General features: G+C 49.6%; 14 protein-coding genes and 1 long non-coding RNA gene across 45 annotated transcripts in view; 8 read left to right on the forward strand and 7 right to left on the reverse strand.

Annotated features, from left to right (window-relative positions):
- The window catches only part of OTOP3 (otopetrin 3), a 10,444-nt gene extending 2,685 nt beyond the window's left edge, over nt 1-7,759 (reverse strand). The window contains exons 1-6 of the mRNA XM_044984426.1: nt 7,363-7,759; nt 5,095-5,231; nt 3,093-3,151; nt 2,008-2,126; nt 422-1,044; nt 122-301 (exon numbers count right to left, since the gene is read on the reverse strand). Coding sequence (XP_044840361.1) covers nt 122-301; nt 422-1,044; nt 2,008-2,126; nt 3,093-3,151; nt 5,095-5,231; nt 7,363-7,759 — 1,515 coding nt within the window. The remainder of the gene's footprint in view (nt 1-121; nt 302-421; nt 1,045-2,007; nt 2,127-3,092; nt 3,152-5,094; nt 5,232-7,362) is intronic.
- Nucleotides 7,760-16,637: 8,878 nt separating this feature from the next.
- Nucleotides 16,638-23,525, reverse strand: OTOP2 (otopetrin 2). Its single transcript, XM_044983749.1, has 6 exons — nt 23,120-23,525; nt 22,473-22,609; nt 21,664-21,722; nt 20,473-20,603; nt 19,040-19,935; nt 16,638-18,095 (listed from the first exon to the last, which is right to left on the reverse strand). Exons 1-6 carry the CDS (start codon nt 23,523-23,525, stop codon nt 17,925-17,927), a joined length of 1,800 nt encoding a protein of 599 aa, XP_044839684.1. The 3' UTR covers nt 16,638-17,924.
- Nucleotides 23,526-28,830: 5,305 nt separating this feature from the next.
- On the forward strand, nt 28,831-44,235 carry USH1G (USH1 protein network component sans). Of its 2 annotated transcripts, none has more exons than XM_044983713.1 (2): nt 28,831-29,186; nt 42,990-44,235. In XM_044983713.1, the coding sequence occupies exons 1-2, from the start codon at nt 29,023-29,025 to the stop codon at nt 44,233-44,235; spliced, it is 1,410 nt and encodes a 469-aa protein (XP_044839648.1). In that variant the 5' UTR covers nt 28,831-29,022. The 2 variants fall into 2 exon arrangements, with proteins under 2 accessions (XP_044839648.1, XP_044839647.1); XM_044983712.1 differs by lacking the exon at nt 28,831-29,186 and adding an exon at nt 40,853-40,974.
- Nucleotides 44,236-57,269: 13,034 nt separating this feature from the next.
- On the forward strand, nt 57,270-109,162 carry FADS6 (fatty acid desaturase 6). 10 transcript variants are annotated; one of them, XM_044983708.1, is made up of 8 exons: nt 57,270-57,309; nt 81,859-81,967; nt 96,656-97,212; nt 101,693-101,859; nt 103,868-104,048; nt 105,518-105,705; nt 106,624-106,803; nt 108,200-109,162. In XM_044983708.1, exons 3-8 carry the CDS (start codon nt 96,660-96,662, stop codon nt 108,347-108,349), a joined length of 1,419 nt encoding a protein of 472 aa, XP_044839643.1. In that variant the 5' UTR covers nt 57,270-57,309; nt 81,859-81,967; nt 96,656-96,659; the 3' UTR covers nt 108,350-109,162. The 10 variants fall into 10 exon arrangements, with proteins under 10 accessions (XP_044839643.1, XP_044839644.1, XP_044839640.1 ...); XM_044983705.1 differs by lacking the exon at nt 57,270-57,309 and adding an exon at nt 80,130-80,147; XM_044983701.1 differs by lacking the exons at nt 57,270-57,309; nt 81,859-81,967 and adding exons at nt 87,067-87,416; nt 90,346-90,392.
- A 6,609-nt stretch (nt 109,163-115,771) lies between these two features.
- On the forward strand, nt 115,772-133,384 carry FDXR (ferredoxin reductase). Of its 4 annotated transcripts, none has more exons than XM_044982398.1 (12): nt 115,772-115,918; nt 118,659-118,756; nt 120,018-120,134; nt 121,709-121,831; nt 123,310-123,423; nt 124,058-124,159; nt 126,157-126,264; nt 126,616-126,700; nt 127,661-127,860; nt 128,336-128,507; nt 129,408-129,581; nt 131,643-133,384. In XM_044982398.1, exons 1-12 carry the CDS (start codon nt 115,858-115,860, stop codon nt 131,771-131,773), a joined length of 1,485 nt encoding a protein of 494 aa, XP_044838333.1. In that variant the 5' UTR covers nt 115,772-115,857; the 3' UTR covers nt 131,774-133,384. The 4 variants fall into 4 exon arrangements, with proteins under 4 accessions (XP_044838333.1, XP_044838334.1, XP_044838335.1 ...); XM_044982399.1 differs by having other exon boundaries at nt 120,018-120,113; XM_044982400.1 differs by lacking the exon at nt 115,772-115,918 and adding an exon at nt 119,802-119,919 and having other exon boundaries at nt 118,664-118,756.
- A 13,586-nt stretch (nt 133,385-146,970) lies between these two features.
- GRIN2C (glutamate ionotropic receptor NMDA type subunit 2C) lies at nt 146,971-194,264 on the forward strand. 4 transcript variants are annotated; one of them, XM_044982353.1, is made up of 13 exons: nt 146,971-147,196; nt 160,668-161,091; nt 166,622-167,214; nt 169,099-169,213; nt 171,218-171,429; nt 173,061-173,241; nt 177,559-177,712; nt 183,333-183,458; nt 185,535-185,764; nt 187,000-187,160; nt 188,828-189,015; nt 190,135-190,367; nt 191,561-194,264. In XM_044982353.1, the coding sequence occupies exons 2-13, from the start codon at nt 160,684-160,686 to the stop codon at nt 193,127-193,129; spliced, it is 4,170 nt and encodes a 1,389-aa protein (XP_044838288.1). In that variant the 5' UTR covers nt 146,971-147,196; nt 160,668-160,683; the 3' UTR covers nt 193,130-194,264. The 4 variants fall into 4 exon arrangements, with proteins under 4 accessions (XP_044838288.1, XP_044838291.1, XP_044838290.1 ...); XM_044982356.1 differs by having other exon boundaries at nt 171,290-171,429; XM_044982355.1 differs by having other exon boundaries at nt 147,023-147,196; nt 173,061-173,229.
- A 22,153-nt stretch (nt 194,265-216,417) lies between these two features.
- TMEM104 (transmembrane protein 104) lies at nt 216,418-282,094 on the reverse strand. 5 transcript variants are annotated; one of them, XM_044982360.1, is made up of 10 exons: nt 281,961-282,094; nt 279,157-279,263; nt 274,636-274,757; nt 270,193-270,274; nt 269,053-269,152; nt 268,315-268,395; nt 262,008-262,107; nt 261,028-261,136; nt 240,443-240,536; nt 216,418-221,397 (listed from the first exon to the last, which is right to left on the reverse strand). In XM_044982360.1, exons 2-10 carry the CDS (start codon nt 279,199-279,201, stop codon nt 220,637-220,639), a joined length of 1,494 nt encoding a protein of 497 aa, XP_044838295.1. In that variant the 5' UTR covers nt 279,202-279,263; nt 281,961-282,094; the 3' UTR covers nt 216,418-220,636. The 5 variants fall into 5 exon arrangements, with proteins under 5 accessions (XP_044838295.1, XP_044838297.1, XP_044838292.1 ...); XM_044982362.1 differs by having other exon boundaries at nt 261,028-261,133; nt 281,881-282,014; XM_044982357.1 differs by having other exon boundaries at nt 281,881-282,014.
- On the forward strand, nt 282,014-289,387 carry NAT9 (N-acetyltransferase 9 (putative)). Of its 2 annotated transcripts, none has more exons than XM_044982363.1 (7): nt 282,014-282,115; nt 282,797-282,883; nt 283,624-283,733; nt 285,034-285,174; nt 285,498-285,557; nt 285,789-285,883; nt 285,988-289,387. In XM_044982363.1, the coding sequence occupies exons 1-7, from the start codon at nt 282,105-282,107 to the stop codon at nt 286,132-286,134; spliced, it is 651 nt and encodes a 216-aa protein (XP_044838298.1). In that variant the 5' UTR covers nt 282,014-282,104; the 3' UTR covers nt 286,135-289,387. The 2 variants fall into 2 exon arrangements, with proteins under 2 accessions (XP_044838298.1, XP_044838299.1); XM_044982364.1 differs by having other exon boundaries at nt 282,092-282,172.
- Nucleotides 289,388-289,512: 125 nt separating this feature from the next.
- LOC123345453 (polycystin-1-like) lies at nt 289,513-356,244 on the reverse strand. 4 transcript variants are annotated; one of them, XM_044982350.1, is made up of 47 exons: nt 354,332-356,244; nt 351,387-351,458; nt 350,923-350,994; nt 350,489-350,658; nt 348,553-348,827; nt 347,552-347,933; nt 339,854-340,013; nt 338,785-338,996; nt 337,782-337,900; nt 337,204-337,351; nt 335,015-335,289; nt 333,691-334,449; nt 333,080-333,211; nt 331,866-332,041; nt 330,875-331,011; nt 326,969-330,624; nt 326,524-326,673; nt 325,897-326,034; nt 324,902-325,184; nt 324,023-324,245; nt 323,626-323,785; nt 323,300-323,440; nt 322,429-322,570; nt 321,453-322,043; nt 320,732-320,888; nt 319,260-319,518; nt 317,663-317,858; nt 316,898-317,065; nt 315,243-315,386; nt 314,398-314,608; nt 313,458-313,581; nt 312,017-312,166; nt 311,092-311,156; nt 309,823-310,046; nt 309,399-309,516; nt 308,852-309,027; nt 304,228-304,430; nt 303,390-303,581; nt 302,331-302,485; nt 301,022-301,152; nt 299,415-299,583; nt 298,334-298,462; nt 296,456-296,630; nt 295,643-295,930; nt 293,099-293,233; nt 292,331-292,645; nt 289,513-290,939 (listed from the first exon to the last, which is right to left on the reverse strand). In XM_044982350.1, the coding sequence occupies exons 1-47, from the start codon at nt 354,826-354,828 to the stop codon at nt 290,232-290,234; spliced, it is 13,662 nt and encodes a 4,553-aa protein (XP_044838285.1). In that variant the 5' UTR covers nt 354,829-356,244; the 3' UTR covers nt 289,513-290,231. The 4 variants fall into 4 exon arrangements, with proteins under 4 accessions (XP_044838285.1, XP_044838286.1, XP_044838284.1 ...); XM_044982351.1 differs by having other exon boundaries at nt 299,415-299,505; nt 339,854-340,034; XM_044982349.1 differs by having other exon boundaries at nt 339,854-340,034.
- Nucleotides 356,245-359,143: 2,899 nt separating this feature from the next.
- SLC9A3R1 (SLC9A3 regulator 1) lies at nt 359,144-398,639 on the reverse strand. The gene is made up of 6 exons (XM_044982139.1): nt 397,951-398,639; nt 373,815-373,976; nt 370,701-370,854; nt 366,653-366,693; nt 363,886-363,984; nt 359,144-363,302 (listed from the first exon to the last, which is right to left on the reverse strand). Exons 1-6 carry the CDS (start codon nt 398,422-398,424, stop codon nt 363,138-363,140), a joined length of 1,095 nt encoding a protein of 364 aa, XP_044838074.1. The 5' UTR covers nt 398,425-398,639; the 3' UTR covers nt 359,144-363,137.
- A 1,757-nt stretch (nt 398,640-400,396) lies between these two features.
- RAB37 (RAB37, member RAS oncogene family) lies at nt 400,397-466,047 on the reverse strand. Of its 6 annotated transcripts, XM_044983035.1 has the most exons (11): nt 465,910-466,044; nt 432,166-432,276; nt 418,118-418,228; nt 414,087-414,128; nt 413,313-413,379; nt 413,112-413,164; nt 411,472-411,537; nt 410,518-410,574; nt 408,263-408,339; nt 406,847-406,948; nt 400,397-400,647 (listed from the first exon to the last, which is right to left on the reverse strand). In XM_044983035.1, the coding sequence occupies exons 1-11, from the start codon at nt 466,018-466,020 to the stop codon at nt 400,638-400,640; spliced, it is 807 nt and encodes a 268-aa protein (XP_044838970.1). In that variant the 5' UTR covers nt 466,021-466,044; the 3' UTR covers nt 400,397-400,637. The 6 variants fall into 6 exon arrangements, with proteins under 6 accessions (XP_044838970.1, XP_044838972.1, XP_044838974.1 ...); XM_044983037.1 differs by lacking the exon at nt 418,118-418,228 and having other exon boundaries at nt 465,910-466,043; XM_044983039.1 differs by lacking the exons at nt 432,166-432,276; nt 465,910-466,044 and adding an exon at nt 423,092-423,351 and having other exon boundaries at nt 400,398-400,647.
- Nucleotides 432,124-449,890, forward strand: LOC123345931 (CMRF35-like molecule 1). 2 transcript variants are annotated; one of them, XM_044983032.1, is made up of 9 exons: nt 432,124-432,313; nt 436,653-436,930; nt 437,327-437,659; nt 440,074-440,409; nt 442,821-442,902; nt 444,895-445,001; nt 447,723-447,760; nt 448,384-448,518; nt 449,500-449,890. In XM_044983032.1, exons 2-9 carry the CDS (start codon nt 436,891-436,893, stop codon nt 449,650-449,652), a joined length of 1,224 nt encoding a protein of 407 aa, XP_044838967.1. In that variant the 5' UTR covers nt 432,124-432,313; nt 436,653-436,890; the 3' UTR covers nt 449,653-449,890. The 2 variants fall into 2 exon arrangements, with proteins under 2 accessions (XP_044838967.1, XP_044838969.1); XM_044983034.1 differs by having other exon boundaries at nt 436,685-436,930.
- Nucleotides 466,048-468,086: 2,039 nt separating the features above from the next.
- Nucleotides 468,087-473,041, reverse strand: LOC123344803. Its single transcript, XR_006572669.1, has 3 exons — nt 472,832-473,041; nt 469,074-469,254; nt 468,087-468,847 (listed from the first exon to the last, which is right to left on the reverse strand). It is a non-coding gene; the product is annotated as an uncharacterized LOC123344803 (long non-coding RNA).
- An 11,994-nt stretch (nt 473,042-485,035) lies between these two features.
- On the forward strand, nt 485,036-499,092 carry LOC123345353 (CMRF35-like molecule 3). The gene is made up of 7 exons (XM_044982142.1): nt 485,036-485,174; nt 488,224-488,553; nt 490,315-490,435; nt 491,821-491,930; nt 495,206-495,258; nt 497,401-497,541; nt 497,885-499,092. The coding sequence occupies exons 1-7, from the start codon at nt 485,081-485,083 to the stop codon at nt 498,032-498,034; spliced, it is 999 nt and encodes a 332-aa protein (XP_044838077.1). The 5' UTR covers nt 485,036-485,080; the 3' UTR covers nt 498,035-499,092.
- A 7,964-nt stretch (nt 499,093-507,056) lies between these two features.
- Nucleotides 507,057-516,749, forward strand: LOC123347003 (CMRF35-like molecule 3). Its single transcript, XM_044984427.1, has 3 exons — nt 507,057-507,096; nt 510,622-510,957; nt 516,625-516,749. The coding sequence occupies exons 1-3, from the start codon at nt 507,057-507,059 to the stop codon at nt 516,747-516,749; spliced, it is 501 nt and encodes a 166-aa protein (XP_044840362.1).
- The last annotated feature ends 52,428 nt before the right edge of the window (nt 516,750-569,177 follow it).

Consider the following 569,177-nt stretch of genomic DNA (forward strand, 5'->3'; position numbering starts at 1 on the left):
TGTGTGTGTGTGTGTGTGTGTGTGTGTGTGTGTGTGAATGTAGAACCAAGGTGTTCTCTGGTCTACTTGTTCTCATTCCAGGCCCGGGATGTAGAGAAGGCAGCTCGAGAGAGATACTCACTATGATGTTGCACAAGACCAGGAAGATTGAGATCTCCTTTAGGGCTTTCCTCTTCCAGTTCAGGCGGCCGTAGGTATGGCTGTAGGCATGCGAAACCCTCCTGAGCTGCTGCCTTATCTCTAGCGGGTAAACTCTTCTCGGGTCACAGTCTTCACGCTTCTCACCTTCTTTTGCTTCAGTCTCTTTGTTGCCAGGGGGCGGCGTGGGCTCCTGGCTGGTGTGTGACACGGCCGTCTCTTCACTGGATGGACCCGAGTGCTGTGTGTGGGGCCCAGCCGGGCTGGCATCAGGATCCTCCACCAAAGGCTGCCGGTGAAGCCCCTCGATAATGAAGATGTTCTGCGTGATGTGCTGAATGATGAGGCTGACCGCATAGGTCAGGCTGAGTCTGTCCAGCAGGTCTCCGGGGTTGGTGGCCACAATGGCGACAATGGAGAAGTAAGAAATGCCAATCTGGCCTAGGGCTGCTCCCATGAGCAGGATCACGTCCAGGCTTCGGGTTGGGTTTTTCAGAGTATCTAGCTCACGCTCTTCCAAGCCGTGGATGACCGTCCCAGCCACGGCACCCACAGTCATCATCGGCAGAAGCGCGACGTAGTAGGAATAATACAGCACAAGGGTATCCTCGCTAGGCGCTGAGCTGGTAGCCTGGATCTGGTAGGTCATGAAGATGCAGATCCCGATGAACAATGTAGATATGCCCAGCACCAGCCCATAAATGACACCACGGAGCTTGAAATTGGGCTTGGCATGAATGGCGTGGTGGGGAGGGATGCGCCTGCCCACGTTCTTCCACATGACGTACAGCATGGAGCTGCCGATGAGGCAGTATTCCGGGTTGAAGGGGTACAGCAAGACATAGCCTTTCTGGAAGACAAGGCAGGCTGTTGTGTTTGGACATGTGCATGAGCTGGACTCGTTGCCTGGAGTGAGGGAAGAGGAAGGGGGTCATTTGGGAGCCACGAGTAGCCTGGGAAGTTTTTTTTTTTGTCTATTTCCTGGCTATCTGCAGTGAGGTCCTACATACCTGCCTGCCCCAGAAAGCCTAATGACCTGCATGAAGCCAAATGAGCCTTCAAGTCTGGCGGGGGCAGGAGGTTCAGAATAATAATACTTTGCCCTTCCCATGCTCTAAGCCCGGTACAAACACTAACTAATCAGCCCTCCCAGTCCACCCTAGAAGGGGGGGGAATCTTGGTTTCTCCATTTGTACAAGACACAGACAGGTGAAGTCACCTGTCCAAGGCCACACAACATGCCAACGGCAAAGCCAGGATCAGTGCTAAGGCTTTTCTGATTCCTCTGTCCCTGCTCAATCCACTAAACTCTCTTCACGTGCATCTGGGAGGTTAAGACCCCCTGATAAAGGTCTGCAACATCGGCCTGAGGGTTTGAGGTTTCTGCTGTGTCATGATGAATTAGTCATGTAGGGAACTGATGGGCATCTCTCTCTCTCTCTCTCTGGAAGGAGAGACCAGACCCAGTCCCGGACCATGACTACGTGTAGCCCTCGCCCTGTGTGTAATATGTATTCTCTGTCCTTCCCTACCTAGACCTTCTCCCAGGAGAGCTCTTTATCTCCAAAGTTTAGTGGCTAAATAGCTTTCCAGGCAAATCAGCATGTTCCGAACGACCCACAAACTGTAGTACGGATCGTTCAAAAATCTAGATCTCTATGGGTGACCTCAACCTGCAGTTAAGCAAAACTTCCTGTTTCCCCGGAAAAATAGACACCAACTCCTTGTGCTTTAGTGAAGCCATGCATCCTGGTGGAGATGATCCAGAAAACTGAATGGCTGGGGCCAAGGGCTAGTGCTGACCTCGTGGATTCTCCAACCTACCCGTCTACCTGTTTCTATTAAGAAGCAGTGAAGAATGAGCCATGCCTGGAAAATTTTGTACAAGACCTTTGAGTGCAGATTCAATTTCCCTGTGAACAGAGTCGTTGGTCACCGCTAACAACCAGAGGAGGAAGTCTGTGGCCATGGTCAGCATCAGTCCACATCTGTAAAAGGGAAAGAGCACTTTTACAGCGTGTCACCTGAGAGCGTCTCTTATGGTCTTTTGCCTTTAGCTCCTCCTTGTTCTATGGCGCACACCCATTCTCCAACCTGGATGGTACCACCTGCACTCACATGGGCACACCCACCCACACCGGTGCTTACTCATACACTCAGGCATGCACACTCATGTATTTGCGCACATAAGCACGCCCATTCCCACACAGTCATAGCCATTCCCACTTGCAGTAATTTGCACAGGTTCTCATGTCCACTAGACTCTTAAATCAGTTGCGAACTGTGCAACGGGCCCATTGGGGCTTGCGGCTGTCACGGGAACATGTGATGGCCAGAAGAAAGCTGACTAACCCATGTAGACGTCATGAAAATGGGCGAGGTCAAGTCAAAACCTAGTGCCTCGGCAAGCCCGTGCAGTAGACAGATTCTTGAGGTTGGGGGTTGGTTTGTGAAATCTCTCATCCTTTAAAGATGAATTTTCCTGCTTGGTGGAACTGGCAGTAATCCCACTGGCCCCCAGCACTGGCATGGATGTCAGCTCTAATGTGGGTGCCGCAGTTTTGTACGTCTACCTGCAAGGATTGTGCCTCTCCACTGTAATCCACAACCTCCTATTCATGTCGACTAGGTCATTATCCTCCACTGAGGAAATTCAAGTGGACTGGAGATGGGATTAGGAAATCAATGCCACACAGACCAAACAAGAAGATGGCTCAGAAGGCAAAGCCCACCCGAGGCCCATTTGAAAGAGTGACACATTGATCTGCCTTGCATTTAAATAGAAAATCCCTCAGTTTTAAGAAACAAAGATCTTTAAAGCTGAAACACAGATTATAAGGCGCCCCTAGGAGGGCTGCTGAGGAGGGGAAAGTGGAGTCAGAAAGGCCGGGTATGGGAGCGTTCAAAGTAACGTGAAGGGCTATTAAACAAGGCCCCTCCTTCTCTCGTCCTACCTGGTGAGGTTGTGCTGGACTTGGGTACAGTCCTTAGAGTGGTGCCATAAAAGGTACGTCTGAAAGCAACAGAAACAATCAAATGACCCTATTGTAAACCTGGCAACAGGTGCGTGTGCAGATGTGCGTGAGTGGGAGCTTGTGCAAATGCAAGCGTCTGAGTGGGAATGCTTGTGATCGTGTGTGTGAACGGGCGCAGGAGTGCTTGAGCTTATGTGTGCATATGCATCCATTTTGCAGCATCTGCATGTGGGCAAACATGTATTGTCTAAAGTGCAGCCAGCTGCTTGACTAACACTTGCGGTTTGATATTGAAAATAATATTCAAAAGACCAAAGAACCAAGCGTAGCCGTTTAATACCTACGGCTCTGCTCTTTCCAGGAAGCAGCTCTCTGGCAGCCTGCAGTTCACCTTACACAGAAGGGCTGCTCCGAAATAGGCATTTTAATTGGCCATATTTATAGTCGGGTGGTTTACAAACTAAAAGCACTTTTTACAGCACCCAAGACTAAAATCCACCAATCAGCTTTTTACCTTGTTCTGTATTAACATCTTCCTGCCTTATCTTTTGTTTTGGATCCCACATTCCAAAGGCCAGGAGGGGCCGTGGAGTCACAATACAGCCTGTACTAGGACACACCGTTCGGGTATCTTGTCCTTGACAGGTTTCCTATTTGCTAATGCCAAAAGCGACATTTAGATTTGCAGAGCATTGTGGGATAGATAGCTAGATAGCATGACAGAAGTGAGCCGAATACGAGTCAGTTAGCAGAACTGCCCAACGTTAATACTGAGAATAACATACACAGTATTAATACCATGTGCATAATACCTATTAATGTGTGTGTGTGTGTGGGGGGGGGACATATCTGGCTACATCTACACTACACACCAGTGCTGGAGGCATGTGGTGTACGTGTAGCTACAGGCACAGTGAAAAGCAGGGATGCGTCCACATTGTAGTAGTGTGTAACAACATGCATCGGTGGAAGCCTCTGGCAGTGGCAGAAAGCTTCAGCAGCTCCCTGCTGTCAGAGCCTTTCACTGGGTGAGGAAAGGCCCTGGTGGGGAGGAAGCAACCTGGAAACCCCCTGGCCGGAGCTGCCATAGTCTTTCCCTGCAGTGAGGAAAGGCTCCAGCAGTAGGGAGGCAGCAGACACTCCACTGCTAAAAATAGCAGTGTAAACAGGGAGGCAGAGTAGAGAACGTGTAGGGTTTGTGCTCTCAGGGATGTCTTTACTTGCCTAAGCCGTGCCTCATGGTCTACCCTGCTACTTATATCCATGCTAGGGGGGATATGCAGGGATGTAACATGCCGCCAAAGGAAGCATGCAGCAGAGATATACCATAGGTCTGGCTAACGTGTAACTGTATACCTGTGTGAATGTGAGGGCACGTGTACGTACGAATCTAATCCAAAAAGAGAGACTTGAAAATATGTTTCCATTCACTCTGCTAGGCACAGGAGTTTGCTTCTAATAGAATCTGGAGAATTTGCGTATATGGTTTTAGGTCACAGAGATGTCATAATTTACAGAACTTCTGGTTGCAAAGCACGTCTAAATAATTTAAATGGGCAACTGATTTTGCCATTGGGGTTTGGCAATTGCAAACAGAGAGAAATCCTGATTTCAAATGAAAAAGCTTCCTGGGGGATGTTAGCGCAGAGACAGCTGTCTGGGCTGTTGAGGGGTAATGTACCAGATTTTCACTTATCTCTGTCTCGTTACTGACTTTGCAGAAGGAAGTAGGGGAACTTCCACTAAATCCCATGATAGATTTATTGTCTTTTATCACAGTAATGGTTTTACTTTTATGTCTTTGAGTACTATTTGTGCCACATGTATTGGCACTGTATGTGGTTTGGTATTTAAAACAATAACTGACACTAAAAATACCTTTAACAAGAAACCCCTACCTCTGATCTCTCTCTCCCTCCCTTCCCTGCCTCCCAGCTATATGGCGGAGTGACTGGATTCCAGAGAAGATGACGTTCCATACCTGAATGCAAATGAAGACGATTTCTATGCACGGGAACAGGATTTCCAGTGGGGATTTGCAATGTATGTGGCTGATGTTGTAACCGATCCTGAACACATGCAGGAGGATGGTGCAGGCTCCAAACAGCACTAGAGACCCTGTCCAAACAGTAAAACCGTGAGCGAGGGTCCGTACATGGAGTAAGCTGAAAGTGGTGCAGGTTTAGCAACCATCACCACATCTCCTGCTTTCATGCTTCCTGCGCTCGGTGGGGCGGGGAGAGTTCTAGTTTTGGAACTTCGGGAGTGGGCCTGAATTCAAATCCTGGATCCAGGTGCCCTGAAATTTGGGAAAATTTGAAAATCCCATGATTGTGTGTGTGTGTGTGGGGGGGTGGGGATCCCTGAATCACGATTTTGGAACATTTGGGTTTGGCAATACTGGCTCAGTCTCTAATTAAGCTACATGAACAACGCATGCCATTCACCTGGATTACATGTGTGTGGGAGGTGGAATTCATCCCATGTTTTGCACAAGGTGCTCCAGTAGAGACTAGTTCACTGGGAGTGAGGATTTCTGGGTAGAAATCTAGCTGTGCTGGATATCGCTCAGCAAAGCTTTGAGGGTCAAATTTTCAAAGCTGTTTAGGTGTTTAAGGATGCAGAGAGGCACCTACGGGGCTTCTCAGCAGTTTAGGTGGAGAGCTGAGTGAAGAACTGAGTTTTCACTTTGGTGGGTGAACCAAACAATTTTAAAAAAATGTTTTTGTTTCAAGTTCACTTGGAACAAACCATCTTTCACGTGTTCATTTGGCTTTCAAGTGTTTGAACCCTTTTCTTTAGTTTTTTTAAAACACCTAGGTCAGCTTCCGAATGAAAAGTTGGAGACCAAAAAAATCGGAGTGGTTAGTTCTGAAAACGTTACAACAAAACATCTGGACTTTGTTTTCCTTCCAGAGCTACTTGCCAAATTCGACTCAATTTCACGAATAGCTTCAGCCAACCCCGAAACCGCATTTTTTGGCAAACAAACTAAATTATTTGGCCAAAAAATGTGTCTCAGCTCTAGCTGGGTCCCTTGCTCCCACTGATTTCAACCTAACATGCTTAACTCCCATTGAAATCAAGGGAAGGTAGGTGTCTAACTCGGTTAGGGGTGTATAAGGATCCCCCTAGGCACCTAACTGCATCTTTAGATGCCTAAATACCCTTTGAAAATCTGGCCCTTAGTGCTTCATTTTACTCCTGAGCCAGTGCAGTAATTAAAAGGCCCTAATAAACCAAGGACAGAGCAATCTGGAGGTGTTATCTCATCAACTAAAGCGGGCTGGGCCTGGTCAGGCCTTGGCTGGGAGCTCCACGAGGAAAACCCTGGTGCTGCAAGAAGGGGATTTGCTAAGCAGAAATCTTCCCTTTTGACTCAGTATGAGCCAATACGCCAGCATGGCCAAAGGGGTGGACAGTGCTCTGCTGCAGAAAGTGCTGTTAGCTATAATGGTGTCCGTCCCATTTGTGATCACTAAAGGTAGATCTACACTGCAATTAAACACCTGCAGCTGATTCTGGTTTAGGCTGCAGGGCTATAAAATTGCAGCATAGACCCTGTGAATGGGGAGAGTCCCAAACCCTGGGTTCCAGCCGGAGCCTGAACATAGACACCACAATCTTTTAGCCCTGTAGCCTGAGCACTGCTAGCCCAGTCAGCTGACACGGGCCAGCCACAGGTGTTGAATTGCGGTGTAGACACCTGCGAGGTCCCCAGGCTCTCGCTTTGCAAGAGGAAGGATGATGTGGTTGGTTTCCTGGATACATTCCAAGGTGGACAGTTACACTCTGCTGTCCTGAATTCCTCCCGGAGCTCCAGCTGCATGCAAGAGTCTTGGGCTCCTGGTCTTAGAACAACAGCCTGGCACTTCCCTAGTGTCTTTTCATCAGAGGGTCTCAAAGCAGTTGACAAACATCCAGGACCTGAAGCCTCCCAGCACCCTTGAGAGGCAGTGAAGTCGTATGACCCCAGCCATTCAGATGGAGAAACTGAGACATGGAAGTGAAGGGTTGGGGAGGGCGGGGGGAAGGAGGAGAGACGAAATGACTTGCCCAAGGTCACAGATTGAGACAGTGGCAGACAGCCCGGATCGCCTCATTCCCTGTGCTCTAACCGGTAGGAAATGCTGGGTTGCTGTGCCAGAGGTGGCAGCATTCTGATGGTGAGTGAAGTGGTCCCTGGTGTGTAAAGTGGTCTAAGTGCGAGGCACTGAACAAAGGTAAGAGGGTTGTGTGCAGCACTTACCCTGCACCCAGACTGGCCCGGCATGGGAGTCCCTGTACAGCACAGCATGGGGCTTCCTGCTGGTACACAGCAAGTAGTAAATGATCCAGCAGACAGACAGGAGCTTGAGGATGGAGAGGAAGATCCTGACGTCGCGCAAGGTAATTGCCACCCTGTTGAAAATCATGCTGCTTATGAAGGCGCAGCCCAGGAACACCACGTTCAAGGCCAGCAGCCCCGAGAACAGCTGCCCGGCCTTCCGAGCCTGCTTGTCCTTGTGGAGCAGCGAGGAGCAGTGTCGGTGCAGCCAGCACGTCTCGTAGCGGATCTTCCAGGCTTCGGCCTGCACGGATGCTGACTCTTCGCCATCAGTATCCTGGTTAAGGTGCCTCTGCCGTGTGGCTTCCTTGCCAGCCATGTCTCAGCAGCCACGATTTTCTGCTGTCTGGTCGGAAGAAGAGTTCACGCTGGGATCCCCTGCATGGTTTAACAAATGGGGATTAATAAGAGCATCGATGGAAAGGATGTTAGGGGCTGCTGCTGTTTACATACTGAGCCACTTGACTTCACATGGAGATAAAGTCACATGTGCGATGAGTTTGGCGGTCTCAGCTTAGTCCCTGGCACAACTTATCTACATAAATCCTCCCAGGACAAGCCTTGAGTGCAAGAAAAGCAAGGGCTCCTGGGGACCTTCCTCGTTTGGGGCCTCCACCCCTTGTGCATGCTTTGCAGCTCGCAGGAGGAGTTCATCTTTCCTCTCTGGCAGCAGGATCAGAGAGGGAGGAAACGGCTCACTGCCAGACCCTGTCAGCTGTAGGCTCAGATGTTAAAAGTGGCCTCACCCTTACCAGCAAAGATCCCCACCAGAATGAAGGAAAGATGAAAACATAAATGTCGGGTTAAAGGCAGTTTGGCATGTTCCATGCATTATCTTTTACATTCTGCATGTGTGATCCTGGCCCTTTGTCAAGTCTGGATACTCCCATGTGACCATCACATGCGGTTGGAAGCATTGTGAGGCCAGCTGAAGTTTTTGTTGTTGGTTAAGGTACCTTGAGGCATTGGGGCAGGGTACCAAAGACAGGCAGCACTATTCACACCCTGCTCCCCAGATTTCTTCCAAGTCCAACTCTGCATCCAGGTTTTCAGCTTGTTTCATAAGTATCTAGATCGGCTGCAAAGTTTGGATCCGGATCAGAACTTCTCCAAAGTTCAGGGCTCCATCTGGTCATGAGGCCCATCTCTGCCGACAATTACCCCATGCTATTCTTACTGAATGCACGAGACAACCAACCTGCACGTGTCCGAGGAGCACAAAGCAGAACTGGGACTTTCAAAGATGTGTGAGACTTGCCTGGGCCTGCACCAGTTTGTCAGCAAAAGATCCTGACTGCCCTTTCCCCCCCATTCCACCCCCAAGTCATATCTCAGGAAGGGGACAGAGCTGGAAGCCTCTTCCCCCCCGAAATGCAGTGGGAGATGGTAGAATAAGCACCCGGAGCTTGTCCCTAGGAGATGGTAGATTTTGAACAGAGAAGGGCCCAAATCAACCCCGGCAGGTCTGAGCAGGTCCAAACTTCGGGGCTCTTTTCAGTTTGGACCTAGCTGTAGTTTACAGCAAGAACCGTGGGAGAAGAACAGCCTCCGAGGCCGAGACAATGCATCAGATGTTTAAAATGGTGCTTAAATGAGATCTTACGATGCAGCTCTTGAGGGCTAAGAAAATGTTCTGTTCAAAGCAGGTGAAAAGACCCTGCTACAGCCTAAAAGACCCAGCATGATTTGCTCTGTTAGTGGGGTAATTTATACATGTCTTCCAAGCAATGGACCCAGGCTGATTCAGCTGCTCCGGGCAGCTTAAATACACCAGGGGAAAACAGATCCCTGGGCAGGCAGGGGCTTGCTCACGGGGCAAATCTCATTCCGATTGAAAGGGATCCACAGCCTTAGAAGAAAAACCCAACCCCTCACTTTGTCAGGGGGTGGAAATCCCAGAACCCCCCTCTCTCCACTTTTTCAGGGTGGTGATAAATCCCTCCCTGGCTTTTGGGGAGACCTGGTCCCAGACCCAGGCCTCCTTAGAAAGGAGATCGTCTCAGAGCCCAATTTCAGCAGCTGGTGCTAATCCTACCCTCACTCCCTCAGGGGGTGATCCGGAGAGCAAGGGGCCTGGGCTGAGGGTGGGTTAGGGAGAGATTGGGCGGAGACACTTCCTAGCTGGAGCTACCTCCAGAATAACAGTATCAAAATACATCCGTCCTGCTGGAGAAGATTCCCCAAGCCAGCAGAAAAGGGACCCGGTGGGAAGCACAGGACCACATCCAACCTTTCAGCCAATCCCCAGGAATGACCCAGAGAAAGGAGAAGCCGAGAAGAGGCGTCCATACTGGCCAGAGCTCTCAGATACGTTCTTACCTCCACGAGGGCTGCTGAAATCCGCAGGGTGGAAGCAGCAACTGGTGGGACCCGTTTTACGTTCTCCAGGCAGGCAAAGCTAAAATCACCCCCCTCAATGACAGCTGTTCGGCCCCGGCCCTCTCCAAGCTTCTCTGAAGAGCTGCGGCAGGCAGGCAAGGCTTCCAACTGGAAAGTGTAACCTGGGCTCTCACAGCGCATTGATTTTTGCCTGTTTACTTTTGGAATATTATTGTCATTATATTAATGACCTCGCTGAGAGGCTCATTAGTTCGGCTTAGGGCAGCCAATAGGAATCAACCCTCTTAAACACCTGCCTGGCCAGCCCGTGTCAACTGCCTGTTAGTTCTCTGCACAGGATGTGCTGACTGGTGAAAACCGCAAGCCGAAGTGACTAATGCCTTTTGAAGCTCTGCAGTGTCTGAAAGCCACTTCTCTCTCACTGATGCACTCGAGGGAGCTCCAGGTGGGGGATGATGGGCAAACTGGGCTGACTAAAACAACCGGAACGTTCTCCCCGGCCTCCTCATGAACCTCAACTGAACTGGTTTTCAAGTTTAAAAAAAAAATAATTTTTTTTTTGGATCTCTTTGCACCCCTCACCCCCCACCATTTTTCATTTTCTCTGAGTCTTTCTGGAGAAACAGGCCAAAAGGGAGGTGGCTTTTTCTTAGGTGATACCAAAACCAGGTGAGTTTTACTTGAGTTTGCAAAGTGTGAGGGTTTTTAGAGACCTGGTTGTGCTGTTTGCACGTCTCTGAGCTGTTCTCTTGGGTTCTAGAAGCGGAAAGGCTGGGATACACAGCCAGATCCTCAGCTTCAAATCAATGGAGCTACATCAGTTTGTACCAGCTGAGGTTCTGGCTCAGAATGGAAAAAACTGGTCTCAAGGTATTTCCAAACCTGCCAGAAGCAGGAGTGGTGGTGAATCTTGGGAGATGGTGGTCAGGAGAGGTGTGTAGCACAGTGTGGCTAGACATATGATCAGATAAACACGCAAACTCTTAGGCACATCTCCAAACCGAACCACAGGAGTATGTGAAGATTAGTTACCTGTATCACTGCCTGACATGAGAGATGGGCTCCAAAGGAGGATCTGAATTTCCAATAACACAAAGTTTTGGGGTGTTCAGAGCCTCAAGTGTGCTTTGGGCTCATCTTGATCTGAGCTGTACAATGCTTGTTCTCAGCCCGCTGTATGCTCCCAGCCCTACTGAAGGTGAGTTTCTTTAGGCCACTGGAATATTTTTGGCAAACGTGAACTGACCTCTGTTTTTGGTTGGAAGCCAGGGACAATACTGTGCTGTTCTTAGCTGAGTTTGTGTTCCCTGAAAGCCCAGGTGCAATGACAGGTGAAATGACACTGGGAGAGAGGTTGTTAAGAATAGAAATGTCTAGCGTTGCAGCTCTGGGGTTGTCACTTTTACAACATACTTTGAGTTCTGAGTCACAAAGTCCTGCACAAGAGACTGATAAGGAAAGGAAGGAGCCATGGGGTGAGATGCAAAGTACTGCCCTGGGTCAGAAACGGGCTAAGGCGCAGAAAACAAGGACAGGAATGATTTATTTGTCAAAAAGTCAAGCGCGGAAGTGCCCCAAAGTTCTGTCCTAGGAATGGCGTTTTAAGATATTATTGCATGTTATAAACCACCATGCTTCATGGTATAAGCCAGCCAGTAACTGATGGGGAGGTGGGAGTAGGAAGAAATTTCCCCTATCAACAAGTAATTTCATCACTATCCACTACACTGTTTCCTGCACTTACCTCTGAAGCACCTGGTACTGGCCACTGCCAGAGCAGGATACAGGGCTAGATGGACCACTGTCTGTTCTGGCATGTCTTATGTATGGGCAATCAACATTTTAGATTGGTAATCAAACTCCTTTCCTAATGCCCATTTTGGAGCTTAGCAGGCCACTGGGCTACCCAGCGATGCCATTTGGTAGCCTATATGTTTAGCAGAAAAAAACAGATTTCCGGGTAGGATAACAACAAACCTAGAATCTTCTTTCCAGAGCACTTGGTGCAATATTGGATTTTAAAACTGCAGGTTTAGGTTTTCTGCAGCTGGATGTGGGTATCTCCTGGGCAGGAAGACGGGAACTGGCTTTGCTGAAATCCTAGATTCTACCTTTAGAACCAGAGCTCCAAATCCCGCCCTCCCTGTAGCTTCGAGGAAGCCTGGATGGGGATTGGAACTGGGTGATCAGCCACTCGAATAGACCAGATCAACCCCCCCAAGATCTGAACACTCCCCAGGGAAGGAAAAGAAGTAAATAAAGTTCCCTTGAGGAATAACAGTTTAAGGGTTTGAATACTGTGAAACTTTTTTTTTTAAGTGTTTCATGAAACTCAACGCTTGAAAAGTGCTGGGAGTTTACAAACCCCGAAACCCAACTGGTTCACCTTTGCTTAACCCTGAGATTCTGGCCTTGTATATGTTGAAACACGCATCTCTTTAACTGTATTTCCCCTAGCTTTTAAATGGATTGATTCAAGTTGAATCGATACAAACCAGGGTTAAACCAACTTAAGTGCATCTACATTGGGGGTTGCACCGGATTAACGAGTTCAATTTTTAAGTCCATTTCATTAAACAGGTGCAGTTTTCTAGCATAGAGACGGCTTTCTTTGCTCACGGGCTGAATCAAAGTCATTAATACCAGAAATAACCTCTCCCCCTCCATTATCTGCAGCATTCTGATTAACAGCTTTTTTGTGCACTCAGCATTAATAAAGCTACGGGTGTCTCTGAGAGTATCTGCATAGTCAAACTGTAAGTCAGAGCCAAGATAGTAGTAGGTGAAGCTCTGGTGTTTGTCCAAGAGGGTTCTGTGGAATGCCTGTTGCCTAAGACACTCCACAGATCAGCTCCACACCCTTCCCCTCCACAGATAAATGCCCCAGGATGACGTCTCAGTGTGGAACTAATTGGCAGTTGAGATTCTGGTGTGATAAGGTGATTGAGGCTCTCAGATGATGGCCGCCTCTCCCAGTCTGTGCCATTTCCCCCAGAGAACTCTCCGTGCACCCTTCCCTTCGCTGCAGCGGAAGGTGGGGGAGCCAACCAACGTAGTGGGCAAAAATAACTGGGCAGTGGCCCTGTGTTGGAGTTGCCCCGTTCCCTCCCAGCCAGTCCTCAACAAGAACCAAGCCTCACCTCTGGCTCCCACCTGTCCCCAGGCAAGCAGCCAACCTGATTTCCCCACCCCTCAGCAAAGACCCAACCTGGTCTCTCCTCCCCCCACAAGCAGCTGAATCCTCCCACCTACAGCCCCTTGGCGAAGTCCCCTCCCAGCTGCCACCCTCTCCCCAGCAAACATCCAACCCCTCAGCCCTTAACAAGCACCCTGCCCTGACCTCACTCTCCCAACCTTCAAACCTGTCTCTGCACGCATTGAGCAGCCGACCTCTTCCACGGCCAGTGGACTGGACACATCTCCCACGTGGCTGCTGAACTGTTGGGTCAACAGGTGATTATCTCCCCCTCCCACTGACTCTCCTTTGACTAAATCAAAAACTGACCTTGGGAGCAAGGAATGGTTCAGAAATCAGGGAAGAGGGACAGATTCTCTGTATCCGTGACACCATGACTCAGGTCAGGCCCTAATCACATCCTTTTCCTCTCCCTATTGTTCACCTGCCATAAAGCGATTTCTTATCTGTTTGTTAGATTGGTTCCCTCACTGTGTACGTACATGGCAAAAGGTCCTGGCTTTTGTGCGTTTGATGGCTCAGGCCCAAGTGACTCATGTCCTCTCCTGGCACTCGGATTTGAATTAGATCTGGGTGGGACTTTCAGGTTTGGGTAGAGCCGGGCTGAAGCCCTCAAACCCAGCTCTACGTCTGGATGGGGCCTTCCTCAGAATTCAGGGGTGTCTGGAACTGGAGCTGGTGAATGGGGAAGGGCCCAGCTGTGAAATCCAGATCCAAACTGAAACACGAGTGAACCTGGGCTCCTCAACCCAAATTCAGGCTAAATCGTGGCCTTCTTCTCAGAGGTGCTGAGCTCCCGCAAACCCCACTGACACCAATGGGAGTGCGTTGGTGCTCAATACCACTGAAAACCAGGCTCCTTTTATTTAGGTTCCTAACTCTGCATTTAGCAACCGAACCGTAAGGATGAGGCTCCAGCTTTGTCCCTGTTCTCCTGCAGCTCTAGAGTTGCTTTGTTTGATGTTAAGTATCGGGGGTAGCCGTGTTAGACTGTATCCACAAAAACAACAAGGAGTCCGGTGGCATCTTAAAGACTAACAGGTTTATTTGGGCATAAGCTTTCGTGGATAAAAACCCCACTTCTTCAGATGCATGGAGTGAAAATTACAGGTGCAGGCAGAAATATCCTGACGCATGAAGAGAAGGGAGTTACCTCACAAGTGGAGAACCAGTGTTGACAGGGCCAATTAAATCAGGGTGGACGTAGTTCACTCCCAATAGTTGATGGGGAGGTGTCAATTCCAGGAGAGGGAAAGTTGCTTTTGTAGTGAGCCAGCCACAGCCCAAACTGATGGGGTTAAATTTGCAAATGAACGTTAGTTCTGCAGTTTCTCTTTGGAGTCTGTTTCTGAAGTTTTTTTGTTCAAGGATGGCTACTTTTAAATCTGTTATAGAATGTCCTAGTCTATAACATTTGCAAATTTAACCCCATCAATTTGGGCTTAGGGTTAGGGTGTAATAATGTCTGCATCTGTAACTTTCATTCCATGCATCTGAAGAAGTGGGATTTTTTACCCACAAAAGCGTATGCCCAAATAAATATTAGGCTTTAAGGTGCCACTGGCCTCTTTGTTTGATGTGATAGTTGTTTGGTTTGTGTCCCATGCAGATGTTTGGTTATCTCCCATCTATGCTGCCAGGAGCTGCAGCCCCTAATAGAGAGCTGATTTCTTTTCCTTCCAAAATGGCTTTACTTTGAGATACCATGAAAGAAAGACTGGTCCAGAGGTTAAGATGCTGGTCAGGAGACCTAGGTATAAGTCTGCCCTGCCACAGACTTCCTGCGTGATCTTAACAAGTCACTTAGCCACCTGGTTCCTCAATTTCCCCTCTTGTAAAATAGTGTTCATAGCTCTGCTCCAGCTCACAGGGACGGTGTGAGGATAAATACATTAAAGACTGTGAGGTGCTCTGTTACTAATGGGGAACGTATAAATATCTTAACGTTGCAAATATTTTGATTTGAAAAAATTGATGATTTGAGACCCAGGCCCCCAGAGATTAGGGTCTGCCAGTGCCTAGGACTCTAGTTAAGATAGATGAGTGTAGTTCTTTTGTTGTTTTTAAATCTTTTTTTCTCTTATGTTTTATGCTTTGTGTTCCTGTGGTTAAAATCAATTAAGTCTATTCACCATTGGTGACAACTCCTGAAGGGAAGAAATGCAAGTACCTGAACTCATTCGGACCTGTTGGGGAAGTACGGTTGATGCACAGGGTTCTGTAGCTCAAAGAGAGCGGAAAGCGGGGGTCCTGATGCCTGTGGGGTTGGACTTAGAGAGACCAGAGAGGGATTCGAGTTATAGCCAGCCCTGTAACCTTGACAGAGGGTAACATGTTCTGATGGCAAATAATAAGAAAAGTACAATTCACCAGCAGTAGTAAATTCTTCAGAGGGAGAACTTAAGATTCTGGCTAGTTTTTCTTTTGTCCAGCCAGTTCCCAGTTCATTCACTTGTTTCTCTTACATATTAATTTGTAACCTCTGAAGAGCTGGTCTTAAAAAAAGTTCTAATGGGCTTTGAGCGTAGAGGAGAACGGCATTACAAGAGCCAATGGCTGGGACATCCCTCCCTGACCTGCTTGCTTAATGATCTAGGAAAGGATCTGCATTGTAAACCGAATGGCAAATGAATTTCATTTTCACTGTTAGCAGCTAGACTCTGTATTGCAAATTATTGGAAAAATGTGACACGTCCACCCCATGGAATTGTGGTATAGTAAAATACGGACTGTTCTCATGATGGAAAAGCTTTCACATCAAGTACATACACAAGAAGAAAACTAAGAAGAGGAAGGGTATTTAGAAGAGGGCTTCCCTGCCAGCAAGTCAGAATCTTTAGCCAGGTTCTCTGAATATTAACCTGATCCCGAATAGGTAATATACGATGTAGCAGGCTGATATTTTAGTGTGACTTTGCCTTCATAAAAAGACTAAAAGAAAAGCAACCAATGGCTGGAAGTTAAAGCCAAACAAATTCAGATTAGAAATAAGGCACATTTTCTAACCCAGTGGCTTTCAAACGTTTGTACTGGGGACCCCTTTCACACAGCAAGCCTCTGAGTGTGACCCCCCCTTATACATTAAAAACATGTTTTTATATATTTAACACTATTATAAATGCTGGAGGCAAAGCGGGGCTTGGGGTGGAGGTTGACAGCTCGCGACCCCTCCATGTAATAACCTCACAACCCCCGAGGGGTTCCAACCCCCAATTTGAGAACCCCCGTTCTAATGAGTGAGGGTGATTCCCCATTGGCACAAAGTACCAAGGGGAGTGGTGAATTATCTCTCTCCTGATGTCTTCAGATCAAGACTGCACACCTTTCTGGAAGATAAGCTTCTGTCAAACACAAGTTAATGGACTCCATAGAGAGGTAAATGGTGAAATTCTATGGCCTGCAATATACAGGAAGTCAGACTAGATGTGCTAACGGTCTCTCTTGGCCTTAAAATCTATGAATTTTTGAAATGTGAACTCTTTTTTGGGGGCAAAATATTTCAACTACCACAAAATCTTTGTTCTTCCCTCTCACTCTGGTGTGACATGGGCCGAACCTCCATGTGACTCCAGCTGGCTGGTGAAAAAGAAACTCTGCTCGGTAAACTAGCATGATTTTCATTTATTCTTTTATTTGAGAAATATACAAACAGCCTCGGGAAATGATTGTTAATTTTCATCAGCTCGGCAATTTTCCTCTTCAGTACATTGAAATTTCTTTCCTCTGTAAACATAACTTTGTAAGAGAGAGACATTGAGCTGTGCCTTGTTGATTCACTTGCTGATACTTATATGCACCAGCCAAATGAAGCATGGCCTGTTTAGAGTTCATGAGGCTTGCTTCAGGTTAGGCAGATACAATATGGATCAGCTCCACTCTCTGATGCCCAGGTGTACAAATGAAATCACTGTGTGTTCATCTAAGGCCAGGAAAGCTGGCCTGTAGAATGACTTGGATCTCCATTGTGTGGCACTGTGAACCATTAGCCATTCATTGTTACACTGAAAATCAATAAATAATTTTTTTATATAAAATAAGTTCATGTGTTTTTTAAAAAATCATTACACTATTTAAAAAAATCCTTTTAATTCTCGTAATAGAATTAACTATCGGCCCTGATTCAGGAAAGAACTTAAGCATGTGCTTAAGTCTATTCCTATTCAGGACAGCACTTAACCATGTGCTAAGCACCCGTTGACTTCAGTGGGAATTCAGCACATGTGTAGGTGCTGTCCTGAATAAGGATGCTTTCAGTCATTCTGGGCCTTGGTTGATCAGCAGCTATGCAGTCTCAATGAGGAGAAAGGGGATGTGACCAAGGACAGTATTGTGAAGCCGTCAGGACCGTGGTCGGGTAGTGGGAAGAAGAGAATTCTAATGTGATTCCAAAAGCCTTCAACATTCACCAGTTCAGTTTTCATGTCTGTGCACTTGATTCTTCTCCTTTGCAATGGAGCTCCCGGTGGTGGGATGTAGCTTTGCGTCCTGTTTGCCTTACACACCTGAGTTAGGTCATTGAAGCCAATGGGTCTCTTAAAGAGAACAGGATTCAGCCTGCACATAGATGGGCTCTGACAAGGTACCGGGTGCCCCCTGGGAGAATGAAGTCAATGGCGTTGGGAGCAGTCAGCAGGATCAGGCCCTTAGTAGGAAGAGGTGTCAATTTGAATGAACCGCACGTGGTTTTCATTGCCCTACTTTGTAAACGTTCCACTTTTCTAAAAGCCTTAGAACTTAAAGCAATAATTGAAATCAAACACAACGCACTCACACATGAGTAGAAAACAACATCTGGGACTATGAGTGGATTATTTCCACGGCGGTGCAGTAATGCCCTGTCATCGCTAGGGCGTGGGATGCGTGCAACCCCCAAACCCTTGAGTACAGCCGCTCAGGCTTTCAGTCCCGGGGCGGGAAAGGTGGGTTGATAGAGCAGGTGTTCTTCCTTTTAAGACGTGATGTAGACCTCCAGCAGGCTGGCCACCGCGTGCATGCGGTAGAAGATCCCAAAGGGCAGGCAAATGTCCACGATGGCAGCCCACATCTGGTAGCCGTAGAAGTTGAGTTCCTTGTCATTGTCGAACTGTGGCCGGGCGCCGAACGCTGGCATGATCCAGAGCTGTTTGGAGGTGGGAAACAAACGTGACAGTCTCAGTGAGAGGGATGGGATGTGGTGAGTAGCTGCAGCTACTCACAAGGGCTTCAAAGGGCAGAAGAGCTGGAGAGAAGGGAAAGGATAAATCTTCTAAATTCAGGACCATATTAGCGACAGAAAAAGACCTATTGGGTTGGAGGCTCTTTATCTAAATCATCTGTGCCTGGTTTGTTCAGAAGCCATAGCTCCTGTGAAAGATGTGTATTTTCCTGTAAATCAAAAGTGCCTTCAAAACACGGGGAAGTCACACTACATTTAATTGGCTTCCCTTAGGGCTTGCAATGAAAAGTGTGGCTGCTAATCAAGTGTAATTGCTAATAAAAAGCAGGCTTCTAAGTGAAGCTATCTGGGGCCAGATTCTTCTCTGACATATACTGCCAATAGAGATCCTGAGAGTACAATTTGACCCCTGGTGTGAAATCCTGGCCCCACTGAGGTCAGTGGAACTTCTGTCATTGACTTTAATGGAGCCAGGATTTCACCCATGCTACTTAACTATTGATCACCAGACATCATGTCTTTTGCTGTCTAACGTATAAGAAAATGGCTTAGATCAGGCTCTAGATGCCTTTTCCCTACATTAAAAATGTAGCATCAAAGGATTAAGCCTAATGAAAAAATATTGGGCCTGAGTCTCCTCTCCTTCGCACCAATTGTACAATGTTATGGGCTCAGCTCTCTGCTGGCGTAAATGGGCAAAACGCCACTGAAATAAAGGGAGTTGTGCCTCGTTACTCCAGCAGAGAATGTTTTCCAATAACTCCACTGACTTCAGTGCAGCTACTTCTGATTTATGTGAGAGATTTAAGGTAAGAAAAAGGAACATTTTCCTTAGACCACATCCTCTTGGACACGACCCCCTGCCCTCCACCCACCCTCCCAAAAATCCCTTTCTGGTTGTCACTTACAATTATGTTGCACAGGAGCAGGAACAAGGAGATCTCCTTTAGGAACTTCCTCCTCCATTTCACCTTCTTGGGGACCATTATGGACTGCACCACGTCTGAAGGCTGGATCGCTACCGCACCTTGACTGTGGGGCAAGGGGGATGGCAGGGCACTGTCGCTTTCGGGGACGCGGAGGGATACGGCATTGATGTTGACAAAGGTGAGTCCATATAGGTCCTTCCGGTGAGGATGAATTTTGTGGTCGTCTTCTGGGGGCTGCCGATGAAGGCCTTCGATGATGAAGATGTTCTGGAAGGTGTGCTGGGCGATCATCAGCAGCGAGTAGGTCAAGTTGAGGGCACTTATGGCATCCCTTGGAGTGCTGGCCACCACAGCCACAATGGAGTAGTAGGAGATAGCATATTGCCCCAAGGCAGCCCCCAGCAATAAGGCCATGTCCAAAGTCCTGGTTGGATTCTTGTGGTGGTCCATGTCTCTCTTATCAAACCTGTAGACAATGGAACCTCCGATGCAGACAAGAGACATCAGGCTCAGACAAACTATGTTGAAGGTGTAATACATGATGAGTGCTTCGTTCTTCTTGTCTGGCTGGCTGCTGGTATTCACCTGCACCTCATAAACAATAAGAACAGCCAGGCCGCTCACCAGTATGAACAGCCCCAAAACGATGCCCACAAAGAAGGTCCTTCTGAAGAGCCTGAACTTCAGGTGGTGGATGTGGTGGGTATGGTGCTCTATGAGGCGTCCAACGTTCTTCCACATCACATACAGCATGGCAGAGGCAAAGAGACTGTACTCAATGTTGAAGGGATACAACCAAAAATAGCCACTCTGGAAGATCTGGCAAATTTGGCTGTCACAGCTACAGCCTTCTGTTGAGCCACTTGCCGTTCCAGCTGGAACAGGAAAAACACATACGTGTTACATTGTTACTGCAGGAAACAAGTACTTGTTAACAGTCCTGAAGAGCCTCATTCTGGAGAATCACAGTCACTAAAATGCAGGACCAAAAATAAAAGTAGATCTCGTGACCCCGAGACCCAGGGTTGCCTGGACACTGAGAATCCACCCACTGAAACCTCAGCTTCCCTTTGGTTTCTGCCTTTCGGAATTGCTTTCCCCTTTGTCAAACAATTGGTTTAGTGAACATTCTTCTCTTGTCTGGGCCTATCTAGAATCCCTTCCTCCTCCCTCTCCTCTCCTGCCTTGTTCTTTCTTTTGTTCTCTCTCTTTCCTTTTCTTTTCCTCCTCTCCCCTCCTTCTCCTCTGTTCACTCTAGGTTCTCCCTCCATCCCCATGACTCCTGCTGGACACAAAGCAAGACACAAATGCTAAGGTCCAGACTGGAATACCCCTACTCACGCAAGATAGCACCTTACTCTGAGCAGTCCCCTTGCTCCAGAATTAGCTGGCTTTACTAATGGGCAAATTACCTTTCATGATCCATCTGTGTGTTCCTGCTGTTAGGTTCTGGAATTTTGTGTGTGCTTTATGCACGGACTCGTCCGTTACGGCTGACATCCACACGGCTAGGTTAGTGGTCAATGTCAGCATCAAGCCACACCTGTATGAGAGAAGAGAGAGACAGAATCAAGGCCAAGTCGGCTTCTCTGGCACCTTTCCTCTCTAGGCCTCAATGCACTCTTCAAACATTAGTGAATTAAGTCTCGCCTCTGTGAGGCAGGCAAGTATCAGTATCCCCATTTTATATATGGAGAAACTGAGGCACAAGGAGGGGAAGTCACTTTTCCCCCAGTCACACAGGGAGACTGTGGCAGGGTCAGGAAGAGAACCCAGGTGTCCTGATTCCCTGTCTGCTGCCCTAGCTTCTTTCTGTCATTCCCTTCACTCTTCATACCATTACCCTGCCTGAAAAGCACCAACTAAGTTTCATCTCTCACTGTTTCTGGCTCAGCCTCTCACAGGGCGTGGATGGAAGTATGTAGAGTAATTGGTCAGGGTTGGCCTGTCCAGAAGGGTGGAGCCAGTCTTGCGAAAGTGAATATGATCATCCGAGGTCTGGTTTCTCATTCCATCAGCCTTTTGATCTTCCTCACGCTCTTTTGTCTTCCTTCCCAATACCGGGGAAGTGACCAGGATTTTTTTTTTAAAATGCAAGTATTATGTGCTAGTGTAAGGCTGTGCCACTAGATGGGGATCAGTCTTCCCGCTTCTGGATCTTAAAGTGTGAGCTGCTAGTACCGGAGTGCCCATTGTAGCTGGCTCATTAACATCTCTCTGTGGCTCATCCACCACTGGAGGGGGACAGAGTGCCATGCCATGTGGGCCGGGATAACACTGGAGAGGCGCTCAAACCAAAACCCTGGCTCAGCCTCTCAATTATGCAGCTGGCCCCCATTTCTACTGTTTTCTGAACCTAATCTGTGAATGGACCCTCCCCTTTTAGCACGTCAGGGTGGCTGGGAACCAAGTGGCAGCTCTCCGTTTTTCACTATGGGGCCATCTCTTGTGTGTGCCTGGTAAGATAATCCTGTAACAGACCCACTGAAAGGAAAGAATGTAGGAATGTTCCCCCAGTAGCTGCAGCTAATTGCAGGGAAGGCTCGGCAGAGGAATGGGGACCAGTGCAGAAGGGAACACGACCAGCTGGGAGAAATACTCGCCTGGTAACGTCCAGGTGCACATGAATGCAGTCTTTGGCAGAAATCCACAGAAAGTATGTCTGGAAGAAATATAAGTGTTGATTAAGACTGAACCCCAAAGCGGCAGTGTCAGACTAGAAACAGACCCGGCCACTTCCACGATCTGCAGGATAAGTCAGCCCCTGCCCTATTCTCTGCTGCACCAGGCCCGTTATCCCACCCATGCTGCTCCTCTGCCATCCATTCCTGCCCCATTTACTTTGCCTTGTGCTGTAGCCCTCCCATGCTCTCCACTCTGCCTCCACAGCTCCTTCTTCTGCCCACCATTGCTGCACAACATGCTGATCCTGCTTATCCCTTGCTCCCAACCAGCCCCCTCTGCTCCACAGTATTGACATCCATCAGGGGTTCCCGACCTGGGGGTTGAGACCCCACAGGCAATCATGAACAGATATCAGGGGTTACGGCCATCCTGCCCTCTCCATGTTGCTAAATAGGAGAGAAGTCCTGGCTAGAACCTGGTTAGGGGTTCATGTGAGCAGTCCTGCTATGCAAATAATAGCAGGTCATAGTATGGAAAAGAGTTATGAACCCTGACCTACAGCAAGTCACCACAGATCAAATATGGTACAGCGGATGGGGAAGTGTTTTCCCTAGGGGAGAGGAGTTTAGTCAGCTGAGTTTGCTCTGCTAGGTTAGAATGGATCACGGAGTGAGCTAAGCTCACTGGGCAGAGAGTGGTCCAAGAGCGATCAGCATCCTGGGAAGGTCAAGCATCATCCCTGAGCTCACCCACCTGTCCCCTGGGCACTGAAAGAGCCCACACTCACCTGGATGATCACAAACACAGCCTGCACGAGAGGGTAGATGATTTTGATGGCAGACAGGCAGTTGTAGAAGCTGGAGTAATACCCAGTTTTAAACACATCCATCACAAGGGTGAAAATGGCAAACAAAACCAGGCCTCCTGTTGAGGAAGCAAAGGCAATTAGAGACGACGTGTGCATGTTGGGGGTGGACAGGTAGACGTAGGTGAGCCCATGCTCGTCTAGATGGACAGTGGAGGGAGAGAAATGGCATCGCCATGTAGAGGCAGATGGCATTTCGGGCTTCCCCTTTTATAGTGATCCCAGTTTTCTTTTTATCCTAAAGCCTACAAATCCTTTGCACCAACAGCCCTTGGAATGGTGACTGATGAGGCTGAAAAATAACCAAGTACTTTGGAGAACCCTCCCACGTAAGGACTGGATCCAGCACGACACAGGTTAATGAGACTGATCATTGGAGTCCAACCCTCAGACCCAGAGCACTAAGGAGAGGAAACTTCTGAAGTTCTCTGTGAGTGATGTTTTGAGAAGGGGCCTCTAGGAGGCCATCTGGGCAATGCTTTCCTCACAGAGTGCTTACCTTGTATGGGATCCCATCTTCACCCCCCAACCCCCTCCACCCCAAGGCATCACCCCTGGTGGCTTCCTACCTCTCAGCCAGACAGGTCCTGCATGGGAGTCCTTGTAGAGGATGGCGTCCCGGCGCTTGGCGGTGACGATGAGGTAGAAGAGGATCCAGGCAATGCAGATCAGCATTATGACGGTCAGCATGAAAAACACGTCGTAGTCGTGCACAGCTACCTCATTGAAGGCCGCACTGCTCACCAGGGTGCAGGCCAGTAGCACCAAATTGATGGCCAGCAGGACCGAGAACATGCGGCCTCCTTTCTTCCAGATCTCCTTGGGGTTGTGTGTCAAGGCGGGTGAGTGCGGATGGTGGCCCAAGGAGCCTGTTGGGCTGGAGGCCGTGCTGTCCTTCTCTTCTCTCTGACCAGAACCCATGATGGAGTCTTCGCGACGGATCTCACTGTCTGTCCGCACAGGCTCCTCTGTCATGGTTCCACTAATGCCAAAGCCAAGTGTTACTGCTGTCAGGAACAGAACCCCAGAAATAAAAGGATCACTCCATCTGAATCAAGAATCATAGAATCGTAGGACTGGAAGGGACCTTGAGAGGTCATCTAGTGCAGTCCCCTGCACTCATGGCAGGACTAAGTATTATCTAGACCATCTCTGACAGGGGTTTGTCTAACCTGCTCTTAAAAATCTCCAATGACGGAGACTCCATCACCTCCCTAGGCAATTTATTCCAATGCTTAACCATCCTGACAGTTAGGAAGTTTTTCCTAATGCCCAACCTAAACCTCTCTTGTTGCAGTTTAAGCCCATTGCTTCTTGCCCTATCCTCAGAGGTTAAAAAGAACAATTTACCTCCCTTCTCCTTGTAACAACCTTTTATATACTTGAAAGCTGTTATCATGTCCCCTCTTGGTCTTCTCTTCTCCAGACTAAACAACCCCAATTTTTTCAGTCTTCCCTCATAGATCATGTTTTCTAGCCCTTTAATCACTTTTGTTGCTCTTCTCTGGACTTTCTTCAATTTGTCCACATCTTTCCTGAAATGTGGCACCCAGAACTGGACACAATACTCCAGCTGAGGCCTAATCAGCACAGAGTAGAGCAGAAGAATTACGTCTTGTGTCTTTCTTACAACACTCCTGCTAGTTGTACATCCCAGAATGATGTTTGCTTTTTTTGCAACAGCATTATACGGTTGACTCTCATTTTGTGTGTGGTGCACTATGACCCCCAGATCCTTTTCCGTAGTATTGCTTCCTAAGCAGTCTTTCCCCATTTTGTATGTGCGCAACTGATTGTTCCTATGTGGAGTACTTTGCATTTGTCCTTATTGAATTCTCTAGTTTGTCCAGATCATTTTGAATTTTAATCCTATCCTCCAAAGCATTTGCAAACCCTCCCAGCGTGGTATCATCTGCAAACTTTATAAGTGTACTCTCTATGCCATTATCTAAATCATTGATGAAGACTGTGAACAGATCATGACCCAGAACTGATCCTTGTGGGACCCCACTTGTTATGCCCTTCCAGCCTGACTGTGAACCACTGACAAACATGCTCTGGGAATGGCTTTCCAACCAGTTTTGCACCCACCTTATAGTAGCTCCATCTAGGTTGTATTTCACTAGTTTTGTTTATGAGAAGCTCATGAGAGATGGTATCAAAAGTCATACTAAAGTCAAGATGTACCACATCTGCTGCTTCCTGCCCCCACATCCACAAGGCTTGCTACTCTGTCAAAGAAAGCTATTAGGTTGGTTTGACATGATTTGTTCTTGACAAATCCATGCTGACTGTTACTAATCACCTTATTATCTTCTAGGCGTTTGCAAATTGATTGCTTTATTATTTGCTCCATTATCTTTCTGGGTATAGAAGTTAAGCTGACTGGTCTGTAATTCCCTGGATTGTCCTTATTTCCCTTTTTATAGATGGGCACTATATTTGCCCTTTTCCAAGCCTCTGGAATCTCTCCCGTCTTCCATGACTTTTATAATGTAATCACTAATGGCTCAGATATCTCCTCAGTCAGCATCTTGAGTATTCTAGGATGTATTTCATCAAGCCCTGGTAACCTGAAGACATCTAACTTGTCTAAGTAATTCCTAACTTGTTCTTTCATTATTTTAGCCTCTGATCCTACCTCATTTTCACTGTTAGATGTCTGATTGCTACTATTTTCTCACAGGGTGGCACCTTTTGTGCAGTGTGCGCATGCCCTGCTTCCGCTGTTAGTGGAATGAGATTCAGTATCTGTCCCTGCTAAGGGGAATCATTAGATCTGAAGAAGCCTGTTTAAAAGGGTAGCAAGACATTTCCCCAGTAGCATTTGGTCCCTGAGACCCTATGGGCTGCACTCACTGTTTTGTCACTTTTGAAATCCCAAATCAATGCTTGTGAGAGTGAATTCAATGTCAGTTTAACACAAATATTAACCCCCATTTAAATGTTTATTGACACGAACTATTGGAAGGTATGAGAATGCAGGCAAGACCAAAGGTCTCAGGGCAAATGGCCAACACGGTTGGATTTAAATGCCGGCCACAAAACATGCAGACAAAATGTCACGCTCCCTGCAAAGAAACAGACCTATTACAGTGATAAACCTAATAGAATAGGAATCCATTAGAAGAACACAGTGTAGTTTGCAGCAAGCTTAGCCACTAAAACAGGTTCCTTAGTGAGTTTGTCTAGCTTTCCAACTCCTCCAAAGCCTGTTAGAAATAGGTTAAGCTCCGTGCTTTATTAATATTTTATAAAACTTTGAATTTATTACTAGGGAAACCTGGGGTGAAGTATCTCTGAAAGCAAAGCTATTATTAAAGCCGAAAGCCATTCCACCAACCTGCTTGTACGCCCGCCACCTGATTCTCCGATCTTACCTGGGCTGCTACACGAGGTTCCTCTTCTCTCAAATCTGGACAGCCGAGGAATTTATACCTATTTGGACATCGTCTTGATTTACACCATCTCTGGAGCTGACAGTGCCGTTTCATAAACTTCTCAGTGAAACTCCCATGATCCATTGTGTGCAATGGGCTGATTTTAGGGAAGAGAGAGATGGGGAGATAAGAGTTATTTGCCTTTGAAGGGCACGAGGTATGAACGCTACCAAGCATGGCATGAGCCTCCCCTCTAGGTCACAGGGTCATAGATAAAGATCTGTGATCAAAGATCCATTAGATCAAGTCCAGGCCCCCGCCAGGGCAAGCTAGATTGCCCAGACAGATGATGTATTACATGCTACACTGACTCTCCATTTGATCTTAGTTAACGTTTATGGGCTACTCAGTCCCACTATAAAGGGGCATGTTAGACCACTCCAAATTGCTCTACCAACATACTTCAGGCCCTATCTGGACACATGCTTGAGGGAGAGAAAGGAATCCACTCCCATATCCATTCAGTCCTGGGTGCTCCTCAGCCTTTCTCTGCTTGGTCAGTGACTGGGGATGGGGAGGTGTGTTACTGGGACCGAGTAGGACTTGTTGTCCTCAGTCATTGGATTCCATGTACTGCTCCATCCAAAGGACTTGCTCTGCTGGGGCTGCCCTTCCCCTTTGTCGCTGGTTAATTAACCTGAGTTCTCTTCCTTCAAATGACAAGCTGATTTGTCACTGACGGAGCGTATACAAGTAGCATATGCACTGTTCTCCCATGGCTGCTCAGCAGTGGGCCAAAGCCGGTTGCTTAACGGAGGTGGTCTCAGTAGGGTAGGGTCAAGTTGTACTCCGTGTTTTGGCAATGGTCACTTAAGACAGAAAGCTATCAGAATGGGCCATTTTACGGCCTTCACTCTAGCTTCACCTCTTTCATGTGTTTCCTCTCTATCAGACTGGTCTGTCTATGGCAGCAATGGGTCTATTTTCTGTTTTTCTTTCCAGTAATTCCCTCTCCTGGGGTTGGGATAGATTGGGCGATAATGTCTCTTCCTTCTGCAACATTGTCCCTGACCTTCTTCATATCTTTTCCTTACCCTGCCCTCTGCTGGCTGGCATGGGTTTTGCGACACCCTTTTCTGCTCCAGTCGCTCTCCTGTTACTTGTTCTACCTCATTTATTCGCCTCGACCCACATGTTGCTCTTTCCCCTTTCTAGACAGAGCTGAGGAGAGAGTATTTCCTTCACGGAGCAGTTCTCTGAGAACCCCAGCAGTTACACGAACAGGCCCATTAATAATAAGATAATAACTAATATCTAAGTAACAAATAGTTTGCATTACTATATTGTCTTTCCTCCAGAAGGATACAAAGGGCCTTAAAACTGGCAACTATCTCTTTAGCTACCACTTAACCTCTCAGGGCTGAGTTCAGACATGATGTAATATGAAGGGCTGCAAATCCACCGCCGTCAATGGACCCCACACCTGAATTTGGCCCTGGCTGTAGGATACTTACCTGTATCCTTAGGGGGTTGATCAGTTAGTGTTTGCAGAATGCTTTGGGCTAAGTGCCATTTGATTATCGCATTCGCCCACTCACCAATGCAGCCTGGAGCTCCACTAGTCACTGTCTTTCTCTTCCCCCTTTCTGTTGCCCGGCTCCTTTCTGCCCCTTTCTCCCTTTCACTATCCCTCCCGGTCCCTCCTGTCAGTGATGCTCTCTCTCTCTCTTGCTCTCAGCCCCTTTCCTGTTCTCTTTCTATTTCCCTCCTTCACCCTTCTCCCCTCCCAGTCCTCTCTGTCTTCCTTCCCCTCTCCTGGGCTCAGCCCTACCGCCTCCCCTAGCGCTGTGGTCACTGCTGCCTGCAGGCTCAGCCTTTCCCATGCCACAGGGACGAGCTGTAGGCCAGGTTCCCAGGGATGTTAGTGACCTGGCTCCCATTCATGTCAAGGGAGCAACGGGAAATTCCCCGCACATTACACTGCAAGGCGCCCCCGTCAACCCAAAGAAGGAAAATCAAAGGTCAGGGCCACGTGCTGGGAGCACCATGTGGCTGGTTGTGGTTTGGCCTCACTGGGCAGCAGAGGGCGCCACAGGATCATGCATCCTGCCAGGTCTGGCACAAGGAGGGTGGAGCAGCATGTCCGGGCTGAAGTCTCCCAGCATCCTGCAGGGGATGGAGTGGGGTCAGCACCAGCGCGTTCCAGCCAGGGATTTCTGTCCTTAGATCGAAGGGAGGTGCTGCCATTTTACCTACAGGCCAAGTCCTGCCCCCTCCTGAGGGAAGGCCTCAGATAAATCAGTGGGGTTCTCTGCTGAAGGGGGGGTGGGGTGGAGCCCTTTCGGGGAGCCCACACCCCGAGCTTGCTGTTGGTTCCAGTTCTGTAGGTGCCCTGTATGCTGCCCTGGAAAGTTGGGGATAGGTGGGTGGAGGACTGATGTTGCTGCTGCTCCTGCTGTGTAGCTAGTGTGCCCACACACATGCCCAAGCTGTCTTACGGCTTTTACCGTGAAAAACTGAGCCACACTTTTTTGAAAAATAAACCCTAGTTCAGGGGCACTGGGGGACTGGCTTTGCTTGCAGGATAGGGCTGCTGCTGCTGCCTGGTGTTTCATTTGGCTTCCTCCTCTTTTAGAAAGATCCCTGGGGCTGAAAGAGCCTGAAGGGAGCTGCTCTGCTGAACTGCCCCTGGCCTGTTCTGTGCCTCCAGCATGAATTCCCCTCAGGAGGGCTCTGGGGAGACGTGGCTGGCCCCAGGATAGAGATGATAAAGTTAAAAGGTGCTTGGAGCTGGGGACAGGGCTGAACCGCACCTTCTCCTCCTTGCCATGAGGCCTGCACCGGTGGGAAAGGAGGATTCTTAGGACCCAGGGGGAGCTTTGGAAGAGGCATCTCCTGCATTCATTTCAAGGAGTTCCTCCTTTCACTGATCAGGACTTCTCAGGTGTCCTGGTAACCACCGCTCTCAGCTCCCTCCTCGGCTCTCAGGCAGCTGCTTGCCTGGAACGCCTACCCGTACCAATGCCCATCCTTTGAGATACCCCTGCCTGCCTCCCTCCCCCGATGAGCTGGCCAGGGGACAGCTTAGCATCATGAACGACCAGTACCACCGAGCAGCCCGGGACGGCTACCTGGACCTGCTAAAGGAAGCCACCAGGAAGGACCTAAACTCGCCCGACGAGGATGGCATGACCCCGACCCTCTGGGCTGCTTATCACGGCAACTTGGAAGCGCTGAGGCTGATCGTTAGCAGAGGGTAAGTGCTGATTTCTGCCCTGATCCCTTCCTAACCTCGATGGAGCGGCTCAGTGAAAACCCATCTTCCTCCCCCTCACAGATCAGGAGATCAACACGGCCTCCATCCTTTGCCCGGCACAGAGGCTGCTACTTCTTTCCTCCTGCTCCCCTGAGCTATTTTCTTTCCTGCTAGAATGTGCAGTGAGTCTGTCTGAGCCAATCTATGGTGCGTCTAATACGCCCATCACCGTAGTATCCAGGCAGCTGGGAAGCGAGAGATTGAGAACCCTGGCTAACCTCAAAAGTAGTGTGAGCAGGGGTTGAGCAAGCGTCAGCTCTGTTGGTGCCTGTCGTTCCAGGCTTGGAACATCCCCGTTAGCCCAGTGACCAGCCCCCATACAGCTCTGCTAACATGCTTCCAAAGCCACAACCCACACTGCTGTTCTGCTACTCTCCCAAAGCACCTTGAACCTGCTTTGCAAACACCTCTTCTAGTCTCGTACTATGTCCGACCTGAGCAGTGTTGCCAACCCATCTCTGTGAAGTGCACTGAGATCCTCGGATGAAAGGTGCCGTGTATTAGTGCAAAGTAATTATAGCTGCATTTCTCCTGTGATATGATCCGGGCTGGGTCTCAGCTCTCCAGAGGTCAAAGGCTGAGCCATGTTTTACCGCTGCCTTCATAGTACTGGTTTGATGTTGAACCTGTGATGGTGCAACCTGAGGGGGGTGTTATAATGGTTTTCCTGTTCCTCGGGGCTTTTCATGGGGTTTTCAGGGTCAGTGAGGGTTGGTGTTTCCATCTCTGAGGAGCACGAGATTCTTAGCCATTGTAACCTTTTGGTGGATTCCAGCCACTCTGTGATCCGGACAATGGTTAGTAGTGATCCCAGCCTGGATTTTCAAAAGTGACTAGTGATTTTGGGTATCTTGGGTGTTCAACAAGAGACACCTTAAAGAGCCTGATTTTCAGAGGGCACAGCACCTTTAAGATGCCTCGTGGGCACCCAAAAATGGAGACACTTAAAATCACTGATCACTTACCCTGTTCAGCATTGTGCTTCATTAAAGTCAATTGGATAAATGTTATTGTCTTCAGTAGAGAGACAGGGTGGGTGAGCTAATAGCTTTTATTGGACTGACTTCTGTTGGTGAGAGAGACCAGCTTCTGAGCTACACAGAGCTCTTCTTCAGGTCTGGGGAAGGCAGAGCTCTCTGTGGCTCCGAAGCTTCTCTCTCGCCCACAGAAGATAATCCAATAGAAGATATGACCTCGCCCACCTCAACTCCCTAATATCCTGGGACCGACACGACTATAACTCCACTGCATATTGTCTTCAACAGGCATCTGATTGGGACCCTGTGAACTGGCTTGCAGAAGCTGAAGGGCTGGCTGGTAAAAATGGTACCAGACTTGGGAGAGAAGATTTAGGCTCCAATACGGTTGTGTGACCAATGCGTGTGCCATAGTCTTACCCAGGCTTAAAAATCTCAGCAAAGCTTCTGTGTGTGTCACAAGTCAGAGAGGCATCCGGCTAGGGGCTGGGGCAGAAATTTCAGGAATGGGCCACTGGGGGGGCTCTGAGCTTGTTTAACACTAAGTGGTTAAAGAGGGCCTTTACCGAAGGGCTGAGATTGTCATTAAAATGAACGCAGTGCGGAGAGAAGGGAAAAGCATGTATTCCATTTTATTTCATTTCCAAGCTGCATCCATTATTGCTTCATTATTGGGCTTGTTCCCTGCAGCATCCCCTGCTGTTCAGTTCTGGCGCTCCCCCATCCCTCGGTCTGACAGTGCAGCTCACAGTTCACCCGAAAGCTCATTTTCAGCTCCCTCTGCCATGTCAGCTTCAGATCCCCACAAAGTTCTGCCAAGCCACCCCAGCCTGACCTGCAGCCTGCCTTGCCCAGGAGACTGAAGGCAGGTTTCCGGCGGAGAAGGGCCTTTTTATAAATTCTAATTGGAATCGAAGGTCCCAACTGAAACCCTCTTGTGTAGCTTGGCTGGTGTTTAATTAACAGCATAAAATACATTGGCTGTTGACAGGGAAAATAGCACGGGGAAGGGCCAGTGCCCTTTTGGTGATTAATGGTACATGCAGCGCCTTTGTCAGTGGTGCTTAGAATGCGTTTTCATCACTGCATGGGTCACACTTTGTCAGGGAGGGATGAAATATACCCAGATGCTTAACTAAACCAGTGCAGAGTTCACAGAAGCTACAGAGGTGGCCTCGTTACACCCTGGAGGCAATCTGAGGGGGCGAGATTAATAAAGCCCTTTCTTCTCTCCCTGCTCCCGAATGCTGCTCTTTCTCCTGAGGTCTGTGGCCTGCTGCTGCTCCTATGGTAGCAGTGAGGGCTGCTGCTCAGATGCTGGGATGGGAGAGAGTGGAGGACATGCAGAATAGCCAATCGGGTGCAGAGCTAGGGAGAGACAGAGGCATGGGTAGTGCGTAAGCCCCCACTCCGGGGAGGCTAGCCATGCGGCCCTGTCCCTCCCGCCCCCTCATCCACCAGAGCCCCGAGCCCTGACTCCCTTCCCCCGCAGCCAGAGGAGCCCCAGAACCGGGCCATCAGCCAACCCCAGCGCCAGGCCACCGGCCACCCTCAATGTCGGCCTCAGCGCTGGGTTGCCTGCTGGCCTCTGGCTGGAGCTGAGCTCCCACCTCCCATCAGCTTGGCGGAGTGGGGGCGGGGCCAGGGCTTGGCTTAAGGGAGGCTTAGCCTCCCCTGACCTATTATATCTGCCGTCCCCGGACAGAGGGTACATCTACACTGCAATAAAAGCCCCACAGCATGGCCGCGCCTGGTCAGGGTCAGCTGACTTGGACATGTAGGGCTATACACCTGCAGTGTAGACGTTCGGGCTCAGGCGCTGAGATTCTGCCAGGGCGAGGGCAGTGTAGCCATACCCAGAGAGACAGCAGTTGCCAGAGAGAAGGATTCGCTCATTAGCAAATGGGCTGTTGGAAAGAGGAGAATTCCAAACATGGGGGCCAAATGCAGCTGTCAGTTACGTCAGTGGAAGGCCATTGTCTCCAATGGGATTCCTCACGTGGAGCTGGCAGCAGGATCTTTTTTATAAGAGAATTGGGGAATAGTCTATTGCGTCGTCTTTGCTTCTGTACCCTCCCTCACCCTCAGGTGCAGAGAGTGTCCATTTATTTCGGTCTCGTGCTGGTCTGTTCAGGCGTTTGGGCATCAGGCTGATGGATTTGGCTTCTTTCTCTATTGTCCCTAGAGTGCTCCTTTTTTTTTCTCTTCCCAGGTAGTGTCCATATTATCACCTGATGTGGAAAATGTATTGGTGGCATCTTTAAAGCATGTCCTAAATATGTCCATTGTTGTCGTCTTCCCAAGTCTGATGCCTTAGATTGGTGTGCTCTACTTAAAGTTTCTCATGTTGCAAGAAACTCTTTGCAATGAACTCAGAAGATCTTTCACAGGCATTTACTTTGGAATGAGTTGATCCTCTTGTCAATTTCTGTTATAGATTTCCATGACTCTGCTCCACATGATGCCAGTGTTTAAAAATGTGTATTTTTGTGTCAGCGCCAATCCTGCTATTTTTGCAAAATTTTTTCAAGCTTGTGAAAGTCGTTAGCTGCTTTCGATAATTGTTGCTTGACATCTAGCGTGATGCCATAATCACTGCACATCTCACTCGCTAACTAGGTAAAATGACTAACTTCTGTTAGTGTTTCTCTGTCTATTCTGATGGTTGCTTCTGGGATACTGATAGCCATGTATTTTGTTTTCCCAAACCAGCTTGTTCTGCTGTATCTGCCAAAAGCTGGATCTTTTCTTTCATTAAGCAGCGTTTTGAACTAAGCAAGACAATGTCATCAGCAAAAGCAAGATCATCCTATTGTGCTTTATCGTTTGTCCATAAAATTCCTCGGTTGCCCTCCATGGTTACTCCTGACATAGTCAGTGACCAGTGCAAAGTGGGGACATAATACACCCGTGCCTTACTCCACTTGTCACTGCAAACCATTGGCTGATGCTGTCGCCATCTTTAACTGCACATGTGAAATTCTGATATAGATCCTTAATGATTCTAATAATTTTTGCTGGTATTCTATGGTATACCATAATTTTCCAAAGACTTTTCTGTGTATGCTGTCAAAAGCCTTCTGGAAAAATCTATAAAATATATCACAGGAGGTTCTTGCCACGCCACCCTTAGTTCTATAATATGTTTGAGAATAACAATACGGTCTGTACATGAACTAAAACCTGCTTGTTCCTCTCTAAGTTGGAGATCTAATTGTTTCTTGATATGTTCCAGGATGATGTTACACATTATTTCCCTAGGCACTGAGATAATGTGATTCCTCTCTACTTATTTCAGGGGTCACTTTTCTCTGGCAATTTTAATATAAGGCCTCTCTTCTGCTGGGTTGGGTTCTTTCCTTCACTACATATTCTCAAGGGAAGTCCAAGGGCTGTTTCCTCACTTGCTTTTAGCATCTCTCTGATAATGTTACCCTCTCCATCCGCTTTCCTATTTTTAAGTTTTCTGATGGCTTTTCTAACTTTTATTGTAATATTTCCTCAATCAACATCAGTCTCTGGTGATAGGTCTTTGTAGTAGTTCAGCTGGGCTTGGTCTATTTAAAACAGCCCTCTTGAGTAACTCCCATTAATTCTCTCCCTCACCCCCTGTCGCAGCAAAGAGAATGGACCCTGAGAGTCAGACTAAGGGCTCACAGAATGCAGTCAGTCCAAGTGGATTTCACCCATGAATTTACTCTTTCGTTCAGGACACAGTCTCATCTCTGACGTTGTTGGCAACCTATCCCGTATAGCCTAGGTTTCTTAGAGGGGCTGCAGTGTGTGTGGTGCAGGGGCTCCCTATGCGGTCACTTCCCATCCCATCTCCAGCCTTTTGGCATGTCCCTGAACCAGGCTAACACCTTGAATACAATTATGAGCCTGTCTTCAAACGGGAGCTGTATTGTAATCAGATTTCCCTGACTCAGTTTTAATGTTAGTGTAGATGGGGGGCTGTAAACGAAGGTGTGTGTCTATTCAGTCCTGTCATAACAAGTTTCAGCCTCTTCCACTCCTACTCTGCTGAACCACAATGCCAATCATGGCTAGACTGGGTTGTTTTCATAGCACAGACAGGGCCTGCAGCGCAGCTTGGCTGGCACAGTTCTCAGGACAAAATATTTCCCTGTCCACACTGGACAGGGAAGCCGTCCTGGAATGGCGTAAGCTGTGGCTAGAGTAGTTCTTATGCCCGCATGGATGGGAGCTTCAGTTCTTGATCACTGAAGTTCATCTCGAGGGTGTGTTGAAATATCACAGCTAGAGCTGGTCGGAATTCTTTTAACTCAACGTTTTTTCTGTTAAAACATAGCATTTTATGGAAACCAAAAAATTGACTTTTTAAAAAAAATCATGATTTTTTGCAGATGTTTTGGTGATGTTTTGTATAGATTTTTTTTTAATCAACCCAGTTTTCAGAGAACGGAAGGTTTCAATAACAGCTTTAGGGAAAAAATATCGACAAAAATGTTTGCCAAAAAAATTTGAAAAAAAAAAAATGAAAAATGGGTCCATTTGGAACCCATGACACAGAAACAACTGTGAAGTGTCAAAATTTTTGTGTGTGAATTTTTTTATTTCAGTTTTCCAGCCCGCTCTAGGGTGAAATTTCCAAACCCACTTACGTCAGTAGGCTCCTAAGTCACTTAGGTGCTTTTAAAATTTGTACCTTAGTCACAATTATTAGAAAGAGTGATAAAAACTGAGTTATATCGAAATGTTTCAAGGGCTTTACTTTTAAACTAGTCTCTTTCTGGTGCCTAGCAGACTCTGCTTGAACAAGAAGAAATCTGAGCTTCCGGCCCATAAGGCGCTCACCTGCAGTACTTTGTGGGGTGATGAGGGATGGGGTGATCTAGGGGACTAGCCAGAGACTGTGGTCTCAGGGGGCAGCTGGGATCACAAAGGATCCACTAGCTACTCTTTGTCAGTGCCGGATAAGCAACCCAGAGCTATGGTACTGGCAGACAGACAAGCCCAGTAAATTGCCCTCTCTCTGTCTGTGCCCAGTGAAGTGGATGCTGGGGACAGGCCATTATGCAATGTTCTAGTCGGTGAGCATAGATAAGGAGGGAGGCCGACAGTTACCCTCAGGGAACTGAAAGTGTGTGTGGGAGACGGAAAAGAGAGAAAGGCGGTTGAGGGAGATAGGTTATTGGGAATGCAGTGCTGTGGCTTCTTTTAAAACAAGTTCCTGACCCGGCTGATAGATCTGTCAGTGCTAGCTAAGCTGTGCCAATGCCCCAGAATGAATCCTCCAGCCCCTGTCTATACTACAATAGCTCCTGTGCCAGGACACCCAGTTATGTTCGCGTGTGTCCTGATAGTGTTGTAACATGGTTTGCTCTTTGCCTGGGTGGGTGGGAACAGGCCATGTTATAAGGACCTTGTGGGAACTGTCCTAGAGGCTGGATCGTCTTAGGTTTGTGGCCTGGTTTTCTTACAGGGTTATAAAACAGTCCTGTCTCTGCAGGCCAGACCTAACTGCTGCCACAACACAGTAGCTTTGATGGTGTAGACAGCCCTGGCCATGTTCATGTCCTTATCTTATCTACCTCCAGTTGCTGGATCTCTGCAGCTCATAGGGGCCCGGTATCCCCCGCAGTATCCTACAGAAGCTCCGCAGGGTGTTCAGGCATTGCACAGCGACTCAGGAGATCTGGGTTACATTCCTGGCTCTGCCACAGACCTGGCTGTGAGACCTCAGCTGATGAATTTAGTCTCTGTGCCTCAGTTTCCTCTTCTGAAACATGGGAATAATAATCCTTACCCACCCTGCAGGGCTGTTATGCTACATTCATTAATGTCCGTGAGGGGTTTGGACTCCACAGGCAGGGCCAGCTCCAGGCACCAGTGCAGCCAGCAGGTGCTTGGGGCGGCCAACAGAAAGGGGCGGCACGTCCGTCTCTTCGGCTGCAATTCGGACGGAAGGACCTGCCGCCGAATTGCCGCTGAAGAATGAAGCGGCAATGGCAGAGCTGCCGCCGAAGTGCCACCAATCGCGGCCTTTTTTTTTTTTCTGCCGCTTGGGGTGGCAAAATCACTGGAACCGGCCCTGACCACAGGGATGGGAACCGGGGGCAGGAACACACCGAAGTATGGAATAGGTGCTAGGCCAGGGGGACGTGAGTTTGGAGCCAAGAAGAGCCTATTGCTGAACGTGGCCAGGCTAGTAATCACTCTTGCTGGCTGCCCTGGGTAAAGTTCACGGTCTCAGCCCATTGAGAGGGGCTAACAAAGCAGGTTGATGGTGAGGGGGGTGCTGGTTGGAGGGGGAGATTTCTTAACAAACACTGCTGCGTCTCTGCGGGGCAGAGAAGGGTTCGGTGGTGGCTCGTCCGACTCGTTAGTTACACAAAAAGCCTCTTTCATGTCCCTGGCTGGGCTCCGGCGAGGGAAAGGAACCCAATTAACCGGGTGGCTGGGAAAGGGGAGGCAAAGTGGCATTTAGTGTCACAGCTTCGAGGAGACAATAACCCTTCAGTGTGGGTATGACATCTTCCTGAAAGGGATGACTGGGATGGGAGTCAGGCCAGCTTCTGATCTGCCGGGAGGAGACGTGCTCGACAATGAGGGGCGTGGGGATTCTCTGGCCATGGGGTGGGCTGGGGAGGATTTGTCCTTCTGTCCTATGGAGCAGAGGAGAATGGTCTGGACAGCAGCACATTCTGTTCTGTTTTCTGTCCTTCCCAATTGTCCCTCATTCTGTTGTAAGCTGAGGGGAATATATCTTATGCCTCAGGGACGCCAGTCAGCTGTGGTCTAGTGGACTGAGCACAGGGCACCTGGAATCTATTCCCAGCTCTGTTGCTGTGTTTGGCCATCACGTCAGCGGTCTGTGCCTTAGCTTCCCTAGCTGTAACATGGGGATGATAATACACTTGCGTAAAGCGTTGTGAGATGTCTGGGCAAAGGGACACATTCAGCTCTGGTGCAGGCAGATCAAGCGAGTCGCACCCTCTTAGCCCAAAGCTGAATTTGACCCCAGAGGACACTGGGGCTGGCTGGGGACAGGTGCCACTGACTTCGGTGGGACTGCTTGTGTGAGTAAGAGCGCTCAGCCTACGGGAGGTTGCAGAATCAGGTACAAAGTAAGGACAAAATATTGTTATCAACGGGAAACCCGCATTGACGGCCATTGGCCCTTTGCTGAGGGGGCCCTGTGCTGACTGGGATTCTCCTCAGATGTATAGATGGGGAACGTATGAATTTGGTTCTGATGAAAGGTGCTGGATGGCAATCCAGGAGACAGGTGCCCACAGTTTATCCACAGAGCAGGAACAGCAGTAATGGTGCCAAATGTCCCACACTGCCCGGCCCACGTGCCTCAGCCTGTTGGGGAAGCACCCGCTGCAGAGATGGGAGGGTAATTCGCACTCTATGGCCCATTCAATCCCTAGCCTTGGTTGGGCCTCCCAAGAAGGGAGCCCATTAGCTGCTGTTGCAGCTGACCACTAGCAAGGGGAAAGAGCTCTGTTGACTCATTTCACCTGAGCCCTAACCAGCCATCGGGGTTAATAATAACTAGAGCTGGGGTCATATTTTCAAAATTGCTACGTCCCATTTTCAGAAGCGACTGAGGGTACGTCTACACTGCAATTAAAGGCCTGTGGCTGGCCTGGCTCAGGTGACTGGGACATGGGTTGTGGGGCTATAAAACAGGAGTGTAGACGTTCAGACTCGGGCTGGAGCCCAGGTTCTGAGACCCCGCGAGGGGGGGAGGGTCTCAGAGCCTGGGCTTCAGTCTGAGCTAGAACGTCTACACTGCAGTGTTTAGCCCCACAGCCCCTGGCCCGTCAGCCCAAGTCAATTGACCTTGGCTCTGAGACTGCCGGGTTTTCTTATTGCCGCGGAGAGGTACCCTTAGGCACTCAGGAGAGTAAGTGCCATCGACTTTCAATGAAATGTGGGCTCCAAAGTGCCTAAGTCACTTCAGAAAAGAGGACCGAGGTTCCTAAGTCACTTTGGTGCTTCTGAAAATTCTATCCAGATCAAACATTTTGGCTAGAAAAGGGCTTTTCAGTGGAATTTTCAAAAAATGAGTTTAAAAAAACAAAGAAAGAAACCACGAAGGTTTCCAATGAAATTTAAAAAAAAAAAAGTTTTCATCAACATTTTTTATGAGAAAAAAAATTCCCATGCAGCTCTTGGAATAACCACCACCCGGGGCCAGAGCTGACCTGGGAACATAGAGGTGAAAGAGTCTGTATCATCCCCTGACATATTTGCTCCCTATGAAGTTTTAATTCATGGAATTTATGTCCAGCCCAGTTTACAGATGGCACCAGCAGTTGGCACCAGTGGCAGAGTCAGGATTTGATCTCAGGAATTACCAGCTCCCAGCTCCCCAGTCAACTAGACCACACTGTTGCTATATAGGAATAGACATGGGCCCGGACTGTCTTTTTGTTCTGTGTCGATACAGCACCTATTGCACTGGGCTCCTCGTCCATGACTAGGGCTCCTAGCCGTTACCACAATACAAATCATACATAACAACATCCCAGCTGCCTGTTAAAACACAGCACAAACCAGTACAAGAAAGATCCGTTCCCTCTGCAAAGCCTTGACATGGGCTCAAGCTACAGAATCCAGTTCTGGATTTCAAATGCGCCAGAACTCCCAAGTGATCAACATCCACAGCTTGATCCAGATCCAAACCTACGTTTCTCATGGACAGAACCAAAACCCTGGATCCAGTTTGGGGGTGTTCACCTGCCTGCTCTGGATCCCAATTTGATCTAGTCTTTTCTGAGGGAGCGAAATCCCCCGAGGGCGATTCCAACAACAGTCGATTGGATATTGGCAATGGCATGCCGCTTATTAAGAAGATTTTTCGGAAGAAAATCCCCAGCTGCAGGCAGGTTTGTGAGGCTGCAGCCGGTGAAGGAAGTGCTGGGACATGCTTTCCCTGCCTCCAGCCCCACAAACCTGCCTGTGGCTGGGCTCAGCCCGTCCCAGTGCTTCCTTCTCTGGCTGCAGCCTCACGAACTTGCCGTCTGCTTATTGGCAATGGCTGCATAATGGCAACCTTTTGCAGGTAACCAAAGGGTTGCTAATAAGGGGAATCTACCATATCTTGGCGACAGTTTTGCTTTTTCAGGCAAAGAATAAGAATTATTACACTGACAGGACAGGTAGAAAGATACTTTCTCTGCCCCAAAGAGTTTACAGTCCCAGCCAGGCCCCCACCACCAAATCCTGCAAACACATCGACATGCAATTGACTTTCCGTGTGCAAGCAGTCCCATTGATTTCAAAGGGAGTACACACGTGCTTTAAGCTCAGGACATGAATAAATGTTTGCAAGATCGGGGCCTAATTTTAGCTGCAGTGGCACAAGTGGAGTGACACAAACCCAAGGAATGGGCTGGAATGAGGAAGGGTGAGCAGTACAGTGATAAGATAGCAAGGTGACTCAATGTAGGCTTATGTACACCTAGGGGGGTCAGTTAAAAGTAGTTAATAAAAAAAGTAATATTAATAATTGCTGTGATTGTTGACTCAGCACTTGAAAATGCTTTGACGCTGAAAAGTGTCACGCCGAATAAATACGATGTATTACCTGTGATTAGAATACGTTCCCACTTCCTGGACTTTGCAATTAACAATTTGCAATGCCCTGGAAGTGTGGTTCTGCTTTGAGAAGTGATTCTAAAAACAGTATGTGACGGTAAACTCCTGTTCATCGTCTATCCCTGACTCCGGATCGGACGTGCCCACTTTACAAGGAGTTGTTTATTATGGACATTTCTAGTGCCTCAAGGAGCCAGGTATGGGGCCACAGTAAGCAGAGATCTAGTCTTGTTATAACTAGGGTGACCAGACAGCAACTGTGAAAAAACAGGACTGGGTGGGGAGTAATAGGCGCCTATATAAGAAAAAGGCCCCAAAAACGGGACTGTCCCTATAAAAACGGGACATCTGGTCACCCTAGTTATAATGTTTTGGTTCTTGGATGCGGGACATAGTCTGACGCAGCTGGACCGCGTGTTATTTCTCCCCAGCTAATGGCTCCCTGCGGCAACAAAAAGCATATGGAAAGCATAATAATTATAATAATCCCTAGTTCTTTATATGGCACTTTTCATCAGTAGATCAAAGAGCACTTTACAAAAGAGGCCAGTAGCATGCACAAGAAATACCCCTCTGCAGTCCAAAGCACGTGAGAAATGGGCCTTAGTTGTGATACTTGGATCAAAGTCCAATAATTAGGTTTGGAACCAGAGTTTTGCTCCGGGTCCACACATAACATGTGAACATGCTGATCCACCATGCCCCTCTCTCTCCCATACACTCCTACCCATGCACAGAGGAACATGCCCAACTCTGACACACGTGTGGCCTCTCAGAACAAACATAAACAAACAACAATTCACACCCCTATAAGCCCACTGCCGGCACCGGCTGTTACAGTTTCGCTGGCTCTTTAATCCAGCTGGATAAATAATTTACTCCTCTCTTGCAATTCATCAAATATTTATCCTCCCCATGAATTTCCCAGCCTTGACATGTCATTACTAGGGTGGAGGGAGCCAGGCGGAGCTAGCAGAGGAACTAGGAAGTAAGTACACCTGTCACCGGAGCTCAGATCCTCTAGAATAGGTAGGATACCTGCAGCCAAGATAAACCTTCCCTGCCCTGCTGCTGGGTGAATGGATCCCTAACGTTCATTGATCCTTTGCCTGATCTTTCTGGGCCTGATCCTCGAAGCCTTTCGAGCACAACGCTCCCTCTGAAGCCAATGACAGGTCTGGATGCAGGACTGGGCTCAATGTCTTTTTTCCATTAGGGGTTAGATGGATCCAGGTGCTGCATTACTTGGGATTTAGTTTTGCAAAACTGAAAGCAGGAGCAGCTCTGGTCTAGGCTCTGCTCCCAATGTTTGGAGGGACGGGTGGGAACGGGCAAGGGAAATCTGCGACACTGGGGCTAAAGGAAACGCTGTTGGGAATGGTGCAGGCCAGGCTGGCTGTGGGAGAGCTCCCCTCTCTCCAGTCCCAGCCCCTGCGGTAAAACGGCACAGCCAGTGGGGAAGCTCACACCTATTGCCAAGTGAGCCTCTTCTTGTGGGTGTCATCTTCGCCTCTTGCAGCACGACTGGCTGGAGCCAAGCCCTTACCCCAGGGCTGGTGAGGGAGTGTCTGGTGCCTCCATCCCAGCTCCTCTGAGTGAGAGGCCCTGTGACTGTAGGAAGGAGGTCACCGGTGCAGGATGGAAGAAAGCTCTCAGCCTCTCCAGTGCCAGTCTCTCCATTCTCTTCCCACCAACCTGTTCTCTTTCTTTATAGGCCTGGAGGACATTATATCCCTCCACAGGAGCTGGCAGAGCACTGGCTGTGTGGTGGCTCAGCTCCCGTTTCAGTCACTCCCAGCAAGGCCAAGTTTTGGAATGGTGCATCAGTGGCCGTGGGGGAGCACCCAGTTCCTCTAACGGCAGCTGTAGTTCATCAGGCAGGATTGTAAGGGAAGGTGTAGGAATGCTGGTGACAGTGGAACTCAGAGCTGTGCAGTCCCATGCTCTCCCAGGGGGAGTCGCTCTAGGGAACGGCGTAGCAGTGTAGTTTGGTAGTTCTGTGATTTTGACTGTGTGTGAGTGAGGCAGGCTTGTTGACAGATGTCAGATACTGGTGCTGTGGGCATTTCATTGACTCATAGACACAAGTGCATGGTTGACGCTGGAAGGGGAATAGCTGTGTCTCATTTCAGCAGATCGCAACTAGAGGGGACTGTTAGGAGCTCAAACATCCCACCAAGAATTCTCAAGTGCACTTTCTCTATGGCCAAATCCTGTTTCACAGACCCTATTGGATCTTTCTCATTATGGGAGGCTGCAAAACTGGGCAACTCCCTGGTGACCAGCAGTGGCTGGCGGGGATACGTGCTGACATCACTACAGAGTTTGCTAATCACATTAGTTGAGTCTGTGGCTCTTGAGAAGGATGGAAACCTAATCTCCACTTCCTTTGAAACCGGATTCTCAGGATGTGCTAATACCAACTTGCTCTCAGCTGTGCAATCGAAAACCAAACTTGGTAAGGCAAAAAAACCCACCCGGTCTTATTGAATGGTGCCCCAGGCACAACTATGAGACAGGGATGCAGTTCATGTCATGTGCACATGAAGGTGAAAAGGTGAAACAGCTGATGTGATTTAGGTCCAGTGCTTTGGATGGACATTTATCCTGGCATCTCCGGCAGGGGGGACCCTAGGGAGTATCTGTAGAAGTGCACATGGAGTACAGGGCTTATTTTTGGGAACACCATCAGATTTTGGAGATGGTAGAGATTTGAACCTGCATCTAAATTTTGCAAATGGCCTCTACCTGCATAACGGGCCAACCAAATATCCCAGAACTAGTCCCACCAACTCTAGGATGTTCAGAATCTGGATCCCTGTTTCACAGCTCAGGTCCCCCTCCAGCATGGAGAGAAGACGGTGAATTGGACGCAGGTGCATGAATGTAACCTTTGGGGCTAAATATGGGTAACAGAAAGGTTGTCTGTAAACCGTATGATTGCCTGATGCTCACAAAACTTATTCAGAGGACTCATGGGGTGGGGTGTAGTGGCTGTGCTAAGGGACATATTGCTTATATTGCGGGGGAGCTGGGGGAAGAAAGAGCTTGTATGGTAATGGGGGTTGTGGCACACAATGCATGAGCGTATTGTCTAGTAAATATCTCTTTAAACCCCACTTCATAGCTGCACAGTAAGGTCAGCCCAACGGAAACGCGCATTAATTAGTTGTTCCAAACATTGTTTTAGGGGTGATCCAGACAAGTGTGACATCTGGGGAAACACACCTCTTCACCTAGCGGCAGCCAATGGCCATCTGAACTGCCTCTCCTTCCTGGTGTCATTTGGGGCCAACATCTGGTGTCTGGACAATGACTACCATACGCCACTGGACATGGCTGCCATGAAGGGACACATGGAGTGCGTGCGGTACCTAGACTCCATTGCCGCCAAGCAAAGCAGCCTCAACCCCAAGCTGGTGAGCAAGCTGAAGGACAAGGCTTTCAGAGACGCAGAGAGGAGGATCAAGGACTGCGTGAAGATGCAGAAAAAGCACCACGAGCGGATGGAGAAGAGGTACAAGAAGGAGATGTCTGACAACTCCGACACCATGAGTTTCTCCAGCTACTCCAGCAGCACTCTGAGCAGGAAGTTCCAGCACATGTCCATGGTGACGTCCCTGCCATATTCCCAAGCCACCCTCCACGGCACAGCCAAGGGCAAGACCAAAATGCAGAAGAAGCTGGAGAAGAAGAAGCAGGTGGATGGAACGTTTAAGATCTACGAGGATGGGCGGAAAAGCGTGAGGTCCTTGTCGGGCCTGCAGCTGGGGAACGATGTCATGTTTGTGAAGCAGGGCACCTATGCCAGCCCAAAGGAGTGGACCCGGCGCAACATCAGGGACATGTTTCTAACTGACGAAGATACCGTCTCTCGTGCCATAAGCGACCCAGGTTTGCACATAGACTCAGCCCACTCGGAGGTCAGCACGGATTCTGGCCACGACTCGTTGTTTAACCGGCCTGGGCTCGGCACCATGGTGTTCCGGAGGAACTACGTCAGCAGCGGGCTCTTTGGGATCGGCCAGGAGGATGCCAGCGTGCTGGGCGAGGGCAACCTGGATGGGGTAGGTGTCAAACTGCGGAGCCGCCTGCAGCGCTCGCCAAGTCTCGACGACAGCATCGGCAGTGCCAACAGCCTGCAGGAGAGGAACGCGGAGGAGCTGCCCTGGGAGGAGGTGGAGCTAGGCCTGGATGACGACAACGAACCCGACACCAGTCCCCTGGAGGCCTTCCTGGCTTCCCTGCACATGTTTGAGTTCATCTCCATCCTGAAGAAAGAGAAGATCGACCTGGAGGCCCTCATGCTGTGTTCAGACAATGACCTGAAGAGCATCAACATCCCACTGGGGCCTAGGAAAAAGATATTGGATGCCATCCAGAGGAGGAAGCAGACCTTGGAGAGGCCTGATGTTATTGCAGACACCGAGCTGTAAGTAGATGTCCCTCGCTGGCTAGCCCTAGAGCCATATATCCCTCAGCATGGGGAGACGGGGGGAACTGAAACGCTTAAATATGTGCTCAACGTATTGTCCATCTGAAGAATAGGAGCCCAGCTAAGATCAGTATTTCTTCATTTAAACGCAAGACAGGAACTTGCCAGCCCACGGAGATCTTGGGTGGTTACAGAGTTGCTTGAGTTAGGTAATTTCTCGGTGTTTCTCATGCTGGGTGGGTGGGAGTTGAAGTTCCTGCTGCTCCGTAACCTGAACAAACTCAGACCATTCTGAGGTCAGATTCCTAGCGAGTACCCCTGGGTGGGAGCTTCAGAAGCCCCCAACCTTGACCTAGCTCTGCTTCTATTGAAATCAACAGGAGATTTACCACTGATCTCAATGAACAAAGCATTAAGCCAGTCTGCAAGTCCCACCCCAGATGCCTGGACTTTTATCCAGAGCTCTTGGGTTTGCAAACTTGGGTTGAGAGTCTTACAAAACCAGCCCTTTTTGGTGGCATTTTGGCATTCCCACCTGTAGTGCTGCCTGGGACTGGGAAGGACAAAGGAAATTGTGTGCGAGTGTTGGGGGGAGAGTCTCCGGGTTTGCCTCTATACATTAAGAAAGGTTTGGTTCCAGTTCTGGCTGAAGGTTTGGGTCAAGTCTATTTGCACTTCCGTACTGGAAGATGCCTAAATGGAAGCTAAATTCACATGTTGGGACCTAGAGCCTGATTTCTAAAAAGGTATCATCAGTTTGACCTTCGTAACTGTGGGTGCAGTTTTGTGCCTGCAGTTAATTCCCAGCAGAGAGGCTCCCACCTAATGACCCAACATGGGGGTGCAATCAACAGGTGTCTAAGTGGTAGCATCTGTGCCCTCAATAATTACAAATTCAGAATTGGGGCCACTTTTTAATCTTTTGCTTCTGTTACATGTCTGCTAAACTGTGTGTCCACGATCCAGTTAAGACTGCCACTTTTAGCTGTTTGGCTAATGCTGGTTGAGATTTTCAGAGCTGTCTGGGGGATTTAAACACGTCTTCCATTAAGATTAATGGAGGGCATGAGTCTATATCTCCTAGAGTGCTTTGAAAATCTCCATCACCAAGCGGCATATCCATTGAAAATCTGATACCTCGTCCTTCATTGTGGGACCACATGCTGGACCCTAGCTTCTCTGATGCATTCCCACTTCTTTTCACCATTATTCAGTGTTGGTTTGGGCCATGTGCTCAGTGTTTGGCCCCAGGGTGAGCTTGCTAACAGGTTTTCTCTTTTCCTCCACAGATAGCAGTTTTTATGAACAAGAAACAAAACCAGTTCTAAGTTGCCAGAAAACCCAAACCAGTGACTCCTCCACTAGGACAACTGAAAGCCACAGTGTAGTCCAGTCCCTCCTGACTGACTGCCTCCTTCCCCATTCTGCTTCCAGCCTGGTGGACTCTGCCCAACAGGAACCTGCTGCTGAGAGGAATCGTTGAGCTATGACCTGCCTGACATTCCATCTTTGCTGAATGGAGCTCCTTTAGCCTGCTTGCTAGAGGGGTGACAAGATCGTTCTACGCTATGAAGCGGATAGCTGAAACTCCATGTGATCACAGTTTGACAAAGCACAGGAAGCCATGGACAAAGAGAACCGTGTGATACCTTGGAATGGACCAACAAATAAATAATCAGGACACTTTGCCTCTGTTCCTGGCTCTGCTGTTCACTCAGTGTGTGGCTTTGGAGAAGTCATTTGCAGCCACCATTTCAAAAGCGATTGCTGGTTTTTGGTGCCTCAGGTTTTGGGTTCCCAGCTTGAGACCCCATGGGTCTGAGTCTCACAGCCCCACAGCTCTGATTTCACATAAACTTGGGAGGTTCAGCTCCTGTGAAAATCAGGCCTTAGATGTCCCAAATGGGACATCCAGAAACGAAGGCACCCCAAATCAATGGCACTTTTGAACACATTGGTCTTTACCGCTCTGTGCCTCAGTTTCCCATTCTGTAAAATGGAGAGAATGCTCCCTGGAGACAATAATCCTGTCCTAACTTACAGAGGTGCTGTGATGCTTAAGTAATTAATGTCTGTAAAGTGCACTGAGATCCTTGTATGGAAAACACTCCAGAAGTGCAAAGCACAATTATTATTTTTAATAGAGATGGATCCAAACCAAAAACCTGATTACGGGCACCCCTGAAATTTGGGAGCTCAAAATCTCAGTCCAGCTCTGAATTCCCATCACTGTCTTTGTAGTGGGCTTAACCAAACCCCATCACCTGAATACTCCTGAACTGTGGCTACTGCTGGTGCATCCTGAGCCCAGTTTCTTTTGGACAAATGAACTTGCTTCCAAACACTGTGCTCCTGAGGGAGACCCGAGAATTATTCACCCTTAATAAGCCAGAGAATGATGAAACATGGGTGTGTAGGAATAGGATAGTATCCCTTTAAGTAATTTGTGAGCACCAGAGAGTGTCAATTGATACCAAAGAACTGGTATCAAACATGTCACTGCAGCTCCTTACCATTCTGCCACTAACAGATCAGTGGAAAGATTTATCTAGAGATTCAAGCAAGTGCCTTGTGCCTTATGGTGGATTTCCTAGAGACACTGCAGCTCTGGTTAGTTTCTGGTGGGCTCTAAAACACAGAATGCGGTGAAGGCTCACAAACTATTTAAAGGGATACGACCCTCTTCTGACTTGCCTGTTGCTCTGCTGTCTGTGGATGTGCCTGCAAGTGCCACTTCCGTGCATGTGATATTTCCAGGAATTGATTACAGCAGGATTGAAATAAGTGGCCAAAATGCCCCGCATATTCCAAAGGGAAACCCCCTCCCAATTCTTTTGTCATGCTTGTGCTGCAAGGCCTGTGTGATCTGCCTGTTCTTCTGGGTTTGTGGCTCTGGTATTCTTAATAGATTCAGGGAGCTCCATCCTTGAGAACTTGCAGAAAAGGGGGGCATACGCAGGAGTGGGACCACCAGTAAAAAGGGGTCTTCCAGTGGCAATTTATTAGCCATATTTGTACCATGACCTCCCTCATCTTCTTCTATGAATTATACAAGGCTTCGGTGACTAGCTGCACGGTGAGCCCATCAGCTGCAAACAGAACTCGGATTCTGCCCTAACTCCCCTCAGGCAGATCTGAGACCCAGCAGTGAGCTCTGGCACCTTGAGTCTTTTGAATATTGTGACTCACTAAGGCATAACAGCCAAGAACCGTTCTGGCAGTAGGAGAGAGGGATGAAGCTTCATTTGGCTCTTTCTGGAGCATTTGCAACGAAATGCTGGATGCTTGAGTGAGGTGAAACATAAACCTGCATGGATCAAGACCATTCAGAGAGGGTTTGCTTTTTAGCTTCCCATAACCCAGGTTTGGGTTGGGTTTGTGGAGCCCATTCTCATAGAAGAGGCTGATGGGAAATGACCCAAGAATGGCTGGGTGTGTGGGAACACCGTGATCAACTGCAGAAGAGTTTGAGGCATTCGTTATGAGATGACTCCCTCATGGGTTGGGCTTAGTAACCAAAACACTTTAATATCCATTTTGTTATGGACCTAAGCCTCCGAGTTCAGATCCACATTTCCCCCGAGTTCAGGGGTGCTCTGCTGTGGGGTTTTGGTTCTGATCCATACTGCCAGTGTTTGCAATAATACCCCTCATGCAAGTGTTAGCAAGTGGAGCTAGTCAGGCATTTCCCAATGAAACGGTTTTATCTGAAAATGCTGATTCATCCAAATCCAAAGCCACTGGTTGGAAAGGGTCCGTTTCAATTTTTGTTTTTCAACTTGAGAAAATTTTTGGAAAAAAAATAGTTTCCAAACATTTTGACCTTTTCAAAAGGAGCAATTCTGGTTTTTTTTAATTGAAAAACCGTCTTGTTTAGAAACAAACTAATCAGAATAAAAAAAAACATTTTTTTTAAACAGTCGGAATTGAAATGAAACATCTTGATTGACCTGAACCGACTTTTCTTTGGTTCATGAAAATTTTCCAGATTTTGCCTTTTCATCCTGATTAGGGACAGGAAATTTTTTCAATCTCTCAAAAACATTCCTGGGGCAGTAAACTCACTCTATGCCCCACTCTAGCAGCCAGGTCCTTTTTAGTTGCTTGAAAGCCCGTGGCTCTCTGGCTCCTGCTGGAAAGCACGTGTAACCCCTGTATAGTTCACATAAGAAATGCAATCCCTGCCATTGGGTAGTGCTTCTGATTCATGGTTTTCCAGGGGCAACCTGGATTACCTGTTTGACATGTGACATTAGGTGACTGCCTGGAGGGAGCTGTTTGGAGCAGCTGGGATTGGGTCACTCCAGCTCTCCCACAGCTGTTCCTAATGTCCCAGCTGCACCTGCTGTCACTGCCCACTCCTGGCACTGTGTGTGTCACTCTGGGACAAAGATGAGGATAGAAACCCAGCCATGCTGTTTGCAAAGCGTAGTGTCCAGTGAGTGTTGTGTTCAGGGCCGGCTCCAGCCACCAGCGCAGAAAGCAGGTGCTTGGGGCGGCCAATGGAAAGGGGCGGCACATCCGGGTCTTCGGTGGCAATTTGGTGGCGGGTCCCTCAGTCCCTCTCGGAGCGAAGGACCCGCCACCGAAGAATGAAGCGGCACAGTAGAGCTGCTGCCGAAGTGCCGCCAATCGCGGCTTTATGTTTTTTTTTCTTCTTTCTTCCCTGCTTGGGGCAGCAAAAAAGCTAGAGCCAGCCCTGGCTGTGTTGGTTAATGTTTTGTCTCCTGGGACATGGCATGTCAATCACAGAGTGTTGTACTAGAGGGTAGGTTTTTTGCGGGGGGGTTGGGCTCAAGTCCTCCATGTACGTGGGGAAAGATGTGACAATGGGGTTGGGCCCTGCACCCACACTTTCCACTGAAGCCAGCGGGAGCTGGTGGAGAACAACCTGTAGCAGAATGTACCTGGTAGGCCGCCATTCAGCCATCCAGCCTTGCTCAGCAACGCACTGAAGCATGTGCTTAACTTCAGGGAACGTATTGAAGTTTGGATGATTTCAACAGGATTTAAACGCGTGCTTAAAGTTAAGCCTGTGCGTAAGAGCTTTGCTGAATGGGCACGGCCCCTGCTGAGCTGGGGCTCTAGTGAGGAAGCAGTAGTACGTGTGCTACTCGCCCTGACCAGCCCGGCTCCTGCGGGCCCTGTGCTAAAGCCCGTTGAAATCAGTGGAAAGACTTGTATGGACTCGGGTGGGCTTTGGAGCATGGCAAGAGGGAGAGCACCACAGGCCCTTGGTAGCGGCCACCCTGAGCAATCCACCTTGACTATGGCCCCTGCCCCGAAGTGAGAGGTTCCAGAGAAGACAAACAAGGCTGAGTCGGAAGAATAGTCTCAACCCAGGCCCTGACCCCTGTTTGAAGGTGGCTGGGTAGATGATTCAGGTCCATCCTGGGCAAAACTTGAACGTATATGAACTAAAATAGCCTGGGCCCCAATCCAAGCCCCAGATGCAAACAGCCCACAAGCTCGGGGCAGTGTTTGAAACCCTGGCCCAGAATTCATTCAACCCAGGGAGCCGTGGGCCTGTTATAAATGACTCCACAGACGGGATAAGTTCAACCAGCCCCTCCCTTTATAAAGGACTAGATCAAAAGCCCTAGATCCAAACTCTGAGCTGCTCCAGCTGTGAATGGTGAGGCTGGAGTCCATCTCCAACCTAGAGTGAGGTGGGCCCAGTATGTGAAGATGTGAAAAATGCCCCCACACCACTACCACTTCCATTCTACACATTCTCTCACACCAGGACATTCCTGCACCAGGTACCTTTCTGTTTATTAAATGTATATAAGTAAAACCTCCGACCTCTGCAGGTATCCATTCTCTTTTCATTGTATGTGATTCCTACCTGTACAAGAACCACATTGTTTACCATTTATTTATTAGAGACCATGAACTTCCTTCCCCTTATACTGCCTGATAATTACACATTTTTAAGGAACACACCCTCTGTACAGTGAGGTCCTTAACTCTGGTTTGGATGGTTGGCCATATCGATAGGTCACACTTGTGTGGGAATTAGGGCCTCTTTTGCTTCCCAAGAAGAAGTGAGGCTGGAAAGGTTCACATGAAGAGGGCAGAATCTCAAGCTAATACCATCAGTGCCAGGGTTTGAATTTTATTCCTGAGACTAGTCAAAAACCCAGCTGTAATGTTGCTTCTCTGTCACAGCTTTCAGCTCCAACAGATCCCATTATAAAAGCTTTTGGGGCTCTTTGATACACCTTGTCTCCTCTCCATGGCTCTGGGAACACTTCCTGCTCCTGGTCTTGGGTCTAGTGTCTCTCTCTCATTCCTGGTTGCTGAGTGTCTACGCAGATGCCAGTGCATATTTCTGTCTACACACGTCTATGGCCCTGATGAGATCAGCTTGTTCGTTTTACCCCAGAGCAACAGCCTGAGCCTGCTGATCAGCTACAGACACAGGTGTGACTCCCAGAGGGCTCCGAATTAGAAGCCTATAAAGGGGGAGCTTGATTGAGTGCTTAGGGGGAGAGGCAATGGAATCAGGACTGTAGGGGTTAGGTCCTGGTTGTGCCAGTGACTCGCTTTGTGACCTTGGACAAGTCACTGAATCTCTTTTAGGGTTTGTCTACAATGCAAAAAAATGCCGTGTTCCTACCTCGGGTTAGCTAGCTCGGGTTAAAACAGCAGCAAAGACCGAGAGACTCGGGTTAGCAGCTCAAGTACAAGCATGTAGTGGAGCCTGGGGTTGAACGCAAGCTGCTCAGCCAAGTTTTAACTCCTTGTTTTGGCGGTGTAAACATATTCTCAGCCTTCCTCGTCCAGCCGTAAAATGGGGATGATACTAAAAATCCCCTGTGGCCACAGGGTGTTGAAATGCTTTAATCACTGAATAGTTGTAATGTGCTTGAGGGTGAAGGGAACTCTAAGGATTTATTCCTTTATTACTGAAAGGCTGATTAGCTTGCTGAATGTACAAAGCAGTTAAATCTGGCCCCCTGTAGAACCTCTGGACTAAAGTCCAGGACAAATGCACTGAAATTAGATGCACTGAATTTTCAAGTTCCCAGCTGACAGACAATGAATACTGAGTCCCACCAACTGGTCTTTTCATGCAACTACAAGATTGTGTCAGCTTCTTTCTACTGTAAAGAGCATACTAGATTTACAAGAAAGGCAACAGCTCTCCCTGCTGGAATAAATTGGCAGCCACCGTGGAATTTAAAACCATCTTAACCTCTGCAGAATTAAAGCCACGGGGCCTAGGGTTTGTGTATGACTGCAAGACGTGAACACAGACTTATGGATGACCAAGGTTCCTCTCCCTGGTTGGGTAACCCAGCCTGCTTGTCCATGAGTTGTCCAAGGGCGGAGGATAGGAGTAATCATTTAAAATCATTTGTTACCATGCCATTTCCAGCCCAGTGAGATGGAAAATGGCTGATGAACTGGTAAATCCCAGTTGTAATCTTGACAGTGGGAGCCGGACTATGCTGTATTCATGCCCCTCCATGGTAGAGCTCACCTCCCCATGTCCCTGTGGCTTCTTCCACATTGCCCTTGTGCAGGGAATGCTCTTGCTAGGTGCATCTGCAAGGACCTTACCTGTTCTGCAGCAGGGTCCCTCTGGAGAACTGACCTACAGCCTAGCCAAAGCTAAGAGCCCCCCTAATTTAGCTGAATTTAACGTTATTTTGCCAGATGTGGACAAGACGCCCCTTGACAACTGCTGATGGATTCTAACCCTCCCCCCTAACCTCTGCCTGTTTGTCTCTTGGTCTGTGAGCTCCTTGGGGTGGAGTGCTTAGCGCGCTGTGAGCACTCCCATTGAGTCACGGAATGGAGCTTGGCTCAGGACGTCAAATTCCAGTCCGGAGCTGGATTTGGAAAGCTCCGAAGTTCGAGGGGGTTGGGTTCAGCTCCTTATAGGACAGGACCTGTTTGGAACTGAAGGGAGGGGTTTGGAATGCGCCTAAATTCAGGGCTGTTCAGACCTGGAGTTTGCTTTGGGCCTGTGTCTGTTCATTTAGATTTGCACAAGTATTAAATGCAGCCACTATCCCTACACTCTCGGTGCCCTCAATAACGTCAAAAGTACACCACAAAGAATACCCTAAGGGCAGCAGTACTTAGCAATAGTCAAGATAGCCCATCCCCAATGACCCAGGCAACTCAAAAACTCAAAAGATGACTTTGCACCTTTTGTCCGCTCTGGGGTTTATAAGTAAACAAAAAATACCCAAGGGCTGTTGATTTAAATTGTTCTTAGCTGCTGATCACATAAACGGAGCGTTGTTGTTAAGGACCCTGTGGATTTTACGGAGGGCACGAGAGAAAAGCATTTTGTTGTGGTTGCGAAATCATCCACTGTTCTGTTTTAGCTAGTACAGCTTAGAGGGCACAGGGCCAGAGGGTGTTAATTGGGAGGCATTACAGAGCTAATGGGATCTCTCGGCTGCACCAGAGGGCAGGGCAGAGGCAGAGGCAGGGTCCTGGGAAGGACGGCGTGGGACAGGGAAGTAGGAAGCCCTGGCTAGGAGCTGCCAGAAAGGCCAGTGGCCTGCCAGGAACGCAACGGTGCCCATGAACACTGGGATCTTTCAAGAAACAAGGCACCAGATTCCTGGGAAAGGAGAAAAGGAAACAAGAGGGGCAGCCTCCACTAGGCCAAATATGCTTCGCTCAGGCCAAGAAACTCCCTTCCCGCACCAAGATGGAGATTTCTAGGCTGTTCTGCTCTTCAGACAGCTAGTCAATATCAGTGATCAGCCTCTTATTCGGGGCCTCTGGGATCACGGAGCTTTGTGATTCCAGTATCCTGTTCAAGAGCTTCCCAGCTCCTAGTTCCCAATACATAAAAAAGTGACGTCTGATCCTTTATAGCAACGCAGTTCAACCTTTTTTCATTTGCAGACCGCTAACCATTTTCGACTGGAGGTGCGGACCCCTTTGCAAATCTTAGACATAGTCAGCGGACTTCCAGGGGTCTCCGGACCCCAGATTGAAAAGCCGCTACTTTAGAGTATTAGACAGACACTCGCTTTCCTCTCTTTCACCAAAACAACTGGTTCAGCAACTACTTTTCCAGGCCTGGCAGAAGAGCCAGGTGTGTGTGAAAACCTACAGGTGAGGGAGCCTTGAGGCTGAGCCTATCAACAAACCCAAACCACAGCAGCTAAGGAGCCCCCCGCCCCACCTCTGGGTCTTTCAGCAAGAATAGGAACTAAATGGTCTCAGGGTTTCCACCCAGCGGGAGTGCCCTCCGGTGGGAAGGCATTTCCGAGCTCCCCAGACAGGCTGCAATACGTAGAGCAACGACGTGGTGTGGCCGGGAGGAGGTTGTGCCCGTCTGACAGGGCAGGGCACAGAATTCTGAATGCGCATCAGGAGGTGAGTGTGATCCTGTCGCAGGATCCCAGCAAACACTTGCTGTCCTTGGGTCACGTGTCAGAGGGCAGCAGATACATGGCACAACTCCTGCCAGGCTATGTGAGACCCCCGTGTTCCTACGCACTGTTATGGGCCTGGCACGCTCTAGTTCCAAACCAGGTAGTGTCGGCATCTTCCCTGGAGTCTCAGCACTCGGGTAACAAACAGCCTGGCTGTGGAGCACAGGGAGCGAGGTCTGACAACTGGGTCAGCGTGGCTGGGTGGCCCTGGCCAGGCATTAAAACGGTGCCAATCTACCCCTTCAAGCACCCGAGTGCAGTGCAGGCCTCCGAGTGGTGTCAGTGTCACTCCAGCCTGCCGCAAGCACCATCAGCCTTTGCTTTACTCTGGAATCTGGACTATTACAGTGGCCACCCATCGAGCCTCATGCTGCACCCGCTGGGCAGCAGACTGGAGTGGCTACGGACAGATCCTGCTCCCCTTATCTGCTTATGTTGAAGCTCAGGAAAGAGCCAGCAGAGTCTACACTGCATTGTAATCCCAGGTCTATGGGTCCCGGGCTCATGGACTCTGTGTTTCCAAGCCTGCACTTGAGTGTCCACACTGCATTGTAAACCTGGCCTTACAAGTGCTGGACCTGGGTATCACAGCCGTGCGAATGCGTCCATATACAGAACTGCGCAGCCCTTCTCACTCGGGTCTGGGGTTTGAGCTGCATCCAGACTGCAGAATGACAGGGCTTGGACCCAAGTCAGAGCAGGACTCAGGTTCTTACCCACCCCCAGCAGGGTCCTAAGATCTGGGCCCTGAGTGCTTGTGGACCAACTCAGACTGATTTGTGTGTGGACAGAAGGGGGGCGTGGGCTCAAACCTGAGTCAGAGCCTGGGCTTAGAGTGTAGTATAGACATACTCAGTAAGACCAGCGGGATTTTGTCTCAGAAGTCACCATAAACTGAACAGCTGTCTGTCTCCTCCCCTCCTTGGTATGGTTTGCTTTTGGCGCATTGCCCATCTTCCCCCAAATAAAAAAGATTCTGCTCCCAATACAATTTAAAGCAGTTCCCTGGCTTAGCTCACAGGAAGAACTCAGCGTTTCTAACTACTAACTAGTTACACACATTAGACAGACTCCCTGACTGCGAGGAAGCACCAGTGACTCCTAACAATTCCTAGCTCTTACCTAGTGCTTTTCATTTGGAAAGCAACTTTATCCCCATTTTACAGGTGGGGAAACTGAGGCAGAGGGCAGTGAAATGACTTGCCTAAGGTCATACAACAATCCAGCAGCAAAGCTGGGGACAGAATCCAGGTCCCTGCACAGTACTCTACCCATTAGGCAACACTGCCTTCTCTGGTTTGTATGCATGACTCGTAAGTCAGCTGGAGAGTTCACATGTGCTAATTGCATGTCAGAGGCTACTGGGAACAACAAACTCCTTTTGGAGAGGCTGCTTGTGAAAGCAGCGTGTAGGCCAGTCTGGGCACACCCCTCTGTAAATACACTGCCCTTCCACACAGAAACCGATTCAGGCTGTGTCCTTGAGCCCAATACTAAAAAACACCTGCACCTTCTTCCAGTGGTGCCCTGCTGTGGGAATCAAAGGTCAGTGCAGGGCTCAAATGCTTTCCCTGTGCCAGGGATTGGGAACCTGAGTTCTTATACTGAGCTCACGCTTGCAAATCAAGCAAACTTCCACTGAAGTCAATGGGCACAATCCAGTGGGAGTGAAGGAGAACCGTGCTCCATACGACCAGCTTTATAAGCCATGTTTAACTTTCTCACCAATGCCCGGGCTGGGCCCTAGCCCGTGCGGGTCCCTAATTGGCACGGCTGCATTGGACTCAAACTTCTGGGAGGGCTCTGCCAGGGGCCAGAGCCACAGGGAGGGCAGAGGGGCTCCAGGAAGACAGAACGAAAATGCTGCGACGCCCTCCTCACTGAAATTTCCTTGCAAGAAGTCCCCTCCCGGGGCCTGTGTTACAGGGGCCGACACGCAGAGCTGTTACTACGTGGGAAATGTGAAAGATGAAACAGAAACTTCAGGGTTAAAAAATGAACCAAGCTTTGCCCACAGGGCTGCACTCCCTGATCTGCTTCTCCACACTCCAAACACCCCCTCTCCCGCCCTGCCCGTCCCAGGGCGTTATTTCGACCCATTCGTACAACAGATGATCAGGGTTTTATCTACAGTTTCCTTTACTTCCTACAGCTCGGTTACTGACTTCCCACTCGTGCAGAGCCGTCCCAGCATGCAACGTGCCAGAGGCATCATGAGCGGCTCTGAGTTGAGCCCGACATGGCGGCCTGTGGGAAAGTTGGCTCCTTGGTTCTCTCTTCACCAAGCTACCCAGTTACAAAGTCATGTTGGAAAACCCCAGTGCGGACTCTGTTGGGATACCTACCACTGAGCCAGTTTGGAAACTCTGCATTTGTGCAGCCTTGAGTTGTCAGCTCATCAGCTGCACAAGTTAAACAGGCTGGGGGCTGGCCAGTACTTGGAAGGAACAAGGGAGCCTTCCCATGGGAAATCAGGGGCCAGATCAGAGTATCCCCTGTTGCTGAAAGGGGAAACTTACTGCCGAAAGCTTGTTGGGCTCATGGAGGGTGGTGTGCTTCTGTCTCTGGGGTGAGGTGATTTGTCCACCTTGGAGAATGATAGAGAATCTCAGGATTTCCTGCGGCTGATCTCTCCAGGTATGTACCTCAGGAGAACACTGCAGCTCTGTTAGTCTTTAAGGTGCCACCGGACTCCTTGTTGTTTTTGTGGATACAGACTAACATGGTTACCCTCTGATACTGCAGCTCTGAGACAGTAGCTGCTCTACTGCTGGAAGTGCCATCTTTGAAATGAGATGTAAAACTGAAGTCCTGACAACATGTGCTCATTGCAGATGTCCTGGCCAAATCCCAGTTTAGGTAAGTCCAGGCTGCCTTCTTAACTATCCCCTGCAGGTCCAGCTGGGGCTTCACATCCTGTCCTAAACTGTTGTGTATTGCCAAGGGCTGATGCATTCCACCCCCAGAGGTGGCTGCATTTCAGCAGTGGGGGAAGTGTCTGTAGTGGATTAAATGCTTTGGGAGGAAGCGCTCTATGAACACATAGCATTATGAGGATTTTTAAAGACTTCCCCCATTTGTTGGGTCCCTCTCTTTGCTCAGAGTGCAGATGTCTTTCTGGAAGATCATGAGTACATGGTGGACAATGATCAGAATGTTTCAAGTCCCTGCTCTAGGAGAGCAGGCACAGAGGGGGGAAAAAGCACAATTCACCAGCCAACTTTATCTTCTGTGTTGCCGTGAAAGAAATTCCACAGAGGCACGTGGGTGACTGAACTCCAGGGGCCAAATCCAGCCCTGGCTTAAACCTGAGGTGGCAGGAGTTTCACCCACTCACTCCAGGCTGAGTTTGACCCAGTTAACGATGAGCTTTGCATGCTCGGGGCTTGAGTCTGATCTCGCATTGATGTAGATCTGGACCAATGCCTGTGAAATCGATGATGTTACCCTGGTATGAGTCGAGATCACAATTAAACACACGACGTTCCAAATGTGCCTCTGTAAGTGTGTTTTTCCTGCTTGCTTCCAGGTGTTCCCAACAGCCACTCACAGCCAGAAAGCTGCACAGCAGCAGCAGCTGTGGCCAATTGGCCATAAACAGAAGGGCTTAGCAACCACCCCCAGCGCATGCCCTGCTGTCTGTGCCAGAAAGCCACTGATTTGTAAGTGACCAGAGAAGTCTCCTGGGGATCTGTTGTGTGCTAGTTTAGGCCAGTGGAGGGCAGGATGTGTTTTATTTTCTCTATTTAAGTTGTTGCCTGCAATTAACAAAGCAGCTTTGTCTATGTTTGGGAGAACCAGGTGTTCCAGAGGCTTGTGTGTAATAGTCTGCACTGAATCACTGCGTGCTTTAAAACAGTTACTGTGTGAATGTGCATCATTGCCTCTTTGAGATCAGAAGCTGTTTAGGGAAGGGGCTGTCCTTTGCTCTGTGTCTGTACAGTGCCCAGTACAAGGGGGATCTGACCTGGCTGAGGCCTCCAGGGTGAGTAAATACATTTTAGATCCTGCCTGAAAATCTCTTGTAACATATTAGCTAAGGTGGATTCCTATCACTGCCCTCTGCTGGAGAGAATCAGACCAGTGCTGTGGCATAGGGCATAGACTGCTAATAATGGAGATTCTCCGTTAGTGAAATGCTAGGGGCTTCTTCTTCTGCCCTTGGGCTCTACATCACCACAGCCCATGGTCAATGAGTTACTTAAAACTCCTGCAGGGGCTTTCCTACAGTGACCTTAGCAGACAAAGGGACCTGCTCTATGTCTTGACTGCTGGATGGGGGATGGTCTCTCCTACAAAGATGAGCCTGTAACAACGCTGCTGCGATTCCCAAACAGAGAGTTTAGTCAAGCGTTTTAATGGCAGGCGCAGGGGATGCTGAAGCCTGTGTTAGGGATAAATAGCTCCCAGACCTGTGACTTGCCAGCTGAGAAGTCGGTCAGGGCTTTGGCCCATGAAAACTTGCAGGCATCACAATGTTCCCAAGAGCCGTGCTGGAATGAAACACGAGGCTCGGGGCGTATTGTCTGGGAGACTGGGCCCTGCTGTTGTTCCCAAGAGGCTTTGTCAGGTGGCAGAAGGCTTTGAAGTTGAGTGGGGGAGGTGGGTTATGAAATACAGCTGCCTCTTCCCAAAGGAACGTATCATGTAAACATACTAGAGCTGGCTGAGCAGGGGTAGGGTCAGGCTTCAGGTACCCCGAGCACAGACCTGTGCCCCTGCAGCAGTGTGCGCAAACCTCCCAAATACTGGAGGGGGGTTGTGTTGTGACAGGGACTCTGCCTGGTCCCATACACCAGGGATTTTACTCCCCTCACCATCAGGGCCAGGTGTTGGAGACATCACCCCATCATGGTACAATGACTTTTACACTTTTCTCTTTTTAATAGTTCAGATTGCCCCCCCCGCAACGATTCACATTACAGGCTCTTCTGGGGCTATAACATCCCAGCATGCACCATGCTGTGGCATCATAGTCCCATGTGTTGTTTTCCTGGCATACTCACAAAGAAGTTAGATAAAAGCATAAAATACTCTTACTGGAAGTTGGAACATAACAGGACTCTATTTCTTAGAACTCAGAATAACACCCAAGAATCCAAAAAACAGAGAGAGACAAAGCAGGCTGCTCCCTATAACAGAGAAGTGTAACTCCCTGCACCTTACTCTAGGCTGGCTCTGATGCACCCTAGCTGACAAACAGGAACAGAAAACGCCTTGCACGTTAAAGTGATAACTGTGTTAAAATAACAAGCTTTCAATATGCTAGGCTATGGAGCCCTGCTGCAGCGTGGAGCTGGCCAGTGGGTAGGCAGGGAGGTTGGGTTTGATTATATGGTGCGGTTTGCTCAGCTAGTTCATTGAAATCAGTATTCTGATTTCAAAATGCTCAGGAGCCAGCCAATGCAGGTTCCCACTGATTGTTCTAATAAACTGTGGGGGGAGGAGGAAGTTTTCAGATTGTTGACACTAGATCAAATATTTGACTTAATGACGTTTGAGCCAAATCCTGGTCCCTTGCACCTGCGTTCCAGTTCTGCAAAGCACGTAGGCACGTGAATAGTCCCATTGACTTCAATGAGGCATGTGGACTTGAAGTTAAGTACACGCTTCAGTGCTTTGCTGGAGCAAGGCCCTGATCCCCAGCCCTGTGACAAAGGGTGGAGCATCGGTGTAGCCGCCCTAGGCCTGCTGAGCCCACCCTGCTCACGAGAATTTGGTCACTGAATCCACATAGATGCTGATCTACTGGCCATGCCTCTTCTGCCTCCCTGACCCGTCCTCAATACCGCTCCACACGCTGCTGAGGAATGAGCTGCCGTGCAGCTCAGGGGCTGGGAGTCCCTTGCACTCCCTCTCTCTGACCTGTCCCTCCACTCCCCATCGCTATAGCAGAACCAGAACGATGCTGCTTTGTGGGGCTTATGCACCTAGGCAGTCGGGTGCAGCATGTGCCTCTAATACACTAGCTAAGCACTAATTCTGAGGGTTCAAGACCTGGTGGGTGGCCCTGATTGCCCAAGGTGCTGAGGCTGCTAATCCCCAGGCAACATTCATTGCCAAGATCGTTATTGCCGATATCAACTGAAAATGGAATAAAAATAGAGAGACGCCAGCATGTGGATCTTCTGCTGTGGCGCAACTTCAGCAGGTGTGTGCAGAGCTTCCTAGCAATGCAACAGCCTGGGCATTAGCTTGAGTCATCAGTCTAGTTAGCTTGCAATGACTGGCCCGGCGTGGTTGGTTTTGAGCAAGGACCCCAAAACAGGGTGGGCGAAGCCGGGAGCGGGACAGTGTGGTGGAGGGAGTGGGGAGGAGCTGTTGGGTTAGATGATGTGGGTGATTAATGCTGGATGTGTTTTACAGTGGCTAATAAATTCATTGAGAGGCACAAAGAACTGAGGGTAATTTATGGCGCTGGGAGCGCATCTTGCTATGGTGGGTCTGTAAGAAACACATCCTATCTTTCACTAAATCGGGCAAATTAGCAAACACCCATTGTGGCAGCAATAACAGGGCCCTAGTGGCTGATAATGTTGAGGCATCGGAATCCACGTGCACAAATACTGTCTGCTTCTCTGTCCCCCAGTGGAACTGTAGTTGGTACAGTCTGACTCTAACAGCTGTTAGATAGTCATGTAGTGAAGGCACCAGAGTGGGATGCAGGAGAGCTGGGATCAGTTCTTAACTCTGCCACAGACTCCCAGTGTGACCTTGCACAAGTCATTTAATTGCACAGTGCCTCAGTTTCCCATCTCATAATACTTCCCTGCATGCCAGGGGTGTTGTGGGGAGAAATTCCCTGATGCACGTGATGTGTTTGGATACTACAGTGGCGGGCTCATGTAAGTACCTGGATAGTTCTGGGAATCTGAGTGGAATAAGTTCATTGTGGATGAGTGGCCGCATCACGCGGGATGCTGCCCTCACAGGCGTCTGGCAGAGAGGACAAGTCCTAGGGCGGCCCTGCATGAGCCATGCAGGAAAGCCCCAGCCTGCCCCTGCTCAGGGAGGACTTGAGTCTCACTCCAGCCTTTATCACAAACAGAGGCAGGGTGTGGTGAGAACAGGCCTCTACTATTACCCTTCCCAGGGTGAGCCTTGATTCCTGACCTAATCACCCTGCCCTGCATTGTCTTCAAGCTGTTATTGTTTGTGTTTGGAACGGTGACATATGTGAAGACAATGACCCTGGTGTGCAGGATACAGCACAGAGAAGGAAGGAGGGAAAAGCAAATAGCCAAGCATGCAAAATTGCCCCGGGGACAGATATCAAATTATCGCATGGGGGCATCACGAAAAAGTGGCTCCTGCCGTGCAGCATGAGGGATTAATAGCCCTTGTCATTTAATGCCATTGCACATGCTATTCTTATTCATTTCCCTGCTTCCTCCTTCCTACGAAACCCTGGCTAATTGCCCCGCAGCAGTGAGTGCCACAGGTTAATTACATGCCATGGCATCCAAAAGGGTTTGGATTACATGCCATGGCATCCAGCTTCACGTTGGCTGCAATGTGGGAGCCGCTTTGACAAAACAGATCGACTGGAGTTAGGAAAGAACAACCCCCCCCGCATTCATTCGGAACCTTCCTATGTCAGCTGAGGCTGGGGGCCATCCTTGGACCAGCATCCGGGTCTTTGCCCAAATGCCTGACGGAACCTTCCCTGAGGTTTCTACGTGTCCCAAAAACGTTGTTTTCCATTCCAAGCCTGGAACCAAAAATGCTGCGAGCCAGGCCAGCCTCTCCCTGCGTTTCTGGCTGTGAGTGGAAGCAGCTCACCTTTGGCAGGGGGATAAGGGACGAACAGCCCTGCCAGCCAGAAGTCCCTGGAGGGATCTGGGGATTTGCCCACTAAAGAAGATCCTTGACCCTTGTGTGGAGGAGAAGGTCTAGCAGACTAATGCCAAGCACACCTTCCACCAGGTAGGGGGAGCCAGAATGTGCTGGAGGGGATGGGGGAGTGGAAGCGCTGAGGATGCAGAAAGGAGGGTTTTGCAGGGTGCTCAATAGCACCTGATAACGGGGACAGGATACGCTGGGCTTCTCAGCGTATCCTGTCTTCTCTGGGTTTGTTCCTTAAGCCCTGATCCTGAGTTCCAGGTAGCCGAGCCCCAAATTTGGGCAGACCCCCATTAAAGCATGAGGGGTGCAAGAAGCATGTTGCAGGATGGAGGCCTTAGACTGTAGGCTCCTTTGGGCAGATCCTCAGCTGGTGCAAACTGTCACAGCTCCACTGGCTGCAATAGATCAATGCCAGTGTTACACCAGGTGAAGATCTGTCCCCAGAGCGCCTTGCTGGTACTCGAATAACAAGAGTGCTCGTCCAACCAGAGCACACAGCCACCAAGCCTTCAGAGAGAGCCGCCCACTGCTAATTCGGGCATGTACGACATGGCTTTGGTTCCATTCCATTGACCTTATTGTGTTTAAGTAGCGGAGCCTGACTTTATCGAGTGGCATTTAGGAAAGCTGTGATCGGTGTGTGACGAAAACTCTGCAGACGTGGCTTCTTGTTGCTTTTAAATACAATGCTTTTCTAGTGCTGGGTCCGATCTACGTTTTAATGCCTGGAGCCATGGAACTTCCACCTCTTCTCCTGGGAGAATATTGCCCAGCCTGATCCATCTCACTTCCTGATATTCAGCCTAAATTCCCCCTTTATTAATTTCCTTCCACTCAGTGATGCTCCCTGGTATCACCCTCAGTAATTTCTCTCTGTCTCTGATGTTTACACCCTTTAAGGACTGGCAGGTGGCTGTGTCTCCCCTTAGTCACTGCTTTTGCAAGAGAGAGGGGAGTGAAGTAAGAGATCAAGATACAGGTGCTTAGAGAGGTGGTGGAAGAACCTAGAGGGGATAGCAAAGTGCTCCAGGTAAAACCCTCAGCCTGACAGACTGGAGGTCCCTCTATACTGACACAAATGAACCAAAAGCCTGGCACTGAGCCAAATGGTGATTTCAGTCACTAGGGTAAATCCGGAGTGACTCTGCCTTCACCGGAGGAGCAGGATTGGCAGCCCATGGAAACAGGATCAATCCCCCCCTTTGCCTTGAGTGCATTACTCTGGATTTCCACTTGCATGACTGAGATCAGACACTGGCCCCATGAGCTTTCATTTATCCCAATGAAATGTGGCTAGTTAACGCTTTACCTCTCCTGGCTATTGCCTGTTTCTCCATACCCGCATCAAATAGATAATGGCAGGCCAGGTGGCGATGATGTTCTTGAGCAGAGCACCCCCGTGTGGGGAGTCTCTGAATGAAACTGACAATCCTTGCAAACTCCTGGAAAGCTCTATCGCAGAATCAGCGACCCCTTGGAGTCATTTACACTTGAGCAAAATGGCTGGGAAACACTAGCAAATCAGAACCCTCTCACGCCCATCCCAGGCAGGGTTTTAAACTCACTTTGCACATGGAAATAGCTACATGTGGTGCAGGGCAATGGAGAATCAGGCCCTGAGATCCTGATTCTCACCTCATTCAGGTGTAAGTCAGGAGGAACGCCACTGCAGTCCATGCAGTTACTCCAGCACCGGGGTCAATGAGAGGCATAACAGACCGTTTTAGCATGTCTTGTTCCATAACCGAGCTATTGAGTCTGCAGCCTCCCCGCCTGAGTTAAGGAAGGACAACTCCAACAGCAATAATAGAGATAAAAAGGAGGAGAAACCTCCTGTTTCACTGACCTTGCTCCATCACTGGCTTCCCAAGTGTGTTGTGGCTCAGTTGCTCTGCCTGGGAATAAGAGGAGGAACGGGTGTCAGGTCTTCAATCCCAGCCAACTTGAAGATCCAGAAACCTGCTTGAGGAGTAGCAGCGAGGCACCAGGCAGGTAGAGCAAAGGGACCCAGAAGAGAATTAGCTTTGACAGATGCTGGTATATCACCCTTGCTCTTTACTAAGGTCCCTGCCTCCCTCTGAAGCATTGCTCCACCCCCTAGTGTGTGAATAATGCCTGTTGCTGAAGCTTTAATCCCTGGCTCTGCCACTGACTCATTCTGTGACCTTGGGCAAGTCCCCTGACCTCCCTGTACCTTGATTTTCCCCATCTGCAAAATGGAGAACAAGTCTTATTACGGGATATTGTGTAATTTTCTAATGTGTTTTACAGCATTCTCCAAAGTGCTGGGAACTGGCCTCTGCTCTCGTATATGGTCAGGCAGCCCTGGTGGACTTGCATGGTGTAACTGAGGGAAGAATTTGGCGCTTTGAAAGTGCTATAAAAACACGACCACTCTGAGGTTGCTGAGAGTAGAATTTTGCCCAGTGTTCATTCATGTTTGTTCACTGTGTGTACACCTGCTAAGGAGCTTGCGTGCTCAGCGTAACAGATTTGGGGGCCTGGACTGCAGGGATTCAGTGATCCTATGTCAATCTCAGGCTCTCGTTCGTGAAATCAGAGGTTTCTGTCTGGTTTGCATCACCTGGCAGTTAGCCACCGACTAGCAACACATTGACAAAACCAACTTGTTTTGCCTGCAGGCTGGATGAGCAAAAAGGCGTCCCCTCTGCTAACACGTTTTGCATGTATGTGCCATAATCATAAAGGGGGAAAGTGCTCTCCAGTCATGCTGCGCTTGGCATTGGCCTTCCTCTTTCCCCATGTGCTGCAGTGAATTCCTTCCATCATGCTGCCTCTGCCTGTAGGGAAGCTAGAGCCCAAAGACTTGGCTGCCCTAAGCCCCAGGGGTGCACGTTGTGCGCTGAGATCTGGAAGACGTGTTGCAGGTTTTTAGAAGCAGACGGAGGTTTGTCTTGGCTGGTCCCAGTGCTCCCTCTCCACCTCCAGCCACTAGGAGCAGCCTAAAGCCTCTCTCATCTGGGTTCTTTTTCTTCTTCCACCACCTTCCATCACCTCCCGCTTTGTTGCGGGCAGCCGAATGGAGCCGCAAAGCCGGGGGAAGAAAGAAAGAACTCCTGGCCTCCCAGGGGGATGGGGAGCATGTTGTCTCCTCCACCTCTGTGTTACCCCAACCAGGGGCACGGGGCGAGTGAGAGCTGGGGGGACTGCCAGGTGGGGCAGTGATTGGGGGGGGGGAGGAATGAGTGGGAGAGCAAAGCTGGGGGCGTGGGAAGATTTGCTAGAAGTGCAGGATGGCGGGAGGGGGCCGGTGAGGGATTGCAAGGGAATGGAGGAAGGAGGAAGAGAAAATTAGGCAAGCCCAAGGGATATTGTTCCTCTAGGGACTTTCCCCCCAATCAATGCCAGTGGAGAACTGGAGATAAGGATGGGAAGAAGGACAGAGAGACGGACGATGACTGGCCCAGACGGAATCCGGCCTCTGATGTAATTTCGTCTTGCTGCACGTACCTCTTCCTGATACTACTCATTCCTTACGTCATGTGGCCACAATTAGCAGCATAATAGGATGTAGGTTCCAACGGTTGCGGGGGGCGGTGGCGGTGGATAAGACTCGGAAGGTGTCTGGCTTGATACCATGGTGTTTGATTTGCCATGTACAATGGAAGCGGGGGTGGGTTGTGGGGGGAGGTTGTTATCTCAGCAAGATCCTTTGCTCTGCCCTTATTCTGGCAGCGAGTGAGCAATCCAAATGGCAAGGAAAGCATCAACAGAGGAAAGCAGGGCTGGCTTCTAATGGGAAATGAGGAGATGTGGACCCTAAGGATAGTCTCAGCCCAGGCTCCAGCTCTCTCCACCCAGGAAGTGGCTTCTGCCTTCTGCTTGAGTGGTCCTGGGGCTCTCCCCATGCTGCTGCTGCCCTTCAGCTGGGGAGTCCCTGCCTCTCCCAGGATGCCACTGTCCCTGGTAGGGTGGCACCCAACTGGAATTTACAATGGGCCTAATGCTGCAGCCAGGCCCCCTGGCTTCTGCTCCAGATGGGAAATTCTATGGCAGCTGAATTTTTATGTCTTAAACTACTGACTTAGGTTACTTACTGAGTCTATTGCTGACTTAAATATGGGAGTGACTGATACCCACAGCACGGTGCCCCTTGTGCTGTTGAGTTTGACAGACGAGTTAGTTCACACTGTCTGCAGCCTTTCCGTTTTCAACGTGCCGCCTAGTTCCGTAGTGGCGGCACATAACTGAGCCACAGAAGTGGTCCAGGGAGGGACGCTGGAGGTTTTGGGCCCTGGGAAGGTGTAGGAGTGTGGAGTACGCTGGACCCCATTTTGGAAGCCTTTCTGCGGATCAGTGAAAACAAACAGAGGGCTGGGTCTCAGGGGCTTTTCCCCAATAGAGCTTTGCCTAAGCAACGAAGCTCAGAAACGGGGGAGATTTCGATGTGGGTTTCTGGTTCCAGCTTGTCCCTACTTCTCAGTTTAAAAGAAAAGCTTTTTATTGAATTCTTTTCGGCCATAGCAGGACAAACGACTGGTCGGAGGTGACGAGAGGCTGCGTCCCAGCCGAGCGCCCCCTAAGGGTCCACAATTGTGTGGGCGACCTCCCCATCCGTGCTCAAGGGGAAGCGGTTAAAAATAAAGACACATTCCGCTGTCGGGAAATAGGCTGAACTACCAGCCTGTGGCCAGCCAGAGCTGGAGAGATGTGATGTCCCTGGATGGGAGCCCTGCTCTGGCCGGCATGGTCACAGTGATTAGGATGGCAGCTTGCGTGGGGCGTGGGCAGGCTGGTCATGCATCAGGAGGGAAAGAAAGGGAGAGATGGACGGGGCTTGGGTGTGAAGGTCAAAATCTAAAACTCCATCCAGTCCTGTAGGATCCCGCTCCAGCATCCTGCAAATCTGCCCTCAAGCCTGGGGATGACGCCTGCCAGCTCTCGCTCCTTTATGCCCCTTAGCTAGGCAAGACGCTACCGGGGGGGAAGATTGTTCTGGCTGCACCCTCCCTCTGTGCTCTCCCTCCAGGCCCCAAAAGACAAGGGGACCCGGGTTTGCCAAAGGTATCAACCAGTGATCCGAAGAGCTTGTGCTGAGCAGAGGGCTGCTAACCCGAGCCCCAGGGGACCTGAGGACTCTTAGCTTTTGAATTCCTGCTGCTCCCAAGGTTAGTGGGAGGAGCTGCCCGTGCCACGTAGACTGGACAGACCAGTGCGGTGTATTTCCACTGAATGCCCAGGGGATGAAACCAAACCTGAGCAGGGAAGCCGTGGGTTCTCCTCCCACTGCAGCAGCACAACACCTGGTTTATGTAAGAGGGTTATATAATTTGGCTTGAGCAATGTTGAGCCATCCTGGGTGATTAGCAGCAGCATGGCCCTAGTGTTTGTGGCGAGTGCTCTGATACCACTGCAGGATGACTCCTTGGGTAACGAGCTGAGCGATATCGTCCTGTGCTGGGCATTGCCTGTGTGAGCGATAAACCCCGACAGAGGGCGTGGGCTGCTCGCATGTTGGTGTGCTCCTCAGGCATGCCGCAAGGCAAGCGGTTCAACCTGAGCTCTGTGCCAATGACATAGCGGCATGAGCCAGGGTGCTGGTAGGTTAAAGCAGTCGTGCAGAATTAAACCAGTCAAGGAGCAAAATCGACCCACCTGCCTTTACCAAGGTGAGAGAGTGAATAAACAGTTGTGATTTGACTTGGCCATCCAAACACATTACGTACCCTGGGCCTGCGGGTGACAAGAATTCTGCACGGCAGGAGTACCTTGTCTATTTTAGTCTGGTTCCCACCCCTCTGTGCTCCCTGGATTGCCAATTCTCCTGGCACCAAGAGAAGGATTGGCGGAGGGCAGAGGGAATACAGGACAGCCTCCCACCTGAAGGCCTCGACCTGTCTGTACTGAATTTACTTTTGTATTAGGCAGGTCTGTACCTGAGATGGACCAATGCTAGCCTGGGGACTAACCCAGAGAAAGGCACCCGGTGGCAAAGGAATTGTCTGAAAAGAAGCAAAACTCCATCTTGCAGCCAGAAATCTCCCCAAGACGTCCTCTCAGCCTTGCCCTCGAGTCCTGCTCTCCCGCCGGTTGAGTCCCCAGTCACGCCGGGCCACTGGTCACTGACCCCTGTGTCAGAAGCATGCGCTCTTCAGAGGCCAACTGCCCCCTCCCTGCAGTTGGAATTTTGCCCCTAATGTCACCCTAGCAAGAAGAAATGGATTTGGGAGCCCCCCCCACCAGCTGTCCAGAGTGTTGATGACAATTGAAAATGTGCTATAAGAGCATGCTGGGCTGGATTTTCTGCACAGCCGAGCACCCGCTGATTGGAGTTAAGGGGCCTCTGGCAATCAGGCCTTTAAGACCTGGGCAGCAAGGGAAAGAAGAATTCATTGCTATTTGAATGGGATTTGTTCTTTATGCTGCTGGGGCAAGGCAGGAAGTAAACATCCTTATTTTATGCATTGGGTTTTCTCCCCTTCGTTGTTCCCAGCATCGCCTGCCCAGACTTTAGGGGGCCACATGAATCTCTGGGCCAAGGAGGAGCCCTTGAGTTCCCATAGAATTACTTGAAGGGATCTGGGTAGATCACACTCCTGTAGCTCTGAAGACCCTTGATGCCATTTGGAGCTCACTGAAGTCAAAGGGAATCTTGTCATTGACATCAGCAGGGCTAGGATTTCACTCCCTGTTCCAACATGATTCCACAGGGCACTTGTGCTTGATCAACGACACTGGAAAGAAGAGACGCCCCATCCTTGTCTGATCTTCATTGCGCAGCCTCGTACAGAGCGGCAGGGTATTTTAATTGGGACCCAATTATCTCAATCAACACTTGGCATAGAGTTCATAGATCATCTGTAATGGGCCTTCTGGGGTAACATTCCACCCTCCAATAAGAGGCCGCGCCAGGCACTAAGGGGAAGGCGCAGTGATACACAGACATGCAATGAAATGCAGCACCATGCACAGAGAATAGAGTGAGCAATCCCTCGAAGTCCTGTGGCTGCTTCATTCCCTTTTCCTTTAAAGAGTCTGAGGCTACTGCCGGGTATGGAGAATCAGTCCCCAGGATATCGTGAGACCCATCCAAACATAACTCGTAAGAAACTGGTCTGGCCATGAAAATGGGACTGGATGGATGCCCCCATCTGTGCAGCCCAGGGCTACATACACCCTTATTGCAGGCTGCAGCACTGCTTTGCTCACTAGTAATCGTGTTAATTCTTCATATTGAGAGAGAGAAAGAAACTGGCCAATGGTAAAAAAATCAATGAGTGCTCAAGAGCAGGCTCTGAAGAAACTCCCTCAGGAATCTGCTGAGCTGGGTGGCCGCATTTCTCCAGGCCTATAAAGCTAGCTGGACATATGGCCGTGTTACATCACAGCCAGTGCTAAAGGCCTGTGCGACATGTGAGCTAGCACAAGGCTCCCCATTGCTCGTGTGATAAATGTTATGTCCTGGCCACTTGGTTGGCAGATTGGCATCTCCCACAGGTGGCTCTTGCCCATCCTTAGAGGAGATCAGAGACTGGCCCCGTGTTTTCTATTATTTTAATAATAGTCCTCTGCAGGGCCATAGCAGTTCTCCTATAACCATCTCACAGGGCTGTGTAAACATTAATTAAGCTTCTCCACAGGGAGGAGGTGAGTATTAGAATCCCAGTTTTATGGATGGGAAACTGAGGCTTAGAGAGGTTAAGTGACTTCTCTAAGGTCATGCATTTGCCTTATCATGTGCCTGTCTAATGCCCCCATCACAGCAGTTCTCCTGGCACCTCATTCACCTGCTATAAACTTTCCAGACCATGCTCCTCCCACAGTTTAGGTTACACCCTGATTTCCATTATTAATTCCTATTTCTTTTATTGCATATCTTGCCATCCTTCCCTATTTAGCTTTGTCTAACTTTGCCCTCCCCCCATGTAAACTCAAGTATGCGGATCGTCACATGATGATCACCCTGATCTCAGCCCCTGGGTCTTGATCCATTATTCCAAAGCAGTGGAAAGTCTCCCACTGATTTCAATGGGCATTGGCTGAGGCCCAGACGGGCAGTCAGTTCCTGAGTTTGGGGCTAATTCCCAGTATCGATAAGGCCTGAGACTCTGGCTGGAGGACATTCTTGGAGGTGGGGAGGAGGGAGTTTGAAGCAAACAAACTAAGCTGCTTTTGTGTGTTCACTTTGTCAAAGGTTAACATATTTGCAAAACTAGTGGCTGTCCAGTGTCGTCCGTGGCCCAGTGGGGACCTATGGAGGCCTTCCTCTGGTCTTCAGAATGTATGTTGGCAGTGGGGCTAGAGTGGCCAGGTGGAGCAGTGGGTCCGTGAGGCTCTCTTAACACGCAAATGCTGGAGGGTGGCAGTGGTGCCATCCTGCTTGGCAGTGCTTAATTTGTAAAGAAAGAGGTGCCGGGGCTCAAATAATTTTTTTACTTTCATAACTGATGTGCCAAGCCGGAAGTGCCAGGGGGAGGAACTGTCCGGCCTAGAGGTGCCGGGGGGAGGAACTGCCTGGCCTAGAGGTGCCGGGGCTCAGCCCTGAAACCCTGGCCCAAATTAAGCACTGCTGCTTGGTGTTAGGCCTTTCCAAGCTCTCCTGCTCTTTCCTGGGCAGAGGGGAATTCTGAACAGAACTGGCCTGAACAGATTGTCTGAGGGGTTTCTGGTGTTACAGACTAACTGGTTCCCTGAGCCTGGCTGTGCTGGCAAAATGGCTGGTTGACGGCTTGTTCGCTAACCCTTTAATTACCAGGGCTCATCTAAGCTTTCATGTAAAAAGTGTGTTTTGTTTTGGTTTTTTGGATTGTGGTAGCACCTGGAGTAACCCCCGTCACAGCTCAGGGCCCCATCAGGCTAAGTACTGTACACATATAACAAAAAGACAGTCCCTGCCCCACGGAGCTTAGAGTGTCTAAGTGTGTGATGAGAGACAAGAGGTGGATGCAAAAATGGCAGGTTATTGTCCCTTATCCTTTGACAAGAAAGGGAACTTCCAAAACATTCTACGGTCCACAAAACGTGCTGCTGTGCAGTGTGCAGGGCCGGTGCAAGGATGTTTCACGCCCTAGGCGAAACTTCCACCTTGCACCCCCCCAGCCCTGTGGCAGCTCTCCGCCCCCACATCCGCCCTGAGGCGCCCTACCCTCGCGGCAGCTCCCCCCGGCCAGGGGAGCCATGCGGCAGCTCCCCGCCCCAGGTCACCTCTGCTCCACCACTTCTCCCGCCTCCCAGGCTTGCCATGCCAACCAGCTGTTTGGCGCAGCAAGCCTGGGAGGGAGAGAAGCAGAGCGGGACAGCATGCTCAGAGGAGGAGGCAGAGCAGAGGTGAGCTGGGGCGGGGAGCGGTTCCCCTGCGTGAGGCACCCCCCCTTGCTGCAGGCGGCCCTCCCCACATCCCCCTGCCCCAGTTCCCTCCGCCTAAATGCTGCCGACGACCAGGGCGGCTGAAGATCCGGCCACAGCAGTCCCCGCCGAAGGACCCGAAATGCTGCCCCCTAAATGCTAGGGCCCTAGGTGACCACCTAGGTCGCCTAATGGGTTGCATCGGCCCTGGCAGTGTGTACGGCTGAATGGAGCCTTTGGCACAAGAGCATCAGTGGATCCCAGCCGAGGCGGCCGGGCTCTATTGTTATTGAAGAGAGACACCGGGAGTTCTTGGGAAGCCCCGGGGAGGAAGATGTTGGCGAAGGGAAACAGAGAAGCTGGCAGGTTTGGAAGATGAGAGAAGAGAGGCAGCCGTTTTCTGTTCTCGAGGGGCTGCAGGGAATGGCAGAGTGCATGTGTGCAGGGCCGCCTGAGGGTCTTCCATACTGCAACAGAAAGGGAAGTACTGGCCATATGATATGTAGAAATATGGGGACAGAGGCCTGGATTCCAGGTGCAGAGAGGGGCTCTTTGGCATACAACCAGAGGAATGGCTCAGTGCATTGGTTTTCCACCCCCGCTCTCCTGTTTGCTCCTGGCTAGGGTGCTGCCACCACACTCCCATATCTGGCCTCGCTGCATAGCATAGGCCCAGAGCTAAATTGCCGATGTCCAGCTGAGCCAGAAGACTCTGCGTGTCCAAGCCTCACTTATCTAAACCCCTCCAGCACCACGGCCCTGGGATTGGGGATATGCACGGTTCAGATCACTGGGGTTTCTGCTGTGCAGCTGGCATGGCAGTGAGGAGCTGCTTTCTCTGCTGTGAGCTTGGGCCAGGCTGCTTGTTGTCCAGGGAGCTGGAAGGCTGCGCTACCCTGGCCATGCAGGGAGCAAATGGAAGAATAGGGCCAGTGTTGGGAAAATGAGAACATGGTACGGAGACAAAGGGGAGAGCTGGCTGCTTCCGCCTACTTCTCTATGGGAACCCCGTGGGCATTTCATCTGAACAATGGCCCCTCTGTTGTTGACAAAAGGAGGCAGGATGGGAAGTATAACGAACCCATTTTGCAGGCTATACGCGGCGATGTTGTAGCCCTGTTGGTCCCAGGATATTAGAGACAAGGTGGGTGAGGTACCAACTTGTGTCAGTGAGAGAGACCTGCAGACGAGCTCTGTGTAAGCTCGAAAGCTTCTCTGTCCCGCCAACAGAAGTTGGTCCAATAAAAGATATGACCTCACCCACCTGCTCTCTTTTGTTTGTGGGCATTTCTTCCAATGTAACCTTACACATATGACGCAGCTATAAAGAGAAGCAACAAATAAAAAAAAGCAGCTACCGGGTGAGCCAGGCTTATCTGTGACTTTTAGAACTGGGCAAACAGTGGCGAAAGGTATGCACAAACATTTACCCGCAAAAGGAAAACCATCAATTTGCTTTGGTCCTCACCACCCCTTTTATTTGCTGTCTGCGAACTTTCAAACACGCAAGTCTGTGTTTGCAAGAGTGTTTGCTGAAAGAGAGAGTTTCGCCTGAGCGAATAGTCCAGATTCAATCCATGGCGCTTCAAGGGTCCCCATTCCTGAGCAGTTCACAATCTTTCACACACTGTTGCCCGTTTTTGACCTGAGCGGCTAGTCCAAATTCAGGGCCCTGGAGATGTTCTAGTTGGGAGTTGAAATGGATGGAGTCTGGTATTTCCTTTGGTGCCGTTTTGTTTATTTACAAGGAATATACCAGTCCTGCTGCCCCGAATGCAGGAGGAACAAAGAAGAAAGGTTTAGCCAACAGCCCCATGAGGTGTCTCTGTTGCTTTTTCCAGGGTTGCACTGTGCTCACAAGCTGCTGCTTGGCTTTCTTGCTTTTTGCCTCTGACTCTTGGTCTCAGTGCTGTCTGTCCTCAGTTTCTCTGTGGTCGGACACACACACACACAGACAGACAGACAGACACACACACACACAAAACCACGAGCCTACCCAATGCAGTCCAGGCTCCTGAGTGGGTTCACACAATCCCCATTTGTCTTAGCTGGTGGTGGGGGAACTTCTGATTAACTCATCCTGACAGTTATGTTAATTGCAGGGTGCGTTCACACCCAATCTCAAAGAGGTTTGTGACCCAAGCAGTTACTAGCACCTCTCAGCAGAATAGTATTTGTCCTCACAGCACCCTGTGATGATAGGCTGGGCTATTAACTCCATTTTACAGATGGGGGAGCTGAGGAACAGGAAGCGTGACTTGGTCAAATTCACCCAGGAAGCCCGTGCTGGAAAAATGTAGGCCAGGTCTCCCAAGTCCTCGGCCTTGTGCCATATAACCACGGCAGCCCCCTTGGAGACTGGAGCCGTGGGCTGAAGTCTGTTTGCACAAAGCATTTGGCAAATCGTTTTGAATAAACAAAGACATTCCTAAAAGCTCAAGTATGATTGAGGATTATCTTCTGTGGTGGCCTAGATATTGTCTACCCAGATGCCTCTATCCTATCACCTGAAATGACTAGCTGATTATTGTGAGTAGGCAAAAGAGATTCAAGGATGGTTTCTTTAACCCACAGAGAGCTAAGCTGTCTCCAGTGTTTGAATAGATAGTTTCTCAACAGGGGGCATTATATGTGATATGAGAGATTTTAAGGGACTGTAATAGCATGGTAAATACAGCAGCAGGCTATGATATTGTTTAATTTTAATTTTCTATCTCAGATGTGATGAAAGGGAAGCTTTCTAGCATGGTAGTATGTTTATCTATAGGGAAATATCTAGGAACGTAGAGACCTCTACTTCCAGAAGTGCTTGCTAGGAGTGTACAGTGTATGTGGAGGAAGGAATAAAATCTGAATGTTGCATTGTCTTGGCTTTCTCCCTTCTTCTCCTTGAACACTGAACACCAGGTAACATCTCCACCAAGGCAGTTGAAGCCTAATTAACATCCAAAAGGATTTCAGCGAACACAGGCGGGGATGCCTGGGAGATGGGTGAGGGGGAGAGGCCATTAGTTTTGGCTGGGCCAAGAACAGGTGCACACAAATTGGTAATTACCTTTACTTGGAGCTTCTAAGTAGAGAGAGGAAGTCCATTATTAGTCAACACCTCAAGAGAGACTTTGGAAATTAACCTGGGATGGGACAAGGGGTGGATGACACCGGGTTTATTCATGGAAACAAGTCGATAGAAGAACATGCAATAGCTATTGTGTCAGGATGTTCCCTAGGCTGAGGCAAGCAGGTCTCAGTGGAGAATATGCTAATGCACTCTCACACCTACTGACTTGGAAGGGTTCAATGGCCATGGCTGATGAGCAGGACTAACTTTGTCTATGCTTTGAGCGGGAGGTTTGTGATTCCCAGCTAGAGACCTACTCATGCTACTGCTTCTCAAATCAGTGCACTAACGATAGCAGTGCAAGCGGTGGGACGGGCTAGCCACCCCGTGTATGTGCCTAGGGTCTCAATGAGAACCACCGCCAGCATGTCTCCTGAGCTAGGAACCACGCCCCCAGCTTGAAGTGTAGACATACCCTGAGCAAGGAGGCTATTTTGGCACTGAGGGTTGGGACTCTGAAGACGTGCACAGCCGATGGGACAGACTCAGAGCTCTAGCAATGTGAGCGTTAGACACACAACTCTTTTCTGTAAATTCAAGGGTTGGGGGTCGACTTTTCCTGGGCAAGGCTAGGGAGTCTCAGACCTCAGTGGGTTTGGTCTATTGTGTTACTTTTCTTTTAAGGTAAAACTTGCTGCTTTTTCCTAATAAACCTCATGAGCCAGACCCTCAGCTCATGGAAGCTGGTGTTAGTTCCACTGGTGTCCCTGGAATGGAGTTCAGTGGACCAATGATGATTTACACAGAGCATTTGGCCCTGTTTATTTAAGATCCTTGTGGTGTTAGGGAATATTCTTGTAGAGGTGTCTTGGAAGAGGTAAATCAATGGCTGGTAATAAAAGGGAAACTGGAGTCTAACCGTACTCGGGGTTCTCGGTCAAAGGCATGTGGGAGGAAATCTGTCCTATAAGGCCCTCACAACAGGCTATAAAAACTCCATGGCCCACCTGTGCCACAATAGCTGGTTTTCTGCATATAAAAGCCAGAGTCGGCATTAGGGGGGAGCAAGCAGGGCAATTGCCTGGGGCCCCAGGCCACAGGGCCCCCCACAAAGCTACACAGGCTTCAGCTTCAGCCCTGAGTGGCAGGGTTCAGGGCCCTGGGCTTCAGTCCCATATGGTTGGGCTTCGGCTTTCTACCCTGGGCCCCAGCAAGTCTAATGCTGGCCCTGCTTGGCGGCCTCCCTGAAACCTGCTCGTGTTCCCCCCGGGGGCCTGGACCCCTGGTTGAGAACCACTGCTCTAAGGTGCAGTCAGTGCCAGAGCAGAGGGCATGGGAAAAGCCTAATCACCTTGATCAAACAGTTCAAGGGTCCCAAGGTGACATTCACATCCCGATCAAGGACGACGTCTCTCTAATAAGTTGCTTGCTGTGAACAGTTCAGCCAGCTCTAGTTACACTGGTGTCCATTTCATGGAAGTCAGTGGAGTTGCTCCAAATTTGCACCAATGAAACTAGATTAGAATCTGCCCCAGTGTCCCAGGGACAAATACAGCTGTGATGTAAACGGTGATATAAATTCCACGTTGGGTGTAAGCTGCAGAGTAGTGTAATTTTCAGCACATTGTCATTCCGTGAGTGTCACTTCCATGGTAAAGGGGGAGGAGTCTAGCAGGAAAAGCCACTAAGAGAAGGATGTGAACTAAAACTTACATCACAGCATCCCCAGCATTCCTGAGGCTACAGCCAGCCCTGCTGCAAGCAGTTGCAACTCCCACTGATTTCAACGCAGTGGGAGTTTGCCCAAGGCAAAATAGTCAGGCCTCAGGATTTGGCCCAGTATCTGTATAGTGCTATACACATGCCTGGCGCTTTACAACAGAGAAAGCGGTGGCAAGGGAAGAACAAAACCACTGCCCTGAAGAGCTTAAAAGACGCAGCACGGCACAAACCCACTGGGGGCATGTTCTGATCTCCGTGACGCCTGTAAATCTGGAGCAATGCTATGCCAGTGAGTGGCTTAATGCTCGCAGGAGTGAGACCAGAAGCTGTCCCAGAAATGTTAATGATTATTATAGATCAAACACTTCACTGGCTATATTTGAATCCGTATTGTTGAAAGACCAGGGTGTTGGCTAGTGCCCCGAAAGTGTCTCCTGGCCACGTGGGAGGTTGCCACATTATAGTTGCCTGGAGCCTGTGTGACGGGTTGGATCACAGAAACCCCCTTGGGGCTACCAACTGATGTGCCAAGACTACTTCTGCCCCTGCTTTCCCTGCCAGCTTGGGACTCCAGCACCCTGTCTTGATGAGCCAGACACGCCAGTCTGCTCCAACACAGACCCAGGGTCTGAACGACGTGCCCCAAAGCTGCAAACTTAGCTGAAAGCAACTTAAGAAGTGTTCCTGTCTTTAACACTCAGATGCCCAACTTCCAATGGGGTCGAAACCCCAAATAAATCTGTTTTACCCTGTATAAAGCTTATAAATTGTCTGCCCTCTATAACACTGTCACAGTCTGATTCTAAAAAATTGAGATCAGGAATCTGGTGCAAATTCCACACTTAGGTGAGAGTTTCTTGCTTCATTTATTTTTGTGCACACCAGATCTTCAGAGAGGGATACAGACAAAAATCCCTCATCAACAGGAAAATGAAGAAGGCTTGAGGCCATAATACAGGTTTTCCTGCCAAGCTCCTCTGCACTGGCTCCAACCTGCGGTGGCATTTCAAGCCAGGGGAGTCAGATATTATAGGGCCAGGCTCCAGGGGCTGGATTGTTAAGCCTGGACTGAAATAGACTCTCACATAAAAGAAACCCCCAGCTACAGGTTGAGCAACATAATCTTTATTACTGTTGTGTTCTATAGAAAAGATCCCCTGCTGGGAGCTAGTAAAGGCCCGGATTGGGGAGGGGACGTGTTTATGGCAGGATTCAAGGATAAGTGGATTCAATGCATCTCCTCAGCACTCTCCACCTGCTGAGCTCCTATGAAGTTTAGGTCGCAATACAGAGTGTAGCAATAATACTGAGTCCTTAGGTAGCTCTCTTAATCTGGAGACCTCCCAGCGCTTCCCAAAGGCGGATGGGTATAATGATCCCCATTGTCAAGCTGCCCTTCCCTGGTAGAACCTCCTGCAGCACAAGTTTCTCTACCCTACACTGGGGTGACTGCCCTCTGGGGCACAGACCCCCAAAGACACAGGAAGGTACGTACGACACCTCCCTGCACTATTGGGGTGAACCGAGTTCACCAGCTATTGCCTACAACTAAGGACAGGGCCCATGATTAGGCAAATCAAACTCAGAATTGGCTCATCTGCATGAAAAACGGAGCACACCAAAATGAGACCTTTTTATTCAATGACAGGACTAGTCAGTGTATTGTAGAGCTGCTTGTTCTGGCCTTTGCTTTGCTTTCTGATCTGCCTAACCTTGTCTAAACTGTTCCTCTGCTCAGCCCTGATACCAATCTCCTCCATCATCCCCTTCTTTCTCTGCCGCTGTCATAAACTGAACTCGGGTGGTCAGGTCCAGCCCTATGTTGGAATAGACAGCAAACATGGCACAGTGGTAAGGCAACTAGCAGGCAAACTGAGAACTTATTGTGTCGCAGTAGTGGCCAGAGGCCTGAGCCCCATTGCAGTAGGTGGTCCCTGCCCCACAGAGCTTACGATCTCAGCAGTACGCTGCCAGCATTGTGCTCTGCCATTGATGGTGGGAGTTGCCAGTGGGACTAAATACAAATTCTATCCATTGGGACGAATCCTCCTCTGGTGCAAGCCCATTGATTTCAACAGAGTTTGATTGATATAAGTGAGGGAGATTTTGGACCACTGAACACTCTTCCCTTCCAAGACGTGAAGGTGGGAGTTGCTTAACTCAGGTCCAACCCATTTTTGTTCCACTAGGTCAGGCACATGGAAGCAAAACCTACTGACTCAGCTGGCTCCTTAAATTAACTCGCCAGGGTCAGTGGGATTTGGAAGAGTGTGGGGTGTGTAATATCCAAGCTATGGGGCAAGGTCATTTTGACTTTCAACACCCACGAGTCTCTGCCACACCTCCTTAGAAAAACAGATTTAAGGACTGTCAGCCAGAGACAACCTGGTTTTGTGCTGTGACACCCAGCACCAATGGGAGGTTTGCCACCACCTTCAATAGCCCCTTAATAGCCTATGCTGGCCTCATGAATGCAAACACGTTCCAGGTGTCACTTGACCCAATGGGCACATTCATCATCCTTCCAAATCCACCAACCTTGCCCCTTCAACCTACTCATCCCCATGCAACCCATCCTTTGGAAGACCCAGCTTTCCACCCCCAGGAAATAGACAGGACTAGAACATGCCCTGTCAGCAGCCTGGGTTGGGTTCCATCGTATCCAAAGGGAGTAAGTTCCAGAGTCAAGGACCCTCCACTGCCACCCCTCTGCCTCCAGTCAAATGTGTCTAGGGTTTCTAGGGGGGGCTTTTTGCTCCTTGCCTTGGAGTGGAAGAATGTGAAACCGCTTTTTAGAAGGGCAAATTCTTCCCTCAGATTCCTGGCTCCTGTCTGATTGCAACTGCAGGGGTTATGGAGGAGTAGAAAGTCTGTCTGTACGAACAAACCAGTCTGGACTTTATAAATCAGAACCAGCACCTTGATGCAAACTGGAAGCCAGTGCAGTGTCTGGAGTCCAGGTGTAATATGCTTCCTATGCAAGACATTGCACAATGGGGAGTGGTCTCCAGGAATATCCCTGCACAGCAGGGGACAGTCATCCAATCTGTCATGTCTAGTTTACTGCATGCTATCCCGTCTGCCGCCTATCTCTTGTCTTATATATATTTTTGTGCCGCTGCTTTTGGGGAGCTCTTTGTTGGTGCTATGAGTGCTCCCCAGTGGTGCTCTCCTGCTGCAGCTTCTGGGGAATCAGTGAAAATATTCCTTGCACGTTACTATCTCAAGTGCACAGAAATCATTAGCATTCTATTATGGCGAATCTTCCCAGTTCTATGGAACTGTCTCACTTTAGCCTGAAAAAGCATGTCTGGCTCTGTAAAATAAGCATCCCCACCCTGAGAGCTTGGCTTTGGGGACAGATTTACCCGCTGCTGCCCTTACCTAACAGAATGATCTCAGTGAAAACCAGATACTGTTGATCCTTTTCCATTAACACATGGCATGAGTCAAGAATGCCCCGTATCCCTTTACTGTTTGCCCCTAAAACCAGAACCCTGAGAGTTTTGCTTTAAACCTCCCAGTGCCTTCAAATCTCCCAAAGCTTTTAGAAATAATGGTAGACTAGTGTAATAAACCTGCTAAGTGTCTGTGACTGTGTCTCCCTCTAGTGGTTGGTTTTTTGGGCCATAATAGTCTACTGCTTTCTCACAGCCAAAGGAGTTTTTTAGTTCCAGGCATGTGACTTTGGTGATCAAAGTCCCAGATTTGGTTCCTGATGATGATGGGTGTGTACGTCTCTGTGTCCATGCTGTCTTAAATGCCAGCTGTGCATCGGTGTACAACCTAGGGCAGTGGTTTCCAAACTCTGGTCTGGACAGCTGGCTGGGCACATGGTACTGGCCTAGCCTTGATTCCAGCTTCTGTATTGCGTTAGAAGAAGCTCATTAAGTGCTTTTCCAGTGGTACTTTTCCATTAATAACTGTAGTTGCCACATGGATGTTAGGGGATCTCAGATGGGAGGGAAGGTGGTCCATGTGATTGTAAATGAGATGAGAAGCAGCCCGTGAAAAGATCTGTCTAGTAAGACGTGTTCTACATGATGAATGAGCTTTGAGAATCACTGTACAACGCCAAACAAAGTAGACCCAACTCTTTTGAGATGTCAGATTTCAATATACATATTGATCAATATTTTTGAGGGCCCAGCAGATAAAACACTAGATGTCGACCCTGGAGAATCGTTGCCTCGTAGTATCCCAATGGAAAAATCCTCTCAGTACATGAGTGGAAAAAATGCTCTCAGTGATATTCAGCTCACTGCCAATACACCAAGCAAGAAGGATGGGCAAGGTGGTAGAGCATGGGCCATTGATCTTGTAGACCCAAATTCTACTGATAATTAAGGATAAGATTTATTTCACCACCCTGAAAATATTTCTTTACGTGTGCACCATCATGCTATGCATCATGAATTGTTACATCGTAGCTATCATACTCCTGTGCAAATAGCCACCTCTCATACTGAAGAATCACCCAGACAGTGTGTATCAGATGATATGTATGATGAGTTGCCTTGCTTTCTTCTCAAGAACTTTTGGAGGTCAGTGGGGAATGCTCTGAGTAAGGTAACTGATGCTCCTATTAACTTATCCTTCTACTTCTTTCAACTGCATGAAATAAATGAACTAACACAAGCAAAGGACTCTAGTTGTTGTTATGCAGGTTTATTATCAGAAGAAAGAGACATTTTAAGTCTAGATAGGCCTGAACCATAAGCCCCAGGATATGAATAACCTTTAAACCCTGAGGTGGTTCAGCTCTGGATCCCAAGTTTGTGGTTGGCAAAGGTGGGCTGAATTCAAACCCTGGATCTGAACAGGGAGTTCAGGGAGAGACTGGACAGAGTCGTGGGAGTGCTTGAGACTGAGTTGAGGAGTCTGATCAAGTCTGTAGAGAGAGATGAGGACATTAGCACAAGAAATGGAGATGCTGTCAGATCAGGAAGGTTGTCAATGTGGAAAATGAAGTTTCACATATGAGGATGGGGGACTGAGGGGAGAGGAAGAAAATGAATCAATCAGGCAGCAAAGATGGCAGAAAAACAGAGGAAGAAGAATTAGGTGGAGAGGTAGATAATGTATGCTAAGGGGGCGGGGGGGGGGAGAGCCACATGGTGGGATGTCCAATGAAGGAGGGGGGAGGAAGAAGAGAAGGGCTGGGATAATAGTGTGTGTCTGTATGTGAGAGCAAGAGAGAGAGAGGAGAGACCCAGTGGCATTGGCCAAGGTAGTTTATGATGAAGAGTCACCAAAGGAAAGGGCAGTGACGGATGCTGAGTCAGATGGAGAGTACCAGGGTCATGTGGGGGGAAGGAGAATAGCAGGAGATAAAGAGGTCATGGATCCGTGGGAGGCTTTCGGGGATGGAGCAGGGAATCTGGAGGGAGAACGGATGTGACAGGGTAATACAAAGTCAGCAGGATCAGATTGTGATGGGCAGGGGGAAGGTGTGTGGGAGGAGAAGACCATGGGAATGAAGGGTGGAGCAGGGTTAAGGGAGGTCTCCCCAAGGCTGCGAAGGTGGTAAGGAATGAGGTGGAGATGATATGAAGCGATGAGGTGAGAGAAGGAAGGACCGCACATAAGAGCAAAAGCAACCTGCTGTCCTGACATTTATAAAAATCCAGTTAAAAACACCATGGGTAATAGAGATACCAGACCTGATACGAGTACAGCTTCCCAAGCTAGGGGAATTCCGCCATTCCATTCAGCAGGGATTATAAACACTTTTCCAAAGAGCTTGCTGAACCGGTTGATCTACCTAGAGAAGATCTTGCAACAAAGAATTGCCAAATGTGTTCAGTGCCGTGTTAACTGTATAGCTATCGCTCCTTGCGCTGTGATTCCAATCAGACATCAGTAAGCAGGGCTGGGTCCAGGCGCTACTTGGAAGGAGCACCTTGAAGGTGTGTCAGGAAGCAGTGCTGATGATTACCAGTAGGTGGCACTCTTCTCTTTGCATTGTTACATAGCCCTAATTATAGGCAGCCCTGTGCTGCCTGGCAGATAAAGCAATAAAACCAGTCCTCTTGAGGGCTTGTGCTCATTAGCAATCCCATGGGCACCTTTGATGAGAGCTTGGCTGTTAAGCCCAGTGTCTGAGCCAAATTTCCCCTTGCCGCTTCATTGGATAGGAGAGGAATATTTTTCTCCACTTCCTGTCCTAAACTGTTGTATGGCATCACTGTTGAGATGTTAAACAGCTGCCATGTACCTCCCCAGATGAGGCTGCCTGTCACAAGTGGCAAAAGTAACCCCTATCTGTCCTTCCCTACAGGAGTTGTAAAGCACTTTGCAATCCTTGGGTGAAAGTTGCTTCAGAAGTACCGAGCCTTATTGTTTTATTCTAAAGCAGGTCTAAGGGCAAGGATCAGGAAGCACAGAGGGTAAGTGATACACAAATCTTTGCTTAAACAACCCCTGCCTATAGGTGGATTCCCACTGTGCTTAGTGGTACTGGCCCATTCGGATCGTGTTGTTATCCTTGTGAGCAGAGTGGCTGACAGCTACAAGGACATGCACAAGGCTATATTCTACTCTCAATATGATCCAGAGAGCAAGGTGGGATGTGACAGCTGAAGAGACTTACCATGCTCTTCGCTGCAGATACCAAATGATGGGCCAGAGATGAGCAGTCAGATCCTCATCCAGCTTCCAGCCTGGCACGTGGATTGTGCAGGCTCATATTGCTGCTCATCAGCACTCCTGCTATGTAGTCCTCTCTCATCAGATCATTATGGACAGCAGGCAGTTATTACCTTGTCCTGTAAATGGGCAAACAACCGGGTTTAATCCCTCCCTCCCTGGGGTAGTGGTAATTAACCTGGCATTAAATGAATTACCCAGACACGTGTAGGGCCTAAAATAATAATAAAAAAACCCATGCCCAGTTGTTTGTAAAGTTCATTTTAACAGCATCAGTAATGCTGGGCAAAGGTGTGATCCAGGGTGATTATCTCTCTGATCGGTGAGGGCTGAGCGACTGCACTAGCAGCTGGGAAACTGATTTTGGGACTGGAGCCAACAGGGTGATGCAACAGAGTTTGCACGGCCACTCCCCAATTGGTAAGTGGCAGGATTGCCCAACACAAGGCTTAAGAAAAGTCAGAGGATCAACCAACGTAATCTACCCAGGAGCATTTCCAGCTTGATCCATCCCTACACTCTGTTCCCATGGTACGGTCCCCTGCCTTGCACAAGAGCATTCTGGGTAGCATTGTGTCCAAGCAACAGACAGGAAAATGTCTTGAGGTAATGGGTAGCCGTTGCACTGCTCATACAGTTAGCTGGGCAGCTCCACACCAGATTCAGTTGCATCACAGCCCTTGGTCTAGTCAGTAACCTACCTCCAGAGTTCTCAATTTCGCGGTCCCCTGAGGACTCAGCCCACTTTGGCCTGGAGCAGTCTGCTTTTACAAAAGTGATGCCTTTTGCCCAGGTTCTTATCTCAGTTACACCAGTGCCAATTTGGAGTGACTTCATTGGAATTACCCTGCGTATAACTCAAATCAGATCTAGCCTCCTGTCTTAGGCAGCTAAGTATCCATTTTATAGCCACAGCAATGTAAGTTTCCAAGGCATGGTCAGGACAAAGCACCAGTATAACTATTTTGATTAGGAGAGTGATTTTTTTTAACCGAATTAGTTATTCAGGTACGACCCCTCGTGTGGACACAGTTGTATTGGTGTTGTAGAGGTAAAAATCCATCTTATCTTCTTTTATGGGACTAAGGCCTGGCCTACACCTAAGACGTAGGTCAAGCTAGTTACTCTGCTCAGGACTGATTAAAAATTTTTTTCCATCAATCTAGCTACCGCCTCTTGAGGAGATGGATTTACTGCAGTGACAAAAAGCCCCCTTTCATCACTGTTGTAAATGTCTACACTACCGTGACATAGCTGCAGCGTTGCAGCCGTGCCGCTGTTGTGCTTATAGTGTAGACGTACCCTTAGCTCGGGTGGTATAACTGTGTCCACATTAGCGTGGTTGCACGGGTATAACTATTCTGGTATACTTAAAGCAGTGCAACCTTTGTGGATAGACAAGCCCTAAGGATAGACTTGGCAGGGTTTCTATCGCCAGCCTGGGTTTGAATCAAGCACGGTATGAGCTCTTATGTCACCTCCCACCTATATCTTTAGTCCAGCGGGACCATCCGGCGGAGATGCAGTTCCTCTATCTGGCCACTGGGGGCCACTGTGATGCCTGGCCTCAGGCCAAATGACCTCTTAGTAGCGGTCTCTCTCTCTCTCTCTCTCTCTCTCTCTCTCTGTGCGCCCCCTGCTGGTGCCATGGCAACCTAGAGGCCCGGCACACAGGAGGAGGCGGCGCTGGTAGGGTTGGGCCGAGAGGGAGGGGAGAGGCTTGGATGGGGGTTGGGAAGGGACAGTTTAGGGGAGACATGTGGAGAGAGGGGAAGTATTGGGGGGAGGCTGCCCCCGGCCCTCCAGCCTCCCCTGCCCCCCCAATCACCTAACAGCCCCCCAGGAGTCCTCCAGTCCTCCAGCAGCCCCCCCCGGTCCTCCAGCCCCCCAGCCCCCCCTCAGGCTGTGCTAGGCTCCCCGCCCAGCTCTCCCTGCCCCAGAACCCACTCAGGCCGTCAGGCTCCTGCTGCCCCCCCGTCTCCTCCAGCCCCCCTCGCCTTGGCTCCCTTCCTGTGGGGCAGCCCCCGCCTCCCCCTCCTGGGCTCGCCGCTGTCCCTGAGACTGCAGGGAAGAGGCTCGGGCCTCTCCCGCACCCGGGCCCCCTGCTCGGGGGCTCGGCGACGGTTTCTCGCGGCGCAGAACTCTGCGCTGATCGGGTGGCGTTTTACACCCGCTGTCTGCCGGCGTGACGGACGGGCCAAGGCGCAGGGCGAGGGGGAACCAGGCCGCTGCTTTAGTAGAAAATTAACATTTTCCACGTTGCCAGCTGAGTGCACCCTTCAGCGGACGGGTAGGGCCAGATCTTCAGCTGCTGTACGTTGGCCTAGTCCCAGTGACAACAGCGCACGCACACAGAGACATAGGTCTGCAGCCAATGCAGTGTGCTTGGGCCCTGGCCTCTCTTCAGATGGTGCCGGGTCGCTGTCTGTAGCACCTAGTTATAAAAATAAATCAAAATAGTCTCTTCCAGTGTAAGAAATGTAGGGCCATAATCACCAGTGACATAAATGGTGCTGGCTGTTGCAAGCTGGTGTAACTTACTCCTTGTAAACAGTGATGCAAATTGGTGAGAAAATGGGTTTAACTATGTGAAGTGGTAAAGCGGAGGTCCATTAGAATTTCAGTGTTTCCTCAATCTTTTTGAGACCAGGGACAGGCTTGCTGCCTTCCTAAACTGTCAGGTAGATCTCAGGGACGAGTGTCTGTCTATGGACCAGTCGTTGAGAAACTGCATTAGATAACGGGCGGGGGGGATAGGGAATGTACACCAGGAAAGAAACTAACCGAAGGGTGTAATATAATCAAGGCTCTTTCTCCAGTCACATTCACCCCTGACGTAATGGGTGCAACTCCACTGAAATCTGTGGGACAAATTCGCTGTTGGTTTAACTCCTTGGACGTCAATGGAGTTACAACAAGGATGGATTTGGCCCATGAAGCCTGCTTTACTGAAGTTGTTTTATCTGCTGTGCGCCTTCTTCTGTCCCCTTTGGAAGGGGTGGTGCAGCAGGGATATTCTGCCCTTATGTGACTACTTATGTTACTGCTGTATTGGCCTGAGAGATTCCCATGTTTATACATGAGCTTGATTTGAGCTTTAAGGACGGAATGGTGACAACCTGGTCTGGAAACAAACTAGATCTCAGTAGACATGGGAACAGAGTGAAAAGGGAGGAAGCAGCAATGGCAGGGAGATTTTGAATCCCCAATGGGAAGACGTGCAGGGCCAGATACTGATCTCAGTTACACCCATCTTTGGAACTGGTAAGGCTGCATGGGTGTCAAGGAGGGCAGGATTTGGCCTGTAGTGACTATTGACTGTGGAATTCACTCGCCATCCCCCCTATCTTTGATGAAATTAATTGGAAATGTGGATGGATTGTTTAATCAGCAGGGAGTGAGGTGGTGCTGTATTTAGGGCAGCTTTCTCTGAACAGCAGCAGAGGAAGCTGGTTACTAAGGATGGATGGAAAAGCCAGGCAGCAGGATTTGTGGAAGGAGGAGCCTGCTATTGGAAGGACTGCGCTGTGCATCTGGGGATTATATTTGACCCCTGCAAGCTGCCATATATTTTAAGGATTTGTGAGCCTTTGCTGTTTTCCTTTCAAAACTGTAGTTTGTTGTTCTACAGATGGGTACACATCCTACTTGTAGTTGTGCCTGCACAACTTTATTGAAGTCAGTGGGGTTGCACTGACGTAAAGGGGGTCAGAAGTTGGCCCATGCTGTTCAGCTACTTGTTATGTGCTGACTGTATAAGGCAATAGGTGACACAAGTGATTCAGATTGGAACTGTTGGGTTTAAACATTTTCAGTATAGAAATAAAAATCTTGCCACATTGTGCTTCACAGTTAAATTGATTATAAACAAAAATGAAACTGGCTGGGTTTGTTTTACTGTCCTAGCTGAATGTAATGCAGAAGGGGTGAAGTTTCTCTTTGTAAAAGGTGAGTAAACCCTAATCAGACTTCAAAGAGAAACTGCTGAGCTTCAGTTCATCTGCAAATTTGACACCATCAGCTCAGGATTAAACAAAGACTGTGAATGGCTTGCCAACTACAGAACCAGTTTCTCCTCCCTTGGTTTTCACACCTCAACTGCTAGAACAGGGCCTCATCCTCCCTGATTGAACTAACCTCGTTCTCTCTAGCCTGCTTCTTGCTTGCATATATATACCTGCCCCTGGAAATTTCCACTACTTACATCTGACGAAGTGGGTATTCACCCACGAAAGCTCATGCTGCAAAACGTCTGTTAGTCTATAAGGTGCCACAGGATTCTTTGCCAATAATAAGACAGTCACTGCCCTGCAGAGCTTATAATTTAAAAAGACAAGACAGACAGATAAAGTGGGTGAGATAATACCGGTATCTTTTGTTGGACCTACTTCTAAGGGTGTAAAGTACACGCTTTCAGACTACACAGAGCTCTTCTTTGGGCCTGGGGGAGGAAATCAGAGCTAAATACGAGTTGGCCCAGACACTGTGATTTCCTTCTCCAGACCCAAGGAAGAGCTCTGCGTAGTCTGAAAGCGTGTACTTTACACCAACAGAAATTGGTCCAGTAAAAGATATTACTCACCTCTCTTGTCTTTCTCATATCCTGGGCCCAGCACCGCTACAACACTGCAAAAGACAGACAAAGGAAGTATCATTATCTTGCTGTCACAGATGGGGAACTGAGGCACAGGGAAATCACATGACTTGCACAGGTCACACAGGAAGTTTATGACAGAGCGCCTGAGTCCCAATCAAGTGCCTTAACCACAAGACTATCTTTGCTCTTTGTTTTTCTGTACATCTTAATCATTCACATTGAAATAGTCAGCATTCAAGGCCTGCATATACTGTACATATGTTTAAAATGTACTTTGGGCAGTGGCAAAAATCACACCGACTTCAACGGGTGCAGAATGGGGCCATTAAAAGCCATAAAACAGCTTCAAGAGTAAATCAATGTGGCGTCCCATGCCAACATGACTATTGGGCTTAAAACAACAGTCAGAGTCTGGGGGAGTGAATTAGGAAGATAAATGCTGACTTATGATGAAGCAGAATTCGTTGATACAAGCAGATAGGAGAACTGGAACATTCTTCAAGCTTGCCTGTCCGGTTCCCATTGCACTTCACCCATACAGGCACCAAGCATTACAACATCAGCTCAGCTCTTCTTGGTTGATTAGAATCAAGGTAACACAATCTTTTTGTTTCTGAAGATTTGGAGCCAAATTCTGTTCCCAGTTACATTGGTGCATCTTCATTGAAGTCAATGGACTTTCACTGGTGATGCTATTATCATTATTTATGTATTTATTTTATGGAAAACAGATGGCAGAAGATTCTGGAAGTGAACTGCTAGCTAGGTAAGTGGTATGGGGTGAAGGGTTTTGGTTTGTGGAACATTGGTCCACCTTCTATGAGTGGAGGGGGCCATAGGCGCTGGAGCACCCACGGGGAAAAATTAGCGGGTGCTCAGCACCCACCAGCAGCCAAACTCCCCTCACCCCTGCCTCACCACCTCTCCCACTCTCAAGCACACCGCATCCCCGCTCCTCCCCCTGCCTCCCAGCGACTCCCCCCACACCTAACAGCTGTTTGGTGGTGCTTAGGACTTTCCCAGAGGGAGGGGGAGGAGCGGGGATGCGGCACGCTCAGGGGAGGAGGCGGAGAAGGGGTGGGGACTTTGGGGAAGGGGTAGAATGGGGCGGGTGAGGGTGGTGCAGGGACGAGAAGAGGCGGGATGGGGCAGGGCCAGGGAGTTCGAGCACCCATCGGGCAGAGGGGAAGTCAGCACCTACAGAGGGGGCTGTATAGTTTGAATGGCTTCCACCTTAGTAGAAGAGAGGCCGGTCTTCATGGGGACAGGCTGGCTAGAATAGTCAGGAGGTTGTTAAACTGATAACAAAAGGGGAGGGCAAAGAAAGGGAAGATCTGAGCATTCAACACAAAATGGAGATGTTGAGAACAAAATTAATCAAGGAACCAATGGACATAAAGAGAAGAAATGTGCGGGGAGTGGGGGAAGCTGTGTGATCATGGGAGACTTCAATTTGAATGAGGTATGCTGGAGGTCTCATGCTGCCAGTACTGAGACATCCTTGGAATTTCTAAATATTATAGATGACAACTGCCTAACTCTCAGTGAGGCATCCAACCCAGGGGAAGTCTGTATTAGACTTTCAGTATTAGACTTGACAGATAAAGAGGAACTGATCACAGACCTAACAATTAATGGTAACCTAGGTACAAGTAATCAGGACTTGATCACATTTATGATGTGCAAACAAAATAGAGTCCAGACCAGTGATCTATATACTTGATGATTTAAAAGGGCCAGTTTCGCAAAGCTGGAAACAATTATGAGCCAAATCAGCTGAGAGGAAGAATTTAATTATGCAAATGTGAATGATAATTGGGAATGATTTAAAAACACTTTATTCGATGCCCTCAAAAGCCACAAACCACAATTGAGGAAGAAGGCTGCATTGGTGTAAAAAAAGGTCCTGGTTTAGAGGGGAAGTGAAGGCAGCTATAAAAACTAAATATATATATAACAAATGGAAGAAAGGGAAAGTTGATTATAATGAATATAAATCAGAAGCTAGGAATAGTAAAAAATTGATAAGGGAAGCAAAGGGACAGAAGGAGAAATCTATGGCCAGCAGAATTAAGGACAATAAGGAGGAAGTTTTAAAGTATATTAGGAACAAAAAGAATCCTAATAATTTTATTGGTCCATTACTAGGTGGAAATGGTAAAATTATCAGTAATACGGCAGGAGCGTTCAATAAATATTTTTGTTCTGTATTTGGGGGAAAACAGATGATGTAATCCTATCATAACACTCTTTCTAGTCCATTAGTATGTCAGGAGGATGTTAAACAGCAGCTACTAAATTTTTAAAATCAGTAGGTCTGGAGAACTTGCATCCAAGAGTTTTAAAACATCTGACTGAGCAGCATGCTGGACCATTTTCAATAAGTCTTGGAACATTGGGGAAGTTCCAGAAGACTGGAAGGAAACTAATGTTGTGCCAATATTTAAAAAGGGTAAATTCGATGACCTGGGTAATTATAGGCCTGTCATTCTGATATCCATTCTGGGCAAGATAATGGCTGATAATGGGAGTCAAATAATAAAGAATTAAAGGAGGGTAATATAATTAATGCCAATCAACATGGATTTATGTAAAATAGCTCCTGTCAAACTAACTTGATATCTTTTTTTCAATGAGATTACAAATTTGGTTGCTAAAGGTACTAGTACTGATGTAATATACTTAGACTTTTGTAAGGCATTTGACTTGGTACTGCATGACATTTTGATTAAAGAAATAAAAAGATTTAAACTTAACATGGCACACATTAAATGGATTAAAAGCTGGCTAGCTGGTAGGTCTCAATATATAATTGTAAATGCAGAATCATTATCCAAAGGGTGTGTTTCTAGTGGGGTCTTCAGGGATCAGTTCTTGGCTCCATGCTGTTTGATATTTTTTTAATGACCTGGAAGGAAACCTAAAATCATCACTGTTAAAAGTTTGCAGATGGCACAAAATTTGGGGAAGTGGTAAATAATGAAGAGGACAGTTCATTGATTCAGGGTGATCTGGATCTGTTGATATGCTGGGCACAAGTAAACAATATGTATTTTAATATTGCAAATGTATACATCTAAGAACAAAGAATACAGGCCATACTTAAACAATGGAGGACTCGATCCTGGGAAATAGTGACTCTGAAAAAGATGTGGGGGTAGGGATGAATAAGCTTCCAGGACAACACTGTAAAAGGGCTAATGCAATCCTTGGAAGTATAAACAATGGCATCTTATGTAAAGGTAGAGTAGTTATTTCACCTCTGTATTTGGCACTGGTGCAACCGCTGCTGGAATACTGGGTCCTATTGTGGTGTCCACAATTCTAGAAGGATGTTGACAAATTGGAGAGGTTTCAGAAAAAACACAAGAATGATTAAAGGATTAGAAAAGATGCTTTATAGTGATAGACTCAAGGAGCTCAATCTATTTAGTTTAACAAAGATGGTTAAGGAGTGACTTGATTACAGTCTCTAAGTACCTATGTGTGGAACAAATATTTATAATGGGCTCTTCAGTCTAGCAGAGAGAGGTCCAATGGCAGAAAGTTGAAGATAGACTGGAAATAAGGTATACATTTTTGACATCGAGCATAATTAAGCATTGCGATAAATTACCAAGGGTCAGGATGGATTCTCTATCATTGGCGATTTTAAAATGAAGATTGGATGTTTTTCTAAATGCTCTGCTCTAGGAATTATTCTGGGGAAGTTCTGTGGCCTATGTTATACAGGAGGGCAGACTAGATAATCACAATGGTCCCTTCTGATCTTGGAATCTCTGAATTTATTTATACATTTATGTATTTCTATTAGAGGAGTGGCCAGAAGGCCCAATCATGGTCCAAGGAAAGAGTTTATATTAAAGGGAAAGGATTGTCTTATGATTAAAGGCACTGGACTGTGACCCAGGAAATTTGGGTTAATTCCTCCATTTCTACCACAGATTTCCTGTTTGACTTTGAACAGCCACTTAGGCCTAGATCCTCAAAGATATTTGAGCATCTAACTTCCCTAGCATCTAGCCCAGTGGGATCCATATATTGATTGGGGCCTCTCAGCACTCCTGTAATGAAAATAATAAATGGTCAGTTAGCAAGTAACTAGGACATTGTCCAGATTATACATGGCGCTTGTTAGCCCTTGCAATATCCGGTCTACGAAGTGCTGAAAAAACCCCACTGGTGCACCTAGATATACAATAGGGTAACCTGTTATATTGGAATAACCCTTTTACTAACTATTTCCCCATGCTTATTCCCCCCCCCCCCAGTTCCCTACATCTCCTTGTCAATTGCTGGAAATGGGCCATTTTCATTACAACTACAAACAGTTCTTTTTCTCTCCTGCTGATAATAGCTCACCTTAACTGATCACTCTCCTTATAGTGTGTATGGTAACACCCATTGTTTCATGTTCTCTGCGTGTATATATATATCTTCCTACTGTAGTTTCCACTACATGCATCCAATGAAGCGGGCTGTAGCCCATGAAAGCATATGCTCAAATAAATTTGTAAGGTGCCACAAGTACTCCTGTTCTTTTTGCGGATACAGACTAACATGGCTGCTACTCTGAAACCTTTTACTGTGTTAATAAAGTACCAGTTTCGTTTCCCTATCCAGTGCCACCTGCTGGTAACCATGAGTCTAATCTTAATCTTGGCGAATATCTTTCCTATATGCTCTATGCCAGGGGTTCTCAGACTTTTGTACTGGTGACCCCTTTCACAGACCAAGTCTCTGAGTGCGACCTCCCCACCTTCTACATTAAAAACACTTTTTTTATATATTTAACACCATTATAAATGCTGGAGGCAAAGCGGGGTTTGGGGTGGAGGCTGACAGCTTGCGAACCCCCTATATAATAATCTTATGACCCCTGCTATATGCAGTGTTGTAGCCATGTTGGTCCCAGGATATTCGAGAGAGAAGGTGGTTGAGGTAATATCTTTTATTGGACTGATTTCTGTTCGTGAGAGAGACATGCTTTTGCACTTACACAGAACTCTTTCTCAAGCTCAAAAGCATGTCTCTCTTACCAACAGAAGTTGGTCCAATAAAAGATATTACCTCACCCACCTTATCTCCTGCTAACATCTAAAAACAAGTCCTGAGCTACAGGAATAGGGTGAAAATCTACGTATTGGTAGTGATCCACTGCCATTTGATAACAACTGCACGTTTACACTTGCCCTCTGCTTTGGTAACACATCGAATAAGTGTGATCCACTCATTAGGATGAACGGGGATTAACAATGATTGTTTGAGCTTTTCGAGTTGTTGATCACAGAATCCCACAGCGTGTCAGGCACTGGTCTAACTTTCAAAAGCTTTAGAATGGTTTTCTCAGTCTAAATCTACAGTTTAGTCTCAGTCCCTTTTGTAATATGCCCATCTTGATTTGAACTCGGAGCTATGTTTAATACATCATTCTGACACTGGCTCATCTGACCCAGCTAACTCTTGAGCAGTCAGAATTTAGCACCTCAATCCGATGGCTGTTCGGATGAACAGGACCTTTCCACCTGAGACCAATGATTAAATTTACTGTCACAGTTACTCCCCTCACCCCTGATGTTCCCCCACTGGCCGCCTCCAAAAAAATATCCTCAAAATCACTGCACTGCAAACTGATGCGTGAAGGGCCTATTGGTTATCATATTCCTTTGTCTGGTGCTGCGTTTGACAACCTAGTGTTGATGAAGACACTGCTAGCTTCCCCACTGTCGTTTTCTCATGTGCTCTCTCAATATGTCCTAGCTGTGAAAGTGGACCAGCATTGGAATTTCTTAAATCTCTGACTCTTTGATGATGGGCGGGGGGTGGGGTGGGGTGAAATGCAATCTGCTTTATATACAGTTTTCATAGGGTGACTTTTCTGGGGCTTTGTGTGGGATGACTTTGTAGCTGGAATCTGCAAATGTAAGCCAATGGGGACAGCCTGGATGGCTGTGGACATTTGTTCCTTTCCATGCTGAGTGTAGGACTTTCCAAAATAATCATAATGGGTGGAATTTGACCAAATGTAGAGAATCTAGACAAGAACAACACACCACTTAAGCTCTTATTGGGGACATACGGAGTTTAGAAGGCCATGTGCAGCTTTTCTATACTTTGGGTGAATGTCACCCAATGTCCTTGCATAAGATATGTCACCTCCACATGCAGCATTTAGTAATTTGCTTCACAGGATGTTGCTAATGAGTTCATGTTCAAAATGATCTCTCAGCTGTCCAAATGTATCTCCAGAGTCACACACTTTAGAGTTAGAGTATTTTAAACTTGCTGCACATTCAGATGCTGTTTCAGAGTCATCTGTGGCTTAGGAAATGATCTTTCAGCCACGATATGTTTGCTGTGGGAATAAAAATCTAATCATTTAATGAGCTTGTTACATTCAGTGTCACCTAATATTGTGTTGCCATAAGGTCCGTTGGGAGAGGAAATGACTTTGAGCCAACTTCTGACATAAACATCGTACTTCTTTCCTCGTGGCTCTAAATCATTTGCTTAGCAAAGCTAGATGCTCCTCACGGGGGCTACAGCTGGTATAACTTTGTCAGAGCACAAGTCAGACTCTGCTGAGACAGGCGTGTTTCTTTACTTCTCTTTTTCTTCCTCTCTTCTTTAAAATACTATCCACCCTGTCCTTTTGGCCGATGTTCTTTCCATGCACAAATGATGAAACCATGTAGCTTAGGGAGAACTGGCTGAACTGTTTATCATGAATTTAGCTCCATTTTTGGTGATTATGATTATTAATAAAGCACTTCTTTGACTGCGTACTCGAAGACTTGAGTCGTGATCGAGTTGTGGGGTACTGTGCAAACACTATTAAAGGCATTTGCTGCTTGTTAGTCATGTGAATGTATTTGCTAGATGTAAGCGTTCGCCAGAGTTTTCGCAAACCATTTGCAGCCTATTGATTGTGCACAAACTGTTCACGTTTGCTGTTCGCTATTTTCTGGTTGAGTGGTGCGATTGGTCACCCACAGGAAGTTACATGGTATTGTTTCTCCACCCTTGTTTGATGACTAAAACTTTCAAAGTGGGTGGATAATGAGGGACAAATATGAACATTCAGAATACAATTTTGAATGAATAGACATTTGTGTTAAAATGATGACACTCAGGATTCACATGTCAAGAGGACCCAATAATTGTCCAAATAATAAGGGAGGTTCATCCCAGTGAGGTCTCTGCTCTACTCTCATCCCAGATAAGCTCTGTTTTGAAGGCTTAAGTGGAATGCAGATGGTGCTAGCCCTCTGCACAGGGGTAAATTTAATCTAATAGTGAATAACTACTACTGTGACCCTGTGAATCAGAGTGAACTAAACTCTATATTTTTGCACATACAGATACTTATGAACCAGGTTTCCTTTACTGGTCAACCAGCTGTACCTCCCAGGCTAAGTGATTTTTATTTTAGATTGAAGGAGACAACACACTAAGAAGGAACAAATATAAAGTCTCCATGAGACAAAAAGTGGAATGTATTTCTTGCTCTGTCTCCTTCTACAGTCTGCCCCTTAGCTAGCAGGCAGCCAAGCAGGGTTCTTTTATGTGTTTGTACAGTGCCCAGCACATGGGGTCCTGGTCCATGACTGAGGAGGCCGCTAGGCACTATGGTTATACAAATAATAATACTAAAAATGTTGTATGCAGAAAGCAGAGCCATAGCTAAGGATACTGCTGTGCCAGACTGTTGTGGATGAAGCAATAATAAAAGTCTGGAGGTGAATTGGGCTTTGTCCATACTAGGGGTTTTAGCCCTCAGTGTAGCTGCACTAGTGCAAACCCCTAGTGTAAGCAGGCAAAGCCAATGGAAGTCATAGTTTGCATCAGTGAAGTTTACCCCTGCTTGAAACGGGGTAAACTGCACAGGTGCAAGTCATGGCTCATAGCAACCTCCCTTTTCTACACCAAAGATGTGTGCTGGAGGAGCTACATCAGTAGCCAGCCGCTGATGACTGCCACTGGGCCAAATCCCCAATGTGGCCATGACGTTAGAGAGAGAAATAGATGTTTTATTTAGAAACTCAGTTCAATGGCAGGAGCAGGCGAGGAACCTAGAGCATTCTCTGAGCGGAGACTGGTTCTCCCAGAAATCCACCCCCACAACGGTATTAATTATATAGGCATTACTACATCCAAGCAATGGCCTGGGGGCAGGAGACTCTTATGTAGCAAGTTCTGAGAGCTGATTAATCCTTTAGTGGGTGGCATCTACTGCACAGTCACGATGTTGTGCCAGTGCATTGGCTCTGGAGAAGGGCTGTAAGATAGAACCTTAGGCATGTGTTTACTGGGGACCTTTTGTGCTCAGCCAACCGGTTGTTTCAACCCACTATGAAATCCAAGGTCTCTTCACCCCCTCGGGGGTTCCTGTGATCTCTCTCTTCTTGGTCTGGGGGTCTGGCTTAATTAATGGTTCAGCATGTGCCTGTGCTGCTGTTATGGACCCCAGAGGAGATGTTCCTTATGGGTCCCAAATGGACTGGGTGAAGTCCCCAGCAAGAAGGGAGAATAGTATCCCCAAAGAACAAGTCTTTTACAGGAGACCTCCGCTATAGTTTTTAGCCAGGCAAAACCCCATAGCCTCAATCTCTCAATTTGCAGAAGAGAAGGGAGCAAACTAGAAACAGAGAGCAAGAGAACGTGCATGTGTCACCTGGCACCTGATCTCTGGTACTGGAACACCTCTGCACCCATCTGGCTGTGTCTCTTTGTAACCCTGATTCATCCCTCACCCCTGACTTCTCTTAATCTGCTCATTAAAGGCTGTTGAGCCTGAGACAACAGATCCACCCAGTACCCTCTGTGCTTTCTCTGGCTCCTCTTCTCTTGGGAGTAAATGAAACACTATCCTCTGGCCTAGATACACCGCTGGTGTTTCTCTCAGTAGTTTCCACCAGTGGATTTCTCCACCTTTACCATTTCCACTGCCTGTCTTTCTAGCCCCATCTCTTATTACATTCTCTTTTTCCTACCCCTTTTTTCCCTCCCTCCCCCCCCCCCTTCCCGGGCACATTCCTTGTGCTACAAACTCCCAGATCCCGGTACTATGCTGATGGCTGCTTTTAGAAATGGGTTAATGCTGCTGCTAACTCTTTCCCCTCCCTGCCCCTTGTTTTCCCTCCTAAACCCGCTTGTATTTGGTACCTATATGTAGGAACATTTGGAGAGAAAAATAGGAGCACGCCTTGTAACTCCTTTAAAATCCCTGGGGCTAAAGGAGCTTTAGGGAGAGACAGTGGGAATATGATGAGTATCTTGCTCTGGGATAGGAACTGTCCTTCCTAACTAGGATGCTCGGCATGCAAACAAGGTTTCCCCCAGCTGTTCTGTGTCTCTGGCTGCTCTCTTTGTCCTCCCTCTTCTTGCCTCCAGCACAGCTCTGTGCTCCTCTATAGGAGCAGTCACTTTTTTTTTTTTATATCGCTGCCCTTCTCACGTCCTTTGGCTCTGGTGAGAGCAGCAGAGCTCCTGCCTGCCTGCACAAGCTATTCTTCATGACAGACAGAGCCAAGGGCAACAGACACAGCAGCACCATGAGGGAGACAGAGTCAGAAAGGGCGTGGAAGAAGCACATGAGGGTGAGAAAGGGGCAGAGTCTAGGGATGGGACTAAAGCCAGCTACACATTACTAGCACTAAGCAATTTGAGCTTGCAGTCTGCAAGCATTTCAGATTGCACACTGTGGCACTTCTGCCAAGGCCAGCTGCATTTCTCTGCTGCCTCTGCCCTTCCCGGGACAGGCTCATTTGTTATCTGATCCTGCAGAGGTACTGGGACGTTGGATCACTCTGCAGTGTCCTGTGCTCTACAGGGGGATGGAGCCATGGCAGGAGATGCTGATGGAGAATCAGGACCTGTACCAAGAGAGACAGAAGGGAGAGCAGCCAAGTGAGGCAGGAGCAGCCAGGATAGAGCCGCTGCAAAAAGGTTCTCCCCTAAACCATGGAGTGGAACAGCCAGAACCCCCAGGAGAAGGAAGAAATGCCCAGCAGAAAGGTGAGAAATTGGGGCAAGGGGACACACCAAGTCAAGAGACTGCAGATCCAACACAACAGCTGCAGACTGGCATCAGCAGAGCGGGTCCCCCAGAGCAGGAGGTGACTCCGAAAGGAAAGGATCCAGGGCCCACCTTAAATCATCCAGTCCTGGATGGAGATGGAAACACCTCCGGAGAAGAAGAGATGCCGAGGGTCTTTCAGAGAGGTGCCAAGGAGGAAGCGGAGCCGCCTGAGGAGGGGAGACGTGAGGAAGCCCTGATGGGGGAGCTCTCTGAGCTGGTGCAGCAGGTGGTGAAGAGAAGCAGCTGGTGGGAGAGACATGGCATAGATGACTCTATCATTACCCTGAACTTCCTCATCCTTCCTGCAGGTAAAAGTGGGAAGGTTTGTGTCAACTAAGGGAAGGAAGGGAAGGGCCCCTGTGTCTCCTTATTGCTTTCTCATTACACATTAACACAGGGAGCTGTATTCTCTTTGTGTTAGTAGGCATGATAGCTCAACTGCTTATTAACCACTTATGTGTTGCTGCTAATGGGGCGAAAGGCACCTCCAAGTACTGCCCCCGTGTTCCAAAGCCCTACTTCCCATACTGCCCCATGGGAGCTGCCGCGGGGGATGGTGTCCGAGATCTGCATTATATGAACACAATTAGCTGTTGGTGACAATTGGGGTCAGCAGCGGGCACAGCTGAGCCAGTGCTGAAAGCAGTTTAACTGCAAGTGTAGCGCCAGGCAAAAGGGCCTCAGATACTGTGGTGATGGGAGCAGCATAAGAACCTGAATATAGTAGAGCTGAACTGTGTTCAGCATCATTTCAGTACCTGTGCTTTAAACCTGCTCAGGCTTAAGGAGTTGATGCAGCTTGTAATTGTTCCTGCAGATCCGGATTAAGTGCACAGAGCTTCAGGTAAGTGGGATGCCAAGGCAGCAGCCTTTTCAGTGCCTCTGTCCTCTCTGATTTAACCCTTTAATGCAAAGATGTGCATTTGGGGAAACCTTCCTTGTTCAGCACTACTGGGCTGCCATGTAATACTAGCTCTGTCTGTCCCAGTGAGATCTTCAAAGTGGGAGCTCAGCCCTCCCGTGGAAGCTTTGTTATTGTATTTATATGAGTAACTTCTTATGGTTCTGATGGTAGGTGTGATGGAGGAGAGATGTATTTTTAACTACAGGCCGAGCTGGTCTTGCAGCTTCTCTCAGGATGTGCAAGAATGGCAAATACAGGCCCTCGTTCATCATCTGGCAGCCAGTGAGCATAAATTTTTGCTGTGAATAAGAGGTACGAGAAGCAACCAGCTGCGAGCGTAGGTGTTGCACTGTTCTGTGGCTGGTGGTTCTTCACTCATCCTGGGACAGGTATTTCCAGGTTGGCCCAGTTATACTGGAGTGCTTCTACGCCTTACAAACAGTGCTCACACCTCTTTCACAGGCCCCTAAACCAGTTTGGGAGCTAGTGAGGTGTCATCTCCTGGAAGTGTTGCATTAGGATGGAATTATGAAGACAGCAGCCTGTGCTTAATTCTACATCTAAACAGCATGAGCCAAATGTATCCCATTGAAGTCAATAACGTTACACCTCTAACCCACTCACTTCAGCTCAGGGTTGAGGGACTGGTAGGGTGCTGAAGCTGCTGCTCTCATGTATGTGTCTCGTTGTATTGTGCTACATCTGGAAGTCCTTTCTGAGGCAAAATTCCCCTTTGGCCTAATTCTTGGTGGGATTGAGCACCTGTAACACCCCTTGATGGCAATGGGCGTTTTAATTATGTACTCAGCACCCTTCAGGGTTTAGCTCAGTGGGTATTTTGCCTAAGGAACCCGGTAAAAACAGGGTAAGTATTTGGCCCTGTGTAGAGGGCTTGCTCAGCCCTTATTTAGGTAGACTCTCATTGATTCCAGTGGGAATTTACCTGAGTATGAACTAATTAAGACTCTCGGGACTTACAGATCGTTGTAGAGTACCTCATTGTGTAATAGGGGAGCTGCAGTGCCAAGCAAATAACAGGTCCCTGCCCCAAAGAGCTTAGTCTCGGTATATAATCAGGTACAAACCAGGAGGCATAACGGTGTGATTGTAGCTAGAAAATGCAAGAGTTGGGTAGCTTCTCAGAAGTGTTTTGAATAAGGAACGAATGGGAGTTTGGTGTTGGCCAAGGCATACTAAGCAGCGTGACAGATGGCATTGAGTTAGGAGTGGGGAAAGAGATATGAAGGGAGCTCTTAGGAGGGAAGCTTCCTTGGGTGCAGTTGGGTGGAGCTGGAGATGCAGATTAAGATGTAGGGAACAGATTTATGGAGTGCCTTAAAAGTGAGGAGCAAAGCCTTGGCTTTAATGTGGAAGGAAAGAGGTCACCCACAAGGAGAAAAGGAGGGAGGGGGGGACTTAGAGACCTGGGTTTATGGCTGCTTAGCTGAGCTGAACCAGAACTCTGGAACATTTTGCCATCACTGTTTATTTGACCAACCTTGCGAGGACTTCCACTCACCGTAAGGGCATTTCTCTGTTTGGACGTTTGGATGCAATGCAATACCTTATGAATGCTGTTTCCAATCAATTCCATAATGTTAGGGAATGTTCTATTGATTTTGGTGGAAATGCAAAAATTGGAAGGGGGAAATGGGACACATGGAGTCCCTGGCATCTGGTTAGCAGAGCCAGCTGCTTCAACCACCTATAATAGTCTATAGATCAAGAGCCAATTGATGGCAGCCATTAACAATACTCCTCAGTTTATAGGGTGGAATGAGGAAAAGGGGGCATGGAGGGAAAATAAGGAATTATTATTTGTATTACTGTAACACCTAGGAGCTCAAGTCATGCACAAAAGCCCCACTGTGCAAGGCATTGTGCAAATACAGAGCAAAAAGATGGTCCCTGCTCCAAAGAGTTCACAATCAAAATATAAGATAAGAGACAGCAGATGGATATAGACGGTGTGTGTGTGTGTATGTACACAAGTGAACAATGACACAGTATTGATCAGCGTGATGGGCAGTGTTTCAGCACCAACAGCCTAACCATTCTGGAGTTATTTGTAGGCATCATGGGATGCCTTGCTTGTGCCTAATAAATCTTGCCGCCCTCCCCCGCATCCCCCCCAAGTCCAATCAGCATAGAGATCCAGTTCCTTCTTGTTAGGGGTTTTTATTTTCCTCTTACCTTGTGCTCTGAGCTGCAAGCTCAGCTGACAGGAGAAATCCACTTGCATGACTTCTGTTCATGGAAGGAGAGACAAAACAACAAATGTTTTTTGTCCTCTTTATCGTCCCACAATAGTCAGTCTGATGTCATTGGACCTTTCCGGTTGGGCAGATGTAACACCTTCTGTTGGAAACCTGCACACCGCCTTCAAAAGATGAGCCTGGGAGCTTAAATTCATAACTTTGCTAGACACTGAAAATCATGGAGCGAATAAAGACACTGGATTTATGGCTTATTACAACAATTATAACCCATTACTCCTCCATTTTCTCCCTCGTTCATGACTGGAGAGGTATTAACTGGCCACTTCACTTTCAATAGTCCCTTGCAATATGTGTTCTCTCTGATCCTCACATCTAGGCTATTTCTAAATCTTGCTGCTTCCTTTTGCAGGCCTACACTACAAACTTGCATCGGCCCAGCTGCACCGATGCAGCTGTGCAACTGTAGTGTGTCTGGTGAAGACGCTCTAAGCTGATGGGAGAGCACTTTCCAGTTGGCTTAATAATTCCACCTCTGCGAGAGGCGGTAGCTAGGTTGACGGGAGAAGATTTAGATATAGCCTGGATGTGAGGATCAGAGAGAGGTTCAGGTTGAAGGTTCTGACCTGTCGGCTGCGGGAGGCTAGCCCCCGGCCAGCCCCGTCCCCTCACCCAAGGACCTGCCCCCTTCCCCCGCCGGAGCCCCCAGTGCCGGATGAGTGGCGCCCCCAGCCCCCGAGCACAGGGCGGGCAGTATGTGCCCCCCCCGATACCCCTAAGCACAGGGTGGGCAGCCCCAGCACCTCCAGCCCTCCCCCCCGAGCTCCAGGCAGCGTCGTCCCAGCTCCTGGGGCCCCCCAACGCTGGGTGGCCCCAGCCACCCCAGGTCCTGGCTGCCCTAGCCCCAGCACGCTGCTTCCCTGAAAAGGACCAGCCTGCCTGGGCTGGGGCCATGGGAGAAGGACAAGCAGGGCTTTTGGGAGGAGCATGGGCAGGGCCTTCCCCAGCCTATGCACCATGCTGCCCATGGTTATGGGCCTGGATGATGGTGTTGTCCACAGTGGTTGAGAAAAGAGAGAGAGGGGAGGGCTTAGCAGTGCGGAGGGGGGGGTTAGGAATTGTGTTTTAGTCATGTTTATCCACAAGGTGCACACACAGTCTCTGTGGTTGCGGGGGACGGGACAGGGGAAGAATGGGGGATCCTGGTAGGGAGGAGGAAGGCTGGGAGGGACACAGAGCCCATGAGGGGGGCAGGGAGTTGCTGGGAGTCCCTGAAATAGTGGGGGATGGGAGAGTAATGCCCAGGGAGCTTGTGGGGGAGACTGGAGGAGTGCAAGAATCCCCTGGTGTGTGCAGGGCACTTTGACTACATAAGCATTTGCCCTTAAATTTGGGGGGAAAAGCGAGTTGGATAGTCAGCCAATGTAGCTAGGTGCTTTTATGGCCCTCATCCCCGTTGTTTCTGAACTGGGTACCTGGATTTCCACTTTACCTTGGTGAGAAGAAGGAAAATGGAGACTCCTTCAGCATGAGATCTCATTTGCCCAGGAGAGCTGTAGTTCTTATGGGGAAAGCAGTCCCCCATGGGTCTTGCCTTGGCCATTATACTGGTCTGATCTTGACTGTCTAGAAGGCTTATCAGCTCCAAGGTTTTCTTTCTGTCTCTAGGGTTCCTGTGTCTGCGTTCAAACAATGCCCTTCTCTTCCTGTTGGGCATCTTCATCTTGGGCATAGTGCACCACACTGTAACAGTGAAAGGAAGCCACTTGGCCAGCCACAATGCCTTGACGGAGTCCAAGTCTTGGGGGAAAGTGTGGGCCATATTCTTCCTCGAGGTATGTAATCAATGTGTGAGAATGCTCCGGAGTGTACGTTTATAGGAGGTGCTCAGATTTCATGGTGCTGGGTGACTATAAAAACCTAGATAGCTAGGCAGAACACTGCAAAGCTTTACAGCTACACCTTGTAGCGTTGTATGGATGTGGGGTGGTTTGCTGCATCCCTGCATGGCAGGTGTATGTGAATATGTGCACAGGCACCGACTTCTGCGGGCGCCGGAGGGTGCTCAACCCCCCTCAGCCTCTGGCCCCGCCCCGACTCCACCCCTGCCCTGCCCCTTCCCGCCCCTGCCCCGCTCCCATTCTAACTCCTTCCCCAAAGTTTCCGCCCCCTCTCTGCCCCTATTCCGACTCCTTCCCCAAATCCCCATCCCGGCCCCGCCTCTTCCCCTGAGAGTGCCATGTTCCTGCTCCTCCCCACTCCCTCCCGGAGCTTGCTACACTGCCAATTCAGTTACTTTCGATTCATGTGGGTGTAACTGAGATCAGAATTTGGCACATTAGCTCTAATCAGCGTCTCAACAAGTTGCAGTGTATTAACCGCCACATTCCTCTCCAAAGAGGGGGGAGATTTTTTTTTGATTTTGAAAATGCAAAAAGGAAATGAAGGCAATCCTCTCCAGTCTTCTCCTGATAACCACCTGCCCCGCTGATCCATAACTTGTGAATACATCAGCTCCTGGGATCAAATCTTCATTTCAAAAGCCAGTCCCTAATGGTGCTGAACTAGTAGCACTTTCCAATCAAGGGACAGATATAGTCAGAGAAAAAAATTACTTTTAAAAACAAATTAGTTCTGCTAACTAACTTTATTCTTTTAAATTAATAACACTGTAGCAGAACGAGAAAAACATGTTTTTGACTGTAGATTGTCTGTATAGATAGAATGAGCACTGCAATCTGCTGGCTATTAAGTATGTACACCACTGCCCTCTTCTGAGCAGAATCAGAACTGTTTAGGAATGTGTTGTAGTCTCTGTATTGTTGATGATTCCCAGAGATTCTCCCTTGGCTCAGTTGGCAGGAGTTTGTGCTTCTTTTGAAGCAGGAGGAAGTGAGTTCTATCTCTGCTGGTGCTGCAAAATTGCAAATGGCCTTGGTGTGCAATGTAGTGATAACCAGGAAGTATAAAGTGAACACAGATTTGTTATAATATCTTCTTGTCATATTAAGGTCATACATCAACTCTGAGACCATACTGGAAACTTGGAATTTCCAAAATGAAGAGAAATTAGCTTTCCAATCAGTTAGGGCACAGACATGAGCTCCTAACTGTGTAAGAGTTCATACATTCAGAACAGCCAAAGGTATACATGATCACTAGATGCATCACTTAATGGAGCTGGGCCTGACCCTCAATTCTGCCTCTCACTCTCAATTTACCCTCAAGCTGGGGGTTGTTTGATTCAGTGTTTTGGCTAAAGCCTGTCTCTGATAATCAGTAAACCTGAATAACTCTTTGTGTAACTGGAATGTTCTTATCATGGTAAATGACCTTAGAGATTAGTACTGTCCTCAGCTGTAAAGTACACATCTTTGTGTAACTCCAGAAATTATCTACCATGGTTGTATCATGCAGCTTCAATAGCATTTTAAGGCATATGTGCAGGGCCCCATTAGATGACATAGGCGGTCGCCTAGGGCGCTAACATTTGGGGGGCAGCGACTGTGGCGGCCGGATCTTTGGCCGCCCCGGCCATCGGCAGTATTTTGGGGGCGGGACCTTCTGCCGCCTCTGTTGGGGGCGCCATTTCGTGGGTGGGACCTTCCACTGCCTAGGGCACAAAAAAAGCTGGCAATGCTCCTGCATATGTGGTGCAGACAACAGATGCATTTCTCGAGTGTAGTTACATCATATCTTGTCCTAGTGCATGACAATAACAAGGCTTTGAATGTGAACCTCTATGGTGAGGTCATCCCAGTGAGACAATGCTGTGTACCTGCCATGTTCTGATCCTTGCATGCACGCTGTTCTTCATTTCATTCTCTTTTCTTTCTCTTCCAGGTTTGCTCGGCTTTCACAGCAGAGCAGGCATACTACAACCATGTGAAACTCCACCACGGTTACACTAATGTTATCAGACTAGGCGATTCCAGTACTTGGAAGCTTCCTTTCTTGAACCGATATGTCTACATGTTCATTGCACCCATTGCTATACCCATTTTAACCCCTCTAGTGGCACTTGGTATGTTGCTTTCCTCTGAGATATTTTTCTTCTATAAGTATTGTTTAAAACCTAAAAGTTTTTTTTTTAAACTAAAAATTAAACTCGTTTGTAAGGCCCCAAAAGAGAAATACAATTATCAGCATTATGGAAGCTGCAGTCAGGTTAAAGGCCTGATGGTACTAGGAGCTGTACAAATGCAGTCCCTTGCCTGAACAGCTTACCATCTAAGTTAGGATGAGACAGGGCAAGTGTGTATAACAGACAGTAGGAAGGAGCAGGAGAAGTCCTTTGGGCCATCTGCTCAAAACTAAGGCATTTGCCACAACCATCTGCAGGGCTGCTTGATTCTTAAACTGGCACAAAAGGGACCCTTTTGAGAAGCAGATTTTATTCAGAAAGGAATGCACTCACAAAAACTCCATATTTAAATATATTGGGTCAAATACTGACGACCATAGGCAAATCTCACATTGAAGTCAATGGGCCAAGTGCCTGAAATCCTTATTTATTTTTAATTCAGTCCATTCTCAGACCCGTTGACTTCAGCAGGTATTTTGCCTAGATAAGGACAACAGGATCCAGGTTTTTATATACTTCTTCAGATCTTCAAAGCATTATACAAACATTGAAGCCCTTACCCAGGCCAGATCCTGTTGTCCTTACTCAGATGTATGTAGGATTGGTCAGGGGCATGCTAGGCTGGAATATAATGAAAGAAAGGGGTGGAAAATATTTGAAGTGTACTGGTGTCAGTGCTAGGGAGTGTAAGAAGATGGTCTCAGTAGGAAGAATGGGATCAGGTGGTGCAGACATTGGAAGAAGAGACTGGATGATAACTGGGGAAATACAATGTTCATAGTGTATGGAAGCTCTTCAGTCTACAGGAGGCCAACACACAACCATGGGCAGTGAACAGCTGCTAATTGCTTGCAGAAAAATCATATATAGGACCAAATTCTGAGGTCATTATTTAAGTCCTGATTCTGCAACCCTAACTCATGTTGCAGAGTAGCAGTAGCATTCCATCAATGAGACTACTCGCTTGGGTGAGTGCTACTCAGCATGAGTAAGAGTTGCAGAATTAGCCTTTAATTTTTACTCGGTCCTTGTTCAAGCAAACGCCTATTGACTTCAGTGGGGAATTTCACCCGAGTAAGGACAGCTGAAGCTTAGTAAGGTCTTCAGTATCTGACCCATACATTGTCTCAGGACTAGAACAATAATCAAGTTAAACCAGAAACAAATCCATGTCCTACAGCTCCCTTGGTGACACTGTTCAAAAATTTCCACTGAAAGGCAGTGGAACCTTAGGTGCTGAAGTGGATCTGGGATCAGGTGCTCGTGGAATTTGTACATTGTGACTGACCAGCGCCTATCCTGGGATTTAGAATATAAGCACTACAGCATTATTCCCCAGCTGGGTAACCTGGAAGATGTGGGGAGGGATTGACTGCTGTCCTACACGTTGTCTGTTCTTTCTTTCCTAGGTTTGCTGAAGGATGTTGAGTTGAAAACGGCTCTCCGGACCCTCTGCTGCATGTTTCTTGGGCTCTACTCCCATTACTGGCTCCTGGTCAATGTCTCAGGGTTCCAATCAGTGCGGTCTGCCCTCATCTGCATGTTGATCACACGATCTCTCCTGGCCCACCCCTACATCCATGTTAACATCTTCCAGGTAGAGACCGCAAACTCCAGCTTGTACCAAAGGCCTTGGAAACAAAACAAAGCAAAGCTCCCTGTATTAATTAAATAGCTGTCACTTTGACTTTGGCAACTGAAGTGTCTATAAACTTAAGACAAACAACCCGATTCTGACCTCAGTTGCACTGATTTCACATCACATTAGACTCAGGTCCAAAATGTCGAGGAGACTGATGTCAGTTGGCATAGCAGTGTGCAGAAAGTTGAGAGAGAATGAACACAGAAGGCTGGATTCTGATCTTAATTACAGTGGTGTAAAAATGAAACAAGTCTAGTGATTTCAGTGGAATTTATCCAGTTTTATACAGGTGTAAATGAGATCACAATTGGCCCCTTCTCACACTAAGAGAAGATGTTACTTTAAAATCCAGGTGCATAGAACCACAAAAGTGGGTAGTCCTTGCATGTTGGGGATTCACTGATAGATCTATCTTGACAGGCCTAGGATGAAATGCTTATAGATGGTGAGATTCTGATCACATTTAGGCAGGATAACCCCTCTGAAGCCGCTAGTGTTTCCAAGCTACTGTAGTATTATTGGACTCTGGCACAGAAGCTTCTTTTCTATTTGCCATGAATGGGTGGCCCTGGGATAATGTGTGGGAGCAGTGTGTGAATGCTTCCACACCATGCTTGACCTGTAAGTAGTGAGTGGGAAACTAGAGCATTCCAGTTGATGGCACCAGCCTGTTACCTTTTATGAGGACTCCTCATCCCCATAAAGAAGGAGACTCACAAGATCATGTACAGAAAAGGATGAGGAGTTCAAGAAACTGCCACTATTCTGCCCTGGCCTGACACAGTTGGATTCCACCCTTGTCCTCAGGAAGCCCTGCTCCCTATCTGCCTGCTGTAGGAAGAGATGCCATAGTCTTCCTGTTTTGTCTTGTAGCACATTGGCCTCCCGATGTTCTCTGCTGATAAGAAGCCCAAGCGGATTCACCTGATGAGCCTTGGAGTTCTGAATCTGCCCCGGAATGCCCTGCTGGACTGGTCCTTTGGGCACTCAATCATCAGCTGCCATGTGGAGCATCACCTCTTCCCAAACCTCTCTGACAACATGTGCCTGAAGGTAAGAGATAAAAGGAGGGCACATCCAGAAGGTGTGTGGAGGGAGGGGAAGTGCCATTTAGCATAGAGAAGATTGATGAGCATGGGAAGAGGTAATGAGGAGATAAGTTTGTGTTTCCCCCTTCCAGTTAACTAAAATGGAGGTGGTAAGCCTCTTTCCCTAACCTGCAGATCTGACCATGCTTCTGCGCTCTTCTGTTTGCACCGGCTTACCCTCTGCTTCCTCATTAATTTTAGACTCCTTCCCATTTTCAGAACACTCCATAACTCCATCTCTAATTCGACCTCTGTCCTCATTTCCTCCCACTCCTCTTCTTCCTCCCCACACTCTAGTCAATCTTCTCTCCAACCTTCTTCCATTGTCTCCTTCCTCCATTCTTGACGTTGTGCTTTATTATTGTAACAACCTACCAGTGAGTGTTTAGCAAAGTCCCCCCTCTCCTCCTGGGAAAGCTTTTCAGGTCCTGCCTAATCTGTGAATAATTCCAGCTATAATCATCATACACCTGCTATGGTTGACCTGTATTCTGTTCATTTGTCCACTTGCAGTGTATTAGATGTAGGCTCCAACCAAAACCCTAGATCCAAACACCCCGAAATTTTGGGAAAGCTGAGATCTGGATCTGTACTTTGCAATCCAGGCCCATCTCTACACTGTGTTTGTTTGACACCATTTACTAATAGACTCATTGACTCATAGACTTTAAGGTCAGAAGGGACCATTATGATCATCTAGTCCGACCTCCTGCACAGTGCAGGCCACAGCATTCTAATTTTACAGTCCCATGTATACTTCTGGTGTTAGTAACAATAAAGACATGGTGCTACTGTGATACCAACTCAAGGCAGTGTCCTTGTCAGATCTCACAAGATGAGCAAGGTCAGGCTTGGGAGGTCTAAAAAACAAACAAACCTTCAGGTGCTGCAAAAGGTGGTGTTGGTAGTTCAGTAGGTGACACGCTTCCCTCTATGCCAATATTGAACCAGTGCCCCAGCATGGTATGAGGGAAGGATGGCGGAGATCCTAGCTTTCAGGTGAGGTGCAAGATCAAAGTAGTGAGCGCTTGTGGTCGTCTGACCCTTATGACAAGAGAAGGGCGTCAGCTTCAATATCCTGCCCTTATTCCAACTCATCTAAATTCCCTTTGCTGCTCGAGTTGGATACTGTATTCATCTTCATTCCCTGAGTTAAGCCATTGTGTAGTGTTAGCTACTGTTAAGCAGTTTTTTTGCATTCCACCCCAGAGTTGGCTACATTTTGGCAGTAGGCGACATGATTCCTACTTGCATAGTTTTCAAAGGACTTAGTGATCGCTCTGGAGGAAAGGCCCTGTACAAATGTAAGTCATCATCATTAGAGTTTACTGTGCCATTTTAATACTACCTTTCCCTTTTAGATCAAGCCCATAGTCTCCCAGTACCTGAAAAAGAAGAAGCTGCCATACAACGAGGACTCCTATATGTCCCGACTACAGCTGTTCCTACACCGTTACGAGGAACTGATGGTCAATGCACCCCCAATAACTGAACTTGTGGGGATTCAATGATAGGCTCTGGAACACAACAGCAAGACATAGGGCTGTTTCCTGTGCGTCGTTATAACATCGGACAAGATCAGGAACTTTAAAACCAAAGACGTTGCCCTTATAAAGCAATCAAAGAGGAAACAAGTTTGCCTGAAGTGTCTTGCTTTTGGACAGATAGAAACACACATAGAGACCAAGAAACGCCACTAGAATGATAAATTGTGACTGAATGGTGATGGGAAAGAAGGGAATTCTGTAGCTCCAATACAGTAGGATCAAATGGGAGTTTACCAGAGGTATTAGAAGATGGTATTTATTTTTCCTCCATTCTCTTTTAACTCTTGGACAAAGGTCGCTATTGATTCTTGTTTTCTTTACTGCTGTGTCTCTGGAACAGGACAGGGAGCCCAACAAGAAGGGGAAGTCACATCCTATCCAACTCCAGTGTGCCAAAAGGACAGGATGACTCAGGGGATTGGCAGTGGGGCAGCCTTTAACGCTAGGTCAATGGTTCAAATCTGGGCAAAGCTTGTATTTTTGGAACAACCGAAAACTGGTTCCCATCCAATGGCTCTGATGGCCCGTGTGAATTGAGTTGATGGCTCCAGTTCCTCAGAGAAAAATGCCCATATTACAAAACCTTAGTCAGCAGATTCAGTTGAGAGGCTGAGGATGGAATGGGCCATAAAGAATGTACTGCTTTAAAGGTGGTCTCTCCAGATTAATGGAGGCACATTGGTGGCGTGGTGTAAGAGAAACTTGCATGGCTGCAACCTATGCTCTACCTGTTTTGTGGATAAATAAATTCCTTCCAGGAGTGTGGATTTGACAAAACTAGCCAGAGCAGTTTGGGGGTAAGTTGGTGGAACGTTTTTGTGCTGCCTCTTCCCCCCAGTGCAACCATGGTTTCACCCCAGTGCACAGAGCAGGATGGATGATTTGCAGAAGAGTTAGAGAGTGGATTCTTTGGGGTGTACTTCAAACTTAACTGGCTTCTGACATGTGGAGTGTTTGTGTTGTGGGTGGTCATGGTGGAAATCAGAAGGTTACCCCAGCCTCCTGCTGCAAACATGGAACCCAGCTGTTTGTCCTGGCCAGTGTACATAGGCACCAACATTGCAGAAAGTTTTGTAATAGACAGTTATCCAAAGAAGGCAGGACTCTGGGAAGCCTGCTGGTTTCTAGCTACTGGAGGGACTTTGTGCTCATTCAGGAATTTTGCCATATACCTAAGGTGAAATCCTGGCCCATTGCAAAACTCTCAGTGACTTCAGTAGGGGCAGTATTTCACCCTGGATATATAGCAATATACAAATGTTAAAGGTAAAATGTTCAAAAATGCCTAAGTGATGTAGGATCAGAGTCCCAGAATGTTGCCCTAGGTACTTAATCATCACTATACATCCGGCAAGATAGTTACCTGTTGTTACCCAATTTAACAGACGGGGGAGCTAAGGCAGAGAGGTTAAATGATCTCGATAAGAGGGAGTTGGTGTCGGAGCCAGGCTTAGAATGCAGGAGACCCCTGGTCTCAGTCCTGTACCTAATTCACTGCTTAGCTGCCCCTGTGTGCGGCCAGATACCACACTATCCAGGAGAGGGCTTGGCTTGCAGCCCCCTCATGTCCTCAGGGGCAGCTGGGATGCCACAGCCCCTGAGAGCCATGAGCGCCTCGGAGATTCGCTCTAGAATTGAGGGATCTGTGGCTATGGTGTTCTGAGCCAATGGACCAGTCCTGGGTGTATAGAGGAGCCTGGGGTAACCTGTGATCTTCAAGCAAAAAGTCTGTGGCAAGCTTTCATCCCTAGCTACTGGGTTACATTATCAGAGCACTTTGCGAGGAAAAGGGGGAGAAGCATGAGAGAAGAGATTCTCTCCTTTACACTACATGGCACAGTTCCTACACACTTGGGAAGGGATGGGGCGGAGGGATAGCCCTTAGGTTGGCTCTGCAATATGGCACCTTTCACCAGCATCAAACTGTGTGTGAAAGGACTAAAATGCTGTGCAAGCCCAGGTCTAACTTCATTTTCCACTGTCCTCAGGGAGAGACATGGGAAAGCCTCCCTTCCCTCTGCTGTAAAATCCTAGAGGATGAACATCAGAACCAGCCAGGAGTATTGTGGAGGGTGGGAAGGTGGGGGAGTGACTGCATTGTGCTAAAACTGCCTCTCAGAGCTTTCTGAAAAACAGCAAGAGGCAAATTCCTCTTCTGCCCCTTTTGGGTTCTCGGCCAAGATGCTATTAATATTTATCCACTTTTACGGATTAATAGTTTGTTAAGAAAAGGCAAGATAACTGCAGATAAGGGAGCACTGCCTCCACTGTTCCTAACACTTTGTCTGCTGTGTGGCTAATGCAAAGAAAGAAATGCTCATTCAGCAAGAAGCAAATCCTAAAACCCAAACTGCCTATTACAAACCATTCTAAATGGGCGATAAAGTTCTCTTATTTCTCTCTGTCCTCAGTTCTAGAAAGCCATTGTAGAGGCAGATTGTCTGGTCACCTTCTATGGGCCAAATCCTGCAGTCAGTGCTTTTTCAGGCAAAATTACCACTGGAGTCAAGGAAGAAGGATTGAACGATCTGGCCCCGAGAATATAGTGGTAGTGGTGAAGCGTGTGTCTGTGGGAGGGGTGGGGAGTGGGTATTGTGTTGGAATGTGCATCTAAGAATGGCTATACTAGAATATCTGTGGCATTTATCTTACCAGGATTGAACAAAATCTCACATCTTGACAGGTGGAGGCCCTTCTTTTTCCTCACTGAATGTGAATTTCACCTCTGAGCACAGGGTCAGCACTAGGCATATTCACAGCCTAAGTCCCCTTGGCCCAGTGCACAGGAGTGAATTTCACCCTGAATGCAGTTCTGCACCGGTGTTACTCCATTGGTTTGTGTAGTTACTCCTGGTTTACACCACCGTGAGAGGAGAATCGGGCCCTGTGGTTGCACATGTGAGATCATCCAAGGATGTGCAGTTGAGTCACAGGGTTAAGCTCTAACAGACCTTTTCCATCGATAATGTTTATGATTCCGTTAGTAAATGCTTCATTAATCCTGATGGCCAATTTATGCTAAAATCTGCAATGTTAATGGAGCTCCCAGTTCCAGTGATAGCAGGAGAGAGATTTTAACTGTGCATTAGCTACACTCTTAGGCAGTGCAGAGAGGCTAATCCCACTGCCATACGCTACTATAGTTATTACAGCACTGTTTGGAAAGAAGTGGATTTGACAGAAACCTAGTGGGAAAAGAAATCCTGAGGACAGAAAATGCTATTTTTCCCTCCACTAACATGTACAAAACCTGATATCCCATCAGTCTACGCATGAGCTAAGCAACAGTGGGAGCAATGGCTGTTTTCAGTAGTTCTCCATTACAACGGCATCCGTACCTACAGAGCCACCTAGAGACTGAAAGTGGCAACTACTAGGGTCTAAGGAAGACGGTCTGCAGCATAGGAACTCTATTGATTATTCACTGCTCAAAATCCTCAGTGCTGAGATTCAGGTTGGGGTGTGAATTTTCCCTAGCTCTGCATCAAAAAAGCTATAAGAATCTGAAATTGGTATGGCCAGCCCCGTGGAAATGGGCTGTAATTTGGGAACCCCTGACCAAATGACCCCAACTTTGATCTACGTCAGTCTCTCTTGTGACATACCAGTTTTCAAGATAATCTCCCTACACACATGGGTTTTAGAGCAATTTGAATATTAAAATCAGCCCCTTATTGAGGGGGCGGTGCCTGAAGAATCCCTGGGCCAACTGATCTCAGACTGGCACTACTCACTCCCAGTGCTCTACATCTGCAAGTGTAGCCAAGCCCAGAGACACTAGATTTATGTCTTATTACAACAATCTGTAACCTGCTACCCCCCTCTTTTTGTCCTATGACCGCAGAGGTGTTAATGGGCCACTCTACCTTGAATTGGTCCCTTACAATATGTGCTAAACAATCTGTTCCACTTTGCATTTTGCTATGATGCTGGGCCTACCTTTCCCAGACCTGAAGAAGAGGTCTGTGTACCTCATATGCTTGTCTCTCTCACCAACAGAAGCTAGTCCAATAAATGCTATTACCTCACCCACCTTGTCTTTCTAACATCCTGGAACTGACATTGCTACAATGACACTGCATACAACTCCTGTCCCAGAATCCACAAAAATTACCTGTTACTGGGAAGGGGTCTGAGCAGCAGGTGCTGGACAGGTGCTAAACAGAGCTTACCTGCAAGCATAGCCAGGGAGTAACGCCGCTCAGCACTGTTTCAGAGACAGCAGTGACCAGGACAAAGGTGTACTGGCACAAACAGCAGCGAGGGCTTGAATGTGAATGTTGCTGAGTAGCAGTGGTGACTCTCAAAATCACATCCCTTTCTAAAACATTGTATGTGGAATTTTTGTTTAAATGATGATAGGAGTGGTCTGGTTTGTGGTGAGGTAGATAATGTAAAGACACCGTTTAATGCAAATACATCCCAGAGGGTAATAAAGGACAGAAACCTCCTTATTCCCATGCCCCAGCCAGATAAATTGGCTGGCCTTGGTTTGTCTATCTCTGGGTGGGAGGGAGTTCTTATCTATCAGACCTTTAAGGGACTACATTCTGGGCCTCAAGGCTTTTTTTCTGTTAAAAGTAGCCTCACAAAGGACTGACTTGTCTTTCTGTAGATAAAGAGAACTCAAATATCACCAGCTGTCACCAGGAGGAGATTTGGGCAACTTTATGAGAGCTAGCTGGCTGAAGCTCAATCCAGATAAGACTGAGGTGATGCTGGTAGGCTAATGACATGGCAAGGCTGATTTCGCCCCCTTTGATTGAAGATGTGTTCTCACCATTCATTAGCTGTGTTTGGAATCTGGGGGTGGCATTAGACCCCCAGTAGCTGATAGATGGTCATACGGCAGTGGTGACCAGGAGTGTTTTTTACCATCTGTAACTCAGCAGGAGATTGCTACCATGGATCCAGGCCTTTGTCACCTCAGAGTAGGATTATTACAATATGCTCTGCATAGGGTAAAAATTTGGACCAATCTGAAAATTTAAGGTAATACAGAACACTGATGCCCTTTAAGCTTTGCTTCTTGGTGGCAGCACATGTCACTGGTTCTCCATGAACTGCCCTGGCTTACTGTTGGTTTCTGGATTGAATTTAAGGCACGGTTTTTAATCTGTAAAACCCTAAATGGGTTCAGACCTTGTTACTTAAGAGACTGCCTCCCTCCTTGTGCAGAACTACCACAGATGCAATCAGTGGGGATACTTGAGTTGGCTCCAGGGCCGGCTCTACAGTTTTCGCCGCCCCAAGCAGGGCGCCGAATTGCCGGCCTGGGTGGGGGGGCGGTCCGTGTGCCCTTAGGGCGGCAGGCGCATTTCCGTGGCGACGCAATTCAGCGGCGGCTTCTATGTTTAGCTGAAGCCGCACCGGACAGCTAAACATAGAAGCTGCCGCCGAATTGCTGCTGCCGCGGAAATGCGCCTGCCGCCCTAAGGGCACACAGACTCCCCCCCCCTCCCCCCGCGGCGGCAATTTGGCGCGCTACTTGGGGGCAAAATAAGGGGGACTGCCGCAGGGCCGGCTCTAGCAATTTCGCCGCCCCAAGCACGGCGGCACGCCGCGGGGGGCGCTCTGCCGGTCGCCGGTCCCGTGGCTCCGGTGGACCTCCCGCAGGCACGCCTGCGGATGCTCCACTGGAGCCGTGGGACCAGCGGACTGGGAGGTCCACCGGAACCGCCTGCCACCCTCCCGGCGACCGGCAGAGCGCCCCCAGGGCATGGCGCCCCAAGCACGCGCTTGGCGTGCTGGGGCCTGGAGCCGCCCCTGGACTTCCGCCCCTTGCAGAATGCCGCCCCAAGCACCAGCTTGGAATGCTGGTGCCTGGAGCCGGCTCTGGTTGGCTCTCCCTCAGTTTAAAAGAAAGGGGGCTGGCAGTACAGGGTTCTCTTAGGGGGCTGACCTTCAAAGCTTGGCACAAGGCACATTTGTTTATATGGGTAGCTATGGTGGTGAGAGCCATTGAAGAAATCAGACGTAAAGGAGAGCAGTCTGAGGATGTGCACATGATATATTTCCCCCCCTGTAAATTTGGCAGGAGCACTTAGAGCCTGGGATCAACACCTCTTTTTTGTTTTGTAAATAAATCTAATAATAAATCCTAAAGGCCAATAGAGCTTTGCCATTCATTTCAATAGATGCAGGATCAAAATCAGGGCCTTAAATTATTGTATGGACTGATTAATCATTGTATATTGCTTTGAAGATGGAAAAATCTACCCTTACTAAAGTCCCTAGGAAAGATATTGTCTCAATTAAGAAGTCGTATTCCTTATTGAAGAAAAAACTTTATGTTCTACACTGATGGCCTAAACCCTGTGGTACTGTCAGCATGCCAACTTTGTAATAATAATCACAGGACTCTGCGTTCCTATAACACTGTCAAGCTAAGGACCACAAAGCCTTTTATAATAATAATGAATTAATTCCTGGGGGCCCGAGATATATTGTTATCCCCATTGTACTCAGTAGGAAACAGAGGAACACAGATTGTCAGTTATGGAACATGCACCATTCCCATTGATGCTGGTAATACACAGAAGTCAATGGGACATTGCAATTGATTTCAATGGGAGCAGGATCGGGGCTAAAATCAGGTCAGAAGCATGTCTCCCAATGGTCTCAGGATTTGTGGGTCTGTCCCGCTTTGACCCCTCCAGCCCCTCTGTCCCAGCTGAAGGAAAAATTTCCCACATTGATGGCTGCCAGGGGAGGGGACATGAAAGGGCCCCCAAACCTACAGGCATTATGATCTGGCACAGGTATGAGCTTGCAGTGCCACTCATAGAGGGGGTTGGACAGGTCAGACCCTGGTGGTGCTGCATCCTGCTTTAGCCACTTGAAATGTTAGGAGGCTTTCCCAAGATCAAACAGGAAGTCAGTGGCAGAGACAGAACCTCAGTCTCCTGATTCCCAGCCCCAGGCCCTAGTAACAATGCCCAGGCTGGGGATTTAGGGACTGTGTGCTGATCTGTGGGGGGTCAATCAGAGTGATCCTCCCCCAGGTGTGGGAGGGGAGGTGAAACTTGCACTGGAATAAGTGTGTTTGGGACCTGTCCCCTCTGCCTCCCACTCCGTCCCCAAACAAACCAGCCCTCCCCACCGCCCCCTCTCTATGGTACTTCCTACTCGGGAGAGACTCTACACTGTGCTCCAGGATGGGGGGGACGAACCTAGTTATATGCACTGGAGGATAAACCATAGAGACGGAATACACGGGCCTGGGAAAGGGCTCTTCCTCTCCAACAGGCGGTGTTCCGGGAGGGGCGTGGTTATGCTAATTAAACCGTTGCCGTGTAATTGGTTCATGAGTATGTGGGGGCGGAGCTATGCTAATCAAAGGGACTTTCCGCCATTTGATTGGCTAATACGGACGCAGGGCGGAGTCGTTTTGCTGCCTGGCCGCGGGTCGGCGGCAGAGGCAGAGCGTCTCGTCTCCAGGGGGTGGGGTGCTCCTGGCGCGCTCCCTTAGCATGGGTTCGAGCCGCGGCCACATCTGCTGGAAGTGGGGGTCTCCCCTCCGCCGCCTCACGGGTAAGGGGGCCGTCCGCTCGCTGCGCCGGGGCTGGAGAGCGGGGGTATGGGCCCCTGGCTGTAGGGGAACTGGAGGGGGGGTATGGGCCCCAGACTATAGGGGGACTGGAGGGGGGGTATGGGCCCCTGGCTGTAGGGGGACTGGAGTGGGTGGGTATGAGCCCCTGGCTGTAGGGGGACTGGGGGGTGGGTATGGGCCCCTGGCTATAGGGGGACTGGGCTGGGAGGGCATAGGAGCCTGGCCTGGCTATAGGGTTGCTGGGCTGTGGGTATGGGAGCTGACTACAGAGGGAGCTGGGGAGGGTATGGGAACCTGGCTATAGAGCAGTGGCTCTCAACCTTTCCAAACTACAGTCCCCCTTTCAGGAGTCTGATTTGCCTTGGTTACCCCAAGATTCACCTCACTTAAAAACAGCTTGTTACAAAATCAGACATAAAAATACAAAAGCATCCCTGCCCTATTATTGAAAAATTGCTGATTTTCTCATTTTTGCCATATAATTATAAATAAATCAATTGGAATATAAATATTGTACTTACATTAAACTTCTCATCTGCTGCTAGGCTCTGAACTTGCAAGACCTTTTCCAGAAGAAAATTTGGAAGTAAAGGGGGAGAGAGCTCAATGCAGATATTCGTCCTGTGTTGAGTATTGGTCTAATTAAAAACAATAATACTAAGATGCTCAGTGTTCTGTTGAAGGGAGGAGACGTATTTAAAAAATGATATTGTATCAAACGATACATTCTGTGCGGTCCAGTTTATTACCTCAGTTTACGAGAAAGAGAGCAGAGATGGAAAAGATCCAGAGAGGGGTAAAAGAGAGAGGTTTTGAGGGATTTTTATGCAATGAAATATATAAATACTAAAAGTTAGCCTTAAACTACAGGAGTTAGAGTAGATTTAACTATGACTTTCAAAGCTATGATCAACGCTTCCTTTTATTCCTGTCCTGTAACTTGAGTGCAAAGGATCACTTTCTTTAAAGTAACCTTGTCCAATAAAAAATAGTGTTGTAAATAAACCACCAATTTCCTGATGTTAATAACATCTAGGGTAACTAGAAGTAAAAGTACTCTGTAGTGATGCCTGTTTGAAAGACTCCACCATATCAGTTTGCATTTGGAGGGTGAGAGCCCCCTTCCTTGTTAAATACATATACATTTGGACATTAAGTGTGTGCGTTGGTGGGTTGTTTGTTAGTAGGATACAGAGACACATTGCTGGTTTAAGCTCAGGTCAGTAGTGACTGAATTGTAGCCATCTGATTACTGCTGTAAGGCCTTGGCAGAATGAGCTGGTTTAGTCCAGTACTCAATGAACAAATAGCCATGATGGTGGTTTTTGAGATATGGGCAATACTAAATTGGGGCCCTGGTCTGCAGTCTCAACATTCAAACTTTGGCTTCTCTGGACCATGGAAACTGAACTACTTTCTGTCCTTCTAGGTCAGGGTGAATCAACTTGTCGGGGTGGAATGGGGAGGACACTTGCATTGCCATTGCATGTGCCGTAGCTGTTTTGTAGAGAGAGGATTTCAGTCTCCAAGGACATCCGGCTGCCGCCATTCATCAGGCTTAGATTCACGAAAAATTACCCACCCCTGCAAGCATATACCCTCCTCCTTTCTGAGAGGAAAATTCTGTTCCTATCATGCACTTCTGTCATGCCATTCCTCTGAAGTCATCAAAATGCTTTAATCAAAATATTAATGAATAAAGTCCAAGTTTCCTTGTGAGGTCGACAGGAATTTCTCTACCTGATTTACAGGTGGGCGAACAGTGGCATTGAGAGGCAAAGTCCCAAGGCAAGCCAATGTCGGAGCCTGGAATGGAATCCAGGACTCTTGATGCCTACCCCTCTGTACTAACTACCTTCCCCAGACACACTCCAGTTCTAAAAGAGTCCAGTTGACTCTATAGGTACAGTGTGAGTAGCTCTGGGTAACCGCTTCCTAAAATAGTTATAAATATCAAGGGCACTGAAGAAAAATATCAGGGTTTGGCAGAGAGTAGTTAGTCCCCGGCATTTGACCCCAGTGCATTTTTGCTTTGAATGTCTTTGTACTTAGTGGACTAAAACTTCTCAGCTGACTGCCAAGGCTGTGCTGGACTATGACTGAAATCACTATTGTCTCCAGACCTTCCGGTTGCTGTTTAATCGGATCACGTTAAAGTTTATCGATGACCTGTTCTCTGAATAGCCTGCGGTGTGGGGAACGCGAAGCGTTAGATTGCCGTGACAGCGAGATCTTTTGTTGGGCTTGTCGCTCAGGAGGAAAATCTCAAGTGGCAGCCCCCACTGGATAACAAAGTCAGAGGTGGAAGGGGAAGCCATAGTGTCCAGCCCACTGCGCAGAATGGAGTGCTGAAAGGGACTTAAAAGATGAAATCATCACAAGGGGAGTCGTCCTATGCCCCCTTTCAGTAAAGAGTCCCTTTGAAAGGGGAGGTCTGTTACCTAGCAGAATCCCTGGGCACATCCCTGATGTTTTCCTGTTGGTGGCTTTTCTTTCCATGGTATACGTGTTCCTAAGGGCAACTTCTAGCCTTCCGTTTTAATTGGTTCTAAGTCCTGTGTTTGCTTAATGCAGAAGGACTAGCTCTTAGAAGCCTTTCGCACCCCTCCCTGTTCTGAGGTCCAGCCAGTGTGCATGGAAAATCCTAGCAGGATAAAGGCATTTGTGTCAAGGGTGGTATTTTGTCTGCTCATTGACTCTGTTTTTGTGCTCTTTGCTCAGGTTTCAGCAGGCTGCTTTCTACAGCTGCTCTCGGTCCTCAGATATGTGTTGTGGGGAGTGGACCTGCTGGGTTTTACACCGCCCAGCACCTCCTGAAGGTAACTGGCTTCCGTTCAACATAAGAGGAGATATTCAGCCTCTTGCTTGCTGGCATATGGGCCATAGACATCCCATAATTCAGGGGACGATTCTCTGGTGCCTGCACTGTGTTGGGCAGTCTCCATCAAGCCTATAAGGCTGTCACTATAAATTAGGGCAAAACTATTCTTCTGTAATAAGATACACCACAAATATCTGTCTACTGGGCTTTTAAAATTTTTATTCCACAAAATGCTGGTAACATTCATCTATAAATATATGGACACCAGGGAGAATTGCTTTAGGTCCTTCTCCATATTGACTAAACCAAACAAATGAACAAACAAATGTCACTTAACAGTAAATGTCAGCCCTTAGTCGATCAGTTATTGGTCTGGCGATGAGAATAGATTACAAAACCTGCAGAGAGTGCTGCTAGTGATAAGTCACATCCATAGTTGCTTAGTCAAGTGAGGTCACTTGCTTTTTGCTGTCTCTGAAGTACCCTTGAGCATGCTGTGGTATAATACTCTGCATTTTAGCCATTAATGAATTTCAAGGACAAATTTCAAGGCTACTTAATCTCCACAAATAGCACGAGAGAGACACTGTCTCAAAGTACTAGCTGCTAACGAAGTACTTAAAGAAAAAAATCTGACGGTGTCTAAAATACATACCAGCTACAACCCTAAAATGTGTATAATCGACAGTAAGATTTTAGGATCTCGGCCAGCATTAACTGCTGTTGGGGGGGGCAAAGGGGTGAAATCTGGGGCCAATATACATCTGCACCAATTGCTTAAATACCCAGTGCCAAACTCTCCATGATGGGTTGGTCAGTCATGGATCTCTGCTGGCAGTGTTTTGCAGCATCTCATATTCCTTTCACTGACCTAGTGGGCATGTCCTAAGATAAAATAGTTATTGCACAAAAAACAAACCAGCCACAGTCTCTAGCTCAATATGGTGTTCCTATTGGTGCGAGTTAATGAATTTTCAGGTCAGAAGGTAGATCCTCTTGTTAAGTTCCTTTAAATAATTCCTTTCCTCTTTCTATTGGGGCAGGCTGGCAAAATCCACAGTATCCCAACCTGAGAATGTGGTTTAGCAGAACACAGGAGAGTTTTGCCTGCAGATTCAAGATCAGTGTCTCTTGATGTGCAGCCAGTTTCCGCAGCAGAAGGTTGATGTTCGGCCCCTGTTGTTAGCCAATTAGCTTGTGTGCTTTTGTTCTCGCTTGATTGCTTATATTATAACTGTGAACTTGCTCTTCTTCTCTAGCACCACAGGCTGGCCCGGGTGGATATTTATGAGAAGCTGCCAGTTCCCTTCGGCCTTGTTCGTTTTGGAGTGGCACCAGACCACCCTGAAGTCAAAGTTAGTACTTATAGGGTCGAGGTAGGGTGACCAGATGTTCCGATTTTTGGGTCTTTTTCTTATTTAGGCTCCTGTTACCCCCCCCATCCCCTGTCCCGACTTTTCACACTTGCTGTCTGGTCACCCTAGGTCAAGGGGTGGTGGAAATGGAGAGTCCGTGTCAGTAGCTTTGTCCAAGAGTTGTGAACTCGGTGTGGTGGTCCACTTACACCATTGTGAGCTGAGACAAGTCGTAGGTCCTCTCGAGAGGTATAAGAAGCCCCAGTGTGGGGGTGCAATTCTTGTTTGTAGGGGATTCTCTCTCTGTCTTCGGGCCTGTTTTCTGTTGTCAGACCAGGTCTGGTCAGGCATTCCAAGGACAGAAGTGATGTTTGCCGAATAGACAAGGCTACTGGGAAGCAGAGGCGTTGGTGACTAAAGTAAGGGGAAAAGTTTGGAAATGGGGGGAGGTGCACAGGGCTGTCTTTACCCATATGCAAACTATGCAGCTGTGTAGGCACCAGGAAATTTGGGGCACCAAATTTCCTGGTGCCCTATGCAGCTGCGTGCTGCTCCAGCCTCTGCTCCGCCTCTTCCCCAGGGCCCCTGCCCCGCCCCACGTCACCTCTTCCCCAAAGCCCCCACCCCTGCTCTGCCCTGCCCCTTCTCACCCCTGCTCCACTCCAGCTCCGCCCCCACTCTCCTGCGGACTCCAGAAGTGGTCGGGCCTGCCCTCACTGGTAAGTAGAGTGGCCTGGCCCCAGCCTGCTCTGCTCCTCTGGCTCCCAGCCGCACCGCTGGTGAGAGCTGGGGGGCAGATCCCCCTGCCCCCCAAACCTGGGAGCCAGGGGAGCAGAGTAGACTGGGGCTGGGTCACTCCGCTTCCTGCAGGAAGTGGCCAGCTCCCCCCCGCAGAGGCCTGGCGCCAGCCCCCCAACCCCCACCGTGGAGGTCTGGGACGAGGCCCCAGACAGACCTCTGCGGGGGGGTGGGGGGGTGGCTGCGTAGGGCACCAAAAGAGCTAGGGACGGCCCTGAAAGTGCATATAAGAATGAATTGCTGCACAGTCCGATTTCAAGAAAGAGCTTTCATATTAAAAGCTGGGAGTGTCAGGCAAGGATATCTGCACCAGAAGGTCAGTGCTGGGATTGTTCAGTAGCACCGAACACAAGAACGGTTGGAACTTTGAATTGTTCCTCTTGATGCTGGTGAGGGCTGTTCAAGCGGCAAAATTAAGTTAGCAAAACTTCCAGCCAAGTGTTTCTTCAAAGGGGCAAACTCGCACTATCAGTGAATGGATCTTTTTTTTGTTTCTATTTTTTGCGGTTTGTCGCTTCCTTTCGACAGATCTGACTGGTGTGGTGCCAAGCCGTGGATAACTGTGTTTATTTTCAAATGAAGTATTCAAGCCTTTGTCAGATAAGAGCTATGCATCCCGGAACAGCCAGCATGAATTAGAGAGGGAGACACTGACCTACAGCTTCAAGGCCACATGGGGGCGTTGGGGACCTATACATCCCCAGACCATGCCTCCGTCTCCTCTCTGGCTGTGCTTGGTAGGACGTGCTGGGTGGCTGTTAAATTTAAACCCTTTAAAACTTCTTTTGACCCAACAGAACGTAATCAACACGTTTACTCAGACGGCGCATTCCGATCGCTGTGCCTATTATGGGAACGTCACTATCGGGAAGGACGTGACGGTGAAGGAGCTGCAGCGGGCTTATCACGCGGTGGTTCTGGTGGGTTAATGGTCTGTGTGTCTAGTGGGGAAAGGACTGGGGTGCTATCGCGATCAGATCCAGAACGCTTTGCTCCTTCCTACCGAGTTTTGGGGTATTGAGTCTGTTGGATTCCCCCACTGTTTAGCCCCTCCTGTCAAGTTTGGTTTTTAAGGGGGAGGGAATCTGTCTCTCTTAGGTTTTTATATGTTCTCCATCATTGTAGTGTCTTAGCTTCTCACAGTTTTTAAATGATTTATCTTTACAACACCCCTGTCTGGCAGGGTAGGGCAGGGCTGGTGGGAAACCAAGGCACAGAGAGGCTAAGTGACTTGCCCAAGTCACACAGGAAGTCTGAGGGTATGTCTTCACTACCTGCCGGATCGGCGGGAAGCAATCGATCCAGTGGGGATCGATTTATCGTGTCTAGTCTAGACATGATAAATTGACCTCCAAGTGCTCTCCCGTCGATGCCTGTACTCCAGCGCTGCAAGAGGCGCAGGCAGAGTCGATGGGGGAGCGGCAGCAGTCGATTCACCGCGGTGAAGACACCACGGTAAGTCGATCTAAGTACGTCGACTTCAGCTACTTAGATCGATCCCCACCCTGGTATAGAGCAGGGAACTGAATCCCCATCTCGCTGGTCACAGATGAGTGTCCCAACCAATGAACTGCCCTTTCTCCTGAGCGTGAAGTGTCAGGTCTGAGGTGGTGGGGGATGAAATTCGCTCTATTTTGGCTAGAAAAGAGGGTGTTTGAAGCTGTGAGTAGCTGTGCTGGTGAATATTTCCTGTAGCCATTCAGCCTGACGTGCACATCCCAGAGCGTGTTGCTGATCTGGGGACAGTTCACCTACAGAGGGAACCGTATCCCCTCCTGTCCCGTAGAGAAATGGCTGAGCTAGTAGCAGGGAACTGTCTGTTCCTTGTTTTCCATTGCAGAATGGAAAGAAACTCCCCTCCTGATCGGAACTATCGTTCTGAGTCCGGTGCCCTGGGGATCGCATGTGTCTGTGACATAGTCCGCCATAGTTCTCCTTGCTGCCGAGATGCGGGAGAAAATAGCCGCTAGTCTAAAAAGCGACAGGCTTTATGGCTATTTGCAGAGTGAGAGGCGGGTCCCAGAGGAGGAGATGCACAGTTACCATTTCTTCAGGTTCAAAAGCAGCTTGAAAGCCCCGCTCTTCCTCCCCACACCTCTGTGTCTGACGTAGACCAGCCTGGCTAGACTAGTGTGATGAGCAGGGTGTCCTGCAAGCCAAGAAGAGCCGATAATTCCACAAAACTCACTAGGGTCTTTGCTGTGCTGATCTACTACCCCAGGAGGTGCCCAGATATTATGGTGATTGGCAGCAGTACAGTATCCAAGAGATGCAACCGCCGAGCAATGGCTCCTCTGTGTTGTGTTTGTGGAGCTGGAGATTTGCATGGTGTGTGATATTTATCCCCGCATCTAGTGGCATGTGTATGACTATGGGAATGTTGCTTCTGTCTCTGCAGAGCTATGGTGCTGAGGATAACCGAATCCTTGGAATCCCAGGGGAGAACCTTTTGGGGGTTTATTCAGCAAGAGCATTTGTGGGCTGGTACAATGGACTGCCTGAGAACAGAGATGTAAGGGTTTGTTTTTTCCTCTCTAAGCCTTTGTGCTCTCTGTGCATCTGTATGCAGTCCTCCAACTCCAGATTAGTGCCTGCCCGAAAGGCTTGCAATTGAAAGAGATTAGCCGACGCAAAATTAAATCCTTCTCCGATGTTAAAAATGTGAACAATTTTCACGTCAGTAAGAGAGGATTAGCCAGCTCTGTAGATTGGCAGTACTTCTTGGAGAGGACGTAAGGAAGCCCGAAAGGGACATTTTTAGGGCTGGGGAGATGAAGCTGGCTTGTCAAAATAGTAGACACTCTCAGAGATTCCCTGTGAGAGATAGGGGAATCCAGGAGACCTACAGGAGTGGGGGCCCAGGATGCGCTGAAAGAGATGCAGTCTGGGAAAATAACTGAATGTGTTGCAAACAAGCCATTCTGACAAAGCCACACTAGGTAACTGCATCTGAGGGAGTGACTGTTCGGCCTACCTGGGCCCCTTTATCTGGGTTAGAATGGCAGCTAGAGTGAAACAGGAGGCCGAAGAAGCTTCTGCCTTTGTAACAAGGAGGGGATGGAGAGAACCAGCCTTAAGTGTGGTGAAGATGCCAGGATTGACCGGGTGTTGAAGTACTATTCAGTGGGATCTCTCTCTCCACACAGCTGAAGCCCGACCTAAGCAGCGAGACAGCCATGGTCCTGGGGCAGGGGAATGTAGCTCTGGATGTCGCCCGAGTTCTGCTGTCTCCACTCGATGTACTCAGGGTGAGTTGAGGGAGGCGTTATAAGGGCCAGAAATCTACTTAAAATTCATTAGGGTTTGATGTAAGAGGGAAACCCAGACAAAATAGCTGATTAAAACAACCACATGTAGACTCATCTGTGGGTCCTGTTTTCAAGCAGAGCCTCTCTCCCTCACAGCTTGCTTCCCCTCCTGCTCTTCCCTGCAAGGGAGTCATAGTCCTAGGTTTGTAATACCCAAGCGTTGCTATGGGAGTGATCGGGGGAGTCACGGATTCAGCATTGGGATCCAGCTGATGGCACCAGCAGCTGGGCTGGTGGAAAAAGCATATTTGGTGCTTTTTAAAAAAGGGCAAGGAAAGCACCATGTTCCATGTTCCAACAATGCTCTAGAGCTTTCCCCAGTGAGAAACATTCTACATACATACCCGAGATCTAGAGAATGCAGGAATAGGGCTGGGATTCTCCCAGAACCAGCTGGCCTCTTCTGTAGCACTCAGGGCCCTTCACAGTGTGGAGATCATCACTTTATTTTGTCCAACACAACCTCAAACTCTGTGTTTTAAAGGCAATGAATGAGGCTCTGGCCCTTTCTCCTTGTAAGCGACAAAGAGGGAACTGCAGCCTGCCCCCTGCTGGAGCTGCTGGGAGGTCAGAAGTTTAGCCTGGGTTTCTCTTTGGAAAGGGTGCGCCTCTTTCCCACGCATCTCTGCTTCCCAGGGTCTTAGTGGTAGCAACAGCCTCAGCGGCACCCGATGTGCCTGCTATCCAGCCTCTTAGATCTTTTCCCTGCCATGCTCCCAGTTCGATAGCGGGAAGCTTGTTGGCAGCAGCTGCTGCATACAGCTGCTGTCCCAGATGCTAGCAGCAAGGGCCTCCCAGAGCTTTCTGTCCCTCCGGAACTGAAAAGAGGCTGATTGAAACTCAACTACTACCTCCAACATTAATGGCTAAATTTAAAAAAAGCTTGGGATTTTGCCAATGTTTAGAGGCCTTACATAGTTACACGGATTGGGAAGTGAGAGCTGTGCTTCAAATGATGTGGTCTTTGGGACCAGAGGCAGTACTCAGCTGCGGTACAAGGGGGACATGGCACTTGTCTATGAAGTGCGACGTTCCCAAAGCTGACTCTGTGCCTTAGTCAGATTTGCTCCTTTTTTGTGCTGAATGTAGCTTCTTCCCTGCTTTTATCTCTGTGGAGCTAATCCCGCTACAAGCGAGTGAGTATGGAAGTTTGTTGCACCTTGGGCATCATCAGTAAAACTGTCAGCGAGTTCTGTTTGCAGAATCTTTATCTGAAGGGAGAAGGAAGAGGCAGAAAAGAGCCCTGCTGAGCTTTTCACATTGTCTAATTTGTGATGCTGACGGTTAGGGGAAAAAACATGTTTTGACTTCTGAACTGAGCAAATCAGATTTGGAACCCTTTGAGGTACCGTCCAGTGGAATCTCTAATTAGTCTGCCCTCCTGAGTAGCACTGCCCTTCTCAGTTCTTTTCGGTCATAAGGAGGCTTCGCTAAGCATTTTATTCTACAACCCTCAGCCATGTTTTTCAGTGATGCTGGTATAGATCCCATCACAGCCTAAGTCAATAGGGGAGTTTCCTCCATTGTAGGGAAGGGTAAAGGGGCAAGTCACCAGATGCCCCTGTGTGAATCCCTACAGCAGAGGAGGTTAGAAAGGTGAGGTTCCTCGCTCTGTTGGCCCCAAGCTCTAAATGGCTGACTGATTTGGGGTTGTGTGTGTTTTGTTTAACTGTTTTAGCGTCCTCTTAAAAGGCTTTTAAAGAAGGGAGATTTCCCTTTGAGGCTGTTCATTAAGGCGTTACCTTGTTAACAGTGTAACAACTGCAGACAGTATTTTCAGTGAGTGCTGTGTTAAGGCATTAGGTGTCAAAACCACCTCATGCAAAGGGAGGTGGCTTTGCCTGGGCAAGCAGATGCCCTGCTGTTTTCAACTTCCTGCGCTGTGCCTGCCTATCTCTCCCACCTCCTTCGTTCATTGTCATATCTTTGTCTTGCAGAAGACTGATATCACTGAAGGCTCCTTGGCAGCCATAGCCTGCAGTAAGGTCAAGCGTGTGTGGCTTGTTGGGAGGAGGGGGCCCCTCCAGGTAGCTTTCACCATAAAGGTAAAACTTATTTGTTTGAGCTTAAGGGTACTGTAATGTAACAGGATTCGCTGTGACTGTAAATCTAACTGTAAGCCCCTCTTCTGTGGGTCTAGTTAATTCAACATGAGCTGTTGAATCCACTAATTGTGGCTTCGAGGGTCTACAAGAAGGCACGTGAATGCTGGCATCCTGGTTACTGTGCCCACATGCTGAACTCAGCCTCCCGCCTTTAAAGCAGGAGTTGCTAGCCTGTGCCACCTGTATGGTGGGACCGGCTTCTCTTTTGGATCTGTGCTGTTCTTATGGCTTCTCTGCCTTATCCACACATGGCACAGTGAGGCATCACGTCTTCCTGTCTGACGTTCCCAGGAGTTGCGGGAGATGATAAACCTGCCTGGTACCAGACCTCTCCTGGACCCTGCTGACTTTACAGGCCTTGGTGATGTTATTAAAGGTGAGGAAAGTCTGCCCAGCACAACGCAGGTTGGATGGTGAGGTTTCCGTGGTGGGGTGAATACTCATGGGTTCTATCTGGGGGAGCTCTTGGAGATGAAGGACGAGGCCAGGGGGCCTTGCCCTGCTTTCCAATCCAGTTGCTAAACTAAAACAAAACCACTGGGAAACTTTACCCTCCCCTCATCGCCTTCACATCTTGAAAACCTGTCTGTGATTCCTGCCTTGCTCCGTCTTGTCACCTGATTGGATGCAGTTGTTATGGTGTATTGGGTTGTAATGAGAGAGCTAATTTCTTCTTCCCCTTTGCCCTCACTCGCTTGCTAGACCATAAGGCTTCAGAAAAAGCCTTGCAATGCCCTGATTGACTAGCACATGAGTTCCACCTGGCTGAAGGTCAACGGGCTGAAACAGCAGCACGGTAGCCCTGGTGGCGAGTATTCAAGGATGGCTAGCAGCAGGAGAGCTGCAACACCACCTGTGTCTAGAGGAAATGGACATTCAGCTCTTGCCTGCAGCGCGTTCCAGCGTAGTTTGTCTGCTCAGGCTTGTAACAGCATCACATGGACTGTTGGGGCCTGATGGGGAGATGGACCATGAAGGGCAGGGGCAGTTTGTGACTTTCAGTGAAGTAGAATCCAGGTCTGAAAGCCCATGTTCCAAGCTAAACTGGAAGGAGAATTGGGTTCTAAGGTGCCCTTGGACTTTCTTCTCAAACTGTTGAATTCAGAGGCTGTGGCTTTTGGCAGAGCTGTTCCAAAGTCCCAGTTGTGCTGCTGTGCCTGGCACCAGTTATCTGCCTTATTCATGGTTTAGAGGCTTGCAGATGCTGAGTGGATGTAATTCTTCAGCATTAACTGTACATTGGTCCAGACTCTCCTCCTTGCATGGTCCCTCTTTAGAGACTGATGGACCTTTGTTCAGGGGTCCTTATGCTCCTGCCTTGCTCCTTTAATTTTAGATGTTCCCAGACCCAGGAAGCGTCTGACCGAGCTGATGGTCAAATCAGCCCTGGAGAAACCTGGTGAGAAAGAAGCCAGTCGTTGGGCATCAGCAACCAAAGAGTGGGGCTTGAAATTCCGGCGCAGCCCGCTGGAGGTACTGCCCGCTGCTGACGGGAAGCAAGCAAGAGGCATCCGAATGGCCGTCACCAGGCTGGAGGTATGGACTCAAAATTCTCTTTTTCTAAAGGATTTGCCCTCCCCATGCTTGGCTGTCTGTGTTGCTGGGAGATGAGTAAAAGTCTGTTGCATTCACTTGGATCTGGAAATCTCTGGGGAACCCTTCTGCGTTAATCTAAAGACAGCTTGATACTCCTGGTCTAATTAGACCCAGCAGAACTGCCTGCTGTCTGAGCAGCTGGAATGACAGATTCTTGGGAAATCAGCCCTAGGTCTCCCCCAGGAGCTGCTTCTGATACAAAGGGAACTTTCTGTCCATTGGTGTTGATAGTTGCAGTTGGAGAACGCTCCAATAACCCAGCCTACTGAATATTCAGTAACGGGATTGCCAGTGAATCCAGGCGGTAGCAGGGGGCTGTTGCTGTTTCTCCTGGGAGAGAAGACTCTCGACTGCATTTGCATTACAGGCTCTTTAACTCTTTTCTTTCTTCCCTCTCTCTCCCTGGGTTATGTAGGGTTCAGGCGAGTCTGCCAGAGCTGTCCCCACTGGAGAAGTGGAGGAGCTTGAATGTGGGCTAATCCTCAGCAGCATTGGCTACCGGAGCCTCCCACTTGATTCTTTGATACCATTTGATCCCAAACTGGGGATCATCCCCAACAGCCTGGGCAGGGTTCAGGGGGCACCAGGTTAGTATTAACGCTCAGGGTTGAGGTTTCCTCGTGTGTAGTGTTTGGGTAATAGAGTGTGTGTGCGAACATGCCTATAGGATGGTGGAGGAGTCAGTGGCCAGGAGGTTTGTGTGGATGGGAGGGTATGCACTTGGGTAAAGAACGGGTCTGGGAACTGGGAAACCTGTGCTCCATCCCTGTGTAGCTCACAGACTTCCTGTGTGACCCCTCCTTGGGCAGTTCAGTGATCTCTGCCTCGGTTTCCTCATCCATAAAAGTGATGTAATGCCCGCTTTAAAGGAGCGTTGTGAGGCATAAGTCACCAACATCTGGAAAGCACTTTAATATCCTCTGACAGAAATTGCTATTGACGTGTCAAGTATTGTAGCAGTTGGGCCATTTTGTGACCTTACCAAAAAGCCAAAAGGTTACAGTTTTAAAGTCCTGTCCTGCATCTTGTAACATGAATAGCTCAGATACACAAATGACCCAAAAGCATGCTATAATTATTAGTTTATTAACGAGAGATGGCAGCCTGCAATGGCTTCCTAGGGGTAACATTCTTGAGTCACTAGAAACTCCCATAGCAGCTCTACAGTGGGGAGGACAGCATGGTTGAGACGATGCACTCTCTGCTACAGGGAGGGGAGATACTACCCTAATATACCCTACAATGGTCTTGGTAGTGATCCGAGTGTGACGTATCTTGGTGTCAGCTGTTGTTAACAGTGGCCAGCTACATCTGAGAGGGTGTGGGTGTAAAACTACGGTGGATAAGGAAATATAGATCTATATCTAACTCTTGAGTCCCTTCAAGCTGAAGAGACAACTGTGTTGGGGCGTTGGCTGGACCCTATCCCCACATGTGTACTGGGGATTGCGTCAGCATGTCAGACTTTGTGTAACATGCTGTTACAGGTCTATACTGCAGCGGCTGGGTGAAGAGGGGACCCACAGGGGTGATTATCACCACCATGAACGATAGCTTTGACACAGCCCAGTCCGTGCTAGAAGATCTCCAGACGGGGGTACTGAACCTTTCAAACTCCAAGGAAGGCTTCGAGTCTGTGAGGAGCATCCTGCACAGTCGAGGTCAGTGAACGTGCATACATGAGTCCTTGTGTGAGAGTATCTGTAGCAATGTGTGAGCCAGCCAACCTCCTTCCAGCAAACTCACACAAAAGTTCTAGGCTGAGACAATAAGTTAATGAACTGTCTCCTGAAATCTGGAGCATGGGCTCTAATTTGACTAAGGAAAAGGGTTTGATCTTGTCTCGGTCTGTAGTGGACGTTTCTCTTCCCCTTGTCTCGGAGGGGCGGTGGGGAGAACAAATGCCACGCACGCTGGTCTGACTGTCAGTCTCTGCACGGGATGCATGCAGTAATAAGACGATCATGGTGCTGAGAGTCAGGATTTAATTGCATGGGCAAGGCTGAGTGGACAAAGCTTGCACAGTGCGCTCTCTATTCCGGGTGCTTTTCATTTGTATGGACACTACCCATGTTTAAATTCCACCCACTCCCACTTAGCATTAGACTTGGTTAGGCTTCACTTGCTGATTAGACATATGAAGCATTTCTCGAGTCTCTTTATCCTTTTTGCTGGGAGCAGTCTTTTAAATAAAAAAAATAGCATGAAAATTGTGTGATGCATTTTAATTATAATTTACAGCACTCACTGAAGCAATAATAAGGTGGACTGCCTAATGGCGCAGAATATGGAGAGACCTAGTTGGGTGCTTGCAGCGCACCTAAAGAGTGCTATTTTGAGCACCTCTGCTTATTGTTAACAAAACGAGGAACCTTGTGTATGAAGCTTTTGAGTGGTTACAGTGAATGCAGAGAGAGGTGATAGTCCTGGGTCTGAGATTCTGTTAGCCGGTGGTCTGTTTAAGGACAGCATGAGCTCCCCACCAGTGCTGCACTTCCATAATGCTTCGGTCCGAATCCGGAGGAACCACTCCAAGAATGAGAGAGGAGTTCATTCCATGGGCTGCTAAACCCTTGGGTTTTGCTGCTGAGGCGACCAGAGAGGGTGCTGGTTGTGCTGCTAGATTCCTTGGTGTGAACACAAATCCATTTCATAGATGATACCCAATAGTCCTCAAACATAGCTCCTGCTTTCTACTAATCTAATCCATATTCAAGTCAGCGATTTAGAGAGAAATTTCTACCCTTGGCCTGTTCTCAGAGTCTTTCCTATGACAGATCTCTCCTTGAGCCCTGTTGCACTTAGGCTCATAGGAATGATCACACCAGTTCAGGCCAGTCATCTTAATCCAGTACCCTGTATCTTGCAGTAGCAAATACCAAATTGTGCAAGTAACCCCCTAGTAGGCTATTCCATAACTGCCTATCTGGAAGGAAGTTTTCTTCCTAACACTCTGATTTATTGTTGACTTATACCCTGAAGCATGAGAGTTTCTATCCTTTAATTTTTGTATCCCGTCTAATGTAACTGTAAACAGTTTTTATTCTTCATACAAATGATTAATCTCTGTTTGAATCATACTAAACTCTTGTCAGTGATTGCCAGAGGGTATTTATGGGAGCAGAGTGTGTAACACAATGTGTATCCAACCCCGCATTTTATTACTTAAAAAAAAAAAAAAAAAAAACCACAGGTGGGGGGGACTGCAATTCTCTTTATTTAAATGTAGTAAGGTTTGAAAGTCATTGCAGGGCAGCGCATGGTTGCTAGCCAAGGGCCATTTAAAAGCAGCACAATCCTTGAGTAAAGTGTCATTGTCAGTTGCATAAACAGCACGGCTGTTGCTATTGATTGGCTTTCATAGCAATCCTTCCAGGCACATTTGGGGACAGATTAAAACACCCAAGAGGGTCATTTACTGCTGCTGTATTTAAAGGCTTTCGGTTCAAGTGTGCTTCCCTCCAATAGTTCAAGACGTTTTAAGTGAATCAAGGCCGTTTTCCCCTCCATGAGTGCTGCGCTGAATATTGTTATGGCTTGCAAGTGTCTGACTAGTCAGATTTGACTGGATCTCTGGAGTGTGTCTTTTAACTGCCTTCGTGCTGCTGAGTTTTGAAGGTGCCTGTGTTTGCCAGGTTCTAGTTCTTTTGTTTGCTTGCATGTTTCATTCTTGTTCATTTGGGATAGATGGACCTGTCCTTTCTTTTTTGTTATAACACCAGGGGTCCATCCAGTTACCTTCTCAGACTGGGAGAAGATAGATGCTGCTGAAGTGGCAAGAGGCAAGCTGGCTGGCAAACCACGGGAGAAGATAGTGGATCCTCAGGAGATGTTGCAGTTGGTCAGTCACTGAAGATGCCTATGCACAGCCTTCTGGGTCTGAGAAAGTGACAGATCCACAATGTATTCCCTGCATCTCCTCAGCAAGTCCCATTCGCTGCTGGCCATGCCTGCCATGGAGGATCGGCACAGTCAGAACTGATTGCTGTTCTTGGATGCATGGGAGAAGGTGGGTGGCTCCAGGGGCCTGTGGAGCTGTCCGGTAGTGAGCTGGAACTGACTCTGGCTTCTCAACGCGGACATGAGTTTACACAAGGCCATGTGCTATGGACTGACTCCAGGTCTTTGCAGCCTGCAGTCTTGTCTCCAGCCACCTTCCCTCCTTGGGTCAGCCCTAGAGGGGGTCACTGCAGTGATCTGGGAGCTCGCTGTAGATTGAGTCACTTGGGCGTTAACTGCTTAGTTGTACCGGGTGCCGCTTACAGTGAGAGGCCCTGGCTCACCGCTCTCCTCTGGTCATTTACTGCACCTTTAAAGCCAGTGATAGAAAATGAGTGACCGTCACCTTTCCATTCACACCAAAAGCCTGAAGCCAAATGGCTTTATTTCCTTGTAACCTGTGTCAGAGTCCGAGCAAGTGATTTTTCTCTCTTTAAATCACCTATAAATAAGCCCTCTCAGGAAGAGGAAGGTGAAGTTGGAGTGACAGTTTGAGTCCAACCTCTTAATCTCTGTCTGCACTAATCTTAGGGCTGGCTGGCCAGCCTAGGCCTGCAGCTAGCCTAAGAGCTGTGCAAATGCAGGGCCGTGCGTCTCATCCGCTGAGTGAGTGTTGCTTTCTGTCTGTCTGCAAACTTTACTAGGCGCAGTCTGTGTCCGTAAATCCTGGAGAGTCCTCGTCTGCTCAACAGCTCTTAATGACGGAAACCTAGACTGGGCTTGGGTTATTTTATTTTTGTAGCTGGGGGGTGGGAAATTAGTAAATATAGAATTGACTTGTCCCAGAATATCTAGAATCATCTGTGCATTAGTATTTCAGAGGTGCAGCCTGCCCTGATTGTGACTAGCACCAACCTCTTGGCCTTTCTGCTTTTTTTTATGTAATCTGTATGTTTTGAAGATTATTAAACAGTCCCCTCTTCCTCTTTGACCAAATCGATCATGTTTTAAATGATTCCAGGTTTTACTGCTAGACTGAGAGCCCCTAATATCCTCTGTTTAGCTACAGAAGAAGTATAGCATCATGCAGACTTCCTCACTGCTCTGCTAATGTGCTTTCTCCTTGACCTGTAGGGGCTACCTGAATGGCTGGACTGCATTTATGTCACATGTTGTCATAAAAAACGGATCTGAACAGTTTACATCTGCAGATGCCCCTTGTAAATGTGTCTATTGTAGACCAGGTCTCTGGGTGTTAGGGGAGTTAAATCTCTGTACTCATGCAACCCTTGGTGTCTGCTAAAATGTATCAGTTGTGGTGCTGTTTTGTTGCAATGTGGACACCTGTCTGCTGGGAGGTTCCAGATTGTATTTCCATGCTCAGCATTTAGTCCAATTTTAGACAAGACAGATCTGGGCCTCATCTCTTTTTAAATCTCATTTGCAAACTCATTAAGAAACTCAGGAAATGTGATGACTGCTGGAAACATCTATGCAAATTAGCAATAAAGCTTGTTGAACAGCTGTTTGTGCGACGTGACTCCTGTTATGGCGTAAGGATGATGCATTTCTAATGTTAAACTCTGAGCTGGAGATTACGTGGATTCTGGATTTGGAAAGGTGATTAAGCTTTTTTTTGGCGAGGCTGTTGACTACAAAGTAATGAAATTGCTCTCTGTCCTGCTTTGGTGCTGGGCATACAGGAACATAACAATAGAGGAAACAATTGAAATGCATTGTGAGTGATGTATTTGCCTGCGACATGATGTGATGGGCCAGACCTTGTTTGTCTGTAGTGGTCGGTGGTAAATGCTTTTTGCTTATGTCAACAGAGTTCACCTTGAATGTTAATCCCAAAGCACTGTGCTGGCTGTGTACATGGTACGGGGAGCACACACTTGTCTGTAGGATGGGTTGCAGTAGTCAGTTCTGTACAAGCAGGGCTCCATGCCAGTTTTTAGGAAGGGGAAAAATAACTGAGGGGGATTGAATGCTGTTACTTAGATAGGAATTTGGCCCAGGCCTGGGGCTAATACCCTCCGGGAAGTGCCATAGGACCATTAAGGATGCACAAGAGGTCAAGATCCAGGTTTTAATATCTCAGGCAGATGAAGGACTTTTATTGAAGATTATGTCAATTCCTCTCATGTTCGCTGTTCCTTTGAACTGCCTGTTCCATAGCTGGCTGCATGTCATCTGTCCCTGACTGAGTTAATTCATCTCAGGATGGAGAGCTGGCTTCCTTTCCCCTTGTCTTCACTCTGCTCTTTCATCTCTGTCTTCAGGGACCAGGGCAATTAAATCTCTGGTAAACTTCATTTCCCAATTACAGTCTGTCCATTAGGTGGCGCTGTGATGCCAGCACTGTAACTCCTAAGAAGTACAGCAAGGACAGTAGAGCCTTCCTAGGGCTGAGTGACAACCTACATTTGATGAATGGTGATGCCTGGCCTGAAAGAGCAAGTGGCTCATTAGCCGCCTTTGTCTCTACTTTGTCTGCCGTGAGACTCAGCTTTTCCTGTGTGCGGGGTGGCTGCCTCCCTCTGTCTGAAATCAGGCCCTGTCCGCATCTGCTTTCGTCCCCCGCTTTCTTGGTGCTTTTCAGCTGTTCAGAGTTCAGTGCTGCACTTCAAAGGGAGCTCACCTGCAGTGAGGTGCAGTGGCCTGGTTTCTTACTCCTCCCCTTTCCACCTACCACACAACAGTAGCCATCTCAGACTCAGTTAATTCCCATGCTTTAAAAATCCCTTCAAGATACCATTGAAGTAGGGAGTATTAGTCAATTTAAAAATACCATTATTAGACCATTGGGATCATAAACCTTTGAAAGCCTGGACATTTGAGGGTAAGGATCCACAACCAACCTTAGCTCTCCCCAGATATCTCTGCCCTGTCCATTCTCCCCTTACAGCTGAGTACCTGAGTCAATCACGTGTGAAGGGGAAGGATGGTTCACTGGCCTAGGAGGTGGGAGACCTGCATTCATATCACTGCTGTGCCACGGACTTATTGTGTGACCTTGGGCAAGTCACTTGATGTCTCTGTGCCTCAGTTCCCCATCTGTGCAACGAGGATAATAGCACTGCCCTGCCTCACATGGGTGTTGAGGATAAATACATTAAGATTGTGAAGTGTTTTGAGATTGGATGAAAAGCGCTAAATGAGGTTATTTTTATTTTAGCTATTCAGATAAGTGTCAGTAATACAGGAGGGTGGGGTGAGGCAGATGGGGCTCCGCATTCATAGCGGAATGGTGGCTGCAAGCCAATTTTCCGCAATGTGTATGTGGAAGGGTAGGAGACAAGCTAGAGGTGTTTCTCACTCGCTGTCGATGGAGGAATGAATGTAAGACTCGCCCACCTCCTCCCTCTGCTCTAACCAGGGTGGAGCTCTGTAGCAGCGTTCCCTTTGTGGGCTGGTGCCGTGGGGAACTGGTTTTATTGGCGCTGAACAGAATTAACCTTGCAGACACTTGCGGCTCCAAGTAGCAAGTGCCATGGAGGAGGCTTGGGCTACACCTCAGGGAAGAGGCTACATGCTGAAAACTTTAGAAAACCTGTCCCGTGAGGAAAGGCTAAAAATTAGACATGTTTAGTCTTGAGAAAAGACTGGGTGGGGGGGAGACCACCTGATAAGTCGTTGAATACATTAAGGGCTGTTATGAAGAGGACTGGGATCAATTGTTCTCCGTGTCCACTGAGTGTAGGACAAGAAGTAATGGGTTTAATCTGCAGCAAGACAGGGTTTAAACTCTGGAATAGGCATCAAGGGAGGTTGTGGAATCCCCATCGCTGGAAGTTAAGAACAGGTTGGACAAACACCTGTCTGGGATGGTCTAGGTTCACATGGTCCTGCCTCAGCACAGGAGGCTGGACTAGATGATCTCTCTGGGTCCCTTCCAGACCTACAGTTCTGTTCTATGATTCAGATACCTCCCACCCTTGCTGCAATGCTGTTCCCAAATGTGCATGGCATGAGCAGTAAGAAATCCTGCTGCTATGTTTGAAATGTTTGCCCAGCAGGTGGCGATGGTGAACATTGCTGGAGAGTTGCCCCCTGCTTCTTCCTTTCTCGAAAGCGGCATTGAGGGTAGCACGAGAAGCTACTGATACAAAACATTTAGTTTCCTTTGTCACAGTTATGTGTAATGCATAAGAAGCCAGGCAGTGCAAAGCTGAGCATGACGCACCTGCCTTTCCCCTCCTGCTTCTGAAGGGGAAGAGAACTGAAGAGCTTGAAGTAAAGACAGTACTGGCCTTTCGGTTAAATTTCCCTGCACTGACGATTTGTGTCACAGCTTAGTCTTAGTGGAACAGTATAAAACAGCTGAGGCCAATAAAAGATTAGAATGTGGAGAGGAATGTCCTTTATTTTAAGAGCCCATCTAGACTACCCAGCCCAGGTCCCTTCACCCAGTTACACCACATCCATTGCTATGTAGGCTGAACCATGGCCCTGCTCTGGAAACTGGCTAACACTCTGGGCGTGTCTGAGTGTTCAGTCAGATTACACAGCCTAGTTACAACAGTGAAAAGTCCCCTGCAAGATGCTGTGCATTGACTCAGTTGTGTTTTGGGATGCAGATAAGATAATGCCACTTTTCTAGTAGAGGAGAAAAACAACTGGCTGAAGCAGGTCAGGATAGCTGGCTGCTATTCCTCGGTGCTCCTGAGCAAGTCATATAACCTCTCCGGGCCTCAGTTTCCTCATCTGTGAAATGGGGAAGCTGCTACATTTCTTCTGCCGTTTGGCAGCATCTAGAAGGGGGCTGCGTTCTCGAGCTGTTCTTGCTTTCAGCCTCAGGAGGGATGCGCGGCTCTGATATCCCCCCCCGAAAGACACGCTATCACCACGCCTAGTGCCCAGGAAGTGACTCCACATCCCATGGAGGCTGGTCTTTCCTTTGTCATGGGGCTGTTTGGCAAATTGATAAAGATGCAGCATACGAGAAAAATCCAAGCAGGTTCCCAGATGCTCCTGCCCCCGTTGGCCCTGGTGGCACTCCTGCCATTCCAGGGTTGTGCTTTTCCACGGTGGGGCATGGAACTGTCAGCTGGCACTTAAGTCTGTCGCTTTCTTAGCACTGTGTTTATAAACACGTTTTCTTTCTTATGAGTGTCAACTGGGCAGCCTCCTGCCTGCTTAACTCACACACTGTTTATCGAAATGTGTATTCAAAGTGACTGAGCCACCTGAGGGCAATGCTGCCTTGAAACCTGGTTATTTAATATCCATTACAGCCGAAGGGAAAGGTTCTGCATTACACTTACATTCCAGTGGGGAAGAGGAATGGCATGATTTAAGATCGAGTTAGCAAGACCAGAGGAGAGGCATTGTTTAAAAAGCTATTTGTTTAATGAAATCATAAAAATGGATTTAGATGAATTTCCTCAATTACTCAGTCGGCCAAGGCAGCGTCCCGAGGAAAGTTCCCGCGACGTTAATGCCTATGAATCACCCAGAGCGGCATCCCTTCTTCTAGTCTGCGTGACTCTGTCTTTAATGGCTGTTGGTGCCATCTGTTCCCAGACCCAGAGTGTGCTGGCTCCAGCAGCAAAACTTTCTGAGAACGTTGGACAGAGCCACAAAACCCTACTGTCCTTTTGGAACCTTGTGGCGTTTTTCTAGCAAAAATCACTTGCTGTGCATGGAATTATACCCACCTCTCTCAGAATGTGGGCATGGGATGGCCTGTGGCCAACATGACCATAAAATAGGCTTCCAACCACCTTGCCCCGAACTCTCACGAAATGGGGCCGTCTGCAGGGCTAATTAGATGCAAAATTCTGATTCAAGGGTCAAAGCCACTTTTGAGTTGGAACAGTGTGGGGGAAGGGGGTGAGGCATGAGGGGATGAGGAAGGAAGGAAGATTCCACATTCCCTTTGCATCCTCCACATCACCAGTTGGCTCTCTGCCAGATGCTTGCTGCTTTCCTGTGACTGTTGCACCGTGTTTGGGTCTGTGTCAGTATGTCCTTTATACTTATAGCTGGGGCTTATTTGTTCCATGGCAGGAATTTATACTGTACACCGAGGGTGAAATCCTGGCCCCGTTAAGGCCAATGGCAAAACTTCTAGTGACTTCAGTGGGGCCAGGATTTCACCCCCAGGATGTGGCTAAAGTGGTCAGGGGTAGCTAACCCCAACCAAATCTCAATCTGTAAATTAACATCGTTCGCTTCAAGTTAGCTGATTGAGGACCACTCTAGAGGGAAGCTTAAATGCCCTGTGTGTAACACACCTGTAGCACTATCAGGTCAGGAGAAACTTCCATTAGGAAAATTTCATTCCTTTGGCTTTCAGTGGAGTTACAGCTCTGAGGTGAACCCCTCTATCAGATCCATATATATTTGGTTCTAGACACCTAGTACAACTGAATGCCTCAGCATCTCTCTGTGTCTGGCCCTGATGCCCAAAGCCCTCCATACTCTGCTCTGATAGCAGTGGAAGTGCTTTGTACACCTTATCAAATCTCATCTCTTCTGGAGAAATCCCAAATGGAAGAGGAAGGGGGCACTGTTGGCTCTCAGGTGCAGGCAGGAGTGCTCCATAGCTCCAGTTTCCATAATTGGCTGTAGGTTTTTTCTTCATGTGTGTTAATTACTTTGGCATAACAGGGCCTCCTGAACAGGTTTCCTATGGCTAGAAGGGGAATAGACTAGAGTGAGATGTAAACCTGCAGCAGCTGCTTTGAGGAGCTATTTAGGGACGTGATTGAAAAGCAACAAATAAAGTTGTCCAAGTTAGAGTAGCTTATTTTTGTTGAGTAACTAGCTATTTCTTCCCTCCATGGGAAATTTCCCTTACTGTGATGAGAAGGTTTTTAGTTGCCTCATCCCCGGCTTACCCAGCGATCTTTCGGTTAATATAAATGAATGCAGGGCACTGTGTCCATGGATTGGATGGTCTCTATTCATTTCACTGGGTCGTTTCTTTTTTTTAATTAGTGTAACTGGACACTGCATTTCCAGCATGTGTCATAAGGTGCGTACCATTCCAGAGCTGAGAGAGAGGGAGGGGTACGGCAGCCTTGTGCTGTATGTCTAGCTCTAATGGACATGGTACTTACCCTTTCAGACCTTAGTCAGCTGCGCATTTCTTTTTGTATTCCTCTATTTTGCCTCAATTGTTCTCTCTTGGGTTTCTGGCCTACATTTCCGTTATGTGCTCACCTTCCATACTCTGCCTGTCTGCTCACCTGCTTCTGCTGATAATGCCAGCTGGCACTCCCTCCATGCTATGCTTAGTGGAAGATTGCCACAGCTGAGCTGTTTGCTGATGTCATGGACAATCTACTCCATTTTGGGGCTTGCAGGAGCTATGAATGAGGGCCGTTTACGTAAGCATTGGCCCTTCCTTATGTGGCTCATCCTCCCTTGCTTAATCTCACATGAGCAGCTAGAGCATATTTTTGTGGATTTGTTGGGAGACTAAGGTGCAATTCACACTTCCTTCTCTAGGAGCAATGACTGCATGAAACCCTCACCCCATTGACATCAATGGCAAAATTCTTATTGACTTCAACAGGGCCAGCATTTCACCCAGCAAGCTTTGCTTGTTGTCACTGTGCCAAGGGTTGGGGTTGGCACTGATGACTCTGAAGCATGGTCCTGACCAGTGTATGTCAGGGGGACAGGATAAAGAGGGGGGGGGATCATTGTGGCATGGCTGCCATCCCTGCCAGAGAAGGGGAAGAATCAAAGGGAAAGGATGTGACAGGCTGTCTGCTACCTCCGTTAGGACTCAAGCTGGCACTTGGAGGCATTGATTAAGGATTGGCAGTGTGAGGCCATGCTGTTGAAGGCAGCAGTTCATGACCAGGAAGATGAGACTGACGGTATTTTAAAGGGACACTGCTCAGGTTAGTTAGCCCCAGAATGGGAGGGTTCTGTCTTGCAAGTATTTTTGCCTACAAAATCTCATATTAACAAACATTTTCATAAATTAAAACCGAACAATCAAAAGGATTTTTTTTTTAAATGAATCCTTGGGTTGCAAATCCTGCAAAGGCTGGAAGTGGGCGCTAAATCGAAATTGACTATAGAGTGTAGTTTCATTGGCCATACTGAATGAATTGCGGAAAACAACCAAACCACATAAATGATGAAATGTTAAACTAGACTTCAAACATTTTATCTGGTTTAATTCTTGAGTATCATTAGAAACACGGACAAGGGGAACAGCGTTTTGTTTTGGTTTTAAGTAGTGGGCCAGATTCTCATCTCAGGCCCAGTGATGTAAATCCAGACTTTGCTGGAGCTCTTCCAGATTTACACTGATTGAAATGGAGATCAGAATCTTAGCCCCTGCTTTAGGATGTAGTCGGGTTAAAAATCATTTGCCAAGATTCCAATCTCAGTTTCCCTGGTGACAATATAGAGCAGCTCTACTAATGTCAGCCGAGTTACTCGGGATTTACACTCTGGGCTGGAGATCCGACCCTCGGCCCGCGATTTTTAACATGACTGCTTCCTTTCTAAACGAATGAAAGCAACATTGTATTTGGATTGCACTCTGACGCACACGGGACTCTGCGCAGGAGGCATGTCTGATCGGCGGGAATGATTAAGAAAAGTGAAGGGTGCTTTTGTAACCTTTCCATTTCAAGGTTCCCTGCTTCAGATGTTTAGAGGATCTAATGTAATTGAACCTCTGGAAACTGTTCTGTTGTTTTCTAGAAGGACTTGTCTGCTGCCTGCACTTGCTTTGTGAATAACTGCAAATATAAAATATTACATTATAAAGCCAATCACTGGTTTGATCTGTCTGATGCAGCTAAACCCTGGATGTAACCACTTCCCGAGGGAGGGATGCTGTGTGTAAATGCAGCCCTTCTGCGTTAGGTTGTGAGCTAGCAGGACTGGGACATTACTTGGCTGGCAGGCCTCTGGGAAGACCTGTCAGATGATAGAAGTGGGGTGGTGGCACACTACCCTTGGAGTCAGTATTGGATCACTAGCCACCATGGGGTTAGGGAACAATGTGCTGCTGAAGACAGTGTGTTTCTGATGTGAAACAGAAACTTGACTGCTTGCTCTAATTAGAGCATCCCAGGGCACTTCTCTGAAAGAGTAACCTAGGTGTCCTGCCCAAGTTCTAGTGTTGGTAATTACATCCTCCCTACCTACGCCTGCCGCTGTAGTTTCAGGCGAATCAACGTATCCTTATGGTCCCAAACTCTCCTGTCCTGTTCATCAGCAGCTGCTTTGCATTCCCAAAGTGACTTGCGCGTCAGGGAGTTCTGTTACGCTTTTCAAATACTGTTGGAGTCTCCTGGAGGAAAGGCACCTAGAAAGGTAATGTTAATATCAAAGCAGGAGCCGTCCTTTTGGTGGAGCAAGAAGCGTGAGGAGTCCAGGCCTGGGTGCTGGTATCTAGATACTATGGCATTGGATGCCTTACAAGTGCCTAAGATAAACAGACAAGGTGAGTGAGGTCATGTCTTTTATTGGACCAACTTCTGTTTGGTGCGAGAGACAAGCTTCCGTGGGTCATGTGGGGAAGAGCTCTGTGTGGCTCGAAGGCTTGTCTCCCACCATCAGAAGTTGGTTCAATAAAAGATATGACCTCCCCCACCTTGTGTCTCTAATATCATGGGACTGACCCAGCTACAACGTACGATAAATCAAGCATTTGGAGGTGCTGGCTACCCACAGACTAGATTCACTCCTGCAGGTGGGTACAAATTGCTGGCTTAGGGGCCTGCGGCTAGAGCCAAAGCCTGAGCCCCATTGCCTGGGACCGAAGCCCAGGCCCTGGGCGACAGGCCTCAGGTTACAGGCCCCCTGCCTGGGGCTGAAGCCTTTGGGTTTGTCTCTCCTTCCCCCCGCCCCCAGGGTGGTGGGGCTGGGGCTTTGGCTTTGCCCCTCCCTACCTGCACTCGGGGTGGCAGGGTCTGGGTGGGCTCAGGCTTCGGTCCGTCCTGCCGGGGCTGCGTAGTTATTTTTGTTGTCAGAAGGGGGTCAGGAAGCAATGAAGTTTGAGAACCCCTGATCCAGTCTGACATCCTGTATCCCACAGGTCCCAGAACTCCGAAAGGGACAGATTTTGACTGGAAGTTACTTGATGGTTTTTGTTTTGATTACACCCTCATCTCTGCCATCCTCTGCCTTCCCCAGCTCACACAGAGCAGCAGTAATTTAAAATTCAAGTTCTCTGAATTCGTTGGTGGAAACATCTGTCTAAGGGACTTGGGCACTGTATTCACACTAACAAGGAGAGGGGACCACCGTCTAGAAAGTGTCTCCATTAGACTCTCCCACTAACAATCAGCCTTCAAAGTGTTACTTTGGGACAACACTGTGTTGTCTTGGTAAGTGAATAATGCTGGTTGGGGTCACTAGGAGTTATGCAGGCAGCCAGGAGGTGGCATGACCTAGTGTATAAGGCAATGAACCGAGAGTCGGGAGACCTGGGTGCTCTTCCTGACTCTGCCATGGCGTCTGTCTGTTTCCCAGCTGCAGTGTATGGCCTGGCTTTATTTTTCTTCCACCTTTCCCCATCTGTTTCTCATGCCATGTCTACCCTATAAAATTATGGGGCAGATTTTCAATCAAAATATTTGGTGTCAATTTTGATCTTTTAATTTTTTTCCTTTTTGCTATAAATTAACTTCAGCTTAAAAATAAAGTCGTTTTGACCTGAAAAACAGAACTCTTTTGTTTCGAAAATGTCAAAACAGAATGTTTTGACAATTTTGAATTTCAAAATATTTTAGAGATTTGTTGAAAGGGCTCTTTTCCCATGAACGGTTTTAGTTTTGGTGCATTCATATTTTCTGATGGGGAAAAAATGTTTGGCTGAAAAATTCCCAACCATCTCTAGTTACTAAGCCCTTAATTGTCTTTAGCTGTAGGGTTTAACACTGGTACTCACAGACACGCACTCTACAGACAGGCAAGGCTGCACAGTGCCTTTCGTCAGTGAATTCCTTACTTCTACCCCAGGGTCCCTGACTGACACCGGTTAACTTGACCCTCATCTCAGAACTCGCTTGACACCCCTGTGTTAGGGGGGAGACTTAGCAAGAGAGATGAGGTGACAATTAGTTTTGTTGCCACCTTGGTCTCTCTGTCTGCTAGCTGCCTCACACTGTTCTGTTCTATAGAGGTTCTTATATTGTGATCATCAATGTAGCATCTGAGTGCCTTCCAGTACTCTCTTAAGCAATGAGACTAACTTCTGTGATGCGATTTGTTCTCTCACCCTCTCCCTAGGGGGAATGGGTTGGACAGTGGGCTTGCCTCATAGAGCCAGACTTTGGCCCAAATTCTCTGCTGGTGTAAATTGGTGCCTCTCCATGCCAATTTGCACTAGCAGAGAATGTGGCCCTTTGAGATCACCTGAGCTCTTGTCCATCTTGGGTACTCAGCTGCACTGAATCTGCCCCTATAGAGCATATGCAGTTAAACACACCAATGATATTGCATTAATAGAAAGTACTTGCATTTAATGTGAAGGTTGGGAAATCAACAAAAGACTGGGGTTTCCAAAACTGCCCATATTAACCCTGCCATGTGGCGTCACAAGCAGCATTTTCTGTACCTGTTGTCCTTTTTTAAAATGTAGACAGGAATGTATTGTGTGATCGGATATGCCTTGCATTCTCAACCAAGGGGATGCAAACAGATGTCAGGGGGTCACAAGCACCCCATGTTGCTAAATGGGGAGCCTGGCTTTCTGGTACAGAAAAGGGGAATCTGATATGTAAAATGTAAATATTTGGTATACACCAAGAACATACAGTTCCTAGGATATGCTATTTGGGAAGTTTAAACCCTTGGGACTGACTCCACCATGTGATAATGTCCAGGTTGCCAACACCACGGGGGGAGCACAAATCCAACCAAGAAACAATGTTTTCATTGAAATAAAATAAATCATGAAACCATTTCATTTGTAAATTTACTTTTGCAAAGATTTTAGGCGCCAATGACCCTTCACTGACCCCTTTAAGCTTGTTCCTTAGTACAGGTAAGAAAGTAAAGAGAAAAAATACGATGCAGCAGCATCAGTTAATCTGGGTGTCTCATGGTTTCAGTTAGAGGAATCCAGGCCCCCGCAATAGCCAGTTGTAATATGCATAACAGGCTTCTATATTCCTTCTAATTGTTAAAATGAAAGACTTTAAATTTGTCCTGCTTTATAACTAGGGCTCCTGGGTAATATGGTAACACAAACCATCACTTTGACTTCAATAGGATCAAGCCCAGTGAGCCAGTGTCAAAGGTATTTAGGCACTCAAAGATGCCTAGTGAGATGTCTTACAATACCTGGCCCAGCGCTGCGAATCAAGGATGGAGTGAATGCTATTTCTCTTGGTGTTGATGGGTTTAGCTCAGAGCTTTTAATGCCACAGTAACTGTTTTTAACTTGAGTTGACTGGTGTAAAGTCCTGAAACCCTTCAAAGGTCACTGTGGCTAGTTATAGTTCCTCCAGGTGTTACAAGCAGTTTTGTAACAGCAACAATTCCTCAGGAATAGGTCGTTTCCCGTCAGAGTATAGTTTAGACAGCGAATAGTTAACTAACAGAGTCAGGGTCATTACATAAGCTGCCGTCTCTCTCGAAATGCCAGGTGTCACTTTCAGAACCCAATGATGTTCTTAGTAGTCTTCTCTGTGTGTTTTCCTTATCGGTTTAAACCAGAAGAGAATCTCATTTTTATGAACTGGTGTGTGACTGAGAAATGTAAGTGAAGCTTGGTTTGTGCACAATACCAGCTGAGATTATGAACCTGATCATATTACATTGTATTTGTACATTTTTATTGTCACAGACTTCACGTATATGAGAGTTGGGTGGGTGGATTTTAAAAAACTGAAATAAAGTATATTGGAAATCTTTGTACATCTTTTGAGATATTAAAATGTTATTTCATTGCTTCAAGGCTTTAACCTTTTTGTTTTTAAGCTTTCTCTCTCAGAAAGGCATGAGGGTCATTATTGGTAACACCCTCAGGCCTCTGGTGAGAATGAGTCCCTCTTGTGCTAGGTGCTGTACAAATACATAGTAAGCAGTAGTCCCTGCCCTAAATAATTTACAAATCCAAATAGATGAGACAGAGCCAGGATTGGAGAAGGAAGCATTAGCCTCATTTTACAGATGGGGAATTGGGGCCCAGAGAGAGATTAAAGCTGACATTTTCAAAAGGGCTCTGCACCTCCAACTGGGGCCAGATTTTCAGAAGAGCTCAGCAGGTGTGGTGCATGCTGAGCAGGTGTGGTGCATGCTGAGCTCTTTGGAAAACATCGCTTTACAGGGTTTGCCCACATGGCCACACAGCAAGTCTCTAGCAGAACCAGCACATGACCCCAGAACTTGTTAGTTCTAGGCCAATACCTCAAGTGAAAAGCTATGATTCCTTTGTAGGCTGCAGGGCCGGCTCTACAGTTTTCGCTGCCCCAAGCAGTGCGCCGAATTGCCACCCTGGGCGGGGTGGGGGGGCGGTCTGTGTGCCCTTAGGGCGGCAGGCGCGTTTCCATGGGGGTGCAATTCAGTGGCAGCTTCTATGTTTAGCTGAAGCCGCACGGGACAGCTAAACATAGAAGCTGCCGCCGAATTGCCGCTGCCGCGGAAATGCGCCTGCCACCCTCTCCCTCCCCCCCTCGGTGGCAATTCGGCGCGCTACTTGGGGGCAAAATAAGGGGGACTGCCGCAGGGGTGGCTCTAGCAATTTTGCCGCCCCAAGCACGGCGGCACGCCGCGGGGGGCGCTCTGGCGGTCGCCGGTCCTGTGGCTCCAGTGGACCTCCTGCAGGCACGCCTGCCGATGCTCCACTGGAGCCGCGGGACCAGTGGACGGGGAGGTCCACCGGAGCTGCCTGCCGCCCTCCCGGCGACCAGCAGAGCGCCCCCAGGGCATGGCGCCCCAAGCACGCGCTTGGCGTGCTGGGGCCTGGAGCCGCCCCTGGACTTCCGCCCCTTGCAGAATGCCGCCCCAAGCACACGCTTGGAATGCTGGTGCCTGGAGCTGGCCCTGGTAGGCTGAACCCCAGGCTGGAAGCCAGGGGCTCCTAAATTCTACATCCTACTGGGCCAGGGATTCACTGCAATCTGACCCTGAGAGGGGCGGCTCACCCTCTGTTCCTGTTGGCATCTGCTCCACGCAGAGTCAGACTCAGACCTTCTGGAAATGAGTCACCTAGGGCCAGTCCTGTGAGGTGATGACACCAACAGGGGTGGCAGGTACTCGCAAACTCTGGCCCACAGCCTCACTCTTCCAGCTCTAGTGTGGGGAACAACACTGGGGAGAGAAAGCCCCCTCCCCTTCCCCTCTCACACAGAGGAGCAGGGTTTATTTTATAGCCTACTAAAGCTCTTTTAAATCAGAAAGTTGGGGTGATGCGAACCCTGGGGAAGGGATCCCTTAACCTCCCACCCCAGTGGGTTTTTCCTTCCTTTGCAGGATTTCGCCCCGTGGGTTTTTGGGGGGGGGGGTGTTAAATATTCTCTAAGTTAAGCACCGTGGTCAGCTGACCATTAATACTGGGCCCAAGCAACAGCGGGACGCTGCGGGCTGCCAGAGCTTCACTGCCTGTTACCCCTCCCCAGACTGCCCCAAGCCCCGCCCACTAGTGACACCCCCCCCCCGGCCAGGGAAAGGGGCTCCCTTAAAGGGCCAGGCTCTTGCCCTGTCGGACTCCCCTGAGTTGCCGGGAAGGAGTTTGGGCCAAAGTTGGCGGGGGGCTGGGAGCACAGGGAGTGAGTGGGGGTAGGGGACAGTAAGCGTGGGTAGGGTGGGGAGTGGGGCAAGAGGATGGGGGCAGAGCGGAGGGAACTGGAGCGCGGGAAGGGAGGCACTAGCGCCCCGGGGGGGCGCCCCTCACAGCCCCCCCTCAGACTGGGGTGCTCCAACCCCCCCGCCCCCGGTCTCGTGGCTGGCCGGGACGCGCGGGGCAGGGCGCGGGACAGGCGCGCGCGTGGGGCGGGGGCTGCCCGGTCACGCGGGGAGCGGGTCCGGCGCAGGCTGAGGCGGGCAGAGTTGAGCGGCGGAGGGCTGGAGGCAGGACATCGGCTCCGGCCGGCCGCTCCCCCCGGGTGGGGCGGGGACACCTGCTACAAGCCGGGGCGCGCGGCCGGGGCCGTGGGGCTCTCCCCCCCCCCCCGAGGGCTGCGCCTGCTGCTCCGCCGGGGGGAGCCGCCAGCCCCCGCCGCCAGCCCGCTCTGCCTGAGCCCCCGCTCGGGAGGAGGGACGGCGAGCCCGGCACTTGCTCCCCGCCCAGGAGGAGACGAGCTGGAAGCGCCCAGCCCGAGCCGCGGGGACAGAGCCCGGGACCCTGGAGCGCCCAGACCTGCCGGGAGGAGCCGGGGCTGCAGCCGCCCGCCGTTTCCCTCCAGTAAGTAGCCGCGGTGCCTTTAGCCGAGCCCCGTCCCGTCCCGGGCAGGGAGGGCTCCAGCCCTGCAAAGGGGATTGACACCTGAGGACGCAACTTTTGTCCGGGGCGCTTGGCCCGCGGGGCTGGTGGCCCCTCGCCCGCGATCTCCCTGAACCTTTTCTCTCCAGCCGCCCCCACCCCCGCCCCCCTGTTGCTCCGCTCCCCTTTGCCTGGCACTCCCGAGCCCCGGGCTCGCTTTCCTCCCTCGGCTGAACTCCCAGCACCATGTTGAACGCGTTGACAAGAAGCGATTAAGTGGACGAAATGAGGTTTTAAAAACGACTCCCGCTGTCGGTATTGCCATCCCCAGCTAGCACCTTGCGTAACATAGCAGGAGGCAGGACACTTTGCATTTATTTTTGGTTAATCCATATTTGACCTTTTTAAGCTGCATATTTCTGTGCGTGTCAGAGCCCGAGCCTGGCAAAGGGGGAATGTCTGAGGCTCCAAGCCGTGGGGAGAAATATTTCCATGTTGCCTCTGCACTCTTGGCATTTGCCTGGCAATGATTATTGCTCTGTGTCCTAATTGTTATCGATAGGCTCCCCGGCTCCAACTGTTGCTGCAGGAGGAGCTAAGCAAGAAAGGGAGAAAAATGTATATCTGATCAAGGTTGAAAGGAGACGTAGCTTGACTGAGAGGAGTCTACGAATTGCAACTCATGTTCCATCTGGAGTCCCAAGAGAAGGAAAAAGGAGGGGGGTGGTGGTGGTGGAAGAAAATGGCAAAGAAAGTAAGGGGGAAAATGATGGGGGGTGGGAGGCAGGAGGGAAGTTGGAATATCTTCCTTTTGGGAAAACTTACAATCCATTGCAGCTTTTCCCTCTTTTTGGCTCAGTCTAGACTCCCATCATTTGCTCTGCTTGATAGATCCCTCTCACTCATCCATGCAATGACAAGCATATAGTAATAGTCTACCCTTCCTCCTGCTTTCCCCTTCTCCTTTTCCTCCCCCAGTCATGCTTCTGCTCAGTATTTCTCACCTGAGGGTTGCATTGATTTCATTACTTTAAATATATCAACAACTCGCTATTTTTCCTCTCTCCCCACAACACTGCACATTTTTCACTTGCATTCTCAGGTTTGGAGGTTTCTCTAGTTAAGATTTTTTTTTTCTTTTTAAGTAGCAGGGCCCTTTTTTATTTAATCCCTCAAGTCAAAATGTCTGCAAGAGCTTTTCTCCATGTCAGACCCCAACATTCAGCATTCGCGGGGGAACAACAGAGAGGCTTAAAATACAAGTAATGTTCATCCATCACATCAATTAAAATAAACAAACAAACCTGTCTGGCTTTAGGATGTGGCAGTATAAGAAAAACTCAATAGGTTGTTGCTTTTAAAATGACATTTTGCAGGCACTTGGTCTATAACATGCAATGAAGGCATTTGTTTTGTTTTGTTTTCTGTTAGTTTAAAAGCAAACACCAAAGCATTAAAATGTTTTGTTTGCTACCCTTCCTCCATTCATCTATTTCCATATATGTTGTTGTCAACCACACTATGTTCTGACAGTATGGTAAATACAAGTTTTCATGGCAGACCCTAAGGAAATAACCATTGCGGTCTTTAAGCTCAATAATGTGATCATAAAACAACTGTTTGCATAAGTGGGTTGGAAAAATGTTTGGAGCCATATTGTTTCTTAAGGCAGAGCTGACAAGAGAGATAGTGCGACACCGTTTATTGGATCAACAGATAATGCAGAATACACAGAACAAGCTTTCGGGTCTCCGAAGGCACCATCAGTATCTTAAGCAGGACACAGAGCTTGCGTGTTCATGATACTTGGTATTTATATAGTGGTCTTCATCTTCATAGAATCATAGAATATTAGGGTTGGAAGAGACTTCAGGGGGTCATCTAGTCCAATCCCTTGCGCAAAGCTAAAATTTTCAAAGTGCATTAAGCTCAGTCTTTCTCCCATTGCAATCTGTGGCAAACCTCTTGTTCGGTTCCATGGAAATGGACTCAGGCCTATTATTCTCTTTCCCCCTGCCCCTTCCCCGGTAGGAGGTAGGTGTTACTATCCCAGTTTTACAGATGTGGACACTTATTCTATGGTCTCCCAGTCTCTACCTTGTCCACAAATGGGCCACATGCTTTGACTTGCCACTCATCACACAGCAACAGCCAGCCTCCCTCAGGCTGATAATCTGCCTTTTAAATAATTTCCCTAAATAAGTACTTATGTGATGCTTATTTAGAGGCTTTTTAAAATGTGGATTAAAGGGACTAGGGTGGGTGGGTTAGTACTAACAGAAAATCCACAGCTTGCACCAAACCAAAAACTAGCCAACTGAGCAAAGATGACCCTTTTCTTCTCCACCTCTCCTCCCAGTGTAAATAACCATAAGGATGAGGCACAAGCTGACCCAAGATGGGAAATTATCCTTGTATTCACCACTCTGTGCTTAGAGATGCAATCAGATCTATCTGGGATGTAAATACCCGAGCACAGGGTCTTGCCAATGCCAAAGAGCAGAGCCTGAACATTAGCTTTTAATTTCCTGGGCTTTTCTTAGCTTTACTGCAGCCCTAGATGTTGTTTTGATGCAGTTTTTTCCATAGTTCAGTTTTGTTTTGCCTGATTTCTCCCCTCCCCATTTTACCATCAGTCTTTCTATTGTGTGCATGCCTGATTTCTTTTATTAATTCATTCTCTCCCTCCAACATTTCCCCCCCCCCACATCCTCTCATGCTGGGGTACATACCCTTAAAACTAAACCAAAATGAGGTGGATTTGACCCTTTCCTGCTTAAAATAAACATCATTAGTATTTATGTCACTCCTTATATGGAGAATCTCAGAGCACTTTACGATCAGTAAGTCTTGCAGCATCCCTGTAAAATAGGTACGTACAAGCTGGTATTGATGGGATAAAGAGATCTAGCTCTTCAGGACAGGGACTGTCACATATGTGGTGAGTGGATAGTGCCTTGCACCAAGTAGCCCTAATTCCTGATGTGGCCTTTAGATAATAGTGAATAATAATAATAGATCAAAGTATTACTATATCCATTTTACAGATCAGGAAACTGAGACAGAGGCTAAGATCACGTAGTCAGTGACGGAACCAGGCATAGAGCTTGAGTCCTGATTCCTTCCTTTCATGCCCACTGAGATCATCCAGCGATTTCAGTGATTGATCTAATTTACTCCTTTTGCTTAAACAGCGTCTTTCCTGGGATACAGTTATGGCATCTGCTAAGTTTACACAAAGTTGGCTTTGGAGGGGGACAGGTGGGCAGGAGATGTATTCGTTAAAAAAGCAAAAGCATGTGTGACTCCACTGGCCCTGGGAGGGGCAGGTTATGGAGGTGCAAATTCAGTCTGGGGCTGTTTGGTCCCCTGGTCAGAAACTTAAGTATCTCCTGCTCTACAACACCCCCCTGCCAAGGCCCTGCTGTGCCCACCCTGTTGGCTGCTGGCCCCTTACACTCAATCCAGCCACTGAAGTCAATGTAGCTTATCAGTGCAGCTACTTTATCACCCAGAGGAGTGGCTGTTGAGCAACACCAGCCAGTCCCCTGGACCACTTCCCCCCTGCCCCCCTGGACTGAATTTGCACCTCCATAACCCGCCCCTCCCAGGGCCAGAGGAGGTGACACGTGCTTTTGCTTTTTTTTTTTTTTTTTTTTAAACAAATACATTTTCAGGCAAGATTTGAACTAAGTGAGATTAATTTTGCTGGCAATGTCTGTAAAATCAGCAAGAAGAGGCTCCCCGATGAGAGAGGCTTCACTCAGTGGCTCCCATTGGTTTGGCTGGCGGGAAAGCTCCCTTTTGGCTTACTTGGGAGAGTTGCTGCCTCAGGGCTTAGGGTCTCAGCTGCAGTCCTGTGCAGGTTGCATGGCCAGTGAAACCTCTGGATAGGGGAATGCATTCATTCGGCTAGCCCCCTTCCACTTGACAGGCACAGCCAACAGCATGTAAGCAGCCTTGTAACTGGACGCTTCTCCAAAATAGCAGTATGGCTGTTCCCTTCCTTTGAAGACGTATATGTGATCACCAGGGACTGACAGGAGCCACTGGCTGAGAAACTGCGCTATGAGCTAAAGAAGCTCCCAGGATAAAGGGATATTTAGTTGTTGGTGGAGGTACCTAGAGACTGTTGCTGCTGTTTTCATTACCAGACCCTTGGAAATTGGGTTCTAGGGAGTTCTGGCAAGCTAAGCAGGGTTGGCCCAGGTCATGACTTGGAGGGGAGCCCTCCTTTGATGATTCACTGGGGGATGCTCCTCTCCCCGATGCTAAATGGGGCTGATTGTGTAAAATGGCTTGTGCAGTGGCTCACCCACCTGATGGCTTAGTGCATCTGCATGAGGACGTTTTCCTGACAGATCCATTTCAGCACCTCCCCCAGGCACCTTATCACCACGGTTGTCCCAGTGCATTCAGAGTCTCCTGAAGCACCAGTCCCATCATTCTCCGGAACTGTTGTTGGGAAGAAGGGGCTTTAGGGTGACTTCCAAGCAGGAGGCACTGCATTCTGAGGGGAGTGGCTAAACCAGGGTACCTGCGAGAGTCAGGGGATCTGCTTGTGCTGTGGAGAAACAGTGCAGACTGCACTGGTTCAGCTGGGCCTACAGGAAGAACCTTCTCCTTCACGTCAAAGACAGATGGTACAGCCAATGGTCCTAAAATGCAAGGATGGCAGTGACATAGTATTGCAAACTCCAGGTGTTCCAGCCAGTGGTCAGAAAAGGATAAATTTCCCAGTGTGAGGAGGCATGTACCATTCCCCTGTGTTGGAACTGAATCCCAGTTTGGTGCTTGAGGTCACCTCTTCATAGGAGATGTAAGAGGGAAGGGAGGTCCTGCCAATTACTGCAATTCAAGATTCCATAGCACTTGCCTTGTAAGAGTTAGGGTCTGGCCAAGTTCCAGTTGAAATCATTGTATTCTGCTGACCTCAATTTCCCCCTGCAGTCAGAACTTGAGAGGGTATTCTCAGTCAGAGTCTGTCCTTGGCTTTTCCAATCTAGCCCTGGATGCATTTCAGCAGTGGGTGAGTTAATTCCTGTGTTTGTGTCAATCTACCCACCTTTATCATCTCAGTCAGGGTGCTAGCGGTGGGGTGGTGGGAACATTTGCCACTTTAGGGGTCCATCCTGCAAGGTGCTGAGCACTTTGGACCCAATCCAGCAAAGCACTTTAGCACATTCAGCAGGTGAACAGTCTGTTTAAAGTCAATACTTCACCCACCTGCTTAAGTGCTTTTCTGGATTGGGATTAGAGTGCTTGGCATCTTCCGGCATTGAGTCTTTAGCTAGCTTGCCAATCAGGATGTTGGCTTTGGGGAGGATGCTGGAGCAACAACGAGGGGTCTGTTACTAGCTCAGGCAGGGTATCAGCCACGGAGGGAGAGAGAGGACCCCTTCCATTGCAGCCAGCCCACTGGATGGAGGGGACTTCAACCATCTGTGGAGCTGCTAATGGTTGAGCCATGATGAGAACTTGATTATGTGTTAGTGACGTGTCAGGTGCAAACAAATATGATCAGCAGCTGTGAGGACAAAGTGCTGCCTAAAGTATATTTAAATGTCCTTGAGGAGAAATTAAACGGGCAAATCACTGTTTTTAATAGAGGCTTTTTCCTCAGCTCAGGTAGTTGATGCCATATTCCCTATGAATTATTTATTGCAGGACTAAAAATACCTGGAAATTCACAGCAAGATTGTAAGAGATTCTTCCTCCTCCAGCCCAGGCGGGTGGGTGGGGAGACGGGATGTGTGGTGTGCTAGGCTGGGGTCAACTATCTGTTTTCCTGTGGCAATGAGTGTAACGGTGAACCCTAGAACTGTGGGAGAGTCCTAGGTTTCCATAGCCCGGGATTAAGGCATCACTTTGTTCCTGCCGTTCCCTCCGCCTAACCCTTAAACCTCAGCTGTTCTGAGCAGTGCGGGTTATCTGGAGAGGGTTTGGAGATTCAGTCCAGTCCTGGCCTGAATACAAGCAGATGCTGGAGAGAGCCAAGTGGGTGAGTTGGTTCTCCTGTCGGATTTGACCTAAACTCCTCTTCGAGGACAGAAAGCAGATTGAGGCAAACTGCTGTTTTCTGTTCTCCATTGGCTCCCTAGCAAGGAGAAAACTGCAGGGCCTTCCCCCCTGGTCACTGGATGGGGGTAATCAATGATCCAGCAGTGCTCACGTTGTGCCCATCGCTCTAATCTAAGGACAGACTCACTGGCTTCCCCGTCTGGTCTCGCTGCCAGGCTGTGAGACTAAGCCAGGCATTAGTAGTGCTTCTTTACACAGGACCTTACGCTTATTGGCAACAGAACACCAGGTTCCCCTGCTAGGTGGGGAGGATGGGGCTGTGACTGGGCAGGTTGCTGCAGGGGTCGCTCACCTGCTAATGCGTAAAGCCGACCTGGCTTCTCATTCCCAGAGGAGATCCAGGAGAGTCCAAGGGGGGCGAGACCTGTTGCACGTTGTTCTGTAAGAGCCGGAGATGAGCCCTGCGGAGAGAGAATGAAGAAGAAATCTCATCACTCTAGTATTTGTTATTGTAGAGCCTAGAAGCCCCAGGCATGGCCCAAGACCTTGTTGTACTAGGTGCTGGACAAACACAGAACAAAGACCGTCCTTGCCAGTGCTGACAATCTTGACCAACAGCTGGTACAGCAGAGATGCAATTCAGTAAGTGCCTATGTTAAAGATGGCTCCTCCTCTACTAGAAACCTTCCAGTTGGGCTTTAATTATTATTAACAATATTAGCTATTGCAATTATGTGGAGCTCTTCTACAAACCCGAATCCTCCTCTGTAACTTGACTCATCCCCCTTAGCTGGAGGGAGAAAGTTCATTTACATAGTCTTATTCCCATTCTCCAGAGGTGGTGCAGAGGTTAAGTGACTTGCCCAAGGCTGCAGAGGGAGCCAGTGTCAGAACTAGGAGTAGAACTTGGGTGGTCCCGTCTTCTAGGCCTGTGCTGCAGGCTCCACTTCCCACCTTTCACACTCCATCCCTGTTTTGTTTCATTGCTAAGAAAGGAGAGGAGTAAAAGCATGAGGAAAGGGAAGAGCCTGGGATGTGAAACTGTGTGTGCAGCCCAGCAGGCTGCAGGTCCCCTGGTGGGAGGTGCTCCTCCCTGCAAAGATGCGTTTGGAATTACAGCTTTTAATTACAATTGGCATTTGCAAGACTCCTGCTGACAGCCAACATCTTGCTGCAAAAGTGACACCAGCATTTGTGTCAGTAGCAGGGTGGGAGGCTGGTGTCATCGTGTAAAGGAGCCTCCCTCTTGCTCCGTTCCGGCTCTTAACTTCAGAGGACAGTCAAAGATCTCCTTTCATTACTCAACCATTAAAGATCCTCTCTGGATTGGTCAGTCGGCATTGTGTGTGGAAGGGAAAGGTTCAGTGGGGCAGCCTTGCACTTAAATCATAGGACACAGGGGTTTGGGTTCTGTCCCTGACCTGCTGGGTGACCTGAGGCAAGTCAATCCACTGCCACGTACCTCAGTTTCCCCTTTGTGTGAGGAGGATGATATTACTGACTGACTTTGCAGTGGAGGGTGAGAGTCTTCGCTAAGGTTTGCAGAGCACTTTGACATCTTCCGATGGAACGTGCTATAGGAAGGCAGAGATAGACTGGAAGCTCTTTGAGCCAGGAACTGTTTTTTTCCCCTGTGTTTGTACAGTGCCTAGCACAGTGGGGTCCTCGGCTCTACCACAATATAAATAACACAGCGACATAATTGGATCCAAACACCCCAATATGTCGGGGGAGAGGAGGACATCTGGCATCTAGATACAAATGCAAACTTTGCAACCATGTGCTAACCCTCCCTGGTTAGCTGAGTCACTAGCTGGTGTCTGTTGTTTCTATCAGGGTGGGGCCTGCAGGTCACAGGCCCAGTTGGGATGGGCACAATACACCCACATATTGCAAAGACAGTGCCTGCCCCAAGAGCTCAGTCCCCCACATGGGGCCACTTCTCAGCAGGACACACCAGGGAACACCTGTTGACATGAGAGCAGGAGACTATGTTTTGGACAGTGCAGCTTGAGGCCAGATGCCTGCTGTGTTGCCCCATGAGAGGGGGCAGAAAGCTCAGCAAGGTTCTCTCCAGCCATCCTGCTGGGGTTGCAGTGTGGGAGTCTCTGCCCCCTCCCCACCCCCGGATGAGCTGTCGGGCCAGACCCCAAACCCTGTGGCTCCCCTGGGATCCACATGGGTATGAGGGGTGAAGGGTGGGAAGAGAGGGGTTAATGGAGGTGGCACTGGAGATCCAGAGCCCCTCAATTGCTCCCCTGCAGTGCAGCTGCATTGGCACCATGCTGCCTTTGGGACCCTCATTAAGCCGATTCCCTGCCACAGAGGGTGTATGTAATGTAGCCTCCAGCCAGGGAATTTCCACTCTGAGCACTATGGGGCTGATATGGGAAATGATGCACATCCCTCTCCCCCGCAAAGCCAGCCTTCTCCTCCCCTGGGGCGATTCCCGGACCCCAAGAGTACCTTCCTCAGAGTCTGGTGAGAGGGGTGGGCTGGTGAGTGGGGAAGTGCTGCTGCAGGTGTGTTTGAAGCTTCTTGCTGTTTGAAAGGTAGATCTAGGCATGGAACCTGGAGGCATAATTGGGGCCCACAGTGACTTAGGACCCAACCCTGTTCCCATTGCAAAGCATGTGGCTTTTCCCCGTGGCTTCATTGGGAACAGAACTGGGTCCTCATAAGCTAAGCTGCTGCCTAGAATTATTGTTCTATATCAAATGGAAACCCAAGAGCAGCTCCATACATTCAGTGTGCACACATCCTATTAACTTCACCCTGGAGCTGCTTGGAGGGGTGGGGGAAGCTGCCATCAGCCAGAGGTCTCCCCACACTAAGACTGCCAGTTGTAAGAATCTTGGCGGGTTTGGCTGTGAGATTCATGGGTGGAGCGGGAGGGACTCAGAATCAGTGCATCAGAATCAGAGAAGAGTCTGGACAAAAGCCCCAGAGCTGATGAGCCCCAAGGAGGCAGGTTCAGATTTTGATCTCTTTTGACTCAACCTTGTTTCTCATGGAGCCCTAGGAGCTTAATGGATAAGGCACTGGCCTCCTGAACTGAGGCTTGTGGGTTCTAGCCCTACATAGGGTGGAAGATGCTTCTAATCCCTCTTGTTTCAGTGCATAAAGTGACTGGGTTTAGAAGAAACTTCCCTTCTAGACAGGCTATTTTATAATTCCCCACTTTGGAATTTCTTCCTCAAAAGTATCTAGCTACTGTCAGAGAGGGTACTGCACCAGGCTGACCACTGGCCGGATCTGGTGCCAATCAAAATCTATTTGGCAAATAATAATGAAACCAACATACACAGGGCAGGAAGGGAAGAGGCAGTCCCTGCTAGACATTCATGGGCCCTTCGAGCCAGGGGTGGCTAGTTCTGGGGGAGGGATACTTAGCTTCCTGTCCTCACCGATAAGTTCCCTAGGCTTAACTGGTGTGTCCAGCTTCCAGCTGAGCTGAAGTCCACGGGAATTAGAATCTCCCTGAACTTTGCAGGGCTTTGTCACGTCGTCGTTTTGCGGGATTAGCTGCCTAAACCTCTGCCTTCTCCAAAATACTTACAGCTCATTTTTTTCCCCTCAAAAGTTTAAATATTTTATTATTACCCTGGGTACTTAATCTTTGAGTGGATGGAACTGAAGGTGCCTATCGGCCTGTGAAATACATTTATTTTTTTTAATTTAAAACAGAAGGTAAGCAGTTCTCTGGTGACTGACAGCCCAGGGATGGTGAGAGCTGGGGGTGGGGAGGGAAGGGAATGGGGAAGTGGAGACAATATTGCTGCTGAAGATAATTTAAAATAATATAAAAACATTCAAAGGCGCCTGGAGCCTGAATTGCTGAGGAACAAAGGGCACCAGGAGGAAAGGATGGAGACAAGGAGAACTGTGCTTTTATTTAACCCCTTCACCTCTGAATTCTCTAACCACATGCAAAATGTGCCACAGGGGTGTCTGTCTGTCGGGGGGCTAATGTAGTCTATTGACTGACTGAAATATGAAACTCATTCCACCCAGGTGGGCTCTGATGTGTTGATATAGCAAGGAAGCAGGGGGAATCAGATGTTTATAAAAGCCAGCAAGGAGAGAGAGCTGCAGGAGGATAGGGCACTGAATGGGGAGTCCTTGACTTTGGCCAAGTCCCTTCCCCTCTTTGTGCTTCCGTTTCCCTCTCTACAAGATGAAGATGATGGTTCCTGCTCAGCTTTGCAAGGTGCATTAAGAGCCACCCTTGAAAAGCCACAGAAGTGCTGTGTTCCTGCGTACCATCGCTCAGGCTGCAATGCTCTAGATAGGAATAGCATAGAGTAGAGCCTGTGCAGTGTGTCCGAGAGATCACAGAGAGCTTTCAGGAGGCCTGTTCCATACAAGGGACATGGGGACCGTGAGGCTGTAACGAGTGTGACTGCATGCTGTATATATGGCACCAGTCCAACTGCACACCTAGCATTAGGGCTAAAAATTGGGGTGTTGAGCTCCCCAAACTCAGACCTCTGCCATGTCAGCTAACGGGGCTGGAGGCTGCAGGTCTGCCTCCCCAGCCCAGCAAGGATTCACACCATGCCCAGAGGCTGTTCAGGCTTTTTGCCCAACAGTCTTCAGCGAATCCCAAATACGACAGTTCCATGTAAATCCAACAGCTGCTTTCCCCAGAGCCAGTGGTTTCCTTGCCACAGCCTCCCTATTCCTCCAAGCAACCTGCCTGGGAACCATCCTGCTCCAGGGCCTGTCACAGGGCAAACCTTCCTTCTCCCTGTATCTCCTACAGCTCTCTCCCCCGAACTGGCCTCCTTGCTGGCTTTTATAATCATCTGATCCCCAGCTGGGAGGTAGCTGATCCATCACAGGTGAGGCTGGGCCCAACTTCCCCTTAAAGGGCCAGTCACCCTGTGACAGGTATCATCGCTTAGCTCAGAGTAATACAGTGCTAGAGCTTTTATACTCTCTGTGAGTGTCACAGTTCAGGGCAACTGCACATGCATTCCTCCTCTGTGGCCCACTAATGGCACCCACTGTAGGCTCCTGGCTCCTCAGCCATCACCTCTCTTGGGCGGAGATCTGCATCTCTCTCCCTCCTGATCAGGGGTTTTTCAAGGCTGCACAGTTCCCTGCCTACACTGTGATATTCCCAGCAAGCCAAACTGCCTAAACAGGGCAGCGTCTGCACTGTGCTTTCTCTCCAGAGGCTATGCCTAATGTATTGCCTTCAGTAATAAATTACCACACGGCTCTTTGTAAGCAAGCACATTTATTCTTAAGGCGAAAGCATTATAGAAAAAACATATTCAAAACAATAGAAAAACTTACACACATGGTAAAAAGCTTAGTAGAGGTCACCCCAATTCCAACCTAGAGCAGGTGTCAGTCCTTCAAACCCTCAATTTGGTTTTCCCCATGGAAGTTTATGACTGTCTCAGATTCAGAACCAGAACCAGGCTGGACAGTTCATCTGTTTCTTCTACAATTCAGGCCTTTGATCTTATCTCCAAGAACCAGTAATCTGCAGACAGTGATCCACTGCTCAGGGCATAGCTTTAAAAGACATCACTAGAGATGGGGGGAATTTGCATTAACTTCTCTCTGGGCATTCCCCAGGAAATCCACTTCATGCTTATTGTCCCAAAAGTCCATTCTCGTCTGGCACATTTTCAGTGTAATCTTTTGGACTCCCAGGCCTCACCTCACATCTCCCCCAGAGAGGTCACATGCAGTCCTGGCCCACAGTAATACACAAGCTTTGCAATTAATACAATGGACCCCAAAGACAGTTAAGCTTAAGTCAATAAGGTTTCCCAAGGATATGCAGGAAATTGCCCTATCTGTCATAGTGGGCTTCTAATCGGATCTTCCACTCAGTCTAGTATGGGGAGAGGAAGCCCCAGCACCTTGTGTGGCTAAGGGCACCATTCTCCTGCCAGCAGTGTCAGTGAGTGTGGAACGTGCCGTAGAGACCCGCAGTGCAGATGAAAGAGCCGCTGAATGGATTGGCTGGGAGAATGTTGACTTTAAATCTTTGAAGTGATTGTCAGGTGTACAAAGAGCCAGGCAAAGTAGCCTCCAACTCTTTGCATCTTCTGCCTCTTTGTCCACCCCCTCTTCGTGTGTGATAAAACAGAGCTATGAAAAACTGGGGAAGTGAAAGGAAATAAAAAAGGAATTTCACAGCAATAGTAGCTTAGAGAGCAGCTAGGGAGCCTGCACCCAGAGTGAAAGAAGCCAGCAAACCCTAGAGATATAGGGTGGGGGGTAGGCTGGAGGGAGCAGTGAGGGGGCACTGGAAGGTTGGGCCCAGGGAAGCGGTGGGAATGTAGGGGCACTGGGATGGGTGGGGGGTTGGGCTAGGAGCAGTGGGAAGGGGGGCATTGAATATCAGGGATCTGATCATCCCATACATTCTGCATTTACACATCCTGTTGACTTCAGCCAGTGTGTGTGTGTGTGGGGGCATTGACCCAGGGTTGATGGGAAGGCACCGGTTGTTGGCCTTGAGTGACACTCTTGCCCAACCCCAGGAGCTGAGCTGACAGGCTTTCTCAGGAGCTGCTTCCACCCTCTCTGGCTGGATGGTGCCCAAAGAGGGGCATTTGAAGGGGTGCGGTGTGACTGACTGTTGCGGAGTCTCCACTTGGCTTTGGCGTGTGGGGTGCAGAGCATGCCGAGCAGGGAGGGGCTGGAAACCTCCCTGCTGAGGGGGATACACTCAGCCCAATGCATGGGGCTTCAGCCTTTCATCACCTCTGAGCACTCATCAGAGCCGCGGGATGGATGCCCTGTGGGGCAAAAGTGCCCCACAGCCAGGAATGCTTCAAGCCAAGTCCGGGACCCTGGCTTTGACATTTCTGAACCGAAGGATCCAGAACTTCCTGGGCTTGGGCTCCCTGCACATAGGAGGTGCCCCTCGAAGGCTGAGTGTGGGGCTGATGACAGCTGAGTCATCCTGCTAACCAGTGTATGCAGCATGCAGTAGGGTGGGGGATGAGGGGCTGGGGATCAAAGGGAGAAAAGTGTAAGGTCAGCAGGCAGCGAGGTGCAGAGTAGGAACCGTCAGTGAGAAGGGCAGGAGAGGCCTGCAGACCCGGAAATGGGGGATCACTGTGTGCCTAGCTTGTTTCATTCCCTGATTGTTTCTATGAAGAAGCAGCTGATAACACGGTGTGATGCCCTGGAGCCAGGGGTATATGGAGCTGTGCGGAGGAGAGCTGACCTGCAGGAGTGGGGGTGACTTATGGAGCACAGGATCCCAGGTGCTAGCCATGTTCCTAGCTTCTTCTGGCAGGTCCCTCTCTCCCTGTTACCAGGCTCTAAGCCCCTCTCCTGCTAAGTTCTTGTTCTTTCTCTCTGCTCCCCCTTCCCTTCTGGGCCTCCCACCCTGTCCACACTCAGGTCTGTCTGTTGCCCATTCCCACCCTGGTTTCTGTTTGCTTTGGGTTTGCAGGGACTCCGTGGTGGACATGGGCAGAGCTCTGACGCACACTCTGGTACTGTCCATGGTGCTGGGCTGTTCAGCTGTCATAATGGATCTCCTGCTGCCAAGCCCTGGGGAGCCAGTGGTAAATGTGGCTGTGGTATTCGGGGGCTCCTCATACCCTCTCCACATCCGCAACCGTCTGACTCACCAGAGCTTCCTGGACCTGCCTCTGGAGATCCACCCGGTCACGGTGATTGTGAATGACACCAACCCCGGCACCCTCCTGACTCAGATCTGTAACATCCTCGCCAGTACCAAGATCCACGGCATCGTCTTTGAGGACAACATTGGCACAGAAGCTGTGGCACAGATCCTGGACTTCATATCCTCCCAGACCCAGGTCCCCATCATCAGCATCAGTGGGGGCTCTGCTGTGGTCCTGACCCCCAAGGTGAAATCTCTTCATTGGTTATTTCTGGAGACAGTGAGCGGGAGGAGGAGGGGGAATTAGAGAGACTCATGAAATCCTCTAAATATATAGGTCCAAATACCCAGCTGGTGTAAATAAGCACAGCTCCATAGAAGTCAACCAATCTGTGTCAGTTGACATCAGCTGGGGAATCTGGCCCCTGATGTGCGTATATAAATTTCCAATCATTTTATTTTCAGGGAAGAACAAATCACTACAATGTTGTCTAAAGTGTCTGCAATGCTTAATAGGCAAGGAGCTATATTCTTAACAATCTGGTGATGTGGAACTCTTTGCCAGAGGATGTTGTGAAGGCCAAGACTATAACATAGTTCAAAAAAGAACTAGATAAGTTCATGGAGGATAGAGCCGCTAAAGCCTATTAGCCAGGATGATAGAGGGATGGTGTCCCTAACCTCTTTTTGCCAGAAGCTGGGAATGGGCAACATGGGATGGATCACTTGAGGATTACCTGTTCTGTTCGTTCCCTCTGGGGCACTTGGAATTGGCCACTGTTGGAAGACAGGATACTAGGCTAGGTGGACCTTTGGTCTGACCCAGTATGGCCATTCTTATGTATTTTAAGACACAGGAAATGCAGACCAGAGTTTGAGTGCATGGGGAAGCGGTTCGCCATTCCAGGCCAATGGGGGGCTGCGGGAACGGCATGGGCTGAGGGATGTGCTGGACACCACTTCCCGCAGCCCCCATTGGCCTGGAATGGCGAACCGCAGCCAGTGGGAGCTGTGATCGACCGAACCTGCGGATGCTGCAGGTAAACAAACCATCCTGGCCCGCCAGCAGATTTCCCTGACAGGCCACGTGCCAAAGGTTGCCGATCCCTGATCTAGAACATAAGCATCTATGTCAAATGCTACTGTTTAGTTAACTCTCACTGTCCACCCCCACTCCTTTGAGTACCACTTACCCTATGACAGCTGGGAACATCCCTGCTTTCTTACACGTTTACATGGGAGCTCCATTCCCTGAGTCCAGCTCTGCATCTTCAAACTGGAACTCCTGCTGGGAAGTGACAGCTGCCCCTGGGACACTCACCACAAAGGAGACTGTGAGGACATTGGAGGGGTTTGTTAAACATGGTTCTGAGAACTCCTTCAGTGGCTGTGTATGTGGCTGCCTCTCGGAATGTAACTCAGGCAGTACAGGCAAAGCAGGCCCAGCAAGGCAAGCTTGGAGCCTGGTGATAGTAGCAGATGGGGGAAGCAAAATGGGGAAGTCAGGGCCAACCCTGCCCACACCGAGTGAGGGGGCTCCACTGAACTAGTGCAGCTTTCCTTTAGGACACTGGTGCTGTAAAATGGTCACTGAGCACCACAGAAGTGTCTCAGGATCAGGCCCTACAGTCCCTTCTTCTGGGTTATGTATACGTAATGACACCCCCTTGGCCTGCCATGGGTGTCAACAGGGTTTAAATCTGGGAACTTCAGCACCAAAGCATGAATCTCCCTCACCTGAACTAAAGGAGGAACTCAGTTAGCTGGCAGCAGTAGTAGACTGGTATCCTCTTTGAGTATGTCATATCTTCTATGGGTACATCTGCACTGCAGCTGGGAGATGTAACTCCCTGCTCAGGTAGAGGTCTATGTGCTCTTTCTGATTGAGCTGCCTGAGCACTGTCCTGAGACCCTAGGCATGTCCCCAGGTGACAAGTCCGAGCCACCACCTGTGCAGGTGTGGCCACACCACTACTTTTAGCTAGCTTGATTAGAGCTCATGTGTGTATGTCCACATGACTGGGTGCTACAGCTCCAGCAGCAGTGTAGATGTAGGTCCCTGAGGAATGGTCCCTGAAGCTCTCCTGCCAAGATCCTGGTCCTGCAAGTGCTGAGTACACACTACTGACTCTAGTGGGAGTTAAAGGTGCCCAGCACCTCGCAGGATGTGGTCCTAAGTCACCACAGTCCACACAAAGGCTCCCAAGACAGATGGTGTCCTCGCCAGGCACATTGGGATTCAGCTCAGGCTGGTGAGGATGGAATCCAGCCCCATGTTTCATGCCGTGGTGGTTGTGTCTTAAATCACCAGCCAAGCTGACTGAACATGCATTGCCTAGGCTGCTGCAGGGTGCTGTGATTTCTTACAGGTGGACTGCATGCTGGGTAATTATTTTTAGCTTGTTTGCCCATTGCTGGGTGTCAGACGCTGTTACTGTCATCTGCTTGCAGGGAAATGTGTAAAGATTTCCCTGAGCCTGGTTCACTGCAAATGTGATCATGTTTGTTTGTGGAAGTTTGATGCCAGGTTCTCCTGGGCAGTTTATGTAATCAGCAGATCTTTAAGAGCCAATAAAAAATACAACATCATCCCATCAAAGAGTTGAGGGAGGAGGAAGAGCTTGAGAAGAGACTATGCCCAAATGCCTCTTTATGGGAAACACTGTACATTACGGGTCCTTGCCTGGCCTGCCCAGAAGCAATGCCTAAAATCAAGATCTTGAGCCCCTTCGCCAGCCACAGTGAGCTTGATGTTTGGAATTAACATGCCCAGCTCCATCTGGGAGAGACCTACAAGCCAATTCAGGAGAGGTAGCAATGAGCTGCCAGGACCCCTGACTGAAGGAAGTGGCACTATGATGCAGGGCCTTAGAGGCGGGGAATAGGTGGTGGTGGGGGCGTGTTAAGGCACATAGGAAGAATGCCCCCCAGGCTGTTTTTAGTGGGGGAGATCACTACGATATAGCGGTGTTTTTATTTGGGACAAAAGACAACCCAGTCCAGTTCTCAGCACTGGCTCTGTTACTCATGCAGCCAGGACATGCGGTGTTGCAGAAGGCAAGGCTCAGCTCTTCGGACAGGGATGTGTCGGTTCCCTAACACTGACATTTGGTCTTAAGGAGCTGTACTGACAGAGTATGGAGTCCCATCTAATCCTCTTTGTCATGGACTCGATTTCTAAACCTTCCATGGCCCTGCTCCAAACAGTCTCCTGTACCTTATCTTTATCTCCTAGGGTAACCAGATAGTAAGTGTGAAAAATCGGGATGGAGGTTGGGGGTAATTGGCACCTATATAAGAAAAAGCCCCAAAAATCAGGACTGTCCCTATAAAATCGGGACATCTGTTCACCCTACTATCACCTTTCTTCCCTCCACTCTTCAAAGCACCAGCCTCTCTGCTCCACTGCATGCAATCTGGCCACTCTTGGTGCAATAGTCTCCTTCAAGGGTCCTTCCATGTCAAACAGCCTCCTTGCATCTCTCTGCCTCGTCTGATCTTCAACTGATTTCACAACTCCCCAGTGAAACCCCTTTCTCTGCCGGCTGCACCTCTGAGCTCCCCTCTGCTCATGTTTATCATACCCATGTAAGTCTGGAAGGCGTGTTGGGATGCAGTTTGTGTGAACGTCATCTCTGTTCAAAACCAAGCCCTGATCCTGCTAGCCCTCTGCGAGTGGACTTCTTTGACTTCAGTAAGAGTTCTGTGCATGGAGAGTGTGCAGGATTTGCCCCCTAGAAATGCATTGTACTAAGTGGGAACATAGAACTCTGGAGCTGGGTCTTGATCTATTCTAACCCTTCACATGCATATTTTTTAGCAGTTTGGAATCTCTTTTTGGGCCTGATATTCAAAAGGGCCTTAGCTTGTTTTCCATTTCTGCGGGTGCAGATTTGTGCCTGCAGATAATATTGCCTGAAATTTTGTACCTGGACCAAATGACCCTGTTTGCATGTGTAGCTTCCTGACTTGTGGATGCCATCAGAAAGCTTTGTGGTGTAACTTGCACCTGCAGTTAATTGTGGTGCACATTTATGCCCACAAAACCATCAACCATTGAGCTTGATAGGACTGCTAGAGTCTAAGGTACTACTCATGAATAAGGGTATCAGAATCAAGCTCCAAATGATTACAAATGGGCCTTGAATTTGCTGTGCACTGGACTCGGAGGGCTGCAGCACTTTCTCTGCTTCTTTCCATCTCCTAGTGGATTCTCTTTATATTTTACAGAGGGTTTAATTCCTGCACCAGTGCTAGGGTTCTCATTCATTTGCAGGGATGTCCTCTGTTTCCTCCATGGAGCTGTATGTCTCTTGGTTGCAAACTCCTCTACAACAGGCTTCTCAAATCCAGGGTAGTCTCCCCCAAGACAATGTATCTACCTGACAACTCTGAGTTTACCTGGGAATTCATCTCCAGGGGAACTGATCATCGTTTCCCTGGAAAAACAATTTAATGGAGAGTTTGCACCAAAAAATCCCACTGCCTTCTCTGTGACCTTCTGCAAATTCCATTTTATAAACCATTTAAGATGGAATCAGATCAATTAAGATTTGTTAATGAGGGGGACAGATGGTTGGGGTGGTGTGGGAGAGAAGGAGCCAGCCAGTGGGATTCTTGAAAAGGCAGTGTGGGTATTGGACAGGTGTAAATGAAGTTTAATGGCATTAATTCACCAGGCAGATTTTTTTTTTACTCAATGTTTCATTTTTTTCATAATTGTAAAGCAAAATGTTGGTCTCTTCTGAAGTTGCAGAAAAATTAAATTGAGGATGAATTTTGGTCAAAGGAAGAGTTAGTCATAGAAATTAAGAACAAAAAGGGCCTTTTAGGTCATCTAGCCCATCCCTCTCAGACAGGATAAAACATCAGTGAATATATTATAGGGGGAAATCCTAAACTGGCTAATTTTCTATATCCCAAGCAATGGGGTTTCCACCATCTCCTGGCACTGCTGAGATGATCTCTTCATACTGGCAAACTTTAAAGCCTGTGGGATCATAAGTAAAATGTAGGTTTTTGGAATGGGCAGTCTGGGAGATACAGGGCTGAAAATGGAAGGGCTCAGAATGTACAAAGTGAGGAATGAAATATAATTGAGAATTGGAATTATGGAAGTTGGAGATCCCTGATCCTGTTGGATTGGGAAGCAGATATTCAACATCCAGAATCAGGAGGAGAAATGAGTGATAAGGCATGGAAGATACGGTCTCAGGGAAAGGTATATAAGGACTGGGCTGAGTAGATATGGGATAAGACTCAAACTATCATTTGTAGGCCACCAGTGGTCTGTGAGGTCCTCCCTTGCTCGGCAGAGTGAAGCAATTTGAAGAACCACTGGGATAAGAAATGGGGGAAGGGAAGAGAGGGTTGGGAATGGGAAATATTTGACTTGGAATAGCAGATAAAAGTGTTTGATGCTGGACTGCAAATAGCAGCAATAATAAACCTTGGCATTTCAATAGTGTGGGGGTGGGGGAAAACTGAGACACAGCAGGGTGAAGTAATTTGCCTGAGGTCACCCAATAAGCCAATGACAGAGGTGGAGACAGACCTGGTTTCCTGACTCTTAGCCCTGAACTGTGAGCACAAGACTGGGCAGTCTATCCATGCCAGTCATAGGGCTGGGAGCTGGGATGCTGGATTGGTGGTGACCTCTTCAGCTTGTGAAAGTTTCTAAGAGAGGAAAGGGGAGAAGACTGGCACCCCGGGGCTCTTTGCACTTAACCAGTTGCTAATCCATTCTCCTCTCTATGATGGGTGGCTTTCTCTTCCAGGAGCCTGGCTCTGCCTTCCTGCAGCTGGGAGTCTCCATCGAGCAGCAGATCCAGGTGATCTTCAAAGTCCTGGAGGAATATGACTGGGGCTCCTTTGCGGTCATCACCAGCCTGTATCCAGGGTACAACATCTTCGTGGATGTTATCCGTTCCTTCACAGACGCCAGCTACTTTGGTTGGGAACTCCAGGATGTCCTGACCTTTGAGATGACCCAGGATGGGAGCAACTCCAAAACCCAGCGGCTGCTACGGCAGATTGATGCCCAGGTGATGATTGTGTACTGCTCGCGGGAGGAGGCTGTGTACCTCTTCCAGGTGGCGGAGCAGGCAGGCTTGGTCGGGCCTGGCTACATCTGGATTGTGCCTAGCCTGACGGTGGGGAACATGGAGATCCCGCCTGTCTCTTTCCCCGTCGGCCTCATCAGCGTGGTGACCGAGAGCTGGAAGATGAGCTTGAGGCAGAAGGTTCGGGACGGCGTGGCCATCATTGCCACGGGGGCTGAGAGCTACTTCAGGACCCACGGGTACCTCCCAGATGTGGGCAAGGACTGTAAGACGCCACCTACCACCACCGCCAACAGCACTTTCTACAGGTCAGCCTGGGAAAGCTGCTCCTGGGTAGCCACCAACAGTGCTTGGACTTAGCGATTTGCATAGTGGGGATCAGGAAAGAAGGGGATAAAGCTCTGAGAGGCCTGGAGGTACCCTCCCTTGTGCAGGGGTAGGTTGGCAGTATTCACTGACACTGAACTCCACCAGTTGGGGAAATCCCCCGCCCCCCCTGGACCTCCTGAAAGTGGTGGGGGATCACCATCAGAGAGCATGAAGGCCCAGTATATTGATCAGCTTAACGATGCTGAGCTCCACCTCCTGGCTGGTGCTTCCTGTTCAGCTCTGAGCTGCCGGGACCGCCTTTTCCTGGGGGTGAGAGATCTCTGCCTCCTTCACTTTTCCCCACACCCCTCAAAGACCTACAGCAGGGAATGTTACCTTGCCAAGGTCAGAGCCAGGAAGAGAACCCAGGTGTCCAGACTCCAAGGCCAGTGACTTGCCCATTGCGCCCCACTGCCAGATAGACCCTAGCGAGATGGGTCTAGAGGGAAAACTCTCTCTCTTTCTCCAAGTGCTCGCTGAGGTCAAAAGCAGCAGCGTGGTCTCCGCCAACATGGAGTGTGGAGCAAAGGAGGAGGACAATAGACAGACAGAGGGAAAGTGCAGGAGGCAGCAGGCACGGAGGGCAAGAGGAGAGGAAGGGCCAGGCTACAAAGCCTGAAGGACCTGTCTGAGCGCAACATTTTTTAATTAAATTTCCTGGAGTGTGACTCTTGGCTAATTGAGCAAGGGGCTTTGGTTCTGGGTTTGGAAAATCCTGTGCTGCTTGGGTGATATAGTCCCACAGAGTCACTGACTCACCGGGGAGGGAGGGGAGAGCTGGGTAAAGGGAGGAAGGAGACCGAGGGGCAGAGAATGTGTGATGAGAGAGAAGGGCGCCTGTCTGAAGGAATGACACCGAGGGTGAGTGATACCAGTCACCAGGCTGCTCTTGTGCACTACAGCTGAATATGCCAGCACCTGGCTCGCACACGCAGGCATGGTGCCAATCCAGTGACCTTGCTGCCGCTCCGTGCCCAATGCTCCCCTCCCGCACATTCCCTGTTAACGGATTCGGAATGTTCTGTCCGTTTAGCTCGTTAGCCTGTTGGCAGACCACACTTTCAGGGAAAATAAAGTGTGTGTGGGGTTAAGATCCTGGGATGTCAGCTATGTTTTGTGTGTCTCTAAATCGCTGGAGCGCTGTCTGGCTTTGCATCTGTGCCTCCCTCTGGTCCCTGGACTGTGAGGGAGCAGGGTGGAAGCTCTGGGGGGGGCTAATTTGTCAATCAGTCACGTAATGTACTGCCAGTATCTTGGGACTGTGATGATAGGCTCGATGTAAGAGCGTAAGACAGGTGGCGCTCTCCCTCATCTCCTGCCGTCCCACTCCATGCAGTCTCCTTGCCTTAGTTTCCCTTCAGGTTGCTTTTGTCTGGGAAGCCTTGTCGCACCCTAGCCCTGGGACTGATAACTGTGGCCCATACTGAGGAAAGGATAACCAAGCTCCACTCTTGTATAGTGCTTTCCGGCCCTACATCTCAGAGCATGCTACCAAGAAAAGGGATTGTTATCCCTTTTTGATAGGTGGGGAAACAGAGGCAGGCAGCGGTGAAGTGACTCTCCCAAGGTGACTCAGCTAGTCAGTGGCAGAGTCAGGCCTAGAACCCAGATTTCCTCAGTTTAGGGCCTTGTCTGCTAGACCGGGCTGCCAGATGGGCCTAGAGGCAGTGATGGGGAGAGAGGCCAGGCTGGAAGCTGGGCTCTCTGAGTTAGCCCATGCTGGTGGTGGCATCTGTGGGAGGGAAAGAGGTTGCCAGCCCTGTTTGGGAAGCTCCCACCTTCCCTGGCCACAGTGCGCTACATTTCTCGTTTTCCCCCCACAGGCACCTGCTGAACGTGACGTGGGAGCACAGGGACTTCTCCTTCAACGAAGGTGGCTACTTGGTGAGCCCCACCATGGTGGTGATCTCACTGAACCGGCATCGGCTCTGGGAGATGGTAAGGGCTGCTTTTCCCTCCAGCACCCGCGGTCGTCACCCTCCCTTTTAAGACATGGCCACTCAGGAACACCTCCCCCCTGCAAAGCACAGCATCCGCTGGGTGCTATAGGTTAAAACCAACACGGGAAGGGGCCGGGGAGAGAAGAGGCTGCTGTCTGGAGATAACATCCTACTAAAGAGTTACGTGGGAACCGCCACACTCTGCTGCTCCGTCTGCTCCAGGCTCTTTACGACTTCTGAGCCCTCCTCATGTCATGTCTCAGGACAGGGTTCCTCTGCCTCCCTGGACGCCTTTGAGGAGCGGTGGGCACTGTCCAGGGTTCTCTGCTCTGTCTCTCCCTTTGGATCCCTGATTTTATCCCTGTGACCTTCACTCCCATCCCTGTTTTCATTAATCCTGTGGATTTAGTTCATGCCTGGGTCCTGTGGCTCCTCCCCTTACGGTGGGGGCGGGGGGATTTAGCAATGGGCAGGCTTGCACCCGCCCATCCCCAGTGCCTCAGTAGCTCCAGACTCACTACCCGATGGCTTCTCTCCCTCGAGGTTCCAGGTTCACTAAGACCTGTGACAAGCTCTTTCACTCTCCTCCCATTGGCAACCAATCCAAACACCTTCTTTAGGTACCCACAGTGTCCTTACCACTCCCACCCCCAGGAACACCTATATGCACTTCTTAGGATCCCTCCACCATGTGCTCTGGAGACTGCCACAAACTAGCCGCCAAGCCCTCTAGCTTCTTTAGACGTCCCATGTTCTCCTGCTCCTCCGCTTGGAGGCTTCCTTGTGTTTTTACTTCTCCCACAGACTCTCGGTTGGCTCCTACGCGACCTTGACCACCCCTTTAGAGACTCTCCATACTCCTGTTAGATAACCCCTTCTATTCTCTCTGTTGAGCCCTCTGGTGCTCCTCCTTACACAGACTCCATCACACTCTCTGTAACTACTCCCAGTTATGCTTCTGCAGCCTGAGATCCCCATTCTCTGGTTGCTCCTATTAAATACTACTGATGACTCCCCCTATAGGCCTCCCAGACCCACCCCGAGTCCTGCTGCTGCTATTTGAAGTTTTATTTCACACCAGCTGGGATACTGGGGGATTCTCGCTCTGAACTGCAGTGTTTAAAATCAGGCTAGCATTTGATCTGATTAGTATTGAGAGTTCTGTTCCCAGCATTCAGGGGTTAGGAGCGCTGGAGTGTGTTTGCACCTGGGTCTGATATTCTTTTAGACAGGCTGCTTTCTTCTGAGAGGGTGAAAAGCACCAAGGTAGGAAGCAGCCTTCAGGCAAACCAGGCGACTGCCCAAGGTGGCATGTCTCAGGGAATGATCAGGGTCAGAGCTGGAAGCGGAGCAGCTTAAGAAAACAGAGAGGCTGCAGTAAGTGGCTTTAGTGATTTAGGAGGGATGCTCTTCCCTCTGAGCCACTGCCCCAGCATGGTTTTGGGTGGGGAACATGCCATCTTTGGCATGAGCTGTATAACAAAGGACCACTAGTGATCACTAAAGATCCCACAGATCTTTTTGCAAGAGCTGGGGAATTAACTTTGAGATGCTGACTGAATGTAGCTAATTACATTCAGCCTTCCTCCAGTAAAGCTGCAGGATAATTGGATGTGTTGCTGTGTGCTGCATCCCGCCCCAAAGGTGGTGAGCGAAGCAACTGACTGGTTTGTAATAGGGGATCGATCCAAGGGGGTCTGTATCTGCTCACAGGCAGAGGGAGAGGCAAAATGGGTCATTTGTTATGTGCTGTTTGCCTACCAGAGCTCTACTGTCCATTCAGGGCCAGGCTGCCCTGATATCCAGACCCACCTGTAACTTCCCTGATGTGCTGTCTCTTCCTCTAGTTGAACAGCAGTGCTGCGAAGGTGGTGATTGTGGGAAGCCAAGGGCCTGCATTGACCCTCCTCCCCAGGAATAACTTCACGTGCACCATTGCCAGGCAGGCGCGGGCATTTCCCCTGTTGTGTGGACAGTAACACTGTTCTCCAATCTCGGGCAGGTGGGGAAATGGGAGAAGGGGATCATCCACATGAAGTACCCAGTGTGGCCCCGCTATGGCTCCTTCCTGCAGCCCGTGTCGGATAATCGCCACCTCACCGTGGCCACCCTCGAAGAGAGGCCCTTTGTGATTGTGGAGAACACGGACCCGGCCTCTGGCGTCTGTGTGCGCAACACCGTCCCCTGCCGGAAGCAAACCAACTACACCAACAGGTAAGCAGGCAGGCAGATGGGCTGCTGGAGGTGCCGTGCCATGCTGCAGCCCTCATCTTCAGCTGCCCCAGGTGTGCTGGAGTAGGGTTAGACATGCCCATGCTCTGCTTCTCACAAGGCCGGTAGAAGGGAGTGTCAGGTGTTCCGAGCCCTGCCCAAGCAAGGAGCAGAACTGGGCAGGCTGCAACTTCACTATAAAATGGTGCTTTCTGCTCAGGCAGTGCTGTCTGAGTGTTTGCAAACAGGAATGTGGCTGGTGTGGGTTTAATGTGGTGCCAGGATTCGGTACAGGAATTTGAGGCAGGATTTCTTATGCTGGCTGTAATAGCTCTGACTTCAGGCCTGATGCTCACAGCTGGGAGATGCTGCGTAGAACTGGGCTGCAGTCCAGTCCCGATTGTCAGAGCTGGGAGCCTCTGGCTCACGCTAGTCTTTAGTTCCGACACAGTGAGAAGCCCCTGGAGCAGACTCTGGGGCACCAGTTCAGTGTCTATAAATGCTGTGTGTTCCCACCAGACTGGCTGTTGTCCTGGCCCATCAATTACAGTTCCAGGGCTGTGTGTGTGGAGGGCCAGCCTGTAGATCCAGAGCTGCGGCCAGACTCCCCCGAGACAGCCTTCTGAAAAGGTGGCCATGGAGATTGGCCTGGAAAGTGCCCCCGGAGGGACATAGCCAGGCAGGCCTGTGCACGCTCATTAATCACTTGCCTATGGCTGACCTCTGCAACTCTCTGATCAAGGTTGTGTCAGACAGCCTGTTGGAGCGTCTCTCTCACTTCCTGGCTGGAGCAGCCCTTCCTGTTGCCCTGCCATTTTCACAGTTCCCTCTCTCCCTCCCTCCTCCCTCCCTTTCTCAAGTGGAAGGATACACCCTACTCCCACTGGGAATCGGGGGGGGGGGGCTATTCTGCAGCTATGCTTCCCCACACAAGGGATCACAGACGTTACTCAGCAGCTTCCTTCACTCCCATGTGGAGAGACGTGTGCTCCTTTCCCAGGGGAGCAACAGGTATTCTGCAGCTACCCTCTTAGCTCCCTGGGAAATTATTCTTCCAGCTGACTGGGAAGGCCACATCTTTCCTTGTAATTTGGACTTGCTTTGTAGTCCTGATTCCTCGCTGCCTAACTGTACATTGGGTCTAACTCCCCAACACCCTGCCCCTTGTGCAGTCACATACACCAGTGCAAAGTTGAGTCTAGAGTGGGTGTAAAATGCTACCAAGTCAGATCAGACCAGTAGCATATTGCACTTTGCGTCAGTTTTAACCTCTACATGAGGGGCAGGGCAGCAGAGAATCAAGCTGCTTATGTTGACATTTTGCTCTTGTGAAAAGTGCATTTGAAACACCATGGCTGGTGGCATGTGAGGGGAGAATTCTGGCATGGTAGCATTTTACACTCGCTTTGCATGGACATGATGACCCAACATGCAGGGCTGTGAGAATCCGGCTCTGCAACCTTAGTGCTGCTTCCTGAGCACTCTGTGGACTGGTCGGGCCCCCTACAGTGGTATATCAGCATTGCTGCATGAAGTGGCATAGGTGGTGGAATGGCCCTGGCATTACCATGGAGATCCTGTGAAGGAAGTGACCAGTGTCTGTGTTGGTTTTTATTTTTAATGTCCGGTTCCAGTGGGGATGGACCTGTGGACCCCTACACCAAACTCTGCTGCAAGGGCTTCTGCATTGATATCCTGAAGAAGCTGGCCAAGGCAGTGAAGTTCTCCTACGACCTCTACCTGGTAACCAATGGAAAACATGGGAAGATAGTGCGTGGCATCTGGAATGGCATGATTGGCGAGGTAGGGGGACAGGTGTGACCCTTTTCCTCCAGGAGGGCCATGCCTGCAATCAGTTTACCAAAATGCTTGAAGGAATGAGCTGAACTGGGATTCTCCCATTTGAGTTGGGTCAGAATTTCAATGTTTGGAGTCAGTTTCTGATCCTTGGCCATGCTTGGGTAGGGCACAATGTGACATGGATGATGCTGGGGCTGTAATTGTTGGCAAAGCCGGGAGTACTGCCTATAGTAAAGGCAGCCTAACATTTTGCATTATAAGACCCTGTTTTCAGTTGTTTATAACTTTTCCAAACTTTAACTGTGTGGGCTGAAATTTGGGTGCCTGCCTTATGCTGAATGTTTTTGGGGAAATTTTAGCTAAAATGGTTGAGATGTTTCAGAGATTAGGGAAAAGTACATTGTTTTGTCCAAGTTAAAAAATTCATTCAATCATTGAAGCGCTAGTGCCTGCGTGCTTTAGAAAAAGACATTTGCCCTAGCATCAGGGATATGCCTTGTGCTGTTCCCATAAAAATGTACCCAAATTGGTCCAGGTTATGAGCCTCCAAAAAAATCTCAGTTAGCACATGCTCATGAGAGACCTGTTCGTTTGGCAGCTAAATTCTCCAAAGATTTCATCTGTACTGAGCATGCTCCAAGCTGGGGCTCAATTTCCTGCAATTGCTCCTCCCATAGAATCATAGATTATTAGGGTTGGAAGGGACCTGAAGAGGTCATCTAGTCCAACCCCCTGCTCAAAGCAGGACCAATCCCCAAATGGCCCCCTCAAGGATTGAACTCAACCCTGGGTTTAGCAGCCCATCTGCCAGAGGCCGCTGTGGTGCCAAGTACCGGAAGTGAGAGTAAGGAGACTCTCTGCATGTGCGTTCAGTGCTCCCCTGGTGGTTCCCAGGCAGTAGGGGGGAGGATGTACCTGAAGGGAATGCAGAGGGGTGGGGGGACAATGGAGGAGTAGGAGCCAGGGTGATATGGGGTGGGGGGCAGGAGTCCATGTAGGGGAATGCAGAGCAGCATGGGAGGGGGGCAGGCAATGGGGGGGGGTGCAGGAGGTTGGATAGGAGAAGAGTGGGAGGGGGAAAAAGGAGGCAGGCTATGTAGTGAATGAGGCTGTTGTCAGTAGAACCTCTGCTGTGTTTGTTGCAGACATTGGAAGGTATGTAGTGAAGGAAGCAGGGAATTGAAGGAAAAGAAAGGCTGGTCTCGTGGTTAAAGCAGTTGAATACTGGCTGGAGAACTGGATCCTGTCCCTGCCTCTCTGATGCTGGGCAAGCCACTGACACCAAAATGTTCATAGTTGGTCATTGTATGTTCATGATTTTCTGGGTGCCCGGCAGGCCACCTGGAATCAGATTTGCAGAAGTGCTGAGCAATCACAAATGCAGCTGAAATAGATTGAAGCTGTGCTGTGAATATACAAATTGCTATAAAAACGCTGAGCACTCTGAAAAATCAAGCCCTAGATGTCTCAATGTGGCCACGCAAAATTAGTGGGCACTGTTGACAATTTTGGCCTTAATGTCTCTCTGCCTTCGTTTCCCAGTTGTAAAATGGGGATACTCCCACCACCTAATTTCCTGGGTGTGGTGAAGATACATTTATTAATGTTTGTGAAGCACTCAGGTACTATGGTGAGAACATCATAGTCATGCCCAGGAGGATATTTAATAATTTTGTATTCAGTGTGGAGTTTGGATGGTGTGCCTGGGGCCACACGTTGAATGAGGGTAAAAAGACATATTGAATAACAACCCTTTCACTGATTGAGGCAGGAGTTCTGTGGGAAAATAGGATATGATCACATAATCAAGCACAGTATCATAATGCATATGCACAAGGGGGCTAAATTAAGATTGCACAGGTAACCTTAACGCTGGCATTTCTTAACTTGTAAGTGCTTGATTTTCCAACCTTAACTTTCTTTAACCTAATATGTGTGTGTACTATTTACATTTATTGGGCCAGATTCCCTGGTATGCTCAAGCTGTTTTGCATTGATCCAGCAAGGCCAAGTAGTTGTAAATCTGGCTAAAATTGATTTAAGCTGATAAGTGTCACTGAAGTAGCACCAGCCAGAGCATGCTGGTGCATATAGTCTATCTTTTTTTCTGGTGCAATGAGAAAGCAGGAGGAGCTCTGAGGTGGCGGTCAGTATATTGAGGCTGCCTAATTTTATAGCTTTACAGCCATGAGTCGCTGATGTTGTGTTCTTATTAATTTCCAGAGCAGTGTTATTTTCATGTATTTTTTGTTTATTTTATTGGACACTTTTGCATTAGCAGGAAATAAGCTCCCTTTCTCCCAGAAAGATGTTGTTTGAAAGAGATGTTTGGGAAAATTTTTGTCTAAATAGTTTTGTTGGAAAATGCTGTTTTTACAAAATGGAATTTTTTTGCAAAATCATGTCAACTTCCATGAATTTTGTTTAGGAAAAATTTCTAAATGTTATGTCAAAGCTAAAATTGCATTTCAAAATATATTTTGTTTGCTTGTTTTTCCATTTCTTTTATTATTTTGACAATATGTCAGGTGTAGTAGTGCATAATATGACATGTCCTGACATAAGGTCAAAATCATAAAAGTAATGGCAAAGCACAAACAAAATAAATGTTGAAAATGTAATACAAAATGATGGGGTCTAAATTAAGTGTTGCCACTCAAAGAGAGCTTAAGTCATTGTGGATAGTTATATGAAAACATCTGCTCAATGTGCAACGGCAGTCAAAAAAGCGAACAATGTTAGGAACTATTAAGGGATAGAAAATAAGATAGAAATATCATAATGCCACTATATAAATCCAGGGTACACCCACACCTTGAATACCATGTGCAATTCTGGTTGCACCATCTCAAAAAGATATATTAGAATTGGAACATGATTAAGGGTCTGGAACAGCTTCCGTCTGGGGAGAGATTAAAAAGACTGGGACTGCTCAGCTTAGAAAAGAGACAGCCAAGGGGGGGAGGGGGGTATGATAGAGGCCTATAAAATCATGACTGGTACAGAGAAAGTGAATAAGGAAGTGTTATTGACTCCGTCACATAACACAAGAATCAGGGGTCACCCAATGAAATTAATAGTCAGCAGGTTTAAAACAAACATAAGGAAGTATTTCTTCACACAACGCCCAGTCAACCTGTGCAACTCATTGCCAGGGGATATTGTGAAGGCCAAAAATATAACTGGGTTAAAAAAATAATTAGATAAATTCATGGAGGATAGGTCCATCAATGGCTATTAGACCAGATGATCAGGGATGCAATCCCATACTCCGGGTGTCCCTAAACTGCTGACTCCCAAAAGCTGGAACTGGACAATTGGGGTGGATCACTTGATAATTGCCACGTTCTGTTCATTCCCTCTGAAGCATCTGGCAGCAGCCACTGTTGGAAGACAGGATACTGGGTTAGATGGACCATTGGTCTGACCCAGTATGGCCATTCTTATGTTCTTAATTTTAATTTTAAAGCAAAACTTCAAAATTTCTGCTTCATGGGAAGTTTCAAAAATATTTAGTCATTCTGATTTGGAACAAGTTTATTTTTTTAAATGTTTGAGATTTCCTGCAAAACAGAAATTCTGGTTTTTGACCAGCTCTAGTAATTTACCTGGGGTCAGAGATCCCTATGTACATTCAGTCCAGACTTTCACTGACTGCAGTGGACCAGGGCTCGGCCCAGTGTGTAGCAAGGCAGGAATCCAGTGAGTGGTAAGGAAGAAAGGAGGTAGTTGGGGAGTGTGAGTCTGACCTAGAGGCCAAGGACTTGAGTCTGTTACTCCATTCCTGTGCTAAGGGCTAGGGAGGGGCAAAGGTAGCTTGTGCAGGGGCCTTGTGGTACCGTTGGCTGCTCTAACTCTTATGCTGTGCTTCCCCTTGGGACTCCCGGCAGCAGAGAAGAGCTGTTGTGCAGTGCGCTATAACCATGCCCCCAATCTGCCCCCTACATCTGGGAATGGTAGCAAGGCTGGCCTAGGGCCTTTATCCCAGTTCTGCAACAGCCAGGGTGGCCCTATCCACCTACTTTGTGTTGCCAGAATGGAGTCAAAGGGATGTGGGGTCACTGAGCATCAGGCCGTGAGCTTCTTAGGAGAGAACCAATCAGGAAGGGCGGCGTCTTTCTTGTGCAGCCCGTCTCTGAAGCTGGGATGAGGAAAGGGGGAGTGGGTCACCTTGGGGCTAGTCTCTTTGCCACTCAGCTAGCAAAAGGAGGTGGGATTAGACTGAGACTGATGGTTAGCCATGCTGGAGCTGGGTCCCCTGTGAATTGCTGGCGTGCGGTTTCGCTTGCGTAGCTCCAGACTCACCTGGCTGCCTCCTTTGTCATCCTCCAGGTGTACTACCAGCGAGCGGACATGGCCATAGGGTCCCTCACCATCAACGAGGAGCGGTCTGAGATCGTGGACTTCTCTGTGCCCTTTGTGGAGACCGGCATTAGTGTCATGGTGGCTAGAAGCAATGGGACAGTCTCGCCTTCTGCCTTCCTAGGTGAGCAGAGCCAGCCTGGTGCCAGGGTGGATGTTTGTTCAATGCGTGGAGCTGCAGGTGAGCGCGGTGCGTTCGAGGAGGGGAAAAGCATAGAGTAAAAATGGAGGGTTAAGGCAGGCCCAGCTCTTGAGTCTCGGGTGAATCTCAGTGTGTCTGGGCTTGGTGAGGCCACGGGGAGCCTAGACTACGCTCTGTGTAAATGTGGTGGCTGTGGGCCATTTTGGTACCAAGGAACATGCCTGTCATGTGGATTCAGGTGGTGAGGAGTACCCAGAAGCAAGGCTGAGCCAGAGAGGCGCTTGATTTCTCTGGGACGAGACTTATTGCTGATGCCATCAAAGGGCTGATATTCCTGTCTGGGCTCAACTCCCTTCCCCGTCATGTCGGGGTACTTCCATTCTAACCTGTCTCTTGCTAGGTAAGGGGATTGGGGGCATTCTGGACTTGTGGATTCTGTTCCTGGCTATGCCACAGACTTGCTGTGTGATCTTGGGCAAGTTACTCAAGATCTCTGCCTCAGTTTCCCCATTTGTAAAATGACTATAATAGCACCCACCCCACAGGGGCCTGGGGAGGCTGAACTAATTGTCTGATGGATCACTTGGGGTTCCTCTGATGAAAGGTGCTATCAAAGTGCAAAGAACTGTCATTACTACCCATGCATAGGAATAGCTTCCCAAACCTTTTTTTGGTGGCTGAGCTCCTTGACAGCTGCCAGATGAACTTAACATCCCATGTTTTTTATAGGACTTTGGCTGTGCTGCATTTTCTGTGTAGGATCAGCAATGAAAGAGTTAACTTATCAGCTGCAATTCATTTGATCTTGGCAAAGCCAAGAGTGTCCTCTGCATACAAAGTCACTGCTTGGCCATGCATTGATTGAGAGCATCACTTTCAGTCAGTGTCAAAATGCAAATTTAGATTCCACTTCTCTGGATTGTGAGGGGTTGTGCTCATTTCCTGTATCCCATGGGCCGCCTTCTCTGTGTCCCTCTAGGCTCCCCCTGAAACCTAGGGGAGACTGTTTGGAGTTTAATATTGGTGTTATAGCCTGGGTAATAGGGGCTTGTAGATGGGACACTGATTGCAAGACCAGGAAACTTTGAAGTCCAATGAACCAGTGATTAAAATGGAGCAGGGTAGTTTAAGAGACTTTTACTGCTGGTTTGACTATGGGCCAGATCAGTGGAAGTCAAAGCCCATCACCGCTGGTGGTTTTCCACTGGCCTTTGTGAAATGAATCGGTGAGTCTCAGACAAGTTCCCAGGGTATAAGGGTCCATGTCACAAAAGTCACCTCCACAGACTGGCACTGATCAGTCTCCCTGCTGGCGATGTCATCACAGGCCAAGGTCTGGACAGGCCCCAAGACTGAATTCCTCTCTTGCTCTAAGCAAGTGGCTGAGGTTGTATGCAATAGTTATTTTATTAAACTGAATCAGGGACTTGTTAAGTGGAGGCCCTGGCTGAGCATGTTCTTGGGGAGGTTCATTCCACAAATCCAGTTCTTGCCTCTTCTGCACTTGAATTTTGTAATTACGGTTAAAAAAAACCCTAAGATGATTTTGAAGTGCTTTCCAGAAAAATACCTGTAAGTTTAAATAAGACAAAAGTTTGTGTGTGGATGGATGGATGTTTACTGTTGTATGTGAGTGTCTGTGAATTTGATTAGCAGTGCATGTTGCATGTTTGTGTTTATGTGAGGATGTGTGTGTTTGCAGTGCATGTTGTGTGAGTGTGTCGCTATATGTGCATGTATGTGCACATGTTTCACATGTGAATAACTGGCTAGCCAGCAGTACTGCAGAAAGGGATCTAGGGGTTATAGTGGATGACAAATGGAATGAGAGTCAACAGTGTGATGCAGCTGGAAAAAGGCAAATGTCGTTCTGGGGCGTATTACCAAGAGTGTTGTATGAAAGACATGGGAGATGATAGTTCTGTTATACTTGGCACTAGTGAGGCCTCAGCTGGAGTACTGTGTCCAGTCTTGGGCACCACACTTTAAGAAAGATGCAAACAAATTGGATTCCAGAGAAGAGCAACAAGAATGATAAAGTTGTAAAAAAATGACTCATTAGGAAAGGTTGAAAATGTGCCCAATTCTTACTCTTGAGAAGAGACGGCGGAGGGGGGACCTGATAATAGTCTTCAGATATGTTAAGGGATGTTATAAAGTGGACAGTGATCAATTTTTTCTCCAAGTCCTCGGAGGGCAGGTCAAGAAGTAATCGGCTTAGTTTGCAGCAAGGGAGATTTAAGTTGGATATTAACAAAATCTTTCTAACGATAAGGATAGTTAAATACTGGAACAGGTTACCTAGGGATGTTGTGGAATCCCTGTCATTGGAGGTTTTTAAAAACAGGTTAGACAAACACCTGTCAGCGATGGTCTAGGTTTACTTAATCCTGCCTGAGCACAGGTGGTTTGCATAGATGACCTCTGGAGGTCCCTTCCAGCCCTACATTTCTATGATTCTACATCTGTGTTTGTGTTCAGTACGTGTATGTGACATGCAGATGAGTGTGTGTTGCATGCATGTGCCATTTTCGCTGTGTGTGTGTGTGTGTTAAAGTGTTCGTGAATAAGTATGTGTAACTATATGTTGCTACACATATGGGTACGTCTGTGGTGATGTATCTGGGCGTGCGTGACAAAGAATTCATGTCTTTATGTTGTTGAGGGTATATTTGCTTTGTGTGTGTGTACATATGCACCTTTGGTATGTGAGTACCTGCTGTTAGGAAAGTGTGCGTGTGTGAACATGTGGATCGTTGGTTGCATGTGTGAACTGTTCCATATAAGTGTAGATGTATGTTTGTGTGTATGTACAGGCTTGCATGTCAGTGTGTGTATGCAGAATGTCTACGAAAGAGCACGTGTAGCACGATGTGTATGAGCATGCCTGCTTATGTTTGTGCATATATCTGAGCTTGTCCTTGTTCTGTATGTTTGCACACATGTTGGCATAAGCCTGTATATGCTTTGAAGGCCTCTTTAAACTGTGTGCTGTCAAGTCAAAGACATGCTGCTGCCAGAGGCTACGAGTGTCTTCTCCTCCCCAGAGCTTCCTGTCTCCTGTGCTGTGGGATTGCAGGAGAAATGTACAGTCTCTCCGGCACTGCATAGGAGAGTGTATCTGCTCCAGAGGGAGCCAGTGTCACCACCTTCACTGTCACCAGGACACTGGGGTGAGCTTATGGAGTCGGGGGGCAGCAAGCCACCCTGGCTCCCCCCCCTTTCATAAAAGTGTTGCTGTCCCCTAACTCCCTCAACTCCAGCCGAGTAACCTTCTCTGATTTCAGTTACTTGAAGAATCAGGCCTCTGGACTTTAACTCTCTGCTTTCTTTAGATCTGGGCCTTCTCTTCCTACTGCATAGTCATCTCGCCAGAAAATGTGTGTAGGAAAGCTAAGCCCAGGGGAAGCCAGGGTCAAAGGTTCCTCCCCCGCACACCTCACTCGCTTGCCCAGCTCCCTCCACATGCTAATGAAATGCATCTGATGCTATCAGATAAAGTGTTTTTTTTTCTCCTCCCTGACAGGGAAGGACATGCTGACAAATGGGCCTCTGCTGCTGTATTTTGAGGGCCTGAATTAATCCCATCCTTCAGCCTGCCCTTTAACGACAGAGCTCTATCACTCTGGGTGTCTGCTGCTGTCACCCAGCAACTGCCACTGTCTCTTCCGCTTGGTCTCTCTCTGCCTTGAGTGCCTCTTTCTGTTCACACCTCTTCCTGCCTTCTTGATGTCTCTGTCCCTCTCTTAGCGTCTCCTCTTCTTTTGTTTTTGCCTTGTTCTTTCTCCACATCCCATTCTCTCCCTCCCTCTCTATATCTCTGCCCTGGCTCAGTAAATTTAATAACATATCTGATGTATTTTGTCCCTTTTTCTGTTGGTGAATTTTTCAGCCATGAGATTGCTGATTTTTCTGGAATTTACTCATTGTCTAGAATTCTTTCCTGAATAACTTCTGCAAATGATCATTCTCAATCTGCAGCTGGTGTGAAAGCAATTCCTCCCAAGAATTGGCTTCCTGAGCTGTTTTGACTGGACATGTAGGTTACATGGCATGTTTCTGTTCCCTGACTGGATTAAAGTAACTCTTAGGATCAGTTTTTGGAGTGAATACTTGTGATTACAACTTAAAAATTCACTTTTCACTAATGTTCTGCAATATCCACTTAAAATGTTCTGTTTCCACAAATGTTCTTGCCTGGAAGCTCATTCACTGATGAGAAAATGAACATACACAGGATGTGAACACAGTCTCTTGAATAAATGATGCATTCAAACAAATATTCATGGACAGATGTTTGCAGTGTTCACTCAGTTCTAACCTCAGCCTTGCAAGATTCTATTCCACTTAGATTAAACTTCAGTTGTGAACTCCTGTTCAGTCTTTGTACAGCACCTAGCACAATGGGACCCTGGTCCTTGAGTAGGGCTCCTAAGTCCTATAGTAATACAAATAATAAACGATACTTAAGGCCCTACTTGAATCACAGGATGATTGTCCAAAAATTGCAGCTCAGTTGGGAGAAGCCAGGGAAAATCACGGAAAAGTAATAATGGACCTTATTACCGCAAATACGTTTCCACAATTTTCTGCCGCCGGCTGCCCTGGGCTCTCACTATCAAATTGCAGTGGAAGCCTAATATTGCAGTATCCACAATATCACAAATGAAGTAGGGCCTTAACAATACTACTACTAATAAACATACAGCTGTTCACCTGGGGTGGATGCTAATTGAAAACTTTCTGACTGGTGAGTAATGTCTCATTAGTTTTTCCTCTGTCACTATGTTTTAATCAAGGCAGGTGAGTAGATTCTGTGCCTGGGCTGGTAAATTTTCATGACGGTTTTACACGGCTGGTTTCTCTCTCTCCCAGCCGCTAATTTGGCTAATTTCTCAACCTGCTTACTTCAGGTCTGAATTTAGCTCTTTTTGTAAGTGAGGGCAGGTCTACACTACGGGGGAAAATCGATATAAGATACGCAACTTCAGCTACGTGAATAACCTAGCTGAAGTCGAAGTATCTTATATCGAATTACCTACCGTCCTCACGGCGCGGGATCGATGTCCACAGCTCCTCATGTCGACTCCGCTACCGCCGTTCGGGTTGGTGGAGTTATGGAGTCGACATGAGCGCGTTCGGGGATCGATATATTGCGTCTAGATGAGACGCGATATATCGATCCCCGAGAAATTGATTGCTACCCGCCGATATGGCGGGTAGTGAAGACGTACCCTAAGACTCTCCCTTTTACTTCCCTCTTTCTTCCACGTAATAAATAGCAAGACAGGAGTATTTAGCATGTGCTCAGTCTGTAGATGAGGACACCCAGGAGCTATCGGGCATCTTTCAGTGTAATCCCGATGCCCTTGAGATCCAAGGGCACTAATAGGATCACCACAAAAGTATTGTGCTGGGAAGGGTATATCTGTCTCTACAGGGTCACATGATCCTGCGTGAAGCTTTGGGGGGATTCCCTGAGTCTCTAGGTTTGGGTCCTGCTGTATTACTCGGTGGGAGGGTCCAGACGCCTACAGTGAGACACGCGCATGGGGCCAGGTGCAGCACAGCGGGCGCTGACTGCCTCCCTCTTGCCTTGCAGAGCCCTACAGCCCGGCGGTGTGGGTGATGATGTTCGTGATGTGTCTCACTGTGGTCGCCATCACCGTCTTCATGTTCGAATATTTCAGCCCCGTCGGCTACAACCAGAATCTAACCAGTGGCAAAAGTAAGTTGCTTAAAGGAACCACAAGCAAATGTTGCACAATGGGACAGTGCCCTTTGTCACAAGCACCCCGCCCCACCCCACACACACTTAATGCAGGCAGCTGCAGTCTGTGAGCTCTGCTTTATGATGGGGAAGGCACCATCATAATTCCATGGGAACGAGTCTGGATTCTTACAGCCCCTCACATCCTGGGGAAGCATGGGCTCATCCCAGGGTCATGTTTCCAGCCACATCCATGGGTTACAGTGAGCAGGGGGAAGCTGATTCCCAGCCTCTTTCAGCAGAGCTTCAGCCTTTGCAAAGCAGACCCCAACCTCCATCAGCTGGGCCTCATCCACTCCCCAGCCTCTGTTATTGGGGGATGCTTCTGTCCCCTCCCCTATGGCTCTGCAATACAGGATGCCAGCTGGAGATTCCTCGGGCCACTTCAAGTTGACATGGGATTTTTTGCTAATGCCCATTGTGGACATAGATTCATAAATTCCAAGGCCAGAAGGGTCCATGGTGACCAGCTAGTGAATCCAATTCCTTCCAGACCTGTTGTGTCTGTGGCTGTCACCATCAGGACCAATCAGCCTATTACTCTGCTGTCTGCTTTAGCTAAGAGTTCCCACATCTGAGCTAGCTGGGGAGAAGATTTTTCTCACATTTGTTTTGAGGAGCTGTCAGCCCCAGGCCAGGGTGCCATCTTTGCCCTTGATGAATGTTCATTAAAGCACATCCATCCTGACGTGTGCATAATCAAAATGCTTCTTGAAACAGCATCAATGACTCCCCTGTGCACCAACACTCCAGGACCAAACCTCTCCCCGCTCTAGCTTGAGATCCCGGACAGTTTCTCAGCATCGACCTTGGAGGGTTTGCTGTTCAGTCAGGGATTAGACACTGGGAGGAAAGGAGAGAGTCAGAAGGAAGCTGGTATCTACCAGGAGAGAATAGCCTAGAGCCCACAGTAAAAACACACAATCTATTTTTAGCTTTCATCTTCCAAATGAACAAAGGCTCCAACAGAACTCAGCCAGCCAGAACCCTGCTGCTCCACTCCTCTCACCAGAGAGCGCTGGTTTGTTCTTGAGTCTCGTGCCTCATTTCTCATTTTGTCTCCTTCTTTACCCCTAGTTTTAATTTTTTGGTACGTTGTTGGGGCAGCAAAATGAATTTCCATTCCAGTCTCTCCTGCAGAGAGAGGCAACCATCCAGCTATTTCCGGAGGTGAAGTCAGAAAAGCTGCTACGTAGTAGGTCTCTGTCTCTGTGCTGAAGTCCAGTCTTGGATCCTTACCAGAAATGGGTCTGGCAGATTTCCTTCACAGCCCAGCCAGAACCTGCCTAGGCCACATACCCTGCCCTCTCTCTCGCTTTCTCACCAGGACTTTGGAACAAAACAAGCACCAAAGAATCTCTACCAGGTTTTCTATAAGACTCAGTGCCTGGATGCCGCAAGGACTAGTGCTATAGCAATATCTACAACAGATTAGATGTTGGGACAGGCTCGTGCTGAGATGTTCAGTGTATGTCGGGAGAAGCTCAGTGTTCAGACCGACTCCTGTTGAGACAGAACCGGTGCTTGCTGGGACATGGCCGTGAGATATTTTAGTTTTAGGTGAACAGCCAGCTTTTAATTGGCTCCACTCAATAAAGCAGGTAGATCTTTACATTAATAGGGAATCTCTGACAGTCATTTGAAGGTCCCTGAAACACAGCCAGACTCACCTGCTCCATGTTAGGGGCAGAATGTGGGCCCAGAAAGAGTTACCCTGTTTGTGGTGTCTCTCCATATACCGAACCCACCAGTGAATGCAGGAATTAAGGAAGAAAAAAAAATTCTCCTCAAAAGCAAACCTGGACCCACATTGTTTGGTGGTGAGTTACACGTGTAAAAAGGCAGTAGCATAACTGGAAATCTCATTTATCTACAGCTCAAGGCTAAAAGCCAGGAGGAATCGTCCCTAGTTGTTTTCCAGGAAACATAAGTTGGGGCAGCAGCATGCCTGAGGTTGGAGAGACGTGTTGTGTTTATCAAAAGGCCCAGGTTCATTCCGAGCTACTCAAAGCCTCTCTCCTTTTCTCCTCCCAGAGTCCGGCGGGCCCTCCTTCACCATTGGCAAATCTGTCTGGCTGCTGTGGGCCCTGGTCTTTAATAACTCAGTGCCCATTGAGAATCCAAAAGGCACCACAAGTAAGATCATGGTGCTGATCTGGGCCTTCTTCGCAGTGATCTTCCTGGCCAGTTACACAGCTAACCTGGCAGCCTTTATGATCCAGGAGCAATATATCGACACTGTCTCTGGGCTGAGTGACAAGAAGGTGAGGAGGGCTCGCAGAAAATAACCACAGTCTGGGAGGGGAAGCATGGGGGGGATAACCATGGCTGGGTATGGAACACACAGAGTGAGTAGGATAGGTGTATTAGGTTAATCTAGAAAGGACTGAAGAGAGCTGACCTGCTTTGTCAGGCTTCCATAGCGTGGACTGCTAGTGGATACCGGCAATAGGAGCGATGTGTAGAATCCATTAAGCGTGGTTACTGCTTACTCTGAATGTGTGTGCCTCAGTCTGACAGCCGGGACACCCCTCCAGGGCAGAGCGGGACTAGGAGCCCACGGTGTACATCCTGGACAGGACGAATATGGTGGGATAAGTGTGCGTTGAGAGGGCGAGGCGAATGGATGGGGTTAGGGCACTATTCCAAAGGTGGTTGGGTTGAAGATGAGGAGTTTAATGGAATCGCAGTCTTGAGGGAGCAAGAACTCCTTTTGCCTAAGGTTGAACAGATTTGAAGGCTGAATGGTCGGAGTGTGGGGCGGAGGGGGAAGGAACAAAAAAGAGGCTGAGGGAAGTAACCTGGGAGAAACCAAGGTGAGAGCTAGCAGAGTGACCAGCAGAGAGAGACTGAAACCAAAGAACAGAGCAGAGAGAGGGGAGCAACGTTCTAATGCAGAACCTGATTTGTGGGGCCTCTTCTCCCACCGCAGCATACAAGTATTGCCCACAGAGGTCAATAGGAGATGCTCGTGTGCTATGACAGAAGTGGATCCAGTAGCTCTCCTGTGTGTCCCTTTCTCCTCCCCACGAAGCCAGGCTCTTGCGAACAGAGCACAGACAGGCCTCCAGCTAGGAATACCTATTAATAAATCTAATGCCTTTGTAGGGCAAGTGTCGGGAAATAGGGTTCCTGTACTCAGTGGCTAGGGTTTGTGGGACGAAGGGTCAAGAGGCCTGGGTTTGATTCCCAGCTCTCCCATGGACTTGTTCCACCTTGGCCAAATCGAACCAATTTTGACAAAGTGGGAAGCTTTTTGTGGCAGCATCATCCCACTTTTCAGTCAGGGCTGGTGCTGATACAAGTTGACAGTGACAAGGTGGGAATAGAGAGAAGGGGTAGAAATGGAGTGGAAGCTGGGCTCAAGGTGAGGGTGAAAACAGAGCCTGGGTCTATCACTGGGCTAAGTGGAAAATCCAGGAGGAGGCCTGGAGTGCGGTGCTGGGCCTGTTTGTTGGACCAGGCAATTGATTGATGTTCGTGGTGATTGCCGTTCTAGTTCCAGCGGCCCCAGGAGCAGTATCCCCCGTTCCGCTTCGGTACCGTTCCCAACGGCAGCACAGAGAGAAACATTCGGAGCAACTATCCAGATATGCACACGCACATGGTGAAATACAACCAGCGCTCCGTGGAAGATGCCCTGACCAGCCTCAAAATGGGGTACGTCTCCCTTTAAGAGCAACTCTTCTGAAACAGGAGTGCGCCTCCATAGCTGGAGTGTGGGGTGGCTTCTACCCCCAAAATGCCTGGGGTGGGGCAGGAAGGGACTATCATCCCGTATTTATGTTATCAGAAACGTGGGGGGATGGAGATGAAGTCAGATCAACATGCCTGACTTTAGGAGAGTACTCCAGGTAAGAGCTCCCACTACCTAACACAAGCATACAGGGCTAGGCCCTCCACTGCTGTGAGGGGGTGTAGCGCCATAGAGGTAAAGAAGGAGCTGTCCCAAGATCTCCATCCGGCACCTGGTGTGTGTGCGCGTTTTCGATAGCAAATCAAGTAATTTAAGAATGCCTCATCCTCTTGCACAATAGCCGTTAGCTTTCAAAGGGGATGAGTGGGTTTGGAAGCTAGGGAGTGAGACACACACCAGATTGTCCCTGCAGAGAGCATCAGGTAAGAAATCCACCCTCTCTTTGAATATCTCCTGAGTACATATTCCCTCCCAGCACCACCATCTTCCAGATGAGAGGGCAGACTGAGGTCCTGACCGCTTGTGGTCCTTCCTGAGCCTACGGCACTTCTCATGAGCACAGGTGTGTTAACATCTGTATCCTGCTGCTACCAAATTTTAGCTCAGGCTTGTCTACACAGTGGCACAGCTGCACCACTTTAGCGTTTCAGTGCAGACACCACCTATACCAAGATGCGGGGTTCTCCCATCAGTGTAGGTAATCCACTTCCCCGAGGGGCAGTCGCTAGGTCAACAGAAGAATTCTTCCATTGACCTAGCGCTGTCTACACAGGGGTGTGGTTTTTTTACACCCCTGACCAACATAGTTAAACTGACCTAATTTTCTAGTGTAGACCAGGCTGTTGACCTGAGGATATGTCTATGCTGCAGTCAGAGGTGTGACTGCAGCACATGTAGACACACCCAAGAAGGTAACTTTGATCTATCTCCCTTGAATAACAATAGCAGTTATTGAAGACATGGCAGAATGGACTGTCCAAGTGTGCCTAGACCCTGGGTATGTAACTCTAGCAGCTAGCCCATGCTGCCACCCTTACTCCCACAGCTTCATTATGATTGTTCTTCAAACTAGCCAGATCAAAGCTAGCGTGGGTATGTCTACACATACTGCCGTCATATCTCTGATTGCAGTGTAGACATCCCCTAGATCAACTCTTCAATTTCAATGGAGGACAGGGTTTTTTTCCCTTCACTTTGTGTCCTAAATTGTTGTGTAGTGTTGCTATGTGATGTTAAACAGCTGCCACCTTTTACCTCAGAGGTGGCTGCCTTTCAGTGGTGTGTAAAGTGATCTGTATAGATATGTCACTGCCTTTAAAATGACATTGGCCTGAGGAAAGCATTTTGTTGGGGGTAGCCTTCTCCCATTTGGAGCCCAAACTCTAGTTGAGTCTGGGCTTGTTGACCATATAGCTGTTGAGCCTCAATACCATCAGCAGCTCCTCCTTTTTTAGAAAGGGAAGCGTCCAAGTTTCCTCCCCGGCTGTCTGAGATGAGATGCTGAATCCAAAGCCCCTGTGGATACTCTGTTTCCTCCCTCCCCGGTATCGCCTCACCCTTTCCCTGCCCCAGACACTTCCTTTCCATCTCCTCTGTTGCTGTCCTTGACCTGAACTCTGCTTGGTTCCAGGAAGCTGGACGCCTTTATCTACGATGCCGCTGTGCTGAATTACATGGCCGGCAAGGACGAGGGCTGCAAGCTGGTGACCATCGGCAGCGGGAAGGTCTTTGCTACCACCGGCTATGGCATTGCTCTGCAGAAGGATTCCAAGTGGAAGAGGCCGATTGACTTGGCCCTTCTGCAGTTCCTGGGAGACGGTGGGTATTTCTTTCCCGGCTCAGCACCAGGGAGCAGTGTCACTCCTCTGACTGGGTGACAGTGTTAGCCTAGCCCGTCCCGTCTTGCACGTCTTCCCTTGCAAAGCTGGGGAAACAGCGTTACCCAAGAATCAGCCACGCACAAAGGTGGCTCTCCTATCTCTCCCCTTCCCTTCCTTGCTTGATCTTCCCTTTTCCTCTCCCTTCTCTCTCTGGCACAAACATGCTGCTGTTTTATTTAAAAATGTATTTATCTGTTAAAACTGGAAGAGGATCTGACAGTCCATCAAAACCAGCGCTTACGTTGGGAATTACCCCAGACGTCTAGGGCTCCATCCCTGTAATCTAGGGGCGAGATCCTCAGCTGGTGTAGATGTGTACCAGCTGGGAATCCTGGCCCTAGCTTTCTCCTCCACCTGCCACATGGAAGTCATCTATGGCACGCGGCTTTGAATCTCTTGGTCTCCTGGTACCTTAGGGAGCCCCAGCTGGACTCTGTATAGTCAAGCAGTCAGTCTGTGGTCTGAGCTGTGCATTAGGGGAAGCATCAAGAAGTATTCAGAAAGCTGTTCTTCTCTGTCAGGTTGGTTGTGGTTAACATTCAGTCGGGCCCAGCCTCTCCTGGACATTATTCTCTCTGCAATCTCTCTCTTCCCGCTAATAGGCAATAAAACTCTCCTGGCAGCTTTGAGACCTTAAGTGATCTGTGTGCAAAGTATAAAGGCATGCGGGGGAGAGAAGCCGGATATTCAGGAGTAAAATGTAACAGAGCTATGGGGGGAGGAGAGGGGGAAAGAGGCAGATCAGGACAGAGGAAGAGAATTATGGGGAGAAAAGAGATGGGTGCGGAGGGGAAGAAATCAAGGAGTCAGAAAAAGGCCATCACACGTCCAAATCTAGGAGAGTTCCGTGAAGGCACAAACCGGGCAGAAATCCTAAAGGTTGAATAGAGGAGAATTCTATTAATAACTTCTGGGACACAGTGGATTTCTTTTCTGCTCCTAAAACAGCATGAACATTAGACTGTGAAGTGAGGGGGTCGGTGCCTCATGCTGCAGGGGCACAGGATGCACCTGGCTAGAATCTCAGTCTATCCCTGTGTGTGTAATTGTTTCCCAGGGGAAACCCAGAAACTGGAGACCGTGTGGCTGTCGGGGATCTGCCAGAATGAGAAGAACGAGGTGATGAGCAGCAAGCTAGACATTGACAACATGGCCGGAGTCTTCTACATGCTGTTGGTGGCCATGGGGTTGAGCCTGCTGGTCTTTGCTTGGGAGCACCTGGTGTACTGGAAACTGCGCCACTCTGTCCCCAAGTCGCACAAACTTGACTTCCTTCTGGCCATAAGCAGGGTAAGTGCCTCCCCCACATGTTTCCACTACGTGGCCATGTTCCCCCCGTCACTCTTTATTGAGCTTATTTATTCAGGAGAGGCTAGTTTGTCACCAGGAGTACGGGCTGAGTGGGTGTGTCTGGTAATGGGATGTGGAGTATTTTGCCTCTAGGCTACTGACCAGAATATGGTCCTGATGGGTAACCAAAAGTTGCCGACATCTGCTGGCTCTTTGGTGGCTGCGTGAGGGGGATATGTGGGCTCGGTTCTGCTCCTTGGGGATAACATTCTGAATAAAAGATCCACTTCACAACTAGCCCAAGGACTGACTGGGCCTGTCCTCTCCCCCTTAGAGACGTCCTTCCAGATCAAGTCAGAGGCACATTGATGGGGCAGGAGGGAGGAAGCTTGTGCTGCCCACAGTGTCTGTGTTCTGTGGATAAAAACAAGCCTCTTGTCCGAAGGGCTGCGGGGTTCTCTGGTGGGAGCCTTTTCCCAGCCCTAAATTCACATGAAATAATCCAGCGCCAGTTAAAAGCGCACCAAGGAAATGAATAATGAAAGGATGCGCCAGTCCCTGGCCTTGTCACTTTCACATTCCCAAGCCAAGATAGCGTATCGCACTTGAAATGCCTTGAATTTAGTATATGGCTCGTGCTCCAACAAGCCCTCACCTCATCTGGCGTGAAACCAAAGTTAATGGGGATGCTGTTCAAAGCGAGGCTGGTGAGTGAATGAGAGAACTGAGGGAAAGACTAAGGTCTGGGTTTCTCTAGGCAGGAGGAAGACATCGTGGAGACGTCCCTTGTTGGCTAGGCATGGGGACTGATGGTGTTCTGCCTTCAAGTTCCACTGCTGATCAAAGTGCTTGTTCTGGGGATGAGTCCACTGGGTCACTAGTGGGAGGAAACTGTTATAAAAAGGGAAGATGTTTGGAATTGGGGTGTTTGAAAGTAATACAGAGATCTTTGCACAGCAATGTGACCTCAGGCCAGTCCTGGGCTGCTGTCATCTCAACTATGGGTGTTTATCATTGTTCTGTAGTATTTATCCGCTTTATCCTGCATGAACATGGAGCTTGTACATGAGGGATTGCCCTGGCTCATCCCTTCCAAGGGCCCAAGATTCACTAATTTATCATTCTTCACCTCCCTCCCTATGCCCCCTGCACTCAGGGTTGCTCTGGCCACTTTTTCTCTCTCTGCTTTTCAGGGCATTTATAGCTGTTTCAATGGAGTCCAGAATCTGGAGACCCCTGTTCGTGTTCGCACTCCCGATGTCACCGCTAACTCTGCCCAAGCCAACGTGCTGAAGATGCTGCAGGCTGCCAAGGACATGGTGTCAACAGCCACTGTTGGGAGCTCCCTTGAGAATGCCACGCGCACCATTGAGAACTGGACGAACCGGAGTGAAAACCTCCAGACCACGTTCTCCCTTCGAACTCCTCAGCTTGTTGTCCAGAACACCAGTGTGTCCAACAGGCCACCCTACTCCTCCAATGTGGCCGCAACAGAGAAGCTTGGACGGGACTGTGCCCAGAGGACTGTTCCACCACCCATCCCTGCTCCCCAACAGCCCTTTGTGGACTCCAGGCTGCCAGCTAATGAAAACTGGAGGGCGGTAAATGAGCAGCCTCCAATACTTCACCCCCTAAAGTTTAGAGGAAGCTATTCTGGGGATAAAGTTCTTCCAGGTTCCACCGTGGGTGGCTTTCCGCACCTCCTGGTGAGAACCATGCCTCCATCCCATTTCGGGAGCCACGTGCCCCTGGGAAACCACCTGAGCACTCCCCTCTCACCACTGAAAACTCAAAGGGAGCTTCCCCTCCCAGACATCTACAAAGAGCACAAGCGCCCTGTGTCCAGGGGAGAGGAAAAGAGGCTCCCACCAAATGTTCACCTGGTGTATGGGGAAGGAGGACACAGGGGCCCAGCCCAGCTAGCAAAGCTGTTTTCCACTTCCGAGAAGAGCCCTTTCTTGCCTCCCGACTGCATGCACAGCTCCTTCTCAAAAGCCGACAGGCCTTGCAGACCCTTAGTTACTGTGTTCAAGGAACCGGAACCAGTGGAGCTACCTCTTCTGGGCAAGGAGAAGCCGAACAGGAGAGCCAGCCTGCTGAGGTCTGCCTGGGAGCAGAATGAGAAACACCATTCCCTAGGCATCCGGAGATACAATGGCCAGTCTTCCGCCCGAGGGGATGTGCCAGATCTATTCCCCAAAGCTGGTGTGGTGCTGAGGCAGACACCAATGTACTATCCCACTGAAGCCCTCAGGCCCAGTGCTATGTGCAACAGAAAACGCATGGAGGCAAACTCCAGGCTCTCTTGGAAAGGACAGCGGTTCCTGCACTCTCAGGCGGCGAGGCTACCCTCTTACGGGGAGGCGTGCCTACAGAATGCCACCGGCATGCACCGGGCCTCCTCCACCGTGGTGCACAAACAGTACGCGTACATGAACTCCTATACGAACCTGCCTATGTACTTGGGGCGGCTTTACCAGGGGCCTCCCCCGCTCTGCGAACACTCCAGGACCAGCCAGCCCTGTGTCACTCGGGCTCCCTGGGCACCCAGGAGCAGGGACTACTTGGTCCAGGAGGACAGCCGGAGGACCATGTACTTCGACAGCGTGTACAGAGACTGTACAGAGCGAAGCAGAGCAGAGCCGTCCTTCCTCCAGATGGTCAATACGGAGAGGAGGGACCTCCTGGCAGCCCAGAGAATGAACAGTCCTTACGCTGCTCGGTCCTGGAGACGAATCTCTAGCCTAGAGTCTGAGGTGTGAGGGTACAGAGGGGGGCAGGGTTAGGGCTATTGTTACTTGGCCTATATCCATGTTACTGCTGTCACACACCATCTGGAGATAACAGCTTCAGGTGTGATTCTTGGGGATTGATCCCATAAAGGAGACTCTCAAATCTCAGTCCATGAGTTCCCCCTGCTCTTTGGCACCAGCCGAAAGATCTTTTCCCATTTCTTCAGCTACTGGTGGACCAAAAAATAATAAAGCAGCAGCTATTTGATACGGGGCACAAACCTAACTGTAGAAGGCACTTTAATGTGTGAATTCTGAAGTCTTCCATTGCTGGGCACTGGGACTTAACATGGGCAGTGTGATGCTCTTGGCTGTGTCTTGTCCAATTGAAATGCTCAGGCAGTCATATGTGGCTATAGCTATAAAGTATCCAGTACAATGTCAATCATTTATTTTTGGTTCCAGTTAACCGGGGGGCACATGCCCACAGCTCTGCTCTTTGTGAAAAGATGGGGACATCTTCCAGCCCTGCTCCCCACCCCCTAACTGTGACTGTCCGGCTTCTAACGCTGCACTGCTTTAAATGGTCTGCTAATGAATGGGGACCACACCAGGGACAGGAACACCCACATTCCTTAGGATAGTTTCAATAGTTTTCTTCACATTTTGGTTTCTTAAAGCGAGAACTCACAAGGCCATGCCCAGGTCATTAAAGAGACGTTTTAAATCTTATTTCTCTAATTCTGCCATCATTCTGAACCAAACTCAGGGTCATTTTTGCCAAGGTTTCTACTGCTATCTAACATGCAGAGAGCCGTCTTTTCATCCCGAAGGCCTGCAAATGGTTAAGTGACTGAGTCAGATTCTCAGCTTGTGCAAATCAGCTGAGCTCTAGTGAAATCAGTGGCTTTACACTGATTTACTCATGCACACAAGCTGAGGGTCTGACTAGAATCCTGCACTTGTCTCTCCAGCCAGGCCCTGGGGCCTGCACCTACGTCCACTCACTTCGGGAGCAGGGACCAAGTCTATGTTTTCCTGGAAAAGGGAGTGTGTGAAATGGTAACTGGGATACAAGGTGGTAGCTGTCTAACAGGAAGCTGTACCGGAGGCGCCGTCTTTGAGTTGTCAGGGGGTGCTCGACCTCCACTCCAAGCCCCACTCCCACTCCCACTCCACCCTACCTCTTCCTGCCCCCGTGCTGCCCTGCCCTCCCCCCCGGCTCCTCCCCAGCACCTCCTGCACGCTGCTGAACAGCTGTTCACTGGTGGGCAGGAGGTGCTGGGGGAGGAGCTAATGGGGAGATGACTGCCGGGGTGTGTGCGCGCTCCAGCCCCGTAGCACCCATGGAGTCGGCGCCTAGGAGCTGTGCTGTACAATAGTGTTGCTGGATGCTACTTGCCAGATCTGGGCTCACTTGGTAAATATGCAATGAGGGGAACTCCCCTGGAGATGCTACACTCACTGATGGGTTTTTAACTCGGTGTAAATCCTCACAGGCACAGTCTATTTGCCCATGTTTGGTTAACACGGTAATTCAATCCAGCCACTGCCTGGCCTTTTTTCACACCCAAACAAAGCTTGATGCGAGGAGAGTTGAGCTGTTGAATAGAAATCAGGAGAAGTGTATTTAATTTAACTCCAGAGTGTTTAGAAAAAACCCTTTGCTATTCTGTATCTTATTTCTATTAACTCCCTTGTGTTCAGTCACTTGGTCTCATTATAGTCACAGCAGGATCAAAGGCCTCAGGAGGAGACATCACCTACCTGCTAATTTTTCATTTACTGTCACAAGATAGCCAGGGGTTGGCGTGACTAATGTGTTTCCTCATTTGCCTTCTCTCGCTGAGCTGCCACCTCTCCCAGCTCTGGCAAAAGAACAGAGAGGTGTTTTGTGCGGAAAGCGATCACAGCTGCTGCCCTGCCCAGGGGCTGCTGGTGGAGTGAAGATGCTTCAGGCCTAGTCTCATCCCTGCCTCTGTATGGCTCACGTACTAACCTCAAACGTTGTATCTACAGCGAGTAGCAGGCAGGGTTCCTGGCACAGCAACTGCACAAGGAGCCCAACTCATCTTCCTGGACATCATAAATGCAGCTAATACTTAGCCCTCTTCAGCACTAGATCTCGGTGCCTCTTCCTGCACAGGGCAGTGAGGTGTCATAACAAGTCACGGGCAGAGGTGGGAATAGAACCCAGGAGTCCTAGTTCCCACCCCTCGACTGGCGTGCAGCTGCTTTCAGAAACTTGGGGGACATTCAGAATCACACCAATTTATTTTTCTCTTGCTGATCTGCCTGTCAGGTAAAGGGAATGGTAAGGAATCTTTCCCCTACAGGGGTGTGGCTTGATGTCTGCATGGGCGGAGGTGGGACATGGGCGGAAGTGTAGGCACGAGCCGTCTGAGCAATGGCTTTACAGAGCCCCAGTCAGGAAAGCAAGCCTACCCCCGCCCCGCCCTTCTCCAGGGAACACAAGTGTCAAAATGCCTGGGTAGTGACAGAGCATGTGGGACTGGCACTTGTTCTCCTACCTGAGGCTATGGCCAGTTAAATACAATAAATGAAATTAGCCCAGGGAGCTAATGTGCAGACAAATAAAATGCTGCGAAGGAAAAGGACAGGATCAATACGAGCCTCTAGGCAGGAGGGCAGAGGGCGTGAGCTGTGCCTGCTCTGGCCTACGTTCCTTTCTCCAGGCCATGCTGCACTACCTGTGCTCCCTCCCCTATGACCTGAAACAGGAGCAAATAGCACATAATTAACAGCCCTTGGGAAGAGCTACTGAGCCATAGGGGGTGTGTGCACGCCCCCCGCCCCCAAGAGGAGATGTTCTGCTTGGTATTGTTTGATAGGTTCCCAAGCAGAGCTGCTGTCTCCCTGCCAGACCTCCTCACCGTCCTCCCAGGAGCAGCCGCCGGAGTCTTCTGACCTGAAACTGCCGACGTTTCATTTCTTTCCTTAAAAATCAATCGCACTGGGGCTTGCAGCCAGCTGAAGTGGTTATTTGTACTGGCCACTCAAGGTTATTTCCCTGGGCAAGGGCACAAGTGTGCAGAGCTGCTTGGGCAAGGCAGAGGGAAAAAGGGCAGCACCTGGGTGAACCTCTGCCCCTACGGAAGTGACTGACCAAACCCTACTAGCGTTGGGATTCACTCGGGCTTCAGGTTCTTCGAAAGTGCATGTGGTGCTGGAGAGAAGTTACAGCCCTGCGGCCTGTGGGCTGATTCTTAGCTCTGCTATTGCCCTGGGACCATAGAAAAGGTGTGTCTGAGCCCTTGAGAACACTCTTGGGCCAGAAGGCTCTGCCAGCAGGAGGCAGAGCAGGAGCATGACAGGAATAGGTCGAGCTGTTGCTATTATCTCCTGCGCAGGGCCCTGGGAAGCAGAGTAAGCAAGAGCAGCCATGAGGGCCTGGTCACAGGAGTGAGGGGCCGCCACCGTCTCTTAAAGATACTTTTCTCCTGTTCCTGGGTGAGAAAGAAGAGCAGAACAACCGTGAATCGCTCCCTGCAATTCTGTTGCCCCTTAGAACAAGTTGACCATAAGTACCCTCTACTCTGCGGATGGGCCACTGTCCTTCCCCGAGGGGACATCCACCAAGCTATGCTCCTTCATGCCTTGGCCTCGGGTGAAACCACCCACCGGAACCAGGGCAGGGTCTGGCCCTTGGAGCTGTGGACACATGGGAATGGGAGTGACACACTTTGTTTCTGTACGGGGTACAAAGGGGAGCCTGTGGTAGGTGCTGCACTATGAAAGGTGATCAACGGGGCAGCAGGTGGTAATCAGTCACAGGTATAGAATGTAAGGCCAGAATGGATCATCAGATCATCTAGTCCAGTGGTCCCCAACCTTTTCATCTGGTAGGCACCAGACGAAGGACCATGCTGGCGGTCGAGCATCCGCCAAAATTTCGGCAGCATTTTGGCGGCGACGCCTCTTGATGACGTCGCTTGTCGGTGGCAAGCGGCATCATCGAGAGGTGGTGACGCTGAATTTCGGTGGCATTTTGGTGGATGCTCAACCGCCAGCCAGGATGCGGGCACATTTAGATGCCCTGTGGGTGCCATTGTGCCTGCAGGCAGCGCGTTGGGGACCCCTGATCTAGTCTGACGGCCTGTTATCACAGGCCACTAAACCTCACCTAGCATCTGCACACAAAACCCAACCTAGCCCACAGCAGACTAGCCAATTTGGTGCCACTGGGCGCGAGCAGGCTGCAGTAAGGCACATCAGTGGGCGAGGCCCCTGCCTCGGAAGGGAAATGGTTAAGTGAGCTATAGCCAGACACATCTGCAAGTGACCCACACGCTGCAGAGGAAGGTGAAAAGCCCCTTAATTCATCCCAAGTACGTGAACAAGAAGCAGCTAGCCAAGCACCTGAGAGAGAGACAGCTTGGGGCCATCTTGGAGCCCTGGTCTGCCTTGTCCAATGTCTCATATCGAGCCGGGGCACCCCTAATGCTTCAGAAGGAGGAGACAAAAAAGAAAACATGAGGGGGGCACCCTTCTGAGCCCTGCGGGTGGCCAGCAGAAGCCATGAGCTCCTGGGAATGTCAGCCATAAGGCCAGGGCTGCCTGACAGAGAGGAGAAAAAGGGGACGAGGCAGGGCTGGCTGCCCCCCCCATCCCTGAGCTTCCCCCCCCCCGACCAGTGCCTCCCCATCCACACCCCCTGCCACCCCAGCACTGGGCTCTCTCTCCACGCCCCCCCCACCGCCCCAGCACTGGGCTCCCCCCAAACATGGGATCCGCTACCAGCACACGGCAGCCGAGCCCTGGCCCAGCTGCGACTCTGTCCCCACGCGGGTGGAGCTGCTGGGCGGCGAGGAGCGAGAGTACTTCCAGGTGGTGGCGTGGAGAACATGGGCCCTTCCCTGGGCTTCGCGGCGCTGCTGGTGGCCGAGGTGGATCAGTTCGTGCTCACCGCCCTCACCCCCAACATGCTGGCGGCTGAGGACCAGGAGAGCCCCCGGGACCTGCTGCTGTTCAGCCTCACGGTGCCCTGGCTCAGCCCTGGCGGGCGGGAAGGCGAGGATCTCCGGCTGCAGGGCTATGAGCTCAGCACCGACGAGCCCAGCCGGCCGCTCACCTCCTCACACACTCCGGGAGCCCCTCTCGCCGCAGCCCGGGCTCGGCTCCAGGGGCCCCCGCGTCCCTCCCTCCCCGGCTCCCCACACACTCTGGGCAGGGCTGCCCAGAAGATTCAGGGGGCCTGGGGCAAAGCAATTTCGGGGGCCCCTTCCATTAAGTGGCAATACTATAGTAACGTATTTGGAAATGTAAAAAATAACTAGGATTCCGGGAGGGAGGAGGGGTCCTGCTGCTGCTGCCACTCCGAGTCTCCCCAGGCGGTGCGGCATTTCCCCGAGTGGGCTGTGCAGGGCCGGGGGGGGGAGGGGGGGGCGCGGCTCCCGGCTCGCTCACTGACAGGGCGAGTGGCTGTGCCAGGGCCGCCTCCAGGCAATGCCGCCCCCCCCAGCCAAAAAAAAGGTGTGTGGGGGGGGTGTTGGGTGGGGGGGCGTGCTGCCCCTTAGAATGTGCTGCCCCAAGCACATGCTTGGCGAGCTGGTGCCTAGAGCCGGCCCTGCGAAGAGGGAACTGGATACTCACAAGGTGCCAGGGTAGGGCACAATCCCAAAGGCCCCACAACACCACCACTCAAAGAGCCACGGGGAACGAGAACTGAACTGCAGCGCAAGCTAGAGGGCCAGTTACACCCTAAGGAGCAAGTGGTTTACCTTGTTTAGGGCACACCACTGCAAGCACTAAAAAGCAGGTGCTGTTGGATGAGGCTCAAGTCTGTCTCTAAAAGCCCCAGCTCCCCAACCTGGCACACCTTAGTCACCCTGACCCACGCCAGCCTGGAGAAGACGACTGGGCAGGCGAGACCAGGACCGTGGCACTAGCCGGCACATTGCTGCTGCCTGAAGAAGCTGCTGGTAATCGCGAGGTGCTGCTGGGAGCCTGGCTGAGAGGGAATTATGATAATCAAATCTTGCAGTCACAAGGGCAAGGGGTGCCGTGGCAGTGTCGTCATCGGCTAAGTAAGATGCCGGCCTGAGCAGCTTACAATAAACTCTGTGTGTCAGGCTGACGCATGGCGGCTTTGCAGGGCCAGGCCATGGCGCTGGCAAGGGATCTACCGCTAGCTGGCTTGCCTGAGCCAACCTTACCAAAACGCGTCGCGCTACTGAAGGCACTGGCCTACTCACATGAGTAAAGGTAGCAGACCCACTTCCTGCGCGTGTGGCCTGCCAGCGAGCAGGGCACTGAGGAAAGCTCAGGACAGCGAGCTGGACACAGTAACAGGCGCGTTTGAGGCCAAGGCTGCGTCCAGCTGGCACTATCCGTCACTCAGTCCTCCAGGGCCCAGAGGGTAGGAGCTCGCCAGTATGCGGGGGCTGGTTCAAACACTGCAGGCAACCGTCGCTGAGGACTGGTCTATGTGAGCCCCCCTTGAACCACTGCTGGGCAGGCCAAGCCACACCAGCAATACAGGTGCCTAAATCACAGCCCATGGTCGGCCGCATCAAAAGCTGTAGAGAAGCCCAGCAGTACGGAGGCTAAGGGTACGTCTACACTTACCTGCTGGTTTGACGCGGAGAGTTCGACTTTTTGGAGTTTGAACTATCGCGTCTGATCTAGACGCGATACTTCGAACTCCGGAAGCGCCGCGGTCGACTCCGGTACTCCACCTCGGCAGAAGGAGTTGGCGGAGTCGACGGGGGAGCTGCGGAGTTCGACCCTGCCGCGTCTGGACGGGTGAGTTGTTCGAATTAGGGTACTTCGAATTCAGCTACGCTATTCATGTAGCTGAATTTGCATACGCTAATTCGAACCCCCTTCTTAGTGTAGACCAGGCCTAAGGCTACAGTGCCACTAGACACCTGCAGCTGGCCAGGGCAGGTGTTGGAGATCTGGCAACAGGGGTGACAGTTCTTCCTAAAACTAGGGGGGGCCCACAAGGCCCCACCCCTGCCCATCCACTTCCTCCCAAGGCCCCTGACCAAGCTGGAGCCGGGCCGGGAGCCTGGGCTCCTCCACCGCCCAGGGCAGATAGCGGATTGGTGACTCCCCAAAGCTGCCTGCATGGCTCTTACATCTCACCCCAGCGTCTGGATCTCACCCCAGCGTCTGGTGTGGCCACTGGCCTCAGGCAGAAGGGGCGGGGCAGGGCCAGGGGCAGGGTAGCCGCCCCAAAGGGAGGGTTCATGCGCTGCACATACTAACAGTGTTAGTTTTCGTCTGTGCTAAGGCCCAGAGCCACAAAAATATTTAAAGCCCCCCCCCCTCCATTGAGTTCAAAGACCATGGGGCAGCGATAATGCTCTGAGGCTTATTGCTAATTCAGATTATTCTTATCCATGGGTTCTAGTTCTGCACTGGAAAATACGCCGTGGTGTAGCCGTGCCGGTCTTAGGCCATTAGCGAGACATGGTGCGTGAGGTACTAGCTTTCACTGGCCTGAGAGACAAGCTTTCGGGTGTACACAGAGCGCTGCCTCACACCTGGGAACGTGCTGGACCAGGTGTTCTGGGGGGTGTTACTGCTCCTCCCCCTTTCTGCTGCTCCCCCCAGCACCTCCCTCAAGATGCACACAGCCCAGGGGCTTAGCACCTCAACCACCCCTTGGCCGGCACATCCCACAGCTGCCGTGGGCCCGGGGTGTTTAGTCGCTCCTTAGGCAGAGCACGGGACCTCCCTCGCCCCAGTAGATTCCATTATTCCAGGGCCCAGCCCTGTCGGGAACATGGCCGGAAAAGTTCTGTGGCCCTGGGGCTGTGGTGGGGCGCAACCGCTCCTCCAGCCCTGAGGCCATGGCGGGGGGAGATTTTTGCAGGGGTTCCAAATCCACCACTGCCTGCTCTCCCGGCAGCACAAGGTCTGGGGGAGCGTCTCCTCCTCTACACCCTGCCTATGCTGGGTCTAGGATTCCCTTCCCCACCTCCACTTCTTCACCCTGCAGGGTGCGCTCACAGCCCCCCACTTCCGTGCGCCTGGTGCCTAGACCGACAGCTACCTCACACTGCATGGACCATTGGTTCCGTCAGAGCTCACAGCTGTGGAGCAGCTTCAGAAAGACCGTGAAGCAGAAGGATCCAACCGTCCAGGGCTCGTTGGCTGATACATGAGGGGCAACATACTGGGTTATTCCTGTTTTAATGGGCACATCCTCCTACGCCACTGACATGATTAGCCTGGTCCCTCTGTTAGGAGATGAAAGCGACTCACTGAATTGCTAGTGCTAGGAAAGCAGAGGGGCCTTATGACCTGGGAGTAAAAGGAAGGGGCCGATGGATTCACATGGTGCCAGGGAACAGCAGGAGCACACAATAGTTTTGCCAACAATCAGGTGTATTTATCGAGTCCAACAGGGGTCCTCGTAGCTGCTTCCCCACTGAGAATTCCTGCCTTTCACCGGCTAGCCAAGCTGCTCCCAAGGGCATTGGCCCTGCGGGTATGCCAGGAGATAGAGGCCAAGCCCTGAGTCCTTTTCAAACGTGGTTCAGCAGCATCTGCTTAGCTAAATGGGCATTCCCAGTGGGTATCCTAGGGCCTCCCCTTCAGGTTGCATTGTCTATTTAAGACTAGCCCTGAGGCTAGTTGGAGGCATCCTATGGCAATCCCAGCCCTGGAATGGAAAGGTGATGCCAGCTCGCTCTGACACCCAGGGACAGTGATGTCACCTGTGTGGTGGGGTGAACACCAGAGAGAGAGAGACCAACCCTTGCCAGAGAGAATGGAGACGCCTGACTCTGGAGGAGTGTGTGGCTCCTGGGCTACTCTACACAGAGTCTTGTACTGTACTCATCCCTTCCAGGCATGCATTACGCACCGTGGCCAATGGCTGTCAGGTGTTCTCCCAGCCTTTCCTCAGAGAGGACAGTGGGTGCAGTGGTCGTAGAGGTGTTTTTGGTTTTTAAATCTACACGCAGCTAAGTTAAGGGCGGTGGGGATCAACGAGCAACACCGTGCCTACGGCTGGGCAAGGTTGAGGTTTGTGATGGTGCTGCATTCTTGGGGGGGGGGGGGGTGTCATTCCTGAGGCAGTGCTGGCTGCCGCATGGACACACTTTGCCCTTGGTGTAGCTACCTCCTGGGCTGTATCAGGGAGCGCTGAGCCCACCCCTGCAGCTGTGTAAAGGCGTTTTTACACCCAGCTGGGCTGATTGTACAGTCAGTTTGCTGTCAGAGGCCTGACCTGTGGGTGGGTGGACCCCTCAGCAGCCATGGATAGGGACAATACATTTTCTGTCTGTAATTAGACCATGAGAACAGCCATATTGGGTCAAATCAAAGGTCCATCCAGCCCAGTATCCTGTCTACTGACAGTGGCCAATGCCAGGTGCCCCAGAGGGAGTGAACCTAACAGGTAATGATCAAGTGATCTCTCTCCTGCCATCCATCTCCATCCTCTGACAAACAGAGGCTAGGGACACCCTTCCTTACCCATCCTGGCTAATAGCCATTAATGGACTTAACCTCCATGAATGTATCCAGTTCTCTTTTAAACCCTGTTATAGTCCTAGCCTTCACAACCTCCTCAGGCAAGGAGTTCCACAGATTGACTGTGCGCTGTGTGAAGAACTTCCTTTTATTTGTTTTAAACCTGCTGCCCATTAATTTCATTTGGTGGCCCCAGTTCTTATATTATGGGAACAAGTAAATAACTTTTCCTTATTCACTTTCTCTACATCACTCATGATTTTATATACCTCTATCATATCCCCCCCTTAGTCTCCTCTTTTCCAAGCTGACAAGTCCTAGCCTCTTTAATCTCTCCTCATATGGGACCCGTTCCAAACCCCTAATCATTTAAGTTGCCCTTTTCTGAACTTTTTTCTGAACTCTGAATTACGCTGCAATAATACGATCCTGGTTGTGAAGGCCACAAAAGCAACTGCTGAGCTATAAAGGCAGGTGGGAGGGCTAAGGGGAACGCTCTGAACCTTATCCTGAGTTCCAAGCACCTTAGCCCCTGCCTGCGCTTTAAATAGAGTTTCAGAGGCAGCAAGAGGACCGGGGAGACTATAGCTTGTGAAAGTGCAGCCATTTCTTTAAACTGCTGATAAACATTCAGCCCCAGCCGACATGCTGAGCTGTAGATCAAACAGCCTAAGTTTCTTCTCACTGGAAGTGAGTTGGCTCCCGGGTGGCATCAGAAACCATAAACTGAGAAGAGAAATGAAGCAGCAGCAGCCCTGGGGGAAATGAAGGGGCAGATTACATGCGGGAGCTGGGGGCACGTTTCTGATCTCTGGGAAGGGGAGGGGAGGCTTTCTGACAGACGTTCTCTGATGGAGTCAGTGGTTTCCACTTTATACTTGTGACGAGACTCATCTGGGGCTGTGAAAGCCAAACCGCTCCTAACTCTTTTAAAGACTGACCCCTGGGAAGTACAACTTGGTACTGAGCTTCCATTTCTAGCCTGAGAAGGAGCAAGGTGCATTGTCCATCAGCACACAGGACGTGACAAATACTGCATCCAGCTGAAAACTACAGGGAGCATAGATGAAGGCGGAATGTAATCTGCTGCACTGGAATTCAGCCAGGTCAGTAGAGTTGACACTCCTACTCCTATAAACTGTCATAGGTTCTTCAGTGACCACACATGGTCAGGACCTCCAGCCTGAGGCTCGTCTTCTCTCCTCCAGCAGGAGACTAGGCCTAGTCTGGGCACTTGGTTCACTGTGGACTCAGGGAGAAGGCGGCTGGGTAGTGAATCACCAGCACCATTGTCTCCAGCAGCTGGCTGTTCCTGACAGGGTTTTCCTGCAAGTACTAAGCCAGCTCAATGCTTGTGTGAACAGATGGGATCATAGCATAAGATGGCATGTTCACCTTGAGCATGTGTGTGACCCAGCTAAGTAATCTACTCTCCCTCCCATCCTCTTGGCAGTTTAGTAGTTCACCCAACAGAGCCGATGTGGCTGGTTGCCCCCTGGGTCCTCCAAGGAACCCCCCCAGCAAAATAGGGAAGCTATTTCTAAGCTCTAAAACAAATAAAGAAAGAAAGTTTCCGGTTCTTCTTTATTCAACTCCCCTCATGTCACTTTTTACCGTGATCTAATCTGACGCTATTGAGTCAGATGTGCCTCAAGGCTGGGAACGAAATCAATCTGGTGGGAAGAGGCGTTGGGATACTAAATAGTGACTGTTTTTCATTTGTTATACTCCATCATTCTGCCTCAGAAAACTTCATAACAAAACACCAGGCACCTTTTTCTGTGGTGCTCACCACAGATGCGTCCCCTCCCCTGCGGCTTGGTACAAAGGGTTAACTGACCCTGCAAGCTGTCCGGGCAAACGTCTGGAGCCCAGCCGAGCCCACTGAGGCCTGGGTGGCTGCAGAAAGGCACAAGGGGCGTGCCTTAACAGGACAGCTCCAAGTGTGTGAGGGAAGAGGCGCACATGCCTACTGGCATCGTGGCTGATGGCGCTGGGAAGCAATCCAAAGACAGGGAGACATCACCGCAAAGGAAGCGGGAAATAACTGAGCCTCCTCTGCCAAACGGGAACGGACCAGTGATGGGAGAAGAGCCAACAGGTTAATGCCAATGACAGAGTGCTAACAACTAGAGGTGGGCCCACATCCCGGTCTTTGGATGTAGATCCAAGCATTCCCCAAATGTATAGGGGGCAGAGACTCGGTATTTTGGGTTGGCCCATGTCAGAGAAGGGTCTGAGTATAAAATTCAAGGTTTAAAGCCTTGGGTCTAAAACCAAGTAACTCCCACCCTTTCCATCTCCCTGGACTCCTGAATGGCGACCTACTGGGCCATTTCCCATCAGCACCCGATGGTTAATTCGTTACTTATCCACTGCTGCAGTTCTCTTAACGGTTTCCATGTCACCACCCCAAACATCTCAGTGAGGGAGGGCGGAGCATGCTACAGGCAGGAAGGGAATATATAAAAATCAGCATGATTATTTAAAAAAAGAGGGGCACATGGGTTGCTGGGTGGGGTCAGACCATTAGCCCAGCCAGCTCTTGCAGCAAGAAGCACGTCTAGCCATCAGCTAAATACAGAAGGCATCTATTCAGCCAAGCACTTGAGCGCCTGCTTAACTAAATGCGGGAGACTAATCCCCCCGTTCAAGACTTGCTTAAATCCCCGCAGAACTACTCACATGCTTAGGGACGCGCTCAGCATTTTGTGCCTTGCTGAGCCACAGTCCAATACATCTTTTCCGAGGGGAGTCCAGCGGGTCCTGGCAGGGGGATGGACTCAAGGAGCTAATAAGTAGATTTTCTCCATCACTCAGCTCTATGGTCCTCCTAGCTGTAGCTAGAATCTGATAGGTCAGCGGATGGGGCTCTCCCTTCCAGCCGGACTCAAAGCCCACAATGGAGTCTTCTGATTGACTTCTAGGGTCAGTTTGGACCACAGACAGGGCCCTAGACAGTGGTTTAGCACTGGATCTGAAGTGGAAGGTTCCTCCCTGACACTCCCAGCCCCATCTTCAAAACGGCCGCTGAAAACCTTTAATTAATTCATTGCACTTTTCTTACAACTCACACCCAAGCCAAATGGATTTGCATTGTATTTTATTCATCAGGCTTTGCTCCAGGGCTCAGTCTGCAGCTGCTGCAGGCCAAACCCTGCTTGCCATTACACCGGAGTGAATCCAGAGTCACAGTGTGGAGCTCAGTCGGATGATGCTGGGTTTGTCCGGGTGCGGGTGAGCTCGTCCAGTTCACGGGTGCCAGCCAGGAGAGGATTTTTCTTTCCATGGCGCTAAACACCTTGGAGATCAGAAAAATGTAGCGCTGCCCCCAAGCCACAGCAGCTGAGAGCTCCACACACCATGGCCATGGCCCTCACCCCAACTGGCTTCCAGCAGGGCTGACTTGGCTTCCTCTTCTTCAGGCCGCCAGCTTGTTGTGGTGGCAACAGAGTGGTAACGAAAGGCTGGGGCTGGAGCAACGCTGGAGTCATTTGCATATCTTATTTATATGCTAATTGGGCAGCTTGTTTCCAGGTCCTCCCGTCCTTGTGCGTGATAATTAGATTCATCTGGGTGAGACGGGTGCGGATGAGAGAGCAGCTCCGGTCCCTGCAGGCCCGCTTGCTTCCTGGGAGAGCGGTGATGGGCAAGTTTCTTGAAGCCCCATGTCCCTTATTGTGTTTTATTTCAAATTAATGACTCACCAGGCTACCAAGGCGCCCCTGCGAGAGCTGGATGAGGAGATGGCTGCCCACAGTGCCCACTACGCATGTGAAGTCACTGGTTAGCATGGCAGGAAATGCTGCCTCATTAATTCACGGCGAAGGCAGCTGGTTTTATGGGTAAGGCACTGGACTAGGCCTTCCGAGAGCTGAGTTCAGGTCCCTTCTCCGCTACAGACTCCCTGTGTGACCCTGAGCACCCAGGTCCTAGGACTCTGCTTGGGGGGATGGGCCAGAGACTGAGTCCTGCTGTTAGGTCCAAGCCCTGTCAGTTTGCTGTGTGGACACAGCTCAAGCCATAGACCCAAGTCAGAAGGGCTGCATAGACGTGTTAGCGCAGTTTTGAGACCAGGCTCCATCCATCATAAGCCCAGGTTTACAATGCAATGTGGCCACTCAAATGCGGGCTTGGAAACACTGAATCCACAGACCTGGGTCCCATGGATTAGGGTTTACAGTGCAGTGTAGACATACCCTAAGTGGCAGCAGAAGAGAGCAATGGGGCCATGGTGCAGGGATGGCCCCGGGCTGCATTAACCTAGCCCTGCCCGATCTCTTACTCCGTGTTTGCAAACACAACAGGGACCTGAGCCCAGCTGGCCCCACAGGCGCTACCGTAATACCAAGAGTCATCGCACACTTGGCTTTCTAGGGGCTTAGGAACCTGTTGGTTTAAAAGGGAGATTTGAGTGTGAGGGGCCCATAGGACAAAACCTCGGGCTGGGCTGGTTTTCCAGCACTACCACAGGCGAGCCTCTCCTCCCCATCTGCAAACAGGGACTCAGGATCCCAGTCAGGTGACTTCTATGACTGCCAGGTTGCTGTACCCATGGCAGGGACAATGCAGCCGCACAGGAGAATCCAGCCCCTTTGGTGCTGGCTCCTGCACCCAAGCAATTCTTTCAAGTGGCCACAGTGGCACTGTCCCCCTTATGCAAAGTGCTTTGAGATCCTTGGCTAGAGTGTAACTATCCTAGTGATCTGAGCCCTGGCTCCACTCTGCCAAAACAAAGCCACCCCTTCCCCGCAGCAGAGATGAAGGACAAGGAGATTGGCTGAGCCACCAGCAGGCACCGACGGCGAGCACCTGGGAAGACATATGGGCAGTTAGTGAGCAATAACAGGGCCAGATCACTCCCTGGCTGAGCTACGGGAACGGCCCAGTCACAGCAGAGCATTCCTGTTCAACAGCGAGGGCGGGACACAGGACTCAGCTCTATTAGGTACTGGCTTTTGAGGGTGGTGTGGGGCTGAAGGTTTGAAACATCCCCTCGGCACGTGGGCTTGCTCTTCTGCATACAGGGGCCCTGCCTCTCCCTCGCCGTGGGGCTGACTCGTTTCACTCACATCCTGAACCAGCTCTGCAGCATCTCCCCCCACCAGCGGCTCCCCAACTCTTTCGGCTCACCTCCCCCCCTCTTAAAACACTGATGCTGGAATGCAACATCTTGTTGTGCACATTTCTTTTAGGCCTTAAGAGGCTTGAGTTAAGTATTTATGTGTTCACGCTGACACAGGTGTTGAAGCCGGCTCCCTGGAGGAAATCAGGAGAGAAGAGAGCCTGGCCGGGGAAGTCCGGGTGGAAGCGGTAGAGGACATGAGGTTAGGGACTGGTCAGGAATTTTTCAACAAAACGGAGCTGTTGGAACCAAAACGTTTTGCAGGAATGTTCCCGTTTCAAGGAAGCTTTCACTGGGAGAGGTGGCTGAGGTCCAGCGTGGGAGCTCTGGCCAAACCCAGAGACCCACGCAAAATAGGCTGGTGGTCAGGGGATGCACCTGAGATGAGGGAGACCCAGGATCAGCAATAATGAAGGAACATCGGTGCAGTACCCAGAGGGAAACGAATACAGGAGAGAACCAGCCCCTTTCCATTGGGCAAATGTCGGGCTGGCAGGGACCTCGAGAAGTCCTCCTGTCCAGCCCGCACCCTGAGGCAGGACCAAGAAAACCTAGAGGATCCCTGAGAGATGTTTGTCCAACGTGGGGGCTCTGTGGTGAGTGACAGGAGACAGCCCCCTTGCATTGGGGGGTGGAGGGACTCTGGGAGGAGTATTGCAGCAGGCATGGACTCTCACTAGATGGGGGCTGGGGGTTAGGTTAGCCGATTGCTGGGGAGTAATGTTCATGGCCATCCAGGCACATGGGGTTAGCTGATCACCTGCCTGGGCAGAAATCACAGCATGGGGGCAGGTGGCGTAAGTAGGTGCAGGAGGGCATGGGGCAGCATCCTCTTGGTCAGGATGGTGCCTTGCGGCCTGGAGGATTTTGCTGCTCAGAGCCGCTCCCCTTCCTTGAACACAAACGCTGCCATTCAGAGAGTTAAATCTGTGCCTCTGGTGGCAGGTACGTGGCTGGTTTCAGCGGCGCACTCCTTTCATTGGATTGTGATGAATGCCTCGGCCCCCGTTTCATTTGTCAAATATTCTCCCCCCCCTCCCCCCGTGACAGGCCAGTTTATAACAATGGCTGTTCTGAGACATTCTTATGGCACAGACGGATCCAGCGCCAAGGAAACGATTTGCTCAGCCCTCATTCCTCCCTCTCTCCGCTTCAAAACCGCTGTATTTCTTTCACTGGTATAATGAGTTACTGCACGAATTGACATGCTGCCTGTGTCTCCCCCTTGGGTTTAATGGAAAATCGCAGCGACGCCTGGTGCTTCTAGGGCCAGAAATGCCAAAATGACGGAGCTGGACACGAGCTTGGTGCTGTCGATATAGGAACGCAGGCAACGACATGGGCTAATGGTCCGATCTGCTACAGCAAACGCTTGTGGCCGCTGGACCAGTCCAGACCCTTCTGAACAAGGACAGCCACCCAACAGTTGAATAAACGCCCTAGCACGCTGTTAAAGACTGACTGAAAGCCCTCACCCAACACCTGCAGCCTCCTTGGCACTCCTTAGGGGAGCGAGGAGAGTTCGGCTACTGAGTTGGGGTAAGCAGGGCAAGATCGTGGGCCATACGCTTTCCCTGCCTCTCCAGTTCCCTTGTGCCCTCTGTGAAGCGAGCCGGCCAGTTCCATGGCGAGCAGGCAAGGCTGCTCCTGGCTCGCTCAGAAGGGGGCTAATATAGAAACTAGGTGAACTGCCCTCATTCCTCAGATCAGTCGTAGCCCAATGGACCTGTTCAGGTGGAGCCCTGCTGGCCACACAACCAGCTTCTTGACCAGATGAGATGAGAACAATGGGACTCAGTCCCCTTCCCCTGCTCCCGTTGGGGTCAGTAGGCTCCCGGGGCTTAAAATGCCCCGGCCAGGCCAGCACAGCAGTGGGAGTCACACGGCTAGAGGCAGGAGTGAGAAAGGGGAGATAGGTCACTAAATGAGCTGCGACAGTTCACTGATGTGCGGAGATGCTCCCAGGATAGGGAAGGACACGCCTTGCCCAGCGGGGGAATTCCTTGACAAACAGCAATAGCAGCCAAGTGCAGGCCCCTTCCCCTGCAGACAGTCCGTGAGCTTTTTCTTTCTTCCTCAGCCAACGAGTTAAACAAAACAATCACCACCTCCTTCTCGACAATACGGTCCCCCAGCCCCACCCAGCCGCGGGTAGGGCCTGGCCACACGACGGCTCTCGGAGCGATGCAGTGGGAGATGAAGGCCAGAGCTCCAGATTGGCTGGTCGCAGGCCTTGCTGGTGCGTGCGCATGCTAATGCAGAATGGAACGACGCCACATTTGGGCCTAGCGAGGCAGTGGCTGGTGGGTGCGCGTGGGCGAGGGAGAGAGGCCCGTCTCCATCACTGCCTCAGTACACTGAATGCTGACGGATCAGCCCAGGCTGCGGCCGAGGGCTTTTTGAAGTTAAATTGGCTGCGGGTGCCCTCTGACTCCTGAGAAGATCAGTCACAGGGGAGAAGAACATTGCTCCACGTCCATCATCACTTATCCTCATTATTCAAATCCCAGTTCTGGTTTAACCCCTTCATGCCCAGTGGCAGTGACTGGTGCCGCAGGGTGTATTAGTCAGACAAGGAGGTCCAGGCCCGCGGAGCATCACAGGGTAAGAGGAATTATACACAGCCCAGGAGCGGCTTGGTTAGGACTCAATGGAGCCTGTTTACATTCAGCCTTTTGTCCTTTCTGCTCCAGTGAAATGGCTTCTAAGCACGGTGATGCTTCCTCACGTGGACACAGGTTCTTATGTTGGTTCGTGCCCAAGTGATGACTGTGATCCTGCAGGGCTCTACGTTCAGTCATCTACATCAGTTTCTCTCAAGGAGCGGTCCGTGGGCAGGTGCCGTCCCGGAGCTCTCCCTGACACAGCTTAGGAAGGCAGCAAGCTGGTCCCTGGTATCAAAAAGGCTGCAGAACACTGGTCCACGTAATACAGGCCCACTGCTACCAGGAGCAGAGGGAACTTTGCATCCAGCAAAGGGTGCTCAGCCCTTTGCAAGACTGATTCCCATCGATGTACAGGGACAGCTCAAGACAGAACTCTAAGGAATCCCCTGGGATCCATTTAGCCTCATGCTCCCTTGGTTCCTTAACTGCAGAAGCAGCTCAAACCTCCACTACACCATCCCATGCACCACTTGGTGTAAAAGCATTGCTTAGATCCAGATCCTTAAAAGATATTTAGGTGGCTGGCTCCCATTGAAATCAACAGGAACTGGTCACCTACATACCTTGGAGAATCTGGGCTTTAATAAATGCTCCATTATAAATCAGCCTTCACCCCAGAACCATCATTTCTAGCCATGCCTCCTCCTAGTGGTAGGGAACATACACACCGTCTCTCCCTCCATCCCCACTGCTGCGAGGCTCCAGGGAGAGGAGGCAGTGACGGGCGCAGCATTTCCAGTACGCTGAGTGCGGCGGGGCTCCCCAGCTGACTCCACCAGGCACACGGCGAAGCCCAGTCCTGAAGAACCCCCTGGAGCATAGACTTGGGGTCAGAGCTCAGCTGGGCTGTTTTCCTTTCGAAAGGGAGAGTTGTTTCAGGGTTGTGTTGTCCCCTCACGCTACAAATTGGATTTTCCTGCTCTGACCTCTGCTGTTGGCAGCGCAAAACCTGCCAGTGCCAAGGAACAGAGTCATTAGTATAAGGACCAAAAATCCTCTGCCCTGGACTCTATGCCATTATCTCTAGCTCGAAGCAGCTCGGATTCCTAACAGCCTCCATGGATGTTTTTCGAACTTGCAGCTGGCAGAGGGCTGTCGCCTAGCGCCCCCTGCTGAAGCTGTGTGAGAGCGCGCTCACCCCCACGCCACACAGCTCTTCACCCACAATCATTCCTTGCCCCACTAGAGGGTGTCTCATGTGAGGCGCGCACAGCGTTTCACACATGAATTAAAGCAGGCAGCACCCTGGTGTGCTCGGTGTCACCAGCCTCCACGTTACAGATGGCACCAAGTTAGTGACTTTCCCAAGGTGTCTCAGCAAGTCAGTGACAGAGCTGGAGAGACGACATTCCCCCCCCCCTCCAAAAAAAAACTTCCCTGCGCTAACCACTAGGCAGCACTGCCTAAGCACCAGTTCAGTTCTAGAGGTGTTCAGACATCCAGCACAGTTTCTGTGTGTGTCAGTGCTGTCTCCACAGCCCATTCCACTGGGCCACAGGAATCCAGCTAATGGTCCTTTCCCCAGACGGCTTCCTAGAATCTACCCTGGACAACCACAGAAATCCAGCCCAGCTGGAGCAAACTAGACCGTCCAGAAAGAATCTGGACTGGATTTCTATAGCCACACAGCTGAGGTTCTGCTCCACTGGCCAGCAGAGCAAGTTGTGAGACAACGCTGCATTGAGAACATTGCAGCATTTTGCAGCTCTCGTAGCAGATTGGGCGGCGCAGCCGAGCAAAGGGTCACATGGGGAAAGCCGTCTCTGTAAGTTGCTGCCTCCTTGGAAACCATTCCTTTTTTAATATTGGTTCCCATGCCTCTAAATCTTTAATCGTCACCATGCAGTTGTCATCGACCCCGAAGGCAATTCATAAAACTCATTCCTAGAGTCATCTGTTTGAAATGCTGGTTCCAGAGAAAATAACCCCCCCCCCCGGCCCTTACTGCAAAAGTTCATTAGCAACAAAGAAATTGAAAAATAATAAGAAGAATCCTCACAACATGAATAAAAGTGCCAAAAATGCAGGATGCTGTCTGGGTACTGAAACCCCGAGGTACCGACAGTTACAGCCTTGGTTTAATCATCCTGCGTCAATGGGAGATGGGGTTTGTTTAGTTAGCTACCCAGGAACCTCTTGCTTCAAGAACACACACACAGGGCAACACCCGCCCTGGAGCCAGCAGCCCCAGCTGCAGCTTGCATAGAGGAATCATGATGCTTTTGGCCACACAAGGAACGTCTACAATGGAGGAGGGGGACGCGGGGGGAGGTGCATTCTTAATGCGGGTTAACTAACTCGGGTTAAAACAAGAGTGAAAACGCAGCAATCCAGCTTTTAACTGAAGTTAGCGGCTTGAGGCTGGAGTTGAACCTGAGCTGCTAACCAGAGTGAAAAGCAGAGTCATCCCATCTTCACTGTTATTTTAACCCAAGTTAAGAACACTTTATTTATTTATTTTGGTACAGTGTAGACACAGTCAGACTCCAGCTGAGGCAGAGAGAGGTGAAAGGTCATATTTGGTCAGTGGCAGAGCCAGGAAGAGAACCCAGAAGTCCCTTGCATGCCAGCCCCTTGTTGTAATCGTGGGAGTACACTTCCCTCCTAGTTTTGACAAGCTAAGGGGGAAAGCCAATACCATGTTAACAACATTCTCTATAAACTATTTGTCTAGGGTCAAAAATCCAAACCAACAACTCTTAAAGGGGACGAGCAGCTTTGATTCTCACAGCTACAGCACTTTCGACTGGGTTTCCAACAAATTCTTTAAACTAACTTGAATGCAAGAAATGTAACGAGAGAAAACATAAGAATGTTTGTGTTTCAATTAAAAACGCACTGGACAATACAGAAGATACTAGCTGACCTTGGACAAATATTGAAATTTCTATCAAGTATGCTGCTTAAGTGATCTAAGGCTTTATTTGCATACAAAAAAAATCTAATTAAAGCACTGCTTGGAAAAGTCCGACTGTCCATGCATACAGATGCCATTTGAGCCAAAGGCAGGTTGACGCTGCTGTAGTTTCACAAGCGCCGGGGACCACAGGCCTCTGAGCAGTTCTTAGAATGAGCTCATCATTAGCCCATCTTTTCTCACAGAGACCCTGGGAAAGTTTCAGAGAGTCAGCATTGTCTCCAAAAAAGGGCTGTGATAATATCCTTTTCCTATGGACCCTGGGACCAACGCAGCTGCACATTAGACAATGTATGTTCTGCGGGCAGGAGATGTTAAGAGGGGCTTGGTGTGATGAACCACAGGACAATAGAATGATTGTAGCTGAAAACCACAGCTGCCAACTTTCACGTGGTAAATAAGCACCCCGGCTTTCACAATAAGCCAGAAACCAAGCATATCCCATTTCAAAACAAGCCAATCCCTAAGAACCCCAACACTCTATGTGACTAGATCCCCTTGGTGTGCAGTCTGGGACTGTGGTGGGCCCACTCTGCACCCCTCATTCTCTCCCCCCCTTCCCTCTGCTTGCTGGGAGCCGACCCAAAAAAGAGAGGCAACAAGACACAAGCCAAACAAGCTACAAGCAACTCACAAGCCAGTTAAGACAAAAGCAAGCCCATTTTCTGCGTTTCTTCCACGGGTTTGGCAGGTCTGCAGAAAACCTCTTGGCGTGGAGGAGGAAATGTGCATTATTTGTATATCACCGCACAGCACTATTCTATGGTTACAGCAGGAGGCAGGACTCCTGGGTTCTTTTCACAGCTCTGCCACTGATTTGCTGTGAAGCCTTGGCTAACGTAATGTGCTGGAACCTGGCCTAGTGGCTGCTCTCTAGATTGTGAGCACGTCAGGGCAGGGGCCACCTTTTTGTTCTGTCTGTACCGCACCTAGCACAATGGTCTCCTGATCCATGCCTAGGGCTCCTACGTGCAGCCGTCATATAGAGAATTAATAAGAATAAAACAAGACCTCCTAGCTGGAGAGAGGAGAATGCTGCCAGGATACTGGAGCACTCATCTCAGTGTTCCTCAGACTAAGACGGAAGAAGCAGAAAGTAAAACAGTAGTGTGGAGGACGGGGGTAACACGGATTTCAGATTTCTATTCAGGACAAATGCAGTGGTTGAGTAGTAAGTAGCCATGGCACATGAACAGAAACCTGCTGAGGCACAGCAGGTATGACCTAGAAGGAAGCAGGGCTGAAAGAGGTAGCAAAGAATGAGTGAGGAGCTGCTGGGAGCTGGAAGCCATGAGAATGACCGTGGCAAATTGCATCTATTTGGGGAAGCTGGCCAGCTGCGTGAATAGGAAGCTGGCCTACACCCACCAGGATTTCTCTGTTCCATTAAGAGTTCACAGATACGAGGCACTTCCCATTGGCTCCCCAACAGCAGTAAAGCTCGATGGAGCTGATACTGTTGTAGATGGCACCTGGAATTAAAGTTAATGGAGGGCCTTCAGCTGGAGCCATCTGTTATATCCTGAACAACCCAACACTGCATCATGGGCTCGGCACAAGAACCAGAAGGCCTCACTCCACCTCAACTCTACTGCTGGCTGAAGTATCATTTCATCTCTCTTTAGCGTGAAGTGGGGCTAAGTCCTTAGCTGCCTCACATGGGAGTTGGCAGAACGAATATGCTTTGCAGAGGGCTTTGAAGATGGCAAGTGCTACTGTCAGCCTCTATCAATTTCCATCCAAAGGAGTGATCAGCTTAGGCTTGTTTTCCTTGGTTGTTTAGGAAATCATCCCCTTTCCCTTGTGACTCTGCTTGTACCTACAGATCCCTTTGAAACCTCCAACCCCTCTGTTCCTCTTTCAAAGCTCCGTCTCCGAAGAGCAGTAATTGTAAGCTGATAGTCCTGGCACAGTGCTACTGTTAACCACCTGGCATTGCTGTCAGCTACCTTCTGTCTTCACCTGCCCCCTCTAATTAACTCTTATGCCTCCTGCTTTCAATGGGGGAGGCTCCCGGCAGGTTTTTGTTATTCATAGGGAATGGGAGCTTAGTGGAGAAGGTTCTTGAGAACTTGCTACGCTGGTGCTAACCAAAGGAAACAGGTTTCTGCGACAAGGCACTTCAAAGGCTGTCGTTCTGCTAGGAGGAAGTAGCACTAGCATTTTTCAGGCACTGCAGAACGGCCCTTGTGTCCTCCCCCCTTACACCCCCTGCATTTACCCAACTGCTAAGGTCTTGCCTTGGCCAGGATAATGGCCAGTGCACAGAGTCCAGCTGTGTTGGCTTCCAGCTAACAATCCAGCCTTTTGGACTGTTCAACGACCACTGAGAATGCTCCTTGTGCCAAGTAGCTTGGAAGTTAAAATGAATCATGCATCTGTGTGAAATGTATCGTAAAAAACAGTCTCTGGGGCCAGCTTTGAAAAACGATAAAGGCTTCTGGAGCGACGGCCAGCTTGCAAGCGGCTGGCTAGAACAGGAGCATCTGTACTTAAGCCACGAGCCGGAACACCCAAGCACAAGAACAGAGTGAGGGCGCAAGCAGCCGTATATCTGCGACTGGCATGAAATACTCTGTCAACAAAAGCAGCTTACAGGTCATCGCAGACTCTATTGAACTGACATGTCTGTGATTAGGGTTGTACCATAGGGGTTTACAGCCAAAGGAAGGAGGCATTAGCAGACCTGCTAAAATGAAGAGGGTATGTGTGCGCGTGGTGTGGGGGGGAAGAGTTATGGGAAATGAAGCTTATAATCTCTAGGACACTGGTTCTGATCTAGTCCTGGTTAGTAGTGGCTGTAAGTCATTCGTATGTAGCATCTGTTCAGTAGCCTATGAGAAATGGCTTGGCCTCATGCTTGTTGCTATAGTAGAGAAGCATCCACATCACAAACACTGCCAACAACTGGCATCTTCTACAGAGAAGCCAAAGATTCAATGGCCATGGAGACTAAAATACCCTGATAGTGGTTTCCCCAGCTCAGGGCTGAGGCAGATTTGATGCTCCACAGGAATGAAGCTTGCACTGCTGCTGATGCCCATGCCGTAGCTCCATGGTGGAAAGAGGACTTCACAGCCCGGAGCTCTGTTTACCACCATTACATTTATTAAAAAGGTAACATTGTCCCAAGCTTGTTTCATACTTCAGCCTCCCTCCCGCCTCCAGCCTCCTCCCATGTTGTTGTTGCTGCTCTTTGAAGCGTGGCAGAAGATTGAATCCATCCCCAATGCCACTTTGATTTCAGATTTACAGTCCAGCCAAAAAAATCCTCCTGTCTGTTGAGTCCTTAGAGAGAATCATGGGAGGAGAAAGTGTTTATTTCCATCGTAAAGATGTGTTCTAATATTTTCAGATAAATCAAGCTGGGTTTTATGACGCTAATAAATTTGCCAGCAGAAACTTCATTTGCTGCCAGAGGCGGTGGAATGATTCAATTTGTTTAGTTTTAAGCGTAAGGGAATGTAATTGAGAAGGGTAAAGTACAGATGTTTTAATTGAGTTTTCAGAGAACATCTAGAGATGTAGGAGGCAGGAGGCTAATAAATAGGGACAGACTAGGGCTTCAATTACTCTCTGAGCTGTCACAACCACCCCTACCCTCTTTGTCTGCCACCTCCCCGCCTTCTGCTGCTCCCATGGACTGATTAGAAGTGGTGCCACCACCAGGAGAAACCATTTCTTAGGCACACAGGAAAAGGCCAAACCAAGAGAGATGCAGAATGTGTGTTTTATTTGTATGCTTTTTGGAGAAATAATTACACACTGGGACAAGCTGAGTACGGCGCGGTGAGGATCCAAATAACCCACTGTCATAATAGCCATTTAAAAATCTCATTCTTAAACCAGACAGCAGACGAGTTATCAAGCCACACCAAGCCAGTACAGCAACTGGACCCCTTCTGCCCCCTGCCGGCTCTGCATCTAATGAGGCGGGCAAGGACCTAGTGGAGATATTTGCTCTGGCTTGATCCATCCAACTTCCCGTTTTCCTTCAACTTTTTGAGGCATTTCTTGTTTCACATTTTAAATGAAAAATGTTCTGCCTCCCTTCCTCACGGTGGAGTTCCTCCCATTAGGAGGGTTGATTCTTTCACCGAGCGAGGACGGCAGGTGTCTGGAAAGTCTCTCCGATGTTGCTTTTCATGCGTAGGGAGGAGAGAGTTCCCTGGTGGGATGACAGGCAAGACACCCATTCTACAATGAGCCAGACATCCCTCGCTGCTGAGCTACATCTCAGATCACAGCTGTTCACAGTTTACACAGGGGCCCCGCGGAAACCACCCTTGCTCAACGTTCCAAAGGAAGCTTCTCAGGAGGGGAGTTAATCTAAGCCAGAGGAGAAAAGGCACATTGTAACTGAAGTCCATTAAAACCAATTCTGCCTGTCAGAAGGCAGAGAGCTGTGGAATCTGAGGTGCCCATGCAAGGAGGGGTTAGTGGGAAAAAGGGAGGCAGTACCATGGTTTTGTGCTTTGACAAACACCGTTGTCAGACCTTTTTGGGCTGGTGGTGGTGGGAGGGTCACTGTGCTTGCCATGAGCTCATGAACCAAGCTATGCTGCCTCAGGCTCAGTTCCCAGGCTCTGGGCCAGCAGTTTCTGCACACTACTGTATACGGAGCTCGATGTTTGCAGCTGTACCAAGGTGGTGACTGGCTCATTCTCAGAGCCGAGGTCTGCTAGCAACTCTGCTCCCTGACCTGGACAGGCCAAGGGTGGGCGAGGGAAAATGACAGCAGGATCTTTGAGCACTTGGCAGCCCTGGAGCAGAGAAGGAATAAACGACTGATTAAAGTTGCCTGTTAGCTTCTGGGCACTTGGGGACGTGGTCTGGTTTGGTGCTGTCAGTGGGACACAAGGTGAGAAAATCAGCTCACTGCTTTGAGGGATTGAAACAGCTAGAAAGACCCTCGAAGCCTGTTACCAAAAGAAGCCTTGTGCCACGTAGCATTTCCATCCATTCTAAGGTCCTTCACAGGCTCATTTCTTTGCTGCAAATGTGCAAAGCTATTCCTACCAGTGCCTGCCCCTGTGCTGTACAAGAACAGACGGGCCCAGTGTGCCCCGCCACGGCATCTACGATCCCTCCCATTCCTGGCTGTCAGACATAACAGCCGAGAGAATGAGCAACAGAAGGAAGCAGGTGCAAACTCCTGCACTAGTCCCGGCAGGTGGCTCCGAGCTCAGCTGTACTACGGATTTGCCCTCCAAACTGCATCTGCGCTTTTGTTCTCTAACCCAGAACAGAGCGTCGGGCTTAGCAATTCACTCACACAGCCCACTCGGTAACCTGGCACCAAAAGAGCCAAATCAGCTTCCTTGTAGCACTTAAGGCCATGTAGGTAGCTGAGTGATGCACCAGCAAGGGCTGCCAAATCCTGTTTATGATCGGGAGGAGAGGGGATGTCAGGTTTATTATGCTGGGACCAACTCCCCTCCACCCAACTGGCACATCCTATGTTTATGCAACATTCAAGGACATCTTCACGTCGCTTAAGGGGGTGAGAGGTCCCCCCCCCCCCAAGCTTTTTGAAGAAGGCTGCTTTTGCACAGCCCCTGCCACCTGAATGTTTCCATGGCAGGAAGTGCTTCATGTCACATAAAACCTGAAGCTTGTATTAAAAAGAAAGCTTGATTAAAAAAGAAGACGGTTTGCCCAAGCTCACTGTTGGTGAAAAGTGACATTTAATATAGCAGTAGCACTGGGAGCAAGAGACTGGCAGCTGTCTTTGAACCTGGCTTAATCACAGGGGGGGAAATGTCTTAAAATATTTAAGGTAAAAAGTTTAACAGTAAAAGTTCTGCCTCCTGTTATTAAAGCCTTTATTTTATGACCTTTGACCCTGGGCCCTCAGATTGCTAGAGTAATAAACGTGTCACTTTGCAGTAAGAGAGTTAGCAGCTCCAACAGCACAGACTGAATCAAAGCCTGTCGGTGTCCAATACACTAGACAGTTCTCATGCAAGAAGGGAAGCGTCTCTCAGCCTGTAAGCTGGGGTACAGTGTGCTAAGCGGAATTTTTTGGAGGGTGGATGATTCTTAAACTCTGTCTCGAACAGATGCAAGAAAAATTCTTAACCCGAGGCAGAGGGAGAAGTTAGAAGCAGGATAATAGCATTATGGACCATTTCCAGAGCATCTTCCATGTTTTTCCTCTCTCTGCTTATACTTCTGAGCTCCATTTCTGAAGTGAGACGGCACAGTGAGTGGGGCAGTGCTGAATTCTCCAGTTGGCACTACATTCTCCCCTGAGTTAACACCCAGCTTGTTTCAAGGCTAATTACCCAGAGCAAGAGCCTGGAAATGTCAGTAAGCCCAGCAAGTGCTCGAGAGTCTAATGCATGTCACCGACAGGTAATTAGCACCTCCCAAGGCCACACAGATCCTGACTGCTGTGGCCATAGTCTGCCCTGCTACTCCAGCACTTGTGAGATCTGTTCTGACAGTTGAGGCCACTTAGCAGCATCAAAGAGCTAACAAAGTGAGGAAGCGACTGGGATCCAGAGCCTCGCAGAATGGGTTTGCCTTGCGAGGGAGAGTTAAGGCAACCAGAAAAAGTGGCTGGAGCAGAACTCCAGGACCAAGGGTTGGTGTAATCTTACCAAACAGGCAAATGAGCTAATCCAGACCCATTGAGTCCACACGTTCTACCCCATAGACCACACAGCAAATAAAACAAAGGCCAATATTTTCTGAAAAAGTAGTAACAGAAATGGAGAAACCGTGAGAAAGATTTGTAACAGAACCAGTCATAGTAACCACATAGAAGCCCATTGCTTTCTACCGTCTCCTGACCCATCCTCCAGACATGCCACCAGTTGTCATCCCTAGTTAACCGGCTCCCTCACCGTGTACACGAAATTCTTTAATGAACCAAAAAAAGTCTGCTACTTCCTTGGTGAGGGGTAAGTGGATCCCTCCAGAGAACTGCTGTTGGATTGTGTCAGCAGCTATAACAGTTCCCTGTTTCTGGCAGAGATATTTGTCCAGCTCTCATGGGGAGCGGATGCAGGCCAGACAGCCTTCCTGCATGTGCCGAAACCTGCAGCACCATAAGGAGGCTGCTCCTGGACAGAGAGGAAGATGCTCTGTAATGGAACTTCCCCAACTCAAGGCAGAAACGGTCTGAGAGCTCCCAACCCTGGCTTCGCATGTTCAGTTTGAGAACCGGAACCAAAAGGAGGTTGAGCAAGTTACATCAGCACCCAAGGTGAAGAGAGGATAAAAAGTCCTAATGTCCAGATCAAACCTGCATCAACAAGCTGATTGCTTGCAAAGAGCAGGTTGTTGGGTTTTTGTTAACTGAGTCTGAAACAGGAGTTGAAATCCTGGAATCTCCTCCAGAGCCCTGGATGAAGAGTGCTGCTGCCCCATCATCAGAGTTTTGTCTCACTCAGGATGATATTTGCAGTTACAAACACAAAGCAGAAAAGACTCCAGAGCAGCACAAACCAGATCCAGAAGATGTGCCGGAAAGGGGACAGATGGTTATTGACTGTGCCACTGCCGAAGATCAGCTGAGTGTCCTTCCGACTACAGTAGGCCAAGAAAGCTGGGATGATGTACTGGATCCCATTGCCAGCATAGGCTCCCGTGATGCCCACCAAGGACTCCAAATCATGTGTGCAGACAGCCACCAGCACAGGGGGAATCAGAGTGATTGCTGGAAAGACAATCCTATCCACCACCCATGGGTACGTCCCACCTTCCCGGTGGAAAAGGGTCTTCCAGTTGTTCCGCAGGGTCACAGCGATGATCGGGAAGTTAGTGCTGATAGTGAAAACAGGAAAGAGGCCCAGGAAGTAACGAATGAAGGCGATGTTGGTGATGTTAGGGTTGGTGAAATTGAGTGTGTACATGTCCATGAGGGTCTCATTGCGGAAGCAGTAGATGGCCGTGAAGGACAGGAGGCTGTAGAAACCCAGTATTAAGACGTAATCCAGCAGCACCAGCTTGTTTACATGCTGCTTCTTGGAGATTGGAGTGATGAGGGACGGCAGTGAGTGCTGGCACATGAAGGAGTAGACACACACCCCAAAGAGGTTGGGGATCCCCGAGAGCTGCGCCAGAGGCGGGTGACCTTCCCCTTCACCCTTGCTGATGCGGATGAGGGCCAAAATAATCATGACGACAAAAGCTGCAAAACAAGTGAGAGAGAGAGAATATGGTAAGTCATGCCAGCGTCCAAGCTCCCAAACACAGCTCTCCTCGGCAGCACAATCTCTGCACTAGATCTCGCTACCCGTCTACAGCTCAAGAGATAAGGAAAACTACTTCCCTGTGGAGAATGTGGCAGTGCATATCAAGGAAGAATATACAAGGGAGTTACCACTTTATTGGCTTTCAACATGAGGCTGTACATCAGAGAGAATCCATATGGGAACAGCCTTCTGACTTGGTCTTTAGCAAGTATATCTCACCATCACCCTCTCTCAGGAAATGGGCACGCTGTGCTCTGCAAAGTCCAACACTGCTGTCATTCATCACCTCAGGGTCCCTCTTCCTATCCTCCTTGCAGAGGTATGTGAAACACCTTCCCCCCACATGAAGTTAGCCTAAAGGGTATTTGAGAGAGATTACTCTGTGCAGGAGGCAAGATCCTTAACCTGGCCACAGACACCAATGCCACTTGCTAATTGAGGTCCCTGAAGCATTAGCCTGTGGGGTGTGTGTTGGGGATAGTGCAACTCTCACAGCTGCTATCACCTGGGAAGGTGGGTGGAACCACCACTAGCACTGGCTATTTCTTGGGCAGGAAGAACAGGCTGTCTACTGCTAATCCCAGAGGAGGGAGAGAAACTAAAGCAGCACTGAAAAAAAAAAAAAGACATTAAAATTCATCAGTTCCAGGCATAAAATCCATTTGCCTGCCCTTTACCCTGATAATGGGGAAAAACTCAACTAATGATATTTTACTAGCCTGTCAGAACAAGGTACTTGCTATGGACAAAAAGAAATATGAACGGTTGAGTTAAAGTCTAGGCAGGAAATGAAGCCTGTATCACACTCCAGCAGTAGAACCTGGGCTAAAAGCAGTTAGCCACGTACAAGGGACAACAGCCGAGCAATAGGCATGGTAAGAACCACATCCTAGTGTTATGGAAGTCACCGCAAGCCTGGGAGAGCTGGTCACTGGCTGAGTTATCAAAGGGTGAAGCATTTTGCCTGCTTGACAATGAAAGACGGTATCTGCAATCTGAGAGTATATCTACACTACCCACCGGATCGGTGCGATAATCGACCCCCAAGCGCTCTCCCATTGACTCCTGTACTCCAGCGCTGCAAGAGGCGCAAGCAGAGTCGACGGAGGAGTGACAGCAGTCGACTCACGCAGTGAAGACACCACGGTAAGTCGATCTAAGTACGTCGACTTCAGCTACGTTATTCGATTCCCCCCCCAGTGCAGACCAGGGCATAGATTGGTAACGACTGGGAAGACATGATGGCCCTGGCTCTTGTACAGCTCTGTCTCTGACAGAGAGCCAAAGCACAGCAACGAGTTACCAGGTAATACAAAAAATAAAATAAAATGCTGACGTTCCTATTACACAGCTTTGAATGTCATTAAGTAAAACAGCAGACAAACGAAAGCAGCAAGTCTCCGCGTGGAGCATCCCATAGCAGGAAGGCCATGTGTGTGCTAAAAACCGTTGGGTGCCTGCCATAGGGGAACAAGGATGCTCATTTGTTCAGCAACTGTAATGGCTCCTACACCCACCAGCACCTGGAGACTCTGTGGTGTTGCTGACGACCCCTTGGTGGGAGTAGAGCTAAGGAAATAATTCACACGCACTCTGCTTTATCCAGTCCGTAGAAGGGAACAGATCAACTCCATCCAAAGCCTCCACTGATGCAGAACTGGAACGTCTTTTCTCTTAAGCCAGGGGCAATTGTACTTCCCAGCATCCAACACAGCCTTGGCACTAAGCGTGCCAGTAACTGGGCCTAGCACCCCAACACATCCATTTACCCCTTTCACTGGCCAAACTCTGATACGTGCCCTACTGCAGAGAGCCTAATGCCATAGACTCATTACCCAAGGATGACGACTCCTAAACTCATAGGGTACACATTACCCATTTCACCCCATATCATAAGCAGTTACCCACACTCATCCCCTAACCCTTTATCATCCCTAGTTACCCACCAGCTCCACCCATTCCCCTACAGCTCACCCTTTCATTCCCTCTTTAAGAGTGTCCTCTTTGAACTGATCCTCTATCAGTAAGGCCCTTCCAAATTCACAGCCATGAAAAATGAGTCATGGGCTGTGAAATCTGGTCTTGTGTGTGCTTTTACCCTATACTACACGGCTCTCACGGGGGGGGGGGGGGGGACGGGACCAGAGTTTCTCAAACCGGAGGTCCTTCCCCAAGAGGGAGTTGCAGGGGAGGGTCACAAGGTTATGGGGGGTGGGGAGACTGTGGTATTGCCACCCTTATTTCTGCACTGCCTTCAGAGCTGGGTGGCTGTAGAGTGGCAGCTATTGGTTGGGCGCCCAGCTCTGAAGGCAGTGCTCCCCTGCAATACCGGACCAGGCCACCCTTACTTCTACGCTGCTGCCTTCAGAGCTGAGCGGCCGGAGAGTGGTGGCTGCTGACCGAGGGCCCAGCTCTGCAGGCTGCAGTGCAGAAGTAAGGGTGGCAATACTATACCATGCCATCCTTACTTCTGCGCTGCTGCTGACGCCGACGGCTCTGCCTTCAGAGCTGGGATCCCGGCCAACAGTCGCCGCTCTCCAGCTGCCCAGCTCTGAAGGCAGCACTGCTACCTGCAGCAGCACAGAAGTAAGGGTAGCAGTACCACAACCCCTCTACTATAACCTTGCGACTCCCAACCCCCACCCCACCTTTCTGGGTCAGGACCCCTACAATTACACTACCATGAAATTTCACATTTAAATAGCTGAAATAATGAAATTTACTATTTTTTAAATCTTATGACCATGAAATTGACCAATATAGACTGAATTTGGTAGGGCCTTATCAGACTCCATGACACATTTCAATCCACCCCTCTGCAGTTAGCATTTTATTGTCTGCATGAGCTACCCACTTCAGATTTTTCACCCCCAAGTGAAAGACAACAATGCTGCTGATAATTTTGCAGGGGTCTAGAATATAAACTGGCTGCTACACCAGACCTATTATATAAAGGCATAACTAGAGCAAGATCACATTTGGCGTATCAGACACAACATCCATCCCCGAGACCGGACATAGTGGAGAAAGCTGTGAGGATTCAGAGCTCTCTCCCCTCTGGGTATTTACACACTTTCTCCAATTCTAATCTGAGCCAAGGAAAAAGATGACTGCCTTCGGGTTTGTAATGCATCACAGGAAGGGCCTTTCTAGTTCTCGGGTAAAGTGTCCCTGCTCCCCAAATTATCACTGACAGAGACTCCAGAATGCTTGTTAGCCACTCTAGCAAAAGCAGAAAGAACTTCAAGTCATCCAGAGCCTGCCTCGGGACACCAAGTATACTCAGCAGGGCTGAGAGCGAGCTTGGACAGACTGACAGGAACAAGAAAGGAAATGCAAGACAGGAGAGGACACAACACTCCGAAACGAACGAGCAAGACAGGTTACACTGTTGGGAAATGCAAACAGAAGACATTTCTCTCTCTCTTTTGGGAGAAGCGTTCGACTCATGAAGCCCAGTCTTATATCTCTGTCATATCTTAACTATTTTTAACTGTAAGAGCCCTGCACCTCTTTCCCCGCTGAAGAGAGCACAAATCTCTACCATCTCTGCTCAGTCAAGAGCTGACCTATCAGCTCTCATTCAACAATGCACAGCGGGATCAGCTGAACGCCCTGGTGAGCCTCAGAGTTTGCACCCCTTTTCAGAGTCTTTGTATGGCAGACTGGTAACCTTAGTCAGCTGCTCTGTGGGGATCGGAGCACCAGGTGCTTTATTCACACAGGACTCTAGCAGTAGAGCCTTGCAGGCTAGCTTCTGTTTCCAGTATACGCTCTTACAGCAGGGGAGCAGTGCAGGATCACATTTCCACTGCGCAGCCTGCCAGGGTCAATCCCCCCGGTACTCCCGCCTCCACACTCCATGCCTGTTATGGAGATGGGCCACATGAGACCTGGCACAGCTTTCTACGCAGGTGACCTGCATGCACACAAACACCAAGCTGTGGAAGGAGGCTAAGAGGCTGCTTCCAATTCCGAGACAAAAAAACAACTCTCCAACTTGCTTCTGGACCGTTAAGATTTTTTTGGTTTAGAATAAAAACTGCTGGAGGCAGAACCTGAGTTGATTCCCTACTTTTTTAAGGTTCTGTGTACAGACCCCCACTTTCACATTCTGCCCATGTCAGCCTACTCCAGTTATTCTGACTTCAGTGGGCTTTGGATCAGATCCCTAATGGGGAATGATGGGATTCCCCAGCACAAGGCCACCCACCGTGGAGACTGTAGAATCTGTTAGAACTACTGATGCAACATTTCAAAAGTGTTCAGAGAACCTTGGATAGAAGACTGCAGAGAAGAGCAAGCTATTATGTTCCATAGAACAGCTGTATTGCCTAAATGAATTCTCTGCCTGACACGGCTATCCCAGTGATGCAAGTCTAACGAGAGGTTAAAAATCTAGCAATAGCTTGTCAAAGCAGAAGTGCTACTGCTCTGCAAGAAGCTCTCAAATGAAATGTCCCCCTAGCTTTGTGTTGGCAACATGTGGGAGTGTTATCCTTTTCAGGGGCTCGTAGCGTGCCCATCTCCCATCCTTTGAGGGGGATGGGGCTGGCTGGGTGAACTGGGAGACTCCCCCACACAAGTCCCGACCACAGATAGCTCTCTATTGCAATGCTTCCCCAGCAGCTGTATTCGCTCTCAGCCATTGGGGTGGAACAGTGTCTCTCCCCTGTCCTCGTTGCTGAAATTGGAGAATTAAATGTTCACATATTAGATTTATTACCTGTCCCTGGGAGGAAGCAAGACACAAATGAAAACTCTGAAATTAGTTATGCCCAATGATAAATCAAGATGAAAGGGGGATGACAGCCTCTGACTGACAGGCAGTCTCGAGCAGATAAGAAAAGGATCCCGTGTGTATGCATGAAGCTTCCTGTTCACATCCTTCTATTCTTGGGCTAGCAGGCTGAAGGCAAAGCCAAAATACTCCATTAAAGTAGCCTACGGCTCCAGCACTAACATTCCTATGGTGCTCCTGCACCTGGAGGGAACCTGGTTAGCAGAGAGAAAATGCGTTAAGAAAATTGCTCATGTGTAAGGAATAGGTTTGGGCAGGAGGGACTGAAATATGAAGCAGGGATGGAAGAGACCTTCAAACACCACACTTCAGAAGGATGAGAGCCAGAGAAATATAGAAGACAAATATAGCTCTGGTCCCATCCACACTAGCTAGCAGTCACCAAACAAAAAATGGGTGATGACAAATCTAGTACAGCTTCTCCAATCAGCATGGATTGGGATTATTTTTCTGAAAACTGCTCTTGTCAAACCATGCTATAGCCTATACCATCCACACCCCACCCAAAGTAGCGTATAGCTTGGTCTTATGCTGATCCAGGAAACTATGCTAGAACCTCGTTTAGAAATTCAATTGCCGCTAGCATGATTTTCAGTTGTTGCACAGACAACACCGAAACTGCAACCATTTCTCCAGGGAACGTAGGAGATAAAAGCAAGAGGATCAGACACCTTCATAGTTGGAGACAGGCCTCAAGAATGTCAAGGGCATATGTAAGATGCCTGTACACCACTGGTTCTCCAGTAGTGTTTCATGGAGCACTCCTGGTGAGCTCCATCATGAAACATTGAGACCCAAGCAGTGGGAATTTAAAGTGGGGGGCTGGGAGAAGGATGTCTGTATGAGAACATTTCTTAGTAAGTACATAGGAGAATGAAAGGAGATGGAGAATGCCTTCTCTACACCATGTGATGAGAACCATAGAGATAACCTACCAGGGGAAGGGGTAGCAGAAAGGAGGGAAGGCCAGAAAGATCACAAGAGACTATGAAAAATGAAACGCAACTGTAAAGTGATGGTAATATGATGCAGCACCCCGCCTCTGCTTCCTCCCCCACCCCCCGACACCCATGTGAACTGCAGCTTCCTTGGAAAACAGTGTTTATGGCTGATTGAAACAGTTACACTAGTCAGAGGCAGATTACATGGTTTCAAGGGGTTACATCCCACCTTCTCGAGAGCACATCCTTACTGGTGAAGGATGGAAAAGAGGTGACAAATGATACACAACATGGCTTTTTAATTACCACCCCTGACTGAGATTTTCTGTTCGTGGGGAGAGGACACCAGCTCTCTAACCTGGAGGACACAGGCCTCTGCTGAGAGGAAAGCTAAGGCTGCCTGTACTCCTTGACCAAAGAGGAAGATTTTAGAAAGATGACAGCTCCGCTATCAAGCTGTCGTGGCCAGATGAGGGAGGAATACACATGAGCCTATATCCGAAAAGCAGCACTGATGGAAATCTGGGAGTCTAGGGATATTTAACATTCCATCTGTGCTGGCGCTAGTGGATCGATAACACAAAGCCATACAGGGAAGTGAGAAAGTGAAATCAGTCTTTCTGAACTCATTTCCTCAGAGCCCAACTGGGATCCCTCCGTTAGCCTCATGCCTGCCCTGCATTCCTTCACCGGGGAAGGGGGGCTGTGCTGATCTCGGTCGACAGTAGAGTAGGGAATTGGGAAGTCTCAGGTTCACTCCATGCGAGGAGCTGGAGGCACCAATAGGGTGTTCCCAAGTTTGCCCTCCATCCCCCTGCAAGATGCAAGTGCTGGAAGAAAGCAGTCTCAGGTTGGCTTGTTGTCCTAGGTGTTCAAGATGTTCCTTCCCATTCTCCTTCCAGGCAGAGGGGTGAGAATGTGGTATGCTCAGATGCCATCCTCAGTGCATTGGGAGCAAGGACAGAAATGCAGTTTTCCCTTCTTCTCTGTGCTCGGAGCAAGTCTGGGACTTGGATCTCTGTCGCTGAATGGTGGTGGGAAAACACAGCCCTCCCATGTTCATACTCCATCCCTCCACATGGAGAGAAGTGGCCAACGGGCCGGTCTTGGGTCACCCCTCGCCTCCACCAAGTTTGCTCTTCACCCTCCACAAGGAGCAGGTGTGGAAACAAAGCATTCACCAGTCTGCTGCTCCTCTGTCCCTGCCACATCGCCGATGCACAGCAGGTAGCAGCCTTCACCAGGGGACAGGACCTGGGTCTCTCCAATTCCTGGATATTTAAATTTACAGCTGCTATGAGACAGAATTTAGGGAGGTCAGAAGAAAACAATGTCTCCGTTTTGCCATTAAACTCATTATGAATATTTGATGATTGAGGCAGGGTGTCCTGGAGTCGGGTGCCTGGAGTGCTTTTAATTTGACTTAGTTGCCAAGGAAGGCTTTCAACATTCATAATAATAAATACATAAAAATCACAGCTGCGAATCCTCCCAAGAATTCGATTCCACTGGTGCTTTCATAAGGCAACAGAAACCCCGTCAAGCCTGAAAAGCTGCGGATATTGGGGAGGGGAAGACTATCTGCCCTTGAGCAGTAAATCTGTCCCCCTAGAGCTGTTGCCCCCATATCGTGCTCCACAATGATTTTCTGACTTCACCTTTCCTTGTAGCCCATTGGTGCAGCTCTGCGTGGTAGGACTGATGCAGCAGAGGCACTATTTTTAGAGGAGTTTGGAGAAAAAGTTTTGCCTGGAAGGTATAGAAGTTGCAACCTTGCTTCCAGATCAGCCTTACGCAGAAGGAAACAGGACGGTCCCAAGTCAAGATGTGCACCGAGGAGGAGGAAGAAACGCCAGGTGATGTGTCAGTCGCACTGTTCAGATAGAGCGTAACTGGCCAGGACCATGCTGCAAGTCAAGCCTCACTGGTGCTAGGCGACGGAGCGTTTGCTCTCCCGGTGACAGTCTGAAAGGTGCTGTACTACAGACTCAGTGTGCACAGGTCCCCCATAATGCCCGGACAGCAGCCAAGGGCCAGTGCAGTGGACTAGGCTTTGTGCTGAACTCTGACTCCAAACACTGTTCCTTCCTCAGGCACTTCCAAGCAGGAATGTCTTAATGATCTTGGGGAACTGCTCCCGAGCACTCATAGGGGCAGCAGGCTGCAGACCAGCAGCAAGCAGTCGAGCTTTGCAGAGCAACTTCCGTTTCTATTTTCGGCCGGCATTATCCCCTTCGCGGAAGAGAGATGGCAACAGGGATACAAACAGTAAGCGAGACGTGGATAACTGCATATATTTGCTGCAGCTCATGAGTTGTGCCCTTTCTAACAACATCCATTCCCTCAGCCTGGAAACCATGATTAACACTAAACGAGCATCACCAGGTTACGCAGACATCTTGCTCTACATGTCACCCCTTCTAATGAACCGGAGAGTGCTGGGTGCGAAATGCTGCCACACCATCTTGCTATAAATGGAGGCCCCCTATGCCTCATTGCCCCCATCTGCCCATTTAGAACTGTTTGTTTAAGCAGGTGCCCTGTTACAGCTTTGACACATTTGCAGCAGAGCCATCCATCAGCGCTGGCTGACGGTGTGACAGAGCTTTCCTCTTGAAGCAGAGAATCAATATGCCAGGGGCTAACGATAATGAATCACCCTCGCGCAATGCACACCGCTCGCTTCCCATCTCATACGCAAGGCAGCGTGATGGATTCGGAGAGGGAGGTGGCACCGAAAGGGGAAGAGGAGGGGAGTAGGCATAGTCTCCCTGGGCCAACTCCCTTTGGAGACGATTCCGGGAGAAGAAACCACCTCCTTTTCCTAACTCATCCGCTGCAGTGATCTCCTGGACCCTTGCCAGTCCAAAGGGCATCATTTTATGCAGAACGAGAGCACACTGGCTGGGAGCCCCAGGGCGGTGAGGTTGTCCTAAGGGGCTTGGTGGTAGCAGGCAAGCCCTGGAGTTTGGAAGGGCTCTATCCCATTCCAGCTGAGAAGTGAGAGGGAAGTAAACTGAACAAAAGCAAAGGACGGCTAAGCTGTCTAAGCCTCGGTTCTGAAATACCTAGACACGCTGGCAAGACAGGGTTCAAATCACTTCATCATTCCCAAGTAGAGTCACTGAGTTGCACATAGCTTACGGTGTGGTTCTTTGGGAGGAGATATTAAAAAACAGAGGCCTTGTCTGCTCCATGTGGACACAAAAAAATCCCAATGGCACTTTTTGGAAGGGCAAAGATTTGCCTTGGGAGGTCCTTACCCAATATTGTTGCTTACCCATTGCCACAGAGGGCACTAGCCACCTTGCTATTTCCCTTGACCTGAGGCGGCGGGGGCTGCCTTTCAGCCGTGCTCGGTGCGATTAAACCCACTGATCCTTTGGGATCAGAAGATGCTGGAACTGTACAATACACGTAAGCTGTTAAGATGCTCACTATTACCAGTCACGCTGGTAAAACAAACCTCCGAAATAAGCCCTGATCGGACTCCTATTAACTCACGCTGAATTAACCCACATGTTCTCCCTAGAAATTGTATGATGTCACCCAATCAGAGTTCATGAGCCCCAAGCCTCTTGGAGCTGAAATGGACAAGCTGCTCTACACTTTAGTGAACGGTTCTGTATAAGAGGATGCCAAAAACAATGTGAGGTGGAACCATAGTGGTCTGGGGACAGTTATAGAGGCGATGAGTGGATCTGCCTCTGTGGAAGTGGGAGCTAGGAGGCTGTCGAGAATCTTTAACCTGTGTAATGGTGAAGCCTTAAAAGCACAATTCAGGCAAGAGTGTCCCTATCTCTGGGGAGCCGTGGGGGCTTGTAAGGAATACAGATGGGCACCTATGATGTCAGAGCCATTGGAGGAAGGTGGCATCCCTGCTTCTGGGAGAGTGTTTTACTGACCTCAGACTAGGAGGGGGAAGGAAGAGTTTTTGGCTCTAGAAAAAGTTACAGAGCAGTAAATGGCCTCAGCGTGGACAGTTCATACAAGGTAAAGCAGGACTTTGGCTAGAGGACAGTTATTTCACTAGTTTGAAGTCTGAGGCTCAGTCCACATGGCATGGAACTGTAGCTCACCCAGGCAGCAAAAGTGCAATGACACACGCTGAACTTCTCAAGATTGTACAACATGGAGTGTGACTTGTGGAGAAAGGCAAAAAAAAAAAGGAGGTCAGGGAATAGAAACCATGCATTTAGTGTATCTCATCTGTAACACCCATCACCCTGACGTTCCACCCACGCTGGCAGCTTTCACTAATACCCTCTGCCACCCTGCCAGCGATTACTGCTGTTCTGGCCCTGGGCCAGATGCAGAGACTGTTTCACTAACAAAAATAATTTTTTAAAAAATGAATCAAGTCTTTCAGCTGTCAAAAGCTCTAGGATAGGATTTTACTGCTGGAAAACACCAACTCTGCGCTTCTTTCTTCCCTGCTCATGGCAATGTTTGCTACAAGATAATTCAGCAGATTTACAGTAACCACCGCCAATCACAACTCCTGCCATTAACTCTGTTGAACCATTCGTCTCTCTGATCCTGTATCAGCTGACATGCTGTACACACGCTGCATCCCGGGGCATCTCGAAGAGAGAACAAACTGTTTTGTACCATGGTGTTATCACTGCTCCTTCATCTACACATGGGAGAGGAAACCTGGTTAGGGACGTTCTTCACTTCTGCTGGAGATCACATGTAAAGTTATTTTCTGCCAACACTCCTTGGATCACCTATGGCAGTGTCCTCAAGCCATTACACCTGGTAGCTAGTCCCAGCTCTGCTTCAGGTAGCTAGTCCCTGCTCTGCTACTGACTTGCAATGTGACCTTGGACCATCCACTCCATTGCTCTGTGCCTCAGTTTACCATTCTGTAAAATGGGGATAATACTTCCCTATCTCACAGGGTCATCATGAGGTTCGATTAACATTTGCACAGTTGGAGGTGCGAGGGCAGAGCAGAGTATCTGAGGCCAGTAAATCTGTCTCGAAGCTCAACAGGTGCACCTGCTCTGGTTTACTTGGGTCCCCATCCAATGAAGTGTCACTCCATTTGCCAGTGATTTGACATCTCGTCTGAATAATACTCTATATTAAGCATCTTTATAGACTCGGTGGCATGCACAGTTGCTCTCACTGTTGATGTTCACTCCCTCCATCCCAAAATCTGCACAGGTGTCCTCATTCAGGATGCCTTCACAGAATGCGGAAGTGGGTAGTAACCTGCTCCACAGATCTTTCTGAACTGGCTCTGCACCCCGTCGTCACAGGCAGCCATTGCTTTATCTCCTCCTGACTGGAGATGACGTTCTTTTCAGGAACATTAACCCCTCTGGCAGGATCTTACCAGTCCCATCCAGCACTGTGTGTCACTCTCAATTTGCATCTGAAGCTATCAGGCTGCGTTCACTCACGCCAGCACCATTTCATCCCATCCCACCGTGCAGGCAACACTGAAACAAGCTTCTCAGATATGTTTAAAAGCAGACACAGCAGAGAAGCATGGCCTTTTAACTAACTCTTCATAAATATATTCTCTTCTTAGTGAATTATTTATCCCAGATGACTCCTAAAGCAGCTTTCTCCTCTCCAAGAGGGACCAAGAAAAGCAGGAGGACTTGGTGAAAGAATGACAGTCTGTGTCCTTAAGGCAATCAAAAATGCAATATAATGTCCTGATTTATAGTTCAACTCCCTCCTTCCCCCTCCCAATGGAGGGTGCAAAGAAGAGACTAAGGGCAGAGGTCTAACTGGTCCTTCCTTAAGCTGTCACAGTAAGCTCTGTTTTTAATCACCAGAAGAGCAGCTGCCTAGAGGACTGTACAGTGGCAAACTAATCTCCTTGCAGGAGATTGAAAATATAAAAACTTCAATTATTGTCACTACCCCTACACCAGCCATGGCTAAGTCTTGCAGTCTCCCTTCTTCCCCATCTGCTAGAACTCGTGTTAAAAAAAAATAGCAGCAAGCTGGCCCAAGGATTTTAGGATGGATGACCTCCAGCTTGGCCGGTTTAAATTTGAATCAGGACAGCAGTGACCAAAAGTCACCACAACATCTGAACTCCGCTTAATGGTCTACGGGACATGATCTTGGACTAATTCTCAGCGGACAAATGTCCGGTCTAAAAGCCTCCATCACAATTGTTACACCACTGGCAGTCAAAGTGGAGATGCTGATGGATGGAATTGGTACGGAAAATGACCTATCCTCTCGGCCCTCAAAGCATGAGGAACACTGGGCAGGTTATTCTTTGCTGCCTAAGTTGTATCTGTTCTGTGGATACAGAAAGGACTTCAGTGTCCAGGGCTGTGAATCAGGCATCCTGCACCAGCACTAAATTCAGATGGGAGACAAAGAGAAAAACAAACCCACAACCAACCCAAAACAGGTGACTAAATTCCATGGTTCCCAAGGACTGAGAAGGGAATTTTTTAGGTGGCTGAGAAGTCAACTGGAGGCCAAAGTGACAGATGCCGGTTCTGAAAGTGAAAGGTTAGACTCTACTGATGTTGAAATAGCTTATCTACAACACAGCTTCTTCTGACAACTGTGCTAGTTTCCAGTACGGGTTGACAAGCAGAATTCTCAGAAACCACTGCCCTAACCAAACTGGCAGGGGCGGCTCCAGGCCCCAGCACGCCAAGCGCGTGCTTGGAGCGGCATGCCGCGGGGGGCGCTCTGCCGGTTGCCAGGAGGCTTCGGTGGAGCCGTGGGACCAGCGGACCCTCCGCAAGCACGCCTGTAGGAGGTCCACTGGAGCCGCGGGACCGGCGACCGGCAGAGCGCCCCCCGCGGCATGCCGCCATGCTTGGGGCGGCGAAATGTCTAGAGCCGCCCCTGCAAACTGGTCTACTGCCCTGCCAGCATGGCTTCAACTGTATTTTGGAGCTAATGGCAATAGGAGACATTCCTTCAGAGAAGCCTGGGCCTTTGAGATGGGAGAGGATGGTGGTGGTGAGAAATTAAATCCCAGGCAAATGACCCTTTGTGTTATTGTTTAATTACTTAAAGTGATGGAAACAGGTAAACAGAGAGATATGTAAAGCAGTATGTCAAGTTCCTTTTTTGCAATGAAGTGGAAGAAGGCAGGTTAGCGAGAGACTGCACCTTTCTACAGGCAGGGCAAATTTAGCAGAAGGCAAGTCTGCCCATGAGAAGATATCGTAAATAATTGAAATTACAGATGGCAAGAACTTATGAGATCTTAGTGCATGCCCTCAAGTCAATGAAAGATTGTTCCCTACAGTAATGCCCTGTCATTTGGGATGGGAACAATGGCAAGCCCTGAGATAACGTGTAGGGATTAAAACAGCATATCGGGAGTCAGGACTTTTCGGTTCATTCTTGCTTCTGCCACTGATTCACTGTGGGATCTTAGACCTCAGTTTTCATATCTGTAATAAATGGGCTAAAACTTACCTACCTCATGGGGGTGTTGGGAGGTGTCATCACTCAGGGTTCCTAAAGTGGTTTGAGATCCTTTAGCTAAGGTATTTCTAAGATGCCTATTTAAGAACAGGAAAAAATTGGCAAAAGATCTCTATCGCTGAGCCTGGAAGTGGAAACTGAGCAGCAAAAGCTATAGCTGGGTATTAAGTGTCTGTGTGAGGCGGAGGCAGTGAAGGAGGAGGCAGCAGAGGCAAAGAGAAAGGGGGAAGAGATTTAATTAATGGTCTCAAATTTATCCCCAGAATTTGGGTCAGGATTGTGACTGACCCACTTTAAGAAGTGCAGTGACCAGGACTGATGTACTAATTGTCTAATCTGAAGGCACCGCAAAGCATAATGGGGGGGGGGAAGAGAGAGAGAGGGAACACTGTAAGCCAGCAACAGCCAAAACTGAAGGATGTTTATTCCTCTCCAAAATAGATCTTGATTAAAATGCAATACTTTCTAATAACTACAAATGGAGCATCTGGAGCAGAGCATGCAGCAAGTGCCCCGAGTGAAAGCTGTCTGGGAACATTTGCCAGTGATGATGCAATAATCGAGGCAATACTCACGCTGCCACAATCTTTAAAGCCAGAGGTCTCTGCTCATAAAGCTGGGAGGTCCAGGCTGTAACAGGTTGCAATTAAATTGGTTTAGCTGCTTAATACACAATAGCTCAGTGTTTGCCACTGAGCTCCAGCCCAAACGCTCTTTCGTTCTCTGTCCTAATCCATATCCTTCCCATGACCCTGCTGGACACAGTCATCATCCAACAATGCAAAGCACTGCTGTGTGCACTGGCGTGCCCCACGGTGCCCACTGGTGAAACACCCGGCATTCCCCTGCGTGGCTTCAGACCCTGCGATTTTCGTTCTGCCTTTGCCAGATTCTGAGCTGTGCGCTGTGGTACCCAGACAGTCACCAGTACCCAGGGGAGGATGTGGGATATTGCTGAAGAAGGTGGGGATAAGACACAACCGTGGCACTGTGAACCTGGCTTCCTGGGTAAATGATGGGCTGAGGCACTAATTAGGTCATCGATAAGTGCAAATGAGGGTGGGAATACCCTGTCACCTGCACCCAAGAGAATGCAGTAGGAAACAGGTCAGCTCTAGAAGTAGAGGAAGAGAAATTCTACGTGGTCATAATTTTGGGGGACCGAGTCAGGCCGCTGAGACCAATGTAAATCATTGCCTCCAGCCTTTGTCCTCTACCAACACAGAGGAGGAGGAACTATAGACTAAATGAAGAGCAGAGTATTTCTTTGGAATATTCTGGACATTTTAGATAAAAATCAAATCTCTCAAGGCTGATTCCTTGACCAGGGTGTAAAAGCGATGATATTCCAAGAACTGGGTTAGCCAAACTGCATTAAAGGATCCACTCCAAGAGTGCTTTAACCAGGCTAGGGAACAATCTTCTTGTACCGCTCTGACAATTTTACAACGGTTTTACGTTACTTTGGGGGCAAATGCGCATAGGAAAGGGGAAAGGATGTTACAATACAGTTCCTGGTAAAGAATCCTTGGCCAAGCTGATGCGAGAATTCATACTAGCATCCTATTCGCAACAAACACATTTCAATGTTACAGCTAGCAAAGTTTTGACCTGCAGTTGTCTATAAAAGTAATGATATTTGAAGAGAGCTATGGCCCAAATATTAGCACACTAGCATGCTGGCAAGATGAAACCGTGTTCATTATTCTACAACTGGCTTAGAAAATAAAAGTTTTAAGGTTAGCCCAATTCAAGACCTAGCCTAAAACACTATAATCAGAATCTGGATCCTTCCTGCACTGTCGGATGTCGCTTAGGGCATAAATAAGGCTCCACTATCCCTGTCTATCTTAAGAACATAAGAACGGCCATACTGGGTCAGACCAAAAATCCATCTAGCCCAGTATCCTGTCTTCCAACAGTGATCAATGCCAGGTGCCCCAGTGTGAATGAACAGAACAGGTAATCATCAAGTGATGCATCCCGTCGCCCATGCCCAGCTTCTGGCAAACAGAGGCTAGGGACACCATCCCTGCCCATCCTGGCTAATAGCCATTGGTGGACCTATCCTCCATGAACTTATCTAGTTCTTTTTTGAATCCTGTTATAGTCTTGGCCTTCAAACCTTGGGCCATTCTTTGCATGTCCCCTTTGTTGCTACGGGCAGTAAGTTCTTCCTCTAAGTAGTGTTCCATGGAGGGATTCTTTCAGTCACCCCCTTTTGGCTGTTCCTCCAGCTTCCCAATGGCATGGACAGGGAACAGAAATACATTTTTCTGTATATACTGGCAAAAAAGAACCATATTATACCACAACCAGGCCTTAGGTTAGGAAATTTTTTAGATAACCATCTTATAGCCTACTAGCTTCCTACTCAGTTTATGAGAGACTGCATCTATTTGGAGCACATTCAGAAATTCTCCGGAGAGCTGGTCTAGAGTCAGTGCAACTCACTGGCCTTAGCAACAGAGAGAACACGAATATAAACTGGGAATTTTAACCACTGTTATGTAACCTGTTCAGAGCAGGACTAGACAGCTGGTAAAAACATCTGAGCTTGGTTTACGCTACTGCTCCCACCAGGGCTAGCACTGGTATTTGGCCAATTCTGGAGGAATTTCTGAAAATGATGAGGGTAAACAAGTGTTAATTATTTTATTCCTGGTACAGTGATCTGAAACAATGCTTACAACTTTGTAATGAGCTGTGTTTAAGTCGTGGCTCTCAAGAGGTGTTAACACGGTTTCAGGTCTCCATATAACCTGAGTCTTTAGCCATTGCATGTTCTACTCCACCTGATGAAATGTACTTGTGCCCTCCTTGCTCTTATCAAGGTAACACAGGGAAATGATTCTCCATAGTAGTCTTTGTTTTCAGATGAGTTCTTTGGGCCCAACAGGCCCAACCAATAGATTCCCATCCATCTGGTATCGCCAATGTTATTGCACTTGTATTTTCAAGCCTCAGATCATCTCAAGGATTCCCCAGGCCCCTTGGCCTTTTGGGTGCTTCAGTATGTGTCTGCCTCAGCTGCACATAAAGAGCTTCTGCAACATCAAAAAAATAAAGAATGCCTCAGCTGGATGCAGCAGCCCAGCCAGAGGACGCTGAGCCCCAGGCCTGGTTGTTCCTCTGAATTCTCTGACCTGGACCAATTTTTCTTTGTGATGCAGGTGCTAGCATTCTCAAGGTAGCTTATTTTTCAAGGAGAGATGAAGTCTTTACATCTCATGGAGAAAAATGACCGCTGTAGGCTTTGTTAATTGAAATATTGCTTCTGAGAGCGTATGGCTCGGTGAAGAGGCGAGTGACATTTGATTATCACTCAGATCAGAAGGAGAAAGAGAGGAAACAACTTTCAAAGGCAAGGATGACACCGTTACAAACACAAGTAGAGACGACCTTCACATGCAGCTCTCTCCCTCCGCTGCCAAGAGTCATCCTTTCCGCTACTGTCATCTTAATCTTCAGTACACCTGGGGCAGTGCAGACTGATGTCAGCCACTGCGGCTGGGAAATCCACAGGCTTTCACTGAATGGGGGGAAAGGGAGCAGTGTACGTCCTGCAGCAGACACACTGGAGGCTAATATTAACCGCTAAGGACAGAGAGTAGAGATGGGCCAGCTGTGCAGAGGACTGGCTTCCTGGCAAGCGCAAGTTCATGCACTTGTCCATGGTCAGCCTATCTGAAAGGGGAGGTGAAGCACAGACAGCACTTTCTGAAAGAGGAGAAGCAGACGTGTCCCCTTAACTGCGTAAAAGCCAATGTGGATCGGCCAGCCTGGTAGAGCTGCAGAATTTGGCTCTGATGCTCAGGTTAGGTTCTAGAAACAACTTCTTCATCACTCTGCTAGAACAGGCCAGGAAATGCAGTCACAGATCCTGGAGAGAGGGAGCAGTGCCTGGCCTTAGTATATCAGAAGGATACAATCAGCACACCAGGAAGCCCAAACCAAGCATGGGGCTTAATCCTTCCTCAAGCTTTGTTTGCAGTCCCCTCTCCCCTACAAGCTCTGCAGTAGGAGCCTAACCCCAACCCAACCCAACCGCGTGGATTCATCCCCTCCCTAAGCTCTGTGGCAGAATCACCCCCCCAAACCCAAGCCCTGCAGCAGGACTATTACTCTTTATTTACTGTATAAACCCATTTTCCTTTAAAGAATCTTCTTCTCTAATAAATCTATTACTCGTTGAATCCATTGTAATAAGTAGCCACTGAGGTACCACCGGGGCCATTAAACATCATTATCTGGGACAGACATCCCCTAATGGCCTGACACGGGAATCAATCAGGCTAAAGCATGAATTTCCCCTACACCTTTCCAAACACTACGGCTGTCAAGGAAAGAAAACCTTTGGGCCAAGGCTAGGGACAGACCAATGGCAGGCCAGCCAGGTGGTCTCAGAGACGGGAGGCTTGACTGATGCATCTGCAGGAAGAGAGGAGACTGGGTGATTGGAAATGGGCCAGTGAGATGAGAAGGGATTATATTTTTTGCTACCTTTAATACCCCTTTAATGAGATAACCCCTCCTTCTGGGGAGCATGGGGCTTTCAAACCTTTCATGTGCTCAGGCAACAAAGGAGAGACACTGACATTTGAGATTTTCACACCATATGAGGTCAGTGTTAGTTATTTCAAACGGCTCAACATTTGAGGTTCTGCAGCTTAATCTCTCATCCACCATGGGAGCTTCATTTCCCTAAGCAACACGACCGATTAACCTCAGCTCAGATATTCTCATCCAGCTCCCCTTAAGTACTGCTGGGGGTTTCAGATCAGGATCACAGGCCTTTGAACTTGGCTAACCAAAATTGGCCTTTACTGCGTACAGAGGTGATCCTGAACAGGTGACAAAGTCCCACAGGCTGAACTAGGGAAAGTCATTTTTCCTTCCTGACAGGGGCTGATGATAGGTATCAGTTATCAAATCTGGGTTTTGAGTAGACTGAGATAAACACTCGGAACTATAAGCCTGGGCAAAATACAGTGTGCAGGTATGCAACCTCTTCCTGAAATGTACATACGTGGCCCAGATTCACCGGAATTACGTCCTTGGATGACTGACAAGATTCAGGGTGGGTTCTCCATTAAAAGCATCAGTGCTCCAAAGAGCAAACTAAAGTAGTCACCTCCTGCCACAATGAACTCTGTCCTGATGGAATGGATTCATCCCACTTATTTCCAAGACCAGGATCCTGAAGAAATTGACCTGATGTTCAGGAGCGTCCATTGGGAGACCCGCCACACCAAGCCACAAAATCCAATAGCCTTATCAATCTCTATATGCCCATGCTCCCCTGCCTTGACACTGGAAAATCCAAGTGTTGGTGTTCCAGTTGTGAGATGGACAGTCGGTCAACATGGACAGTACTCTGATCACAAGAAGCAGAATTTCCACGCATCCCTCCAACAAAAAAATAAACCTTTTTAAAGCTTCACTTTTTAGTGAGATACCATGAGAGACACAAGGGGCTTGGGGAAGAAGGCAGAGTGCCTATTGAAAACAGCTTGTTTCTGTTACGACGTTTCTGAGGCAGCTTATGGTGCACCAATGGCAAGACACTTGGGACTCAGCACCATTTTAGCAAGCGTTCACTTATAAAACTCGTGTCTAAAATGAAGGTGACCCTGGCTCAAAAATAAAATAATAAAAAAAATCTATGGTTGACACAGGTCTTTGAGAGGGCAGGATGTGTAGGCCATGACAGAGTTACTCCAACATCTATATACAATACCCATGATTCAGTTTCCATCAGTAGTGATAGGGGTGAAGACTTGCTAAAGCTGAAGTAGTTCACGGACTCACCTATCCATCTCATCAGGGATGTCATGATCTGCAGATACTTGGTCTTCTGGACATTAAAAAAGGTGAAAGGACCCAGTAGTAGAGTAAATGCTGCCTGGAAAGATTGAAAAACAAACAGGAGTCAGGCTAAAAATCAAAATTTTGCTAATAAGGCCCAAAATCAGCTTCTGTTTGATACCAAGATTTCTTCACTAGTCAGTTTTAAAGCTGGATTGGCCGAGACACAAGGAAGGGACAAACTAATTGCTCGATGTCAGATTATATGCCTCAGGCAGACAGAGCTCAGGATCCTCTTGGCTTCCTGATGTTTGCTATCACCTGTACAGCACACTGTTACTGACAAATTTTAGTGCAAGCTATCAGCATAACTCTACAGAACATTAAATATTAAACCTCTTTGTCTGGGTACATGCTCAGTTTAGGTCTTGATAGCTGTAGCTGTGACCAGTCTGGTTGAATTAACATTGATGGGACTGCCTTGAGGTGTGCTAGCCTGAAAAACAGTGGAACCTGCCAAGTGACTAGGGTGAACCAGCTCCAGCTAAACTAATCCCTGATGTGCTACATTTTCACTTTTACAATGAAGCATTAACAGAAAGTGACATATGCAAACCAGACCCATGAACTGAAAACTCTGAAGATAAAGGGCCCCCCAGAGCCTTTGCTATCAAGGAACACTCCATGCAGAGTGGGAAACCAAAGCTACCACCAGCAAGTGCCCTTATTAGGCATCCAGCAATTTTAATCACAGCTAGCAGACAGACCGCAGAGGGGTCTCTAAAGGCTAAATTAGGGGACACTGCAGTACCAGGATCTGCTGAATATCTTACAGCTTCCCATCGCACACCCATAGTCACTTGGCAGAAAGCAGGACTAATTGAAAAGACTTACATTTCCTTAGACATCACACTTCCCCCTACTTCTCCTCCCAGTGCAACAGAGACTAAATAGGTGACAGAGTTGTGACCTCTTATCCAACCTCAGTGGCACTGAGGGGGGCGGGGGGGGGAAATGAGGTGCCGATTACCTAACAGACTAATTAGCCAAATCAGATAACAGGAAGCACTTTAAGAACACACACAGAATGTCAAGGGCTTGAAAGAGTTCTGAGCACCCACTGGGCGAAGTTAATGTGGTAGAGAGAGAGAGAGAGAGAGAGAGAGAGAGGGGGCTCGGGGGAGGAGGAAGGGAGTGATACAGGAGGGGAGCTTTGCACACCCTTTGTTTTTGTGGGGATGGAGACTGTGACAATCAATCAAGCACTGACTCAGACTCTCATCAGTAACATGTGCAAACAGGAGGATACAGGACAAAGGCCCAGAAAATACCAGCACATGCTGTGTCCATTTGCTTGGCAACTAGTAAGGTTTTTTTTTAAAAATAAACAGAATAAATACTTAGCATTTATATAGCTCTTTTCATCCATACATCTCCAAGAACTTTAGAAAGGAAGGTAGCACTCCACTTTACAGATGAGGGAAACTGAGTCACAAAGAGGCTATATGACTTACCTAAGGTCCCACAATGAACCCGTGGAAGAGCTGGGACAGAACCTAAGTTATTTAAAGACAAGCACAACTCCAGGAAACTTTTCTAAACCCGTTCCAGAAAATACGTTATGCAACTGGAATAATTTCACAACACAAATATTGCCAGGTGGCCAAAATAAACCCAGGGAGGGGACTGGGAGTCACAACTTTTGGGTTTTATTCCCAGCTCAGTCAATGATTTGCTGCGACACCTGAGCAAACCACTTACCCTCTCTGTGCCTTGGTTGCCCTGTTTGCAAAATAGAAATGCCGACGGGTGTTTGGGTGAGGATTAAGGTTTAAGAAATGCTACAAGATCCTTTGGATGAGATCACCCAGGAAGCACAAAAGATATTTCAAATATAACTGACAAGTCTTAGACAGCAAAAAGAAATATCAAGGACTTTTCCGTTCTAATACAATTGAATTAAAAGGGTTATAGAAATTAGATTTTTTTCTCTGCCCTTTTCCTTTGATCTCCTTTTTGTGTTATGCTCCCTGAATTCCCTCCCTACCCCGCCAGCAGCCTCCTTTCTACTGACTGCCCTTCAGTCCCAAAGCAGAATGCAGCTTCCAAGGGTCAGAAAGGTGGGGATATCATTATCATCAAAGATACAGATGCAGCCCAATGCACATGTGGAGAATGCAGGTGAAAGACCTGGACTAGCACCAATGAAGCAGAAGCCAAATCTACCACCACTGAAATTACAGACCCATGCCCAACTAGCCTCTCTTAGACACACACGCTCAAACTGTTAACATAATCCCCCTTCAAAAGAGATGATTAGCTCATGCATCACTAAGAGCTGAAACAAAACGACAGACGAGGGATGGTGATAATTAAGGAACAGGTGTCCTCTGCAAATTAGAGTACACCAGAACCAACTGGCAAAACAGCACCTTCATCCAACACAAGGACAGACAAAGGGCCCCTAGGTAGCAAAGAAGGAGGGTTTGAGGTCTGTCTCAGTCTCCGAACACAACTGCAGTTTGGTGCTTAAGTAGAGGATGCAGGCCCTGATTGGTGTGTCCATCTCTAGACACACTTGTAAACTGAACCTGGAGAGGAAGCAGGGAACTGAATTTTGTAACAATTGTGGGTAAACATATAAAAAGTGCTTTGGGGGTTTTCCCCTCTAACTTCTGCACGGTTATAAATTCACCAGCTCCCAAGCAATCTTGATCTACTAAACCCATTGATCAACTTCAGCGAACAGCTTTAAACGCTGCCTCTCTCTCAAGGACTCTACTCCTCAACTTATTAGGAGTGAGATGAACACAAATCATCATGCCTGGAGGTATGGATTTCCCCCCACCCTTTTATAACAAACTATCCATTGCTCATCATAAAAGCCTGGTTTCAAGGAGTGAGGTGTGAGATGAATTCAAGAGCAGTCTAAATCTTACATTACCTTCCCCATCCAACTCCCATCAATGAACCTCATTGGGCTTCCAAGGATCAATAAGAACAAGGCAATGGCTTTGACTGAGATGAATCGAGTTGCGCAGATTTGAGAGCAGACCCTGTTTATAGAGCAAACAGTGCTACGTGCTGAATTGTCTTTAAATGAGAAGCAGAGAGTAGTGGATGGCATTAAATAGCAAAAATCAACCCCCCAAGCTCCCCCAAGTTCAGTGAGATTTGAAACAGGACAGGTAATGGCCACCAGTTCCAAACCAGAAGCTCTTCCATTTAACTGGTAAAGGAGGATCAAGAGATCAGTTTTAGCCCAGTGACTGGGCCCATCCCGATTAACTCAGAATTGGAGAGCTGAAGAGACAGACCAGCCTTTTCAAAGAGGTTTCAGATACAAGGCCTTGCAGCCTTTTGGAAAGCTGTGTGTAGGAGAGGAGGAGATAAATATGAACATGTAGGCCAAGATTTTCAAAACTGGGTGTTTAAAAATAAGTGCTCCGCGCCACCCGCGCAAAATAAAGATTTAAGTACCTAAATAATACCATAATAAAAAAATGGCAGTCGTGTTTCTCTCGGGGATGGGAGAAGTCAGCCATATTTTCATTCCAAGGATTTTTCAAATCATTGTGTCTTCCTCACAAGCTGCCAAGTTCACACTGATCCAGCTTCTCCTCCCCAAGAAGTTAATTAACTCCATAATTGCCGTTATCGCTTTACCCTCTTCCTGAAGAAAAGGTGAGCCTAGACAGGCATCTAGGACATAAGCCGCCTCATCTGCCAACGACATTTTCTAGGCTCAGCTCTTTCTCTAAAGTGAGCTGTTTTCAGGGCCTGCTCCAGGCACCAGCCCAGCAAGCAGCTGCTTGGGATGGCCAATGGTGAGGGGCGGCATGTCTGGGTCTTCGGCGGCAAGACCCTTGGTCACTCTCGGAGCGAAGGACCAGCCGCTGAATTCTGAAGCGGCGGCAGTCGAGCTGCAGATCACGGCTTTTTTTTTTTTTTTTTTTTTGGGCGCTGCTTGGGGCAGCAAAAACCCTGGAGCTGACCCTGGCTGTTTTACAAACCCTGACTCACTACATGTGACAGTCAACAAAGCCTAAGTCTATACAGAAAAACGGCATCTGTTACCCTCATGGAATTTAAACGGCACTACTCGTTACACACCAAGGAAGAGCTCTTGCATTTTCCCTGCTTTCTATCTTAGAAATATCTAAGGCCTCTATCACCCCAAGTTAGGGTGACCAGATGTCCCAATTTTATAGGGACAATTCTGATATTTGGGGCTGCTTTTTTTTTTTTTTTTAATATGGGCTATTACCCCCCACTCCCATCCCGATTTTTCACACTTGCAGTCTGGTCACCCTACCCCGAGTACTAAATTTTAGCAAAATAACCTGAGGCAGAAGGAACAGGCAAATCTTTAATTGAAGTGGATTATTTTACTCTGGTGGTTTACAACTACAGACAATGAATGGAGGCTCGTTCAGTTCAACCTGAACAAGGAAGAAGAGATGTCAGCCTTTCGGCTAAGGTGAAGTGCTGTGTCTAAGAGCTCCTACATCCTCTATGGGTGTGGAGAATGGAATCCTTACCATGCTCTTGCAAGGGATTGGCTCAATTATCGGAGCGGGTCATTCCCTAATCTCTCTCCTTGAACCCCTTCCATTACAAAAGAAAAAATTAAAAAAAAAATATACCCACGCCTGTTGCAGTCATGTAGGAAGTCATGCAACAAAAAAAAATGAAAGCCTCTTCTCCTTCCAAAGTCCTGTTTGTGTTGAAGCCAGCATGACCAAGTACATAACTAGATGGCAACGTGTTTGTGGCTTTTACTGAAGATTATGTTTCCAGTCAGAGAAAATTAGAAGCTTGCTAGCACAGAAGAGAAGACAACCGCTCGTCTCTCTGAGTTATGCTGTGCCCTGCAGGCCAGCGAACTCGATAGCTGGGCAGTTCTTGAAGTGTTAGGATGCCTCCTCCCTCCCCCCAGTTTTTTTTTCTGTCTATAACATTGCCAAGGTTTGGGGGTTACAACAAACAGGAATCCAGCTGTCAGTGGCTTCCTAGCCTCTCCCTCTGGCAGCCCTTAATACTTCAAAATGAAAGACAGGCCTGTTGACTTGGAGCCTTCTTGCTGCAGGGACCAAGATGGGATTTGCTGTTATTGCTAGAAACACACACAGCAAGTGAAAAAGAAACACAGTCTTTGTATTGAAATTCGCATGCCAGGTAAGAAGTAGACAAGCCGCTTCGGATAAGATGACACTTACATAGAAAGATCACAAGAAGGAAAGGGTAAGTACTGAAGTGGTTACGTAAACTGGATGGCTGTAGTGCCTCAGTCAACATCCGCTTATGATGATCCGCTGAGATACTCCAAGAGAATGTTGCCAGGTATCAGACATATTGATCAAGAATCAAATCAGGGTATAAGGTGCCTTATGCCAGAGTCAGAGGGTTTTGTTGGCCAAACAGGCTCTTTATTGGATCTGGAGGAAGCGTACATCGTCATTGCTCAAATCCTCAGTGTTCAGAATAAGCAGACCACATTTTATTGAATTTGGCTCTTCTCTCACAGCTTTTTATAAAGCAATGGGTCTCAGGGACTAGAACTAGCACCACGGACTCCGCAAGTAAATGTCTGAGTGCTGAGAGTGTGAATGCACACGCCTGCCAAGGGACACTGATGAAAACAAGTTTCATTCACAACTGCCATTGGAACTTGCTTAGTTGCCTTCAAGATCTAATCTGCAGAAAAAGCACCCACAATGTTTAGCATTTACTGAGAATTAAACTAAATAACTGAATAACTGAGAATTAAACTAGAATTAAACTGAATAACTACTGTACCTTTTTGATTCAGAGCCTGGAGGAGCCCCAAATTCTGAGCAATGTTTGCTTAATATGAGAACTAACCCCACAACCCCAGCCCTCTAAAACTTGACCCAAAGCAACAGCCAATCCCAAATCAAAGCTTTGCTCTGAGGCTCCTGGTTCTGACTGGTGGCAGAAGTGCGGACATCTCACATGCAAGGTTGTTCTCATGGTGATTTCCACCCAGCATCTCCGACATTGGTGACTGCACATCACAAGTTCCGAGCAGCCCTTTTCTTCCCACTGAAAGGGGTGAGTGGATACCAATAAACTTACTCTAAACATGGAGAAATCTGGCATTTACATGCATAAGGACTTGAGATTTAGATCCACTGGATCACTCTCTTTGGTAAACTGCTTTGCCTCAGCTGGCAGGTTAAACTGGATGCTTTACAGATGCTGCAAGGCTATGTAACATTCCCATAGCAGAGCAGAAGTTAACGAAGCAACACCTCTGAGAGGAAAGTGGTCCCTGTTAAGATTAGTTGTTTAGAAACAGAAGCAAAGAGTCTCCTTGAACAGAGTAGAAAAAGCAGTCACTTCCTAGCTGGTGTCTCGCTGGGCGAGATGTCCCTGAGCTCATCAAGCTACGCCGGCAGCCTAGGTGAATGCTGGAAGCGATGGAGACAAATGCACCATGGCTAAGAAGAGCCTCTGACAGCCAGCTGGCCTAGCAGAAACACCTGATGAGCTCTGTGACATCTGGCCTGCTCGGGAGCCATGGCCCTGCTCCAAGGGCTGTGTAAGGGCCCCTGCCTGCATCAGGTTCTCTCCTATAGATGACATTTAGAGAACAACAGGGGAAGAGGAACTTGAGTGTTAACACTGACGACACAGGCAGAAAGATGTGATTTCATCCCCTGATCTGGGGCCCGATCCAAAGATTATTGAAGTCTACAGGGGGAGTCTTTCCACTGATTTCAGGGGGCTTTGGATCAGGCCTTCGGCAAATGTAAGGACTCTTCTGGAGCCAGTCAGAATGGTTTAAGCCACACGTCTGCCTGAAAGAACTTACCAGGTTTTAGGCTCCCCCCAACATGGTGTTTCTGTTCATTGTCACTGAGGCTAAAACAGCTCAGAGGGTTTAGCCACTAAAAATGTTACCACTACTGACTCAAACACACCCATTTGCAGCCTAGGGAACTGCCACAACAGCGTCACCACCTCCACTGTGGCACCCACCACCCTAATCCCCACACCCCAGCAGCCTCAGCCAGTCACACCACAGGTTGCAACGCTTATAAGGACCAATCTGTGACAGATTTCAAGAAGAGGCTTTGTGGGGCTCACTTGCTTGCAGTTCCCCATCTCAGACCTCCTTCCAAGGCTCCTCTGCTGTCCCCCCTCGTGACAGAGGACACACTCGTCCCTCCTGCGTGATCTCAGCTCTCCAGCTAAAGTGCCAGATGGCACTTTACTTAGGGCTGCGTTCCAAGCTTCATCCGTCACCATCTATGGTAAGATATAATATACGAAAAAGGAGACTGACTGTTCATACAAGGTTCCCTCCAGACCCTTTATAAAAGCTTAAAGATGAAAGATGCCCCCAGCGGCTGGCGTGCGGACCAAGGCTGCTGCTGTGTTGACTGGCAGGAAGTTATCAGGAAGCAGGTAATTATTGACTCTCTTATTTAAATTGGTTAAAACGATAACCCAGCAGCAGAAATGAGATTGCTCAAAGAGGCTGAGAAGGTTTTTAACCTCTTCTTCCCCCCTCCGGGCAGTAATGAAGTTCCACGGAACAACGCTGCCTCCATTAGACACTGCACGAGTAATACTTATGGATAAAGTGTAACTGGCCTCATTTCTACCCCCCAGAGTAAAGGAGAGCTACTTTGTCACAGACATCTGCTGCCAAAGCATTGCTGGTAATTAACATGCAGCTTTCAGGATACACAATGGGGGTTTTTACAGTCATAACTCATAGGGAACATATTGCCTGTACAAAGAGCAATCTTCACAGCTGGCATTCTCCTTCGATACACAGGATCTACACAACATGGCTGGGTCAGAGGTTGAATATTCTTCTAGAGCCAGAGCTACAGCTGGTGAAAGCTGGGATAGCTGCACTGAAGTAAGGGGAGCGATGCCTACAATGCCAACTGAGGACATCGCCCTTAGTGCCCTGAGGAATACGTACAGCCAGTGGTGGCATTACTGCCTAATGGCTGGTCAGTGGCCTACGTTAAATGCATCTGCTTGTTTAAATCCAGTTCCAAATGGACAAGTGTCCACCCCACGAAAGACACTATCACAAGTCTTGACCTCATTGCGGTGGTCTCAGAGAGACTAAGGACTGAATGGATCAGAGACTGAATCTCCCCTGTGGCCCCTAGATAAAGCCCCTCGACATCAAGGCTGCAGCACATTGAAAGGGCTGCGTGGTGAAGTTGGCATGGTGCAGTCCTGGCTGTATCTTTGATGTGGATGAAGAGAGGGCTGTCAGAATCCTGAGCAAGCACATTTCAGTGAGCGCTAAGTTCACTTACCCTCCCGCCGCCAAAAAGACTCAACACCCCCTCCCAAACCAACCACTCCATTCCCTCCCCTCCTAAATTAAACAATCCAAACACGGCAAAGTGTTTTCAAAAAGTCATCCTATGCAAAGATTGCAGTCCCTGGCGCACACAGCCAGGATTGGAGCCAGCAGCAAGCTTGCATTCTCTGGTGTAAATATGCTTCCATAGTCATTTTTCACGAGCAAGAGAAAGATGGAGACCAGCACTCTCCCGAGGTGACTGCCGTCTAATTCACCATCGATGGGGTATTTATGGTACAATCACCTGCAGTGTCTTGTAGTCACGTTAACGCCTCCTTGACCTCTGACCTCCCCTACTCTGCATCTTCTAATAGCATCCGAACGGAGCGGGAGGGGAGCGAAGAAGCTGATGGCAGGAGGAGAGCAGAGTTTGAAAGTGGAATGTCGGGTGCGTGATACGTGGCAGCCGCGCAGAGCGAAATTGCGGAGCTGTGCCCGGCTGTGCCCTCCACAGACTGACCTCAAAATGGAGCCGAAATAGAACAGGAGCTTTCCTGACACCGAGTAGCCGTGAGGATTTTTTGCAACATTAGCGAGCAGGGCTATAAACAGATTAATGAGCTTCATCTAATAAAGTGTGAGAACATCATCATTACTACCCCTCCCCCCGACAGACACTGCCCTACATCTATGCAGATAGTGGAGTACTGGCTGCTAACTATCTTTCTATTTAATATACCTCCCCCCCTCTCAGGTTAGATAGCGTTAAGGTGGGAGAAACAGATACACAGCGTGACATATAGGCATGGAAGACCCGCAAGCATGCGTCTCCATGAGCTGCTCAGGGTTAGGAGGTCCCTGGGGATCTGCCTTCATTAACTCTTCCCGCCTAGCACTTCATCATCTTTGCCTCCTACTTTCCTTCTCCTCACTTGCACTAAATTCGCAGTAAGGTTTAACATACTCTGGCCCCTGGAATGAAACCCTCCAGGCAATCAGGGAGTCTCATCCCGATTCACTGTTTGGTGGGTCATGGAGCAATTGCCTGGAGGCACATTAAGGGTGTCCCACGCATTGTAATTATAACTCCTGCTTTTACGCCGCAGTGCTAGGGGCTACCTGTGGAATTGGCTCATTCTGAGCCTTCTTCCTCCCCTACTTTGTCTAGTGCACACTACACAGACTGGTGTAATAAACCCTCTGGATCACTTCAGGGATCATTTCTGCCCAGAAAGGTGACACCGATCACAGTTTGCTACAGGACAAATCTGGCCAGTCTTGGGTTATCTGTATTCATGGTAGCGCCTATAATTCTGCCATCAGTACCTGCTGGTTTGGTCTAAAGATCACAGCTTTGGTCAAGATAACATCAAATATTTCACCCAAACAAAAGCAACAGCTCACAGGATCATAGAACTGTATGGCTGGAAGGGACCTTGAGAGTCATCCAGCCCCGGCACTGAGGCAAGCCACAACCATCTTCAGAGCACCTCCCTGAACAGCGCTCCCAAGGGGCTGAATAGACAGACACTACCCTGCTCAGAGTCACTGTCCTGGTCTCCTCTCATCGTGATGCTCACAGAGTGGCACTACCTTGCAATCTTATAGCAAGTATGCCCCGGGGCTGATTACCCTTTCTGCCAATTCGCTAATGAAACTTTCAGGGAAGGAAGAAGAAAATATCGAAGTCACTGTCCTACTCAATGGAAATGCTTGTATGTAATTAGCCAGGCCAATAAAGTCGCTGTTTTGTTTAGCAGTAAGATCTGATATTTCTGTTTTTAAAAACAGTGGAAAAGTATTAGAAAATATACTGTTTAGGAAGTCTTGTACCGACCCACTCCATGGACAGCTTAGCCGACCTACCAGGTCTCTTCCAGCTTCGGTTTTTATGATGCTGTCACTACAATATGAAACGAAACCCTTAATATAGCAAGAGCACTTAGAACTTATGTTCCATAAATGATTTAAAGAGAGACAGACCAGTAGAGTCTCTTGAAACAGGCTGGCCTGAGAAGTGTCTTAAAGGCTATTTTGAAACCTGATTTCTGCAGATCATGACTAGAAATCAGTTCTGACACCTGCCCAGGTCAAGAAAGACAGGTCTCCAACATCAAGAGAGAAGGGTGTCATGTTTGGTGTCTCGCTGCCTGATCGAGCTCTGTTCCAACACAGGGTTTTATTTAGAGAAGGATCTGTCCTCCCTCTGGCCTCATGCAGGCACAGTGCTGAGTACATCTACCCTGCACACAGAGGTGGGATTGTAGCTCAGGTAAGCATTATTTATATTACTGTAGCCCCTAGGAGACCTAGTCATGGACTAGGGGCCCCATTGTGCTAGACACTATACAAATGCAAAATAAAAGAAGGTTGCACCATCCGTTGCAGTGTAGACATACCCTTGGAGGTGAGATTTCCACAGAGTTAAGGGAAGTGCTTGGGGAGGAAGAAGGGTGATCCCCAAACCCATTTTCTCACTCTCCTTGTTCAAGACAGCTGCTCACTAGCCAAAACCCCCGACAAATCTTAAACCCATTGTTTATTGTTATGGATGCTATGACACGGGTAATCAAATCTCAGGCTTCAGAATATAAAATGGCTGCCATAAGTGGTCAGGAAGGAGTCTCCCTTCCTTCCCACAATACAACATGGCACTACTGGCCAGCTGTTTTATGGGAATCAAAAGTATTGACCTTCATCTGAAAAATCTGCCACTCCTGGAGGCAAGAGACTAGACTTGGAGCAGTGCGGTTATCCCATCTGGCAAAGCCTAGATTCCTAACAGAGACTCCAAAAGAAAATATCCTCAAGTGGGCCAGTTTGAACTTCCAAAGCAAGCCAGGAGTGGACTGAAGGCAGTCACACTGCAATCTGAGTTGCCTAAAACCAATGACATCCCCCACTAGTCATACCAGCCAGACCACTTCCTGTTTAGGTTGGGCAGCCTTTGGCCAGCGACCATAGCACACATGCCCGGGAAAGGATCAGGCAACCGTATGTAGGATACAGTCTGATGCCTTCACTCTCTGCACAGCCCTTGCTAGTTGGCTGGAGGTGGCTGAGGGAAGGACTCATTATTAAGGCCCTTTGTTAGGAGCGCTCCGGAAAAGCTCAGTGTCAGGATGAGTGACAGTGTAATCCAGGCCTCATTTAAGAAGAAAACCCACTTCTCATTGTGAAGTGAACAGACAGCTCTTTGCAAAAAAACACATTCCAGTCCCCTGCACTATCGATTTATCTGTAATAAGAGACAAGCTAATCCTTTAAAGCCAGTCACTTCAATCTACGTCCTTGCAGTTTCTTGGAGTTCTTCCACTATGTACCAAAGGATCAGTCTCCTTCCCCGAGTCCTAGCATCAGGGTACATTCGCCTTCCATCTGATACTCCCCTTGTCCTAAGGGAAGGGCGGCTGCAAAGGAAGCTAGCAAATCCAATACCAAAAGCAGAACTTTAGCGCTAGGGATACTGACATGACAAGTCTACATCCCGCTTGTGAAATGCTGCACAGATTTCTGCCATTGCGTGAGCCAAATCAATTAAAAACAAAGCCTCATTCACAGAGGCTAGGCATGAACCAAAGTTACTTTTTTTTTTTTTGGTTGGGAAACGTTGAGGGGGAAAAGCCTTGTGAAACTGCCAGGTTATCTGTCAAAGACGCATGATGAGCAGGCAATAAACTGCGACAGAGACAGAAATTAGTGACAAGACTGAGGGAAGAATGGCCAAGAACGGAGGGGCGAATTCAACCTTATTAGCTCCATGACAAAAAGCGGAGAATAGCTTTCATTTCCCAGACGTCATTTATTTTGGTGGAACTCAGCTCCCAGTTTTTGCAGCAGCTTCAGGGCAAACTGACCTCACTCTTTAAAAAGTTGATGAGATGGAGACAGGAAAGAGACCCAGAAATCAGCCCCTCGGACTGAGTTTTTAGTCAAACAGTGCTGCATTATCAAGTCGTCTGTTGCAAAAGTTAGGGTTGCACTGATTAGTTACAAAGCAGGACTTCAATCCTTCTGTTTCTCACATACCCACATACGCTGCAGTATTCCAGAAAACGACAATACTGCAGTGTTCTGGATCACTAATATAGGTTCTTCCTGGCTTCCAGTATTGTAACTGCCCACAGGAGTAATAACTGCCATTCTTTTAGGCTGACAGTCATTTTTTTTTATTTCCACATTCATTTTGCAATAAAAAGCACTGGAGTGTTTGTAGTTAGGAACAACATGCTCAAGCGTTGGCAAGAGAATCTTGCTAGGACACATCCCTTCGGAGAAAACAGCACAGGAGGAGGCTACAGCAATGGCTCTATACTGCCGTAGCAGCCCTGCTGCAAGCTGTAGTGCTTTGGCCTGTTACTACAGAACACTGCTGTATGAGTGTTCTAGGTGGTTGTTGTAAGCAAACAGGCATGGTAGCTTCACATCAGCACAATAAACTTCCCCCAAACAAACAGTTTTCCTCATGATCCCTCTGTGCAGGCTTAGGCTCAGCACACCCAACAGTGGATTCATACCCCTTGGCAGCAGTGCTGCTTTCAGGTGATGATGTAGGACAGGGGTTGGCAACCTTTCAGAAGTGGTGTGCCGAGTCTTCATTTATTCACTCTAATTTAAGGTTTTGCGTGCCAGTCATACATTTTAACGTGTTTAGAAGGTCTCTTTCTATAAGTCTATAATATATAACTAAACTATTGTTGTATGTAAAGTAAATAACATTTTTAAAATGTTTAAGAAGCTTCATTTAAAATTAAATTAAAATGCAGAGCCCCCCGGACCGGTGGCCAGGACCCGGGCAGTGTGAGTACCACTGAAAATCAGCTCGTGTGCCGCCTTCGGCACACGTGCCATAGGTTGCCTATCCCTGACGTAGGTGGTCAATCCTCCCTCCCACGGACACTTGTTCTTCACTTGCTGGCTCTGAAAGTCTCTAGGCCACTCTTAGCACAGAGACCCGCAAGAATAGATACCCGAGACAGCAGCTACGATCTACTGATTGCTGGATGTGACTGCTGTGGGGCAGAGTGGTGGAAGGTGGCAGAACACAGGGAAAGTGTTCTCAGCTGCAGAAGGGAACGCTCAGAACAAGAGCGTGTCTCACCTCAGAAGATGCATTCAGTTCAAAGCACCACCTCTCAACTCAAGGACTGTTCCCAATACCAATGGACATGGGGAGAAGAGTTAGATCAGCTGCTCATGCTGGGACATCATTGCGACAAATCCCCTCCATCATATAAAGTGAGTGAGACCTGTTTTGGGGGACACCTCCACCAAGGGTGGACACCCCTGCTCCCTCCCCCATCTAGAAGACTCAAATTTGTGTGTGTGCCTGCCTTGAATTTTTGCATAGCATTTTTGCTTGCTACCGAACAGCTGAGACGCTCCACCACACAACTGGCTGCACTTCAGCTCCACCGCGTGGTGAAGTGATCCTTTATATATAGTTTGTAAGGCAATTTGAGATACTTCCGGCTCAAAAGGGTTTGTGCTAAGTGTAAGCTCTTGAGAGCCAGCTGGGGCTGCAGCTTTGAAACCCTCTCTGGAAAGGCTTTATCCACCCAGGGTTGTATTCAGCACAGGGGCCATTTGGGTTAAATAGTGGTGACGGCCACTCCAGTTGGCATTAGCATGCGAGGCAGGCAGGCTGTGTACTCAGGCGCTCGCATGTGGAAGAGTTTTGGCTTAATGGGGGATGCCCTTCAGTAAAACCTTCTAAACAGGGAGGCTGCACATTGTTTCTTAACAGTAGAATCTACAGAAAATCGGGTATGCCAAGGGCTCCAGCCCTACAGGGGGGTGAATGAGGGCACACGAATTAACAGAGACATGGGTCTATAGTGAGAAATCAAAGGCACCTCTATGCCCAGATGAGAGGGACAGGTTCCCAAATGCAGCCTTATACCCACAGAGACAGATGTGAGGTTACAGTCAGAGCTGCGGGGGGAGATACCAAGGGGGCAGCTCTAGGGTCGGAGAAGGGGGAACAGGGAGATGAAGAGACAAGAAAAAAAAAAGCCCTACAGATTGCAATCAAAGAGAACCCAAGCAGGAAGTACCATGCTGAGACCGGAGAAGAGGGGAAAATGCATCTACATAAAATGTACTAATTCAGCGTTAGCCCCTTCAGGTTAAATTCTGCATCTAACGAGAAGATCTTTGTTCCCCATGATTATCTCCCCACCCTTCTACACCAGACTCTCTCAGTTTCAGACAGACCCTGCTCTGGTTGCTCATTATTCTAATCAGAACGTCAGGCTGGGGTGACATTGTCCCTTCCTGAAGAGGGATGGTGAGTGCCTAAGAGCCTGCTCATTTGATTCACCGCACAAGCACGTTTCCAACTGGGATAATCTCCATTAAACCATCTGTGCTCCCATCTTCAGTCGGCGCGCACCCGCTGGGCTGCCTGCGATACTGCAGCATCTGTGAACCTGTAAAAGTGGATGCCATGTACCTTTCCCAATAAGCCAAAAACCAGCACATCCTCCCATGGAACAGATATACCTGATAGCCTTAAATACTGCAACGCCAGGCTAGGGAGAGGAGCTTTTGCAGCACCTTCCTCCAAAATGGCATTTGCTTCCCTCACTTGGGAGTTTCAATCTGTTATGGGAAGACACAGGGCTCCTGAGTTACCAGGAAGGGAGGGCTGATGGAAGAGAGGAAGCGAAAGCATTTCCGTCCGCCCCAGTGCAGAACTGAGGCAACGTTTGCCACGGTCATGTTTGATCGGACTCTCCAGATGGCTGGCGAGTCCCACGATTTAACCCCTTATTTTTTTTATGAGTATTAAAATCAGCCAACTTTTCTCTAGCAACAAAATCATTATTTCACCATATCACTAAGGAAGGGTAACATCAGGACTGTAACAGGAAATAGGTACAAGTCCAATGCAGAGAGGGTTAAATCTTAAATCCACTGTCCCTTCCTCCAGTCCACCCAGAAGACATTTGACTGGCCTTAAGGGAAGTGTTATAAAAGGAATTGCAGCAGGGCACCATGACCCTAAATCTGTAGGCTAACTGCACTATGAAACACACACAACAGCAGAGACTTAGATCTTACCTCCCTTTATACCTCACTCCAGGCTGCCCTTAAAAATGGGCATAAAACAGCCAAATGACCCAGAAGTCACTCTGGCTGCGGAGGATGCCACTGCGTTGTGACTAACTGATTTGAAGGGAAGAACAAAAAAGTTACCAATTTCCTTTAACTGTAATCAACGTTTGCCATCTACAGGACATGTAGCCCATGCCTCCCTTACCAGCCGATTCACCCTGCATGCTGCACCAAGCGTACTCATGCCGTGCTTTTCATAACCCAAGCTTCCAAACCCAAGGAGGCAAATGCAAGCATCAAGTAACAGGACAGGAAGGAGGGAGTACAACTGAGTAAAAGCAACATTTTCCATGACCTGTTTTCATCACAAGCCACCCGTATTTTGGGACGCAATTTATGACCAACAACACTCAGTTTATGCAGGATGAAGGTTACTGTGGGCCCAGCAGGCTACGTGTCGTCCCTGCAGCCACACATACGTGTGCTAGACTCTGTAGCAGTAATAAAAATGCTGCACAGGCACGCAAATCTCCAGAGAGGGACTTAATCAGTCTAAACAGTCTCATTACGTACATGGTGCTCAACATCCACTCCCAAAAAGCAGGAATGGAGCCCATTTCCAGAGGAGTTTTTGGACATTAAACCAATAAATAGGATTTTATGTCAATCATTCTCTCCTCCCTTTCCCCAGACTAAAGATTCGGTGCTTGAAACAGTGATTACTGCAATTGAGAAAAAAGGGAAGGGAAAAAAAAACAGAGTCCTTGGGGGAGAGGCAGGACTGACCTTCTGCTGACAGGTGGCATTTGAGGTGAAAAAGGCCCAATTGGTATGATTCTTGCAGTTGCCACAGATTCCGCAGAAAACATTAACTTGACCATTTAGTCTGAAAAAAATGGAAGTAAAAACATTGCCAGTAATTGCTGGCTGCGTACACGCAGAAAGAGGTGGGAGCTGAGGGGGATTCATTCTAACTGAGGGTAGGGAGCAGAGTGCTGGCTACGGTGGGAACTTGGCTGGACTGTGCTGACCTGCTTAGACTCCCTCAGAGCTGAGCCTGCAGCTCAGCCATGGGGAACAGCCAGGAAAGATCGGGAAACTAGAGACAAGAGCTCAGGAGACAGTCTGATGCTCCCAAAGAACAGTGCTGGTTTCTTTGGAGGACAGTGTGCCTTTCCTTCTAAGTTCTTGTGTTGTCTTTTTTCTACTTCCCATACCAGGATTTAGTATGAGGAAAAGCTCCTTGGTTTCAGCTGCCTGATTCAGAACCCATTCACAAGTGGGAGAGTTAGGACTCCAGAACAAAAGGGCCCTGGCTTCTAGGGACATTTCTCATGCTACGGAGGAGAAGGTCCCATTTGTTTATGTTCTTGAGAGGTTTATTCCCCTTCTCCACTTCTAAATGTCTTGTTTCCCCCTTTGCACAACCAGGCTCTGGCTAGCCTGCTGATCCTAGAGGATCCACTTCTGTATACAAACTTGACAGTTTAAGGTGATAGTTATTCCATGCTGAATGTAAAGTGTTGTGGTAGACACAGACACATTCTGAATTAGGAAACCTCTTTGCCAAATATTGATCTCTGCAGTATAAAACATTTCACATGATGGCTGATGTCAAGTTTTAATTTTGTACTACATACAATATTCCAATTAAGCTCGGGAAAAAAAACCCCAACACTTCAGGCAATAGTCATCTCAAAGCACCATCATGTTTTGAGAAGAAAAAGCTTGATTGCACTACAACCTGCTCTGTGGAAAAAGAAGTGACTACAGGGTTTGAAACAATGCAACCAGAGACAAGAACAGCAGGCCTTTTTCATTTGGTAGAACGTGTCACTCAGTAGTCTGGTCTACCCAATTCTGTCTTACTGTTTGGCCACAAAGCCTACTCTCCTATAGCATAAATTTCAGACTGTTTATGCTACTTCCTTGAAGATTGTTGTGGTTTTGAACAAGTTATCCTTTCATCTGTGGAGTTTTTCAAAGTGAAATTCCAACAAAGCAGGGTGGATAAAAATCAATGATTTAAAATAAATAAATCCTATTTTTTTATTTAAAATCAGATTTTTTTTGATAAAATGCTTTGAGGAAAAAAATCTAAAGATAGTTTTAATTAAGATACATTATAGCTCAAAGATATCTCATCATGGAATAGGGATTATAAATTCTAATTCTACAGTCTGAGACAATATATTCACGTAATCTTTAAGAAAAGTTTTGTAAATGAGTTCCAATAGTTCATGGATTAGGAATCCAATCTTATGGGGTTCCACAGGCTTCCATATAGATTTAGGTTAACCTTTCTATCTACCCAATGGGACTGAGCACTCAGTCTAGAATATACTATCAGAGATGTTTAGTTTTGCAGATCTCAGATTGTGGATGTGTATGTCCAGAGGTAACATGCTTGTTAACAGCAAAAATGTTATTAAAAAAATAAATAAATAATATATAGCGGTGAGAAATAACAGACCTCAACTCTATTGTCCCTCTGCAAATTTGTGTACACAGAGTCAATCCCATACGGCTCTATAAAAGTGCAAAGTTTCAAAAAGTTCAATGAATAGAAGATTTTTGGGGGCGGAACAGATCTGGACAAGGAGAAGTCTGGAGATAAATGTGAGAAGCGAGGGACATATGCTTTTTTGTTAAAATATTATATGTTTGCCATTGAAGAAAAAAATCCAGAATATTTAATTTTGTTGTTTTAGTTAAATAAAACAATTTAGATGTCTGTCTGGTGCTGTTCTCCTCCTAATACAGCATGGAAAGAAAATCCTCCAAATATTAATGATTAACCTGTTGAATTGAAGATAGTTCACCTCCTGATGACTTCATAAATATCTGCTTCAATTACCTTTGGTAAATGAAATAACCAAATCATTCATTTTCTGATATAGCTGTAAAATTAATTGAAAAGTTTTCTAAATAAATCACTATTTAAAAATGTATAGTGTGTACCTTCTGAAAATGAAACCTACATCTACCTCTGAGTTCTGAAGAATATGTATTAAGATTATAACAACCAACAAGTTTTAATGTAGAAGATTTTTATGTAGAAAACCATGATTAAATCGAGTCTTCCTGACTAGTGATTTAAATCAATTTGCTTTAAATCAAATCCACCCTGCAACAAAGTTAAAAAGGGAGAAGAAAACCTATATTCCATCAGGTCTGTACTGAAGCATTTCTAGCTCCTTACAAAGTAACATCTGATTGACACTGGACTGTTAAAATGCACATTGCTATAATTTAATGATACCCTGTAAAATTTGCCACTTTGCAACATGAAGGAGAGACATTTTTTCCCTGGACAAATATAACGCAGACATACCCATTGGTCACCTGTTGTTTACAAGTTATAACAGAACAGTGAAAAAGATTCACCAGCACCACAGTCAGTTTAATTTTTAAACTCCCTTCAGAGGTGTGCCATATGAATAGTTCTCCTGACCTTGACGACAACAACACTTTTTGCAGTGGATCTCAATGTGCTTCATAGACAGCTAAGTGTCAACACTCTTGGAGCTTTGTTAACATTACCCTCCTTTTACAGAGGGGTAAATGAAGACAGAGGTTAGGTGACTAGCTCAAGGTCAAGCAGCAATTGAACTGCAGAGCTGGGAACAGGAGTCCTGATTTGTCCTCTTCGACATACAATGTTGCCAATATGCTTATCTAGTGGGAAATGGTAGAGATATTAGTGAAGATGTTACTGAGCTCAGAGGTTGCACTGACAGTTTGGAGCTTTTCTGTATGTTCAGCCCATCGCTGGAGCAATTCCACTGATTACCTAACCATATCTCATAGCATCACACAGCATTGTTCCCACTGAAGGCAGGTGGAGAAAAGCATTGAAACCTTTTTCTTGATTACTCAATAGAGAAAGGGTTAATCACTGCCACAGACGTTAGAGGATAAACTAACCTTCAAACCTGAACAAAGACAAGCAGGGGGAATAAAGTTCATGAAAGTTGCCCACTCAGACAGCAGCAAGTAAGGTTGTTTGTTTGGGTTTTTTAAATTTTCAATTATCTTTATGAGTTATAGGTGTAATATCTAGGAGACGCAGTTAGTAATTAATGCATTTCTGCCTTTCCTGACGAGTTCCTTCTGTTCAGTCAAAGAGTTATTGAAATTCAGAGCGAAAATCCTCAATCATGTAGGTTTTCAAAGAAATAGGCCAAGATGCAATTTAATAAAGCAATAATATTTCTTTTAAATAATTAACCAGGCTGTGACATTTACTAATATTCCTGAGATCTAGTTCCTGTTCCAGTGTTATTACTGCAACAGTGAGGAGTGCTCAGGCATGTGATCCAGCCACCACACTCTCCTTAGGATGGCAACTGAAAGCATTGCTTATCTTTACTCCTGCCCCTGGGTTTACCTGCTGGCACTGATGATCTGATGCATCCTTCCTCTATCTCTTTCCACTCCGCTTTCTGTTTAAACCCCCAGCTAAAGTTCCAACAGGTCTGAGATTCAGGCTGCTTTTACTTTCAAAGCTATTAAAGCTCTTCACCTCCTTCTCCCCACTTCTTACCCCAAACAATGGTTTCTGTCTTCGCATGTAACTCCCACTCAAGTCAAAGAATTTGATTCTGCCATGCAGCAAAGCCACACCATTTTGATACCGTGGTGATGGGCTAGAAAATCCTAAGCTAGCCAGCCATGCTACTGAAATGGTACATAACAGAAACAGAACAGTGTCTGGTGACATGTTCCCCCTCAAAAAGCAGAAGTTTGTATAAAACTACAATATTTCACACACACACAAAAGTTGTTGCTATATAGGAACAGATCTAACACTCATATACAGCTTTGCATCCAAAAGGATCCTAATACACACAGTAAACTTTAAGACTCTATATAAAGTCAGAATCACGTCACCAAGCACTGAAGTGCAGCCACTTCTGGGTTGCAACACAACACCTGTTTAAACAGTACTGAGATAGACAGCACGCAGGACGGAAAGTGAAGAATACTGCATACTAAAGAGAATGCAGGGGAAATTTCGCTTAGCACAATGTAGTTAGCCAAACTATAATGTAGTCAGGCTATCAAGCCGGCAGTGAGAGCATTCAGCAAATCAGACGGGGCTGAAGTCAGAATTCCTGACCTTGGCTGTTCATCTGAACACATTATGCCATAGAAACCTGTGTACAACATTTCAGACCAAATCGGATATAGGGACCACACCAGTCATCCAGTTCTGAGCACTCACCAGATAGAGTCTGTAAGCATCAATCCTCCTGATTGGCCCCCAGCACTTGTCTGTATCATTATACTTTGTGACATCTTCAACACCGCAGGAGTGATTGCCAGTTACGCTGCTGAGAATGGGATGGTGGGGAGGGGAAAGAGAGGGAAACAAAAGGAAAACAGTAATTAACATCCCTCTGAACACACAAATTGCGTCTTCCTCTCCCCTCCAGTCAAAGAGAATGGGGCATGGTTGCGACACAGACATGCAGAGACTTTCCCCTGCTCTTGCTGCTCTATCATAGGCCCCAGGAAACATAAATCACTCAGAATTATGTAACCAGAGATAACTGCAAAGAGCCCAAGAATCTATTTAAAGATGCAGGTGATGGGACTAGATGCTTGAAGTTACTAATAGTGGGATACAGAGACTTGCACCTCCAGGACACTACTTCAATTTGAGCCCAGAGCGAACGTGAACAAACGTCATTCTTCTCGGATAGTTATTGTTGCTTATGAGGAAGGAATTGGTCTCAGTCTAATTCTTAATGGACACCTATCCATATCACAAAAGGACTCGACTGTCAGCCTAGCTGGCCACCTCAACCGACAGGCCAAGAACTTACTAAGGATCACACCTGGGCACGGTCCTTCAATAACAAGCAAACACCTGGGTGGGGTCAGTGCAGTTCATCCTGCCGCAGCCAGTGCTGCATTAACCACGTGGGTAAACAGGACTTAGATTCAAATCAGGTCGAGGGACTCTTCAGCCAATTAATGCCAGCTTAGCTGTGTCCAACCTCACTACCCCATCTGTAAACGCCGATGACCTATTCTTGGGTCATCTCCTTCTCTGGCTTTCAGAATTCAAGGGCAAAACCAGGTATGCTGTATATTTGTTAGCCCTCCATCGCAGAAGCACTCAAACGCAAAGGGATCTGTTCCATCCTCTATTGTTAGTGCACTAGATCCCTGGGCTTACAAAGAACTGCCATCACTCACCAGGTCACCTGCATGAGCGAGACTGGCACAGCAGCTGCGTAGATCGCTAGGTCCCCATAGAGGTAGATGATTATACAGAAGTAAAACAAGTTGATCCCCACTGTAAGAAAAGGAAATGCATTAACAGAAGGGCTGGGGCCAGGTGGATCCTTGAACTCTGCTCCTAAAGGAGTCGGCGGTTCACATCGCCTCCTTGCCAGGGGATTTTATTATTTCATTTTCTCCACCAATGTATGTATTTATTTGGTGATAAATTTCATGCAGGTGAGAGGTGCCAAGCTAGCTGCACTGGAGGCTGGAATCTTCTGCCCACAGGAGATGTACAGCATAGGCAGAAGCAGTACAAGCTTCCTCCCACAGCCCTGTCAAAGAATCAAAGCTTACTGCTGGCCCATTAAATCCCTGACCTCTCCACTAAGATGGCCCACAAGGGAGACTAGTGACAATTGTGATGATGGCTTTGGTGCCACGGACACCCACTTGCTAGAAAGTGGACTGAGTGTAACCAACTCCTTTCACATAAGCTACACATCAGGTGGTGAAGGCCGTCTGACATGGGACAGATAAGCTAGCAACCTGAAGGTAAAAGGTGCCCTATTCAAGTAGGAACACCCAAGCCCATTCAGTTCTCTCTTCATTCTCTCCCACTCTTTAAATAAACTTATTCATTAGTGCCAGTGGCACAATTCCTGTGTGGAAATCATCTCACTTGAAAGCGAGAAGTGCCAAGCGACTGGTGAAGTTGAAATGCATTGAGAGTCGCACCCCTGGGGTGCAACACAGCATTGAGGTAGTTTAAAGAAGACTGAAGACAGAGTACTCTGAATACCTGCTCATTGCAGAGTGGCCCTTTAGCATTGCACTGACTTGAAACTCTGCACCTACAAATCTCCTGAACTCCTCAAGAGCTTAGAATGTCAGGGTTGGAAGAGACCTCAGGAGTTCATCTAGTCCAACCCCCTGCTCAAAGCAGGACCAATCCCCAGACTCCTAAATGGCCCCCTCAAGGATTGAATTTATAACACTGGGTTTAGCAGGCCAATGCTCAAACCACTGAGCTATCCCTCCCCCTCTTAGCCAGGAGGTTTTAGTCATGCAGAGCTCCCAGGTTCTGCAGGGCTGAAGCTAAGCTTCTTTGGAAGGCTCCTGCAGAGTTTATAAACTGAGCTTAGTTTCAACCCTGTGGAGCGTGAAAACTAATTCTGCAGCAGTACTTCTGATGATGTTAAATCTGAGTTTTACAAAAGTTTCACACATTCTCGCCTGCCCACAAAGCCATTCATCACAACCAGGTTTTACCTGTCCTGCATTCAGCTGGAAGGAGGAAGACGAAATAGAAAACCTCTGCAACAAAGCTAATTTTATGCACACACAAAAATCTTAATGGGGCACACACAAGAAACTCTGCTGTCATAAGCTGAAATCAATGAGGATAAAGAGATGCCAAATTACACTGCCCCAACTTTGAAAAAGTGGAGCCAAATGCCTCAGTCTAAACAATACAAAGTAAATCTCAACAGATTTTAGTTCAAAGGCAAGTGAGCTATGAAAAAGCATGCAACTGTTTCACTTTAGCAGGAAAAAAGAAAGCAGCAAGCATTAGAAGAGAAGAGCGTGAGGAGAACACGATGTTTTGACAAGTCTGTGCACAGAATTGGGCATGATGAACTCAAGTTCAAATCCCCAGGGATGCTAACTCCCCGTGGCTTGGGCAAGTCACTTTATTTCGCTGTCTCATGTACGCTATTTGTAAACGAGGCTAGCACCACTGACTACCTTGCAGGAGGGAGGATTAATGCTCATACAAGGCTTTGTAGTTTAGAAGCTCTACCATATATTTAGGTAATTCCACTGCACTCATCACTGTGGTATTTGGATGCTACATTCTGTACATTGTTTCTCTGTCTCCCTCTAAACCAAATCAAATATTCTAGCTTTTGTGGCCCACTTGATTAATGACCTCCTGTTTGGAAGGCACCTTCTCTGCCAAAAGAAATCAAAATATGGTCTCAATATTATTACAGCACCAGCATCCCCTACTCAAGTTTAAAAATTCCCCCCTCATCTCACTGGATCCTCCAAGATGGTACCTCTCACAGCTGAGGCGACAGCTAAAGGAGAATGTCAGACTCTCTCAAGATATACATGGGGGAACAGAAGGGAGGGGACTGGAAGAAAGTGGGAGGACGTGTAACTTGATGATATGCCTGAGGTACATTGGTGCTGAGATTATGTCCATATTACAGAGCCACAGAAGCGACCTCCAACCAGCTTTTCATTATAAACCTGATTTTGACCTTCTCTTCTAAGTTTCTCAAAAAGCTGTTTCTCATATATGTTCTGTAGCCATGGGAGGTTCGTTTTTCTTTTGGCAAAGTTTGAAAAATGAGGTCCTTCTCTCGGAAACGTCTCCCTCTCCCTTCCGGCCCCATGTCATATTTATTAAAGGGGAACTGCAGGTGCTCAGCCCCTCAGAAAAGAGTCAGGCCATTATCCTACAAACTCCCAATTTGGGTGGTTTTTTCCCCCCAGTTGTTCGCAAGGAGAACTAGTGCCTTGGGGCATTTTTAAGATGGTCACATAGGGACAATCACTGTAACTCTGAAAACCATCAGATTCCCGGAGCAGGGGGAAGGACAGTTTAAAAAAAAAAGTTAACTCTTTAGACAGAGCTGCTAATCCAAGATGTCTCAGTTTTTAATAATCAGTTTCCAGCCCTTTGTGTTGAAATGAGTCCTTAAAATGTAAAGAGAAGGTTAGGGCTCAAAGTCGGATTTTCCTAGTAATCCCTCCACTTCTTCCCCAGTTTCCATCCAGTGTAACCGTCCTAGTGGAGGAAGTGCCAACACCCACCTCTTCTGATGACTGCCCATGCAGTAGCTTTTATGCAGGCTTTCTACTTAGTTCAAGAAACTTATGGGAATAAAGAGTTAAGAAGTTGGTGAACTTGAAACCCCAGATCTTTAAAAGTCTGACTTGCTGATCTCTGGGATGCAACCGTGCACCATCCTGGGTCCCTTTTGGTGCTCTGTGTTGTGCTCAGGCAGCTCAGCTCAAAGAACATGCAGCATTCCCAGCCTGACTTTCTAATCAGCGAAGTTCAGGCAAGAGGTTCCCCCATCTTCTCTGACTGCAGGCGGACTTCAGTGTCAGTTCTGTTTATAAACTGCCACCGACCCTCCCTGATCGATACTTTCATTACTGGACACAAAACGGGAAGATCAATGACTTCCTGTGAGGACGGCAAATGATGAATGTGCACAGAATCTATTATGATGATAAATGACTCCCGGATCCCTGGCAGAGAGAGCTCAACATTGTGACCAGAGAGAGACATGCTTCAGAGCAGGCTCCTTTAAAAGGAAATTGGTGGGGACCCTTTATTTTTCCTTGCAGCCCAAACGTAAGTCAGTCCCCTTCAGAAAACAGATGGAGAATCAGAGGTGGAAGATTTATCCCCAGCTTAACTCCGAGGTTTGCAGATTCACATCCTGTCAGATTGTTAAACCAGTCAAGGGAACTGAGCAGAGAACTCATTAGTAACAACGGGGTTTTTCCTTTTAACAGGCCAATGAGTCTCACTGGTAAGAATTTGTGACAAAGCCCCCCCCCCCCCCCCCCCCCCCCCCCCCCCCCCCCCCCCCCCCCCCCCCGCTTCTCTCCAATAGCCATAGAGCCCCCTGACACCTCATCTCTGCCTGTGCTACACAGCATCTGGATCCAAACATCAGAGACAGTTGCTAAAGGTACAACTGCAGAGGCTAATGCTTTGAGCTAGTATTTTCAAACTCCAGCTTCTGACAGCCTAGATTTCTCGTTCTAACCAATAACCAACTGATCACTGCACAACCCCCTCATTCAGGGCCCTTTGATCTCTGTGGAGCCTTTCAAATGACTGGTGTGCTCCGACAGTCTACAGAGAAGCATGTTTAACTTGGCTCTTCTCTGATCTCTTAGGTTTGAGCTTTTCTAGCAAAAACAGTGGGAGCACCTTTGAACAGGAGCTGAGCAATAGTACAGGATCAGGCTATGACTCCTGACCAGGGAGGGAAAGCAGGAAATGAGTCACAGCTCCCCCATGAACAGTTAACTAGGTCGATCTCCTGTCTTATCTGGAAGTCACAGTGTTTTCATGCTGTGTTCTCTGGCAGCACCACCTGACTTCCTGAAAGAGCTCTCATCCCATCATAGGGACCCTCAATATTTTTGGAAGGGGCCCTAGCATCCAACTCTGATAACGCAAACTAAAAATAAAACTTTAAGAAAGGGGATTAAATGTAAAGTATTAAGCAAGTAATACGGCATTGCTAGGAAATGTATGTGTAGTTTTTCTTACTCGGGTTAGAAGAGAAGTACATGTACGCCCAGCACCCTCTAGTGGGAGACACTGCCTCGAACATCAGTGATTACAGCTTAAGACAGAGGTTCTCAAACTAGGGGTCGGGACCCCTCAGGGGGTCGCCAGGTTATTACATGGGGGGTCATAAGCTGTCAGCCTCCACCCCAAACCCCGCTTTGCCTCCAGCATTTATAATGGTGTTAAATGTATAAACAAGTGTTTTTAATGTATAAGGGGGGGGTTGCACTCAGAGCTTGCTGTGTGAAAGGGGTCACCAGGACAAAAGGTTGAGAACCCCTGGCTTAAGATCAGCTGCAGCCTCCTAGAATGTAATCTCCCTTATAACCCCCCCTCTCCAGTACCAGGTATTATAGTCACCATCATCTTCTCTCCAATACACTTGAAGAGGGTTTGCCAGCAATTTGAAATTTGTGCATGCAATGGCTGACCTGTTGCCCCCTTTCTGCAACATCCCCTTAATCTAGCAGGCTACACCTGCCGATATAGACAAGGATCCAAAACAATCCTGCTAGGCAGCACGTACACAGCACTCTTCCTCTTCAAAGTGCTTTACAAATATGAATCCCCAGACCACTCCTGTGAGGTAGGTAAGTATTAGCCTTGTTTTACAGCTGGGGAAACACCCACAAGCAAAGAGGCTTGTCCCAAGGTGCAGCAAATCAGTGGCAGAGCTGGGATTAGAAGCTCCAGGCCCAGGCTCAGACCACACTGCTCGTCCGCCACCATTAGAGTGGGGGCACTTAGAGATCTAAGGTGGGAATTTCAAAATAGCTAAGTGAGCTAGGAGCGCAAGACCCGCTGAAAGGATTCCCATGCACTGGCAGTGGGACTTGTGCTCGCAAATGATTCTGGTGCTTTTGAAAATGCTCCCCACCGCCCCGATCCTGATTCTCCGTTGAACTCAATGACGTTACATTAGCATAAAACTGGCGTAATGCAGTGGAAAAGGCAGCCCATTGTGCACTAACAAAAATACCGGTGAACAAAGGAACATGCCATTCACAAGACATTTGGCTGCAAGAGATCAAAACTGTCCACCATGGCGTCTGTCTGATCGTTTTCAGGCTCCGCATGGTATTTCTTCACTAACACACTATGCTCGGAGTGTCATCTCTCTCGTTTTCTATGGCTTGTATCTCTATAGTGTGAGACTGCAATATAAAGCTATATTAGCTACCTTTGTATGGTTTTCTTATTTCATTCTAGTTATAGATGTGTTTTCTGTCCCACAATAAAAAACACTTGATACAAAGACAAGATGGCTGCATCCATCAGGTGTGCATAGGGACCCTTTCGGACTGAAGCTCAGGATCAGAGAAGCCCTAGAGATCACTTACCCAGCCACAGGCAAGTGCTCTCAGAAATGCTCCTCACTGACCACCTTCCTTCAGACTGAAGCTAACTGAGCGGGGAAATGTTTGGTGTGCTGCATCTTAACAGTGTCCTCAAGCTGAGAGCAGCACACTTGCTGGCTCTGCTGCTGTGGACCAGAGGATATGGAGAGAGGAGGCGTGAAGAGTCAGGGTCAGAGCAGTCATGCTGGGCAGAAGCAACTGTTACTCCTACAATCTTTATAATCTCCTGTGCTAAGGGAAATCTGCCCATTATGCTTCAGGACTTTTTGGGCTAAACCTATTACAGCCTCTCTGCCTTCCGTTACCTAGATTCTGGTGTAGTTCCCTTGGCTGGGTTGGAAATGAGTCCATAACATCTCGTTCTCTGCAGCTGCAGTGGAGGACAGGCAGTAACAAAAATCTTACAAAAAGGTGTTTGGGGATGGGGGCATGTTTGGCTGGAACTGTCAAGTCATCAGAATCAGGAGGTTTAGAGAGATCCCAGAATTGATAGCAGCAGCTGCTTCCACCACCACGTTACAAGTGCCCAGGTTTAAGGAACTACCCCATTCAGGAAGATCTTTGGGAACCCTTGAGAAAGTGAGGTAGTTACCTTTATTGAAGAACATAGAGGCCATCTGACCCATTTCCACCCTCTCAGTGATTTCAAAGATACTGGGTGAGCCACGTCTCTCTGCAAGTTGGAAAAAAGAAAGTTCCACTCACTCTTCTTGATGAGCCAAAGGAAGGACAGGCACCATCTGGGGACATCCCATCTATCCTGTTAACACCATCCAGGATACACACACCCCTGCCATACAGTCTCCACACAGTTTATAGGTTTCCAAAGCAAGATGTTTATGCCTCGGTGACCAGATGGAATTGTTCTAGGTAAAAGGGGAAAGAAAAAGCTTCTTCTGTTTGGAAGCAACAGAGTAAAACTAGCTTCATCCACTAGTCCATCTTGAAAGCCATAATGGCATGAACTAGAAGAGAGCTCGTGGGATGTGGAACTCATCTGTCACTAAGGGCTTGTCTATTCCAAAATAACTGTTCTTGAATAGCTCCATGAATGGATACTCTTATTCTAGAATAAAAAGGTCTTGTTCCTGTTTAGCTTAATCAATTTTCATGGAGCTGTTCAGGAATGGTTATGGTGCTTTAAATTCACACCCTATCTTGATTCAAATTAACTTTCAAGTGTAGACTAGCCCTCAGGGTGAAAGGTGGAGGAGAAGAGTCTTACTCCACTTACAAGAGGGCAGTTGTAAAGGGTTTGGTTTCCACAGAAGTGGGAGAGACCTTTCCTTCCCTATTAGCGAGCAAGTGGCAGCAAAAGCTGGATACTTACGAACTGACAGGATAGGCCGCGTCTCTGATCGTGCATAGCCATCTGGGAGGAGAACATCACTATCAGAGACCCCAGAAGAAGAATCTTCATCGTCGTCTTCCTAGAAGGTAAGAAAATGAGTGCAACTGCCCAGGTTCTGCTCTGTGATGTCTGCTAGCTAATGCACAGCTTGTGGCAACAGTACAAGGAGGCTGAAACAACCCAATGAAAAAGCCTCACTTCCATGTGCTCATAGCTAAAGAGAAGGGGACTGGAAGGTACAGACCGGTGAGCACATGGGGAGATGGCAGGGAACCATATTTCCTGGTCTTGGAACGTGGGGAGGGCACTCTGGGGATGGAGGACAACACTGGCAGGGCATTATGAGGTTAATGACGAAGTGAGCTACTCTCTTTCTGGGCGGGACATATACACAAGAGCAGGAAGTCCATTCAGTAAAATCATAAAGCAAGCTTGATGCAATGAGTTTGTAGATTTGGTGTCCAGACTCACAGTGTGGGCACCAGATTACATTTTCTTAAAAACCCAAACCTTTGCATTTCCCTAACTAGGCAGAGCAGGAAAACCCACTCCACAATTCCACCCCACCTACTGATCGCGATTAAAGTCTGACCAAAAAATTATGCTTTGTACTGCGTCATGAAGGCCACTAAACCCAGGAGCTGACAAACCCAGAGAAGGGGTAAATTCTACAGTCAGGCCAGAGGCCAGAGAGAATGCCCAGCAGGAGTCCCTAGAATACGACCCCAATAACTGATAACAAGAGCGTTCCAGCTGGATCAACAGTGGCCTGCAGCGGCTGGATCTCACATAATTTATAGATCTTAATGCACCTTGAACGATGGATTGCTCTCCCCAACTCCTCTAAAGAGCATCTCAGGCCAAGACCAGTAGTATTAAATTGGGAGCCATATGGGCAGGGTCGGGGATTTTTGAAGCAGGAAAAGAAAATCCTAGGTTTTACGAGCAAATACCACAGAGAACGACCGTATTTTATATGAAGACGTTAAGTACAGTGGAAATTTATTCCTTTATTAGACTTACTAATGAGGCGAGGCAGAGCCAGCACAGTAATCTGAGGAGAACCCTTAGGGACTGAAGAATGATAGAGATTGGGAAATAAAAGGCCATGACACAAACCTTGTGCTTTTCCATTCTCTTCCAACGCAGCTGGGCGTTAGCAGCGGCCATGGCTTCCATCACAAATGTTGTAGTCATGTAACTAGAAGGGAAATTAAATTTAGCAATTACTAATGGCTAACAAGGACAGCAGAATAGATCACTGCAAATTACTTTGACTGGGCTTTCCGAGGGCAACAGGCTCTCCGTAGCTCTGGTATGTGCTGCAGTCTCCAAGCTGTTGCTGAGTAAAGAATGAAGAAGTGCAGAGGAGATTTTCTAGGGTTTGGAGAGTCTTACATTTCTTATGTGAAGTTAGTGTTGGAGAGATGCTGGACTGACAGATCTGGGAAATGAAGCATCTTTTGTATGGAACAGAGAACAATGCAGACAGTGGCAAAGCAAGATTCTGTACTGTCCCGCTAGTACATGGGACCATATTTAGAAGCAAGCATCTCCGTGACCCATTCAGCCCTGGGACTCTGATGAGATTGCCCCACGGGTGTCAATTGGGATGCTGTTCTGCTAAGAGCTGGACTGAGACAGAGTTTAACAACTCTAATCTTGTAACCTAGATGTTCTCACACAGTAGTGAAAACAATGGCACAGAGCCCTAAGCATCGAAGTTTGGAATTTTTGAACTCTTTAGATCCACAGGCAGGACTGAATCCTGACAGGGCTGACCCGGTTCTTCACCTTTCTGACTCAGATAAATGAAGTATTGTGTAGTTCACTGTGTGAAGGGTCTTTAGGGTGAGATCTTCTAAACCAGAGTCCTGTCTGTTATGTGTAGCTACTAAAGATCCCCTAGCATATTTTGTAAGAGTAGGGGTTTGTCCCAGCACCCTTCATCAGCATTCTCCTCTTCCTCTTTTTGTACAAGGAGTTCTACCACAGCTTGCTGCTGTCCTTCAACCCAGAGACGGTTGCATTTCAGTTGTGCTTTGTAGGCGCACAGTATGATGCAATTTGGGATGTAAGGTACCACATGGATGTAAAATATTCATAAGAGTACTTCCTTATTCCTGTTTCGCAAGAATAGAAACAGGCAAGAGTATGTTTTTTCTTTTGTAAACTAAAAATCTGGAGACAGTTGTGGTTGCTTCCTGGTATATTATCACATCCAGGAGACGATCTCTTTTGTTGTTTTAAAGTATTTTTGTTTAAGCATCTGGGGCCTGGTAGGCCCATTAGTCTCACCCAAAATGCTTGTGTAAAAACATGTTAAAACAGCCAAATAAAACCACAGTTAGGTGCAAATATCAGTAAATAAAAGGAGACTTTTATTTCTAAGATTATGTCAGAGGTGATCAAACTTTGACCAACCAAAAATGCACTGGAAATTTGTCAGGAGCATGAAGCCTGCAACTAATTTGCATAAATGGAGCAGGCATCTGCCTATATCTCCAGTACGGGGTATGGCCCACAAGTTACATGCTACCCCACTACAATGGGGGCAGGCTTCTTAGAGGAAGATGGAGCATCACATGGTAGGGTTTGTAATCCCGAGTCAGTTTCCCCCATCTGTAAAGTGAGAATAATACATACTTCCTTTCCTCACAGTACTGTTGTGAGGCTTAATCTTTTGGTGGCTGTAAAACACTGCAAGACCCTCAGAAGGAAGGTGTTACTGAAGGGAAATGGTTTATTATTGTTGCAGATTTCAGAGCGGCAAGCAAATCATAGGACATACACCACCAATATTGCCAGTGACTGAAGGAGGAGTTAAATAACGAGAGGGAACTTTTTTTTAACCCAATGCCAAGGAGATGGCTAGAATCACTCACCCATCGAGGTCCCAGTTCACCATTACAATCTGCTTTGCCGCTTTCAGGAATTGATTGTCATTGTCTCCGCTAAATGACCATTTTAAGGTTTCTTTCCCCTCTACCGCCCTTTTAAATAAAACTAAAATCAATCTTATTTAAGGCTCAAACACAGTTTCTTACTGCTTCACGGACTGAATTCATTTATCAAGTTCAAATGAGAAATTAGGTTTGCGAGGATAAAAGTACTGCAGCCCCTTCCTGGACTCCACACAATGATTGCCCATGTAGACTCTCACTGCACTGAAGGTTCTCTAGAGGTTATTAGGGAGTCAGAAGAGCAAATGCAGGAATGAAAGCAACAGGGGAAATAGGCTCACAAAGCACTTAGCACCAGTGGGTGACATTTCAAGGTTGGCACAAGAGCATCATGGACGAGCCAGCAAAGTTTGCACCCCCTGCTGGCACTAAGATATAAACTGAGGCAGAACCAAAGCAGATGGTAGGGAGCTCTGTATATGGGCTTCATGCTTTGGAAATAATGTTTTTAAAAACAGATTGCATCTGAATCCAACAGTCACTTATACTTCCAGGGTTTAGGTCTGTCAATAATAATTAACCAGACTTTTATAGAGAGCCTCTCAGATTTCTTGCAGTTTACAAATATTAAGCCTCAACACACCTGGGATTTACAAAGATAATTTCATTTACCACGGCAATGCAGTGAAACATGGACTCTGTTTAATAGCCAAACAGCGCAGGACAGGAAAAAGTTGTATCCAATCAAAACTGCAGAAGGAACTGAGATTGGCAAATGGAGTTACCCATAACAGAATTTGGCCAGGACACCTGGATTAACATCCCAATACTCTTACAAAAGTGAGAGGGGACCTTTCATGAGTACCAGTGATCCAGACAAGGCTTTACATCTCATCAGAAAGATGACACCATCAACTACCGGAGTTTCCAGGTTGAATGTCTAGATCACACAACTATAGCAACAACCCTTAGCTCCACCTCCTGTGCTGCAACTGCTGCACCAGTGCAGAGGAAACCAAGCTGAAGTCTGGTCAGCTTCAAGTCAGCCTGAGAGTTTCCAAGATCCCAGACTGGTGAAGGGGAGGAATGAGGTAGGCATAGTTTTACAGGGAAGTTACTTCCTCCTGGTAGCAGATGGGAGATTCAGCAACTCGCAGATTGTGTAATCGCTACCAAACTGCGCTCCTCTGCAACTCTACTCGGGCATCTGCTTAAACTGCTTGTGCCCAAGAGCCATGGGGTAGATGGGTTTGAAGGACCCAGGTGATCTTTTGATTATTCTAATGTCTTCTCAGTGCAACATACCTAAAAGGTTATGGTCCATACACAGAAGTGATTGACATATATGGAGTTTATAACCTGAGTCAATCCAGTCCAGATTCAGTTCAGTTCTAAAGCCAGAGCGTGCTGATTCTGCAGACTCAGAACAAAATTTGAAAATTCCATTTGTCTGTGGTGAATAAGTAGCCTTCCCTGTTATGCATGGGTGCCAAAGACTGTGAAGTTAACCTTCCAAATGTAAGTCAGTGCAGAGTTGCCTCCCCGAATCTGCAGGCAGACGGAGCTCCAGTGTCCCTTGCTCAGAACCCTGCCAGGAGCCAAAGTGAAATTGACATGACAGGTCAGTTTCACGGCCACCATTCAAAATGCAGTCAGCAGAAGTGAAGTTGTCAGGAATCACATCAACTTTGCCATGCTGCTGATGATTGGGAAAGATTCACTAGCAAAGAGACAAGCACTGGAGTTATCCCTGGGGGAGGACGACAACCCCAAAAACAGAGGCTGGTGGAAGGGCAGAGTAGTGAAGCTCATGCTTCAGGGTTTCAGCTGGCCACCTGCAGGGGTCTAGAGGGGATTTCCCTGCCCAGTATATTCTGGAAATCTCAGGGATGGCCATGGCTGGAGATGGGAGATTGGGTGTAGCGGGCCAGAGCGCTGATGTGACATGGAGCATTCTCTCTCTCAGGTACTTTGGCTGGCTGGTTCCTACTCAAATGCTCAGGTCTAACTGATCGCCGTATGTGGGGCTGGGAAAGTATTTTCACCCAGGTCAGATTGGCAGTGAGCTTGGAGGTTTTTCACTTTCCTCTGCAGTGTGTGGGTGTGTGTCACTTGTCAGGATCATAGTTTTCCTGCTGGGGGGGCTGGGCACTAGTGCACCTCAGTCTCTCCTAGTCTCTGCCTGTAGCACATAATAAACTAGTCCCCCGTGGGCTGTAATGATTTGGTCTTATTTGAGTTGCTGGGTTTATAGAATGTGAGTGCTGGGTGGCATTGGTGGCCAGTGATACACAGGAGGTCAGAACAGATGATCTGGTGGTCCCTTCTGGCCTTAAACTCTATGAAGACCCTCTGCCATGCAGCAGCCAGAAGGCTCTAGAGTGAGCAGTGGAGACAAAGTCCTCTCCCTTCCACCAGCTAGAGGAGATGTAGCTCCACATGGCAGACATCCATTAGCCAGAAAGTTGATATTAAAACTACAGCCTCTAAACAGGATCCAGGTGCAGCACAATTGTGAAATCCCAGCAGCTGGGTGACAGAGCGGCTGGGCTTCTCACCAGCGTGCTGCTCCCAATTTCTTACATGTAGCCCTTGGAATAAAACCAAGCCACACTCCCAGCATGCTGAAGACAGGCAAAGAGAGAGACCAAAAACCTACCTCATGAAGCCCAGGAACATTATGAGAATGAGGCTGACGAGCCAGCCAGCGGTGGCAAAGGCCTTCGGCATGGTTAGGGCTCCCGTACCAACGATAAGGTTGAACATGTAAACCAGGCCGACCTGCAATCATCCAGATAATCAGCATTAGAGTCTGCAGCCGCCCTGGGGATCAGCTAAGATAACTCGCTGACATGGCAGGTTGTGTGTGGGGAATGTGATCATGTCTAGGAAGGATAAGCACAAGGTAAAAGTAAATACAAGTGGAGGGGAACACTCAGAGCCAGAAAGGTCGTGCAGTGGATTAGTGCACTAGCACCGCACTAGTCAGGATTGATGCTCCCTCCAAATTGGTTCTGTCTGCAATTTATGGAATGTTAAAAAAAAATGTCTATTAAAGATTCCATTGGACTCCATCACAATCACCCCACATTACGACAATTTAGTACCACAATCTCCTCTGAGGAGGGCCCCAGGTCCATACATGCAGGAGGTGCTATGGGTAAGGAATGGGATGCACGGATAGAGTTGTACGGTAGAAGTCTGTACTCCTGCCTGCACTATGCCTAGCTGAGGACAGAACGATCCAACCTGATTTTCATGAAGCATGAAATTCATTTAATTATATTTTTTAAATGAAAGGAAATAGGAATTTACTGGCTGAATAACCAATCAACAGCTAGAGAGAGAAGGCACCTTCCAGCCCCCTGGGCAGAGTCAGGTATGTAACCCCACAGTCTCAGTGCAAGTCTCATAGGCTTCAGGGATTAAATCTTTACTGACTAGCACAAATGCAAGAGGCACCATCACCACAAACAGGCTGCCATAGTGAAGTCAGTGTTTAATCTGAAATCGAAAGTCTGGAGCTGAAATAGCCTGAAGCACTAGACACTTTCAACTTCCATTGTCCTACCACCATTGTTCGTAAAGTATGGCTGAGCCAGCAAAACCAGATCTGCTGACCAAAGGAGACTGGCCTCCAAGCATCATGTGACCTATAGTATTGGACAATACTTGTGGCTGGAAGCCCTCAGCTTAGTGCACATAATTCACTCACTCCGCATCTTTGTGCTTGGAAGCCCAGAGAGAGAGGGGCCCTTTGCAACAAAAGAGAATGGATTGTGTCATGATGTGGCCCACTCATGTTTCCTCAGAGCCAAGCACGTCCTTTATCACAAGCAGTTTTAAGGTACAACGTGCATCTGAGGTCTAATCTAAACACAAAGTTGCACTGGTTTAACTAAAGACGCAATTTTAAACTGATTGCGTTTAAATGGTGTAACTCTGCATGTGGACACCCTTCAATTGATTTCACCTGGCTTATGTAGATGTAGATATAGCCATAGCCAGTTTTAAATCAATGTAAGGGTGTTCACACAGGGTTTTGCACTGGTTTAATGTAGACAAGCCCAGAGAGTTGAAAGCTGGTCAAAGTGACTGCCAGATTGGAGGCTAGGAAATAATTTTCCTCTACACTACATGACTGAGTTCTGCCTTCTTCCTCTAAGGCACTGAGCAGGGATCGTAGAAATGGTGGGCAATTCCTCCACAACCTACTCCCTTCCACTGCACAAGGACTGACCTACCCCATTTCCTGTTTCACTGTTTTTGTTCTAAACTGTTCCCACTTCAGTCACATGTAGTGCTTAGGGTCATCATAATGCAAGTGGTGGAAAAGAAACAGACCCTACCTCCTGTGCTAAAGGAGGAAGATGAAGACTGAGCAAAGGGAGGGGACTCTACCCTCCCATTCTTAATGCAAACATGGTATGGGACATACCCCGAGAGTCTCCTCGCTTCCTTGTAAGATCATATGAGAATTTTTGTGCAAATGAGAGAGAAATCCACATGTAATGCTTGGGGTGGCCAGACACCACAGGAGCCAAGCTTGGAGACATCATACAAAACACAACGCCAAGCCTTTTTTGTTACACTCACAACGAGTCACTACACCTTTTCACTGCAAGCATGAACATCAGCTGGTCCCCCAAAGGACTAAAATGGAGCCTTCCCAGTTTGCAGAAAGTCTGCCAACTGAGTGACAAGAGCCTGTCATTTCCTGCATACATCCCCTTGTGTTTGGAGTGCCCAGGGGCCTGACTCACTCTGCAATGAAGGACTCTTGGACAGAAACCCAGGTGATTTTTCTTGGTTTTGGTTGAACAGATGCCAAGACTGGCATCGTGTTACTGTCCTCAGACTCTGGGGCAGTGAGAGCCCTGCGTCCTCAGAGGAAATGAGATAGCTACAGTTCCCTAGAGCTCAGACTCCAGGAGATTTCCGCAACACTAACATTTTGAATTCTGCATGTAGTCAGAAACGCAACTAAAAACAACATCCCAGGGTTCCCTATTCCCCCTCAATGGCAAAGATAAAATTGGGTTGGCTTACTAGTCAAAAGATGACTTCGCCAACGTCAGTACTGAAAATTCACTTAAAATGAGGAAATCAAAACCCATTAAGAAGAGAGTAGTTTTCCTTCTCAACATTGGTGAACCAGGACTAAAGCTTTCAGGACCTAAGTGTTTCTGCTCTTGGCAAGTCACAAAATACTGGACCTTGAGAACGAGCTTGACAACTACTTTATTCATGAGTTTTTTAAATGTTGACTAAGAAAAAATGTCAATAGTTGCAAGAAAAGCATTTTAAAAGGTACCTCTGCACTAATTCCCTATGCTAGCAACGTCTGAGAAGTTCATGCTATTAGTGCCATTTGTAGTTCAAGTTAAAAAAAGTGTCGTCTTCATCTTCTCTCACATAATGTTTTCTCCACCTAACTGAGTCAACTGGAATCTCTTGGACATGAAAATGCTTAAGACTACAAGACTATACAAAAGCACAAGACAACAAAAATTATGAAAAAACTGTAATCAGACAGGAAATGCTTTAAGATCAGGTTTTTCTGATTACTGTGTTGCTGCCCTGCTCCCTTCACCTGCTTTTAGCTGCCAATTTTCTTATGAGCATAATGCCCAATTCTACCCTCAGCTTTTGAGGGTTCCTAGACTCGAGATTAATGTTTTTAGCATTTGAAAGTTGAGATTCCTGGATCTCAGGTGGTGGAAAGCATTTGTTCTATCTTTATTGGGCCTTGAGATAACCACTAAGATCACGTCAGAAATGAAGCTCTGGGGAAGTAATATGGGATAGTGACAATTTTATGATCTGATATTTTGTGAACCCCATTAGATATAAAAACCAGCATTTCCGGTGGTATATAGAACTAGTTGCTAGCATTGTGGGTTCATGAACTATCTGATCTTAAAATGGTCACTAGTGCCTCAGACTAGCCAGGCATTTTTAATACGCAGGAGTTAATACAGCAAATCCCACACTTCAGAACAGTATTTTAGATTCCTGAGCGATGCACTGCCATTTATATCATCACTGTAATAAATTAAGAAATCCAAATTTAACTACTAATGTTGAGATTATGCATAAAAAAAAGAACAGACTAATTTATGCTCACATAGCTGTATTGTCTTTGCAGGGCCCAGGTTGAAGAGAAGTCAGGTCTAGTGTTCTGAGCACAAGGCTGAGAGCCAGAAATACCTGAGATTCTAATCCCTGCTCTGATAGTGACTGTCACTTTACTTCAATGCCTCAGTTTCCCCATCTGTAAAATGGATATTATACTTACCTATCTCTTAAAGGATGCTGTAAGGACATCCCATTGAAAAATCATGTCTGTCTGATTTTTTTTTAAATGTATCATTGTTACAATTAATATATAAGATGACTAACAAACAGATCAGAGGAAAAAAGGTTTCCTCCCTTAAGCTTTCTCTTTGTTTTTTTTATATTTGACAATGCTTTGTAGATAGTGAATTTCAGCGTCCCACACAGCTACACCTATTTGTGCAAGTCTTTCACACAGGATCAGGGGAGAGGAGGAAAACTTTTTTTAAAAATGTGGATGTAAAACCATAAAAATGCGCAAGAGGGCTCAAGGGCAGGTGTACTATCAAACTACCTGGAACTCATTTTTTCAATCAATTAAGTATCAGGCTGACTGTGTCCCTTTAAGATTTGTAGAGTAACTGGCGATGTAAAACAATATGCAAATACTAAGCATTATAACTGATTATTTAAAACTAGTTTGTATCAGTGAACAGATGCGTCTCAAAAGACATATGGACCAGAGACAGGCAGAAAGGTGATGCCATTTTCACATTTCTGACCATAAATACAAGTGAAAAAAAGGACCAAACCAAACTTAACATATGAAGTCTGAAAGACAGGATGAACGTTCTCTAAGCTAACTCACCGAACTCTAGATACTTTCAAACTCCCAAGTGGCCCTTGTTGTGGTAATTCAAACCAAGATCCCTTGGGCAACAAGCTAAACATGTTCTACTGCCCTTATCCTAATATCTTCTAGCATTCCTTGCAATTTTGACATTGATTACCTTGTTCACTGGGAACCAGGAAGATAAGTAACAACATACCCTGAGAGTAAGCAGGGTTGTGAAGAGAAGATACTGAACAAACAGCAGTGGTGCATCCCAATGGTAATACTCACGTAAGGAGAGTACAGCTCCCCTGTGTCGGTAATGCCACCCGCCATGTTTGAGGATAGAGGGGCCTGGAACGGAGAAGCAGGTATCTTCTGTCTCTGCTACGCCTGGCCTAAAGAGACATGTCCAAAACTGGTTATCATTATCAGCAGCTGCTCATGATGCCACTGAAAGACCGATGGACAACAATGGGCAACCCATTACTGTAAACAGAAGAAGATTTGAGCAGAATTGCAGTTGGGACTCTCTCCTGCTCTGGGATATGAGCACACCTCCAGATGCCCCCTCCTCCAACACACTGTCCTGACACCTGCATTCAAAATTCTTTACTGCTTTGATAAAGCGCACAAATGTTATCAGATAGCCCTACTCTTTTTCCCTGAACATCAGATACCTACCAGTTACCAACTGCAAGAAGCCATCAGTGCAAGACAGGAGCGGATCATTCCATAATTGTCCTGTTCTATACTCTCCCCATGAAGCTCTGCTATGGGCAACTGTTGGAGATAGGATACTAGGCTAGATGGACTATCTGTCTGACCTATTATGGCAGCTCTTACGGAATGTACCAACTTTACTGAAACGGCCACCAAACCTGGGATTTCCACTAACCCACTCAGTAGGAAAACAATGGTTCTATAAAGGATGATCTAATCATACTATCACTCAAATAATAATCAATATGCTTTAGAAATATACTGCCACCACATGAGTTATTCTGCAGATTGCTACAATAAAAAACATCCAACAACCCCAATCTCTCCATATACTTTCCAAAAAACAGCCAGCCAATATTCTGAATGTAGAAACAGGATACACTGAATTATATATACCTAGGCCTCCAAAATAAAAGCATTTGGAGACTTCTCAACAGCTATAAAAGCATTTGAAAAAAAAGCCCTCTGAAGAATTTATAAGCCATTAAATAATTACAATTTTGCAATAAAATCACTACTCCAGTTACTTGAGAACTTAATCAAACTCATCCTACTATATAGGAGAAAAGGTTTGGGTCCTGTCTTAACAACCAACTATGCCAGCTGGCACAATTTATCAGTACAAACTTTCTCCAAGCCCATGCACAGAAGAATATTCAACTTCTGGCACCACCTCAATCACAACAGTAAACATCCCCTCCTTCCCCTGCAGCAGAGCAGTAGAGGATGAAAAACTAAGATCAGCTAACAAATATAACTCCCTCCTAGATAACGATCCTGTTCTGGAAGTGACAATATTAATCTCCAGTTCAATGGAGCAAACAACCGGACCCAAGACAGTGATGCTAAAAACACTACAGCAAAGCCTAAGACAAATCAAAACCAAGCAAGACTGCTACAGAGCCAAGCCCAGAATTATCACGCCAGCAGACATCTCAACATAGAAAAACGTGCAACTCTAAGACATGTGGGTACAAGTGTTGGCAAACCACGCTGTCCCTGCATTGAACCTTGGTATTGTTCCCCTCATAGTACGGTACAGTAGGTACACTCTGTTATGCAAGTCTTAGTTACACGGAAGACACAAGACAATGGCCCATTGAGGAAAGCCAGCCTTAACCAATTAGTAGGAAATAAACAAGTATATCAATCATGTAGTAATGAGTAACCTGTTTGATATCAATCATGTAGTAATGAGAAACCTGTCTGTAAGAAAGAGAATAAAAGAAAAGGTCCGGGGCTTTCCTAGAACGCCTCTCTGCAGCACCGTCTCTGTTTCCCGTTACTACATCTGGTGACCCCGACTGTCTGTAAGAAAGGGAATAAAAGAAAAGGTCCGGAACTTTCCTGGAACGCCTCTCTGCAGCACCGTCTCTGTTTCCCGTTACTACAAAGACAGACTCGCCTCAAACACCCAGTGACAATAAAATAGAGGTGGGAACAAGGAGAGACAAAGCAAAGAGAAAACCCATGTGACACAGACTCATTTGGAGATAGCTTCTACTCCCTTGTCCAAAATACAACCCGGGGGGTGGGGGGGAGATGAAAGGGAAACATCCCACTGAAAAACATCCACCCAGCAGACACACCCCATTTCATCAAGAGAGATCCCCCCACCAATTATATCCAACCCCCAACCCTCCAGCACTTCACACGAGCCCTCCCACCTCATAGCCCCCACAATACCCAACCACCCACCTCCCACCCAAAGCCCCCACGCTGCCCAAGCCCCCCCAACTCCCACCCCACTGTCCAAGCCCCCACCTCCCACCCCAGAGCCCCCACGCTGCCCAAGCCCCCCACCTCCCACCCCAGAGCCCCCCACCCCACTATTCAAGCCCCCAGCTCCCACCTCAGAGCCCCCACGCTGTCCGAGCCCCCCACCGTGCCCGAGCCCCCCACCCCACTTCCAAGCCCCCAGCCCCCACACTGCCACCCCAGAGCCCCCCACCCCACTATCCAAGCCCCCAGCTCCCACCTCAGAGCCCCCACGCTGTCCGAGCCCCCCACCGTGCCCGAGCCCCCCACCCCACTTCCAAGCCCCCAGCCCCCACACTGCCACCCCAGAGCCCCCCACCCCACTATCCAAGCCCCCAGCTCCCACCTCAGAGCCCCCACGCTGTCCGAGCCCCCCACCGTGCCCGAGCCCCCCAGCCCTCACACTGCCCGACCCCCCCCACCTCCCACCCCAGAGCCCCCTACACTGCCCAACCCCCATGTCACCCAGAGCCCATCTCTCAGACCCTCTCCATACCACGTCCCCGCCCCACAGGCACCTACCTCCTCCCGTACCTGCGCTCCCAAGGACCCAGCCGGCACGCCCCAGACGCCGCCCTCATACTGTGGAACGTACAGAGCATGCGCAAACTCACCGCGCAGCGGCAAGGCCTTCCGCATGCGTAACGAGGCCCCTGCTCCGCCAATTGGATGCGCTGGATCACGTGCGGGAGCGCGAGCCGTCAGGCCGCACTCGACTCGGTGGCACCCGTAGGCTGGAGGCGGAGTAGTTTCTGCGCATGCGCTCTAGGTGAGGCACCCAAAGCAGTTTTTCACCCTACGCCGGTCCGCAGCGCGTCGGCTCGAGGTGCCTTGTAGCCCCGGGACCCCACGGGCTGGGGAGACCCCGTTCCCTGCTAGGGCTAGATCCCCCCCCAGGCTGGGCGCCCCCCATTGCCCCCACCCGGGGCTGGGTGCCCCCCTCAATTGCCTCCCATCCCCACCCCACCGGGGGCTGGAGGCTGCCCGTTTCCTTCCGCCTCCCCTCCTGCGGCGGGAGCGGTGTCCCCCGCGGCTCGGTGCGGGTAAATGGCTGCTCAGCGCTGACCCGCCGGACTGGGGACGGTTTTTGGGGGGGGGGGCGCTCGTCTCTTGCATTTTCTCGTTGTTTTGCTTCTGCCGCACATCGTGTCCGGTCAGTTTCACAGCTCGCCTCTTAACGCAGGCACGTAGCCAGCGTCTGCTCTGCTGAAAAGACCAGGATAAAACCCATTGGGGGAGCAGGAAAATGTGTGCGTGTGTGTGTGGGGGGGGGGGGGGAGTTGTAAGGAAGTGTAAACAAAAAAAAGTTGCAGCCCATTATTTCAAGGGGTCTCTATGAGCCAGTGAAATTCATTGTAGTTACTCAGGTTCAAGGAACCGCTGCTGCTGGTGTACCTTCCCCCAGGCATCTTTAAAAACTTTAGTAAGTGACTTTCTGTCTCTCTTTCAGGTTGAGGATTATGAAGATTAACCAGAACACAGTCTTACAGGGGAAGAAGGTGACCCTGGTACCATACACCTCTGCTCATGTATCTCGGTATGTCGCTTACACCCTTTCTGACATCTGTTTAAATTTTTAAAATTCAACTTTATTTTTAAGGGAATTTAGTGCTCATGGAAGGCTCTGGCTTACCAGCCCTGGGGACTGAAATGATCTCTTTGTCTATGTAAGTGGCACAGCACAAGCAGCAGCAGTATGGCTTTGCCTATGTTGGCTTGCCCTTATTGCTTGGTTCTGCTCTGTGTACAGCAAATGTCAGTGGTGATGTTGGTTTTTCCATGTGGACACTTGTCCAGTTAGAAGTGGGCTGGACCCACTAGTTCATTTCACGTTGGCCACCAAACAGCCATCGGATATGCTGCTGTTTCAGTGCTCACTATAACCTTTTCCCAATCGCTTGTGAACAGTGAAACTTCAGCTCATGAAAACTGGACTGGGCTTTGAAGAATTTAAATTTTAAGCCATCAGTGTGTAAACTGCAGACTTGGATGATTGCACTCTCAGTGCAAAGCAGACTCAAGGTGAGGTGTCACACACACCTGTACTAGTCCCTTCATTTGTGTACCTGTGTGAAGGAGATTGTGTACTGATTCCTGTGTTATTTCAAGAAGTTAAGTGATCCTTGCAGCCCCTGGCCAATGGGGCATTTATAAGAGTTTGTAGTCTCCTGAATAGGTTCATGGTAGGGGGACAGTTTGACCCTTAAAGGTTTCAGTGGAACACAACAGGTGATGTTCTAAATAGGTCTGCATTCTGTTTGTGGCACTCTCCATCAGGTACCATGAGTGGATGAAATCGGAGGAGCTACAGCGACTGACCGCATCTGAGCCATTGAGCCTGGAGCAGGAGTATGAGATGCAACACAGCTGGCAGGAGGATGCAGATAGTGAGGCATTTGAATGTTCTGCAAAAGTGGGAAGGTGTAGTGACCACTTCCGCCTCACTGTTGTTAGGAGTTTCTGGCAGGTGTGATTCTGCAAGCCTGTACTGTAAGGGGTGTGAGCCATTATAGCAGGGCAGTAGCCCCCCCTAGAGTTAAGGGTGAGACTAGCTTACTGTTTAATTTCCAGGTTTGTTCTAAATGCTCTAAAATCCACATGCTTAATCAGATTGTCTTGAAAATGGATGTGTCTCAGGGGGGTGGGGAGTAGGGTTAGCGGTTCAAATTTGGGGTCATTTAAGGAATAGGTTCTCAGGATATAACCCTCCCTCCCTTAAAAATTATGTAACATCGACATTGTTGGATCTCTCTGTCATCACCTGAACCTCTGAAAACCAGTAAATGCAGAGTTAAAGTATAGGTCCATTTGATATTCTGGAAGGTATGAGGTACCACTGGTCAAACGTATCTCAGCCTTAATTAAGTTTTTGGGCAGTGAATACATATGGCTCTTGTGTATACACACACTTATTCAAGGGATTGGAGGAATACAGGGGCTGCTGAAGGTTTGCTTTATCCAGCTGTTAATAAAAAGAATAATTTAAGTTCTTAATATCGCTTGAGCAGCAGCCATCCAGTCAACTTCTGTAAAGAGCAGAGATCTGAGAACGCAATCCTTGTAAAGAGGTGAGGGAGGGGTTGTGTTCTCCCCATGGAATCTGACAATTTATAATGACAAGGTTTGGATTCATTGGCTGGATTGTTTGCCTGGTTCTATTAAAGGTTGGGTGAGTGACTGCCCATAAAAATCTAGTACAAATATATAGTCGCAAGACACTGCGGGTGAGAGATACCTGAGGTTAACCCTTGTCTTGGTCAGTGGTGACAGCATGGGAAGACATCCTGAAAGGAGCCAAGGGAGAGACTGGGTGACTCAACGGGTCGCTTCAGTCTCTTATGTTCACATTCAAGGTTCTTTGCCTGAATTTACTGTAAAAGGTGATGAAGTGGGGAAAGCTAATCCACATTAATTTTATATATTGCATCAAGTTAAAGTATCTGTGTGAGCCCTGGGGCCATGCAAACTGAAACCAGCATAGATTTTCCAGGGTGCTGCTGGTATTGGCAGTCGTGGCAAGCATTCCTGCCTGGCCCAGGAGCCCTGATTAGTGGTTCATACAGACTATTACTACGTGCAGGATGTTGCTTCTCTGCCCACTGTCCATCTTTAATATCATACTTCAGTAATTTGTGAATGATTCTTAAATGTACCCTGTAAATTCTGCTGCTGTCTCATTTTCCCCAGAATGCACATTTATTGTACTGGACACTGAGAGGTGGTCTGGGCACGCAGGTACCGAGGAGGATTGCATGGTGGGGGACGTGAACCTGTTCCTCACAGATATGGAGGATCCAACAGTGGGAGAGATTGAAGTCATGATTGCAGGTACATTAAACACAGCCTCAGGCTGCTGCCACCACTGTCACCCTAATGCCACCCTCTGCCTTGCAAGAGCTGTTAGGTACGAAAGCACCTTCATGCAAATAGGTTCAGGGGGATTCTGACGACTCTCCTTATCTGACAGTGGTAGCATTGGCTACAGCTAGATGGAAAGTAGGCAGATAACGTACAAGCTTCCTGCGCTCAGAGCTCTACCAGTACAATTCAGTCCTCATCTGCAATCCCCTTTTTGCTAGTCCAGCACATGACTGAGTTACAGGGTTTGTGTTATACAGATGGACACCAACGTCTGTTCTTGTCTCTTTTAGAGCCCAGCTGCCGTGGCCGAGGGTTTGGCAAGGAGACAACTCTGATCATGATGTTTTATGGTAAGGATGGCTAAATGTGGGAGGACGGAAGTGATGTGACGGGGAGACACTGGCACATGGGCTCCCATTGGCTGCTCTGCATATGTGGAGAGGGTGGTGGATATATACCAGCCCACGTATTTAAGGAGCATGGGAATCTTTGCCAGTCTGCAGCTGTGACATAATGCAACGTTATGGAGATACATGTGTGCAGCCAGGGGTTCTGATCTCTCTTTCTCGTTTCTCCTGTAGGAGTAACAAAGCTGGGAATTACCAAATTTGAGGCTAAGGTCGGACAGGAAAATGAAGCTAGTATCTCCATGTTCAAAAAGCTTCATTTTAAGGAGGTGAGGTACCAGCCTGTTCGGGAGAGATGGAATTCTCCCCTTTTGAACCAGCATTTAGCTAATGCCTGAGATCGTTCTGCGTTGTTCTCTTACCTTGTATATAGGTTGCCGTGAACAGGGTCTTCCAGGAGGTGACATTGAAACTGGATGTGAATGAGCAGCAGAGACAGTGGCTCCTGGAGCAAACTAACCATGTGGAGGAGAAAAAGTATAGTGTGTTGAACCTACAGACCCGTGCCTCTGAGACCTGACACCTCTTCCAGAGGCAGGCAGTCCACACCCCTGCTAAGTCTCCAGGGAGGAAGGGTTTGACAACATTACTGAATGCAAGTATGGAAAACACCTCGGTCCCAAGAGTGACTCAGCCAACAAACTGCTTTGTTATTACTCCACATACCTCGTGTACAACCTGTGAAATGCTGATCTTCCACTGCAATCGCGACAGAGCATCTACAGCGGCATTCCTCTGAAATAGTGCCTGGAAGCTGGCATGGATGAACAGATGCTAACAGGTTAAGCACAGACGTACATCTTGACTGGGAATGGCCCTTTTAGCCACAAAGCTCCCTCTGTCCTGTTCTAGGAAGGGACTGTCTACACCTCCAGGGCCTATAAACTTTAGTGAATTGACCAGCAATGCTGTCAGTCTGTGGATGAGCAGAGTAGATTGGGTTCCTAGCTAAAACCCCACCATCCTTAGCAGAGTTCCTAGTGTCACAAATGAAGTCTGAGCCACAGGAGACTCTGGCCTGCTTTGTCACACAAACTGACACGTACAATGTGACAACATGATCTGGTACGCAAAGTAGCTCGGTTGCCATCCTTGGCTGGTAAAGTCGTGGTTACAAGATTTAAAAAAAAATAAATAAAGTACATAAGACTTAAACCAGTGGGGCTGTCCATGGACCTGCTAGACAAGTTGTTACTATTCCAGGTACTGCAGGCACCAGGCTTTCCCCTCCTGGCCTCTGTGCTTAGTCCTGGGGTGCCACCATTGGCGGCTGCCCCGCCATCCACCTGTGCATGCTCAAACCCATTGTGTAGCTTGTCACAGTTCTTGGTTACTGTGAGCACAGCTTAATAGGAGAGGCCGGGACAACTAAGATGTGAGGGGTTGAGTGCCCTCCTCTCCCACTGAAGTGAATTTGAGTTGTGGGTACTTCATAAGGGACACCTGGCTGACTTCCCTTGAGCCAGCAATGGTAACCTACAACATTTCTAAAAGGTTAGGAACTAATGTGCTAAACTGCCAGCATGTAAAAAGAGGGCAATCGAAGAGGATGGAATCAGAGTACTAAATTACCTCTGTGCATCAGACTTCACCAGACAATGATTTTGGATGGGTAGAAATGCCTGTCTCAGTGCTGCTTGGTACAGGTACTGAAAAAGGGCCATTGCTGTGTCGAGGAATCCATAAAAAGGTGAGTGAGGAAATTAAATTGCACAGAGGATATAAAGAATAAAGCAGCTGATCTGCTACGATGCTTATTTAAAACCGTCTACATTACAAGACAACCGGAGAATGGCTAACCTGGAACCCAGCCTTTAAGCGAGCAATAAATAAAACCTGTGGAACTGACTGCTGCAAGGTGGTGTTGACACCTCTTCAGTCTCCAAACCAGGATTCGTGCTCAGGTGAATAAGAAGATGCATTCTGATACTGCAGTAGTCGCCACTGGAGTCGGGAATTTTTCAACAAAATAGTTTTTCATTTAAAAATGCCAGTTTGTTGAAACCAGAACTTTTTGTGGAAACGTCACTTTTGATAAAACTGGAGTTGGCAAGATTTGTCAGCTCCAGGATGGAATTTCTGGTCAAGAACAGACACCCCTCTAGAATGAATCAGTGAGAGCAGGGCCTCAAACTTGGGTCTCCCATATCCCAGGTAAATGCTCTAATCACTGTGGAGGGGCGGGGGGGGGTGTTTTTTCATGCTTTTTTGGGAAAGGTCTCAGTTCTCTTCTGCATTAGAACAAAAACAAATTTTGAAGCCTCAGCTTTTTATGAAATGGAAAGGATGGTTTCTGACCGCCCCTCCTTGTCCCATCAGAAGTGATAATGGGTTTCGCCCTTCGTATAAAACTGCTTTTTGAAGTGGGACAAGCAGTCTTGGAAAAATAGTCCTGTTCTCAAAGGCAGCTCAGTGCTGAGCCTGGAACCTGTGCTTACTGTGCTCTGATAAGATGGATGGGGGAAAAAAAGGTACCTCATACTTTGAGGTGGTGTCCTTGAGGGTAAGCATTGCTAGCAACCCTCCTCCATTATTTGACTTTCTGAAAAGAGGCCTGGGGCTGCTGGACACTGTTGTAGAAACGTAGTGGGGGGGAAAACCCCTACTTTTATTACATTGCATGGAGGGAAAGACTTAGAATGATGCTAATTTTGTTCCTCCTCTGTGATATTGAAGTGAGCTAAGGCCTGTACTCAGGGTCTGGAAGCTAGTTAAACATTACATTCTAATGGAAATAAGTAACCCTTGTCCCTATAAATGGAGCCATTATCTGTGTCAGGGGCATTATTAAAATTAAACAGGCTCCATAGTGGACAAAACCAGGGGGCAATCTGGTGTTCCCAAAGACCCATTGGGGGTGCATATAAACAACGTACCCCTGCCCTCTACCTTACAACTGTTCCTTGTGCTGGGCCTGAAATGGTGCCGGACAGGGAGGGAGAGAATGGCCTGTGGTTTGGTATGTGTGTCACTGGAAATTCTTTCCTCCTGCTCACTGGTGTCAAGGTCCTGAAGATACCTGCTGCCCTGTGTTTGAGTAGTTCAGTCCTCACTTCTTACCAGATTGAGGGGCTGAGAACACAAAAGACTAATGCATCTGTGTGGCTGCCGGTAGCTGGGTTCCCTTAGCAGTATCTCACCCTGTCTAGAAGCACTTTGAGGCCCCTTTCCCTGACTGAAGGATGTGACATGAATCATGAATTTTCCCCGCTGACTCCTGGAGCCCTGCAACCCTTCACAAAGTCATATCCAAGTCAGAGTTATGAGCAAAGAGATAAGAAACTCTGATGACATCCTCTCCTGCCCAAGCAAGTGCTTTCACCCCACTGGAAACAGAGCTGCAGAAACGTAACAGGATGAGGGACAGATGCAGTTTGCAGTCAACAGGGAACTCAGATGGTTGGAGATCTTCCATTTCAGCTTCCTGCTGGGCTTCATCTAAGAGGTACACAACAGCCATCCCTAAACACACTGCCTCTAGGTGATGGGACCCAAACTGCAAGGCCTATAAATCAATGAAGGATTAGGGATCAGGGTTCTTTGTATTAACACTGCTATGATGTGTCACACCAAGAAAGTTAGCTGGGGCAATGGGTCGTTTGGGGTAGGAAATTCTGATTCCTAGATAAAGGCGTTGAGCAAGGATAGGGAAGGCCTCAGAAAGCGACCCTGGAAAAAACAGGAACAGCAGACACAGCACAACCACTCCAGTGGCCATGCTTCAGTGTCTACAGGAGGAACAGACAGGGGAGTGCACAGGACACAGTTCACAAAGGGAATGAATGGGCACTTGGCAATAAATACAGGAAATGCGACAGCCAGGTGCAAGTAGCTGACATAAAAACAGCTGTATGGACAGACCAATGCATTCAACCATTCCTGCCTTTATAATAAATTTTAATTTAGTTTAAGTACATTGCATGTTTAGTGTCTATAATGTGTGTGTGTACTACAGCTGGTGTTAGTGATTAATTCAAATCAACTCATTTTCCATACATCCTTTAATACCACACAAAAAATCATCCAGGAGTTTAGCCCCAGGATGGAATTAGTCAAGGGTAGCTTCTGCACCTGCCTTTGTTTCAGCCCATTCAGGAGAGTGTTCCTAAGGGCTGGGAAGCAACTGACAAGTCTCAGTCTGGGGGAATCTCAGCAGCAATATAGGGAGAGCTTCTTCAGGGGAGGTTGCTCCACCTGCCTTTCGATTAGCCCATTTCTGTGAAGGCGGGGGGGCAGTCAGCACTAATACTGTGAAAGGGAGGGACATGCTACTGTATTATCAGCCATCATTTCTCTCGCAGCTCTTATGGTCACTTCTGATGGGAGCACCGCCATATAATGATTTTGCTGGGATTCAGCTCTGCCCCAGCAACTGGGGTCACACGCCCACTGTCGAACTCGCAGAGGAGTTGGGAACAATGGCATTCTGGCGCACTGTGCTGGAGCAGGGTGGAGGACTGAGCTAATGCAAAGAGTTGTCCTTCACAAGGACAGCCTTTGCCCAGCAGGGCAGATGCTGTGAGTGAAACACTCTTTGGAAATTGAGAGGCCTCCATCTCCAGGGCTGGGATGGGAGCCCGACCTGCCCTCTATGACCTGATTTCTACCTTTGTCTCATTACATGTTCCCAGCACCTTCTGTTTGCCATGCTCTTCTCTTTAAAGGGATCTGTCTCTGAGGAACTTCGTGGCACAGACAGCCCTCCCCCTCCTCACTCTTTGGTCTCCACTTGCACAAAATGCCTGGTGCCTGGCTACGCCTTTGGCAGAGATCAGTTGATATTGGGCCAACCAGCCAGGATGTGCACCCGGCCACTGGGTGAGGTATCCCATCTGCTGGAGGCTGCTGGACCAGCTTGTGCCCATCAGTGGCATTGCAGTGGGAGACCTTGGCCCTGTGGGCCCTCAGTCTGACCAGGGCAGACTCCGAGAAGGTGCTGTAAGTCCTCGGTAGCTCTAGCTGCTTAGCTGGTGTCACCTTCTCCCTCTGCAGGCTCTTCTGTCCCTTCTTGTTGTCATTAATTCTTTTCTGAGCCTGTTCCAGACCGCTCTCCAGCTGGTATACATCCTCCATGACTCTAATGACCCGGTCAAACTGGTCCAGAAGGTTATTGACTGCAGAGGGTAGACGGTCCAAGTAAAACTGTACATTGTACGGCTCCGGGACAGGGCTCTCCGAAAGGGCCAGCTCCTCTGAGCTGGAGGAGATGGTGGAGCTGGCACAGCGGAAGATGGTGCCAGCAGATAGGAGGCGGGAGCATTTGGAGTTCCCAGAGGAGCGTGAAATCAGGGAGTCCATCCCTTCAAACTTTACTTTGTGGCGGAACTGAATGACAAGGAAAAAAGAGGAAATCCCCTGAGAATCCCAGAGCCCAGTGCTGCTACCTTCGGTGGGGTAAGAGGGCCCGTGAGCCACAACAGTGCCCTCTTTCCTGCAGTGTTAGTTATAGGTGTTTCCATCACACTTTATATTAAGGTTCCATTTATAATGGTTTAGGAAGGGTTAATGGATGGTTTAAAATTTGGTTTAAATCGTTAGAGTCCAACAGGTTGCTTACAGCCATCTGTTCACATACTAGAGAGACAAAGTGGGGGAGGTAATATCTTATTGACCAACTTCTGCTGGTGAGAGAGACAAGCTTTTGCGCTGCATAGAACTCTTCTTCAGGTCCCCTTGTCTCTTTCACCAATCTAAGATGCTACCTCACCCATCTTGTCTCTAATATTCTGGGACCAACATGGCTACAACACTGCAAACATACTACTTATCTCTCTAACATGCTTATAACTTCCATTAAGCATTTATGAACGGAGTCTTCTTATAAAGTTGGACTGGCTTTCCTGTGGGACTCATTACTGTAACATCTGAGCCCCTCGTAGCCCCTACAGAATTTATTCTTGCAACACTGTGAAGCATAATCCTCTTCTACAGATGGGGAAGCTAACACCAGTGACTTTCCCAAGGCCAGGCAAGAAGCCAGCGCAGGGAAATGAACCCAGATCTTCCTTAGCCACAAGGCCATCCTTCCCCTCTCCAAAGAGAGGAGCAATCCAAGATCGCTTTGTGTTATATGCCCCACTCTCTGCTTCTTCCAAGTCTTGACCTGCTAGGATCAAATCACACCCATGCAATCCCACTGCAGCCAGTAGGCAGAGAGGGTGATAGCAGCTGGGTAAAAGCTGAGCCTTATTGTCCAGAAAGAGAGGAAGGGGGAAAAGTGAGCCCTCTTACATGGAAGCTGCATTCCCTTCTGTTCCCAAAAGGCTGGTCGCTCCAGGGCAGGATAGAGGTTAGGGAAGGGTAGGGGACTGGAGTACAATCTCAGTAACACTGGTGTAAAGCCGAGGGACCCCACGGAAAGAGTTAATCCAGATGTACCCTGCTATAAGATCAGACTCTCCCCCACCCTAAGAGTTGAGGGTGGCCCCTCTGTGTCAGGGTACGGGCCCATGAGTAGAATAGTGTGAGAGCACTCGACTGAACCGGGCCTCTGGATTCAACGTGGGCTTAATTTGTAATGAAAGAGGGATCAGGGCTCAAGCAATTGTTTTACATTCATAACTGATGCAGTAAACCCAGAGGAGCCGGGGCTCCGAACTGCCGGGGCTCAGCCCGGGCATAAATTAAGCACTGGATTCAGTTCACCTTGCTCTGACGCTGCAGCACTAGACTCTGGATTGCTGGCTGCTCTACACCCAGGTTTCCTCCTTTCTTACCTCTTTAGTTTTGCTGAGCCCCATCCACAGCTTGAACCTCTTCACAAAGAACTCGATCATCTCGTAGTCCTGCGGTTCCATGGCGGGGCGGTACATTTCAGCTTGGACAGTGCGGTAACTATGAAGGATGACTGCACAAAGGAAACGACTGCCAACGCAGAGCAAGCTGACCGTGAAGCTGAGGACATAGGCAGTGCCGAGGGTGGGGAATCCCTGGATCACAGACAGGAAAGCCGCTTTCCCATGGAGGGCCGAAAGCAGCGCATAGAAGGCACATCGGAATGTTCTGAACTCCTCTACTGTAGCAGAGAAGGCCTGGGAGTGAGAGAGACAACGTAGGGGTTATCGCTAGAAAAGGTGTCTTTACCCTTTCCTGTTTACAGCATCCTTAGCAATTGCACAAGCCTCCTTTGCTCCCATGTGGGGTGGGTTGCTCCCAGAGAGCTTCCCAGTTCACTGATGGAGCAGTGCAAAACAGAAGGCGTGAACGCAAATGAGTACTAGAATCTGATCTCAGCTGTGAGAAGGTCCCTCTTGGGGAGCAGTGGAGAGCCTGACTGAGGAGCTCTGGGGAAGGGTGGTCCTCTTACAGAGCTGATGCCCAGCTGCAGAGTGGCAGGGAGACAAACGCATTGCATCAAGCCTATGGATAAATACAAGAATTCACTGCATAGTGCCCTGTACAGGTAAGAGTCATGACCATGCAGAACCCCATCCTACTCTCCACACGCACTCCCACAGCTGAGAGCCAGCCTCTGCATAACCTACCAGATATCCACACTGGGCATAGACAAGGAGCAGCAGGAGGAAGATGAGCACGGCAGCCACTAGCTCTCGCAGTGCATGCTGGAACGTCTTCCCAAATGCAGACCATCTCCGGACAAAGCGCAGCTGCCGTACAATCTAGGGGGAGAAGGTCCATGGGTGAGCAGGAAGCCTGGTTAGATGTTATCAGAAAAGTGACATTTCAAACCGCCCTGAGTACATTCACTCTGCTTTGTCTCACAAGGGGCGTCTGTGTGGCCAGGTGGCCACATCAGGTACTCGGTGAGGGAAGCTGGGCGGAGCAAGGGCATTGTCTTTCTCAAAGGCCCAGCCTTCATTATGGCCATGACCGAGTCAGGGGCCCAGTTGCAATGTGGCTGTTAAAAGCGGCAGCCTGGGCAGAATCTTCCAGGTCCCTGTGACCAACCAAAAGCTAGCGTCTGTTGAGAGCTCTAACCTGGTTATGGGGTTAGGTCCCATCTATGCTACATTTTAACCACGTTGCAAACAGGTCAGAGGACAGTGGTACCGTAGTTGGAGACCTTATGTGCTAGTGCAGCGCTCCCTGAATGAATTATCCAGGCACACACAAGCTAGCTGGTACAGAGGGTCCCCAGTATACATCTCCCCCTTATCCGTCATTTCGCGTATCCATCGTTCATCAATAGGGGAACATGTTCCGATGGACGTCGGTCCCGATCTGCATATCGGTTGCTTCTCCTTTTGCATGGCTTTTCTTTGGGTGCTTCCCCTGGCATTCAGGAGGCGCTGGGAGGGAAAGGGAGGAGCAGGGATGGGGCGGGCTCGGAGGAGGGGTGGAACTGGGCAGGAAGAGGCGGGGCAGGGGTGGAGGGGGGGCAGGAAGAGGCAGAGCAGGCCATATTTCTTATGGGGAAAAATTCCCCGGTATCCGTCGTTTCAGTATCTGTCGCCCTTTTCAAGACTGCAACCCTGACGTATACTGAGGACCCCCTGTATGCACTCCTCCGGCACGCAGAGTCCATTAAAGCAGTGTCTTGGGAATGGCCAGTTCTCTGCTGTGATCTCCTGTGTCAGAGATCCCCATCCTCTCAGCTCTCCAGGAGGCTGCTCCGGGGGTCCCTTTCTCTTCACTGACTCTCCAGCTTTGGCTCCCAGCAGCCTTTATCTGTTTGTTTGCTCACTCTTTTATTGGCTGTGCATTAAGCAAGTAACGGTCGACAGTGAACCATAAATACAGCAAGCCTGGAAGGCAGCAGCTGGGCCACTCGCCCAATTCATTAGGAAGCGGGAGAAAGGAACAAAGATGATATTACATCTCAGCAGCAGCCCAAACGACAATTATAAGGTCATTGTGGCATAATTGAATATACACATGCTAACGAGAAGGTATACATCATTCAGGCTGTTAGCAGCTCAGGCCTGACATCGTCTCACGCCACTTGCCACCATGCCCAAGAGCTGCTGGATGAAGAAGGATGTCCTACTTCCATGTTGTGGTGAAGATCAGCAATTGATGTCCGGCCAGAGACTGGGAGACAGACTCACCTGATTTATTTATGAGCAAGAAACCACTTTGACTTCAATTTCACCCTGTGATCTGCTCCCATGTAACTATCCATTGGGGTGAGCAGGGGCGACTGTTACCCAAGGGAGTTACGGACAGCTGGCAGCAAGGGTTGTGATTACTGAAGAGTCCACGTGTCCTATCAGACACCCCTTCACATAACAAGAACCAGGGGGCACACAATGAAATTAATAGGCAGCAGGTTTAAAACAAACATAAGCAAGTACTTCTTCACACAACCTGTGGAACTCATTGCCAGGGGATGTTGTGAAGGCCAAAAGTATAACTGAGTTCAAAGAAGAATTAGTTAAGTTCACACAGGATAGGTCCATCAATGGTTATTAGCCAAGATGGTCAGGGACACACCCCCATACTGTGGGTGTCCTTAAAACCTCCAAGTGACAGAAGCTGGGACTGGATGACAAGGAATGGATCATTTGAAACTGCTTATTCCCTCTGAAGTATCTGGCGCTGCCACTGTCAGAGAAAGAATACTGGGCTAGATGGACCATTGGTCTGACCCAGTATGGCTGTTCTTATGTTTTTCATCTCTTTCCAAATCCAGCCCATTTCCAGGTGCCCTCTCATGCTGGTGATGGCAGATGAGAATCTGGAATGTGTTTAGGCCATGCAGCCTGGCAATGATAAAATTATTGAAGGGTTGCACCGATGTAACGGAGATCAGGATTGGCCCTGATTTATTCCTATGCACAACACCCAGGTGGCTTTGAAGCGATGGGTGTTGAGTAGATAAAATGTTTCCCACAACGTGAACTAGGGCTCAGACTGAACAGAAAGCCAGTGGAAAGGCTCTGATTGAGATTTCAACGGGAGATGGGCCAGGCTGTTAATCAGCAACTTTGGGACATTGGGAATGGGGAGGTGTTAGAGCTGGGGGGCGAGGGGGAGTGGAAGTCAGGACTCCTGGGTTCCATCCTTAGCTCTGCAACTGATGTGACGTGTGACCTTGGGAAATCACATAACTCCGTGTGCTCACTCACCTTCAGCGTGGTGATGGTCAGCAGCAGGGCCGAGAGACAGACTTCCATCTGAGCCAGCAGTGCCACTTCATAAAAGCTGGTGAAGGCCTGGCGGTGTCCCCAGTAATGCTCAAGCCGCACATCTGCCAGCCAGATGTGCGCAAAGTGCAAGGCACCGACTGCAATGGAGAGCAGCGCCAGGAGCAGCTGGAGCCAACAGCGGCTCTGACCCAAACAGGAGGCCCCTTCCTGAGACAGGAGTGACAGCTCCAGCAGGAGAAAGGCCACGCTGAAGACGAGCAAGGAGATCTGAAAGAAGCCAGAGCAGGTGAGAAAAGAATCTGCCTTCCTGCTGTGCATTGGGTTAGGTAGCAAGAACAAAGGTGGATACAGCAGGGACATGGTAGCTATGGTGCTACTTCTGAAGCCTAAATAAACAGAGCAGATAACTAGCATCATCCCAAGGGATACAGAGTAGCTACTCCACACAGGAATTACTCTGTTGTGTGCCACATCACAAGGGACCAGAGAGCCAGGCTACACCGCCCTGTCACTAGGAATGCACTCCTGGGACTCATCTAATCAGAGACTAACTGCTACAGACCCACATGCAGTCAGGCAAGCATTTATTTGGACTATAATTAGCTACCACTGCAGAGCTAAGGTTTCCCTACAGACACCTATGATATCATACAGCAAACTCTTCCTGCTGAGACTGTGTTTGTGGCACAATCTCTGGAGAAAGAACACCCACTGGGGTGGGTAAACATTGGCTCCATTCTGCTGGGAGCCAGCCCCGAGCCTTGGATGCATCTCTCAATGCAAGATACATACCACTAGGGCAAGTGGAAGGTCCAGCCCCGTGCCTAGGCGCAGCATTTGGTAGGGGAGGATGAAGATGGAAGGAACAGCCAGTCTGACTGATGGGAGCTCTAGCAGGAGCATTACAACCACGTACAGGTTGACATCAACGTTGTATTGGGTAAACTCCAGAAACACGGCTCTGGTCCTGTCGTGCAGGGAGAGAGTCGAGAACAGCGGGCTGAGAAGAAATATTTTCCAGGGCTCTGGAATGCTGGGTAATTGGGCCTGATTCTTGGCCCTTCTAATGGGGACATTTCAATTGGACTGCTGGGAAACACTGTTTTGACTTTCAGGCAGGGCCGCCCAGAGGATTCCGGGGGCCCGGGGTCTTCGGCGGCGGGGGGGCCCTTCCGTTCCGGGACCCGCCGCCAAAGTGCCCCGAAGACCCGCAGCGGGAGCCCCCCGCCGCCGAATTACCGCCGAAGACCAGGCGGCGGGTCCCGCTTCGGCGGTAATTCGGTGGCGGGGGGGGTCCCCGCCGCGGGCCTTCGGGGCACTTCGGCGGCGGGTCCCGGAACAGAAGGGCCCCCCGCCGCTGAAGACCGGGCTGCGCTTCGACGGCGGCGGGTCCCGCTTCTCCCCCCCCCTCCCTCCTGGCCCCGGCCCCCGCTTCTCCCCCCCCTCCCTCCTGGCCCCGGCCCCCGCTTCTCCCCGGCCCCGGCCTCGGCCTCTTACCGAGCGCGTCGCCGGCAGGGCCTGAGCTCCGTCCCGCTCAGAGCCGCGTGGTGAGGGGGCAGGGCTCAGGGGCTCGGCCGGAGTCTTGGCGCTTGATGCGCCGAGGCTCCAGGAGAGGGGCGGAGGTGGGAGCCTCCGTTCTTCTCTTGGGGGCCCCTGCGGAGCCCGGGGCCCGGGGCAAATTGCCCCCCTTGCCCCCCCCCTCTGGGCGGCCCTGCTTTCAGGGATGAAGTTGAGATGCCCCAAGCAGGTCCCTAGCCATCAGCTTCCCTAGGCTGTGCACAGACATACAACACGACATCAGCTATCCACAGCAGGGGCAAGTCACCCGCCATCTATAAATTAGACCAGGAACTCCCAGTGCCGCCATTATCGGCATTTATTCAGCCTCTCTCATGCCATTTGGATAAGCAAGGTTGAACTGAACCATCTTTCTGTGGGTGATCTCAGCCTTACGGTGCAGAGGACCTCAATGCCTACCCCCAAATCAGGGTCTTGGCCATGCTGCCTTTGGGTCCCATGGCAGCCAGACTCAGAGTCAGGGACCCCCAAAATGATGCTGTGAAACTTACTGACCCCAGCCAATGGTGTATATATAGCATGTGAGTCAGCCGCAGAGTTACTGGATCCCAAGGAGATCCAGATGCAGTGGAAATAACAGTGCATTTTGTCCTCACAAACCCCGATTTCCCCATCTGGAGGCCCTCCGTCCCCAAGGGTTTGCTCCCTTATTCTAAGTGGCCACCGCTGGCAATGTGCCCCCAACCCGATTGGTTTTGGTTAAGTTGACAACCAGCCTGCCCTCCGGCCCGTGCCAGTCGGTGGCTCAGCAGTTTTGGCCATTGCACTGTGCAGGTCCGTGGCCTGGAGGATCTCTCCCTTTCTCTGAGTCATGTGGAGTCGCTCTGCTCCACTTCAGAGCAAGGGAACAGGGGAAGTAGAACAACAATGGCCACCGCACAACGGGAGAGAACAACTGACATCACCTTGCATTCTCAGGATGGTCATGTCCCACTCAGACGAATAGACAGACAGAGCTACTGCAGGAAAGAAATAGCCATGCAATAACCCTCCCTCCCACAGGTAAGCACTTAAAGCCAACAGCGCGTTCATTTCAATTTCCACTTCCCAGCCCAGCTGTCAAGGAAAACGGTAAGGCCCCGAGTGACTTGCCTTTTGTTGATCCAGTTGCTGGCTCGCAGGTCAGCCAGCGTCCTTCGGGCTTTGGCAGAGCTGTTTCCAAGCTCCCTCCAGCAGCCAGTGTTAGTGTGGTAAACTCCAACGTGCCCCCAGATCCAAAACCTGCCCGAAGAAATGGGGATGGGGAGACCACAAAATGTAGTTGTGAAACACAGAGTGAGCGAGAGGCTGGATTGGGAGCCCCAACTTGGGCTGTGATCTGCTCAGATCCTAAGCGAGAACAGAGACGGGCCAGCCCCCATTTAGATGGGATACCTCCAGTGAAAACCCAGGGTGCTGCAGACAGGAGAGCTAGGGATTCAGGATGTGACCCTGTAATCTGAGTCTGTAATGACCCAGTGCTTTTGCATGGACCTAGGAGACCTTTGAGTGATACATGAATTGAAATTCACGGCCACTTGTCATTAAAGACTGCACGGCCTGTTCCGTGAGAGAAGAGATCTTTAATCCTTGTGTCCTGGCCAAATTCCAACCGGTGAGGCACACATTCTGCCTCCCTGGATTTGCACTGAAGTTAATGGACGCTACAGATGCCCAGCTCCTTGCAGGATCAGGTCCATAGTTTGTGAAATGCTTTGGGATCCTTCTGAATAATTAGTCCTCCCTCAGTGCAGGGGACCGGACTAGATGACTTATCATGGTCCCTTTGAGTCCTACGTTTCTATGATTCCACGAACAACTGCTATCTAAACAGAAGGAACATTACTGCTGATTGTCAGCTAACACTCAGGGAAATTAGAGATGCCACAGCCCAGGGTGGAGAAAGGGGAAAGAGGACAAGAACTGGGGTAAATCACGTCCCCATGGAGTCACTGCAGGATTGTGACACTCCTCTGGAAGAGTTTCTTGTGAAAGCAAAAGTGGAACCTTCCTGGTGGTTCAGTGGGAAGCAACCTGGGGCTACTAGCTGGGGACTCCTGAGCTGACCCATGGGATGGGGAATATCAGGGTGCCCAGAAGCAGAAATCCACAGCCAAGCTTGGTTGCATAACTGCTTCATTGCTGCTCTCAGCTGCCAATTAGTGCCCACTCCACCCTGTGCCAGCGTTCTTACCCGATAGAGTCATGGGATGAATTCTGGAGGCTGGGGTCAGAGCACGCGTCTCTGTCCACTTGGCCACTCCTGGAAACCTCTGGTCTGGTCGCTGACAAATGGCAGAGGGGACAGGTTCTGTTAGCGCCGTGACGTGTCAAGAGAGTCCCAAGCCCAGGTTGGGGGAGCACTGAGGGTGCAGAAAAGCAGAGCAGGAGTCCATAGGCGCCGACTCCGTGGGTGCTCCGGGGCTGGTGCACCCATGGGGAAAAATTGGTGGGTGCTCTGCACCTACCGGCAGCTCCCCGCCCCAGCTCACCTCCGCCTCCGCTCCGCCTCCTCCCCTGAGCGCGCCGCGTGCCTGCTTTTCCCCCCTGGCTCCCAGCACTTGCCCCGCAAAACAGCTGTTTCGTGTGGCAAGCGCTGGGAGGAGGGGGAGGAGGGGGACGTGGCGCACTCGGGAAAGAGGCAGGGCCTGGGCGGGGGTTTGGGGAAGGGGTCCAATAAGGACAGGGAGGGGCAGAGTTGAGGTGGGGACTTTGAGGAAAGGGTTGGAATGGGGGCGGGGAAAGGGTGGAGTCAGGTTGGGGACAGGGGGCACGAGCACCCCCCAGGGCCAGGGAAGGTTGGCTCCTATGTGCGGGAGGACGAGATTTTGAGTTGCACATTAACAAGTTTAGATGCCCATTTAGAAACAACGCTCCTTATTTAGCTCTCTGGATGTAGGTCAGCCCAGTGTCTCCCCTGTGCACCTGGCCTCTGCCCTTCGCCCCCTCCTCCCAATCCCGATTCCTTCTCTGTTTAGGGTTCAGCTGGGTGTTCCCCCATCTTCGCCCTCCCTCATTGGCCAGCAGGGCTTGCTCCAAAGCATCAAAAGGGCGGCCCTGAGCCTGCATTCCTTACTCAGACCAACCTCCCATCAAGGTCAGTGGGAGGCAGGACTGCAGGATCAAGAGCAGGGCTCTCCATCATGTCCCCCACGCTCCTTCTGCAGGAGCTGCATGCGCTCCCTTCGCAGCACGCTCAGCCTCCGTTGGCCCTGCACTGAGATTCCGTGCCTGGATGTGTCCAGTGCTATCCCATAGCCACTGGGATGCCCCTTAGTCCCCATCTCCCTGGTGACTTTGCCTCCTCCGTGCCCCACGTCTGGACCTGTGGGCTTTCCTGCTTTCCCATTCCTTTGTGCGCCACCCTTCAGGTGCCCGTTTTTAGCCTGGATCCCCTGATCACAGCCCCTTCCCTTCTTTTCCAACGCTCAGTGTTTGGGGAAGTGGCTGCTGGGCTGTGACTCCCTGACCCAGTTATATACACAGTTAGGCTTCAACCCCGGGGACTGTAGAGAGAAACATCAGTCCCCCCTAAACTTTCTCTAGTGGTTAGAGCAGTGAAGCGGGAATCTGAACCCTCAGATTTCATTGGTAACACTGCGTGACCGTGAGCATGTCACAATCCTCCCGTGCCTCAGTTTCCCTACCTGTCAAATGGGGGTCTGTACAGGTCTATACTCCCGGCTAGCTAAAATGGAGCAGCAGACTCTCTCTGGCTGGTGCCATTTTGGGCCCCACAGTCCTCCCCACCCAGCTACCCTTCTCCCAGCCAGCAGTGGGGGTGATTTTACCAGCCCTCACCCAGATCCAGAGGTACGTTCCCAGCAGAGCTCTCCTGCCGGAGACGAGGCACCCCGACCAGGGTCAGTCGGGGATTATTGTAAAGGTAGCTCAGTAACACAGAGTCTATCCACTCCCATGTGTCGGTGTAACTGCAAAACAAAGAGGCCAGGGGAACAGGTGCATTTCACCCCAGTGCAGTATAACTGGCCGGTGCCCTGTGTACCCGCCATCCCACCCCTGCAGAGTGGGGTCCTCCTCGGCTTTCCTTATTTAAGTCAGTATGTCTGTAGCCCTGATGGTTGTGAAGATAACTGTAAAAACAGGAACTGAGCACAAGCCAATTTAGCGCCGTCTTCCCTGAGTCTGCAGAGAGCCTGACACACTTGCTCTGAAAGGGGTGAACCGCCCCCTTTGTTTCAGTGGGTTAACTCTGAAACCTAAAGGGGACAATTTAAATAGCAACACTGTTAACCATTTCATTGCTGATCATTATTATTATTTAGTGTTTGTATTGTGGCAGCACCTAGCAGCCTTACTCGTGGACCAGGGCCCCATGGTGCTAGGTGCTGTGCAAACTCAGAACAAAAACATCCAGCTCGAATGAGATTATCCCACAATCCCAAATTGCCTCCTACCCCTCACCAGCTGACCCCTATCCAGCCCCAACTGTCCCCTCCCAGCTGCCAGAGCCTCCAGCTTCCCCCTGGCTACTTCTACAGTGTAATTATTTGTATATTACATAGTGCCTGGAGGCCCTGTTGTGCGAGGTGCTGTACAAATAAACTGTAAACAACAAGCCTTGCCCCCCAAGAGTTTACAAGTTCTGCACCAGCCATTCAAAACCTGCAGCACAGAGAAAACGAACAATGTGTGGATGGTGTAAAAGGAATGACACTGAATAGCAGTATAAACATACAGGGGATGCTGCGTCAGGGGTCATTGCTAGTGTCATGGTAACTCATGTCAAAAAAGTTTCATATTTAAATTGCACTACCAAGTTTCCAGCCTGGTACCCCAAAACTCCACGGATTCCAGGTGCTCTCACTCCAGGGACAGAGACCCTGCCTTAGATCAGAACCGGGGTCTCGCTAGCCCATGAGCCCATCTCCAGTGACCAGCATCGCTGGAGAAGGCAGTTATGTCATAACCGGCACATGGGGAAATTTTCTTCCTGATGCCTGTTAGTCAGCTGGTGATTGATGCCCTGAAGCCTGAGTATGTGAGGTCTTCAGTATAATACAACTCTACATACTCAGGCTTCAGGGCATCAACCGACAGCTGACTAACAGGCTACAACAACAAGTCGCCGCTCCATCCCTTCCCTCACCTGCGCACAGAGGAGAAGTTGAGTCCTCTGTCATTTGGGGCGGTGAGGGCCTGTCTGACAGCAGCGTGCAGGAGATGGATATTGCGGTGGCGGAAGCAGCTCTGGTAGTTGACAGTCAGAACCACCAGGAGGAAGAGCAGGTGGGTGAGGCAGCTCTGGGGAGGGGGAGAAATGGAGGCGTTCAGGTAAGGAACGAACGCTGCACAGCCAGGGAAGCTGGATGGTGGGCTGAGAAAGGGGACTGAGCAGGACGGGAACTGCCATACAAGGGCAAGCCAAGGGTCAGTCCAGCTCATCTCCTGTCTCCAAGAGGGGCCAGAGCCCGATGCTCCAGAGGAAGATGCTAGAAGCCCCATCATGGCCAGTCTTGGAACAATGAGAAGCTTTTCACAGCCCGGTCATCAGGCCCAGAGCCCTGCAGCATCACAAGCTTTGGAGAAACAGCCAAGAATTTGGATAGGACCCAGCTATGCTCAGGTGCAGCTAAACGGTGCAAATCCAAACTCACAGTGACTTCTAGTGGCCACAGCCAGCCCTCACAGCTGAGATTCTACCTTTCAGTTCAATACATCACACATCCTCCACCCCACCCCTGCCGCCGCCCCTTTGGCTTCTGGTACGAAACACAAGCCAAGGCTGCTCGGTGCTGGACCTTGGCAGTGTACAAACATCCACACCGGCCTCCTTCTCGTGCCAGTAAACTGGTGCTCTCCTGTAGCTCAGCTCTGAGCACGGAGGGTGCATTGTAACATTGGCACTGCGGTCGGAAGGAGGGGCTGGGTTCAGTTGCCAGCTGGTTCCCTTAGGCTGGTTCACAGCCCAGCCGGGATGCGAGGGCTGCAGCCGGGGGTGAGATGGAGAACGAGGACAGCAGAAAAGGGAGGTCTAGGTTAAATTCCCCTTGGACAGTTCCTCAGAGCACAGTGCGGCACTCCGTGAATGTCCTGTATCCCTCCCTCGGCATCCCAAGGACTCTCTAGGAGCTGAGCGATGGGGGTCCCCACAGGCTTCTTAGCAGCAGCCAAGCGAGGTGGGGCGAGTCCCAGGGGAACACGTTACCCTCATCAGCGCTCGCAGCGCCCGCACTTTCCTCGCCTCCTCTTTGGCCTGGAGAAGCCCGTATCCACAGGGCACTCGCACCTTCCCAATGCGCTCGGGCACTGGCTTTACCAGCGGCTCCTCCACCAGCCCCTCTCCTTCACTGTCCACCGGCTTAGTGATGAGAGCAGCACGCAGGGCCTCCAGCACCACCTGCCACGACAGGACAACGGAGAGCGTGTGAGCCCCCGGGCCGGGGGCTGTTACTCTTCTAGGGTCCCAGAGAGCACCAGGTCACCCTGACCCACAGAGCAATGCCCCATAGATGGAAATGGGGGATGCCCAGAGTGGAGGGGGAGGGGTGCTGAATAAACCCTCAGTGGGGGAGGGCAAAGGCCCCAATCTCCACTGAATGCCCCGGCCTGATTCTAGCAGGGTATGCAGTAGCTCCTGGGATAACACTGCCCCCACTTTACAGATTGGGAAACTGAGGCCCAGAGAGGCCCAGCGGCTTGCCCCAGGTAACACAAGTGAGTCAGTAGCCAGCAGGGATTCAAACAAAACCAATGGGCGAGTGTGAAATAGTCCCTCCTCTAAGTCCGTGTGCAGGAAGATCTGCACGGAGGTCTCTGGGGTTCCATCCCCACTGGCCCCTCACTCGTGTGACCTTGGGCAGGTCATTCGCCCGCTCCCTGCCTCGGTTTCCCCATCTGACAATGGGGGCAGTGTCATCCCACCTTAAGGGTGCTGTGAATTAACTGATGTCTGCAAAATGCTTTGTGGCTCTCAGCTGGGAGGGGCTGTGGATGGGCAAAGCCGGAGGGTTATCTGCAGTGCCGAGAGGAGTAGGGGCCGTTACCTTCAGTGGCTCCAGCAGCACAAAGGAGGTGATGAAGGAGAAGATGCAGGAGATGAGCCACATTAGGGCAGTGTGGTCATGGAGGGAGGAGCCGTAGAGGATGGTGACGGTGAAGCAGCCTGCTAGAAGCAGGAAGATGAAGGCATAGGTCACAGGCAGCACCCAGCCAGGGAAGAGCCACTCCAAGGGTCTGCGGGACACCCCTGCAGGAAAAGCAACCAGAGTTGTTCTGTTTAAACCCCCATCATCACTTAGACCCCACAGACTCAACATTATCCTCCCCTGCCCACAGCACTGGGGCAGCCCCACGGTCTCCCCTTGCACAGGAGCAGGGTTGGGCATTTCTAGGTTATAGAAACCAATCCAGCTGCTTTCAGTTAGCTTCCCTTCCTCTGGGCTGGGATCCAGGTTCCCCTCTCCTCCCTGGCTGCTGCCTCTCGCTGGAGATGCAGCCGTCTCAACCTGTGTTTGGAGTTATTCCTCTCGCCAAGCATGTGGTGGCTCAGCGGCAGGTGTGGGGGCCACAGCAGAGAGATTTGGCTTCCCTCCCCAGCTGGTGCTGTGGGGGAAAAGACGGTTACTCACCTGTAGTAACTGTTGTTCTTCGAGATGTGGAGGAGACAGGCATGCACTTCTGAAAAATGGAATGGAAATGTCCGGCGAGGCGGAGGTAAGCAGGCTCTGGCGAGACAGGAGTCCAGGATGGCCCCAATGAAGTCTATTCCCTGTGTGGGAATCAGAGTGGATTTTTCTATTGATCATCAGGCCTAGACACAGGAATAGGTCCGTGTCGATGCCCACATGGACTGGTAACTTGGGCTCGGTGGTCCCTCTGGAAACAATGGTAGGCCCGAAACCGGGGGTACCTTCTCTGTGGAGGAGAAATGGCGACGTGAAAATATGCGCCCTTCATATCGAGGACGGCGTACCAGTCTCTGGGATCCAAGGATAGGATGACGGTCCCCATGGGTACCATGCGGAACTTATCTGCATCGTGAACTTGTTGAGTCCCGCAGATCTAGGATAGGTCTGAGACCTCCCTTCGCCTAGGGGATTAGGTTTCGCCCTTAGGTACCTCCTGTATAGCTCCGATGAAGAGGAGCGTCCTAAGAGGGACGAGGATGGGTAGGCTTTTGCCCCATTGGTGGTCAAAAGGACCCTAATTTTGGCTCCTTTGGAGTCCGGATTGATAGCCACGACCGCGTAAGCGACGCCTGCTGGCAAAGTCCCGGCTTTGTCTAGGCGCAGGGTAAGAGCGGAGGCTGGGGACGGAAGGGTCGGCGCTGAAGCACCGGCGTGTGCATGCCGAGAGAGAGAGAGAGAGAGCAAAGTTGCCCTGCTGCCCTTTAGGTTCTGCAGCCTAGGGCCAGTGTTTTCAAAGAACAGGCCTGTGCCATTGAAGGGCAAGACCTGTATAGCGTGCCGCAGCTGTGAGGGAAGGCTCGACAGCTGGAGCCATGAAACGCGCCGCGTGGCAACGCCCGAGGCCAGAGTCATGGCAGCGGAGTCAGCTGCGTCCAACGAGGCCTGGAGGGAAGCTCTCTCCAGCTCCGTCCTTTGCTGCAGGAGGGCATCGAACTCTTGACGGGAGTTCCGAAGAAGCGACTCTGTAAATTTGCCCACTGCTACCCACAGTAGCGGATAAGCAGGGCTTGCTGGTTCGCTACACGAAGTTGCAGGGCCCCCTCCGGGTACGTCTTACAGCCCAGTAAGACCACACGCCCAGCCTCTTTGGATTTAGGGGCTGGTCGCATTTCCTCCTCTGGGGAGGAGGAAGAAGAAAGGCCAGGGAGAAGCGGGTCCTGTGTGGGCTCGAGCTCCTGGACGACCTCCTGATCCGGTGGGATCTGGGAGCCCGGTGCCGAACCGGGGGTTGCGCTGAACCGGTCGGACGGAGACGACTAATTGTCACCCCTGGCACCCAGAGCTCCGAGGGAACGGAGCGAGATGGGGTCACCGGTACGCCTCTGGCGTGGTAGTACACTCAAGGCGTCCAGAATGACCACTGATAGGTGTCCTGGAAGACTCTGGAGGGCACATTGGAAACAGAGTGCTACGCATATGAAGTGTCCGCACGGGACGACACTGATGCGTGGCTGGATGGCCCTGGAGGAGCTGAAAGCTCTTGGTAGAGTCTCCGTCTGCAACTGACGTCGCTTGGTAGACAGACCGGTACCAAGAACGGGACCCGCCACCGAAGCTGTGCCGGGCGGTCGACCGAGGGTGCGAGGCTCGAAGATCAGGAGTGGCTACGAGCGTCCCGGTGCCTGGGGCTTGATCGGTGCTGAGTGTCCCGGACCAGGGATCAGAATGCTGACCGGTGCCGCGAGCACTACCGGTACCAACATGGAGAACGGTGCTGAGACCTAGATCGGTGACGGGACCGAGAACATCTGCGGGATCGCGACCCTGAACGGTGCCGCTCTGCGGTGCCGAGGTAGGGTGGTTTGATCAAGGCAGGCTTGCCCATCGACCATGTAACCCCCACCGGCGGTGCCGGGGGTTGAGGCAGCACAGATGCTGTCGTTGCAAACAGTCCCCTCGCCGTGGACACTGTCTCCGGCGTGGAGGGAATAGTGAGCTCGACCCTAACTGGCACCACGGATGCAGCTTCATAGCGAGCTCGACCACGGCCCGTACCGGGGAGCGTTCCAGCACCGGACTCGACGGCTTTTGCCTGGCCAGAGTAAATGGTGCGGGCATGTCGGTGCCGCGGTAGAGATCGGTACCGGGCGATCCGACGGAGCAGAGCGCTCAGCTGCGGAGCAGGCGGCTCGGACGCAGCTTCAGGGCGAGCTCGACCACGGCCCGTACCGGGGAGCTTTCCGGCACCGGACTCGACGGCTCTTGCCTGGCCGGAGTTAACGGTGCGGACATTGACGGTGCCGCAGCAGACATCGGTGCCGGGCGGTCCCACTGAACATAGCGCTCGGCTGCGGAGCAGGCGGCTCGGACGCAGCATCGTAGCGAGCTCGACCACGGTCCGTACCGGGGAACTTACCAGCCCCGGACTCGACGGCTCTTGCCTGGCCGGAGCTAACGGTGTGGATACTGTCGGTGCCGCGGCAGACATCGGTGCCGGGCGATCCGACTGAGCATCGCACTCGGCTGCGGAGCAGGTGGCTCGGACACAGCTTCCGGGCGAGCTCGACCACGGTGCGTACCGGGGAGCTTTCTAGCACCTGACTCGACGGCTCTTACCTGGCTGGAGGTAACGGTGCGGATATTGTCGGTGCCGCGGCCGACATCGGTGCCGGGCGATCCGACGGATCATAGCGCTCGGCTGCGGAGCAGGCGGCTCAGACGCAGCTTCAGAGCGAGCTCGACCACGGTCCGTACCGGGGAGCTTTCCAGCACCGGACTCGACGGCTCTTACCTGGCCGGAGTGAAAGGTGCGGATAGTGTCGGTGCCGCGGCAGACATCGGTGCCGGGCGATCCGACAGAGCATAGCGCTCGGCTGCGGAGCAGGCGGCTCGGACGCAGCTTCAGAACGAGCTCGACCACGGTCCGTACCGGGGAGCTTTCCAGCACCGGACTCGACGGCTCTTGCCTGGCCGGAGTGAAAGGTGCGGATATTGTCGGTGCCGCGGCAGACATCGGTGCCGGGCGATCCGACTGAGCGTAGCGCTCGGCTGCGGAGCAGGCGGCTCGGACGCAGCTTCCGGGCGAGCTCGACCACGGTGCGTACCGGGGAGCTTTACAGCACCGGACTCGACGGCTCTTGCCTGGCCGGAGTAACTCTTCATCCTCCAGGACAGGGGTCCATGCCAAGGGTACGTCGGTAGCGACGGTGGTGCCGGGAGGCCTTGGCGGTACCGGCGATCCGCGCCGTGAAAACTCACTAGCGCTCGGCGCCGAGAGCGGAGGAGCAAGAGCTGCCTCCCTCAGGAGCTGTTTAAAACGAAAGCCCCGCTCCCCTTTGTTCACTGATTAAGGGCCTCACAAATGCGGCACTTATCTGTGAGGTAAGATCCCTCGAGGCACTGAGGAGAAGATCTCTTGTCGGCAGCGGCTCGTGGCCGGCCGAGCATTAGAAAACGCTGTGGACCGGGCATCGGACCCGGCACCGGGTGAGGGGAAGGGGATAAACCCCGACCCCTGTAAAATAAATACACTATACTATTCTACAAACAAACAGAGTTAACTACACTATAAACAGAACGAGAGAAAACTACGAGTAGCTAGGGAAGTGGAGGTCAGCTAAGCTGAGCTCCACTGTTCCAACGGCCGTCACGGGCGGAAAGAAGGAACTGAGGGGCGGATGGGTCGGCAGGGGTATATATCCTGCGCCATAGCGGCGCCACTCCAGGGGGCGCCCAGCCGACCCACCGAGTGTTGCTAGGGTAAAAATCTTCCGAAGAGCCGTGCACGCGCGGCGCGCACACCTAACTGGAATGCATAGGAGCAATCACTCGAAGAAGAACTAGGTGCAATCCCTGCCTGGAGCAGTCAGAAAAGAACGAGAGAAAGAGGCATTCAAACCAGGACCTGCGAGTCGCCAACAGATGTTAGATCCCTGCAGTGACCCAGCCTCACTCCCCACCCCCCCGATGCAAAACCATTCTCACAGGCAGGAAGTCTCTTCCTCCCCCACCCTGCCCCTTTCCCAGGTGCCTCACACACCGATCCGGGTGGAGAAGGACGACACCGGGGCCGACCGAGGCTCTGGATCGGGGAGCAGCGCGCTGCCAGGGCTCGTCAGGGCGGAGATGTAGGAGAAGGACTTGCGCAGGAAGCCCCAGCCGCGCCTCCCCTGCTCTGGGATGCCATCGGACCAGGCGCTGGAGGGACTTTCCATACTGTAATGGGAGAGAGATGGTGGTTCATGATCGTCAACCACTGGGCCTGGGGCTGGGGAGAGGCCCCTGGAGCTGTGCCAGAGCCCTTGGAGATGGGCAGGACATTAAAAGACCCAAAACTAAAAGAAAACAGAATTCAGAACCCCAAATTATTTTTCTAATTGGCCACAAAAAGCACCACCGCTCGGGGTCAGGGTCTACGGGCGTCCCGTTCCCGGCAGTGCAGCTGCAGGAGAAACGGTCTCTGAGGTCAGACTAGATGATCATAATGGTCCCTGCTGGCATTACCCTCTATGTATCTCTCTGGCCTGGGCTTCCCCGCACTTAGTTTTTTTGGGGTGCTCTGAGCAGGGCCTGGCCTGGGTACGTACACATCGGAGACCAGATCCGCCTCGGCTCGGGGCGAGAACCTGCCGCTGTCAGACGTGACGCAGTCCGAGGAGCTGCTCCGCTGAGTCTCGGCTACGATGGAGTTGAGCAAATCTTCCTCTGTTGAGCAGAGAGGGAGAGGATGGTGCTCAGTGAGACAGCTCTGCAGCCGGCGCAGGAGAGGAAAGGCAGGAGCACCTTGGGCTCAGTTCTAGCCTCACTGAGCTCAATGGCAAAACGCCCCTCGGTGTCAGCAGGAGCCAGGGCCATTCTGTCTATTGTAGCAGCAGAGGCATTTGTCACACTAACGCTGGACCACCACACTGTGAATCCTGGGCTGGAGAACGAGGCTGGCAGAGGGGGGCTGGGAGGAGGGAGTGAATGAGGGGAAGGATGGAAAGAAGAGTGGAGAGTTGTTTGGGATACCAGAGCGGGTGAGGCGGTGGCCACGGCTCTCTCTCCTGCTATCCTCAGAGTCCCCGAAGGAGAAGGACAGGGGGTCATCATCAGAGCTGGATGCGGACTCGATTCCCAGCTTCAGCAGGGCCTTCTTCCTCTTGAGGATCCGACTTTGGCTCACCAGGGGGTCCGAGTGCAGAAGATCTGGGTCATCGAAGATGCTGTCGCAGGAGGGCCAGCGTTTCGCGACCCTGCAGAACCAAAGGGGCGACACGCTCCTGAGCTCTGGTCCTAGTGCAAAGGACGTCCCTTCCTGGCTCGGACATTCAGAGCGCGACAGTTCTGTGTTTGGACAGGAACCGCCCTCCTGCCTGGCTGGTCGTTGGTAATGAATTTGCCATCTGCAGTCTAACCATCAGACAGCCTAGAAACATAGACCCTGTGTTCCTTGCATGGGGCTTGCATTTGTCACCTGTATCTTATGGGCCTGTGCAAATTCCTCAGTCCAGACATCAGCTGGAGAGGGATTATAGACCCTCTCCGCCCACAGAGAGATCTCCAAGGACTTGCCAAAGCTCTGAGGAGTCTCCACATCTTATCTGCCTTGAAGACTCCCCACCGCGCCCCTCCTTGATGCTATGCATTGCAGCCCCATCCTTCTGGCCAAGCCCTCTGCCACCCTGCTGGCTGGATTACTGCTATCAGGCCAAGACACTTCCCATGCAAGGGGCCAATCGCTCTGCTAGGTCACTATCTCAGCTCCCCCAGCGTGGGGCGCCAGGCACTGGAACGGTGACTCAAACCTACCTCTCGTAAAGAGCCTGACTGCTAAGCTGCACCAGCCATTCCAGTGCCACTCTGGGCCTGCACAGCCAGGGTTACTGTATCTGCCGGCTGCCAGCCCAACTGCAGATCCGTTAAAGCACAGAGGCTGAGCTCTCCCTCGATGTAAAGCTGACTTGGGGAGTCCTTCCGTGAATGGGATGTAGTCAGAGCTGCTGGGGTGCTAAGTTACAAATGCCTGAATGCAGGTTTTTCAACAATCTTCGGTTCAGAATATGATGGGTTAATTTTCTCCAGCAGCTGAGACCTGATTCTCTCTTGCCAGCATGGGAGCGTTACTAGGGCTGTTCTCTCGTCCCCATCTTGGAAGAAGGGAGAGGGTCACCCCATCAGTCCCCTGCCTGCATCTGCCTCTCTGCAGCCATTTCCCCCCTAAAGAACTGATTCAGAGTGGACACGAATCTCTTTCAATTAAGGGAACCACATCCCCTTGTCCAGCCCCCTTTGGTGTACCTTGCGTTGCCCACTTTGGTGAGATTCTCCTGGGTGGACTCTGGCCTCCTACTCCCAGGCGACTCCTGAAAAGAAAGGGATGCGGGGGGAGGGGTGCAGATGAACTATGAGGGGAGACAGAAGCCACATGGTCATCAGGACTCCTGGAGGGTGTCCCCTGGCACCCATTCTGCTTTAGAGCAAGATGGCTGTTTCCCTTTGGCTTCCAGCCCCCTATGAAGCCCTTTATATAAATGACCATTGCCCTTTAGAGAACACACCCTTCCTTGCAGCCAACCAAAGAGAAGATCCCAATAACAGAGAGAGAGGGTGCAGCTGAGATTGCACCCCATTTTACTCTAGTCCAGCAACGAAAGGGTTAAGAAAAGCCTTCAGGATGAAGTGGGAGGGGCTCTCCCTTCTGTGAGGGACCTGCCTCTGGTAGCTGGAGACACTGGGTCTGCCCCCACTGGACCAGCGAGGGTGGTCTCTGAAAGCAGAGGGGTCAGGGATGAGGGCTCTGCAGGGAGAGTTAAGGAGTCAACAACTCAGACGTAGGTTAGGGGTTTGTTACAGGAGTGGGTCTGTGGCCTGCATTGTGCAGAAGGTCGGACTAGATGATCATAATGGTCCCTTCTGACCTTAAAGTCTATGAGTCTGCTCTACTCAGCAGGTAGGATGAATGGTGCTGGCCTCCAGAGAGCGAGCAAACCCGCCCCACCTGCAAACCAGGGAGTCCTGACTCCTGGCTCGATCACCCTTTGCTGGGAGCTCAGTTTTCAGAGAAGTTGTCTTTTCCAAAGCCCAGGGGCAGTGGTGTGTGTCTAGAAATACAGCGCTCACCTGGGAGGGCAGCGAGACAGAGACAGACATGTAGCCCCTCACCTCCCAGGGCCTTTTCTTCACAGGCCCCCAAAAGATGCCCACAGAATGGCCTTTCACTTACACCACTGACAGAGCTCCCGTCCATGATGGACTCCATCCCCCCTGGGATAGACAGGAAGGAGGAGCTGCTCAGGTCAGCGTGCTCCAGGCACACATCCATCTCCACAGTCTGAGAGTCCTGCACAGGTGGGTCGGGGTCTTCCACAACCACCTGTCAGAAACAGAGGAACGAGGAGTGCTCCCTGCCCGGAGGCTGTGACCGAGGCCGCGTCTAGAACCAGGTTCCAACCCGGTCCCTTTGCGCTGGTGCATTGCCCTTCCCGGAAGACCCTGATGTGTGTTAGAATCTGGCATATGCAGAGGCTAGTGTGTGCCCAGGTGTCGGTGAGCACATGCAAAGCAGCACGTGCACAAATAGAGGCAGGGGTCTGACAGCTGGACCCTAAGCGTTACTATTGCAATTTCAGTTTGGCATCAAGAAAATTCACCTAATAGACAGACAACTGTCTAGTGGACTGTGCACTGAACTGGGACACGGGAGACCTGGTTCTATTTCTGACTCTGCCACTGACCTGCTAGGTGACCTTGGGCAAATCCCTGCCTCTCCTCGTGCCTCAGTTTCCCCATCCGTAAAATCTGGAGAATGATACTGGCTTGCTTTGTAAAGTGCTTTGAAAGCTAGTGATGAAAAGTGCTGTATAAGCGCTAGGTCCTGTCATTACTCCCTAACTGAGCCTCTGGAAGTCAGATCGTGTGGAAGAGCTTGGTAGCTGTGTGTGCTCATGGCAGAATTTCTTCTGCATAATTTCCAGTTCTCCTATTATTATACTCAGATTGTAAGTTCTTTGAGGCAGGGGCTGTCTTTTTGTTCTGTGTTTGGACAAGGTCTAGCACAATCGAGTCCTGGTCCAAGACAGGCTCTTAGATACAGTACAAATAATAATAATAATAATTATTATTATTATTATTATTATTAATGATAATATTATAATCCTGTTCTAAAAACTGCCCTAGGTGCTTATATGTAAATCTGGTCACCAGTTCTGAAATTCTTAATTTTTACAAAGGTTTTTTTTTAATCAAATTTTGAATTTCTACAAAAAACAGACACATTTTTGCAAAAATCACACCCGATTTTTTGACCAACTCTAATTTTCCACTATCTTTGGCTGTATATTTTAGCCTTGTCTTCTCACCGTGTCTGTAAAATAAGATGGCAACATTTCAGAGAGCATCCTTGAAACGATTACATGGATTTTGTGCCGGTGAAAAGGGATCTGACTGACAACCCTGGACACTGGTGGGTATTGTAAATATTTATGCACAAAATGGGCACTGCAGAGGCAGTGACAACGCAAGGTCCTTCATTCTGATCATGCCAAAGTTCCCGCCCCTTAGGGTGGGAACAGATGTCCGGACCTTGGTGGGGTTGTCGCAGCAGGTTCAGCGGGTGATGTAGCTGGGGGGAGGATGTTGTGCGTGGAGGGTAACTACTGCAGTACCTTACTGCGAGTTTTCCTGAAGATGAAGGTGAAGAGAAGCTGTATCGGGAAGACCACCACAGCCACGACCATCCCCACAGCAACGCTCTCTGCTGTCACTGAAACCTGGCTTCCCAAGGGAACACTACGGGAGAGAAACAAAGCCAGAGGACAATGTGGTGACTCGAAGAGTCCTGTGTTAATAGGGAGTGGTTCCAGGACACTGAGACATTCATACTGCGTAGGGGCCTACATTTTGCACAGACCCTCTGGGAGCAGAGCCATCACACAAAGACTGAGGATCTATGAGGAAAGGTTAAAAAAAACTGGGCATGCTTAGTCGTGAGAAAAGAAGACTGAGGGGACCTGAAAAGCTTGAAATATGTGAAGGGCTGTTCTAAAGAGAACAGGGATCAATTGTTCTCAATGTCCAAGAAGGCAGAACAAGTAGTAAAGGGCTTAATCTGCAGCAAGGGCAGTTTAGGTTAGATATTAGAAAAAGCTTTCTAATTCTGAGTAGTTACGTTCTGGAATAAGTTTCCAAGGGAGGTTGTGGAATCCCATCACTGGAGGTTAAGAACAGGTTGGACAAACACCTGTCAGGGATGGTTTGGGTTTACTTGGTCCTGCCTCAGCACAGGGGGCTGGATTAGATGACCTCTCGAGGTCCCTTCCAGCCCTACAGTTCCATGAGTCTAAAGCATCAGATACTTCCCTCAGCACCCATATCACCATTCAAGCTGGGATTTTCAAAGGAGCTTAAGGGAGCTAAGACATCCAAATCTCATTGCGATCTAGTGGTATTTAGGTGCCTAACTCCCTTGAAATCATTTGAAAATCCCAGCTCCAGTGGCTTTTCCTTCCCTCACTCACTACTTTCCATCCCTCCCTCCCTCCATCTCTTTCTCTGTCTACTTGCATGAAACCCTCCTGTAAGAGACAGAGATGCAGGGGGACCCACCTGTAGCCCTCAACTCCGATGGCTCCATACCAGAGCACACATATGGCCAGGAAGAGGGACACAGCAAGCACGCAGCAGGTAATCCTCTGCACCCGGGTGAAGCGGCTGTGGGGAGAGCGGCCCCAGACGGAGAGCCACACGTGCCAATCAGAAAAGCCAAGACGCAGCTGGGCAGGGAAAACTCGAGAGAAGCATCTCAGCTCCTGTGGGCCTGGAAGCGGCATAATGCAAATGATCAGCAATCCCTTCTCTTCCTCCTTGGGGATTCTATCCCCAATCTCCTTCCCCTCCTCCGGGCATATCCCTCTAGCTGTCACCTCTGCCATCACCAACACCTTCCTTCTCGCTTGATCACCACCATGAGTTCTTTCCCTCTTGTCTTCTCCGGTGTCTCCATCGCCACCACCACTTAGAGAACTCCTCCCAGTTAGAATGGGCACCAGCGGCACTCGCGCTATCAAAGATACCTTCACACCTTGCCCACTGCCACCCTTCCTAGTGTCCTCACACCCGTCTCCATTGTCCACCAAGATCACATTCAGCGTGTGGCCTGGTGGACAGGGCCTTGGACTGGGAGTCAGGAGATTCCCTGCTGACCGGCTGTGCAACCCTGGACATGTCATTTCCCCTCCGTGTGCCTCCAATTCCCCTCCCACCCTGGGTTTGCCTCATCTATTTACATTGTTAGATCTTTAGGCCAGGGACTGTCACGTACTATGTGTTTCTGCAGCATCAAGCACAGTGGCTCCTGAGCTGGGTCAGGCCCTCCTGGTGTTCCTGCAGTAATAATGCTAAGGGAAGCTTTGGATTGTCTTTAGAAAATGTCCCCTGGGGACAACACTCACATGCAGCCAGGACTTCCTTTTCAACCAGTCCTTCGTTTTGCTCATTTTCCACTGACAGCCAGTCGTCCACCAGGAAGAAATACATATGGTCTGTCTGTCTGTCCCAGACAATGACATGCTGCAGGTACCAGGAAGGGTCCAGCCCTGGGGACACAGAGGAGGAGAGAATGACGCACCTGCGTTTCTAATGACCGCCTCCCCAGTACAGTTCCTAATGGATTTACATCCTTGCTGCTCACTTCTCTGCTCAGTCGGCCTCTGATGGAGGGGAGAACTCTAGCCTCCATCCCATTCTCACCTGAGGCAGGAGTCCATGGCCATCTTGTTACAATATGTGCTTTGCAAAGGGCCCGAATCCAGGAGCTAAGGAGCTGATTAGTTCTCAGGATGGATGTCCAGAGGCTAACCTACTTTATGTGAGCTATTGAGTTCCTCTTGCTCAGAAGTGCTTGGAAACTTAGTTTGCGAGTTCTTTGGAGCAGCAACTGCATCTCACCCGATATGTGTGGGACAGCAGCTAGTGCACTGTGGATGCTACTATCATGCAGATATAGAATGACGGTAACAGTACATGGATATGTTGTTGTAATTAACGTTCTAGCTTGCAACTATCTTTTATTGGGACTGAGCCAAATCTGTGGCTGTAGAACTGCTGGTGAGGGATGGGCTGGCTTATAAATTAGTAAGACCACTGCTGCCTTTGATCTCTCACCCTTCTGTGTGTGTCATTAAAGTGAAGCGTTTAGCTCTAAAATGCATGTACCAGACGATTCCTCATGATGCGCATCGTGCAGGCCACAACCCGGGAAGAGAAAGCGTGAGGGAGTTAAACACAAAAACGTGTCCTGATGCTATGGGTCAGCTCCAAGGCACAAAATCGGGGTAACTCAAGGCTAAAGCTAATCACTGTTCACAATTCCCCCGATCTGCACATGGCTTGCAAAGAACGGAGAACCGGGGGCGCCTCTTTATACCAGGCGCTGTTAAATTATAGGTGCAGAGAGAGAAATTAAGGATAGGATTTCAGCTTTACCTCTGAATTGCCTGGCTTCAGTTTAAAGGAAACTTTACTGGGTCGGCCCCTCAGCTGGTGGAAATCAGCACAGCGCCCCTGAAGTCATTAGAACTACACTGATTTACACTAGCTGAGGCTCTGGCCCCTTATAGTTGGGGTGGCCAAGATTTTTAGCAGTGACTTGAGATTTGGGGCACCCAACTGGAGACTCCTTAAGGCAGGTGCTCAGCGCTTCCAAACGTCAGGCTCATTTAAGGGCACCCCAAATCTCTAGGCACTTGGGGAAAATGGTGCCCTGGGACATAAAGGCTAGTCTGCAAATTAACAGAGTTAATCACTACTAATGAAACGGTAACGACACATAAAGCAGCTACGTGTCCCATTGGCCCCAGAACACGCCAGCTCCTGATCAAGAGCAGCACAGAGTTTATGCGGAGAAATCCATGGCCGGGGTGTGCGCTGCACCTGAAGTCCTACGCCAGCACGCAGGGTGCTCCTGCAGCAAGCCTGTCTCACCCATGCAGTGAGTGCATCACACCTGTGTGCTGGAGCTGTGATGCGGCAGAAGCACAGGAAGCAACTTGTCAGCCAACGATCTAGATTTTCCTTATAGAAACAACCCCTGTGCTGTGTGCCATACCAGTGTTGTCATGCCAGATGCGGATCTTCCAGATCTCTCCCAGGTTTGCATCGGTCTCCACCTGGAAAATATCCTGGCTGTTTCTCTGGAAGGCCCAGCCCTTGTCCAGGTGGCGAGAGCCACTTTTGTTCAGCCCATATAAGCTGATCCCTACGTGTGCAGTTGTACCTAGAAGAGACGTGTAACATGATCACTGACGCTGTGTCTATTGTCCCCAGCAGAATTCACCAGGCTTGTGCCCCCACAACCCAACTCGGCTGCCAATGGCTGACACAACAGATGTTTCAGCCTTTAAGTGCACACCATTGGATGCCTCCAGAAGTGATGCTGAAGATGGGATGGGAGAGGGGCGTTGGTCTAGCTGCCTGAAAGAGGAGCAAACTCGAACCGGCATTGGGGAAATGTATCGTTTCCAAATTCATTCTACCCTGGGCATCCCCTTTCCTTTCTATCCCCCTACGGGCACCACACACAGCTCCACCAACGAACCCTGCCCTGGCTCCAGAGACAGCCCACCGCTCCTGGGGCGAGGGAGGAATTCATGCTGCAGGTCCATTCTGTTCTGGGCTTTTCACACACACAGCTCCATCAAGAGACCGATGCCACTGGGCTGGAACGATGGAGCATGCAGAGCAACCCCTGCTCTCCAGACGCTTTCTAGGTCAGGGTCTCCTGCCCCGGGGTTCACGTAACTCCTCCCAACCCCCTGCAACCTGGCCCTTGATGGGAGCGGAATGGGCTGCCAGCTCTCGCCCGCCACTCTACCTGATCCTCTTTTCCAGCCAGTCTTCACCATTACCCAGTACTTGTACCGTCCGGGCTGGCCGCAGCGAGGGATGATGCCCACCCGGGTGATGTCAATGTCGTCCAGCTTGTGGGCGATCAGCACCATCCCCAGGTAGATGGCGAAGAGCACGCAGCAGGTAATCACCACCAGCGGAGCCTGCCTGGTGCGTTTGCTCTGAAACCCCAACACAGGCGAGGGTAGAAGCAGGCGGAGGGGGGCTCCACCGGGCGCTACCCACCCATCCACCCGATGAGACGCAAGGGGCAGGAAGCGTCAGTGCCACCCTCGTTGTCATTACAGCAAATCCGACGTGCCCATCATCCTGGCATCTGGGCACCCGAATGTCTTCCGATTCATTAATGAATGGAGCAGCTGCGGATCCTCCCTCCCTGTTAGAGGGAGATCTGGTATGCTGGGAGCACTAAAAGGAAAACAACCCCAAAGGACCAGGAGGGAATATTTCCTCCAAGTTCCTACCTTTGACCACGAGAGAGCGGCTCATTCTACTTGGAAACAGAAGCTCCTGGGGGGAGGGATAGCTCAGTGGTTTGAGCATTGGCCTGCTAAACCCAGGGTTGTGAGTTCAATGCTTGAGGGGGCCATTTAACGATTTGGGGCAAAAATCTGTCTGGGGATTTGTCCTGCTTTGAGCAGGGGGTTGGACTAGATAACCTCCTGAGGTCTCTTCCAACCCTGATAGTCTATGATTCTATGGGGCAGTGGGGAACTCTGACCCTAAAACACTACCCCAGATCAGGCGCCCAGACAGATCTGGTAATGCACCTCTCTGCAGGTGATGTGATCAAATAGGAGACTCGTTATTCCCCAACAGACCAAACTGACTTTGAACCTGAACCTGGTGGCAATAGAACTGGTCTTTATCTTCAGTCCTGGGGGGCGAAAATGGTAGACCTAGCCAGGATCCAGCCACTGGTCAAGGGGTCTTGCTTTCCCTTCATCATCTCCCCACTCCCTCTCTTTGGTGTGGAAATTCACCAGGGTGTGGGCATCACAGCCAAAGACCTGTTATGCACCATTTAAGTCTCCCTGAAGCCTTCACATCAGGGCATACGTGGGCTCAGGTGGTGTCTAGTCCCCTCTGCACAGGGGAGAATTTCACCCCGCTACACACACTAGTTCTAGACCCAGGCGAGCCGGGTCCTTCTGCGCTGGGAGTGAGCAGACAGTTACGGGACAGCACGCTCAATAAGGCTCAATTGATCATCGAGTGCAGTGTGGAGACCAGGCTTCCTGCTTCTACAGCCCGACTCCTGCCGCTGGCTCTTCGCACAGGGAGCCCCCACTGCCTTGGAAGGGCGTTCTGCAGGCAGAGGGTCTCAGGCTGCTGCTAATGCAATCGCTGGTCCGCGTGTGTTACATGCGCCCCACCATAGCCACAGAGGATAGGAGCTGTGACAGCCCCAGCCTGGCTCATCAGCTCAAGCTGCAGCAGTGCAGCTTTAGCTCTGGAGGTCCCTCGGTGTTGGCCAAGATGCCAGCTGTCCCCACTACACTGACAGGGACAGTAACCAGCCATCTCCTCCTTGCACGCCCAGACGGCCAGGCCCGGCTTACCGGGGGCAGGAAGAGGATGCTGTGAGGAGGCACGAAGAGACTGGCTCCGAAGACAGTGAGATGTTCTGTCAGGCACACAATCTCCTTCCGGCTGGTGGCGGCCGTTGGCCTCAGGCCTTCTGTGCTCCACTGCATGCTGGGGAAGTGGAAGTACTGGCAGAGGCTGGCAAAGACCGTGACGGCGGCGCTGACGGGCGTCTTGGAGAAGCGGTTGGTTATGTTGACGTGATAGTCTCGGAGCGTCCCATTGAAGCTGTGGCTGGAAGGGAGAGGGGACAGCACAGGGATGAGCTTACGGTTCAGTAGCACCACTCAACACAAAGGATGCCAGCGCCTCCCTTACAGACTTTACACACCACTGAAGTGCAGCCCCCGCTGGGGTGGGGTGCAGCCACTGTTTAGCATGACAGATACACAGTTTAGGACAGGAAGTGAAGGGCAGCGTATCTAACGCAAACTGCAGGAGGAAGGTGGCACAACGTAGATCTCCAGGGTGGGGTTCGGCCAGGACACTGGGCTACGATCAGGCAAGTCTCTCAAGCAGGGCTGGCCCCACCATACTCCATGTGTGGGGCTGCAGGGGGTCCCACACCGACCCCATGCTATGATCACGCTTTCCCTGCCTGCTGTGCCTGTGAGCTCCCCAGCCTGCTGGCCTGGCTAGCAAACGTTAACACAGGGATCCAACCTTCTGACTCCCATCCTGCATCTCCAAACCCCAAGTGAAAAGCCCCCGATCCAGCTAGGGTGACCAGAGAGCAAATGTGAAAAATCAGGACAGGGGGTGGGGGGTAATAGGAGCCTATATAAGAAAAAGACCCCAAAATTGGGACTGTCCCTATAAAATCGGGACATCTGGTCACCCTAGATCCAGCTGCCAGGCTCCCCCAGCCCTGCCCAACGGCTGCACTCTGATCTCTTCCAAGCCCTGCTGATGTCTCCCTGCAGTAATGCCAGGCACCCTGACCACACCCCAAATGTACCACACTTGGGCATCTGCCTTCCCCCCAACCCCACACCTGACTTTGCACAGGGCCCCTTAAACCCCGGCCGTCCTCAAGCTCCACAAAGCCAGTGAAAAGGGGCGCACCGTGCAACCCCAGCAAAGCGACATCACAGCTGTGTGCACTTAGGATGTTGCCCTGGAGTGGTTAAGAACTACAGATCTTCCCCTCTCCCCTAGCTCCCAAATACCCTGCTAATCCTTCCCGGAGAGGAAAGATCTCCAGTGAAGCAGTCTCTTTTCGCACAGGGAATGGATTTTCTTTGCTGCCCTTGCCTGGGTCACTGCACCCCCTGTGCTCATCCCCTTGATGCTGTGTTGGCGAGGCACTGCAGGAGTCAGCTGTTCCTCACTGACACCCATTATTCCCCCTCCCACCCATAAGGCAAGTGGAGCCCTCAACCCCCAGGGAGCAATGCTGCAGGAAGGAACCTGCAAATCCCAGCACTGTGGGCGAATGGACACTCACGGAGATGAAAGCAAGATGGTGACCTCCCTGCTGCTGCCTCCTTGCAGGCTGTCAAAGATCATTTCTTCCTTCCAGGCGTAGTGGAACTCATTGGGAGCCGGAGCGTAGTGCCCGTAGAAATGGATCGAGGGCTCTCTCTCCTGGCTAGGGTCGAAACCTGTAAGGAGATGGACAGTCACTTCCAGTTTGCAACATTCAGCCAGGTCTGGCACTTATTTACCTGGGCATGGGAATCTGTGCTTTGGAAGGGCACAGCAGCAAGGAAGGGGATCTGATCCGGAAGGGTCACTTCCTTCACCCGGATGAGAATCGGGGGTTTGTGGTGCGGAGAAAGCAGTGAACTGAGCTGCCTGCGAGTCACCAAACCCATGTCACTTGTAGCCTCCATTTGCACTCCGGCATGCACCAGAGGGTGTGCGCGTACATGAACAGGGGTACCCCTGCCCCCTGCTGATGGAATCAGGCTTGTTCCAGGGTTTGTGGCTATGTCGCCCCCTAGTGGCTGGCCTACAAACGGGATCTATGAGACCTAAAGGGCAGCTCATGGAGCGTCTCTGGCGATCCCTGTTATCCCTCACACCACAGCTGAGGGTCATGGTCTCTCTACACAAGAGGGCGAGGAAACCCCAGTGCTAATCCGCATCAAACCGTCTCCCACAAGCTGGGCAAAGCTCTGCCCATCTCAGACCATGAGCAGCTCCGTCTCCTGCTAACGACTCACCCTCCTGCACGGTGATGCCAACGCGGATGTGCACCCCCTCGGCACGGCTCCCTGCCAAGGCCCTCACTGTGAAGTTGACCGATTCCCCAGGAGGGAGGAGGATGAGTGTCGGAGGGGAGCTCCGCTGCTCCTGCTGCCCCGTCGGCAGCCTCAGCCCGATAGCCCTCTCCCCGGACAGGTTGGAGACTGGGATGGGCGCCCCTCCGGGAGTGGTGAACTCCAGCAGCGCCAGGCGGGTGGAGATGGAGGAGTCGGCGTAGTAGTTGAATGGGAAGGGGTTGACGGAGATGTCCATGAGCACCTGCACCACCTCCTGGCTCCCCGCCAGCTGCCCGGCCACCGCGCTGGGCACGGAGAAGAGACACCGCTCAGAGGGCGCCAGGCACAGCAGGTTGGGGGAGTTAGCCCTCTTGCCCTGCGTGCGGATCTCCGAGACAGACAGCAACAAGGTCTCCTCATTCAGGACCCGGGACCTCATCAGGGACTTCATCAGGGCCCGGGTGAGGTTGAAGGCGGTCAAGGCCGTGCTGAGACCAGGGGCCCCAGACAGAGGCGGGTGGGGAGCTGTGTCCAGTGCTGATAACGTGCTCCCTGGGAAAGATTTCACACCCCTCGGTTAGAGTCCTGCTGCTTCCCCCGTTCCTGTCCTCACATCTCCCTTCATTAGGCAACAGCCCCACCAGGAGCACCGAGCCCCTTAGTGTCAGACTTCACCTCAGGCCTGGCAAGGCTGCTGAGAGCGACAGTCCGGGGAGCAGAAGGCTGCTGTGTTCTCTGCAGCACCCAAGCTCACCCAGCCGGACTGGGGCACGTAGAGTTGAGCTGCTACTGGCTGCCGAGTCAGAGAGCTGCCCAAGACACTGGGGGAGTTGGTGGCAAGAGGGCAGAGGCATGGATTGCAGCTCCCAGGGACACGGCCCTGCTGCCTCCCACACCCCAGTCCCACCCTATCACACTGGGGTGGCTCATTGCTTACCCAGAATCCCCAGGATGCTGTTGCCGGCAGAGGTGGGTGTCTCGTGACCCTCCTCTGTCTCCGAGCTGATGACTTCGATCATTCTCTGGGCTGCTGCCAAGGTCCTGGCCTGGCTTTCGAGGCTGAGCTCTGCTGGGAATGCCTGAGGATGGGAAAGGGGGGCCCCCGGGTCACACTCCAGCAGATCTGTCCTACCTGCCTCAGCCTTTCCCACCTCACTCTCCCCGCCTCACGGCTGTATCCCGCAGACTTTGCTCTCCCTTGACTCCCACTCTCGGTCACCGCCACAGCCAGCCGAGACTTGCCAACCTCCCCACTCCACTCCTCCCGTCTTCCGTCTAATCCGGGGCAGCATTGAGAGAGAGTGCCCCTCCCTGTCCCTATAACCCTTCCCAGCCCCCACCTCCCCCCCGCACCAGGGCGCCCACAGGACGTGAGCACGTCTCTGTCTCCTAGGCCTCTCTCCACTGACCCAGGCAGCAGGAGCCATCACCGCATACTCTCTTGTCCCACTTCTCCTGCCCCCTGCTCTATCACCCCAGTGGGAGGCGTTTGGGGGGCACTGGGCTCCCAGATTCCCTCTCGGCCCATTCCTTAGGCAACTGTCCCAGAGGAGGCCCCGTCCCCACACCAAAGAGCCCCACAGCCTGGGGGATTTGCGAGCACAGGGCATGGGGGGGGATCAAAGGGGCGATTCACACCCACCCAAAGGGGCAGGTTTTCAGTCTGGTGCATGGGACAATGGAGGCAGACCGCGAGGAAAGGGAGGGCTCTTCGGAATGACAAGATGGGGCTTTCTTCAAAGCAAGGAGCCTGTCTGCCACCATGGGAGTGACAGGCCAGGGGAAACGAGGTAAGAGCCAGGTCCTACCACACACTGCTGCAGCGCTGCGCTCAGCTGGGCAACCTCCTTCACGCTGGAGATATTGAGGGAGGCCAGGGCTGCGGTGACGTTGCTGCGGATGGAGATCCGGTCCCTCAGCTCCTCCTCATTGCCCTGGCTGCCCGAGTTCTGGTGCACACACACACACACATACACGAGCGCTCGTGAGCGAGGCACTTCTGCTGGGAGAGGGGGTGGGCGCGTGCAGGCACGTTCACGTGCGCGTGTTGGTACACACATGCAAAGGTCAAGGATGTAGGGGTGTGTGTGCGCACGTGTCAGGGAAGAAGGGGCTACCGCAGCTGAGCCCTTACCTGATTCAGCACCGTGATGAGGGCCAGGGAGTATGGGATCACCTCCTGGGGGTTGCCCTGCTGGACCACACCCCACAGTTCTGATTGGCTCTTGTTCTTCAGCCAGCTGGTGACAGTCGGGAAGCCCGCCGGGAGCACCGGCATGGCGAGGGTCAGGGTCCTGGAAGGAAGGAATTAAAGTTATCTCAGCCAGGTCTAAGGGCTTCATTCCTCCCAGCAGCCGGGGACAGTGGGAGCTTTGGACCCATCACTGGAGCCACATTCGAATTCGAAGCATAGTCCAAAGACACCTTTGGTTGCCTCTCTTATTGTTCAGCTTCCAGGACGCACGCATGTGCCAAACACCGGCCAGGCTCATCTCCTCGTGCATGCCCATCCTGGATCTGCCCATGCTCACCGATTCAGGGCCAGGGTCTTTGCTCCCTGTGAGTCTTCCAGCTCCACCAGGACGTTGACAGTGGTGCGGCTGCCGCCCGTGGCCGCAGGGAGGAAGGTGCTGAAGGAAGATTTGATCCCTCGGTAGAGGCAGAAGTGCTGGCAGTGCCTGCCGTCTGGGGAACACCGTTCAGCAATCAGGGTGTAAATCAGCTGCACCGGGCTGCTGTCTTCATCCACCCAGCCTGAGAGAACAGGGAACGGAGACATGGACGGAGGGAGAGCGAGTGTGACTTAGGTGGGAGTCCAGAACACGGGCACCCACCCAGTCACTGCCTCTTGAGCATCTTCAGGCCATGGTTGCATGTGCAACCTGCCAAATCACCCGGCCCGCAACCCAACTGATTCCTCCCTCCTCTCTTGGCAGGACTCAGCCTCAGGCCTCCCTGGTGGTTCCCAGTGCCGCGTCTGGCTCTGCAGCTATTGCTAACGTATGTTGCAATACGAAGCACTGAGAGCATGTCAAAATCACCTGGCTTAAACGGGTGAGGGGAGAAGGCTGGCAGCCAGCCCCAGAGACTGTCACCTCCCTATCGTTGCCCTTGTAAACCAGACTATCTATTGTTGTATGCACAGAACCCAGATCCACATCTTGCCGTAGTCACATAGTTAGGCAGGCCAGGTGCATCGTCAGCATGTCCATGTACTCCCACCCCGGGGGGCTTTGTACCGGGGAGGGGGGACAGGGACTGAATATCCCTCTCACCCTCCCATGTACATTGCACTGGGCTGGGATCTCCCTTTTCGATGGCACTGTGTACTCTTTGGTGTCCAAATGACCAACTTCTGCCCTGTGCGTGCGTGGGGGACAGCTGCCCAAAGAATGCCCTGGCAGAGTTACCTGTGCACTGGTATGAGACCAGGGTCTCCAGGAGGTAGAGGTTGTGTTCGGGTGTCAGGGTGCAGACCCCTCCCCTGGGCGGGTTGTTGGGGGTCAGAGTGATGCTGGATCCCCCCTGCTGCTCCCCTCCAGGCTGGGAGGCTGACAGTGTGAAAGAGTAATTCACCCCATCCCGCAGGACCCCTTGTCTGATCACCAGGTCCCGGTTTGAGTCCCCCGTGGAGGTGGTCACATGGTCCAGAGTCAAATTTTGTCCGTCTGAACTCTGAGCCGTCCACTTGTACTGCAAGGGTCAAAGAGAGGGACGTGGTGAGAGAGCAGCCCAAGAGGGGTGCCCAGAGAATCAGGCTGGCCCCTCTGTAGTGCCCATCATCCGAGCCTTTCACAGAGCTGACAAATCCCAATGCACGGAGTCTCACAGCACCCTGCTGGCACAGGTAAGCAACATTATCCCTAAAATTACAGCTGGGGAAACTGAAGCACAGAGAGGTTAAATGACTTGACCAAGGTCACCCAGAGAGTCAGGACTAAAACCCAGCAGTCCTGCCTTCCAGTCTCCTGCTCTAGTCACTCAACCCATTCCTTCTGCTGTAAGAGTTACCCTCTCTGAGTCATCTCCCGGCACCCCTTCTCCAGTAACACCCCCTTTCCTCATGGGCCGGGGCCCACAGAATACAGCAAATCAGAGTCCACATTCCCTCAAGCTCCACAGATCAGCTGAGGTCCCACTCTCAGGATCCCAGCTGGCTATTCCGGTCAGCGCAGGGTTATTGGTAAGTGTAAGCTCAAAGCAGCACTGTGAGGAGGTGGGTATTGGTGGGGCTAGGACTGGGGGTGGCAGGAGAGGAGCATTTGGAGAGCGGGGATCTCTCCACTGGGATGCGCGCTAAAGTCAAACCACCAAACCTCCTCCCAAGCGGCAGGAGCTGGGTGTGTGAGCAAAATACAAGTGGCTCCGTACTGAACTTTTCATGCATCAGCAAAGCAAGTCTCACCATGGTCCTGTTGTCACAGCTCTGGCACTGTCCGGCCAGAGTGACGTGGACGCTCCTGCTGATTTCATAGCTCGACAGGGCGCTGCAAGAACGGCACTCGATGGTCACGGGCAGGATCTGGCCGGGCTCGATCCAAACCTGCAGGCGGACGGCAGGATCAGATTCAAACCACACAGGAAAACAGCCCTCCCCTGACGTACACCCCTGTGGAAATGGAGCAGTCCCAATGTAATAGAGGGGACAAGCCCCTGGCACACAGGAAGTGAGCCCTTGGTGACAGGTGAGGGTGCCTGGCACCCAAAGGAGGAGACACAAGGCCCATGCACTGGAGCTGTGGTCAGGCAACAGGCGCCAGGGCAGCAGCACAACCACACAGATCCTGGCTGGTATCTGCCCGGCACTGAAGGCACATGGACCAATCCACACGCTTCCAAGCTGTAACCCCATTCCTTGTGCTGCCCCAAGGCTTAGCGAGGGGTCATGGCCCACACGTTCCTGCTGAGAAGGCAGCAACTGCCTCCTAGTCTGGGCTGGCTCTGTGCCCAGTGAGACTGAGGGTCTGGTCCCTCAGCCTCCTTCCCCAGACTGACCCCCCTCCTGGGGCTCCCCTCCCCACTCAGTGCTCACCATCTGGGCCATGGAGACTGGTTCCTTCCCCGGCTTCTTCACCGTGAGAATGAAGCGATAGGCAGTGCCTCTGCAGAGCACAGTGCGGGGAATGGTGACGCTGGCACCGCCCTGCAGGCGAGGTGGGGCACACCGAGGCGAGGACACATTCTGAGCGGGAGACACACAGAGAGATCTGGTTAAGTCACTCCTTGGCTATCTGTCCCTGTCCCAGAGGGAGGACAGACCCTGGACAGCAGGGTGCAGATTGAGTGATCAGTGGGGGCGGCCATGGGATCGAGGTGGGGGGGGTCTGGAATTACACAGCATCCTCCAAAGACGGCACCTGCCCTCCCCTAGACTCTGATCCAACCCCCTCTGCCCCAGGGCACTCAGAGCCCCAGCCCCTCCCACAGGCGAGCCGGGGTGAGTGGGACAGGAACTCCTGCTGGGTTCCCTTTGTTACCTCACAGCCCCAGTGATATTCCAGGGAGGGGTCTGCAGCCGTCCCCACGTCGGGGTCGTACGACCCGCTGCCATCCAGAACCAGGTCCAGTTGGGCAGACCAGCTCCTCCACGACCCGCCTCGGATGACGGGAACCAACTTGCTGGGGATGACGGTGATGAGCAGGGAAAGTGTCCGGGCCAGAGGGGTGTGCTGGAGAGAGGCAGTGAAGCGCAGGCAGTGGGTGCCAATGTCCAGTGAAAGCTTGGGGAGCGTGAGTGACGGGGTGAGCAGGTCTGCGTGCTGCAGAGGCACCTGGTCGGCCTCGGCCAGCTGCTCGCAGCTGGGGCTGCTGAACACCTCCCAGAGATACAGGGCCTTGTAGGCCGTGCAGCCCTTCAGGTCTATGCTGGCCTCGAAGTAGCTGGTGCGGGATCTGGGGACAGAGGAGGGCGGCTCCACCAGACTCACCATGGGGCTGTCACACCCCAGCTCCCGCACGGTGACTGTCGTCTGCACCAGGACAAAGCTGACCTCATTGTAGACCTTCACCTCCACTAAGAAATCCCCAGCACGGCCATAACGGTGAAACATCCTCTTGTCCCCGCTGCCGGCAAAGGTCTCCTCTGAGTCCCCAAACTTCCACTCGGAGCGGAGATCGCTGCCACCCGTGACCGCCACGTCAAATGCCACCGTCTGATTGAGGAAAACCCCAGTCCCATTGCTGGACAAGGTGGCTGCCTCTATGGGCACCTGCAGGGCCACAGTCACCGTCAGAGATGCGGCACAGAACGGGTTACTGGCCTCTACGTGAATGGACAGGTTACCTGCTCCGGGTGGCACGTAGCCAACCTGCTGGCCTGCTGCTTCATAGGCAGGGTGCCCAGGGAGGTGAAAGATCCAGAAGAAGGTGACATTCTCCCCGGCTCGCACCTGGGCCATGAGCGCCAGCTCCTTGTTGGACTCCACGACAGCCGGGCAGCAATTGGGGATGTGCAGCCCCCGAACCTTCTCCAGCACGTGCACCACAACAGAGGCTAGCTGCGTGCTGACGTTGTTGGAGGCCGACGCCAGCACCGGATGAGAACCCGCCGCTGGGAAAGAGAAGTGATACGTTCCTCCGCGGCCATCCAGGCTGAGCCCCAAAGAGGGGATGGTGAGAGCAAAGCTCACATTCGTGCCCCTCTGGGTGTGCAGTGTGAAGACTACCCTGTCGTCGGTGCACACGTCCTGCCTGTCCACTTCCACTGCCAGCCCAGCCACGGGGTCTTGGACGGCCACGGGATGCTGGACTGCGTCCTCGCTGACATCGTTCCAGGCTCGGAGGTCCACCTGGTAGACTCCAGCTGCACTGAATTCGCAGGAGACGTTCTGTCCATGGAAGAGCTGCTGCTTCTCCTTCCCCCGCAGCTGCCACTCCCACGCGACATCAGAGCCTGCAGCCACCGAGCCCCAGAGCTGCCTGGAGGTGTCTGACATCAAGAAGAAGGGGGGAGAGCTTCCTTCCACCGTGAAGCTCACCCTGGAAACGGGCTCCTGGACTCTCAGCTCTGTGGAGCCGTTGCTGGAACCGAGGACGTTGGAGACGGTGACGAACACCAGCTTGGAGCCCAGGGTGGAGTAAGCGTAGGACAGAGAGGAGGAGTTGGTGAGCAGGGGCTGGGCATGTTCCTCGATGTGCCAGGAATAGAGCAAATCAGTCCCAGAGACCACAGAGACAGACAGGTTCACTGGCTTTCCCACAGCCACGCTGTCGCTGGCTGCCCGGACCTTCACACCGCAGGCTCTCTCCACCACCTGCAGGGCAAGGCCAGCAGACGCCTCTCCCAGCACGTTCCCAGCTCTCACCTCCACCAGCAGCTCCCCACTCGCATTGTAACAGTATGTGAGCGACTGTCCTGTTGCAGTGAACACTCGGCGCAGACCTTGAGAAATCACCCAGCGGAAGGTGAGGTTGGAGCCCTGGGTAACCTCGGCAGTCAGCATAAAGGGCTCAGCAGATGCCAGGTACCTGCCCTGCACCACGTTCCCGCTGTGGATCTGAACCCCCAGGGCTCGCTCCTGCACCTCAATAGTGACGTTCGCCTTCTCTGTGCTCACCGCATTCTCAGCTGTGACAAAAACCACGAAGACGCCGGCGGCAGGGAAGGCGTGGGAGAAAGTGGCGGCCCCCTGGTGAAAGCTACGTGGCTCTCCAATAGCCCAGAGGTAGCGCACCTGGTCTCCTGCTGCCAGAGAGGCGTGGAAGGCGACATCTTGCCTGACTTCACAGACGGGCCGCTCAGTGCTCAGAGCCAGCAGCCGCACTGGGGCCAGGACCGTAATGTCAAGCGAGGCGTTTCTACGGCTGACCTGGTTCTCTCCGGTCACGGTGACCGTGACGTCTCCGGCTGTGTGGTAGGTGTGGGAGGTGCTCTGACCTACCTGCGAGGAAGAATGGTCTCCAAAGTTCCACAGGAAGGTGGCTGCACTGTCCCAGGGGACCTCAGCCATAAAGAGATAGGAGGTGCCCAGTGCCAGAAAGCTCTCCGTTTCACCGCTGTGGAGAATGGAGATGGTGCCAATCACCCTCTGAGCCAGAATATCTGCTGAGGCATTTTGCTGGCTCACCGTGTTCCACACAGTGACCGTCACCCGGTACGATCCTCCCTCCAGGTAGGTGAATGTGATTTCTGGAGACCCTGAGGTCACCGGGTCCTCACCAACACCAAAATCCCAGTGGTACTGATATCGGTGCTGGGGGTCTGGCACTGGAACTACCTCAGCCTGGAAGCACGTGGGTTCCCCTAAAGCTAAAGCCAGCGTCGGTGCCATCAGCTTAACCAAGCGGATCCGATCCTCTACGCAGATGGCCAGTTGGCGAGAGGTGGTGCTTACTGTACCACGTACAGTCAGGTTCAGCTTGTAGCTCCCTGCCACTGGGTAGCTGTGAAAGACCATGGGGTCCCCGTCCCCAACAGAAGGGGGGTTGCCATCTTGGAAATCCCAGCAGAACTGAACTCCTTTGCTCGGCCCCGTTACCACTGCTTGGAAGGGAGTCTGTTCCCCACTGGAGAGACAGATGGGTGCTAGGATGTTGGTGATCTGAAGCCGGTAAACCTCTGCAATGGTGGAGACACGGGTAGAGGTGGCGGCATTGTGAGCCATCACCGTCACCGTGTAGTTGCCTTCTTTGGCGAAGGTGTGAGAGACGAAGCTTAGATTCAGGTTGCTGTAGATGAACCCGTCCCCCATGTTAAAAGTCCACAGGACATCTGTGCCAGAGGCCAACGCGGCATTGACAACTGTGGCTGCACCCAGCTCAGTAGGTCCACTGGCCACCACATGGAGACCAGTGACACCTTCACTGACCATCACAGCCACGTCAGATGGCACCTCACTGAGGTTGTTGTTGGCCCGCAGCGTCACGTTGTAAACCCCGCTCTTCTCAAAGCGATGGTGCACCAGCGAATTCACTCCCTCCTGCGTGGGAGAGCCATCATTGAAGTTCCAGGAGTAAACAATGCCGTAGAGGGAAGGGCGGGGTAACGCCTTGAACTTGGTCACTTCGTTCACCAGCGGGGAGGCTGGAGTCACCAGAATGGTCATGGAAACTATGGGGCAGACCGCACGGACTTTAGCCACCTGCTCCACTTGATCGTATTTGTTGATGGCTTCTGCGGTCACTGAGTAGTCGCCTGTGGAAGCAGAGAAGAAAGGCATTGTGGGAAGGAACCGGGGTTTCTAGGACTCTTGTACCTAGAGAGACAATGTGTCATTCTCATTGTGCTCAGGCTGTTCCTCTATACTCATTTGAACAATAATTGTGACAATGTCTCTCTCCCATCATCCTTCTGCCTTCCTTTCCCATTCTCTCTCCCTCTCCAACACATGGACTAAGAGCCCTTCTGAGCCCAGGTGATCCCTCACCATCAGCCCCTTTCTTACCTGGTTGAGCGTACGTGTGGGTCACTCTGGCCAGCACCTCGACCCTCTCTCCCTGTGGATCTGGACGTGACAGCTGAGAATCGTAGGGGGGAGACAGCAGGCTCTCCACATCCGGGCTGCCATCCCCAAAGCCCCACCTGCAAAGAGAAACAGCTCCACCTCACAGACAGGGGTCTGGGTCAGAGACTGGGCAGTTGTGTGAATGTCATGAATACTCAGAGTTAGAACAACAAATGCAAATGTACATTTTGGAAGGGACATTAAAGCTCATGTTTCAAGGCTAAAGCCAGTCTCTAACTAGAAAGGATCAGAAAGAAATCCAACATTGGGGGAGGAAACAGATGATCTCACATCTGCTCTAGTGGGGTTGGGTTTTTTGCACCTTTTTCTGAAGACAGGAGACTGAGCGAGACGGGCCTCACATCTGATCCAACTTGGCAATTCCTATGTCCCACTGTCAGAGCATCTTTTCCAGCTCAGTCTCTGCCTAGTTTGTGGCGTGGGCTTTGCGGAAAGCGGAGCGCTCTCTAGGCAACATTTTGGCATTTACTGACATAGCTGGCCAAGGCCCTCCAATGCCACATCACCTGCGAACATTTCTCACCAGAGCCTCTGGTAACTTAAGCCCACTGGGGGTGGATCTCAAACCCAGCCAAGTTTTACAATTCTATTTTCACCCCTTGGATAATCTCCACACGTCCCACTTTGGTTCCTCCTTCCTGATGGGAGATACCAGTTCCAACCTGCCACCTCTCAGAATACCCTTTTACAGCCATCACCCAGCTTTGCAGGAGAAAGGACTCCTGTCAGAGATCACACATAAAGAGGCACCAGTACAGGATGTCACCAGATGATACAAGGAGTGCTGCCCATGAAGGCCGGTCTCTCTTGGAAGTTCCTTGGTGATCCGTTCTGGGATCAGACCACATTAAATAGATCCCATTAATCTGTGGGAGGAATTCTCCCTTCTTGGACTCCGTGGGACTCTCACCTCACAGTGACTTCCATGGCAGTGTCCACTTCCACCCTGAACACCAGAGTCTGGAGGGTGTCAACTGCCACCACCCCAGGGAGCCCCACTATCTCAGGGTTGGCTAGTGGATTCATAGCCTCAGCTGTCAGCGCCACTTCCACCACCTCCGAACTCACAGGGTTCTCAGCTCTCAGCTGTGCAGAAGGAACAGAAGGGCATCAACCACACAGAGAAATTTGAACAGGCGACATTCCCTTCTTCTGACTCCTCATCTACTCCAGACCCCTGACCCCCCGCCCAATCCACCAGGACTGTTGATGCCCACCCCCACCCCACAGCACCAGGACCACTCCTCCCGCCTTGGTTTGTCTCACAGACCCTGGCCTGTCTACAATGCATTCCAATGCAACTCGCCCCACCCATGTTACACGCTCCACTGATTCCCAGCACAGTGCATCCTGCCACTCACATCGGGGACAGAAGTCCAGGGAATGGTAGCACTATGGTGATGTTCTCATTGGGAGCACGGGGAGGGTGGGGACCGGAGCGAGGAACAGACGTTGGCCTGACAGTCAGGAAAATGCAACACATGGAGATGTCTAATGGCGGCTAATCACTGCCCAGACAGCAGCCTCTGGCAACTCAGCTGCAGCAGAGTGGAGCATACAATGACTCCCATCAGGAGTTATGTCTCCGTGGGGGAAAAACAACTGGGGCAATTGGGTACAGTACACAGTCCTGAGTCAAGCTGCTACTATTTGACGGTGGCTGTTCCATGCTTCTGCCTGATGTGTATGGAGTCCTGCCAGGCCTTCGGACGAACGGGCAGGTTTCTACACCCTGGTGTTTTGATTTTAATAAATAATAATAATAATAATTTGCATATTTGTCTGCCTACCCATCATTCCTCCTAAAAGTACCCATCTGGGGGTGGGGAGTAATATGGTGCTCCTGACTGAAGGGTCGCCAGCACTTTACAAATATTTAACCCCTTCCGAACTGGCCTGTGAGGGGGATATCAATTACCATCTCCCTTTTACAGGTGGAGAACCTAAAGCACAGAGTGTAGGTGACTTACTGAAGGTCACACAGCGAAGCAGTGGCAGAGCTAGAAAAGGCACCTGGAGCCCTGACTCCCCAGTCCCTTGCTCTGACTCCTAGACACTCTTCCCTTCCGTTATGATCTGTGCCACAGCTGAAGGAACCCATGGTTGGTTCTCACGCTTGCTCACCTTCAGCTGGTAAGTGGCAGGCCTCTTGAACTTGACGCTGTAGGTCTGTCCGTTGTAGGCAAACATGTCCATGTTGTCGATGACCCAGCTGTAGGAGACAGAGGAGCCCTGGGTGAGCTCCGCAGAGAACACCTGCCAAGCAAAAGAATCAGCGGTTTACAGCAGACCTATGGGCTGGGCTCAGATTGCTTCCTCCCGGTTGTGCTGAGTAGGGCTAAGGGGTAGAAAGTTCCAATAGGCCTAAAGCAAAGTGATGGAAGACTTCGCCCACAGGGAACATCGGCATTCGCCTGCTCCCCGGCAGCCATGCAATGGATGTTACACAACACAGCCGGCTCACTGCCAGTGGCGCAGGGAGGTAAGAGACACAATGCCCCATGCTAGCCTGGCTTTTGGGGCCCCAGGGAGGGTAGGACAGGCTCCGGGGCTACCCTTGGAAGTTTCTGCTGGATGAGGGCACGTTCAACTTGCAGCTGCGTCACCACAGGTTTGGTGTTATAGTAAAACCATCAGGCAGCCCATATGGCAGCATCCAATAGGGTGACGGAGTGGCATGGGGGTCCTGCCCTTGATGATAACCCAGGCGTGATAACTGCAGCAAGATAACCTACCTGAGACACATCCACTAGCATCCTGCGGGGGCCAGGCGGCATCACCCGGAGCCCCTCAATGGCATTGTATGACTGGATCTTCACTGACAGCTTCTGGGTGCTGATCTCATTGGACACCAGCACATTCAGCGTCTCCATTCTCGGCTCCTCCATGCGAAGCAGGGCGGAGGAGAACCAGGTATCTGCAGTGTCTCTGCGGCAGGCGGGGACAAGTGCTATAATGCTGCCTGGGCAGGTGGCCTCAAATAACACCCCAGCCTTACCCACGGGTGCCATCCAGTGAGCCACGGCATGACAGCCGGAGCGAATCTTGATGACAATCAGAGTCTCTTTCTTGGTGGCCACATTGAGCTTCCCACTGACCGGTGTCGGGTGGATAATTTGCAGCCCACCAACCTGGGTCTGCACCTCCACCGTGCAGTTCATCTGCCTGCTACTGACCGCATTCCTCACCGTTGCCGTGTAGGTGTACGCCCCGCGTTCCGAATGCCTGGCCAGCGGCGGCGTGGCAGCAAAGCTCCGGGGCTCGCCTACAAAGGTCACTCGGAGGTCACAGACGACATGGTCCACCCAGGTGGGGTTGGTAAAGCTGCTGATGCTTCCCTCCCACCAGCCAGCCTTCACGAGGCTGATATAGCTCTGTCGCCAGCGGGAATGGGACTGCTGCAGGCACCGGAGGAGGGAGCTCACCTCTGCGTTATGCTGTATTCCGATAATGTCATCCGGATACACACTGATCTCCTCTCTGGGCAGGAGAACCTGAAACACATAGAAAGAGTCGTCTCCCACTGCAACCACAGCCTCTGCTGTAACCAGACCCCGGTCCGCGCCTAGTCTCCATGAAACATCCTGCCTCCCCACATGGTACCGGTGGAGAAGAGAGCACAAAGAAAGAAGGAGGAATCAGGGGAGGGCAGGAAAGGAGAAGCCAGGGGAAGGGGATGAGGGAGAGTCACACTGGTGCCCCAAACATACTGGTGCCCTACGCAGCTGCCTATGGCTAAGGACGGCCCTGGTCACAGGGCTGCCCAAAATTCCTGGGACACGCCTTCATTTTCCCTGGTCTGTCCCAGAGCTCATTTAGGCATCGCAGTGCACAAGTGTGAGCGTTGTCTCTTCACGCCACCATGTGGTGTTGACACAGAATGACGGTGCGTCTCAGCATGATGATGTGGACTAAATTACAAAAGCCCTGTCACAAAGACTCAATGGTGTCACAAGGGGATTTACACACACACACACGCACACACACCCCCAGGAGATGACCGGGCAGTACAAGGTGGAGAGAGAAGATGCAGCAGAATAACGTCCTGAGAACACTTACCTGGACATGCCTGTTTGCGCTGCTGGGAGCGAGTAGCAGGGGGAGGTCAGCCACTGGCGAGTAGAAGGGTGGGGTCGCACTGTAACGTGGGGGGTTTCGGATGGGCAGGATGCTGGAAGTCACATTCTCAAACGCATAAGAGCTGCAAGGACTGGAGATGTTCAAGCAGCCTTCACTCAGTGGGCACCACTGCTGCCCGCTGGGGCACCAACCCGTGGTGTTGCAGAGCGGCTGGGGGTGACAGCAGGCGAATGGCGTGTGAAGAAGCTCGCAGCCTGGGAAGAAGCACACATGCTGCAAGATACGCTGGACTTGGAGAGCTCAAAGAGGGAGCAAACTGGGTTATGCTTTGTAACTGGCATGTGTTCCCCTAGACACGTGTTCCAACAAATCATTTATAATGTAGTGACATTTCCAAGCCATGCAACTAAATTAGCAGGACCAAGCAAGCAAGGAGAGAAAGGGACCAGGCCGTGTTCTGCAACCAGAGCTGGATCCACATCTGGATTTCGAACACCCCAAAGTTTGATTTGGACAAGCCAGACGGAGCGAGAGTTTCCTAAACTGGAAGGCAGCATGGTCTGGCGGACAGGGCACTTGACTGGGAGTTAGTTCTATTCCTGGCTGTGCCACTGACTGACTATATGGCCTCTGGCAAGTCACCACCTGTCTCTGCCTTGTTTTCTCCCATCGGTATCAAAGGGATAACAACGCCAGCCCACTGCCGCACAGCACTTTGCTGTCTGTGGATTCAGGAAAGTATTACGTGTGTTTATTTTTACTATAAACCAGAAACAACCAGTTCAGACTGAGCTCCACCCAAGCCCAAAGTGACAACACCCCCAGCCAACGGGACACCAGATAAAAGCACAACATCCTACTCAGGACACCCTCACTGAGGGAGCATAACCTAATGGCAGGACACTGTTAATCATTTCCCAGCAACCTCTGGGAGATCATTAACCCTCTTGTGGGTGTCAGATACAACTGTGTCAGCAATCAGAGCGCTGGGAACCCTGGTTTTGTCTCATTTCAAAAGCATTCGAACCTTGTGGGTTCCAAAGGCTGGCACTAACTTGAATGGTAGGCCAGGTCAACACTAGAAATGTTGCAGGTGTAGCAACATTGGTTAGGGAGTGGTTTGTGTGTCCTGTTTCTCTACTGACAAAAGCCCTAGTGTAGATGCAGTTATATCAGCACAAAAGTGCTTTGGCCGGTGGAACTTATTTTGCTCACCAAACTGGTATCAGATATTCCATCAAAAGCACATTTTTGCCAATACAAACTGTGTCTCCATTTGGAGGGTTGCTGGCAGAGCCCACTAACAAACCTTTCCTAACACAGATCTGGCCGTACTGAGCTCACAATGCACGTAGGAGCAGACAGGGGCAGAGAAGGAGAAAGAGAGGGGAAAATGGGTGTGAAAAGGAGGAGGTTGAAACACAACTACAGAGAATGGAAAAGGAGTAGAAAGGGGAACAGACCAATGAATCGATAAATATGGCCCACACAATGATTACAGGGCACTAGAGCAGGAAATGATCTTCCTGTCACAAGAACATTTTCAAGATATGGGTCCAAACTGAAAGTTTCAAAAACTTCCATGAACTGAAAATCCATTACAAAAAATTGAAACATTTTATTCTGAAAGTTTCAAAATGCTTCATTTTGAGTTTGACCTTTTTTCTCTTTAAATTGTATCCGCTCAAAACCCCAAAACTTTTGTTTTGAAAAATTTGAAATGAGGAGTTTCGACAATTTCAAAACTTTTTTCCTCCCAATAATTTTTTTGAGTTGGGAGATTTGTCAAACCTGATCCAGTTTTAGTTTTGATGAATCTGCATTTTTCAGCGAAAAAACAGTTCACCGAAAAATTCCTGACCATCTCTACAAGTCACCTAGTTGTGGGAGATTCGCTTATCAGGGTTCTTCTGTCCCTTCCATGCAATCCAGAGTCCACGGATGAGGTCTGGAGGGAAATGTGAGGATGAGCCACCAGTCTATCTTAGCATCCCACCAAGAATCAAACAGAGCCAGAGGCTTTAAGCATAGAGACTATCAAGCAGCTGTAACCCCTCCTTGTCCTTTTATAATGTCCACCAACCCATCAGCACAACCCTATTGGTCTAGGCAGATGGGCTGTAAGTATCAGAGAATAAGAGACAGAGGCATGGATGCTGAACTCTTACCGGGAGGAACCAAGTGCTGGTTGGGGTTGCAATGTGGGCGGAGGATCTGGAACCGGACCAGAACAGGCTTCTTTGTTCCTTGTACCCCGAAGTCTACGGAGACTAGAATACCAGCGTGGCTGAACCAGAGGCCTGGAAAGAGCATCAACTACAAGACACGAGACCAGGAAATAAACATGTGAAGGCGGGAAGTCCAAAAAGGCCCCCTGGAAGGAACTGGCAGGGGAGGTTGGGGGTGAGGTGGTAATGAAGGGACCTGTGCTGTTGTGATGTTCCTGTGTAGTTCAAATAAGCTTCCTGAAGATCAGTGCTTTACCCGAAATGTGGCCACGGTTATCTGGCTTGGGAATACAGAGCCAGGCTCTCCCTGACGATTCCCATATCCCGGGGGCCACAAATATTGAGAGCACAGCCTCATCTGACACGGCGGTGCTCCTGGGTTGATTTGTGTTCTCTTCCCATGGGTTTGCTCTTTCCCAAGGGCTACTCAGCAAGGTATATAGACTAGAGAGGGAAGGGAGAGGAGGTCTCATCCGGCATTCACACACACCAGCCCTCTGGCTCTGTTTGCACGCTACCTCAATGCTGTCAGGCCCCAGGAGAGGAGGCAGCGGCTCGGTGCTGACGTTCCTCACATCATAGACTCCGCTGAACACCGGCACGCCCGTCAGGAACACATCCGGGCTGGGCAGGGGGACTGCAAAGACAAAGCCCATGGCCCGTCACCTCCCGGCTTAAAGCTCAGCCAGGCCCTGCTGCAGGCTTGCATCACGGATGAAGTGTCAGGCTTCTAGGAGAGCCACCTGCCTGCCCCGGGGCCGCGACTCAGCAAGTCTGTAAGCATGTGGCTTAGCTGAGCTGGGGCCTAGATCTGCCAGGGTGGGGAGTGGAGGGAAAGGGCATGCGGGGGCAGCAATAGGGTCCATGTTAATAGGCTGAGCGAACACAGAAATACCCATGTGTCTGGCCCCGGCATACAGCCGCCATCAGAGTACACGGGAGTCTGCCAGGGCCCGGGGTAGAGCACTACAGCGCGTCAACTTTCAGGCACTAACTGCGGAGAGGAAGAGTGGCCTTGTGGTCACGGGACTGACTTGGCCCTCAGGGGCTCAGGGTTGTGTACCCAGCTCCTCCACAGACTCCATGGGTGACCCTTGGGCAAGTCACTTAATCCCCCTCTGCCTCAGTTCCCCCAGTGTAGAACAGGGATAACAACACTTCTTCCCTCCCGCCCTTTGTCCGTCCTGTAAGCAATCTGGGGCAGGGGCTGTCTCTTGCTATGTGTCCCTAGAGAACCTAGCGCGCTGGGACCCTTAGGCATGACTGTAACATAAATACATATTAATGGCAGGGCCCTCCTCACTGGGAGCTGGGAGGCACTCTGCTTCTCCTAGCATGGGACCATGGTTTGGCAGTATAAAGCAATGGGTTATTATACCGGCAGCCCCCCTTAGCACTCAGCTCCTCCAGGGGCTGCAAGGAAATGCCTCTTTATTCCTGTTGGCAATGGTCAGCAGTGCAATGTCCCAGTCCAGCCCATAAATACATTCCCACCCCAGGTGCCAGCAGGACGTATGGTACCTCCAGCTCTTCTCTCGCAGAGGAACGAGGACTTTGCAGAGCACGGGCTACTGCTCCAAACCCCTTCTGGGTCGAGGAGGTGCATCTGGACACAGCTCTCCTTGCCCGTGGGACGACCAAAGGGAGTCCAGTTCTGGAACGAGTCCACAAGGCTCCCATCGACCCAGCGCAAGGAACCCAAGGAGCTGAGCCCAATCCAGACCATACCAGCACTGCCAGGGAGAAAGACAGAAAGAACCTCTGCTTAAAGAGAAACAGCATCGGCAACGCAACACAGAAGGCAGGGAGCGGCTGGGGAAGGGAGCAGAGCTTGAGGCAGGTTAGTGCCTTTGACCCCAGTCAGAAGAGGAAAAGCACCCCCCAAACCAACGCCGAGGAAAAGGTCTGACATGTCAGAATGGGTGGCCATGCTTCGGTCTCCACTAGGGATACCCCAAAAACACAGACCCCCATTTCCTGGAGGCTCCTCTGCACTAGAAATGGCTCCTATTGCAGCCTGTCCTGGTGTGAATGAACCAGTGCCGGCTGTAAAGGCCCGAGCCATCTTGGTTTGGATGCTCCACGTTCACTCGCAGGGCTCCCGGGCCGTTACAGCTCGCCCACAATTCCCAGCACGGCAGCCTAGAGGATCCCTGAAGCGTGTGCATAAGGTTTGATTCCCAGGGTGCTAAGCACCTGCAGCTCCCTCCCAGGGATTTTAAACCGAGTTGTGGGCACTCAGAACTTCCGAAAATCCAGCCCACCCTGTCTAGGGCTCAGAATGGCTCTTGTACTTATTCTGTTGCCTGCTTTGAGTGGATCCTCACGTGCTTTTTAAGGGTGTGAGCTACATCCAGCTATGTCCTTCCCCAAGCACACCTGGACTGCCCGGTGAAAGGCTATTACTGCGGCACACATTGCCTGACTGCCTCGAGGCCTGGTTCGCTGTAATGTACCCAACACTGCCTTTGGGCAACGGGGCTAGGGGAGACAAGGAGCTTGCCTGTATTATTGCCGTGGTGCCTGAATAACAATAACCTTCGCCATTGTCATCAGAGCAAAGACAATGGGGCTGGAGCATGATACGCACCCAGAGAAAGTCTCCTGCAGGAAGCTCTGCACCTCCTGAGTTCTTACAACTGCCAGGTCTCCACCGGGGATCCCCCGGCAGAGCCTTCTCGCATCCTGCCAGGTCTCCTTGGCGTGGCTGAGCCAGTAGCAGTTCAGATTCTGCAAATGGATCCGTCCACCTTGAGGGCAAGAGGATTCATCTGAGGATTAAGAACAACAGCTGAGAAGGGTCCCTGTATTGCCAGAACTTCCATTGTGAACCCTTCTGGGCTCCGCCTGACAAAGCACTTGCGGTGGAAGGCGAGTCACATTCCAGAGAGCCCAGCACTGCCAGCTCCTCCAGCTGACGTAGACCGAGGAGACGAGCCCTGGCACAGCCACATAGACTGAGGAAGGTTACCAGCCGCTTTGGGAGTGCGTTCCTGCAGGTCCTTATTCCTCCCTAGAACACTTGGCTGGTGGAGCGTGTCAGGAGGTGGTAACTAACCCATCGCCTCTTGGGTTTCCTTCCCCAGCACTATGACCTAGCACCACGTTGCCGTCTCTGGTGTAACATACGGCAAGGAGAGACCTGCACCATGGCACGAGCCTCTTCCATGCCCAACAACGCCCCCTCTGCACAGGCAGCATCCAGGCCTGGAGGAGCATAGTGAGGATACCCCCCATAGCAGGATCTCCCTTCCCTTCCACACCGCCTTAGCTCTAGTTGTCCCAGTGCTGAGGTAGAAGGATCAAGAAGGGACAGCGTTGCTAATGCCCTGGCTCCCCCTCTCTGGCAGCACTCCAGAAGCAGATGGAGGCCTGGGACAAACCTACTCGCCTCATGGAGGAAGCAAAGGAATTGCAAACGGCAGCTCCAGGGGGCCTGTTCGGTGTGAGACAGGAACAGAAACCCAAAGCCTCACCTTGAGGTGCTGCCATCTAGCTGGCCCTCAGGAGAAAACAGAAGGAACTGGGAGTAAAAGGACCTTGTTCTGTAAGAAGTGACCCTCCCTGGCACAGGAGATGGGAACTTTTGCAGCACATAAAATCCTGGGTTTAGGAGGAAGGAAAACTAAATGATACCGAGTGTTCCATCGAGTTAGCATCTTTCACCCTGAAGGATCCTAAAGCACTTTACAGATTTCAGATACAGGAATCACTTCAGCCACCACTGAAATGCAGCCACCTCTGGGGTGGAACACGGCTGCTGCTTAACAGCCCACAGGAGTAACTTAGGCAGGAAAGCTACAATATCCAATGGAAACCGCCTGGGGAAGTGAGCAGAGAAGAAAACTAGGCCAAGACACTGGGGCTTTAAACGGCCATCTCTGGTCAGTATTAGGTTTCATTACAAAAGAACCCTCAAATGTGGGGGCAGTGGAAGCCGGCAGTAACCCAAAGGAGAAATCCTGCATAGATTCATAGACTCTAGGACTGGAAGGGACCTTGAGAGGTCATCAAGTCCAGTCCCCTGCCCTCATGGCAGGACCAAATACTGTCTAGACCATCCCTGATAGACATTTATCTCACCTACTCTTGAATATCTCCAGAGATGGAGATTCCACAACCTCCCTAGGCAATTTATTCCAGTGTTTAACTACCCTGACAGTTAGGAACTTTTTCCTAATGTCCAACCTAAATCTTGGGGTTTGGAAGGAGTGAGCTGCTCTCTGTGTGCCTTTCCCTCCAATTTCTTGCCTGTCTCTGCAATTCCCCCACTTCCTCTGCTGTTAAGGACCCCAGAACTCATCTCTCATTTGCTGATGTCCCGGCCCAGCCTCCAGACTCTGCCTTTTTTCATGGCCAAAGCCCGAAGCTTTTGTTCTCTTGTCCAAAGAGAACATGTTTAACCCAGAGAGAGCCGGGACAAGCAGGGAGAAAATGGAATTTGGACTTAAAGCGCTGCATCATAAGGGGTAGGAGATGATGAGTTTGTTATTACCCCAGTGTCGGGAACCTAAGCAACGGTTGGCAGGCCTAAGCCCCGGCCTTCTGAGCCCTCACATCCCTTTGATGAGAACACTTACAAGATAATAAGAAAAATCCAATCCAATCAATGAGACCGTCACAGTATCCAGTGTGGTTGCCCGGGAGCCAGTGAGCGCCCTGTCTGGCATTCCTGGGTCTCCTGGCAACAACCAAAATGCTCCTTCCACAGGAAGCCAGAAAAATCCATTGCCTTGGCAACCCTAAACAAAGTTTGATCTGTTCCAGGCCCCCATCAATTCCTCCAGCGAGGGAGAAACCTCTCCTGGCTCCCCCGTCCTGAGGAGCTGCATCCGCAGGCTGCTGGCAGTGCTTTGGCTGGGCCTTTCTAATAGACCAAGATCTCTTGAAAAGTTTGCTATAGTGGGGGGTAGGGCGCTTGGTTTGGATTCTCCCCCCCGGTGGTTTCGGCTCCATGTCTCCCACTCCTCCCTGACAAGAGGGGTATGGGATGGAGGATGACTCAGAGGGTTCTGCCTGCACATAGGCTATAAGACTAGGATCACAAAATCCGCTCCACTGTCTGTCCTCCCAGGCACAGCTCCCTTCTCACCTTCAGGCAAATATATAATCACACTCCTACCTACAACACACACATTTCTTCCTCTCACACCCACGTTCTGCTCTGCACTTTCACTCATGTTGTCCCTTGCATGTGAAACGCTCACCCAGCTCGACCCAGGAAGCTGCATGGCCCCATCACCGCAGTGCACAAACACCTCATCTACATTCCCAAATTTCAACCCACAACATCCCTGTGAGAGCCCGAGGCACAGAGCGAGGAAGTGACAGGCCCAAGGTCACACAGGGAATTGGCGGCAGAGCCAGGAACTGGACGCGGGTCTCCTATAGCCCAGTCCACTGCTTTAACCACAAGACTATCCTTTCTCTGGGTCCAGAGCCCTCTCTCTCTCCTCAGTCCAATCCCTCCCCAAAGCCTAGTCCCTCAGGAAACCTTTCGGGGCTGGTCTCCTCAGCACTCAGCTCTCTGCACTCTGGACGGCTGCCCTGTGCTCGGTCTGGTCTGTGTTGCCTCCTCAAGGCAGAAATGGGGGGTGAAATCCCAGCCCCTGCTGAAGTCAACAGCAAAAAGTCCATTGAGGCCAGCAGGGCCAGGATTTCACTCGGAGTCTTTTTGGTGCATCTCCAGCACTATATAAATAATGCACCTGCAGGGCATAGTGCATGGTCCTTCCTGCCCCATTCTCCAGGGCATCTCTCTTCAAAACCCACCCGCCGCAGCCCCACACAAACAGTTCAGACATCAGGAGATTCCATGCAGCTGGGGTGCAGGGGGAGGACAGAGGAGTCCAGGTCAGTCTTTACTCCAGGCCTTGCCACCACCAGGGATGCCCCAGTTGATAGGTTGCTACGGCGGGCTCGCTCAGCCTAGTGCTGACACTATCTGTGTGTTCACATCTCCCGGTGCGATGCTGAGTCTTCTCACTCCCATTGCCCCACACCAGCTCTGGGAGCACAAAGCCAGCTCCCCGGGGTAGGATGGCAGCACTGACTGCCCTAATGCCACAGGCTCAGCCTCTCGTGGCCTGGGAACAGGCACCCAGCCCCCAGACAAGACATAGCAACCTGTGGTACCTGTCTCACACCCAGCACAGCCCTCTTCCCCCATGCCAGGTATAAGGACAAAGCATTATCTTCCAGGGCAGGCTTCCCTCACCTCATATTGGCTACAGAGACTGGGCAGCATCTCCCCTCGCCCCGTCCCTACACCCATGGGCACGGAGAGTCAGCTCACCTTGCTTCCCAGGGGAATGGTGCACCAGTTCCCACTCTGGGCACACTACACGCCTGAGACATCTCCCAGGACTCTCTGGGGAGAGGGAATCCAGCCAGTGCTGAATTAACACAGCAAGTAGGTCACGGTGGCAGTGGACATCCCAAACTCTACACTTGTAGGGCCAGGGAGTGGCATGTTGGGGGGCAGGGAAAAGTTCGGAGGTTTGAGCTTCCATTGCTGAGACTGAGGAGCAGATGCAGCTTCTCAGTGACATTAATGGGAGCTGTGTCTGCTTACGCCAGGACTGAATTTGGCCCTAGTCTGCCTCCAGTGAAAGACGCCCGATGGGTCCTGGGCAGGACACAGCAGCAGCTGCTGCGGCTGTACAATTAACTCTAGCCACCTGGGTTCCACTTCACACACATGGCCAAGCCTGTCCTCTCTCTTTCCTTCCGCTCCGGGAAGGACCTGCTGGGATAAGGTGACTAGATCCTCCTTTTCCTCAAGCCTCACTAACCTTCTGCCCCTTGGGTCTGGCCTCTGCATCTGCCCTGGAGCTGCAGTCACAAGAAATACAAAAGCAAACACACGCGCTGGCTAAGTTCCCTATTAAGCCCCTCGCTGGGGCTCAGGGCTGCGGCGGGGAGATGCCTCTCCTCCAGCACAGACCTGGTCTTGCCATCGCCGTAGGAGAGGAGCCCCTCCCCTGGCCTGGCCCAGGCCCATCGGCGCTGCCAGGGAGAGGAGCCCCTCCATCGGTACAGCTCAGCCCCACCGGAGAGAGGCGCCTCTCCCCCAGCCTGAGCTGCTGAGGTGAGAGAGGGCTGGGTGGGGGGGTAGTCCTCACTCCCTGCCGCAGCCCCGGGACAGCCTGCACCCCCAAACCCCTCATCCCCGGCCCCATCCCAGAGCTCACACCCCAACCCTCTGCCCCAGCTCTGAGCCCCCTCCTGCACCTGAACCCTTCATTCCTGGTCCTGCCCCAGAGCCTGCACCCCTAGCCAGAGCCCTCACCCCCCTGCCCCAGCTCTGAGCCCCCTCCCACACTCCGAACCCCTCGGCCCCACCCCCACCACATGAATTTTGTTATGTGCACCAATATGAAGGTGATGTGTCACATATCACCTCCATGTTGGTGCACATAACAAAATTCATTCCGCACATGGACATAAACAATTAGAGGGAATGCTGGGAACTTGTCCTGCAAAGCACACAGAGCCAGAGAGCCCAGGGCCCCAGAGCCACTACAGTGGTTTGATCTAGTAGTAAATGTGAAGTACATTGGCCAGGTATATCAATTATCTATACAATGGGCTTGCACCAATGGCTTGCTCCATAGTCCTGACCTATGCTGCTGGGCACGACCAAGAACCTAGAGAATACCCATAGTTCAGTGCCAAAGGCATGGCTAGAAGCCCATCACCAAGGCAAGAGCCCAGTGTGGTATCTACAACTGACTGCACGGAGCTGCTCTGCCAGTGGGAAGAGTCACCGCAAACCAGATGAACCAGAAAGAAGAGGGGTCAGTGCTCAACCATTACGAAGAATACTCAGACAAGAAAGAGGTGCTCAGAGCCTTCCATGGCTTGGGCTGCATAGCCAGACATTTGCCAGCTACCACTGAGCTGTTGCGAACCAAGAGCTTAGAGCATTTCAAAAAGAGAGTAGGTGGAAGATTAAGAAGCCACCTGCAATTGTAGAAGCTGAAGACTCCAATCTCATAGGCTATCAGACCCCTTCCTTCAGGGCATGACCTGATCCCCAGGTGAGGTCAGGAAGAAATGTCCCCCTTTTCAAAGTACAGCACAACGAAGTGCAGTGTGAAGGGTTCCTCTCTTTCTCTGAAGCACCCAGCATTGTCCACTCTTGAAGAGAGGATACTGGAGTCACTGGACTATCGGTCTGCTCCCCGAGGGCTGAGAGGGGACACCATAGTGGCATCATCTTCATCCACAAAGACCCTATTGCCTCACCCTGGCTGCTCATGCTGCCTCTTCACACGGACTGTCTCTTACAGGCTGCATGCACGAGATGGCCTCAGTCACTCTGGTTTTACAGAGAAGGAGAATGCAAGGGGCTGAGGTTCAAGATGCTGCAGGGCAGAATTCAACTACAGGAGACCACATGGCAAAGTCAGTCTAAGCTCTCGCGTTCTCCTTTCCATTTGCTTCAACATGAACCAACATTTAAGCTTAAACATGCCAGGTGCCTCCGCCCAGAAGCCCCTTGAGAGCTGCCGAGCATACCAGAGTCACCACTGCGCTCTACTGCGGACCCAGCCGAGTAGCGATAGACCCTGCACAACAGAGATTCCGCACCAGCCATCCTCTGGCCTCCCCACCACTCACTGCTGGGAACCTTTGCCCTACTCACGCGCCACAGACAAGGCCCCACGTACCTGCAGTCCCTCTGCCCAGCAGGAGGAGGAGCAGCCAGCCCAGCTGCAAGCCCTGGCTCAGCATCACCCCTGCCATGCAGCTCCGCAGGGTATCACAGTCTCCGAGAGAAGGATCCACGGAAATGACCTGTCTGTCTAGGGTTTCATACTAGGCCCATCACCGTAGCATCTGGGCTAAGGCGATGCTGAGCTGCATTCTCTCTCTCTGTGGGAGTTAGCCCTTCACTGTCCCTCCGAGCCTCTTCTCACTCTGTCTCTGTGTCCCCGGTGCCGCACGCTCTCTCCCCTCACTGACTTTGCTGTCTTCTGCGGTACGTTGATAGCTTTGATAGGGCTTTACTCGGCAACTATTTTTTTTAAACCCTTTCTTTGTGGCTGCCCCAAATCTCCCTGGATACGCGGCTGCAGCCCTCCCTTCTCCAAAGGTCTGCGTGGAGAGAGCTTTCCACACACACACACACAGGCAGCTGGTTTTAACCTGATCCTCTTCCCTATGCCCCTGTCCCTGTACAGCAGAACCCACCAGGTCTCCTCCACTGCTTCCCTGACTCACTGAGACCAGGGCACTCCCTCAGCCATTCCTCTTCACTCCCTGAGATCGCAGCACCCCTCTCCAAGCTGTGTGTCAGCTTCCTGCTGCCTCCTGCATGCCGCCGGGTGCACTTGGCATCTCCCCATCTCCTGAGACTGACCCTCCTTCTCCAGACTGCCCTGCCACACCCCCTGCTGCCACGCCCCCTCCAGACTGCCCTGCCACGCCCCCTGCTGCCACACCCCCTCCAGACTGCCCTGCCACACCCCCTCCAGACTGCCCTGCCACGCCCCCTACTGCCACACCCCCTCCAGACTGCCCTGCCACGCCCCCTGCTGCCACACCCCCTCCAGACTGCCCTGCCACGCCCCCTACTGCCACACCCCCTCCAGACTGCCCTGCCACGCCCCCTGCTGCCACACCCCCTCCAGACTGCCCTGCCACACCCCCTGCTGCCACGCCCCCTCCAGACTGCCCTGCCCCGCCCCCTCCAGACTGCCCTGCCATGCCCCCTACTGCCACACCCCCTCCAGACTGCCCTGCCATGCCCCCTGCTGCCACGCCCCCTCCAGACTGCCCTGCCACACCCCCTCCAGACTGCCCTGCCACGCCCCCTACTGCCACACCCCCTCCAGACTGCCCTGCCACGCCCCCTGCTGCCACGCCCCCTCCAGACTGCCCTGCCCCGCCCCCTGAAGCCACTCCCCCTCCAGACTGCCCTGCCACACCCCCTCCAGACTGCCCTGCCATGCCCCCTGCTGCCACGCCCCCTCTGGACTGCCCTGCCACACCCCTGCTGCCCATCCCCTATAAACTGTGTTGTCCTGGCCCTGCTTTTATGCCCTCCCCAGGCTGTCCTGCTGGACCTTGTGCTGCTGCTCTCTCCTCCTTTTTCTAGTGTGCGATCCTGGGGCAGAAGGGAAAGGCGCAGGAAGGACAGGGTCACAACCTGCCATTCTTCCTCCAATACCCAGTACTGCCACATGCCAGGGAAGTTCCCCGACCAGTTCCCTGTCTCAGGGGGGAAAAAACAAAACAAAACCCAACACTGATCCCAAATAAACACCTTGCAATATCTCACCCAGAGTCTCTTGTCCACTTGGCATCTTCATCCTCCAGAGGACGGAGAGGTCAGTGCCCTGCTGGCTGTGGATCCAGATGTTGATGCTCTCTCCTCTCCCCACGGCCCTGGGGCACTCTATGCCCACCGGCCCCACAGGCAGGATCACGCTGACAGCAGCTCTATGGAGCAAGGACCTCCCCCCAACCTGAGCCCTGACTGTCACCACGTAGATGCCAGGGAGGGCGTACATATGCCGAGCTCTCGGGCTGCTGCTGGAGAACTGCTCCCCTCCATCTCCAAAGTCCCAGGCGTACAGGGTCCCCGGCAGCAGGGTCTCAGCGGTGAATTCGATCACCTCATGGAGACTGTAATGGGGCCGAGCAGAGAGCGAGAGGCTCACCTGGCAGAGGGGAGAGAGGGAACCAGACACAGAACTACATGGGTATTGACAACAGTCACATCTCAGATCCCCATCCCCCAGCCTGCCATGGGAGGGCCCTTTTCCATCTCTCTCACTCCCACAGCCTCTCTGCCCCACACTGGATGGGGCCTGTCTCCAACCCTTCTGTCAGGTGGGGGCTCCATCCAACACCCTCAGCCCTCATCAGGAGCTCCTCTAGCCACCTTTCCTTCCACTCTCGGAGAACAGAAGGTGCCATAAGCCCACATCCAGCAAGCACAGACTCCAGCTAAAAACCTCTCCCAGTGCAGCAGCCTGTCCGCACTGGCTGGGGAAGAGAAATACTCCACACACAGGGTCTGTCCACCCAACAAAAGCAGAGTAACAAAAGTAACAAAAGCAGAGAAGTCAGCGCAGCTCGGGTCCAGCGCGGGTAGGACACACCTGGCACAGACCCTGGGTACGTCCTCAGCTCCCAAGCCCGCGCTGCACTTTCTTCACTGCTATTGGTACCTGTGCTGGCTGGATTCAAGCTAGCTCAGCCGACCAGCCCATGCAGAGCTTTTGCTGTGTCGATATACCCTCAGACGAGACACGGTCCTAACTCATGGTGCGTTACCTGGACAGGATACACGGCATGGACAACCGTTCTATTGCACACTTGGCTCCGGATTTCATTGGAGCACACTTTCCCACAGTCCATGGCCCCTTTGCTGCCTAGTGACCCACACAGGCAGCGGTCCTCCAAGTCCAGGCCATAATGGGTGTGCGCCTTTTGAGAGCAGAGCGCGTGGCAGGAGGCCTGACTCTGCGTGCCAGGGTGGAGGTAGGAGTAGAGCAGGACTGTCTCTCTCCTGGTCTCTGGGTCCTTCACACAGGAGATAAAATCAGCCGCTGAAAGGGAAACAGAGCTAGGTGAACCCTTGGCTGGTCTGTTATTAGCGAAGGTGTAGAGAGCTCAACATGGCGAGGAGCTTGGATCACATGAAGAAATTTGAGCCCAAATGCACACCCTCCACAGAGGCACTAACCAAAATGCAAAGGTGAGCTAATTGCAAAGGCTTCGCTGGATGCTGACCCCTGGTTCTGCACTGCCTGGGACTTTGGGTCTCCCTTTACACCTGCTGGGGGGGGGGAATTGCTCCCATTTGGCAAATTCGGCTTTAGTGGCATTTTACACCTAGTACCCGCTCCCTCGACACAGATGTAAAGAGCACCATGAAGTGCCAGCACTGGTGAATCAGGCCTGCTGCTGTTCCCTTTGAACTCCACATAGGCTCATTCCAAATCCCGCCCAACCCTGGACTGACCTGCAGGGGGTTAGAACTCCTGGTGAAGGGTTGGATCCTGCGGCTGTTGCAAACCGCTAGGTCCCTTCCTCAAACTTCCTCTAAAAGTTCCCTTCTGGGTTGAAATGTCTCTTGCTTCCTTTTACTCCAAAAGTGATTTTTCTTTTAAATTAAAGTTTCAGCAAAACCTGGTGAGCTATTATTTAGTTTACCTCACGCTAGCCACGGACTTGCTGCCCTGGGAAAACCAGGGCCTTTGGCAGGTTTGGGGAAGTCAGCTTGCCTCTTAGGCATAACTCGGCGACTGCACAGGCCTTGGGTGTGTTATTCTCCTAATCCCCTATTGCTCGGAGGACTCTCCTTTTTACATTTGTAGACCCCGTCAAAGGGTGAAATCCTGGCTCCATAGCAAAACTCCTGGTGATGTAGGTGGAGCCAGGACTTCGCCCTACCTTTATATTAAGCCACCCCTCATTACACAACACTTTGCACATGGAGTTGGTTTCCAGCACCTAGGCTATCTGGGACCTTACATGACCTCCTTCTGGGTCACCTCTTTCTTTAACCCTGAAGCAGTTTTCTGGTCTGCCCCAGCTTTCCCTGTGGATTCTCTCCCCTTCTTCCACCCCTGTTACTCTTCTCCAGCTCCCCTCTTAGTCTGAATCAGTATCCGGTGTCTGTATCAGTCCACCAGGCCAGCTTGCTGAGCCACGCCCTATCGAGCTTTGCTCTGTGATTTTGCTTTGTGGCAGAGCCTGAATAGCTGTGCTTGACTGACGGAGGGGCGGTCGCTATGGGAAGGGGCATCCTGACCTCGCATGGGGAAAACTCCCAGAGTCTTTCTAAAAAGAGAACAAAACAGAGACAGAGGAAGCGTCCCTACAGCTGGACTGATGAGAGCCAGAGAGGCCGCACGCCTTGGCAGCCTGTGTGTTACACAGCTCTCGGTTTCCTCAGGTGCAGTCAGAGAGTCCAGAGATACAAAGGAGGGGCTGGACGAAGGCAGCTCCCTCACTACCACTGAGCACCAGCGAGGACAGTCAAATCACTGTGTTTGTCTGAGGAATGCCGCCACCCCCCTAAATTCATAACACATGCTTGGGATGCTCCGTTGGGCTCGCAGGGTTGGGGGTGGGGAGGGGGCAGACACCTCACAGATTTGTTCCATGCTTGGAATTCCATCCCGCAGCTGAAATCTTCCCTCCCCCGCCAGCCCAGCCTCTCCAACGGTGCAGGGGGTGCCGTGGTGGTGGTGGGGTCACTCACCACAGGTCAGAGCTGAGAAATCCGCCCTCACTAGCCCGACGCTGCTGGAGGATGCTGGTTGGAAGCAATGGAGCAGCTCCGCATCGCTCACGAGCGGCCCCTTCTCTCGCACCCAGGCCCCGAGCCAGCGCAAGGAGCAGCTGCACACGAGGCTGTTAGAGACGAGCTTGCTGTGGGAGGAGAGTCGAGGAAGGGGAGGACAGTGAGGAGGGAGATCGGGGACCTCTAAACACCTCCCTCTGTTTGTGCAGAGAGCCCCACCCCCAAACTGGGAGAAACGCTCATGATACCAAAATGGGGAGGTGGGTGAGGGAGGGGGTCAGCGGCATACAGGGATGGAGAGAGGAGGGACAGGGACAAATACACCCAAGGCAGGGTGACAGAAGAAACGGAGACAGGTAGAGAGAGGTCTGAGGGAAGGCACATAACCGTACAGAGACTGCAGTCTGCCCAGGTGGCGGAAGGCTCCTTCCTCTATGGTGTGGATACAGTTGTAGCTCAAATCCCTGCCAAGGAGAGACCAGAGAGGAGACCCAGGTGAGGGAGGGGAGATAGCTCTGGGCCCAGATTCACCCTCAGCATGGAGCAGCTGGGGGATGGTGCTGGAAAGCTCAGGGTTAGCACAGAGCGTGCAATGGGCGGCTGCAGAGCTCAAGAGAAGCACAGCTCCTGTCGGCCGCCCCCACTGTAGCCAGCAAGCTTTATTAGGGGCTCCACCATGCCCAGCTGCAGATACTGGTAGCACCAGGCTCGTAGGCTGTCGAGCCTCTGGGCTGGGAACGTTGCCAGTGGGGAGTCAAACTTGCTGGGCCCTTTCTTGCCACCAAAATCAGACTGTGAACCGAGTGATGCAAGCTGATGGGGAAGGGGTTGGGGCTCTGGCTAGGGAGATACTTACAGCACCTGGAGGCGGGGGTATCCAGCAAGCTCCTCCGCTCGGACTTTGCTCAGGTGGTTGTGGGACAGGTCCCTGCATTGAAAGCAAAGAGTTGTCTGCACCCAGCATAGGCTCTCGCACTGCTCCTTAGCGACGACTGGCTGTGTGAAACGTTCACAGGGAAACCCCGGACTACATGCCCCTCACCCAAGAGGCTGCACTCTCTAATCGATTAAGCGCCAGACCGGGCGTTGGAAGGCTGGGGATGGGGGTCTGATCACTGCTCTGCCACTGACTTGCCATGAGGCAGGTCATTTAATTTGACTGTGCCTCCGTTTTCTGACGGGGGATTGAGAAACCTGCCCTGGGTTCTCTGCAACTGCCACACGGAGACGAGGGGGCTCGGACGCCTGCTCTGGGTTCTCCAGGACCCTGAGCCTGCATTTTAATTGGATCCAGAAGCCACCCCATGAAGGGAACCTTGGGAATGTGCTTAACTATCCTCCTCGCATGTTTTCCTGGGAAGCCGCTTCTGCCGTGAGATCTCACCCTCTGCCAGGTTCCTCACCGATGTGTTGGGCAGGGGCAGCAAGGGGTGGGGGTTGCTTATCGCAGCTTAGCTGGATGTTTTTAATAAAGTCAACATTCCTTTGCAGCAAACATCCACCCCCTGCTGCTGGAAGACTCTTCCCTCAGAATCCACAAGGAGAACGTGGGGGGAGCCATGGTTACACTGGGAGGAAATTTAACTAATTAAAGCGCCTCACCCTTCAAGTCATCAGGCCCCAGGTACTTACAGTCACTGCCATAGGGCCCTCCAGGGTCTCTCTCTCTGGGGGGGTCCCTGCAGTGGACCCAACCAGGTTCCACTGGGAGGAGGTGGGGGTCTGGGCCAGGATGTTACTGGGCTTGTACTGGAGCATGCTGGGAGGATGCAGACTATTCAGACCTGGGTCTCCAACAGGCCCTAGTCCGGGGGAATCTGAGCTGTTGGTTTGGCCCATTATAAGGAGGAGCCGTTTGTACAATCTGGCTTCAGACATCAAATCCCCCCACCCTGCACTTTGGGGGCGCTTGGATCTAGGGTTTTGGATGCTCCCCCCCTTGGGTATAGGCTGCACTGGAGGGAGTTTTAATGGGAAACCCCTTGAGGCAGGAGGGGAGCTCACCCTATAAGGTCATTCGGTGAGGTAAGGCCAACTCGACCGGGTGGAGAGGAATCCTCTGGAAGGACTATCTCCATGCCAGGGCATTGCAGGCCTGCCCAGCCACCACCTGCAGGGTGACGGTAACCGGGGCTGCCCAGGCGACCAGCCCCAAGTCTACGGCAGCCAGTAGGGATACGGACAGCCTGTTCTGTTGTCCCAGGATACAGCTTTGTGCCTGCAAACTGTGGGTGATCAGCCTCATTGCCATGGTGATTGACGGGAATGAGGAGATAAACATTGTTTTATGGGTTTCATCCTGCCACGCTGACAGAGCCTGAGGAGTCAATGAGTCTGGAGGGCCAGTGGCTGGAGCTCCTTAGAGACGCCTGCCACAGAACCATCTTTTCTCACAGGGTCCCCCAGAGGCCCATACCTTCTCCATGGTAGCCCTTTTCTAAACCAGCCCCTCCCTTCCCTTCGGCCACCGGAGGCAGGAAGTGCCAGACCCTGGTAAGAAATAAAGAAATGCTCCAGCCTTCTGTAGCACCTGTACATCACGACATGTTAGGGAAGGCTCACAACCCCTCCTGGGGAAGTATAAAACATTCAGGGAAACTGAGGCACAGAGCAGTTAAGTGACTTGCCTGAAGCGAGGCAGTGGCTGAGTCAAGACTAAAACCCAGCTCTCTTGTCCAGCAGTTTGGGGCTCAGACTAGGCTACACTCGCTGCTTTAAATTAAAGACCATCCTTGCCCTGAAATTACCCAGCCTTTGAGGTTGGTTGGCCACCTAATATGCATCAATGGGGGCAGGGTGTCTCAGGATGCGGAACTGACTGAGCCACTCGAGATCCTGACTTGGGCCGGTCTGCTGAAAAACTAAACTGATCTGGAAAGCAGTGTCATTGGCAAGGATGTTAACAAAAGCCATGTGCCCAGCTAGCTTACTGCAGCAGCCCTTGCCCTCCAGACAGAGGGCAACGAGAACTGTGATGGAAATCAACACGCTCGCCAACCTGCACAGCATGTGACCGCCAGTCGTGCTGCTCACTTTAAACTGGTATCATGAATGTGGGTGCAATGGCCTTGGGACGCTGCCATCACTTTATCCTGCTCTAGCAGCTCAGACAGGCTTGGCTGCCTCACTAAAGATTAACACACTGTACTTATATAGCATGTTCCTCCCAGCAATCTCCAGGTACTTTATAAAGGTGAGTGACACGTTATTACAGCTATGGGAGCTGAGGCACACAGGAGTTGTGATTGGCTCAAGGTCACTGAGTCAGTGGAAGGGATGGGCCTACAAACCAGGTTTCCTGAGTCCCAGTCCCATGCTCTAACCACTAGGCCCAGTGCCTGGGAAGGCATCCCTGGGTCAAGGGCTGACATCCTGGTGGAGGCACGCGGGATTCTTTGTGCAATGCAGTAATTCCCTGGCTGCCTCTGAGAGGGGTCTGAGAACGCAGCATCTGCCTGCGGAGCAGCTTCAGGAGAGGGGTCTAAAGCGCTGCTGTCTCCCTGAGATCCTGCAGGCCCTTTCCCCAGAGTTCAGAGGCCAAAGGGAGCCAGCGGAGGAGTGCACATTCCTTGGCAGGCCCCCAGGATCAGCTGGGCAGAGGCAGAGCCCTGGGATTTCATTAACATTCCATCAAAGCAGCGGGGCCCAGGGCAGGCGCTCCCCCGCCTCCTGGGGCCAGCACTGCAGAGCACCTGTAAACACACTGCAGCCCTCCCCCTGCCTGGGCGGTTCCTCCCCTCCCAAGAGCACAGGCTGGAGACACAAAAGCAGCCCCCCTTCCAGGCAGGGCGGGGTACTCACAGAACGGTCACTCGCCAGGCACAGGGCTCTCCCGGAGGAACCTCTGCCAGCCCCGAGCGAGAGCAGTTCACTGCCAGGGAAGTGCAGACACAGCCGGCGAGGCACGGCGGGGCTTCTTCCAGCGCTGGGCTCTCCTCGCTCCCCGGACAGCCCCCGGCTCTGGCTGCTGTGGCCATCTTCTTCCCACCTCCAAACCCCTCCACCCCTGCCCCTTCTGAGGCCTGGGTCCTTGCCCCTTCCTTGTTGTAGGCTAAATCCCTGTCACTGCCTGGCCCTGGCTCTGTCCTGCACCGCCCAGCGCCCCATTGCTTTGGAGGTGCTGCCTTCAGCCCCATCATTGCTGGTTGTACTGCTGGGGCCCCCTCAGGTTTGGACCCCGCGCTGAGGCTGCATAGCAAGAGCGCCCCAAAGAGGAGAGCAGTGGAACTGCAGGCACCCCCATGGGCAGACTGACGCACCTGCTTTGCCCAGGAAGAGCAGAGAGCTCTGGCCTCCATGACCAGCCCTGAGAGGCCAGTTGTTAAAGCAAAGCTGTTGATTCTCCCCTTGCAAACAGGCCCATCTGTACCGTGCTGGCATTAAAGTGACAGCACCAGCTAAACAAACCAACACCCTTCTGCTGCATTTCCATTGCAGCCTGGAGCGCAGGAGTGAAACTGGCTAGAAAACAGAAGTGATACTGACTAGTTTGATTTTTCAGACTCTAGAGAAAAAGAAAAACAAGGTGTGGAGGGGCGTGAAATGCATGTTTCTCTCAGCTGTGGTAACCTGAGGTGTTAATAGTAACAAAGAAGGGGGAATTGGAGTTGATAAAAATATATATTGAATTTGTAGGCAGGCAGCACCGAGGTAGCTAGAGCATTACAGACCATGGTGGCACCTTGTATCGTGGTAGTGCCAAGCAATCCCAAGCAGGGATCAAGGCCCTTGATGCCGGGTGGTGTGCGCTCACAAAAAGTCCCTTTCATAGAGAGTTAATCATTCAATAATAAGGGACAACCCAGCAAACAGACAGCGTGGAGACAACGGATACAATTATGAGCACTGTGAAATGCCTCAGTCAGTGAACACTTGCTGCCTGGCCATTGACACTTCCTACATAAATCTCACTTCTCTGATCCATAAAGCAGCCCCCGTTCCCCAGCAGTCTCTTCCCACTTCACCCCTGCAGAGATTTTTTTTGTAGCAGCAGAGGCAGGCAGCAGGAACCGCCTCCTGTTACTGATACCTTGCTCCTTCCTGCAAGACACCTTGCAGTGTGTCAGCCAGTGAGCTCGGAAAACCCGGCAGAAAGAAACAAAGTGGAACAGCTGTTGTCAAAACAAAGGCAGAGTGCGTCAACACAGATTATTTGCTATCGTGCTTGTTTGCTTACTCACTAATTTGCAAAACGCATCAATTCCCTAGGGATTTTCCCCATCACGCATATGAACTAGGGAGGTTCTGTTGCATATCCCCAACCCTGCTCACCCTATCCTCAGTCTACAGCTCCTATGGCACCTGCCTGAAACCCTCCATCTCCTTCTGTGCTTCCTCCCCCGGGACACCCAGGACCCTTGTCAAGTGCCTCAAGATTCTCTCCACCATGTAGCACCTTCCCTGCTCCTGTTGTCCACGCTCCCCCACTAGCATCGTCTCCATCCAGGTCCGGAGCACATTGGGCACTCACTGGAAAGAAGGACTCAAAAGAGTTTAAAAAACCAACCTGGTGTCTCTTGATTGACATGGGTCAAGGGAGCTGACCCAGTGGCTGTGGCATTGCAGATGCTCTGGGAACAGTTTGTGATTCCTCAAGGTGGTGTTGCTATTGTGCCCTTCGTTTCCACCCTGGAGCTCAGCAGCAATTCAGTCCAGCGTCTGGGGCCAAGAGTTCTCTAAACACACCTGCTGGCTGATTTCTCTCTCTATCCCCCTCACCCCACCCCATGCACAGAGCAGGGCCCCCCGAGAAACTCACAGGTGCTTTGTCCACCAGCTCCTTCCCGCTACCTCACCAGCAATAGTTAGGAGAGAAATCTTCCCTCTAAGCCTTCAGCTGTAGAGAGTAAATAAATAATTCCCCCAATGCTCAGTGAGCGGAAGAGTGCCAAAGCCAGGAGGTGTGGAGAGATTTGCTCTGTGTATGGAAATATGATCTATGAAATCCGAGGTCTTGAGCAACATCTACCTACCCTCAGCAGAATCTACTTCCACTGGTCACTAGCTCAGCAAAGTCGGGGCGTGTCATTTTCCACAGGGGAGGGCATTGCCCTTTGCAGCTGTGACCTGACTTCTTGCAAAACTTCTACAAACAAAATCGGCTTTTCTCCCAGGGCTGCTGTTTATTTGTGGATGCCCCCAGTCATCCGTGCCTCTATTTACGACCTGGTGGCTCCTTACGAGAATGACACTCGTTTAACCAGCAGGCCCTTGTTCTTGTCCATTGTGGCAGCAGCGGGCCTCACCTCTGGGTCTTTCAGGATGCTGCTGCAAGCAGCCTCTGGGGACAGATAAAAGATCCAGACTCAGGGGGAAATCATCATCCATGGAGCCGGGCCGCACAGCCCTAGGGCATGGCTCTTGCCTGAGGTCCTGGGTTCAAATGCCAGCAGAACCCTCCATGAGACAACCTAAAATTACAGCCCTGGATCTGTGGGTGTGAGGGCAGGGGTATTGCAGGGGAGGAAAGGGCACACGGCTGTGGACTGCAGAGCCGAGCTCAGGAAGGTGTGGATGTCTGAGCCTGCTTCTCAGTTCACTTCATTAGAATTTACCGGCAGAATGAAGACCTGTGCGGCCCGGCTAATATTACAAGCCAGCCCCACTTCTGGTCAATGCCGTGTTTGCAGGGTGCTCCAGATTTCTGAAGTGTTTCCTTTATTTGTCTGGATTCCCCGAATGGCTCAGAGGGAGGCACGTATTCTGCCCTGCAGATTACCCTGGCTGTTTGCTTGCATCATACACTCGCTCCTCTCCCCAGCCGCTCCCTAGAAGGTTACTGCAATAACCCGCTGCTGGCATTAACACACCAGGAGTATTTCATTGCTCTGGCACTCAGCTAGGCTAAAGCGGTAAGGAAGCCCCAGATCAGAACAGGGGGAAGAATGGGATGGCACATCCATGGAATTTTTGCCCTGTTTTTTCCATCAAATGTTAATGAATGAACATGGACATTCAAATGTCTCTGCCCCCCACCCCTTCCCCCATACAGTTCCACAGGTTGACTGTGTGTTGAGTGAAGAAATGCTTCCTTTTAGTTTGAAACCTATTGATTTCACTGGGTGACCCTTGGTTCATATGTTACATGAAGAGGTAAAATGACACTTCCTTATTCACTTTCTCCACACCAGTCATGATTGTATATAGCCCTTTCTCTATCCTCTCCCCCCTCAGTCCTGGTCAATGGTAGCATCTGCCCCAGAGATAGCTCCTCAAAAAAGGGCCAGTCATTTTAAGGCAGGAAAGGATCTTTGCCCAGGACTATGAACTAGCTCTGATTGCACCTTAGTCTGTTTTTCCTTTCCCTTTTGGGACACTGCCAGTGTCAGTTAAGTGTTTATTTCTAGCCAGAGCTTTATAACACCCTGCTTTAACTTCCTCTCTGACTGTTGGGTTTCCTTCACCTTAAAAAGCTTTGTTCACCCACCCACTTAAATGTAACCTGCGCATTTGAAAAATGTGCACGGATGCTTTTGTAACACTAGCTAAACCTGCAGTTCTGGGCCAAAAGCATGAACCAGAGATACACACCCAACTTTCTCCTGAGGCCTCTGAAAGCTCCAGCTACTGGAGCATGCCAGACTCCTCACCTATCAAACCATCTGCAGCTCATCTCCCCCAGCCCAGGATATTGCAAATTTACCAACCATGCAACAGTGGAGAATCTAACATGCAGGTGAGAGTCAAGCCATTTTTCCACAGTTAAGTTCCAACATCATCTTTAACCCAGCACCCTCCAACACACCCGCACCACAATAGGTTATTTCATTAGCTGCTGTCCACTGGGCAATAGCATATTTATTCAAACACATGGAATTTAGCTACTGGTGGCCCATACAACTGGTGTGTGAGGGAGGGGAAGATAGGGGCTCTCTACGCAATCTCATCAATGGGTCAGAAAGACAAGGGCCAAGACAGATGTCTTCACACCCACATGGCTCATTGGGCAGAATGAAGATTTGTGCGAAAAACAAACACACCAAAAAGGTCAGGAAATTCTCCATTCAGTTCGCAGCTGTGGCACCGTTGGACGATTCGTTTTTTTGTTGGAGGGTAATAGGTTCTTAATCAAGCAACAGAGTTTTTGGCACTTGAGTATTTTTCCATCACAGTTGCATCATGTGAAATTCCACCATTTTGCTTCTGAAGCACAGTGAAGAGAGTTCTCAACATGGGCAGGAGCAGCAGCCATTTAGGGAATACCCCCAATTCCTTGAGGTTGCCATTCTCTGAACACCTGGGCGTGAGGTCCCCTTACAGCCAACCAACCAGCAGACACATTAGAACTCAGTGAAAGCAGAAGGAGGAGATCCTGCTTTGTAGGGTTCCACCACCAACCACGAAGGCAAGAGCTGGGGGAGGGTAATCGTCATTGTACAGTAAAACCTCAGAGTTGCCAACACCTCGGGAACGGAGGTTGTTTGTAACACTGAACAAAACAGTCTGGTGGTTCTTTCAAAAGTTTACAACTGACCATTGAGTTAATACAGCTTGAAAGATTACGACGCAGAAGAAAAAAAGTCTTAATTTAAATGAAATAATTAAAAAAATAAAAATAATTAACCATCTTAATTTAAATGAAACAAGCACAGAAATTACTTTTTAAAAAAAAACTTTCCCTTTATTTTTAGTAGTTTATAACAGTACTGTATTGCATTTACTTGCTCTTTTTTTTGGTCTCTGCTGCTGCCTGATTGCACACTCCAGTTCCAAATGAGGTGTGTGGTTGACCGTTACCCTGAGGTTCTACTGTAATTGAGCCCTGGAAAGTTTCTAGTGCTTTAGAGAAATAGTCCTGCCACATGAGATGTTGCAGTTATGACCAGACAGCCATCCTGGTTTGTTTTGCATTGTACTGTGCTCACCCACGCCTTTCAGCTGTACATTCTGCAGGCTAAGGACTTATCTGTTTAACCCACTTAAGCTACTCAGCATGGTGCACACACAGAAATAGTGCTGCAAACATCAATTTCGCTGCTAAGCCCAAGCCACAAGGTGGCAGCCCTGGAACAATCTCTATCTGCAGCCAGGCTCTGCAAGCACTTCACTGGACACTTTCCCCTCCAAGGCCTATTTCCTCCACTACAAGCCTCTAAGTGACGTCTCACTGCTCACAGAGTACAGACGCCACGTTCTCGCCACCACATCCACAATATCCCATGACTGGGTTATTGCACGGCTCTAGTTCAGCTTTTCTAATAAAGTCATTACACCACTGAGGCGGGCACTGGAGTCAGAGTAAAGTTTCTGTAACAGATCATCTTATACAGAGGCTGCTGTCTGGTGTTATGACACAGCCCAAACCATTATCCTGTTATAATCTGGGGCCGGGGTGGAGCACTCTGATCATAGTGCTACTACTCTGTTCGGCTCTCACCTTCATTTTAAGCTTATTCTCCCAGGCAGGAACCATTGACTTTGATTCCAAATAGTCACCTCCACCAGGGATAGAACCCAGGATCTTCAGCCAAAAGACTTCTCTTGCCAGGAGCTAAAGAAGCAACTCCACCCGCTGGTCGCAGGAGGAGGCTGTATGCTATGAGAACAAGCCACACAAGAAGGGATATGGCACTTGTCAGTGCATCAGTCCTCTAAGTTTACCCACTATTGCCTTCGCTATCAGGCATCACTGTTCTGCAGCTATCACCTTCCTCTCGCTTACTGTAGTTTTCCTCCTTTAGAGTCTAAATGCCATTGCTCGTCAACAAGCACAAGCCAGGCCCATCTCATACACAACTGGGAGTGGAAACAAGCCACCCACTCCCGTAGAAATCTGCATACCCTACCTGCCTCCAGCAACTGCTTCTCCTTAAGGAGGCCCTCGTGCATTTGTTTGGCCCTGCCCTTCTTCCCAGCCTCTGGTCTGCACCTGCCCACCAAATGCTGTTACAGCACCATGGGCGTGTCTGATGTATGGAGTAGACCTTTCTTCCACGCTTCCTCCCCCTTATTCCTGTCCCAGTCCCATCTCAGGCTCTTCTTCACGGCCAGCGGCTCCTCACTTACCTGGATGCTCCACTGTAGGTCAGGCGCACACACCTTAGCGATTTGCTAGGTCAATTCCTGGAATTCACCCAAGCAGTCTTCCACCCCCCCCCCCCCACACACACTCTCATCACATCCTTACCAGAGGGGAGGGAAATCTGTGTCAGCCTGTTCCAACCTCACCCAACACCAACCCCTTCCTCTCTGCCATTTGAGAGAGGCTCTGATGAAGCAACCCCCATGTTTACCGGCCTGGGCCACTTGGGATTGTTTTGGAATGTGCACAGTCTTGTGAAATGGTGATGGACTGCGGAGCAGCTGGTTTATTTTCGCAGAGAGTTTAGGGGCTGCTGCCCTCTAATCAGGTCAGTAAACACGGCGATAAGACAGTCCCTCAGGCTTGCTCTGACCCTACCCTGGGAATCCTTTCCAGCAACAGCCCTAGCAGATTACAACTGGTACACACGGCAGCCTCATGGGCACCTCCTCCTACCCCCCCAGAGCAGCAGGGATTAGAGCATTTTAATAATCCAGAGACATTAACCCACAGAGGGTCCAGCCGATCCCTCTCTTCCTGCTCCCCGCCTCTCGCTAGGTTCCAGAAGGCGGCCAGCTGGCCCAGAATGCATCACTACATTGCAAAGTGCCACCATCCAAATGTACCGGAAACCTTTAAACCACCAGTTTCAGCAGGCTTGGAATTTCCCATGCTCTGATGGAGGGAGGGGCTTAAACAGAGCCACACCAGCGGCAATTATTCTTACTCTGAAAATAAGGGGCAGGATATGGCTGCTGGCCTTTATCCCGACCCCAAGCAGGACCACCGCACAAGCAGCACTTTAGCCACGAAAACCGCACTAGCAGACATTTCCTGAAGTGCAATTCCCCCTGCCCCAGGGTCCCGTCTACACCACAGCATTGTTATGAGCTCGTACACAGTTGACGGCTGCTCCCACTTAACAGGCGTGGGTACACATTCAGGTGCCAGGCTGTGGCCGAGTTTTAATACTGCCCCTTCTGTTGGGAGAGAAGGCCTGCCCACCTGTGCCTGCCAAGCCAGGTAAGCCAGTCCCACCTCTGGGCAGGAGGCTATCCCAAAATGCATTGCACCAGTAGCTGAGCCAGCACAGGAGCGCTGCCCAGATTTTCCCCACAATGCACTAGCGCAGTAGGGCAGCATGTTAGGGCAGTTCATAGAGGGTTGTTCCTGGACAATGGTTGCTAGGTGGAGGTGCTGAAACACGTTCACTGTCAGCAGCCATTGGCAGTTACATGATCACATCTCTCTCCACAGTGCAGCCGAGGTGCTCAATCGGGATTGCTCAGAGCCCCCAGGCAGACAGCTTTAGAAGGATTTAGCCATCCAATGAACACACAAAGTCAGGAGGGATTTTTTTTTTCCCCGGTAAAGAGCATTTCTCTTGAGCTTGACATACAATAATACCTCGATCGCAAACACGGAAATAAAACATCCACAGGGAAAAATCGCCACAGAATAAATCTTTTTCCCCACCCCCCCTTAAAAATCAGTGTGATTGGAAACATCTCATTTCAGAAAACGGAGAGAGTCTATTTAAAAACCTTTACATTATACATTTCAGTATTCAAAACCCTGATCGGTTCGGTCTCCAGGAGTAACCAGACATCGGAGGAGATTCCTGCTTGCAGTTATCGGTCATTGTGCTTGGTCCAAACAGCCCTCCCCTGCAGGAACAAACCCCCCGGGTATAACATGGCAAGGGAAGCCCCTCTGGTCTCAGGCCTCAGCTACCCTAGGGAGCTAGATCCTTTGAAAGTTCGCTTCCAGTTGGCCTGGGACAAATGGTTCGGTGAGGTGTGTTCAGGACACCGGTTTCATGGCATTCACACAAGTGCTTGGTTAAACTGATTCAACTACAGTGCCCTCTGGGTACCTTCAGACCAGGGGATTTGATGGGGGTGGATCATTGTAGATGGAAGCCCCAGGTCAGAGGTAAAAAACAACAAAAACTCACCCTAAACAAATAGTAACTCTTGGAAGGAATGTTGTTTGGTTCTTGGCCAAACTGAAGCTTAAAATACACTGAAACCTAAGGCTGAGATATTCAGATATGTCTAGTGATTTTGGGTGCTCAGCTGGAGACACCAGAAAATATATCCAAGCTCCTTTAAGAGCCAAGCATCAAATCAGGCCTCTTTAAGGGGTCTCAAGTCAGGCACTCAAAATCCCACGTCACTGCTGAACGTCTTCCCTGCATTTACATGGGTTTAAGCTTTCAGTAAAAAGCCAGTGAGAATGAGAGGTGTTCCACAGTGCCCACTGCAAACACATAGGGGTTTGATTTGGGCCCGTGGAATGGTCCAACCCCTTACCACGCATGAACCCCAAGCTATTGAGACACACAAAAAACATCTTGTCGTTCTCTGAATGTTAACACTGCTCTGGAAACTCGCAAAAGGAGCCATTGTGCTTTTTTCCTTTAGATTACAGTAGAGAAAACCAAATTGTGCAATCCAAGTGTGGGGGAAAAGGACTCCGCTCCCTAGCGAAACTGGAGACTGGGAAGAAAGCGAGATGCTGGTGGAGATTTGGGCCAGACGCTGGAGAGTTTGCTACCTCTCCTCTCCTCTGCCGGGGGGCTTTTCAGAGATTGCCGAACAGTTCGTTTTTCTTGCTCCAGTCCATCTGCGGCGCCTTCTTGCTGGTGCGTTTCTGGTGCGCGCGCTCCTTGGCCACAGCCAGGGGAACGTTGAGGTCCAGGAGTGGATCGGGCGTGGAGTTTCGCTTCTCCTCCTCTTGCGAGTCAGACTGCAAAGGTGAACGACAGGCACAGTGAGCGTTCGAGCATTTTACCCTGATCTCATCCACTCGAGCAGATGGTCTACCTCTATCTGTCACTAACCTGGGCCCAAGCTATTTCATCACGCCACCGTTTGCCTACAGTTACCTTCTGAACGGCCCCCGGTGTCTAGGGAGGAGCTGCCAAATCTAGAGAGGTGCTGGGTACGTGCTGCTCTCCTGGTTTCAAAGGGAGCGGCCTGCACTCAGCCCCTTTGGAAATCAGCCCACTTTTATTTAAGAGTCTAAAAAGAGAGACAGCCTTTTGTGCAAGACTGTTCTCTGGCATAGGTGATGCTTTGCCAGGCCTGGCCAGAGAAAGGGATGAGCCCATTGCTACACACCAGGGTTCCTGCTGTTCCATCAAGGAGAAGTGACGAGTCTCCAAGGCAAAGGTCTCTTCCCATGCACCAGGAAGGGGCTGGCTCCCCAACTTCCTCCCACCCTACCAGCCCAGGAAGTAAATCCTAGCCCCCTCCTCACTTCCGCTTCAAATCAGCCAGTTGTCCCCAAGGTGCAGCCCAAAGCCCTGCCGAGCAGGCAGCTGCCATACCTCGCTGTAGGTGTCTTTCAAAGAGGGGGACACAGCCATTGGCTCAGGGCTCGATGGACTTTCAGACACGGACTCTGGCCGCTGCTCTCTGCTGTCCTCCTGAAAGAAACGAAACCAAGTGAGACCTTGAGCTGCCACCTCCCCCAGCCAGAGGGGCAGGCCATGCAGCCAGCACACTCACCTTTCCCCCAGCCATTTCTACCACCTCTCCGCTCTGTGCAGTGGATCCCCTGTAGCCCACAAAAGCTTGTGCTCAAATAAATTTGTTAGTCTCTAAGGGCTAGTCTACACTTACGAGTCGGGTCGACGTGGTGAGTTCGACTTATCGGAGTTCGATAGTTCGAACTCCGGAAGCGATAGTTCGAACTCCGGTACTCCACCACTGCAAAAGGCGGTTGCGGAGTCGACCTTGGAGCCGCGGACTTCGATTCCGCGGCGTCTGGACGGGTGAGTAGTTCGAACTAGGGTACTTCGAATTCAGCTACGCTATTCACGTAGCTGAATTTGCGTACCCTAGTTCGACCCCGCTTCTTAGTGTGGACCAGCCCTAAGGTGACACAAGTACTCCTGTTCCTTTTGCTGATACAGACTAACACGGCTGCTACTCTGAAACCTATAGGAAAGGGAAACTCACACTGAAGTCACATTGAGAGGAAGGTTTCATAATGCCTGCCAGCAGACGGCAGGGCCAGTTCCAAATGCTACCCTCTTGAAACAGCCTGTGCCCGAAAAACATCTAGAGATCTACCTTATCCAGGAAGAGAACCACTGCTGTGAACTAGTCAATGGCCAGTAGATTCAGAGGAACCCTGTGCTGGGGGTGTCTTACACAGCCAGGGCCATGGGTGGATCTGAGAAGGCGGGGGCACCCCCGGTGGGTGCAGTGGGCAGTGCAGAGGCAGACAAGTCAGAGCCCCAGATCTCATCTGCAGATTCTGCCAGTTCTCCTGCTTCTCCAAGAAGTTGAGGCACTTGCTTTGCATGACAGGTCAGGGCCCTAGAGTACTCCACCCCTCCCCCTGGCTTTGCATTCCTCAGGGGATCAGAGGGGCTGACAGCTGCTCAGCTCCATTTAGCATGAGCCAGAGGGAAGGCAGATTGAAACACCAAGGCAGGATTAGCCCAAAATGCCAGATCTCCCCTTAACACCGCCCGCCTGCCAGCACGGACTGGAATCTCACTAAAAGCGAGATCCTCTCCATGAAAGCTCAGGGCCCCACCCTGGATTGCAGGGAATGAAGCGCTTTCCTGGGGAGGGGAGGGAGATGCAAACGACATCTCTTATATGTCCAGAAGGTCCGTGCGACTCCCTGCAGAGCGGAGTGATGTTGATGCCAATTAGCTCCTCCCTCAGCGGGACCAGTAAGTGGGGGGTCTGGGAAATCCTTCTTCCGAGCACATAAGCTGCTGACAGGCTGCAGATTAATAAGCATCTTCTGGACAGGCTTCAGTGCTTCCTGTTCGGAGCTGGGCAGGATTAAACACAGCAGCTGTGCTGCCTCAAGCTCTGGCCTTAGCGTTGTACAGGCCAGGGGGGAGAGAGAGGGCACGTGGAGACCCCTTCTCTTCTCCCGCCGTCCAGACTGGCCACATCACAGCTCCAGGGCTAGGGTCTAAGCATTGTTACTTAGTGCTCCAAGGGGACAAGACCCATTCTCTGCACTGGAGAGCTACTCCTACACACACTTCTTGAAAGCTGTACCGTTCAAGCTGCACAGCCCCGCAGTGTGGACACGGCTCTACTGGGCTTCCGTAGTCCTAGCTTGTTCCTGCCCGTTCTGCACTTTTATCCTAGTAGAACTGTGTCCACACTAAGAGTCATGCCGCTAGAACCATGTCGGTAGGAAGCCCCAGCCCTAACTGAAACGAACGGGTCCAAGGCAAACAAGGCCCAGGTGAGTGTGGGTGCAGAGAACACCTGGAGGTTCTTTAGGGCAGGGAGTGCACCAGAGGAGAGCCCACTAAGGTTGTCAAGCCACAGATGCAGCCATTGGCAGGGTGAGGGAGGGAGAAAAGCTACGGTCCCCCTACCGCCCAGACCCAACTCGGCAACAGTGCCGATGTTCCCGTCATAACAGCCGTGGGACTCGTATGTTCAGTCCTTCCCGCCCCAGCTTCTACACCTACATGAAGCAGCTCATCTAGACTTGGATAAGGATCCAGGTGGAGGAATCCGTCCTTGATCCCTGGCCCCTCTCCAATATCCAGGCTGTCTCCACCCACTGGCACCACCAGTGCATCAGGAAGCCCGATGGAGCAATCCCATTGGCAAGATCTGCCTAGTCCTCACCCATGGCATTGTGCCCTAGTCTGAAACAGCAGCCTGTCTCGTCTCCCCTCCCTCCTTTCCCTGATGTATATTCAGATTTCCCGGCAGGCCCTAACGAGCAGACGCCTTCCTTTCTGCACCATGGTTAATGAGGTTTTGTTTTTCCAAACCAGACTGGAAGTAACAAGGCCTTTGGAGTCCGGCCCCTTCCTAAAGAAAGGGCCATTCTCTTCCCTGGGAAGGGGTGGAGCCAGGCAGAGATGGGCCCGTCTTAATGCGTTCGGTGGCCGACACCGAAGTTCTCCCTTCCTTTGCAAAGGTCAGCGCTGCCCTGGAACACAAGCTGGGAATGTGACAGGCTCCAAGAGCCACTCAGCTTCAGGGTGGGGCAGAGCGACGGGGAGGAGGGGGTGCGCGTGCTGCAGTGACAGCACAGCAGGCAGCAAACGTGGCATTTAGATGCCATCTATAAAAGTTGAGACTTGGCAGGATCTTTACCTTCTCTACTTCGCCGTTGGCAACTGGCTCTGGCAAGGGACCTGGGGGATAAGACACAGACATGCAGTTACAAAGAGCCTGCAAAACCCTCTCTTAACCAGCACCCACTGCCTTTATTTGTCCTTACATCCAGGCACCGGGATCTCGGCATCATTGTAGACATGGGGCTGCTTATCCAGTGGCCTCCCAGCTCCGCCCATACACTGCACCCCAAAGGCACAGAGCTAGGGGTAAGGCAGGCTGTGCCATCCTGCAGACAATGCTTTCGCTTGGCTGGCACTGAGACTGCCTTTGTACTGGCCGAGTCAAGTCAGACCCACATCGCTCCCCACAAAATGACCCCTTTGGAGTGGAGGAGGGATCCGAAAGGCAGAGAAAGGGAATGCCACTGCAGCCTCCCTGTGCCAGAACAGCAGCTGCCCAGCGTGCCACTCCCAGTTACCCAGAAAGATCCAACGGCCATTCACTTCCTTACTGCTGGCATGAGAGAGCAGAGCCTGTTGTGAGCAGAGGTTAGTCCTGGGGGGCAGGGTGGGTGGAGGAAAACCAGCTCGTATTTACTCCTAATGGCAGCCGAAGATTCCCAGCTCTCAAACTGGGAGACACTTGCCACTACGGGATGGGAGCAAATTCAACCCCTCAAGTGAAGCTGGAAACGGTTCTAAAGAACCGTCACAGACCAGGAGGAAGCCAGACAAAAAAGCACCTCTGCAGACACCCCAGAATATTAAAGGACCAGCCACTGCTTAAAGCAGAACCCCATTATTATTGCATTCACCCCCCATGGGCGCAGGGCAGACCTTTCATTCCTCCCCCTGGGCACTCAGATCTTTCTGCCTGGAGTAAATAGGCTGGCTCATGCCTCCTGCGGTGTCTCCTCTCCCTTTTACTATGGGAAGTTCAGTTTCCCAGAGAGAAAAGCAGCGAGAAAGCCCCCAAAGCCAGATTGCTAGGCAACCAAGGAGCCAACATCCACAGGACTGCTGGCTCCCTCTCCCCCCGTCTCCAGCCATGGACAAAGCTGTCGTTTGCCATTGAGAAGATCCAGCCCCTCTATCTGCCACTGCACCCTGGACTTGCTGCGTTTTCCCCAGCAAAAAAGGATCGTTTTTACCGCAGGCTAACGAATGCCAGGAAACCCTAGTGGAGACAAGGCTCTGTAGTTCTCCGTGCGATGCAGCGACGGGAGGTGAACCACAGGCAGGGGGCAGAGCATTGACCTCACCTAACGACCTTGTGGCAAGGACTTGTCTGCCCTAGGATTTTGCAGCAGGATAACCACCGCACATCAGTTACTTTGTTTGGGCGGGGAAGTCACAACGCCCTTTGTGCGGCGAAGACAAGGACTCGTCTCCTAGCCCAGGTGCGTGCGCAGAGGATTAAAACCAACCTTCTCAAACAAACACTAAACCACGGCTGAGTCCAATGCTTAGCTGCAGGCTGTAGAAACACTGAGAATAGGGGCTGTGGTGGGGAAACCACATCCTCGCAGTCCCATACGGCCAGAGCCTCCACTGCAGGGTTACGTCCGGAGTTTGTGTTACTGGGAACAAGTGACCAGTGCAATGAACCCAAGGAGGTGGCTGCTGATGTAGACCCGGATGTGTGCCCCTAGAGGCATCTTCCACCTCAGCACTTCCCAACACCCCTTACGAGACCCACTTCACTGGTGGCTACACTACGGTGCCGAGGCAAAGTGACTTTCCCAAGGCCATGCACCAAGGCAGTGGCAAACCCAGGAACAGAACCCATCAGCCCTGGCCCCTGCTCTAGCCACTGGACAGCAGGCCCTGTCAAAGTGTTATTGCATGAAGAACTCAGGTGGCAGGAAAGCTCATGGGAAACGCCCAGAGCAAAAGAAGATAAGACACAACCACCTGCAGCCAGACACCAGGACGGAGGCAAGGAGAGTGGAGGAGGGGATTTCTTCAAGCCAACCTAGCCCAGCCCACCCCCCGCTTTAAAGAGATCCTATGCCACAGAAAGCACCACTCCTCTAACCTCCCTCAGATCAGCCCCAGCAAGAATCTCAAGGCTCCCTGGGCAAGGCAGGGAACCCAAGCTGAGCATCCGTCCCGGGCGATGCTATTCTGAGGGGCCACTTAGAACATCTTGGTATGGACTCACCCGCAGGGCCAGGCTATTTTGGTGGGGAAGAAGGAGGTTAACAGGATTAATTAAGAGATTCCAGAGAGCTTCCTGTTCTCTCCCCCAGCCCCCGCCACCAGGAAGCACATAAAAAGAATCACAGCAAGTGTGACCTAGGAGGTGCCATTCACTTCCTCCTCTCCAGCAGAACGAGGGCTTGAAGGGAGACCAGCCCACAGGCGGTGGTGGAGGCTCAGAGATATAAATGGTGGACACCCGTATCTAGCGCCCAAGGTTTTCGGCTGGCTCATTAGACTCATGTCAACGTCTGCTTGGAAAACTGACCTTTTCCCTCAGAGCCAAGCACTGGATTCCACTGGATTCCACCCCTTAGCTCCGCTGGCCCAGGCGGCCATGCAGTTCTTCTCTACTACTAAGCAAGATTTATCCTTCCTCACAGGCCGGGTTTGGATTTGGAGAGTAAATATACTAGGGAGCATGTTTCAAGCTAAACAAAAAAACCCACCCCAGAATCACTTGTTTGCTTAGGGGTTTTTGAGCCACACTGGACCCAGATCTTCAGAGTCTGGTGGTGAAGTGCTGGATTTTCTGCTGCAGACCCTCCCCACATACATACACATACAACCAAATCCTGGGTCAGGGGCGGAAAAGAACCTAGTTCTCCAGACCGTGAGCTCAGATCCTCAGCAAGTGTTTCCTACCCTTAACCAAGCAGCTAGCACCCAGCAAAACCCAGCTCTCCCCTGCCAGTTGCTGGCAGACCGAGGGGGACACAGAATTGCCTAACCCGGGCCTACTCCAGCCATTGGAACTGCTGCCCTGTTAGCCCCTCCTGCCTCTCTCACAGCCTGGCCAGCTTCCACTCTTGTTTGGGTCTGAGCTGCTAGAGGAAATCCAGCTACTGGAACAAGAAGTCTTTAGGCCCAAGAGAAAGCTCTTTAGGCCAGTCACCAGGGCCCAATTAACACTGGGCTGCTATTTTGTTTGGTGATTATTAGCTTTGCCAGATGCTGAGGCCCTCCTTGCAGATTCCCTAGCTCTCATGCAGTCAGGGGGTTCAAGCCAAGACCCTCACATGCTCTAGAAGAGGTGGCTTGTGGCAGGAACAGCTGGGCCCTTAAGCCTCCCCAGTGGGAAAATTACATTTTTTGGATACAGTTACTGAAGCACCAAGTCCAATGTAAATCTTCGGAGGGGAGTGTGTTCCACTGGTCTCCAGGATAATGGGAGGGCATGGACCATGAGCTAGAGCGGCCAGTCATGCTCTTGGCATGGCCTGCACTCTGATCCGGGAGAGAGAAACTGGGCCCCTCCTCTCATAAACCCCGTCAAAGTTTAACCATTTCCACTATAAAATTCACACAATCCTGGACAGATGCCCGCACAGTCAGGGAGCGGGGTGACCAAGTGCAGGGGAACCAGGCAGACAGTGCCAGATCGTTCCCCGCTGGCATATAAGATGCCAAGGAAGCCAGCAAGGCCTTTGGCTTGTGAGGTAGTTTCCAGCTTTGCAGGCAGAAAGGCTTTGATTTGGCTGCATGACACTGGTGCAAGCTATGTCACATTGCTTTGGGGTTAAGTCTTGGCGACTTTTCTTCCCAGCTTCCCACGGAGCTGGCAAGCAAGAGGAGCTGGTGAACCAGAGCGCACCTTGGAAACGAATTACGTGCTGTGGATTAGGAAGAAGGGACACAAGCAGTCAGCACCAAGGGCTGCATGGAGATGCTACAGAGGTCACGTCTCACCAGGACAGATCTCTACCCTCTCTCATTTTGGACAGGAAATGAAACCACCCATAAGCAGGAAGCCTTCTGTTCCAGCCTCCATCTCCCGCATTAAACCATCTGTTTGCAGAGAACCTCGCAGCCTTGTCTAGGCAAAACCCACTCCTCCCCAGCACCACACGCAAGCCCCAGAACTGCGGCTGCTACCCTGTCACCTGTCAAGTGCTCCTCCGAGGGAACGACTTTGCACGTCTTGAAGAACTCATCTGTTAAGCTATCCACCACCAGCAGCTTGGTCTCATCTCCCCCAGCTTTGATAGCTGTCACCACGTCAGAGTGCTGCTTCCCTTCCATGCACTGTCCGTTCACCTGCCGGAAGGGAAACGGGCAGAGTTAGAGGAAAGTCCATGAAAAAAGGAGATTTTTACTGAATTACCAGGCTGGCTGTGGGTTAGACAGAAATGCTGATACCAGTCACATGCTGACTATTATCCCATTCAGTTGCTACCGGGCTGGTATGGGAACAGGCAGGCTACTGCAGGGCTGTACGTTGTGAGGCACCTCCCGCCCCCAAGCAATAGACACATTCACTCTTGCCTACGTCAGACTTTGTTGTCCAGCAGCTCGGAACAGCCGCACCCCTAGCCTGGACAGGTGACAGTCCCCACGTGACAAGGGGAACGGATGCTTCACCTATGTTGTGACATTCCTCTCTCAGCTCCCGTTGGCCTGTTCCACTCAAATTCTACACTTCAGAAAGACTGACCAATTCTCTTATCTGACAGCCACACTTGGGATCCAGGCTGCCCTCAGACAAGTCACCACAAAAATATTCTGGCTGGCCCTATGGGAGGTGGGGAAGCCCTGAGCATTCAGCCCAATTTACAAGTGCATGTAGCAATGATGGAGGAGGAATGGGTTCCAATGACACCTTTGCCAAAACCTGCCCAGGAGGAAGAGCGGGTCTGGAAGAAGAGCTGGCCATGCCACAGAGGCCAGATCTGGGGTTTGACACAAAGATTGGGGCTCTGTAGTCTTGCAAGTTAGTCGCATTTCAGACTCTCTCTTATGAACGTTTCCTGTTTTGCACATGTCTGAGCCTGTCCTAAGCAACCACTGGACCGCTCTGAGCATTACCAGCTCTGAGCTGCACTCCTCATTTCTGAATAGGACATTGACTACATTAACTCAGCTGACCCGTGCTCCTTCCTACACAGCTGTGCTGTGGCTGCAGCTGATCAGATCTGCAGCTGATGGCAGGAGCGAGAGTCCAGACTCTCTGAGTACAGAGGCTTTTCATAAGTCCCATTCCTCTGTATTATAACTTAGGGACACGGAAGAATGCCTGCAGCGGAAAAGCAACCCAGGCTACATCCACACTAGAAAAGGTTTGCCAGCATAGCTATCCCATCAAACTCACCTTGTGTAGACATAGCGGATACCAGCCAGAGAGTGCTTTTTTGCCACTGTAGCTTGTATCAGTTTGGTGAGCAAAATAACCCATCCCAGCAAAAGCACTTTGATACCAGTATAGCTGCATCTACACTAGGGCTTTTGCTGGTACGGAAACGTCACACACATACATAAATCACACCTCTAACCAACACTGTTATACCAGCAAAAGTTTCTAGTGTAGACCAGGCTCTAGTCATGAATCATAGAAGATTAGGGTTGGAAGAGACCTCAGGAGGTCATCTAGTCCAACCCCCTGCTCAAAGCAGGACCAACTCCAGCTAAATCACTATGAGACACTACAGTGCTTTTAGACTGCGATGGAAACCCCAGGAAGGAAAGAGGAGTCGTATGCCAAAAACTGGATCTAGTCCCTTCCTATTGGCCTTACACGGCATTCGGGAACTTCAGACTTGTGGCTCAGTCCACATGCTGCTTCCCCCAAGCCCAGATGTTCACACGAAATCCACACTTATCTCCTCCCCCAACCCACACCCCACTACTCTACAGCAATGCACACTTGACTGTGGAGAGCAAGGCTAACTCGTAACTCGCCATCTCACAGCCCCTCCCTGTACAGGGAGCACGAGGCACTGGGGTTGCTAGGATAGGACAAAAGGATTTGACCAGCTAGAGACAACGGCTTTTTAACAGAACGAACTGACACAGCCTCACAGCTGACCCAAGGGCAGCATGTCCCACCATGAACATTTAACCTGTGCTCCAAGCGAGCGGCTGGCAGGTTCAGTCATGATGGGGGAGGCGGAAAGGCTGGAGTGACTTGCTGGTGACTGTCCCATCAATGCACTGGTGGGATTCCAGCAGGATGAGTCAGAACAGTGCTGCAGAGACTTTCACCTGGGAACAGCCTGAAGACAGGGGAAATGGCTTCGAGACCAGGGCCAGGAAGTCTTTGGAGAGCTCTGTGGAGGGCATTCCCAACGGCACACCTGGCACGTGGAAGGTGGGGTAGCCTGGAAAAGGGTTTGTTATTGGTTGTCCTAGCAAGGATGGCAGCCAGAGCTCCGCCACCCTCGAGCCCTGCAGGTCCCCAGAGCTAGCCTTTCGGGGATTAGCAGAGCAGCCAGCAAAACCTCATTAAAATCAGATTTTCTCTAAGTGATTAGCACAGGACTACACAGCAAAGCTGCCAGGAGCGCAGGGCAGCATATGCACACAGGCTGGGCCACAGACCTGTAGCAAGAGCATGAGGCACTGTGTGTACAAAGGCTGGAGGAGAGCTGCCACACGGGCTCCTACACACTAACTAAAGAGGCCAGGAAACAGCCTCTGCCACCTCCTGGCATACGTATCAGGGCCTGAACATGCTCAGTGTACTATGCCCTAGAAAGCAGAGCTGTCACACAGGATCCACTGCAGACTCATCCTCCTACAGACAGCAGTGAAGGGATTCCTGTTAATGTCCTGGCCCCGGACAGCAACATGTGAGGGAGAGGTGGGTGGGTGTGACCATCCCAGAGACTTCGGTTGTGACTATAGGACGACTGGGCCAGCGTCAGGACTCAAGTCATAGACAAAGCCACACTGCAGAGGCTGATTCTAACTACTCATTCCTTGATGGATAAAACCAGACCCCAAGCGAATGGACTGCAAGACTTGAGTTTTCCTTACTTTGCACAGGAAGAGGACACACTTCTCACGCTACTAACCCCAGAGGAGAGTCTGGGCCCAGTTCAGATGACTACGCTCATGGGTGCAAGATGTGGAATGCAGCATCTTCACGACGTTGCCGATCTCCATCCCCCTGGCATCCAACGGAGGCCCCCTCCCACGCACTGCCCTCTGCGACCTCGTCAGAGGTTCCCATGCTTCCCCACTCATTCTCTCCTCCTCTCCTAGCTGCACCCTGAACGTACCTCGATGATGCGGTCTTGCGGAAGTAGCCCTGATGATTCAGCCGGCGAGTCTGGATCCACGGCCCGGATGTACTGCCCCGGCTTGGTTTTGTCACTGTGGAGGTTGAATCCGTAGCCATTAGGGCCCTTCTTCATCAGGCAGAGACGAGGCCGCAGCTCTTTCTGCCGGGAAGGAACACACATGAAAGCGGTGGTTAATAGTCACTTACCCTGCCTCCAGCCCACGATCAGAGACAGCCCAGGCCTGATTCAGCACCCGTCCGGAAGCAATGTGGTCTCACAGGACTGGGAGCCAACAGCTCCGCATTCCAGTCTTAGCCCTGCCTGCCATCAAGTCGGTACACAGCACTGGAAAGTCAGCCTTTGAGTCTCCATCTCCTACAGTCTGTCTACACTGCGATGTAAGCCCAGGGTTTGAACTCGGGCTCAAGCCTAATCCCCCTGCCGGCGACACACAAATTGCCCTAGCTCAGGACTTGGACCCAAGGTCATAGGACCCCACGGGGTTGGAGGGTCTGAGCCTGAGTCAAAGCGGGACCCAGGGTTCAAGCCCTATTGCTTTGCAATGTAGACACAGCCCCACTGACTCGTGCTCCGGGAGTCCACCAAAAGCGTTCCATAATCCCACGGGCTGACTTTGTGTCCCCCAGACAGTCAAGATTTCCCACACTGCACCATCAACTAGGGGCTAAAGCGGCCACATTTTAGGAGGGTGCAAGGAAGTCTGGGATACGGGTGGTTGGACTCGGGCCCGTACAGTGCAGATGCTGGAGCCCCAGGCTAGGGCCCAGGGTTCAACAACAAGTGTTACAAAATGCACGTAGACCATCAAGTCCTAGGTCAAAAAACCCAGGGTCTGCTACCTTGAGCTCTACTACACCTGGGCTTCCCTTGCAGTGTAAACATGTCCCCAGTCTGTAAAACGGACCCAGGAGTTAGCTGCGTCACAGAGGAGTTGAGTACTAACTTCTATTAAGTGTTCATAAAGTGCTTTGAAGACACAAAGTGCAGGGTGTATTATGTGAACACCCTTTCCTCTCCCAGGGAGGGCGCCCTCCCTTCCCCGGCCTGTCCCGCAGATGGACGGCAGCACTTACCTTTCATTTCCCGGCTGTTTACCTCCAGTTGCGGGACTTAGTGTTGCTTTAGAAGCAATTGCCACATGAGGGTGGAGGAACGGCCACGCCCACCTGGCCTTGAAAGGCAGGCGGCTGCAGTTACTGAAGCCAAGCAGATTACAGAGCATGGGGATTTCTTTAGAGAGGGATTCAAGCATTCCCAATGCTGCCCAGACGGACTCAGGCCCCAGTGCCACGCTGCTGTTCAAATGGCCAGGCAGGTGAGCATACAGCAAGGTCAGGCCAGAGACTACATCAAAGTGTTCTGTACCCAGGAGCCCCTTCCGATGCCCGAGCTTAGAGGACAGACCCCTCCCTGTTCACACACGCACCCTCTCTTTCATATAAGCATAATCCCCCTTCAGTTGGTTTCTTTCCGGGACTCAAGAGGTGTTGAGAGTATCAGACTGTGCTGTTGGACTACACACAGATACAAGTTATGGACTTATCTCCCTGGACAGCCTCTCCCCCAGAGAGGCACATCAGCGACTCTCTGGTGCCATTTCGACTGATTCCCACCTTAAAAGCCCCATTGTCCTGCACCCTTCCTCCACCATCAAACCAGATAACAAGAGAGCTGTGTCAGCGGGGCAACCTCCCACCACCCCACCAACTCAGACCCCCCTGGATCAGTTCTTGGCCCTTCTCTCAATGCCAGATGCTTACTCCGAGAAGCAGAGCCTGCCTTCCACCCTGCTCCTCACACCAGGACCTTTCTGAAGGGCTGAAACCCCGCAGTGCACCGTGACACTGAGAGGCGTTACCCAGAAACCTTCCCTTCACCGAGGGCTTCTGCACCTGCACTGGCAGCAAGCACAGAGCAGCTGGCCTCACAAGCTTGCCGCGATTCCTGCACGAGCGCTGGAGCCCATTTCCCTCCTCATGGGGCCTCCGAGTCAGCCAGGTGCGACTTCACCAGGAAACATATTTAGTTTCCCGGGAGAATGGAGTTTTAGCATCTAAAATAACAAGGGCTTCTGGCTCAATGCCAGACAGGGCAGACAGATTCTCTGGCTCTACTTCTAGTTGCAGAGACATTCTCAGCTTGTCTCTAACGCCGTCCAATCTATGGGCAGATGCTCTGGATAATTCAGCCCACAGTGTGGACTCAATACTATTCGAGGATACCCAAGTAGCCAGGACAGCAAGACACCCACTTCATCCCATCTAGCCAGGAGCTTGCATCCCATCCCATCAAGCAGACCTGGCTAGCGAGAGCCATCTGTGGAACAGCCAGATTTAATTACTAACTCACGTCTAGAAACCACACCCAGAAAAACTCCTAGGACACAGAGCAGCAGCCCATCTGCTCAGCGCACAGGTCACCACGAACACATCACCACAGGGCCGGAATCCAGTTCCAGGTCTTTAGCCTCATCTCCAAAGCCTTCCATGGAATCAGTCCTTGCTCCCTGAGAGTGAGCGCATCACCCCCTCCATGGCCATGATCTCCTGCAATAGCTACCTTCCACCAGAACTGTGGAACCACCCCTTTCGGAACAAATTTCAAAACGCATTCCCCTGACTTGGGTTTCCCTCAGCAAGCTCTTTCCACACAAACAACAAGGTACTCTTCGGCCTAGTCAAGCTATTTCTCCATCTGCTGGGAAGCAAGAGGTTAAAATTATTTCTCTCTTCAATACGTGGGAGGTGCTCAGACACAGTGATGGTGCTACACAAATACCTCAGGATACTTCCAGCTCCTGGCTTGCACTCCCTCCCCCATCCCCTTGCCTCCTTCCCCTGAGAGTTGTTAAAACCAGGCAAAAAAGTCTGAATAGCCCCGCAACATTCAGTGGCCCAGAAGAGATCCGTCTGCCAGACATCTCTGAAGAGCTGAGCAAGCCCATCCCTGGAATTCGATTCCTCATGTGCAGTCAGACCTCTGCTAAAGGAGAAACACCAGTTTCCAGTGTCACTCCAAGCTCACCCTCCCCCCATGTCCTCCACTCCCTTTCTATTGCCTGCCAATAGCCACGCTGCTGGATACAACCGAATTTAGTGGCCCAGCTTGGTGGGTATGTGGGTCTCAGCCAAGTCTGTGTTTATTGAAACCAGTGTTATATTTACAGTAAAGCTCTGAGAGGGACAAGAGTGGGGAGGAGGTGGAGGATGAAGTGAATATCAAGCTTCACTGGCCCTCAAACCAGACAGACCAATTACCTGTCCTGAAACTACCCACCAGCAGTTCAGCAAGAACAGAACAATCAGTGACGGAACAGCTTTCCCTGGAGGATCTCAGAGCACATTAGTCGCACTTAACACCTGGGTAATGTAGGTACCACATTACAGATGGTAAAAAAGGCAGACAGCTTGGAGCTTGCCTAGAGCAGTGGTTCCCAAACTGGGGTTTGCAAAATGTTACAAGGGGTTCTCGGGAAAAAATTCCCTAATGGCAGACAGAGCTGTCCCTAGGCACCCCGGGGCCAGCAGGCTGGAGCCCCTGGACTTCCAAGAGCTAAGCAGATCAAAGCAAGCATATCTAGCACACTGAGGAGATTTAAACTTCAAGACTCCTTATAAGAAATGGAAAGGGAGGGGGATATTTTTTGCCTTTTTTTTTTTTAATTAAATAGGCAGCTAGTATTGTTTTAAAATTATGAAGAACAGGTTTAAGCTTTGTTGTAACGTGTGTTGTTTGTCTGGACTGCTCAAGACCTGAATGCTTGTGTAGGAGGAACTCTGAGTTGGCTTCTTAAATCGCTTCCTGCTGTTTCACATCTGATACTCCTTGATGAAACATAGGAGCCTTGTCTTATAGCAGGCTTATTCAAAGGGATACAAGCTATGAAAGTGAGATCTTGGAAAACTGTTGCCGTTTTCATCATGCAATAAAAATACTGTAACAAAATAATAATTAATAGTGTGTAATACGCCGGTCATAAAAACAAATTTTACATATCCAAGATTACTGCTTTTATAATTTATACTCGGGTAAAGAAGAAAATCCCTGGAAATATTCATTTTTAGGAGGCGGTTCGTGAGACTTGACATTTTAGTGAAAGTGGTTCACAGGTTGTTAAAGTTTGGAAACCACTGGCCTAGAGCAACTCAGCGAGTCTTCAGCTGAACACTGGTGTCCCAACAACACCAAGTCCCTGCTCTAACTACTAGGGGAAACTCTTGGTGACTGCAAAATTCGAGAAGAGGCCAAACTATGGTGCAGTCAACACAGGGGGTAAAACATAACATTTCCTCAGGAGACAAAGAATATCCAGCTCCCCAGAGATTTAGAATGTCCCCCACCCCACAGCCTTCCTCCACTGCCTTTATGTGGAGATCAAAACTGCTTCTGAAGCAGAGTCTTAGTGAGGAACAAACTCTAGAAATGCCTGTTGACACTTGCCCTGAAATGCCGCACAGCGGACGGATGGATTTGAAGCTGCTTGTAATAATCCGTGAATACTATTAACCTGGCCATTGTCTGCTTCATGCATATAGTGAGTTAATTCAACAGCAGCACTGTCACGAAACGCACCCAGGAAGCGTGGTGCGGGGAGGTGGAACAAAATATACTTCTCAGAAAGAGCCTCTGTGATTCAGAAACCTCTTGTGCTAACTGGCAGAGAGCATGGGAGGCACAGAGCTTTTCATGGATCCAGAGTCAAGTACATGTACAATAATTCACCAAAGGGTGGCATGTAAGGTCTATGCCAAGAGCTCACCAATCATCATAATCATTGCTAAATGTATGGATGGATAATTACAGGTTTCGGAGTAGCAGCGGTGTTAGTCTGTAGCTGCAAAAAAGAACAGGAGTATTTGTGGCACCTTAGAGACTAACAAATGTTAGTCTCTAAGGTGCCACAAGTACTCCTGTTCTTTTTGTACGGATAATATTTATGAAGCTTGTGTCTATACTGGAAACTAAAGCATTGAATTGAAGGCAGGTCACCAGGAGGTGACGTGCCTGGGACAGGTTCTGGTCGGCAGGGGGTAGCAGATGCTTATCTCTCACTCTGGTCATTGTCTCTCTCACAATGGAAGTCTATTAACACGTGTTGTCACCACCAGCTAATCAAGATTGCAAAATCAACAAGAGATGGCAGAATCTACAGAAAGGAACACAGAGCGGGAGGGTGTCCAGCTTATGAATAGGGCTCAAAAGGACTGTTTGGATACATCTGGGGTTGCAGGGAGAGACACCGAATCCTCCACTGAGGAGGCAAGTTGGCAGTGTGGCTGGCCTCAGGAAAAGGGATCACAGCCTGCCTGGCTGAAAAACCACTGAAAGGACTCTGGAGTGAGCCTAGCTCTAAAAGATGTGAAGGTATCTAGTGAAACAAGTCTAGGTTCTAGAATGGGTGTTATGCTTTTATTTTATAGGGAGGTTGTGGAATCTCCATCATTGGAGGGTTTTAAGAGCAGATAAACACCTGTCAGGGAATGTGTCAAAGGAGGCGCAATCTGTGTGCTTGCCTTTTTTTTTTTTTATAAAAAGAAAACTAAAGAGCTCTGTCAGCCCTGGGCGGCTGGGGCTCGTGCAGAAGGGCCGTGCACACCCAGAAAGCAGGGATAAAGTGGACAGCCAGCGCCCCACTGCCCTGGGGCTGACAGCTGGATCCCCACCATGCGGGCTTAGGCTCTCCCCACCGAGAGGCAGCCTGGGCTTGGGCTCTTCTTCTGGAGGTGGTGGGGCTCTAGCTGTCAGCCCCACACAGAAGTAAGGGTGGTAATGGGGCACTAGGTCTTGACAAATATCACTTTTCACATTACTACCCTTGCTTCTGTGCCGCTTTGGGGTGGGGTGTAAATGACAAACACAAAGAAGGGGGACCCGATCAAATAAGTTCGAGAGCCACAGCTCTAGATAATACTTAGCCCTGCTGTGAGCGCAGGGGACTGGACTAGAAGATCTCTTGAGGTCCCTTCCAGTCCTGCACTTCAATGGTTACACAGAATCAGCCTTTCCAATATTTCTACTTGCTGTCATTTGAATCTTTGTTAAACAGACATTTACTGGTTTTCACTACAAACTTACAGACGTGCTGTATGTTAAGAGGAGGGGTGATCTGAGATGGAACTGGTAAACTGGGGAGAACAGCTTCTCTGGGAGCAGTGAATCTGTGACTGTGCAGTGCAACAGGGGCTGGACACACCAGGGGACTGCGAGGTTGAGGTGTGCCCATCGCTAACCTGCCGAGGGACAGCGGAGCCTGTGTAGGCCGAGAGGGGAGGGCTTGCATTGTCTGTGGCCAGTGAAGTCAGGGCGCTGGCTACAACTGGTAGACACATGGCTTCCTTGCACGGAGGGCAGGTGGTAACAAGGTGCCTCAGTCCTGAGTGCCCTGGGAAGTGCCCTGTTGCTCACCCTGATTTCACACCCAGTGTTGCTCGGACTGGGTTTGGACCACAAGCCCATGAAACTGAAAGCAAAGAACTTTGGCTGGATTGGAAGAGTCCCTGCAGCACAGGGGGACAGAGAGCTAAGGCAAACCCAGACTCCAGAGGTCAGGGGCCTGAGCTAAGACAGGCCTGTCTAAGACTCTAGGTAAGACAGACCTGCTTTGAAATCCTCTCTCAGTAAAGTTACTCTTCGCTCCTGGGCTTATGGGAACAACGCCTTTGCTTTAAGAAGGCTGGGTGGGTCACTGCATTTATTGCCAGTCACAAGCTCCTGGAGGGAAGATTTCCAGGTGCCGGGAAGCATGGTCGATGCCTGGGGCTGGTAGCCCAGGACTTGGCATTAGGCTCCCTCTGCACTACAAGACAGGGGTATGATTCCCAGTGTGCGTAGACAGACTCGTGTGAATTCACCTGAGCTAGCATGCTAACGTAGCTGCGATAGCATGGGCAGCGGTGGCATCCTGCCAGCCACCCTGAGCAGAAACCTGCCTGAATCCCATGGGTCCGTCCTTGGGGCTGCTAGCACAGTACTGCCACCACTGCCCACGCTCCCACAGCTACACTACTTCTTTAGCGTGCTAGCTCACAGGAGCGCGGGCACGAGTACGTCTGTAGAACCCGGGAATCAGACCGCCAGCTCATAGCACAGGCTTAGCCCAAGAGTGGGAGAATCGTGTGGTCCCACCCCAGTAAAAACACGGGACCAAGTGGGGATGCCCTCAAAGACCAGAGATGCAGCTAGCCCTGTAACCATAACAGCGACCATCTGATTTGGACAGCGATCTAGACAGTGTCAAGCAAACCCTGCACAACACCCCAGGCTCTAGCTTAGACGCTAGGCGGCTTAGTGTCTGCAAAAGCACTTAGTCAAATGACAACAGGACTTGGCACAACACCCCTCCCTCCCACCCGTAAGGGCTGATGTGATCAAACACTGGGCTGGCGCCCATGCTGGCTTGGGGATTGCAGCACCATTTCCCAGCACGTGCAGCTGTCACCCTCTGGACCTGGGCATGATGGTAAATCCCTGACCTACCTACTCATCACACTTCCCGCGTTCCCTCACTGCGATACCTAGCCACCAACACCAGCAATTAAGATTTGCATTAAAGTTTATTATTGCAAGCTGCAGGACTGCATTCTGGACTCTGCCCTTTCCCTCCTCCTAGTCAGACTGCTCTTGTTTGTTCCTTTTTTTAATATTGACTCATGAGCTTCTGCTGTTGGGAGACGTGTTCCCACTGGCTGAACGAGTTGTGCCCCTGCTTCCAGAAGGCAGCCCCTTGCTCATCAGAGGCCAGGTCCCCGGTATCCTGAAGTTCCAAAACCAAATAAGCCTCAGGAGGAGTCTAACCAAAGGGACCTCTTGCTGCCAATGCATCCAGCCTGGGATTAATGCAAGATTGCTGGAAAGAAGCCTCTCTCCCTGCCTCTGCTGCACCAGCTGGCACAGAGCTCATAAGGCCAGCAGGGCAATGCACTGTAGTTCCTTCATGGTAGTGGTAGAGAACAAGGGCCCCGGTCTAAGAGGGGGTGGAAAAATGCCACAAGCAGTGCTCAGTTTGCCTCTTACCGAGGACAAATCACAGCAGAGTCTTGAGCAAGACGTCACGTTTACCGGATCTCCTGCCCCAGCTTGTTGCCAGCGTGAGAGAGAGAGCTAAACTCTGTGTGCGCGTGCGCACCCCCCCCCCCCCCGCTCTGCTGGCAGAGGCAGCAAGTTGCTTCCCACCGATAACTCCGAACAAAGCTGGGAGGCCGGGTTATTCCCACCACAGGGAGCGCCCGGAGCCAGGACTCAGCCAGGAGCTGGGAGGCGTGGGGAGAGGACTTTGCACAGGCATGGCTGGTGCGGCCGAGTCCCGTGGGCGGTTTATAAATAAGTCATTAATATATTCATTACATTTCATCCTCTGAAAGGCCGGATCCCTCATTAACTCAGGCCTCACAACAAGCCTGCCCAGCAGGGGGTCGGGGCCTTTGAAGGGGGTGAATTTAAAGACCAGAGGTTTTCTGGGAGGTGAGGGGCTTTATGAGCTGCTGAAAAATTCATTCCATCTCCTCCCCCCAACCCCGGGCTATGGAATGTATTCCCCAGTGCCAAGTTCACCCCGGTCATTTCCCAGGCTGCCCCCGCCACGGCAGGGGCTGCATTTCTAACGGGCCTCCCAACTGGTTTCATTCAGCTTCAGAATTGAAGGGCCTAGGGCCTTTTCAAAGACAGGAAGGTAAGACAACACCCCCCACAAAGGACACTAAACCAAACCCTCTCCTCTCCTCTGAAGGCTGAGCCCACCCCGTTGTTCTCAGGCAGTTCGGTAGCCAAGAAACCATTTCGACCGCTTGGATTTTTGCTCAGTGCCATTCTACTCCCATGAGAGCGCAGCACTTCCGCTGCAGCCTCTGAAGACAAAATGTATATCCTGCCACCATGTCCGTGGGACTCCCTACTTCCTGTGGGCACACTCAGCCGGGATCCCCAGAGGTGGGCATGGAGGGATAGGTTAAAGCAAGATCCAGAGATCCAAGATAGGGAGGGGACCCACAAATCCAAGATACCCCAGGGCAGGGCTACCATCAGACAGTGGTAAGCTCTGCCCTGAGGACTGGGGAACAGGAGGCAGCATTGGCAAAGCAGGGAGCCTGGAGTGCAACTTTAGAAAGGGAGGGGCCTTTGCTGGAGTTAGATCTGGGCCTCATTTTGCCCCGATCCACCTTTGTGGGCAGGCTGTATCTAGAGAAGGGGTGGGCGAACTTTTTGGCCCGAGGGCCACATCGGAGTTGCGCAACTGTAGGAGGGCCGGGTAGGGAAGGCTGTGCTGCCTCCCCAAACAGCCTGGCCCCCGCCCCCTGTCCGCCCCCTCCCACTTCCTACCCCGACTTCCCTGCTCTCAGAACCCCCGACTCATCCAACCCCCTATTCCTTGTCCCCAGACCACCCCCTTGTGGGACCCCGCCCACTATCCAACCCCCCTGCTCCCTGTCCCCTGACCCCTATCCACACCCCCAACCCCGACAGTCCCCATGGGACTCCCACCCCCTATCCAACCGCCCTCTGCTCCTCATCCTCTCACCACCCCCTCCTGGGACCCCCAGCCCCTAACTGCCCCCCAGGATCCCACCCCCATATCCAACCCCCCCCTCACCCTGACCCCTATCCACACCCCCGCCCCCGACAGGCTCCCCGGGACTCCCACTTCCAACCTTCCGTGTTCCCCATCCCCTGATCACCTCCCCAGAACCTCCGCCCCATCCAACCACCCTCTCCTCCCTGACTGCCCCCCAGGACCCCTCGTTCCTTACCCAACCCCCCCGCTCCCCACCCCCTTACCAGCAGCAGGAGCTTGCAGCCGCGACACCTGGCCAGAGCCAGCTGCGCTCCCTACACTGCCCAGCGGGAGCGGCGGGCCAGAGCGCGGCCCGTGCAGCTGCAGGGAAGGGGGGACAGTGGGGGAGAGGCCAGGGACTAGACACCCCTGCCAGGAGCTCATGGGCTGGGCAGGACGGTCCTGCGGGCCATAGTTTGCCCACGTCTGATCTAGAGCCAAGCCAGAGGCTGATTGTACACCAGCCCTTGACTGACACTCCAAAACCACTCAGCACTCTTTTAGCCAAAGGTTTTAAACTATCCAGCTCTCTTGGTTTAAGTGTGGGGGAGGGTGGGTATCTGATCCACAGCGGGCAGACATCAACATAAAAACTCTTCTACACTTAGGGTAAGATCTTCAGAAGCTCCAAGGTTCCACTGAAAGTCAGTGGGACTTAAATGCCAAAACTACTTCAGCACAGACAGGGTGAGACTGTTTGTACTCATAATACGAAGCTGGACAGGCCTCTTGGTGAAGGATGTGCTGATCGCTATTTGCAATAGGCGTGTTTGCAACGGTGTTTCTGAACTTTTTGTCCTGCATTTGTTCAGTTCTTTGCACAGTGGGTCCCTGGGCCATGACTACGGCTCATGGGCTCTGTTGCCATACAAGTAATAAACAGCAACACCTAGACATGAAGGTGTCCTCCACCATAGTATCTGGTAACGCTTCACCTGACCAGTGCCAGCAGTCACAAACAAGCTTTTAATCTCGAGAGGGGGGCTGGTTCTCCAGAATGTAGGACAATGGCCTGGAATGACACAGTCCGAGAGAGAGTAATATGGAAAGCTACAAATGATCTTCTCTTACAGAACTTTTTCTCTACTTATAGTCCCAAGCTTCAACATTCCCAGCAAAAAGTCATCTGGGGCTTATACTTCCCGGATCCTGCTAATCACCATCCCCACTGTAGCCATGCTCTCATCTTAGCCTATAGCCTTAGCGCCTTCATGGAGTGACACCATCCACACAACTTGTTAACCTGGGGAACTTACTGCCATAGGTTAGCAGGATTGAAAGAGGGTTGGATGTGTTATATGGATAATGAAGATATCCAGTTGACATACCATTTTTTTTCAATTAACACTATAAACCCTCATGCTGTTGTGCACAAGCCAATCACTCAGTGACAGGGCTGGTGAGGGACTCCCTACTATGGGCAGCTCATTCCACCACCACCCATTGCGGAATTTTTAACACCTTCCTCAGAGAGGAAGGATGGAGCAGTTAGAACACTAGCTTGAGACTTGGGAGACCCAGGGTTAGTTCCCTGCTCCACCCCAGGCTTCCTGTGTGACCTTGGGCAACTCACTTGGGATCAGATTCTTACGAGAATTTAGGCACCCAACTCCCATAGTTATGAGCTAGGTACCCACACACCTTTAAAAGTCTCCCCCTTAGGCTCTCTGTGCCTCCGTTCCCATTTGTAAATGGGGGATGATCCTTCCTTACCTCACCGTGCCCTGGAGGCGCTCAGATGCTACTGGAAGGCAGGGCCATACAAGGACCTAAGACTAGACTAGACATCCTCTGAAGCACCTGGCTCAGGCGGCTTTCAAAGATGGGAGGCTGAACCAGTGGTCTGACTCAGTATGGCAATGCCTACGTTCCTAGAATAATCCTCCTCTGAGGACAGTTCTAGGTGACTTTTTTTTCTGTTACAATCAAAGACTAATTTCCTTTCCCCTCAATTCCTGGTACATGTTGACTTGCCATTAAAATACCTGATAAAGAAGCTGTTGCCCATTTTGCACAAGGAACAATCCACTATCTAAAGGTCACCTTCAAACAGGGTCTTTGATGCACCTTTGTGACCACTAGGATTGTTGTCTGTGTTATTAAAATCAGTCTCAGCTCCCCCAGACTCTAAATTCCCTTTAACCATCAAACGCAAAGCAAGGCTTAGCATACAAGTTCCCTTTCTTCATACCAGTCAACCAGCTAAACCGGATGCCGTGCATGCTTTTCAGTTCCCTGTTGTACGCCAAGGAGCGTATTGCAGTTGTACCTGTGATACAGCCATCTCAACATATAGGAGGTGCAAGGTGACCATTGTCAGATTCTGTGAAACATGCACGTTTGTATTGTGTTGCATTTGACAAACAGAATGGCAACATGCTAGAAGGGGCAGAGGTCAGGGTGACCATTCATCCTGATTTGGGGAACTTCCTCACTTGAGTGCCACAGCTACCATTTACATGGCAGTGCATCCTAGACACCTCATTGAGATTCCCCCCCACCCCACTATAAGGGACAGTCCCTACCCCCACAAGAGCTTAGAGTCTAACAAGGTTGATTTTCTCAACCTTTTTGTTGCATTAGTGCTCAGTTTTGTGCCTGGAGCCTACCGTACCAAAATGTGTACTAGAGCCAAAGTCTCCTGGATTGACCACACCTGGCTCTTCGCCCACATATTGTATCAAGAAACACCCTGAGAGAGAGACAGAAAGAGGGTGAGACAATGTCTTTTATTGAACCAACTTCTGCTGGCGAGAGAGCGCTCTTCCTCTGTGCAGCTCCAAAGCTTCTGCTAGTGAGACAGAGAAGCTGGTCCAGTTAAAGATGTTACCTCACCTACTTTGTCTCTCAAATATCCTGGGCCCGACAGGGCTACCACAACACTGCAGGAAAACACCATTGACAGAAACCCACTATGCCCACAGTGCCCCTTCAAGAACCTTTAAGGTGCAAGTTGCTCTGGTTTCTTGCCCTGCACACTAATCTCACTACAATGCCGTGCTCTGAGCAGAACGTACCACGACAAAGAACAAGCAGAACAAGTTCCTTCAGGAATACGGTTTGCTTTCGAAACAAGAGTTGGGCTCTTCCTCCTGTCTCAGACAGACTCAGACTCATAGACTTTAAGGTCAGAAGGGACCATTATGATCATCTAGTCTGACCTCCTGCACAAAGCAGGCCACAGAATCTCACCCACCCACTCCTATAACAAACCCCTAACCTATGTCTGAGTTATTGAAGTCCTCAAATCGTGGGGATTCCTCCTCCACGGCCGAGGCTCAGGGTTTGACACTGGTTATGCAATAAACCCCAGCAAAAAAAATAAAATAAAGGGTCAGCAAGTACCCTAGCATGACTCCAGCACTCATCCTCCGGGCCCATGCCCATACCCTCATGAGTTCTAGGGCCTGGGCAAGAAGAGACTCAACCCTCAGAAAGACTTTCCCATTGCTAAGACTGAAATTCCCGCTGACACGATGGTGCAAAGGAAGAGCTGCTGAACCCTCCCCCACCCCCTCAGAAACCCACACAGACTCTTCCTTCCTGAGCATGTCAAACTATCAGCAAGAGACACATGCCAGGACATCAAAGTTCCCCACCTCCTTTCTCCCTGCAGAACAGGGCATCCCTGTGGACCCAGCATCATGGCATCCAGGTGCTGGTCTAAATAGGATCAGCGACACACAATACACTCTCACTTTAGGTCCCCACTGTAACAGCCTGTCTTACCCTTGGAAAGCTGGATGCCTGGGGCCCAGCCAACCCTGATTACTAAGGAGCCACACCTGGGTGTGCATCAGGTGACTTCCCTATCAAGAGGGGCAGGAGGCTGCTGTAAAGTGTGGGGGCGGGAGCTGTAGCAAAGACTGAGGAAAGGCTCCTGCGGGGGGGACCCAGAGACCAGTAGAGTTGCCCCAGCGAGGAGGGCTAGGAGTAGCCTGCTAAAGCAGGAAGGCCCTGAGACACCAGGGGAGTTTGAGGCTTAAAGATGGAGGGAAGATTTTTGGATTTCAAATTTAAACTTGAAGTTAATAAACTAGACCTTACAGGAGGGCTGCTGTTATTGGTATTTGTAAAAGCCTCGTTTGGAATTTATTGAGGCACCAAGAAGGAAAACTGAGGCAAGGGGCCACTCGCAGAGCTGCCCTGGGGCCACTCATTTCCAGCCAGCACGTACCTCTCTCTAACGTTGACACTGGATGCCTGTGCCCACATTTAAACCATTTCTCAACACTTAAGACCAGAGAATTTGCAGCGACCTGGTAAGTATCAAGCTCACGTTCCAAACCCAAGCTACAGATTGGCTTGGGCTAGTACCCAGCACGCTTTCGGATATTATTTTGAAGAGGCCTTTCCTGCATTGAAACTGTGCTAGCTGGAGCTCTGCCGGAGAGCTGGCCCATCACAGTTCTTTGGTCTTTGCTTGACAGCAGTTTTGTAACCCAGGTGTAATTCATGAGGTTCAGCCTCCACTTTGCATAGGGTCTTATTAACAGTGGAGTGCAGATGGCTGCTTGAATTACCCACCTGGAGCCTGGCTCTGTACAACACAGAGATGCAAATGACGTCTTTGCAATGTGCAGCTGTACTGCGCAGTTACGAACAGACTGACTTGAGATGCATTTTACGCTCCTCCACGTCTGCTCTGTGACTCAGGAGAGAGTTTCTTAGCATTGTAGGTAGAGATTTTAGCTTCACTGTTTCTCCCTGCTTCTAGGTTTCAAAAGCCAGCTGGGAAGTCAGCAGTGATCCCCCCTCATTCCTAGCCATCCCTTGCATTACATCCTCATGAGAAACTCATGATTCCATTACCTAGGGGATCACACATGGTACAAAGAGAGCCGCAGTTTAACACTAGCTTGAGAGATGAAGGAAGCTGGATGGCTGCTTGAGTTGGCGGGTGTTACTGAAAGCTTTGCTACTGTTAAAATCTGCCCTCTGACCGCTGTCAAGATGGGGCGGCTACAGTCTGTAACAGGTCAGGATGCAGCATTAGCAGCTGCCGCCTGGCTCAGAAAGCAACATGTGGTTTTCAGACACCCACATGTTGCTTCAACACTTGGCAGGAAGCGCAAATGCTCTGAGCAGAATGCACCTCAAGTAGTTATGCAAGTAGTTGCTCCTAAGGCTGCAGCAGAGGCTGGACCAGAGAGGATACATTCTCTCTCGACCTCACGCATAAATAGTAGGGCCCAATTTTAGTCATTCTGCAAAGAGAACCATCCCCCCTCCCAACAGTTTTATCATTCACTTTGCTGAGTCAGCTCCCATTACAACCTTATCATTATGCAAATAATCTTCTGTCCCCTTGAGAACCTCGGTGGGGAAAGCAGAAGTGCTGGTCCTGCTTAGGAACTGGCTGCAGTCTCAGCTCTGCAAGGCCAGGGACGCTGGACCATTTAACAGCTTCCACAGCCGGGCTTCTCTAGTGCTTGAGTTTCAGAGGTGCTGAGGGCCTGCAGCTTTCCTTGGCTTCAGAGAGAGTTGGGGGAGGGGGGAGAGAAAACAGGGACGGGGGAGGAGGGGAGATCAGGCCCCAAGCACCAGGAATAGGACTTGCGAGTTTCTAGTTCTACAGTTTATAGTCCCCATTGGTATTTTTATTGTGTTTATCATATTGATTATGAATCATTCCACTGCCCTTGAGAACTTTGATGGGGAGAGACTTTTATCAAGTTGTTACAGCTGCAGGAAATGGAGGGTCAAGTTCAAGGCCATTTGTGATTATTTAAAGAGCCAGTTCATGTAGTTTTTAAAGATTCCAAAAGGGGACTGGTGACATTTCTGGTCCTGGTGCACTAACAAAGCGTGTGAACCTAAGTTTATGAACAACCTTGCACCTATGTGCCAAGTTACATCCTGGAATAAGCTAACCCTCTCGGGCTGTGATCACACCAGTGAGACAGCTGGAGCTTCTCCCCTCCCCAACATAAGGCCAGGGGACAAGCAAAGGACGTGTTCAGCTCTTCAGGGAGTCTTGCATATCACCTCAGAGAGTGTCCCAGTTTGGACAATTCAGAGCAGAGGTTTGAGGTAAAATTTTCAAAAGCACTTCAGTGACTTCAGAATCTAAGTTCCATTGACTTTCAGTGAGAATTAGGCTCCTAAGTCACTTTTGAAAATAGGAATTGCCTCCAAGTGATGGAGGAGCCTTTTTGAAAACTATGTTTGTTCTCTTAACCAGTCTGGTCTCCCTTTTGAATTCCCATAGGCCAGGGGTCCCCAACGTGGTGCCCGCGGGCGCCATGGCGCCTGCAGGGGCATCTAAATGCGCCCGCATCCTGGCCGGCGGTGGAGCATCCGCTGAAATGCCACCGAATTTCTGCAGCGTTTCGGCAGCGACGCCTCTCGATGACATCACTTGTCGGTGGCAAGTCATCGAGAGGCATCGCCGCTGAAACGCCGCAGAAATTCGGTGGCATTTCGGCGGATGCTCCACCGCCGCCATGGTCCTTCGTCTGGCACCCGCCAGACAAAAAGGTTGGGGACCACTGCCATAGGCTGTGAGGTCTGAACTCTGCTTCAGGTTCAATATTCATCAGTTTACAAGATCAGATCTAGGAGCAAGGTCCTGATCACTTGTCCTTAGAAGTCTCATAGCCTGGTCTCACTTGGGGGGGGGGGGGGCGGGCGGAAATCGACCTAAAATATGCAACTTCATCTACAAGAATAGTATAGCTGAAGTCGATGTATTTAGGTTGACTTACCGCGGCGTCTTCACGGTGCTGAATTGACTGCTGCTGCTCCCCCATCATCCGTTTGCACCTCTCGCAGCGGCGGCGGCGTACTGGAGTGCGCTTGGGGATCCATACATCACGTCTAGACTAGACGCGATAAATCGACCCGAGAGATCGATCATTACCCGCCGATCCTGCCCATAGCACTTCTCTCAGGACTACTTTTGCACCCGTGTATCATTCAGACAGTGGCTACCTTTCAGTGGTCAGCAAAGAGGTCCATCAAGAGGGCTGGGTGAACACTTGATTTTTTTCAGTTCACTGGCAGTGCCAAGAAATAAAAGTTTGGTTCAGGTCAAACCAAATTTGAAAGAGTCCAAGAAATTTCAGCCAGTCAAAAGAGTTCATCTACTATTTGCTGAACAAAATACAGCCAGCTCTATCCACCAAGCCATCTAGCCCCACCCCAGGCCGATTTTCTAGGCCTTTGTCCAGTCACATTGGGCGTGTCCCAAGCAATGGGAGCTTCTACCATTTCTCTGTAGAATAATCCACCAGTTCTCCTCATTAGCGATGTTTCCCTCCATAGTCATTCTAAATGTTCCTTTTCTAAATGGAACCCCCTTACTCCTGAACATGCCTAAAGCCTGGATGTTTACACCCTATCACCTGGAGAGACTTTCACATTCAGATGCTATAGACAAGGGGGTCCCAAACTTGGTTTGCGGTTTCTTCAGGGTAAGTCCCTGTCAGGCCGCAAAACTCTTTGTTTACCTGAGCGTCCGCAAGTCCAGCTGCTCGCAGCTCCCAGTGGCCGCGGTTTGCCGTTCCTGGAGCTCCATTGGCAGGGAACAGTGAACCGCAGCCACTGGGAGCTGGAGCAGCTGGACCCGCAGACGCTCAGGTAAACAAAGCATCTCGCGGCCTGCCAGAGGCTTACTCTGAACAAGCCGTGAACTAAGTTTGGGAACCCCTGCTAAAGACCATCTGTTGCTGCTTGTCTTACATTGTAAGTAAAGCTCCTTGAGGCAGGGATCATCTTTTTGTTCCATGTTTGTAGACCGCCCAGCCCTGAGACTAAATAATACAGTGAGGAGCACCATAGAAATGCCTATTCATAAATATGCAAAGGTTTTTCAAAGTGCTTTCAGATCCAGCTGGAGGGGAGGAAATGTGCTGCAAGAGTCAAGGTAACAGAGCCCTCCCCCTGCCCCACTCCTGTGACCTTAGGGCTCCCTAGACCTTACACTGTGAACAGCCCCAGCCTGTCTCAGCTCCGAGTTAACACAGGGAGGAATGTTTACTCCATTCCAAGGAGTTATGGCGTTGCAGGGGAGGGGAGCCAGACGAAAGCACAAGTGTGTTTGTGGAGGGGGCTCTCAGAAGCAGAGCTCCCCATCTCTGGACTCTGCCGGCTGAATGCTCCCTAGAACAAAGTGAGCCGAGTACCTGCCAGTCAGTGCATGCCAGCCTGCCCTCCTGCCGGAACGCGCCTTGAGCTCATTAAGCACATAAAGTCAAGTCCAGCCCAATAAAGCAAATAGGACTCTGACACATGCAAATCTGGTGAGCACTACCTGGAGACTCATTAACAACCCCACAGGACCCAGAGAACTCCCCACCTCCCCTGTGCCCCAGAACACTAGCTGACAAGAGACTCTAATCAGCTGAGAAGTTAGGACAGTTAGCGGATTCTTCTTGATCCAGTGGCTGAGCCTTGAGTTGCTTCCCTCCCCACAGCCAAAGGGAGAGGAGCAATTCTCAAATCTCAGCAAATGAGGGAGGCAAGTGCCACCCAGAAATTATAGGAAGAACTCCTTTCTGTGTCCCACCCAACGCCACGCGTATCACATCATCGGGATGCCAGGGGACAGGTTTCCAAGAGATCTCAGCTTCCATTTAGGCACCTGACACAAGCGCAGAGAATTTCAACAGTACTCAGCACCCGGCAGTTTTCATTGTTCTCACTGGGGGGCGCTGGCCTCTCTTGAAAGTCTGGTCCTAGACACTGTTTAATCTTTCCTGCTGAAGCAGAGGGGGGAAGATGAGGTTCCTGGCCTTTGAATGGAGGAGATCACTGTGGAGACCCCACAGACACACCTGCAGCCAGTCAGTAATCAGCACTGAACAAATGTTGCAAGGCTAATACCTTACAGGCCAGATTTTAGCAGAGAGCCTCTAAGCCTCACTGCAGGGAGCTTCCTCCCACCAGCACTGAAAAAAAAAATTGCTGCCAGCCTCCAGCTCAGTGTTGAGCCTTCACTTCCTCTCATGCAGCTCTCTGAGGAAGAGCTCCTTTGGCAACCTGAAGGGGAATATCCACAAACAGATCTTCACTTTGCTGTCACGTGTCTAGGGTCCCATAGGCCAGCCAGGTATCAGTCCCATCCCAGGTAGGGGTAGGAGTTCCTGCTACCTGTTGAGAAACACTGACCTTCCGCTACGCTGGATGGGCCGTGGCATCTGTCCCATTTTGCAAGCATGTACTTCCCGTTTTTGGGAAGGAAGAGAAACTGCCCAAGTGTGAACTCCCTGCTCTGGGCCTGCATCACATGCCGGAGCCTCCTTTGTCAGCCATCCTGGTGACAGGAGCAGTCTCATTTCCACAAGACACAGCTAGTTCCGAGTGACTGGGCAGAGGAGGAAGAGATACTGGGAGCCCCATGCCCTGAGCTAGTGCCTGATAAAAGAGCCGTATAGATCTCAGCACACTGGCTGTGCATGTGGTCACTGATCAGATATTCCACCTCCCCCACATACATTCCCTGTGCCCTGCTAATGTCCATCTGCCTCGTGCCACGTAGATCAAGTATCTCGTGGACCCCCCTCTTCTCTCAATGCTGCTGTTTCCAGGGAGAGCTGAGCTTTCTGAACCACAGCTGGGTGTTACAGTAACTATCTCGCGGCTCGGCGTCGTTTTGACACTTACACGGGGTTTTCATCCAAGGGCCTCAAAGAGCTATGGATAATTCAGCCATACCCAGGCCTTCATGGTATGCTGAGCCACGGGCAGGGAGATCACAGCGCACAATTATTCGTCCCTTTCCCAGCTAGCGTGACATGACGCTGAAAGGACACCCCCATCCTGAAACAAGCATCAGGGGGGACCTTCCAGCTTTGGTCACTCTGCAGGGAGAGTGGGCCCTACCAGAGGTAGGTATTCGCAGGCACCACCACAGGCAGAGCTGGCTGCCTTTGGAATGGACAGACACTAAGTAATCGCACACTCAAGTTGAATGGGATTCACTCGGCGGAAGAGCCATGCCCCCAGATTTTCTTCAACAGGGTACTTTGAGGAAGATAGGGAAATAAGAGACAGAAACACTTTCTGTAAATGACTGTACGAAATCAGAGGCAGCGAGAGAACGGCCCTTAAGCATCAAAGAGAAGAGGATTTAAATACTGCTAGAGAGGCGACTACTCCCCACAAGGACCCTCGTTTGAAGCACAGTGGCAACTGAGCCCTTCTCTCCCTGCACATGGGACACTGAGGCATTACAGTCAAGTAATTACTATTGGAACCTGGCCGTGTACCTGCTCCTCCACCCAACCCATTCAAGGGTGTGGTACAGAACAAGGACAATACACCCCCACATCACAAAGAGTCTCTGCTCCGCCCTGATAAGAAGTTCCTATATTAACTAACTCCAGGTGGCATAATTTGTCTTAATACTCCATAAAATAACCCACCCATACAGCAGGCCGGAATATATGTCCGAGGAACCTTAAAGACACATATAGGGAAGGTGGCAAAACAGCTTGACAGACACCTGCTGATGGAATCTGGCAGTGCAGGCAGTTTTTCATTCCTACCATCATAATTCATTCTGACGTGTGGCTTTAACTGTCTTGGATCTAAAGCCTGAGTTGTGCCTGCATTAAGGAGGGTACAATATGTTTGTCCCAAAGCAAACAGGACTCAGAGCCGTCTAAGGTCCTGGGCACCTGGCCACGATGTAAACATCTTGTTGTCAGGACACTCAACTGATATGGTTGCTACATATTAAAGATCAGTGGTAGGGAATGCCAGATTTCTGCCCCCTACAGAAAAGAAAGGCAAACAACATCAGTTTCTTCTTTCTTCCTCTCCCAAGTGACATCAAGAGAAGATTCCCCTCATTTTAATGAGGTAGGATGAACACAAACTTTTACCCCCAGCCCAGTTTGAGGGGGGAAGTGATTCTCGCTCCCCTCAGAGGGACGGGCAAAAGCCACTTGAGCCATGTAAGAATCCCATTTGTGGGATAAGCAGTAGTACAGAACCTTGCTATCAACGAGTCTGAGCAAGAGCTGCCTGCGCCAAAAGGCCTGAAATTTTACATCCATTTGTGCAGAAGGGCATGTGACACAGTGGGGCAGATGGCCAAAGGGGAACATGTGTCCTGGCTCCAAGCTAAAGTCCAATATGGGGAACAATTAGCAGAACTATCATTCCTCAGCAGTTAACAGTAAGAATGTTAGCTCAGCAAAGGCACCAAAGTCCATCCACTCCCTTCTATCACTGTCTCCAATTATCATCTCCTTAAGAACGCCCTGCTCCTCCTCTCACACCAGCTGTTGTATCCTGTAATTGGGACATCCCTCCACAGAGTCCAAGTCTAAAGCTCCCAGAACCTTCTTCTAGGCCCCCACTGGTTGTCTTCTAGTATTAACACAACCTCTGACAGGTGACCCCCCCACCCCCACCCCGTAGACCATACTTTGAACCTGTAAATGCTCCAGAGCTCTCAAAACAGCGTTCGGGCCTGACCGTTAACTTCTGTGAGTTGAGTGGAGCTTATTTGAGACCACATCTGACCAATATGGTTATATGGTGATAGTTCAACCCTTCACTTTGAAGAGCCATTTTGTCCTATTTATATCCTCAATTGTTTGATAATTAATCCCTCTCAGCTCTGTTCTTCAGCCTGTGAGAGAGGTGGAGCCAGCAGTCTCCCAAGTGTCAATGAACCAGATGTCTCTCCTCAGACCCTTAAACACCAGTGAGCAATGCACCTGCTGTGTCAGCTATAGGATTTTATACAAGGTAAATTTATCCTGATTGGAAAGAGGGACACTGCTTCTTCCAAGATTTATTTCTCCATCCCCAGGGAAGACAACCCAGCTTTATTATTTAATAGGATCTATTGAGGAGATCCTATTAACACAGACTGGTGAAAACATACAGTATTTGTGTAACAGTGAGTGAGTGAGTGCTCTACAGCCTTAGCTAACAACCAGTTGGCTTTTAGCTCATGTTGTAGAGGTCCCCAGTTCGATCCTGCCTGCCAATGACCGGGGTCTGTTGGTGTTACATTTGCAACAATGTACATATTTTCCATTACATAAATAAATATTCATTAGGTCATGAAGCCAGGGCATCCATTAGAAGCTACTCCAAATAGGCAATGGACAATTATTCTCAGTTCCAGAGTCTCTTCCCCTCCACATCTTCTCTCTCCTGTGTTTCCATCTGTATTTCTACTAAAATATTGTAGGAGACAGACAGACATTTCTGAATTGACAAGTTTCCATATTTCAAGACTTGCAGTCAGCATGGATCAAAATTCCCCTTCCCTTTTATTCAGTTTTTATTGTTTCTATGATGGAAGCACCTAGAGGCCTGGCTCCCATTCTTCTAGGCATGGAAAAACAGAGACAGTCCCTGCCCCAAAGAGTTTACAGCCGAAGCCTTTAGTCAGATGGAGAAGCATAAAGAAACAATGAGAAGATACTGATCAGTATGAAAAAACTGTGGTCACAGCACACCAGCAGCCTGACCATTGTCAAGGTTTTTTGGGAGTTGCGGTGTTTGGTTTTGTTTCTTTAAAAATGTGCATTACAGCAGAGAAGAACTGGGAGGACAACACAGTTCTATTAGTTTTCCACCACCTCCTAACTAGCCACCAGCCACTGGTTCTTTCTGAGGAGTGCAGCAGGCAGGCAGGCATGAAGTCCACAGAGTTTTAAGAATTAGATCCTCAGCTACACGTGCCCCAACGTTAAAGGGCCCTAGACACTTACTCTGAGACCCATCTCATCCTGACAGAGGCCCTCATCTCTCTTCCCTCCTCACCAGCTAGGAGCTGCACAATACGAATGAGAGAGAGAAGCATTCAATCTTATATTGATACACGCAATAGGGTAACTTTAGTCCCATAAGCACTGAGAAGGCAATATCCCTCCCCCATGTAGTTCAACCATGACCCATATCTGTACCTTTAAGTGTAACTATACCACCCCCACTGCAACACTTGAAAAGAAAGTGGAGTCTTTTGAGAAGTAACATTATTTCAAACATCCCAACTATATCAACATGGCAAAACGGAGGCCTAGGGGTTACTAATGAGCAGGAGATGCTTAAACGAGACAAACAAAAAACACTCTTCTGTGAGAAGTAACCACTGCAGGTAAAACCAGTAACACATTTAAGAGTATTAATTGTGGGTAGAGAACGTTTCTACATTTTCCCAGTTTGTTTACTTTGTGCATTTGTACACAGTGGATTCCTGGTCCAGGACTGGGGCTCATAGGTGCTTCAGAATATTTCCATCAACACCTCTGAATAGTCATTATCACTGGTTCCCTCATATAAACAGTTTCTTCTGTTTCTGTCGCTCTTTCATATGGCTACAGAAGAATTCCTAAAACTTTTGGATGTAGGGAGGGGTTTAAACCTAAAGAAACTAGAGGAAGGTATCTGGCCTGGATTCCTCTGCCTCCCTCACTTCCTTCTCTCTCTCATTTGCCCTTTAATTACATGTCTACCTCTGCTTTCCCAACAGGAGGTGCATTTAACAAAAAACTGGAAAACGTGATTGTAAGAACTACACAAAGACAGCTTTATGGGCTTGAGATTATTAGTGTTATTTAACAGGCTAGAGTCCAAGCTGACCGCATCTCTCTAAAAGGGGCACTCGAGTTAAAACGTGAGCTAAAATAAAAGTTTGAGCGGTTTGTTTTAAACAAACCGACCAACCACAGAACTAATTTTCATGGCAACACGAATGTTCGTATTATCTCACCCCCACACACCCCAGTCATTTCCTTGCAGCATTTGCAACCCAACTATTGCTGCATTTTGTTAGTGCAAGAGAACCAGAAAGTGACATTGACTAGCAAGGAGAAGCTATAATGAAATTGACCAGTTTATCGAAGCTGCGAGAAATGCAACAGTCTAGAGTGGATCCTGGATTAAAATCAAACTCCATAGAAATTATAGGAGTCTCTCACTACCAGTAAGACAGGTCAGGCAACTTTTAAAAACAGAAGACATTTGCCCCTTTAAGCTACACACTGCTCTTCGCACTACAGTACAGAATGATACCTGGGTCTCCTTCCAGCACAGGACAGCAGAGAATACGCCTGGCAGATAGGGGGATATAGAGATGCTAGAATCTAACATGGAAATTCCCGGAGCATGCACAGATGGCACCACCCGCAGTCGTCCCCTCCACCCCAAGTTCTCTCCCCCAACAGAGAGCAGCCAGACTCTCCTGCCATGGCAGGTAGGTGCCAGCCCTACATTCAGCTGGTACACAGCAGAAGCGAATGGACTTCCTCACATTTCATAATCAAAGGTGAGGATGGAGTTATCCCCAGCTACAAGAACAGTCAGCAGAGAGTCTGAATGTGCCAGCGCATTGAGCCATCCTCTGCACAGAAACGCAATAGGGTACTTGGGGGACCACCAGAGTCAGTTACATTCAACCGGACATTCACTGCCCCCCTTGGTCCCAGACTTGTCGGAGCTCTTCCCCCTTCTGCCTAAACCCTGCCCCCCCGGTCTCCCCCACTCCCTTCTCCCCAGTACCTGCGGCTTACTCGCTGCTCTCTCCCCGCCCGCAGTTCACCACGAGCCCCAAGGGCTCGCCCTCCTCTCCCCTCCCCGGGAATGACCCAGATTTACCCGCTCCGCAGGGTGGCTCTTCTCCTCCCCGACTGGCCTCTCCGCCTGCTCCCTCGGTGCCTCCTCCTTCGGTGCCTCCTGCGGCTCCTCGTTACTTTTCTCCTCCGGCTTCTCCGGCCCCGCGGCGGGCAGCCCGTGGATCATCTCCTCCCGGCACTGGACGCCCAGCTTCTGCAGCTGCTCGTCGGTCTCCGGGTCCACCACCAGCAGGCGCACGGCGCCCAGGGCGCCTCGGATGCGGCTCACCACCTGCTGGTGACTCTCCTTCTCCACGTTCTCGCCGTTCACCTCCACCAGCCGGTCCCCGGCCCGCAGCCCCGACGTCTCGGCCGGGGAGTCCGGCTCCACCAGCCGGATGAACTGGCCCACCTTGCCCTTCTCCCCGTGCAGGTGGAAGCCGTAGCCGTTCGGCCCCTTCTCCAGGCGGCAGAGCCGGGGCAGCAGCTGCCGCTCGCTCCCCGCCCCGTCACTCATGTTCCCGGGGGAGGGTGGGAAGAGATCGGCGGCTCCGAGAGGCAGCGATCCCGGGAGCGCGAACCCGCTGCACCCCCGCGAGGCGCCGGCTCTCCGCCGCAGGTGTCCCCGGGGCGGAGTCTCGCGCGAGGGGTCCCGCGGGGAGACCGTGCACCCGGAGAGAGACCGGCCGCTGCCCGCTACGGAACGAACCGGCCACACCAACCCCCGCCCTGCTCTCCGTCCGCGCGTTCCAGAGCCTGTCACCGCCCTTTATAGCAGGGGGCGGGCTCGGGGGGGCGGTGGCGAGACGCCGGGCCAATCGGAGTTAGGCGGGGGCGGATCTTAGGAGAGATGACGCTGCCCATGAAGCCCGGGAGTGAATCCAAGCCTCGAGTAGGCGGGATTATGCAAATAGGAGGAAATAGCGTCGCTCCACCCACAACGTCTTGGCTGGCTGCTGAGCCTCCCGCCTGCAAGGAAAGTTCTCCGGAAGCAGAAGTGTCACAAAGTAGCAAGAGTGAAGAGTCTGCAGGGCAGGGAACTTCCTTCCCTCAGAGACAGGGAGTCTAAGAGGAGCAGGCGTGGGGCAACTTGAGTAACCCTCCCCGCAGCCTCACTACGAGACAGGCTCGGCTGACTCACCCTCCTTTTCCAAGGACACACCCCGAGCTGCTCACTGACAGCTCACAAGTGACTTTCTCCGAACAGCTTCTGCAGCATCGGAATCTGTTCAGTACAAGTGGTTCGGGATCTGACTGTGGTGGTGACCTCGTTGCTTGGGAGTTATGGGCTTCACATTAGGAGCTGGCTGAATTACTCCTTGCTAATCATATTAATTGCAAGTGTAGCCCCCGTTTCGATTTCAGAATGCTCTTGAACAGCTCCTGGTTCCTACTAAAATATTCGTTACTCCAGTTCACAGAAATCGTTTCGCTGAGCAACTTTCATCCCCGTGGGCTGTTCCTGAACTAACTGCTTTCATTCTGTTTTTGAGTAATTACAATCTGGGGGGTAGGCTGTTTCAGTCACATGGCATTGTTTCTGCTCTCTGATTGCATAACTGCGTTTTTTTGAATAGGAGAACAATGAGTAACAGGCATCAGGCATGAATTCCTGGAGAAAGCATCAGCCATGCTTAAATTAATGACATTTGTGCAATCTGTGAACATTTTCATGAACAAAATGACTCACCCAGGAAGCAGTCCTGATTTGTCCCAGTGCTGACCCCCAACACATCTCCTTGTCCAGCTGAAGGACACACACAGCTCGTCCATTGCAGCCCAAACCTACGCTATAATACTCTTGTTATTCCTGTCCTCTCAATGGTATCCTCATTTTGACATGGCCCAATATCCCTTAGAGATGACTGATGGCACCAAAGTCACTGAAACTGCTGCCTTTGGCAGATTTGAATGTAGGCCTCCAGAAGCAATTGAACTTGTGTATTTACTATAGCAACAGGAATCACATAAGCTGAAACAATATCAGAAGCTAGATTCCTTAGTCAAATTAGGTGGAGAGGAAGGGAGAGAAGATGAAATTACACCATGGACTTTGAGGGCACTAGTCTGTTTCTGCACATGGACTGGCAGCTTTACAGACATGGTGTTGGACTTTCCCCCCCTTTGGTAAAGGTTGTATAGGTGCAATGACATAGGCTGGGGTGGTGGGGGAGAGGTTCTTTTCTTTGGAGCACCCAGATGAGGCTGGGATCGTTAGCCTTGTGCTGTTTTCTTCTTGAAAAAAACTTCTCTCCCTCTCTCCAAATTCCAGATCTGTTTCCCCTGAGTTTCCCTTTGCAACTCTGCTAATTGGACTTTGTTCATCTATAACATGGCTTTATGGAAACAGCAAAACGTTGTGGGCTGCCCGCGGTTAGTGCTGTAAGTCAAACCCACTCCAAATAGCATCGTGAGAGGCCCTTTAGGAACCCAACATCATCTTTTTGGTAAACACTACGGATAACACTGAGTCTGGGAGCTGGATGAAGCAGCAGCTTTATTTTGTAGGCGAAAGGGGAGCAGCAGCTTTGTTACTCAAGAGACTACATTACTCAGGACATACATTTAGGAATCTAATATGGAGTGTCCTTGCTCACGAAGTCGCATTGGACTTCAATTCCTCTCTTGTTGACTGAGAAGGTAATGGAATGCAGAAATCTTGATGTAATGGACCACAGCAGTTCTCAGCATCCTCCCTCTTGGTGTCTTTGCCTGCCCATTATTCCATATTTATTTGAGTCTAAAATTTTAAAAGAGGACATTTGAAGGGACACAATCAACTTGAAAAATCCCATTCAGATCTGAAAATGCTGCAATTATTATTATAACTTGTAACCCCTGTGATCACTGTACCCAACAGTCAAATTAGACATTTCTCCCTGTTATGTTTACTTTGTGCATTTGACACCAGTTGTGTGTAGTGCGGTGTACTGTTCTGGTGATGGTGCATGCTCCGTCCCCTCCCCCAGGCACTATCAGAAGATGCTACATGTACAGCAGCAGCAGAGCTAAAACTGAAAGTGAACAGGCAGCAAGTAATAGTCTGAGCACCTTGGGTAGTTTTGCTTTTACTCTGAGGCCTGGCCAGAAATCCCCCTGAGCCTAAATAGAGAGGCAGAAAAACCCTTAACAGTTTTTTTAAAAGGATTTTAAAATGCAAATTAAATCTAGGGTTTTGTTTGTTCTGGGTCTCCCCATTTCTTTTTCATCATAGGTGAACATCATCATCTGCCGGACAGAGCTAAGGACTGCTGCAACTTCAGCTGTGTGGACACAATTAAAAATGCAAGGACAGAAGCTCCTGTGGAATAGATGGGAGCTTTAATGAACCCTTCTGCAGTTTGTTTATACAATTACTAGTATGCTTAACAGAATCACAGCAACACAGAGCTGACAATGTCACCTGGGAACTCCAGCAAAGTGGACTTCGTGCCCTACCACTGCTAGTTAAAATTGAAGCAGGATGAATGTCCGTAGGGAAGTGGATCGCCTTTCATATCATTTCACTATACAAGGCAGGTAGGCAACTGAAGAACCAATGTAGTTCTAAGGAGAGCCCTTCATGAAACACTGAGTAACTTGCAGAGTGGAAATAAAGGCCTTAGGAGGCGGCTTGGGAAGCACATCTATTATTACCTCCTTAAGGGTTATCAGCAGGGTTTAAACCTAGTACTGTCAATGCTGTAGAATGGACTTCCTCAGCTAGATGAGTAACAATATTAACTGGTGGCAGCAGCAGTAGGCTATCAAAGAAGAGGCCCAGCCACAAGAGGGAAATATAACACATGCTTTGCAAGCATGATACACGTCCTCTCCCTGAAAAGTAGTGCAAGCTGATGTATTCTTCAAACAAAAAAATGTGCTTTTCAGGAATATTTTTATAAGCCAGGAAATACAAGTCAGTGGTGGCAGGGATGGCTTTAGCGCTGTGCAGAGAGAGGGAGATGAAAATCACCAGAGCGAAGGAAAGAAACCCACCATATACCCTGCAGTTCAGGAACTGAATGACAAAGCAGAATGTGGCAGCTTTCTGAACCAATGTTTATTTTGCTGATTGGTGTCTTCATCTCCCTGGTCTCTTCCCAGTCAGGGTTTGTTTGTTTTTTTCCCTTCTTTCCAGCAGCTGCTTATTAGCTTAAGAAAGATCAAAATTTAGATTGCAAAACAGAAAAGAATTAAAAAGAAAAAAAGTCAACCAACTCTCTCTTCTTTCTTTTTTTTTTCCTTTTCTTTTTTTTTCTGCAAGCATCAGCCTAGCTACAGAAGCAATTCCATTGGTGGGAAGACAAAGGTATTTGGGGAATGCTAGACTCTGCACCATGAGACCAGCAGGGGGAGGAGGTTGGTTTTAATTTAACAGACCATGTTTACTCTTCCCAATCGCCTTTGGACTCTGAAATGTGCAGTGAAATCGTGGGGGCCAGGCAAACACACACTAGAGATTCCGGGGCTTGCACTGTACACCCTACTTTTCTAATGCCCAGCAGATATTGCAATGCAGATCCCACCCAGCAACACGCTCTCTCTTCTCTAACGATGTGAGCTGGAAATGGCTCATGCCAAGAACTAGGCGGACACATTTACTCTCCAAAATACTGAGCTTTAATTCTGTAAACTTGCAAACAACAATCCGTGAACAACAGCTGAGGCAAAGGCATCACCCTGATAACAGAGAGAAGCTCAAGAATGTGTGCCAGGGAATGGACTTGCTGGGTATAATCCTGCCACAGCAAAGATTCTCATGTGGAATGGTTCAGCGCAGTGTCATTCCATAGCATTCAGGACTTGGCAGATATACATGAACTATGTAAACAAGAAGAGAGGTCAACAAAAGTATTTGGATTTTTTTCCTATCATTGCTTTCTAGGATCCTGGCTAATGTGACAACATGGGACGCTAGGGTGACTTTGATTTTATTGACAAAGGACTTGATCCTGTTCCATCAAATTGAATGGGAGTTTTGACATTGATGCCAGTAGAAACAGGTCTAAAGAAAGGGCAAAATGAAGCATAGGGGCAGCAGTGCTGATTTAAAAACTTACACATAGGGTCTGCTCCTGCTCCCTTTAAACTCAGTGGCAAAACTCCCATTGATTTTGGAGGGGTCAAGATCAAGCCCACAAAATTCCCCGGCAAGCACGATATAAAGTGTTTGCTGATTGAGGTGTCTGAGGCATCAGTTAATTGCAGAGTGGGTTTAATCTGATACCTGACAATGACAGGAAGAAAGATTTGCATTATATACATAGACAAAAAGGAAAGGCAAACAACATTCATAGGTGGGAGTTTATAAATCTCCTGTGTTATCACCTCTGCTCTGATTCAAAGCCTTAATCTGGACCAGGAATTAGCCTCCCAGATACTGCGCTCCCTCTTCAGAGAGCTCAGCAGCACGTTACATAGACTAGCATGAGGACTTGGTGCAAGTTTAAATCCCCACATGATCCTTCCTTCTTGTGCTGAGTGCGGGGCACAGGTGCAGAGCTGAGGGTGAAATCGGTAATGCCCATCTCTGGTAAAGCACAGGGGGAGGTCACGGCCTTGCACCCTGTGAAGAAAACATTCCTGAGATTTCAAGTCAAGGGGAAACAATTAGCAGGGCCCTGTGTCCAGAGAACTGTTCAGGCTAGTGCGACGCTCTGACTGACTGGATGAGGAGAACTGTGTATAAGATGCACCAAATTCAACTACAGGAATCAAAAATCCAACATGCAAGTAATGGACAAATCAGAAAGTGACACAATCATGAAAGATCTCCCTGATGCCTCTATCATGCTGTTCTACAGGCTAACTCCCGCACCGGTTTGGCAAACGACGTTTGTGCTTCCTCTCTAGAGCATTTAATTATTAGTTAAAGCATTTCAGTGTGAAGTCAATCCTCCCATCCATGGGCTTATTAAGCATCGTCAGGGCACTGCCCTAGATGATACTAATAATTACAGGGCACTGCTGTGATGAGGCGCATGCTGCTGAAATATTTATTCCTGCAAAAGTCTGTTCTCATCTGACAAAGCATAATAGCCAATGTGACCAACTAGCGCCAATTCCTGCTAGCCCCCGTCACTGCAATGGTCCTACTGGCCTCGGTGTGAGTTAGGCCTTGTCTACACTAGGAGCATGGTACCGGTGTAGGAATACTGGTATGTTATACCAGCAAAGCGCTCCTTATGGACACAGCTCTACCAGCACGGCTGGGCTTTGTACCAGTAGAGTGAAACCACACCGCCCAAGTGAAACAAGCTACACGGGTAAAAGCACAGTTTGGCTGGTATAATTGTGTTTACGCTATAGAACTTGGCCAGCACAGCTATGCTGGTCAGGGATCACATCTCTTCCCAATATTTCTATGCTGGCAGAAGTCTGTAGTGTAGACATAGCTTTTGCTGTTCGGGGGTCAAATAAATTGACTTTCCTTATAAGTTCCAGTTCCTGGAGGGACGGCCTTTGTGGTTCTTTTAAGCATATGGACAAAAGAAATATTGGCCCAGTAACTCTAATGGGTAATTATTCCGTACCCTTATATACAACAGGCATGTGACAGGTGCTGCACACACAGACGGGACAGGTACTTGGAGAGAGTAACGCACAGCCACTCTCAGGGCCCCAATTCAGCAAAGTCAATGGGACTCACGTAAAGCATCTGCTTCAGTGCCTGGCTGACTGGGGCCACAGGAATCACACGGGGTTTGCAGCTTTCACTAGAGAAAGGAAAATGAAAACCAGACAAATGGTAAAATCATGGCAAAGGTGACACACATGGGCCATAGTCAGGAAATCTAAACTCTAAAAAAGAAGAGCTGTTGAAGTGCTGGCTCGAGAGCTTGGCAGACGGACGGTCTCTAGCTACCGACAAAAGCGCTACTGTGAGGGCAGTGGGGAGGAGCCTTCTCCCACTATCTCCCATCAATATGTCTGGGAGTAGAAGGGGAACTTGCTCTCCGTGCCTATGTGGAGCTTGGCCGCTCTGCTGGCAACTCGGTGCCAAATGCAAGGGTTATTTCTGTACTGTGCACACCCGTCTCGTAGGAACCGGCCAGAGACTCATTTTACACAGGCTACTCCCCAGAGCCAGCAGACAGTGGTAACCATCAGCGCAGCTGCCTTTCTACTGGATCCGCCTCTCACTCCAGCCAGTGGGAATCTCTCCGTGGGCTTCAGCAAGAATTCCAATGGAAGCTGAGCTGGTGGCCCAGAGGTCAAAGGCCCCGTGCCCTGTGATCAATTCCCTGAGCACTCCTGAGGAAAACCAAACCGAAGGCAGGGCCCAGATCGCTCCTTTGCCCTGTGGTTCCCTGGTGAGCTCCAGGGCCTTCACAATGCTGCGCGATCAAAGGCACCACCTGTGCTGCAATAGCCGGGCTTACGGGGGTGCAATGGGGAGAGAGATGGGACCAATTTGTGTCACAGCTTCAAGGGTATTTGAACACGCCCGGGGAGAGGCAGCAGGGGGTTGCCTTTGAGAGCACGAAACACCAGGTCGTTCAGCAATTAGGGCCTGATCCAGAGCCCAGTGAAATCAACGGGGAGACTCTCAAAGGCATCAGCGGGCTTCAGATCAGGCCCTTAATTGTCAGCAGTTTTAGTTCAACAGCACGAGGCGCAGCTCCTAGCTCCATCTGTAGGAGAGCGGCCAGGGGAGTGCAATGGCCTGAGCTGGCAGAATAAGACCTCCCCTGTCCTGGTGGCTGCCAGGAGGTGGATTCCGCAGCAAGTGGCCACAGCCTTTTTCCAAACAGGCTGGCAATGCTGGCTCCATGCTCACCCCCACCTTAGCAGCGCGGGTGCTAATGCTTTAGAAGAGGAGCAGGGCAGGGTCCAGAGCGTGTCCGTGCCATGCTGGACTTGGTCTCTCGTAAAGGATTAAATAGCAATCTAGCCTGAGATAAATATAAATAAGAGCAGATTTGAAACATTTCTTTTTAAAGTCAGAAAAATAGATAGCGATCTCCTTTCTCTCCACTACCCACGATCGGCAGCTTTCTTCCAGCATAACAGGCACTGTAATAACACTGCACACCCCAAGTCCTTTGCTTGGGACAGGCTCAGCGGCAGGAGGAGGTGGGCACACGAGACAGCCCAGCTGCAGAGGCCTGGGGGAGGTGAGCGGAATGGGGAGGGACCAGACGTCACAGGGAAAAGGTCTCCCATTCCTCTTCCTTTAGCAAACACTCCTGCTGATTTCATTCGCTGCAGGAAAACTTCACCTGCTAATGCAAGAGAGTGAGAAATGGTTCTTCCTGCTCTGTTCGCTGGCCTGGCTCTCTCAGCCTGGGGAGACTCCGGAGCAGAGATGTCCCATGGAAACTGGTCAGAAAGGTGGCGACTCTGGACTGGAAAGGTGCGGAACCCCGGCTGTGCAGCAGTGCTGACCTGGCCCAATCCAGATAGATACTGGGCCGTGGCTACGCTGCTGAGGATGACTCGGTCCCGTCCTGAAAATGGGGCACTGGATATGCTGCCAACATTGTCTTGATCCAGTCCAGATAGACACTGGGCCCTGGCTTGTTTGGAGGCCGAACCAGCCGAGTCCTGATCACTGGGGTCCTGGGCTCTGCAGGCGAGGCTGACGCAAGCCACTCCCGAGAGGCAGGGCGTTGGCTGTGCTGCCAGGAGTGACTCCTCGAAGCTTGGACTCCCACATCGTAAGATTTTCTAGTCAGGCGAAACCCAGAACTGGCCTTTATTTGGCTTCTGTTGTAACTTCCCCACAGCCACCCACACTCATGCACGTCCACACACACCCACACGCACACCCTGCCCCCTCTCAGGGCAGCTTTGCCCTTTTTCCTATTTGTAATTTATGGCTAGAAATATTTTTAGAGCATCTTCTGAAGACAGGAATCTGACCAGTTTCCTCTCCAGCCCCGCCTTGCTCTTGCATTATACCAGGCCCCTGTGCCCCAAGTCCTCCTTCCTGCCGTGCCATCCTCTTCTCTCACATGAAGGAACAGCAGCTGGACTTTTTCTTCTGTGACTCTATGTAGTCCTGAATCTGGAACCTGGGCTCGTCCGGCTGCTGCACAGCTCGCTGCTTGAGTTCTCTGAAAGAAGCACAGCGGTGACACATTGCACCAGCCACCCCTCGCCCAGCAAAAGCAGCTGTGCATCTCTGAAGAACGGCGGACGTGATGCTCTCCACCTCCCTTTCTTCCAGGGGGTGGTGATGAGAGGGTGGAACACATGGCTCAGCTCCTGGAGCAGATCTGGGCCTGTGCTCCTTCCCCCAGCAGGCAATGGATGTGCCATGGAGGTGACAACCTCAGCCCAACTCCAGCCCTCCCTGCCAGCCGATACATCTGGCCAAGTCTTAGCTAGTGTGCAGGAGGCCAAGAGCCATGTGGACGGGGAGATACTGCTCCAGCCAGGGAAGCAGCATGAATTCAGGGGAAGGTGAAACAAAACCCTACGAAGAATTGTATCTTGGAGGGCTAGGGGCTGCGGATGGGACAGATGCCTTAGCACAGGGTTAATCCCACTTGCTGGCAATGGACCTGCATGATGTAGCACTGGGATAACGTTCAAGGAGCCTTTGATCTTTCTATTTTGTGGTGGAGCTCGACTGTACCTCTGTGAATCAGTCACCAGCAGCAGCATAGCCCCCTTGCAGCCCCTTTGCCTGGCCCCTGCTGCAGCTGGCATTGCACTGGAAAGCAGTGGGGTTTTTGAAGTGCTGCTGGGAACTGGACCCACATGCCAGGGACATTAGGTGGCAATTCACAGGCCAGTGACCTGACTGTCAAAAATTAACTCTGGGCTAGAACTTGGCTCCCCAGCCTGAGAGCAGACCAAGGTCTGGGGACAAAGGAGACGAGGGACCAGATCCTCAGCCCAAGTCAACAGAACTCTGCCCCTTTATACCAGCTGAGGCTCTGGTCCAAGAGCTCTCAGGGATTCTGACGCTTTTTTATCCCACTCTAGAGGAAAGCGTCTGAGCGTTATAGACTTTGCCCACAGGAAGTGCTGGACTGGAGCAGAGCAGCAGCCCTGCAGACCTGCAACCTGTCCCTGCCCTGGGCGAATGCCAACTGCTTCAAAGGAAAGCATCAGACCCCCTCATTGGACAGCCCAGGTGTGCATGTTTTACAAAGATCAATGAGTTAAGCTTAATAATACTCTGAGATAGGCCAATTTATAGCCATAGGAGGTTAAGCAGCTTGCCTACACAGCGAGTGTGTAGAACACAACAGACCTGGTGCCTAGTCCTCTGCTCTAACCACTAGATGACACTTCCCCTTTGAAGGCAAAGATATCTCCCTCCCTAGGGGCACATGTTCCCAACTCTGTGCGCACATATTAAATCAATGCCCCTCGGTATTGGCCTGGGAAGCTGCCCTTTCAGTCCCTCAGTTACTTACTTGGCAATGGCCAGAAATGCCAGCTCCACGTTCATGCCCGTCTTGGCGCTGGTCTCCATGAAAGGCACTCCGTATTCCTGCAGAGGGGGCATAGCACCGTCAGCCACTGCACTGCCAGTTACTACCCCTTCCTCTAGCTCCCGGCCTCTTCTGAAACGCTCCCCGCCGATCTACCAGCAAAGCCAATCTCAGGGGATTAAAGCCGGATCCTTGGATCTGGGCCATTGGCCAGAAGAGGCCCCAGACGGAACAGCAACCTGAGGCAGAGCAATCAGGGGCGGCACTAGAGACTTGCACAGCTGGTTACTCTGGGGCGGCCTGGTTTGAAGGAAGATCAAAGATTCCAGAAGGGGGAGAGCAGATCAGAGGCCCTCCGAGGGGGAGGGGAACAGGGGTCTCTCTGGGGATCTGGAGAGGAGGCGGCTAATGTTTTGGTGGAGCCTCATTTGACCGTTAGAAGATTAGGGTTGGAAGAGACCTCAGGTCATCTAGTCCAACCCCCTGCTCCAAGCAGGATCAACACCAACTAAATCATCCCAGCCAGGGCTTTGTCAAGCCAGGCCTTAAAAACCTCTAAGGATGGAGATTCCACCACCTCCCCAGGTAACCCATTCCAGTGCTTCACCACCCTCCTAGTGAAAGTGTTTCCCAATATCCAACCTAGACCCCCCCCCCACTGCAACTTGAGACCATTACTCCTTGTTCTGTCCATCACACTGAGCAGATGGATTAATGGTCTCTCACATGCCTTGGCAGGCTGAGGGGTGCATCCTTGTACTGCACACTGCTCCAATTCTCCCAGGACCCTCCCTCACACTGCAGTTCAGTTGCTACCCCACATGCTATCTTCAGCCCTCAACCTCCTGCATCTCACAGCCCAAACCCCCCTTGCCCTCCCACCCCATCTAGCTTTCTCCCCTACATCTGACCTCTCTCACTTTCATCCTTTCAGTCCAGACACAGTCCCAAAGTCAGTGCTTAATTTGTAATGAAAGAGGGGCCAGGGCCCAAGCAATTTTTTACATTCATAACTGATGCAGCAAACCCAGAGGCTCCGGGGCTCTGAATTGCCAGGCCCAGAGGCGTCGGGGCTCCGAACTGCCAGGCCCAGGGGCGCCGGGGCGCCGAACTGCCAGGCCCAGGGGCGCCGGGGCGCCGAACTGCCAGGCCCAGGGGCGCCGGGGCGCCGAACTGCCAGGCCCAGGGGCGCCGGGGCTCCGAACTGCCAGGCCCAGGGGCGTCGGGGCTCCGAACTGCCAGGCCCAGGGGCGTCGGGGCTCCAAACTGCCAGGCCCAGGGGCGTCGGGGCTCCGAACTGCCAGGCCCAGGGGCGTCGGGGCTCCGAACTGCCAGGCCCAGGGGCGTCGGGGCTCCGAACTGCCAGGCCCAGAGGGGCCGGGGCTCCGAACTGCCAGGCCCAGGGGCGTCGGGGCTCCGAACTGCCAGGCCCAGTGGCGTCGGGGCCCCCAACTGCCAGGCCCAGAGGGGCCGGGGCTCCGAACTGCCAGGCCCAGGGGCGTCGGGGCTCCGAACTGCCAGGCCCAGGGGCGTCGGGGCTCCGAACTGCCAGGCCCAGGGGCGTCGGGGCTCCGAACTGCCAGGCCCAGAGGGGCCGGGGCTCCGAACTGCCAGGCCCAGGGGCGTCGGGGCTCCGAACTGCCAGGCCCAGGGGCGTCGGGGCTCCGAACTGCCAGGCCCAGAGGGGCCGGGGCTCCGAACTGCCAGGCCCAGGGGCGTCGGGGCTCCGAACTGCCAGGCCCAGGGGCGTCGGGGCTCCGAACTGCCAGGCCCAGAGGGGCCGGGGCGCCGAACTGCCAGGCCCAGAGGGGCCGGGGCTCCGAACTGCCAGGCCCAGAGGGGCCGGGGCTCCGAACTGCCAGGCCCAGAGGGGCCGGGGCTCCGAACTGCCAGGCCCAGAGGCGTCGGGGCTCCGAACTGCCAGGCCCAGAGGGGCCGGGGCTCCGAACTGCCAGGCCCAGAGGGGCCGGGGCTCAGCCCTGGCAAGCCCTGGCACAAATTAAGCACAGCCCAGAGTACATCTAAATCTGAAAGTGGTGTAAGAGCTGGATGAATTGAGGTGATAGATGGATGATTGGCTCAGAGAAACAGCTCTGTGACCTCAGGGAGTAGCCTAGTTAAGGTCTATCCCGCACAGCAAAGGAGATCATAGTCTACATGGGACTGAGGATGACAAAGGGAGGGACCAGATACCTTCAGGGATGACAGACACCCTGCAAAACCCTGGGGCGGCTCACCCTGGCTAGTGACTCTCCATCCTCCATCCTGATGACTCTCTCGCTGCTCACATCAGCCTGTAAACAAAGGGAAATCGTGACTGGAGTGGCACAGAGACTCACAGATCAGCCTTGCGCTAGCAGGTCATCACGGAGCCACCAAGCCCAAGGCTTCCCTTGCTGAAGACTCAGACTTGGGCTTCCCTCTGCTGGCGGAAGTGGGCATGGACGCACCCAAGAGTCATTTTGCAGCATTTAAACCGCTCACCGTGTTCTCTTAGGAAAGTTCCAAACTCAGATAAATGTCTCAGGGAGGGACATGGGCACAGCAGTGGGAGCTCAGAGCTCATGGATTCTGTTCCCAGCACTGATAAGGGCTCCCTCAGGGACCTCGGAGGATAATTAAGGTTGGAAGAAGAAGAGTGCTCTATATAGGCAAAGTGTTATCACAGAACCAATTTAAGGAATTACAGAATTAAAAATGGAGCCTGGTTCTGGGTTTGGGGCAGCGAGTCACATCCACTGTAGGTCCCTGAAACAGTGGAACCCAGGGTTTGAGCCCTGGTGGTGACGCTGTCTGTGGGATATCAGAGCTTCTTGAGCTTCCCTCCGTGCCTGCTGGACAACTCAAGGAGTGGCTGAGTTTTTTGGCTGGTACCTTGGTAGATAGGGTTTGAGGGAAAACAGACAAGGCCACACAGGCTGATAAAGTTGGAAAATGGAGAAGCTTGAACACTGCCCTGCATGGTCAGAGCTGATACGGATCAGCAGTGGTTGGAGATCATGTTCTTCCATACTGGGGCAGGCAAAGTGCCCCATGAGATGGTGTCACTGAATGAAGAGGGGGAGCCTCAGAGCCCCGTCTGTACCGATTTGGGGTGTCCCCTGAGGTGGGGGGAGACAGCACAAAACAGAGAAGGAGAGTAGCTGTACATGAGCACATCTCTCAGTCGCCCACCAGGAAGTGACACTCACCTTATTGCCTAACAACATAATGACCACATCCTTTTGGGCATATTCGTGTATCTCTGTGAGCCAGGCCTGCAAGAGAGGAAGAGGGTCACGTGGTATTAAAGATGAACAGCAGAGACAAGCAGTTTTATATGCAACTGTAAGTGTGTGGGGAGAGCCAGGAAGGCCCCTGCATAACAACAGCTAGATTAAAGGGGTGGAACATGGTCTGCTATTTCCGTGTAGTTTTGGAGCACTTATGCCCAACGGTCTCTGGGACACACAAACAATGGCTGGTGAAAGAATTCAAGGATTCGAAATCTGCTTTTGTTCTGACGTGGAAAGAAACTGAGCCCTTTCAACATGTTTCATGGAACAAAACAGAGAAAGAAAGAGATCTCTGCTTGGCCTGATTCGGGGCAGAGACTAAAACCTGGGTCGGCCACATTCCTGGGGAGCATCTGAATCATGGGGCTATTTGCTATTCTGGGGTGGTGCATTGTCTTTCTCTCCCTCTCCACCAGCAATTCCATCCAGGACCAGAGAAACCTTCTCAACAACAGTGTTGTCAAACAGATCCCTCTCCATGAAACATTTCAGTTTTGACCAATCTCCATTTTCTGATGGAAAATACGTTTCATCAACAAATTCCCAGCCGGCTCTCCTCTCTGGGCACCTTGGTCAATGCTTTGTCCCTGCACCTCCGTGTCCTGTAGAGTCTGCCAGCCTGCACCATCATGCACCCAGTTCTGTGCCTCAGGACGCTGTCTGCCAAGCGGCAAGATCCAGAGGCAGCCTCCCTTTGGGTCCCTGATTTAGTATGGTGCCAGCTATCTTCGGTGCCCATTGATTGTACATGGTTTCAATACGGTGTAGCACCGAACAATTCTTCCAAACCCATCTGACTTAACAACTCATGTTACCAGCATCCAATGCCACTGCATCACCAATGTGATAGCTTGGGGAGGATAATAGTCTACTACAGTTGCCAGTTAACAGAGTTTCTCCTTCAGCTCAAGTAGCAGAGGCTCTGCTTTCAGTGCTGACGACCCATGATAAGAATGCCCCACTGGTTTCAAGGAGAGCTGAGGGTGCTCACCTTTCTGCAGTATTGGGTTCTGTATTCCAGGTTCTGGACCCAGAGTACAACTATTCCCCCATGCCCACTGTGACTAAGGCAAAGGTCGCCCATCGCATCGTAACACAGAGAAAACTGAACAGGCGGGGAAGTGGCCGTTCTGCATTGCTAGCTGCCAAGAATCAGGACAGGTCCTCCCATTCCATCAGTCTGCCAGAGCTTTGACAATGCTTCAGCTCTTTCCCCTGGGACTCAGGTCATCTCATCCCACAGGAAAGCCAGCTCCATGGAGGGATGGGTGAAGACACAGGGACTAGGGGTGCACTGCGCTGGGGATAGAGTTGCTGCATTAGATGGCTCTGGAAGGAGAGTCCCATGCTTGCGAGTTGAGGTGTAACGTGTTTAAAGCCAAACACAGCCTCCTGCACGGGGTCTAGGAGGCCTTCTCTCCAGCACTTAGAAAGCTGTCTGGGGGTGCAGAGTCCAGCCATTGAGGAATAAGGGGCTGAGGAGACTCTGCTGCTCCTCTCTGCTGGTTTAGGAGTTAACGATTGTGCCAGTGAAGTCCAAGGGGATAGATACTGACCCGGATATTGTCAAAGGACATTTTGCTGGTGATGTCATAAAAGAGGAGCAAAGCTGGAAGAAAAGAAGAGAGACAAAGCGGGGGTTTAATGAGGATTCTGTTCCTGGGTATTAGTGGCAAGAGCAGCTCCGCTAGGTCTGTGGATTCCAGTTCTCATCTGACCCCGAATCGGGCCAACCACAAACCCGCCTGAGAACCTACCCTGGGCATCTCTGTAGTAGGCGTGGGTCACACTACGAAATCGCTCCTGCCCCGCCGTGTCCCAGATCTGCAAAGAAACAGCCCCCATGAAAACCAAGGGAGTCACCCCACTGCCACTCGTCTCATTCCCAGCTCTCCAATCCCAGGGGAGCGTTGGCATCTGGACGTAACCGAAGGTAATGAACCAAGACCCCAGAGTCAGTGCAAGGGTTGGAAGTACTCAGAGACCCACTGCTTGTCTATGCTGCTCCTTGTGTAGGAGGGGATTTCCAGGTTACAAAAACAAGTCTGAAAGAGATTCGGAGTTCTGGATTGAAGTGATATATGAGGTCCCAAGCCAGAGTTCAGGCTGCGAGTTGCCAAAGTTATATAGGGCAAATGCATGAAAGGTCGGTAAAAACCAAGCCTTTGTCCCTGATCTTTATGAAGGGGTGGTTTTACAGGTGTTGTATAAGCAGGGTGTTGTATAGTGTGTACATATAGCATATCACGTACCACATCGCACCTAGAAAAGTCTTTGCCCCCAAGGGCTCACCTCTCCCTGAGAAATGTCAATATTAATAGCTATCAAACGCTGGCTGGCTGTGCACTGTTGCTGCAAGAGTTCAGCTGGGAGATAATAGATCGGCTTCCCTTTCCCTCCCCCTAACCCTTATTAGGGAGTGTGTACACATGGCAAAGAATAGATAAAAGCCATCGAGCCGCCACCTATCTGTACAGACACCCTCAAGTATTAACTGCACATGCTGCATCAGGATCAATTCCCGGACTCACCTGCAATTTTACTTTCACACCGTCCACTGCCACGACTTTATTCTGTAAGAGAAAACAAAACCACACTGGTTTAATATGGTGGGAACGCCGCGTGTGGTCTTTTGTGGGCTGCACCTTCCCCATACTGCATTCTGCGGTACCACTGGCATCTTGAACCTTATGGCATGGTTCAGTATAGACCAGCTCCACTGATGCAGGAGCATGCAATGCTGGATTCAGAGCCTGGAGACAAAAAGAGAAGGAGGTAACAGATAACTCTCTTCTAGGTCTGTCTCCTTTCTCTGCAGCAGCTTCTCCTGTCAGCTAAATAGCAAGGCAGGATATTAAGAAAGATAGATGTTAATCAACTCAATGGCTCATACTCATGGTGTGAGCCCACTGAATACATTCAAACTGACAGCTGTGGAGAAAGCTTCCAGCTTGGGCATCCCTCAAGGATGCATTTTCCTATAATTTAAAAGTCCATCTGGAGAGATTGGGAGCTGGTGAACATAAGAACAGCCATACTGGGTCAGACCAAAGGTCCATCTAGCCCAGTATCCTGTCTGCCGACAGTGGCCGATGCCAGGTGCCCCAGAGGGAATGAACAGCACAGGTAATCATCATGTGATCCATCCCCTGTCGCCCATTCCCAGTTTCTGGCAAACAGACTAGGCGGGACACCATCCCTGCTCACACATCACGGTCACAGGCACCCTAGAAATACCATGGCTTAGACAGATTGCATTAGAAGCAGAAAAACTGAGACATCCAGAAATAATAATGTATGGAACGAAGGCATCTAACAGAACATCTCTCCTGAACCCCCCTTCAGAGCTTGGACCAAAAAACTAACAGGAGGTGTTTGTTACCAGCCTGCCCTGCAGGGCACTTTACACCAAGCTGCAACATCCTCTCTCCTCCACTGATCTGAAATTCAGCCTCTCACAGAACTTGAAACACCCAGCACCACAGTCTGGCTGGTTTTCTTTTATCTCAGAGCCTCTGGGCCTGAGCAGAGGTGCTAACAGATAGGCTGAAACCTGCGAGGTGCTGACTGCCCACAGTTCCTGCCGACATCCGTTGGAGCTGAAGAAGGTGCTTTGCACTATGCAGGATTGGACCTAACACATGAGTGACACAGCTGTGGTCTGGGTTATTTCCGGGATTGCCCCAGATTAACAGACAAAGGCAGTCACTTGAGAAACACAAACAGAGATCAGTGGGAAAATTCAGTGCAGCCTCAGCCTGGGCGAGAATTTACATGCCCCTGTCCAGCTAAGGGGTTCATTTGGTGGCAGTAAAGGAGAGGAGTAAAAATCCTGTAAACATCAACCAGCTACATATTAGAGAAGCAGCAAGTGCCATTAAATCCAGACCCAGGCTCCACCTGCTCAGACTCCGACCTGTGTGTGCAAACAGGCTTGCTGGGGGTGTTTTCATACTGCGGATAGCTGGAGGCTCCAGGCCATTGATACTCACCTTGTTTTGATTGGCTGGGTGGGTGTTTCTTATCAGTGAATACTCTTTTTACTCGGGTTGTTATGATTGGCAGGGCGGGTGTCACTTGCCCGTGCATTCTCTGATTGGCTGGCTGCCTTCCTAATGAATGCCCTGGATACTCTGGTTGCTTTGATTGGGCACCTCTTGAGAGTGGATATTGACATGGTGGTGCCAGACCCTGAATGGGTAAGGAGAGGGTGCACCAACGTGGGATGCTGCTGCCAAACCCTCCCCTGGCTGCAGATGAAAAATCTGGTGGAACTCAGAAGTGGGGGCATTAAAAAGGCATCCGATGAGCAGGTTAAATGCAGCAGGTCATCTGTAATTAATACGCGCATACTAGCCTTGAACACTTGTCACCAGAGTAATGACACGATGCAAAACAGAGAGGCCCAGGTAGAGCTCTCCATTCAGTCGCAGGGAGCTTGCATCTGGCTGATGCCTCAGGGCAGTGCATGGAGCACTACCACAACAGTGCAAGAAAACACAACACCGCATGCATGCTCTCGCCCAGCCCAGCCATGGACAGCGACAGGAACAGGGTCTCTTCCTCTTGTTCTTGTCTTAGCGTTGTTTTTAGCTTTGGAGCAGAGACTGTGCTGCGTGCCCAGGAGAAGCACCGCAGAAAGCAATGGTTCGGCTGTTGGTGTGCAGAGACCATGACCCACCACGCTAACCAATCTAGAGTTTCATGGTTCACTTGTACAGCCCCATCTGTCTGTAGCCATTGGTTGTCTCCTGTCTTACACTTAGACTGGACACTCCTTGGGTCAGGGATCGTCTTTTTGTTCTGTGTTTGTACAGCACCTAGCACCATGGGCTCCTGGGCCATGTGGGGCTCCTAGATATGATGATAATACAAATGATAAATAATAATAATAAAATAAGGCCCAATCCACAGGAATGGAGTAAAAGGCGGCTTCAGGTTATGGGCTGCTCTGGGGGTCAAAACAAAGCAGCACATAGGGGCTGACGCAGGAGATAGAATCTGCCTCTCCATCTTTATATGCGTAGTAAAGCACCATGTATCCCTATGGAGCTGTATCAACAATTCAGCACAGAGCTACCATGGGCAGTGTAGAAAGCCCTGAGGTTAAAATGTCACGTCACTGACATCAAGAACGTACCTTCCTTCCACACACACCTGCACTTTCCCCAACACAACCACCCTCTACAGCATCACAAGGTCACATGTCTGCATCCCAGGACACCCAGATCCCACCGCCCACAGACCCACAACGTCACGGGCACAACCTTGCATTAATAATCAGTTGCACACACCTGCGTTACAGACAGGGCTTGGTGAACTAGTCGGGGTAAAACAAGAACCAGGTGGAACATTTCATCACACTGAAGCTGAAGGTGATTTGAGGGCTGGAAGAGTAAAGGTAACGCTCTGAAACCCTGGCTTCTGTTTTGCACCCCTCTGCCTTGCACAGCCACAGCAAGAGACGCTGGTTCCAGGGGAACAGATGGTTTCTGGCCCAGATGATCAGTAAGCATCCTGGGGCATGGACCATCTTTTTGTTCCGTGTTCGTACACTGCCTAGCACAATGGGGTGCTGGGCCAGGCCTGGGCCTCAGAGGCGCTGTGGTCATACAAATCAATAATGGTAATCCTCCTCCTCCTCCCCAGGAAGCCTCTCATTGCTAGAGTCCAGCTCAGTTGTGCAGGCTTCAAATGTTCATAGAACGGTGGAATAAGAGCCCAGACGTTTGGGCGTTTATCTGGCTCAAACCCTTCACTACTGATAAACCTCTGGCATCCATGCAGGCACACTGCACACCCATCCACACCGACATCATATACAATACATCCTTTGGGAGAACATATCCTCCATTCATAGAGCCAGACTCCGATCTCTGTGTGGCTTAATTCAGTGGACTAACTCCCAATTTGCCCCAGTGTAAGTGAGTGTAGAATCAGCCCTAAGTGTAAACGAAGGGCTGGAAATAGACAATGAGAAAAGATCCCATGTCAGGACAGCAAAAACTGGGTCTGAGTCTTCTGCTTCCCTGATTCTAATATACTTTCAGGGCCTACATACTACAGGGATTGGTGCCCTCTGACTACACTAGACTGTACACTAGAGATACTCTCCATAGCTGCAGCAGCACTACTGGCTCCAGCCCCACCTGCATGTGGGGGGAGGGATAGCTCAGTGGTTTGAGCATTGGCCTGCTAAACCCAGGGTTGTGAGTTCAATCCTTGAGGAGGCCACTTAGGGATCTGGGGCAAAAATTGGTCCTGCTAGTGAAGGCAGGGGGCTGGACTCAATGACCTTTCGAGGTCCCTTCCAGTTCTAGGAGATTGGTATATCTCCAATTATTACTTTTTATTACTATTACATCAGCCAATCACATAATACTCTCTGCACTTGCTCCTTTTCTTCGGGCAATAGCTCCTGCAATCGAAGACACAAGGGCAGTTTAATTGAATCCTCTTCCATTCAATGATTATCTGAATGGACGCAGAGGGGGTGTTTTACGCTCATCCCCTGAGCTGTAACAAGAGGCTCTCCCTAGCGCAGAAAGCTGCAGTGTCTCACCCGGAAGTCTATGCCGACAGTGGCTATGAAGGTCCCAGAGAGGAAGGCCCCATCTTTGAACTGGAGCAGGAAGCAGGTTTTCCCCACGCCTGAATCGCCGAGCAGCATCACCTACAACACGGGTGCAAAAACTCATTAATAGTGCGGGGGGAGAATGTGATTCGGGGTGAGGGCAGAACCGGGGTGAGGGTGGTGCAGCCCTGTTGAGGAGGAGCTCTGACTGGGGCGGTGGGTAACAGAGTCATGGGCAGCCTGGGGTGTTTCTTTTTGTTCCCAGAGCTTGTCAGAGCCATCAGTTTCATTTCCTCTCCCAACTCTCTTCCTCTTTCAAACACAGATTTGAGCCCCACACAAAGCGACACGGCCCTATAGCGTATGTCTCACATACAGCTTCTCTTAAAGCAGCGTCTCCCCAGCCGGTGGCAATGTTCCCCCGCAGTGTCAGCTGCTCTCTAGACTGGGAATTGCTTCTGTAGCTGCAGGTGAGTCCTAGAAATTTAACTTCCTTCCCTCCCTGCTCCTGTGGTGGCCTCTAATACAGTCAGAGCCAGGAACAGCTCAGATGTTCAGAGCCGAGGTATGGGCAGCATCTCACTGGCTCAGGTTTCCTTCTTCTCTTTGCTCCCATAGCACTCAGCCATGAGAGCACATGTGACCTGACTCCATGGAGCTTCCAATGGGCAAAATATAAGAAAAGAAAGAAAGAGAGCACTAGTAGCGATGGAAGTCATTGCAGGAGGGAAGTCACTGCTAGAAAGTCTGACCATGACCCCATTATCAAGCAGCGAATGGCTAAATGAGTTTCCCCGCTAAATGAACATATTGTTTAATTGCAGCAAAGAGACCATGCATCCGACGAAGTGGGTATTCACCCACGAAAGCTCAGGCTCCAATACGTCTGTTAGTCTATACGGTGCCACAGGACTCTTTGCTGCTTTTACAGGTCCAGACTAACACGGCTACCCCTCTGATACTTGGCATCGTTTAATTGCTGCTTCTACCAATGCTTCGCAATGGCGTTAGGCCAAGGGCACTGTGCTGCTGGCGCTCTTTGTAACTAGACACGTTCTATCTACCAATACCCCATCGATCTCTTCCTGGAGAATGGGCCACACCATGGCACTATCCCCCTCCAGTCAGTTCTCCAGATACCAGCGCCAGGCTTCTCTCTGCGATCACAGGTAGATGGATGAAGATTTCAGGCCTATCTCAAGAAATGGCTCATTCTTTCTGTCCTATTTGTCCAGGCCCAAGGAGAAAGTCCGGGATATACACCTTAACACATTCAATCTGCCTTCACCAAACACGGACATTGTACCACCGAAGTAGATCACATCATGGAATGGGCCACCCAAATACCCTGAAAGAACCAGCTTCAATAGAGAAATAAAACCCCCTCCAACCACACACCCCTAGTTGTCACCACACCTACTATCTCACACCGGAACTCATACAGGATAACATCAAACAACTACAACCCATACTTGATAGGGACTCCGTCCTGAAAGAAATCTCTCCTGAACTCCCACTTCTGGCCTACAAACAACTCCCCAACCTCTCCAAGCTCATCATCAGAAGCAAGCTCCCCATAGAGCAGGAATCACCAACTCAAAGTATCAGAGGGGTAGCCGTGTTAGTCTGGATCTGTAAAAGCAGCAAAGAGTCTTGTGGCACCTTATAGACTAACAGACGTTTTGGAGCATGAGCTTTCGTGGGTGAATACCCACTTCGTCGGATGCATGTCAAAGTGGTGCCAGACCCTGCCAGAATAACAGATGCAAAACCTGCAGCCATATCTCCACTGCTTCAATGATCAACACATCTCACAACTCACCTTTCAAGATCCATGGATCCTACATGTGCATATCACAACCTCATTCAGTGCACTAAATGTACAGTAACTACTATGTGGGTGAAACCAGACAATCACTCTGCTCTCGAATGAACTCACACAGGAAAACGATACAAGACAAACACCCTGTCACCTGTGGGTGAACCCTTTTCACAAAGCCATCACTCTGTATCTGACCTCTCAGTCCTCATCCTCGAGGAAAACCTGCACAACACTTTCAAATGACAAGCCTGGGAGCTTAAATTCATAACTTTGTAAGGCACTAAAACTCATGGACTGACCAGAGACACTGGATTTATGGCTTACTACAACAATAACCCACTAACAACGCCCTCCCCAGCTTCCTTCTCCCCACTTCCTTCACCCCACATGACTGGAGGGGTGTTAACGGGCCACTTCCCTTTGAATGGTCCCTTGCAATACGTGTTAACCACTTACACTGAACAATCTGTTCCACCTTGTATGTAGCTGTGACACTCCGAGTACCTTTCCCAGAAGCTCTGGGTAAACTCGAAATTGCCTCTCTCACCAACGGAAGCTGGTTCAATAAAAGATCTTACCAGGCCAGCCTTGTTTCCTTGAGCAAACTCTGCCGCCCCAGGCCTCTCCGCCTTGCTCCAATCACCTCACCCACACCAGATACCAAAACAAACACACAGCTCAGCATCCACTCCTCCTAAGCAAACAGCACTGGGCTTGGATTCCCCGGCTTCATTGGCACCTCCACATTCATTTTTACACCAGGGAGGGCGAGGCGGCACCCTCGCCAGGAGAAACACTGTGCATTATTAACAAGTACTCAGCTGCCCAGAAAGTGTGATCCCCTCCTGCCTGCTTTGTGATGACAGCAATTTCCTGGCTGTCACTGGGTGATAATTCATCAGGCACGTGGGCAGCCCCCATCTCCTGTTAAAAACAGAACACGAAGCAGGGACAACAGCAAGTGACCTGCGGAGAATGAAATAGTTTACGGTCCTGCCTGCCAGCGGAGATGAGCTCCCGCACCCTCTGTGGAAGTCAATGGGAGCTGCAGGTGGTCTGTGCTTCTGACAGTCAGGCCCTGATATTCTAGCTGTCCCTGTCCAGACTTGCAAATAAAGTGTCTGTCCTGGAGGAAAGATGGGGAATGGGATCATTCTTGTTGGGCCAGCAAATACGCTGTACCTCAAAAGATCCTGAGCCCCCAAATGACCCTTCTGCTGGCGAATTCACCTTGATTGATGTCGCCAAATCCTTTGCTGCAGACACACCTGAACAGAGGCAAGCTTGGGAACAGCACTCTGTTCTGGCCCTAGCATGCGCCAGGTAAAGTTCCCAGGTTGCTTTCAGGAAAAAACTCTCCCCGCATAAGCCCACCAAAAGAATCAGAGAGAAGGGAGCAGGAGGAAGGTGCGAGCATTAAAAAAGAAAAGAAAAGAAAAGAAAGAAGTGGCCAAGAAAAAAAAATGGACCCAAATGCAATTTTTCGGAATAACCAAAGCAAAGCAGAACGAACCCTCACAGCAATCGCAGGCAGGGGCAACACAAGCTGTGAGGCAGAGTGGAAGAATGGTCAGGGTGCTAGCTGGGACTCAGAAGTGTTCCTGCCCCTCCCCCAATTTAATTCCCTGCTCTGGCACAGACTTCCTGTGTGACCTTGGTCAATTCACTTTGCCTCTCTGTGCCTCAGTTCCCCCAGCCATACAATGGGGGTGTAACTGCCCTGCCCTGCCTCCTGGGGGTGTTGTGAGGCTAAATACCTCAGATTGTGGGTAACTCTGGGAGCGGGAGCTATATAGGATAGGTATTGCAGCTGGAAGCGAGCAAAGCAAGCCCCATGAGGAGCTGTTTCTCCCTGTGTTCACAGCTCTGGGTGCAAATGCAGAGCTCTGTGACCAGAGTGAGACCCAGAAAGGGAAGGGCCGCACACAGCTCACGGTACTAAGATTTATAAGCATCCTCCTCAGATGCAGGCTGCAGTCTCCAAGGAACACAGCGAGCATCTACTCTGCTGGGTCTGGATCAAGTCCAGCTCACACATTCCCACTCGCCATGGCCTGGCCTCTCCTCTGGGCAGGGGCGCAGGGACAATTTGAGAGGTGGCTCCACTATCACCAGAACTCCCTACCGATGATCACATCCAATTCTGGGGGGAGCACTCTTATGGCTGGTAACAGATACCTCTGCTGGGAGCCATTGCCATGGGGCTGACTTGGTCCAGTGCCCATCAAGTGAAGGCGCCTGATGGCAACTGGCAGTTGACTGTGGGGGACAGAGAGAATGAGGAAGCTGGTAAAGGGACAGAACTGACAGTTGCCAACCGCCTCTGCACTCTGGGGTGCCGCCCTCCATGGCAGCCCTGCCTCCACTGCCAGGGGAAGTCACATGGGCCCCCGGCCCTTGGCAGACATGAAGCCAAGACCCTCGGGGTTAGTTCCCAGCTTCCTCAGGCTGTGGGGCCAGGTCACAAAAACGGCTCTTTCTGTGACCCGGCCCACAGGTGCTTCGGGAGAGCTTCCCTCTCCACCGCCATAGGAACATACCGGCCTCTGTCGCATGCAGGGACACAGCAGCCCCCGAGCTCGGCCAGCCCCACACTGGAAGGGCAGGGCAGGGCAGGGCAGGGGAGGGCACCCCCCCCCCCAGCTTCAGAGCGGATCCCTGAGACCCAGGGCGCGTCTGACAGGCACGGGGGCGGGGGGCAGTGAACCTGGACCCGAACCCTTCCCTCCCCCTTCGCTAACTGTCCCCGCTGCAGAGATGCTGTCAACGCGCTGCCGGCAAAACCGCTCAGCTTCCTCCCGAGCCGGAGGCGTGTGAGCGGCACCAGGGCTGCAGGGGGAGCCGCGGGCACCAGCGAGCGAGCGGGGTAGAAAACCGGCCCCACAGGAGCGTGGCCCCCGGGAAGAGGCTCCCCCGCCAGTCCAGGCCCCGGGGCAGGTGGGGCCGGCCAGCCCCCGCCAGCACTGGCCCAGCGCAACGCCCGGGGCCCCGGGGGAGCGACCCGCCCCGCTGCCCAGCTGCGCTGCCCGGCGGCTCCGACCCCTCCCGGCCCCCGGGGCGCAGGCAGCGCTGGGCGGCTCGCTGCGCCCATCTGCCCCCCGCGCCCGGGCTCCCCGCCCCCCGCCGGGGCGGGCTCCCACCTTGCAGGCGAGATCGTAGCTCTGCCTGAGCGACTGGGAGCGCTCCGGGGCCGCCGCGGGGCCGCCGTTCTGGGCAGGAGCCGCGGACCCTGCCCGGCCACTCATGGTCCCAGGAGCCCGGGGCCCGGCAGCGAGCAGGAACTAGGAGAGGCTGGGCAGCGCCCGCCCCGCTGCTCCTCCTCCCCGCGGCCCGCCCCCTGCCCGGCCCCGCCGCTCTCCGTGCCGGGGACCGGACCGAACCCGGGACCGGAGCGAGCCCGGCGGCCTCCCCAGCCAGCGACAGCCGGGCCCGGCCGTTGCTCTGCGGGCTGCGCAGAACCGAACCGAACCGAACCGAACCCCAGCGCCCCCTGCCCCGGACCGAGCCGCTTCCCTCTCCCAGCCCGGGCACGGACCGGACCCGGCGGTGCCACCCCCGCCAGAACAGAACCCGGTCCCCTGCCCGGACCGGACCGGCCCGATGGTGCTACTCCAGCCAGAACAGAACCCGGTCCCCTGCCCAGACCGGACCCGGCGGTGCCACCCCGGCCAGACCAGAACCCGGTCCCCTGCCCGGACCGGACCCGGCGGTGCCACTCCAGCCAGAACAGAACCTGGTCCCCTGCCCGGACCGGACCCGGCGGTGCCACTCCAGCCAGAACAGAACCTGGTCCCCTGCCCGGACCGGACCCGGCGGTGCCACTCCAGCCAGAACAGAACCTGGTCCCCTGCCCGTACCGGACCCGGCGGTGCCACTCCAGCCAGAACAGAACCTGGTCCCCCGCCCGGACCGGACCCAACGCTGCTCCCAAGCCACCCAAGTCCAGCAGAACCCAGCCCTCCCTTCCTCTGGGCTCAGTGAACTTACTGAGTCTCCCCTTGGCCCGGGGACTGGATCCAACCGAACCCCTGTCCGGCCGGTCCAGTTTGGTCCCCTTCACTCCCCCATTCAGGTGCCCCATCCCTCTTCTCCTCCGGCTCAGCCCCCTGCCCGCACTCCATCTTCCCCAGCCTCTCTGGAGCCAGGTGAAGGGGGGTTGGTTTGACTCCCGTGGGAAATTTAGCAGCGCTAGGTGAGGACGGCTTTACAGCTGGGCACAGTGGACCCAGCTGGATCAACTCATCAGCCTGCATCCAGCCAGCCAAAGCCCAGGGCCACAGTTGGTTGTAGGCTGCTGCCCAGGGAGGTGTGGGCCTGTCCCATGGAGAGGGCCTTAGGCACTGGGAGGTGGGTGGCCTCAGACAGTGACAGTCATTGTGTGAGTGGCTGCAGGCTGGGAAGGGGGACAGCTTCTGGCTCATCTGGAGCGGAGGGACCCAGAGTGCAGGCTGCATTGCCCTGTGCATGTCTGTATGGACATGCCGTGGCTATGTGCATGTCCAGCACCTGGGTGGAGGAGAACATAGGGGCAGCCTTCAGATCACACTCCGGCTGCTACCTTCATGGACACAAATCTGACATCAGGAATCATAACATTCAAAAACCAGTAGGAGAACACTTCAACCTCTCCGGTCACTCAGTAACAGACTTAAAGGTGGCAATTTTGCAACAGAAAAGCTTCAAAAAACAGACTCCAACGAGAAACTGCTGAACTTGAATTAGTATGCAAACTAGACACCATCAATTTATGGTTGAATGGAGACTGGGAATGGCTGAGCCATTACGCACATTGAATCTATTTCCCCATGTTAAGTATCCTCACAGCTTCTTGTCAAACTGTCTGAAATGGGCCATCTTGATTATTACTACAAAAGTTTTTTTTCTCCTGCTAATAGCTCATCTTAATCAATTAGCCTCTTAGAGTTGGTTGGGCAACTCCCACCTTTTCATGTTCTGTGTATATATACATATCATCTTACTATATGTTCCATTCTATGCATCCGATGAAGGGGGCTGTAACCGGGGCCGGCTCCAGGAGTTTTGCCACCCCAAGCAGCCCATAAAAAAAAAAAAAAAAAAAGCCGCGATCGCGATCTGCGGCAATTCAGCGCGAGGTCCTTTGCTCCGAGCGGGAGTGAGGGCCCCTCCGCCAAATTGCCGCTGAATACCTTAAAGTGCCACCCCACTTAGGAGTTGCCGCCCAAGCACTTGCTTGATAAGCTGGTGCCTGGAGCCGGCCCCAGCTGTAACCCATGAAAGCTTATGCTCAAATAAATTTGTTAGTCTCTAAGGTGCCACAAGTACTCCTGTTCTTTTTAGGGATACAGACTAACACGCTGCTACTCTGAAACCCTTCATGAGAAGGGCTTATACTTTTTGGTTTGTCCTCAGAGCTAAGACATCAACCAGCACACACTAGAGACGGGGCTTAATTTGTAATGAAAGAGGTGCCGGAGCTCAAGCAATTTTTTTACATTCATAACTGATGCAGCAAACCCAGAGGTGCCGGGGCTCTGAACTGCCAGGCCCAGAGGTGCCGGGGCTCAGCTTTGGCCAGCCCTGGCACAAATTAAGCACTGACGAAAGAGGGACATGAACCAAAACCACAGAACTGGATTCTGATCCAGATTCAAACCCCATCTCCCCGGAATGGACTGAAACCACACACTGGTTTGGAAACCCCCACAGCTGGGAGGGAGATTGTGGGTGTCAGTCTGTTCCTGATTTTTCCCAAGCTTGGAGTGCTCCAACTCAGCTCATTCTGCAGAGCAGGGGGAGCTGCCAGGAGGCATGTGTGACTTGTGAGCCCACAGTCTCCCTTGAATTATGATGAATCTGTCCGGCCTTGTGCTCTGCCTCACTCCTTGCTCCTTAGCACTGTCTCTTTACCCCCCACTCTTAACTTCAGGTCTTAGTTCATGCTGCCCCTATGACTACATAACCTCTCTCTGCCAGTCCACCACAACACTGCCCTCTTCCTTCAAGTCCCTCATTGAAACCCACCATTGCTGTCAGATTTTACTCTTTGGGGGTTCTCAGATACTATGGGGATGGGCACCCACCTAGGACAGAGAGTATTTCATTGATCAGTTACGACTCTGTCTGCTCCCATCCTCATGTCCTGTCCTTTGATTGCATCTCTCCCGCTTGGATGGTAATCTGCTTGGGGCGGAGACCTGCCTGAACTCTCTTTCTAAAGTGCCATGCATGGCTGCAGCACTGAACATATTAACCCCACTCACCGTTCTCAGCAATCGTTAAATTGCCCAACTGGGGAACAAAATTAAGTCAACCTCACCCTAGCTTCACACAATGAACCCAAAAAGTTAGAGACTGCTTGAAGGTAGCTTTCTGATCATTCCTGGATAATCTGCTGTCTTCCCTCCAGTGGTACCTGACAAGCATGCATCACCATGGATAGCAGACATCCTTTCCAGGCCAGCAGAGCAGAATGGAATCCAAATAGCCATTGATTTAGGCCACCCTGCAGGTCCCCTCCACCCCTTGGCCTCCACCTGTCTGAGGACCGCCTGGAATAACAGGAGAGAGATGGAACAACCTGGAATTCTCCCTTACCACAGTCTTTTTACAACCCTATTGTTTCCAATCAACCTCAAACTCATTTACAAGGACATTTAAGAAAGATGATGAAATTAACTTCATCTTATAGAAGAGGTTGACTGGGAGGGAAACCTCCCAGCCATATACTGGCTGGGCACTGAAGGGAAGGGAAGGAGTGGGGAGGGTCATATAATCATTAGTTGATGCATTAACCTTGCATCTTGCTGGTCCCTCTGGTTGTATAAACATAGCAATGGGATGTGCTCTCATTCCCTTCATAAATCAGCAATGGAGCACTTAGCTGGGGAATGGGGCAGTAACACATCCCACTGGACTCATCACTAGGGGAAGAAAACAAACCACTAACAAAGGAGCAATTTCTCACATCATGTGAACCAAGGATTCCAGCTAGCTGCTGGCTCTGGGCGAAACCCTGGGACCCGAGATGAGTGTGCCCATCTGTGATTTCTACACGGGTCTGGTCATTCCTCATCTGCACTAGGTAGATTCTGGGGCAAGGCTTTTCTCACCCGGTGGAAATCCAGTTTGAAAACAACCTGAAATCTGGCACTTTTCGAGCCTCAGGAGAAAAAACAAACAAAAAACCCCAGAAAAATCTCTGGGACTGAAGGGAAAAGCTGGCAAACGCGACTTTGAACATTACGTGACATTTGCCAACAGTGCCCCGCTCACTCTGCACCTGGCTTGCATCCCTCCCTCTCAGCCTTGATCCGTCTAGTCTGATTATACTGCAAGCGTTTTGTGGGCAGGGACTGTGTATTCCTAACCATTTGTACAGCACCTAGAACCACCCTGATTGGGGTTCATGGGTGTATCTGCAATACAAATATTAACTACCAGCAATTCATAATTTTACATCTGGGGAAACAGTCACAGAGAAGTTAGTGACTTGTCTGAGGGTACACACAGTCTTTGACAGAGTCTAGAACAAACACCAGGTCTCCTGATTTCCCGTTTTGTGTTCCAACCATGCTACCTATGTTAAACTAAATATCAGGTGTTACCAAGTTCAGTGGCCTCTTCCCTCCCCACCCAGCAGACACTGATCTCCTTCAGTCCGAGCCCTGGCCACTGCAGATTAAGAAACAGGTTGGAACATCTGGCAAAACATTCAAACTCAAACTGAAAAGGGTAAATATGATTCTCTAACACCTCTCAGTCAGGTCTAATTCAGATCCCATCTAATTCAGATCCCATCTAATGTGGGGGAGGGATTTGCAGAGCATAGGAACAACAAAAGGGATATCACAGGAGCAGTGGTGTGAGAGATCCAGGGCTGCTTTCCTCTTTGTGTGACAGCAGTGTTATGTTACCCAAACACTCCACTTTGCTAATGCATTTCAGGTGATGCACTTAGTAGGGAATCACCTCCATGGTAATTATTAAGCACTGGTCCTCACTATAACAATACCACAGGCATTGTGACAGACAGGACCAGATCTTCAGTTGGTGTAAATTGGTGTCAATTTACACAATGTGAGGACAATCTTGGGACAGATTCTACCCTCAGCAGCGCTGGGATAATTCACTGACCAGTGCACATCTGGAGTAATTCCACTGAAGTCAATGGATTTACACGTGTGTAAAACTAGTAGGAGTGAGACCAAAAATCAGGACTTGTCTCCAGCATGCAGAAGTTCTGCTTTCACTGGTCTACAAACTAAATGAGGCATCAAAGAATCCTGTGGAACCTTATAGACTAACAGACGTTTTGCAGCATGAGCTTTCGTGCCGACGAAGTGGACATTCACCCACGAAAGCTCATGCTGCAAAACGTCTGTTAGTCTATAAGGTGCCACAGGATTCTTTGCTGCTTTTACAGAACCAGACTAACATGGCTACCTCTCTGATATTTAAATGAGGCATGCAAACGCAGGGGGGATGGCAGAGATATGCCCCATGCAGGTGTTTCAGTTACCGGGCTCTCGCTGGTCACCGGGTTTTGTTTTGGCCAAGACTTTCCTCTACCCCTCAGGAGAGAGTAGTTTAGGAACCTGTTTCCAGTCTTTCTAACTGTACTAAAGAATATGCCCATGGAATATATACTCATAGGCCAGGAAATGGAACACAGCTGAGGTCCTTTGGGCGGATGTATTTAAAATGATCTCAAGTGATTAAAAGCTCCTACTGGGGGCTGTAATAAATGAGGATTTAATAATACCAGGAAAGATTATGATTGTCCACAACTCTGGGTGATAATTATGTTCTGCAGACCTGAAATTCCTCCTGCAGTTTCAAGTGAATAGGTTCTTAACATTTTTGTCCTGAACTGATAGTTGCTCTTTACCAGTTGCCATGTTCCACCCCAGAGATGGTTGCATTTCAGTGGTGGGTGAAGTACTCCTTATACCACTTCTATGTATGGCACAATCTTGTCCTTGTGAGTAGGCTCCATGCTGCAGTGGGGGTGGTAGAGGGAAGTGAGAACAGAGCGGTGCATTTTGCATGTCAGTCAGAGGAGTTATTCTGCTGGTGCTGGAAAGGGAGGGTCGGGGTGGCCAGCCACACTGAAAAGGAAAAATGTCCCTCCAAACTCTGGATCTAGAGCCACATCTGAATGACCTGGCCCAGCTCTATAATTAATGTATCCTAATCCCAACGTCCGTGGATTTAGGGGTCATGTGGATTCACACAGCTTTCTAGAACCCAGTTTCCTGGGTCAGGAGGATCTCTAGGTTTATGCCATGTAAATACCACCTCTACCCCTTTGTGGTGACACAGCCAGGCAAGGGACAGCAGGTGATGAAAGGAACACACAGAGCCTCTTGTGTGAAGGAGGGATGTTTGCCTTTGTTCCATTGCAACAAAGGAACACAGGGAGGAGAATTTACATAGCTATTGTGTTCCCTGGCTGGGGACAAAGGGGAACCCGTTATCAGCCAAACCTATCTGCTCTTCTGATTTGCATTTTGGAAATGTGACTGACCGCAGAACTCTCTTCACCCCAGGAAACAAAATGGCCTAGCACAGCAGTCACCCGCTCTGCAAGGCCTCTGTAAACCACTTCCCCTTAGTTCTCACCAACACAACACTACGAGAGAGACAGGGTGGGTGGGGTAATCTCCCTCATTGCACCGAGTTTACAAGCTGGAAATATCTTATTGGTGCAATAAGAGAGATCACCCCACCCACTGTGTGTTTATAACAGGGGTCAGCAACCTTTCAGAAGTGCTGTGCCGAGTCTTCATTTATTCACTCTAATTTAAGGTTTTGTGTGCCAGTCATACATTTTAACATTTTTAGGTGGTCTCTTTCTATAAGTCTATAATGTATAACTAAACTAGTGTTGTATGTAAAGTAAATAAGGCTTTTAAAATGTTTAAGAAGCTTCATTTAAAATTAAATTAAAATGCAGAGCCTCCCAGACCGGTGGCCAGGACCCGGGCAGCGTGAGTGCCACTGAAAATCAGCTCGTGTGCCGCCTTCGGCATGCCTGCCATAGGTTGCCTACCCCGGTCTATAATAATATCCTAGGACCGACACAGGTACAACAACACTGCATACTACCACAAGAGGGCAGCCTTGCTCCATCCAGCCTTTAGGCATTTCCTGCACTCCTAGATCATTCTTCATCTCTGAGACCCAGCTGACCATGAGGTTGTTAGTAGCCAATTATGATTATTCCCTCGGTTCCTCAACCCAATTTGGAAAAGGAAATCCCTGTTATTAGTTGCTACCTGACACCCAGACAGCTTCATCCTCTCCTCACTGAAGGGGAATAAGGGATTAGACCAAGCATGCTTATCCAGACGAGAACACAACTATCAGGGGAGACACCAGCCCAGCTCAGTCTTTAAAGGTAATGGATGCAGTTCAGGCTTCCAGGGCCTTGACTGAAAGGGGCTCGCCAGCGCAAGGGATTAAGCAGCACGTACAAAGCTACAGTCTCCCAGTTGTAGGTGCACCAGAGAAGCAGCTGAGGAGTGAGCTTTCCATCAACACGCGGTGTCTCTAATTCAGAGGGAAGGGGTATGGGCTGCCTCTAGGCCTCTGCCCAATAGAGGAAACAGGTGCAGGCCAGGATGGCTGAAATGTGAATGGCCATGTCGGCATGCAGGCAGCGCTCAGGTGTGCAAAGAGAAAGCAGGTGAATGGTCTCCAGAGGAGCCAGCAGAATATCCTTCAAAATCATTCTCAGCTCATGGGTATTTCCAGGAATCTCGTGGCATTCCAGCAAGGTTCCAGAAAGCCTGATCCTGCACCCTGGGTGGTACAAGGAATGTCGAGGTTGTAAAGATGGACACAGAAAGGTCAGTGGGGCCAGGACTTGCAATGTCTCCACATGTCCGACTGCCCCTGAGATGAGCAAGAGTCTGCGTGCATTGTGTTTGCAGGACTGGGTCCAGGAAATGCAAAAGCTGGGTTAATGGTTGCTTTATTTTACCAGAGCAGTGCAGAGCTCCTGGACCATACGAGTGAATCTGGATCAATTTGTTCAATGGGAGCACCCTACTGATAGATGGAAAATGCAGATATGAACTATATAGCACAATGAACAAGTCCATATTACCAGTCACCTGCTCGGTGGAGTTGCAAGTGTCTAACTGTGTGCAAGTGTCTAGCTGAGAGCAGAACTTGTCCCACTGTGTCTATAGCCCCCTTTCAATGGACGTATATTAGAAAGTTCTTGGAAGCCAACACTATAATGGAACACACAGCTAGACTTCCGCTATAAATCCTGTGTTTTCACCAGTTTATAACTTTCCTGGACATTTACCTGTTGGGCTGAAACTCTGACTGGTGTGACTCTGGTGAATTTCATTGAATTGATCCGATTGGTCAGCTCTGAATAGCATGCATCGGTGACACAATACTCTTTCCCCAGTTTCTGTAAATTGATTGTATCTGGACAAGTCACAAAACGTCTAAACCCAACCCAGTAAACCTTTGCCGACGGCGAGTTCTCAGTGAGACAGAGTCACTGACAAGGTTGGAGGAAAAAGTTAATTTGCAATTTGAAAAGTGCCACCTTCACGTATTCGCATCAACAAGTGGTTTTGCTTTTTTGGGACAGTACTGGGCAAATCCATCATGCAGCGCAGCTTAATTGTGTGTTGCCACACGTTGGACAGCTGTACAGAACACAACCAGGTTCCCCCTACATAAAGAGTGCTGCTCTTTACACATCCAGAGAAGGGAACAGCCGCCTAGTTAATAAACATGACGCCCATGTCTATAGAATGTCACTGGTATGCCACTGGCACCCACTTTTCGATATTTTCATGGACTCCAGCCAAGTAGCAAAATCCTATTTTGATCCATCCTCATGTTTCTCTTAGCCCTGTTTTTAGATGGCCGGCTAGATCCTCGGTGCAAGTCACATCTCTGATTTTGGGTATAACTTTCTGCAGACAGCACATCACTGCTGTTAGAGGAAGTAAATGTAACCCCCCACCCCCCAAAACAGGCTTTACTTGGAGAATGTAATGCCTCTGCGATTTTGATACAGTGTAGTACTGGAGTTATCTTTGTATGCCACGTTTTCAGGCGGCTCTTCTGATTGCTTACTGTCCTTAGACTTGTAGGCTGCCATGTTAAGTCCTATATTCCTTTTTTTTAAATAGTCAATACCACTTCCACTAATGAACGCTCGGCTGCAGAAGAGCAGAGTAGCCAAGGATTCAGCCCTTACCGTAAATCCGATGCCCACGGTGGCAGAAAAAGAGCCGGGAATGAACTTGCCCTGGTCAAACTGAACCAGCAGTGATGTCTTCCCCACTCCGCTATCTCCAACCAGGATAGTCTGTAAGAATCAAAGAGAGAGCCATTAGCATCCCCTGGTAAGTGACTCAGGAAGCTGGGAACTGCCTTTGCTGACTGGGCCTCTGCAGGCTTCTCCGATGCTGCGTGGGGAAGATCATGGCAGTTCCGTGCCCCCTTTTCCCACGTACCTACAGCTGGGTTATTTGTCGCTTGCGAAGTGCCTGGATCCCGCTGAACACATTCTGAGCTGGTGTAAATTGCTGCAGCTCTGTTGAAGTCAATGGAATAATGCCAATTTCCACAAGCTAAGGATCTAGCTCCTAGGGTCTGATTCTGCCCTCACGCCGGCTTTACGCTAGCTTGACTCCAATGACTCCTTTAGAGTTACTCCTGATTTACACCAATGTACGTGAGAATCAGTCTCACGGCTTCTCTGAGGGATCTAAGCAGCAGCAAACACCCAAGTGCTGAGGGTGGGGGGACCTGACCCAGCTGACTGTCGTTAACCCTCAAGCACCAGGGAAATGGAAAGCTCTGTTCGGAGTCCTTAGCCAGCACTTTGGGGCCAGATGCCACTTGGGATCACAGGGCTCAGGAGACTCACTGCCAGTCATTAGGAGTTGGGCTCCTGAATCTCTAAATCCCTCTTGGGACTTAGCCATCTAAACCGCCTAGGGCTTGCAGTGCTGAGCAGCACAATGCCTCAGCACCCATAGAACCCGGGGCCCAGCACCCTCAGCTCCCACGGACTTCAGCTCAGCCTCGTCAGTGCATCGCAGGAGGTGCCTCGCACCGCCCGGGACCAATACTGTGAGTGCGTTAGCCATGAGTACGGGCCTGGGCCAGTGACAATGAAGTACAGGGAAGGAGTCCCATTGATTTCCATGGGTGCTGGATCAGACCCCCAGGGCTGCAGCCCATTGGAGTCAATGGGAGTTTTAGGGGGAGCTGGATCATATCATAGGTGAGAAAAGATGTGGTTGTCATAGGACTAGTGGGCGTATGTGGGTGTGTAAAGAGTCTCTCAGGATCATGCTGGCTCCTCACATCCTAATATTCTCCAGGGAGCCCCCCATCCCTCCCTTTGAAATGCATCCCTAACGCTTCTGTTCTGCTGCAGCCCTGCCACTGCACAGAGCTCTCCTTTGTTCCTGATGGAAGGGAAGAGCTGAGCAGGGCTCATACACCAGTAGTCCCTGAAGCCAGGAGACCGCTACCCTCTTACACCCAACCTTCCTGTTCCTCTTTCCCTCGGCTTTAGGGGCACAGAGGTTTGTGAAAATCCAACCGCATCTGGCTATGTGGTCACCGCGTCTGATCAGCAGCTTTCATGTGCAAATAACGGCTCCTGCTACACAGAGCCCCCTCAGAGGAGCTGGTCAGCCCGACTTCCTCTTTCTCTGCCTCTGTGGTGGGGCCCATTCCGCATGGCTCTCCTGGTGAATTCTCAGTGATCTCAGAAATAACTGAGTTCCAACATGGAAACCATCCAGTCCCGCCTATTAACCGCACAGAGCAGTGCTACCCAGAAGCCAGCCCTAGAGATGGAGAATTATGATGGCTCCCTGAGCTTCTCTCCTTTCAGATTCAGTGAGATGCCACTGTCCCACAATAAACTCCTACCTCATGGCCTGAGAAATGTTATGAACAGAGCTCCTCATTTAAACTGATCCACTCTCCCTGGACCCTTCCTTTTCTCTGACTCTTGCCAATGTACTTCCTGAAAGCATGGTTCCACTCTGGAAAGTGACCCCATAAAAATGCGGGGTGCCATGTTTGCATCCATGTTTATTCCAATATTTTTTTCCCCAGCTGCAGTCCCTGCAAACTCAACCTAGGATTCAAAAGTCAGGCTAGAGTCTCTCCTTCTTGCAGATCATCACCAGTAATAAAAGTGCTGCCGGCCTTAATTTACCCCCATGCAATGCCATCGTCTTCAGATAATATCCTCAGTGATGCTTGATGTAGTGTTTATAATAGTGTAGTATCCCTTTAAGTAGTTTGTGAGCCCTCTAATGATGCTCACCGTGTTCTGTTTTAGAAGCCACCAGAGCCCAATTGGATCAGCAGTGTGTTTATCTATAGCCAGGCCTCTAATCTTACGTACATTCCACAAACACAATTATTTGGTCTCCACTGTTCCTCCGTGGTTCCTTTATTTTATGTTTGTTGCCTGAAGGGCAAAAACATCCAGGTAACCTCATATACAAATAGCTTTGCACAGGTGTAACCGATTGGCTCTGTAATGGGAATTTAGCATTCGTTTCTGGTGATGATGCACAAGGAGAAATAGAATCCAGATCCCCAGCACCCCTGCCCCTTAGCCATGCTGGCTCGGCAGGGCTAACGGGAGTAAACTAAGCCTTATTTTTGTCACTAAAGTCAGCACCTACAACTCTGACGCTGGAAGGAAGAAGGTGTCAGTTTTACATGCTCTCTTTTTAGAGCAAAACTGGATGTTAATGACCCCACCTAGCTCTTATCTAACACTTTTCATCTATAAATCTCAAAGCCCCTTACAAAAGAGGTCAGTGGCATTATACCTGTTTTACTGATGGGGGAACTGAGGCATGGGAAAGTGAAGTGACTTGCCAAAGGTCACCCAGCAGCCCAGTGGCAGTGCCAAGAATAGAACCCAGTTTCCCGAGTCTCCATCCAGCGTTCTCTCCAATAGGCAACTCTGAATCAGGGCAAGCAGGGACTTGAAGCTAGTGCCTCCCATGCCCCAGGTGAGTGCCCTAATGCGCTCCCCCGCCTTGTATTGCAAATACACTTTATAACGTCTCGGTTTCATTCTGTTGCAGAATAAAAACAAACGTCGAAACCTCGACATTTTTCGCAAACTGGAATTTTTGTTTTGCAGCCAGCCCTAGTGCTGCCAGCTCCCTCCAAAGGCACCGCGCGGGATGGGACCCACGGGCAGTACACGTTTACTGTGAAAAGGTGCATCACATTTTTAAATGAAATTGCTTCATCTCACTCCTTTGGTGTCTGCTTTTCATGAAGTCGAGAGTGGTGGAGATTTTGCAGGCACCAATGTTCTCAGATACTGAGCTCAAAGTCTCATGTGGGAGCATTAGCAAAAACTGAATATTACCTATGTGCACAAGAGTATTCGGGCTGGAAGTGGTTGCACACTTATCCAATCAGGGACCAGAAACAATATGCCGTGACTTATCCCATCAACTACAATACAGCTCAAATAACCAATATTCACAGAGAACTGCCCAGGGTCAGGCCAAAACTTTTCAAAAATTACCCCCCCAGAATTGGATACTGGATAAATGAGAGGAGATTGCAGCCTGTTTGTGGAATATCCAAGGGGGAAAAAAACCAGGCCACATTCATTATCAATTATTTTTTCAGCTCTAATAGTGAGTGTAAGGTAGGGAAAAGACAGAAGAAAACCTCAGGATCGAAATGCTTCGGTTACATTTATTTTTCTATTTCTGGCCTCCGTTTAAAGCAAAGATGGACCCCATGCTATAAAATCCAGATCTAGATTTTGCATTCTCACAAATGTTGAGGATGGTTGGATCCAGATTTGTGGTTCACTCCATTACAGAGGGAGGGGCAAGCCCCCCAATTTGGAATTAGATTCCCTTCCAAAAAGTCAGAGTGGGAGCTGGAACTGAGGTTTTGTTTCCAACCTGTCACTAATTGAAAGGGAAGCTGCATTGTGAACTTCGCTTATATTGCAAAGAGAAAGCCACGATTAAAAAAACCAAACCCTCACATGTAATAAAAGTAGTTGACAGGAAAGCTGCCATTTCAACACGGCTCAAGAAACAGGAAGAGCAACTCAACATGTTGTGATAATATTTGGCAATTATACAGTGCATTCCATCTTCACAGCACTGCACAATCCTCCGCTGGCTTAGCCACACAATCCCCCTCCCCCCTGTTCCCCAGGGGTAGGACAGTAACTATTATCAGCCCCCGTTTTACTGATAGGGAAACTGAAACACTGAGATTAAGTGACTTGACCAAGGGCACAAAAGGAGTCAGCCGGCTCAGTGCTCCCCTGTATCCATGCTCCACTTGCCACGGAAGAGCCAAAGTGACTTCACACAGCAAGTCGGGGCGGAGCCAGAACTCAGGTCCCAGCCCAGCACTGTAGCCACTAGACCACGCTGCCTCTCTGCTGAATGTTGCCAGATGAAGCACAAAAACGACTCACCAGCTCTAACAAAGGTCCGGTGAGGATGGCAAAGCTAATGATACATTAATAACCCACCATAGCTGAATGGGCAATTACCATTTGGCATGGTTGGTGTTTTAGGTACACACACTGTTAAATAACAGTCCTCCAAAGGAGTGGCCTGCAAGAGCTTCCAACAGAAGCCAGATTGCAGCTGATTGCTTCCCCTCCCTTCTTCCTCTCTGCCCTGCTTCTTTCCCCTGTATTTCATCTAGCGTTTCTGCCCCCGTGACTGTAACTTGGCCAGGTTGTGATCTGAAGCAGAGCCCCAGGAAGTGACTGACTGAAAGAACAAAGCAGAAGTGCCTGGGTATCACTTACCACCGACACAGGATTTGCAAACCTGAAAGAGAGAAATGGCCCAGACTGGAAGGAACCAGGACTCTCTTTTTAGAGCATTTTAAAGAAAAGGCGTCACAGAGCCTTAGGGAGAAAGGAGCAACTGGAAGGATAATGCAGCTGTCCTTTGCTGGGGTGATTCTCTTCCTTGCAGGTGAGAGGTTTCGATTGATCCAGTCACACCAGAGACACCGCCTGAAAGGCTAATCTACCTACAAACCCACTGAGAGCCAGTCTCCTCCGCTTGCCTTTCAAAAGGAGAGAGGCTGAGGGGGGTTATTGTCAGCTCTCTACTGGGGATTTATGCTGGGTAACTTTAGCATTAACACTAATGGGAATCACCCAAGTACAACCCCTGGGGAGCCAGATGAGACCCACCCCTCTATTTCTCTGCTGGTGGGTAGCACATTGCATGGTCTGATAGGGACCAGCTCCGGGGGAGGGGAAGGAATGGGGCCGCGTGGGGTGTTGAGTTCAAGTTGCAATTCTGCCTCCTCAACCACGCAGTGAAGAGGAAATGACAAGTTTGGCTTTTTGATTTGTTTTTCAGGCTACTCCTCCGGGCTGACTGGCCCTGGGGAGGTGAGCAGGCCCCTGGGCGAGTCGGTGTCTGTGCAGTGTCAGTACCATGAACGGCATCAAGGAAATAGGAAATACTGGTGCCAAGGAGCAGCGTGGAGATCCTGTCACATAGCTGTTGAGACCACAGGGTCGGAGGCCGAGGCAAAGAGCGGCAGAGTCTCCATCAGAGACGACCACAGGCTGCACACATTCACAGTGACCATGGAGAACCTGAGGCTGGGAGATGCTGGGATTTACTGGTGTGGGATAAGCAAATTTGGACCCGATCCGGGAGTTCCCGTTACGGTGACTGTTCTCCCAGGTGAGTGTCTGCTCAGATCTCTGCACGGCTCCTACGCTGCGAGTGAGGTTGAGTAAGAAAGAGAGACGGGCACTTGAGGGCAGGATGTTGGCACATCCCTACTTGTTCCCAGAGGTGATTTCCTGAATGACTCGCCCCTACCGGTGTTGCAGTGGGACACGAGTGGGTCTGGAAGCGGCAGCCCCTGTGGCCATGCCCGAGTCAGAGTTTATTGTCTGGGTGGGTTTTACACCTCCCAGGCAGCCAGAGCCGCTCACTCCCCCAGACCAGCTCGGAAGAACCGGGGGCACCACTGCAGCCCCATGTGGACTATGGGATCCTGCAGGACTGGGAGCTTCCCAGGGTTGCAGGGAAGGAGCCAAGAGGCTCTAACCAGCACAGGAGCAGAGCAGTAGCAGAGGGCAGCGAATGTTGCCTGGAGCTCCTGATCCCCATCAAAATGTGGCTCTGCTCTGAAACATGGCTGGAAAAAACCCAGCACCTTGATGGTCTCTCAGGGATTCCAGGTCAAACGCTCTCCCTTTACGAGCACCAAGATGTCAGTTTTCCAGCCGTGGCCCCACTGCAAACCTGGGATCTGAGCGCCAAGCTGGGCTCTTTCCTTCCAGCTCAGCATCACCAGGACTAAAATTCTAGGGGGCAGATAAAACCCACGAAAGATGTTCCAGGTATATTCAGTCACCTTTTTCAATGAACTCCCACCAGCCCTGGTCATGCTCCTTAGCTGGGTACTTTCCATGGGCATTCAGACTTCCGAGTTTTTCTGGGAAAGCATTTTCATAAACCAAATTTTACATTTACATGCACAAGATCTCACCCAGCTGTCCACTCGGGGAGTAGAGACAAACTCTTGTTGGGGTTCAGCTGGCCAATCACAACTCACTCCTGCTACAGTCACAAATATTAACTTTTCACGTGTGACATTCCCCACTGTGCAGAGGGACATTACTCACTCAGGCCATTTAGCCTCCCTCTGTAGCAGCTATTTAGAGAAGAGAGGGGCCCAAGCCATGACATAGGGATCCAGATTTTGCACCCACAAGGTTTGGGGTGTGTGTGTCCAGATCGAGGGTTTTGACTCAGCCCTTTACAGGCATAGGGGCCGACTACAGAATTCAGATACAGAATTCTCTCCCTCCCCCCCCCCCCTCCAGTGTTTAGAAAGGGGAAGGGACTGGATCTTGGGTTTAGTTTGAACCCACACCTAATTTGAAGGAAAACTGCACAGAAATGATTTTCCAATCGCTACTGCTACATTTCAAAGAGCCAATGGATATTTTTAAAGTCCCTTACACGTAATAAATATCAACTGTTAACAGCAAAGCTGCAATCTCAAGTGTCTGATGACCTGGTGTGAGACACAGGAAAGGCAGCTCAATACATAACACTTAGCACCTATATGGTGCTGCCTGTCTTCACCGCAGCACTGTACAAATGTTAATGGGTTTATCTTCTTAGCACCACTGAGAGACAGGTAAGTACGTTGTACCCCCATCCTACAGCTGAAGTGACTTTGTCCCAGGCCACAGAGTCAAGTCAGTGTCAGGATTTCCTGACTCCCATTCCTGGGCTCAGATCACTAGGGTCACAGAGTTGCTGGAAGGTGAGTTCTGTTATCGGTGCAGAAAACGTGCATGTTGTGTGTGTTAAACCACTGTAACCGTGCAGCAATCAACACCAGTGTCCTACAGGAGCTTCCATCACAAATCCAGTTGTAACCAGTTGCTTGCCACTGACACCCCTTCTTTCCTCTCTGCCTTCTTGCTTGTAAATGGTGTGTGTGTGTGTGTAGGGGGGAACCAGCGCAAAAGGAAATGAGGCATCAGATAAGAAAAAGGAAGCAGAAGTGTTTGGGTGTCACCAACAGGGCAGGTTTGCAGCCTTCAGAGGGCAGGTCGCGGTCCCAGGGGGAAGCAGAGTTTGCTTTTCGGTGCCAGTTAGAGAGAAGACGTGAAACAGATTAAGGGCGAAAGGGGCAGTTATGGGGATGTTGCAGGTGCCCTTCACCAGGGTGATTCTTCTCCTTCCAGGTAAGAGGTTTTTATTCCTCCATTCACACCAGAAGCACTTTGCCCGAAAGGTCAGTCACCCCACCCTGGAGTTTCTCTCCCTCTCAACTTCAGAGCGGAGAGAACCTAAGGGGGCATCCCCTGCTCTCCAGCTGGGGATTTACGCTGTGTAACTCAGCCGTAATGCTGCTAGGTGTCATGTGGATAACCCCACGGAGCTGAATGAAACCCAAGAAATGCTTGGGGAGTACTTGCTTGGCATCCTGCCATCCAGTGCGTTGCATGGAACGGCAGGTATTCAGCATGACACAGGGAATGAGGCCCTTGGGACCATACTGCTGCTGTCCCATATCCCTCACTCTGGGGGTGTGGAGCAGGGTGTTGAGATTTGCTTTGTTTTTCCAGGCTATTTTTCTGCACTGGCTGCCCCTAGGGAGGTGAGCGGGCCCCCGGGGGGCACCGTGTCTGTACCGTGTCAGTACGATAAAAGAGATCAGGGATCTCAGAAATACTGGTGCAGAGGAGCACCGTGGAAGAGCTGCTCCAAAGTTGTTGAGACTGAAAAGTCAGAGGTCCAGGTGAAACGGGGCAGAGTCTCCATCACAGACAATCACACCATGAGCACATTCACTGTGACTATGGAGAACCTGACTCTGGGTGACGCTGGGATCTACTGGTGTGGAATAAATAGAAAACATGGAGGTGATCCTCATTCCCTTGTTAACGTGACTGTTCTCCCAGGTGAGTCTCTGCTCTGATCTACTGATGGCAACCTGCAGCCAGGGCCGGATTAACTCTCCTGTGGGCCCGGAGCTATGAGATTTTGTGGGGCCTCTCTATACAAAGTCTTTTTCCTAATTTAAAACAAAATGATCACAATTATGGCATCGAGGGCTATTAACGCTGTACTAAACTTGCCTTTTAGTTAACATAAAACGGTTCTGTGGTTACATTTCAGTCTTAAAATATGTAGAATATAGTTAAGTTAATTCAAAATAGCTTATTTCTTACCTTAGAACAGCTGTTCTATTAGTTTCTTTCTGGGAAGGAGTTTGGGTGCAGGAAGGGGCTCTTGGCTGGGGTAGGAGGTTGGGGGGGCAGGAGGGGTGCAGGGTCTGGGAGGGAGTTTGGGTGCAGGAGGAGATTCTGACCTGGGGCAGAGTGTTGGGGTGCTGGAGAGGGTGAGGGGTGCAGGCTCTGGGAGGGAGTTTGGTGCAGGAGGGGAGTCTGACCTGGGGAAGAGGGTTGGGGTGCAGGTGGGGTGCAGGGTGTGGGAGGGAGTTTAGTGCAGGAAGGGATTCTGACCTGGGGCAGAGAGTTGGGGTGCAGGAGGGGTGCAGGGTGTGGGAGGGAGTTTAGTGCAGGAAGGGATTCTGACCTGGGGCAGGGTGTTGGGGTACAGGAGGGGGTGCAAGGTGCAGGCTCCAGCTGGGAAGTGCTTACCACAGGCAGCTCCCAGCCAGCGGTGCAGCAGGGCTCAGGCATGCCATTCGCCGCTCCTGGAAGTGGCCGGCTGATGACACGACTCTACGCACCCCTGGGGGTCGGGGGACAGCATGTCTCCGTGCGCTGCCCGCATGCACCTGGTTCCCGGCCAATGGGAGCTGTGGGGACGGGGCAGCATGCAGAGCTGCCTCCCCCCATCCCCGCCAGGGGCCACAGAGATGTGCCAGCAGCCGGCCGCTTCCAGGAACGGTGTGGGGCCACAGCATGTAGGCAGCCTGCCTGAGCCCTGCTGTGCCATGGCCCCCCTTAGCCCGGGGCTGCAGCCCCTAAAGCCCCTGCATTAATCTGGTCCAGCCTGCAGCCCGTGTGTGTTTGATTGGGGAGTGCTGGTGAGAGACCCAGACAGCTATTTATAGCCCCCAGCTTATCCCCAGGATAGTGTCCTGGTCACTCAAGGAGGAGTGAGCGGATGTGGGTGCCCAGGGGTTAGCGTATGTATGTGTGTGCAGGCTACACCTCCTTCTCCCAGGCAGCCCCATGCACCCACTCTTAGTGCTTGGAGGGCCAGCAGGGTGCTGCTGGAGGCCTCCAGCACCAAAGCAGGGGAGTAGCGGCAGTGGGCTGCAAGACCCTCCCCGTCACACTAAAGGCAATCCTGTCCCTGCTGACCTGAGGCTGGGGGCAGAGGGACCGGGAGGAGGAGACAGGGACTCCTGGCAATGCAGCCAACTATAGGGCAGACTCCCGTACTGAATGTGGGACTGGGATGGGGAGAAGCAGCAGGCTGGAGGGGGTGGGGATGGAGAGGGGCAGCAGGAAGGAGCATGGAGTGGGGTGCACTCTACCTTGGGTACCTTGCTGTGCACGCCTAGCTCCATGGCAGCAGGTCTCTCGGATCGGGCTGGACCCGCAGGCAATAGGGGCTAGTCCCTGAGAGTTCCCCGCTCTGGGCTGGCTCAGGAAGCCAAGGCGCACTGGGAGGTAAATATTTGACCAATAACTATTATAGGAAATCGAATGGCCCCCGTAGGGCGAGTGCGTTAAATCTGGAGACTGCAGGCAGTGCCTTAGAGTACAGAATAGAGGGAGGTTAGTGCTGCTCTGAGGCCCTGATCCAAAGCCCATTGACGGCTGTGGATACACTCCCACTAACGTCAGTGCGCATAAGGCCCTCGGTGCACATTTAACTCTGGAGTGCCATGATACGTACCCCATGCGAAATCCCCCTCCCCATGCAGTCCCCACCCTGAGATCAGCCCACTCCCAGGCAGCGCCCGCCAGCTCCTTGCCTTTGCTCCGTTACAGAGCCCTGCTTTCCACGGCTGGATGGTGGCTCCCCTCGCCGGGTTGTGTGGTCGCTTGTGTGTGGTGCGTTTGCTAGTGACAGGCTGGAGCCCAGCGGTCACCTCCCTGGGTGCCAGCTAACACTCATGCTCTGCGCTCATCCTCCCCCTCGGTGGCAGGCTCAGGGGAGAGGCCAAGAACTGCACTGGCCCTAGAGCCTGCTGGCTCCATTCACGCCTAGGAGTGCAGTGAGGAAGCTTGCTCGGCCCGGGCTGGGTGAAGAGGGGCTCTGGGCTCCGGGCTCCAGCAGGGGCAGGCTGGCATCTTTCACTTGAATTGTCGCGACTAAGAACGCAGCAGCCTATGCAGAAGTGACACTTTGAAGACCTCAGAGCACTGTGTTTTCTGGCTTATCTTTTCAGCTCTTTCCACGGCAGTGATGGTAACCAGTGGATCTCTCTCCCCAGCAACAGGCACAACAAACGCGGCTGAGCACCCCAAAAGGTAAGGGCAGTTAAGTACATGTCAAAGCAGGGTCTAAGCTGGGGTGTTCAGGGCTGAATTTCCAGGCCCAGCTTTGCATGCGTGTTGCGGTCTGCAGTGGCAGAGCCGGGCTCAGCCATGCAGACTGAGGGGCTGGGCACCTCGCTGCCTGATTTGTGCCTGCACATGGGGATTTTGCACACCCAAAACCAGAGAAGTTCCCACCCGCCTGCTGGTGCTCGTGACCCTGCGCTGCCAGGCTGAGGCACTGTTTCCCTGCACTGTGTCTCATCATTTACGCAGGCACAGAGGGGGTGCAAGTCCACTGCAAAAGCCAGTGGGAGAACAGCACAAGTTCTGCGGGCTCAGGCCTGCTGTCAAAGCTACAAAGCACAGAGAGGTAGAGACACGGCCGCAGGGTCACACAGCGTGTACTGTTGTGACAGAGCTAGGGCGAGAGCTCGGGCGTTCCTGGACGCCGGTTCTGTGGTCAGGCCACTAGCCCAGGCTTCCTGAAGACCTTTACTCTGCCTCACTGCACTGTCTCCATTGGTTTCCCTAATAACGCTTTACAATTCAGTTTACAAGAAGCTGCCATCTTATTTCTCACCTTTGCCGAGAGAGATCGAGACCTTCCCCCAAAGAGCACCCTCGTTTTCACCGCTCCAAACAGACAAGGTTGCAGCAGCCCAATCCTCTCTTTTCTCTTGGCCTGCTGTTCCCTCTCATTCATATTGCCAGCCCTGTGGGCTCTGCCTTCCCTCCCCGCCAACTGTAGCTACAGCTGGTCAATTAAATCTTCCCCTTGATCTGGTGACTTAGCCAACTCGCTTACCCTAATTAGATCACATCTCCCTCGGCACACGCGCTAATAAATAAAATTGTCTCGGTTTCTCAGCTTCTAGCATTTTGTACAGAACCCATTTAGCGTTTCCCTGCTCCGGCCCTGCCTCTCTTTTGACCGATAACACTAGCTGGTCCAAGATCTCCCTTTAGCTGTCCTGTGTCTCAGTAGAAACTGAGGTCTGGTCTACAGACAAAGCCAGGTCAGCCTAGTAACGTTGCTCTGGGGTGTGAAAAATTCACACTGCTGAGAGATGTTGTTAAGCCGACCAAAGCCCCAGTATAGACAGCACTAGGTCAATGGAAGAATTGGTCTGTCTACCTAGCTCCTGCCTCTTGTGGGGGTGGATTTACTACAACAATGGACAAACTCTTCTATCACTGTAGCAAGTGTCTACATGACAGTGCCGTCGCTGTGCTGCCATAGTGTAGACAAGCCCCCAAAGGGGTCATTTTTATACCAATTCAGTTAAACTGGTGCAACTTTGCGTGTGGACACTTACATGGATTTAAAGCTGGATTATAGCAGTTCAGCAGGGTCAGTAAATTATCAGCTCCACGCTAAACCCCATATAACCAGTTTGAAAAACGGATAGAGGAGCCTTCATGCAGGGCTATGCAATTGTTTAACAGCATCAGTTTTTGAATTAATTTAAGTTAAACTAGTGCAACTTCTGCATGCAGATAACCCCCGACTGGGTAATTCTGGGTATTGTTCCCAGGGGGTCACAGCACTGCTTTCGCCGTGCTTTGTGGAGGGCTCTTTCTACAGAAGGTAGTGGAAGGGTTTCTGCATTTACCAGAGGAGACAGTCACTTGTTTCAGCTCTGACAAAATGCCCAGTAGGCTGAATTTGGACAGTATCAAGTCTGGCTCTGGGTGGTTCTCTGGAGCTGGGTTGGTTGGAATGGGCATTCTCTGGGTCAGGGAGTGGCTGTGGGTCCCTGGGGATGGGGGTGAACAATCCCTATAGCAGGGAGGCTCATGGCACAGGGGAGGGGCTGAGAAGCAGCATGGCCTGTAACTGGCTGCTGGCGGTCCACTGTACAGAGGTGTATTTGCACAAATACCTAGGGCAGGGCTGGCTTTGTTCCCCGACTGAATTTCCACCATTCCCTTCCCAGACTGGTAGGCAGTGGCTCAGAGACGCGTTTCTCCTTTGTCTTCCAGTTCTCCTTTCACCAGCGCTATGTTCCTGCTGCTCCTGCTGGTTTTACTTATATTACTGAGCGGAGCCATGCTTCTGGCCAGGAGAATGATGCTGACGAGGAAAAAGGGTGAGAGGCTGAAGGTGGGGGCTGCCCCAATCTCATCTGACTCTGCCCTCCTTTCATTTCTTTTCCTCTCTCATTTCTTTCCCCCACCCACCATCACTTACTCCCTTAGCCAATAAAGCTTTGTGAAGCCCTGATCCTAACCGCGTAGTCTGCCAAGAAGCCCATGCAAATCAGGAGTTTTGCCTCAGTTACCAGTTCTCTCATTTCTGTGTTCAGAGCAAGGGAAGTGGTTTAACAGAACTGCCCTTATTTACACCACAGCCAGACTGTGCTAAGCATGATAGGGACACCTAGCCAGACACGGTTCCTAGAGGGAAGGGCAACACCCAGGCCCAGCATCAGGGATGGGAGTCAGAGTCCCGTTACGCCATTTCTCTTACCCGAGTTTGGTCTAAATCTCTCCCCCGTGGCTGAACTTGGCACGAAGGAAGGGGAGTATGGCTAAGGGACTGGAGACATCTGGGTTCTGGCCTTGAGTGCAAGCTGGGAATAATAATTCTTCCCCAGGCTTAGTCCATTAACATATGGGAGGCACTTGGTTACTACAGTGATAAGCACCATAGAAAAATCTTATGCAAGAACCCCCTTCCTCCTCTCTGATTGCACAACCCCCCTCTGACCCCAGTCTCTGCCCCCCACTCCAGGGTCAGTCCTACGAGGTGGTGAGCAGCCAGCCCCCTTTTCCAGTATGTGAATAGTTCCAGCCCAGTCAAGGAGCCTTCTCACACGCTTGCAGTACGTAAGCATGGGCTAAATGCCTTGTCCAATGGTGCAAAAGTGCTCAGCCCCCTGCAGGATCAAGCCCTATTTTCTGATCTCACACACACACACTCTTTTCTCCTGCTCAGGGTTGCATCACCCCGAGCCAGTGATTAGTCAGAGCTGAGGTTTATTGCAGTTTCAAAAATAGCAACAGCCAAGTTACTCAAGGCACCTGCTCAGCCACAAGTGGAGCAATTAGATGGAGACTGAGGAAGCTGGGTTGCTGGGGGTGGTACTAACACTATTGGACAGACAATGTCATGCACCCCAGAAAGAGACGAGACTAAGAGCTTCCCCATTGTCATGGCTAGGGGGCTAAGCCGCCACTCCCAAGGGGATATATGCAGCTGACTACACCCCACACACCTGACTTTGCCCTCCTGGTACCGAGATTTCCAGTGAGCAAACAGCAGCAGGCCACCTGCTTCTCCCAGGGACGTTCCACTGTCCAGGGTTGCCCCCATATGCCAGAGGAGGAGATCTGGCCCAGTAGCTTTGCCTGCAGTTCATCTGTGTTTATGGGCCAAGGCTAGTCAATGCCCAACGCCACAGAGGGCCTCAGCATTCCTTCCTATTCACTGTCTCCATCTGCTCTTTGCCCACTGGACACGGTGCGAAGGCAATTGCAGAGAATCATAGCGGGAGCAGCAATTGCTGTCCACTGGTGGGTGGGGGATCCAGGTGTAAAACTGGTGCTTATTACATCAGTGAAGGCTGTGGAAGTGAAATAGACTCAGGAGCTCCAGGGATGCAGGTGGTGGTTCTAGCCTGTAGGGTGCACCTCAACCACAGGAGCTGTGGAACCAGAGAAGATCCATTTCTCCTCTCTTGAAAGGCAGGAGGGTCTAACTGCATCTGTGAGTTCCTCATCAATTCTAGGTACATGCCCTGTGCCTCATCCCAGCTATCCCAAGTCACTTCCAAAAGTCTGCGCCAGGGCCTGCCTACACCTGCCTAGTCTAAGCGCTAACAGCTCAGAACTAAGCCCTGGAGAAAGAGACCAACATTGTGATGCTGGTGGCAAAGGGCTGAACGCTTCAGCATTTTATCCCTCTGTAAGAGAGTGGACTCACCATGTGGCACCTCCTGCTGGTTGTCCTCAGGAATTAGCTCATCAGCCCTCTGGAGCACCCTCTGCCAGCTGGTGATCCACTACCACTGGGCTGTGGTGTCCCTCCCAGAACCCCACCACCCCTTTAACTGGGTAGTGCCCCCTGGCAGTACCCCCACAGTTCTGGGACTCACCTTCCCAGGGGAACCCCCAACCACTATCCCCACTTCACCTCAGTCTTGGCTACTGCCCAGTCTCCATCTAGCCCCCGTTCACTGGGGCAGGCTGCAGCATCAGCCACTCATCACAGGCAATGGGATTTGGACCTGCTGCCTCTGGCTACCCATAGGCTGCCCCTGCAACCCAGTACCTAATAGGCCTTACCAGGCCTGCAGCCTGGGGCTTTCCTAGGCCAGAGCACCCCAGCTCCCTGCCTTGGCCTTTCCGCAGCCCTGCTCCACTCCAGATACCTGGTTAACCCCTCTGCAGCCAGGCCCTGATCGCTCTGAACACAGAGAGAGACTGTTGAGCTCCTGGCTCCCAGCTTCTTATATAGGGCCAGCTGAGACCTGATTGGGGCGTGGCCCAGCTGCGGCTGCTTCCCTAATCAGCCCAGCTGCGGCTGCTTCCCTAATCAGCCCAGCTGCGGCTGCTTCCCTAATCAGCTTTCCTAACTGCAGGCCTAATCAGCCTAGTAGCTGCTTTCCCTGCCACAGCCCTCTCCCAGGGCTGTTTTAAGCCCTTCAGGGTGGGTGGGCGAGCAGAATAGCCACCCTGCTACACCCTCCTTATGTAGGATCTGGAGGAGCCCACCTCCCTCCCCCACTCCCAGCCTCGTCACTCCTCCTCTGTAGATCTTCTCTTTCAACACCGTTACGTCCATGTAATAAGTGTCTGTTACCTTTCAGCTGCTGGAGCCGTTGGGCCTAGCGCAGCAGTGGACAAGGTAAGAGGGGGAACGGGTGCTGCGCTCTGATAAGTGGGTTAATTCTCCAGGCCCCAGGGTGGCTTTAAGAGCTTAGTTCAAGTCCGAGGAAGAGGGCGCGGAGCTCAGTTATTCAACCCCTTGGAGCTGAAATAAGAGGAGAATCCAGAGTGAGGGACGGGCTGAATCCCTGGGACGGATACTGGTCATTGTGGGGGGGGCCCAGCCAGGAGTTCCCATGTTATAAGAGAGGTGACCTGGTGCATAAAGCATTGGCTGGAGTCAGGATTCCTGGATCTGCCAATAGCTCATTGCGGGACGTTGGGTAAGTCACCATCTCTCTGTGCCTCTGTTTCTAGTCTGTAAAATGGGAAGAACACTAGTTCCCTTTGCAAAGGGCTTGAAGATCCCTGGCTGAAAGGCGCTAGGAGTGTCAGCACCAGGCGCACGGCTGGAGAAAGCAGTGAGACTGTTGCTAGGTGTTCAGGGAGGGGGGAGTTAGAGGGGAGGGAAAACCAGGGGACAGATAACAGAGGTAGGCTGGGCGCTTGGATCACCGCAGAAGTAGTAGTGGCCTGGAGAGTGCCTGGGGCAGAGAGCTCCAGCTCAGAAACCCCAACCCAGATTGGGTTTATTTTTTTCAGGCTGTTGCCAGCACCGGAAGTGATGTTTCCTATGCAACTGTGAATCCAAAATCTAGAAAATCCAACACCACAGCCTCATCACCCCACTCCGCTCAGGCCGAGCCCAGTCCAGAAAGGGTGGAATATTCCGCTGTAGTAAGGATTCTGGCATTCAGTTCTAAAATGCTAAGATTCTTCTGATCCTTTTCAATCTTGCTTTTGGGTTTTACGGGGCAAGCTGAGTCTTGCACAAGAGCACGTACATGCAATGTTCACGTCTCCTCGAGCACATTACAAAAGCGGTTGCTTTGCAAATGAACCCTGTTGCTTTCATTAGCAGCGAGAGGTGTTCTGGAAAGGCTCTAGAAAAGTTCTAGCAGATTTCTCGAGGCTTTAGAAATCCTCAGTCTCCATCAGGTATAGAAAAGTTTGGACCACCTCACATTCAGAACGGCAACTGAAGTCAAAGCATAGAGGGCCAATTTTGCTTTGCACATGTAACGCCAACAGACCCTGCTCGCCAGTGGGTGGAATCAAACCTGGGGCCTCTGGAGCTTAGTGCAGGAGCCTTTACCACATGAGCTAAAAGCTGCTAACTAAGGCTGTAGAGCAGATTCATTTTATCTCCTCTCTCTAAGTGGTGTCGGTGCCTCTAGATGGAACAGAGCACCACACCCAGAAGGGGTGTGGGACGGACGGACGGACACACACACACCCTACCTGTGGATAACTGCATGTTCCGGCTGGGAAAGTGCAGGCCCAATTTCAGCACATGCAGGCAGGATGCAAACAGTGCATGCACAAACAGCCATCTGCAAATTTAAATGCTCTGGTCTCATGTGACTTGCCCAGCAGTAATGTCACACGCTCATCCACTGACTGGAGTTCCACTCACTGCCGTGCAGTGCCAGTTTTTAGAAAGAAACTATGCAAGGTGCAGAAAGATCTGCACACACAAGACAGGGATGTGCATGAGTATTAAGAAGAGTGTGCTGTGCATCACTACTCATCTGAGCAATTGAGTTACTTAGACAAAGCAGCCGGGGTATGAGGGCTTCTGTTCCTCAGCATCTGTTCCAGTTACGGGCTCTCTCCCTTCATTTATTTTCTCTGATCAAGGCTGTTTTGAAATTTCAGGCTCCAAGAATGACCGGTATTTCTTACGCCACAGTGAAATATCCAATCCTGGATGAGCAGGCAATTTACATCAATGTGGACAGGCCATCCAGTCAGCCCCCCTTGAGCAGCCCTCTGGAACAAACCGAGTACTGCGAAGTGAAAAAGAAATAGGCTCCCTCTGGAACATTTCCTTTCCCTCCTTCCTTGTTGTTGTGTGGAAGTGCAAAGATTGCAACCTCTTGGAGCAGTGTTGCAAGGAATGAAATTGCCCGAGATGAGCTGGTGCTGATGGAGTCCCAGCCAGATGAAGCAAAATGCCAGATGGAACTATATTGAACTGGGAGATTGTCTCACCAGAATGGTTTGATGCAGCTGAACACGATGTGGTGTAATGGGGGGAATGCTGTGGAAAGGCAGAAAAATCAGTTACTCAGTCTTATTTATTTACATGTACGTCAGTCCTCACTTGTGCTCTCTCATGCAAGTTAAAGCCAGAGGGGTGGGGAGGTGGGGGAAATGTGATTCTGCAGAGATGGGTCCAAGTCATGTAGTTCTGCTCCAGTTTCCTAGATTTGAGGGGAGAGAGGCTGGCTTTGGGATCCTGACCCAGGGAGCATGGTGGTGGTAACATCTTCGTCCCCCAGCTCTCCTGAGACAGTGAAGTGGCTGCATGCATCATAGCTGCTCAGAGAGATGAGGGAGCAGGACCACAGAAAGACAAGGGGTGGAGTGCGGGGCATTTGGGGACAATGCTTAGACAGGAGCATTCCCCAAAAAGGCAGCCGGGACTTTGATTGGAATGGGCCCCCAATGGAAGAAAGGAGAAAGACCTCAGACACCAAGCAGCATGGAATGGCACCAGCTCGGTGGAGATGATGCAACATAGTTTTTCCTAATATCCTAACATTTTCACTAGGAGGGTGGTGAAGCACTGGAATGGGTTACCTACGGAAGTGGTGGAATCTCCTTCCTTAGAGGTTTTTAAGGTCAGGCTTGATGATTTAGTTGGGGATTGGTCCTGCTTTGCACAGGGGGTCCCGTCCAACCCTGATATTCTATGATTGTCGGGGGATAGGCCTTGGAGAGAGAAGACAACAGCCCTGGAAGGGGAGGCTTGGCAAGACCAGACGAGACAGACAGGAAATGGGAGGGAGTTTTACATTATTTCATTGCATGCGTTATGTTGCTAAATGGTCAGTGACTTTTTAATGGGGAGCGCCTGATAACACAGCACCATGGGACAGGGAAAGACCGACATTTGCCTGTGCAGAATACATTCCTCTTCAATAGGGTTGGCCGGCAGCACTAATGCATGTTCTAGTTCACGGCCATGATATCACTAAGAGCTGGTAAATAATTCACAGCTAGGGAGCTGGATGCAGGGCCGGCTCCAGGCACCAGCTTAGCAAGCAGGTGCTTGGGGCAGCCACTCCAGAGAGGGGCGGCACGTCCAGCTATTCGGCGGCAATTTGGCGGCGGGTCCATCACTCTGGCTGGAAGCGAAGGACCTCCTGCTGAATTGCTGCAGATTGTGCCTTTTTTATTTTTTTTTGGCTGCTTGGGGCGGCAAAACCCCTGCAGCCGGCCCTGGCTGGATGACTTATTGATCAGTCTCCATCCTTTGCCTGTAGTTCCCACAGCCAAGCTCCCAGGCCAAGGAGGCTTCCAACTTGCACTTGCAGAACAGGAGTCAGTAGCATCTCTAGTGTGTCTCTTGAGTAGGACGACCCAGGTTGAGGCTCTATTGTGTGATGCCTTCAGGCAGCCAGTCTGGTTCCATCTGCTTTAACCACACACACATTATCGGGCTCAATACAGGGTGACATCTGATGGCCTGTGATGCACACAAGATCAGACCTGATGATCTAATGGTCCATTCGGACTTTAAACTCTGTGACTTTCAGCCTTTGGAGACGGTACAGGATCTGCCCCTATGCCCACTGAAGTGAAGGGGAGTTTTTCCCATTGACACCAAAGGGCTTTGGATCAGCCTCATGCAAAGTAGCCTGGCAGACTAGAAACAAATCACATTATTTTAACTCTTTGAAGGAAAGGCTGAAAACACTTCAGCCATGGGCAAATTGCTGTTGAACACAGAAGGTGGGACTGCAGCCTCGGGATAGTGGCAGAGCCTCGTGCTTTAAGACCTATCCCGTCCTATAAGGCCCATAACCTCAGCCTCAGTTGTGTCAGCCACCAAGAGGAAGCTGAAGAAGCCAGTGATGTCAGACTCTTGGTGTCACCTAAGGTCAGGGGCCTGGAGTTCCAGGGGGTGGCCCAGACTCCACTGGCTGGGGATGGTGGGTGGGTTACGGCTGCCAAGTAGCACGTGGAATTCACTCACTGAAGATACAGCCGCGGGAGGGGTGGGGGTTGTAACATTCCAAATTTGGGAGTAAGTTTAATGCTCATGAAAGGGGGAAGGGGTCGGGGAGGGTCAGGGGGTGGAAGCAGCTGCATGGTCCAAGGACAGGAGACCAAACTGTATCTGCAAATATGCAAGAAGCACATCAGCCTTCGTACCAGAAGCATCTGATGCAACCGGGTTTGCCAAGTGAAAGTCTGGTGCTGCTCTGGGACCAGCTCTTCTCTACCAGGGGCTGGGACCTTCATTATTAATATGACAGTAGCACTCAGAGGGCCCCAAACAAGATGGGTCCCCACTGTGGAGGGCTTTATAAACACATAGGGCAACCTGGTCACTGCACCACACGTCTTCTAGTCTAAGGAGAGGAAAGGGATACAACATTAATGCAGCCGGGGAGGGGAGGGAAGATGGTGTTTGAGCATCACAGCTACAGCATGGGGGGGAGGGGAGTAATTTGCACCTCACTGACTCCACAGACATTCTTCCTTTTGTGTCCTTCCCACTTGGCTCAGATAGATTGCCTAGTCACTGCATTTTCATTTCCCAGAGTCCTTTGTGCATCCATAGCATCCTACAGCCGACAGGCCTAAGCACGTCACGGACGTTAATGAAGGCTGTCACCTCCCTCGGAGATTAGTACCTTCCTGTTATATGGAGGAGCAGGTTGAGGCAAAGCAAGGGTCAGGGACTTGTAAATTGAGTGGCAGAATCAGGCATAAATGAGCCCCAGTAACCTGCTGCCACCTCCAGGTGTAACTGTCTCTACCCTGTAGGAGACTGAACAGGGTTTTCAAAGCTGCAGATGGAAGGCCTAGGTGAATCAGCACAAAACATAAGACACCCTGAAAGCCTCCTAGATGGTAGTTCAATGTACCACACAAGCTTTTATGTCAAAGGGTCTTTCCAGAGATGGGGCCAACTCAGTACCAAACATCAGGGCAAAGTTCAGATTCATAAATGCAAAAGGGGACTTGGTCCTGAGATCTGATTCTTACAGGGAAAGAGCCAAGTTCTCACACCAATGTTCAAATGTACGACAGACCCCAATGGTGCATTGGTTAAAGCAGCCAGGGAATACACAAAAAAGTTGCTCCTGAACAAGAATGAAGAGAGTTTCAAGTAATGAATTCTACTAGGCAGGATTTGGAGAAAAGGAGATTGGAGAAACCCTCAGCATCTCCCAGACAGAGCTCTACTTTAGGTCTTTAAGAGGAGAAATTACTTGAAAAGCTAAAGATAAAATTGCTCCCCAGTAGAGAGAGAGAACTGTAGTTGGAAAAGACTAATCACAGACATCTCAGCTGCAGTCAGTTACATTCTAACATCCTGCTGCTGCCCTCTGGCAGGATTCTCAATGCAGTCAGTCATTGGGAGTTTTGCCTGGGTCAGAACTACATGATCAGGCTTTTGAGTCAAAATCCAAAGTCCCCGGGAGTCTTCCCATGGATGGGCCCTAAATGATGTAAATATACGGTCTCTCTCCCCCAGCATCGAGAAGGCGGATGCATGCGCACAATGCCATAGGCATCAAGTGGTTAGAAATTAATTGGACTAACCTTCCCCGTCCAACATGCCATCTTCACAATGCATTAATTCAGTGTATTCGCAGTTCCTTCATCCTGTGGAGGGTTCTATATTTGCAAGTACTCAGGAGAGAACAGTCCTACAGCCCCTTGTTTTCCCTCTTCCTAGCCCTTGACAAACATTAAACAACCCTTGCAGCACACAGGTGAGGCAGGCAAGGAAATTGGGGTTTCCCTAGGGCAGAGAGGTTAAGTGATTTGCCCAAGGCAGAGCGGGAGTCAATGTCAGAGCTGGGCTTAGACTTCAGGATTCCTATCTTAGCTCTCTATGAAGAGAGAGGTGTTGTCCAAGACAGCAGCTCAGTCTGGGATCTGGGGCCCCCTGGTAGGAGCATGAGCAGGTTTCTGGGGGTCCACCAAAATAAACCAGAGAGCAGGACCAGTGCTAGATTCATTGGGGAGCCAGGGCAGGAAGCAGAATCCCGAGCCCCACTGCTTGGGGCTGCAGCCGAAGCTTGAGCTCTTCCTCCCTGGGCCAAAGCCAAAGCCCAAGCAACTTAGCTTTGCGGGGCCCCCTGTGGGGTGAGGCCCCGGGCAACTGCTCTGCTTGCTAACGCGGCCCTGGCTTTTAATCAGTTGTGGCACAGGTGGGCCCTGGAACTTTTATAGCAGAAGGAGAAAAGGTTGAGAACTCCTGCTCTAAGAGATGTTCAGGCTCAGGCTTCCTAAACACAGAAAGCACCAGAAACACCCCCCCACCACACACACCATTTCTCAAGCCCAGCCCACAAGTACCTGGTCCAAGTCCCCTGAACAGTAGAATCCAGGTCATTGACCACACAGCAATTCAGCTCATGGCCCAGGCGGTGCTCCTGGAAGGCTATAAGAGGCCGAGCACTATGCAAGGTAATGCTAAGCTGTGCGCAGTGCAGTTCCTCCAAGCCCTTTACTCCAGAGGACGGGCAACAGGGCGATGGATTCATGCATCTTCTGTTTGTTGCATCCAAAGTCTCTTCCCATGGAAGAAACTTTCAGTGCTAATGAGCAGCATTCCCTCCTCTGCATTTACTTTAAAAATGAAATCAGAAACAATCCGAGAGTCCTGGTGGGCACTGGTGCATGAAAAGGTACAAGTCTTCTCCTGCAGCTGTGCTGTGTCCAAGAGGAAACACACTCCCAGGATCATTAAATAACATCTTTTCTCCGTACCATGGGCCAGATGGTCCCATTCAAATAAGAGGGACTTTTGCTATAAGCTGAATGGGGCCAGGGTTCATCAGCCTTCTTCAGGCTGGGTCTATGCAGAGAGAGCCCTGGTTTAATTAATAGGTTATTTTATCCAGATTTAGGCACATTGGTGTCACCTTGTGAGTGGATGCTCTTAAATCAATTTAAAACTAGAGCTGGTCAAGAAAAAAATTCTCCAGTGAAACAAGTTTCCCAGAAAAACCCCAGTTTGACGTGCTTCATTTCAGACCTGGGGAAAGCAGCTTCGTTTTTCCTTTATAACCCAGTCAAAACAAAGAACCTCAGGAAGGTCATTTCCATATTTCCAAAACTACATTTTTCCAGACTTGTCATTCCATGGGAAATTTCCACTTGGTGTCTCAACTGGGACAAGGGAACATTCCCGGATGCCTGACTTGCCCACAGAATGGCATTCCCCAGTTTCAGCCAGCTCTAGTTTGAGACCAGCTTATATTAGTTTGGCTCCTGTTGGAGAATTTACAGGGACAAGCTAAACGAATAGAACCAGTTTTAAACAGATTGGCCAGGTGTTCACTCGGGTTTAAAATCACTTTAACAATTGTTTTGGTTTAAGTTAAACTGGTGCAGCTTCTGTGCTTTGAGCAGCCCTTACAGTCTCATTTTTTTTCTTAAAATGAAAAGAAAATTTTTCTTAAACTTTTTCTAAAGACGACAGACAGAGCTGCTCTTGAGACCAGAGCTGCAAATCAAGAGTTGGCTCTTAACCAGTACTTTCACCTTCAGCTCTCCGTGGGGTTAATCAAAGCTGGACAGTATCCTTACCCCCATTTTACAGATGGGGAAACTGAGATACAATGATTTTTTTTTGCCCCACTTCACACACCAAGTCAGTGGCTGAGCCAGGACTCCTGACTCCCAATCCAGTGCCCTTTCCACTAGACCTCACTACCTCAAATCCACTTGACCAGCCTTATTTTCCAGGAGTTATGGTTTGACTGAGTCAAATCCCCACATACTCCTCAATACTTATTTACTGCCAGCCAATAAAGGCTAACTATGAGCCGACCCCCGAATCAGCATTACAGCAGCTTCACTAGTTCCCCCGGCAATCTCATCTCTTGCTCCTTACTACTTGCATTTTTAGTCACTCATTGCTCCAGACTTCAGTAAAGTAGAAAAGTGAGATCCTGCAAATTCACTTAAACAAGAACCAGGGACCAGCAAACCCACAAAAGTTACTTCTCTCAAGGCAATTTCCCTGCACATTAGGATGTTTCTGTTCCTGGTTTCTACAGTGCTGAGCACAGAGGGAATCTCTTTTCCCTTCTACAAGTATGGGAGTGTGTCTGTGTTGCTTTGGCAACTTAAATGCAGACTCAAGCCAGCTCTGTTGCATCAGTGTAAACATTTCTCTCTGCACAGTAGGGCCACATCCTGCAGCCCTGGCTCAGGCAAACCTCCCACTGAAGCAGTCTATGAGATTTATCCCTCCTGGTGAAATTCACCCCTCTGCACAGCACCAGTGCGTGCAGCACTTCAGCTCCATTTCAAGATCCAGTTAAGTCAGTCTACCTATGGGCTCGATCCTGCATTCCTTGCAGTTACTCCCATGGAGTCAGTGGTGCACCTTCAGGCCAGATGTGCTTAAAGGAAGAGGGCAAGCCCTCTGCTGGCCACAGTGCTCAGCACTTTGCAGAACCAAGTCCTAAACTCACTTCAGCCCTCAAAAGGGTTAAGTGGGGCATTGTCCTGAAGATTCCCCACCCCCCCCACATGAATATCCCTGCTGCAATAGATCATTTCCCTGCAGCCACAATCATTCATGAGCAGCACTCCCAGCTCAACCTACATTCACAAAAATTTATTTAGAAACAGTAAAAAGTTAATGTTTTTTCAACATCACTTGTCCATCAAATACCACCTTTGGGACTGGGAAGGATTGAACAGGGGATGGAGGCGGAGTCATGTTGTAACACAGTATAACACCCTGGCTTGTGCCATCTAAACGGGAGCAGATGCTCAGCTGCTGGGAATGGCTATAGCTCCACTGAGTCCAAAGGCGCTATGCCAAACTTACACCAGCTGAGGATCTGGCCTTATAGTCTTGGTAAGGACTTTGGAGTAACTGAAGAGGCTACCCCTCAAGACTCCATCTCTGGTGTCCCACTGGGTCCAGGGACACATCCACATGGAGATCAGAATCTGGCTCAGAGTGGACCTGTTCAATAAAGCTGATAGCTCCCTGAATTAATGCACTCAGTAACGGTGTACCTCTGACAAAAGGAAAGTACATTCATACCCGAGTCCCATAAATAATAATGTCCCCCTGCTCCCAGCCTTGTAACACTGTTCTCCTGAAGAACAGTTAATATGGAAGATTACATGAATTATGTAGAGAGGAAAGCTAGTCAGAGTGAACATTAAGGCCTCGTAGGCACAGAGTTAGGGACATTTTCATAAAAGGCATGCGATCTTAATCACACTTCAATCATTTATGGGACATTTATAAAAACATTGACAACTTGTGAATTGTTTCATTACTTTGAATAATAGCGTTCCAAAGAACAAAGAGGCAAGAGCACCCTAGTCACTCCCTTGCTGGCTTGCAAAGTTTCCTGACAGCTAGTTCTGTGCCACAAGCCAGTTATTTTCAGCAGGGAAACATTTATATAAATAAAAGTAATTTATAGCAAAATTTCTGCTAAACATAATACTACACAATAGTTACAAAGGATTTGGTTTACTGGGTGTTTGATAGCACTCTGACTTCATCTTTCTGTTGTTCTTATGAACAGTGTGAAGCCTTTGTACAGGTTGAGTTAAAAGCTTGGTTGTTTCATACCCATCATTCTTCAACGGCAAGAATAAATTAATCATAGCCCCCCACCCCACCTAAAACAAGAGGGTTATGTGAACCCATCCCATAGGCACAGATGGAGTGGGTGGAGGGTTTTTTTCTGAGAACTGTTTTGGGTAAGTGTTTGTAGAACACAGAATGAGAAAGAGCGCACACATGTGCACACGCATGTATCTGAAGAGATCCAAGCAGAAGACTGTAACCCTGAGAGAAACCTAGAGAGAGGTTCTGGGTTGGGGGCGCTGGCTGAAAAGAAGGTTGGGCCTGTACGAGAAGATCCTGCTCCTTTTGCATTTAGTTCCTCCTGCCTTCAGAGAAACAGGACTTTGTACATCCCTTGTATATCAACAGAACTGCATCAAAGAAAAACACCAGATTATCATCAATTTCTACTTCTACAGCCCCAGGGCCCCAAACCTTGACTAGCTGCTCTGGTCAAAATGGGGTAACATTATACACCCAGTAACTAACACCACACACACACACACACACACACACACAGCGGAGCACCATAAATGGGCCTTAGTGTAAGTGAGCATCAGACCTCTGTAGTGAGAATGAAGAGCTGAATTTTTCCTTCCTGGATAGATTGTCCTCTCCTTCCCAGTGCTCACATGCAATACGGTCAGGTAATCCGATGGAGTCCCAAACTCAGGGCTGGAGAAGAAAGTGATGTTTCCAAAAGTTGAAAAATCAAGTTTTTAGAAGAAAGACTTTCAAATCCTAATCCCCCTCACCCCCGGATCATGTGAGAATTAATAACTAGAAGAAAACAGACCTAGAATTTCCTTACCAAGTTGAAAAACCATTTGGAAGCCAGGCAAAGGAAGAGATGGATAGGACCGTGCCCAGAGCATAGGATTTACATTTCCAAACAAAAATGACAAGTAAAAAAAAGTCAGAGCTTAAAATTACCATTTTAAATCAATAGCGTGAATCCATTTGCATTGAGCGAGTAGAGAAGACAGCTAAGAGAATCTTTGTTGCAGTCTCGGGGGAGATAATTCTAACAGAACAAAAGACAAGGAGAGAGATACCTGGAACACCATGACCAAATTCAGCAGTTGTATTCTTTAACTCACAGCTTGCCTGGTATTATTGGCAAATTGGTAAACCTCAGAACAGTGGAAGCTGAAGCAGTCGTGGAGATAGACTGCCTGCTTGATTTAATTTCAGGCCACTCTCTAAAGGGAATTGCTCATGTCTAGGTTTTAGTCCAGGCTAAGTTAATTAGCAACAGATGACAAAGTCTCTTACAGCAGGGCCAAGCGTACTAGAATCTGGAAGTTGAAAATCATCACCAGCACTAGGTTTTAAGACAAACACAAGCTGGCGTTAAGTGAATGGGAAAGACAAAATGCAGAGAGATAAAAACAATGGACTAGAAATAGCCAGGTGGTTTACATTTTAACTAGAGAGTCTCCAGCTAAACAGTTGCTTTGCATTTGCTCTGGACTAAGTCAGCATGGCTGAAGATGGGGAGATCCAGGCAAGCCAGCTGCCTGAACTTTAAAAAGTAAAGTAGGTAAAGTGAAGTAGGAATTTGACAGACTTTACCCCTCATTAAATAAGAGTGTGGGCCTGCTTCATTGTATCCATTACTCCAGCTTTACACTGATTTCAGCTGAGTGCCACCAATGGGGTTTCACTGGAGTAACAGTGGTAAAGAAGGCAGGTTTCTATATGCAGAGAGCCTGGCCCACACGCCATTGAAGCCAATGGCAGCCTGTCCCCTAATGTCACCTGCAGCTGGACTGGGCCCACATTCCACCTTCTCTTACAGGATCACAAGGTACTTTACAAACATACATAGAGCCCCATTGAAATACAGCCACTCCCAGGTGGGGGCAGCACCCTGCAGGCCCATAGCACCCTGCATGTCACTGGGGTGGGATATGGACAGTTTGATCGAGGACACTGGGTTAAAACCCCTGCTTCTCTGAAGAGTGCCATGAAACTTGTAAGGCTTGAATCTTCCATACTGCACAAAGGAGCAAGGCGGTGGACACCTGTGCAGGCTGGCTGCTAAGGAATCACTTCCCCACTCCCACCAGCGAGAGCATCTCTCACACACAGAGCTGTCAATGACAGCACGAACCAGCAAGGCAGAGCACTTAAGATCTTGGTCCTTCCAGGACTAACATGAAAGTAGCAGGCACTACCACACAGAAAACATGGAACTCGATTAATCTGCCACATAAAGAGGAAGAGCTGAATCAACCCTACCAGGGTTTGAACTTGTGGTTTCCAGAGAGTCATTATTTAAAACCTCAGTGCTAAGGCAACAAAGCCATGGATTGTGTGTTGTGGATTAAATTGTAATACACTGACAACTTCCCTTCCTAGAGAGCCTACATGAACCAAGATATATACACAGAGAACATGAAAAAATGGATGTTGCCATACCAACTCTAACGGGACTAATCAATTAAGGTGGGCTATTATCAGCAGGAGGAAAAAAACTTTTGTAGTGATAATCAGGATGGCCCATTTCAAACAGTTGACAAGGTGATGTGAGTAACAGTTGGGGGAAAATTAGCATGGGGAAATAGTTTTTACTTTGTGTAATGACCCTATTTCCCCATGCTAATTTTCCCCCAACTGTTACTCACACCTTCTTGTCAACTGTTTGAAATGGGCCATCCTGATTATCACTACAAAAGTTTTTTCGTCCTGCTGATAATAGCCCACCTTAATTGATTAGTCTCGTTAGAGTTGGTATGGCAACACTCATTTATGTTCTGTGTGTGTGTGTGTGAGATTTATATATATATATATATCTTCCTACTGTATTTTCCACTGCATGCATCCAATTAAGTGGGTTTTAGCCCACAAAATCTTATGCCCCAATAAATTTGTTAGTCTCTAAGGTGCCATAAGTACTCCTGTTCTTTTTGCTGATACAGACTAACATGGCTGCTACTCTGAAACCTGTAACAGCAGTAACTCATTCAGTGAGCTGCTGGTGAAAGACAATGGGATGGGGTGGGGAGGGGTGATGAGTGAGAGCAAACAATAAGATCTCCTGTAACCTGGTTGGCATGTGGCTGACAAACCTTAAAAAGCAAATTCCATCAAGACACGTGGTGGGCTAATGTGGCCAGAGAGAGAATGAAAGCTTTGCAAGACTGTCTAGACAGCATATAAAAGCAATTTGATTTTTAAAAGCCAGCCAAGTGCTGGAAGAGCTGGAACTGCACAAAGTGGTGGCAAATACAGAAGCCAGCACTTACATTGTGTTCTCTTTGCCTGCATAGGAATGTAGGTCTTGCTTTACTACATCAAAACTGAGGTCCATCTTGTGTTGGACACTGGCCTGCACCAGCTGCACCAGTTGAAGGTTTAAGAACTCCACAGTAGACAGAGATGGGAGATCATTTGCCCCCTCAATATAGGTCTCATCCTAATCTCCAAAAGTTAAAGATCAGCTTAAACCCTGAAGCTGAAGGCTCCAAATATTTCATTATAATTATGGTAACCATATAAACATCCAGCACCTTTTTTGGATCATGCTAAGTTCTCAGCCTCTGTGACTTCCAGGGGCAATGAGTTCCACAGTCTAATTACACATTGTGTGGGGGAAAATATCCCTTTATTAGTTTCAAATTTTCCACCCGTTTATTTCATTACATTGTCCCTTGTTCTTATGTTACGAGGCAGGAAGAATAGACGCTCCTGATCTACCATTCATTATTTCATGTACTTCCAACAGATACTCATTGATATTTTCTATTAGTCTACTGAGATGGGAGCTCCCCTATCAGAGCCCTTGTTCTTTTCCCCAATATTGCTGTCTGACAGGCTCCCACAGAAAGGGGATTTTTAGGATAGTTTTAAACAGTGAACAAAGCTGCATGTCTCCAAAATGAGAAATACATTTAATGATACACAGTGGAGCTGGGGCTATCAAATAGCAAATTAATGATGATGGGAGCCATTATTTGTATCTCAATATACATCATGGTGCAGGAGATATACATGATTAATGCAAGGAAGTGAAAGAGTCAGGAGGATGGGCTGAGTATTTCCCATCAGGCAAATCTTCAATGCTGACAGTTTATTAGTAGAGTGATGGTAGCACCCGGGAGCCTCACCCCTAGAGCAGGACCCCATTGTACTAGGCACTCTGCAAACAGAACAAAACCTGACTGTGCAGGGGGGCACACAGAGCTCATTTTAAATCATGATTAGTTCGGAGGACATTGTCCAGCCAGCAAGATCACTGCATTCTTGCAACCCCACCTCTTACTCTCTCTGCCCCCCTCCCACCCAATCCTGCTCAGTTGCTCTTTTGTGATTTTTACCAGGACAAAACCTTTTTTCACTCCTTCAAGCGATCAGAAGTTCTTTAAAATGCTTGTTTTAGTTGGTATTTTTAAATGTTTTATGTACATATCTGGGTAGCTTCCTTCCTTTGAGGATCTTCCTGGGGTTAATTCAGGACAGCCTGTATGCTGTCAGATGTTGCTGCCTGAGTTCTTTCAAATGCATAAAGCAAGGAAGCACTCAGCCACATAGAACCATCTTAAATATTCACCAGGCATTATTATCATCGCTGTCTCAGAAACCCAGAGAGCATGTAAACCCCAGTCTGAGCAAAGCACTTAAGCACATGCTTCAGCACTAAGCATTCAACTTGCCCCATTGACTTCTAGGAGACTTCTCATGCTAAATTACACACTGAACTAGTTAGGATGGGGACCTTAAAGACATCTCACTAAATGCAAACTGGGTCATCCAGTCAGATCAGTGGATGGCGACTCTTATATGCTCATCAGTTTTATTTGCCTATCAGGAGAAGAGCTTAGTCATGACAACACATGATATTTTGCAGAAGCCTTACTGCTGTGAAGTTGTACTAATAGGCAGACAAGTATAATTACTGAACCTTTCTCCTTCAGATTCTTCCATAAGACTCACTTACCCCAGTTGCATACAGAACACTTGCAACTGATAAAAGGTCTTAACACTTTAACAATGCCAGGACAGTTAAAGCAGCAAACAGGGTGTCACGAGGGCTTCTCTTAGCTTCCAAGCACACAGTGCTACACCAAGTCCCCTTTAAGAGAATTTACTTTCTTAAAACAGGCAGTAAGCCAACAGAAAACAGTCGTTTGACTCACTTCATCTCAAGTTTCCAGGCCATCCCTCCAAAGGGTCTCTGGTATTCCTGCTCCTGCTTCTAGCAGCTTCCCAATTGCAGTCAGCTCTGCTCTGCTCCTTTCCTGGAGCAGCAGCCCCAGGGGTGCTTCCCTGAGCACCTGACCCCATGCTCCACAGACCTACCACCACAATGTGCTCTGCTCCACTGTGGCTTCCCTTCCCCAGGCACTGCCTGTCTCAATCCCCTTGCCTTTCCTGCCAGGTGCTGCTGGCTGCTTTTAATTGGCTGGATTGGGCTCACCTGCTCTGACACAAGGGTGCTGCTGGGCCCGGCTTTACAGACCAGCTAAGCTGTGACACATGACATAGCTAAAGCAGCACAACTCCTCTAGCATAACTGTAGTTATACCAGCTAGGTGCTTATGCCAATAGAGATTATTCTGTGTCCGGGAAGCTGTACAAGTAGGAGAATCTTTATACTGGTGAAACTGTGTTTACACAGGGGCTTTTACTGGCGTAACCACATTGGCAGGACTTTTCAATGGAGACCTGGCCTAAAGCAAGTGGCAGTTGTGCACAAAGCTAGCCTACACAATAGCACACTTTGTACTTCTCCTTTCTCTGCTTGTTTCATTCACTTACAGTCCTGGTTAAGGATGAGGTACAGTAAGTTCTTTGCAGTAGGCACTATCTTAACGACTTGTTTGTTCAGGGCTTAAAACAACCAGGCTCTGATCCCTGTTTGGGTCTTCCAGGCAGTACTGCAATACAAACAAACAGCCCTGTGTCAAGGGCATAGGGAGCCTCTGCTGCACTTGTGTAGCTTGGGCAGGAGTAAGCTAGTGGGTGATGGAAGAATAAATAAGACATCACATTGTCAAGTGACAAAACTGAGCCAATTGCATATTCCAAGGGCTCCCCCACCCCCATTTGCCTGGGCATTTACTCTGCTGTGAGATCACATAATCAGATCACAGAAGGTGTTTCTGCTGACATGGTTTATTGCTGCAGAAAGAAGACAAGAAGACGCAGCGAGGACCCAAAGGATCCATAGTCCTTTCCTGGAGGGTTTTTCTGTGTGTCGGCATATTCTGAGTAACAGGGAAAAAAAGGAGTTGCTGGAGATTAACATTCTCATGAAAACCATAGGCCCCGTCCTACAGCCCTGGCTGCTGCGAGTAATCCCATTGCAATTAATAGGACTGTTCGCTTGAGCAGGGGACTCTAAACCAACCATGACGCCACATGTCTGCCTACAAACAGAGAAGCTACCAAGCAGCCCCACCCTAGTCTGATCTCAGCCCTGCCTGCTGCCAACCCACAGCAACTTCTAAGGCCCCTCACATCTGCACAGAGGACTCAGGCATTAAACTTTCAAGGCCTTAGGAATGCTGCCCCAGACAGCAATAAAGGGAGTGACGTGAAGTAGGAGGCCTACCAGAGAGTGGCACCTACATCATTTTCCTTTCAATTTTTAGTGAATTCTTCTCTTGACCAAACAAGATCAGTACAGCTAGCAGCAGCAGCAGCCTTTTCCCCACACTGCTGCTGTAGCTGAACCTGGAGAGACCATAGCAAGGGCTGAGAGGGAAATACTCTCTCCCTAGCTAGTCTGTCCTTGGCACATCTGCTGAGGCTTCCAAGCAGGGGTGAACTTAATGCTTATTGTGGCAGCAGTTTTGATAATGCCAAGCTCCTGGGAAAGATGACGCTCAGGGGCATTTGTAAGGTCTGATCCAAGGCTGCTAGCAGAGACAGGGATTTGAAGAAGAGAAGGTAGGGAGACGTGTATTTTGGGCGATGGACACTTTCATGGAAGACAGGTCAGACAAGCCTGCTCTACTCATTTCTATTTACTTTGAGGCTTCTTTAAGAAAACGCACACTGTAGGTATTCAGGAGCAGGGACTTGGGGTGAAATCCTGGCTTCACTGAGTCATAGAAATGTAGGGCTGGACAACACCTGAAGAGGTTATGTAGTCTATCCCCCACGCCCTGAGGCAGGATCAAATACACCCATAGCAGATATTTTTGTCAATATCAAATGTCTTGGTCAAGGTATAGTTAAGGTCCAGACTCCAGAGAAAATAATAAAAAATAATAATGCTAATAAGTAAATAAAAATGTTGGGGTCTGTTCTAAAGTGTCTTGTGATCCAGATTTGGCCCACGGTCCACCTACTACTACCCCAACCCAGGCCACCCCTAACATGTTTGTCTAACCTGTTTTTAAAAGCCTCCCCTGACGGGGATTTTACAGCTTCCCTTGGTACCTAGTCCAGTACTTAACCACCCTTACAATTAGAAAGTTTTGCCTAATATCTAAACTAAATCTCCCTTGCTGCAGATTAAGCCCATGACATCTTGTCCCACCTTCAAGTGCTCACGAAGAACAACTGATCTCAGTCCTTTTCATAACCGCCCCAAACAATATTTCAAGACCTTTCTCGGATCCCTCCTTTTCGTTTCTCAAGACCAAACGTGCAATCAATTCAGGCAATGGCAAAACTCGCTCTGAGTTCACTGGAGCCCGGATTTCCCCATTTGTCTTTATACTTGTCATTCTCTGCCACCCCTTTGCGTCCAACACTGAGGGAAGCTTTACAAACTTAGCTCTGGCCAGGAGAACAGCGTCGATGCTTCCAGAGAACAGTTTGCGCCGCGATTTTCGCAGCTAGCTGCACCAACATGGCTCGCTCGGGCTGGCAGAAATCCAGAACCACTCGGAGCGGCTGTTTTGCAAACACGCGCGGATTCTGTTGAACCTGAGTGTCTGTCTCCTTTCCTAATTACACACATTAGTGCCTGGAAACAAACACGAGTTAACAGCTGCTCTTGCTGAGCACCGCGTTTTGTTAATAAATTGTCTGCTGCCAGGGAGGGGAAGGGGGAGGGGGAGGGGGAGAGATCGTTAGTTCCCAATTACTTGGCAAGCCCAAAGAAGCTTGCAGGACAGTTGTTTGCATACTATAAATAAATCGCAGCTTGCAGGAGGCAGGGGAGAAGTCACACAGCAGTGTTTAGTGGGAAGCTAAGACACAAACAGTGTCTATTCACCCCGGGGATGACTGCGCGGCTGTTATATTCCCGCCAGGAAACAGCAAACACACAGTATTAGGCTTGCAGCCAGGAATAAACCCCACAACTGCTGGCAGCCCCCCCCCCGGCGTGTGCCCGGACTCTGGCGGCTACCAGCCGATCTTATGGTGCAGCTCCATAGACTTCCCACCTGCCCCTTGCATCCGCTACCGCAGGGAGCTCGGGACCCTGTTCCCCTTTTGCAGGATCTCTTTTTTCCGGCGCTGTTTCTATTTTTAACCAGGGTTTATTCCCCCTCCCCCAGGAAAAGCCGCCCGAGTGGGTCCCCCACCTTGTGCAGAAGATCCTCATCGTAGTAAGGGCTGCCCGCTCCATTGGCGTCCATCCCCAAGGCTGCCCGGGCGCTGCCAGCCCCGCTCTGAGCGCCCCAGCCTGGCTGCATCCCCAGCAATTTCCGTGCGTAGGTGCCGTGCGCGGCTCCCGGCTGACTCCGATGCAGCAGGCGGAGCCGGGCGGCCTCCCCGCGGGAGCCGGCTACCTGGCCCGCAGCATGCCCGGGGGGCGCGGCGCAAGTCAGACGCAGCTCGCGCGAGCGCACCCCGGGAGGCGGGGGCGGGGCGGGACGAGCGCGTCCGGTTCGGCTCCCGGAGCAGCTCCCCGGGACTGCAAAGTGCGGAGCAGGCAGGAGCCCGGTGGCCTTTGCGGAGCCCTAGAGCCGCACAGGCCGGGCAGGTTTTCAGCACCCGGGACAGCTCCCGCAGCCCGCGGGGCGAGCACCCGGGACAGCTCCCGCAGCCCGCGGGGCGAGCACCCGGGACAGCTCCCGCAGCCCGCGGGGCGAGCACCAGGGACAGCTCCCGCAGCCGCGGGGCGAGCACCAGGGACAGCTCCCGCAGCCGCGGGGCGAGCACCAGGGACAGATCCCGCAGCCGCGGGGCGAGCACCAGGGACAGATCCCGCAGCTCGCGGGGCGAGCACCAGGGACAGCTCGCGCAGCCGCGGGGCGAGCACCAGGGACAGCTCCCGCAGCGCGCGGGGCGAGCACCCGGGACAGATCCCGCAGCTCGCGGGGCGAGCACCAGGGACAGCTCCCGCAGCGCGCGGGGCGAGCACCAGGGACAGCTCCCGCAGCGCGCGGGGCGAGCACCAGGGACAGCTCCCGCAGCGCGCGGGGCGAGCACCCGGGACAGCTCCCGCAGCGCGCGGGGCGAGCACCAGGGACAGCTCCCGCAGCGCGCGGGGCGAGCACCAGGGACAGCTCCCGCAGCGCGCGGGGCGAGCACCAGGGACAGATCCCGCAGCCGCGGGGCGAGCACCAGGGACAGCTCCCGCAGCGCTCGGGGCAAGTACCAGGGACAGCTCCCGCAGCCGCGGGGCGAGCACCAGGGACAGCTCCCGCAGCGCGCGGGGCGAGCACCAGGGACAGCGCCAGGCGCAGGTTCCCTCTACGCACAGCTCCGAGCACCAGGGACAGCTCCCAGCCCCAGCGGCCGGGCAAGGCGCTGGAGCCCTGCAGCTGGAAGAGGAAAGCAGCGGCTACAATTACCCAAACTTGAAAGCGCTCGTGTTTCACCTCCAGCCCCCTTCCCGGCTCCTCCCCTCGCTGTCTCTGCCAGCAGCTCCCGAGCTCCGCTGCGTGTTGCGAAGCAAGGGAGGGCTGCAGCAGCCAGGGGAAGGCTCGGGAAGCTGCACTGGACCCCAGGGGCTTCCTCGTTCTTTTCCGCAAGGCCCGGTCCCCCTGCATCAGCAGCTATTTCCATCCCACTTGGAACAGAAAAAAACCCAAACCCATCACCAGCCAATAGGCGCTGTCAGCCCCTGACTTGGGCAAAGTGCATCAGCCTTAGCGAAGGGGGGCACTTGGGGCGGGGGAAACGGGCCGTTTCCGGCTGCCAGGGAGGCCTGCAGCCCAGGGTTGCTCAGCAGAAAGGTGGGGCGCAGGGCTCGCAGGCCAGTTTCTTTCCGTGCACCTCATGCACGCGGCGAGGCGGAGGAGAAGAGTGGGGACCTCAGATGTAAAATCTTCCATCTCGGGGAAGGGAAGGGCCGCGTGAAGAGCTGGAGAGACTTGGAAAGACTCAGCTGTCCTGTCCCCATTGCGCCCCCCTCCCACCTTTCTGCTGAGTAACCCTGGGCTGCAGGCGGAAATGGCCCGTTTCCCCCGCCCCAACCGCTCTGCTAAAGGGACGAGTTTAGGGTGAAAGTTCCCGTTCCACGTTCGGGTTTTCAATCCCTTCCCTTCCTGCAGGAAGGCGAGAGCCGCCAGAGCTCAGCGCTCTTAACCCAGAATGAGTCCCCCGCAGTGACTGGATATGGAGAGGCCTTTTGACTAGAGGACTAAGCCCTCTTACTCGGATGAAGGCTGGATATTATGGCAGCCAAGCTCGAGGAGAGGGTGTTGGCGCAGTAACTGAAATTGTTCAGAGCACTTGCAAAACAGGACTAAGATTTTATATTGAGACGGGTGCGTCACGGAGCGACAGGGGGCGTGGCTAGCCCAGCCTCTGCACGGGCTCCTTGGATACCCCAATGACTGGCCAAGCCCTCAGCTTAGTTTTTCACAAGGGCCAGTCCTGAAGCTCGGGTTCTCCAAGACTGAGCCTTCAGGCTCCAGCACCCCCTGGATCTCATCACGCCCTGTCCACTGAGTCCAGAGCAGTTCAGACTCCTGTTGGAGTTTTACCCCTTCAGGGAGCAATGGAGCCACTAAGTATCTGCAGAGACACAGGGCAGCCTCTCCTAGGCAAGCCAGCGGTTGGTAGTCGACTGCAGTACCTGAGAGCCCTTAAGTTGGCATGGAAAAGTCAAGCCTAGGACTGAGTCTAATATTGGCAGAAGCAACTGCCCCCATTTGTCCATGGTTTTCTGGAGTCCATCCTAGTCGCTCTCTGATTCTGTGAGTCTGGAGCCCAGTCCTTAACCCAGCCACTGGACACCTCCTGCGTCTTCATCTCCCTTGCAGCCCTGCTGTGTTCCACATCTTCCTGGCTGCCCACCGTTGAGTCAATGTTCCATCCTCAGGTCTTCCACTAGCTCACCAGGTGCTTCATTCATGTGTGTCCAGGCCATTCAGTTCGTGATGGTGCATTTGGGTCAAGCCACACGGGCATGTGACACACACACGCCCACCTCTTACTACCCAGGGAAGGACATTAACTCCTTCATAGCCAATGGTTAACAATACAAAGTGTGGGTAAACTGAGTCATGCATACTGTTGATAACAAGCAAAAAAATGTCCACATTCTCCACAACTGGGACAGAGCTTCACCTGTGTAAACAGAAGCAGTGCCATGAACATCACTACTAGATTGGCAGAATGCCTTTTTAAGAGGGCTCACATTAATGGACCTATGGCCAAGTGCTTTTTACAGAATAGGAACATATCCACTTCCACATTTAAAAAGTCTATTTGACTTCTCTGCTGGTCCCCTTTAGGAAAGGAGCTGCCCTATTTTTAAAGAGATCTTTTGATCCTTACCTGGTTTTATCCTTACCTTATTCTTCTGAAGAAAATTTTCTGTTCCTTCGTGTCATTTTGAATATATTCTCTGAAGCTTTTCTTCCTTCACTTGGTTTATCTGCTATTTCTCCACCCCCCTATTTTCTCAGTAAAGAAAGAGGTTCACAGATGGGCAAACAACATGATTGGAGGGCCTTCAATAAAGAAGATGAGAACTGTTTAGAGAGAAGACAAGAAAGGAGATGATTTAGAGTCATACAAAAACAAATGACTTGTACAGAGAAGATATACCAGGAATCCCTATATAACTGCTCTCAAAATACTGGAACAATTTGATGACAGTGAAAGGTAGCAATTTAAAAGCTGTGAAAGGGTTGTTTTTGTTCTCTTTTGTTGTCATTTGTTTCCACAATAGCTAATTAACCTGCAGAACTCACTACCACAAAGGTAGCACCGAGGCTAAGAGTGCAGAATGACTGCATGTATAGGGATAGTGTCTATATGTTTAAATGTTAGACATTTACAGGGATGGATCAAATTTCCAAAGTTACGTTAAAGAAGCTAAAAAAAATATGAAGGGCATAAACTCTCATGCTTTGGGGCACAAACTAGCTACTATTTGATGGGGGCTCAGAAGAAATTTCTCCTATGATCAAGTTATTCACTCTGAAGTTTCCTGTGTTTTCCCCTGAAGCATATAATTGTGGCCACTGTACCACACGGACCATGGGCAGCTTTGAGTGAAATGCTATATTGTGCTATTATGCATGTGCAGATTGCACAAGATTATTAGCAGGAGTAGGTAGGTGTATTATATCACACAAAGGCCCCCATTGTGCAGGATCACATTATGCTGAGTGTTGTGCAGACACCTGCCTTTATCCCATAACAATTTAGCAGCACCACCCCTTTGACCAGCAGGCTGGATTGCCTCTTCACAGGGCTCACAGCAGTGCACCTCCATCACTTGCAGCTTGTTCCGAATGCAGCAGCACATTTGTCCATTGTGTTGGGGTATAATAATCATATTGCACCTGCCCTGTGTTATTTACTCCACTTGCCTCTAGAGAATGACACAGAGATTTTAAGTGGACACTGTTAGCTTATCTGCCCAGGGCCTGCCTGCATTGAGACCTCCTCCTTGAAGAGAAGGTGTGCTCCAATGCCACCCGCCTTTTCATGGATGCCACTGTCATGTCTCTGACTGGAAGATGATTGTTCCTTTGTTGGGGTGGACTGTAGCATGTGGCGATGTCTTCCACCCTCCGTGCCCAACATCCATTTCTCCACTTCCCGTTAAGCCTACCAATTTAAATAATGCGAAGCTGGTAGGCTCCTTTTAATTAGCTTGGCCCAATATTTATTACCTTTCCAGCCTCACATTTCCCCCCACCCCTTCTTGCATGTAGACCCCCTTGGTTCATGTTATCATTTCACATTTTAAGACTGTGATTTTCAGTTATATTTGTATTAGGTTTTTGTTATTCTGCGCAATGCCTCAAGCATTTGAGGGAGGAAGGGAACACTTTATAAACAAAAACCCTCCTTCTCAAGGACAAGCTGCATCAGTTATATTCTGTTAGCAAACAGGGAATGTTTGAGATGTATATTTTGACATGGATAAAGATTACCAATAATCTACTGTCAGGCTGGGCCCAGCAGCCTTATCAAGAGGCTAAATTGCACATAATGCCATATTGGGTTGGACACATGAAGCCAGATTCTTTGGCCTGGTTGAGTTGTGCTTAGCAGTGGATGGGGGCGGGGGGGTTCTGAAAGTGGCTTTAATCCACCATAGCTATTCCCAGATCCTGAAGTTGCCTGAAGTTTGCTTTAACTGTCATCATGGATCACATCAGCAGCTGAGGATAGTCAGAGACAGGACTGGCTCTAACTTTTTTGCTGCCCCAAGCAAAAAAAGAGCGCCGTAACACGGCCCTGCCCTAACGCTGCACCGCCTCGCCAAAACTCCCTGCCCCGCCAAAACAAAAACAACAACAAAAACCCTCGAGCGCCACCCCGCCACCCCAAGATTGGCCGCCCCTTACAAGGTGCCGCCCCAAGCACGTGCTTGGTCGGCTGGTGCCTGGAGCTGGCCCTGGTCAGAGAGCAGAGGCATCCCACACATATCCTTTCCCCCTGGGAATGGCCATTTGATTGGGGGAAAGTGGTTGCACAGAGCCCCTTTACTAGCGGTAGGACACTTGGATGTTTCCTTTATGGAAGCCAGTCAAGCTAGTTCTCTGTCTGCTTTGCAGTGTGAGAGCGGCACAAGGCAACTGAGTGGGAGCCAGACGTTTGGCTGATGTATCTTAGAAGACTAGTTGGACAGTGAATCTACTGGGTCATATTTAATTTAAAATCCACTATATTTAAATACCAGGATTAGAGGAATATTAAAGTGAAAAATATTGAAGTGAAACATAAAAACTATATTTATTTGGAAAGAGGATTAATTTGTTTTAAGTTTTTATTTTATTTTAATTAGTCAATACCTTGTTTAGATCCCTTTATTCCTTTATGGAGAGAGCTGATGCTTGAAGTTTAATTGCAACAAATACATATGTAATGAGAAGTTTATTTAAAAATCAAGTCATAGCTTAATTAGACTTCAGACCACAAATCTCTCTCCTTCCAGGTCAACAGAAGGACCCCAAGCAAGAAAAACAGAAACTGATTCCAAAACCATCTGCTCCCGTATGATCTGCTGTTTCACTGCCTGTTCCTGACAATGCTAATTATGTCTCTCTATTAATTCCTCTGACAGCATAAATGTTTCTGCCAGGTCAGATGATCAGCCTCAGTAGCAACAGGAAAAAACCAGAGAGAGCCCTTTATGTTTTCCACAACCAAGAAGTGACACTGAAGTCAGACATAAAAACGTTACTCTTATATCTTAGGATATATTGAACTGACACACAACATTGATCCAAAAATCTAAGACCCATTAAAGGGCACTGACAGAGCACAATTCCTTAAAAAATGGTGTCAGGACACAATCATTTAAAAGTTACAGAACTGACATCTCAGTTTGCCTCATGCAAAGCTACATCAAAGAAAATAAACCAGAGTTATATGGTTTCGAGCATGGGACCGATCCCAAGGCAAGATTGTAATTGACTTCAGTGGGAACAGGATCATTCTCCATACACACTGGTCTTTTTCCTTTTCCATGTAATGTTTTAAGGATCTGATCCAAAGCCCATTGAAGTCAACGTGAGTCTTTCCACTGACACTGTTAGGTTTGGGTCAGTCCTGAGGCAAACATACTGGGATACTGAACTGGGACATTTACAGTTGTTTATACAAGCCCGCAAGCTTAAACAAAACATGTGGGCCGAAACCTGCTGTCTAGTCCGTCAGTGTGAACGTAGAGACATCCGCTGTAGTCAGTAGCACTGTTCTGGATTTCCACCAGGGTAAGAGAGCACAATTTTAACATTTTATATAAAATATTATTTACCTATGGCTAAATGTTGTCCTCGTATATGTACCTACGTTTCCCAATCAAGTCAATGAGCGTCATGTCCATGAGTCCAAATTCTGCCCTTACACATGCTCAGGCTCACGGAGGGTTAAAGTCATCCCCATGTGGAGGACTAACACAAGCACTAGGCAGCACTTAAGCCTGGTTCTGTGAACTTAAGGGGTGCACAGCCCTTGTATTAGCTAAAGCATGAACTTCACCCCCAAGAACTCCAACTCCCCTCACTTCCTTGCAGTACTGAAGGGTAAGTGACACTATCAAACTTCTCATCCTCAGGGGGTAACCGATAACGTAAGATAGCTCACCTGGGGAGGGTCTTCACCTGGGTTTGTGCCTTCCTGTCTCAATCACAGCAGGGAGGTTTTATTCAGTGTAAAAGTCTCCCCCGGCTGTTGCAGGCCTGCAAAAAGATGTGTTTTCCCTTAAAAAACATCGTAAGGAGAAAGGAACAGTTTTTCTAGGACTTTTCTCCAGTTTGAAGCTTTGAGGGTCTAACAGGGAGGACGGTGTTACCCTCAGAATTAAGTGGAGTTGTCGAGGGCCAGCTCCACCCTGGGTATGTTTCATAGCACGCTGGAGTGAGACAGCACTCATGATATTGTCAACTGTAATTCAGTGTCAAGATACAATATATTGCTAGCAAAAGACCAGCCCTAGTAATGAGAAGCAAATACAGACTCATCCCTTGAGCTGGTGTAAACAGGCCTAGTCCCATTAAGTTCAATGGCCTGACAGCAGATGAGGATCTGGCCCATGAGATCTATATGGCATCACAAAGCTGATTTTACCAGAGCTGGGCAGCCTCAAGGCTGCCTGACAAGGACTACAAAGCATATTCCTCCAATTAGGGACCAATGAGGCCCCCCCCCCACAACGCTCCATCCCCCGCCTGACACAGCAAACCTCTCCCTCCTAGCCATTGGCCTAAGCAGAGAATCCATGCAGCCCACACTGAACAGCTCATGTTCCTAATTAAGTACTAGACAGCTGAAATCGATGAAGACAGGCTACATCCTTGCCCTGTCTTCTCTCAAAGCAGAAAGAAAGTGCATGGTTCATTTATTTGCCATTTTGCTCTACATTAAGATTTGTTTTATTGGCCTGACAAAATGTAATCTGATCAGTTTAATTACTTTCAGGTTACCCAGTGCAATGCAAGCACAGGAGGAAAAGCTACATTTAAGACAGTAGTTTCTGATCCATTTTCTTCACTGTTCCTGTTTTGATCACTCTCCATAGAGAATGGTAGGGAAGAGGGCTGTAATCTCTAAAAGGAGTGCTAGTACCAATGCTGTCTAGTCTGTATGTGACATTCTGGCTCATTTGAAGTCAATGGCAATATTCCTATTGACTACAATAGGGCCAGGGTTGATTCTGTGTATTTAAGTGCTCCTCTCAACATAATTCCTATCCTTTAACCCTTTGCTGGCTAGCGAGTTCAATTTACAAACAATATAAAACAAATTAAAACCTGCACTGTTCTGGGTGCCTTATTAGTTTTACTAATAAAATAAAGATCTTGTGGGGTCTGGCAAATCATTCCAGTTTATTTTGGTTATTAGTTTTGGGGTATGAAGATAGAAATCAGAGACTATGTGTTTGCACTAGAAGGTAAACTGGACATTTCTGTCTACCCCCATTCTTAGATGAATAATACAAGAATAATTTAACTGAAGATGAAAAGCAACACAATAGAAAAAAACCTGAAAAAAATACTATTTTGCGAAAGCCCCATAGTTAACCTCTGGGATTCACTGCCACAAAGAGATCATGGAAGCCAAGAGCATAGGAGGACTCCAAAAAGGCTGGGCATTTCATGGAAAATTATGAGACTATGATAATTACATTAGATGGGGTAAATAAACCGGAGGGAACATAAACCCTAAAGGCCAGATTTTGAAAAGGTGGTGCCTAAAGATGCAGATAGGAATCAGGACTTCTAAAAGCACCTAACTGTCACAGAAATCAAAAGGAATTGGGTGCCTAGGTGTTTTTGGAAATCCAAAGCTTACCCACATCCTTCAGCATTTAAAAACCTGTCTAAATCTGGCCCTAAGTGTTTGGGATGGGGGTGGGGAGAGAAGACATTTTTTTCTTGCACAGGTTATTCAGTAATTGTCTATAATGGGGTTTCTTGACCCTTCCTGTGAAATATCAGGTGCTGAGCAGTGTCAGAGCCAGGATACTGAGCTAGATGGACCATGGATCTGGCTTTCACAGCTAAGGGGTTTAGGCAGTGGTTCTACCCTTTCACTTTTCTTTATCGCTATTATTATAAAATGATCAGATAACAGTCATTCCCACTGGCCGGAAATCGCGGCAGCAGAGGTGCTGCTGGATATGAGCAGGTGTTAGCTGATCTTTGACATGCAGCGTTCTCATTTGTCACCAATAACAGAATGTGTTTCTGTTTCACACTCCTGGGGGGAAATAAAGAGGTTTCACTGTGGATAGTGTGAACATTCAGCCCATAGAACGAAGACAATTCTGTCCTGACTCAGACTAGGAGCTCTTCAGCGGAAAGATGAGCAAATTGCAGTGAACTGGATCCATAGGCACTAATACCACTTAGCATTTCAGAAGAGCTATTTCTCCTATCTTACGTCTTTACATCACCAGTTTAATGGTATTGCCTGCTTGCTCTGGCAGACAGCCTCCCCTCTCTCCTATTAATAGAGGCACATCACTGGCTTAACAGAATATTAAAGCACAGGCCTTTTACCTCTGGAAACAGGAGCCCAAATCCAGTGCAGGCTCCGAGTGATAGTGACTTTGGTCATCCCCACAGGCACTTGTGATACCGACAAGACCACTAAGCAGTCCCACATGATTGACAGTCTCTGCAGAGGGGAGATGCCTGGGGCTGATGCAGCTCAGGACTGGGAAGATTTAGTAGAACTGTGAGCTTCATGCTAAGCACTCAACTCCCACTGATTTCAATATCACTCAGAGTGTGACAGGAGCAGGATCTGGGTCCGGTTAGTGAAGGACTCAGTGCTATTGTCCTGATCACCCATTTGCAAGCTGTCCTGAGTTCTCAAGTGAAGCACGAAGGCCCCGAACCTGCAAACACTTAACTTGAAGCATGGAAGTAGTTCCATAGATTTAATTAGGGCTCCTCATGTTGGTAAAGTTAAGCCCGGGTGTGTATTTACAGGCTCAAGGCCTAAACTGGGATTTGATGCCATTATTTTCCAGTAGCATTTTGAGTGGCTACTGACTAAAGAGCCGTGTTTTCTTTCAAAAGGAAATAATATTTGCATAATTAAGCAGGCAGCTATAATAGGCTTTAACCTGAACCATTTTAAATGCTTTTTTTTTTAAATCTCCACAAGAAAAAGGAAGCACTTGCTGCTTTACGGCCCCTGGAGAGTAATTAACTGTGTTCATTAGTGCACGGAAATACATGTGCATCTTAACAACAATTCATCCCAGAGTTCTGTGCCTACATGTGTCCATAGAACTGCTAGCAAGTCCCTGTGCAATTGTTCTCTGCACTAGCACAGAGCTTCTGAGCCTACATTAAGCGCTAGTACAAATCCAGGTCAAGTATTGCATGTTATGCAATTATGTTAATTGTTATTATTACGTTAATTGTCAAATTTAAAGAGCAGCCAGCTCATTCTGGCATCAGAGCTTGAACAGTGTACAGTGTCTGGCTCCGATAAAAAGCGGGCAAGTGATTACCACAGTTCCCTTAAATACGGGCCTGAGCCAAAGCCCAGTGAAGTCAGTGGAAGGGAGTCACGTTGACTTCGTCGGTCTTTGGATCAGGACCACCAGTCAACTGTCCATAATACATGGCTATAGCAGAGGCTGCATCCCTGTTTATGACCTTGGGAATCTCTTGCCCAGTAGCCTTGCCCAAGGATAGAAATTCCCATATTCCTGGGGCATTCAGTTAGCACCTATGCGGCAACATTAAAATGAAATCCTAATTCTAGCTGCACTTCACTGCCACTTGGAAAAATTTAGATAGAAGATAGACAAAAGCCAGAGAAAAGCATGCTTACCTAACAGTGCTCAATGCTAAAGCTTGCAAGGATAGATCAGGAGACTTTGGGTATGTCTATACTGGCATGGGAGGTGTAATTTCCAGCTCAAGGAGACACCCCCACATTAGTGCTGATCAAGCTAGCATACTAAAAACAGAAGTGTAGCCACATTGGCACAAACAGTGGGTGGGGCTAGGCACCCAAGTACACACCTGGGGTCTTGGATGGGATTGTAGTATGGCAGTTAGCTGGTCCCAGCATTCACACCACTGTGGCTACATTCTATTTTTAGCATGCTGGCTTGATCGGCACTAGTGTGGGTAGGACTTCTCAAGCTGGAGGTCACACCTTCCAGCTCCACCGTAGACATACTCTTAGTGACAAAGTTAAAGATGGCTGTTCTCACTGTTAGGAGCAGCCTCCAGTTCTCAATCCATTACTCACTGCCAGTGAGTCCGATTCTTGTGCTGAAATGAATATTCACCACTCATTGTTGCAGTGCCTGTCCAGCACCACTGATTAAAGACTGCAGGATTTGATACAACATTTATAAAGATCTCTCTTGGAACGCTAAATCTCTGGAGCCATGATTGTTTATTATTTTAGTGGTTTTAGCCAACAGCAAGAGACACCGGATGCTTGTTCAATAATTTAAAAAAATCAGGTCTTATTTCAGTGCAAGGCACTAAAATAAGAAACAACTTATCAGCCTTCCCTTTCCTCTGTCACACATTTAACAGCAAAGCAGCTTTCTTTTCTCAATAGCTCCCCTGTAAGGCCCAGGTTGTTAAATTCTGCAACTGGGCAAACTCTGCAGGTGATGAAAAGCATCTCTGACCATGTCTGGTTGCATTTGTCATCCCCACCTTCAGGGAGTTTGGTTTTCAAGAGGGAGGGCAGGGAACACAGCCTCCAGCAAGTTAGGGACAGACACTAGGGAAAAGACAAAGGATGGCTTTGTTTCTTCCCCCAAAGATTCAGAATAGGAGTGGCATATCCTTTCCAGCAATGCTAGTGGTCAGAGCTGTAGAACATGGGATATGGAATTGTAAGAAGCACTAACCAAGGTTACAAGGAAGGATGGGATGGTCTTGTAGTTTAGGTTCTCACTAGACTAGGACATAGGAGAGCTGGCATCTGCTGGGACTTTTGGAAAGTCACTTAATATTTCTGTGAAACTTTAAACTGGAGAGAATATTACTTCCTGTCTCCCAACCTTAGTCTACTTAGGAAGAGACAGTCCCTGCCCTGAGTCATTGACAGTCTATGTCCAGTGCTTAGCACACTGAGGGCCTGAACACCTCTGGTGCCTCTAGGCACAATAAAGATTCCATAAGCATTGCTGAAGAGAGAGCTATAGAAATAGAGACACTAATATGCGCCTACCTGATGGGGGCGTTGCAAGGATAAATCCATTACTGTGCGTGCAGTGGGCAGATACTATAGGGCTGGGTGCGATAGAAAAGTCCACAAATAAAACACACACCATAAAAGCGCATATGCAATATCCCCAAGAAATATTTATTTTATAACAAGTAGTTTGGGCAGAAGAGCTGTAAATTCCTAGAGGTGAAGTGAGGAGTTAACTCCAAGGGATGGTACCTAGATACTAGCACCGGGAACCAATGCCCTCAATCATGCCCGTCTCACACCCTGTACACACCGGCGTGCATGGAGAGCGCCGCATTGCTCAAAAGCCGCGTGCCAACGGAAGAGTGAGGGGTAGGGGAAGGAGAAGGCTTCCCCCTCCCCGCCCACCCCGGGAGGCGAGGGCTGTAGGAGAGGGGGAGACGTGGCCGGCCTGGGGCAGTCAGAGCATTAAAATGCCTCCTCCCCAGAGCATCTGAGCCCCGTGCGAGACTGAAACGCCGTTTGCTGGGAGATCCTGGAGGGACTGGCCGGAGATGCGTTAAACGTGAGACAGCGACGCGTTGATCCCCCATTCCCGGGAGTTCAGCACCACAGACAGCTCCCACCCAGCCGCGCCTCCCAGCGCAGCGGGCCCAGGCCAGGACCAAGGACAGATCCCAGCGCAGGGTCACCCTCGCCCGGCACAGCTCGTTCCTGGGCGCGCAGGTTCGCGCGGCTCCAACAGAGGCAATTATTATTTTCGGGAAATTACAACAATAACGCAATACAGAGGGGCTTGTCCCCTCCCCCCCCAACGAAAGTTTCGTCCCCATCCGAGGGAAAATAATAACTAAAATAATAAAATAAATAATAATAATAATAATAAAACTTTGGGGGGAAATGGCTGAAAACTGAATCCCCCCAAGAGAGTTTACCGCAGAATATTTGGGTTCCAGTTTCTGATTTTTTCTTTGGAAGCCCAGAAAAGTTTGACCCGGATGGAAGTTTGCAAAGCTTGAGTTGAAATATTCCCATGAAAAGAAAATCCCACCAGGCCTAGTGGGGTGGAATGGCCCCCTGTGCCGATGGAGCCGTCCGAATGGCCAAGGAAGGCTTTTAGCAGTAAGGGGCTGTCCATCCCCTCAAGCCCAGAGTGGCAGGACTACAGGGTAAGTGGAGGAGGGTTATTTCCCGAGACACACACACAGATTTTATACTAGCTTCTCTGACGTTTCTCCAGGGGGCCTTAATCAGTGTTCATGTCCTGTCAGTCCCGGCCTGGGCCAGGGAAGCTAATGATCCAACCAGCAGACCAAATTCAGTGATGAATCCTGGTCACCTGCTCCTGGAGGCACGTTGTGCATAGGCTAAGAAGCACAGGGAACACGGGGGTGGGGGGTGGGCATGCAGGGGCAAGTGCCCCCCTCAGATTTCTGCTTGACCTGCCAGGGGTGGTGGGAGGGAGAGGGGCTCTATCCTTCTTCCATCATGCCTGCTCTTGGCACCTGCAGCCCCGGTCTCTGGCAGCCAGGCCCAGGCGGGGAGGGGAAGGGGTGGGCCCAGCTGCTTCTCAAGCTGGCTGCAGCAGGTAGCTGCTCAGTGCAGTGCAGTGGCTGCCCGTGAGAGCCTGCCTGGAGGGGGGGTGGGTGGCGGCTTCCACTCCCCACCTTGGGCCCAGCCGCCAAGAACAGGGGCCCAGCGAACCAGAGCCCTCTCCCCTCCCCTCCCTGCTTGCTCAGCCCCTGGCCCAGGCAGCCAGGACCGGGCGGGGAGCGGAAGCTGGGGAACAGAGCAGCAACCCTGAGCAGCCACCGTCAGCCCCATGAGAAGTGCTCTGTCCTGCGCCCCGTCTGGCCCAGCTGCCAGGGACAGGGGCTGGATTGTGCGGGGGGGGGTGGTGGTGGAGGGGAGGTGCAGCAGGAGGACAGAGCCCCCACCCTGCAGGTAACCGGTGGATTGTGGCCATCCTGGCAAGGCTCAGGATGGAGGTCACTGGGGAAGGCACCAGGAGCAGGTTCCCTGGCCTCTGCTCAGCCCGGACTGGGCCAGCCCCAGCCAGGCCCAGGGGCACATGCTCCCCACTCCTGTGGCCCCAGCTCCCAGGAACCGGCGGGATGGGCCGCCCTGGCCCAGGGAGGTGGGGCTGGAAGTTCTTCCCAACGGAGGCACGTGGAGTGGTCACATGCCCCCCCTTACACTGTATCCCCCTCCCCCCAGTATCATGAGGCAGGAGTCGCCCATGAATGCCTCTCCTCCCCACAGGGGGGCATCCCTGGCTCACAGCCTCAGAGGGAGGAGTTCAGCGAAGCCTGCAAAGTACAGTGCTGCCCCCTAGTGACCAATTAGCCTGAATGTCCTTCTTCTTCACAACACAGTTCCAACTGAACGTTGATAATTTTTGTTTAATTTCCCAGGTGGCAGCAGTGTGCTGTGTGTGGCACAAGGCAAATAAATATTGATGGACACTCTCAAACCCTAGACGCTTGCGAGCTAAGTGGCACGGAGATACAGAAAGGAAGGTAGAAGGGTAGCTGTGTGTGGATGAGGTAATAGAGGTTTCATATATAGTTTTTCAGAACGTGATGAAATGTGAACAAGCCATGTGATTGCAGTCCTGATTTCTGCTGCATTTGCTTCCATTTGAATTATTTTGCTCTGATCTATTTTTCATACATTTCTGCACTGACACGACATATATTTGCATTAAATAGTATAAAAATCATAGCTCTTAATGGAATATGACTCCTTATTTTGGCACTCGAGGGATTCTCTGTCCAGCTCTATCATCTCTTAGTTCACTTCTAACCTTTTGAAAGCTCATTTGCAGCATAGCCAGAAAGTGCCTTTTTTGTTGTTTGAATCCCCTTTCTGCATGGAGCCTAATTTAATCCCCTTCGTGGCACTAACCCCGATTGAAATTAAGTGCATGAAGCAACCTGGTGATCTGGCATTTTAGTGTTTAATATTAAACACATGCCAGGAGTGGAGCTGTGCATGACCTATGCCTTTGGAGTCTTCAGGCCCAAAGCATGGAGAGAAGACAGACAGCCTGTTTAATGTACAATCTGTGAACTAAGTTTCCTATGTTCACCCATCCATGAGCACGTAGGTTAGAAAGAAGGGAAGCCCTGTGCTCTACAAGCCTGTCCAGGAGCCTGAGCAAGGTCATATATGGACAGGAGATCATGCACTTCCCTCCTCCCTCCAAACTCAGTCCTCCCTGCTGCACATCTCTCATTCCTCTAGGTAACAGAAGACCCAGCTTCCACCCGTTCCAGTTTCCAAGCCATAAGACACCTTCCCACACACTCCTGTCATATAGGGCTCAGTTCTCCTTCCAGTGACAAAACCCTTTAACCCTTCCTAACTGCTAAGTCCCCTGCCTTTCCTTTTAGCCGATGAAATCATTTGGACCTTCTCACCTTCCATCTCCCTCAGGCCCTGCCTAACTTATTCACCACCTAGTGAATCCCAGCACTATCCCTGCTCCGGACCATTGCCCATGCAGAGGTGCATCAGCGATGAGAGGAGAAGTCAGCACTTTCATTTCATTGTAGGTGCATGTTGGGAATTTTGTCACATATCTCACTGTAGGCAGTGGGGGCAGCACCACCTATACATAAGGATGCCTGACACTTCCCCATTATAAGACCTGGTTTCTAATAACTCTGCCTTTACGTAGCACTCTAGATTGTTGCTTCACAGGGGAGAGGAGATGCCACGCTGGTCAAAGTGGCTGTAGCAGACACTCCCACAAGCCACAGGTCTCTTCTCGGGAGGAAAAAGTTTAAGTTAATAAAATGGAAGAGATCTGGAAAACTCATTTACCTTGAGTAGATCTTTTCAACAAGTGTGCCTGGCTGAAAGGGGGAGATCTGAGGTACATCTAGAAAATAAGGGAATTTTAACATCAGCAGCATCTGGAATGGAGGATTTGTTTATCTGCTTTTCATTCTTCTACCTCAATGTGTGCAATAAAAAAGCTCAGTCACAGGCCCTAGACCTCTGAGAGTGCCAACTTTCGGTGCAGTAAAGAAGAGCAGAAACACTGACATTATGCCACCATTAGGTTTCAGAATTAACACCAGATTGCAATCAATGTGGCAGCTCACATGTGAGCTATTCTTTCTGGCTGCCTTCTCACACTGCTTCATCAGTTTATAGTTTGGCACATGTTTTCAAAAGTTCTCTACAACCATAAAGGATGGAAATAGGAAGGGTTTTCTATTTTAAAGGAAAGTTTAGATTCTAGAATATGGGTTGGTGGGAAGGAACAGCAGGTGCAGAATAATAGTGAGCCCTGCTTATAGGAATGAAATGTGATATAGGTAGGATAGACTGCCAGGTGGTATGTTCAGCACTTCTCCAATTAGAAGGGAAAACTCTTGTGTGTTTGGTTTTGTTTTGAGGGTGTTTTTCTGGTTTTGAAAAAGGACTTTTGTGGCTAATGCATCTAATTCAGAAAGTACTGACATTGCATTTCATACTTCCCACTAACAGATACAGCCCTAGATTTCTAGAACTCGACACTTTTCTTGTGGAATTTGAGTTCCTTCTTTGGTGCACCAGAATGATCTCAACATGTAATTTCTGCACTATACTAACAACCTAAGTCTCCAGTGGAGTGGGTAAGTGTGACAGTCTGTACTCTTATGTTCACCATTTTTGCAAGACGATGATCATTTCTGTACAAAGTATGCTTTGTGAGGTATCGTTTGCAAGCTCAGAATCTGCTGATCATCAAATAAAATATAGGTGGCAACACTGTATGTAAAGTTACAAGATTCTATTGCATAACATTCCTGAGACATGTTCCACATTTAGAAAAGCAGGCACAAGCCAGTTCCTCACAGACAAAAGGCAAATTGATGCCTCAGCCCGTTGTCAACAAAATCAGATGGCCTCTTCTTCTTTGGCAGGAAAAAGGGTGTGAGTGAGAAATCTGCATTTTGACAAACAGCTAGGGTTTCCTGTCTCCTCGGACCTTCTGTTTCCTGAATCTCAGTTGAAGATGAATTCTTGCAAAAGAGAAATGGCTATAAGAGGAGAAGGCAAATGCCCCAAAGGTTTTCTTCCTCCCGTTCTCTCTGCTAACGGCATCAACAATACCTGAAGGACAAGGAAAGGAGCATTAGGGACAGGAGGAGAGGTTCTGGTTGAAAGGCATCCAGCCAGTAAGACTTAAAAAGCATGTGATGAGAGAAAGCTTTGCTTTGAATTCATTTAGCCTGGTCAGTTAGGTATCAGTGGCGTTTTACCTTTTATTTCTTTGTAACCAGTTCTGACTTTTATGTCTCATTACTTGTGATCACTTAAGATCTTTCCTTCTGTAGTCAATAAACGTGTTCTATCTAAACCAGTGTGTTTGGATTGAAGTGTTTGGGAAACTCCATTTGGGATGACAGGATTTGTGCATAGCATTTTCTACTGATGAATGACGGACTTCATAGGCGTTTGTATTGTCCAGGAGGGCGCTGGGAAGTGCAAGACACATTCCCGGGGGAAAGTCTGGGACTGGGAGTTTGCTGGTGTTGCCCTGTAGTGTAATTCATGAGTGGCTGGCATAGCACTCATAGAATAGAACTGGGAGTGATTTGCATGCTGGAGGCTGGGTGTGAGCAAGCCAGGAGCAGCTGCTGTCACAGTGAAGCAGTTTAAAAGGTGCCCCAGCTTGGAGAAGTGAGGGAAAAGAGCAGTTCAGGTGGTACCTGGGCAATGTCACAGTAAGGAAGAATTTTCACAAGGACAGTTGATGTGCGTGGCTGCAACCAGATTATTAACCCAGCATTGGGCAACAGCTGGAGTTCTAGTGCATGTAGGTGTACAGGCATTAATATCCCTTTAAATAGTGGGGAGACCTCTCGTGGGCCTCCCTCTCTTCTCTAACAGAAGTGTGTATTTGTAGCTAGGTGTTGTATATAGTTAGTAAACACATGGTTGTTTGGAACCCACCTGTGTTCATGTGGTTTCCTCTTATTTTTAATGTTGTGTTGAGAGCAAAGACAACAGCGAGGCACTAATACTATTGTGGTTAATGTGGTTTAAGTAGAGTCAGTCCTAGACTGTGTCCTCTGCCTTTGGTTACAGAGCAGGAGACAGAGATGTTCCTGTGCAATATCGTTACAATGAAGTTCTGAACACTTAAGATACAAGGAGAGATACACGACTAGAGCGGGCCAGGAAATTATCCCTCCTGCACAAACAATGATGCAAAAACAGAAATTCTCATTGTTTGTTGATTTTTTTAAAAATGTTTTCACCAAAATAAAGCCCCCCAAACATTCAGCTCCTGAACATGGAAAATTTCAATATTTTTATGAAAACCCCAACAATTGTGATGAAAACAGAAATGTATGGAAAAAAAATTCTATCTGCTCAAAAAGCCATTTTCCATCAACGAAGCTTTTCGATAGAAGATTTATGACCATTCTGTCTCTGCAGATACTCCTCCCTTCCTTGCTAGGTGGGCTCCATCTCTGCTCAGCTCTCCTGCTTCTCAGAGCAGCATCCCACAGTTGAGAAAGCTGAAGCCCTCCTGGTGACACCCTGTGCGCAGCCAGGCATTCACTTCTCACATTGTAATCACTAGGCAAATTTGATGACTGGTCTGCTGGAGTATAAGTGAAAGCAGAGTCCAGCCCATTAAGAATATAGCGAAGACAGCATATTTTCAGTGGCTCTGTTGACTTTTAGTACATTTGCCTTCTCCCTATATTGAATCTGAACCTACTAGGTCTAAGCAGCCTCTGCACTGGGTGCCTTCAACTCCCACAGACTAACAGGAATTGAAGGTGCTGATGCTGAGCACCCCACAGGATCAGGCCCATAATGCTAGGTTTCTTGGGGGGTTATTAACTCTAAAAACATCCACCCACTTTGTCTCTCGTTTTAGGCATTGGGTAGCCCCAGTAACTTGTGCTTTGGGGGCACTTTGAGATGTTCCATTCTGGGAGGGGTGCAGGAGTTAAGAATTAGACTGACTGGACGGTGAAACAGAAACATCAGGCGGATCTGGTTTCCTCTGAATAAAGGCGGTTGAAATGACACATTCTAAAAAACCCACCCCCACAGAATGAGACCATTCAGCAGCCACAAGTTCTGGAGGAAGTGAAACAGTCGAGAGAAGAAGTCTGAAACGAAATCCATTTGTCAGTATGTTTTAGATTCGAGAAAACACAGAGCCCTGCCTTCATTGAGACTGCACCGGAGATGCAGATAGCTACCTTCAGTCCACATTCTCTGTCTGAAGAGAGAACCGGGACCATGAGGAGTTTTCTTGTCTGGGCTTGGATTCTTTTCCCAGGTGAGACGGGATTCTTTATGTCAATAGAAATAGACCCAGGAAGCAGACCTGCTCCCACTGGGGCAATAGGAGCTGTGGGTAGCTGCTACGCATTTCTGCAGTCAGGTCCCCTACCCAAGTGCCTGATGTTAGGCACAGGTTTGGACAGATGACAAGAGAGAATGTCCTAGTTTAAAAGCCAACCTGCAGGGATCCCCATGGACCTGGAGAAAATGTCCTACCTAAAAGGCAAAACAGTTCAATGCTGCAGTGGGTTGAAGTGGTTTGGAAGATCTCACAAACCAGGGCCCTTAGTACCACAGTTTCTCCATTAAGACAGGGGAAGGAATTACCTCCCACAAGTCTAATACTTGTACCCTTCCCTGCCACCAATGGCTCCGGAGGATTGTCCTCTAACTTCTCTTAACACATTTTCCTCTCCTCCCTCAAACCCCATGCGGCAAGCTGGTTTGAGAAGGAATTTCACTGCAGTCAAGTGCTCTGCAGATGGTAGTAACATCCCCAGTACAGTCACTTCCAAGTGGGACGCAGACTGGTTATGCACCTATTTTTTGTTTGCTTGCTTTTTAAATAGCATAGGAAGGTTGGGTTTTCAATGTCACATACGTGACACAGGAGAACAAGTGGCACTGAAAGGCACTGGGACTTGGGCTCCTAAGTCACTTAGACACATCTGACAAATCTGACCAATGCAGAGAGTATTTCTATCTGAAAAGGCACAAAAGGAGAACAATACCATGATTTTTGGGGGAGGGGGGGCAGGGGGGAGATGAGAAAAGAGCCAAGACACACTCACTGTGTGTAAAACTACTGCAGCCGTCATTCAGATGGACCAGGGCACTCTCACAAGCAAACACTTTAGTCTCGGTGGAAATCTCTTGGAGGTTGGCTTCGGTACCATACTGGGGAGCGGTGACCTGCAGGTTGGTGGTGGTAACTGAACACCATTGCATACTAATGTGTAAAGTGTGGCAAATTGCCGGCACTATAATGATGGGTCTCGCGCTTTCTCTTCTTTGCGGGGGGTCCAGGGTGCCATTTCTTGGCCCTGAATTGGAATATTAACTGCCCACTAGTGTCCTAGAGGAGGAGAGTGGAGAGGGAGGGACCTGGGCCCGTCCTCTACTCCAGGTCCCAGCCCAGGGGCCCTGAGGATAGTGGTAAACCACTTGAACTGACGGTTCCTTCCCCTGGGCTACTTCCCTCTCCTGCCCTTCAGCTTGTGGGGGGCTTCCTGCCCTCCCTCTGCACAAGCCAGGTGCCCCTTTACCTAGGGTCTTGGACTTCTTAGCCCACCGCAGCACTTTTCCAAATGGCCCTCTGCTTCCCTCCAAACTGTTCTCTGCTCCAACACCAATCCTCTCTGCTTCATCTCCTTCAAACTGTTCTCTGCTCCAACACCAATCCTCTCTGCTCCATCTCCTTCAAACTGTTCTCTGCTCCAACACCAATCCTCTCTGCTCCAACTCCCACACCCACACTGTCTGATTGAAGCAGGGGTTTTTATCAGGTGACTGACTTCAGGTGTTCTAATTGGCTTCAGGTGCTCTAATTAATCTATAGCAAGCCTTATTCCCTCTACAGAGAATAAGGCTCCCTTCTAACCCTCTCCTGCTGCCCTCTGGCCATGCTGTATCACAAAAGGAGTCATTTGATCACAGAGATGACTGACAAGTGTGATACCCATTGCCAAGCATCAGGTGCCCAACAGAGTTTGTTTCATACTCAGTTTAGTCTCCTACTTCCTATGTAACATAGGTCCTTGTGACCTTGCCTGCTCCCTCCATCCATCCCAAAGGTTAACCAGAGCAGCAGTGGGTTCCCCTCCAGGATCAGAAGTGATGCCAATGCCATAGTTTAGCTGATCTCAGCCATGTCAAGGAGGCTCTCCAATACCCTGCCCAGCACAGGAGTGGCTGAGCATGTGATAAGAGATAAAGCATGTGGAAGATTTTCATACTCTCCTAAATTGGTTAGTCATTCTCCCCCCTCCCCATATAATAAAGTTGTGGGAAAGCTAAGCCAGGGACTCCTCTGTGGCATTCTCACGTTCACTGCCCTAGACGAGCAGGCGCTGTGTTTTAGAAGGATATTAACAAAAAAAGCAGAACAGGGATATTTTTATGTTTTTCTTTGGCTTTGGATTTATGTGGGGGTGGGAAGACGAGATGAGGTCCCAGATGATTCCATCTCCCCACTACCCCACACTGGGAACAAATTGCCTTACACCTATTGGCTATTCATCATAGTCTTAAGCCCCACCTCCTGCATTACCATAGCATGTGTTTCTCAAATGCAGCCACCATGGCTGCATGTGGCCACCAGGGACTTTTCATGCAGCCACAGCCTCCTGGGCAGTGACCGGGTGGGAGGGAGGGGGACGAAAGCAGTGTTAACAAACATACAGATATCACTTTTCATGGAAACAGACTTACTAGCTGGCAAGCCCTAAAAAAAGCAACCACCCAAACAACAAAAGACAAGAACATGCAAAGCACCTGTTTTGTTTCTATTCTATTTAGGTCCAGTAAAGAATAGAGACAACTGTACATTATTTTTATTATTGAGTCTGCAATAAAAACCTACCTAAATGAATGACAATGATTTGGACATGGATATGTGAATATTTATTTATTTTTCCTAAAGTTAATTAAAATACGTTAGGAAAAAGCATCAGAATGGCCACCAGTGAATTGGTGGCTGCACTCAGAGGCCACCAAAACATTTCTTGTGAGACCAACACCTCCCAACACCCCTGTGTGGCAGGAAAGCACCATTATCCCCAAGGGAACTGAAGCAGAGAGAGGTGAAGAAACTTGCCCAGGGTCAATACACAGTCTGTGGCAGACTGGGGACTTGGACCCAGATCTCCTAAGGCCCAGGCTATCAGCTTTCACCACCTTAGATCCACCCAAAAGCAGCTGTCTCCTTCCACACAGGACTATCCATGCACAAAAGGTTGATATGGCTAACTGGTACTGAACTGTGTCTCTTTGTCACTGGTGTTTGCTCAGCAGGAAAGCAATGAAAGCAATTCTGTCTTTTGCAGGCTGTTGGGCTCTGACCGGCCCTAGGGAGGTGAGCGGCCCCTTGGGAGGGTCGGTGTCTGTGCAGTGTCAGTACGACGAGGGGTACCAGAACTATGAGAAATACTGGTGCAGAGGAAAAAGCTGGTATTACTGCTCCATAGCTGTTCAGACCATCAGTGCAGAGGCCGAGGTGAAGCGGGGCAGAGTCTCCATCCAAGACAATCGCACACAGTGCACGTTCACTGTGACTATGGAGAGCCTGGCACTGGGCGACCAGGATGTTTACTGGTGTGGGATAGAGATCAAAGGCTATGACAAGATGTTTGCTGTCAACGTGTCTGTTTTCCCAGGTAAGTCCTTTAAGTGTGTGACGTCTTGTGCCAGTCACCCAGCACTGTGAGCAGCGTGGCTGCTGCTAAGCTAGGAGTCAGCGCCCTGGCACACCAGCTTGTCTGCCCAGGCAGCACATTCCTGAGGACTCTATCAGTCCAAACCTCACCTGACAGGTAACAAAAAGTGAACTGCAATTCCCGAGTTCCCAGGATTCTTTGCAGCCGCCAGGCCCTCTCACTGGACACTCACAGTAAAGTTATTGCCTTTGCTGGCTCCAAAGAGACAGAACACGCGCCAGCCTGTTTAGCTGAGGACTTCACCTCTCAGTTTAATACACAGCCCTGAGCTGGTTTTGTAATAAAACCAGAGTAGCTTTGTGAACAAAGAGCAGATATGCAGGCGATATAAGGAAGAACAGAAGACACAAGTCACACAAAACAAATACCTGCTTTCTAGTGACTGAAACTTAACTCAGCAAGTTACAATTTTTGTCTAAGCAGGTTTCTCATCTATAGTCAGTTCCCAGAGACATCAGCCCCCTTGGGTGAAGGATCCACATTTGTCCCATTACCAGAGCTCTGGCCTCTTGTGTCCCATGAGTGATGGATGCCAAAATGGCTTTCTGCTTCTATTTCCCAAAGTCTATAGTCTCTGTTTCAAGACGTAGGAAGGCGACACGGGGGTGGCTCCATCCACACTCATTATTGTTAAGCTGTCTCTGCCCCCACCCAGTCACTCATTAAGCTTGATGGTACATTGTTTACCTTATATGTAGATGTACTTTCCATTGTCATCTGCGGTATCACCTAGCTTAGTTCAGATTGGAGAGACAAACAACATTCCTTTGTCTGGGACAGGCTGGGTTTATGCACGGCTTGCAAACCACCTTTTAAGAACACATTTTGCAGCACATGTCTATAGTTCTTTATACACTGCCATACCTCCAGCAAGCAATAATATCAACGAGCAGCTTGTTGCAAGTTTGCACAGGATCCCATATATGACACCGGTCAGAGACAGATTCTAGCAACAGTGTGTTGGGGCAATGAGTGATGAGAGTTAGGAGGAAGCTGCCCGTATGGTTATGTTATTTCAAAATGGTCCATAATGGGGTTTCTTGCACCTTTTTCTGAAGCATCTGATATTGGCCACTGTCACACAGGCTCCCTGACTGGATGGACAGTTTATTTGACTCAGTGTGATGATTCCCATGTTCCTATCTAGATGGATGTGTCAATGGAGTGGGGAAGAATATGGCCGGAGATGGAGGTACAGAGGGAAGGGGAGGAGAAGCCAGGGGCTATCTGCTCACTTGTTGGCCAATAATGCAGGATGAGGCATTTAAACACCATGTGCTCATGTCAGAATAGTTCTGTCTCATTTCCTACCTCTGCTGCCACCACTGATCCCTGCAGAGGAAGCCAAGTCTTGCTCACTCTCCCCAGTCCCTCAATATTGTTGGTGTTCCCCCCAAACCTCTTCCACTTAGCTCCCCAAGAACTCAGTCAGACTCCTGTCTCGTCCCTCAGGTTCCTTTATTTGATATATAGCACAGCTACATTATCTCACTGGGGGCCATCAGCAGTTGAAGTAGGATACAGAATTACAGCTACTGTGTTAAACGACCACCACACCACCTTTCTCCGCTGCAATGGCCTAGCCAGTACACACGTCAAGGAGCTTTAATAGCCCAGCCACCATGAAGGCAGGTGCCAGCTCAAACAGGAAATCAACAAACGAGGGCTTGGTAATACAGCTCTGTCTGCTTTCATTTGCAGCTGTGCCTACCTCACCACCGACAACACCAGAAAAGGACCCGACCATTGCCACCTCCCCATGGACTGTTCCTGAAATAGAAATATCCACCTTCTCCTTTAACAGTAGTCATGCTCCTGCTGGGTGAGTGCCCCAACTCACGCTAGAGGCACTGTGAGGTCTCCTTTCACCAACTCTAGGGCAGGTTTGGGGTTTCTACACTGTGCTCGAAGTCCAGGCTACAATCCCTACAGAGACCAAGGCTTTAAGTCAAACTCACGCAGCACGGAGGATTCTAGAACTCACAGGTCTCTGCACACCAGAGGCATTGAAGAAAAGGATTTTTAGCTGAGTTCACAAGTTGAGAAAGGGGCTTTTATCAGCTAAGTCAGAGCCAGACAGTCCTGCTGTTCTACAGGCCTCCCTGTCCTGCAAACTATTTTCTGCCCTGGAAGGTGAATTCCATTGCATTATACTGTATTAAACCCACACTTGCAAACAAAAAGAAAGCAAAAAACACCCCCACACGCTCACCACTCTTCCAGTCTGACATGGTCCAATTTTAAAGTGCTAGCACTGTATTTCCCAGGACCCTTGCTATTCCATTGGGCTTTCCAGTCAGGCAGGGAAATATACTGTACATGTCAATCACATGACAGAATAGCTGATATTTTCATGTTGAAGTTGTTGTCCATTGTTTCCTTCACACTGCAGCAGAAGCAGTTTACAAACCCCAGCTCTGGAAGGGGTCTGTGACATTAAATTCTGTATGATTGTGTCTTTAATTTTTTCAATCAGAAAAAACAAAAATTCATGGCAAAAGATGCAGTGCAAGCCTATAATCGAATAACAACATCTCGCACTTTTCTTCCACAGAGTTCCAAACACTTTACAAAGGAGGTCAGTACCATTAACACCTTTTTATAGATGGGGAAACTGAGGCATGAGAGGTGACATGACTTGCTCGGGTCACCTAGCAGGCCAGTGGCAGAGCCAGGAATAGAACCCAGGTCTCCTGATGATGGGGCCAGTGCTCTCACCACTAGGTAACACTGTCATGCCTAAACAGAACAGGAGTTTTACCCTTGCTCAGATGAAAATAATCTGAGAGTTTTAACTTTATCATTTAATTAAGTCAATTTATTCAATAAAAAGAGTTTGTCTAAATGTTTTTAAAGACCTAGGCCCTAGCACATATTTAAATCCAGCTGTGCAGAGAGGAAAGCTGGAACTGCTTTAGATTGCCAAATTTTCCATTGCTGAATGGTTTCTGTTTATTCAGTTTGATGCTGAAATCCTGCGTCGCAAAGTGTTAGCCTCAGGTCTGCAACGGACTCAATGTGCTTCTTTGACGCAAGTCACTGTACTTGTGCCTCAGTTTCCCAGTTGTAAAAAACAGATAGGGGTTGGCTAATGCTTACCCACCCCTTCCAACAACTCGAGAGGGGAGCAAGATCTACGTCTAATCTTTATATAACAAAGTCTGACCGTTAAGAGTAGAAACAAACATTGTCTTCTCCTTTGCCTAGTACACCAAACCTCGTCCTCTACATCCTGATCCCATCCATCCTGCTGGTTCTACTTTTGATTTTGTTCATTGCTGTAAAGTTTAGAAGAGCATCGCAGAGGAGGAGAAAAGGTAAAAATTCTCTGATCAATTTTGCTAGTAAGTGTCACTTCATTCTCCAGATGGTGCAGCCCGATCATTTTGCTTCCTTCCTAAGGACTATACTGTCCCTGTCACCAAAATAACAGCACAAGACAGACACTCTCTAAATTCACCCCACATACTTAGTCAGTTACTCCATGCAGCAAGTCACATGGCTGTACAAACTGGGAGATCCCTGCGGCACGCCCAGCGCCAGCCACAGTGATGGAGCAGGTACCTAGCTCAGGCTAGATATAGCAGCTGGCTAGTTCAAAAGCAAACAAGCCAGTTGTTTTTGACCAAGTAGAAATCAGTTAAATAAGATTCATTAACACTCAGCAAAAGAAACAGAGAAATGAATTCCCCTTGATTACCTGATTTCATCAGCTGCTCCTAAGAACTGCTCCTGTGGCCTATAGTGATTCCCAGCTTTTCCTGCTGCCTCAGGTTCTGGTAATCCTGTGACTTTCAATCCATTGCAGCTGGGCTTGCCAGGTTCTGATGGGTACTAATAACAGGGAAACAGCTGACAAAGTCTTTTCCTCCGTCCCCTCAGCCAGAGGGGGTGCAATCGGCAAAAAGAACAGAACCAAAGCTGCACCAGTTTAACTTAAAATTGTGTCAAGAAATGATTTAGCTAAACTGGAGCAAAGTCTCTGTAGATATTTATTTTATTATTTATTTATAAGGCTGCTGGTGTGTGGAGACCGTGGCCTATCATGCTGGCAACTATTGTCACAGAGTTTCCTGGGCCTCCCCTGTCTATCAGAACCCATTTTTTGTCCCTTGTTTTCTACTTAGGGTCTCCTTGTTCTGTGTTTGTAGAGCACCTAGCACAGCGGGGGTCCTCAGCCATGACTGACGCTTCTAGACCCTACGATAATACTAATAACACAATCATAGAACTGGAAGGGACCTTGAGAGGTCACCTAGTCCAGTCCTCTGCACTCATGGCAGGACTAAGTATTATCTAGACCATCCCTTTTTATACAGAGATATACCTATCTCATAGAGCTGGAAGGAACCTCAAAAGATCATTGAGTACAGCCCCCTGCCTTCACTAGCACGACTAAGTACTGATTTTGCCCCAGATCCCTCAGTGGCCCCCTCAAGAATTAAACTCACAATCCTGGGTTTAGGAGGCTAATGCTCAAACCACTGAGCTATCCCTCCCCCACAATAGGGGCTTGTCAAGCCTGCTCTTAAAAACCTCCAATGATGGAGACTCTGCAACCTCCCTGGGCAATTTATTCCAGTGCTTAACCACCCTGACAGTTAGGAAGTTTTTCCTAATGTCCAACCTAAACCTCCCTTGCTGCAATTTAAGCCCATTGCTTCTTGTCCCGTCCTCAGAGGTTAAGAACAACAATTTTTCTTCCTCCTCCTTGTAACAACCTTTTATATACTTGAAAACTGTTATCATGTCCCCTCTCAGTCTTCTCTTCTCCAGACTAAAGAAACCCAATTTTTCGATCTTCCCTCATAGGTCATGTTTTCTAGACCTTTAATCATTTTTGTTGCTCTTCTCTGGACCCTCTCCAATTTGTCCACATGATCATCCTTCCTCAAATTTGGCATCAAGAACTGGACACAATATTCCAGTTGAGGCCTAATCAGCACGGAGTAGAGCAAAAGAATTACTTCTTGTGTCTTGCTTACAACACTCCTGCTAATACATCCCAGGATGATGTTTGCTTTTTTTGCAACAGCGTTACAGTGTTGACTCATATTTAGTTTGTGGTCCACTATGACCCTCAGATCCCTTTCTGCAGTACTCCTTCCTAGACAGTCATTTCTCATTTTGTATGTGTGCAACTGATTCTTCCTTCCTAAGATGACTGCCTGTAATTCCCTGGATTGTCCTTATTTTTATAGATTGGCATGATATTTGCCTTTTCCAGTCTTCTGGAATCTCTCCCGTCTTCCATGACTTTTCAAAGATAATTGCTAATGACTCAGATATCTCCTCAGTCAGCTCCTTGAGTATTCTCGGATGCATTTCATCAGGCCCTGGTGACTTAAAGTCATCTAATTTGTCTAGTAATTTTTAACTTGTTCTTTCCCCATTTTAGTCTTTTATGATCATACCTCATTTTCACTGGCATTTACTGGTAGACGTCCAATCAGCACTAACCTTCTTGGTGAAAACCGAAACAAAGAAGTCATTAAGCACCTCTGTCATTTCCACAATGATTTATTCATTTCAGTTTAAGAGGGGCTTATATGGATTTAATTTAAGCCAGTTTCGTATTCGCTTAAGCTAAACTGAAGCAAGTCGTTCTCATACTGAAATACAAGTCTACCCAGAGTTCTGCCCTGGTTTATCTAAATCAGGTTTTGGACTGATTTAATTTAAACCAGAGCAATTTTTGCATGTAAATGAAGCCTAGAAGACCACATTTTATTGAACAATGCTAATCTTCCCTCTCAGCTTCAGCTGAGCTGCAGCCACACTGCACTGTTAGCCCCCTATGTGGGGGTACAGCACAGGGTTCTCTTTTTTCCTAATTCTGGGACAAGATCAGCAGCAACGCTGCAGCAGCCAGTTAGAGACAGAGAAATGTTACTGACCTTTCACACACCCCCATCTGTAGCTCTCTGTCTCTCTCTCATTTGCATGCTGCATGAAAGAGGAATTCTCAAAGCAGAAAGGTCCAGTTTCTCAAAGGGATTTAGCTTTCTAACAAATTAGGAGCCTAAATAACTTCAAGACTCTGGGCCAAACTGCTAATCCTGAAAGGGAAACAGTCCCCAGAGAGTTGGAGAGCTCTAAAAAGACACTGGGGATGTCTCTCCTTGCCAGACACATCCACAGAGCCCTAACCTCATGGTGTTGGTGATGAGAGGCTTCCTGAGCCATGGGAGCAGGAGTGTAGCGCACCAAAGAGCTGATGCTACCACCTTCCCTGGGCGCTGCAAAGCACTATGGATCTGTGCACCGCTTGCAGAGCTGATCCAGAGGGCTGGGTTTGTGTTTGTCCTGAAAAGCTGACCTGGTTCATTTAGATCTACAAAGCTGGGTCCATGTGACACAGGACGGTCCCCCAGGGAGTTACATACACACACAGTCCAGTGATTGACAAATTCCTTTTCAAAAGCTCCCAGATGGAGACTGTAGTAATACACGGTCCTAGGAAGGCTTTGCTTCCCTGACATTGCATCTAGGGTGCAGGATACTACCGCGGCAAGTGCCTTAGAAAGGCCCAGCCATAAATAAAAATAGCTTTACAGCAGATTGATACCTTCCGTGTTTCTGATTCTTTCAGCCCTTGAGGACACATCAGGACAAAAGGATAAGAACGTCTATCTCTGTAACACGGTAAGATAGGCTTTCGGGTAGCTGGTGATGAGCACAGTACAATAACATACAGGACAGACTAGTGGATTGTCAGTGGCTCTCTGAGATTAGAGTATTTCACACATTACTGAGCACCTGAAAAGGTGACACCATCACCATTCACTTAGTGCTACCAGAATCTGTCCTAGGAAAGGTACAATGTCATAGGCTAGAGTCAATCTACACTAGTACAGAAGGTGTCTCCCTCCCTCTAGCAACTGGTTCACATAAGAAGTTAAGCATGTTCTCTCACTATCAGCCACAGGAGTTATTACTGTAGCCCAGCGTGACACTTCCCAGCAGTACCCAGAATTGTGGGGGCACCTCGCTACCCCCTGCCCTTAGCATGAGGAAGGCCTGTCTGTGCCTGTCGTGGGTCAGCTCCGCAATCCACCAGACAGAGGCAACATAATCCCTCCCCTCTTGGTCCTACAGGCCTCGCTATTTAGCTACAGGTTAGCGGTAGGTACACCCCAAACCTTGAACCCTCCAAGCATCTCCCTGGAGTGTCCAGCCCCTGATTCGCTGGAGACTCGTGCTCTCAGATTCGCCACTTCCAAAGAACATCCCACCCCAGCTGGTCAGTTCCACCTCAGGTCACCGCTCCACTGAACAAACAACACTTAGGGTAGGTCTATACTTACCCGCCGGGTCGACGCGTAGAGTTCGACTTCTCGGAGTTCGAACTATCGCGTCTAATCTAGATGCGATAGTTCGAACTCCGAACGCGCTCCCGTCGATTCCGGAACTCCACCACCATGAACGACGGTGGCGGAGTCGACGGGGGAGCCGCGGACTTCGATCCCGCAGCGTCTGGACAGGTAGGAAGTTCGAACTAAGGTAGTTCGACTTCAGCTACGCTATTCGCGTAGCTGAAGTCGCGTACCTTAGTTCGACCCCCCCCCCCAGTGTAGACCAGGCCTTAGAGACGTTTAGTTAACAAAGCAGAGAAATTCAAGTAACAGCAAATGGAAGTATTGGAAACAAATGGTTACATATAAAACAAAATCCTAACACATTCTACAGCCTAGACTTAATGAACAAGCTACTCTCCTGTCTCGTAGAGTCTTGCTCACCCTAAATCTGTCCAGCACCTTACACCCAGGTTGGCTGTGTTCCCCTTTCATGAGACAAGCGCGCTGTCAGTTTGCCTCCCAGGTGAAGGATCCAATGTATCACTTTGTACTCCAGGAGACAATCTTTTTTCTTTATTCATAAACAGGACACTCCTCTCCCCTGGCTGTTTGTTTATTCCTGTAAATTTCCTTGCTTGTAGACTTCACAGTCTCTCAGTCCTCCCCAGATCTGGGTGTAAATAGGCACACAGTGTGTGGCATATGATACACAGTATCCAAATAGACAGACAAGTAGATAGGTGTCTATTACCTCCTGCCTGCAAGAAACATCTCCGAGGTGGGTCACCTGCTCGTGACCTGCCTTAATTCCAAGACCTTAAGAACATAATTTCTGTATAAATTATGGAGATATACCAATCTCATAGAGCAGGAAGGGACCCTGAAGGGTCATTGAGTCCAGCCCCCTGCCTTCACTAGCAGGACCAAGTACTGATTTTTGCTCCAGATCCCTATGTGGCCCCCTCAAGGATTGAGCTCACAACCCTGGGTTTAGCAGGCCAATGCTCAAACCACTGAGCTATCCCTCCCCCCTAAAGATACATAACTCCTTAAATATTATCCACACACACATTTTGCAATGATTGAGGACCAATGGGCAACTGGTGTTCGGCAGAGATGTCACATGCCATCCATCAGTGAACTATCTTGCATATATCTGACCCAGGGGATCCTTGTAAACCCTCTTCACCCCTGGTGCCCTCTGGAAGTTGGCACCAGAGTTCCTTGGGTCACACTCTCCTCAGAGAGACTTGTGCTTTTAGCAGGAAATTCCCAGCCCTGCTGATTAACCGGTGGGAAGCAGGAGGGGTCATTATTTAGATCCAGACAGAAAGGGTGCCATTTTTAACATGGCTGCAGCTTAGGGCAGTACAGGGAAGGAGTCACTTCCTGCCAACTCCACCCCTCTAGATCCTTAGTGTGGCATTTTGGTAAGAGGGGTCCCTTGGAGTTTCCTGTTTGCTCTGAGCACCTCCCATGTCTGTTTCAGAATCCTGGGCACAAGCCTCCCTTCAGTGCATCAGATCCTGCTGCCACTGGCCAGATGGCAATCTATATGAACGAGCAGCACCTGCCCAGCTCAGTTGATCCGGCGTCCGTCTATGAAAACATGATCCCGCAGAAGAGTCAGGTAGGAAGAAAACCCAGTGACAGCACACTGCTGCTGGAGGGTCTAATCCCCGTTCTGAGACTCCCTCACCTCCAGGCCTGGGGGACACTCTTCCAAAAGGGAATCTGCTCCAGTTCAGGGGCAAAACCTTCCCTCTTCCTCTTTCTTACCAATAACCAGCCCCGTTCAATAGCAGCAACTCATGAACCCTTCAGCCAGGCACAACCTAATTAAAGCCAGGGGTCACTTGGAGGAATCAGCTGTGGTTTGCAAGGTTCTGGTCTTCTGCCTGGGCCTGCTCCAAGTTACTCCATCTCCTCTTCTTGTCGTTTCTTCTCTCTGATTCATGGTGTCCTTATTTCAGATTTCAGGACAGAGAAAAGCAGTTTTTTCTGGCCCACAGGACTGCTCAGCCACAGATCAGCAGGACACCTACATCAATATGTGCACAATCACACCCCGTCCCCCCATGATGTGTCATCAAGCAAAGTGTGGGAGAAAAGCTGCAGGCTGAAGCCCTTCCTACTCACGGGATGTATAGCAGCTCTTCCTTATTTTCCTACTGTCCCATGAAAGCTTCCGGACTGGCATTCCCTCTGCCCTCCTTCTGCTGAGCAATCTGCCAGGAGCAAGATGTGGTGGGGAGGTCCCACTTCCAGCACGACTGTCTTCAGAAATGTACTGGGGGCCAACAGCTACTACAAAGTGCTTCTCCTTTCCTGGACATCAGCTTGAAACTGCACAAAGTCTTGGTGGCTCTGGTTCCTGAAGGGCCGGAGGTTTTCCTCTGGCGCTCGTTGTGACATCTCTCTGCTCCAGCACCACATAATTGCTCATAAAACTTACTTGGTGCAAAGGAGCTTGGTTCTGGGGTCAGAACCTCAGGATGATGAGGCAACTCTTTGGCTGGAGGTGATATGGGGAACAGGGCCTCAGGGAGGGTGTGGAAATAACAATGGGAAGACGAGGCAGAAGGAAACAGCTTTGTCCTTCATTTCCCCAGTCAGCGTGGAGTTAATTGTGCTGGAATCTTTTTACCGCCAATCCCGTGTTAGCACAGTGGCTTAGAACAAGAAGGGCACATAGATGCCCACATTTTATACAGGTTATAGTGAAAAGATTGAGAGCCCATTCCCAGACGTTATTTTTGGACATCTTCGTCTTTGATCCTAAATACCCTGTGGGACACATCTAAAGAATTTGGACACCAGACCAATATCATTCTGGAGTGTAGGAACAGGAGTGTTGTATGAAAGACACGAGAGATAATGGTCCCACTCTACCTGGCACTAGTTAGCCCCAAGCTGGACATCGTGTCCAGTTCTGGGGTGCACACTTTAGGAAAGAGGTGGACAAGCTGGGGAGAGTCCAAAGAGCTACAAAAATGATAAAAGGTTTAGAAAAATCTCACCTCTGAGGAAAGGTTAAAACCACTAGGTGTGGTTAGTCGCAAGAAAAAAAAAGCAGATGGGGAACCAAACTTCAAATATATTAAGGGCTGTTATAAAAAGGACCGAAATCAATTGTTCTCAGTGTCCACTGAAGGCAGGACAAGAAGTAAATGGGCTTAATCTGGAGCAAGAGAGATTTAAGTTAGGCCTGTCTACACTGGGGTGGGGGAGAGGAATCAATCTAAGTTACGCAACTTCAGCTACATGAATAACGTAGCTGAAGTCGACCTATTTAGATGGACTTACCGTGCTGTCTTCACTGCGGTGAGTTGACTACTGCCGCTCCCCCATGTACCCTGCCTGTGCCTCTCGCCGAACTGGAATACAGGAGCCGATAGGAGAGTGCTCGGGGACTGATTTATCATGTTTAGATTAGACACAATAAATTAATCCCCGCTGGATCGATCGCTGCCCGCCAATCCAGCTGGTAGTGAAGACATACCCTTAGATAGTAGGAAACTATACAGATAGTTAAGTAGTGGACTAGGTTATCAAGGGAGGCTGTGGAATCCCCAGCATTGGAAGTTTTTAAGAACAGGTTGGACAAAAACCTTTCAGGGATGGTCTAGGTTTACTTGGTCCTATCTCAGGGCAGGGGGCAGGGCTTGATGACTTCTCAAGGTCTCTTCCAGCCCTACATTTCTATGACTCTGTGTTACAAGAACTATAATTTGATTTGCTGGGCATGCAGCAAAAGTCACCTGTTGGATAAGGTTTGTGGAGCGGATTGAGGGCATGTTTCCAGAACGATAAAGGGGTGGAAAGGAATGTTTGCAGTTGGCTAGCTGGACAGCCAGGTTGGGTTTGCTGAGCTGATTTTTTTGTTCCTGTTTGAATGTTTGCTTTTAAATGCAGCTGGAGATGTTCTGTGGTAACATTTATTAAGTGTCTAGAGCCTTTGCAGAGGTGTCATTTTTTTTATTAAACTCTAAATAAACAAGAATTGCACAGCCAGTTGTCAACACACTTCAGTGGCATGGCTAAGCATTTCTGCGGGTACATGTCAATGGCCAGACTTTGGGGAATGCCTGGAGAGGGGTCCATTTTAAGCTAATTTACAATCACTAGGCATCAGTGTCATCCTGATGTTGCACTGGTGATCTAGACATTGCTTCAGGCCATGGGAGTGCAGCGAAGGATGCTCATGGGGGTAAAGCCCAGCACTGGGAGTCAAGAGATGTGGGTGCTCTGCCCAAGGTGACCGAGACAGCCAAAAATAACCTTTCTGGGCTTCATTTCCCACCATGAAAAATAGAGAGAACACTTCCCTACCTCACAGGGGTGGTGGTAGGCTAAATTCCATCAGGTTTGTGAAGAGCAGTGAGATCCTCAGAAGCTGCTTAGAGGAGAAGACAGCACAGCACTGCTCTTGCTAAGCCGCAAGGTGAAGATTTTGAAAGATGAAATCGTGACAACTCCAAGCTCCCACACTTGGGCAGGAGCTCCACCTGCTCCTATTTGCTCAAAGGAATGCACCTTGCGCTTCTTCTAGGTGGTTGGGGGTGGAGGTCCATAGCCTCCTCTCACCTCTAGGCTCCATTCAGTGAGAAGTCAGGCCCCCATCCTGCACCCACTGCTGTCAAATGGCAGTTTTGTCGATGCCTATGATGAGAGCAGGCCCCAGGCAGATGCAGAGCTTGCACTGCCGCTGGGTTCCTACAGCAACACAACTTGTAGACAAAAGCTAAGTAAATTCAGCCCCCTGCCTAATGCACAGGCAGGTGCAATGAACCAAAACCATCCACCTGACCACGAAGAACAGACTGAAAGCAGGGAAGGGTGGCAGCCGAGAGATAAAGAACTGGGCACCGAGTTCTCTGGATTTCACTTTGGACCCTTAGAGCAGAATGAGGGACCCAGCACCTAACACAGAACTAGTGAGATTCTCCTGCTGGAAGCATTTCACAGCCCGCAGAGGGGCTATGCTGCTGCTGTTTTAACACATTTTCTCCTTTAGCCTGCAAAACCCTGTGTGTCCCTGGGATGTGGGTGCTAGAGACAGGAGGGGGTGAGGAACTGGGGACTCTAGTCCTTTGCTTCCCCAGGAAAAAAGGCACTGAGTTTATTGAAAGGAAGCAGATTCAAGGCACGTTGCAAACCAGAAAACTTGGGCTACAGTTCATGACAAAACACGACATTAACATGTAACATGAGTAAAGTTAAGCATGTGCATAAGTCTCTGCAGGATCAGGGCCTTCATTTCTTCAGTTTTACTACCAGCCCTCCCCCACTTCTAGCATCATACAGCAAACACCCCATGAGAACAGGCCAGGCCGGGCGAGTGCAGTATGGAGACGCTCATGACTCTTGTCAGGAAATAGCTATGACAGCTACTCTATCCCACAGCCTGTCCCCAGCACGCACAGCCCTGGGATACAGTGTTCAAACAGCAGCCAACCATCACCATTTCCTGAACGTGCAAGTTTGAGTTGAAGAGAAACCAGCAAAACTAGCAACATTCAAAAGTTCGCTAAGTGCATCATGGCGTTATTTTGTTTCCAGTCCCATGACTTCCCATAGCCCTGGTGCCGTCATGCCAGTATAGTTGGTTATTACTTTATAAAAAGCAGCTGAATTTCGCTGAAACTGACAATACAACCACAACAACTAAAATAGCAGCTACCTCACACCCTTCTGCACATACTGTACAAGCCTTCTTGGAAGGAAACAGGGTCCTGATCTCTCAGCTATTTCTTCATTTCAGTACTGGACAACATGACTCAGGTTATCCGTGTAGAATGCAAGTGTGGCTGCAGGGATGTGCTTGCACCTTCTAATGCCCAGAAGCAGGATTGTTTGGAGAGAGAGTCACTTGCAGTGAGTCTCCTACTGAGAACCAGAGCAATAACGAGGATCCTGATAATGAATGAGCTGCTGTTTCCAAGTAAGCCTGAAATGGACACTGGGTGTGAGTGGAACTGGAAGGAATTAAGTTCCCCCTTCAGGTTCTTCTTGCTTCTAGGATTGGTGGGTATTATTAGGAAGGAGACTTTGAGGACTTCAGGAAATAGGGCATGCAAGACCCATTAAAGGATTTAAAAACTGGCTAAATGATAGCTCTCAAAGCAAAATTACTGGCAAAGGCTCATTGTGATGGGTTCCCCCCCTTGGGGTGCCACCTGGATCTGGGGTACCACTGAGCCCCCCAACCCACCAGCCTGGGCTCCCACTCCCCCTGTAATGCTGTGACAAGCTGCAGACATGCTCCCGGTCTCACACTTTGACCAGCACACAGGTAGGGCCACACCCAGCTGCAGCTTCACACAGATGCTGAGATCAGCTGTATACGGGAAGGCTCAGCTAAGGAACTGCCCAGTTACACCCCCTTTGAAAGGTAAACCCAAAATTATACCGTCTTGCACTGCACAGGGAACTCCTACAAAAGGAGAAGATGTCTGATGCTGCGGAGGTGTTTAATCTAACGGTCAGAGGCTTGATCAGATCCAATAGCTGGAAGTTGAACCTAGACAAATTGAACTTGGAAATAAGGTACAGATTTTTAACTGTGACGATAATCAACTATTGGAACAACCTAGTCATTGGAGTGAGGGCTTTAAACCAGAACGGATCTCCCTCTAAAACAGTGGCTCTCAACTTTTCCCGACTGCTGTACCCCTTTCAGGAGCCTGATTTGTCTTTCGTACCCCAAGTTACACCTCATTTAAAAACTACTCGCTTACAAAATCAGACATAAAAATATAAAAAAGTGTCCCAGCCGCACTATTCCTGCCAAATTGCTGACTTTCTCATTTTTACCATATAATTATAAAATAAATCAATTGGAATATAAATATTGTACATACATTTCAGTCTATAGTATATAGAGCAGTATAAACAAGCCATTGTCTCTATGAAATTTTAGTTTGTACTGACTTTGCTAGTGCTTTTTATGTAGCCTGTTGTAAAACTAGGCAAATATCTAGATGAGTGGCTGTACCCCCTGGAAAGCTTTTGCATATCTCCATGGGTACATGTACCCCTGGTTGAGAACCACTGCTCCAAAAAGTATGCCCTCATTCAGCCAGAAGTTACTTGGCTGGATGCAGGAATCACTGGGTGAAATCCTCTGGCCTGTGCTGTGCAAGAGCTCAGAGTAGATGATCCCCAGGGTCCTTTCTGAACTCAAAATGTATGCATCGGTAAGATTCTCATCTTATGTAGCTAGGTGTAAATCTGGACTCCACTTTTAAAATCTGGACTCTGCTCCAACCCCTCAGACAGAGATCAACACCTACAAAATCTTCACCAAGCATTCTCAAAAACTACAATACCTGCACAAGGAAATAAGGAAACAGATCAACAGAGCCAGACGTGTACCCAGAAGCCTTCTACTGCAAGACAAACCCAAAAAAGAAACCAACAGGACTCCACTGGCCATCACATACAGTCCCCAGCTAAAACCCCTCCAACACATCATCAGGGACCTACAACCCATCCTGGACAATGATCCCTCACTTTCACAGGCCTTGGGTGGCAGGCCAGTCCTCGCCCACAGACAACCTGCCAACCTGAAGCATATTCTCACCAGTAACTGCCCACTACACCATAGTAACTCTAACTCAGGAACCAATCCATGCAACAAACCTCGATGCCAACTCTGCCCACATATCTACACCAGTGACACCATCACAGGACCTATCCAGATCAGCCACAACATCACCGGTTCATTCACCTGCACATCCACCAATGTAATATACGCCATCATATGCCAGCAATGCCCCTCTGCTATGTACATCGGCCAAACTGGACAGTCTCTACAGAAAAGGATAAATGGACACAAATCAGATATTAGGAATAGCAATATACAAAAACCTGTAGGAGAACACTTCAGTCCCCCTGGACACACAATAGCAGATCTAAAGGTAGCCATCCTGCAGCAAAAAAACTTCAGGACCAGACTTCAAAGAGAAACTGCTGAGCTTCAGTTCATCTGCAAATTTGACATCATCAGCTCAGGATTAAACAAAGACTGTGAATGGCTTGCCAACTACAAAAGCAGTTTCTCCTCCCTTGGTTTTCACACCTCAACTGCTAGAAGAGGGCCTCATCCGCCCTGACTGAACTAACCTCGTTATCTCTAGCCTGCTTCTTGCTTGCTTATATATACCTGCCCCTGGAAATTTCCACTACATGCATCCGATGAAGTGGGTATTCACCCACAAAAGCTCATGCTCCAATACGTCTGTTAGTCTATAAGGTGCCACAGGACTCTTTGCTGCTTTTACAGATCCAGACTAATACGGCTACCCCTCTGATACTTGAAACCATTAGTTGCAACACCTAAAAGCTCAGAAATGTATTTACTTATTATTATTAGTAGTAGTATTAAGGATTTGGGAAACCTCAACCTCTCACCAGTTCTTGGAAACTGTTTTTTGAGGATTTGTTTGGGGGGGAGGGGAGAGGTTATATACCGGATACATTTTATGATTTAGCTCTGCACAGCTGAATATTTAAAAGTCTCACTAACTAGCCATTTCCTGCATCTGTGGGAAGTCTTTGTCTCTTGTCTGTAGACAGTGAGATTAGATAGATAACCTGAGCATATTGCTAGTACAGGGCAGAAGGCACTTTTCCAAGTGAGGAAATAAAGCCTCTGACCTGGGAAGAAAAGTCCAATCCACAGTGACACCTCAGGCTCACAGATCAACTAGCTGCAGCAATCCCAGCATTGCACTTGCTCACAGTTTCCTCTGCCAGCTCTACAGCTCCCCCGAAGCCCCAGTTTCATCTCTTCAACTGCATCCCCAGCCTCTGTAAAGAAGGTATTTCCATGTTCAAATTGCCTTTTGCCTGTGTAGGCAGGCAGCCAGAACCAGCCTTGCACTGACTTGTGTAAGGAAGGATAATCCTGCAACCAAACTGCAGAAAATCCTCCTTTTGAACAGTCAGGAAGTGAAGGTGGCTCCTTGCTACAGTCCTGCTGGGGAGCTGATGGGGGCGTTGAGGTGAATTCTCTGCCTCTGCTGGAGTCAGCTCCTCTCTCACCTGCTGGGGAGAACTTATCCCTGAGCTTCACACCGCCACCTCTGACCAGGACAGGTGAAATTCTGTGCTCTGCCTCCAGGAGGTGCAGTCCAGGGGTGGGGTGGCAAAGGTGACTTTAAGCAACCTTGCATCCCCAGATTCTAAGGTGACCTGGGGACCAGTGCTGAGTCCCTGTTCCCTTGGCCTGGCCTGGAAAACAAGGATTGGGGCATGAATCACACAAGGCAAGGCAGGGATGAGCGCCCTGGAGGGCACAGTGTGATGTGTAGTAGCCAGGAACGGGAAGGGACAGCCAGAGGGCACTGGAGATCAGGAACACGAAGAGAGAGCAGGGGGGCAGTGGCTGCAGAGGCAGGACCAAGCAGCAGGAGCTGAGGGATGGCTGCAGGTAGAGCTGGAGCCAGGAGGAGCTGGCCTCGATGGGCGGGTGGGAGGGGTCAAGTGGCCTAGGGCAGGACTGAGCAGAGGACAGCAGCCCAACACCAAGATAGTACACGGTGGGACTAGGGGAGGCCAATGGGAATTGCTGAGGAGGAGCAGAGTTAGTCATGGGGGCCACCAGCCCAGCGACTGAACGGGGATGGCACGGGAGGGGTAAACAGTCCCAAGGCCACAGTGGCTCAGGCAGCGGCTGCTGGGGAGAGGCGTGGCCTAAGCAGAGGCTCAGGGGAGCGGAGTCAATGTGCTCCCATTAGGCAAAGTGTCCTAGGACAGGGACAGTCTTCAGCGCAGAGGTGACGATAAGCTGGTACGGTGCACGGGTAAGGAAGCCGGTACACAGCCAACGTACCGGCAGGGCTGCTGCTGTGGATGGGGTGGGGCAAAAGGGGCAGCTGCCCCTGGGACCAGCGATTTAAAAGGCCCTGGGGCTACAGCAGTGATTTAAAGGGACCGGGGCTCCAGTGGCGATTTAAAGGGCCTGGGGCTGTGGCCGCTGCTGCTGCCACTACCGCACCAGCAGCCGGAGCCCCAGGCCCTTTAAATTGCTGCCGGAGCCCCAGGCTGGGCAGCGCTGAAGGGCTGGCTGGGGGAGTCTGGCCCCAGCCCCGTTCCTTCCATCAGAGGCCCTTCCCCTTCCGGGGGCCCAGAGCTGCCCTCCCCCACCTTGCCCAGGGCCCTGGCAGCCCTGCATACCGGTAAGTCTGTTAAATTACTTTCACCCCTGCTTCCAGGCACTAGAATAAGCCAATAGCCAGGAGGGTCACTAGGGAAATTGGAGACAGGAAGGAATGCTCAGCTTTCAAGAGACCTGGGGAACAGGTCTTTGCCACCGAATGTGCTTAAAATCATACTAAAGGTCCAGAGAAAAGACCATAAGGAAGAAACTTAAGGGAGCAGAACCTCTACTGAGGACATGATTTTCACTGGTGCAGCAGATCTACACTAGGAGTTTGTATGATGCCAACTCCTGTGATTTTATCACAAGTGTCATGATATTTAGTGCTTGTCTTTAAGCACCCAGCTCCTGGAGCCATGTGATTACCAGAGAATCTCAGCTTTGTTTTAAAAGAAAAGTATGTTTCTGGTCCTTAAGGTTGTGGAGAAAAGTTTGAAACAATCACAGAAGTGCCTCATAAAGGTCCTAAGCCAGCAGACAAATACAAAGATCCCAAAAGGTGTTGTTTTTTTAAAAAATCATGTGATTTTTGAATTCTTGAAATTGGCAGTCCTGAGTTTGCACCAGTTCAGCTCTAATCGCTGTAGCTATGTCCGCCGCTAAATTGCAGCATAGACAAAATCTTAGCATGGCATTCAGAAAAACCTTTCAGAAACCTTCAAATTATGGGAACTGTGGCCCAGCTTTTCTCCAAAAGATATGACACTTCCTTTAATCATGCTTCTCCTTTTTTTAAAAAAAAGAAGCAAATACCAATCATCGGAGAATACAGGTTGGGCAACTTCTTTCTACAGTGAAAAAACAGCCTTTTCAGAGGGACATGGGACGGCTGACACATCTAGAAACTTAACATCATAGAACTGGTCAGTGAGTCTTCGCATGTCATTTTCAACTCTCACAAAAGGAAGAGGGTCCCTGCGATCTCCTGGAGTACCCAGATCTACCAGAAGAGAGATTCACCCGCCGAGAGAACCAGGACCATGAGGATTTTCTCGGTTTTACTTTGGATTCTTTTCCCAGGTGAGAGTGACATGGTCTTTTTGTGGCTCACTAGAAATATAATGCAAGTATTGGGTTTGCCAGCTTCACCAACAGAGCCTGAAAGTCTCAGCTATGCTCTTGCTGTGGTTCTAACTCACCCAGGAGATGGAACTTACAAAGTGGGCAGGTCAGTAAAGATTTCAGCACAGAATCTGTGTCTGTGTCTGCGGAGAAAGTTTTCTATGAAAACAAAACAAGGGAAATTTCAGCTGAGAAGGAGAATTTTTCAGAACATTCTCAGCACAGCTGGATAAAGAACAGCAAACAATATTCATTACAATTATTTGATGAAAACATTGCCAGCATTTGCAACCAATATTATTTGCAACAAATATTGAGGCTAAGAATGTAGCCAGATTCTAAAAGGGATTGGAGATTTAAATGGATATTAAGAATATGCAGGTATCATAATTAGCACCAACCAAAATTTTGGACTAGAAAAGACAGCACACACTTCTTCGCTTAAGGCGATGCCTAGCTATTCCAGATCAGGAAGAGACCGGTGTGGGGGGCAGATTGTCCCACATCTGCACACTGAAGGGTTCTCACACTTTTCTCTAAAGCACGTGTCTCTGGCCACTGTTGGAGACAGAATACTGGATGTTGGGTCTCATCCAGTCTGGTTATTCCAATGTTCCTATAAGATGAATTCTAGCTATGAACATATGAAAACAGGAAGTTATAATAAAAGTCATGTTGTAACCTTGACCATATGGGGCACTACCCATGTGATAGTTATAACTAATTCTATAGGGTGTGATTATTTCTAGCTACAGAAAATTGCTTTCCTCACTGTAGAGTCTGAGCATCTTTCAAAGGGCTGGTCTACACTGCGGGGGTGGGGGGAGATCATCGATCTAAGATATGCAACTTCAGTTATGTGAATAGCGTAGCTGAAGTCGAAGTACCTTAGATCGAATTACTTACCGTCCTCACGGTGCGGGATCAACGTCTGCGGCTCCCCATGTCGACTCCGCTACCGCCGTTCATGTTGGTGGAGTTCCGGAGTCGACAGGAGTGCGTTCGGGGATCGATATATCGCGTCTAGATGAGACGCGATATATCGATCCCCAAGAAATCGATTGCTACCCGCCGATACGGCCGGTAGTGAAGATGTACCCAAAAATGTTTGCAAAAGTGCACCAAATAGTACAGTTTGGAACTTTTCAGACTTTCTATGAGACAACATCACACTGTAGATGAGTTCTGTGGTAGGTGTGGCATCCCAACCTGGTGCGTTTTGGGGCATCACAGTATAATAGGAACTAGCTGAATCAGTGTGTAGGTAATAGTGCACTGCTTCCCCCTGCCTGGTTATTGGGAACATTCAGCACCAGTGGCTAAAGTTCCTGGTGCGTGATTATTTATCTGTGTAATACGTGTACACACACACACACACACACACACACACACACACACACACACACACACACACACACACACACACACACACACACACACACAGTTATTGAAAGGGCCTACAGCCAGAAAAGGTCCATAAACAGGTAAGAGCTGGGAAAGATTGATCAGTCACTGATGAGACAAGGCCTCTGGTTTGGGGAACAGGCCTTCACCACAATATGGAGCTAAAAAAACCTGTAGCTCCAGGGTGAGGGCCACCAGGAGTGAGCTCAAGGGAGCAAACCCCTAATGTAGACACGCTTTGCACTGGTGCATCCTGTCAACATTAGTTGATTGCGGTGTTGCTATTGATTGAGGTTTTATTGCAATTCTCTCAATAGTTGGTGTTTTTTCTTAACACTCCAGTTTCTAGATACCTGTGATTTGGGGAGAGTTTCAGCTTTCATTTAAAAAATGTTTCTATCTGTCATAGTTGTGGAGAAAAAGCTTGAAAACATGATGCAAGTGCAACCTAAATACTCAAAATCCAAAAGGCAAAGAAAAACAAACACACATTAATTACTTAAAAAAAAAATCTTCATGACTTTTAAGCCAATCTCATTATTGGGGGCGGGGGGGATGTTGACTCATGACTTTTGATTACACTTGGGTATGTCTATACTTAAATTGTTACTGTGTCACAGCTACGCTGCTGTAGCACTTCAGTGTAGACACTACCTATGCCAACGGGAGAAACTCTCACATTGGCGCAGGTAATCCATCTCCCTAAGAGGTGGTATCTAGGTTGACAGAAGAATTCTTCTATTGACCTAGCACTGTCTACACAGGGGGTTAGGTTGGCATAGCTACTTCTCTCAGGGTGTGGATTTTTCATACTCCTGAGTGGTGTAGCTATGCCAATGTATGTTCCCAGTGTAGACTAGTCCTTTTTTAAATGGGGGAAATGTATTTTCAAAATGACTAAACTAAAAATCGCTGATGAGATTTTGCACAAAAAACATTGTCTCTGGTCTCACACAAAGCCAGGATAATTTTGGCTGAAGAGGAAAATTATTCAGAACATTATCAGCAGAGACAGTTAACTAATGGAAAACCTTATTCACTAATAACTACTTGACGAAAAGATAGCCAGAATTTGTGACAAATATTCACAACAAACTATTTGACCAGCTCTGGCGACGAGCATGTGAAAATAGGATGGGATAATGTAAAGCCCTACTGAAACCTTGATAGAAGGGACACCATCAAATACTTGATGTAATTAGTTTTCTAGGCTGTGCTTTGTCTAGCTAATTGCTAATATGGCCCTTACCATCAAAGTATCTTTCAAGCAACTTTCAAAGGCTGGGTTTAAAAATTAAATAAATAAATAACTGTAACAAAAGTGAACCAAACAATACCAATGTAGGGCCTAATCCTAGAAACACTTCCACATGCTTAATTTTAAGCACATGATTGAGCCCACTGATTTACTCTAAGCATGAGTGCCAATGAAACCAAAAGGAGTTCTTCTGTACTTAAAAGGAAGCACATGGGTAAATATTTGCAAGATAGAGGGGTGGCACTTTTCTGACCCCTTGTCTAGACTAGCATTTATAGATATGTTAGATCAAGCTAGCTAGCTCTATTTAACTAACACCTTCCAAACTGTATTTTAGAAAGGGCTAAACTAGCCAGGTTGCTGAACTATCCCAGCATGGTGCATGTTGGAGCATCACAGTGGAGCATGGGCAGGGGGGAGGGAGAGAACCCCTGAAATGGAAAATGAAAACAAAATGACATTTTAGGTGAAAATGAAAAAAGAAAATTTCATTTTGAAAAGTCAGTTTGAAATTGAACTCGTCTTTCAATGTTCAATTTTCCCACGCGGAAAATCCAAATATTGTTTTGAAACAGAGTTTTTCCTGCCCCATTCACCTGCTCCCACACAGCCCCAGGGGAGAGGCACTATTGCTCTTAGTCCCTTTGCACAGATTTAAAAAGTCAGGTTTGGGGACAGGGGAACCTGGAAGCTGCAGGCTCTGACCCCCCTGTCTGCCCCGCAAAAGGCTGAAGCATCACCCATAACCCCTCCCCCCCTCACACACACACCCGGACATGTGGGGGCAGGTCACCGGGTCTCACTGTCTCTGTCCCTCGCAGGCTGCTGGGCGGTGACGGGCCCCGGGGCAGTGAGCGGCCCCCCGGGCGGGTCGGTGGCGGTGCGGTGCCGGTACGATTCGGGCTATGAGGGTAATAAGAAGTTCTGGTGCCGGGCAGGAGGTCGGCGCTGTTCCAACGGGCGTCACATCGTCGAGACCGACGGGTCGGAGGCGGAGGTGACGCGGGGCAGAGTCTCCATCCGAGACAATCGCACCCAGCGCGCGTTCACCGTGACCGTGGAGAACCTGACACCGGCAGACGCCGGCACGTACCACTGCGGGGTAGTGAGAACTGGGCCTGATCTCAGGGCCGCTGTGACACTCACCGTCTCCCCAGGTAAATCCCGGCGCTGCCCCCTGGCAGTGTCGGGGCTGCCGGGCTCGGGGCAGGGCCGGGGGGCGCTGGGCGGGGGAAGGGGGCGGGTGTCTAGACCGGCAGATCTGCTCAGGGCCGGCTCTACAGTTTTCGCCGCCCCAAGCAGCGCGCCGAATTGCCGCCCTGGGCGGGGGGCAGTCTGTGCCCTTAGGGCAGCAGGCGCGTTTCCGTGGCTCTGGCTTTTTTGCTGCCACAAGCCACAAAACAAACAAACAAAAACCCCACCTGCACGGGGGCCCGGAGCAGCGGAGGACGTGGTGGGGGGGACAAACCTGCCGCTCGGCCGGGGCGGCGAAGGGGCGGGGGAGAACGAACCTGCCAGCCAGCCTGAGCAGCAAGGGGGCGGGGAGCAACCTGCTGGCCGGTCCGGCTGTAGCAATGAAGGGGCGGGGGCCGGAGCAGCCAAGTGGGGGGGGACCTGAAATAAACCTGCCGACCAGAGCAGCGGGTGTGTGTGTGTGAAACAAACCTGCCGACCAGAGCAGCGGGGGGGTGAAACAAACCTGCCGACCAGAGCAGGGGGGGGGGGGGTGAAACAAACCTGCCGACCAGAGCAGGGTGTGTGTGTGTGTGTGTGTGTGAAACAAACCTGCCGACCAGAGCAGCGGGGGGGGGGGGGTGTGTGTGTGAAACAAACCTGCCGACCAGAGCAGCGGGTGTGTGTGTGTGTGTGTGAAACAAACCTGCCGGCCGGAGCAGCAAAGGGGGGGGGGGGGTGTGTGCCGGCCAGAGCGGCGAAGGGAAGAAAAAACAAAACAAAATCCCTGCGGGGCGGCGGGAGCGCGGGTGCAGGGGGACTCCCAGCCCTGCAGCCCCCAGGCAGCGGAGCGCACACCCCAGCTGGGGGGGGGGCAGGGGGACTCCCAGCCCTGCAGCCCCCAGGCAGCGGAGCGCACACCCCAGCGGGGGGGGGGGGCAGGGGGACTCCCAGCCCTGCAGCCCCCGGGCCGCGGAGCGCACACCCCAGCTGGGGGGGGGGCAGGGGGACTCCCAGCCCTGCAGCCCCCGGGCAGCGGAGCGCACACCCCAGCGGGGGGGGGGGCAGGGGGACTCCCAGCCCTGCAGCCCCCAGGCAGCGGAGCGCACACCCCAGCTGGGGGGGGGGGCAGGGGGACTCCCAGCCCTGCAGCCCCCGGGCAGCGGAGAGCACACCCCAGCTGGGGGGGGGGGAGAGAGAAGGGGGGCGGCCAGGGCTCCCTTACGCGGGGCGCTCGCCATGCGGCCCCTCCCGCCGCTCCGGGGGGCGGGCAGGGAAGGACCCGGGCTGCGTGCCGGGCTGGCTGCAGCCCTGGCACCACTCCCAGCAGCTCCCCTCCTCCGCGCGCTGCCCCCTGCAGGGCCGCCGGAGCAGCGAACCAAAAGAAAAAAACCTGCAAGGGCGGAGGAAGGAAGCAAAAAAAAAAAAGGGGGGGATTCGGCGGGAAGCCGCCCCTGGGAATCTGCCGCCCCAAGCACCAGCTTGTTCGGCTGGTGCCTGGAGCCGGCCCTGGATCTGCTGTAACCCGGGCGGGGCCTGGCCCGGGGCTGCGAGGGGCCGGAGGGCGGGGGCTGCCCCGGACCAGCCATCGAGCCCCTCCGCGGCTCCCCGCAGCGCCCTTTGCCCAGCGCGCCCGGTCCCTGCCCAGCCCCGCAGCGCTAATCACCCCGCTACTGAGACCCCCAGGCTCAGCCCCGCTCCCCCGTGGCTGCCAGGCCCAGGGGCGGCTCTAATAATTTCGCCGCCCTAAGCAGGGCAGCGCGCCGCGGGGGGCGCTCTGCCGGTCGCAGGTCCTGCGGCTCCAGACCCCAGCGCGCCAAGCAGGCGCGTGGGGCGGCATTGTCGGGGCAGGGCGGCATTTGGCTCCGGCTGACCTTCCGCTGGTCCCGCGGGTCGGACGGAGCTCCCGCAGGCATGCCTACGGATGCTCCACCGGAGCCGCGGGACCACGGTACAGTCAGCAGGCACTTCTGTCCCGGCCGCGGGACCGGGGAAGGGCGGCGCCGCGCGCCGCCCTGCTTGGAGCGGCGGAATTTCTAGAGCCGCCTCTGCTCCGGTGGACCTCCCGCAGGCGTGCCTGCGGATGCTCCACCTGAGCCGCCTGCCGCCCTCCCCGCGGGACGCCGCTGGGGTCTGGAGCTGGCCCTGGCCAGGCCCTCTCACTGGACACTCACACAAAAGTTATTGTTTGCTGGCTCCAAAGAGACAGAACATGCGCCAGCCTGTTTAGCTGAAGACTTAACCTCTCAGTTTGATACACAGCCCTTATTTGTAATAAAACCAGAGTAGCTTTGTGAACAAAGAGCAGATATGCAGGCGATATGAGGAAGAACAGAAGACACAAGTCACACAAAACAAAAAACCTGCTTTCTAGTGACTGAAACTTAACTCAGCAAGTTGCAATCTTGGTCTTAAGCAGGTTTCTCACCTATAGTCAGTTCCCAGAGACATCAGCCCCCTTGGGTGAAGGATCCACTTTTGTCCCATTACCAGAGCTCTGGCCTCTTGTGTCCCATGAATGAAGGATGCCAAAATGGCTTTCTGCTTCTATTTCCCAAAGTCTATAGTCTCTGTTTCAAGTGGTAGGAAGGCATCCTGGGGTTGCAGGCTCCATCCACACTCATGATTGTTAAGATGTCTCCACCCTCTGCCCCCGCAGCCCCTCGTTAAGATTGATGGTGCATTGTTTACCTTATATGTAGATGTACTTTCCATTGTCCTCTGCGGTATCACCTAGCTTAGTTCAGATTGGAGACACAAACGACATTCCTTTGTCTGGGACAGGCTGGGTTTATGCACGGCTTGCAAACCACCTTTGAAGAACACATTTTCCAGCACACGTCTATAGTTCTTTATACACTGCCCATACCTCCATCATGCAAGTATACTAATGAGCAGCATGTTACCAGTTCGCATAGGATACCATATATGACACCCGTCAGAGACAGATTCTAGCAACAGTGTGTAGGGACAATGAGTGTGTCATGCCTGACATGAATTATGGCCTGGGGTGCCCTGTGCCAGATGGCATTGAGGGGCTCCCTGGGTCACAAGTGGCTCTTGTCTTGACCAAGGGCCTGTATCTAATCTTCTGTCACCCCCTTCACAACCTTGAGAAACTCCCACTTGTTTCCTAGATTTTCCCACACAACTGTCTGATTTCCCCCTCACCCCGTCCCCCATGCAGGAGAGGAATTAATGCTGGAGGATGCAGCCTCACATTACATCTGCCAGTTCTTACTCAGACAAAACTCCCACTGAAATTCATGCCGAGTCTGCCTGAGTGAGGACTGTGGAATCAGATGAACAGTTAGACCCAGGATCAAGACAGGCCCAGAGAGGTGGGACGGAGGTGAGATAAGCGAGTAATTTTAAATGCCACTGAATTGCAAAGATTTGTGCAAAGTAAGGGGGGTAAAAAGACTTTGCTATGAATGACAGGGTCATTATTCATGAATATTTGGCCGCCTCCTGGATACTCACAACAAAACTCATCAATCCTAAAAAAGTGTCATGACTTTTAGCAGAGATGCTTGTTAGTCCCAAAAGACACATTTTACAGGAATTCTTCACTATTTGTTATTAGCTAGTCTCACACTGAAAATTGTTAAAGTCATCCACTGAGAAGGTAGGGCTGAGATATTCCTGAGCTCTGTGTTAGGTAGGTTATAAAATAAATAGAGGTGGCCATTCAGCCCTACAGCGATCAGTGCAATCTCCGCCAGTGGGTGTCAGAATGGAGTGGAGAAGAACATGGACTGAGATGTAGGTGCAGAAGGAAAGGGAGGAGAAGCCAGGGCCTGTCTGCAGGAATTTCTTTTCACCATAGTATCTTTTCCCTCAGTGAAAGCTTCTCTGGTTTTCCATTGCTAACCCTATTCCATGAGCAGTGATTGAGAAATGGAACATAATAAAATACTCCAGAGCTCCAAGATAGAGCAAAGAGAAGACAAGAGACAGCAACATCATCAGGAGAACAAGGGGATAGCCAAAGGATTTTAAAAGCAACAAATCTATGTCTAGGTTGTGAAGGCTAGGACTATAACAATGTTTAATAGGGGACTGGATAAATTTATGGTGGCTAAGTCCACAAATGGCTATTAGCTAGTATGGGTAAGAATGGTGCTCCTAGCCTCTGTTCGTCAGAGGATGGAGATGGATGGCAGGAGAGAGATCACTTGATCAGTGCCTGTTAGGTTCACTCCCTCTGGGGCACCTGGCATTGGCCACTGTCGGTAGACAGATACTGGGCTAGATGGACCTTTGGTCTGACCCGGTATGGCCAGTCTTATGTTCTTATGTTATGTCTGATAAGAGGGGAATGTAGTCTCCAGAATACATAATTAACCCATGGAACTCACTGCCACAAGATATTGAGGTCGAGAGTCTAGCAGGATTTAACCTTCTTATGGATAATTAAGCCATCCACTCACCCTGGCTAAGGACAGAATTATGTCCTGGGGCTTCAAAATATAGAATCAGCCACAAAGTGACAGGAGTTAGGAGGAAGCTGCCCATATGGTTATGTTATTTCAAAATGGTCCATAATGGGGTTTCTTGCACCTTTTTCTGAAACATCTGGTATTGGCCACTGTCACACAGGCTCCCTGGCTAGATGGACAGTTTATTTGACTCAGTGTGATGATTCCCATGTTCCTATCTAGATGGATGTGTCCATGGCGTGGGGAAGAATATGGCCGGAGATGGAGATACAGAGGGAAGGGGAGGAGAAGCCAGGGCCTATCTGCTCACTTGTTGGCCAATAATGCAGGATGAGGCATTTAAACACAATGTGCTCATGTCAGAATAGTTCTGTCTCATTTCCTACCTCTGCTGCCACCAGTGATCTCTGCAGAGGAAGCCAAGTCTTGCTCACTCTCCCCAGTCCCTCAATATTGTTGGAGTTCCCCCCAAACCTCTTCCATTTAGCTCCCCAAGAACTCAGTCTGATTCCTCTCTCGTCCCTCAGGTTCCTTTAATTGGCATACAGCAAAGCTACATTATCTCACTGGTTTCAGAGTAACAGCCGTGTTAGTCTGTATCCGCAAAAAGAACAGGAGCACTTGTGGCACCTTAGAGACTAACAAATTCATTTCAGCGTAAGCTTTCATGGGCTACAGCCTACTTCATCGGATGCCTAGAATGGAACATATAGTGAGGAGATATATATACACATGCAGAGAGCGTGAAAAGGTGGGAGTTGTCCTACCAACTCAAAGAGGCTAATTAAGTAAGAAAAAACTTTTTTAGCCATTACAAACATTGAATCTATTTCCCCATGTTAAGTATTCTCACACCTCTTGTCCAACTGTCTGTAATGGGCTATCTTGATTATCACTACAAAAGTTTTTTTTCTCTTACTTAATTAGCCTCTTACAGTTGGTAGGACAACTCCCACTTTTTCATGCTCTCTGTATGTGTCTATCTCTCTCCATTATGTCACTGGGGCCATCAGCAGTTGAAGTAGGATACAGAATTACAGCTACTGTGTTAAACGACCACCACACCACCTTTCTCCGCTGCAATGGCCTAGCTAGTACACACGTCAAGGAGCTTTAATAGCCCAGCCACCATGCAGGCAGGTGCCAGCTCGAACAGGAAATCAATGAACAAGGGCTTGGTAATACAGCTCTGTCTGCTTTCATTTGCAGCTGTGCCTACCTCACCACCGACGACACCAGAAAAGGACCTGACCGTTGCCACCTCCCCATGGACTGTTCCTGAAATAGAAATATCCACCTTCTCCTTTAACAGTAGTCATGCTCCTGCTGGGTGAGTGCCCCAACTCATGATAGAGGCACTGTGAGGTCTCCTTTCACCCAGGGGCGGCTCTAGAAAATAGGCTGCTCCAAGCAGCGCGGTGTGCTGCGCCGCCCTTCCTCGGTCCCGCGGCGGGTCCCCTCTTCCCGCGGCTCCGGTTGAGCTCCCGCGGCAGGTCCACCGGAGCCCCGGGACGAGCGGACCTCCCGCGGGCACGGCTGCAGACGGTTCGCGGGTCCGGCGGCTCCGCTTGAGCTGCCGCAGTCATGCCTGCGGGAGGTCCAGCCGAGCCGCGGGACGAGCGCCCCCTCCGCAGTCATGCCTGCGGCAGGTCCGCTCGTCCGCGGCTCCGGTGGACCTCCCGCAGGCATGACTGCGGCAGGTCCACCGGCCCAGCCTGCCGCCCCCTAGATTTGGCCGCCCTAGGCAACAGCTTGGTTTGCTGGTGCCTAGAGCCGCCCCTGCTTTCACCAACTCTAGGGCAGGTTTGGGGTTTCTACACTGTGCTCGAAGTCCAGGCTACAATCCCTTCAGAGGCCAAGGCTTTACGTCAAACTCACGCAGCACGGAGGATTCTAGAACTGTCAGGTCTCTGCACACCAGAGGCATTGAAGAAAAGGATTTTTAGCTGAGTTCACAAGTTGAGACAGGGGCATTTATCATCTAAGGGTAGGTCTATACTCACCGTCCGGGTCGACGCGGTAAGTTCGACTTCTCGGAGTTCGAACTATCACGTCTAATCAAGACATGATAGTTCGAACTCCCCGCGCGCTCTGGTCGACTCCGGAAGTCCACCACCGTGAATGGCGGTGGCGGAGTCGACCTTGGAGCCACGGAGTTTGACCCCGCCGCGTTTGGATGGGTAAGTCAGTCAAACTAGGGTACTTCGAGTTCAGCTACGCTATTTGCGTAGCTGAACTTGCATACCCTAGTTGCATACCCTAGTGCATACCTTGCGTACCCTAGTACCCCCCCTTAGTGTAGACCAGGCCTAAGTCAGAGCCAGACAGTCCTGCTGTTCTACAGGCCTTCCTGTCCTGCAAACTTTTTTCTGCCCCGGAAGGTGAATTCCATTGCATTACACTGTATTAAACCCACACTTGCAAACAAAAAGAAAGCAAAAAACACCCCCACACGCTCACCACTCTTCCAGTCTGACATGGTCCAATTTTAAAGTGCTAGCACTGCATTTCCCATCACATCTGACCTGCACAACTCTTGCTATTCTATTGGGCTTTCCAGTCAGACAGGGAGATATACTGTACATGTCAATCACATGACAGAATAACTGATATTTTCATCTTGAAGTTGTTGTCCATTGTTTCCTTCACACTGTGGCAGAAGCAGTTTACAAACCCCAGCTCTGGAAGGGGTTTGTGATATTAAAAAAAATAAAGACACAATCATACAGAATTTAATCAGAAAAGCCAAAAAGTCACGGCAAAAGATGCAGTGTGTGCAAGTCTCTAATCAAATAACAACATCTAGCACTTTTCTTCCACAGATTTCCAAGCACTTTCCAAAGGAGGTTAATATCATTAACACCATTTTGTAGATGGGGAAACTGAGGCACAAGAGGTGACATGACTTGCTCAGGGTCACCCAGCAGGCCAGAGCCAGGTATAGAACGCAGGTCTTTTGAGGATGAGGCCAGTGCTTTAACCCTAGGTAACACTGCCATCTCTAAACAGAACAGGAGTTTTACCCTTATTCAGCTGAAAATTGGCTGACAGTTTTAACCTGATCATTTAATTAGCTCAATTTAATTAATAAAGAAAGAGTTTGTTTTTAAAATGCCAACCACAGTGGCCCTGTTAGGGTCACTACAATCGCACTCACTGCCGTCGCACTCTGTAGGTTTTTGCTGAGCTCAGATCTTTGTTAGGAACTATGCTGAGGCCAGCAAACTCATGTCTCCGGTCACCTGGGCCTAGATCCTCAGATGCATTTAGGTGCTTAATACTCATTGAGGTAAAGGGGAGTTACACATCTAAATGTCTTTAAAGATCTAGGCCCTAGCACACATTTAAACCCAGCTGTGCAGAGAGGAAAGCTGGAACTGCTTTAGATTGCCAAATTTTCCTTTGCAGAACGGTTTCTGTTTATTTAGTTTGATGCTGAAATCCAGCGTCGCAAGGTGTCAGCCTCAGCTCTGCAATGGACTCAATGTGCTTCTTTGACGCAAGTCACTGTACTTGTGCCTCAGTTTCCCAGTTGTAAAAAACAGATAGGGGTTGGCTAATACTTGCTCCCCTCTCAAGTTGTTGGAAGGGGTGGGTAAGAGCTACATCTAATCTTTATATAACAAAGTCTGACCATTAAGAGTAGAAACAAACATTCTCTTCTCCTTTGCCTAGTACACCAAACCTCGTCCTCTACATGCTGATCCCATCCATCCTGCTGGTTCTGCTTTTCATTTTGTTCATTGCTGTAAAGTTTAGAAGAGCATCGCAGAGGAGGAGCCAAGGTAAAAATTCTCTGATCAATTTTGCTAGTAAGTGTCACTTCATTCTCCAGATGGTGCAGCCTGATTATTTTGCTTCCTTCCTAAGGACCATACTGTCCCTGTCACCAAAATAACAGCACAAGACACACTCTCTAAATTCCCACGTACTTAGTCAGTTACTCCATGCAGCAGGTCACGTGGCCCTACAATCTGGCAGATCCCCACGGCACGCCCAGCCCCAGCCACAGTGATGGAGCAGGTACCTAGCTCAGGCTCAGTACAGCAACAGGCTAGTTCAAAAGCAAACAAGTCAGTTGTTTTTGACCAAGGAGAAATCAGTTGTTTAAATAAGATTCATTAACACTCAGCAAAAGAAATAGAGAAATAAATTCCCCTTAATTACCTGCTCCTAAGAACTGCTCCTCCAGCCTGTAGTGATTCCCAGCTTTTCCTGCAAAGCTATCCACCCACAAGCCCCATGCTGCCTCAGGTTCTGGTAATCCTGTGACTTTCAATCCGCTGCAGCTGGGCTTGCCAGGTTCTGAGGGGTACTAATAACACAATCATAGAACTGGAAGGGACCTTGAGAGGTCACCTAGTCCAGTCTACTGCACTCATGGCAGGACTAAGTATTATCTAGACCATCCCTTATTATACAGAGATATAACTATCTCATAGAGCTGGAAGGAACCCCAAAAGGTCATTGAGTCCAGCCCCCTGCCTTCACTAGCAGGACTAAGTACTGATTTTGTCCCAGATCCCTCAGTGGCTTCCTCAAGAATTGAGCTCACAACTCTGATTTTAGCAGGCCAAAGCTCAAACCATTGAGCTATCCCTCCCCCACAACAGGGGCTTGTCTAACCTGCTCTTAAAAATCTCCATGATGGAGACACCACAACCTCCCTGGGCAATTTTTTCCAGTGCTTAACCACCCTGACAGTTAGGAAGTTTTTCCTAATGTCCAACCTAAACTTCCCTTGCTGCAATTTAAGCCCATTGCTTCTTGCCCCGTCCTCAGAGGTTAAGAACAACAATTTTTCTTCCTCCTCCTTGTAACAACCTTTTATATACTTGAAAACTGTTATCATGTCCCCTCTCAGTCTTCTCTTCTCCAGACTAAACAAACCCAATTTTTCGATCTTCCCTCATACGTCATGTTTTCTAGACCTTTAATCATTTTTGTTGCTCTTCTCTGGACTCTCTCCAATTTGTCCACATGATCATCCTTCCTCAAATGTGGCGTCAAGAACTTGACACAATATTCCAGTCAAGGCCTAATAAGCACAGAGTAGAGCAAAAGAATTACTTCTCATGTCTTGCTTACAACACTCCTGCTAATACATCCCAGAATGATGTTTGCTTTTTTTGCAACAGCGTTACAGTGTTGACTCATATTTAGGTTGTGGTGCACTATGACCCTCAGATCCCTCTCCGCAGTACACCCTCCTAGACAGTCATTTCCCATTTTGTATGTGTGCAGTTGATCCCAGAATGATGTTTACTTTTTTTGCAACAACACTATGCTGTTGACCCATATTTAGGATGCGGTCCTCTATCATCCTCAGATCCCTTTCCGCAGTACACCTTCCTAGACAGTCATTTCTCATTTTGTATGTGTGCAACTGATTCTTCCTTCCTAAATGGAGTACTCTGCATTTGTCCTTATTGAATTTCATCCTATTTACTTCAGACCATTTCTCCAGTTTGTCCAGATCATTTTGAATTTTAATCCTATCCTCCAAAGCACTTGAAGCCCCTCCCAGCTTGGTATCATCCACAAACTTTATGTGTACTCTCTATGCCATTATCTAAATCATTGATGAAGATATTGAACAGAACCAGACCCAGAACTGATCCCTGTGGGACCCCACTCATTATGCCCTTCTAGCATGACTGTGAACCACTGATAACTACTCTCTGGGAACAGTTTTAAAATCAGTTTTGCACCCACCTCAGAGTAGCTCCATCTACATTGCATTTCCCTAGTTTGTTTATGAGAAGGTCATGTTAGACAGTATCAAAACCTTTACTAAAGTCAAGATATACCACATCTACTGCTTTCCCCACACACAAGTCTTGTTTCCCTGACAAAGAATGCTATCAGGTTGGTTTGACATGATTTGTTTGACAAATCCATGCTGACTTGTACTTATCACCTCATTATCTTCTAGATGTTTGCAAACTGATTGCTTAATTATTTGCTCAATTATCTTTCTGGGTTCAGAAGTTAAGATGACTGCCTGTAATTCTCTGGATTGTCCTAATTTCCCTTTTTATAGATTGGCATGAAATTTGCCCTTTTCCGGTCTTCTGGAATCTCTCCCGCCTTCCATGACTTTTCAAAGATAATTGCTAATGACTCAGATATCTCCTCAGTCAGCTCCTTGAGTATTCTCTGAGGCATTTCATCAGGCCTTGGTGACTTGAAATCATCTAATTTGTCTAGTAATTTTTAACTTGTTCTTTTCCCATTTTAGTCTTTTATGATCATACCTCATTTTCACTGGCATTCACTGGTAGACGTCCAATCAGCACTAACCTTCTTGGTGAAAACGGAAACAAAGAAGTCATTAAACACCTCTGCCATTTCCACATTTTCCACAATGATTTATTCATTTCAGTTTAAGAGTGGCTTAGATGGATTTAGTTTAAGCCAGTTTTGTATTCACTTAAGCTAAACTGAAGCAAGTCATTCTCATACTGAAATACGAGTCTACCCAGAGTTCTGCCCTGGTTTATCTAAATCAGGTTTTGAACTGATTTAATTTAAACCAAAGCAATTTTTGCATGTAAATGAAGCCTAGAAGACCACAGTTTATCGGACAATGCTAATCTTCCCTCTCAGCTTCAGCTGAGCTGCAGCCACACTGCACTGTTAGCCCCCTATGTGGGGGTACAGCACAGGGTTCTCTTATTTTCTAATTCTGGGACGAGATCAGCAGCAACGCTGCAGCAGCCAGTTACAGACAGAGAAATGTTACTGACCTTTCACTTCCCCCCCATCTGTAGCTCTCTGTCTCTCTCTCATTTGCATGCTGCATGAAAGAGGAATTCTCAAAGGAGAAAGGTCCAGATCCTCAAAGGGATTTAGGTTTCTAACAAATTAGGAGCCTAAATAACTTCAAGACTCTGGGCCAAACTGCTAATCCTGAAAGGGAAACAGTCCCCAGAGAGTTGGAGAGCTCTAAAAAGACAGTGGGGATGTCTCTCCTTGCCAGACACATCCACAGAGCCCTAACCTCATGGTGTTGGTGATGAGAGGCTTCCTGAGCCATGGGAGCAGGAATGTATCCCACCAAGGAGCTGACGCTACCACCTTTCTTGGGTGCTGCAAAGCACTATGGATCTGTGCACCACGTGCAGAGCTGATCTAGAGGGCTGGGTCTGTGTTTGTCCTCAAAAGCTGACCTGGTTCATTTAGATCTACAAAGCTGGGTCCACGTGACACAGGACGGTCCCACAGGACGGTCCCAGAGTGAGTTACATACACACCCAGTCCAATGATTGACAAATTCCTTTTCAAAAGCTCCAAGATGGAAACTGTAGTAATACTCGGTCCTAGGAAGGCTTTCTTCCCTGACATTGCATTTAGGGTGCAGGATACTACCGCGGCAAGTGTCTTAGAAAGGCCTAGCCATAAATAAAAATAGCTTTACAGCAGCTTGATACTTTCTCTGTTTCTGATTCTTTCAGACCTTGAGGACACACCAGGACAAAAGGATAAGAACGTCTATGCCTGTATCACGGTAAGATAGGCTCTCGGGTAAGTGGTGATGAGCACAGTACTATAACTTATACAGGACAGACTAGTGGATTGTTTAGAGTATTTCACACATTACTGAACCCCTGAAAAGGTGACACACCATCAGCATTCACTTAGTGCTACTAGAATCTGTCCTAGGAAAGGTACAATGTCATAGGCTAGAGTCAATCTACACTAGCACAGAAGGTGTCTCCCTCCCTCTAGTGGCTGGTTCACATAAGAAGTTAAGCATGTTCTCTCACTACCAGCCACGGGAGTTACTATTGTAGCTCAGCGTGACACTTCCCGGCAGTACCCAGGATTGTGGGGGCACCTCGCTACCCCCTGCCCTTAGCATGAGGAAGGCCTGTCTGTGCCTGTCGTGGGTCAGCTCCGCAATCCACCAGCCACAGGCAACACAAGCCCTCCCCTCTAGGCCCCACAGGCCTCGCTATTCTGCTACAGGTTAGCGGTAGGTACACCCCAAACCTTGAACCCTCCAAGCATCTCCCTGGAGTGTCCAGCCCCTGATTCGCTGGAGACTCGCGTTCACAGATTCACCACTTCCAAAGAACATCGCACCCCAGCTGGCCAGTTCCACCTCAGGTCACCGCTCCACTGAACAAACAACACTTAGAGACGTTTAGTTAACAAAGCAGAGAAATTCAAGGAACAGCAAACGGAGGCGTACAAGGGTTAGCCCGGGCTCGACCCCCTCCGGGGCGGTGGAGAGCCACACCGCCTCACTACAGCAGGTATTGGAAACAAACGGTTACATATAAACCAAAATCCTAACGCATTCTGCAGCCTAGACTTAATGAACAAGCTACTCTCATGTCTCGTAGAGTGTTGCTCACCCTAAATCTGTCCAGCACCTTACACCCAGGTTGGCTGTGTTCCCCTTTCAGGAGACAAGTGCGCTGTCAGTTTGCCTCCCAGGTGAAGGATGTCACTGTACTCCAAGGGACAATCTTTTGTCTTTATTCATAAACAGGATACTCCTCTGACCCCGGCTGTTTGTTTATTCCTGTAGATTTCCTTGCTTGTAGACTTCACAGTCTCTCAGTCCTCCCCAGCTCTGGGTGTAAATAGGCACACAGTGTGTGGCATACGATACACAATATCCAAATGGACAGACAAGGAGATAGGTGCCTATTACCTCCTGCCTGCAAGAAACATCTCCGAGGTGTGTCACCTGCTGGTGACCTGCCTTAATTCCAAGACCTTAAGAACATAATTTCTGTATAGATACATAACTTCTTAAATATTTTGCAATGATTGAGGCCAAAACAGAGATGTCACATGCCATCCGTCAGTGAACTATCTTGCATATATCTGACCCAGGGGATCCTTGTAAACCCTCTGCACCCCCGGTGCCCTCTGGAACTTGGCACCAGAGTTCCTTGGGTCACACTCACCTCAGAGAGACTTGTGCTTTTAGCAGGAAATTCCCAGCCCTGCTGATTAACCGGTGGAAAGGGGGAGGGGTCATTATTTAGATCCAGACAGAAAGGGCGCCATTTTTAACATGGCTGCAGCTTAGGGCAGTACAGGGAAGGAATCACTTCCTGCCAACTCCACCCCTCTAGCTACTTAGTGTGGCATTTTGGTAAGAGGGGTCCCTTGGAGTTTCCTGTTTGCTCTGAGCACCTCCCATGTCTGTTCCAGAATCCTGGGCACAAGCCTCCCTTCAGTGCATCAGATCCTGCTGCCACTGGCCAGATGGCAATCTGTATGAATGAGCAGCACCTGCCCAGCTCAGCCGATCCAGCATCTGTGTATGAAAGCATGATCCTGCAGAGGAGTCAGGTAGGAAGGAAAGCCAGTGACAGCACACTGCTGCTGGAGGGTGTACTCCCCCGTTCTGAGACTCCCTCACTTCCAGGCCTGGAGGACACTGTTCCAAAAGGGAATCTGCTCCAGTTCAGGGGCAAAACCTTCCCTCTTCCTCTTTCTTACCAATAACCAGCCCCGTTCAATAGCAGCAACTCATGAACCCTTCAGCCAGGCACAACCTAATGAAAGCCAGGGGTCACTTGGAGGAATCAGCTGTGGTTTGCAAGGTTCTGGTCTTCTGCCTGGGCCTGCTCCAAGTTACTCCATCTCCTCTTCTTGTTGTTTCTTCTCTCTGATTCATGGTGTCCTTATTTCAGGTTTCAGGACAGAGAAAAGCAGTTTTTTCTGGCCCACAGGACTGCTCAGCCACAGGTCAGCAGGACACCTACGTCACTATGTGCCCAAACACACCCCTCCCCCCATGATGTGTCATCAAGCAAAGTATGGGAGAAAAGCTGCAGGCTGAAGCCCTTCCTACTCACGGGATATTTAGCAGCTCGTCCTTATTTTCCTACTGTCCCATGAAAGCTTCCGGACTGGCATTCCCTCTGCCCTCCTTCTGCTGAGCAATCTGCCAGTGGCAAGATGTGGTGGGGAGGTCCCACTTCCAGCACGACTGTCTTCAGAAATGTACTGGGGGCCAACAGCTACTACAAAGTGCTTCTCCTTTCCTAGACATCAGCTTGAAACTGCACAAAGTCTTGGTGGCTCCGGTTCCTGAAGGGCCGGAGGTTTTCCTCTGGCGCTCGTTGTGACATCTCTCTGCTCCAGCACCACATAATTGCTCATAAATGTTACTTGGTGCAAAGGAGCTTGGTTCTGGGGTCAGAACCTCAGGATGATGAGACAACTCTTTGGCTGGAGGTGATATGGGGAACAGGGCCTCAGGGAGGCTGTGAAAATAACAATGGGAAGATGAGGCAGAAGGAAACAGCTTTGTCCTTCATTTCCCCAGTCAGCGTGGAGTTAATTGTGCTGGAATCTTTTTACAGCAATCCCATGTTAGCACAGTGGCTTAGAACAAGAAGGGCACATGGATTCCCCCATCTTATACAGGTTATAGTGAAAAGATTGAGAGCCTATTCCCAGACGTTCTTTTTGGACATCTTCGTCTTTGATCCTAAATACCCCGTGGGACACATCTAAAGAATTTGGACACCAGACCAATATCATTCTGGAGTGTAGGAACAGGAGTGTTGTATGAAAGACACGAGAGATAATGGTTCCACTCTACCTGGCACTAGTTAGCCCCGAGCTGGACATCGTGTCCAGTTCTGGGGGCCACACTTTAGGAAAGAGGTGGAAAAGCTACAAAAATGATTAAAGGTTTAGAAAAATCTCACCTCTGAGGAAAGGTTAAAACCACTAGGTGTGGTTAGTTGCAAGAAAAAAAAAAGCAGATGGGGAACCAAACTTCAAATACGTTAAGGGCTGTTATAAAAAGGACCGAAATCAATTGTTCTCCATGTCCACTGAAGGCAGGACAAGAAATAAATGGGCTTAATCTGGAGCAAGAGAGATTTAAGTTAGGCCTGTCTACACTGCGGTGGGGAGGGGAGTGAAGACATACCCTTAGATAGTAGGAAACTATACGGATAGTTAAGTAGTGGACTAGGTTACCAAGGGAGGTTGTGGAATCCCCAGCACTGGAAGTTTTTAAGAACAGGTTGGACAAAAACCTGTCCGGGATGGTCTAAGTTTACTTGGTCCTGTCTCGGGGCTGGGCTTGATGACTTCTCAAGGTCTCTTCCAGCCCTACATTTCTATGACTCTGTGTTACAAGAACTATAATTTGATTTGCTGGGCATGCAGCAAAAGTCACCTGTTGGATAAGGTTTGTGGAGCGGATTGAGGGCATGTTTCCAGAACGATAAAGGGGTGGAAAGGAATGTTTGCAGTTGGCTAGCTGGACAGCCAGGTTGGGTTTGCTGAGCTGATTTTTTTGTTCCTGTTTGAATGTTTGCTTTTAAATGCAGCTGGAGATATCATGCGGTAACATTTATTAAGTGTCTAGAGCCTTTGACAGGTGTCTTTTTTTATGAAACTCTAAATAAACAAGAACCACACAGACAGTTGTCAACACACTTGAGTGGCATGGCTAAGCATTTCTGCGGGTACATGTCAATGGCCAGACTTTGGGAAAGGATTTCAATGCCTGGAGAAGATTTCATCTTCAGCTAATTTGCAATCACTAGGCATCAGTGTCATCCTGATGTTGCACTGGTGATCTAGACATTGCTTCAGGCCGTGGGAGTGCAGCGAAGGATGCTCATGGGGGTAAAGCCCAGCACTAGGAGTCAAGAGATCTGGGTGCTCTGCCCCAGGTGACCGAGACAGCCAAAAATGACATTTCTGGGCTTCATTTCCCACCATGAAAAATAGAGAGAACACTTCCCTACCTCACAGGGGTGGTGGTGGTAGGCTAAATTCCATCAGGTTTGTGAAGAGCAGTGAGATCCTCAGAAGCTGCTTAGAGGAAAAGACAGCACAGCACTGCTCTCGCTAAGCCGCAAGGTGAAGGTTTTGAAAGATGAAATCGTGACAACTCCAGGCTCCCACACTTAGGAGCAGGTGGGAGCTCCTGCCCATTTGCTCAAAGGAATGAACCGTGCACTTCTTCTAGGTGGTTGGGGGTGGAGGTCTATAGCCTCCTCTCACCTCTAGGCTCCATTCAGTGAGAAGTCAGGCCCCCATCCTGCACCCACTGCTGTCAAACGGCAGTTTTGTCGATGCCTATCATGAGAGCAGGCCCCAGGCAGATGCAGAGCTTGCACTGCCGCTGGGTTCCTACAGCAACACAACTTGTAGACAAAAGCTAAGTAAATTCAGCCCCCTGCCTAATGCACAGGCAGGTGCAATGAACCAAAACCATCCACCTGACCACGAAGAACAGACTGAAAGCAGGGAAGGGTGGCAGCCGAGAGATAAACAACTGGGCACCGAGTTCTCTGGATTTCGCTTTGGACCCTTAGAGCAGAATGGGGGACCCAGCACCTAACACAGAACTAGTGAGATTCTCCTGCTGGAAGCATTTCACAGCCCGCAGAGGGGCTATGCTGCTGCTGGTTTAACACATTTTCTCCTTTAGCCTGCAAAACCCTGTGTGTCCCTGGGATGTGGGTGCTAGAGACAGGAGGGGGTGAGGAACTGGAGAATCTAGTCCTTTGCTTCCCCAGGAAAAAAGGCACTGAGTTTATTGAAAGGAAGCAGATTCAAGGCACGTTGCAAACCAGAAAACTTGGGCTACAGTTCATGACAAAACATGACATTAACATGTAACATGAGTAAAGTTAAGCATGTGCATAAGTCTCTGCAGGATCAGGGCCTTCATTTCTTCAGTTTTACTACCAGCCCTCCCCCACTTCTAGCATCATACAGCAAACACCCCGTGAGAACAGGCCAGGCCGGGCGAGTGCAGTATGGAGACGCTCATGACTCTTGTCAGGAAATAGCTCTGACAGCTACTCTATCCCACAGCCTGTCCCCAGCACGCACAGCCCTGGGATACAGTGTTCAAACAGCAGCCAACCATCACCATTTCCTGAACGTGCAAGTTTGAGTTGAAGAGAAACCAGCAAAACTAGCAACATTCAAAAGTTCGCTAAGTGCATCATGGGGTTATTTTGTTTCCAGTCCCATGACTTCCCATAGCCCTGGTGCCGTCATGCCAGTATAGTTGGTTATTACTTTATAAAAAGCAGCTGAATTTCGCTGAAACTGACAATACAACCACAACAACTAAAATAGCAGCTACCTCACACCCTTCTGCACATACTGTACAAGCCTTCTTGGAAGGAAACAGGGTCCTGATCTCTCAGCTATTTCTTCATTTCAGTACTGGACAACATGACTCAGGTTATCAGTGTAGAATGCAAGTGTGGCTGCAGGGATGTGCCTGCACCTTCGAATGCCCAGGAGCAGGATTGTTTGGAGAGAGAGTCACTTACAGTGAGTCTCCTACTGAGAACCAGAGCAATAACGAGGATCCTGATAATGAATGAGCTGCTGTTTCCAGGTGAGCCTGAAATGGACACTGGGTGTGAGTGGAACTGGAAGGAATTAAGTTCCCCCTTCAGGTTCTTCTTGCTTCTAGGATTGGTGGGTATTATTAGGAAGGAGACTTTGAGGACGTCAGGAAATAGGGCATGCAAGACCCATTAAAAGATTTAAAAACTGGCTAAATGATAGATCTCTGTCATAAACAGATAGTTAAGGGTTAAGGTCTCTTTTACCTGTAAAGGGTTAACAAGCTCAATAAACCTGACGGACACCTGACCAGAGGACCAATCAAGGGACAAGATAATTTCAAATCTCTGTGGAGGGAAGTCTTTGTTTGTGTTCTTTGTTTTGGGGGCTGTTCTCTCTTTGGATCTAAGAGGGGCCAGACGTATATCCAGGCTCTCCAAACTTCCTGAAGTATTCTCTTCTATTCAGTATAGTGAGTATTAGAAAGGCGGATTAGTCTTTTTGATTGATTTCTGTATTTGCAAATGTGTGTTTTGCTGGAGAAATATTTTATTTTTGGTTGCTGTATTTGTACTGATGCTAGCTCTCTAGTTTCATAAGCTGTACCCTGTAAACTTCCATCCGGATTTTACAAAGCTAAATTTTACCTTTTCTTTTTTTCTTTAATTAAAAGCTTTTCTTTTTAAGAACCTGTTTGATTTTTCCCTTGTTTGAAACCTCAGGGGATTAGTTTGACTCACCAGGGACACGTGGGGGGAAAGAAAGGAGTGGGGGGAGGTGAATCCCTCCTTGTTTAGATTCAAGGAGTTGAATCAAGGTAATCTCTCCCAACGACTAGGGGAGGGGGAAGAAGGTGGGGGAATGGTAAATTTCCCCTTGTGTTAAGATCCAAGGAGTTTGGATCTGGGTTCCCCCTGGGAAAGGTTTGGGGGAACAGAGAGTGTGCCAGACACTGAAACCTGGCTGGTGGCAGTGGTACCAGATCTAAGCTAGGATTTAAGCTTAGAAGGATCCATGCAGGTCCCCACCTTTTGGACGCTAAAGTTCAAAGTGGGGAATAAACCTATGACAATCTCAAAGCAAAATTATTGGCAAAGGCTCATTGTGATGGGTTTCCCCCCTTGGGGTGCCACCTGGATCTGGGGTACCACTGAGCCCCCCAACCCACCAACCTGGGCTCCCACTCCCCCTGTAATGCTGTGACAAGCTGCAGACATGCTCCCGGTCTCACACTTTGACCAGCACACAGGTAGGGCCACACCCAGCTGCAGCTTCACACAGATGCTGAGATCAGCTGTATACGGGAAGAATCGGCTAAGGAACTGCCCAGTTACACCCCCTTTGAAAGGTAAACCCAAAATTATACCGTCTTGCACTGCACAGGGAACTCCTACAAAAGGAGAAGATGTCTGATGCTGCGGAGGTGTTTAATTTAACGGTCAGAGGCTTGATGAGATCCAATAGCTGGAAGTTGAACCTAGACAAATTGAACTTGGAAATAAGGTACAGATTTTTAACAGTGACGATAATCAACTATTGGAACAACCTAGTCATTGGAGTGAGGGCTTTAAACCAGAACGGATCTCCCTCTAAAACAGTGGCTCTCAACTTTTCCTGACTACTGTACCCCTTTCAGGAGCCTGATTTGTCTTGCGTACCCCAAGTTACACCTCATTTAAAAACTACTCGCTTACAAAATCAGACATAAAAATATAAAAGTGTCCCAGCCGCACTATTCCTGACAAATTGCTGACTTTCTCATTTTTACCATATAATTATAAAATAAATCAATTGGAATATAAATATTGTACATACATTTCAGTCTATAGTATATAGAGCAGTATAAACAAGCCATTGTCTCTATGAAATTTTAGTTTGTACTGACTTTGCTAGTGCTTTTTACATAGCCTGTTGTAAAACTAGGCAAATATATAGATGAGTGGATGTACCCCCTGGAAAGCTTTTGCATATCTCCATGGGTACATGTACCCCTGGTTGAGAACCACTGCTCTAAAAAGTATGCCCTCATTCAACCAGAAGTTACTTGGCTGGATATAGGAATCACTGGGTGAAATCCTCTGGCCTGTGCTGTGCAAGAGCTCAGAGTAGATGATCCCCAGGGTCCTTTCTGAACTCAAAATGTATGCATTGGTAAGATTCTCATCTTACTTAGCTAGGTGTAAATCTGGACTCCACTTTTAAAATCTGGACTCTGCTCCAACCCCTCAGACAGAGATCAACACCTACAAAATCTTCACCAAGCATTCTCAAAAACTACAATACCTGCACAAGGAAATAAGGAAACAGATCAACAGAGCCAGACGTGTACCCAGAAGCCTCCTACTGCAAGACAAACCCAAAAAAGAAACCAACAGAACTCCACTGGCCATCACATACAGTCCCCAGCTAAAACCCCTCCAACGCATCATCAGGGACCTACAACCCATCCTGGACAATGATCCCTCACTTTCACAGGCCTTAGGTGGCAGGCCAGTCCTCGCCCACAGACAACCTGCCAACCTGAAGCATATTCTCACCAGTAACTGCACACCGCACCATAGTAACTAACTCAGGAACCAATCCATGCAACAAACCTCGATGCCAACTCTGCCCACATATCTACACCAGTGACACCATCACAGGACCTAACCAGATCAGCCACAACATCACCGGTTCATTCACCTGCACATCCACCAATGTAATATACGCCATCATATGCCAGCAATGCCCCTCTGCTATGTACATCGGCCAAACTGGACAGTCTCTACGGAAAAGGATAAATGGACACAAATCAGATAGTAGGAATGGCAATATACAAAAACCTATAGGAGAACACTTCAACCTCCCTGGACACACAATAGCAGATCTAAAGGTAGCCATCCTGCAGCAAAAAAACTTCAGGACCAGACTTCAAAGAGAAACTGCTGAGCTTCAGTTCATCTGCAAATTTGACTCCATCAGCTCAGGATTAAACAAAGACTGTGAATGGCTTGCCAACTACAAAAGCAGTTTCTCCTCCCTTGGGGGGAGGGATAGCTCAGTGGTTTGAGCATTGGTCTGCTAAACACAGGGTTGTGAGCTCAACTGTTGAGGGGGCCACTTAGGGATCTGGGGCAAAAATTGGTTCTGCTAGTGAAGGCAGGGGGCTGGACTCAATGACCTTCCAAGGTCCCTTTCAGCTCTAGGAGATTGGTATATCTCCAATTATTACCTAACTACAAAAGCAGTTTCTCCTCCCTTGGTTTTCACACCTCAACTGCTAGAAAAGGGCCTCATCCTCCCTGACTGAACTAACCTCGTTATCTCTAGCCTGCTTCTTGCTTGCATTTATATATACCTGCCCCTGGAAATTTCCACTACATGCATCCGACAAAGTGGGTATTCACCCACGAAAGCTCATGCTCCAATACATCTGTTAGTCTATAAGGTGCCACAGGACTCTGCTGCTTTTACAGATCCAGACTAACACGGCTACCCCTCTGATACTTGAAACCATTAATTGCAACACCTAAAAGTTCAGAAATGTATTTACTTATTATTATTATTAGTATTAAGAATTTGGGAAACTACAACCTCTCACCAGTTCTTGGAAACTGTTTTTTGAGGATTTTTTGGGTGGGAGGGGAGAGGTTATATACAGGATACATTTTATAATTTAGTTCTGCACAGCTGAATATTTAAAAGTCTCACTAACTAGCCATTTCCTGCATCTGTGAGAAGTCTTTGGCTTTGGCTACACTTGCAGATTTGCAGCGCTGGAGCAGGGTGTGAAAAAACACCCCCTCCAGCGCTGCAAGTTGCGGCGCTGCAAAGCGCCAGTGTGATGAGAGCCCCAGCACTGTACGTTATTCCCCACAGGGAGGTGGAGTACGGACAGCGTTGGGAGAGCTCTCTCCCAGCGCTGGCGCTCCGACCACACTCGCTGCAGATAGCGAGATTAGATAAATAACCTGAGCATATTGCTAGTACAGGGCAGAAGGCACTTTTCCAAGTGAGGAAATAAAGCATCTGACCTGGGGAGAAAAGTCCAATCCACAGTGACACCTCAGGCTCATAGATCAACTAGCTGCAGCAATCCCAGCATTGCACTTGCTCACAGTTTCCTCTGCCAGCTCTACAGCTCCCCCAAAGGCCCAGTTTCATCTCTTCACTGCATCCCCAGCCTCTGTAAAGAAGGTCTTTCCATGTTCAAATTGTCTTTTGCCTGTGTAGGCAGCAGCCAGAACCAGCCTTGCACTGACTTGTGTAAGGAAGGATAATCCTGCAACCAAACTGCAGAAAATCCTCCCTTTTGAACAGTCAGGAAGTGAAGGTGGCTCCTTGCTACAGTCCTGCTGGGGAGCTGATGGGGGGGGGGGGAGGTGAATTCTCTGCCTCTGCTGGAGTCAGCTCCTCTCTCACCTGCTGGGGAGAACTTATCCCTGAGCTTCACACCACCACCTCTGACCAGGACAGGTGAAATTCTGTGCTCTGCCTCTAGGAGGTGCAGCCCAGGGGTGGGGTGGCAAAGGTGACTTTAAGCAACCATTGCATCCCCAGATTAAGGTGACCTGGGGACCAGTGCTGAGTCCCTGTTCCCTTGGCGTGGCCTGGAAAACAAGGATTGGGGCATGAATCACACAAGGCAAGGCAGGGATGAGCGCCCTGGAGGGCACAGTGTGATGTTTATTAGCCAGGAACGGGAAGGGACAGCCAGAGGGCACTGGAGATCAGGAACACGAAGAGAGAGCAGGGGGGCAGGGACTGCAGAGGCAGGACCAAGCAGCAGGAGCTGAGGGATGGCTGCAGGTAGAGCTGGAGCCAGGAGGCGCTGGCCTCGATGGGCTGGTGGGAGGGGTCAAGTGGCCTAGGGCAGGACTGAGCAGGGGACAGCAGCCCAGCACCACGACAGTACACGGTGGGACTAGGCGAGGCCAATGGGAATTGCTGAGGAGGAGCAGAGTTAGTCATGGGGGCCACCAGCCCAGCGACTGAACGGGGATGGCACGGGAGGGGTAAACAGTCCCAAGGCCACAGTGGCTCAGGCAGCGGCAGCTGGGGAGAGGTGTGGCCTAAGCAGAGGCTCAGGGGAGCGGAGTCAGTGTGCTCCCATCAGGCAAAGTGTCCTAGGACAGGGACAGCCTTCAGCGCAGAGGTGACGATAAGCTGGTATGGTGCACGGGTAAGGAAGCCGGTACACAGCCAACGTACCGGCAGGGCTGCTGCTGTGGGTGGGGTGGGGCAAAAGGGGCAGCTGCCCCTGGGACCAGCGATTTAAAAGGCCCTGGGGCTCTAGCAGTGATTTAAAGGGACCGGGGCTCCAGTGGCGATTTAAAGGGCCTGGGGCTCCGGCCGCTGCTGCTGCTGCCACTACCGCACCAGCAGCTGGAGCCCCAGGCCCTTTAAATTGCTGCTGGAGCCGGGCAGCACAGGCTGGGCAGCACTGAAGGGCTGACTGGGGGAGTCTGGCCCCAGCCCCGTTCCTTCCATCAGAGGCCCTGCCCCTTCTGGAGGCCCAGAGCTGCCCTCCCCCACCTTGCCCAGGGCCCTGGCAGCCCTGCATACTGGTAAGTCTGTTAAATTACTTTCACCCCTGCTTCCAGGCACTAGAATACGCCAATAGCCAGGAGGGTCACTAGGGAAATTGGAGACAGGAAGGAATGCTCAGCTTTGAAGAGACAAGGACTCTGGTCTGGGGAACAGGTCTTTGCCACCGAATGTGCTTAAAATCATACTAAAGGTCCAGAGAAAAGACCATAAGGAAGAAACTTAAGGGAGCAGAACCTCTACTGAGGACATGATTTTCACTGGTGCAGCAGATCTACACTAGGAGTTTGTATGATGCCAATTCCTGTGATTTTATCACAAGTGTCATGATATTTAGTGCTTGTCTTTAAGCACCCAGCTCCTGGAGCCATGTGATTACCAGAGAATCTCAGCTTTGTTTTAAAAGAAAAGTATGTTTCTGGTCCTTAAGGTTGTGGAGAAAAGTTTGAAACAATCACAGAAGTGCCTCATAAAGGTCCTAAGCCAGAAGACAAATACAAAGATCCCAAAAGATGTTTTTTGAAAAAATCATGTGATTTTTGAATTCTTGAAGTTGGCAGTCCTGGGTTTGCACCAGTTCAGCACTAATCGCTGTAGCTATGTCCGCCGCTAAATTGCAGCGTAGACAAAATCTTAGCATGGCACTCAGAAAAACCTTTCAGAAACCTTCAAATTATGGGAACTGTGGCCCAGCTTTTCTCCAAAAGATATGACACTTCCTTTAATCATGCTTCTCCTTTTTTTTAAAAAAGAAGCAAATACCAATCATCGGAGAATGCAGGTTGGGCAACTTCTTTCTACAGTGAAAAACCAGCCTTTTCAGAGAGACGTGGGTCGGCTGACACATCTAGAAACTTGACACCATAGAACTGGTCAGTGAGTCTTCGCATTTCATTCTCAACTCTCACAAAAGGAAGAGGGTCCCTTCGATCTCCCGGAGAACCCAGATCTACCAAAAGAGAGATTCACCCGCCAAGGGAACCAGGACCATGAGGATTTTCTCGGTTTTGCTTTGGATTCTTTTCCCAGGTGAGAGTGACATGGTCTTTTTGTGGCTCACTAGAAATACAATGCAAATATTGGGTTTGCCCAGGGTTTGCCAGCTTCACCAACAGAGCTTGAAAGTCTCAGCTATGCTCTTGCTGTGGTTCTAACTCACCCAGGAGATGGAACTTACAAAGTGGGCAGGTCAGTGAAGATTTCAGCACAGAATCTGTGTCTGTTTATGCGGAGAAAGTTTTCTATGAAAACAAAACAAGGGAAATTTCAGCTGAAAAGGAGAATTTTTCAGAATGTTCTCAGCACAGCTGGATAAAGAACAGCAAACAATATTCATTACAATTATTTGATGAAAACATTGCCAGCATTTGCAACCAATATTATTTGCAACAAATATTGAGGCTAAGAATGTAGCCAGATTCTAAAAGGGATTGGAGATTTAGATGGATATTGAGAATATGCAGTTATCATAATTAGCATCAACCAAAATTTTGGACAAGAAAAGACAGCACACACTTCTGGGCTTAAGGCAATGCCTAGCTATTCCAGATCAGGAAGAGACCGGTGTGGGGGGCAGATTGTCCCACATCTGCACACTGCAGGGTTCTCACACTTTTCTCTAAAGCACGTGTCTCTGGCCACTGTTGGAGACAGAATACTGGATGTTGGGTCTCATCCAGTCTGGTTATTCCAATGCTCCTATAAGATGAATTCTAGCTATGAACATATGAAAACAGGAAGTTATAATAAAAGTCATGTTGTAACCTTGACCATATGGGGCACTGCCCATGTGATAGTTATAACTAATTCTATAGGGTGTGATTATTTCTAGCTACAGAAAATTGCTTTCCTCACTGTAGAGTCTGAACATCTTTCAAAGAATGTTTGCAAAAGTGCACCAAGTAGTACAGTTTGGAACTTTTCAGACTTTCTATGAGACAACATCACACTGCAGATGAGTTCTGCGGTAGGTGTGGCATCCCAGCCTGGTGCATTTTGGGGCATCACATTATAGTAGGAACTAGCTGAATCAGTGTGTAGGTAATAGTGCACTGCTTCCCCCTGACTGGTTATTGGGGCCATTCAGCACCAGCGACTGAAGTTCCTGGTGTGTGATCATTTATCTGTGTAGTACACACACACACACACACACGCACGCACGCAGAGAGAGAGAGAGAGAGAGAGAAAATGGAATAGTTATTGAAAGGGCCCATAGCCAGAAAAGGTCCCTAAAGAGACAAGAGCTGGGAAAGATTGATCAGTCACTGATGAGACAAGGCCTCTGGTTTGGGGAACAGGCCTTCACCACAATATGGAGCTAAAAAAACCTGTAGCTCCAGGGTGAGGGCCACCAGGAGTGAGCTCAAGGGAGCAAACCCCTAATGTAGACACGCTTTGCACTGGTGCATCCTGTCTACATTAGGTGATTGCGGTGTTGCTATTGATTGAGGTTTTATTGCAATTCTCTCAATAGTTGGTGTTTTTTCTTAACACTCCAGTTTCTAGATACCTGTGATTTGGGGAGAGTTTCAGCTTTCATTTAAAAAATGTTTCTATCTGTCATAGTTGTGGAGAAAAAGCTTGAAAACATGATGCAAGTGCAACCTAAAGGCTCAAAATCCAAAAGGCAAAGAAAAACAAACACACATTAATTACTTAAAAAAACAAAACAAAAAAACCTTCATGACTTTTAAGCCAATCTCATTATTGGGGGCGGGGGGGGGATGTTGCCTCATGACTTTTGATTATACTTGGGTATGTCTATACTTAAATTGTTTCTGTGTCACAGCTATGCCGCTGTAGCACTTCACTGTAGACACTACCTATGCCAACGGGAGAAACTCTCACATTGGCGCAGGTAATCCACCTCCTAAGAGGTGGTATCTAGGTTGACAGAAGAATTCTTCTATTGACCTAGCACTGTCTACACAGGGGGTTAGGTTGGCATAGGTACTTCTCTCAGGGTGTGGATTTTTCATACTCCTGAGCAGTGTAGCTACGCCAATGTATGTTCCCAGTGTAGACTAGTCCTTTTTTAAAAGCGGAAAATGTATTTTCAAAATGATTAAACTAAAAATCGCTGATGAGATTTTGCACAAAAACATCGTCTCTGGTCTCACACAAAGCCAGGATAATTTTGGCTGAAGAGGAAAATTATTCAGAACATTATCAGCAGAGACAGTTAACTAATGGAAAACCTTATTTACTAATAACTACTTGACGAAAAGATAGCCAGATTTTTTGACAAATATTATTCACAACAAACTGTTTGACCAGCTCTGGCGACGAGCATGTGAAAATAGGATGGGATAATGGAAGCCCTACTGAAACCTTGATAGAAGGGACACCATCAAGTATTTGATGTAATTAGTTTTCTAGGCTGTGTTTTGTCTACCTAGTTGCTAATATGGCCCTTACTGTCAAAGTATCTTTCAAGCAACTTTCAAAGGCTGGGTTTAAAAATTAAATAAATACCGGTAAATAAATAACAAAAGTGAACCAAACAATACCAATGTAGGGCCTAATCCTAGAAACACTTCCACATGCTTAATTTTAAGCACATGATTGAGCCCACTGATTTACTCTAAGCATGAGTGCCAATGAAACTAAAAGGAGTTCTCCTGTACTTAAAAGGAAGCTCATAAGTAAATATTTGCAGGATAGAGAGGTGGCACTTTTCTGACCCCTTGTCTAGACTAGCATTTATAGATATGTTAGATCAAGCTAGCTAGCTCTATTTAACTAACACCTTCCAAATTGTATTTTAGAAAGGGCTAAACCAGCCAGGTTGCTGAGCTATCCCAGCATGGTGCATGTTGGAGCATCACAGTGGAGCATGGAGGGGAGGGGGAGAGAGAGAGAACCCCTGAAATGGAAAACGAAAACATAATGTCATTTTAGGTGTAAATGAAAAAAGAAAATTTCATTTTGAAAAGTCAGTTTGAAATTGAACTCCTCTTTCAATGTTCAATTTTCCCACACGGAAAATCCAAATATTGTTTTGAAACAGAATTTTTCCTGCCCCATTCACCTGCTCCCACGCAGCCCCAGGGGAGAGGCACTATTGCTCTTAGTCCCTTTGCACAGATTTAAAAAGTCAGGTTTTGGGACAGGTGAACCTGGAAGCTGCAGGCTCTGACCCCCCCTGTCCGCCCCGCAAAAGGCTGAAGCATCACCCATAACCCCTCCCCCCCTCACACACACACCCGGACATGTCGGGGCAGGTCACCGGGTCTCACTGTCTCTGTCCCTCGCAGGCTGCTGGGCGGTGACGGGCCCCGGGGCAGTGCGCGGCCCCCCGGATGGGTCGGTGGCGGTGCGGTGCCGGTACCAGGCAGGCTATGAGCATTATCCGAAGTTCTGGTGTCGGGCAGGAGGTTGGTTCTGTTCCGACGGTCACATCGTTGAGACCGACGGGTCGGAGGTGGAGGTGACGTGGGGCAGAGTCTCCATCCGAGACAATCACACCCAGCGCGCGTTCACCGTGACCGTGGAGAACCTGACACTGGCAGACGCCGGCACGTACCACTGCGGGGCGGGGAAGAACTGGAAAGTTGATCCCACGGCCACTGTGACACTGACCGTCTCCCCCAGGTAAATCCCAGCGCTGCCCCGTGGCAGTGTCGGGGCTGCCGCGCTCGGGGCAGGGCCAGGGCCAGGGGGCGCTGGGTGGGGGAAGGGGGTGGGTGTCTAGACCGGCAGATCTGCTGTAACCCGGGCAGGGCCAAGCGCCGCAGCCAGCTCTGTGCAGCGCCCGGCCGGGGGCTGCGAGGGGCCGGAGCAGCCCCCGGACCGGCCATCGATCCCCTCCGCGGCTCCCCGCAGCGCCCTTTGCCCAGCGCGCCCGGCCCCTGCCCAGCCCCGCAGCGCTAATCACCCCACTACTGAGACCCCCAGGCTCAGCCCCCCTCCCCAGTGGCTGCCAGGCCCTCTCACTGGACACTCACAGAAAAGTTATTGTTTGCTGGCTCCAAAGAGACAGAACACACACCAGCCTGTTTAACTGAAGACTTCACCTCTCAGTTTGATACAAAGCCCTGAGCTGGTTTTGTAAGAAAACCAGAGTAGCTTTGTGAACAAAGAGCAGATATGCAGGCGATATAAGGAAGAACAGAAGACACAAGTCACACAAAACAAAAACAGGCTTTCTAGTGACTGAAACTTAACTCAGCAAGTTACAATCTTGGTCTAAGCAGGTTTCTCACCTACAGTCAGTTCCCAGAGACATCAGCCCCCTTGGCTGAAGGATCCACTTTTGTCCCATTACCAGAGCTCTGGCCTCTTGTGTCCCATGAGTGATGGATGCCAAAATGGCTTTCTGCTTCTATTTCCCAAAGTCTATAGTCTCTGTTTCAAGTGGTAGGAAGGCATCCTGGGGTGCAGGCTCCATCCACACTCATGATTGTTAAGCTGTCTCCACCCTCTGCCCCCGCAGACCCTCGTTAAGATTGATGGTGCATTGTTTACCTTATATGTAGATGTACTTTCCATTGTCCTCTGAGGTATCACCTAGTTTAGTTCAGATTGGAGACACAAACGACATTCAATTGTCTGGGACAGGCTGGGTTTATGCACGGCTTGCAAACCACCTTTGAAGAACATATTTTCCAGCACACGTCTATAGTTCTTTGTACACTGCCCATACCTCCAGCGCGCAAGAATATTAACGAGCAGCTTGTTACCAGTTCACACAGGATACCATATATGTCACCGGTCAGAGACAGATTCTAGCAACAGTGTGTTGGGGCAATGAGTGTGTCATGCCTGACATGAATTATGGCCTGGGGTGCCCTGTGCCAGATGGCATTGAGGGGCTCCCTGGGTCACAAGTGGCTCTTGTCTTGTCTTGACCAAGGGCACGTATTTGGTGAATAGAGGGGGTCTTATCCAGACATGAACTATCCAACTCTGCTAATCTTCTGTCACCCCCTTCACAACCTTGAGAAACTCCCCCTTGTTTCCTAGATTTTCCCACACAACTGTCTGATTTCCCCCACCCCACCCCATCCCCCATGCAGGAGAAGGAATTAATGCTGGAGGATGCAGCCTCCCATTACATCTGCCAGTTCTTACTCGGGCAAAACTCCCATTGAAATTCATGCAGAGTCTGCCTGAGTGAGGACTGTGGACTCAGAAGAACAGTTAGACCCAGGATCAAGACAGGCCCAGAGAGGTGGGATGGAGGTGAGATAAGCGAGTAGTTTTAAATGCCACTGAATTGCAAAGATTTGTGCAAAGTAAGGGGGATAAAAAGACTTTGCTATGAATGACAGGGTCATTATTCATGAATATTTGGCCGCCTCCTGGATACTCACAACAAAACTCATCAATCCTAAAAAAGTGTCATGACTTTTAGCAGAGATGCTTGTTAGTCCCAAAAGACACATTTTACAGGAATTCTTCACTATTTGTTATTAGCTAGTCTCACACTGAAAATTGTTAAAGTCATCCACTGAGAAGGTAGGGCTGAGATATTCCTGAGCTCTGTGTTAGGTAGGTTATAAAATAACTAGAGGTGGCCATTCAGCCCTACAGCGATCAGTGCAATCTCCGCCAGTGGGTGTCAGAATGGAGTGGAGAAGAACATGGACTGAGATGTAGGTGCAGAGGGAAAGGGAGGAGAAGCCAGGGCCTGTCTGCAGGAATTTCCTTTCACCATAGTATCTTTTCCCTCAGTGAAAGCTTCTCTGGTTTTCCATTGCTAACCCTATTCCTTGAGCAGTGACTGAGAAATGAACCATAATAAAATACTCCAGAGCAGGGGTCGGCAACCTGCGGCTCCCGGCTCGCCAGGGTAAGCATGCGAGCCGAGGGATGTTCTGGCCGCGGCCTCCTGCCTCCCGCATTGGCCTGGGACCGCGAACCGCGGCCAGTGGAAGCTGCGATCGGCCGAAGTTGCCGACGCGGCAGATAAACAAACCGGGCCGGCCCGCCAGGGTGCTTACCCTGGCGAGCCGGGAGCCGCAGGTTGCCGACCCCTGCTCCAGAGCTTCAAGATACAGCAAAGAGGAAAAAAGATACAGCAACATCATCAGGAGAACAAGGGGATAGCCAAAGCATTTTAAAGGCAATAAATTTGTGGCTGATAGAGGGGAATGTAGTATCCATAATACATAATTAACCCGTGGAACTCACTATCACAAGATATTGAGGTCAAGAGTCTAGCAGGATTCAACCTTCTTATGGATAATTAAGCCATCCAGTCACCCTGGCTAAGGACAGAATTATGTCCAGGGGCTTCAAAGCATAGAATCAGCCATGAAGTGACAGGAATTAGGAGGAAGCTGCCCGTATGGTTATGTTATTTCAAAATGGTCCATAATGGGGTTTTTCTGAAGCATCTGATATTGGCCACTGTCACACAGGCTCCCTGGCTAGATGGACAGTTTATTTGACTCAGTGGGATGATTCCAATGTTCCTATCTAGATGGATGTGTCAATGGAATGGGGAAGAATATGGCCGGAGATGGAGGTACAGAGGGAAGGGGAGGAGAAGCCAGGGGCTATCTGCTCACTTGTTGGCCAATAATGCAGGATGAGGCATTTAAACACCATGTGCTCATGTCAGAATAGTTCTGTCTCATTTCCTACCTCTGCTGCCACCAGTGATCCCTGCAGAGGAAGCCAAGTCTTGCTCACTCTCCCCAGTCCTTCAATATTGTTGGAGTTCCCCCCAAACCTCTTCCATGTAGCTCCCCAAGAACTTAGTCTGATTCCTGTCTCGTCCCTCAGGTTCCTTTATTTGGCATACAGCAAAGCTACATTATCTCACTGGTTTCAGAGTAGCAGCCGTGTTAGTCTGTATCCGCAAAAAGAACAGGAGCACTTGTGGCACCTTAGAGACTAACAAATTCATTTGAGCATAAGCTTTCCTGGACTACAGCCTACTTCATCGGATGCCTAGAATGGAACATATAGTGAGGAGATATATATACACCTACAGAGAGCATGAAAAGGTAGGAGTTGTCCTACCAATTCTAAGAGGCAAATTAAGTAAGAAAAAACTTTTTTAGCCATTACAAACATTGAATCTATTTCCCCATGTTAAGTATTCTCACACCTCTTGTCCAACTGGAGGTAATGGACTATCTTGAGTATCACTACAAAAGTTTTTTCTCTTACTTAATTAGCCTCTTACAGTTGGTAGGACAACTCCCACTTTTTCATGCTCTCTGTATGTGTCTATATCTCTCCATTATGTCACTGGGGGCCATCAGCAGTTGAAGTAGGATACAGAATTACAGCTACTGTGTTAAAACACCACCACACCACCTTTCTCCGCTGCAATGGCCTAGCTAGTACACACGTCAAAGAGCTTTAATAGCCCAGCCACCATGCAGGCAGGTGCCAGCTCGAACAGGAAATCAACGAACAAGGGCTTGGTAATACAGCTCTGTCTGCTTTCATTTGCTGCTGTGCCTACCTCACCACCGACGACACCAGAAAAGGACCTGACCCTTGCCACCTCCCCATGGACTGTTCCTGAAGTGGATTCTCTTGCCGGGTGAGTGCCCAAACTCACGCTAGAGGCACTGTGAAGTCTCCTTTCACCAACTCTAGGGCAGGTTCGGGGTTTCTACACTGTGCTCGAAGTCCAGGCTACAATCCCTACAGAGGCCAAGGCTTTACGTCAAACTCACGCAGCACGGAGGATTCTAGAACTCTCAGGTCTCTGCACACCAAAGGCATTGAAGAAAAGGATTTTTAGCTGAGTTCACAAGTTGACACAGAGGCATTTATCATCTAAGTCAGAGCCAGACAGTCCTGCTGTTCTAGAGTCCTTCCTGTCCTGCAAACTATTTTCTGCCGTGGAAGGTGAATTCCATTGCATTATACTGTAGTAAACCCGCACTTGCAAACAAAAAGAAAGCAAAAAACACCCCCACACGCTCACCACTCTTCCAGTCTGACATGGTCCAATTTTAAAGCACTTGCACTGCATTTCCTCTCACATCTGATCTGCAGGACCCTTGCTATTCTATTGGGCTTTCCAGTCAGGCAGGGAGATATACTGTACATGTCAATCACATGACAGAATAGCTGATATTTTCATCTTGAAGTTGTTGTCCATTGTTTCCTTCACACTGCGGCAGAAGCAGTTTACAAACCCCAGGTCTGGAAGGGGTTTGTGATATTAAAAAAAAATTAAAGACACAATCATACAGAATTTAATCAGAAAAGCCAAAATTTACAGTAAAAGATGCAGTGCGTGCAAGTCTCTAATCAAATAACAACATCTAGCACTTTTCTTCCACAGATTTCCAAGCACTTTCCAAAGGAGGTCAATATCATTAACACCATTTTCTAGATGGGGAAACTGAGGCACAAGAGGTGACATAACTTGCTCAGGGTCACCCAGCAGGCCAGAGCCAGGTATAGAATGCAGGTCTTTTGAGGATGGGGACAGTGCTCTAACCCTAGGTAATACTGCCATCTCTAAACAGAACAGGGGTTTTATCCTTACTCAGCTGAAAATAGGCTGACAATTTTAACTTGATCATTTAATTAAGTCAATTTAATTAATAAAGAAAGAGTTTGTTTTTAAAATGCCAACCACAGTGGCCCTGTTAGGGTCACTACAATCACACTCACTGCTGTCACACTCTGTAGGTTTTTGCTGAGCTCAGACCTTTGTTAGGAACTATGCTGAGGCCAGCAAACTCATGTCTCTGGTCACCTGGGCCTAGATCCTCAGATGCATTTAGGTGCTTAACACTCATTGAGGTCCGAGGGGGTTACACATCTAAATGTCTTTAAATACCTACGCCCTAGCACACGTTCTGTGCAGAGAGGAAAGCTGGAACTGCTTTAGATTGCCAAATTTTCCTTTACAAAATGGTTTCTGTTCATTCAGTTTGATGCTGAAATCCAGCGTCGCAAGGTGTCAGCCTCAGCTCTGCAACGGACTCAATGTGCTTCTTTGACGCAAGTCACTGTACTTGTGCCTCAGTTTCCCAGCTGTAAAAAACAGATAGGGGTTGGCTAATACTTGCTCCCCTCTCAAGTTGTTGGAAGGGGTGGGTAAGATCTACGTCTAATCTTTATATAACAAAGTCTGACCATTAAGAGTAGAAACAAACATTCTCTTCTCCTTTGCCTAGTACACCAAACCTCGTCCTCTACATCCTGATCCCATCCATCCTGCTGGTTCTACTTTTGATTTTGTTCATTGCTGTTAAGTTTAGAAGAGCATCCCAGAGGAGGAGAAAAGGTAAAAATTCTCTGATCAATTTTGCTAGTAAGTGTCACTTCATTCTCCAGATGGTGCAGCCCGATTATTTTGCTTCCTCCTAAGGACCATACTGTCCCTGTCACCAAAATAACAGCACAAGACAGACACTCTCTAAATTCCCACATACCTAGTCAATTACTCCATGCAGCAGGTCACGTGGCCCTACAAACTGGCAGATCTCCACGGCACGCCCAGCCCCAGCCAGAGTGATGGAGCAGGTACCTAGCTCAGGCTCAGTACAGCAACTGGCTAGTTCAAAAGCAAACAAGCCAGTTGTTTTTGATCAAGGAGAAATCAGTTGTTTAAATAAGATTCATTAATACTCAGCAAAAGAAATAGAGAAATAAATTCCCCTTAATTACCTGCTCCTAAGAACTGCTCCTCTGGCCTGTAGTGATTCCCAGCTTTTCCTGCAAAGCTATCCACCCACAAGCCCCATGCTGCCTCAGGTTCTGGTAATCCTGTGACTTTCAATCCGCTGCAGCTGGGCTTGCCAGGTTCTGAGGGGTACTAATAACACAATCATAGAACTGGAAGGGACCTTGAGAGGTCACCTAGTCCAGTCTACTGCACTCATGGCAGGACTAAGTATTATCTAGACCATCCCTTATTATACAGAGATATAACTATCTCATAGAGCTGGAAGGAACCTCAAAAGATCATTGAGTCCAGCCCCCTGTCTTCACTAGCAGGACTAAGTACTGATTTTGTCCCAGATCCCTCAGTGGCTTCCTCAAGAATTGAGCTCACAACTCTGATTTTAGCAGGCCAAAGCTCAAACCATTGAGCTATCCCTCCCCCACAACAGGGGCTTGTCTAACCTGCTCTTAAAAATCTCCATGATGGAGACACCACAACCTCCCTGGGCAATTTTTTCCAGTGCTTAACCACCCTGACAGTTAGGAAGTTTTTCCTAATGTCCAACCTAAACTTCCCTTGCTGCAATTTAAGCCCATTGCTTCTTGCCCCGTCCTCAGAGGTTAAGAACAACAATTTTTCTTCCTCCTCCTTGTAACAACCTTTTATATACTTGAAAACTGTTATCATGTCCCCTCTCAGTCTTCTCTTCTCCAGACTAAACAAACCCAATTTTTCGATCTTCCCTCATACGTCATGTTTTCTAGACCTTTAATCATTTTTGTTGCTCTTCTCTGGACTCTCTCCAATTTGTCCACATGATCATCCTTCCTCAAATGTGGCGTCAAGAACTTGACACAATATTCCAGTCAAGGCCTAATAAGCACAGAGTAGAGCAAAAGAATTACTTCTCATGTCTTGCTTACAACACTCCTGCTAATACATCCCAGAATGATGTTTGCTTTTTTTGCAACAGCGTTACAGTGTTGACTCATATTTAGGTTGTGGTGCACTATGACCCTCAGATCCCTCTCCGCAGTACACCCTCCTAGACAGTCATTTCCCATTTTGTATGTGTGCAGTTGATCCCAGAATGATGTTTACTTTTTTTGCAACAACACTATGCTGTTGACCCATATTTAGGATGCGGTCCTCTATCATCCTCAGATCCCTTTCCGCAGTACACCTTCCTAGACAGTCATTTCTCATTTTGTATGTGTGCAACTGATTCTTCCTTCCTAAATGGAGTACTCTGCATTTGTCCTTATTGAATTTCATCCTATTTACTTCAGACCATTTCTCCAGTTTGTCCAGATCATTTTGAATTTTAATCCTATCCTCCAAAGCACTTGAAGCCCCTCCCAGCTTGGTATCATCCACAAACTTTATGTGTACTCTCTATGCCATTATCTAAATCATTGATGAAGATATTGAACAGAACCAGACCCAGAACTGATCCCTGTGGGACCCCACTCATTATGCCCTTCTAGCATGACTGTGAACCACTGATAACTACTCTCTGGGAACAGTTTTAAAATCAGTTTTGCACCCACCTCAGAGTAGCTCCATCTACATTGCATTTCCCTAGTTTGTTTATGAGAAGGTCATGTTAGACAGTATCAAAACCTTTACTAAAGTCAAGATATACCACATCTACTGCTTTCCCCACACACAAGTCTTGTTTCCCTGACAAAGAATGCTATCAGGTTGGTATGACATGATTTGTTTGACAAATCCATGCTGACTTGTACTTATCACCTCATTATCTTCTAGATGTTTGCAAACTGATTGCTTAATTATTTGCTCAATTATCTTTCTGGGTTCAGAAGTTAAGATGACTGCCTGTAATTCTCTGGATTGTCCTAATTTCCCTTTTTATAGATTGGCATGAAATTTGCCCTTTTCCGGTCTTCTGGAATCTCTCCCGCCTTCCATGACTTTTCAAAGATAATTGCTAATGACTCAGATATCTCCTCAGTCAGCTCCTTGAGTATTCTCTGAGGCATTTCATCAGGCCTTGGTGACTTGAAATCATCTAATTTGTCTAGTAATTTTTAACTTGTTCTTTTCCCATTTTAGTCTTTTATGATCATACCTCATTTTCACTGGCATTCACTGGTAGACGTCCAATCAGCACTAACCTTCTTGGTGAAAACGGAAACAAAGAAGTCATTAAACACCTCTGCCATTTCCACATTTTCCACAATGATTTATTCATTTCAGTTTAAGAGTGGCTTAGATGGATTTAGTTTAAGCCAGTTTTGTATTCACTTAAGCTAAACTGAAGCAAGTCATTCTCATACTGAAATACGAGTCTACCCAGAGTTCTGCCCTGGTTTATCTAAATCAGGTTTTGAACTGATTTAATTTAAACCAAAGCAATTTTTGCATGTAAATGAAGCCTAGAAGACCACAGTTTATCGGACAATGCTAATCTTCCCTCTCAGCTTCAGCTGAGCTGCAGCCACACTGCACTGTTAGCCCCCTATGTGGGGGTACAGCACAGGGTTCTCTTATTTTCTAATTCTGGGACGAGATCAGCAGCAACGCTGCAGCAGCCAGTTACAGACAGAGAAATGTTACTGACCTTTCACTTCCCCCCCATCTGTAGCTCTCTGTCTCTCTCTCATTTGCATGCTGCATGAAAGAGGAATTCTCAAAGGAGAAAGGTCCAGATCCTCAAAGGGATTTAGGTTTCTAACAAATTAGGAGCCTAAATAACTTCAAGACTCTGGGCCAAACTGCTAATCCTGAAAGGGAAACAGTCCCCAGAGAGTTGGAGAGCTCTAAAAAGACAGTGGGGATGTCTCTCCTTGCCAGACACATCCACAGAGCCCTAACCTCATGGTGTTGGTGATGAGAGGCTTCCTGAGCCATGGGAGCAGGAATGTATCCCACCAAGGAGCTGACGCTACCACCTTTCTTGGGTGCTGCAAAGCACTATGGATCTGTGCACCACGTGCAGAGCTGATCTAGAGGGCTGGGTCTGTGTTTGTCCTCAAAAGCTGACCTGGTTCATTTAGATCTACAAAGCTGGGTCCACGTGACACAGGACGGTCCCACAGGACGGTCCCAGAGTGAGTTACATACACACCCAGTCCAATGATTGACAAATTCCTTTTCAAAAGCTCCAAGATGGAAACTGTAGTAATACTCGGTCCTAGGAAGGCTTTCTTCCCTGACATTGCATTTAGGGTGCAGGATACTACCGCGGCAAGTGTCTTAGAAAGGCCTAGCCATAAATAAAAATAGCTTTACAGCAGCTTGATACATTCTCTGTTTCTGATTCTTTCAGACCTTGAAGACACACCAGGACAAAAGGATAAGAACGTCTATGCCTGTATCACGGTAAGATAGGCTCTCGGGTAAGTGGTGATGAGCACAGTACTATAACTTATACAGGACAGACTAGTGGATTGTTTAGAGTATTTCACACATTACTGAACCCCTGAAAAGGTGACACACCATTACCATTCACTTAGTGCTACTAGAATCCGTCCTAGGAAAGGTACAATGTCATAGGCTAGAGTCAATCTACACTAGCACAGAAGGTGTCTCCCTCCCTCTAGTGGCTGGTTCACATAAGAAGTTAAGCACGTGCTACCACTACCAGCCACGGGAGTTACTATTGTAGCTCAGCGTGACACTTCCCGGCAGTACCCAGGATTGTGGGGGCACCTCGCTATCCCCTGCTCTTAGCATGAGGAAGGCCTGTCTGTGCCTGTCGTGGGTCAGCTCCGCAATCCACCAGCCACAGGCAACACAAGCCCTCCCCTCTAGGCCCCACAGGCCTCGCTATTCTGCTACAGGTTAGCGGTAGGTACACCCCAAACCTTGAACCCTCCAAGCATCTCCCTGGAGTGTCCAGCCCCTGATTCGCTGGAGACTCGCGCTCACAGATTCACCACTTCCAAAGAACATCGCACCCCAGCTGGCCAGTTCCACCTCAGGTCACCGCTCCACTGAACAAACAACACTTAGAGACGTTTAGTTAACAAAGCAGAGAAATTCAAGGAACAGCAAACGGAGGCGTACAAGGGTTAGCCCGGGCTCGACCCCCTCCGGGGCGGTGGAGAGCCACACCGCCTCACTACAGCAGGTATTGGAAACAAACGGTTACATATAAACCAAAATCCTAACGCATTCTGCAGCCTAGACTTAATGAACAAGCTACTCTCATGTCTCGTAGAGTGTTGCTCACCCTAAATCTGTCCAGCACCTTACACCCAGGTTGGCTGTGTTCCCCTTTCAGGAGACAAGTGCGCTGTCAGTTTGCCTCCCAGGTGAAGGATGTCACTGTACTCCAAGGGACAATCTTTTGTCTTTATTCATAAACAGGACACTCCTCTGACCCCGGCTGTTTGTTTATTCCTGTAGATTTCCTTGCTTGTAGACTTCACAGTCTCTCAGTCCTCCCCAGCTCTGGGTGTAAATAGGCACACAGTGTGTGGCATACGATACACAATATCCAAATGGACAGACAAGGAGATAGGTGCCTATTACCTCCTGCCTGCAAGAAACATCTCCGAGGTGTGTCACCTGCTGGTGACCTGCCTTAATTCCAAGACCTTAAGAACATAATTTCTGTATAGATACATAACTTCTTAAATATTTTGCAATGATTGAGGCCAAAACAGAGATGTCACATGCCATCCGTCAGTGAACTATCTTGCATATATCTGACCCAGGGGATCCTTGTAAACCCTCTGCACCCCCGGTGCCCTCTGGAAGTTGGCACCAGAGTTCCTTGGGTCACACTCACCTCAGAGAGACTTGTGCTTTTAGCAGGAAATTCCCAGCCCTGCTGATTAACCGGTGGAAAGGGGGAGGGGTCATTATTTAGATCCAGACAGAAAGGGCGCCATTTTTAACATGGCTGCAGCTTAGGGCAGTACAGGGAAGGAATCACTTCCTGCCAACTCCACCCCTCTAGCTACTTAGTGTGGCATTTTGGTAAGAGGGGTCCCTTGGAGTTTCCTGTTTGCTCTGAGCACCTCCCATGTCTGTTCCAGAATCCTGGGCACAAGCCTCCCTTCAGTGCATCAGATCCTGCTGCCACTGGCCAGATGGCAATCTGTATGAATGAGCAGCACCTGCCCAGCTCAGCCGATCCAGCATCTGTGTATAAAAGCATGATCCTGCAGAGGAGTCAGGTAGGAAGGAAAGCCAGTGACAGCACACTGCTGCTGGAGGGTGTACTCCCCCGTTCTGAGACTCCCTCACTTCCAGGCCTGGAGGACACTGTTCCAAAAGGGAATCTGCTCCAGTTCAGGGGCAAAACCTTCCCTCTTCCTCTTTCTTACCAATAACCAGCCCCGTTCAATAGCAGCAACTCATGAACCCTTCAGCCAGGCACAACCTAATGAAAGCCAGGGGTCACTTGGAGGAATCAGCTGTGGTTTGCAAGGTTCTGGTCTTCTGCCTGGGCCTGCTCCAAGTTACTCCATCTCCTCTTCTTGTTGTTTCTTCTCTCTGATTCATGGTGTCCTTATTTCAGGTTTCAGGACAGAGAAAAGCAGTTTTTTCTGGCCCACAGGACTGCTCAGCCACAGGTCAGCAGGACACCTACGTCACTATGTGCCCAAACACACCCCTCCCCCCATGATGTGTCATCAAGCAAAGTATGGGAGAAAAGCTGCAGGCTGAAGCCCTTCCTACTCACGGGATATTTAGCAGCTCGTCCTTATTTTCCTACTGTCCCATGAAAGCTTCCGGACTGGCATTCCCTCTGCCCTCCTTCTGCTGAGCAATCTGCCAGTGGCAAGATGTGGTGGGGAGGTCCCACTTCCAGCACGACTGTCTTCAGAAATGTACTGGGGGCCAACAGCTACTACAAAGTGCTTCTCCTTTCCTAGACATCAGCTTGAAACTGCACAAAGTCTTGGTGGCTCCGGTTCCTGAAGGGCCGGAGGTTTTCCTCTGGCGCTCGTTGTGACATCTCTCTGCTCCAGCACCACATAATTGCTCATAAATGTTACTTGGTGCAAAGGAGCTTGGTTCTGGGGTCAGAACCTCAGGATGATGAGACAACTCTTTGGCTGGAGGTGATATGGGGAACAGGGCCTCAGGGAGGCTGTGAAAATAACAATGGGAAGATGAGGCAGAAGGAAACAGATTTGTCCTTCATTTCCCCAGTCAGCGTGGAGTTAATTGTGCTGGAATCTTTTTACAGCAATCCCATGTTAGCACAGTGGCTTAGAACAAGAAGGGCACATGGATTCCCCCATCTTATACAGGTTATAGTGAAAAGATTGAGAGCCTATTCCCAGACGTTCTTTTTGGACATCTTCGTCTTTGATCCTAAATACCCCGTGGGACACATCTAAAGAATTTGGACACCAGACCAATATCATTCTGGAGTGTAGGAACAGGAGTGTTGTATGAAAGACACGAGAGATAATGGTTCCACTCTACCTGGCACTAGTTAGCCCCGAGCTGGACATCGTGTCCAGTTCTGGGGGCCACACTTTAGGAAAGAGGTGGAAAAGCTGGAGAGAGTCCAAAGAGCTACAAAAATGATTAAAGGTTTAGAAAAATCTCACCTCTGAGGAAAGGTTAAAACCACTAGGTGTGGTTAGTTGCAAGAAAAAAAAAAGCAGATGGGGAACCAAACTTCAAATACGTTAAGGGCTGTTATAAAAAGGACCGAAATCAATTGTTCTCCATGTCCACTGAAGGCAGGACAAGAAATAAATGGGCTTAATCTGGAGCAAGAGAGATTTAAGTTAGGCCTGTCTACACTGCGGTGGGGAGGGGAGTGAAGACATACCCTTAGATAGTAGGAAACTATACGGATAGTTAAGTAGTGGACTAGGTTACCAAGGGAGGTTGTGGAATCCCCAGCACTGGAAGTTTTTAAGAACAGGTTGGACAAAAACCTGTCCGGGATGGTCTAAGTTTACTTGGTCCTGTCTCGGGGCTGGGCTTGATGACTTCTCAAGGTCTCTTCCAGCCCTACATTTCTATGACTCTGTGTTACAAGAACTATAATTTGATTTGCTGGGCATGCAGCAAAAGTCACCTGTTGGATAAGGTTTGTGGAGCGGATTGAGGGCATGTTTCCAGAACGATAAAGGGGTGGAAAGGAATGTTTGCAGTTGGCTAGCTGGACAGCCAGGTTGGGTTTGCTGAGCTGATTTTTTTGTTCCTGTTTGAATGTTTGCTTTTAAATGCAGCTGGAGATATCATGCGGTAACATTTATTAAGTGTCTAGAGCCTTTGACAGGTGTCTTTTTTTATGAAACTCTAAATAAACAAGAACCACACAGACAGTTGTCAACACACTTGAGTGGCATGGCTAAGCATTTCTGCGGGTACATGTCAATGGCCAGACTTTGGGAAAGGATTTCAATGCCTGGAGAAGATTTCATCTTCAGCTAATTTGCAATCACTAGGCATCAGTGTCATCCTGATGTTGCACTGGTGATCTAGACATTGCTTCAGGCCGTGGGAGTGCAGCGAAGGATGCTCATGGGGGTAAAGCCCAGCACTAGGAGTCAAGAGATCTGGGTGCTCTGCCCCAGGTGACCGAGACAGCCAAAAATGACATTTCTGGGCTTCATTTCCCACCATGAAAAATAGAGAGAACACTTCCCTACCTCACAGGGGTGGTGGTGGTAGGCTAAATTCCATCAGGTTTGTGAAGAGCAGTGAGATCCTCAGAAGCTGCTTAGAGGAGAAGACAGCACAGCACTGCTCTCGCTAAGCCGCAAGGTGAAGGTTTTGAAAGATGAAATCGTGACAACTCCAGGCTCCCACACTTAGGAGCAGGTGGGAGCTCCTGCCCATTTGCTCAAAGGAATGAACCGTGCACTTCTTCTAGGTGGTTGGGGGTGGAGGTCTATAGCCTCCTCTCACCTCTAGGCTCCATTCAGTGAGAAGTCAGGCCCCCATCCTGCACCCACTGCTGTCAAACGGCAGTTTTGTCGATGCCTATCATGAGAGCAGGCCCCAGGCAGATGCAGAGCTTGCACTGCCGCTGGGTTCCTACAGCAACACAACTTGTAGACAAAAGCTAAGTAAATTCAGCCCCCTGCCTAATGCACAGGCAGGTGCAATGAACCAAAACCATCCACCTGACCACGAAGAACAGACTGAAAGCAGGGAAGGGTGGCAGCCGAGAGATAAACAACTGGGCACCGAGTTCTCTGGATTTCGCTTTGGACCCTTAGAGCAGAATGGGGGACCCAGCACCTAACACAGAACTAGTGAGATTCTCCTGCTGGAAGCATTTCACAGCCCGCAGAGGGGCTATGCTGCTGCTGTTTTAACACATTTTCTCCTTTAGCCTGCAAAACCCTGTGTGTCCCTGGGATGTGGGTGCTAGAGACAGGAGGGGGTGAGGAACTGGAGAATCTAGTCCTTTGCTTCCCCAGGAAAAAAGGCACTGAGTTTATTGAAAGGAAGCAGATTCAAGGCACGTTGCAAACCAGAAAACTTGGGCTACAGTTCATGACAAAACACGACATTAACATGTAACATGAGTAAAGTTAAGCATGTGCATAAGTCTCTGCAGGATCAGGGCCTTCATTTCTTCAGTTTTACTACCAGCCCTCCCCCACTTCTAGCATCATACAGCAAACACCCCGTGAGAACAGGCCAGGCCGGGCGAGTGCAGTATGGAGACGCTCATGACTCTTGTCAGGAAATAGCTCTGACAGCTACTCTATCCCACAGCCTGTCCCCAGCACGCACAGCCCTGGGATACAGTGTTCAAACAGCAGCCAACCATCACCATTTCCTGAACGTGCAAGTTTGAGTTGAAGAGAAACCAGCAAAACTAGCAACATTCAAAAGTTCGCTAAGTGCATCATGGCGTTATTTTGTTTCCAGTCCCATGACTTCCCATAGCCCTGGTGCCGTCATGCCAGTATAGTTGGTTATTACTTTATAAAAAGCAGCTGAATTTCGCTGAAACTGACAATACAACCACAACAACTAAAATAGCAGCTACCTCGCACCCTTCTGCACATACTGTACAAGCCTTCTTGGAAGGAAACAGGGTCCTGATCTCTCAGCTATTTCTTCATTTCAGTACTGGACAACATGACTCAGGTTATCAGTGTAGAATGCAAGTGTGGCTGCAGGGATGTGCCTGCACCTTCGAATGCCCAGGAGCAGGATTGTTTGGAGAGAGAGTCACTTACAGTGAGTCTCCTACTGAGAACCAGAGCAATAACGAGGATCCTGATAATGAATGAGCTGCTGTTTCCAGGTGAGCCTGAAATGGACACTGGGTGTGAGTGGAACTGGAAGGAATTAAGTTCCCCCTTCAGGTTCTTCTTGCTTCTAGGATTGGTGGGTATTATTAGGAAGGAGACTTTGAGGACGTCAGGAAATAGGGCATGCAAGACCCATTAAAAGATTTAAAAACTGGCTAAATGATAGATCTCTGTCATAAACAGATAGTTAAGGGTTAAGGTCTCTTTTACCTGTAAAGGGTTAACAAGCTCAATAAACCTGACGGACACCTGACCAGAGGACCAATCAAGGGACAAGATAATTTCAAATCTCTGTGGAGGGAAGTCTTTGTTTGTGTTCTTTGTTTTGGGGGCTGTTCTCTCTTTGGATCTAAGAGGGGCCAGACGTATATCCAGGCTCTCCAAACTTCCTGAAGTATTCTCTTCTATTCAGTATAGTGAGTATTAGAAAGGCGGATTAGTCTTTTTGATTGATTTCTGTATTTGCAAATGTGTGTTTTGCTGGAGAAATATTTTATTTTTGGTTGCTGTATTTGTACTGATGCTAGCTCTCTAGTTTCATAAGCTGTACCCTGTAAACTTCCATCCGGATTTTACAAAGTTAAATTTTACCTTTTCTTTTTTTCTTTAATTAAAAGCTTTTCTTTTTAAGAACCTGTTTGATTTTTCCCTTGTTTGAAACCTCAGGGGATTAGTTTGACTCACCAGGGACACGTGGGGGGAAAGAAAGGAGTGGGGGGAGGTGAATCCCTCCTTGTTTAGATTCAAGGAGTTGAATCAAGGTAATCTCTCCCAACGACTAGGGGAGGGGGAAGAAGGTGGGGGAATGGTAAATTTCCCCTTGTGTTAAGATCCAAGGAGTTTGGATCTGGGTTCCCCCTGGGAAAGGTTTGGGGGAACAGAGAGTGTGCCAGACACTGAAACCTGGCTGGTGGCAGTGGTACCAGATCTAAGCTAGGATTTAAGCTTAGAAGGATCCATGCAGGTCCCCACCTTTTGGACGCTAAAGTTCAAAGTGGGGAATAAACCTATGACAATCTCAAAGCAAAATTATTGGCAAAGGCTCATTGTGATGGGTTTCCCCCCTTGGGGTGCCACCTGGATCTGGGGTACCACTGAGCCCCCCAACCCACCAACCTGGGCTCCCACTCCCCCTGTAATGCTGTGACAAGCTGCAGACATGCTCCCGGTCTCACACTTTGACCAGCACACAGGTAGGGCCACACCCAGCTGCAGCTTCACACAGATGCTGAGATCAGCTGTATACGGGAAGAATCGGCTAAGGAACTGCCCAGTTACACCCCCTTTGAAAGGTAAACCCAAAATTATACCGTCTTGCACTGCACAGGGAACTCCTACAAAAGGAGAAGATGTCTGATGCTGCGGAGGTGTTTAATTTAACGGTCAGAGGCTTGATCAGATCCAATAGCTGGAAGTTGAACCTAGACAAATTGAACTTGGAAATAAGGTACAGATTTTTAACAGTGACGATAATCAACTATTGGAACAACCTAGTCATTGGAGTGAGGGCTTTAAACCAGAACGGATCTCCCTCTAAAACAGTGGCTCTCAACTTTTCCTGACTACTGTACCCCTTTCAGGAGCCTGATTTGTCTTGCGTACCCCAAGTTACACCTCATTTAAAAACTACTCGCTTACAAAATCAGACATAAAAATATAAAAGTGTCCCAGCCGCACTATTCCTGACAAATTGCTGACTTTCTCATTTTTACCATATAATTATAAAATAAATCAATTGGAATATAAATATTGTACATACATTTCAGTCTATAGTATATAGAGCAGTATAAACAAGCCATTGTCTCTATGAAATTTTAGTTTGTACTGACTTTGCTAGTGCTTTTTACATAGCCTGTTGTAAAACTAGGCAAATATATAGATGAGTGGATGTACCCCCTGGAAAGCTTTTGCATATCTCCATGGGTACATGTACCCCTGGTTGAGAACCACTGCTCTAAAAAGTATGCCCTCATTCAACCAGAAGTTACTTGGCTGGATATAGGAATCACTGGGTGAAATCCTCTGGCCTGTGCTGTGCAAGAGCTCAGAGTAGATGATCCCCAGGGTCCTTTCTGAACTCAAAATGTATGCATTGGTAAGATTCTCATCTTACTTAGCTAGGTGTAAATCTGGACTCCACTTTTAAAATCTGGACTCTGCTCCAACCCCTCAGACAGAGATCAACACCTACAAAATCTTCACCAAGCATTCTCAAAAACTACAATACCTGCACAAGGAAATAAGGAAACAGATCAACAGAGCCAGACGTGTACCCAGAAGCCTCCTACTGCAAGACAAACCCAAAAAAGAAACCAACAGAACTCCACTGGCCATCACATACAGTCCCCAGCTAAAACCCCTCCAACGCATCATCAGGGACCTACAACCCATCCTGGACAATGATCCCTCACTTTCACAGGCCTTAGGTGGCAGGCCAGTCCTCGCCCACAGACAACCTGCCAACCTGAAGCATATTCTCACCAGTAACTGCACACCGCACCATAGTAACTAACTCAGGAACCAATCCATGCAACAAACCTCGATGCCAACTCTGCCCACATATCTACACCAGTGACACCATCACAGGACCTAACCAGATCAGCCACAACATCACCGGTTCATTCACCTGCACATCCACCAATGTAATATACGCCATCATATGCCAGCAATGCCCCTCTGCTATGTACATCGGCCAAACTGGACAGTCTCTACGGAAAAGGATAAATGGACACAAATCAGATAGTAGGAATGGCAATATACAAAAACCTATAGGAGAACACTTCAACCTCCCTGGACACACAATAGCAGATCTAAAGGTAGCCATCCTGCAGCAAAAAAACTTCAGGACCAGACTTCAAAGAGAAACTGCTGAGCTTCAGTTCATCTGCAAATTTGACACCATCAGCTCAGGATTAAACAAAGACTGTGAATGGCTTGCCAACTACAAAAGCAGTTTCTCCTCCCTTGGGGGGAGGGATAGCTCAGTGGTTTGAGCATTGGTCTGCTAAACACAGGGTTGTGAGCTCAACGTTGAGGGGGCCACTTAGGGATCTGGGGCAAAAATTGGTTCTGCTAGTGAAGGCAGGGGGCTGGACTCAATGACCTTCCAAGGTCCCTTTCAGCTCTAGGAGATTGGTATATCTCCAATTATTACCTAACTACAAAAGCAGTTTCTCCTCCCTTGGTTTTCACACCTCAACTGCTAGAAAAGGGCCTCATCCTCCCTGACTGAACTAACCTCGTTATCTCTAGCCTGCTTCTTGCTTGCATTTATATATACCTGCCCCTGGAAATTTCCACTACATGCATCCGACAAAGTGGGTATTCACCCACGAAAGCTCATGCTCCAATACATCTGTTAGTCTATAAGGTGCCACAGGACTCTGCTGCTTTTACAGATCCAGACTAACACGGCTACCCCTCTGATACTTGAAACCATTAATTGCAACACCTAAAAGTTCAGAAATGTATTTACTTATTATTATTATTAGTATTAAGAATTTGGGAAACTACAACCTCTCACCAGTTCTTGGAAACTGTTTTTTGAGGATTTTTTGGGTGGGAGGGGAGAGGTTATATACAGGATACATTTTATAATTTAGTTCTGCACAGCTGAATATTTAAAAGTCTCACTAACTAGCCATTTCCTGCATCTGTGAGAAGTCTTTGGCTTTGGCTACACTTGCAGATTTGCAGCGCTGGAGCAGGGTGTGAAAAAACACCCCCTCCAGCGCTGCAAGTTGCGGCGCTGCAAAGCGCCAGTGTGATGAGAGCCCCAGCACTGTACGTTATTCCCCACAGGGAGGTGGAGTACGGACAGCGTTGGGAGAGCTCTCTCCCAGCGCTGGCGCTCCGACCACACTCGCTGCAGATAGCGAGATTAGATAAATAACCTGAGCATATTGCTAGTACAGGGCAGAAGGCACTTTTCCAAGTGAGGAAATAAAGCATCTGACCTGGGGAGAAAAGTCCAATCCACAGTGACACCTCAGGCTCATAGATCAACTAGCTGCAGCAATCCCAGCATTGCACTTGCTCACAGTTTCCTCTGCCAGCTCTACAGCTCCCCCAAAGGCCCAGTTTCATCTCTTCACTGCATCCCCAGCCTCTGTAAAGAAGGTCTTTCCATGTTCAAATTGTCTTTTGCCTGTGTAGGCAGCAGCCAGAACCAGCCTTGCACTGACTTGTGTAAGGAAGGATAATCCTGCAACCAAACTGCAGAAAATCCTCCCTTTTGAACAGTCAGGAAGTGAAGGTGGCTCCTTGCTACAGTCCTGCTGGGGAGCTGATGGGGGGGGGGGGGAGGTGAATTCTCTGCCTCTGCTGGAGTCAGCTCCTCTCTCACCTGCTGGGGAGAACTTATCCCTGAGCTTCACACCACCACCTCTGACCAGGACAGGTGAAATTCTGTGCTCTGCCTCTAGGAGGTGCAGCCCAGGGGTGGGGTGGCAAAGGTGACTTTAAGCAACCATTGCATCCCCAGATTAAGGTGACCTGGGGACCAGTGCTGAGTCCCTGTTCCCTTGGCGTGGCCTGGAAAACAAGGATTGGGGCATGAATCACACAAGGCAAGGCAGGGATGAGCGCCCTGGAGGGCACAGTGTGATGTTTATTAGCCAGGAATGGGAAGGGACAGCCAGAGGGCACTGGAGATCAGGAACACGAAGAGAGAGCAGGGGGGCAGGGACTGCAGAGGCAGGACCAAGCAGCAGGAGCTGAGGGATGGCTGCAGGTAGAGCTGGAGCCAGGAGGCGCTGGCCTCGATGGGCTGGTGGGAGGGGTCAAGTGGCCTAGGGCAGGACTGAGCAGGGGACAGCAGCCCAGCACCACGACAGTACACGGTGGGACTAGGCGAGGCCAATGGGAATTGCTGAGGAGGAGCAGAGTTAGTCATGGGGGCCACCAGCCCAGCGACTGAACGGGGATGGCACGGGAGGGGTAAACAGTCCCAAGGCCACAGTGGCTCAGGCAGCGGCTGCTGCGGAGAGGTGTGGCCTAAGCAGAGGCTCAGGGGAGCGGAGTCAATGTGCTCCCATCAGGCAAAGTGTCCTAGGACAGGGACAGTCTTCAGCGCAGAGGTGACGATAAGCTGGTACGGTGCACGGGTAAGGAAGCCGGTACACAGCCAACGTACCGGCAGGGCTGCTGCTGTGGGTGGGGTGGGGCAAAAGGGGCAGCTGCCCCTGGGACCAGCGATTTAAAAGGCCCTGGGGCTCCAGCAGTGATTTAAAGGGACCGGGGCTCCAGTGGCGATTTAAAGGGCCTGGGGCTCCGGCCGCTGCTGCTGCTGCCACTACCGCACCAGCAGCTGGAGCCCCAGGCCCTTTAAATTGCTGCCGGAGCCCCAGTCTGGGCAGCACTGAAGGGCTGGCTGGGGGAGTCTGGCCCCAGCCCCGTTCCTTCCATCAGAGGCCCTGCCCCTTCTGGAGGCCCAGAGCTGCCCTCCCCCACCTTGCCCAGGGCCCTGGCAGCCCTGCATACTGGTAAGTCTGTTAAATTACTTTCACCCCTGCTTCCAGGCACTAGAATACGCCAATAGCCAGGAGGGTCACTAGGGAAATTGGAGACAGGAAGGAATGCTCAGCTTTGAAGAGACAAGGACTCTGGTCTGGGGAACAGGTCTTTGCCACCGAATGTGCTTAAAATCATACTAAAGGTCCAGAGAAAAGACCATAAGGAAGAAACTTAAGGGAGCAGAACCTCTACTGAGGACATGATTTTCACTGGTGCAGCAGATCTACACTAGGAGTTTGTATGATGCCAATTCCTGTGATTTTATCACAAGTGTCATGATATTTAGTGCTTGTCTTTAAGCACCCAGCTCCTGGAGCCATGTGATTACCAGAGAATCTCAGCTTTGTTTTAAAAGAAAAGTATGTTTCTGGTCCTTAAGGTTGTGGAGAAAAGTTTGAAACAATCACAGAAGTGCCTCATAAAGGTCCTAAGCCAGAAGACAAATACAAAGATCCCAAAAGATGTTTTTTGAAAAAATCATGTGATTTTTGAATTCTTGAAGTTGGCAGTCCTGGGTTTGCACCAGTTCAGCACTAATCGCTGTAGCTATGTCCGCCGCTAAATTGCAGCGTAGACAAAATCTTAGCATGGCACTCAGAAAAACCTTTCAGAAACCTTCAAATTATGGGAACTGTGGCCCAGCTTTTCTCCAAAAGATATGACACTTCCTTTAATCATGCTTCTCCTTTTTTTTAAAAAAGAAGCAAATACCAATCATCGGAGAATGCAGGTTGGGCAACTTCTTTCTACAGTGAAAAACCAGCCTTTTCAGAGAGACGTGGGTCGGCTGACACATCTAGAAACTTGACACCATAGAACTGGTCAGTGAGTCTTCGCATTTCATTCTCAACTCTCACAAAAGGAAGAGGGTCCCTTCGATCTCCCGGAGAACCCAGATCTACCAAAAGAGAGATTCACCCGCCAAGGGAACCAGGACCATGAGGATTTTCTCGGTTTTGCTTTGGATTCTTTTCCCAGGTGAGAGTGACATGGTCTTTTTGTGGCTCACTAGAAATACAATGCAAATATTGGGTTTGCCCAGGGTTTGCCAGCTTCACCAACAGAGCTTGAAAGTCTCAGCTATGCTCTTGCTGTGGTTCTAACTCACCCAGGAGATGGAACTTACAAAGTGGGCAGGTCAGTGAAGATTTCAGCACAGAATCTGTGTCTGTTTATGCGGAGAAAGTTTTCTTTGAAACAAAACAAGGGAAATTTCAGCTGAAAAGGAGAATTTTTCAGAATGTTCTCAGCACAGCTGGATAAAGAACAGCAAACAATATTCATTACAATTATTTGATGAAAACATTGCCAGCATTTGCAACCAATATTATTTGCAACAAATATTGAGGCTAAGAATGTAGCCAGATTCTAAAAGGGATTGGAGATTTAGATGGATATTGAGAATATGCAGTTATCATAATTAGCATCAACCAAAATTTTGGACAAGAAAAGACAGCACACACTTCTGGGCTTAAGGCAATGCCTAGCTATTCCAGATCAGGAAGAGACCGGTGTGGGGGGCAGATTGTCCCACAGCTGCACACTGCAGGGTTCTCACACTTTTCTCTAAAGCACGTGTCTCTGGCCACTGTTGGAGACAGAATACTGGATGTTGGGTCTCATCCAGTCTGGTTATTCCAATGCTCCTATAAGATGAATTCTAGCTATGAACATATGAAAACAGGAAGTTATAATAAAAGTCATGTTGTAACCTTGACCATATGGGGCACTGCCCATGTGATAGTTATAACTAATTCTATAGGGTGTGATTATTTCTAGCTACAGAAAATTGCTTTCCTCACTGTAGAGTCTGAACATCTTTCAAAGAATGTTTGCAAAAAGTGCACCAAGTAGTACAGTTTTGGAACTTTTCAGACCTTTCTATGAGACCAACATCACACTGCAGATGAGTTCTGCGGTAGGTGTGGCATCCCAGCCTGGTGCATTTTGGGGCATCACATTATAGTAGGAACTAGCTGAATCAGTGTGTAGGTAATAGTGCACTGCTTCCCCCTGACTGGTTATTGGGGCCATTCAGCACCAGCGACTGAAGTTCCTGGTGTGTGATCATTTATCTGTGTGTAGTACACACACACACACACACACGCACGCACGCAGAGAGAGAGAGAGAGAGAGAGAAAATGGAATAGTTATTGAAAGGGCCCATAGCCAGAAAAGGTCCCTAAAGAGACAAGAGCTGGGAAAGATTGATCAGTCACTGATGAGACAAGGCCTCTGGTTTGGGGAACAGGCCTTCACCACAATATGGAGCTAAAAAAACCTGTAGCTCCAGGGTGAGGGCCACCAGGAGTGAGCTCAAGGGAGCAAACCCCTAATGTAGACACGCTTTGCACTGGTGCATCCTGTCTACATTAGGTGATTGCGGTGTTGCTATTGATTGAGGTTTTATTGCAATTCTCTCAATAGTTGGTGTTTTTTCTTAACACTCCAGTTTCTAGATACCTGTGATTTGGGGAGAGTTTCAGCTTTCATTTAAAAAATGTTTCTATCTGTCATAGTTGTGGAGAAAAAGCTTGAAAACATGATGCAAGTGCAACCTAAAGGCTCAAAATCCAAAAGGCAAAGAAAAACAAACACACATTAATTACTTAAAAAAACAAAACAAAAAAAACCTTCATGACTTTTAAGCCAATCTCATTATTGGGGGCGGGGGGGGGATGTTGCCTCATGACTTTTGATTACACTTGGGTATGTCTATACTTAAATTGTTTCTGTGTCACAGCTATGCGCTGTAGCACTTCACTGTAGACACTACCTATGCCAACGGGAGAAACTCTCACATTGGCGCAGGTAATCCACCTCCTAAGAGGTGGTATCTAGGTTGACAGAAGAATTCTTCTATTGACCTAGCACTGTCTACACAGGGGGTTAGGTTGGCATAGGTACTTCTCTCAGGGTGTGGATTTTTCATACTCCTGAGCAGTGTAGCTACGCCAATGTATGTTCCCAGTGTAGACTAGTCCTTTTTTAAAAGCGGAAAATGTATTTTCAAAATGATTAAACTAAAAATCGCTGATGAGATTTTGCACAAAAACATCGTCTCTGGTCTCACACAAAGCCAGGATAATTTTGGCTGAAGAGGAAAATTATTCAGAACATTATCAGCAGAGACAGTTAACTAATGGAAAACCTTATTTACTAATAACTACTTGACGAAAAGATAGCCAGATTTTTTGACAAATATTATTCACAACAAACTGTTTGACCAGCTCTGGCGACGAGCATGTGAAAATAGGATGGGATAATGGAAGCCCTACTGAAACCTTGATAGAAGGGACACCATCAAGTATTTGATGTAATTAGTTTTCTAGGCTGTGTTTTGTCTACCTAGTTGCTAATATGGCCCTTACTGTCAAAGTATCTTTCAAGCAACTTTCAAAGGCTGGGTTTAAAAATTAAATAAATACCGGTAAATAAATAACAAAAGTGAACCAAACAATACCAATGTAGGGCCTAATCCTAGAAACACTTCCACATGCTTAATTTTAAGCACATGATTGAGCCCACTGATTTACTCTAAGCATGAGTGCCAATGAAACTAAAAGGAGTTCTCCTGTACTTAAAAGGAAGCTCATAAGTAAATATTTGCAGGATAGAGAGGTGGCACTTTTCTGACCCCTTGTCTAGACTAGCATTTATAGATATGTTAGATCAAGCTAGCTAGCTCTATTTAACTAACACCTTCCAAATTGTATTTTAGAAAGGGCTAAACCAGCCAGGTTGCTGAGCTATCCCAGCATGGTGCATGTTGGAGCATCACAGTGGAGCATGGAGGGGAGGGGGAGAGAGAGAGAACCCCTGAAATGGAAAACGAAAACATAATGTCATTTTAGGTGTAAATGAAAAAAGAAAATTTCATTTTGAAAAGTCAGTTTGAAATTGAACTCCTCTTTCAATGTTCAATTTTCCCACACGGAAAATCCAAATATTGTTTTGAAACAGAATTTTTCCTGCCCCATTCACCTGCTCCCCCGCAGCCCCAGGGGAGAGGCACTATAGCTCTTAGTCCCTTTGCACAGATTTAAAAAGTCAGGTTTTGGGACAGGTGAACCTGGAAGCTGCAGGCTCTGACCCCCCCTGTCCGCCCCGCAAAAGGCTGAAGCATCACCCATAACCCCTCCCCCCCTCACACACACACCCGGACATGTGGGGGCAGGTCACCGGGTCTCACTGTCTCTGTCCCTCGCAGGCTGCTGGGCGGTGACGGGCCCCGGGGCAGTGCGCGGCCCCCCGGATGGGTCGGTGGCGGTGCTGGTGCCGGTACCAGGCAGGCTATGAGCATTATCCGAAGTTCTGGTGTCGGGCAGGAGGTTGGTTCTGTTCCGACGGTCACATCGTTGAGACCGACGGGTCGGAGGTGGAGGTGACGTGGGGCAGAGTCTCCATCCGAGACAATCACACCCAGCGCGCGTTCACCGTGACCGTGGAGAACCTGACACTGGCAGACGCCGGCACGTACCACTGCGGGGCGGGGAAGAACTGGAAAGTTGATCCCACGGCCACTGTGACACTGACCGTCTCCCCCAGGTAAATCCCAGCGCTGCCCCGTGGCAGTGTCGGGGCTGCCGCGCTCGGGGCAGGGCCAGGGCCAGGGGGCGCTGGGTGGGGGAAGGGGGTGGGTGTCTAGACCGGCAGATCTGCTGTAACCCGGGCAGGGCCAAGCGCCGCAGCCAGCTCTGTGCAGCGCCCGGCCGGGAGCTGCGAGGGGCCGGAGCAGCCCCCGGACCGGCCATCGATCCCCTCCGCGGCTCCCCGCAGCGCCCTTTGCCCAGCGCGCCCGGCCCCTGTCCAGCCCCGCAGCGCTAATCACCCCACTACTGAGACCCCCAGGCTCAGCCCCCCTCCCCAGTGGCTGCCAGGCCCTCTCACTGGACACTCACAGAAAAGTTATTGTTTGCTGGCTCCAAAGAGACAGAACACACCAGCCTGTTTAACTGAAGACTTAACCTCTCAGTTTGATACAAAGCCCTGAGCTGGTTTTGTAATAAAACCAGAGTAGCTTTTGTGAACAAAGAGCAGATATGCAGGCGATATAAGGAAGAACAGAAGACAAAAGTCACACAAAACAAAAACAGGCTTTCTAGTGACTGAAATTTAACTCAGCAAGTTGCAATGTTGGTCTAAGCAGGTTTCTCACCTATAGTCAGTTCCCAGAGACATCAACCCCTTGGCTGAAGGATCCACTTTTGTCCCATTACCAGAGCTCTGGCCTCTTGTGTCCCATGAGTGATGGATGCCAAAATGGCTTTCTGCTTCTATTTCCCAAAGTCTATAGTCTCTGTTTCAAGTGGTAGGAAGGCATCCTGGGGTGCAGGCTCCATCCACACTCATGATTGTTAAGCTGTCTCCACCCTCTGCCCCCGCAGACCCTCGTTAAGATTGATGGTGCATTGTTTACCTTATATGTAGATGTACTTTCCATTGTCCTCTGCGGTATCACCTAGTTTAGTTCAGATTGGAGACACAAACGACATTCAATTGTCTGGGACAGGCTGGGTTTATGCACGGCTTGCAAACCACCTTTGAAGAACATATTTTCCAGCACACGTCTATAGTTCTTTGTACACTGCCCATACCTCCAGCGCGCAAGAATATTAACGAGCAGCTTGTTACCAGTTCACACAGGATACCATATATGACACCGGTCAGAGACAGATTCTAACAACAGTGTGTTGGGGCAATGAGTGTGTCATGCCTGACATGAATTATGGCCTGGGGTGCCCTGTGCCAGATGGCATTGAGGGGCTCCCTGGGTCACAAGTGGCTCTTGTCTTGTCTTGACCAAGGGCACGTATTTGTAAATAGAGGGGGTCTTATCCAGACATGAACTATCCAACTCTGCTAATCTTCTGTCACCCCCTTCACAACCTTGAGAAACTCCCCCTTGTTTCCTAGATTTTCCCACACAACTGTCTGATTTCCCCCACCCCACCCCATCCCCCATGCAGGAGAAGGAATTAATGCTGGAGGATGCAGCCTCCCATTACATCTGCCAGTTCTTACTCGGGCAAAACTCCCATTGAAATTCATGCAGAGTCTGCCTGAGTGAGGACTGTGGACTCAGAAGAACAGTTAGACCCAGGATCAAGACAGGCCCAGAGAGGTGGGATGGAGGTGAGATAAGCGAGTAGTTTTAAATGCCACTGAATTGCAAAGATTTGTGCAAAGTAAGGGGGGTAAAAAGACTTTGCTATGAATGACAGGGTCATTATTCATGAATATTTGGCCGCCTCCTGGATACTCATGACAAAAGTCGTCAGTCCTAAAAAAGTGTCATGACTTTTAGCAGAGATGCTTGTTAGTCCAAAAGACACATTTTACAGGAATTCTTCACTATTTGTTATTAGCTAGTCTCACACTGAAAATTGTTAAAGTCATCCCACTGAGGAGGTAGGGCTGAGATATTCCTGAGCTCTGTGTTAGGTAGGTTATAAAATAAATAGAGGTGGCCATTCAGCCCTACAGCGATCAGTGCAATCTCCGCCAGTGGGTGTCAGAATGGAGTGGAGAAGAACATGGACTGAGATGTAGGGTGCAGAGGGAAAGGGAGGAGAAGCCAGGGCCTGTCTGCAGGAATTTCCTTTCACCATAGTATCTTTTCCCTCAGTGAAAGCTTCTCTGGTTTTCCATTGCTAACCCTATTCCTTGAGCAGTGACTGAGAAATGAACCATAATAAAATACTCCAGAGCAGGGGTCGGCAACCTGCGGCTCGGCTCGCCAGGGTAAGCATGCGAGCCGAGGGATGTTCTGGCCGCGGCTTCCTGCCTCCCGCATTGGCCTGGGACCGCGAACCGCGGCCAGTGGAAGCTGCGATCGGCCGAAGTTGCCGACGCGGCAGATAAACAAACCGGGCCGGCCCGCCAGGGTGCTTACCCTGGCGAGCCGGGAGCCGCAGGTTGCCGACCCCTGCTCCAGAGCTTCAAGATACAGCAAAGAGGAAAAAAGAAACAGCAACATCATCAGGAGAACAAGGGGATAGCCAAAGCATTTTAAAGGCAATAAATTTGTGGCTGATAGAGGGGAATGTAGTATCCATAATACATTAACCCGTGGAAACTCACTATCACAAGATAATGAGGTCAAGAGTATAGCAGGATTCACCTTCTTATGGATAATTAAGCCATCCAGTCACCCTGGCTAAGGACAGAATTATGTCCAGGGGCTTCAAAGCATAGAATCAGCCATGAAGTGACAGGAATTAGGAGGAAGCTGCCCGTATGGTTATGTTATTTCAAAATGGTCCATAATGGGGTTTTTCTGAAGCATCTGATATTGGCCACTGTCACACAGGCTCCCTGGCTAGATGGACAGTTTATTTGACTCAGTGGGATGATTCCAATGTTCCTATCTAGATGGATGTGTCAATGGAATGGGGAAGAATATGGCCGGAGATGGAGGTACAGAGGGAAGGGGAGGAGAAGCCAGGGGCTATCTGCTCACTTGTTGGCCAATAATGCAGGATGAGGCATTTAAACACCATGTGCTCATGTCAGAATAGTTCTGTCTCATTTCCTACCTCTGCTGCCACCAGTGATCCCTGCAGAGGAAGCCAAGTCTTGCTCACTCTCCCCAGTCCTTCAATATTGTTGGAGTTCCCCCCAAACCTCTTCCATTTAGCTCCCCAAGAACTTAGTCTGATTCCTGTCTCGTCCCTCAGGTTCCTTTATTTGGCATACAGCAAAGCTACATTATCTCACTGGTTTCAGAGTAGCAGCCGTGTTAGTCTGTATCCGCAAAAAGAACAGGAGCACTTGTGGCACCTTAGAGACTAACAAATTCATTTGAGCATAAGCTTTCCTGGACTACAGCCTACTTCATCGGATGCCTAGAATGGAACATATAGTGAGGAGATATATATACACCTACAGAGAGCATGAAAAGGTAGGAGTTGTCCTACCAATTCTAAGAGGCAAATTAAGTAAGAAAAAACTTTTTTAGCCATTACAAACATTGAATCTATTTCCCCATGTTAAGTATTCTCACACCTCTTGTCCAACTGGAGGTAATGGACTATCTTGAGTATCACTACAAAAGTTTTTTCTCTTACTTAATTAGACCTCTTACAGTTGGTAGGACAAACTCCCACTTTTTCATGCTCTCTGTATGTGTCTATATCTCTCCATTATGTCACTGGGGGCCATCAGCAGTTGAAGGTAGGATACAGAATTACAGCTACTGTGTTAAAACACCACCACACCACCTTTCTCCGCTGCAATGGCCTAGCTAGTACACACGTCAAAGAGCTTTAATAGCCCAGCCACCATGCAGGCAGGTGCCAGCTCGAACAGGACATCAACGAACAAGGGCCTTGGTAATACAGCTCTGTCTGCTTTCATTTGCTGCTGTGCCTACCTCACCACCGACGACACCAGAAAAGGACCTGACCCTTGCCACCTCCCCATGGACTGTTCCTGAAGTGGATTCTCTTGCCGGGTGAGTGCCCAAACTCACGCTAGAGGCACTGTGAAGTCTCCTTTCACCAACTCTAGGGCAGGTTCGGGGTTTCTACACTGTGCTCGAAGTCCAGGCTACAATCCCTACAGAGGCCAAGGCTTTACGTCAAACTCACGCAGCACGGAGGATTCTAGAACTCTCAGGTCTCTGCACACCAAAGGCATTGAAGAAAAGGATTTTTAGCTGAGTTCACAAGTTGACACAGAGGCATTTATCATCTAAGTCAGAGCCAGACAGTCCTGCTGTTCTAGAGTCCTTCCTGTCCTGCAAACTATTTTTCTGCCGTGGAAGGTGAATTCCATTGCATTATACTGTAGTAAACCCGCACTTGCAAACAAAAAGAAAGCAAAAAACACCCCCACACGCTCACCACTCTTCCAGTCTGACATGGTCCAATTTTAAAGCACTTGCACTGCATTTCCTCTCACATCTGATCTGCAGGACCCTTGCTATTCTATTGGGCATTTCCAGTCAGGCAGGGAGATATACTGTACATGTCAATCACATGACAGAATAGCTGATATTTTCATCTTGAAGTTGTTGTCCATTGTTTCCTTCACACTGCGGCAGAAGCAGTTTACAAACCCCAGGTCTGGAAGGGGTTTGTGATATTAAAAAAAAATTAAAGACACAATCATACAGAATTTAATCAGAAAAGCCAAAAATTTACAGTAAAAGATGCAGTGCGTGCAAGTCTCTAATCAAATAACAACATCTAGCACTTTTCTTCCACAGATTTCCAAGCACTTTCCAAAGGAGGTCAATATCATTAACACCATTTTCTAGATGGGGAAACTGAGGCACAAGAGGTGACCATAAACTTTGCTCAGGGTCACCCAGCAGGCCAGAGCCAGGTATAGAATGCAGGTCTTTTGAGGATGGGGACAGTGCTCTAACCCTAGGTAATACTGCCATCTCTAAACAGAACAGGGGTTTTTATCCTTACTCAGCTGAAAATAGGCTGACAATTTTAACTTGATCATTTAATTAAGTCAATTTAATTAATAAAGAAAGAGTTTGTTTTTAAAATGCCAACCACAGTGGCCCTGTTAGGGTCACTACAATCACACTCACTGCTGTCACACTCTGTAGGTTTTTGCTGAGCTCAGACCTTTGTTAGGAACTATGC

Source organism: Mauremys mutica, chromosome 12 (assembly GCF_020497125.1).
Source record: "Mauremys mutica isolate MM-2020 ecotype Southern chromosome 12, ASM2049712v1, whole genome shotgun sequence".
In the NCBI taxonomy this organism is placed as follows: Eukaryota; Metazoa; Chordata; order Testudines; family Geoemydidae; genus Mauremys; species Mauremys mutica.

Excerpts from the sequence above, each read along its gene's own strand:
- OTOP2 (XM_044983749.1), bottom strand. The coding sequence starts at position 23,525 with ATGACAGAGGAGCCTGTGCGGACAGACAGTGAGATCCGTCGCGAAGAC. Across the intron at positions 22,610-23,119 it reads AGGACCTGTCTGGCTGAGAG|GAGGCCTGGTTTTGTTTGCC; the intron begins GTAGGAAGCCAC and ends CTTCCTCAACAG. Across the intron at positions 21,723-22,472 it reads CTGTGTTTGTGATCATCCAG|ACATACTTTCTGTGGATTTC; the intron begins GTGAGTGTGGGC and ends TATTTCTTCCAG.
- USH1G (XM_044983713.1), top strand. The coding sequence starts at position 29,023 with ATGAACGACCAGTACCACCGAGCAGCCCGGGACGGCTACCTGGACCTG. Across the intron at positions 29,187-42,989 it reads AGGCTGATCGTTAGCAGAGG|GGGTGATCCAGACAAGTGTG; the intron begins GTAAGTGCTGAT and ends ACATTGTTTTAG.
- FADS6 (XM_044983701.1), top strand. The coding sequence starts at position 87,270 with ATGATGAAGCAGAATTCGTTGATACAAGCAGATAGGAGAACTGGAACA. Across the intron at positions 90,393-96,655 it reads GAAGATAGACTGGAAATAAG|GGGGATGGAGCCATGGCAGG; the intron begins GTATACATTTTT and ends TGTGCTCTACAG. Across the intron at positions 101,860-103,867 it reads GGGCCATATTCTTCCTCGAG|GTTTGCTCGGCTTTCACAGC; the intron begins GTATGTAATCAA and ends TTTCTCTTCCAG.
- FDXR (XM_044982398.1), top strand. The coding sequence starts at position 115,858 with ATGGGTTCGAGCCGCGGCCACATCTGCTGGAAGTGGGGGTCTCCCCTC. Across the intron at positions 124,160-126,156 it reads CTCCACTCGATGTACTCAGG|AAGACTGATATCACTGAAGG; the intron begins GTGAGTTGAGGG and ends TTTGTCTTGCAG. Across the intron at positions 129,582-131,642 it reads GAGCATCCTGCACAGTCGAG|GGGTCCATCCAGTTACCTTC; the intron begins GTCAGTGAACGT and ends TTATAACACCAG.
- GRIN2C (XM_044982353.1), top strand. The coding sequence starts at position 160,684 with ATGGGCAGAGCTCTGACGCACACTCTGGTACTGTCCATGGTGCTGGGC. Across the intron at positions 171,430-173,060 it reads CAAACCAACTACACCAACAG|TGGGGATGGACCTGTGGACC; the intron begins GTAAGCAGGCAG and ends GTCCGGTTCCAG. Across the intron at positions 173,242-177,558 it reads TTGGCGAGGTAGGGGGACAG|GTGTACTACCAGCGAGCGGA; the intron begins GTGTGACCCTTT and ends GTCATCCTCCAG.
- TMEM104 (XM_044982360.1), bottom strand. The coding sequence starts at position 279,201 with ATGGCGGGTGGCATTACCGACACAGGGGAGCTGTACTCTCCTTAC. Across the intron at positions 274,758-279,156 it reads GGGAGCTGTACTCTCCTTAC|GTCGGCCTGGTTTACATGTT; the intron begins GTGAGTATTACC and ends GGATGATTGCAG. Across the intron at positions 268,396-269,052 it reads GCGGCCTATCCTGTCAGTTC|AGAGACGTGGCTCACCCAGT; the intron begins GTAAGTATCCAG and ends TCCAACTTGCAG.
- NAT9 (XM_044982363.1), top strand. Across the intron at positions 282,884-283,623 it reads ACCTCTGCTCATGTATCTCG|GTACCATGAGTGGATGAAAT; the intron begins GTATGTCGCTTA and ends ACTCTCCATCAG. Across the intron at positions 285,884-285,987 it reads AAAAGCTTCATTTTAAGGAG|GTTGCCGTGAACAGGGTCTT; the intron begins GTGAGGTACCAG and ends CCTTGTATATAG.
- LOC123345453 (XM_044982349.1), bottom strand. The coding sequence starts at position 354,828 with ATGGAGGCCAGAGCTCTCTGCTCTTCCTGGGCAAAGCAGGTGCGTCAG. Across the intron at positions 322,571-323,299 it reads CAGCGCTGCAGCAGTGTGTG|GCATTCCCAGCAGAGCTCAG; the intron begins GTAGGACCTGGC and ends TCCCATCCTCAG. Across the intron at positions 310,047-311,091 it reads ACCAAAGTGGGCAACGCAAG|GGTCGCGAAACGCTGGCCCT; the intron begins GTACACCAAAGG and ends TTGGTTCTGCAG.
- SLC9A3R1 (XM_044982139.1), bottom strand. The coding sequence starts at position 398,424 with ATGAGTGACGGGGCGGGGAGCGAGCGGCAGCTGCTGCCCCGGCTCTGC. Across the intron at positions 363,985-366,652 it reads CCAACGGCGAAGTAGAGAAG|GAGGACAGCAGAGAGCAGCG; the intron begins GTAAAGATCCTG and ends CGTTTCTTTCAG. Across the intron at positions 363,303-363,885 it reads TGAAAGACACCTACAGCGAG|TCTGACTCGCAAGAGGAGGA; the intron begins GTATGGCAGCTG and ends TCACCTTTGCAG.
- LOC123345931 (XM_044983032.1), top strand. The coding sequence starts at position 436,891 with ATGCAGCTGTCCTTTGCTGGGGTGATTCTCTTCCTTGCAG. Across the intron at positions 436,931-437,326 it reads GGTGATTCTCTTCCTTGCAG|GCTACTCCTCCGGGCTGACT; the intron begins GTGAGAGGTTTC and ends TTTGTTTTTCAG. Across the intron at positions 437,660-440,073 it reads TACGGTGACTGTTCTCCCAG|GCTATTTTTCTGCACTGGCT; the intron begins GTGAGTGTCTGC and ends TTGTTTTTCCAG.
- RAB37 (XM_044983035.1), bottom strand. The coding sequence starts at position 466,020 with ATGCAGCCAGGCTGGGGCGCTCAGAGCGGGGCTGGCAGCGCCCGGGCA. Across the intron at positions 413,380-414,086 it reads GTGTGAAAGTAAAATTGCAG|ATCTGGGACACGGCGGGGCA; the intron begins GTGAGTCCGGGA and ends GTTTCTTTGCAG. Across the intron at positions 413,165-413,312 it reads CTACTACAGAGATGCCCAGG|CTTTGCTCCTCTTTTATGAC; the intron begins GTAGGTTCTCAG and ends CTTTTCTTCCAG.
- LOC123345353 (XM_044982142.1), top strand. The coding sequence starts at position 485,081 with ATGCAGATAGCTACCTTCAGTCCACATTCTCTGTCTGAAGAGAGAACC. Across the intron at positions 488,554-490,314 it reads CAACGTGTCTGTTTTCCCAG|CTGTGCCTACCTCACCACCG; the intron begins GTAAGTCCTTTA and ends TTTCATTTGCAG. Across the intron at positions 491,931-495,205 it reads ATCGCAGAGGAGGAGAAAAG|CCCTTGAGGACACATCAGGA; the intron begins GTAAAAATTCTC and ends TGATTCTTTCAG.
- LOC123347003 (XM_044984427.1), top strand. The coding sequence starts at position 507,057 with ATGAGGATTTTCTCGGTTTTACTTTGGATTCTTTTCCCAG. Across the intron at positions 507,097-510,621 it reads ACTTTGGATTCTTTTCCCAG|GCTGCTGGGCGGTGACGGGC; the intron begins GTGAGAGTGACA and ends TGTCCCTCGCAG. Across the intron at positions 510,958-516,624 it reads GACACTCACCGTCTCCCCAG|CTGTGCCTACCTCACCACCG; the intron begins GTAAATCCCGGC and ends TTTCATTTGCAG.